Genomic DNA, 468,518 nt, shown 5'->3' on the forward strand with positions numbered 1-468,518 from the left:
CTGATCCAGAGTATGCCAACCCGTTGTGCGGCCTGTGTACATCTGCATCGTGATCATATCCCGTATTGATGTCGGGGTACATGCGCAGGAAACAGTGGCGTTTTGTAGCACATGTGTTTCGGGACGGTTTTCTCAACTTATCACCAATACTGTGGACTTAACAGATCTGTGTCGTGTGTGTTCCCTATGTGCCTATGCTAGTAGCGCCTCTGCAATTATCCTTAATTTATGAGAATGAGTGTAGTAAGTCACAATGTGCCAGACCGCAAGAGTAATTAATAGTCGGATGTGCTCTCTACTCAGAGGTTGCAGTGGCGGATTTAAAAACAGCGCCCCTAAGAATACCATATTACATGCGCCCCCCCCCCCCCCCACCAAAAAGAAAAACATGTTAAAATAATAACTATCACCCGATCACTTCACAATTGACGTTTTGGGTGGGAGCACTGTGAGCTGTTTGCGTACTCTGTCTGCTATTTGTTGTTCTGAAGGATGCGTCAGCGGTCTAGTCGCGCTCAATCAAAATGTAATACGGTTCCTGAACTGTACCTGTTGCACGGCAGCGGATAAAACAAATTTAAAATTGCATTGTGTTAACACATTCTTCTATCGAAAGACAACAGAAACGAACACAAGGAAAATATTTTTACTTTTATGGCCTAAAAATTCAGCAGAGGGTGTAGGAGACAACGGATTTTTGTTATACATTCACTTCTAATGTGTTCTTTTACACAAAACTGTTGAAAATCGAAATAAAAAAGTTGTGTTACAAAACAAAAATTGAAGCGAACGTGTCATACATTAGAAAGTAATACGCACTTTTACAGAGATGCGTTCAAAATTAAAATTAAACTATCTTTCTACGGTCTAATAACTTAACTGTGCAGCAGATAAAAAAACACGTTCGGTATTAATACGTGATCTATAGGAAAGCGTAAGAAATGAAAATCAAATGCGAGATTTCGGTTCACAAACTAATAACTAAATACAGACGAACAAACACAGGACTGGATTTGCTATCACATAATTTTACAGACCTTTGTGGAAAAATCAAATCTGTTTTATAATCTAATAGTTAACGTGTAAAGCATTAGGGTCTGCGTAGCTAGATGCTGCATAATAATTGTACACAATACCTTTAATCCATGTACGGGCTGAACAGTTTTGTACTGCAGCTACAGCTCTCACCATAGATCTTTCTAACGGTATTAGCAAAGATTTTACGTATTTATCGACAGAATTGAACTACGTTATTTATTAACACTTTTTAATCTGAGTGTACTCTCTCATAGCCGGCCGGCTAGGCGCTACAGTCTGGAGCCGAGCGACCGCTCCGGTTGCAGGTTCGAATCCTGCCTCGGGCATGGATGTGTGTGATGTCCTTAGGTTAGTTAGGTTTAATTAGTCCTAAGTTCTAGGCGACTGATGACCTCAGAAGTTAAGTCACATAGTGCTCAGAGCCATTTGAACCAATTTTATTCTCTGATACCGTATATGGCTCAAATGGCTCTGAGCACTATGGGACTTAACATCTGAGGTCATCAGTCCCCTAGAACTTAGAACTACTTAAACCTAACTAACCTAAGGACATCACACACATCCATGCCCGAGGCAGGATTCGAACCTGCGACCGTAGCGGTCACGCGGGTCCAGACTGTAGCGCTTAGAACCGCACCTCCACTAGCGGCCGGCGATGATACCGTATATTTCCGCGATAACTATACATTTCAGCAGACGCCAAGAATACGCATCAGTTGTAACATACTACAGTATCAGTATGACTGGACGCTAAAGTTCCTAGCGGCCTGGGTCATTCGGGTATTGTTTAGTATTGTTGGGCGCCTTCGGTCTCGTCTGCACGTAAACGAGGTTTAGTTCCACGTTCTGTCATCGGCAATTGTAAGATAAACAGGTAACACGTAAGAAACTTCCTGGCGGATTAAAACTGTGTGCCGGACCGATACTCGAACTCGGGACCCTGCCCGCGAAAGGCAAAGGTCCCGAGTTCGATTCTCGGTCCGGCACACAGTTTTAATCCGCCAGGAAGTTTCATATCAGCGCACACTCCGCTACAGAGTAAAAATCTCATTCAGGTAATACGTAGTTTGTAAATCCAACGAATGTGCTCTAAGATATAATAAAATTCACATTACAATCTTAAATTTTTAAAACTTATATGAGTAAATAAACTCACCAGTCAGCAAAGCTTGCGTCTGGTTTTGACGGCAGAAAGCTCGTTATCATATGGGGTGTTCAAAAAGTCTCTCCGCGGTGCCGTATGATTGTTAGTTGGATTCACGAATATCGTCAAATCTTTTTCCTTTCAAAGCGAGTGTGTGTCGATGGAATAGGAAGAAGCCTGGAGGACTGAGATCCGGCGAATATGGTCAGGATGTTCAACTTGCGCCATCCCCATATTTGCTAGGAACTATCTGACGATATTGTCTGTGTGTGGACGAACGTTGTTGGTTGTTGTGAACAAAAAACCAGGAACCTTGTTGTGCATACTGGGGTCGTACCCTGCATAGACATTACATGAAAGGGGTCAAAATTGTAACATACCGTGCAGCGTTCAACGTCGTTCCCTCAGGTAGAAATTCCTTGTGGATAATGCCTTGACTATCGAAACAGGTGATGAGCATCGTTTTGATGCGTGATTTTTCGGCTCTGACCTTTTCCCGACGAGGTGATGTTGGAGAACGCCATTCCATGCTTTGCCGTTTCCTTTAAGGGTCGTACAGGAGACACCAGGTTTCATCCTTAGTGACAATACGGTTCAAGAAATTGGGTGTGGCATCCACAGTTTCGACCAAATCCTGTGAAGCCTGTAAACAAGCCTGCTTCTGATCGTCAGTCAAGTGATGTGGCACAAGACGATAACACGTTTTCCTCTTCCGTAATACCTGAGTAACGATCTGTCCCACGGATTCACGGTTCATCTGCTATCACGCGCACTGTTATTCGACGGTCTTTCGTGATTGATGTCCTCACTTTCTCAATGTTTTCGTCACTGACGGCGGTCGCTGGCCATCCGCTACGAGGATTGTCAGAAACGCTTCCCCGTCCTCCTCGAAAACGGGCGAACCACTCGTACACACACTTCATGGACAATACTTGATCCCCATAAACACGTACCAGCATTGCATGCGTTTCTTTCGTTGTCTTGCCAACTTGAATCAAAATTTTAATTGATCCTTTGCTCGGTCATTGTCCTTTTCACAGTTCAGAATCAACACACTAAATGAGCACTTCGTCCAACAGGTCTAACACGGAACACACACGATGCTCAACTGAACTACTGTGGGGGCAAGTTGTCCACACCGGCCGCTACACAAGCGGCAAGACGCAGTCAATACCTTCGCTGCGCAGTGCCGATGGTACTGTTACCGATGACTGTGCCGCTAAAGCGGAGTTATTGAACGCAGTTTTCTGAAATTCCTTCACCAGGGAAGACGAATGGAATATTCCAGAATTTGAAACACGAACAGCTGCTAGCATGAGTTTCTTAGAAGTAGATACCTTAGGGGTTGCGAAGCAACTCAAATCGCTTGATATGGGCAAGTCTTCTGGTCCAGATCGTACACCGATTAGGTTCCTTTCAGATTACGCCGATACAATAGCTCCCTACTTAGCAATCATATACAACCGCTCGCTCACCGATAGATCTGTACCTACAGATTGGAAAATTGCACAGGTCGCACCAGTGTTTGAGAAGGGTAGTAAGAGTAATCCATCGAACTACAGACCTATATCATTGACGTCGGTTTGCAGTAGGGTTTTGGAGCATATACTGTATTCAAACATTATGAATCACCTCGAAGGGAACGATCTATTGATACGTAATCAGCATGGTTTCAGAAAACATCGTTCTTGTGCAACGCAGCTAGCTCTTTATTCGCACGAAGTAATGGCCGCTATCGACAGGGGACCTCAAGTTGACTCCGTATTTCTAGAATTCCGGAAAGCTTTTGACACCGTTCCTCACAAGCGACTTCTAATCAAGCTGCGGGCCTATGGGGTATCGTCTCAGTTGTGCGGCTGGATTCGTGATTTCCTGTCGGGAAGGTCGCAGTTCGTACTAATAGACGGCAAATCATCGAGTAAAACTGAAGTGATATCAGGTGTTTCCCAGGGAAGCGTCCTGGGACGTCTGCTGTTCCTGATATATATAAATGACCTGGGTGACAATCTGAGCAGTTCTCTTAGGTTGTTCGCAGATGATGCTGTAATTTACCGTCTAGTAAGGTCATCCGAAGACCAGTATCAGTTGCAAAGCGATTTAGAAAGGATTGCTGTATGGTGTGGCAGGTGGCAGTTGACGCTAAATAACGAAAAGTGTGAGGCGATCCACATGAGTTCCAAAAGAAATTCGTTGGAATTCGATTACTCGATAAATAGTACAATTCTCAAGGCTGTCAATTCAACTAAGTACCTGGGTGAAAAAATTACGAACAACTTCAATTGGAAAGACCACACAGATAATATTGTGGGGAAGGCGAGCCGAAGTTTGCTTTTCATTGGCAGGACACTTAGAAGATGCAACAAGTCCACTAAAGAGACAGCTTACACTACACTCATTCGTCCTCTGTTAGAATATTGCTGCGCGGTGTGGGATCCTTACCAGGTGGGATTGACGGAGGACATCGAAAGGGTGCATAAAAGGGCAGCTCGTTTTGTATTACCGCGTAATAGGGGAGAGAGTGTGGCAGAAATGATACGCGGGTTGGGATGGAAGTCATTAAAGCAAAGACGTTTTTCGTCGCGTCGAGATCTATTTACGAAATTTCAGTCACCAACTTTCTCTTCCGAATATGTTTTGTTGAGCCCAACCTACAAAGGTAGGAATGATCATCAAAATAAAATAAGAGAAATCAGAGCTCGAACAGAAAGGTTTAGGTGTTCGTTTTTCCCGCGCGCTGTTCGGGAGTGGAATGGTAGAGAGATAGTAAGATTGTGGTTCGATGAACCCTCTGCCAAGCACTTAAATGTGAATTGCAGAGTAATCATGTAGATGTAGATGCAGATGTACGCAGGTGCAGCGTTGTGAGTCGCCGGTGTTGCCCGATCGACCGTTCTGACTTCATTCACCGAAACTTATTGTCAAAGGTTGTACAATGAGAAATCATTTTTTAGTACTGTTCTGACACTGTGTTTTGTGAAAGATAATTTCTTATAGTCAAAAAACAAAACCAGAAGATTTAATGTAAACAACAGGTGCTACCGTCTTTCCTCGTAGCAGTGTCACTTTGCTCCCTAGCTCTGCTGGGTACTATCGGCACAAGTCGGTGGTCGTTGTGAATATGACGTCACGTTTTCAACTGCTGCCAGCTGCAATGTTCACACGGTTGCGTTTTATCTGCTCGGTGGACGTGTGTCCAGTACACAGGCGTCCGCGAGAGGGGAAAGTGGTGCAGGGGAAAGAGGGGGTATTTGACACGTCCCGGAATCTGGGAACAAGCTTTTTAATCATTACAGAATTCCCTCACATTCTAGCAATGGTTATCAGAGATACAACTGAACTGTAGGTTTAGCACTGCTAGCCAGACGGGAAATACTGTGACTTCAGCAGTCATTATATATTTTGGATTTTTTGTTTGTGCCGCGCGGGGTAGCCGCACGGTTTGAGGCGTCCTCTCACGGCCCATACAGCTCCCCCCGTGGGAGGTTCGAGCCCTCCCTCGGGCATGGGTGGGTGTTGTCCTTAGCGTATTTTAGTTAAGTTAGATTAAGTAGTATGTAGGCTTAGGGACCGATGACCTCAGCAGTTTGGTTCCGTAAGACCCTACCACCAATTTCCAAATTTTTTTGTTTGCAACTGTTGTTGTTGTGGTCTTCAGTCCTGAGACTGGTTTGATGCATCTCTCCATGCTACTCTATCCTGTATAAGCTTCTTCATCTCCCAGTACCTACTGCAACCTACATTCTTCTGAATCCGCTTAGTGTATTCATCTCTTGGTCTCACTCTGCGATTTTTACCCTCCACTGCCCTCCAGTACTAAATTGGTGATCCCTTGATGCCTTAGAACATGTCCTACCAACCGATTCCTTCTTCTAGTCAAGTTATGCCACAAATTTCTCTTCTCCCCAATTCTATTCAATACCTCCTCATTAGTTATATGATCTACCCATCTAATCTTCAACATTCTTCTCTAGCACCACATTTCGAAAGCTTCTATTCTCTTCTTGTCCAAACTATTTATCGTCCATGTTTCACTTCCATACATGGCTACACTCCATACAAATACTTTCGCAAACGACTTCCTGACACTTAAATCTATACTCGATGTTAACAAACTTCTCTTCTTCACAAATGCTTTCCTTGCCATTGCCAATCTACATTTTATATCCTCTCTACTTCGACCATCATCAGTTATTTTGCTCCCCAAATAGCAAAACTCATTTACTACTCTAATTCCCTCAGCATCACCCGATTTAATTCGACTACATTCCATTATCCTCGTTTTGCTTTTGTTGATGTTCATTTTATATCCTCCTTTCAAGACACTGTCCATTCCGTTCAGCTGCTCCTCCAGGTCCTTTGCTGTCTGACAGAATTACAATGTCATCGGCGAACCTCAAAGTTTTTATTTGATCTCCATGGATTTTAATACCTACTCCGAATTTTTCTTTTGTTTCCTTTACTGCTTGCTCAATATACAAACTGAATAACATTGGAGATAGGCTACAAGCCTGTCCCACTCCCTTCCCAACCGCTGCTTCCCTTTCATGCCCCTCGAATCTTATAACTGCTATCTGGTTTCTGTACAAATTGTAAATAGCCTTTCGCTCCCTGTATTTTACCCCTGCCACCTTCAGAATTTGGAAGAGAGTATTCCAGTCAAGATTGTCGAAAGCTTTCTCTAAGTCTACAAATGCTAGAAACGTAGGTTTGCCTTTCCTTAATCTATCTTCCAAGGTAAGTCATAGGGTCAGTATTGCCTCACGTGTTCCAATATTTCTGCGGAATCCAAACTGATCTTCCCCGAAGTCGGCTTCTATTAGTTTTTCCATTTGTCTGTTAAGAATTCGCGTTAGTATTTTGCAGTTGTGACTCATTAGACTGATAGTTCGGTAATTTTCACATCTGTCAACACCTGCTTTCTTTGGGATTAAAATTATTATATTCTTCTTGAAGTCTGAGGGTATTTCGCCTATCTCATACATATTGCTCACCAGATGGCAGAGTTTTGTGAGTACTGGCTCTCCCAAGGCTGTCAGTAGTTCTAATGGAATGTTGTCTACTCCTGGGGCCTTGTTTCGACTTAGTTCCTTCAGCGCTCTGTCAAACTCTTCGTGCAGTATCATATCTCTCGTTTCATCTTCATCTGCATCCTCTTCCATTTCCATAATATTGTCCTCAAGTACATCCCCTTTGTATAGACCCTCTATATAGTCCTTCCACCTTTTTGCTTTCCCTTCTTTGCTTAGAACTGGTTTTCCATCTGAGTTCTTGATGTTCATACAAGTGGTTCTCTTTTCTCCAAAAGTCTCTGTAATTTTCCTGTTTGCAACTATGTGACATGAAAAAATGCGAGAAATTAGGGTTAATGCAGAGGCTCATCTTCAGTCATTATTTCCACATGCAGTTCGCTAGTGGAACAGGGAAGGGGAGGGGGGGATCAGTTTGTTGTTCCAGATGTACCCCCCCGCCACAGGTCCTCAGGTCGCTTGCAGAGTATTAATATGGATTTAAATGTTAATGAGGAATTATGACGATCATAGACGTCCACAGGGGATGGAGGGGGCGGGGCGAGGGAGGCAAGAAAGTACACTCGACCACCACCCAATCCCCAGAATCTGCGTCTACATCTACATTACTGCTCTGCAATTCAAGCTTAAGTATCTGGCAGAGACTTCTTTGAACCTCCTTCAGTCTATTTCCCTACCGTTGTAAGACGTCGTGGTCTCCTGACCTTCATTGCTTACATATTCCGCCCTCACAATCATATTCCGCTACATTGTATAGGTGCGGCCAGCCTACGCATTCATTACACATAGCACGCAGTTTCAGAGATTTTCACAGGGAGACAGCAAACGCCAAACGCCAATGTTATGGATTCCGGATTGGTCGCCTTAAACGAAACGTCATTCTCCCGTTTTAGAAGACAAATGCTGATTGGCAGACGATATTTCTGACGTCTTGAGCTGATGGAGTAATAGAAGAGACCAAAAGATATACCTCTTCACGTCTGGCGTGGAGAGGCGCCGTTCCGTTGTCGCTCTTGGAGCGAGAACACATAACGAGAGCGTGTGGGCTCGTATGTGTACTCGAAAGAGCAAGGAACAAGTCTCTCCTCAGTACTTCACTGGGAGAGCACCTCTGTCAAGAGCGAATCGAAGTGCGACTCGATATTGATTCCTTGCGATTAAGCGTTGTTCACTGTGTTGGCCGACACACTTATTGTGCGGTGTGAACGGACAGAATTATAGTTAAACGCCTGCGAGCGAATTTTTGAGTGGCATCGCGGTTGACTGGTTATCTGACCGGTGTACCACGCCAATAGTTAGACTAGGGGCGAATAGGAATCCTTGACTTCATCAAGGCATAGGGAGAGTTTGATTGGCGAAGGTCAATCCAGATACAACGAGAGTTATCTTATTTGTCAGCAGCGAGCGGCGCAGACAGCAGTCATCGCAGCTTACGGTATTGTGCGCTACAGGTATTGCGAGTTCCGTATTTCCTCCACAACAGTACACTTCACTGCATTTCACACACGACAGCCTCGAGCATACCTAACAATATTCTAAAGGATAATTATTCAAGTTGAGTAGGCGCGCCTCTCAGCCATTCACCCAAGTCAATAACCATCTTAAACTTTGTATAGAAATTTCATTAGCGAATCCTATCCTTGAGAGGTAACTTCACATTCCGAAAAGATCCAGGATATAACTTGTTCAATTCATGACTAAAAGTGCCATCGTGATTTCTTAGAATTTTTGCAAAATAAAATAATAACTTTCGTTAGTTTCATATTTTTACTACACTAACTAGCACTAATCCAGTACCCAAGTATCACACTAGTTACGTAAGAAATTTGGTGAATTTTTCTGTCATTTCCTTACAGCGGACGACTCCAGAAGATATTTATTGCTGAAAGTTTTTCAGGCATTTCTCTTCAGAACGTTAGGAGCGTCTGTCTGACTTCTGCAGTAGTGTGGAGGTGGAAATTGCATCTTACAGGAGCCACAGGGTAAAGGGCACATCTCAGATTAATCCACTGCGCAGAATAACAGAATCTCAGATCAACCCCACGCTCACACCATTCCAATCTCTACCAGCATGTGGTGAAAATGAACACTTAAATCTTTCAGTACAAACTCTGATTCCTCTTATTTTATTATGATGATCATTTTACTCTATGAAGGTTGGCAACAATAAAATGTTTTTGCATTCAGAGGAGAAAGATGTTGACTGAAATTTCGTGAAAAGACTTCGCCGCAACGAAAATCGCTCTTGTTTCAATAACTGCCAACCCAACTCGCTTATCATATCCATGACACTCTCCACCCTCTCCCTCATTCCGCGACAATGCAATAAGAGCAGTCCTTCTTTGAACTCTTTCGACTTTCTCCGTCAAACCTATGTGATAACCATCTCAAACCGCACAACACTGGACGAACAAGCGTCTCTTTACTAGACCTGTTGCATCTGTCAAGTGTCTCTCCAGTAAAACGTAGTCTTTGATTTGCCTTATCCACAATATTATCTATGCGATCGTTCCAACCTAAGTTGATCCTAATTTTATTTCCTAATTATTTAGTCGAATCGACACCCTTCAAATTTGTGTGACTGATCTTGTAATTGAAATTTAAAAGATTTCTTTTTGTATTCAATTAAATGACTCACATTTTTCCTTATTGAGAGTGCGACAGTACTTAACAGTTATTACTGCTGAGTTGCTCTTCTAAACAGCATCCCATACGAGCAAACCGGCTGCGTCTTCACTTGTGGCCACTTATACCTTAGGTACATGGGCTACGCGCGTATCTGTTTAAAAAGAATAGCTCGATGTACCCATAAGGTAGAGCCGCGCACGTCTGCTTTCATACCTCGCAGCTAATTCGCAAAAAAACAATAAGAGGTGGCTGTGGTCTAACAGTCAAACAGTCTATGCACTGGCTGGAAATGCGAGTTAATAAAATATACAGTTTAAAGGCACATTTTTAGCCATAGCACGTAAATCTACTTTTTTTAGTCAGAGAAACCTGTTTAATAAAGCATGACAACCAATGCAAGTTATCTTGTGCGCGGTCGCATGTGATCGCTGGTGAGACACAGAAAGGATGTCTAGTCTTTTGTTAATTACTTCTTATGTTATCTGTTCTGGAATGGAGACGAGGGAGACACTCGCGCGCTAGACTGGCCGCTGTACTTTAAACTCTTTAATTTTATAAAAAGTCACTACGTACTGCAGGGCGCATACTCGCGCATACTAGTAATTATATAAGGAAATTTCCACTGCGCACGGAAGAGATACCGACGTGCGGATATTCAACATATCACTGTTGTTTTTGCGGTCTTCAGTCCTAAGACTGGTTTGATGCAGCTCTCCATGCTACACTACCCTGTGCAAGTTTCTTCATCTCCCAGTACGTACTGCAACCTACATCCTTCTGAATCTGCTTAGTGTATTCATCTCTTGGTCTCCCTCTACGATTTTTACCCTCCACGCTGCCCTCCAATGCTAAATTTGTGATCCCTTGATGCCTCAGAACATGTCCTACCAACCGGTCCCTTCTTCTCGTCAAGTTGTGCCACAAACTCCTCTTCTCCCCAATTCTATTCAATACCTCCTCATTAGTTATGTGATCTATCCATCTAATCTTCAGCAAACTTCTGTAGCACCACATTTCGAAAGCTTCTATTCTCTTCCTGTCCAAACTATTTATCGTCCATGTTTCACTTCCATACATGGCTACACTCCATACAAATACTTTCAGAAACGACTTCCTGACACTTAAATCTATACTCGATGTTAACAAATTTCTCTTCTTCAGAAACGCTTTCCTTGCCATTGCCAGTCTACATTTTATATCTTCTCTACTTCGACCATCATCAGATATTTTGCTCCCGGAATAGCAAAACTCCTTTACTACTTTAAGTGTCTCATTTCCTAATCTAATTCCCTCAGCATCACCTGACTTAATTCGACTACATTCCATTATCCTCGTTTTGCTTTTCTTGATGTTCATCTTATATCCTCCTTTCAAGATACTGTCCATTCCGTTCAACTGCTCTTCCAAATCCTTTGCTGTCTCTGACAAAATTACAATGTCATCGGCGAACCTAAAAGTTTTTATTTGATCTCCATGGATTTTAATACCTATTCCGAATTTTTCTTTTGTTTTCAATATACAGATTGAATAACATCGGGGAAAGGCTACAACCCTGTCTCACTCCCTTCCCAACCACTGCCTCCCTTTCATGTCCCCCGACTCTTATAACTGCCATCTGGTTTCTGTACAAATTGTAAATAGCCTTTCGCTCCCTGTATTTTACCCCTGCCATCTTTAGAATTTGGAAGAGAGCATTCCAGTCAACATTGTCAAATGGTTTCTCTAAGTCTACAAATGCTAGAAACGTAGGTTTGCCTTTCCTTAATCTTTCTTTTAAGATAAGTCGTAAGGTCAGTATTGCCTCACGTGTTCCAATATTTCTATGGAATCCAGACTGATCTTCCCGATGTCCGCTTCTACTAGTTTTTTCATTCGTCTGTAAAGAATTCGTGTTAGTATTTTGCAGCTGTGACTTATTAAACTGATAGTTCGGTAATTTTCACATCTGTATCAACACCTGCTTTCTTTGGGATTGGAATTATTATATTCTTCTTGAAGTCTGAGGGAACTTCGCCTGTCTCATACATCTTCCTCACCAGATGGTAGAGTTTTGTCAGGACTGGCTCTCCCAAGGCCGTCAGTAGTTCTAATGGAATGTTGTCTACTCCCGGGGCCTTGTTTCGGCTCAGGTCTTTCATTGCTCTGTCAAACTCTTCAAGCAGTATCGTATCTCCCATTTCATCTTCATCTACATTCTCTTCCATTTCTATAATATTGTCCTCAAGTACATCGCCCTTGTATAGACCCTCTATATACTCCTTCCATCTTTTCTGCTTTCCCTTATTTGCTTAGAACTGGCTTTCCAACTGAGCTCTTGATGAAACTTCCTGGCAGATTAAAACTGGCAGAAGTAAAAGCTGTGAGTACCGGGCGTGAGTCGTGCTTCGGTAGCTCAGTTGGTAGAGCACTTGCCCGCGAAAGGCAAAGGTCCCGAGTTCGAGTCTCGGTCGGGCACACAGTTTTAATCTGCCAGGAAGTTTCATATCAGCGCACACTCCGCTGCAGAGTGAAAATCTCATTCTGGAAACATCCCCCAGGCTGTGGCTAAGCCATGTCTCCGCAGTATCCTTTCTTTCAGGAGTGCTAGTTCTGCAAGTTTCGCAGGAGAGCTTCTGTAAAGTTTGGAAGGTAGGAGACGAGGTACTGGCAGAAGTAAAAGCTGTGAGTACCGGGCGTGAGTCGTGCTTCGGTAGCTCAGTTGGTAGAGCACTTGCCCGCGAAAGGCAAAGGTCCCGAGTTCGAGTCTCGGTCGGGCACACAGTTTTAATCTGCCAGGAAGTTTCATATCAGCGCACACTCCGCTGCAGAGTGAAAATCTCATTCTGGAAACATCCCCCAGGCTGTGGCTAAGCCATGTCTCCGCAGTATCCTTTCTTTCAGGAGTGCTAGTTCTGCAAGTTTCGCAGGAGAGCTTCTGTAAAGTTTGGAAGGTAGGAGACGAGGTACTGGCAGAAGTAAAAGCTGTGAGTACCGGGCGTGAGTCGTGCTTCGGTAGCTCAGTTGGTAGAGCACTTGCCCGCGAAAGGCAAAGGTCCCGAGTTCGAGTCTCGGTCGGGCACACAGTTTTAATCTGCCAGGAAGTTTCATATCAGCGCACACTCCGCTGCAGAGTGAAAATCTCATTCTGGAAACATCCCCCAGGCTGTGGCTAAGCCATGTCTCCGCAGTATCCTTTCTTTCAGGAGTGCTAGTTCTGCAAGTTTCGCAGGAGAGCTTCTGTAAAGTTTGGAAGGTAGGAGACGAGGTACTGGCAGAAGTAAAAGCTGTGAGTACCGGGCGTGAGTCGTGCTTCGGTAGCTCAGTTGGTAGAGCACTTGCCCGCGAAAGGCAAAGGTCCCGAGTTCGAGTCTCGGTCGGGCACACAGTTTTAATCTGCCAGGAAGTTTCATATCAGCGCACACTCCGCTGCAGAGTGAAAATCTCATTCTGTGAGCTCTTGATATTCATGGAAGTGGTTCTCTTATCTCCAAAGGTCTCTTTAATTTTCTTGTAGGCAGTATCTATCTTACCCCTTGTGAGAAAAGACTGTGCATCCTTACATTTGTCCTCTAGCCATCCCCGCTTAGCCATTTTGCACTTCCTGTCGATCTCATTTTTGAGACGCTTGTATTCCTTTTTGCCTGCCTCATTTACTGCATTTTTATATTTTCTCCTTTCATAAATTAATTTCAATATTTCTTCTGTTACCCAAGGATTTCTGCTAGCCATCGTCTTTTTATCTACTTGATCCTCTGCTGCCTTCACTACTTCATCCCTCACAGCTACCCATTCTTCTTCTACTGTACTTCTTTCCCCCAATGCTGTCAATTGTTCCGTTATGCTCTCCCTGAAACTCTATACAACCTCTGGTTTAGTCAGTTTATCTAGGTCCCATCTCCTTAAATTCCCACCTTTTTGCAGTTTCTTCAATTTTAATCTGCAACTCATAACCAATAGATTGTGGTCAGAGTCCACATCTGCCCCTGGAAATGTCTTACAATTTAAAACCTGGTTCCTAAATCTCTGTCTTACCATTATATAATCTATCTGATACCTTTTAGTATCTCCAGGATTCTTCCATGTATACAACCTTGTTTTATGATTCTTGAACCAAGTGTTAGCTATGATTAAGTTATGCTCTGTGCAAAATTCTACCAGACGGCTTCCTGTTTCATTTCTTAGTCCCAATCCATATTCACCTACTATGTTTCCTTCTCTCCCTTTTCCTACATTCGAATTCCAGTCACCCATGACTATTTAATTTTCGTCTCCCTTCACTATCTGAATAATTTCTTTTATCTCATCATACATTTCATCAATTTCTTCATCATCTGCAGAGCTAGTTGGCATATAAACTTGTACTACTGTAGTAGGCGTGGGCTTCGTGTCTATCTTGGCCTCAATAATGCGTTCTCTATGCTGTTTGTAGTAGCTTAACCACTCGCCTATTTTTTTATTCATTATTAAAGTCTTGTTCCTCCTGCCACCGAACTTCACTAATTCCCACTATATCTAACTTTAACCTATCCATTTCCCTTTTTAAATTTTCTAACCTACCTGCCCGATTAAGGGATATGACATTCCACGCTCCGATCCGAAGAATGCCAGTTTTCTTTCTCCTGATTTCGACATCCTCTTGAGTAGTCCCCGCCCGGAGATCCGAATGGGGGACTATTTTACCTCCGGAATATTTTACCCAAGAGGACGCCATCATCATTTAATCATACAGTAAAGCTGCATGCCCTTGGGAAAAATTACGGCTGTATTTTCCCCTTGCTTTCAGCCGTTCGCAGTACCAGCACAGCAAGGCCGTTTTGGTTATTGTTACATGGCCATATAAGTCAATCATCCAGACTGTTGCCCCTGTAACTACTGAAAAGGCTGCTGCCCCTCTTCAGGAACCACACGTTTGTCTGCCCTCTCAACAGATACCCCTCCTTTGTGGTTGCACCTACGGTACGGCCGTCTGTATCGCTGAGGCACTCAAGCCTCCCCACCAACGGCAAGGTCCATGGTTCATGGGGGGGAGGGGGGAACATATCACTAGTGATTAATATTGTATTCCCAATGTAAGTAGCATAGTGCACTTCAGTAATTATAGTTATGATTAACGCTATTGTGATTTCATTATTTGTTTAATACATGATCCTAAAATTTCGACATTATATGTAAACTGAATTTTCTGTATTTATCTCATTTTATCTTAGAAATAACGTGGCCCACGAACCTCCTTCTTATGGCGACGAAATTCTCAAAATATATGTCCGATGCCACCTTATCATGGTTTAAATATATTCACTGATTTTTTAAATATTTCCATCCGTCTCAATGCAGTTCCACAAAAATTAAAATAATGTAAATAATCATATTTACTTACACATATATACATTTTTTATTTAATTATTTACAACAGGAATACAAAATTCTAAAACGTGCACTTGATGTAGAATTGTGCTGAATATTGTGTATTCGAGAAAGTACGTCTCAGGTAAACGGGAAGTGGTCTTACGATAGTCAGTTAAAATATAGACAGAAAATACCCTTAACAAAAGCAGTAAAGTTCGTTGAGAGCGTCACGAGAATGTAACAAAATCCCCAGAATGAATAGTCATCAAAGACGGAAAATGAAGTCTATTTTGTAATCACAATAAACGAAATATTCACCAGCTCAAAACAGTTCAGAGTTGAACATGATGATTTTCAAATTAACACTTGTTAATGTGAGTTCTACTTTGAAGTACATTCAGACCTCTCGAAATAAAAGTCTCTTCGAAAGTTTAGAGTACTGCAGCGGACGTTCACCGAACCACGGACGTTACCACAGCAAAGTCTGCCTTCTTCCAGCAGTCGACGTCAAGTGTACAGAATCGCTCCCTTGAGCTCGTCACTCGAAAAATCACAGTCCCCATCTGACTGCCCTAGTGTTCGGCTACTGTCTGCTTTTCCATTGGCTGAAGGCCGTCCCCACCAAAAATACATCGTCCGTAAGCGCTACAGACATGATCTGATTCAAGCTGACCACTTCCTGGACCAAATTAATATATTACAACGATATTTATAAAAGAAATATCATAGACATTCGGTTACAATTAGATCATTTACAATAAAAATAAATAATAGTTAGTTCATAAATAAATAAACTAGCATTCTTCCGCAAGTGTGCTCACGATAAATGACAACAGACTGTCGTTAAACATCGTTTAAACAACTATTTATACCTTTTTGACAGAAGCGTCCTTTGGTTCTCTTTTCAATTGTGGTGTCCGCCAATACGTGGCGATTGGCACAGAGTTTTAATAGCACTTGCAATCAACATTTGAATAAAGTTACTGGCAAAATAATAGACTGTTCGTTTAATAAAATACCTAAGTAGTACAACATGTGAGGTATTCAGGCTATATTCATTTTCTTTGTAGTTGTGGAGTATACGATGTTCTGACAAACATTTCTATAATAAAAACGTTACAAAAGACGTCGTAAATTAATAAATAATATAGATACAAGTATGAAGCTTCCAGGGATGACAGCTATAGTGCAGTGATATCGTTTGAGATATTGTTTGTTGAAATCGCATGAAGCGATTAAAAGTTATTAGTTCAGAGGTTCATTGTGAGAATGTTTATTCAGAGCGAAATATCAACTTCTGTAGTCTTAAAGATATTGAAATATTATTTTGTCACTGGATGTGCCTCTTTTTTCTGGGATTGCCAATGTATTCAGATTTGCATGAATATTTGACTGTAAATTATTATAGACTCTCGAAGAGCTGTAGGAAGCCATCTTTCAGCTTTCAAATAAATTCCGGGAATTCAGCCAGGTAACACTTTCAGCGACCGCCGATATTTCGGCGGGAGAACACCCCGCCATTTTAAAGGCAAACTGCAACGGACAGGCGGCGTACATGCAAATTTAAAACCTCGGTTCTCGGAGTGAAGCAGGAAAGATAACACACACATTGAACACTAGTGCCACCAAAGATGACCAAAGTCAGAGGTATCGATAGTGAGACTATGAATTTGCAGGTGAGGTAGCATTGACTCTGTCTCTCTGTTTTTTGACAAGGGAGAGAGCCGGATTCCAAACAGAGTTTAAACAGAAACCTCCATCCCTGTTAACGAGGTTGCTCGCTAATTCAATCTCAACTGCCTCCCTAATAACACTGTCCCAAAAGCTGGACGTGCATGCCAATATCTCGCTGTTATTATATGACATGGGGTGACCAGTATCCAAGCAATGTTCGGCAATAGCAGATCTACTTGGCTCCTGTAATCGTGTGTGCCGTTTATGCTCAGTACATCGGTCCTCCACGGTCCTGATAGTTTGACCAATATATGCCATGCCGCAGCTACAAGGAGTACGATATACACCCGCCGAAATATCGGCGATCGCTGAAAGTGTTACCTGGCTGAATTCCCGGAAGTTATTTTGAAGTTGTATACGCCAGGAGAAACTCAGGTCTCACATCTTTCAGCTTGTCTGACACTCCATCATTTCTTGGAGCTTTGTGTGTCCTTTATAAGCGTCTAAATTCCCTGTTATCGGGATTTTCTCGCTTCCGGCAACGTGCTAATTTTTCTCTGTACCTGAACTCGCCTGTACCGGTCGCGTAGCCGGACCTGCCGCAGCGTGCCCTGAACCCTTGAACCCACTAGCGTTCGTTCAGCTGTACATCAGATTTATCTTGCCACGTAGCAACTCTAGGCGACCGATTAGCTCGCCTACATACTCTAACGCTACAAGAGACAACGGCCACTTTTCGCAACATTCCGATATCGTGTCTACGTCATTTTGCAATTTGTTTCGATCTTTTGATAAATTTACTAGACGGTAAATGACAGCATCATCTGCATTTTGCAATTTGTTTCGATCTTTTGATAACGTTACTAGACGGTAAATGACAGCATCATCTGCATTTTGCAATTTGTTTCGATCTTTTGATGACTTTACTAGACGGTAAATCACAGCATTATGTGCAAACAATCTAAGAGGGCTGCACAGTGTAACATCCACTAGATAAATTTTAGCTACAGTGCGAAGAGAGGAAATTATGCCTCTAACAGTTATAAACATTATCTATTCGACATATGAAAAAACAGTGAAAACGATGATAAATATTAATTATTTATATAATATTTTCTGATGTCATTGGACATATCGATGTGTGTCATACAAAGACAATGATAATTGTAAATTCCTGTTATGATCTGCGTTTGTCTTCCATTGTTTTTACCTTTTGTTGGTTGGCTTTTGTAGATTCAGGACGCAAGACGCATATCAAACAGAGGTCTGTTAAGAAATTGTAATTATTTGTTAATTATTACTTGAGAATAGAGTTCATTATTATTACAAATATGAGTGAATAATTATTTGTAACATTAATTCCTCTGCCAGTAAGCATCATCTGTGTTAATTATTTCTTTCCGCTGCAAGGAGCGCAGCCATTGATGATACCGATTTGTATAGCGTTTTTTTGTTTGTGTTTTCCTTAGAAAAAAATCAAATGTTTGCTTGATGAAGTCTAAATAGTACTCAATTCGAAAGTAAAGTTTAATAAGCATTTCAAATACTTATCCTATTTGCTCTAACAATAGAAAGTCTCTATCAATTGTCTGCCGCCATATTAACAATTATCTCAGCGGCAAATTCAAATTACGCAACTCTGCAGACATAAATGCCGAAGGTAAAATGGCTCTGAGCACTATGCGACTTAACTTCTGAGGTCATCAGTCGCCTGGAACTTAGAACTAATTAAACCTAACTAACCTAAGGACAGCACACACATCCATGCCCGAGGCAGGATTCGAACCTGCGACCGTAGCGGTCGCTCGGTTCCAGACTGTAGCGCCTAGAACCGCACGGCCACTCCAGCCGGACGCCGAAGGTAATACAAATGTGTAAAAATAAATGTGCACCGGTGGTCCCGAACTCATTTTAATGAAAATAATTCGAATCAGATTGGTTCTTTAAAAACAGTGCTCATAGCACGATCCTTATAACAAACTTTTCTAGCTGAAGTATGGAGCCGAAATTAATTACGCATGAGTTGCGAAGAATATTGTTTCAGGTAACATACGTCAGTGTTGTGCGCGGCTGATAATCGTTGGTTTTAATGATCATTTTGCTAAAGATAACTGTTTCCATGATAATCAATAGTTGTATAGAATCTGTTGTATGAACTGTGATTTAGTGACGCTTACACAAATTACAGACAACGCTTTAACACAACGTTAAGTTGGAGTTCTTTAGAAACTTGACCAAATCTTTAGCCGGGAGAAAAATTATTTAGTAATTACTCACTGTAATAAAATAAGATTATCATTTTCATTTACAAATTAGTTACATACCAAACCACTGAATAACACAGCGAACACCACAACAGGTTACCTCCTAAATCGATTAGGAACATGAGGAACAGCAGAGGGCCTATAACACTTCCTCGGGGACTGTCAGATATCACTTCTTAATGATTTTCCATCGGTTACTACATACTGTGACCTTTCTAAGACGAAATGACAGATCCAGTTGCACAACTAAAGCCACACACAGTAGTCGCATTCTCATTCATTACAGAATTCCCACACACCTCTACAAGTAATTTCAGTGAATCCGAAAAACCTCTCATTTAGCCAGTTGTAGCATTCTGAGGTTGACCACAGTGAGTTAATGCCACCACTTTTTCTTTAGAAAATGTAACTCTCTATTACAGACCATTGGCTTCATTCATTTGTAAGTCGCTCTGCTTTCCATAACAATGAGCTGTCCCAGGATCAAAAGAAGACGGGAAAATGCCGTTCTTAGGTGCCATGCCGACTTGCTTTACAGCCTTCTTCTAACAAGGGAAACTCTTCACTACAGTCGGCCGAAGTGGCCGTGCGGTTCTAGGCGCTGCAGTCTGGAACAGCGAGACCGCTACGGTCGCAGGTTCGAATCCTGCCTCGGGCATGGATGTGTGTGATATCCTTAGGTTAGTTAGGTTTAAGTAGTTCTAAATTCTAGGGGACTGATGACCTCAGAAGTTAAGTCCCATAGTGCTCAGAGCCATTTGAACCATTTTTTTCTTCGCCTCACCGCTCTCAGATTTAGTGGTAAGCGGGACCGGTGGACAGAAAAAAAAAAGCGAAACAGAAACGGTGATCGGTCCGAGGACAAGAACTGCAATATGGAGCAGCTTGTAAAAGCAACGGCGTCTTGGTTAAGTGGTTACGGTTTTGGCAACAACCATACGCGCTGAATACCATGGCGAACACTGGCCACAGAACAGCCAAGAGAATATACTAGTCCCTGAGCGGGAAGCTGGCGAGAAACAAAACGAAGAAAAAATTTCCGCAGTACAGTTATAAGCAAATGTGGAAATAATCTCCGAAAAATTGCTGCCAAAAGATGCCAAGCAGATATGGCATAAAATAGTAAAGAGAGCGGTACCAACCAATCAAAGACTGGCGTAGATAAAACTCGTCGCAACTGACGTCCCTTGACAGACTTCCTCGAGCAGTGTTTCACCTGCGGGAATGCCAGCAAAATATGGGAAATATGCCATAAATTTCTTCTATTTTTTATGAGAAGTATGCCAGCAAATCCCCCCATGAACCATGGTCCTTGCCGTTCGTGGAGAGGCTCGCGTGCCTCAGCGATGCAGATAGCCGTACTGTAGATGCAACCACAATGAAGCGGTATCTGTTGACATGACAGACAAACGTGTGGTTCCTGAAGAGGGGCAGCAGCCTTTCCAGTAGGTAGCAGGGGCAACAATCTGGACGACTAACTGATCTGGCCCTGTAACACTAACCAAAACGGCCTTGCTGTGCTGGTACTGCGAACTACCAAAGGCAAGGGGAAACTACAGCCGTAATTTTTCCCGAGGGCATGCAGCTTTACTGTATGGTTAAATGATTTGGCGTCCTCTTGGGTAAAATATTCCAGAGATAAAATAGTCCCCCATTCGAATCTCCGGGCGGGGACTACTCAGGAGGACTTCGTTATCAGGAGAAACAAAACTGGCGTTCTAAACATCACAGCGTGGAATGTCACATCGCTTAATCCGACAAGTAGATTAGAAAATTTAAGAAGGGAAATGGATAGGTTAAAGTTAGATATAGTAGGAATTAGTGAAGTTCGGCGACAGGACGAACAAGACTTTTGGTCAGGTGAATACAGGGTTATAAATACAAAATCAAATAGGGGTAATGCAGGAGTAGGTTTAATAATGAATAAAAAAAATAGGAGTGCGGGTAAGCTACTACAAACACCATACTGAACGCATTATTGTGGCCAAGATAGGCACAAAGCCCACGCCTACTACAGTAGTACAAGTTTATATGCCACCTAGCTCTGCAGATGACGAAGAGATTGAAGAAATGTATGATGAGATAAAAGAAGTTATTCAGGTAGTGAAGGGAGACGAAAATTTAATAGTCATGGGTGACTGGAATTCGAGAGTAGGAAAAGGAAGGGGAGGAAACATTGTATATGAATATGGATTGGGGATAAGAAATGAAAGAGGAAGCCGTCTGGTAGAATTTTGCACAGAGCATAACATAATCATAGCTAACACTTGGTTCAAGAATCCTAAAAGAAGGTTGTATACATGGAAGAATCCTGGAGATACTAAAAGGTATCAGATAGATTATATAATGGTAAGACAGAGATTTAGGAACCAGGTTTTAAATTGTAAGACATTTCCAGGAGCAGGGCAGATGTGAACTCTGACCACAATCTATTGGTTATGAACTGTAGATTAAAACTGAAGAAACTGCAAAAAGGTGGTAATTTAAGGAGATGGGACCTGGATAAACTGACTAAACCAGAGGTTGTACAGAGTTTCAGGGAGAGCATTAGGAAACAATTGACAGAAATGGGGAAAGAAATACAGTAGAAGAAGAATGGGTAGCTCTGAGGGAAGAAGTAGTGAAGGCAGCAGAGGATCAAGTAGGTAAAAAGACGAGGGCTAGTAGAAATCCTTGGGTAACACAAGATATATTGAATTTAACGTATGACAGGAGAAAATATAGGTTAAAGCTAGATATAGTGGTAATAAGTGAAGTGCGGTGGCAGGAGGAACAGGACTTCTGGCCAGGTGAATACAGGGTTATAAATACAAAATCATATAAGGATAATGCAAGAGTGGTTTAATAATGAATAACAAAAATAGAAACGTGGATGAGCTACGATAAACAACATACTGAATGCATTACAGTAGCCAAGATACACACGAAGCGCTCAGCCACCACAGTAGTACAAGTTTATGTGCCAATCTGCTCCGCAGGTGAGGAAGAGACAGAGAAAATGTATGATGAGATAAAATAAGTTATTCAGATAGTGAAGAGAGACGAAAATTTAACAGTCATATGAGACTGGAATTCGACAATAGGAAACGGAAGAGAAGGAAAAGTAGTAAGTGAATATGGACTAGGAGAAAGGAATGATAGAGCAAGTCGCCTGGTAGAATTTTGTACAGAGCATAATTTAATCATTGCTAACACTTGGTTTAAGAATCGTGAAAGAAGGTTGTATACGTGGAAGAGACCTGGAGACACCGGAAGGTTTCATTGATTATATTACGGTAAGGCAGAAATTTTGGAACCAGGTTTTAAATTGAAAGAGATTTCCAGGGGTAGATGTGCACTCTGACACTATTTATTGGTTATGAACTGCAGATTAAAACTCACGAAACTGCAAAAAGACAGGAATTTAAGGACATGGGACTTGGATAAACTGAGGAACCAGAGGTTCTAGAGAGTTTCAGAGTTAGCATTAGGGAAAGACTGACAAGAAAAGGGGAAAGAAGTACACAATGGAAGAAGAATGGGTAGCTTTGAGACATGAAGTAGTGAAGGCAGCAGAGGATCAAATAGGTAAAAAGACGAGGGCAAGTAGAAATCCATGAGTAACACAAGAGATATTGGATTTAATCGATGACTGGAGAAAATATAAAAAACAGTAAATGAAGCAGGTGAAAGGAAATACAAACGCCTAAAAAATGAGATCGACAGAAAGTGCAAAATTGCTAAGCAGGAATGGCTAGAGAACAAGACGTGTAAGGATGTAGAAGCATATATCACTAGGCCTACTGGAAAATTAAAGAGACCTTTGGAAAAAAGAGAACCACCTGCATGAAAATCAAGATGGAAAACCAGTCCTAAGCGAAGAAGGGAACGCAGAAAGCTGGAAGGAGTATATAGAGTATCTATACAAGGGAGATGAACTTCAGGGCAACATCATGGAAAGGGGAGAGGACTTAGATGGAGATGAGAAGGGAGAATACTGCGTGAAGAATTTGACAGAGCACTGAAAGACCTTAAGTAAAATAAGGCCCCAGGAGTAGACAACATTCCGTTAGAGCTTCTGACAGCCTTGGGAGAGCTAGCCAAACCCTTCCATCTGGTGAGCGAGAGGTATGAAAAACACGAAAGAAGCTCAGACTTCAAGAAGAATATAATAATACGAATCCCAAAGAAATCAGGTGCTGGCAGGTGAGAAAATTACCGAACTATCAGTTTAATAAGTCACGGTTGCAAAATACTAACACAATTCCTTTAGAGAAGAACGGAAAAAACTGGTAGAAGTCGACCTTGGGGAAGATCAGTTTGGATTCTGGAGAAACATACGAACACGCAAGGCAATGCTGATCCTACGATTTCTCATTGAAGATAGGTTAAGGAAAAGCAAACCTACGCATATAGCATTTGTAGACTTAGAGAAAGCTTTTGACAACGTCGACTGCAAAACTCTCTTTGAAATTCTAAAGGTGGCAAGGGTAAAATACCGGGAGCGAAGGGCTATTTACAGTTTATACAGAAATCAGATGGCAGTTATAAGAGTCGAGGGGCATGAAAGGGAAGCAGTGGTTGGGAAGGGAGTGAGACAGGGTTGTAGCCTCTCCACGATATTATTCAATCTGTATATTGTGCAAGCAGTAAAGGAAATAAAAGAAAAATTCGGAGTAGGAATTAAAATCTACGGAAAAGAAATAAAAACTTTGAGGTTCGCCGATGACATTGTAATTCTGTCAGACAGCAAAGGGCCTGGAAGAGCAGCTGAACGGAACGGACAGTGTCTTGAAAGGAGGATATAAGATGAACATCAAGAAAAGCGAAATGAGGATAATGGAAAGTAGTCGAATTAAATCAGGTGATGCATAGGGAATTAGATTAGGAAATGAGACACTTGAAGTAGTAGATGAGTTTTGCTATTTGGGAAGAAAAATAAATGATGATGGTCGAGGTAGGGAGGATATAAAATGCAGACTGACAATGACAGGAAATGCGTTTCTGAAGAAGAGAAATTTGTTAACATCGAGATTCGATTTTAGAGTGAGGAAGTCTTTTCTGAAAGTATTTGTATGGAGTGTAGCATGTGTGGAAATGATAAATGGACGACAAAAAGTTTACACAAGAAGAGTATAGAATGATTTGAAATGTGGTGCTATAGAAAAATGGTGAAGATTGGATAGGTAGTTCACGTAACTAAAGAGGAGGAACTGAATAGAATTGGGGAGAAGAGAAACTTGTGATACAACATGCCTAGAAGCAGGGATCGGTTGGCAGGACACATTCTGAGGCATCAAAGGATCACCAGTTTAGTTCTGGAGGGAAGTGTGGGGGTTAAAAGTCTTTGGACTGAAGACCACCACCACCACAACAACAACAACAACAACAACAACAACATCAACAACAACATGCTAGCAAATGGTGGCTCATGTCAACGGAACAGCCCCCCCCCCCCCCCCCCAGTGGACTCGCCACTCTTTGGCGGGTTTGTGCTTGGCTACCATGGGGCCCCAGCTCATCTTTTCCCTTCTGTGCTGCATATCTCTCCTCTTGCTATTCTTTTCCCCCTCCCTTGGGGACTATGTCTGATGTGTTATTGGGAATGTTCCGCATTGTCTGTCGCTGACATAAGAATACTCACCACTGTTTTCCGTTCCCTTTTCCCTTCCTTGTCTCCCTTCTCCTCTCGTTCCTCCACTTCGACGTTTGAGGTTCCTCTTTTTCTTCTTCCTCCTTGTGCGCTTCTGAAGTCCAGGCCACGAGTCTGATGCGTAACAGGTGACTGGGTAACGCGTAATTCTCAGTTCCGTGTCGACAGGTAGGATTCGCACGTACCCCCTGGTACAGGCCAGGCCCAGGAAATTTGGAAATTTGTGGTAAGGACTATGGAACCAAAGTGCTGAGGTCGTCAGTCCCAAGGCTTACCCACTACTTAATCTAACTGAAACTAACTTACGCTAAGGACAACACACACACCCATGCCCCAGGGAGGACTCGAACCTCTGATGGGGGAGGGGGGGGAGGGGAGGGAAGCCGCGCGAACCGAGACAAGACGCCCTATCCCGGGTTCGATTCCCGGCGGGGTCAGGATTTTCTCTGCCTCGTGATGGCTGGGTTTTGTGTGAAGTCCTTAGGTTAGTTAGGTTTAAGTAGTTCTAAGTTCTAGGGGACTGATGACCATAGATGTTAAGTCCCCTAGTGCTCAGAGCCATTTGAACCAAAACAAGACGCCCTAGATCGCACAGCTACCCAGTGCAGCCCGCAGGGCCTGGGAAGGGGATTGCCTGAGCTACAACCTTCCCAAATAGCCAATTGGTCCCTCTGTCAGGTGTTTGGGAGGTGTGGCCTGAGGTGTGAATAATCACCTATAGTGGGTGCACCTCCTTGTAAAGGGGGGCCCTAGTTGGAAGGAGTGCGCCATCAGAGACGCTGGTAATCATGGGGGATTTTCCTAGAATGAGTCAATCATCTTCACAATCAACGTCTACGAAACGTAAACATAACGAGGCTAATGGTTCAAAGACCCTTCCTGCTACACCAAGGTTACTCGTGGTCTCACGTAATGAAGACGGTCAGTCCTTCACCATGGTAAATCCATTTATTATTCAGAAAGGTGTTGGTGCAATTGCCGGCCCTGTGAAATGGCACTTTACTTTTGGAGACTACTTCTGATTCTCAAGCACAACAACTGCTAGCTGCCTCGCTTCTCCATGGCTACCCTGTTCGTGTCGAGGCCCATAGAACTTTGAATTCTTCCCGTGGTGTTATTTACACTAGGCTGCTCGACAGTCTAACCGAGGCCGAAATCCAATTTTACCCGTCTCATCACGGTGTCATTGCCGTCCATCGTATACTGAAAAAGGTAGATTCCTCCTTAGTGCCCATCCGCACCCTTTTTCTCACCTTTGATAGAGTGGTACTTCCATCCAAGATCAAAGCAGGCTACGAAATTATCACAGTCCGGCCATACATTCTGAACCCGAAGTGCTGCTAACAGTATTATCGTTTCAACCACACTATAATGTCTTGTGGACATCCAGTTAAATGTATAACCTGTGGTAGGAATGCGCAAGAGAGTGATTGTCCACCTTCTTCTCCCCTCTGTATCGGCTGCAATTGCAGCCATGCCGCCTTCTCTCGGGATTGTCCCGTGTATCATGATGATCAGGCTGTCCAAGAGATCCAGGTAAAGGAAAAAGTGCCTTACCCAGTCGCTCGCAAGTTATTGGCTAGTTGCAAACCCTGCGTTCTCCCATCTGACTCCTATACTTCTGTTCTTGTTACCCCTCGCTCCACGAAAGACATGGCTACGCAGACACGCAACCTCCAGTTCAGTTCTGAGGTTGTGAAATCGCCAGTGTCAAGGTAGCATCGCCATCCCCCCATCCAACTGTGCAATAAGCTGTCAAACTCTTACCTCAAGGGGCTAAGCGTTTAGGTACACAACCAGTAGGCCGGAAAGGATAGAAGGAGTACTGCCATGAAGACATCCACTGTCCCTTCAGCCAGACAACACCCGAGTCTTCCTGTAACCGAAACGGCTCAAAGAATTTCACCAAAGGCAAACGGTCTTCTCCTTCACCAACTCGAAAATCCTCTTTGATGGTGTCGCCACGTGATACATTAGCCCGGCCGGCCTCTATGTCGCCGTTGCGCACCATCAACCATTTTTCAGTGTTGGACTCCACAGGCCAACCGCACAAGCAAGCCAATGCTTCTGTGGACCCCATGGAGCGGGATCCTCCTACTTCTGTGTCCTGTAGCAGCGACTCTTCACAGGCTGTCACTCGGCAGCCGCTGAGGTGACACCCCTACATCTCTTCCTTGTCATGACTCTCCTATTATGGAACGTTCACAGCCTTTGGTGCCACAAAGAGGATTTATGGCTGCTTTTAGCTTCGCAGCGTCTCCTTGCACTCTGCCTTCAGGAAATGAAACTGCACACTCACGACCGCTTTCAGCTTTCACATTTTTTACCGATTGGTTTTGACCTTCCTTCTGAGGTCAGCATTCCATCTCATGGAGGCGTCATGCTGCTCTTACAGGATGACATTCATAGTCAACCCATCTCCCTGACTACCCATCTTCAAGCTGTTACAGTTCGCCTTTTCCTTCTCCGCCTGACTTTTTCCCTCTGTACAACTTATTTCCCTCATTTGATGTCACCAGGGCAGACTTCCTTCAGCTTATTGGACGGCTACCTCCCCCATTTTTGCTACTTCTTGACTTTAATGCACATCACCTTTTTGGGATCCTCCCAGGACCTGTCGGAGAGGTGCCCTCTTGACTGACCTTCTTAAGCAACTTAACCTCTTCTGCCTTAACACTGGAGCACCCACTTTCCTTTCTGACTCCTTGCACACCTATTCCCATTTGGACCTATCCTTCTGCACTGCCCAACTTGCCCATTGTCTTGAGTGGTCCATTCTTTCTGACACCTACTCGAGTGACCATTTCCCGTGTGCTATCTGTTTGCTGACTCCTACCCCATCTGCGTGCATACCCAAATGGCAGCTTACTAAGGCTGACTGGCAACTTTACTCCTCCCTGGCGACCTTCAAGGAACAGGATTTTCCCGGTTATGATGACCAGGTGGAGTATCTCACAAACATTATCGTTACTGCTGCAGAACATTGCATTCCTCGCACTTCCTCTTTACTACGTCGTGTCCCGGTCCCTTGGTGGACTGAGGCATGCCGTGATGCAATTCGCGCATGGAGACGTGCTCTCCACGTTTTTAAGCGTCATCCTGCGATGGTAAACTGTATTCATTGTAAACAGATGCATGCAAAGTGTCGTCGCATTCTTCGGGATAGCAAAAGAGCTAGCTGGATTTCATTCACTAATTCTTTGAACAGTTCCACCCCTTCCTCTGTCGTGTGGGCCAACCTCCGACGGCTCTCTAGGACCAAGACCATTCCCCACTTTCCGGCATGACAATAGCAGACAATGTCATCGTGGACCCTATTGCTATCTCCAACGTTTTGGGTCGGCATTTTGCGGACATTTCGAACTGTTCCCACTATCGCTCTGCCTTCCTCCATCGGAATCGAGCAGAGAAGGCTCAGGCGATACCCTTCGCTTCACTGAATCGTGAGTGATACAATGCCGCCTTTACTATGAGGGAGTTATATCATGCTCTCAGTTCATCCCGATCATCCGCCCTAGGGCCAGACGTCGTCCACATTCACATGTTACAGCACCTTCCTCTTGCGGGCAAGCACTTTCTGCTTAACACGTACAACCGCGTCTGGGCAGAGGGCACATTTCCCAGACGTTGGCGTGCAGCCATCGTCATGCCATACCTAAGCTCGGTAAGGGCAAAACCTTCCTTCTAGCTACTACCCCATCTCTCTCACCAGCTGCGTTTGCAAGGTGATGGAACATATGATTCATGCCCGGCTAGTATGGTGGCTTGGGTCTTGCAGTTTACTGAAGAATGCACAGTATGGATTACGAGTGCAGCGTTCTGCAGTTGACCATCTCATTACTTTGTCTACTCATGTCATGAATGGTTTTCTGTGGAAATCCCAGACTGTGGCCGTGTTTTTCGATTCCATGGTTTTCTGCGGAAATCCCAGACTGTGGCCGTGTCTTTCGATTTGGGAAGGCCTACAACACCTGCTGGAGAACTGGTATCCTCCGTACTCTTTATACATGGGGCTTACGTTGCCGCCTGTCCTGTTTCCTTCTGGGATTTTTAAAAGACCGAGTTTTCAAGATGTGTGTGGGTTCTAACTTGTCAGACACCTTTATCCAGGAAAACGGTGTGCCTCAGGGTTCCGTCCTGAACGTCGTCCTCTTTGCTATCGCCATTAACCCTATTATGGCCTGTCTCCCGCTAGATATCTCTGGTTCCCTTTTTGTTGACGATTTTGCCATCTATTGCAGTTCCCCACGGACTTGTCTCACTGAGCCACGTCTTCAGCGAAGTCTTGATCGTCTTTATTCCTGGAGTATCGACAATGGCTTTCGCTTTTCCACTGACAAAACAGTCTGTATGAATTTCTGCCATGCAATTGGTTTCTTCTACCATCTTTATATCTTGGGCTTGTTGCCCTTCCGTTCGTTGAAATTACGAAATTCTTGGGGCTCATGCTCGATAGGAAACTCACTTGGTCCTCCCATGTGTCTTACCTGGCAGCCCGCTGTACGCGATTCCTCAGTGTCCTACGTGTCCTTAATGGTACTTCCTGGGGTCCCGATCGAACCACCGTCCTCCGTTTGTACCGGTCCTTTGTCCGTTCGAAACTCGACTACAGGTGCTTTGAAACTTGAAACTTCCTGGCAGATTAAAACTGTGTGCCGGACCGAGACTCGAACTCGGGACCTTTGCCTTTCGGGGGCAACTCCTCTACCAACTGAGCTACCCAAGCACGACTCATGCCCCGTCGCCACAGCTTTACTTCTGCCAGTGGATACAGGTGCTTTGTTTATGCGTCTGCGCGTCCATCCCTCTTACGCCGTCTCAGCACTATCCACCATCGTGGCATCTGTTTGGCCACAAGCGCCTTTTACACTAGCCCAGTTGAGAGTCTGTATGCTGAATCTGCTGAATTACCACTGTCCTACCGCTGTCACTTTCTCCTCAGCAGGTATGCATGCCGTTTGTCTGCCATGCGTGGCCATCCGTCCTATGCCTCCTTCTTCGATGATTCCTTTGATTGCTAGTCCCTCTTCTCTGTTACTCCTGGAGTCCACTTTCGGCACTTGCTACGGCGGCTTAACTTCACACTACCTGCAACTTTTGCGGTGGGTGTGAACCCTTCACATCTTGGCTTCATGAAGCGGTCCATGTTAACCTCGGCCTTCATTCTCTTCCTAAGGACACTACTCCAGCCTCAGTCTATCGCCTTAAGTTTCACGACCTTCGCATGGAATTTCGCGATAGTACCTTTGTATACACTGACTGCTCTCGGACTGACCGTGAGGTCGGGTGTGTATTCGTCATTGGCACCCGTGTCTTTCAATATCGGCTTCTGGCACACTGCTCAGTATTTACATCCGAGCTCTTCGCATTGTATCAGGCCACAGAGTACATCCGGCGACATAGCCTTTTCAATTTTGTCCTCTGCTCAGACTCATCCAGCGCCCTTCAAGGTTTATGTGCGCTGTACACCGCCCATCCGTTAGTGCAGCGGATCCAGGAACAGTCATTTGCTCACTCTTGGTGGAGCCAGTGCGTTGTTTCTGTAGGTTCCTGGTCATGTCGGTCTGCCAGGAAACAAGGCTGCTGACGCTGCTGCCAAGGCTGCAGTGGTGTCTCTTTGGCATCGCCAATGGTCCTCACTTCACGTGAATAATCTCCAGCTTATTAAGCCTCTCTCAGCGGCTTGGACGGGGAGGGCCGAGAGAAGGTCATTTTAACTCGGCTGCGTATTGGGCACTGCCTTTTCAGCCATCGTCAGTTGATAAGTGGCGCTATCCCACACTTTGTTCACATTTATTTTTATTTATTTATTTATTGTTCCGTGGGACCAAATTAAGGAGAAGTATCCATGGTCATGGAACGAGTCAATACATGAAATTATAACACGATAGTAGGAACAGATAAAATGAAACATAAGAAACGTATTCAGGCGACAAGTCGTAAGTTTAAATAAAGAAAATCAACAACGTAACACTGGAATTTGCTTAATTTTTCAGCTCTCCCAGGAGCTCCTCGACAGAATAGAAGGAGTGAGCCATGAGGAAACTCTTCAGTTTAGACTTAAAAGTGTTTGGGCTACTGCTAAAATTTTTGAGTTCTTGTGGTAGCTTATTGAAAATGGATGCAGTAGAATAGTGTACTCCTTTCTGCACAAGAGTCAAGGAGGTGCATTCCACATGCAGATTCGATTTCTGCCTAGTATTAACTGAGTGAAAGCTGCTAACTCTTGGGAATAAGCTAATATCGCTAACAACAAACGACATTAAAGAAAATATATACTTTGAGGGCAATGTCAGAATTACCAGACTACTGAATAGGGGCCGACAAGAGGTTCTCCAACTTACATCACATATAGCTCGAACAGATACCCTTTTTGAATCAGAAGAATTACCCCAAAAAATAATACCATATGACATAAGCGTATGAAAATGTGCGAAGTAGACTACTTTTCGTGTTGAACTGTCACTTATTTCAGATACTGTTCTAATGGTAAATAGAGCAGCATTTAGTTTCTGAACAAGATTCTGAATACGGGCTTTCCACAGCAGCTTACTGTCTATCGAAACGTCTAGGAACTTGAACTGTTCCGTCTCGCTTATAATATGCCCATTCTGTCTGATCAAAATATCGGTTCTTGCTGAATTGTGAGATAGAAACTGTAAAAACTGAGTCTTACTGTGATTTGCCATCAAATTATTTTCCACAAGCCACAAACTTATTTCATGAACTACATTATTTGATGATGTTTCAATATTACACACAAGATCCTTCACTACCAAGCTGGTGTCATCAGCAAACAGAAATATTTTTGAATCACCTGTAATACTAGAAGGCATATCATTTATATAAATAAGAAACAGCAGTGGCCCCAGCACCGACCCTTGGGGAATGCCCCACTTAACAGTGCCCCATTGGGACTGAACATCACTACCACTCTCAATATTGCGAAGAATTACTTTCTGCTTTCTGTTCTTTAATTAAGAGGCGAACCAATTGTAAGCTACACTCCTTACTCCATAATGCTCCAATTTCTGCAGTAATATTTTGTCTGGTCAACACAGTCAAAAGCCTTCGTTAAATCAAAGAAAAAACCTAGCGTTCGCAACCTTTTATTTAATCCGTGCAAAACCTCACAGAGAAAACAGAATATAGCATGTTCAGTTGTTAAACCATTTCTAAAACCAAACTGTACATTTGACAGCAAATTATGTGAATTTAAATGCTCCAGTAACCTTGTATATACAACCTTCTCGATAACTTTAGCAAACACCGATGGCATAGAAACAAGTCTATAATTGCGCCCAAGTTTTAACTGTTCGCCACTTTCTGATGGAAATCCCATTTTTCAACCGTTTACGTTCCCGCTTGGGTTTGCCGTCTGAGTTAGCGGCCGTTTTAGCGAATGATGCGAGGGCTGTCGACCGCATTTTACTCTTTACCCGCCAAATCGATATGGCGAAGGCCATTTAATTTTTGGTTTTGGACCTCCGTTTCTGTATGGTGTCTTTTTCAGTCCATTCTCCACGTGCCTGTTTTTGCCTGTCTTCTCTTATGTCAACTGGGACTGACTTATAGCCGTCTTTTAACTCCTCTCTGTCTCCGTGTTCTATAGTTTTGACTTGGGCGTGTATGACTCCAGTTGTTGTTTGCGCCCTAAAGAAAAACAAAACCGAAAACGGAACAGCTCCGGGACGTATCGCAGTGGAAGTCATCACTGTGCCAGAGACCAATCCGACCCAAGAGACTGGTGACTCTGGATCCCCGGTAGAGTCCTCCCCAGCCAATGGCCAACACCACCGCCACCAGCCATCCCACAACACTCATCACAAGAAAAAAATGTGCACTCAAAGTGAAAAAGTGCAATGGAAAAAGTGTTTCTCCTCTCACCCCAAATAGCCTACCTCCGTTAAGTACAGCAGTGCGATGAGTCTTCTCAGTGAAAACAGTGTTTACAAAGTGTTTTTCTCTCTGTAACATCTGTTATGCCCATAAATTCAAACCACAGTCCAAAGTGCTTCCAAAAGTACTACCAGTGTTTTCTAAATGTGTTTGTGTTAAAAAGACAACCTTTCCATCCTGTTATGCGTTGTGGCATCCCATCCAGCTGTACTTCATTATATGTACCATATTGTGTTGGGATATATGCTGTACTTAGTGAAAAATCCCTAGTCTACATACGTTTTTGACTGGTTTCCTAATGTTATGTGCTTCGCTAGTTTTATGTAATGTATCTTCTCATTCTCCTCACTGCTTCTTATATAGCATGTCATCACTTTTCTTTCCGATTTACTCTTTTGACTGTGTTGTTGTTGTTGTTGTTGTGGTCTTCAGTCCTGAGACTGGTTTGATGCAGCTCTCCATGCTACTGTATCCTGTGCAAGCTTTTTCATCTCCCAGTACCTACTGCAGCCGGCCGGTGTGGCCGTGCGGTTCTAGGCGCTTCAGTCTGGAACCGCGTGGCCGCCACGGTCGCAGGTTCGAATCCTGCCTCGGGCATGGATGGGTGTGACGTCCTTAGGTTAGTTAGGTTTAATTAGTTCTAAGTTCTAGGCGACTGATGACCTCAGAAGTTAAGTCGCATAGTGCTCAGAACCATTTGAACCTACTGCAACCTACATCCTTCTGAATCTGCTTAGTGTATTCATCTCTTGGTCTCCCTCTACGGTTTTTACCCTCCACGCTGCCCTCCAATACTAAATTGGTGATCCCTTGATGCCTCAGAACATGTCCTACCAACCGATCCCTTCTTCTGGTCAAGTTGTGCCACAAACTTCTCTTCTCCCCAATCCTATTCAATACTTCCTCATTAGTTATGTGATCTACCCATCTAATCTTCAGCATTCTTCTGTAGCACCACATTTCGAAAGCTTCTATTCTCTTCTTGTCCAAACTATTTATCGTCCATGTTTCACTTCCATACATGCCTACACTTCATAGAAATACTTTCAGAAACGACTTCCTGACACTTAAATCTATGGTCGATGTTAACAAATTTCTCTTCTTCAGAAACGCTTTCCTTGCCATTGCCAGTCTTGTTTCACTTCCATACATGGCTACACTCCATACAAATACTTTCAGAAACGACTTCCTGACACTTAAATCAGTACCTGATGTTAACAAATTTCTCTTCTTCAGAAATGCTGTCCTTGCCATTGCCAGTCTACATTTTATATCCTCTCTACTTCGACCATCATCAGTTATTTTGCTCCCCAAATAGCAAAACTCCTTTACTACTTTAAGTGTCTCATTTCCTAATCTAATTCCCGCAGCATCACCCGACTTAATTCGACTACATTCCATTATCCTCGTTTTGCTTTTGTAGATGTTAATCTTATACCCTCCTTTCAAGACACTGTCCATTCCGTTCAACTGCTCTTACAAGTCCTTTGCTGTCTCTGACAGAATTACAATGTCATTGGTGAACCTCAAAGTTTTTATTTCTTCTCCATGAATTTTAATACCTACTCCGAATTTTTCTTTTGTTTCCTTTACTGCTTGCTCAATATACAGATTGAACAACATCGGGGAGAGGCTACAACCCTGTCTTACTCCCTTCCCAACCACTGCTTCCCTTTCATGTCCCTCGACTCTTATAACTGCCATCTGGTTTCTGTACAAATTGTAAATAGCCTTTCGCTCCCTGTATTTTACCCCTGCCACCTTTAGAATTTGAAAGAGAGTATTCCAGTAAACATTGTCAAAAGCTTTCTCTAAGTCTACAAATGCTAGAAACGTAGGTTTGCCTTTCCTTAATCTTTCTTCTAAGATAAGTCGTAAGGTCAGTATTGCCTCACGTGTTCCAGTGTTTCTACGGAATCCAAACTGATCTTCCCCGAGGTTGGCTTCTACTAGTTTTTCCATTCGTCTGTAAAGAATTCGTGTTAGTATTTTGCAGCTGTGACTTATTAAGCTGATAGTTCGGTAATTTTCACATCTGTCAACACCTGCTTTCTTTGGGATTGGAATTATTATATTCTTCTTGAAGTCTGAGGGTATTTCGCCTGTTTCATACATCTTGCTCACCAGATGGTAGAGTTTTGTCAGGACTGGCTCTCCCACGGCCGTCAGTAGTTCCAATGGAATATTGTCTACTCCGGGGGCCTTGTTTCGACTCAGGTCTTTCAGTGCTCTGTCAAACTCTTCACGCAGTATCATATCTCCCATTTCATCTTCATCTTCATCCTCTTCCATTTCCATAATATTGTCCTCAAGTACATCGCCCTTGTATAGACCCTCTATATACTCCTTCCACCTTTCTGCTTTCCCTTCTTTGCTTAGAACTGGGTTTCCATCTGAGCTCTTGATATTCATACAAGTGGTTCTCTTCTCTCCAAAGGTCTCTTTAATTTTCCTGTAGGCGGTATCTATCTTACCCCTAGTGAGATAGGCTTCTACATCCTTACATTTGTCCTCTAGCCATCCCTGCTTAGCCATTTTGCACTTCCTGTCGATCTCATTTTTGAGACGTTTGTATTCCTTTTTGCCTGTTTCACTTACTGCATTTTTATATTTTCTCCTTTCATCAATTAAATTCAATATTTCTTCTGCTACCCAAGGATTTCTACTAGCCCTCTTCTTTTTACCTACTTGATCCTCTGCTGCCTTCACTACTTCATCCCTCAAAGCTACCCATTCTTCTTCTACTGTATTTATTTCCCCCATTCCTGTCAATTGCTCCCTTATGCTCACCCTGAATCTCTGTACAACCTCTGGTTCTTTTAGTTTATCCAGGTCCCATCTCCTTAAATTCCCACCTTTTTGCAGTTTCTTCAGTTTTAATCTACAGGTCATAACCAATAGATTGTGGTCAGAGTCCACATCTGCCCCTGGAAATGTCTTACAATTTAAAACCTGGTTCCTAAATCTCTGTCTTACCATTATATAATCTATCTGATACCTTTTAGTATCTCCAGGGTTCTTCCATGTATACAACCTTCTTTCATGATTCTTAAACCAAGTGTTAGCCATGATTATGTTGTGCTCTGTGCAAAATTCTACCAGGCGGCTTCCTCTTTCATTTCTGTCCCCCAATCCATATTCACCTACTATGTTTCCTTCTCTCCCTTTTCCTACTCTCGAATTCCAGTCACCCATGACTATTAAATTTTCGTCTCCCTTCACAATCTGAATAATTTCTTTTATTTCATCATACATTTCTTCAATTTCTTCGTCATCTGCAGAGCTAGTTGGCATATAAACTTGTACTACTGTAGTAGGTGTGGGCTTCGTATCTATCTTGGCCACAACAATGCGTTCACTATGCTGTTTGTAGTAGCTTACCCGCATTCCTATTTTCCTATTCATTATTAAACCTACTCCTGCATTACCCCTATTTGATTTTGTGTTTATAACCCTGTAGTCACCTGACCAGAAGTCTTGTTCCTCCTGCCACCGAACTTCACTAATTCCCACTATATCTAACTTCAACCTATCCATTTCCCTTTTTAAATTTTCTAACCTACCTGCCCGATTAAGGGATCTGACATTCCACGCTCCGATCCGTAGAACGCCAGTTTTCGTTCTGCTGATGACGACATCCTCTTGAGTAGTCCCCGCCCGGAGATCCGAATGGGGGACTATTTTACCTCCGGAATATTTTACCCAAGAGGACGCCATCATCATGTAATCATACAGTAAAGCTGCATGCCCTCGGGAAAAATTACGGCTGTAGTTTCCCCTTGCTTTCAGCCGTTCGCAGTACCAGTACAGCAAGGCCGTTTTGGTTATTGTTACAAGGCCAGATCAGTCAATCATCCAGACTGTTGCAACTACTGAAAAGGCTGCTGCCCCTCTTCAGGAACCACACGTTTGTCTGGCCTCTCAACAGATACCCCTCCGTTGTGGTTGCACCTACGGTACGGCTATCTGTATCGCTGAGGCACGCAAGCCTCCCCACCAACGGCAAGGTCCATGGTTCATGGGGGGGCTTTTGACTGTACTGAGAGAAAAAAAAATCTTCCACTTCCGTTCCGTCCGTCATGTTAATGTTTTCTCTTATACTTTGGTAACTCACAATGTTGATTAAAGAAAGCAATTCAGACCAGAATGCACAACGTGCCTGTCGAATCATAAAGTGCATCGATTAAATATTTGGGCGTAACATTGCAGAGCATTATGAGGTGGGACAAGCATGTAATGGCAGTTGTAGGGAAGGCGGATAGTCGTCTTCGGTTCATTGGTAGAATTTTGGGAAGATGTGGTTCATCTGTAAAGGAGACCGCTTATAAAACACTAATACGACCTATTCTTGAGTACTGCTCGAGCGTTTGGGATCGCTATCAGGTCGTGTTGAGGGAGGACATAGAAGCAATTCAAAAGCGGGCTGCTAGATATGTTACTGGTAGGTTTGATCATCACGCGAGTGTTACGGAAATGCTTCAGGAACTCGGGTGGGAATCTCTGGAGGAAAGGTGGCGTTCTTCTCGTGAATCGTTACTGAGGAAATTTAGAGAACCAGCATTTGAGGCTGACTGCAGTACAATTTTACTGCCGCCAACTCACATTTCGCGGAAAGACCACAAAGATAAGATAAGAGAGATTAGGGCTCGTACAGAGGCATATAGGCAGTCATTTTTCCCTCGTTCTGTTTGGGAGTGGAACAGGGAGAGAAGATGCTAGTTGTGGTACGAGGTACCCTCCGTCACGCACCGTATGGTGGATTGCGGAGCATGTATGCAGATGTAGATGTAGACACACAAAAGCTGAATTCAGCAATCATTGGTATGTTGACGTTAGATATACGTATAATTAGACCAGTCCTCGTATGGTTTATTTACAAAAACGCGACAAATGGCCATGGAAACGGCCTTGATGAAGAACAATAACAGAGAGAAGCAAAAAGAAATGGAATATAGAAATTAAAACTATAAAAACGGCAGTATTGTTATCTACTGCATAAATCTACAACCTTGATAGATTAAAATGTTAACAATGTACCATTGTTAATAATTTTAAATAAATGTATGTGGTTACAAAAAAAACCTGCCAAGTGGGCGAATCGTGTTCAAGCCTCCATCGTACTAATTTTTTTCCACGCTGTTCGCTGTATTCGGAGTTGTGTCTGTATCGTGGTGCAACGTCTGTTTGCAACAGCGAGGTGTAAAATAGGGACCTAAAATGACAATTGATTCTGCACAACTACTCTAGTGGCAGCCGAAAGTTTGATGACAAGGCGACAAGTCAACCGAATCCTCCACATGAAAACGCGTCTGGTGTGTCACACACGGCGTTATTGACAGTACGTGTGTCATATGATAGGAACCTCTCATCGACGCATCTAATTTGTACGCCTGGTGAGTGAATGAGATACACTGAAGAGCCAAAGAAACTGGTGTACCTGCCGAATATCGTGTAGGGCCCCCGCGAACACGCAGAAGTGCCTCAACACGGCGTTTCATGGCCTCGACGTCTGAAGTAGTGCTGTAGGGAATTCACACCATGAATCCTACAAGGCTGTCCATAAACCCGTAATGTTTCCAGTCATCAACAATCCAATGTCGGTGTTGACGATCCCAGGCGAGGTGAAAAGCTATGTGTCGTGCATTCATTAAGGGTATACGAGCGGGCCTCCAGGTCCGAAAGCCAGATGATGTTTCGTTGAATGGTTCGCACGCTGACACTTGTTGATGGCCCAGCATTGAAATCTGCAGCAATTTGCTGATGGGTTGCACTTCTGTCAAGTTGAACGATTCTCTTCAGTCGTCCCGTTCTTGCAGGATCTTTTTCCGGCCTCAGAGATGTCGGAGATTTGATGTTTTACCGGATTCCAGATATTCACGGCACTCTCGTGAAATAGTAGTACGGGAAAATCCTCACATCATCGCTACCTCGGAGATACTGTGTCCCATCGCTCGTGCGCCGACTATAAAACCACGCTAAAACTCGCTTAAATCTTGATAATCTGCCATTGTAGCAGCAGACACTTGCTGTCTGACTTAGGTTTTGCCGACCACAGAGCCGTACTCTGCCTGTTTATGCATCTCTGTATTTGAATGTGCATGCCTATACCAGTTTCTTTGGGGCTTCAGTGTATGCCTCCTTGCCCGATTTAGGTGTTCCTGTGAATGTGATCACTCCCAAGGAAATGATGAAAACATAACAGTTTGTCACACACGCTACACTAAATGAACTTAACAGTTTCACAACCACACAGTTCCTCTGTGCTCTGTCAAAATATACGTTTTTAACTTTTTTGAAGTTGCGTTCCATTTTGGAAGTTCTGACTCTTGAATTCCTTTGATGCTGCATAGTGGGCACACCCGTTTATTTGTTGTTTTAATTTCTGTGAGGCGTCTATGTGGTATCTTGCCTGCTCTCACTATTGATGAATTTACTTGCAACGGTAACGTATTCTTACCATATCACTCATATTCTATGTCCAGTGTATGGTATGACAACTGTCAAGGCTACAGAAAGAGACCAAACATTTCAATGACCGGGCGGATAGTTCATCAATGTAAAAATAAAAAAAATAAAGAAATAAATAAAACTGCGTGGCACGAGGGAGTTTTGAAATCTGGTTCATAGCCCAACGTCTAGACCATTTCCCTCCCCCCCCCCTCCCCCTTTCCGTGAGGACTTTCTTGAATCATTCTCCATAATGAACCGAGCTCATTTCGATGTGGTAATCTCACGTGCCTTTCTCCCCAATAAAAGAAAGTTCTACGCCGTGAAGAAATCCTTCTTCATTTCCAATGTGTGAAATATGATGCGTTTTCCAGCTCCAGAAGGTATCTTGATCCTTCAACGCCATCCTTAAATTTACTGACTGTACCCTCAATATTGATTATAGAAGTCAAAGCTTTTTTCTAAAGACTCAGCTACGTTTTCTTGCCATCTATACTGTATTGGGTGATCCTATCCGCACCAGGTCTCGTCTGTTAAGAAGACCTTGCAGTCCTGTATTCGTAACTGTCTCATTCTTCTAAGGTAGATATCTTGGGATACAGCAGCTGTCACAGACTCCATTTTAACTACTTTCATAAGAGTGGAGATCGAAATAACAGGAAAATCTGCCACATTTTCTATCAGTTTCAATGGGAGTTTTCTAATTGTGGGGACTACTGTATTCGTGTAAAAATCATACTGTGCACACAGTAAAAATCATCGAGTCTGATTTTCGAGCCCTCTGGACAAACACACAGTGATTTTCTTGACATGGGTGACGTACTTTAATCGTTATGCCGCGTGTTTGGTAAAGGTGTACATTAGTATTCTGTGCGCATGATTCATTACATGTAGTAAAGCACAGGAACAAATTACTGCAATACAAATTGTCGCACTGGCATGTATAGCGAACAGTCAGGCTGACAGTGTCGCCAACACGGGGGAAAAATCGGGCGGTACAGCCAGTCTCAGGTGAGCGAATCGATCACGCGATTGAGTGAAGCAGCTGCTACACTATTCACTGAAGACAACGGTATTCCAAGACAGTGTGACACTTAATTTCTCCCCCTCACTTTGAAAGGAATAAATAGCACTTAAAATACTGCCACTTCACACGCTAGTGACCTCGGAGGCATCTTGGTGTGATCACAGCCGTGCGCGCTTCTAAACGCAAGATTCTACACGCACCCAATCACTCTTCAATTTAACTCTTTATAAAATCCACAACACACCGAACAGTAATGCAGTTTCTAACAACCACGGAAGTAAGCTCCACAAGAAATCCACGCTTTCTGTGATATATTTATCCGGGCTGAGAATTTAATAAACATCGGATAAATACATTTCACGATATGTGGTTTTAAAGTGAACATTTCCTAGCGAGAAAGCCCAAAACTGTCTTTCGGTAAGATACGAAAGGTACTTTAAACTACAGAAACAAAACGGTATCCCATTTAGCAGATCGTCTAATTCAGTTGAATAGTAGTACTTAGCGTCTCGTGCTTCTGTCTTTTAATATTCCAGTGTAGTGACTGCGCTGGTCGTTGTGACAAAAAAGACTGTGCCTCATCTTACTGTAACATTCACGTTGAAATAGCAATATGGTTCAAATGGCTCTGAGCACTATGGGTCTCAACTGCTGAGGTCATTAGTCCCCTAGAACTTAGAACTAGTTAAACCTAACCAACCTAAGGACATCACAAACATCCATGCCCGAGGCAGACCTGCGGTCTTGCGGTTCTAAACTGCAGCGCCTTTAACCGCACGGCCACTTCGGCCGGCGAAATAGAAATATGTTTCGCTTTGTTAGTACCGTACCGATACCACGAAAGATAAAGCTATAGAGACAAAACAAATATTCAAAGAGTCTTATAACGAACAATTCTTTTTTATTATTACAGGAGTTTGATCAACTGTTGTTTCTGGAGACGGTAATTAGTGTTGAATCAATTTCACATACGATATTCAAATGTTAATAAGATCAAGTGTTTATTCCAGTGGGCTACTTTCGTGCAAAGGACGTAAAGATTCTGTGACTGATGTCATCTATGCTCACCGAAAATGAAAATTAGTGAGAAAGCTACATGTTCAGCCAACATGTAATATTCTTTGCTATGTTGGACACGGCCATGCCATGAAAAGTCGAAAATTATACGCGTACGATGTAGGATGTTAAACATAAAATCACATGAAGTGTAAACACATGTCTACTTATTTATGTAGGAAACATGTCTTTTCAGAAGCCGACAGTGAAAAGATTCAACGAAAGAGGAAGTAAGTACCAAGCTTCTACAGTCGTTAGGCGCGAACTGGTAAGGTATGAAAGATACTTTAAACTGCTAGTACAGAAATTACTGTGTCAAAAAGTTTTACTCATCTTCTGTTGTATAATTCCGTGCAGCTGATGCCAGAAGAAACAAAAAATCATATTTTGGAAGTGTAAAATCAAAGTATTTAGATTTATGTCTCGGTCCTGTACACTGTTGACTGCCTCTTGCCATAGTTTATTATTACAGACGCTCTCCAACACTGAAGTGCCATATAAAGAAGACGGAAAGATGATGAACGTTAATGATTAAAGCACGAAATGAGTATGAAATATCATACCTATTTTAAGAAACACTGGAACTTGCTTTCGAAAGGTGTTGCTCAATCCTTACCAACAAAAGGAGATTAGGTCCTGCAGAACTCAACAGTGGCTATTATACACAGTATTGTTTGATGTGAGACTACGACGGCACGTCTCTACACCGAAGGAATTCAGATACCAATTTTAAGTTCCGCTCTTAGTGTTAATTTTCTTTGTCGAAATGGTTGACGAAACTCCAGGTGTGAAAAGGATTACATTAACGTATCCGATGAATAGCAATTTTTCATTTAATTTTAGTTGACGTATAGTAGTTTTAACTGTAATGTACGTTCCTATTATGCGGTTTCATCTTGGGCATTTGATTGAAATGAAAGATACGGTAACTTACAATCGTTGGCTCTGATTTACAGTTTTACAACCGACGAAAATATTCAGCACCGTTATAAAGTTTGTTTGCAAACCCTACTATCGTTAATTACTGTGCTAGACTAATTTTTCTGCAGATGCGGTAAATTTAAGATACTGGAACTAATTGTCAAGGCAGTACGCAGTTTCATGTTTGCGTAATGTAGCCCCTGTTGTTTTAAAATTCTGTTCAACCGCACTGTGGATGTATGCAATACGTCAAATTCGCACTTGGTACGACCATTATTTTATTGTATATCTGCTGTCATTCCCTAATCAGTAAAGTATTATTATCAGAGGTCCGTCTGTGCGACCTAATAGAAGGCCTTTTATTCTCAGGACAGGACCGTTGGGACATAACAGTACAATTCGTTTTCCCAATTTAGGAAGTAAACAACGATTATGTATTTTTAATTGTATCCTTACATATGATTTTCATGATTTTATTTGAACTTAAATAAGCAAGTCAGGAGAAATATTAATTGAGTGAATTCTGAATGTTTTTCAGAAGTACAGTTATTTCTTGTGTCTCCAGACCGGACCTATTTTTATAATCTCAGTCCGTCATCTGTAACCATTTTGTTTTGTTTAATACCAGAGTTGTTAAGTTATACCGGAAGCTCTTCTTGCTATAGAGATATTTTACAGCGCAGTACTGTAATATAGTAATCTGTTTTAATTGGCGTTTAGTGATTGAATTCATTCGTGCACACATCGTGTTCTGTAAATTGAATAAGTCACGTTGAAAATAAAAATGCAGAATCAGCTACTGCAGGCTCCTTATGTAAAGATACTTGGAGCAAACTGTGATAAGTGCTAATCTGTTCACTCTGAAAATTAACTGAATTACTACTACTTTTCTTTGTATTGTTATTGTGGTCTCCATTCTGAAGATTGATTTGATTCTGCTCTCCATGCAAGCCTTTCTTGTGCTAGTCTTTTCATCTCTGCATAACTACTCTAATCAGAATTCACTTAAGCTGCATACTGTAGTCAAGCCTTGATCTCCCTCTAAAATTTTTACCTCCTTTCACTTGCTACTATTACAAGATTAGCTACTCTTTGATGCTTCAGAATGTGTACTATTGTCTTACCCCTCTTTTAGTCAAGTTATGCCATGAAAGTATTTTCCCCCCAATGCAGTACCACTTCATTAATTACTCAGTCTCTCCATCTAAACTCTAGCAATCTTCTGTAACACATTTCAACAGCTTCTGTTCTCTTCTTCTCTACAGGGTGTGTTGTCCTTGTTTTATTCACATAAGCCTAAACTCAAGTAGGTGTATGTTGAGAAAAGATTTTCCAAAACTCAAACTTATGCCTATATTTGATATTAACAAATTTCTATTTTCTAGGAGTACTCTTATTGCTATTATGAGTCTACTTTTTATATCCTCTCTACTTCGTTCGTTATCAGTTATTTTGTTGCCCAAATGCTAAAACTCATACACTTCTTGTGATGTCTAATTCCATAATCTAATGTGCTCTGATGTCTCATTTCCTAATCTACATTCAGCATTGTGTGGTCTGATTTGATATATTCCATTACCTCTGTTTTACTTTTGTTGAAGATGTTCCTATAGCCTGTTTTCAATGTACTATCCATCTCAAGCAACTGATCATGCAACTCATTTGCTGTCTCTGACATAATTACATTCTCCTTGAGAAATCTCATAGTCTTATTTCTTCTTCCGGAACTTTAATACCCTTTCCAAATTTATTTTTGGTTTCCTTTATTGAAATTTCCGTGTACAGATTTAATTACATGGTGGCTAAGCTGCTACCTTTTCTCACCCCTTTCTCAGCAATGCTGCCCTCTTGTGTCCTTTGATTCATAACTGCAGTTTAGTTTCTGTACAAGCTATAGATAACTTTCAGCTCCCCGTAGTTTGTTGCTACTGTCTTCAGAATTTTAGTGTGTATTCCAGTCAACATTGTTCAAAGCTTTTGTAATTTTGCAAGCGCTTTAAATGTGAGTTTGTCTTTCTTACAATTAGCCTCTAAGTTAAGTTTTAGTGTTAGTATTTTATAGTGTGTACCTACATTTATCCAGAACCCAACATGACCTTTGTTAAGGTCACCTTCTACCTGCAGCTAATTCGTGTTAGTGTTTTGCAACCATGACTTAATAAACTGATGGTTCTATAATATTCTCATCTTTCAACACATCAGTCTGAGGATATTTTATCTCTCTTGTGTGTCTTGCATGCCCTGTAGAACAGTTTTGTCATGGTACATTTTCTTAATGACATTAATACTTCTGAAGGAATGCTATTTAGTTCAGGTACTTTGTTTCAAATTTGAGAGCTCTGTCAACTTATTCTTGCTGTATCACATTCATGTCACACCTCCATCCATTTCCTCTTCATGTATAAACAGGTTTTTTGATATTGGTATCAGTCATTTTCCCTTGTTAACTTGCTTAATTTATTTTTAATATTGCACACGTCTCCAGGAAGCATGTATTCATCAGGCAAAAAATTGCAATACAAAAACATTTAACATTAGTACACAAATACGTTAGTAGTTCTTTGTGTTGTTGTGGCCGCCTCATCTAACTTCATTGCATGTAACATTGATATGGTGTAATAGCGCACTAGTTGCCAAATATTCCAGTTTTCACAGAATGTGCCAAAGTATAAGATTGAGGTGTGTGATTTAAAGGGACACAAATTGTTATTAATATATGTATATTAGGAAAAGGAAGGGCTCAAGAATTGAGATATTCATATAATTTTTGCTGCTGTATTATTATCAATTTTATATAACAACATTATGAAAAGAAAAGTTGCTACTCACCATATAGCAGAGATGCTGAGTTACAGATAGGACAGTAAAAATACTCGTCACAGATAAAGCTTTCGGCCAGTAAGACCTTCGTCAAAAATAGAGGACACACACACACACACACACACACACACACACACACACACACACACACACATTATTGCAGTCTCAGGCAACTGTGTGAGTTGCATTTGCCTGTGTGTGTGTGTGTGTGTGTGTGTGTGTGTGTGTGTGTGTGTGTACTCTTGGTATTAATGACTGCTTGAAGACAAGAGTAAATCATGTTACTCATAACCAGAAATGTTATAAGCATGAAGGACTTGTTAGAGGCAGCAAATGATGGTAAGGGCATAGCTATCACCACTGATAGATGGTGTCGTTGCTCTAGACACGAGCTGTGGGAGAGTGACCTGCTGTTCTTGTTGCAGTGACAGTTGTTGCTGATGCCATTCCTTCTGAGTGGCGAAGACCTGCTGTTCTTGTTGCAGTGACAGTTGCTGGTGCTGTTTCTTCTGAGTGGCAAATTGTTGATGCTGATGATGCTGCTGTTGGAGTCACAGTTGTTATTATCAAAATTCCATAAAATTGGGATTTATAACACTGACACAGAATGCAAACATCTTGCCAACAGAACAATAAGATAAGACATTGTTGTCACTTGCCCCTCTGTTCTGTCACAAATTTGTAATTTGTAAACAAGACCAAGTTCATGTGAGAGGTACATGGAAGAAATGTTAATAATGATAGCTAGAAAGTAACAGCTAAGCATGAATGGTCATTATTGATGCACCATAGTAATAAGACTAACTCAATGGGTGCTTACCTAAATTCATGCTGCTAGATGCCACACCCACCCATCGTTAGCCGTAAAGCCTTCAGATTGCTGTCAATCTTGTCCACTGGCGCCAAAGAGTCTGAGATACCAATTTTTCTGTCACTTATTTTTCTGAGAGGAGGTTGTAACTTATTGTACATGCTATGTGAATTAGTAATTCTGTGGGTGGGAGTCTTTGTTGGGTGATGCCTAGGTCTTGCCTGGGAATTGCATGGACTAACATACAAGATCGTGAATATGTGCTGCATGAATTCTGATGCAAGATTGTAAATACACGCAGAAATCATTTCTTCGAACGTCTTGTAAACATAACATGTAAAGTAGACCATGACATGAAAGTCTTACCAGTAATTTGAATCTCCTACTGAAGGGGAAGAGTAAAACATGGCATACCATCTGTAAAAGTTAACTTAATTAGATCCAGAGGATGACTATATTTTGCTTGGGTTTAATGACGTACATGGTTCTCAAGTTTGGCCTTTCAGTGATTGATGTGTCAGAAAAAATTCACCAAGTAACGTGGCACAGTGGTTAATATATTGGTTCCATGTTCAGAAACACAGGCATTCAGTTCCCTCTCTGACTATCATGAGTTACGATGATTCATGGGATGTATTATGAGGAACAGCTGGTTTGTTTTCAGATGTACAAAATATGTGAACAACAGAATGGATTGTCACTATCAGGTGCAATGATGGACTGATACCAGGAAGCTAGATTAACTAATATTTGTTCTTGCAGGTATCACTGGGGCTGGGGGGAGGGCCCTCAGTCACACATTAGTCATTAGTCAGCCCATGCTGCGGCTGGGAGGAGGAGGGGGAGGGGGGGCTCAGGCACACATTAGTCAGCCCATGCTCTGACCCATACCCCAGAGTAACAACTGGCTCACTGTTTTTATGCCCAGCATCCACAACATTTCCATATAAAAGGTCCTATTAATTTTTTCCTAACACTAATAGTTTCCATGTTGGAGTGGATGGAAACCTACAGATTATTGAAAATAGTGTTTTAATGGTATAAAATTAATGTTTATTGTTAAAAAAGTGGGTTAAGAACAAATATTAAATGTTTGTACCATATCAAAGTGCAGTAGATCAATATTTAAAGGATAAACTGTGTTCTGGTGGTGCAACAGAGTGGAAAGGAGAGGGGGGAGGGAGGATGATGATGATCATGATATTTGGTTTGTGGGGTGCTCAACTGCACGGTCATCAGCGCCCGTGCAAAGTCCCAAGTTTTACACAGTCCAATTTTTTTTACACAGCCCAATCAAGCCACTGTCAGGAATGACAATGATGGTGATGATGAAATGATGAGGTTACCACAAACACCCAGCCCCTGGGCAGAGAAAATCCCCAACCCAGTGGGGAGGGAGGAAGGCAGAAGTTGGAAGTGTGAGGGAAAAGCAAGTCACTAGATTGTCACGCATTTCCTTCTTTCATAAGTTGTCAAACTGAATAGCAAGCAGATGGTTTCCTATCTTTTCTAGCCCACTGCCTCACAAAAAGTAACTACAGGGTGTTTATATGGACCCTACTGCACCTCACCTTATGAATCAGTGGTGATGCAATTTGCAGACATGCCTGGTGGGGGGGGGGGGGGGCATTTATTTTTCTCAAAATGCATTGACACTGTGCGGAGTACAGATATGAGTAACTATTAATACTAATGCAAAAAAGGAAAAGAACAGAATCTGCATAATTCTCCGCACACTGTTCTGCACTTATGGAGGGCAGTTGATTCTTAGTCATTCTGTACAGCAGCTTTAGTTTTCTTCTAGAAAAGGCAACTTCCCCAGCCAAGGACACTGCTCACTTTTCAGTATATCGACAGACTATACCTCCCCAGTATTTCCTATCCAGATCTCTCATTTGGGTATACAAAATAAGTTCATTGATCTCGTGTTTATATAGTGGAGTTATTTTTGGTTTACTTAGTGACTAATACTTACTTGTAGTTGTTGTGTTAGCTATTATGTAAAAAAAGCTGTACAGGCTATAGCTCCCATCTGTCAACTATGCAATAACCTGTCCCAAATGTGACATACTGGCAATATGTACTTGATGGTGTTGTTTCATTTTCTCCTCTATCAGGGTCTGGATTAGTTTTCACACCATGAGTATCAGCTCCCCAAACATCTGAAGAGGCCCAAGGGTTCTCTCTGTAACAGAAGTAGGCCATCAGTGTGTTAATGGAAATTCAGATATTTCAACATACGTCAGGCATTGCATGAGCACATTACTGTTCTAGTTTGAACGTGATGGCCCATGAATTGAGTGGTGAGTGGCTCTACTCTCCACAGCCCACTCTAAAAGTGCCAGCTGTTCGAGAATGGAAGAGATTTATGCAGTCTACTAGTAACACAGTAACTTTCTGGTCATTCGTTAATTCATCACCAATTGACTATAAAATGGTTACACAGCTTTAAAGTATGCGTTCAATGACACATAGCTGCAAGATGCCACATTTCCTAGTTCAATCTCCTTCCCATCAACACTGCATAGGTCATTGGCAACACAACACTTACAAATTAAGCCATTCTCTGCCATGTTTATAGGAATGTATTTTACATAGTAGCTTGTTAACAACTGCAAATAAGTTCTTACTTAATAAACTGAAAATAATTTCACTACATAAAGACAAGCTCAGCGAAGTTATTTTGTCTTTTATGTAAGACAACTGGACAGGAACTGCAGGGGAGGTATAGCCTGTGTGTAACTGAGAAGCGAGCAGCACTTGTGGTTGGGGAAGCCAACTTTCCCAGAAGAATGCCACAACTGCCATACAGGATGATCAAGAATCAATTTCACATCCAGCCGTGCAAAATGACGTGCAGAGATTTATGTAGAATTTGTTCGTGTCATTTCCTTGTGATGGTATTGCTAGTAACACTTACCCATAACCTATGTAGAAGATAGTTGTGTCCCCCCCCCCCCCCCCCCCCCCCTCCAGAGTGTTTGTGCACTCATCGCCAGTGATTCATAAAGCAAATGGTGGAAGGGTCTCTAAAACTTCGTGAAATAGCGTATGGTGGCTTTTTGTAACATAGTGGGGTTGGAGACAGTCCTGCTCACTCTCTTCAATTCCAGGCCTATGATGGAGGAAATGCACGACTACAATCTGATGAGCTGCCTTCCCTCACATGTCTTACCTCCACCCCATCTGCCAACCCCTTTCCAGACTGTCACACACATAAAATACAATTTATATCTTAATACAGTTGTAATGCACTTAGATGTGGCACACATGATTAATATTTGTTCTTGACCCGTTTCATGTAACAACAAGCATTAATTTTATACCTCTAAAACACCTGCAAATAAGTTCTCACTTAATAAACTGAAGATAACTCCACCACATAATAAACTGAGAATTTTCGAGTTTTCTCTGGGACTAATAGTTTCTGTGTTGCAGGAGACAGAAAAATCACAGATTTTTAACCCTAGGATCCATGGTGCCGAAAACACACATGAATGCATATGCAGGGCCTCCAAGGCCCTGCCCTAATTTAAAATTTCCCTCTTTTCATATAATCATTCTTTGGAGTTAAATTTATTTCTGTCAAATTTATTGTCATATTGAAAGATTCCTAAGATACAGTAACAGGATCTGGTGGGCCTGATTAACATTTTATTGGTTAAAAAAAAAAAAAAAAAAAAAAAAAAAAAAAAAAAAAAAAAAAAACCTCAAAGAGTGAATTTTTATTAGTTACATCCATTTACATACAACATATACAAATAATTTTATTAATTCACTTATAAGTTGCAGTTTACATTTTATAACATTTATTACAACCAATTTCTTCAACTAAATCATACTCATTATTCACAATATTATGTATATAGGCAATATTTTGACAAAAAGTTATTATTCATTGTTCACATAAAATTGCATATTTCTTACTTTTCAACATGTGACAAACAATAAGCACAAAGAACGCCACTGTGTTCCATACAAATGTTGGTTTTACACTTAATGCATGTCATAGCACTTTTTCTGTGTTTATTATATGGAAAATAATTGCATCTTCTTCTTTTTCCTGAAACAGGTAGTTGGTTCGGCAGTATGACATCTTTTTGAACACCACATCTTTGCATGGCATCAACAATTTTCTTTGGAAGATTAGGGATCTGAATACGAAGGTCCATTATTGGTCTTCCCATTTCCTCTGCTAAATCTCTCGTCGGGAACAAACACATTTTATCACTTCTTCCACTATGGTATGTCAGATGTTGGGCGGAAAATGAAATTTCACTGTTCATTGCTGCAACATCCATCATATTCATCCATAATGCAAATGGCCATCTTCTTGTTTGTCTCTTGCAAATGTAATATTGAATTTTCTGGTCCATTTGATCTACTCCACCCTTCGTAGAGTTACAGAACTTTATTATATCTGGTTTCTTTTTTGCATGAGTTTCATCAATGTTTCTGTCGTGATGCATTGTGCAAATGAGAACTACAGACTTTTTCTTTTTGGGAACATAATTAACCATTGTAATGTCACCTCTAAATGCAAACAAAGAGGAATGAATCGCTCTTGAGTCAGATGTTTTCATATCATTAGGAATTTCTGGTTTATTTTGTTTGATTGTTCCCACCACTGTAATTTGCTTCTGAAGCATCTCTTCTGCCAGCTGCACACTAGTAAAGAAGTTGTCAACAATAATATTTTTTGATGAGCCTTCAATGCTTTTAGCAAGATCTTTCACCACATTCTATCCAAGATTTTTCTGAATAGGTTCATGGGGCTTCCTTCCCATGTAAACAATTCCGTCTAAAACATATGCAGATATAGCATGACATAATCAAAATATTTTTATGCCATACTTGGCTGGTTTAGAGGGCATATACTGGGTGAAGCTGCATCTTCCACGGAATGGGACTAGCTGTATGTCAACTGTGAGCGAATCATTGGAGTCATTCTATTTCTACACTTGTCAAGGAATAGTTCCCATACATAGTGAACAGCTGCAAGTTTGTCATCTGCGGATCGAGCTTCACGGGTACACCTGTCATCAATCTAATCATTCTCCTTATATCCTCGAATCTATTTACTGACATGGTGGCCTGATATGTAGGATTTGCCTTTTCATCCAAGAATAATTCCCTAATAGGGACATCCCAACTCTTCTCAACACCAGAAAGCAGTAAAAGACCAAGAAAACCCCCCCATTTCAGCAAGCAAAACATTTTTCCATGTTTTACCATATAAAGCAGCCACTCTTCTGCTTTCAATATTTGTGCAGCTGATGATTTCCTCTAGTATTTCCTTGGAGATGAAATAGTCCCAGGCATCCTTAGGTTTACAGGTTTTCAAACCACGGGCTGGACCAGGTGCCTTCTTTACGATATTATGGACAGGCGTAAGAAAAGTTGCAAGAGGATCTAATTTCCAAATCGTTCAATTCCGACTAATGTATGTGTGGTCTTCTATACCTTTTTGTGGTGGTTCTTCATTTTCAGACTCTGGTGAAGTAATATTATCGGAAGGACTGTCATCTACCTCAATATTCAAATCTGCAGATTCATTGGCTGATTCTTCACTACTTGCATCTTCAAAAGTATTTCCTTCCTCGCAAGAATTATCTTATTCAAACCACTGAGCCACAACACTTTCAAAATTAGCTGCATTTACACATACTGACTCTCTGGCTTTCTGTGTCGAAGCCATAGCAAAAGGCATGTCTCTCGAACAGCAGCTTGTGCAGCACTAAACGAGTCATACTCGTTACAATATGGGCCTTGCAGCAACAAACAAACTACAGTAACAATGAGGCTGACAAGAGCAGCCCAGGATAACAATACTATGCAATAATAAAACATTTGATAGCAAAAAGATCAATAATACACCGACATCGCCAATATGTGAAAGTAGTGTGTATTATTTTTTAGTTATACTATTAATACTACAGCTACTGCTGCTGTTGGCACTCCTATTGCTGGAAATACCACTACAGTTATTGTTGAATTAATAACTGCTCCCAAACAAATGTTGAAGACAATATAGCCTAAAGAACATTTATAAACGTGTGAGGGCTTCTGAAGCCCTGCTTATGCATTCATGGTGTATGGGTAAACATATTGAATTATACAAAAAAGGTATCTCGTTCAGACTTGATAGGAGGAATGTCACAGTGTTAGTGAAAGAGTACTGGAAAGCAGTTTGAAATGAAACAACAAATTACAGATTTTTTTAAAAAATGAAGACATACAAGGGCCTCAGAGGCCCTGTATATGCATTTTAGGGTTAACATAACAATTCAGTTCTTTGTTGACTGGGCTAATATGCTGGGGAAAATTGAAAAATGACATCAACTGCCCGGATGGGAATAGATCAACCGCAGCATGAAGAAATATCGGAAGCTACATTAGTTGATTGTTTAGTGCTCCCTCCTTTTACCTGAGGCGCCATGCTGAGCAAGTTATGCCAACCTTCATGAAATTAACATACCCCAAGAATAATGCAGCAACAGCGTGGGTCAAGCTTAGAGTGACTAAAGCATTGTTAAACGAGAGAATATTTTATATTTGCTATGAACTTGACAAGAATTCCAGGAAACTGTTGTGCCTTCAGTATAATGTGATCAATGAGTTCAGTCCCAAGACTTGTGAATGAGTGGATAGTGTCCTGTTTTTTTACCATGCAATGGAGAGAACCAAGTTGGTCATTCATCAACATAACCAATAAGGAAATTACACCATGATGCCCTATCAGTCCTCAAGAAGGAGCTCAACTTTGCCCTAAAGCTGATGGCAGCAGCTGTCCTCTTGTCTCACAGTGGGACAAGCAATTGAACTTCCCCAGCATGAACATGACACAGGTATAAAATTAAATTATAAAATTATTTATTAATGCTTGTTGTTACATGAAATGGGTCAAGAACAAATATTGAACATGTGTGCCACATCTAAGTGCATTAGATTGGTTGGTTTTGGGGAAGGAGACCAGACAGCGAGGTCATCGGTCTCATCGGATTAGGGAAGGACGGGGAAGGAAGTCGGCTGTGCCCTTTGAAAGGAACCATCCCGGCATTTGCCTGGAGTGATTTTAGGGAAATCACGGAAAACCTAAATCAGGATGGCCGGACGCGGGATTGATAAGTGCATTAGAACTGTACCCAATACAGTCATCTACACTTAACAGGTACACTGTCTTCCCCACACACAATTCATACTCAGTGAAGGAAAGATGCCTACAGGTGTGATGGAAGAGAAGAACCTTTTCAATAAGGTAGCTGAACTTGCCTTTCGATATCAACATTGGATGCCTAGCATATGGTCTTGTGAAGTATGTGAGCAACATTCTTAGCATATATGTTGGCTTACGTGAACACAGTGGCTCACTCATTTCAAAATTAATGACACTGATGGTCTTGTCAGGTTTGACTTCGTTTCTCTCTTCAGATGGGTTCCATGTTTAAACTTGATTGGCAAGAAATTTGACAATAAGATAACAGGCCTATTCAAGCACATCCTTTCCTATGCATTCTGTGTCTTTGGTGGAGACTGATTGATATAAACGGACTGATGAGGTAGCTATGGGCAACCCACTTCCCCCCATTATTGCAAATTTATGTATACAACACTTTGAAGAGAAAGCTCTAAAGTCAGTCACAGAAATGCCATTTTAGAGCTTCTGTTAGTTAAGCAACAAATTTGCAATTGGGATGCACAATAAAGACAAACTAGAATTCCTACAACATCTAAATTTCATGAAGCAAATGGAAATTGACATGAAACTGGATGTGTTTGAAGGAGGGCAATGGACTGCACATGTAAATCCACTCATGCAAGCTTATTTCTGCAGTCACCATCATACAGCACAGATAAATGACACTGAAAATGTATAAGCCAAACTAGAACAACTGTAACGTAGCAGGGGGCAGAGAATTCACAAACAACTGTCCAACTGTGTTCTTTCCATACACAATCACTTTGTCCAGCAGAATCAGTGGTATTATAGAAATAAAGGTTTGAAGCATATTCTGGCAGCCTGTCGAAATTAAATCTGTATTGGGCTGTGTAAAAAATGTTGAGGATTCCGCAAGTTGAGAGTGTATCAGCTCACTTGCCAATGCAGCTTGTTGTCTGTAGGTAAACTGTCAGAATCATGGAAGAATGCTGCATTGAGCAGTGGTATACACACACTTAAGACAGGCAGGCAAGTCATTAATTACAGAACATTGCTTGAAAATGGAATATTCCCTGGATTTTAACCAAATGAAGGTAATGAAACAGACCTCTAACTTCCTGGAATCCATCATGACAAACTCCACTGAAAATAAATCACAGAAAACGTTATTAACTGTGACTCAGGCACTACCTCAGTAAAGCCTGGGGTCCTGCTTTTGATCTGCTTAAGGAACAACAGATACATAGACCACATAATGATAATGGAAGAGCAAAGGTCAAACAATGAGATAGACCAAGTATGCTAGACAATGATGATAGTGAGCCAAGTGCAGTGCTGAGACCAAGTGTGGAATGCCTGACCAGCCAACAGCTGTTGCAGTTATTAAGTATTTTCTGCACCAGCCTACTGTCATCAGACTATAAGTGTTTGAACTAGAGAGAGTTGAAGACATACAGAAATGATCTTCTTGACTGAATAACCAATCATACTGCACATATCTAACACAGTGATTGACTGTTCAGTCAAGATGTTATCCCTAAGTTAGCATCTCCGTCATTTTTTGAAGTAGCTTTGGGTGAATGCCAAGAGGGCTTCTTAAATAAGATGATTCCAGATTTCCTCTCTCTTCCTTGTCAAATTTAAGCTTGTGTTGGTGTTGCTGTTGTTGTTGTTGTTGTTGTGGTCTTCAGTCCTGAGACTGGTTTGATGCAGCTCTCCGTGCTACCCTATCCTGTGCAAGTTTCTTCATCTCCCAGTACCTACTACAACCTACATCCTTCTGAATCTGCTTAGTGTATTCATCTCTTGGTCTCCCTCTACGATTTTTACCCTCCACGCTGCCCTCCAATGCTAAATTTGTGATCCCTTGATGCCTCAAAACATGTCCTACCAACCGGTCCCTTCTTCTGGTCAAGTTGTGCCACAAACTCCTCTTCTCCCCAATTCTATTCAATACCTCCTCATTAGTTATGTGATCTACCCATCTAATCTTCAGCATTCTTCTGTAGCACCACATTTCGAAAGCTTCTATTCTCTTCCTGTCCAAACTATTTATCGTCCATGTTTCACTTCCATACATGGCTACACTCCATACAAATACTTTCAGAAACGACTTCCTGGCACTTAAATCTATATTTGATGTTAACAAATTTCTCTTCTTCAGAAACGCTTTCCTTTCCATTGCAAGTCTACATTTTATATCCTCTCTACATCGACCATCATCAGGTATTTTGCTCCCCAAATAGCAAAACTCCTTTACTACTTTAAGTGTCTCATTTCCTAATCTAATTCCCTCAGCATCACCTGACTTCAGACTACATTCCATTATCTTAGTTTGGCTTTTGTTGATGTTCATCTTATATCCTCCTTTCAAGACACTGTCCATTCCGTTCAACTGCTCTTACAAGTCCTTTGCTGTCTCTGTCAGAATTACAATGTCATCGGCGAACCTGAAAGTTTTTATTTCTTCTCCATGGATTTTAATACCTACTCCGAATTTTTCTTTTGTTTCCTTTACTGCTTGCTCAATATACAGACTGAATAACATTGGGGAGAGGCTACAACCCTGTCTCACTCCCTTCCCAACCACTGCTACCTCTTCATGCCCCTCGACTCTTATAACTGCCATCTGGTTTTTGTGATAATTGTAAATAGCCTTTCGCTCCCTGTATTTTACCCCTGCCACCTTCAGAATTTGAAAGAGAGTATTCCAGTCAACATTGTCAAAAGCTTTCTCTAAGTCTATAAATGCTAGAAATGTAGGTTTGCCTTTCCTTAATCTTTCTTCTAAAATAAGTCATAAGGTCAGTACTGCCTCACGTGTTCCAATATTTCTATGGAATCCAAACTGATCTTCCCCGAGGTCGGCTTCTACAAGTTTTTCCATTCGTCTGTAAAGAATTCGTGTTGGTATTTTGCAGCTGTGACTTATTAAACTGATAGTTTGGTAATTGTCACATCTGTCAATACCTGATTTCTTTGGGATTGGAATTATTATATTCTTCTTGAAGTCTGAGGGTATTTCGCCTGTCTCATACAACTTGCTCACCAGATGTTAGAGTTTTGTCAGGACTGGCTCTCCCAAGCCCGTCAGTAGTTGTAATGGAATGGTGTCTGCTCCTGGGGCCTTGTTTCAGCTCAGGTCTTTCAGTGCTCTGTCAAACTCTTCACGCAGTATCATATCTCCGATTTCATCTTCATCTACATTCTCTTCCATTTCCATAATATTGCCCTCAAGTACATCACCCTCTATATACTCCTTCCACCTTTGTGCTTTCCCTTCTTTGCTTAGAACTGGGTTTCCATCTGAACTCTTGATATTCATACAAGTGGCTCTCTTTTCTCCAAAGGTCTCTTTAATTTTCCTGCAGGCAATATCTATCTTACCCCTAGTGAGATAAGCCTCTACATCCTTACATTTGTCCTCTAGCCATGTTTGCTTAGCCATTTTGCACTTCCTGTCGATCTCATTTTTGAGACTTTTGTATTCCTTTTTGCCTGCTTCATTTACTGCATTTTTATATTTTCTCCTTTCATCAGTTAAATTCAATATTTCTTCTGTTACCCATGGATTTCTACTAGCCCTCGTCTTTTTACCTACTTGATCCTCTGCTACCTTCACTACTTCATCCCTCAGAGCTACCCATTCTTCTTCTACTGTACTTCTTTCCCCCATTCCTGTCAATTGTTCCCTTATGTTCTCCCTGAAACTCTGTACAACCTATGTTTTAGTCAGTTTATTCAGGTCCCATCTCCTTAAATTCCCACCTTTTTGCAGTTTCTTCAGTTTTAATCTACAGATCAAAATCAATAGATTGTGGTCAGAGTCCACATCTGCCCCTGGAAATGTCTAACAATTTAAAACCTGGTTCCTAAATCTCTGTCTTACCATTATATAATCTATCTGATATCTTTTAGTATCTCCGGGATTCTTCCATGTATACAACCTTCTTTTATGATTCTTGAACCAAGTGTTAGCTATGCAAGCTTGTGTTCTGTTTTTAATTATGGTCATATTGACTGCATATTAAGTTTGTAAATTCCCGTGCTTTTACTTATCTTTATTTTCCATGCTACTAAGCAGACAATATTCAAACACATGTATTGCACATTTAAGGACATCTAAAGTACTAAAGGAAATGCAGCATTTATATTAGTTTCACAAGTGGGCTGTGAATTAGAGAACATTTCCTTCTGTATTCACCTCACATGGAACAATTGTTATTTTCTGTTTTTAGAGAGGCCACAGACTGCTTCTAAGCTTTCCACTAAACAAAATTTGGATGTGAAAGATGAGAAAACGGAGAAAGTTCCTGCACCTTCATTACCACGTGACAGCGTCAATGTCAAACCTGTGAGTTGTAATTATCATGCAATTACCATTTTAATACAGTTTTATGTTTTTGCATAGATAATTATAAATAATATTTATCTTTTGTTTATTAAACAAATTTTTTGAACCTGCTTGCAGAAGAAAGTTATATTAACAGTTGCGTAACTATTGTTAGTAGTGTCCAAAACAATGCAGTTACCAGCAGTAGCCATACAAAGTTTATCCAAAATTAAAAATAGCATCTCTGTTGAGAATTTGTTAATTGACTGTAACACAGCTCAGATTGTGAATACAAGTCATGCAATAGTGGCTAAAATCTTATAGTACAAAAGTCACCCCTCTTTAAAGTAAGGAAAATGAACAAATTAGAGAGAGGTTCATATTACTGTTTCATCACACAGGGTACAAAACTGCCCATAAACTGAGCAGAACCATTAATGGTTGATGGTGTGTGAATGCAGCAGACTTTGAAAACTCTACATTTTAAAAAAAATCTTCAGTAACTTATTAATTTACTTTGTAAATTGGTTTGTAAGTAATCTCCTTTGGAGAATTGCGTGTGGTAGCCACGCAGTCTTAGGTGCCTTGTCATGGTTCGCATGGCTCCCCTCGTTGGAGGTTCAAGTCCTCCCTTGGGCATGGATGTGTGTGTGTTGTCCTTAGCGTAAGTTAGTTTAAGTTAGATTAAGTAGTGTGTAAGCTTAGGAACCTATGAACTTATCACAAATTTCCAAATTTTTTTGCTTTGTAGACTGATTGCATCTCACTAGTATTGCAATAAAGCTGAAGCCTGCCACCTGCTTTAGTCATTCTCCTTGTACAATCCATACCTCTTGCAGTATTCTAGGACGGGTCCCACTTATGGTTTGTAAGCAATGTCCTTTGTAGACCAACTGCATTTCCCTAGTATTCTACTGATAAGCTGAAGCCTGCCACCTCCTTTAATGACTGGCTGTTTGGTTGGTCTATTTCATATCCCTACAAAGTTTTACACCCAGGTATTTGTATGAGTTGATTGATCCAACTGTGACTCATTGATACTGGAATCAAAGGATATTACTTTTTTTTTTTCATTTTCTGAAGTGCACAATTTTACATCTTTGAACATCTAAAGCAAGCTGCCAATTTTGCACCACATTCATATTTTATCAAGATCTGAGTGAATATTTGTGCAGCTTTTAGAAAACTGCTGCACGGTGTGGGATCCATACCAGAGAGGATTGTCGGAGTACATTGAACAAGTTCAAAGAAAGGCAGCACATTTTGTATTATTGTGAAATAGGGGAGAGAGTGTCACTGAAATGATGCAGAGTTTTGGGTGGACATTATTAAAACAAAGGCATTTTTCATTGCAGCGTAATCTTCTCATGAAATTTCAATCACCAACTTTATCCTCTTAATGCAAAAATATTTTGTTGACACTGACCTACATAGGGAGAAATGATCTCTGTGATAAAATAAGGGAAATCAGAGCTCATACAGAAAGATATAGATGTTCGTTCTTTCCGGGTTCTATATGAGATTGGAATAATAGAGAATTGTGAAGGTGGTTCGATGAACTGTCTGCCATGTACTTAAATGTGATTTTCAGAGTATCCTTGTAGGTGTAGATGTATATGGTCATTTCTTGAAACTTCCTGATGGATTAAAACTGTGTGCCGGACCGAGACTCGAACTCGGGACCTTTTCCTTTCATGGGCAAGTGCTCTACCAACTGAGCTACCCAAGCACGACTCATGCCCTGTCCTCACAGCTTTAATTCCGCCAGTACCTCATCTCCTACCTTCCAAACTCCACAGAGGCTGTCGTGCGAACCTTGCTAAGCCATGTCTCCGCAATATCATTTCTTCCAGGGGTGCTAGTTCTGCAAGGTTCGCAGGAGAGCCTCTGTGGAATTTGGAAGATAGGAGACAAGGTACTGGTGGAATTAAAGCTGTGAGGACGGGGCGTGAGTCATGCTTGGGTAGCTCAGTCGGTAGAGCACTTGCCTGCAAAAGGCAACGGTCCTGGTTTCCAGTCTCGGTCTGGCACACAGTTTTAATCCGCCAGGAAGTTTCATATCAGTGCACACTCCGCTGTAGAGTGAAAATTTCATTCTATAAACATCCCCCAGGCTGTGGCTAAGCCATGTCTCCACAATATCCTTTCTTCCAGGGGTGCTAGTTCTGCACCGTTCACAGGAGAGCCTCTGTGGAGTATGGAAGGTAGGAGATGAGGTACTGGCGGAATTTGCCAGGAAGTTTCATATCAGCACACACTCCGCTGTAGAGTGAAAATTTCATTCTATTGTCATTTCTTGCTCGTGATCTTCCACAAGCTCATCAATATCATTGTTGTCCACTTCTACTCCCATGCTCTTGGCCAAAGACACAGTCTCATTGATTACATGCTCCGCAGGTATTGACTCAAATGCCTCAGAGTCACATTTGACAATGCACTTCGGCCAAAGCTTCTTCCAAGCAGAAGTGAGAGTTCTCTTTGCAATCCCTTCTCACGCCTTTTCAATCATCTTGATGCATGTAACGAAGTTGAAGTGATATTTCCAAAACTCTCTGAGAGTGAGACTGATTGCTTCAGTCAACTCACAAGGCAATTCTCAAAGAGTGCTTCAGAGTAGAGCTTCTTAAAGTTAAAAATAATCTGTTGGTTCGTAGGCTGGAGTAAGGAAGAGGTGTTGGCCAGCAGAAACTGGTTCTTGATGAATTGAAATTGTAGGCCTGGAGAATGGGCAGGAGCATTATCCATGGTAAGCAAGACCTGGAGTGGCAGTTTCATCTCAAGCAAATATTTTTTCACCAAAGAACCAAACACTCCATTGATCCAGTAACAAAAAAGATTGTTGTTGGACCTCCACATCACATGTAACCTGCTCCTCTGGTCTTTACACATCTTGAGGGCACATGGAGTTTCTGAATGGTAAACAAACAGTGGTTTAATTTTCACCTAGCCACCTGCATTTGCACAGAATAACAGTATGAGATGATCTTTCATTGGCTTGTGACTGGGCAATTCATTCCCCTCCACTGTTATAAAGGTATGCTTCGGCATCTTTTTTCAGAATACATCCATCTCTTTACAATTAAAAACCTGTGGGGCAAATAATTCTCAGAATCTATGAGGATCTTGAAGTTGTTGATGAAGCTCTCCGCTGGCTTTGATGTTGGAGCTGGCTGCTTCACTGTGCCTCACAATACTGTTTATGCCAGTTCTTCTCTTAAACTTCTCGAACCACCCACAGCTTCCCTTAAGCACTTCTTCAGCCGCTGATGATTCTGGAATCTTGGTAATGAGGTCAGTGAAAATCATTCTTGTCTTCTCATAAAAGATTTTCTTGTTAATAGCGTGATCTTGCAATTGCTTTTCAGTGATCCACATAAGGAGCAACCTCACGATATCATCCAGAATATGAAACTGTTGTTTAAATGCTCTTGTCACTCCCTTTGAAGTGTCTGTCTCCTTAATCTTGTCCTTGTTTGTGAGGACAGTGCAAACTGATAGTATGTGCATGCTAAATCAGCAACGCTCACACCATGTTCACGTTTTTCAGTGATTTTACATTTCATTTCTAAGGTCATTTTCTTTCTCTTATGGCTGTCTTCTTGTGGCTTTATCTTTGGAGATATTTTTATGAAGGTTATTAAAATTTGCACACAAAAAAACGCTGTTTGAGAACAAGTTTAGTAAAATGTGTGATCACAAGCTACGCTAAGATAGTAAACCCAGACTGCAGTACATACTACAGACATTGATCACATGCTGCTGCCAACTTTGAAAGGTTGTCATATTGTTGAATGTTTCCTCCGCAGCGTGCAAATGCCTGGTGATGTCACACTAAATCATTCAATTGTTACGTGAAACATCACTTGCTAAGCGAGGTAATTTTTTACAATTTGTTTTGCTCATTATACAAATTGTGCCTTATGGGAGGTTCTTGTTAAGTGAGGTTCCACTGTACTTTTGTAGCCTTATACAGTGAGTGCACATAAACAGCATGCGCCTCTGCGGCCAGCTTAAAAAGGCTACTGCACCATCTAAAGACAGTTGTACACATTCTGGTGCACCAGGCCCTTGCGTGCTCCACTATTTTCGTGACTGTGGAACACTTCACTGTTAGACTGTGCATTAATGCAACCCATGATTTTGTGCGTGGTACGTATTACATCATCATTCAGTGTGTTTGTATTTTCCTTCATGCATAAGTGAATTAAAAGCCAATTGGTAGGAATTGTAATATTGTGTTTGTGCTATGTTGCAACACTTTTGGTGACAAGTGCGGTATTCTAATCCATGTGTTTCGTTTCTTGGTTTGCCATGGCCAACATGTCAGTGGAAGAAGTTCTTATGTCTCCTGTTGAACAGTAGTGAGCTCTCACCAACCAGCAGCAGTCTCTTTCTGTGGCACTAAACAATTAGTCAGCATCGTTGACACCCCATGGTTCACCACCATTGATGCACCATTTCCTCCGTATGATGATACTGTGGATGATTGGGACGCATATGAAAAATGCCTTTAGCAACATTTCCAAGCTTTTAGTGTCACCACCCCAATATGTGTATGACGTTCTTTCTGTCTGAATTTCTCCTCACGTTTATCATCTTTTATGTCAGTTAGCTCCTCTGCAGGAACCTACCAGTCTATCATTTGATGAAATGTGTCAGTTACCCTCTAATTATCATTGCAAATGTACTTATGTTATTGCTGCGCACGTTGAGTTCTACTTTGTCAAAAGTGGCTCAAACAGTCATACAGAGCTTGGACAGCAGAACTTCATGGGATTAGCTGTTGTTGGCAGTTTGTTACTGAATCTCTGCAGGACTCATATGCTGATCTGATAGTTTGTGATGCTGTAATATAGCTGGCCCCTGATAGAGAACTTTGTCAATGTGCTTTACAATGTGGAAATCCCTCTCTCAAAGAGGTTTTGAACATTGTTTAGTCTTTTGAGTATCTAGGGAAGCAGGAAATCAGGCAGAAGCTTGGTGTGAAGTAGCCACCATTGCATCTTCTCCTCAGCCACTGTTGATTAGCTCTCAGGCGGGGGATGACATTGCAACTGTTCAGTCATGGTCTCCACATTGCGTGGGGCAGTGCTGCACTAAGGAGCAACAGCAGTCAGTGTTACAACAGAAGTCATTTCCTCCTCTCCTGTCACGCACTTATTGCTTTGTTCAACAAGAGCACGCCACATGCCCAAAGCATTGGGTGATGTACAACCATTGTAAAAAAATAATAAATAAATAAATAAAAAAAGGGAAGAAGGAACGTATTGCGTATGTGTGCTACTCTCAACCTCCTTCACCAGACTTGAACACAAATGTTCGGTGTTTCCAAGTGATGGTAGCCCCAGAAAAACTTTACACTGAAGTACTCGCTATGGATAAGATGTTAAAAATGCAAGTGGACACAAGTGCAGCTCTGACTTTGTTAAATTCTCAACTCTATGTGGGCCTTGGATCACCAGCATTGTCCCCTGTCTCTTGTCGATTGGTGAGTTACAACAAACAACAAACACCCATACTGGGACAGTTTTGTACTCCCATATCATATAAAGTAGTTGTTTGGCCTTACCTTTCTAGTGTTAGACAATGTCAACACTGGCAACTTATTTGGGTTAGGTGCCTTCAAAATTTTGGATTCTCTATTTCTGACAAGGTGCATGTGGTTTCGGATCAAGTTCTGTTCCAACAACTGGGCATGCTATGTTCGGAATTTTCCTCACTGTTTTCAGACGGTTCAGGGTGAGCTATCAATTTAAAGGCTCACATCACAATGAAACTAATCGTGTGCCTCCATTTTCTTCATGCTTGCCAAATTCCCATTGCTTTATGGCAACGAGTCAAATGTCCTTGGGTGTTGTCAGGCCTATAACATCAAGTGAATGGTCTGCTCCACTGATCATTGTCACAAAACCTAATGGCAACCTTTGACTCTGTGATGATTTTAAAAAGTCTGTAAATTCACAGTCTGTTATTGATACCCATCCCTTATGCATCAGGATAAACTCTAAGCTCACATTTATGGGAGCCAAAGTTTTTTTCAAAATAGACTTGTCTGAAGTCTACTTGCAACTGCCTCTGGATAATGATTCCAAACATACCCCGTAGTGAATACCCCCTTCGGGTTATACTAATACCAGCGCCTGCCATTCATCGCAGCTAGCACCTCTGCTATTTCCCCACAACTTTTGGAGCAACTCACAGCCTCCATGCTGGGATGCATTGTAGTCTCCAGTTCCTCTACAGATGAACACTTGCAGAATCTTCATACCTTGCTCACATTGCTGCAGGCCTCTGGGTTGAAATATAACTAGGATAAATTGTAATTTTTTCAGCTATCTATCATCTGTCTCAGGTTTGAAGTCTCACATGCTGGCGTCAAGCCTTTAACCAGCATGTGGATGCCATTATGACTTTGCTGCGTTCTACCAATGTGAAGGAATTGCAAGTCTTTCTCGGAAAATTTGTGTACTACCATAATTTCTCGTGGCCACAGCGGCTCAGCCCATACATGCTCTCTCTTATGTAAAGGTATTCCTTTTCACTGGTCACTCACCGGCGAGCAAGCTTTTACCCTGTTGAATTCAAAATTACACTTCTCATCTTGCTTGGTTACCTTCCTGTCAGACCAGCATCTTGCGCTGGACACAAATGCCTCCCAGTATGGCCTTGGCACTGTTCTCATGCACTAATAAATGGGCAGTTCCAAATGTGGTATTGCATATGTTTCCAAAACCCTGAACCAGGCCCAATACCACTACTGACAGATAGAAAAAGAAGCCTTTGCTATTGTGTGTTCACTCAAAAAGTTTGTTTTCCTCTATGGTTCTAAATTTCATTTGATTACTGATCATAAACCTCTGGTTGCTCTTTTCCATTCTTAAGCATCCCTTCCGGACAAAACGGCCCTTCGCCTGCAACATTGGGCTCTATTTTTGTCGCACTGTAACTACAAGACTCACTTTATCCCATCTTTCTTGATTGCTGATTGGCACTAATCCAGCATTTGATCATGATGAATTGTTGGTGTTCCATTTAAATGGCAAAGCCCAAAACACTGTGGATGGTTTTCCATTTTCCATCTCTTGGATTTTCGAGGCTGTCGCTGCCGATCCTGTTTTAGGTCAGGTTGTTCAATTTGTCCACAACAGCTGGCCAGGTAAACCACCAAGCCGAGCGTTGGATCCTTGGCATAATTATTATGCTTTCTGCCACTGCCTCTCAGTTCTTGATGGTGCATTAATGTTGGCTTCTGGAGAGTCAATGCCCAGGATTGTGAACTCATTTGCATTGTGACAGAACACCATGTGCCTTCTTCAGCTTGACCATTGGGGTGTTTATTGTACAAAGTTGCTGGACTACCGCCACTTATTAGGTCAGGTATTGACAATGAGATCACGTGTGTTGTATCAGCCTGCCTGCAATGTGCCACCTATCAGGTAGCACCAAGGGCCCCTCTTTCCCCACAAACACAATATTAGAATTTGCACAAAGCAACTTCTAATTTGCTTACACATATAGGAAAATACACACACACTGAATGACGTTGTGATAGTTACCACACACAAAATCAAGGGTTGTGTTAAACGCACAGTTTAACAGTGAAGTGTTCGACATCCATGGAAATATTGGAGCAGCCGAGAGCTGCCATGCTGGTTTATATTAAGCTGTAAGCATATAGCACAGTACTTGTTGTGCCCTCTGTGACGATGTGCGTCAGTGTCTTTGGCCGTCCCCCTCTCGTCCCAGCACTCCTGGGAGTGTATTTATGCTGATTTTGTGGGCTCCTTTCTTAACTTCTTTTGGCTTGTTGTAGTTGACACTTATGTGGTTTGTTCCCCATCCACAACTACATTGCCTATGGTCTCAGCTCTCACAAATATTTTTTCCATGGAAGGATTACCTTATATGCTTGTGACGGATAATAGCCCACAATCTGTGTCTCAGGATTTTGAAGGTTTTTGTACAAAGAGTGACATTTGTCTTGTTATGGCCCCTCAATTTCATATTCAGTCAAATGGTGAGGTGTGGAGTGGTTGGTCAGTACTTTCAAAACTCAGACAAAAAACTACAGCACACAATTTTCTCCTGGGGACACCCTCAATAGCTTCAATCCATTTGGTGACCATAGGCCCGTGGAGCTGCTTCATGGCCACCAGCCCCATATGCTGCTGCATCTGCTCTGACCGGTGTCTGGCTGCTTGCCAGCACCTGCCTGACAGCTGTTCCATCTGGTCTCTGCTGTCTGGGCCTACAGGTTTGGCCGGTGCCTAAGTGGATACCGGTGGTCATCCATCACTGCTGAGGCTGCTGTCTCTGCGTCATGTGCACCTCCGATGGCTTGGTGTCCTGACACTATGACCAACTTCAACCACCTGTCTGACCATGTGCTAGAGACCCTGCTGCCACTGAGGCTGCCTGCACTCTCTGTACCAGCCTCTGCAGCATGGTCTGTGCCCCCATCAGCTCCTGCGCCATCTTCATTATTGGTGCTGCTGCCTCCAGGTGGAGTAATTAGTGGCGGGCTGCCTCTGTTTATGTGGCCCCTGTCTCAGCCACCACCTGTATCTTTTCTGCTACCTTAATTGTCGAGCACCATGCCCAGATGTGGACATGGATACTGCATCTCCATCACCAGTGCTCTCTCACGGTCTCTCATGAGGGAATGGACACCACGCCTGCTTACACTTACTCCATTTTACACTGTTTTTTCCTTTGGTGGCACAACCCCTACTTCAGATGTCATACCTTGAAGACATGGACATCTGCGCTGTATGCAAACAGCTTAACAGCTTTATATAAACTGATATGCCGGGCTCTTGGGCACTTCAATGTTTTCGTAACAGTGCAAAACTTCACTATTAGACTGTGCATTAATGCATCCCGTGATTTCGTGTGTGGTATCTATTACAACGTCATTCAGTGTGTGTGTATTTTCCTATACATGTAAGCAAATTAAAAGTTGCTTGGTGTGAATTCTAATACTGTGCTTGTGCAGTGTTACAATATGTATGAATCAATGAAGATTGGTAGAAACGTAGAGACTGTCCTAAAGATTTGAAAGACCTCTGCTGTGTAGTGCACAAATTTACATGGGATGAATTGAAGTAAGGAAATGATAAGATGCAGGTTAGTTCAGATTATAAAGCAAGATTTCTTCAATGAAACCTTCTTGTGTTATGTAATGTACTAAAATTTAAAAAGATTTTAAAAATTAAATAGGTGGATGAAAATTATAGGTTTAATTTAGTTTAGTTATTTGCATGTTCCATGAGTCAGCTTTCACTGTCTACGTCTATCCTGCATAATATAATTGGATGAATAAAATATCTACTCATCAAGCAGTGGCAGGAGATGAGACATATAAAAATTAAAGAAATATGTGAGCTTTGGGAGCCAGTGGCTCCTTATACCAGCAGAAGGGCTGAAGGGGAACAGGGATGAAGGTAAAAGACTGTCAAGGTTTAGGAAATGGGGAAGATTACTCATAACCCTGGATCAGGGAAGACTTACCAGATGGGATAAAAAGGAAGATGGGATGAAAAGGAAAGATTCATCTTGCTCAGGGTTCTGGGTGACTTTACTGTAACTCTCCCCATTTCCTAAACCATAGCAGTCCTTTTCCTTCATTGCTCGTCCTTCCCCCTTCAACCCTTCTGCCAGAAGGAGCCACTGGGATTTTTTTATCTGTCCAATTTTATTATATTTTCAAAAATTGATTACGAGATCATTATTGTTTTATGGTCACAATTTCTTGCGCTAAAATTTAATCTGATGATGTTCTGTTAGCTTGATGTGCAACAAACATGCCGTAGTAGTTTCATTGTTGGGACTCCTGGTTCCTGCCTGTGAGAGGCAGGCAAGGGCAGACGTGTTCAGTATCGCCTACTGCTGCAATGGAGGTAACATGTGAGGAACAATATGCGGTTTTGAAGTTCTGCTTTCATATGAACAAATCTTCAGCTGAGGCCTATACAATGTTACAGGAGGCTTCTGGAAGTCTGTTCTTCCCTACAGCACAGCTCAAAGGTGTTTAAAATATTTAAAGAGGGGAGACAATCAGTTTCAAAGGAAGGTGGACCCTGTGCTCCAGTTACTGCTCTTAAGGAAGAAAACATCAACACTGCTGCTGTCATTGTGAGAGAGCATCGACGAATTACCTTAAGATCACTTTCTGAAATACAGAACATATCATTGGGTGCCACCCACACATTGGTGACAGAAAAATTACACATGACATGTGTTAGTGTGCGATGGGTTCCAAGACTGTTACAAAAGGACATTCGCATGCAGGTCTGCATGCAGTTAAAGTTGATATTAGAGGAAGATCTGGAGTTTCTTTCAAATGTAATCACTGCTGATGAAACTTGGCTACACCATTTTGATCCTGAGAACAAACAGCGAAGGACAGTGTGGAAATGTTCTTAATCACCATCCCCCCTCCCCCCTGGGACAAGTACATCACATTCATGAGAGATTACTTTGAGAAGGACCATCAAAATTATGAGGATGAGTAAAGGTATGTAGTAAAAAAAAAATTATCATCATTCTTTATTGAACAGCCCTCGTATTTTCGTTTACGTGCATCAGCATTTCCCAAACCCCCAAGTGGCAGAGGGCACTTTTGGTGTTACTATTTGTCCTATCCTTCCCTGATCTATTTGTGAGTGATGTGTGGGAAGAATGATTGTTAGTAAACTCCTGCAGTAGCTTTAATTTCTTGAATTTTCTTGTGCTTGTTTTGTGAGGCTACGTGGGGGGAAGTAATACAATGATCAACTCTTCCCAGAATGCATTCTTTTGCATTTGCAAATGTAAACCTCCCCATGACACGCAACAACTATGATGTAGAAAGAGTCAGCTTGTTTACAATTACAAGAAAATTTTGCAGGGAAATGTATGGCAACATGTTGGCCAATTACACAATTGTCTTTTAATTTAACCTCAAGCTATCACATACTTTTTATGCAATTTTATACTTAAAACTCTATGTGCAATCTGCTTCCCTCTTTCCCTCCAGCGAGATCTTCAGAGGTGGTGGTCCAGATTGCAGTACACACCGGTACCTCTTAATACCCAGTAGCAAATCCTTTTGCATTGATGCATGCCTGTATTCATCGTGGCATACTATCCACATGTTCATCAAGGCTCTGCTGGTCCAGATTGTCCCACTCTTCAACAGTGATTCGGCATAGAGCCCTCAGAGTGGTTGGTGGGTCACGTCATCCATAAACAGCCCTTTTCAATGTATCTCAGGCATGTTTGATAGGGTTCATGTCTGGAGGACAAGCTGGCCACTCTAGTCGAGCAATGTTGTTATCCTGAAGGAAGTCATTCACTGGATGTTCATGATGGGGGCGCAAATTGTTGTCCATGAAGACAAATGCCTCGCCAATATGCTGCCGATGTGGTTGCACTATCGATCGGAGGATGGCATTCACATATCGTACAGTCATTACAACACCTTCCATGACCACCAGTGGCGTACGTCGGCCCCACATAATTCCACCCCAAAACAACAGGGAACATCCACCTTGCTGTACTCACTGCCTAAGGCGTTTGCTGCACTGGCTGTCTAAGGCGTTCAGCATGACTTTGTTGCCTCCAAAGATGTCTCAGACGATTGTCTGGTTAATGGCACATGCGACACTCATCAGTGAAGAGAACGTGATGCCAATCCTGAGCAGTCCATTCAGCATGTTGTTGGGCCCATCTGTACTGCGCTGCATGGTGTCGTGGTTGCAAAGATGGACCTCACCGTGGACATCGAGATTGAAGTTGCGCATCATGTAGCCTATTGTGCACAGCTTGAGTCATAATAAGACGTCCTGTGGCTGCAGGAAGAGCATTATTCAACATGGTGGCGTTGCTGTCAGGGTTCCTCTGAGCCATAATCCGTAGGTATGGATCATCTGCTGCAGTAGTAGCCCTTGGGTGGCCTGAGTGAGTCATGTCATCAACAGTTCCTGTCTCTCTGTTTCTCCTCCATGTCCGAACAACATTACTTTGGTACACTCTGAGACGGCTAGACACTTCTCTTGTTGAGAGCCCTTCCTGGCACTAAGTAACAATGTGGACATGATCGAACCGCGGTATTTACCGTCTGGGCAAGGTTGAACTACAGACAACATGAGCCGTGTACCTCCTTCCTGGTGGAATGACTGGAACTGATTGGCTGTTGGACCCCCTCCGTCTAATAGGCGCTGCTCGTGCATGGCTGTTTACATCTTTGGGTGGGTTTAGTGATGTCTCTGAACAATCAAAGGGACTGTGTCTTTGATACAGTATCCACAGTCAATGTCTGCCTTCAGGTGTTCTGGGAACCGGGGTGTTGCAAAACATTTTTTGATGTGTGTACATTGCTTTATAATCAAATGCATATAATTTAAATATAAGAATATAAATGTTTGATGATCTTCTGACAACATAAAAAGAAACTGACTTACAGTACTTAAAGATCAACATTTTCATTGAAACTTTTTTTTCTAGTAGTAAAAAAATTTGCTAAAGTGCAGGAAAAAAAGAAATATTAAATTTCAAGTTATTAGTGAATAACGGTATAAATTGAAACAATCAGTATCTTTCTACTCGTGTAATTGATCAAAACAATTTTTTTAGAACTTTGTATTGTAATAATAGTTTAAAGTCATGTTGTCATGTGCACTGAAGAGACAACCATTGTAAAAACACAAATGATCTGTGTCTTCTTTTTCCAGGCAGCTTCCCCCCGATGTACAGCTTCCCCACGAATTGCAGCTTCCACCCGAAACACAGCTGCCCAACGAACCACAGAAAGCAAGTCCACGAGCAAAGCACCCAGCACAAATTCTCGTCCTTTATCTGCCAGAAAGCCATTGACAAAAAGTATTCAGCCAACAACAAGTATTCAGCCAACAGTATCATCTAGCCCCAGAAATACAAAAGGACAACTCAATGTGCAAAAGCAGAAATACAGTAAAATGAAGAAGGAACTGAAAGACAAGCAGGTATATGCAAATACTCTATGAACTTTACACACAACAGTATCAGCTGTCTACATACTGCCAAAGTTGAAAGTTGTTTGATACTGATATAAGAGATAAGCAGAATTCAGATCCCTTAGTCCAAACACTCAGATCAATTACAGAAGAAGCAGCTAGTAACATACTCTTTCACTTCGTCTTTGAACGTATCAGGATTTTCAGTTCACTTTGTGATATTTGTTGGCAACTTCTTGTTGCATCAGAACTTAAAATTCAGTTCTGGTCCCTAGATATGTATGAAGGTAAGTCTGTAATTTTACTTTTAATATGTGAATTGCAAGGTTTGTTCTAAATTCACTTCTGTTATCCATTTTAAATACCATTAAGGAGTATATTTGCTGGCACATAAATGTAAGAACCCCTAGGTCCCGGGTGAAACTTCTGCATAATGTTTTATTATTAATTCTGTGCTTATGTAGAACAAATACTTTTTTGGTATAGCTGCATTGCATCAGATTATGTCTTAAGAAGGTACTCAGTGAAAGTATGCAAATTCTGCTTATAATCCCAACTGCAGTCCAGTACAAAGAGAGAGAAATTTCTAAGAGCAAAGCAGGCAGAGTTGAACATTTTCATTAATTTATCCACATGACTTATTTAACAGACTGACTGAAATTTTCATGAATGAATGTTTGTAATGAAATATCTTGTGGTTAATTCTTCTGATGTATTGCTACTAAAAATGATTATCCAATATTAGTTCTTAGGCCAGAAATCATAGTTTTTCCTACATTTCTTAAACTTTTATTCACTTTATCTTGGCTTCTGATACTAATCCCACTTTATAATATTACACTGTTGTAGAAGTGTTCATAAACCAATGCTGTGTTGAAATAAGCAAAATGTGTGCAACTGTTAATGAAGCAAAATGAAAATTGTCAGTTGTTGTGACCTACTTTTAAATTCTTTGTCAGTTGTAAACTCTTTGTTTGGTTTCATATCAAAATACATTAATATTACCTTTACAACGCTGTAGTGATAAAAAATGGGTACAAATCTAATACCTAGCTTACTTATACTAATAATAAGACAGTAAAATTGTTTTGTCTTTCTGTCTGTTTGAACATGTTATGATCCAAAACTACTAGATAAATTTTCATGGGGTTTTCACAGATAGCTTGAGCATAGCTTGGGGCAACATATAGACTTAACATCATCAAATCAGACCAGTATATGCATTATTGTTATAACCTTCTGGTATTTCTTGATCCCATTGATCCATAGTTTTGCTCAGAATAGTTTTTTTACCACCTGCCCATACTTTGCACGCCACAATGCCAAGTACTGCTTCAGTGCTCTTGGGACGGAGTGGAGCCCGTGTGGAATACCTCAGACAAATAATAGAATATACAAAACAAGACTTCGCCTTAATAAGTCCTCTTACATAACAATTAACCTTTTCATTCTGGATAGTTTGGTTGGATAAACAAATGAACAGATCTTCTGCTAGTGAAGCTTCTTCATTTATATGCAAAATTAGTACAATATCTCACTTTCAATCAACAAAATGATTTATTTAAAAAAACTTTGGCTACTAAACATTTGGAAAACCTTCTACCCTCACACCTGCTGCCCCTTTATAAATAAACAAGCATTTGACTACCAAACAATTTCCACCTGTAATACCCCAACCTGAGAATAATTTTCATTAATTATATTTTATTGTATTAACTGCACTCCAGCCTAAGTCCTTTTTTTTTCCTTTTCAGACTAATCAAAAGTCTCTATGCAGTGTATACAAAATCATTTATAGCCATAAGTAGGTTTATTGTTGTCTAGTATCACTGAAATAACCAGGTAAATCATCAGTGCAACAGTTACAAGCTTGTAGTCCTTTTTGTCCGGTATACTATAGTAGTTCCATGCTATATCACAAGACACATAACCACACTTGATCTTAAAAGTTTTACTAATGCTGTTCCCCTCTCTCCAAAGAGAAGTGAGGTTGTCCATTGTTATATCAATAAGTGCAATGTACTATACTTTCCCCTTACAAGTGTTTTCAAAAATAAGTACAAACTACTATACTTTCCCCAGATTTAGGTTGTGACATGTTCAATGTGCCTGCCGTCATTGGTGATGATGTGGCACAGACGCATAGCGAAATTCTGCAGACTCACTGAAGTGTTGGAACATCAATGCTGTCGATGACCTGAATGGTAGTTTTGAGCTCAGCAATGGTTATGTTGCTATTACTGTACACCTTTTCTTTAATATAGCCCCACAAAAAGGAATCACATGTGTTCAGATCTGGAGAATATGGTGGCCAATCGAGGCCATGCCAGTGGCCTCTGGTACCTCAGAGCCAGAATGCAGTCGCCAAAGCACTCCTCCAGATCATCACTCTTCTGTTTTGATGGGTCAAGTTCTGTCTTGCATTAACCACATCTTGTTGAAATCATGGTCACTTTAGATAATGGGGATGAAATCATCTTCCAAAACCTTCATGTACTGTTTGGTAGTCACTGCGCCAACAAGGAACATCACACCAATTATTCCGTGATTGGATGTTGCACATCACGCAATCACTTGTTGAAGCTGAAGAGACTTCTTGATCACGATATGCGGATTTTCAGTCCCCACGAATGCACCAGTTTTGCTTATTGGTGAGCGCATCAATATGAAAGTGGGCTTCATTCCTAAACCAAACAGTACTAATTCCCATCATGTCCCATGGCCAACTATGCAATTTGAATGTCCTAATGCAAATTGTTCAGAAATTATGGCGATTTTATTTCATATAGTTCAATAATTTTTCATCCTGTATAAAGGTTGAAATTTACTCATAAATTTCCACTTTTTTACCCTTTTTGTGACTCTTAACTAAAACTAAATCACCTATCTTGTACTGCATGGATTTATCTTTCTCCTATCACTTTTTCCTTCTTTCAGCTTCTCTCATTGGCTTATTTATGAGTCTGGAGTCAATTTCTGTCAGTCTGTTTTCAACTTAGGTGAACTTGTCATTCATATGCATAACTGTAAGTAATTGGATAGATAGAAAAATCTACTCACCAAGTAGCGGCAGGAGAACACACATAGAAAAAGGTGTCACAATTTGCAAGCTTTCGGAGGCAGTGGCGATTCCATACGTCTACCCTGACTTGGGTTCTGGGTGACCTTTCTGCACTCTATCCCTTTTCCTGAACCTCACCAGTCCTTTTCCTTCACCCCTCTTCCTTCCCCTTCAATCCTTCTGCCAGAAGAAGGAGCCACTGGCTCCAGAAGCTTGCAAACTGTGATACCTTTCTATATGTGTGTTCTCCTGCTGCTGCTCAGTGAGTAGATTTTTTATCTACGCAATTATTTATATTTTCAAAAACTGATTATTATCGTTGATATGTGCATAACTGTATTATTTAAGTGAACCACTGTTGTAAAACTGACTTCATTAACTCTTCCATAGTCATGCTGTGGTTTATGTGGGCCATTGTATTGTCCCCAAACTGAAAAGATTTTGTGTCCATGTATCATCATAATGTAGCTTTACTGAACAATATCCCAATGTAAATTGTTGTAATAGAAGCATGGATGTATGTATATTTGCTGTAATGACCAGGTTTTAACCACACTTTGCATGATAGCAGAACATATGAATGCCACAGTGACCTGGTCGTTGTTAACTACTGTGCGTTCACTGAAGTCACTGTAATAAAATACATCACTTTAACTTTTGTATTCCCGTGATCACACCACTGCACTTTGAAAACAAGCAGAAAAAAATCTGAATCCACCAAGTTATGGCATTTTGCATCCCATTGTGGACGGCTACAAAGCTTCTCGCTGTTTGGTGTCATGTGCCATTTTTTGGATCTGATGCTAAGTGCTGCCTCAGAGGAATTCATTGAACTGCAACCTCACAGACAGCTGGCAACCTTCTATGCTCTGAACAACATGTTCATTGTGTGTGTTTTGGTTATCCATGTCTTGTTAGATATAGCTGAAATTCTTGATTGTCACTAGATAACTCAGTTGAAATTGTCAATATAACCACTCTGAATATGTAAAGGAAAGTTGCTACTCACCATAAAATGGGTAAAACACACACACACACACACACACACACACACACACACACACACACACACACAGGCAGTTTAGCTACAGTTGCCTGGGACTGCAGTTGTTTGTGTGTGTGTGTGTGTGTGTGTGTGTTTCTGTCGTCTATTTTTGACAAAGGTCTTACTGGCTGAAAGCTTTATTTGTGACAGTCTTTTTGTTGTGCCTATGTGCGACTCAGCATCTCCTATATATGGTGAGTAGCAACTTTCATTTTCATAATTGTTACATTCCATCCTGGATTTTCCATTCTTTGATTTTCACTCTGAAATTGTATTATTCGTTTTGGTTCACATTCCATCTTCACTGCATGTACGATGTATTCTAATAATTCCATGGTTATTTAGTTGCTTTGCAACTGGATTCCAATCATGTTGCTATAAGCAGATTTTTTCATGAACAGAATTCAAGTGGATTAATAAGTCAGCTTAAAAGCCTGTGTTACTCTCATTTATTGTGTTTAGCTTTGTCTGCCTTTGGCTATTGTGCTTCTTGACGTTAATACAGTTGTTTATCATGGATACTGAGTAATTAAGTCAGTACTGCGAGTTACTCCTTTAAACTGTTTCTTCTAGAAGGAAGAATGTATTCTTACACTATTTCAGTCTTGGCTGGTGAACAGTGGCTTGTTGTAATAGTTCTGTTGCTTTTGTGCCAAAATCTTCCATTCACATTGAATCTTACTATTCAGATTTTAGTTTGATGTACCAGTATTGCTTCTAGTTTATCCCACACCAGGGTCACCCCATGCGAAACGTCAGTTAATTTATCAATTATATCATTGCTGGTCTGCAGTTCTGAGAAGTCTGTGAACCCCTGACTTACTGATAAATGTTATTGTCTGCAGAAGGGTTCAGCTTCTAGCAAAACCAGGACTCATCAACTCAGATTTATGGGAAGGCTTTTATTGTGCCATTAATTACAATATGTGATCAGAGGTTAATCATCTAAGTACAACTCATTTTGAACAAACTCCAGTTCTTCCAATTAAAAACAGTATATGCATTATTGTCATAATCTTCTAATTGTTGGTATTCCTTAACCCCATGGTTTGTGCAGAAGATTCTTTGGTGCCTCCGATTGCTTTGCATATCATGATGCCAAGTACAACTTTAATGCCCTTGGGATGGCACAAAGCCCTTGCAGAATACCTCAGACAAATAGTAGAACATATGAAACAAGACTTAACTCCGTAATATATCCTCTTACATAAGAATCTCACCCTCTAGGGGTAAGATAGATACTGCCTACAGGAAAATTAGAGAGACCTTTGGAGAAAAGAGAACCACTTGCATGAATGTCAAGAGCTCAGATGGAAACCCAGTTCTAAGCAAAGAAGGGAAAGCAGAAAGGTAGAAGGAGTATATAGAGGGTCTATACAGGGGTGATGTTCTTGAGGGCAATATTATGGAAATGGAAGAGGAGGTAGATGAAGATGAAATGGGAGATATGATACCGCATGAAGAGTTTGACAGAGCACTGAAAGACCTAAGTCGAAACAAGGCCTCGGGAGTATACAACATTCCATTAGAACTACTGACGGCCTTGGGAGAGCCAGTCCTGGCAAAACTCTACCATCTGGTGAGCAAGATGTATGATACAGGCGAAATTCCCTCAGACTTCAAGACGAATATAATAATTCCAATCCCAAAGAAAGAAGGTGTTGACAGACATGAAAATTACCAAACTATCAGTTTAATAAGTCACAGCTGCAAAATGCTAACGCGAATTCTTTACAGACGAATGGAAAAACTGGTAGAAGCCGACCTCAGGGAAGATCAGTTTGGATTCCGTAAAAATGTTGGAACACGTGAGGCAATACTGACCCTACGAGTTATCTTAGAAGACAGATTAAGGAAAGGCAAACCTATGTTTCTAGCATTTGTAGACTTAGAGAAAGCTTTTGACAATGTTGACTGGAATACTCTCTTTCAAATTCTGAAGGTGGCAGGGGTAAAATACAGGGAGCGAAAGGCTATTTACAATTTGTACAGAAAGCAGATGGCAGTTATAAGAGTCGAGGGACATGAAAGGGAAGCAGAGGTTGGGAAGGGAGTGAGACAGGGTTTTAGCCTCTTCGCGATGCTATTCAATCTGTACATTGAGCAAGCAGTAAAGGTAACAAAAGAAAAATTTGGAGTAAGTATTAAAATCCATGGAGAAGAAATAAAAACTTTGAGGTTCGCCGATGACATTGTAATTCTGACAGAGACAGCAAAAGACTTGTAAGAGCAGTTGAACGGAATGGACAGTGTCTTGAAAGGAGGATATAAGATGAACATCAACAAAAGCCAAACTAAGATAATGGAATGTAGTCTGAAGTCAGGTGATGCTGAGGGAATTAGATTAGGAAATGAGACACTTAAAGTAGTAAAGGAGTTTTGCTATTTGGGTAGCAAAATAACTGATGATAGTCGAAGTAGAGGGGATATAAAATATAGACTGGCAATGGCAAGGAAAGCGTTCTGGCAATGGCAAGGAAAGCGTTTCTGAAGAAGAGAAATTTGTTAACATCGAGTACAGATTTAACTGTCAGGAAGTCATTTCTGAAAGTATTTGTATGGAGTGTAGCCATGTATGGAAGTGAAACATGGACGATAAATAGTTTAGACAAGAAGAGAACAGAAGCTTTCGAAATGTGGTGCTACAGAAGAATGCTGAAGATTAGATGGGTAGATCACATAACTAATGAGGAGGTATTGAATAGAATTGGGGAGAAGAGAAATTTGTGGCAGAACTTGACTAGAAGAAAGGATTGGTTGGTAGGGCATATTCTGAGGCATCAAGGGATCATCAATTTAGTATTGAAGGGCAGCATGGAGGGTAAAAATTGCAGCGGAAGACCAAGAGATGAATGCACTAAACAGATTCAGAAGGATGTATGTTGCAGTAGGTACTGGGAGATGAAGAAGCTTGCACAGGATAGAGTAGCACGGAGAGCAGCATCAAACCAGTCTCAGGACTGAAGACCACAACAACATAAGAGTAACCCTTCTAAGTTCTTGATGATTTTTCTGGGTGAACAAATGAATAAATCTTCTGCGTATAGAGTTTGTTCATTTACGTTCAAAATCAGTACGAGATTTCACTCTCAGTCAACAAAATTATTTATTTACAAAAACTTTGGCCACAGAACTTCTGGAAAATCTGATACCCTAACATCACGGATTTTAGATACAGGAAGAACTTGTACCCAATTCTCCTAAAGACTACAAATTACAGCACTTTTGTCAATGTGCTGTGTGTCCTATCTAGTGGCTTTGTTATCAAATCACAGGTCACTTGGTATCTTACTTGATGTTTCATTGGATGTGGTTGCTCAAAATGTGTTCTGCCCAGTATACTTTATGCACAAAATTTTTGTAGATTCTCTGTGTGATTGGTATACACTGCAAGGAAAAAAGTCCTGTGTGTGTGTGTGTGTGTGTGTGTGTGTGTGTGAAAAAGAAAATGATCAATGTTTGTTCATTGTTGACCATAAACTCGCTGCCCCTCAATGTTTGCCATCTCACTTCATTTTGAATTGTTATACAGTAGACTCAATTAGATTAACTTTTCACATCACTTATTCTGCTGGTTGCATACCTTGTAACTCCTGGAGCACTACTGATTACATTTGAAGATACGCAGCCATGTTGTGCTGGTGGATCTAACTGCCATTCCATGTTCTCAGTGTTAGAAGTAAAGTGTGTTCACTTTTTTTTTACAGGCTGTGGACTGTTGTTTATATCATTGGAACACTTTCAGATACGCTACTGACATGACCTGCAAACTCAGAAAGTGTTAATTCATTTGTTAAGGAATCTTACTGATTCTTCCAACTCAATACCTGTCAATCAGCCATGGTGTCACAATGCAGACTTAGTAGAAACAATAAAGATTCAAATAAGGGAGATGCTGAGTCACAGATGCAAGGGATGGGCAAAACAATGTGAACACATGTACTTACTTGAGAATGGTTTATTAATGAGCGTCTGGACCCCCATTTGCCCATAATACAGCTGTGACTCTTCTTGGAATACTGGCTCCGAAATGTGTGCTCCAATACTGCCTATAAAGTTCGATAGTCCAGGAACTGTGCTGGCCAGGGAAGATGCTGCAGTTCAGTTGCCTGTTCCTCATACCACGATTATACTGTCCTGGCTGTCTGATTGGGTGCATTATCATCCTGAAATGTGGCACCATTGTTGGGAAACTACATTTCAATCATGGGGTGCACCTGATCACCAAAAATGTCCACATAATCTTTGCCTGTAACATAGCCTTTGAGAGAAGGGACCATGATAGGGATGCCCACACAATCACACTTCCACCTCCATTCTTAAATGTTGGGATCAAAGAATCAGTATTGTAGGCTTCTTTTGGTGTTCTCTAGATGTAAACCTGGCCCGATGTTGGGAGTAACAAAAACATTGACTCGTTGGACCATATGACGTGTTTCCACCAGGATTTATGCTCCTGACACAATGTTTTATGCTTCTTTGTGTTGGTTGTCATCACTAATGGTTTTGGTATAGCAACTCATTGATGAATATTCACTTGATGGAGTTCTCAGCAGACAGTGCCAATAGATACGGTGTCTTGAAGATGGCTATTGAGCTCTGCAGTCACTTTAGCTGACGTAGTTTTGTGTTGTTTTGACACAATTCTTGTTAGTGTATGATGATCTCTGTCATTTGGTTTTTATTTTTTACATGGTGATGTCTTCCCATGTTTTGTGTAGGCTGTAATGACTATTGAAACAGTTGCTCGTGAAATATTCAATAAGTTGGCTGTCTTGGTTACTGATGCTCCAATCTGCCCTCTGTGGAACTCTGTTAGGTCTTTCATAGGCATGTCAACCTTGGCCTCTGAATGCAAATATAAAGTGTGCACTACTCATAAACAACCTGCACTGATGCTAGTCCATACTGAACACAAACAGTCCAGGACAATAGGTGCCTTACCTGTGTTGTTGACCGTCAAACACATCCATCCCATTACTACCACTGTTCACATTATTTTGTCCATCTTCTGTAGGCACAACAAAAAGTCTGACACAAAATGAGCTTTCAGCTAATAATGCCTTTGTCGAAAATAAACACTCACACAAATGCAGCTCACACACACATGGCCACAGTCTCTGTTAGCTAGAGCCAGACTACAAGCAGCAGCGTATGGTGAGAGAGGCAACTGAGTGAGGTTAAAGAGGAGGCTGGGCCGGAGAGGGTGAGACTAAGCAGGGTAGGAGTGGTGGACAGTAAAGTGCTGTTAGTGGGAGAATGCAAGGATGAGGTGGAGAGTGGATAGGGCAGCTAGGTGCAGCCAGGAGGTTAGACAAAGGGCGGGGGGAGAGAGAGAGTGTGTAGCAAGAAAAAGAGAAGTAAAAAGACTGGGTGAATTGGTGGAATAGAGGGCTGTGTAGCACTGGAGTGGGAACAGTGATGGGGCTACATGAGTAAGGACAATGACTAACGAAGGTTGAGGCCAGAAATGTTAAGGGAACATAGAATGCATTGCAGGGAGTATTCCCACCTGTGCAGTTCAGAAAAGCTGGTGTTCATGGGAAGGATCCAGATCACATAGACTGTGAAGCGGTCATTGAATTGAAGAACATTGTGTTGGGCGGCCTGCTAAGGAACAGGGTGGTCCAGCTGTTTCTTGGCCACAGTTTGCCAGTGACCATTCACAAAGACAGGTAGCTTGTTGGTTGCCATGTATACACAGAATGCAGCACAGTGGTTGCAACTTAGCTTTTAGGTCAAATTACTGGTTCACAGGCAGCCCTACCTTTGATTGGATAGATGATGTATGTGACTGGAGCGGAGTAGATGGTGGTAGGAGGATGTATGGGACAGGTCTTGCATCTAGGCGTATTCCAGGGATATGAGCCATGAGACAAGGGGTTTGAGAGCAGAGGTTGTCTAGGGCCGGACGAGGATATTGTATAGGTTCGGTGGGCAGTGGAATACCACTTTTGGAGGGTGGGAAGGATAATGGGTAGGACATTTCTCATTTCAGGGCATGACAAGAGGGAGTAGGAATCCTGTTGGAGAATGTGGTTCAGTTGCTCCAGTCGTGGGTGGTACTGAGGCACGAGGTGAATGCTCCCCTGTGGCCAGATGGTTGGACTTGGAAGGTGGTGGGTGACTAGAGAGATAAGGCGCAGGACATCTGTTTTTGTTCAAAGGTTGGGAGTATAATTATGGTCCGTAAATGCGTCAGTGAGACCATCAGTATATTTTTGAGAGGGACCACTTATCACTACAGTTGCGACGGCCATGGGTGGCTAGGCTGTATGGAAGGGACTTCTTGGTATGGAATGAGTGGCAGCTGTCGAAGTGGAGGTATTTCTGGTGGTTGGTAGGTTTGATATGTACTGGGGTACTGATGCAGCCATCTTTGAGGTGGTGGTCAACATCAAGAAAGGTGTCTCGTTGGGTTGAGTAGGACTGGACAAAATGAATGGGGGGAGAAGTTGTTGAGATTCTGGAGGAATGTGGGTAGGGTACCCTCACCCTCAATCCTGATCACGACGGTGTCATCAGCGAATATGAACCAGGTGAGGGATTGGGATTGTGGTTGTTTACGAAGGATTCCTCTAGATGGCCCATGAATAGGTTGGCACAGGATGGTGCCATGCATGTGTCCATAGCTGTATCCCAGATTTGATTGTATGTAATGCTTTTAAAAGAGAAGTATGTGTGGATGAGGATATAGTTGGTCATGGCAACTAGGAAGGAGGTTGTTGGTTTGGAATCCATTGGGCTTTTGGATAGGTAGTGTTCAGTAGCAGTTAGGCCATGGGCATTAGGGATGTTAGTGTAAAGGGAGCTGGCAGCAGTATGGACAAGCAGGGCACCCTGTGGTAAAGGAACAGGAACTGTGGAGATCCCGGCGGGGAAATGGTTGGTATCTTTTTATAGGAGGGTAGGTTGTCAGTAATAGACTGAAGGTGTTGGTCTACAACAGGAGACATCTTTCGGTGGGGGCACAGTAACTGGCCATAATGGTGTTTCCTGGGCAGTTGGGTTTATGGACTTTAGGAAGAATGTAGAAGTTAGGAGTGTGCGGAATGGTAGGGGTGTGGAGAGAGAGATAGACTCTGGGGAGAGGTTCTGGGATGAGGCTATGGATTTGAAGAGAGACTGGAGGTCCTGCTGGATTTCTGGTGTGGAGTCACTGTGGCAGGGTTTGTAGGTAGATGAATGTGACAGCTCAGCTGGCAGAGTCCTTCTGCAGGTAATCCTTGCAGTTCCAAAGAGCATTGATGCAGCCCTCGTCAGCTGGTAGGATTAAGGTCAGAATCAATTTTTATTTGGTGGATTGCAGTTCTTTCTGTGGGTGCACGATTAGCTTGCATTTTGAGTGATTTTGGGAACGATAGTGAGGCGAGGTTCAAGGTTAAGAAATTCGGGAAAGTTAGTAGGGGGTGATTTGGGGGTATTGGGGGTGGAACACAGATGGATGGAGGAGCGAACTGAGTCAAGCAGGGTTCAGCATTGGTCTTTGGTTGAATCTGATGTGTGAAAAATTGTTTCTGCTGCAGGGACCAGGAGAAGGAGAGGTCTTGAACAAGTCCTGAATGATTGAATTTTTCAGTGGGGCAAAAGGTGAGGCCTTTTGGAAAGGACTGATATTTCTGCAGGACTAGGGTTTTTGGGGGAAAGGTTTATGAAGTGTTTCAGGTCTGTTTAGGATCTGGATTTTTGTGTGGTGGTGGGAGGGAGTTTTGGATGGTGGGGTAAATGTTTAAGCGTATGAGTCAGGGTTGTCAGCTATGAGGTTTGGAGGTTGTTGCGGAGGTGGTGGACAGTGGTAGCCCAAGTGGGAGTAGGAAGTGAACTGGGTGGAGAGTTTTTTTCAGGTGGTGTGGTGTATGTTGCTCTAGTTCCTGGAGTGCAAGAGTTTCAGTATGTGATATGGGATTAAGGAATTGGGGATTGGATAGCAGGAGAATTTTACAGATGGAGGGAAAGTATTGCAGTGAGGTTTGGTCTTGATATATCTGGTTTTCGGGACTATATTGGTGAGGGCTGAAGATTGGCAGAATCTGAACAGATGGAGATCATTGTAGACGGTAGGGTAACATGTGTAATTTGATGGTAAGATCATTTGGAGGGATTCCATGAGCCAAGCAACAACAGTATGTGGAACCGGGTTGTGGCTAGGAATAAGGAAACTTTTCTGCATTGACGCAGATGGAAGGAGCAAGTATCCATGATGGTAGAAAAAATACGTAAATACATAGAATTATTTCTGAAAAAAATCACAAAAATATACCCAAAAAAAATGAGAAAATCACGAAAACAGATGTCATGAGGGGAGAAAAATGAAATGAAATCTGGATAGTGAAAGACAAAAACTGACTGAAATTGGCGTGAAGTCACAATGAGATTGAAGAAAAATATATAAGTTTTTTTTTTTTTTTTTTTTTTTTACTGTGGTGTGCCTGTCTGTGGGTGGATGAGTGTAAAGAAGGGGGATGGCATATGTGACTGGATCAGGGGAAATTAGTAGATACAAACTGGAATAGAGAGGAGAAGGAATGGGGGTGGGTTGGGGAGGGGTTGGTAGGATGAGATACAAGATTGTATGGCACAGGAAAAGTGTGAGAAATAACACATGAAAATATGGGAGATTGCCTTATCTCTCCAGTCACCCACCACCTCCCAAGTCCAACCATCTGGCCACAGGGGAGCATTCACCTCGTGCCTCAGTACCACCCACGACTGGAGCAACTGAACCATATTCTCCAACAGGATTTCTACTACCTCTTGTCATGCCCTGAAATTAGAAATGTCCTACCCATTATCCTTTTCACCTTCCAACAGTGGTATTCCACTGCCCACTGAACCTATACAATATCCTCGTCCAGCCCTAGACAACCTCTGCTCTCAAACCCCTTGCCTCATGGCTCATATCCCTGGAATACACCTAGATGCAAGACCTGTCCCATACATACTCCCACCACCATCTACTCTGCTCCAGTCACATACGTCATCTATCCAATCAAAGGTAGGGCTGCCTGTGAACCAGTAATTTGACCTAAAAGCTAAGTTGCAACCACTGTGCTGCATTCTGTGTATGCATGGCAACCAACAAGCTACCTGTCTTTGTGAATGGTCACTGGCAAACTGTGGCCAAGAAACAGCTGGACCACCCTGTTCCTTAGCAGGCCGCCCAACACAATGTTCTTCAATTCAATGACCGCTTCACAGTCTATGTGATCTGGATCCTTCCCATGAACACCAGCTTTTCTGAACTGCGCAGGTGGGAATACTCCCTGCAATGTATTCTACATTCCCTTAACATTTCTGGCCTCAACCTTCGTTAGTCATTGTCCTTACTCATGTAGCCCCATCGCTGTTCCCACTCCAGTGCTACACAGCCCTCTATTCCACCAATGCACCCAGTCTTTTTACTTCTCTTTTTTGTGCTACACTCTCTCTCTCCCACCCCCGATCTAACCTCATGATTGCACGTAGTTGCCCTATCCGCTCTCCACCTCGTGTGTGTGTGTGTGTGTGTGTGTGTGTGTGTGTGTGTGTGTGTGTGTTTTGTCTTTTTTCGACAAAGGCTTTGTTGTAATTCTTCATGCTTTCCTGGGGATCTGTTGACATCTTGGATATTTGGGAATCCAGCCGGATGTTCGCGTCATTCTCGCACAATATTTCAACAGCGTGCCCCGCTGTCTTCTTCAGGTGCTACCTGAGACTGGTCCTTGGGTTGATCGAGTCCAGTATTTATGCCTGGGAGGAGCTGGGCGTTCCCTAATCGGTCCGCACCGAGTCGAGTGTTCCATCTGTGGTCCGCGCCCGCCAGACTCGGTTTCAATGGACCCCTCCAGTCGCGGATGTTCCAACTACCGTCGGCGCCCGTTTTGGCCATCCTCGGTGGTTGTGGTTGCCATCTGCGGTGTGTCAGACCCGATCTGAGATGTTGGGTACTCTATCTCATGACTTTTACTATGATTTCCTCTTCTGTTTCGTGCTGGGCGCTCCCTAATCGGTCCGTGCCGCGTCGTGTGTTCCGTCTGAGGTCCGCGCACGCCAGATGTGGCTACATTGTCCCTCTCTGGTTGCCGGTGTTCCCTCCGCCGTCCGCGCCCGGCCTGGCCATCTTCTGAAGTCGAGTTCATGATCTGGGGTGTGTCAGATCTGGTCTCTGATGTCTGACGCCTTGTCTCACGGCTGTTCTCTCGGTCTCCACTTCTATTTCTTGTGGAATCCCGGAGTGTCCTGCATTGAGTTTTCACAGGCTCAAGTGCTGGATTCCAGGCAGTGCTGATTTGGTATCCCGAGTCACGGTTGATTAGATTGTCTGTGACCTTAATCTCAATGGCTTCTTTAATGACACTGTCCCAAAATCTTGAGGTCTGTGTCACAATCTTGGTGTCAATGGATTACAGTGACACCAAGATTTTGACACAGACCTCAAGATTTTGGGACAGTGTCATTAAATTCAACAGATGGAACACTCGACTCGGCGCGGACCGATTAGGTAACGCCCAGCTCCTCCCAGGCATAAATACTGGACTGATCGACCCAAGGACCAGTCTCAGGTAGCACCTGAAGAAGACAGCGAGGCACGCTGTTGAAATATCGTGCGAGAACGACGTGAACATCTGGCTGGATTCCCGAATATCCAAGATGTCAAAGGCTTTGTTGTCTGAAAGCTCATTTTGTGACAGTATTTTTGTTGTGCTTATCTGTGACTCAGCATCTCCACCATATGGTGAGTAACAACTATCCTTTTCATAAATTATTACATTCCATCCTGGATTTTCCATCGTTTGAAAGATTCAAATAATTGATAAGTACTCAACAGTTCCCTGTGAGAAGTACTCAACAGTTTCTTCGAAAAATCAAGAAACAAGTTCATTATTGTAAACACAGAGCCTTAATTGGTCGTAGAAAGCTGAAAAGATAAAAATCATTGTTATCACAAAGTATAACAGAAACTAAAAATATATGACATTATAGTAACCATTACGATCTGAACATGACGAATGTCGCTATTAACATTTATGATCAAACTACTTATAATATTTTAACACATTTTTCTGTAAGTATGTTATGTAGGTATTGTCAGACAGAGTCAACAAATTTCATAGTTATCTTGGTATTTAAATACTGAGAAATGAAATTTGTAACCATTTTTGGTCATATAGACCCTAACAGAACAGCAGCATTAAAGAATCAAACTCCTATATACAAAAGAGCTTGAAACTTCAGTTTACTTTACACATGAGCTAAAGGCATTAGATATTTAATGTTATTCATGTAAATGAGAATAAGTTTACAAATGGTTTGAAGTTATGTTTAAGGTTAGTTGGAAGTTGCTAAGTGCTCTCATTGTCAAGCACTGGAAGCATAGTGTGGGTAATTTGTGCTCTGTTTAAAGATAAACCTAGTTTCTTATGTTTCGTTCAGTCACATAATTTTGCAGGTACATTCAGTGGTATATGTGGATGCTGTCTGCAAAATGTGTTGCAAATAGAATAGCAGAAAAGAAGTAATAACTTAAAACATCATGTGTGATACTGCAGTTTACTGTATGAACACCAAAAATGTAGTAAGCAATAAACGTCTCTCCTTTCATCACTTTTGTGGAGGATGTCACTTTCATCACTTTGTGGAGGATGTCAGTGAGAAAAAGTTTCATAAAGGTTTGAAATTATTTGTAAAGTTTGTTACAAGTCACAAAATGCCGTTAATCTCAAATACTGGATGAATATAGCCTGAGCAGTCACATATGGTCATTTACACTGCTTCAAGACATATGTGCAGTTACTATCTGTAATACTATTCTTGCTGTGTTAAACCTTTATGCCCGTTAATAAATAGATTATGAAAGCATTTTAAATTCAGTCAGTAATTGTGCGAAATTTTGAAAATCAAATTTTTGTTAACTCTGAAAACAGTTAGGTTGGCAACCTGAAGCTGGGACGGTGCACTATGAATTGGGTTAGTCATTTAGTAATATCTTCAGTGGTTCATACACTTTAGCTGTCACTATTAATTGTTATTAATGCAAAAACTCTAGTGTGCAAAAATGTGATGGAGATAATTTCCACTTGCATCCATAAAAATCTTGCATTTTCAGGGTGAGATGTTTCATCTGTATGATGCCATGGTTAAACTTAGAGAAGAAATGATAACTGCTGGAGTGAAAGATGTTGAAATTCCTGAACAGCCAAAAATTGTGGATGTAGGACCCCTGGGAGGAGGTGAAGATCTCAGTGCTGCTCACAAGAGAATTGCTCATGGTATGCCTAACATATTTTGAGACTTTACTGTATGTTTCATATTCCACTGTGATAACAGAGTGGGCTGTTGTGAATTGAGAATGATTTATGTGCTTTTCATGTGTCAGCTCTTTTTCAGAAGTAGCAAGCATGCTAATAGAAATAGGAAAACTACCCTATGGTTAGAGAATGATATCAAATACAAAGTGGCATAAGAGTAGAAGAGCCATAACAAACAAGTTTCGGAGTGAATAAAAGAAAGAGGGGCCAAATTATTCTGGAAGAGAACAAAAATTATTGGATGAAAAATAAATGCCTTAGGTTTATGATGTGTAGAGTGATGAAAATGTGCCTCAAAGCAAGTGCACTATGTAGTTTTTTACACAAGAGAAAATGTTCTCATTATTCCTTCAACCAACATTATAAGGAAGGTGTGAGACTTGGTCTCTGAGCCTGATATGAGCGTACCTTCGTTCAGAGAGGAATTTTTATTGGATCATTATTGTTAATGTTATGATACCTACCAATTTTTGGAACAGTCTATCTGATTTGTAATAATTATGGAAATTGCAGCATTCCACCAGAACAGCATATCTTTTTTGCACATGTGGCTAATGCTGCTTATTAACAGTATTTTATATTGGGTGCATTTGTTATAATTCCCAGTCAATTTGTGTATGTTACACACATCATTAAGTTGCAGTATCCATTTACTTAGCAAGTCCTGTAGCCAACATGTCAAGGAAAAAATACAAATTATACCCAGTTGTCAGATTGGAGCATACCCAGGCTTTAATATTAATTTGAAAAATAATGATAAGCGGACTGCACATTAGGAAACTAAGGGAATGAGGCACATTGTGTTTCCATGATTACTTTTTTACAGTTTTATTTATTCACACCTGTATACTACATATCTTTCTCTGTAAGTTCGCATTGATAGCTATCAAATGCGATCTACTTATCAGTCCTGGACATGCTTACATTATAACACACATATGCACACGCACAAGCTGTAGGTAACCCGATAAATGATATCTGCATGAGACCAATAAAGTCTTTGAAATTTAACATTTCATTTGTATATGTTTGATGCTGAGGTGCTATTCCAGAACATGGTGAGCCTTGTCAATTCTGGTCGTTTGTAAGGGGGAATTTAAAGTAGACTGGAGCAGCTGTGAGAATTTGGATCAAGGAGGAAGGCATGCCAGGGTAATCCGTGCAGTTGTGCAAACCACTGTGCTGAGATGGCTTTGTGGCTAGTCTACCTGCCTAGTAAGCAGGAGACCTTGTTTGATTCCCAGCCTTGGTAGAAATTTTCACTTGCTGCTTCCATCTGTATATGTAAAATCATATCTGTATGAGATCAGTAAACTCTCTGAAATGTGTCATTTCATTTGTATAACTTTCACTAATGTTGATGAAAAAGTGATTATTTATAGGGTATCTGCTCATTGTTGGCAGATGTTGACAGTAAATCTTGCCAACCAGTCAGACATAGTATTAGATAATTACTAGGAAGAGAGAACTGTATCTAATTCAGAGGAAAAAGTCAAGAGTTAAAATTACTTTATGGCATTATTAAAAGCTGTAATGTTTTATAATGACATAGACATATATCAAAGGAGGTGTTAGGAGCCGGGAGTCAAACTTGACCATATATAGGAGTGCAACACCAGTTATACCTCAGTCACAGGTGTGAGTACATGTTAAGACTGCTACTTGGGTCACCAGAAGATGGTCAAGATATCTTACAAAAAAACTAAATTTTCAGATTTCGCCAAAAGTCTTAAAACATACCATTCACATTTATGTATTTTGGTGAAATCTGATAAGTATGGTTTTGTTACGCTGTATTTACAGAAAATATGTGGATACTTATAAACAAATATCTGTCATTCTGACTGCAGAATTTCATGATTAAATATGTCATGTTTTGATGCAATAGTATGACTGTCATTTACTTTTCAGCCACAGGAAATAAATCTGCATACCTCTCGGCATTGGAAGAAAAGCTGAATAGTGTTTCGTTTTGGTGTTTTGACTTATGCCAGAAAGCTGTTGCAGTAAACAATAGTGTTCTTACAGAACTTGGTCATATGGGGCGTGACAAGTTGAAAGTGTCTGATAGTGAAATGCATAAAACAATTGAAGGTTTGAAGAAGGAAAGTGAGTATAAAGCTGTTAAACCTTTCTGCTTGCTGTTATTCAAAATTCATTTACAAAACATAATAATTTTAATTGAATAGACTGTGGGTTCTTGGTGAAACATTGTAAATTAACCAAGCAAACACTGTTCTTTGTCTTTTCTCACAAATTTTATTATGGTTCCAGCATAACCTAGGTTTTGGGTTATAAGCCCATTTTCAAGTACATTCAGATTCTTTACTCACCATTGATCACCTGAGGTGGAATAGGCAATTTACATGGATATCATATAACACTTTCCTTGAATAGTACCTTAAAGCTAAATGAGCATTGCAAATAGTGCCCATAGATGATAACATACACCATAGCATAAGATAAATACATTCAGTGACATCGCATAATGAAATCCTTAAAAATTAATGTCTACTGGTTTTATATTCATAAATTCTGTTATATTGTAAAAAGGATTGATTAGTAACCAGTTTAGTAGCTTGCTCCTGAAGCTACTTATATGAGCCGACCGAGAAGAAAATGAAAGTTTATTAAATATTTTTAGACTATTGATTAGCTGGGAATTTCCTGTTCTTTGTCAGCCTAGGTATGTCTAATTTTGTTTTGCCTCTGGTATTATGGTGGTGTATGTTTTCCCTCATTTCAAAATCTGCTGTATTGTTTTTTGCATACAATGCTGAGACATATATATAAAGATTAATAACTGTTACTATTTTCAGCTGAATGAACAGTGGCCGGCAGTGCTCTGATCTACCAGAATTGCTCATTGCCTGTATCACTTTCTTCTGAATTTTCAGAACTTCATCGATGTGAAGAGTGTCCCCATATCAGCAGTCCAACTCTATATGTGACTGAAAGAGTCCAAAATAAATAACTCGTAAATATTCTTTTGTCACCAGGCTTCTCAGTTTCCACATAAATATGTAACTTGAGCCAATTTTGTGCAGGTATGGTTGATGTGTGTTTCCCACGTTAACTTAAGAGTCTACATGAATTCCTAGAATTTTAACTGCTTTCACCTCTTCCTCTTTTGACAATCCTAGTATAATCTGTTGGTTTTTATCAGGATTGCAAAGCAGTGTATTTTATGAGAACCAATTTAGTGCTGCTTCCAGGCCATCTTGCATTATATCTTGCAGAACTGATATGTTCTCATGCTGAGCAAGCAATGTTGTGTCATCATCACAACAAATAACAGTATTGGGGATGCAATGTGGTAAATCATTGACTGCAATTATAAAAAAGAAGGGCCCAAGGACAATTTATACTAGTACCCTTCCTTTTTCACATGCTTCGTCTGGTTTGAATCGATTGCTTATTTTGCTTTGATCTGATAAGTGCCGTTCTCTTTGTTATAGGTGTTTATGTCTCCCTAAGCTGAAAATGCATTATTGTACTGTGTCATGCATTGTTTGTCGCATTCTGATAATGAGTGTTTATGACCTGTCGCGGCTCGCGGCACGGCTTGCTTTTGTGCGCACTGCCGCCGCTTACAATAAAAAAAAGAGAGGAATTGTCTCATAAGAGAAACAACAGCAAGAGACTGCTATTTGTTTTTACTTACACTGCTGCTTTCTTTGATAATGATCAACAAGAACCAAATAATAGAATGCATATGATAGAATTTATTCCAAACGAGTGTTTAGCAAAAAAATTTTCTCCGTTTGAAAATCTTTGCAGACGCCTCTTTAGTACGTTACATTCTGCACAGAAATTAGTCATCTTAGATTCGTGCTTCATTTCTGGCTGTATCACTATTCAGCATAAGAATAACACAAATATAAACATGACATTATATGTATATTCTTCCGCGTTTGCTGTTGTCTGACTCTAGTTTCGTAGTTTATTAGGCAGACAGGAGTTAAATGAGGTAGCAGCAATTACGAAAGAATACATGGCATAATGTTTACATTCTTCTACCTTTTCTTTTAATTTATTTACTGACACATAGGTTTTGGTGCCAGTATTTATCTTTGTTCCTGCAAAGCATGCCTGTGTACTGCTACATATATTAGACGGCAGAAGTTAGTTGTGGCGGCACCTACCAACATTTTTCAGCACTTCTGCTTACTTTGCACTCGACCAAGTCTATTTAAATTAACACCATCCCTACCCAGACTTTTTTACTCAGGAATTTGTTTGGGACAACGAAAATTGCACCAAGTTCATTGCACTGATCCCTAATGCTGCCGTTTAAATTGTTTATGTGAGTGTTACTCACCAATCTTCTTTGTAAAATTCCACTGATTACCAGTCTTGAGCCTGTATAATGAATTTGTCCCTGCATTTATTATAACAGCTTTGAAATTTGTCTTAGGACCACTATTATTTCTGGAGTTAGAATCATGCTTTTTGATATTCTTAAAATGTTTTGCGAGTTGTTGAGGTTGAATGCCAGGGCGAACATCGATATCACAGTTCGGAACTACCACATTTTTCAGTATGGAGTCGCCAATAACGAGAAATTCATTTTCGTCAACCTGTTTTGATGAGATACTGGTATTTTCAAAGATTGTTTTTTTTCTTGTATGTAACTGTTTTCCAAGTGTATTTGTTTACAGATTTTCCACTCGGTACATCCTCTGCGTCTTTTTGTACTGAAATTTGCACATGAGAATCGTCCTTGTTTTTTTTATTGTACTTGACAAAGAATTTCTACATACACAAGAAGCTGTTTCACTTGCCAACTTTGCGTTTGCTTCTTTCAGAGATTTAATCTCATTTTTCAGAGGTCCAATATCACTTTTTAGCAATTTTATTATGTCATCTTTCGACTTTATTGTACTTACAAGTTCGGCTGTTTCGCACTGCAAACAGTCGGAGCGAGACCATGGCAGATTGTCACTTACAAATTTTAGGTTCACTTTAGCACACTTTTCATGAATCCAGTAGCTGCACTTTACACATAAGATTGCTTTCATAACACACTTTTTACACTGTTTATACAATGAACTGTTGTTTTTACTATTTTTGTACGCATGCAATGTGTCATTACACTGTACAGTCGGCGCCATATTTTATTTAAAAAACTGACTCTAAAGAAGATAAAGCAAATATAAACATGAACCAAACAATGGAATCTCCAGGTAGGAATATTAACAGTGTGGGAAAAGACACATTGCTACTTACTGTAAAAATACCTTCTTCAGTTACACACACACACACACACACACACACACACACACACACACACACACACACACATAAGCAAGCACATCTCACACGCACATGACCAACAATTCCAGCCTGACATACTGGAGATGGCAGTCATGTGTGTATGAGGTGTGCTTGCTTGTGTGTGTGTGTGTGTGTGTGTGTGTGTGTGTGTGTGTGTGTGTGTCTTCTATTGACAAAGGCTGTGCTGAAAGCTACACTCCTGGAAATTGAAATAAGAACACCGTGAATTCATTGTCCCAGGAAGGGGAAACTTTATTGACACATTCCTGGAGTCAGATACATCACATGATCACACTGACAGAACCACAGGCACATAGACACAGGCAACAGAGCATGCACAATGTCGGCACTAGTACAGTGTATATCCACCTTTCGCAGCAATGCAGGCTGCTATTCTCCCATGGAGACGATCGTAGAGATGCTGGATGTAGTCCTGTGGAACGGCTTGCCATGCCATTTCCACCTAGCGCCTCAGCTGGACCAGCGTTCGTGCTGGACGTGCAGACCGCGTGAGACGATGCTTCATCCAGTCCCAAACATGCTCAATGGGGGACAGATCCGGAGATCTTGCTGGCCAGGGTAGTTGACTTACACCTTCTAGAGCACGTTGGGTGGCACGGGATACATGCGGACGTGCATTGTCCTGTTGGAACAGCAAGTTCCCTTGCCGGTCTAGGAATGGTAGAACGATGGGTTCGATGACGGTTTGGATGTACCGTGCACTATTCAGTGTCCCCTCGACGATCACCAGTGGTGTACGGCCAGTGTAGGAGATCGCTCCCCACACCATGATGCCGAGTGTTGGCCCTGTGTGCCTCGGTCGTATGCAGTCCTGATTGTGGCGCTCACCTGCACGGCGCCAAACACGCATACGACCATCATTGGCACCAAGGCAGAAGCGACTCTCATCGCTGAAGACGACACGTCTCCATTCGTCCCTCCATTCACGCCTGTCGCGACACCACTGGAGGCGGGCTGCACGATGTTGGGGCGTGAGCGGAAGACGGCCTAACGGTGTGCAGGACCGTAGCCCAGCTTCATGGAGACGGTTGCGAATGGTCCTCACCGATACCCCAGGAGCAACAGTGTCCCTAATTTGCTGGGAAGTGGCGGTGCGGTCCCCTACGGCACTGCGTAGGATCCTACGGTCTTGGCGTGCATCCGTGCGTCGCTGCGGTCCGGTCCCAGGTCGACCGGCACGTGCACCTTCCGCCGACCACTGGCGACAACATCGATGTACTGTGGAGACCTCACGCCCCACGTGTTGAGCAATTCGGCGGTACGTCCACCCGGCCTCCCGCATGCCCACTATACGCCCTCGCTCAAAGTCCGTCAACTGCACATACGGTTCACGTCCACGCTGTCGCGGCATGCTACCAGTGTTAAAGACTGCGATGGAGCTCCGTATGCCACGGCAAACTGGCTGACACTGACGGCGGCGGTGCACAAATGCTGCGCAGCTAGCGCCATTCGACGGCCAACACCGCGGTTCCTGGTGTGTCCGCTGTGCCGTGCGTGTGATCATTGCTTGTACAGCCCTCTCGCAGTGTCCGGAGCAAGTATGGTGGGTCTGACACACCAGTGTCAATGTGTTCTTTTTTCCATTTCCAGGAGTGTATATGTGAGTGTCCTTTAATTGTGCCTGTCCAATTAGACATGTTTTTTTTTTATGGTAAGTAGCAATCTGTCTTTTTCTACATTGCTTTCAAGATAAATATAATGATAAGGTAAAGATAAACATGTCAACTTTGTAATGTATCAATCCTTGGCTTAATGTAAAATTACTTCATTGAACATTTTTTGCCAAATTATATATGGAATTGCACAATTCAGCAATTACGCTAACTTGACTGAGCATACCTAGGAATGAAGTTATGCATCAGCCTAGAACTTTATATCTACTCGTGGATTGAGGCCCAAAGTTTTACTTTTATCTAGATTTTGTGTTATCATCTAAAAGAGGTGAATGAATGAATTGGGGTCGCTCATTTTCTAGCAGGTGTGGGGGGGATATACATACCAGTTTTTTTATTTCTAGAATTCCCAACTAGCTGAGATTTGCCCACTTTTCCTCTATGTGTAAGACCTCTACATCTGTATATATTTGTGGTTTTTGCTAAGGCAATGTTCTGCTAAGGCTGAATCAGGCTTCTTCAACTCCAGCTTCTATGGTGTTCTTTAAGACTGTTGCAGATTGACCGCCTGGTCTGTCCAGTGTAGCAAGATAGGTACTCCCAGCATAAGATCTTATAAACCCCCTTTTTGTGATGGTTGTTTGTTTTGTCTTTTGCATTAAACAAGCAACCACCTATTGTCTGAGGGACATAGAAAAGCACAGAGAAACCCTTTGCCTTCAAAATGTTACTTTTCCTGTTTGACATTTTCCCTATGAAAGGTAATTTGCATAATTTGTTTTCTAGTTTGTGTTGTTCATTGGGAACAGAAGGGACCTACCTTGCAAGATACTCTGCACTATTCCTTTTTCAGTTTGTCTATATTGTTCATTGAGGACATTAGAGACCTGGCTTGCTTCTTCATCTTTTTACTTAGGATTTTGGCAATGATGTTTGGGAGAAATTCATTTTTTGTGGCTACAAAACATAACGTTATCTTACTGTACAATATATATTATAAATTCAGCACAGAATTAAGCAGAAATTAAACCTATTTGAATCATGATGTGTAAGTTATCAAAGAGTCTAGATAACTTGAAACAATGATAACGTCCAGATATTAGCAAAAATGCTGGTAAATTCTTTAGTTATCTGAAACATACTGGTAGCAGCAGTTGTGTGATTTTTAATACCTATTTTAATTTATTGATAAGCAACAACTGTCTGTGTTGTCATTGTTGGAATATCCTTCAAGTCTCTGATAAATGACACATTAATTAGTTAGTTCTTTATTCATTCACAGATCATTTATAAAATTATATCAGACATGTCATCTTAATTGGAAAAGAAATTAAAAGATATTAACACATGCCTACAGTAATATTATTTCATGTAGGTATAGATTAACATGTTGCGTTGTTAATTTATGTTGTGTGCAGTGTTTTTATACATATTTGCAAATGTTGAATTAAAGAAAATGTAAAGAGCTTACAATTACACATCACAAATTCTGAGAACAGGATTGTACTGGAAGATTCATTAAACAATGATTGTTTACTTTAGAATTACTATCTAAATATTCCTTGACTGTGTATTATGAATTATTTAAGAGATATGTTGTAACTGATTTGTTATATATTTGTATTTTAGTGTTCTATTTAATCTCTTTGGAAAATTTTTTGTAAAACTTTATTCTCTCGTAGAAAATCCTATTTCTGTTTTTTGTTTGTACTCTTGATCAGAATGAGTTTAGTCTAACTGTTGTTTCTTGATTATCACTGCTGTTTGTGAGAAAATGGCTGATGTTATTTGTGATGTGCATAACAGGTAAGTAAATATAAGCAGCATGGTGTAGTTATAATTCCCAGCTGTTTAAAGAGAACTTTTCTGAAATTTGAAGACTGTGGCCTGATTTGTGTATGTATTATGTGTTATTATTATTATTAATTCCTTTAACTCCTTATTAATTCCTTTAGCTCCTTATGTGGAACATAAGGCTGCAACAAAGAATCGCCATCTTGTCCTGTCTTCCGCAGGTATGTTTGATCATCCAGATGGGCCGTTGTGTCTCAAATGAATAGTGCTCTTGCAAAAAATGAAAATAATGATGGTAAAAGTGAAGTGCATGCGAATTGTAGGGCTGAAATTGTGAAATTATATGAGTGTATTTCTAGTCGTCAGTTAATCATTAGTGCAGTGAGTAGTGATATGTCAAAACTTTGAAAGGAAATGAGTGAGCCTTCATGCAAACAAAGGTTCATTTACATTCTGTCTAAAAATTCAAACGAGTGGACTAGGATATAATATAAAAACTAAAAGTTTGAACACAAAAATGCTGCCAGGAAGTGAAAACATCGGACAATTGGTGGTTAAAACCAAGTTTAAAGGTCTTTTTATGGGTGAAGAGACTAAATCAGTGCCGACAAGTGGAGCTGAACATTCAAACCAGTTGTGTCGACAGATTGGTGAAACAATGTCTAAGCTCAGCATTAAGAAAAATGGTGACGGTGAGAAGGTTAAAACCAAATTTAAAGTTCTTTTCATGAGTAAAGAGACTGAGCCAGTGCCAGTAAGTGGAAATGAACATTCAAACCAGTTGTGTCAACAGAATAGTGAAACAATGTCTCAAGCTCAGCATTAGGAAAAACAGTGGCGGTGAGAAGTTGTGCATACCATCCATTGCACGTAATACTGAAACGAATGTAAAACACAGTGTTAACAAAAATGTACATCACAAATACAACAGTTGTGTATTATTTTTAATGGACAGCCCTGGCAAAAATGTGACAAGACTTTTCAAAGAACATAGGAGATGTTATGCAACAGATATTGTTAAGCCAGTAACAACAACACAAAATGTTATTGGTGTCAGTCTGCATTACAAAATGTTAACAAAAAATGATTATGTTGTGTGTATAGCTGGTGCAAATGATGGTGCAAAAAACAAAGCAGATAATAGCCTAGCAGAAATAAAGAAGTTTCTAGAACATAATAAACAGTGTAATACAATCGTTGCAACAGTACCACCTAAATTCGACTTCATGCATCACTTGTCTGTGAACAAAGAAATATGAAAAACTAACATTCAAATAAAACAGATGTGTTCTTTGTTTGGAAAATGCAGCATCCTCGATATTCGCAAATTGGACAGGCGCCAGCATACCAGTCACAGAATGCATCTGAATGATGAAGGACAGAACTTTATATGTAAAACGATAAATGAAATCATTGCAAACAGAGAGAAGCAAACAGCATAATTCCATGTGTCAGACCAACATCAACATTGGTAGAAACAGCACAAGAAATAGCTACAGAATCTAATAAATAAAACAGGAGACCTTCTTCACTGATCGCTCCTATGCAGAGGTGGTTTATGTGCAGAAATCTGATGATGAAGAGGCACCATCAAGGGGAGCAACAGAAAGAGTATCACAAAACAAATCAGGAAGGACAGTAAAAGCAAAGTTTGTTACAAGTACTGCAGCAAAAACTGACTCAAACAGCTCCATCACCAGTGAAGGTACCAACAACAGCAATGGCACCCACAGCTTCAGCCACCAAGTAAGTGTTAACTTACGGCCATGGTGGTCTACAACAAAGGAGGAGGATTTTTGCTATTCCCCCCTAAAAAAAAAAAAGATCAGACATAACAACTTCAATTAAGGTTCAAAATGATTAATGGAAAATCTCATATAACGATGTGAAACAAATACTAACAAAGAGATAGAGGGGCTGGCCAGTACTTACCTCAGCTCAGTACAGCCGATAGATACACAAAAAACAGAACCAAAAATTTTACGTTCCTAGCTTTCGGAACAAATGTTCCTTCATCAGGCCTCTGACAACCATGCCTCCATCCTTGCTACCCTCCCTGTTTTCCTTTCCCTGTTGCTTCATAACCTTGGTTGTGAGTAACTGAATCTACTTTCCCTTCTTCCCTTTCTTTCCCTTCTCTCCTCCCTGATGAAGGAACATTTGTTCCGAAAGCTAGGAACGTAAAATTTTTGGTTCTGTTTTTTGTGTATCTATCGGCTGTACTGAGCTGAGGTAAGTACTGGCCAGCCCCTCTATCTCTTTGTTAGTATTTGTTTCAGTTAAGGTTCAGACATATAGTAACGTTGTTAATAAATCCAAACATTCAATTGTAATTTAAAAATGCCAGAATTTTCTCATGGGAATGCATTGATTGGTGTGACACATGACTCTGCCCCAAAAATCTATTTGCAATATGTACAGGGATTTAAGAGTAAACTGAATGAGCTAGAACTTTTAAAGAGTATCAACAGTGAACTGTCAAATGCCCAAATACTGTGTATTACTGAATACTGGATGAAGTCTCTCGAAATAGAATCAGGTGTGTTACCACTATTCAAACTAGTGCATCACTTCTCAAGGAAAGTCTTCAGAGGTGGAGGAAGCTGCATATTTGTAAAAGACAGTGTTGCAGCTTCACCACTGGACACACGCAACTCTCACTGTATAGAAAAAAGGCATGGAACTGTCAGGTGTTGAAATCAAAGATATCAGCATGTATGTAATATCAGATTATAGATCTCCTTTGGGCAGCTTGTGCTCCTTTTATAGAAATTTGACATCAGTATTAGAAAAAATGGTAAAAAAGAAACCTTTAAGGATCATAATGCATGGTGATTTTAAAATCAACACCCTTACAGAAGGTGATGATCAGTGTAATTTTAAACATTTCATGAACTGTTACAATTGTGATGTGAAATGTACATCCCTAACTGGGGTAATCAGCTGAAGTGTAAGTGCTCATGACCAAGTAGTTAGCCACACAGATTGTTCTGTTAGGTCTGTAAATCTAGGGTTTTCTGATCATAATGCACTGACTATATAGCCAGTCTTTCTGGGAAGTAAACCTCAACCCAAAAAAAATTACAATACAAAGCAAATTTGTTTTTTAAAAGCAGTGTCCTTGAGTTTTTGTACCATATGCAGAGAGAAAACTGGGGACTGCACGCGATTCTCAAACTGTAGATGAAGAATTCGAAACCTTTTTAAACATTTTCTGTTACTATTTCAATTGCCAAAACAAAAGATGTAACAACAGGGTTTGCTTCAACTGGATTACAACAGGTATTATAACCTCAGCAAAAAGGAAGAGAGAGCTTTTCTTAATCAGCAAGACTAACCTTGGCAAAAGTGAACAATTTGAGAAGTACTTCACTGCACACAAAATAATATTTAGAAATGTGGTGAGTGCTGCTAAAAACTACACAATGACAGCCTTGTGAAGTCTTGGTATAATAAAAGCAAATACATGTGTCAAATAATTATTGCAAAAACTTGTTGTGGTCTTCAGTCCTGAGACTGGTTTGTTGCAGCTCTCCATGCTACTCTATCCTGTGCAAGCCTCTTCATTTCCCAGTACGTACTGCAGCCTACATCCTTCTGAATCTGCTTAGTGTATTCATCTCTTCGTCTCCCTCTACGATTTTCACCCTCCACGCTGCCCTCCAGTACTAAATTGGTGATCCCTTGATGCCTCAGAACATGTCCTACCAAGCGATCCCTTCTTCTAGTCAAGTTGTGCCACAAACTCCTCTTCTCCCTAATTCTCTTCAATACCTCCTCATTAGTTATGTGATCTACCCATCTAGTCGTCAGTATTCTTCTGTAACACCACATTTCAAAAGCTTCTATTCTCTTCTTGTCCAAACTATTTATCGTCCATGTTTCACTTCCATACGTGGCTACACTTCATACAAATACTTTAAGAAACGACTTCCTGACACTTAAATCAATACCTGATGTTAACAAATTTCTCTTCTTCAGAAATGCTTTCCTTGCCATTGCCAGTCTACATTTTATATCCTCTCTACTTCGACCATCATCAGTTATTTTGCTCCCCAAATACCAAAACTCATTTACTACTTTAAGTGTCTCATTTCCTAATCTAATTCCCTCAGCATACCCGACTTAATTCAACTACATTCCATTATCTTAGTTTGGCTTTTGTTGATGTACATCTTATACCCTCCTTTCAAGACACTGTCCATTCCGTTCAACTGCTCTTACAAGTCCTTTGCTGTCACTGACAGAATTACAATGTCATTGGCGAACCTCAAAGCTTTTACTTCTCCTCCGTGGATTTTAATACCTACTCCGAACTTTTCTTTTGTTTCCTTTACTGTTTACTCAATGTACAGATTGAATAGCACCAGGGAGTGGCTACAAACCTGTCTCACTCCCTTCCCAACCACTGCTTCCCTTTCATGTCCCTCAACTCTTATAACTGCCATCTGCTTTCTGTACAAATTGTAAGTAGCCTTTTGCTCCCTGTATTTTACCCCTGCCACCTTCAGAATTTGAAAGAGAGTATTCCAGTCAGCATTGTCAAAAGCTTTCTCTAAGTCTACAAATGCTAGAAATGGAGGTTTGCCTTTCCTTACTCTTTCTTCTAAGATAAGTCGTAGGGTCAGTATTGCCTCACGTGTTCCAACATTTTTACGGAATCCAAACTGATCCTCCCCAAGGTCGGCTTCTACCAGTTTTTCCATTCGTCTGTAAAGAATTCGTGCTAGTATTTTGCATCTGTGACTTATTAAACTGATAGTTCGGTAATTTTCACATATGTCAACACCTTATTTCTTTGGGATTGGAATTATATTCTTCTTGAAGTCTGAGGGAATTTCGCCTGTCTCACACATCTTGCTCACCAGATGTAGAGTTTTGTCAGGACTGGCTCTCCCAAGGCTGTCAGTAGTTCTATTGGAATGTTGTCTACTCCCGGGGCCTTGTTTCAACTTAGTTCTTTCAGTGCTCTGTCAAACTCTTTGCGCAGTATCATATCTCCCATTTCATCTCCATCTACATCCTCTTCTATTTCCATAATATTGCCCTCAAGTACATCGCCCCTGTATAGACCCTCTATATACTCCTTCTACCTTTCTGCTTTCCCTTCTTTGCTTAGAATTGGGTTTCCATCTGAGCTCTTGATATTCATGCAAGTGGTTCTCTTTTCTCCAAAGGTCTCTTTAATTTTCCTGTAGGCAGTATGTATCTTACCCCTCATGAGGTAAGCCTCTACATCCTTACATTTGTCCTCTAGCCATCCCTGCTCAGCCATTTTGCACTTCCTGTTGATCCCCTTTTTGAGACGTTTGTATTCCTTTTTGCCCGCTTCACTTACTGCAGTTTTGTATTTTCTCCTTTCATCAATTAAATTCAGTATTTCTTCTGTTATCCAAGGATTTCTACTAGCTCTCATCTTTTTACCTACTTGATCCTCTGCTACCTTCACTATTTCATTCCTCAAAGCTACCCATTCTTCTTCTACTGTATTTCTTTCCCCCATTCCTGTCAATTATTCCCTTATGCTCTCCCTGAAACTTTGTACAACCTCTAGTTTAGTCAGTTATCCAGGTCCCATCTCCTTAAATTCCCACCTTTTTGCAGTTTCTTCAGTTTTAATCTACAGTTCATAACCGATAGATTGTGGTCAGAGTCCACATCTGCCCCTGGAAATGTCTTACAATTTAAAATCTGGTTCCTAAATCTCTGTCTTACCATTACATAATCTATCTGAAACCTTTTAGTATCTCCAGGGTTCTTCCATGTATACAACCTTCTCTCATGATTCTTGAACCAAGTGTTAGCTATGATTATGTTATGGTCTGTGCAAAATTCTACCAGGCGGCTTCCTCTTTCATTTCTTAGCCCCTATCCAAATTCACCTACTACATTCCCTTCTCTTCCTTCTGTCGAATTCCAGTCACCCATGACTATTAAATTTTCATCTCCCTTCACTACCTGAATAATTTCTTTTATCTCATCATACATCTCATCGACTTCTTCATCATCTGCAGAGATAGTTGGCATATAAACTTATACTGCTGTAGTAGGCATGGGCTTCGTGTCTATCTTTGCCACAATAATGCGTTCACTATGCTGTTTGTAGTAGCTTACCCACACACCTATTTTTTAATTCATTATTAAACCTACTCCTGCATTACCCCTATTTGATTTTGTATTTATAACCTTGTATTCACCTGACCAAAAGTCTTGTTCCTCCTGCCACCGAACTTCAGTAATTCCCACTATATCTACCTTTAACCTATCCATTTCCCTCTTTAAATTTTCTAATCTACCTGCCCGATTAAGGGATCTGACATTCCACTCTCCAATCCTTAGAATGCTAGTTTTCTTTCTCCTGATAACGATGTCCTCTTGAGTAGTCCCTGCCCGGAGATCTTAATGGGGGAGTATTTTACCCAAGAGGACTGCATCATCATTTAATCATACAGTAAAGCTGCATGCCCTCGGGAAAAATTACGGCTGTAGTTTCCCCTTGCTTTCAGCCGTTCGCAGTACCAAAACAGCAAGGCCGTTTTGGTTAGTGTTACAGGGCCACATCATTCTATCATCCAAACTGTTGCCCCTGCAACTACTGAAAAGGCTGCTGCCCCTCTTCAGGAACCACATGTTTGTCTGGCCTCTCAACAGATACCCCTCCATTGTGGTTGCACCTACGGTACGGCTATCTGTATCGTTGAGGCACGTAAGTGTTAGTAACATTAAATTTAAAGTAAGTGCAATGTTGATCACTGATCAAGAGGAAGTAGCTTAAGAATTTAAATAATACTTTATTGGAAAAACTAACAGAACATCTAAAAAGCAATTGCCCCCCCCCCCTCCCCCCCGTCAACCAGTCCTCAATACCTTCACCAACACAATGTTTTTATCACCAATTTTGGGAGCAGAGATAGAAAAGATAATTCGTAGTAAAATAAACAAAAAATCATCAGCAGAAGATATTAACCCTTGCTTCCTTCTCTGGTGTTGCAACAAACGTATTAGTAAGCCGCTGTCTCATGCAACAAATGCTTCATTTTCAGATGCAGTATTCCCAAGAAAACTTAAAATAGCCCATACGTAAAAAGGGATCTATAGAAGATCATAGCAACTACCATCCAGTTGTAGTGCTGTCTGTATTCAGCAAAATATTTCAATATGTAGTGGCTGCCAAGCTAAAATCAATTATTAGAAAAAATAGATTCTTTCTTCTGCTCAGTATGGTTTCCAGGAAAATAAAACCACTACTGATGCAATATGTGAATTTATTGATACTACTGTACATCTTGTTGACAAATGCCTAACTGTAGGTGTCTTTCTTGACCTCAGAGAGGTTTTTGACACGGTAAATCACAACATACTTTTACAAAAGTTGGATTCTTATGAGATAGGGGAACTACCCACGGATGGCTCAGCCGCTATGTCAAAGACTGACATCAGTACGTTCATATAAATATAGTTAATTAATCGGAATCCTAAATGGGATGCATTCATCTGCACAAGTCATAAAACATACTGTGGCAAAGGGCTCTGTTCTAGGTTCCTTCTTATTTATACTTTATATAAATGACCTCTCTTCCACTCTTCCCACTAGCAAGGCATTTCTCTTCTCTGATGACACTAACACTCTTATATCAAATACAAATGAATCTCTCCAGTCAGCAGTTAATAGAAATACAACCCAACTAGACTCATGGCTTGCATCAAATAACCACTTCTAAATGTAAAAAAAGACAGTATGCCTAACCATCCACACCATTCAGAACAGAACTCCCCAGGTTCCAACAGTAATACTGAGTGGCAGTAGTGTTTAATTTGTCAATGAAACAAAATTCTTAGGAATTGACATCACTGACACAGTCACATGGAAAAACCACATTGACATTATTATTTCCAGGCTAAGCGAAGTTTGTTTTATGCCCCAATGAGTAAGGGATGAGGTAATTGCCAGCACATTGGCATGCATGTATTAATGTATTGTGCTCTTTTCCATTCAGTACTATGCTATGGAATTAAATTTTGGGGGTGATAGTACTGAATCATGGAAATTATGTATACTAAAAAAAAGCAACCAGAATGATCCTGTACAAAAAGCAAAGAGAAATGTGTAAACTGCTCTTTAAAAAATTAAACATACTTTCTCTCCCTAGCCAATATATATTTGAACATCTCTGTTTTATTAAACAAAACATTCAATAGATTGCATACGAATCTGGACAATCATCATCATTACACAAGCTCAAAAAAGTTGTTAAGATTAATTCCCCATTCTACTAAACTGTATAGCAATAGTGTTAAATGTATGAGAATCAAACTCTACAACTATCTCTTGAAAGAGGTAGAGAGTATTCAAAAATTAAAAGAAGAAAGGAAAAAAAAACACACCTAAAGAGCACTCCTAACAAAGCATTGCTTTTACAGCATGCAAGACTTCCTTGAATATGTGATGTCTATCATAAATTATACAGGGTGATTTTTTTCTACTGTGTATAAACGCTAGGGATTGATTGGCGAGAGGACACAGAATAAAAAAGGTCTAATGAAATGCACGGTTACCATGCTAGAGACAATTTATTCAATCGTACAGTGTTACAGAGACTTGCTGTATCTTGCAGCCACAGTTACAGTATGTGTTGTACATGGTTTCCATGTTCCTCAACACATGCATGTACACACCATAGCATGTTTTGTCATACATGTTCACATTTGGCAGGCTGCATGCGAACAGTGTCAGAGGCAGCAGGAATATGCTGCTCCAGTATCTCCACATCTGGAATGGGCTCTGTGCGCATGAAACTTTTGAGATGGCCCGATAACCAGAAATTGCATGGTTTTAGATCCGATGAATGAGCAGGCCATGCAACTGGACCCCTCGCCCCATCCATCGAGCAGGGAAGACACGATTGAGAGGCCGAGCGAGGTGGTGCAGTGGTTAGCACACTGGACTCGTATTCGGGAGGAAGACAGTTCAATCCCGCGTCTGGCTATTGTGATTTAGGTTTTCTGTGATTTCCCTAAATTGCTCCAGATAAATTCTGGGATGGTTCCTTTGAAAGGGCACGGCCAAATTCCTTCCCCATTTTTTCCTAATCCACTGAGACCACTGACATCGCTGTCTGGTCTCATCCCTCAAAACAACCCAACCCAACACGATTGAGATATAACCAGACGTTAATGGCAAAGTGGGCTGGAGCACCATTATGTAGCAGCCACATAACCCTTCAAATCATTAATGGCACTTGTTCCAGAAGAAACGCTGATAGTTCCAGCCTGTCAGGCGACATGGAGGGAAGACTGGTCCCAAAATATGATTGCCAGTTATCTCAGCCCTTACATTCCAGCTGCACCGATGCTGACAATTCGCTGTCACCGTGCCATGGGGGCTCTGCATATTATCCCACAGATGACTGTTGTGAAAGTTGAAGATACCTCATCTGTGAATAGAGTGGATGACACAAATCCCCGACCTGTGGTTGCCTGGTGAAGAAACCAGTGACAAAACTGCTCTCAGTGAGGAAAGTCTGTCTCTAGTAAGCCCTGCACATGCTGTAAGTGATAAGGATACCAACAATCGTTGTCTGGCTTAACCTCTAGTGATTGGCCGACTACCTGGTGCTAACATCGCAGTCACCTTCCACAGTGTTAATCACATTTTCCTCAAAGTCTGATGTCTGAACATTTTGGGTACATCCTTCATGATTTCCTGCTTCCTGAAATGACCCTGTCACAGACAAATGCTGAAACACTGTTGCAAATATTGAATGCTGTGGTGGTTGTTGGCGTGGATAAGTCTCCTGATACAACCATTCTATCCACTGCCCATTGCCATTTGGATTCCTGTACGTAAACACCAAGCCGGCAAGCTCTCTAGTCAAATACAGAACCATTGCGTACTACGCTGTATCACATCCACTACAAGGTAATTCAGCAAGAGAAGTGAATCAGACACAACATTACCAATGACTATAACAGGAGAGGGTGCTAGGGCATGATGTATGAGGAACAGTACCACCCTCTAGGAGGAAACCATGCATATTGTAACAGTGGCTGCATGGTACAGTGTGTATTAGACCACAGTCTCTGTAACAAAGTGTGATTGAGTAAATAGTTTCTAGCATGGAATACATACATTTCCATACATTGTTTCATTGGGCCTTTTTCGTTCTGTATTCTGTCATAGATTAATCGCTAGGATCTGTATACGGTGGAAAAAAAATCACCCTGTATATTTTTGTTATGTTTCAAAATCAAACTGTTTCATTAGAAATGACCTATTGTCCATTAAAAAGCTTCCACTGTTTGACTATGACCAGCATTATTATTTGAACTTATTGTTACTCTATTATTATTATTATTATTAATATATATGTAACAATAATTCATGACAAGTGACAAACATGGACCACAATTCCTTGAAACAGAGATTGGATGGATTGAGATGGTAAAAAACTTCAAATACCTCGTTGAAGCCATACAAGAGAATGGACTGGAGAAAGCTGCTGTGGGGGACTGGATCTCAAAAATGGAGAGAGCTTATCGATCAACCAAAAACAGTTATAACAAAAAGTGCATCTCTTGAAATGCCAAAATAAAGCACTACATTGCTGTGGTAAAAACAGAGTGCCTATATGCCAGCAAATGCCTCTCAATGAATTACAAGTTGTAAAAGCTGGAGGTAATAGAAAGAAGAATATTACGGAAAATAATGGGTCCAACACAGGTTGAAAGTGGCTGGAATCTTTGGAGCAACAATGAAATCTACAAAAAGGTGGAGAAAATCTCGGAGACCATGAAAAAGAGGAGGTTATCATTTCTAGGACACCTGTACAGAATGGACGAAACCAGACTTACCAAAAGGATATTCGACTACCTGTGGAAAAAGAAGACAACAATGACATGGATTAAGGAAGCTCGTAAATATCTGGAAAGGTTCAGCATTCAGGAAAGTGAGATGTTAAATCGGGATACATTTCAGACCAAAATTTGGAAGGATTTCAAATCAAAAGAACTAAGAAGACTGGAAGAGCCTGGATGGATGAACAGAAGCAACAGTACAGCATCCATGTGAAGTATTACTGGAGAAAGAGGAAACTTCAGACAAAGAAGAAATGAAATTGTAGAGTGATCCTAAGAGGCCAATTCGCCGGGTGCAAAAAAAAAAAAAAAAAAAAAAAAATTAATTAATTAAAAAAATTGCTCATATTGTTTGTTTGACTTGTCCCATATCATGTTGTACGCTTCTGTACATTGAAGGATTGAGTGGATCAGTAAATATATAAATACAGATACTTCTCCCCATCCTATAAAGTGATTTCTTTGCAATGTGTTCATTTGGTCTCCTAAGTGTATGTCCTAACGATCTCCACTTCGTGCTTCTGATTTGCAGCTCCATTGGGCTCTGGCTGGTTCTTTTTCAGTGTTTGTTGTTAGAGATGACATTTGGCCACCATACACCAAGGATGTTCCTCAGACATTTTTGTTGAATGTCTGCAGCTTATGGATTAGCTGCTTTGTCATTTTCCATGTTTCACATCCATATAGAAGCACAGATTTTACATTACTTTCAAGTATCCACAATGTGGTCCTCAATGTTGTCCTCAATGTTGTTTCCTTCGATCTCCAGATAGAGCAGAGAGCTGTAAAAGTGCCTTTGGCTTTGTTGAAGTGGCTATTAATGTTCTCTGTCGCACCACCATATGGTGTAATCATGTTGACATGGTAGCTAAACTAACCCACACTTTCAGTTACCTGGTTCCCAAGCTTAAGCTCTGCGATGTTTTTATCATTTACCTGCATGTCTTTTGTTTTTTGGACATTAATTTCCAAACCAACTTTCTTCACCGCAGATTTCAGATATTCTACTTCTCTTTCATGTTGTTGAGACTGTGCGATCATCTGCAAAATCTCTGTCTTCTAGATGTGTCCCATTGCTCAATTTTATTCCTATCACTTTTTTATTGGTCACACCAATACAAGATTCAGTACTATGTTAATTAATATTGGTGAGAGTATGCAGCCTTGCTTAACTCCTATTTTCACTGCTATCGGATCTGAAAGCAGACCTTGATGTTGAACCTGGCATGTGTAGTTTTCATACATGCCCTTGACAAGAGCAATTACTTTCTTGGGAATTCCAAAAGTTTGCAGTAAGCTCCATATTTTTGTTCTAATTATACTGTCAAAGGCCTTTTCAAAGTCTCCAACCAGCATGTAAAGCAGCGACTGATATTCGCATGAATGTTTGTCTATTATTCTCAAGGTGTTTATCTGGTCAGTGCAAGAGTGGCCTTACCTGAATCCTGCTTATTCTCTTCTTATTTTCTTGTCTACATATGTTTATCCTACTTAGGATTATTTGCAACAGGATATTGCTTGAGATTGACAGCAGGGTGATGCTTCACCAATTATCACGAATTGATAGGTGTCCATTCTTGGGGAGCTTGATGAGCATGCTTCTGTTCCAGTCATTCAGTACTGTTTCATTCATCCATATAGCTGTCAGGAGTGAATGTAAAATTTCTGCTGCTATAGAGGGATCTACTTAGAGTAACTTTGGACTGATGTTGTCCAGGCCTGGAGCTTTTCCATTTTTTATTTGTTGGGCTGTTTTAGCAATTTCTTATTTCGACGGCAGTTTACATTAATTGACATATCTTTTGAGAGTCCTTCCCCATCCACATTCAGTTAAGTTACATTGTCTTCTGTAGCTTCATGGTTCAGAACATTCTCGAAATGTTGTTTCCACCTCTTCACTTGGCCTTCTTGATTTTCGGGTAGTTTTCCTTGATCTTCCTTGATTGGCATATAACCCCCAAATTTCTTATTCGACAGTTTCCATATGATGTTATATAGGGTCTTGTTATCGCTGGTGCCTCCGCTTTAGCTGCAACATTATTGATGAAGGTTAAGTTACCTTTTCTGAAACTGCTCTTCACCATCCTATGTAATATGCAGAGTTCCTGTTGGATTTTTTTCTTGTATTTCCAGTACAGTCAGAGATTCAGCCTTATCTGCTGTGGTCATTTGTTCCAAGAATTTCTTCAGAAGTCTGTGCATAGGCCATGTTCACTGCATCCCACTAGCCCTCAGTTTCATTCTCTTTGATTCCGCTGCTGAGCACTTCAAAACAGTTTCTCAGTTGGATCAAGAACTCCTCTGGGACTTTTGTATTGTCCACTTTTTCAAAATTAGACTTAATCCTCTTCTGCCTGCAAAGTCTCTTGTGTGCAGCTGTTTTTAGATGGACTGTTGCTAGCATAAGGTGGTGGTCGCTACCGACATCTACTCCTCTTTTATTCCTCACATCTAGGAGTGATTTTTGCCAGGTGCTGCTGATTACAAAGTTGTCTATCTTGTTCCCTGTCCTGCTGTCTGGTGAAACCCACTTCACTTTGTGACAGGAGAGGAGCAGAGAGGGGAAACGACTGGTGGGTGCATTGTTGGAGGGTGGTGCACAACGATGGTGAAGTAGCATGAACTGGGAGCATGTGATAGGACAGAAGGGGCAGAAACAGATGGGTGTAGAGATTGGGAACAGTTAGTTATCATAGGTTAAGGCCAGGATAAATATGGGGGTGGAGAGTGTGTTGTAAGGATAACTCCCATCTGTGCACTTTAGAAAAGCTGGTGGCAGAGGCGGGGTCCAGATGGCCCGATTTGTGAAGCAGCTTTTGAAATCAAGCATGTTATGTTGAGCTGCATGTTGCGCTATAGGACAGTCCACATTGCTCTTGACTGCAATTTGGCAATGGCTATTTATCCTGGTGGACAGCTGGTTGGTAGCCATACTAATATGAGAAGCTGTGCAATGACTGTGGCAGAGCTAGTATAAGACCTGGCTGCAATCACAGGTGGCCTGGCCTCTTATGGGGCAGGATAAGCCTCTGTTAGGACTGGAATAGGAATTGTTGGGCGATTATATTGGACAGGACTTGCATCTGGCTCTTCCATGGGGATATGATCCCTGTGGCAAGAGTTTGGGACTGGAAGCAGCGTTGAGATGGGCTAGGATGTTGTGGAGATTTGGTGGGCAGCAGAAAAGCACTTCAGGAGGGGTGGGAAGGACCTAGGGTAGGAGGGCCGCCCAGTTAGCCATGCATCTACATCTACATATATACTCCGCAAGCCAACAAGCAGTGTGTGGCGGAGGGCACAATTTGCGCCAATGTATTATTTACCCCCTTTGTTCCACTCGCGGATCGCGCGAGGGAAAAATGACTGTCTGAACGCCTCAGTGCGAGCAGTGTAATGCACCACTTTCCGGGCGGAAGGCTTGTCAGACCCTGGCACGAATCTGGCCGGTGGATTAGTGTCAAGGTCCAGTGTGCTGGCCAGTCTGTGGATGGTTTCTAAGGTGGTTTTCCATCTGCCTCGACAAATGCGGTCTGGCTCCCCTTATTTCATCTCAGTTACACTGTGTCGGCAATTGCTGTGCAAACACTTTCTCCATGTAAGCGTACACCATAATTACTCTATCACGCAAACATTGGGGTTACACTTGTCTGGTGCGAGATGTTCCCGGGGTTGAGTGTGGGGGGGTTGGAGGGGGAGGGGGGTCCACTGGGGGCTGAACCACACAATAACCCTGGGTTCGTGTGGGGTGGCAGTGGGGTGAGTGGACTGCTGTGGCCTGTTGTGGGGTTGTGTACTACTGAGGGCTATGGTGGGGATGAAGCCTCTCCGTTGTTTCTAGGTCCCCGGTTCCATACAATACAATAGGGTAGGAGTCCCTATCTCAGGGCATGATGATAGATAATAAAAGCCCTGAGAAAGGGTTTGGTTCAGTTGTTCCTGTCTGGGGTGGTAGCGGGTGGCGAAGCAGATATTCGAGGTGCCTCTTGGTGTGATGGGAAGATTGATGGTATGTATGGGTATGGCATGGGAAATCTGTTTGTGAACTAGGACTGGAGGATACTGCCTGTCTACAAGAAAGTTCTTGTTACTGCAGATATACAAGTACTATTGGTGGCTGGTGGGTTTAATGTGAACAGAGATGTGGGGGAGCCATTAGAGAGTAGGAGGTTAAAGTCCAGGAAGGTGGCACACTGGTTGAAGAGATGAAGCAGATGCGAGAGGTGTGGAGGTTGTGAAGGATTGGTGGTAGGATGTCGTGGCCCAGTGTCCAGATCATAACGGTATCATCAGTGAACCGGAACTATACCAGGGGTTGGGGTTCTTGGTGACTGGGAAGCTTTCCTCCAAATGGCCCAAAAACAGGTTGGTTCAGAAGGGTATCATGTTGGTGTCTATGGATGTGTCACAGATTTGTTTTTATACCTTTCCTTCAAAGGAGAAGTAGTTGTGCGTTGGGATAAAGTTAGTAAGCTGTATGAGAAATCGGGTAGTGGATACCTTTCCTTCAAAGGAGAAGTAGTTGTGTGTTGGGATAAAGTTAGTAAGGTGTATGAGAAATGAGGTAGTGGGTTTGGAATTTTGAAGGTCATTGGTAGAGAGAGTGTTCAATAGTAGCAAGTACATGTGCATGAGGGATATTAGTGTATAGGGAAGTGGCATCAATAGTGATGAGTAGAGATCCAGGAGGTAAAATGGTGTTGATGGTAGAGAGTCAGTGAAGGAAGTGGTTTTGTATCTTTGACATGGGATGCTAGTTTTGGACAAATGGTTGGAGGTGTAGGTCAGATTCTTTCAGTGGGGGCACGGTAACCAGCTGCAATGGAGTGTCCAGGATTGTTGAGTTTGTAGATTTTGGGTAGCATGTAGAAGGTGGGTGTAAAGGGTTGTCACAGGAATTAGGAGGGAAATGGATACAGGGAAGAAGTTCTGGGAAGGGCCTAAAGTTTTAAAAAGGGATTGGAGGTTATGTTGCTAAGTAATTATTGTCCTGTTAATCTGAGAATTCTTCCCTGAGTGAGCATTAAGAATGTGGAAATCATTGTAACAGAGTTGTAGAAAATTCAATTTAGAAGAAATGTAATGGAGTATTTGTAAAGAACTAAAGTCCATTTGGTTTTTGCAGTTATTTACTGAATATTTAATAAATTTTGTAGTTGAAAACGTCCCCAGACAAATTGGTAGCAGACCCAAGGTCTTTCACTAATGTTGATAGAAAGGTAATTGTAAGTGGAATACCTGATCATGACTTTCAGATGTTGACAGTAAATCATTCTAGCCAATCAGATAGATTAATCTTGTACTAGGAGGAGAGAACTGTATTAATTCTGAGAAAAAAGTCAAGGATTAAAATTACTTAAGGCATTATTAAAAACTAATCTTTTATGATGACACAAACATATGTCGAAAGAGTTTTTGGAGCTGGGATGATGACCAGGCAGTGGTTAGGTGGGAAGGGGTGGAGGACCAAGGTGGGATGGTGGTATGAACTGGAAGAGGCAGGGTTCAATATTGTGACTAGGTTGACTTTGGTTGGAGAGATTGGTGGCAAAGAAGTGTTTCCATTGCAGGGATCAGAAGGGGAGTAGGCCCTTGACAAGTCCAACAAGGTTAAATTCAGGTGTAGGGCTGAAGGTGAGGCTTTTGTATGGGACTGAAACATATGTGAGGCTGAGAATTGTGGAGGAAAGGTTCACAACACTGTTCTTGGGTTGTTTCAGATCTGGATTTAGTGGAGCGTTAATAGGGAGTTTTAGAGGATGTGGTAAGTTGAAAAGGTCAGCTAGGCAGCGTCTGGGTGCTTTGAGTTGTTGACGAGGAGGAACATAGTGAGTTGGATAGGGTTTGGATAGCAGTGCTCCTAGGCAGCAGTAGGATGTCAGCAGGTTGGATAACTAATGGAGGTGGTGTCTTGAATACTCTTCCAGGTGCTGGAGAGGAATGGTGCAAGACCTGCCCAATCCATTCACCCTCCTGATCTCAAACTATGATAACTAACTGTCCCCCCCCTCCACCCAACAGCACCCCCCCCTCCTCCTACCCCTCTGTCCCATCACCTCTTCCCAATTCATCTCCCTTCATTCTCACGCTGTCCGAAAATTCAGCCACCGCTCTTCTCCCCTCTCTGCTCCTCTCCTTTTCCTCTCACCATTCGGAACCCCCCTCCCTCTCAGCCTCCCATCTGGCAGCCCTGTCCTACCACCTTCTAGTTCCTGCATGTTCCACCAGACAGCACTCTTCTCTCCTCCCACCTATATCCTGTTATCCCTCTCCCTTCCCTGCCTCACTCCAGATTGCTGCTTTCATTCAATGCAGCATTTGCGGTTTGACCAAAGCAGCTGGGATAGATGCCATGTGTGTGAGGTGTGCCTGCATGTGTCAATGTCTGTCTGTTTTCCTTTCTTTTCAGAAGAAGGCTTTAGCTGAAAACTTGGCATGTAACAGCTTTTTCATTGGGTCTGTCTGCAACTCAATGTATCATATGGATTGTGAATAGCAATCTGCCCTGCTCATGATTGTTGATATTCCAGCCTAGATTTTTCATTGTTTGATTTATTCTGAAAGCTAGCAATATCTCCATTCTCTTTTGTATGTGCCTCTTGATGACCCAACACCTCTGCTGTTCAGTGAGTACTCTCCTTTGCTCATAAATATTTACATTCTTCCAGAACTTTCCTATAAATTTTGACTACAATTTTTGCTTTTTTGAAGCCTGTGCTACTTCTAACCTGTGAACCCTGTTTTTCATATATGATCAGAACCAGTCATTGGCAATTCCTCAAAGGCCTTTGATAAATCTAAACATTTTCTTGTGACGTACACATCCAGTCTAGTGCATGAATTACCACTTTGGTAAACTCTACTATTGCTGACTTTGTACTTCTGCTACTCCAGAAACTGAAGTGTGCTTCTCTGAGGTAGTTACATTTCTTCAAATAACTGCGTATAGAACACAGTATATTTGTAACAGGATGATCAGTTACTGATGCTGAGGTTTTCATTACACTTGTTGCACTGTTGTCCAGTTGTGATATGCTAAAATTACAGAGCATGTTTGTAAGATTGCTACTAGTTTCATTCGTAATATTTTTGTTTATTTTTATGTCTCCACATAACTATCTTGTTCTTGCGCATTGAAACTTTGTTCAGAACCTCAGCTAATTTCTTAGAAAAGGTGTCTAATATTGTTGCCTATGGCCTTGCCACAGTGGCAACATCAGTCCCTGTAAGATTACTGAAGTTGAGCACTGTCGGGCTTGGCTAACACTTGGATGGGTGACCATCTGGTCTGTCAAGTGCTGTTGGCATGCTTGGTGTAATCAGCCTGTGTGAGGCAAATTGAGGAGCTACTTGATTGAGAACAGAGGGACTAATGTGCTGGCCACATGCTCTTCCATATCCACACCCAGTGACACCTATAGGCTGAGGATGACATGGTGGTCAGTCAGTATCGTTGGGCCTTCCCAGGCCTTTTCGGATGGAGGTTACTATAGTTTTTACAACATTCGTCTCACTAAGCATTCAGTTACAACAATATTATGAAAAGGATAAATTGCTTCTCACCTTATAGAACAGAAGTTAAATCACAGACATGCACAACAAGAAGACAGATATAATTTTAGTTTTCAGCAAGAGGCCTTGTTCTAAAGTAGAAAACACACATACACACAAGTACAACTCACATGCATACGACCAGTGTCTCAGGTCTCTGAGGCTGGTCTGCATTCAACAACTGTGCGTGATGTCAGAGGCAGTCTTTGAGTGAGAGGGGTAAGGAAGAGGCTGGTTTGGGTGGGGGAGGGGGGGAGATAGCAGGGTAGGGGTGAGAGGAGCTGTAGTGTTGCTTGTGGGAGCATGCGCAGACTTTTTTTTTTCGGTACCTCTACTCCTTTCTCTCCCCCCTTCCCCTCAACTCTCCCAACTTCACTTAGCTGCCATACCATGTCTACACCATTCCACTCCATGTCTCTACATGTTCCCACAAGCAGCACTATACCTTCCCCCCTCCATACCCAGGTATCTGCCCCCTCCCTATACTGGTATCTTCCCCCTCCCTACCCTGGGATCCATCCCTCTCCCCACTCCTGCCTCCTCCTCATACCTACTACCCATGGATAGCTTCTGCCATCAGCCACAGTTGCTGTGCATTGGGGCCTCAGTGGCCAGAGACAGTGGTCATGTGTGTGGGAGTTGCAGCTGTGTGAATCTGTGTGTGTTTTCTGCTTTACAAGAAGGCCTTTTGGCTGAAAGCTCAAATGTATAACAATTTTTGTTGTGCATGCCCTCAACTCAGTGTCTCTTCTGTAAGGTGAGTAGCAGTCTATACTTTTCATAATATTATCATTATTCCATTCTGAGTTTTCCATCATTTAAGAATTTCATTAATACTCTGTAATGATATTGATAACCACTCTGTTAAGTGCCGTACCAAAAGCATCATTAGTAGCAACATCATCATCAGCAACAGCATCTGTAGTTAAAAAAAAAGTCTGTCAGGAGATGGAATATGGCTTGTGAGTATGAAATATGTAAGAAGGTAACTATTAAATGGAAAATGCAATAGAAAACTTCTCTTTCTTTGTATGCACAGTGTTTCAGCTCCTCCTTCCTATCCACATTTTCTGTGATGCCATACATTTTACTCTTACCTTCTGTCTGTGCCTGTTCGTACACAGTACAGGTCACCCTTTAATACAGTACATTTGGGTAACTGTTGACATTCAACTTTGCAAAGTTGTTATATTGCTTACATGATATGCCTCAGTCATACATCATCCTTTATATTGAATGTTTTCAAAGCAACCCACTATTTAGAAGTCTTATGTTTAAGCTGTGCTTGTATTGCAACTTCAAACAGTTTAGGAAATATATACTATCAAGTGTGCTTTGTCTAGTTCTCTAAATCAGAAAACATGTATACTGAAATAATTAAATGTTTAAAATAAAAAGTATTTCACCAAATATTTCAACAATTTGTATCTTTTGTGCTAATTTATAAGTTAGGATAAATAAAATACGTCAGTTATTTCATATCTTTATTACTAGCCACAGTTAATATTGGCAGGCCATTCACTTATGCAGTCTCTGGAGAAAAAAAGGCAGTCTCACAATGACACTGTGACAGAGGTTCTGCAAGAGATGAAGGCTCTGCTCCAGGAGAGGGACTCCCTGAAAGAAAGCCAGAAAACTAACTTTGAAGAGGAACTTGCACAAGTCCAGAGTGAAAGGAATGCTTTGGCTGAAAAACTTAAAGCTGAAATTTTGAAAGGAAAGGGAAGACAGGTATTTTGCTTACAATTTGTACCATTTTCCATTTTTTTCATAAGTGTAAGTAGTAATGGCAGTTAATTGACAAGTGCTGTTGGACAACTTTGTCAGAGAATGATAATTTAAGAAGTGTATCCAGGAATAATAGCTACAAAGTTAAGAAGGATTGTTATTTTTGTAATAACCAGCATGCCATGCTTCCTGTAACATCTGTGATTGTGGGTAACTGATGTGACTTCAGTTTGACTAATTTTCTGATTGTGTTATGAATTCGATGTTGGACTCATTCATTCATTCATTACACATTGCACAGAGAAGTAAATGAGTAGAGGGACTGTTCACCATGGGGTGGAGGCGTTAAGCTTTATTGGTTGCCAGAGACAATGTCTCCTCCTCCCACCTCCCTACTTTGTGTTTGTATATGTGTGTTTGTGGTTTTTGTGTGTACCTAACGAAAAGCACAAGTTTGTAAGTATAGTGAGACTGTTTAATTTTTTTTACTAACGTGCATATCTACTGCTCAGTGTACTCACTCATACTATAGGCTATAGTCTTTACTTGTTCCATTGTTTGCATTCTACCCAGATTTAGCAGTACAGTTATACAGAGATATCATTTTAAACTGTTATTGCTATAGGTTATATTAATTGGTAATTGCCATTAATGGAAAAAAATTGTTACGGGACATATGTACTTCCCATATTCTATTCTATGTTTAGAAAAAGTTCAAATTTATGTCTTCTGTAATGCTCAGATTACTTGCTGATTTCAAAATGTTGCAGCCAATATCAGTCATATGATTTAAGCAATGTTCATATACTTAAGTATATTTCACAGTTATGTAACTACTTCGTTATTACTGAAGAATAAAACTGCATGACGTAGAAGAATTTACAGACAAATTTGCCGTGTGCAGTGCTAATAGAGATTACTCATAGACTGTACTATTTACCATGGAGCCACATTGCAATGGCATGCATTCAGAATTAGGGAGTTGCAAGTAAGGTATACTTTTGGTTTGGTTTTTAGCTTTTGTACATATCCAGGGAACTTGGTATATATATATAAAAACAAAGATGAGGTGACTTACCGAACGAAAGCGCTGGCAGGTCGATAGACACACAAACAAACACAAACATACACACAAAATTCAAGCTTTCGCAACAAACTGTTGCCTCATCAGGAAAGAGGGAAGGAGAGGGGAAGACGAAAGGAAGTGGGTTTTAAGGGAGAGGGTAAGGAGTCATTCCAATCCCGGGAGCGGAAAGACTTACCTTAGGGGGGAAAAAAGGACAGGTATACACTCGCACTCACGCACATATCCATCCACACATACAGACACAAGCAGACATATTTCAATATATATATATATATATATAAACAAAGATGATGTAACTTACCAAACGAAAGCGTTGGCATGTTGATAGACACACAAACAAACACAAACACACACACAAATTCAAGCTTTTGCAACCACAGGCACAAGTGCAGGCATTTTTAGATTAGTCAGCTGTCATCCAGTTCAGATAATGATAAATCAAGTTTGGTGCTATCTTTTGCCAAATTTGGTGTTATTTTTTAACAAATTCAGTATTATATTTGCTAGATTTGGTGCTATTTTTGTCACATTCAGCACCATTTAGCTGCCAAATTCTGTGTTATTTTATTTTATCTATTTTGGTTTTAATTTTTTCTTTTTCTGTGTTATTTTTTTCCAATTTCAGTATTACTTTACTCCAATTTAGATTTTTTTCTCATTTTCAGTGCTATTTTTTTGTCAATCTTGGTGTTATTTTTTTGTTGATTTTAGTCTTATCTTTCACCAAAGATGGAGTTATTTTTTTTGTGAATATTGGAGTTATTTTTGACAAGTAGTGTTATTGTTTGCCAAATTTGCAGCTATTTTTGTCAACTTTTGTGTTACTTTTTGTCAAATTTGGTGTTACTTTTTCCGAAATTTGATGTTACTCTTTGGTAAATTTGATGTTATTTTTTTCAAATTCGGTAAGTTTATTGCCAGATTCAATGGTTTTTGTCAATTTCCATGTTACTTTTTGCCAATTTTGTTTGTTTTTTGTCTGTTTTGATGCTATTTTTGACATCACATCATAGTTCATTATGTAGGAAATGAAGTGTCATTTTATGATTAGAAAGGAACCTTATCCTTGAGAAAGAAAGAAGACAAAATGCAATTTCAGTGTTCAGTAACTATTGGTTATGAATATTAGTAAACTGCAGTCCTCAGATTTGCACTCAACATATATGGGGAAATGTCAGATTCCATGATATTTCATAAAAATCATCGATTTCATGTTATTTTGCTAAAACTTGCCAGTTTTGCATTATTTTTTGTGTTAATCATTTTCGCAAAATTTCCGTGTCCATAGTGATGGTGTGCTGCACACACTGATTCACAGAGCACACATTATGTCCAGTGCTGATTGCCTGCTGGGCGAACATTGACACTTTAGTACAGTTTTCAGACTGACTTGTCTGGGCCAAACTGATAAATCTAGAACAGCAAAGCATTGCATTACCACAGGACACTGCGTGATGCACAAAAGGCCAAACACTATTTCCTCAGTTTTATCTTTCTGGGTGTGTATGGTAAAGGAGGCAGTACTTACTACCATGGCAGATAAGCTAATAAATATGGAGCCAGGATTCCAGTTAAGTACAGCCTGGAACCCTGCCACCTTTAGATGTAGAGGAGAACAAGAATTTCTGATGACAGTTACACCACAACGTATTGGAATGACTATCTATCCATCTGATTTGGCTTCTGGCCACAGTGACACTTGCCAGCAGCACCAGTAACCTGGTGCATGCACATAAGGCGGCAGCTTGGTTCTCAGCAGCTACTTCGGTGGCCTTGGAATCACATGGAACCCCTGATGTCGCTGCGTCTTCCGGCAGTGAGCATCTTACCGGTCAGCCATCACTCCAGGGTGAATGGCGAACAGTGGTGGGCTCGCGCGTGCCTGGCCGAAAGGCGAAGGTGGGATCTGGCCGCGTGGCAGCTGCCTTACCCCTTTCCAACAGGTACGGGGTGCTTCCTAGTGGTGATGACATCGTTTCCGAGCCACCACAGGATGCCTCGCCTGTTGGGCCAGTGGCCGATTCTCCGGCAAGGTCCCGACAGTCACAGAGGGCGGGCCTATTAGTTATAGGGAGCTCCAACGTTAGGCGGGTTATGGAGCCCCTCAGGAAAATAGCGGGTAGGTCGGGGAAGAATGCCAGTGTGCACTCGGTGTGCTTGCCGGGGGGTCTCGTCCGTAATGTGGAGGAGGCCCTTCCGGCAGCTATTGAACGCACTGGGTGTGACCGGCTGCAGATAGTAGCACATGTCGGAACGAATGACGCCTGCCGCTTGGGTTCTGAGGCCATCCTTGGTTCCTTCCGGCGGCTGGCTGATTTGGTGAAGACAACCAGCATCGCACGCGGAGTGCAAGCTGAGCTTAATATCTGCAGCATAGTGCCCAGAGTCGATCGCGGTCCTCTGGTTTGGAGCCGTGTGGAGGGTCTAAACCAGAGGCTCAGACGACTCTGCGACTATAATGGTTGCAAATTCATCGACCTCCGTTATTGGGTGGAGAACTGTAGGGCCCCCCTAGACAGGTCAGGCGTGCACTACACACCGGAAGCAGCTACTAGGGTAGCAGAGTACGTGTGGCGTGCACACGGGGGTTTTTTAGGTTAGAGGGACCCCCCCTTGGGCGAAACGATAAAATACCTGACGGCTTACCAGAGAGGACATTATCATCGTTGATAAAGAACGTCCGTCCTCAGATACCAAAAACAGGAAAAGTTAACGTAATATTGGTAAACTGCAGGAGTATCCAGGGCAAGGTTCCTGAATTAGTATCTCTTATTGAAGGAAATAGTGCGCATATAGTATTAGGAACGGAAAGTTGGTTAAAACCGGAAGTGAACAGTAACGAAATCCTAGACACAGAATGGAATATATACCGCAAGGATAGGATAAACGCCAATGGTGGAGGAGTATTTATAGCAATAAAGAATTCAATAATATCCAGTGAAGTTATTAGCGAATGCGAATGTGAAATAATCTGGGTTAAGTTAAGTATCAAAGGTGGGTCAGATATGATAGTCGGATGCTTCTATAGACCACCTGCATCAGCAACCGTAGTAGTTGAGCGCCTCAGAGAGAACCTGCAGAACGTCGTGAAGAAGTTTCGTGATCATACTATTGTAATAGGGGGAGACTTCAATCTACCAGGTATAGAATGGGATAGTCACACATTCAGAACTGGAGCCAGGGACAGAGACTCTTGTGACATTATCCTGACTGCCTTGCCCGAGAATTACTTCGAGCAGATAGTTAGAGAACCAACTCGTGAAGCTAACGTTTTAGACCTCATAGCAACAAATAGACCGGAACTTTTTGACTCCGTGAATGTAGAAGAGGGTATCATTGATCATAAGTCAGTGGTTGCATCAATGACTACAAGTGTAATAAGAAATGCCAAGAAAGGAAGGAAAATATATTTGCTTAACAAGAGTGATAGGGCACAAATCGCAGAATATCTGAGTGACCACCATCAAACGTTCATTTCTGAGGAAGAGGATGTGGAACAAAAATGGAAAAAATTCAGAAACACCGTCCAGTACGCCTTAGATAAGTTCGTACCGACTAAGGTCCAAAGCGAGGGGAAAGATCCACCGTGGTATAACAATCATGTACGAAAGGTACTACGGAAACAAAGAAAGCTTCATCATAGGTTTAAGAGTAGTCGAATCATAGCTGATAAGGAAAAGCTGAACGAAGCGAAAAAGAGCGTAAAGAGAGCAATGAGAGAAGCATTCAACGAATTCGAACATAAAACATTGGCAAACAATCTAAACAAGAACCCTAAAAAGTTTTGGTCATATGTAAAATCGGTAAGCGGATCTAAATCCCCTATTCAGTCACTCGTTGACCACGATGGCACCGAAACAGAGGACGACCGAAGAAAGGCAGAAATACTGAATTCAGTGTTCCGAAACTGTTTCACTGCAGAAAATCGTAACACGGTCCCTGACTTCAGCCGTCGCACGGACGCCAAAATGGAAAATATTGAAATAAACGATATCGGAATTGAAAAACAACTGCTATCACTTAGTAGCGGAAAAGCATCCGGACCAGACGAGATACCCTTAAGATTCTACAGTGATTATGCTAAAGAACTTGCCCCCTTTCTATCAGCAATTTATCGTAGATCGCTGGAAGAACGTAAAGTACCTAGCGACTGGAAGAAAGCGCAGGTCGTTCCCATTTTCAAGAAGGGTCATAAATCAGATGCGAATAATTATAGGCCTATTTCGCTTACGTCAATCTGTTGTAGAATAATGGAACATGTTTTGTGTTCTCGTATTATGACGTTCTTAGATAATACAAATCTCCTTCATCATAACCAACATGGATTCCGCAAACAGAGATCATGTGAAACTCAGCTCGCCCTATTTGCCCAAGAAATTCACAGTGCCGTAGACACTGGCGAGCAGATTGATGCCGTATTCCTGGACTTCAGGAAGGCATTTGATACGGTTCCGCACTTACGTTTAGTGAAAAAAATACGAGCTTACGGAATATCGGACCAGGTTTGTGATTGGATTCAGGATTTCCTAGAAGAAAGAACACAACATGTCATTCTTAACGGTTCAAAATCTGCAGATGTAGAGGTAATTTCGGGAGTACCGCAGGGAAGCGTGATAGGACCTTTATTGTTTACAATATACATAAATGACTTAGTTGACAACATCGGTAGCTCCGTGAGGCTATTTGCAGATGACACGGTTGTCTACAAGAAAGTAGCAACATCAGAAGACTCGTACGTACTCCAGGAGGACCTGCAGAGAATTAATGCATGGTGCGACAGCTGGCAGCTTTCCCTAAACGTAGATAAATGTAATATAATGCGCATACATAGGGGCAGAAATCCATTCCAGTACGATTATGCCATAGGTGGTAAATCATTGGAAGCGGTAACGACCGTAAAATACTTAGGAGTTACTATCCGGAGCGATCTGAAGTGGAATGATCACATAAAACAAATAGTGGGAAAAGCAGGCCCCAGGTTGAGATTCATAGGAAGAATTCTAAGAAAATGTGACTCATCGACGAAAGAAGTAGCTTACAAAACGCTTGTTCGTCCGATTCTTGAGTATTGCTCATCAGTATGGGACCCTTACCAGGTTGGATTAATAGAAGAGATAGACATGATCCAGCGAAAAGCAGCGCGATTCGTCATGGGGACGTTTAGTCAGCGCGAGAGCGTTACGGAGATGCTGAACAAGCTCCAGTGGCGGACACTTCAAGAAAGGCGTTACGCAATACGGAGAGGTTTATTATCGAAATTACGAGAGAGCACATTCCGGGAAGAGATGGGCAACATATTACTACCGCCCACATATATCTCGCGTAATGATCACAACGAAAAGATCCGAGAAATTAGAGCAAATACGGAGACTTACAAGCAGTCGTTCTTCCCACGCACAATTCGTGAATGGAACAGGGAAGGGGGGATCAGATAGTGGTACAATAAGTACCCTCCGCCACACACCGTAAGGTGGCTCGCGGAGTATAGATGTAGATGTAGATGTAGATTAGATTCATTTGAGCAGTTGCGAGCGAGCTCATGTGCATGCACTGAGAGTTGTGTATGAGTCGTATCTTCTCCTGCTTCTGGCTACAGAAATGTGGCAGTTAGCTGTATAAGCAATAGCAGGAAGCAGCCAGATGCTACTTGGAAACATTTTACTGTCGTGCCTAAGCTGCCAGATTCATGCCTGGGCAACAGGCCTGATCTAGGGGTGGGGGGCGCCAAATTCATATTCTTGAGGAAAAAGACCTTGTTTCACAAAGCGCCCAGCAGCGCATGTTGGTCTATCGATTGTTCATATTATTTTGAAATGCTTCCCTGTTGGTTTTTGAACATTTGTGAACAAATTCTAAGATTTCTGAATGAATCATCAGTTGAGTTTTGAATTGTGCATAGTGTTCATGACCTCTCTGCTAGGGGAATCCCTGTGCCATCTAGAAATAAACTTTCCTGCACACAAAAGGGGACGGGGCTATACGAGCTGAGCAGAATGAAGCCGAATGGGTGAATGCCAATGTGGTTGACTGGGTTTGCAAATGATCATTGTTGTTGCACTTGGCTATGAGTGAGTGGCATATCAGTGGTAGAATTAACACTTTCAGATCCACTGATGGAGTATGTACATCATTATGATTTACTGCTATAGCTCCGATGTCAGACAATGTCCAACACATTTCCATTAGTTATAAAATAAAGAAGAGTTGGGGAGAAGCAATGAGTAGAAAAATTCTGTTGGAGAGGCTTGAAGGCCTCATACAAGGGAGGCAGGGACCAAGAAGAACTCAAGGATATTACATGTATCATCATAGCCAACAAGTCTGAGATTTTATTCCACTGAAACTGTGCAGGCATTTTTAGATTAGTCAGCTGTCATCCAGTTCAGATAATGATAAATGTAGGAGACTCTGAGATTTCAATGTAAGATCCAAGTAAGTGCCCTCACAGGCACAAGTGGTAAAATCTTAAAAATAACCTCCCAAAGCATTCACAACAATGTGACACATTTTGAAGCACACTTAAGAAGCAGTCCAGCTCACATAACACTAGTAAGAAATCTGTTACAACCTGAAATTGATAGCAGTGAGATTTGTGCAGTAAATTTGAGTGTATATTGAAAAGATAGGCTACTAGGAAACGGAGATGGTGTATTTGTCACAGCAGACAAAAAACTGAAATTGAGCATTATAGAAATTCAAGCTGCATGTAAGATTGTTAGGATGAGACTCAGTAACAGCGGTGGACATAAACTTATAATAATTGGATCTTTCTATATGTCGCAAGACCCACATCCTCCTCCTCCTCTCCCCATATGTAATGAAAGAATTTAGAAGAAAAATCCTTATTTCACTAGTATTAATGTTTCACAATCTTCAGAGGAAACTTTAATCATCCCACAGTCAATTGTACTAACTGTAGTTTTGTATGTCAAATGTGACAATACATCCTGCAAAACATTACCAAAAGCCTTCGCTGAAAACTATCTAAAAGAAATAGTTGGGAAGATAGATAAATACTGGATATTTGAAAGTGGTATCAATGAACATTAGGCAGTTAGTGCAACAGTTATTGTCAAAAGGACAAAGGGCAGCTAAGAGAAGTAGAAAGAGTTATATCTGTAGGAAACTAGATAAAGAGGCATTAGTATCATATCTCAATGAAGAACTTGAAATGTTTATTTCTGGACAGGAGCATATGTCAGAACTGTGGCTCAAGTTTAAAAGAATGGTTGACGATGCACTGGATTGGTATGTAACTAGTCAAACAATTCATGATTGGAAGGACCCTCCACGGTATATAGTCACTGTAGAGAAACAGAGACTACTACAAAATAAATGTCTAATAGGGCTATAGTTATAGGTATGCTGAATGAAATGCTTTTGGCTGTCAGGAGGGCAATGCATGAAGCATCAGGGAATATTGTAGGAGAATCGTACTGAAAGACCCCTCACAAAACCCAAAGAGATTCTGGACTTACGTAAAGGATGGCAGTGACACCAAAGCTAATGTCCAGACATTCGTGAATGAGAGTGCAACTGAAATTGATGAAAGCAAATCGGAAGCAAAAATACTGAACGCCATTTTCAGGTGCTCAATTACAAATTGGTATCACCTCAATTTGATTTTGTTCTCAATGCAATTTGATCTTCATACCAATGTAAATGTGAATGAAATAAGTATTATGTCAGTGGTGTTGAGAAACAGCTGGAATCGTTGAAGCTGAACAAAGATCCAGGCCCAATGGAATCCGTCTCAGATTCTATACTGAATTTTTGGCTGAGTTACCCCCCCCCCCCCCCCCTCTTCTAACTACAATCTATCGTACATTCCTTGAACAAAAAACCATGCCCAGTTCTTGGGAAAAGACACAGGCCACACCTATTTACAAGAATGATAGTAGAAGTGATCCACAAAACTACCATCCAATATCTTTAACACTGATTTGTTGTAGAATCTTAGAACATATTCAGAGCTCAAATACAATGAGGTATCTGGAACAGAATCACCACCTCAATGCCAACCAGATTGGATTTCAAAAACATCGATCATGTGAAACCCAACTCGCACTTTTCTCAAATGACATTCTGAAAGCTTTGGATCAAGGCAGCCAAGTAATTGCTGTCTTTCTTGATTTCTGTTGTGGTTTACTTGATGTACTGTGTTTGAACAAATTTAATGATGTTATGTTGTATTTAGAAAACTTTTATCTTCAAATTTATATTCCCAATCATATTTTTGTCTCTTAAAGTGAAATTGATATGTTGACCAACTTAATGAGAAAAGTTCTTGTTAAATACAAACAAATAAGAAAAATATTGTTTGTTGAATACCCTCCAATGTATTGACTGCTTCCTCAAAAACCATATATCATGGATTTCAGAACTAAAATGCTACCAAAAGTTCAAATCTAAAAGTGGTACTGAACAGGTCATTTTTCTAATTAGCCTGAATCTTGGTACATTATAATACTCCTTCACAGAACCTCACTCATGGAATATTCAAGACATTTTGTGACCCCATGTAACACAATACCCCTGAAAACATAGTCATCATTTATTTTAAAAAATCATAGAAAAATGTTACCTATCTTGTTCTTTTATATACAAATTATTTTATACATTTATGAATCATGACAAAGATATGCAAACTAAGTACTGCATAAACAATTGTTAATTAAAGTATGAGATGTAGTGACAAGAGTCTTAACCCTATTGCTGCTGTGGACATATATAAACGTCCTGCTCTGCTATTCCCTACCTGCTGTGGACTTGTATACACTTGCCACTTGGGTTATCATACAGTTCCATCGACTTCTGTGTGTCCTGAGCTGCCAACTCCTCGCTGCTGTGCTCAGAAAATAAAAAAGTTTCGAGTATTCATCATACAACACATGTGCATCTCTGCCTGCTATCATCTGCATAAAGCCTGATTTCATTATCTTGAACTTTTTATGAAATATGACTATTGTTACGACCACATAATTCCTGATCCACAGGTATGGAAATGGGTGTACCATGTTTGACTGTCTGTCAGATACAAATATCAATAACTTGAGATAAAATGAAATATTGTTCTCCTCTCAATTTTAAATAATTTTTCATACACTGCAGTGTGTGAGCTAAAATCAACCATAAGCAAAGTGTTTTTACCTCTGCAAACTCTTTAAAAATTTTTGCAGTGTTTTACTTAATTTGAAGCAGTACAGTAAGTATGATGAGTAACAAAAAGAAATTTAGTCTTTTATGGAGCAAAGATATCAGACCAAGCTGCGCAGAAATCAGTTTTTTTCAGTGAATAATTTTCTTAAGGTCACGTAATACGTATTTCATAGTGGTCGACATGCTGTCTCATAAGCACATTTAGCAGCATTTGACAAGCTGTGCAGCCACAACAAAACCACACTCAGCACGGAACGCAGAGAATATGGCTGTAGCAGCACAAGGGTAATTATCACCCTGAACACATCAAGCTGAGACCACGAGACTTGGTGATGGGTGTTAGTCCTTCTCTACACATTCTCCTTTCAGTGTGACACTGTCTCCCAATGATGGATGGCTTGGCAAACTCCTTAGTTACAGAAGTCTGGCTGGCCGGCTGTTCAGGAAACATTCAGCTTTCCATCATTCCGGTTGTCTTTCCTAGTGTGACACTTTGTTCCGATGGATGACTTGGCAGAAATCTTAGTTACAGAATTCTGAATTTTGGTTGTTCAGGTGACATTCAACTTCAAAAATAACTTCGCCATCATTCTGGAATTGTCTTTCCTAGGATGGTTTCTTCATTAAAGGAAAAAGGAAGAACGTGCTATGTGCCATGTCACTAGAATACAGAGGGTGGTAGCCCAAAGAAGCAGCACGTTTTGACTGTGATCTGTGAAGAATAAACCAGGGCACATACTTGGACAGCTGTGACAGTTGTATTGGCAACCTTCCATTACCTCATTAGGAGATTGCTTTACTCCTTTGTCTCAAGGTCAAAGTGATACACCCCACACTTGTCCATGTAGCTAAAGAAGTCATCTGAATTAACCTGAGACAGCTGCAACATTTCTGTTGCTGCCATGGTTCAGCAATATTTTTGAATGGGTGTTATGTCAGAAACTGATCCATCTCTCAACTACTCTCATCTCGATTGCGACACACTAGTTTTTGAGCACCAGGCTTTCATTTCTCTTGTGATTTCCAATTCATCACAAAGAGAGATATGCTTGACAATGCTAGAAGTGTCTGTGGCAATTAACTACACACTTTTGTTGGTCTGTTGTTGGAATACACTTCAACAGGGATTTCAGTGCGTACTGGTATTGCAGATGTGTACCTGCGAACAAACGAAGTATTCATTATGAAACGTTACTTTCTTAAATTTTATGGCTATCACTCTTATGATAATATGGGATACTGAATGAAATTTTTATTGTGTTGGAGTGTGAGCTGTTCCTGTTGTGTATTAATAACTTTGCACACAATATTGAGTGTAATCATAGACTTTTTGCAGATGATGCAGTTCCCATTATCTATGAAAATCTGCACAGATATTTAGTCAGATCTTGAGAAAATTTCAAACTGCTGTAAATATTACTAACTTCCTTTAAATGTTCAGAAATGTAAAATTGTGCCCTTCACAAAACACATGAACATAGCATCTTGCAACTAAGATATCAGTGAGCCACTATTGCAATTAGTCAGTTCATGTAAATACCTGGGTGTGACTACTTGTAGGGATGTGAAATGGTTCAGTCAGAGTTGAAGCCATTTCCAGACCTCAGTTCACTGTAGGATTCTGGGAAAATACAGTCACTCTACAAAGGAGAATTTATGTATAACACTCAAATGAGCAGTTCCAGAATATTGCTCAAGTGTATGGCACTGATCCCAATTTAGAAGTACTAGAAGATATTGAACATAATACTAGGAAGAGAAGTATAAGTGGTCACAGGTTTGTTTGCTTCATGCTAGAGTGTCATATGGTCACAGGTTTGTTTGCTTCATGCTAGAGTGTCATGGAAGTGCTGGAAAAACCTGAACTAGCAGACACTTGAAGGCAGACATCAAACATCCCACAAAATGTCCTTGCAGTATACACAGCCTAACTTGACAGTGTGTGCAGAGGATGCTGGGAGTAGCGGACTAGGCAGAGTCCTTACGGTCCCTCACAACATTCCCTGTGCATAGTGGCATGTTAGATTGAATGTATAACACAAAGTTACAAGAACTGATATTGAGTTGGGAATCTAGAAATATATTATGGGTCCTACATATCACTCCAGACTTAAGACAGGATGAGACTACTGATAAAAAGCATTTGAGTTTAAAGCCAGACACTGTGATGGGGTGAGTGTAAGGGGTGCTTCACATTGAGCTGATACAATATTCAATATGATACGGGAAGCAACTTGTGGTAATGATGCAGAAGCAACCCACATTGGCAGAGTGCATAGAAACATGGTTGAAGTGACTTAATTGGTTCACACTGGGACAACACCAACATATATCTCTGTCACATCACCAGATGCAACACAGTATGCTGGTTAATCTATGCCACTTGCATTACATGATACGTGACAAGGGAATTTCAAGTCATCCAATGTGGATCAAAAAAATTGTATTGCGTAGTTGAGGCAAAGCTACATTCATCTCTGTAGTTAGTTACTCGGTAAAACTTTTAATTTTTCTATAAAAGATGTAAAACAAAAACACGGTTTTGGAATTCACATTGCTTGCCACTATGCTGTCTCTCTTATTCAATTTTGAGAAAACTATTTGGTAAAAAAATTGATTTTTCTACATCTTATAGCCTGACATCACAGCTTGTTAATGAACTTGTTGTCTTTTCGTTATTGCTGACAGTTATTGTAATACCTCACAATTAAGCAAGTCACTAGGCATATTTTGAAAAGTTTACGGTGAAGGATGCAGTAGTTGGTCAGTTTACATTTGGTGGGTTTTAGGTCATAAATTGCTGCATATGAATGAAATATTGCTAACATACTTTAATTGTTTGTAGTGGTGGAAGCAGAGTCATACCTCTTTCCATTCTTGACAAAATATGTGGGACACATTGGAGCGGACTCATATTTCTCCTTTTTCTATGCTACCAATACAAGCCGAAGATGAAAATGAAAAACTTAATGAAATGGAAAGACACCAGGAGTCATCAGCTGTTGGTTGCTGACTGTACATTTTGGAAGTGTATGCACACTGATTTCAGGAAACTGTAAGGCAGGCATAAAAGATACCAGAAAGCTTAATTCTTGTTACATCTGAATAGGCAGCTGGATGAAGCTGAAGAGGGTAAATTGGGATTTCTTTTATCATCATGGGCTTCTTCCATTTCTTCAAACACATCTTTGCCCCTACATAGAGTTTACCACCCACTGCTACACCACTGATGGTGACTGATCTCACTTTAAATCTGGAAACATTTCTCCTGAATACTCTTCAACCTGAATCGCATACTACTATGCGCAACTGAACAGTTGTAGAAATACCATCATAGGTTTATTAATTTGTAATCCGTATTTATGTTATGTACCACACTGAATTAAAATACCATGCAAGACAGTCTTACAAAATAAACTTTTCATAGTGGCATTTTTGATGTCATTCACACATTTTTCCAACTTATCATATTGTAATGAGTTGCTTCTCAGCAGCAGAAATAGCAACTCAAAACCTTGTGCCCTGCTTTGTCAGAGTAGCTGATACTGTTGTTTTTGTTGTGATCTTCAGTCCTGAGACTGGTCTGATGCAGCTCTCCATGCTACTCTATCCTGTGCAAGCTTCTTCATCTCCCAGTACTTACTGCAACCTACATCCTTCCTAATCTGCTTAGTGTATTCATCTCTTGGTCTCCCTCTACGATTTTTACCCTCCACACTGCCCTCCAATGCTAAATTTGTGATCCCCTGATGCCTCAGAACATGTCCTACCAACCTGTCCCTTCTTCTTGTCAAGTTGTGCCACAAACTCCTCTTCTCCCCAATTCTATTCAATACCTCTTCATTAGTTATGTGATCTACCCATCTGATCTTCAGCATTCTTCTGTAGCACCACATATCAAAGACACTTAAATCTATACTCGATGTTAACAAATTTCTCTTCTTCAGAAACACTTTCCTTGCCATTGCCAGTCTACATTTTATATCCTCTCTACTTCGACCATCATCAGTTATTTTGCTCCCCAAATAGCAAAACTCATTTACTACTTTAAGCGTCTCATTTCCTAATACTGATACTACTTGCTCTAAAAAGTGTTTGGACACATTTTGTGAATTCATAAAATTTTTCATGTTGAGAGATCTTACGAGAAACTACAGCTGAACTATGTTTGAAATTTATAGCGTGGTACAGGTGCACCCAGTAGTTTCTTTCCCTTTTCAGTTGTTTGAGATATAAATCCTGGTGAGCCACAATAAAGCACTCTTCAGTAGAGCTCATGATTTGAACTGTGACTCATGGTGTCTTGTTGCTTGTTGTATCATAAGTCACATTACTATTGTATTGATCCAGTGGGAGCTTGAGTGTCATACTGATAAGTGTTGCATTTTGTGACCTTCTTTGCAATGTGTCTTATCACATATTGCATCTTCCCAGTGTGAACGGCACCTAATACTATCTTCTGGTGAACTGTCAAGACAGTGCAGATTCCCCATATTGAAGTACTGCGGGTGGCCGCTCCCTTCATTTGGCTGTGGATGCTCCAGTCTTGTGTGGCTGCCAGGCAGGAAGAGGGGTGTGTGAATTGGGTTTTGACTGGAAGCTGTGTTCGAATATCTGAGAGCACTCATGATCAGCCTTGTGTGCTGTCCATTGTTAGTTGCACTATCAGCATAGCCACTCATGCCAAATTACCACACACTTAGCTGAAAATCTTTATCCCTATTGACAGGGTACTCATGGATCCTTATTTCTACAGGATCCTTATTTCTACAGGATCCTTATTTCTACAGATTCCTTTATGGCATTTTTTCTGATATCCTTTGATTTGTCACAGCAAATTGGTGTTCTCAAAGTCAACACACCGAGTGGTTATAATTAAACTTTCCTTATAACATGAAAACTAACTACTGTACGAGGACTGAATTTGGTAGCATATTAATATCAAGGACATTGGGAAGAGAAATAATGCAGAATCAATTCAACTGAAACACTTTTATTGTGCTGCTATAGTATGTCATATCATTGCATACTGGTGCCATTACTGCTTCAAAAAGGGGCTCAATATGGTGCCCATCAGTGTCAAGAGTCTGAAAGTGCAAGATTACATCCTGCACAGCAGAATGAGCCATGTCTATAGGTCTGCTGGCTACCTCTCTTGATATGCTGTGCTTCATCTCAGCACATGTGTGAATGTTCCCCTGGTAAACCTTGTTCTTCAGGTTGCCCCACAACCAGAGATCACAGGGAGGGAGATCAGGTGATCATGGCGATGAAACATTGGGAAACAATCAGCTGATAATTCGATGATTTCCAAACATATTTTGGAGAAGCAGGTGAACCTCATGAGCAATGTGCAGGGGGGACCCATCTTGCATGAAAACTTTTGAGTTCAATGGGTCTCTCTCCCAATCTTGCATGAAAACTGTTGAGTTCAATGTGTCTCTCTCCTGTAGTGTGGTATGATATGCTGGCAAAGCATATTGTAGTAATGCTGGCTAGTCACACTGCACGGTTTTGGTCCTGGAGTGCCAACCTGTTCAAATGAGAATGGGCCAATGATGAATGTAGCCGTGAAGCCACGCCATACAGTGACACGTTCACCGTACGGAGGAACTACATGCACAGTGACTGGAGGTGAAGATCCCCACATTCGGCATTTCTGTGAATTCACCTCACTCGTTAGAGAAAATTGAGCTTCGTCTGTCCATAAGATGATCCAGAGCCAACCCTCGTCAACTTCAATCCTTGAGAGAAAGTAGAGAGCGAAGTCAACACATGGTTGTGCCTCCTGTGGTGCAAGCTGCTGTACGATATGTATCTTGTTTGGATACCATTTGAGAAAGGTTCGAAGCACCTTCTAGATGTTGGACCAAGGGATGTTCAACTGTCATGACACAGCAAGTGCACTGCCTGATGGTCAGCAATTGTGCACAGTGTTCTCTTCCAAAGTAACAGTGATTTCATCAACCACCTGAAATGTTCCCGCTACCTTCGGAAGCATTTCAATTACTATCCCAGTTACTGTCGATGTGATGAGAGGGTCTTCACACGTTAAGGATTACACCAAATAGTAAAGTCCGCACTTACAGAATTAGGCAAATATTTCTTTGTTTCCTTCATCACCAGATAAACATCTGGAAAAACTAAAAGACTCGTATTTGCAGAGTCAGTTCTCTGTTGCTGGCAAAATACTTGAAACATAGGTTGCTCCACTAGGAAAGAGAATCCTAGGTGTTATTGCAGCTGGTCTTCCTATATGTGTATGTTGCAATAATAATCTGTAGAATTTCTGAGTCATTGTTGTTTATTCACAAAAAATACAAATCATTTTCACTGCCCAATTGTTCCATCAACACCAGCCATGTGCATTCAACTGCCATTGAAAACTTCCCTCCAAAACCCCTCTCCTCCAAAGAACAAGCAATTGACAAAACATTAACATGGAAATGGAAGATTAATGAATTAACAACTAAAATTAGTATCAATAATTATATCACCAGAAAATGGGTAATTAAGATCTGCACACAATATAAAACTTATTTGAATAACAATTAAAATTAATCATGCATAATTAAGATCTGCACGTAGTAATGGGAAGTATAGAAATGGGAAAGTGGTTCCATTTCACACCTGCCCAGTTCTCCAGTTGATTCAAACTTCTTCATCATTCTCTGCACAGCAGGCGGAGATAAAGGACCCTTCCGTAATACTTTCAGCTGGCGATATTCTTAAAGTGCAGCTGCAGCATTACTGTTGTTTTGATAATAGAGCTTCACCAATAATGTCCTGCTCCAACCCCGTGTTGACACGTCAACAAGTGCACTGCAAATGGTCAGGTGTGTGAGACTATGAATCACAGTGACTGATCATGCACCTGGTGTTCATAGTTGGAACAGGACGGTGGCACTGTGACACATGGAAATCATGCGTCTCATACTCTGGACATTAATGCTACCAAGTTTGGTACTCATATGGTAATTAGTTTCCATGCTATAACATGTTAAATAGGGAAAGTTTAATTACAACCACCTGGTGTGTTCTACATTTAGGCTGTGCTGAACCATTGCTGATTTGGCTGTGTCCCAAATGTACAGTACTAATGTGTTCCATACAGTGTTTCAAGGTAAAGTTTTGTGTTTGCTCAATGCATTGGCAGCTTCATTCATATGTATGAAGTTTCACTGGGTCCTTTATAATGCAAACAATATCTTATGTCCTTATTGGTGGTTGAAAGATGGTTTTGATGTTGCAATTTTGCATGCAAATGAATTTGAGCAGTCATTGTCTCTGTGCTCCATATGTGAATGGGAGTGGAAGAGAGACTATACTAGTACTAGTACTATACTAGTACTATCTGCCATTCATTTCACAGTATATTGCGGAGTGTGGATGTAGATTTATGAGTAGTTGCCAGGTGTTACACAGATTGCATGTTATCTATCTGTGACTATGAATGCTCTCCCAATTCACGGTTGTGTTTTCCATAATTTTTCTTATTCTCCTTAAAATAACAGATATTTGTAAAGCCTGATTCTATATATTTCTTTATGATTTCAATGCTCATGACATTTACACATCGTTTGCTTTATTATGTTATTTAAATTGATGTTAAATTTTTCTTACAGGTTGAAACAGATACTCTGTTGAATAATGCTCGCCAGAAAATAAAAGATGTAGAGTCGAAAGTTTCATCACAGGAGAACAGAATTCAGGGCTTCCATTCTCAGATGAGAAAGTTTGAAAGTCAGATTCGATCTAGAGACCGTGCTCATGCTATGCGATTAAATGACGTGTCTGAGACAACAAAAATGTTAAAGGAAAGTAAACAGGCACTTGAGAAGCAAAAAGAAGCTTTGGAACAAAGGTAGCATTTTAATTTATAACAGGATTTGGTGAGTGGTATGGTCAAGTTTCTCCTATTGCTTTAAATACTGATGACTGTGTTTATTTACTGTAGGGTGGAAGATTTAAAGAGAGTTATGAACCAGAAAGAGCGAAAACAGGAGGATACAATAAGCAAATTGAATTCTAAAATTAATGAGTTGACTGTCATGTTAAGTGCAGAGCAAGATGAAAAGTAAGTTCAGAAATATTTACATTACATATGTAATTAAAAATTTCATAATATAATGTAAATGGATGGATAAAAACATCTACTGACCAAGTGGCAGCAGGGGAACATACACACAAAAGAATATAACTTTTACTAGCTTTAGAAGCCAGTGGCTACTACTTCTGGCAGAAGAATGGAAGGGGAAGGAAGAGGGTTGAAGGAAAAGGATTGGAGAGGTTTAGGGAAAGGGGTAAAGTTTAGAAAAGTCACCCAGAACCCCAGGTCAGGGGAGGCTTGCCGGATGGGATGAGAAGGAAAGACTGATTGTTGGGACTGCACTAGACGAGATTTGAAAACCTGAGAGAGGTATCCTACAGTGATGTAAATTGGAAGAATTTTAATGTTCTATATATGTGGCATTTGAAGCAGTTGATTATTCTGACAGCCAAAATTTTCACTAATTACACTGTCATCTAAAGAGATAATGAAATTAATTTCAAAACCAAAGTAAAATCATACATCCTTGAATAATTAAGGATGGATGTATTCCACAGAATAATCTCTTAATATGTGATACTATAAGTGTGTTTTTGTGCAATTAATCTAAAATTCAGCCCAGTTCATTATGATTGCTAGCTAAACATGCCCCTATTTGTGTAGTGGAAGCTGTATGTGATTGTGGCAGTTGAGTATCACCTCAGAAGAATGATCACAGGCTAGATACAGGGGAGAGGTAAAATAATGTGAACACCTGTACTCACTTGGGAATGGTTTATTAAGAAGTGTTTGGACCCCTGTTTGCCTGTAATACGGCTGTGTTTCTTCTTGGAATACTGACAGATAATGGTTGTATAGTCTCTAATGGAATGTTATGCCACTCTTCAATCAGATCCTCTTTTTAACTCCTGTAGTGATGCAAGAGGCAGAAATCTGCTACTGAGTCTTTGCTACAGTACTGCCCACAAGGATTCGATAATGTTCAAGTCTGGGGACTGTGCTATACAGGGAAGATGCTGCAGTTCAGTTGCATGCTCCTCATACCACGATTGTACTGTTCTGGCTGTGTGAATGGGTGCATTATTGTCCCGAAATATGGCTTCATTGTTGAGAAACAACATTTGCAACATGGGGTGCACCTGATCACCTAAAATGTTCACATAATCGTTGGCTGTACACGGCCTTTGAGAGTAATGATGGGACCAGCAGAATACCATGATATGGCTGCCCACACCATCATACTTCCACCTCCATTCTTAACTGTTGAAATCAAGCAGTCAGTATTGCAGACTTCTTTTGGCGTTCTCCAGACATAAATCCAGCCCAGTCTTGGAAATAATGAAAACGCTGATTCAGTGTCGATAGATATGGAGTCTCGAAGATGGCTATTGAGCACTGAAGTCACTTCAGCCGCCATAGTTTTGTATTGTTTTGATACAATTTGTGTTAGCATATGATGATCTCTGTCATTTAGTTTTTATTTGCACCCATTATTATGTTTACATCATGACGTCTGTCCATGTGTTGTGTAGGCAGCCGTGGCTGTTAGCTTTGCTCTTGAAACATTCAATAAGCTTGCTGTCTTGGTTACTGATGCTCCAGCTAATTGGGCCCCTACAATCTGCATTCTTTGGAACTCAGTTAGGTCTTTCATTGTACGTCGACCTCATATGAATGCAAATACGAAGTGTGCACTACTCGTAAACAACCTGCACTGATGCCTTGTCCATACTGAACATACACAATCCAGTGGGACATGTGCCTTACCTGTGTTGTTGACCGTCAGACAACCATCCCATTACTACCACTGTTCACATTATTTTGCATACCCCTGGTATAATCCTAGACACAACCAAGTAAACTGAAATCCAAGCCACAAGGAAACATCCTACAGATATGTGAAATTGCTACTCGCATGTACAATGCCGTTTACACAAATTGGGTCCATGGCATCTTTTGCAATATTTGGATCTCTCCATCAGCTCGAAACAAGTAGTTCTGTGTCTCACATGCCTGAAAGGCTTCATGAGTCTGGGTGTCTTACTGATTTTTGTGATGTCGCTTTCAGAAAAGTGCATTCTAAAGTGTAGTGTCCCACTATGAGAAGCTACTGAATTTGTTCAGTTCATCAATAACCATCTTCAGATGATAACTACAGAAGATAATTCCTGATGCAGAGCGAACAAATACTTTGCGTTTTCATCAAGTTCTTTGAGTGTGTAGTGAAACTCGTATCATCATTTTTATGAAACTGGCCTGTTGACTTAGCAATTTCCAACAGACGTAGTTAAAATGGTAACCAGTCCTTGTAGTTTGGATAAGGCAGTACATAGTGACAACTTTGCCTCACACAGATGAGGTATTTTAAAAACATAGTATGGCATGTCTGTGTGATGAAGAACAAGTAAGCAGCAGCGACATTCATTCATCCATTCGTAATTCATATTTCTTAAATGAAACAATGGAAAATCCAGGATGGAATGTAACAATATTATGAGAAGGAAAATTGCTACTCACCATGTAGTGGAGATGCTGCGACTCAACATAAAAGGTATAGTCGCTACTCACCATCTAATGGAGATGCTGAGTCACAGTTTAGGCACAACTAAAAGACTGTCGGAAAATAACTTTTCACCAACAAGGCCTTCATCAGAAATAGACAACATACACACATACACTCATGTGTATGCAGTTCGCATGCACATGACCACAGTCCTAGCTGCTGAGGCCAGGCTTAGCAGCCAGAGGCTGTGGTCATGTGTGAGTTACGTTTGCGTAAGTGCGTGTGTGTGTGTGTGTGTGTGTGTGTGTCGTCTATTTTTGATGAAGGCCTTGTTGGCCAAAAGCTTACTTTCTGATAGTCTTTTTATTGTGCCTACCTGCAACTCAGTATCTCCACTAGATGGTGAGTAACAACTGTCCTTTTCATAATACTGACATTATTCCATGCTGGATTTTCCATTGTTTCATATTACCATTTGTTACCACACATGTATTAATATTCACCAGTCATTACTGGGCAGACAGTGTCAGACTTACAATACAGGAATTCATACTATTATGAATATACATACAATGAAATAGAAGTACGTTAGTAACATATATAAGCATTTAATACTTCACTTAGTTTAAAGTGGTAGCTACTTAAATTAAGACAAATTTTATAGCTGAAAATGTAACAGCACTGTATATTTTGAATAAATTTTCTTGCGATTTCAAAAGTCCATTGAGCAGTGTCAGTGTAAATAAATTTATCAACTGAACACAGAGATTGCATTCTTAGTGTATTCTGAATTCCCATTGTGATTTTTCCAGTGGTAATGACTGACTTTCAGAAGGTAACATATTATACATTTTCAGTGACATCACTAGATAGCTTACAACTGAAGTCTCACAATTACACATTTGTTATCAATTTGAACTTTCATAAAAAACAAAACAAAACAAAAAAAAAAAAAAAAACAACCTGAAACTGCATATGATTATTACATAACAGTTTCCAAAATACTGCTACTTGTATGTTTGGCATGGCCATAACCTTTACACTGAGCTATACAAAGCACAGTTCTGTAACTTATGCTGTTATTCATGAAAATGGCCACTTTATCAGCTGGGTGTGTGGCCTTGGTGCACGACCTTGGCTACAAAATGTATCGTAGCTTTTGCTCTCGCAACAGCCATTAGCAAATATGAAACATTTGTTGTACCACTCTTTGGAGAATAAGCAATGTTATTATGTTGGTAATCATGATACTAGTAGCAAATTTTATGAAATTTAAACTGTTGTATGTCCTAAATTGAACTATCAAACATTGGAAAAACCAGGATGGAATGTGACTACGTTATGAAAAGGAAAGTTGCTGCTCACCATACAGTGGAGATGCTGGGTCACTGGTAGGCACAACAAATAGACTGTCAAATAATGGACAGTGATTAATGAAGTTTGAGGCTAAGAGGGTTATGGAAAGTAGGATGTATTGCGGGGAAAGTTACCACCTGTGTAGTTCAGAAAAGCTGGTGATGGTGGGAAGGATCCATATGGCATAGGCTGTGAAGCAGTCATTGAAATGAAGAATGTCATGTTTGGCAGTGTGTTCAGCAACAGGGTTGTCCACTTGTTTCTTTGCCACAGTTTGTCAGTGGCCATTCATTCAGACAGACAGCTTGTTGGTTGTCACGCCCACATAGAATGCAGCACAGTGGTTGCAGCTTAGCTTGTTGATCACATGTTTCACAGGTAGCCCTGCCTTTGATGGGATAGGTGATGTTTGTGACCAGACTGGAGAGGCAGTGGTGGGAGGATGTATGGGACAGGTCTTGCATCTAGGTCTATTACAGGGATATGAGCCATGAGGTAAGGGGTTGGGAGCACGGGTTGTGTAAGGATGGATGTGAGTATATTGTGTAGATTTGGTGGAAGGCAGAATAGCGCTGTGGGAGGGGTGGCAAGGATAGTGGTCACGACATTTCTCATTTCAGGGCATGGCAAAGGGTAGTTGAAAACCTGGCAAAGAATGTAATTCAGTTGCTCCAGTCCTGGGTGGTACTGAGTTATGAAGGGAATGCTCCTTTGTGGCCACAAGGATTACCTGGCAGAAGGACTCCAACAGCTGTCGGATACTTCCACCCTCAAACCTTGCCCAGTGACTCCATTCCAGAAATCCAGCAGGATCTGCAGTCGCTACTCAAATTCTTTGGCCCATCCCAGAACTTCTCCCCAGAGTTCATTTCTCTACTTGCCCCTACCACTTCCCGCACTCCTAACTTCTACATGCTTCCTAAAATCCATAATATTAACCAACCAGGACACCGCATTGTATCTGGTTACTATGCCCCCACTGAGAGAACCTCTGCTCTTCTAGGTTAACACCTGCAACCAATTACCTGAACCTACCGTCCTACATTAAAGATACCAACCATTTTCTCCACCAACTCTCCACAGTTCCTGCCCCTTTACCACACATTGCCCTGCTCATCATTATTTACACTAACATTCCTAATACCCATAGCCTTACCACTGTTGAACACTACCTCTCTGTGCCCGATGGATTCCAAACCAGCTACTTCCTCCCTAGTCACCATGACCAACTATATCCTCACCCACAATTACTTCTCCTTTGAAGGCATTACCTAAAAACAAATCCAGGGTATGGCTATGGGTACCCACATGGCACCACCCTATGCCAACCTATTCATGGACCATCTAGAGCAGGGGCGGGCAGGAATCCTGCACGTGTGCGATGCACTTGCATGTGTGCAGTTAACAGGTGTTCTGCATGCACACAGGGGCAAGCTGGCCACCCGCTTCTCTCCACTCCTCACCATACCATCTCTCCGCTTCTTCCTCTGTAATGCGTTTTGTTTCCTGGCCTGCTTTATTGAAATTAGGAATAAGGTTAGTAGGAGTGCTTGAAAGAAATGGTTCAAATGGATCTGAGCACTATGGGACTTAATATCTGAGGTCATCAGTCCACTAGAACTTAGAACTACTTAAACCTAACTAACCGAAGGACATCACACACATCTATGCCCTAGGCAGGATTCGAACCTGTGACTGTAGCAGTCACGCTGTTCCGGACTGCAGTGCCTAGAACCGCACGGCCACCGCGGCCAGCTGCTTGAAAGAAATTGTGGTTTGAAAGAGTACCTATTACCTATGATATGTTTTATTTAATTATCACAGGTGGAGTTTACAATACGTTTAATGTCTGGAACAAAATTTCTACATACAGACAAACGCAAACAGTTACGTAAATTTTCATTACTGATGTTTGCTCTTAACATTGACATTATCTTCGCAGCTTCACGATGGAGACGAGGAAACTCTTGCTGTGAAAGTCGTGATAAAAATCTATTAAACGTCTTGCCAAAAGGAAGTTGTCTCTCAGATGGGAATTATGCTGTAGAATCTACAGTGCAGATCTATTAATTCCATTTGCAAACTGGGATGAATATCATCTACAGAAACAGCAAATTGTCTCGAGAACTGTTCAAAACCTTGGGATAAGTATGATATATCCTCAAATCACTTGAGAAATTCCTCTTTTATTGCACTAAGTACGGGAACATATTGGAATTTATTATAATGGCGTTCAATATTAAACTTCCGCTGACCAGCGAGAATACTGTCACATATTATACATTTCAAATTTTCACATTTTTGCACAAAGAAAAAATGATTCTCCCATTCCTTTTTAAAAGATAGCAAATCTCCACTTCTCCGTTTCGTTGATTCACTCTGCATTTTCCGGTTCTTGAAATATAAAGTTCATTATGTAGTGGTCGCTTCGTTTCAACGTCCGCAGCTTAGCCCGGTACTACACTGCCGCAACCTGCCGGCTGTCGTCACTGTCCCGTTTCACGACTGCACGCGAGCAGCACACGTGCAGCGCTGTGTGCTCATGAGCCACGGCCAACGTTTGCCCGCCCCTAATCTTGAGGAATCCTTCCTAAAAATGCAGAATCCTAAACCCCTCACCTGGTTCAGATTCATCGTGACATCTTTGTGATATGAATCAATGGCGAGGACACCCTATCCACATTCCTCCAGAACCTCAACAACTTCTCCCCCATTTCTTTTACCTGGTCCTACTCAACCCAGCAAGCCACCTTCCTAGATGTTGACCTGTACCTCAAAGATGGCTACATTATCTTTCCACTCTCCCACCACCTCCATAAGTCCCACCGTCTGGCCACAAAGGAGCATTCCTCTCATAACTCAGTACCAAACAGGATTGGAGCAACTGAATTACATTTTCTGCCAGTGTTCTGACTACCTTTCATTGTGCCCTGAAAGGAGAAATCTCCCGTCTGCTATCCTTTCCACCTCTTCCACAGTGTATTCTGCTGTCCACCGAACCTAAACAATATGCTCGTCCATCCTTACACAATGCCTCCTCCCAACCCCTTACCTAATTGCTCATATGCCTGTAATAGACCTAGATGCAAGACCTGTCCCATACATCCTCCCACGACCACTTCAGTCCAGTCACGAACATCACCTAAACCATCAAAGGCGGGGCTTCCTGTGAAACCAGTCATGTGATCAAGAAGCTACACTGCAACCACTGTGCAGCATTCTATGTGGGCATGACAACCAACAAGTTGTATGTCCTCATGAATGGCCACTGACAAACTGTGGCCAAGAAACAAGTGGACAACCCTGTTGCTGAACACACTGCCAAATGTGACATCCTTCATTTCAATGACTGCTTCACAGCTGGTGTGCCATATGGATCCTTCCCACCAACACCAGCATTTCTTAACTATGCAGGTGGCAACTCTCCTTGCAATTCATCGTACTTTCCCATAACCCTCCTGGCCTCAACCTTCATTAGTCACTGTCCTCACCCATCCAGCCCCTTCCCTGTTCCCATTCCAGCACTACACAGACATCATTGCACCATCACACTCAATCTTTTCAATTTTCTCTTTTTCCGCTACTTCCCCCCTCCCCACATTTCCCCTGCCCTCCGTCTAACTTGCAGCACTACTCTGTCCTCCACCCCCACCATACTATCCCCCCCTCCCCGCCCCAGCCTCCTCTTTATCCCCACCCAGTCGCCACTTCCATCATGCACTGGTGCTGCTGCTTGCAGTGTGGTTTCAGTTGCCTGAGACTGTGGTCGTGTGTATGAGTTGCGTTTGCGTGCACGTGTGTGTGTGTGTGTGTGTGTGTGTGTGTGTGTGTGTGTGTGTGTGTTTGTTGTGTGTGTCTGCATCTATTGCTGAAGAAGGCCTTAATGGCCAAAAGCTTTATTTATTTGTGACAGTCTTTTTGTTGTGCCTAGCTGTGACTCAGCATCTCCACTGTATGGTAAGTAGCAACTTTCCTTATCATAATATTGCTAAATTGAACTATTGTAAAAAAGTATTGACTGTTAAAACACAACGTAACTGCTGATGTAAGGGTCTGATTGTATATCAGACATAAATACTTTTCTCTGTGTTTACCACTTCCTACATCGATAGTGTGATTATATCCGCCAGTCAAACAGTCATTCCTTGCGGGAACAAGATGACAGCTGCTTTTAACTCACTTACATTATGGTCAACACTGTAATAAATAATGAAACTGTGAATTTACAATCATCAAACTCTGAAGGAGCTAATTTTACTTTATTGCTTCTAAATTACTATGACTCAGTATTTAATTTTTTCATTGTATTTAAAATTCAAGATGGAAGCAAGCAGTATGGGTTCTGATGCGTCAATTAGGCAGCCTTATTTAAAATTACTGAAAATTATTAATCAGAACCTGTACTTTCATTCAAGAAAAATTAATATCAGCAAATGGGAGAAAAAGGGACCAGTGCTTTACTTTTGCTTTCTGTGCTGATCAGTTGAACAGAAAAATATAACCTGTTAATACTTTTAAATCCGAAAAGTTTTTGGATTATGCAGATAGGACTACACAAGTTATTAATTATCATATATGACATAGGAACAGAGATGTTGATTAGATTGTAGATTAAATGAACTTTCAAAATAATGTGAACATAGACTTTACATTGTCCTAATTAATTACTATTCTACACATGTGCTAAGATTACTGTCACTCGCTTAACAAATTTAAGTGTATCAAGTAATAGAAAAGTCTTGTGTTATAGTTGTTGGGTCACCAAAAACAAGTGGCTGGATACAATTTTTTGATGATTTTTCATGTCTCAAAGTAAATTAATGTTGTCCGCCATGACACCTTGTAGAACAGTTGTTCCAACTGCAGCCATGGCTTGAAAAACTTTGGAATGCTGTAAGTACAGAAACTCTTGCATCTGCAACATAAGAATTTCAGAGACAACTTATTATAATAATGGAAATTTCTGGATGGAAGGAAAAGGCAACCACTTACCTTTAAAGAACTGGTGTGTCTGCTGAGTGGCTAAACAACTGTAATCTGTAACTGATGTGGCTGTGAAAGAATTGTGGTTCACTTTTAAGAGATACAATATTGTTATTATACGAGGGTGGTTTGGAAAGTTCTCGAAATCACCACGAGAGGTCAGTGCTAGCGCAACGAGTTGTTCATGTGATATTCATTGGACTGTTGCCTGTTAAAATGTGCCACATCAATGCTCTTGGAAGAGACCTTTGGTGGTGACGTTGCTCTATTGTTGTCCCGCATAGTGATTTGCGGAAATGGAAAAAATCGAGATTTGAGCAGTGATTAAGTACTTCGTAAAGAAAGGTGTGAAAGAAAAGGACTTTCATGCTGATTTCTAGAATACACTCGGGGACTCTACTTCTTCATATTCAATTGTTGTCAAGTGGGCAAATGAATTTAAATTTGGTCAGGAGAGCTTAGATGATGATCCGCGCAGTGGTCGGCCAAGATGTGTGACTTTTCCAGAAATCATTGCAAAAGTGCACAGAATGCTCATGGAGTATTGCTGATTGAAATTGCTCATGATTTCCAGATGTCATCTGAAAGGGTATATCACATTTCAACTGAAGAATTAGAAATGAAAAAACTATCTGCAAGATGGGTGGCGCAACTCATGACGCTGGATAAAAAACGCATGAGAATGAACGTATCGGAACAATGTTTGGCCTGTTTTAGGAGAAACGAACAAGATTTTGTGCACCAGTTTGTGATCACAGATGAAACTTGGGTGCACTACTATATCCCAGAGACAAAACAACAGTCAAAGCAGTGGAAAAATGCTGACACTCTGCCACCAAAGAAAGCAAAAACAGTTCCCTCGGTAGGAAAGGTCATGGCACCAGTGTTCTGGGATGCGAAGGGGATTCTGTTTGTAGATTATCTCCCCATTGGACAAACAGTTACTGGAGGAAACTATGCTAAGCTCCTGGACAAATTGCAACAAAATATACGTGAAAAAATGCCATGTTTAGTAAGGAAGAAAGTCATCATACATCAAGACAATGTGTGCCTGCACACATGCGCTGTCGCCATGGCAAAATTACACAAATTAAGATATGAATTGTTGCCACACCCACCTTATTCACTTGATAGGCCCCATAAGACGTCCATCTATTCCAAAAGCTGAAAATTTTTCTTGGTGGACAAAGATTCACTTCAGACAAAGAATTGATAGCCGGAGTTGACAACTATTTTGCAGGCCTGGAGGAAACTCATTTTCGAGATGGAATCAACACACTGGAACGTTGTTGTACCAAGTTCATTAATCTAAAAGGAGACTACACTGAAAAATAAAAAAAGTTTCAGTGATGTAAGTACTTTTTTTCTATTCTGTTCGGAGAACTTTTCAAACCACCCTCATAATAGATGCCCAATCGCAGACCCTTAGGCACCCCATATTTTAGCATTGGTTCATATGACATTGTTTCTTGGATGGATACATGGACAACCAATAACAACACAGTGGTTCAAGCTGCTGGTGAAGGAGTGTTAATGTTATGTAACCCTTCTTTCCATGTGCCTTCTGTTGTATCCATGAATGGTGGAACAATAAATAACAGAAGATGTGAGTACTCAATGAGTGAAGACAGAAAACAGAATAATACAACATTTCAATGGCAGGCTAATGCTGCCACTGGGATGGCGATCACCAAATTTCTTGAATGAGTCTAGAGCCTGTGGTGCGTAGTCGTAGAAATCCCTGAATAGTTCAGTTGGAGGAGTCAAAGTCCAGATGTGGGTGAACTGAATGGTGTAGCATCGAGGTATCAGCACTAGTCAAGTCCAAGATGAGACTGCTGGAGCGATGTGCCGCCTGCGCGTATAAAGCCCTGACAGCGTAGGAATATACCTGCAGTCGATGAGTCTACAGTGCTATGGCACCATGTGACTGGTGTGGTACCACTGTGCAGCTGTGCATTCATCAGCTGGGCATTGCTACGTTTACTGCGGAGGCAGATATGTGCATGTGTTGCACCTTGTAATCTCCCCCTGCCCCACCCCTCCTTCCTTCTTCCATCTATTGTCCACATTAAGCAGTGCCCAGTCCAAGTAATTAATAAGCGAAGTCTTTTATGGAGATTCTGAGAGGAGAGAAGATTACAATAAACTTTCAAGTGTACTTAGCTTGTCGTGTTGAGAAGGCTCCAGTTCTTCTTGTCTAGAGGTCTGATTCTTGAAGCTGAAAATCTAAGATCTGGTCCTCATGGTTGGTTTGAGCTAAATAAATTGGAAGATTGTTGTTGGAGAATTTATATTGTAAATATATTTTCCATTGATTTTCTCATATTTTAGGATATCATACAGTATTTTGATTTTTAAAATTAGCAAAGCTGAAATTACATTGTTCGCACCCATTATACAAAAATGTGTCCGATCACATCACAGGCAAGCTTACGACTCCCTCACTCTGCGGCAATAACAATATTCCAAAGGGTTTACAGTTTTTCTTAACAAATGAATTCCTAGTAATTTTCGTTACATTATTAGTTTCAATTATTATTTCACAAATGAATCCAGAAATAAATGTAGTAAACAGTACAGGATTGCGTAATTAATAATGGCAATTTTAAGTGTGCTAATAATTCATAATTTAAAACGTTTCTCAAAAAGAATAATTTTAACTGTACATTCATAACTAATACTTATCGATTATAACATCAAAACTAAAATATTTTATTAAGTAATTCCTTCTCACAAATTTTAGCTTGAAATACAACATACAGGGTATAAAATTATATGAAAATTTTCAGAAAAGGAACTGAGATAATATTAACTGTCCAAAATTCGAAAAATAATATTGGTTTCAACAATTACTGTTGAGGCAAAGTAATACTAGAGGAGGGTATCCTGTTGCAACATCCCCCTCACATAATATGGAAACAATGTGTTTACAATGTTTTGTGACCTACTATAAGGTTTGCCAAACAGTGTACGAAATGATGCCAAAAGGTAGAATACAGATTGTCAGAGTGAAATTCCAGAATTACAAGAAAGTTTTGGGCTGTGTGATCATCACTTGCCTATGAACATAAGTATAGGTTGGCTTACAAAAATCTTGCAAAAGGTATAGAAGGAAATAAATTGCATCTGACAAATTTCTGATTACAGCAAACAGAGTTCCTCTTGCTTACAATTTGTCTACCATCCAAATAAGTTTGAAACCTGAGTAGTGAAATGCAAAAATTAACATAAGGTGGCATTCAAAATTCACATGAAGTTGCTCTAAGATAGCTAGCTTCACGCAGAATGGTCTAATCCAGTGTAATCTTTAAGTCTCTTTCAGCATTGCAATGAATGAAATGTGAGGGTCTGTTAATGTTATGAAGAAATGAATAATAAAATATTACAGAAAAATGTACAAAGGTGAAACATTGTTCCTACAAACGCAGTAAATACAACAAGTGTAAGTGTATTAACCATCATAAAGTAGAATTCAGATGTATATAAGTATCTGATGCATACCATATTAACTACAAGAATATTGATTACACCAATTTATAGGTCTCCTTGAACGAAGTTATGCCATAAACACTGCTTCAAATCAACAACTTAAGGAGCAAGTACAATTTTACTGCACTATAGGTTTAGATTAATGTGTTACAGAAAATAATTACAGTGATCACAAAACCAAACTTTAACACATTACAGAAAATGTATTCAAATTTTCAGATCAGTGGAACAATCTGTCCCAAGACAAATGATACAGAGTCAAAACTAAAGAAATAAGGGCAGAGGCAATGTAAAGTACGAAAATTACAAATTGCAAGTACACATCGATGAAGTCACGCATTCAAAATCATCAAAAGAGAAAAAAAAATTAAGAGCGTAAGTGTACGGCAAGTGAGCCGACTTGAAAAAACCCATGAAGACGCGTATTGACCAGAAGAATATACTCAGTCACAGTTAGGAGTATGGCACAAAATCAATCAGCCACATAAACCAGAGTATGTAAGGGTATGTTGACTCATGAAAAGAGAAAATAATGAAAAAATATTAGGGCCTATGCTTACAATGTGGGGACCGACCTACGAATCCAAACCACATTAGGTACACACCAGCAGAAATGTTTTGACACAATAAAATGAATAAAGTTCAAATCATATATCAATAAGTTCATTCATATGTAAAGGATAATTAGAGGAAGCATCTAGCCTCAAGAGTTGCACACTCTCCTTGAGTACACATACACAGTTGTGATGACTATGGGTGCCCAAAACAGAGTTAAGCATGAGTTTGCACACAATTCGAGTTCCAGTGAGATACAATAACACAGTACTCAGAATAAATACAGGTAATCAGAGTCATTAATAGCCTGGAATGATGACATAATCGAGTCGTATGAAAATTAAAATCAGTGTGTGAAACCAGAAATTTGTACATCTTGTTATACAGTCTAAACACACAAATGTAAATGTCTTTCACACCATTTGCTAATGGTTCATACAAACTAACCTATGTACATAAAAACCTAGAAGATTCATTTACAACTGATAAAAAATACATACTGAGTGTTGAGATAAGAAAAATCATTGAAATGTGTGACTACTAATCTAACAGTGCCTAATTTTATCAGAATATGATAATTATTTACTACATGGTTCATAGGATATGCTCCTGAACTTTTAAAGTTTTCACATTTGTGTGTTGAACATAGCAAATCATCATTCATAGAACATCAACCTTCCACAGCATTATACCCAAGTCAAACAAGATTTATAGTTATATAATGTATTGGGAAGTTATTCCCCTACAAGAAAAAACATACATTTATGTGGAATAACAATGTCCATAGCAGTGACTTGTTTTCTAAACAAATAGTTCCTTGAAATTTATATAAATACAAGAATGTTGCATACAGGATAATTTCTTGGCTAATAATTTACACATTTCAATCACAGGACTGATGTAGTTAACAGATGCTTGAGTATATTACCCAGCACCTCTGATATCTTGAAAGTTGACTGGACCAACAAGTATGCAGCCATACAGGAGTGTGGGAGCGGATCCACCCACATCTTTCAGTTCCTTCCCTAGTTATCTCATCACACTCTACAATGGATGGGTACTGTCCTGTGTAGCATTCACATCGAATCCTGAAACATTGTTTTATGTACTAAGTATGCTATCCAATATCTCCCTCACATCACATGGCATATTTTTATCCCATCTATATTGAGAAAAAATAAGTACTCAGGGTTTACATTAAAACGGATTAAAAACTGGTCACACATATGATACATTAATAAACAGAACTAAATGCAATGAAAAAACGAACTAGGAAGGTAATATATACATATATACTAAAGATATCTCAAAGTAACATTGACTTGGCAATTAGCAGATAAAAAGTAATTATGTACACAAGCAAGACAAGTTGGACTGCACTGACACAGCATACAACAAATGCCTACAAAATGAGGTATGGTCCATAGTCCACAACGTGCTGATATAAGAATTCTGTGTTTAACATACATGTGTTTGGTTTGCACATATGAAATTTCTAGATACTATTCCTAATATTTACAGTACACATGAAAAAAATGAGTCCTCTCTCAGTTTACCACAACACCCATGACTTTACCCAAAAGAGTTCCTGACAGTTTAATTAAATCACTTTCTGCAGAGTACACAAGTATAATAATAATCTACATCTACATCTACATACATACTCTGCAATCCACCATATGGTGCGTGGCGAAGGGTACCTCGTATACAACTAGCATCTTCTCTCCCTGTTCCACTCCCAAACAGAACGAGGGAAAAATGACTGCCTATATGCCTCTATATGAGCCCTAATCTCTCTTATCTTATCTTTGTGGTCTTTCTGCAAAATGTAAGCTGGCGACAGTAAAATTATACTGCAATCAGCCTCAAATGCTGGTTCTTTAAATTTCCTCAGTAGCGATTCATGAAAAGAACACCTCCTTTCCGTTAGAGACTCCCACCTGAGTCTCTGAAGCATTTCCGTAGCACTCGCATGATGATCAAACCTACCAGTAACAAATCTAGCAGCCCGCCTCTGAATTGCTTCTATATCCTCCCTTAATCCGACCTGGTAGGGATCCCAAACGCTCGAGCAATAGTCAAGAATAGGTCGTATTAGTGTTTTATAAGTGGTCTCCTTTACAAATCTTCCCAAAATTCTACCAATGAACCCAAGACGACTACCGTATTTACTCAAATCTAAGCCACACCTGAAAAAGGAGACTCGAAATAAAGGAAAAAAAAAATTTCCCGAATCTAAGCCGCACCTGAAATTTGAGACTCGAAATTCAAGGGGAGAGAAAAGTTTTAGGCCGCACCTCCAAATCGAAACAAAGTTGGTCCATTGTAATATGAGACACAATTTAGCTCAAATGAATGACGATACAGCTACAGTAGTTTGGTTCGAGCTGTAAGCTTAGCAGTTAAGCTTTACCAGGTAGCCATTGCTATGCGTCAGGCGCTCCGTCCGAATTTATACGGGTACCCTTCGTTTTTCACGTGCTTCGTCTGGTTTGAATTGATTGCTTATTTATCTTTGATCTGATAAGTGTCGTTCTCTTTGTTATAGGTGTTTACGTCACTTTATCTGAAAATGCATTACTGTACTGTGTCATGCATTGTTTGTCGCAATCTGAGTGTTTACGGCCTGTCATCGCTCGCGGCATGGTTTGCTTTTGTGCGCGCTACCGCTGCTTGCAATAAAAAAAAAAAAAAAGGGAGGAATTGTCTCAGTTGCAAAACAATGTCAAGAGACTGCTATTTGTTGTTATTTACACTGCTGCTTTCTTTGATAATGATCAACAAGAACCAAATAATAAACTGCATATGATTGAAGATGATCTGAACGAGAGTTTAGCAAAAATCTTTGCAGATGCCTGTTTAGTACATTACTTTCTGCACAGAAATTAGAGTCATCTTAGATGTAAAAATCTAGTCAATTGCCCTGATTCATTTCTGACTGTATCACTATTAGGAAAAGAATAATACGGATATAAACATGACATGATATGTGTATACTCCCGCGTCTGCTGTTGTCTCACTCTAGTTTCGTAGTTTATTAGGCAAACAGGATTTAAATGAGATAGCAGCAAACACGAATACATGGCAAAATCTTTATATTCGTATTATTCTTACGCTGAAGAGAATACTGCATGTGATTCACAATTCATAAAAGTTCCAATTAGCAACCATCTCTTCTTACAGGTAGGAAAAAATTCAGAACGTAGAATTGGCAATATTGACAAAAATCGCAAACAGTCCTGCCAGTTGGATTTTCGTAGTACATTGAAAAGCTGCTTCATTCGAAGATGAACAATACGGAATTTGTATTTACTTCGTTTGATAATGTATGAAAATGCAGTGGTCGAAATTTGGGGTGGAGAAAAAAAACTTGTCTTCCACCTTTTTTTAAAATTTATTTACTGACGCAGAGATTTTGGCGCCAGTCTTTATCTTTGTGCCTGCAAAGCATGCCTGTGTAGCGCTACATATATTCGACGGCAGAAGTTAGTTTTGGCGGCACCTACCAACATATTTCATAACTTCTGCTTACTTTGCACTCGATTCTAAGCCGCAGGCTGTTTTTTGGATTACAAAAACCGGAAAAAATGTGCGGCTTAGATTCGAGTAAATACGGTATCCGCCTTCCCCACAACTACTATTACATGGTTGTCTCACTTCATATCACTCTGCAATGTTACACCCAAATATTTAATCAACGTGACTGTGTCAAGCGCTACACTACTAATGGAGTATTCAAACATTACGGGATTCTTTTTCCTATTCATCTGCATTAATTTACATTTATCTATATTTAGAGTTAGCTGCCATTCTTTATACCAATCACAAACCCTGTCCAAGTCATCTTGTATCCTCCTACAGTCACTCAACGACGACACCTTCCCATACACCACAGCATCATCAGCAGACAGCCACACATTGCTATACACCCTATCCAAAAGATCATTTATGTAGATAGAAAACAACAGCGGACCTACCACACTTCCCTGGGACACTCCAGATGATACCCTCACCTCCGATGAACACTCACCATCGAGGACAATGTACTGGGTTCTATTATTTAAGAAGTCTTCGAGCCACTCACATACTTGGGAACCAGTCCCATATGCTCGTACCTTAGTTAGGAGTCTGCAGTGGGGTCCGAGTCAAACACTTTCCGTAAGTCAAGGAATATGGCATCCGTCTGATACCCTTCATCCATGGTTTGCAAGATATCATGTGAAAAAAGGGCGAGTTGCATTTCGCGGGAGCAATGCTTTCTAAAGCCGTCCTGATGCGTGGACAGCAACTTCTCTGACTCAAGGAAATTCATTATATTCGAACTGAGAATATGTTCGAGAATCCTGCAACAAACCGATGCACACTAATAGCATTCTAAAATCAGGAATCTATCACTAGATATTTAATGACATTGTCGCATTTCAAAATTGTGAAAGGATCTACCCATTTAGTCACATGGTGTATATGTATCAAAATCAAAAGCACAAATCTGTTACATAACAGAATTATATAGTTGTATGAACCTACAAATAAAGTGTGGCACAGACTTAAACTGAGACAATAGACAAGACAGAACTTTAGAAATCACATCATCTTACATACTACATTCCTGACAAAGGAGAAAGAAAAAAAATAGATACTTAAGGATCATGTCTATAAGCTTGCAGTTCAGCGATATTTTGTTATCCAAACAACTTCTTAGAGTTAGGGTACACTAGTCTGTATGCATTAGGATGCAGATTTTCATGAAGTTTGAATGGTCCTATGTAAATATCGAAGAATTTCTTTATCTCAGATGTCAACACTTTAGATTTCTCTTTGGCTTTCATGAACTCAAGATCTACTACCTCAAACATACAAAATCTTCCTTTACCATCATGTCTGTTTTCTCCTATCCCCCTGCTTTTTCATCATCCCCCTGACACACTCTTCTCTCTCACGGTGACAGAATTTTACATGGTGGAAACTCAACATTCTCAGAAATATAGTTAGCTGGTCTGTGATTAAACATGATTTCAGATTGTGAAAACCTGTTGAAGAATATTGTAACCTGTTCATAATATCCTCAATATCACTGACATAATCTATCCAATTGATATGATTTTTGCTACAATATATTCTAAACAGTCTTCCAATCCCTCACATATATCTTTCTGCAGGATTACTTGACACAAATGATACACAGAGGTTAGAATAAGCCTTATTTTTGCTTGATCAACAAAGTCTTTCCAAGCTTGTGATGTCAACTGGGAACCATTGCCAGATAAATTATTTTTTAGGAATACCCACCTGATAAAAATTTGTATTTTCAAACTCAGAGATGAATTGCTTATTGATAGCTTTCTTAAGAAGAAACAGCTTTATGAACTTCGAAAATACATCAACCACCACAAAAGCATAACAAAAGCTATTCGTAGACTTAGGCAAAGGTCTATAAACGTCCACAGACATGAGATCTAGGTTATTATTAGGCAGTGTGTTTTGCATTTGGCCTCTACTTGTTTGGTTACTTACCTTCACTCTTTGACATCTGTCACAGCTGTCATTCTTCTTCTTGATGTTCCTCACTATGTTATAAAAATAGGTGTTTTCCTGAATCTTTTGGTTGATCCACAATGATCAAAACTCTCACATGTGTAAGTAATTAAAGCATCAATACATTGCTCTGGCCAACGTAGTTTCCAAACATCTGAGTCAGCCTTAGATCTGAATAAAATACCCTTGTGTACCTTATAATATCGTTCAGTATTTTCTCCTCCTTTCTTATCCAACATGTTCTTAACCAATTTCCAATTCTGATCATGATTTTGATACCTGCAGATGTCTTTGCAAATTTTCAAGATCTTTTTTTCCTCTTTCACACCTTTCAATTACATAATTTTAAACTCTTTCTTTTCTGCTTCAAAGTAGTTAGATGAGTCACTCCCTAAAGGTAGCCTAGATAAAGCACCAGCAACTATATTGTCTATGCCCTTAATGTATCTGATTCCATAATTGAACTGCTGTAAAAACAAGTCCCAAGGAGTAATTCTGTTGTGGCACACTCCTGGAGATAGCATAATGCTCTGTGATCAGTATGGATGATGACTTTGTGACCTAGTAAAACATTTTTAAATTTGTTGAATGCCGAATGTACAGCCAAAAGTTCTTCCCAGTGTATGTCTTTTCGTGCTTCTGCAATACTCTAGTAGGAAATGCAACTATGTTCAATAATACCTTCAACTTCAGCCTCCTGAAATAAATGAGCACCCAAACCAATGTCACTACTGTCTGTTATAATCAAGAAGGAAGAGAGAAATCCAGTCTGAACAATATCTGACTTTGACACAACTGTCCTGTGATCTCATCGAAAGCATCCTGAGATTCCTGTTTCCAATCACAAACAGTGTTCTTCAAAAGTTCACACAATCATGAAGCATTCAAAGCTTAGCTGCTACAAAATTTTCTGTAGAATCTAGTTAACCCAAAAAATGATTTAAGATGTTTTTTTGTTGTGAGGAGCCGGAAAATTAGCAATAGCATCAAGTTTCCCTTTGTCAGGTGTAGTTCCTTTCTGAGATATAACATGTCCAAAAAATTTAACTTCTTCCAGACCAAATTTGCTCTTACTAATTTTCAAAGTCATACCTTCTGATTCCAATTTTGAAAACATATCTCTTAACAGATCCAAATGTTGTTTCCAAGTTTTGTCTGTGAGCAAAATGTCATCGATACACACAATTAATTTTGATCTCTCTTCACTTCCCAAGACAGAATCCGGAGCTCTTATGAATTCAGCTACAGATACATTTAGCCCAAATTGCACCACACAGTATTGAAAACACTTACCTCCATACAAAATGCAGTATACTTTGTAGAATTAATTACAAGTGGAATCTAGTGAAATCCAGAGGTCAAGTCCAAACTAATCATGAATTTTACATAATCAGAGTTGTATAACAGCTTGTCCACGTTCTCAGGATGGTCGTTCTCTCCGCTAAGAAACTTGTTAAGATGTATAGAGCCCAAAACAAGTCTCACTCCACCAAAGCATTATTGTATGCACTCCTACTTCTCTCAGTTACTCCTAACAATTCCATTTTCTGAATTTCGTCTCCACATCTTTCCTTCTTTTAACTGCCATGATTAGTTTGGACTTGACCTCTGGATTTCACTAGATTCCCCTTGTAATTAATTCTACAAAGTATATGGCTTGAGAAAGAAAGTTAGGTGATTTTTAAGGTAAAGCGTGCACTGATAGCCTTGCACTTTCCTTGGTTTTTCACTGAAAACATTTATAAATTCCAATTACAGATTCCTAAGTTGTTCCTTTTGCTGGTCATTAAGAGTTTAGCTTCCCTCACTTTGGAATCTACTACATTTTCAAAATCATGATCCTCAGTCGCATCAAAATTTATTTTGACCTAAAATGTCTGGTACTCACCTTGGTTCACAATATTCTGCAAATAGTTACAACTTTTCCCGCAGTTTAAAATACAGAAATTAGTTTTCACATAAGTATTACTTTTAGGTTCCAAAATAAACAATTCTTTAGCACTCCATCCAAAACAAGCCTCAACTTTCACTATCCAATCCATACCAAGAACTATATTTTCTTCCAGACTAGGGATCACTAAGCATCAATGTTCAGAAGTCTTGTCTTCTATACTGAAAGTTGAAAGTACCTGAGATTTTACCAATTTGCTTTGCTTACCTGTAGTTCCTCTTATCTTTACACCTATATTGGGCATTTCCACAAAATTCTTACTATACTTGTCTCTAAATTGTTCAGATATACCACAAGTCAGGCTATGTTTTTACCTTTATTCTCCAGGCCCACAGATACCTCACCTTCACCAATTGGATCATTACTCTGTATGAAATTAATGAGAAACTGGTTTGACTGGGCTGCTATTCCATGTCCCTCACTTACATCATCACGTACACCACTTATCTTACCTGTATTGTCCACATCATTTTCTTAAACTCCACAAATATCTTATACTCATCATCATCATATTCCTCAAAAATTACTTGAACAACATCACTGACAATACAAGTCTCATCTCCACCAAAGTCACTTACCTCACCTAAATTCATTTGCAATAAGCCACAAGTGTCAGACTTACTAACCTCAGTTACTTCACAGCTCTCTTTGCATCTGCATCAAAAATAACCACCTAGTTCAGATCCAATACAGCCACACCTGATTTACATGCATCAACAATACTGTTTTCTGCTCAAGAGAAGAAATCATTAGTACAAACTGCACCAAAATTTTCACTACTCTCATATTTTGGTTTGTGATTCACACTTATATCACCACAATTAAACATAGTGTCCCAAAACTTTTGGTCAAAACATAAATGAGAAACTTAATATTCCTTCTGTTCAACTTTAGATACAGATGCCATATCATTAACACTTTTATTACTGTCTAATTGCAAGTGTAACATAGGGTCCTGTGCTTGTTATGTTTCCTCACCACAAAACTGTGGACCTTCATTGAGGCGAACTGCCATTTCCCAAGTAGTTACTTTTGTGATTGTTTCTTCTATTAAAATGCCCGTAGTTATTATTACAGATGAATGGAAAAACTGGTAGAAGCTGACCTTGGGGAAGATCAGTTTGGATTCCGTAGAAATGTTGGAACATGTGAGGCAATACAGACCCTACAACTTATCTTAGAAAATAGATTAAGGAAAGGCAAACCTACGTTTATAGCATTTGTAGACTTAGATAAAGCTTTTGACAATGTTGACTGGAATACTCTCTTTCAAATTCTGAAGGTGGCAGGGGTAAAATAGAGGGAGCAAAAGGCTATTTACAATTTTTACAGAAACCAGATGGCAGTTATATGAGTCGAGGGGCATGAAAGGGAAGCAGTGGTTGGGAAGGGAGTGAGACAGGGTTGTAGCCTCTCCCTGATGTTATTCAATCTGTATATTGAGCCAGCAGTAAAGGAAACAAAATAAAAATTTGGAGTAGGTATTAAAATCCATGGAGAAGAAATAAAAACTATGAGGTTCGCTGATGACATTGTAATTCTATCAGAAACAGCAAAGGACCTGGAAGAGCAGCTGAACGGAATGGACAGGGTCTTGAATGGAGGATATAAGATGAACATCAACAAAAGTAAAACGAGAATAATGGAATGTAGTTGAATTAAATCGTGTGATGCTGCTGGAATTAGATTAGGAAATGAGATGCTTAAAGTAGTAAATGAGTTCTGCTATTTGGGGAGAAAAATAACTGATGATGGTCGAAGGAGAGAGGATATAAAAAATTAGACTTGCAATGGCAAGGAAAGCGTTTCTGAAGAAGAGAAATTTGCTAACATCAAGTATAGATTTAAATATCAGGAAGTCATTTCTGAAAGTATTTGTATGGAGTGTTTCCATCTATCGAAGTGAAACATGGATGATAAATAGTTTAGACAAGAAGAGAATAGAACCATTCAAAATGTGGTGCTACAGAAGAATGCTGAAGATTAGATGGGTAGATCATGTAACTAATGAGGAGATACTGAATAGAATCAGGGAGAAGAGGAATTTGTGGCACAACTTGACTAGAAGAAGGGATCGGTTGGTAGGGCATATTCTGAGGCATCAAGGGATCACCAATTTAGTATTGGTGGGCAGCATGGAGGGTAAAAATTGTAGAGGGAGATCAAGAGATGAATACACTAAGCAGATTCAGATGGATGTAGGTTGCAGTAGGTACTTCGAGATGAAGAAAATTGCACAGGATAGGGTAGCATGGAGAGCTGCATCAAACCAGTCTCTGGACTGAAGACCACAACAACAACAGTTATTCCCATTATTCCTATCCTGCTGCTGTTCAGAATTTCTCTCTATTGTCACTTTGATCTTGATGGATTGATTGATTTGATTTTAACAGGGAAGCTAAAACAGCTTAGGTCTAACCCTCCACTGCCCGCACCAAAACTAAGTTAATTGTGTAGTGTCACTCTCTGTATATCTAGTAAAGCCAACCAGTGCAAGGAGTCCCTCTACCAGTTGTTTGTAAGACACAATTCCTTTAGGTCTAGTTGTACAGAAGCTTCTGTATCTTTTACTCTCCAATGCCATGCATTCAAAGATTAGGTGTGATGCATTTTCTTCACCCTCATAACAGATCCTACATTTGGGGTCCTCTTCCATTATACCCCTTGTGTGTTCGTGTTCTTTGAAATTCCCATGGCTGGTCATCAGTCCAGCCATGAGTTTGATATCTTTCCCGTTCAATCCCAGGATTACAGAGCTTCTTTTAAAATATGGCTTGGGCATCATTAGCTTACCATGTTTTTGTTTATGGACCTTGGTCTAATATCCTACATGCATTTTCCTAAGCCAGTTCCATGGTTTTAATTTGATCATAGCTTTGGTGATTGTCAGGATGGGTTCTGGTCAATAAGTGGAGTTGTTGCCCCCATTCTAGCCAATCTGTCGGTTTGTTCATTGCCACAGATGCCTGAGCGGCCAGGGACCCACACTAAGTTTACCCTATTGCTTCCCCCTAGCTCCACCAGAGCCCTGTGGCATTCTGAAACAATCTTGGATCTTGTTGCAGGACCTGCCAATAGTTTCAGGGCTGCCTGGCTGTCTGAATAGATGTAGATGCTACAATCCTTGAGGCACCTACACATATTCTCCTCCACACATGCCCTGATTGCAGTAATTTTAGCTTGGAATATGGAGGCCAGTTTTCCTAGATAGATGATGCCCTCTAATGATGGCTAAACCCCGTACAAAACTGCCCCAATGCCTTGGTCTATTTTTGACCTATCAGTGAACCAAATGTTTTCCCCTTGCTCCCTGCTTCCCGTTATTATATTGTAAGGCTTGTCGAAGCAGTTGGGAGTTATTATATAGTCGGCAGGCATTTCCCCAGCCATGCCTATATTTACTTCGCTCACTATCTTATTGTGTGATTCTAGATATCGGAATGAAACCCAGTTTTTGACAGTTTTAAGTCTGTGCGCCCAAGCTGCTGCCTCCACCTTAACCCAAAGGTGTAGCAGAAGCATTTCCAGCATAGCTTCCATCCCAGCAGTTGGTGTGCTGCTAATTCCACCTGTTACGGCTAAGCAGGCCACTCTCTGCACCTTAGCATGCTCCTTAGCTGCAACTCACTGTTCTACCTTCTTCCACTACACTACAGCTCCATAGGAAATCCTAGGTCTGACCACTGTGGTGTACAAGGGTAATCCCAAAAGTAAGGTCTCCAATTTTTTTTATAAGTACATAGACCTGTTTATTTCTGTGATGGTTTACATGAGTTTACAGCTGAATCGCTGGGACCACAATTAATGCTGATAGGTACTGTGAGACTCTGAAAAAACTCAAACGGGCAATTCAGAACTGGAGAAGGGGAATGTTGAGCAGGGGTGTACACATTCTCCATGACAACGCTCGCCCACACAACGCTCGGCAAACTGTTACTCTCCTGCAACAGTTTCTGTTGAACATAATGACCCACCCACCCTATAGTCCTCACTTGGCACCCAGTGACTATCACCTGTTCCCTAGGTTAAAAGAACATTTGGCCGGAAAGTGATTCAGTTCCTACGACGAGGTGAAAGAAGAGTTTCTTAACTTTGTGAACAGCATGGTGGTGAGCTGGTATGACATGGGCAAACAAAAACTGCCACAGCATCTACAAAAATGCATCGACAGATTTCTGGTGAGTGTGTCGAAAAATAGATAAAAGTTCAAGCTGAAACTGATGTAAATCATTGTAGAAATAAACAGGTGTATGTACTTGTAAAAAAAATAGGAGACCTTACTTTTGGGATTACCAACGTATATCCAGTGCATACCCCTGGGGCTTAGGCCCCAGTTTTTGCCACAATCCCTTCTAGTACTCACTAGAGTACTTTTTGCCTTGGAGCATATCCTCTTAATGTGAGGGGTCCAAGTTAGCTTCTCATCTAAGGCTACCCCTAGATATTTCACTATCCCCTTCACAGGTAGAGTTTCATCCAAGAGCTTTAGATTCCAACTTAAGTGTTGAATATGTCTCTTCGTAAATGGCACCACGGCAGTGTTCTTAGGATTAACCCTCAGATCCTGTTTAATACACCAATTTTGCACAATGTCCAAACCTCCCTGTGCCATATTTCTAACTGTGTCAGTAAATTTGCCTAGCATTACTGTGACAGGGTCATCTATGTATCCTTGGCAGAAGCATTGACTGGAATTTAATTCCTCAATGAGATCGTTCACCACTCGATTCTACAATAGAGGGGACAAAACTCCTCCTCTAGTGGTGTTAGTTACCATCTTTTCATTCATCATGGTAGCCTCTACTTCCTCCCACTAAGCATGACCCTGGTGCACCTGTATATAATGGTCCCCAGGTCATGCACCTCTGCTGCCCTTACCATGGAATCAAAGGTTGTGTTACTGAAGGCCCCCTCAATATCCAGGAAGATGCATAGGGCTATTCCTTGGAAGTGAAGTGCTTTCTCCACCTGTGTGACGAGTTGGTGGAGAGCTGTCTCACATGATTTACCTGGTTGAAATGCCTGTTGGTTTGAATGTAGAGGGGCCCTACTAGCCTCCTCTCCCCAACATATATATTAACCAGTTTTTCCAATGTTTTGAGAATGGAGAAGGACGGACTGATTGGTCTCATATCCTTAGCCTTGATATGATCAATTCTCCCTGGCTTTGGATTGAAAGCAACCTTCACTGCCCTCCAAGCATTGGGAATGATTCCTACTTCTAGTCTAACCATGAACAGCCTGCATAGGACTCGTTATGAGCTTCTCTCCTTCCTGTTGCAGGAGAGTTGGAAAATTCTTTATCTGGGCCAGGTGACTTGAACAGTTGGAATGTTCCCACCGCCCATTGGATTTTATTGAAGTTCACACTTTCCTTGGCCGATTTCCAGTCCTTTCTTCGAGTGCTTTAGAACAATTCTCTCCCTGGGATCACATTCTGGTCTGTGTTCTCCGGCGGAGCATATTGAGGAATGTGAGTTTTGAGGAGCAGTTCCAGTGTCTTATGTGCTGTCTTTGTATATTCCCCATCCTACTTCCTCAACATACCTCCTGAATTGGTTGGTACTCTGGTAAGAATCTTATGAAGTCTGGTTTGTGCAGCCGTGCTCTCCACTTCCTCACAGAGTGCCTTCCATGATGCCTTCTTTTCTTGTCTGATTGCAAGATTGTAGTTGACAGGGGCCTCACAATACTTAACCCATTGTTCTTTACGTCTCGCAATATTAAACGGTCTCTGTACCTGTTTTCTTTGCATTTCCAAGTTCATATTCCTCCAAGGCACACTCCTATTTGTGCACTTCGTGGTGACTGTGCAGTTGCCCTGATATGAGGTCACTATGGCTGAGGTAACAGCCTCTGCTACTTCCTCAAATTCTACTGGACTCCTTATCCAGGTTTTAATTTCTGATAAGCCTAAATCAAGGCCCCTCCTATATGTCTCCCCGTCTGTTTTCCTGGGATTCCTATAGGTAATAGTCTGTCTAATTCCCATTTCAATCTTGAATTTAATGTACATGTGGTCTGTTGAGGATGGCTCCAACACCACATGCCATAGCTGCCCATCATCATGGAACTAAAGGTTATGTCAATTACTTGTTCCCTTCTGCTATTCCTGAATGTAGGTTCATTGCCCCTATTCAGGACCTCTAAGTTGTTAGTTAAAAGAAATTCAAGAAAGTACTCACCTCTACTGTTGGTGTCCTTGCTACCCCACACTAGATTGTGGGCATTGGCGTTGCATCCCACCAGCAGTTGGTCACCTTGCCGATGGCAAGTCTTTACAGGTCTCCTCGCCTCCAAGGAAGGAGGAGAGCTGTCGTCGTAAGGAAGGTATTCTGAGGCCAAAAAATTTCCGTCATGATACCTTCCTCACATTGCTGCATTTTAATGATCACTAAGTCCCTAGAGCAGAAATCTATCACTGGCATGAAAGAAATTCCATTTCTTACATAGATGCACATTCTGGAGTTTCTTAGATTTCTAGCATAAATCAGGTTACCTCCAGTGCCACTGAGACCCAATACACCCCCTTTATATAAATAGGGTTCTTGTATCAGTGCCACGTCCACTTCTTGCCTCCCCAGGCAGCAACTCAGGGCAGCAAAGGCCCATTTACTGTGCTGCAGATGAATCTGCAGCACCTCCAGTCTCCATCTTGCTGCCATCTTTGAGGTCTTTGAGAACCCTGACAGTGACCTGCGAGAACCCTAAAAACAATTTCAGGTCCTGCTTCCGCATCACCTTCAGGGACTTCTCTCTGACGTCCACTACCAGGGTTCGTCCTTCCGGTGCAACCTTCTGGTTGATCACTCTCCAATCTTCTGTTGAGACTTTTGGGTTCTGGGCCCCTATTTTTCCCGAACAGAGTCTTAGGAGAGACTTCCTTAAGGATCTTTGTTACCCATATTGATAGCTTTGTGGTCTTAAGAAGCTCTGCTGCCATCTTAACTAGCAGCTTCGCATCTTCCCACAGCGATATCATGGGCACCTTGTCCTTTAGCCATTCCACCATGTGCACCCCCTCACACACAAAAATGAGGTCATCACAATCTAATAGACCCTCCTGAAGTTGGGTCCTGGGCCAGCGTCCCCCCTAGTCTTTTCAAAGAGGGTCATCCGTACCAATTCCTCCTTCTGCAAGGTGATGGCCACCAGTGGATAGCCTTCTTGGATAACTGCCACCCTAAAAGCCGAGACTGCAGTACTATTTGTGTTTCCCTATTTCTTGCCTCGGTTTTTTCTGGACATGTTTATCCAGGGAGGTGGGAGTCTTTGATTCTTCCCTTATCCGCTTGCTACCTGTCTTTGACGTAGTGAGGGTCTGTGTATCCCCTTCAACCTGAAACAGCTTCTTCCTGGAGGTCTTAGGTTCAAGTTCCTTTAATTCCCTCCACTTGTCTTTAGGAAGCCTTTCTTTCCCTTCCGTTTTCTCTGTTCCCTGAGTAGTTTCCTCCTCTGAGCCCCAGAAAAGCCTTTGATCTTAATCTGGTCTAGCTTCTTGGTTACAGTTCCCACTTCTGGCTTAGGTCTAGACCCTGATTCAGTAGTGGGAATGCCTTCCATCAGTACTGACCCTGATGTTTGGATATCTGAGGTCTCAATTTGCCCCCCTGTGCCATGCACCTCTTGGCATGGATCGCATCACTTCTTGGGTTGGGTCAGGGAGTTGGGTAGGATTAGGAGTGGATAGGGAATATGGGACGTTGTGGGACATTCTTAGTCTGATCCATCGGCTGAGGCCTTTCCGGCAGTAGGTCCTCACCTTCAGCATAGCCCTCAGCTTCACACAGATACGCAACCCTCTCCACCCGCACTTCGTCAAAGTGGTGTCCCCCGGAGAGGGATCCTGATGGAAGTTACCATTATCTCTGTTTCTGTGATTACTCCCATTGTGATTTCTATCATTCCTGTTATTATGATACATACTTCTTTCTACTGCCTTATGCAGCCTGTAAACCTATAATAAAAACTGTTCAAGACAATCGTCAGGTCCATGTACCAAATCCCACCACATCTGTCAAGGTCATTTCGTCGAGTGGTTTCTCGTGATATGCTAATTTTTTAAGTTCTTACAAAACTCTTTCAAAGTGCCATCCCTATTCCTATAATTAGGACCATTCAGTAATTCACTTTTGATTCTCTCCTGCTCTGCGTCTGATCAAAATTTATTTAAAAAACTTTTCTGAACACTCTGATATGTTTTCCACTGACTTTAATTTAAATTTACCCATGACAGAGCTTCAATTTCAAGAAATCTTTTAACAAATTTAATTTTGTGATTGTCATTTATGCCTGACAGAAAACTATCTCTGCAGTGGTGCAGAAAATCCACTGGATGTAAATTATCTGACAGAAAACTTTTGGTAGGAGTGTTGGGCCACTTAATACCATTGTTTGCACACAGATTTTTGTTAATACAACTTTTCTGAACTGCTGAAATTTTTTGATCTAAAACAGTTACATTAGTTTGCGTATTGTTTTCTATATTTAAATTATTTTGGTTTAAATTGACAACATTTTGTTGGGTGGTAGCTCCCAACTCACACAGTTTTTCTGCTACAGCCTTTTGTTCAACTCTGATGTCATCAACACTCTTTAATTTTTTCACTGACTCAGCTATGACCTCATTTTCTAAAACAATAAATTTATTTTCTAAAACATTAACTTTTTCATTCACACTTTTTAGCCCCTCTGACAACCCATTTTTTAACTCTGAAACTTGATTACTAAGTTGACCTATCTTGTCTTGTACTCTGTCCATTTTACTATTGTTTTCAGTTGTCAAGTGTTTTAAGTGTCATTGAAGTTGCATAAATTTGCTATCATTATCTGTTCTTATTACAGTTAACTGACCATTAAATGCACTAAATTTGCTGTTGTTATCTGTCTTTATTTCCTCTAGTTTTGCCAATATTAACTGCAAAACATTAGTCCTTACTGTTTTATTTTACTGTCTGTGCTTTCTTTCGGCTCAAACATGTCCTGACTGGATCCTGCAGCTTCCATTTCTACTTCACTTTTCATTTTGACCCTATTCATTTTGTTAACAAGCACACGAGTCCACAAACAAATTAACTTCACAACTAGTTTGTACTTATCTTTTCTTTTTGATTTTCTTGGTTGTAGTTGTAAAGTCATCCTCACTTTCGTTAGATCTGGTCCATCATTATTGGTAGTGCATCGTTACTGTTGGTGTAAAGATCCTTTGTTGGACAGCATTCAGTTTTGCTCCATGTTATCGAAAATTTATTTGTACATAAATTTCAAAAATCAACGAAAGAAAACAATTTCTGCAACAGACAAAACTTCATTATTAGTCAGTTAATCAAGGACGATGTTCACACTTGTATTCTCTGTCCTCCTCCCTTCTTCCGTCCACATTAAACAGTGCCCAGTCCAAGTAATTAATAAGCATAGTCTTTTACGAAGATTTTGAGAGGAGCAAAGATTACAATAAACATTCAAGCTTACTTAGCTTGTCATGTTGAGATGGCTCCAGTTCTTCTTGTCTAGAGGTCTGATTCTAGAAGCTGAAAATCTAAGATCAGATCATGACGGTTGGTTTGAACTAAATAAATTGGAAGATTGTTGTTGGAGAATTTATTACGTAAATATATTTTCCATTGATTTTCTCACATTTAAGTACATCATACAGTATTTTGATTTTTCACATTAACAAAGCCAAAATTACATTGTTCGCATGTATTATACAAAAATATGCCCAGCCACATGAGAGGTAAGCTTACGACCCCTCACTCCGCGGAAATAACTATATTCCAAGGATCTTACAATTGTTCTTAACAAATGAATGATTTTTCATTAAATTATTAATTTTGATTATTATTTCACAAATGAATCCAGAAATAAACATACTAAACAATACAGGGTTGCATAATTAAAAACAGAAATTTTGGGTGTAGAAATAATTCGTAATTTGAAATGTTACTAAAAAAAAAAAAAAAAAAATTTAACTGTATATTCAGAACTATTACTTATTGATTATAACGTCGAACCTAAAAATATTTGATAAAGTAAGTCCTTTTCATAAATTTTAGCTTGAAATTTGACGTACTGTGCATAAAATTATATTAAAACTTTCAGAAAAGCAACTGAAGTGTTATTAACCAAATTCGAAAAATAATACTGGTATCAACAGCTACTGAGGAAAAGTAATGCTAGAGGAGGATGTCTCATTACAGCCTGCACTGTCCAGCTAAGTGGCACTGCGCATAAGCCAGAATTGGCTGGCTGTGGGTTGTGTGATGTGACCTGTGGCTATATGCCACAGACATTAATGATACCACAACTTCATTGTTTGACAAGAACGGTCACTGCTGTAGTGATATACCTTCCTCTCCTAAATCTGTGTTGTGCATCATGGGATATACAGTTATTTTAAAGTATTTGAGAAGCTGATTTTTCATATGAGGCTCCATCAATTTAGTCAGTACAGGAATTACTGATACTGGAAAGATGCTGCAGTTGGATCACTTTTTTTGTAAACTGTTTCTCTTCAAGTTAGTTCTAAAGTCTGGGAAAGTAATAGAGAAGTACCATTTGTTTAAGACTGTGGCTAGTGTTTCTGCAATTTCAAAAGTAGTTTTCTTCGGGATAACAAATGATGTGTAGAAAACTGGGCTGTGATGACTTGTAAATTTTACAGTGCTTAGGAGCTCATTAGATTTCAGTGTTAGTTGAAACAGGCAGAAGACGTGATTTGTTGGTGCTGCACATTTTAGTGATTTTGATTGAGATAAACTCATGCTGCACTTCAACACACCAGTGTCGATGTGTATATAGAATGAGCCAAGTGAAAAATCTGTGCAACACACACATTTATTTGTATATAAAAGTGGACTTCAGAATTTTCCTTTGTGTGAGACAATGTGTAGAACAATGTGTGCTGATTCGCATATTCTACTGTTCATCATTTCTGCATAATCTTTCATTGAATGTATCAATTTGTATTGTAAAATTTCAAACATCTGCAAGTGCCAAGATGAACTTGTGCTATTATTGTTAATTGTAGGCTTTAACTTAATGGTACAGTTACATGAGAAATAGGTTTTTTGAGGATTTTAGTAGATCCATTCCATAGGTTAGTGTATTGCTGGCCCAAGCCAAGTGTTTTTTACTACAATATGTACAAGGGTGTGATGAAAAGTACTGCCTTCAGATTTTTTATTCAGTTCTCATTATCAGTTGAGGTACTGTGTATCATGCATATTACACAATCGATTTTCCCACTTTAGTAATGCAAGTTGCAACTTCTACCTAAAGAGATCTCCCAAGTGTAGCACGTGTGTTTAACATAACTAAATTGGTGCATGAGAGACCCCCAGAAAACTGAAAATACAAATTTGAAGAGGTCGTCCACACATCGTCCTGTCCTGCAGCATGACAATGGCAGACCAAAGATATTCTACTGTAAGTACTGTGAGTGTTCTGCCCTCATGGGTAAGATTGTGACCTGTTTCACTAACTTACTTTCTGAACATGACTCAACGGTGCACCTCTGCCAGGAGAATGATGAGCTGAAACAATCCATTGCTCACACTTACAATGAGCTCGCTGCAGCCCGCACCTCGCTGTTGAAACTGCAATCTGCAGTTCTTTCACCGGATCGAACTTCATTGCCAAGCATCAGTTCGAACACCTATCAGGTTAGTTCAGAAACATTCATTCCGTGTGATGGTTCCCATTCAGTGAACTCCGCACTGCCCAAGTGCCCAATTCGCACGGTGCCTCGTGTTTCAAACACTGTCTCTAATAACAGTCGCTCGCGCAGCACGATCACACCCACTACGCAGGCAGCCACCCCACTTGTTGATAAACATTCCCCCTCTTCCGCGCGCCAGCCAAACAACTTAGCGGCCATTGCTGTCCCTCGCACAATGCCAGTGCAGCAGTTGCTGCTCGCCCCACCCCGCTCTGTGGTGTGCGTGCAACTGACCTCTACAAACAAGCGCACGTCATGCTCGAATAAAAGGCATGTGATTTTTTGTGCTGCCTTTTCCCGCTCGCTCTAACGGCTACGCCTCATTGCGCCCCACTTGTCCCAAAACTTCACATCAGAACGTTAACTCAGCCTCGTGTGCAGTTCTCATTCTCTTCCATCACTGTCGGAATGACACACAAGATAATTACCACTGCTGGCCCTCCTATTAAGCACAAGGTTAGACGTCTCAACCCTATTAAGTTGTGCATGGCCTGGCAGCAAATTAACGAACTTCTGGAGGCACGCATCCTACAGCTATCAGACAGCAATTGGTCTTCACCAATTCACCTTGTCACCAAAGACGATGGTTCTTTTTGAATGTATGGTGATTACAGACGTTTAAATACTTGCACTCTCATGGACAATTACCCCGTGCCAAACATAAATGATTTCACTCATATGTTATCGGGTGCCACAATCTTCATTGACTGCAAACGTGCTTATCACCAGATTTCTGTATCGCCAGAAGACATTCCAAAGACTGCGATCATCACGCCACTCGGTTTGTTCCAGTACAACTTCATGTCATTCTGTTTGAAGAATGTGGCACAAATGTGGTAATGTTTCATTGACTCAATTTTACGACGATTCAAGTTTCGCATACCTGCATGACATACTCATTTTCTGAAAATCGACTGAAGACCATGAAGATCATTTATCCCAGGTCCTCCAGACTTTGGCATTCAACAGTGTCGACGTCAACAAAGAAAAATTCCAATTGCATCAGTCTTTTGTGACATTTCTGGGTTACACTGTCTCCGCAGACGGAATACAGCCTCCCAAATCCTGTGTGGAGGCTATCACGTCATTGCCACCCCCAGCTATGTACAAAGAACTCAGACGTTTCCTTGGTACAATAAATTACTACCACTGTCATCTACCTTCTGCCATCACTGTGAAGGCCCCGCTGACAGACGCACTCTCTGGCAAACAAACTTCGGCATAAATCAGTCTGTTGGGCTCTTAAAACAGCTTTAGCTCATGCAGTCGTACTTGCCCACCCTGATCCGTCTGCCGATTTGTTCATCACTACGGACGCCAGTGGCATCGCGGTCATGGCAGTATTACAACAGAGCAAAGGCGACACAGTTTCACCACTTTATTTCTTCTCCAAACAACTGTCTAGAGCACAGAAGATATATTCCACTTTTTGATAGAGAGCTTCTGGCGGTGTACAAGGCCGTCAAACATTTCCACACTGACATCGAGGGCCATCCTTTCTTCATTCTTACTGGTCACAAACTGCTGGCGGATGCCTTCTGCAACCCGCCAGAGGATCTTCCCCTCCAACGCTTCTGCCACTTCAACCTGGTCTCTCAATTTACTACAGACGTACGCTACATCAAAGGCAGAGAACATCCCCGCTGATTTTCTCTCGCGGATCAATGCCGTTTCAAATATCGTCGATTTATCTGACTCACTGCTCTATAGGCTTCGAACGAGGACACTGAGGGTCTGCTCATGGAACTGCAGTCTTCACTTGTGTTTACCAAGGCTAAGTTCCCTGGCATTTCAGACGAAGTGTGGTGTGACTCTTCTACGGGCATTCTGCGGCCTTTGCTCCCACCCAAGTTGCGGCGACAGGTTTTCGACACCTTGCATAATCTCACCCACCCCGACATCCGAACAACCACTCGCCTTGTCACCAAACGTTTTGTGTGGAAAGATGTGAAACAGGACTGTCAAACATAGGCACACAGTTGCATTTCCTGTCAACGAAACCTCTCCACCAATTGGTAAGTTTGACATCCCTAAGGGACGTTTCTGTCATGTACATATTGACCTTGTCGGTCCTCTGCCTCGGAGGGCCACAGGTATATCCTGTCCACAATAGACCGAATGTCTTGTTGGGTGGAAGCCATCCCCTTACCCAACATCACAGCAGAAACTGTGGCCAAAGAATTAGTTTCTTCTTGGATCACTAGGTTTGGCTGTCGGTCTACCATCACAGCCAACCAAGGTCGACAGTTCAAATCTGCACTTTTTAAGAATCTCTGTAATCTTTGTGGTGTTAAAAAGATCCATACGACAGCCTATCACCCGCAAAGCAACGGGTTGGTGGAACAGTGGCACCGCATCCTTAAAACTGCACTCAGGTGCCATGACTGTCTCTGGTCCAAGGCACTTCCTTGGGTGTTGCTGGGCCTATGTTCCACATTTAAACAAGATTTACATGGGATGATTTCTGAATTCGTTTTTGGTGAAAACCCGGTTTTACCTGGGGAACTAATTCTCCCCCAAGATCCTGGGGATTCCCCCTCCTTCCCAGACTTCATCGGAAGGATGCGTGCACACTTTAGAAACACCCAGCTACACCCACCTGTCAGCCATTCCCCACCTGACACTTATGTGCCGACCACACTCAGCTCTTGGTCACACGCCATGCTCAGGGATGACTCTGTCAGACAACCCTTACAACCCTTTACTTCGGCCCCTTCGAAATACTCCGGAGGGGCAAGACGACGTTCGACATTATGATAAAAGATTGCCTGCAAACCGTTTCTGTACAGGCTCAAACCTGCCTTCGTAGACTCTGGCACCCCTTAGCCATCTCATTTGGACTGCCCGAGCACATGTTCTTTTGAAGAACGCACTAATGAGTCCGTTCAACCTACGGTTGGGTTTTCTCCATCCAATGATTCACCACTGCAGTCCGCGGGTTCCTCAGACATGTCATCATTGTCCCCATTCACAGGTTTTGAAGACATTTCTGGTACTAGAGATGCAGACGCCCAGTTCTTCATTTTACGTTGCAATGTGCCACCTGACCATGTGGACGACGTGTCGATTATGGTGTTAGATAATCATGTTCTTGTACTGTACCGTCACACATGAACTTTGTGCGACTCACAAAGTGATATGTATGCTTGAGTGTTCTGATCAAAACAAGTAATTCTTGACAAAAGGTGAAAAATAAAACTACAGCGCACATACAAAGTAATTTTGTTGCCTTATTTTTCAACTTTGATGTAAGGCTTACATGGCACTCATTTATGTCATTCTGCAATTTTAGTATTTGCTGTAGTCAATTTTCTCTTCTGATTTCTTATCTGTGACTTGTGTCTTTCTTGTTCCATTGCTTTGGCATGAGCTGATCATCCATCATGGACCTAATCACCTTCTCTTTACCAAAATGGCATCAAAATAAAGAAAAATATCTGGTTGCCATGAAGCAGCAAAATGACAGGCACCTGAAAAATTTAACTATCATTTGGAACATGAGATGCTCTTATTAGCAAAAGAGGGGGAAAAGGGTCGGACAAATTGAAGCACAAGATTGAAACAGGGTATCTTCCAGTTCTTTCCTTACTTGCTAATAAAGTTACAATTTAAGTTCAGTACTATGAAGCAATAAAAAATAATACAAATTATTATGAATATACAGATTAATTTTACAAAAGAAGTTCATTAGTATGAAAGTGTACTCTAGTATATTCCTTTCACCCTCTTGCCTTCTGTGATTGAGTTGGTGTAAAATGATCATTGGCAGTATTTTGTAAACTTTTCTATGACGGCTCCTACATGTCATCACAGCTCTGTAGGTGGCTACTGTTTTCGCCTGCTGTTGTTAGCACTTCACAGTTGGCAACAGCATTGTGAGCTGTCAAGGATCTTCTTATGCAGGCTAGAGTAGAGTACATGAACATTTTTCTGTTTTGATCCATTGCATGATTAGACTCCTAAGTAACATTCCCTTCTAGTGAAGGAACTATTTTAAACATCAAGACGTTTAGATTTCAACATCTGTTGTCTTTCATTTGTGTTGTTTTTCTCCTTTGGCGTGTCCTATTTGTTCTGGAATCAACAGCAGGTAGGTATGCACTACTGTGTTAATATTCTTTTCTGGATTTGAATTTGTATGTACCTACATTCAACTGAAAGTCATTAATTCCTAAAACAGGCGAAAACTGGATAAAGAACTGGAAACTACCATCAGTCAGAAGATTGCAATGGAAAACTTGAAGAACGAATTAGAATTGCAGAAGAATGAAATCGAGAAGAAGCTAGATGAGACAAAGAGTGCTCTAAGCAATGCTAAAATGATGTCTGGTGACCGAGCTCAAGGTGAGTCATTCCTGTAGATTACATCTATCTTTTTCATCACTAAAAAGTGAGTAATGGTAACTAATACTGTAGACATGTGTAAAACTTTTGAGTATGTCACACATCCATGTTATTTTGACTTCCACTAAGTTTTATGTGTACTGAACTCATCTGTAACATTTTCGTCTTATTAGACCAGGGTTTCCCAAATTGTATTCTGCAGAACACTGGTGTTCTGTGGGGAGTGAATAAGTGCTCCATGAAAAACTGTTAATAACATGCAGTTTCTTTTTTTTCTTTTCTTTTCTTTTTTTTTTTTTTTTTTGAAATTTTGACAATACTAATACATTTTTAAAATTTTGTAATAGTTTCTGTGTTATTAGTTATGATTTAGAACTGAAGTAATCACTGAATAAACCAAGTTTTTCTCATCTTCTAAAAATTTTACCAACTTTCAAAATACAGGTGATTAATCAAAGCACAAGGATTCCCAAAGTGTTCCATCATGGGAAAAGTTTGACAACCTTGAATTAGACACTAGTTACAAGACATCAACATTAGAATTAACATAGTAAAGCTTTTAGTTTATTACTTTTTGTCCAAGAAAGTATTTCACATTTGTGATGATCTATTAATTCATTTTAAACAAAAACAGACTGTTTCACAACATTCATATCATCTACATGTCACATTCTCATCCCTACATATTACAGGCCCTTACGTATTTGCTCAGGTACAATTGATTTTGGTGAAAAAATACAAATAGGCTATTCTTATCTCATTGAGTAAAATAGAAGTGGCATTCCCTAAGGTTGTCTTATAGGCCCACTGCTGTTCTTTCTCTATATAAATGATTTAGGAGAAAATCTGAGCAGCTGAATTAGGTTTATTGGAGATGACGCTGTCATTTATTGTGTAGCAAAGTCATCAGAAGATCAAAACTAATGGCAAAACAATTTGGATCAAATATCTGTATGGTGTGAAAATTGGCAATTGACTCTGAATAATGTAAAGTGTGTGTCCATTCACACAAGTGCCCAAACAAATCCAGTAAACTTTGGTTACATGATAAATCAATCAAATATAAAGGTTGTAAATGCAACTAAATACTTAGGAATGTTTCTCAATGCAGTGGGATCTTCTTGTGAAATTTCATTCTCCAAATCATAATAAAATAAAGGAAATTGGAACTTGCACGTAAAGATACAGGTTCAAGAATTGTATAATAGTGAACTATTGTGAAGGTGGTTCAGTCAACCTGTGACGAAGCAAGCTGGGATATTTTTACTTCCCCTATTTTTTTGCCATTGGGCGCCTTAAATTTAATTTTGGACTAATTATTATTAACATATGTGGGTATAATCTCATTTTTATAAAAGAGAAAGGTTGGCCCTCAGTTTTACAGAATGTAACATCAGATCTAATTTTGTGGGTGGTTTTATGTATGTAACTGATTTTCTAATTTATTTGGACTATTCCTAGTTAGTATCTTTTGTTGTAGGGTGACATCAGTAATTGTTTCGAAACTTAAATTGTATTGTTAACATATAAACAAATAAATATTCTGTACTAATTATAAACATTTGGAGGAACAACTAATAGTATTCTTAAAGGATCTACTTGGCTCTATTTGAAAACATGTTAGCAAAGCCAGCCCTTAATTAATTCCAGAGTAATTAACAGTTTTGTCAAAAGTATTGTTTGTGTAACAATATTTGTTGATTTCATCATTTAAACAAACAGTTTGGCCTAACCCTTGTAGTAGAAGAAACTGTTAAAAAGAATGAATTTTTCGATGTATTCAGTTAATGTAATGAGTTATATTTTAATTGTCATTTTTCTAAATTAAACATGGAACAAATTGTAGTTTCAGCACCTATTATTGTGAGGATATATAAGGACCCGATTTTTGGTCTTGAGACAGTCAGTCCATGGCCAAGTTTCAGATGTGAAACCTGTGTTGGTTAGAACAGCAACAATGCATCAACTTAACTGTGAAATAAGTATATTAAAGCAATGACAGTGTCTGTTAAATTTATTTGAAAGACTGTGAACTGTGTGGTTAGGTTGTTACTGCTCGTAGATGTTCAACAGAAAACTGTTGTAGCAGTATGTGGATGTTTGCCTGTAAACTATTAATGAGGCTTATCGAAAGTTAAAACAATAGTGCACTGGCCATGTAGCTGTTTGTTATTGGGGGGTTGTGAACACTGAAAGTAAAGAACTGTGAAATGCAAGTGTGCACCTGTCGGCTACATTATTTGCTGTAGTCACTGTTGAAATTACAAACGTCATTTTTCAGCCAGTGTAGCAGTACATTGACACTGAGGGCAATCAACAAAGAAATAAAACAGGTGAACATCACAAACCCTCTGCCGTGCACTAACATGTGATTTGCAGAGTAACCATGCAGATGCAGGTGTAAGTGTACAACAAAATATAATGAATTTAAATTTCAGAAATAAGAGGAGTTACCCCTTGTGTTGATCTTTTAAATACCGCAAAGCTTCAATCTCGCTGTGTTTCACAGCAACACACAAGGCAGAATGGGAGCTGCAACAGATGAATGGACTGACCAGAGGCACTGTCAACTAAATGATGCTTCATTACGTTGGCTATTAGGCAGTAATATGTAGAAAGTCAGCACCCAGAATGGGGACAGTAATAACGACGACTGTGAAGGTCTATAGAAATGTGTGATGAAGGCCTAAGCCAAGAGAGTGGGTATGCATCCCATTAGTAGGGCTAGCTGAATTGTTGGCAGCAGTGATTGGAGAGGAGAGGTGGAGCTAGGATTGAGGGAACAGGGAAACCAGTGTCATTCAAATCCTGGATGAATAGGCGCTTTGTACTGGTACAGCAACTGTGCCCATCTATTTCCAGTAGCTGCTGGCTTTTGGGGGCCAGGAGCAAGGGCGTTTAGAATTTGTAGTTTTCTTGCCAAACCTCTGATAGTACCAGAAAGCTGCAGTAAGTTCATGGTTGCTGTCGGAGGGGCAGCTAGAACCATGCCAGAGATGTGGCTATTTTTGTCGGGTTTGCGTGACTGGAGGTAAAGTGAAGGTGGGTGATGCTATGGGGAAGTGATGCCAATGTGGAGCTGAGGTGTGTCAAAATCTGGTAGATTTCAGGGACCTGCAAGCTGGATGGGAGATTGCTAGTGTCACAGGCCAGGTCTCAGAGCAGTAGACAATTGCATTGCCTAATAATAAATGGGCATGCGAGGCCAGGGCAGCCTGTATGGAGGCAAGAAGGTGCAATTTAGAAACTGTCCTTCGGGGAGGGTGTGCAGTTCAGCGAGTGCTCTGCTATTATCCAGCAACAGAGATGGGTGTGTTTTGCTGCACTGCTCATACACCATCAAATTGCATGCCCATTGCAACTCCAAAGGTTATAAACTGGAAATGATGCATTCTGTTAGTTATTGTAGCTGCCGGAGGAGGGTTGGGTGTTAAATAATGTCACAGGCCTGGGCATTGGTGCTCGGATTGAGGTGGCCGATTACTACACCAAACTTTGTTGCATCACTCATGATAGAGCACCCTGAAAAAACTGCCTTAATGGAAGCAAATCACAAGTGTGGGTTCCATGGATTGAAGGGGGGTGAAAGGGCAGCCACACTAGCGGGAGGAGATTCTTTAGGGTTGGATAGTGCTAGGCATGTGGCTCTAACACTTAGCTGAGCCATACTGTTCTGTAGTGCTGACAGTTGTGTATTGAGTTCTGAAACCTTGGAAGTGTTAGTGAGCACTGGGGTGGGAAGGTTAATGAGAGGTTGTTGGCTAGGACAGCCTATTAGACATGACCGAATGACTGCTGCAGTGGTGGGGATGTGTGGCACTTAACAGTGCTTGCAGCATGTCGCAGTATGTGGTATGGTGCTGGCAAAAAAATATTAGAGGAGACAGAGTGGGTAGGACACACACAAAAGTACAGAACACTGCACAGTAAAGTGGTTACTGATCTGATTGTGTGGTACCGAAGTGTTGGGTGGTGAGTAGGGTGGCAGGCAGAGAGCGAGACTTGGCAGTTGTTTTTAGACTGGTTCACCAGTGAAGGAACGACTTAATGTCCCCGCTACTCTTAAGGGCATGCACATTTCTAGGTGTACACAAATTTGGAAAGAATAAATAACCGTTAATGAAACATACGGAAGAGAACGTGTGAGCTGGTTTCACGATATTTTTTTCTCAAAACTAACTGATGCAACAAAATATTCAAATTTCGAAATTAAAAGATTCCATTGCTCATGGGGGTGTCTTTTAAACAGGGCAAAGCTACAACACAGGTTACAATATTTTGTACAGCAATGTGACCAATCGGATGAGCAATTACTGAAGGGGAAATGTCACTACAATATATTGTTGGAACGACGTTCAAACGTGTGAAATAGGTACAAAGAAAAATGAGGAGGGAATCGGGATAAAGACAAACTTGCCTGCTGGTGAAGGGTGCCAGCAGAATTGGACAAAATAAACTTGTTTCTCAGCACACTTGCCAGTGAAGAGATATCAGTGTGGTGAGGAATGAAACAGTAATTTAAGTCTCTTGGTGCTTCTGGTACTCACTAAACTTCACTGCACTGATAAACACTTTAGTGCACTTGGTAATCCAGGTGCTGTTACATGGGCAGATGAACCAGGCATCCAGCATCAGACTTTGCAGAACCACAAAAAGACCCTTCGAGGAAACACAGCTCGACAATGGGGCATGGGAAATGTGGTAGATTCTCTCTCATTTGCCGGGCACTGTGGAAACATGGAAACTGAATACAGGATGCAATGACAAAAAGTCCCTCTAAGAGACTCCAGTTGGTCAATACTATCTGTGCCACCCACCCACATATTTTAAGCACTTCAAAAATGTATGTTTGATAGTGAACCTATGAGAGAATCATGGCCACCTACTGGTAGGCATGCCGTAATGAGAGATGTAAAGCTGTTGCCTACCAGCAGGTGCCTAGTACTCTCGTCACGGGTTTTCTTTGTACCGGTTCATTTTTAAAGTGCTCAACAAATGTGGGCAGGTGGCACTGGGTTGTTGGTGAGCGGGAGGGCCTTAGTGGGGCCCTATGCTGTTTTATTCATGCTTGTGTCAATGTCGCATCTGTCTGTAATCATGCCACAAGAGGGCACAAAACAGGAGGGATCAAAAAATATAAGCACCCTTTGCTGCTCAGGTCGTGTTAACGTTTTATCGAATGGTTTTGAATGGTACCTTTTGGTTCCACACTATACGCTAGAGAAAAAATTAGTCACACTGCACTCTAAAGAGCCGTGATCACATTCAGTGAGGGTTGCTGGCTCACAATGTCTTTAGTTGCTGGCTCACAATGTCTTTAGTTGCTGGCTCACAATGTCTTTAGAGAAGAGTTGAAGCATCTGTGGGGTGGCAGCAGTGTCAGACATGTCATCACACTGTAAATAAATGTAATTTTCAACTGCAAAATGTGTTGGAATCAACACCTCATGGAAAGGGATGGTTTCATTGACACCCTTTATACCACCTTCTGAAGCCTTTTTGTGTCAGTTCAGAGCAGAGGTGTACCTGAAAGTTTTTCGTGGAGCACACACAAGAAAACCATGTGATCGCACATCTGAGTATCATGGTTCTAAACTCCATTGACACATCCATGAAGACATGTGGCAGAATTGTGGTAAAATTTGGTGCCATTGTGATGTCATTAAACCACTTTATACGTCACATAAACTTCTGAGCTCCGGTCTTTCTGATCTTGTTGCATGTGTCGACATATTGCTGTTTGAAGCGTTGTCAAGCTCGAGGGTGATGTCACAGGGTGCAATGCTTTTGCGTCATTACAGTAAAAGATTGTAGGCACCTTTGAGCCATATTTCAAACTTATACATCGTAATTATAAATATTTACAGGGTTTGAAAAAGTGATCCTTACTTCTGTTGGATCTTGTAGAATGTTTGCTGTAGCTGTTCTACAGCAGTTTTGCTATTGTGTCCTCCAATGCCTTGATAATGCGTAGTTATATTTTAGTTGATATCAAATTAGGTTCTGTAGTTATTACAGCAAAAAACTAGCTGAAATATGTTATGATGAGTTGCAAAGAAAGATGTCCTTCTCGCCTGTACTTTTTTGAGTTCTTGACTCGAGCTTCCTCCTTATTCAACAGGATTTTTAAAAATACTTTCCCCAGAGAGTATTAAGCAAATGTAAAACATAATTTAAAACATGACAAATTTGAATATAAGTAGAACATGGGCACATTTTCACTGTACCTTTGAATTGTCATTATTTTTAGAGCCTTATATCCTCACATTGCATAACCAAGTGTACTTCTTTAGGTGGTTTAGAACATGTTTTTTCTAATGAAAATGGTGTAAAAGACTTTGCAGGAAATATATTTGTGTAAAAGTGACCTGAAAATACCAATTTTTGGCTTTTTTGCAAAAATCATGAATACTGTCTCCAGTTTATAAACTCTTATAAAACAATAGGGGAGCGACATTTCTTATGTGAAGACCTTGTGTTGGCACGACATCACATGCAAAGGTCGAGGTTTATCACTCAGTTATTTCCAGAAAAATAAAAGGTTAAACTTCACTTTTTTCAAGTGTCAATATTTTTGGCTGCCTTTGCCTCAGATTATGTACATGGAAATTGCCTGTGAGATCTTTTTTTTATTATTCCTCACAAGAAAAAGCAAAAAGTTGTACGAGATGGCCTGTTTTTTTTCTTTTAAGAAAATATTTCCAAGTTATTGGGTTTCAAAATTTACTGAAAACTCAGGGGTACACTGTTGAAAGCTTTGTTATCTGGTCAAAGAAATGACTATATCTCTGTAAGTATTGAATTGATGATCGTGAAACTGTACCAGTGTTCATTGGGAAGATGTGCAAATATTCACACAAAATTTCATCAAAATGCATGATGGTCATGTGAGAACCTCCAGCCCACTTGGTGTGGGATGACCTTATACAGAGAGGCAACAGGGACCATTAAACAGGCCAATATGTTTAATAGATAGGAGGAGGGTGTGATATTAAATGGTATATGATTCCACACTGGGCAACATCATTAATGGACATCAGCAACTGACAACAATTGCACCTGAGATTTAAAAACATGTGACATTATGCCTAGCACAGGAGCATGTGTAAATGAAATTTTACTTCAGTCAGTATGAAACAGTGCATGAACTGCAGCTTCATAGAATCTACAACTTGCCTTGAAGACCTTTTGCAGAGATGGGGATGGAATATTGGATTTATCCAAGGAACTCATTTGGCAGCGACACAATAGCCCACTACATTTTAATAAATGTAAAACATTTTTCACTTTAAAAGAAAATAGCAGAATTAGTGGGAGCAAAATCAGTACTATAAGATGGATTGTCCAATACCTCTCCATCTAACATCAGTAGAAAACATGTCTGCCAAGTCAGCGGTGAGAAGCATTCTTACAGTTCAGCCCAACCACTATACTGAGCCTTCATGTTTAGTTTTGAAAGCCATTATCAGTGTCAGGTTAATGCTGATAGCGTTGTGTATTGGTAAATAATAGTTTTCCAGAATATGCTACAGTGCCTGCTTGATGAGATCATCATTGAAAGATGTCTGTGCAGCCTATTGTTCATGACTGACTTTTTCGTAATCTTCAGAAAATGCCTGCACATGCAATGCGGTAACTAATTACTCATGATGTTCAGACCATACGCTAGATGGAGCTGATACTTAATTTTAATTAGCAGTATGATCTTGGTGTTCGAAAATTTAACTGCGGACAGTGGCTGCAAGAAAGACTCACAAGAAAGGATTAGAACTACTACCTCTTTATCTCTGCAACAGCGCTACTGTAACTGACTGGGAAATACCAACTGTTTCATTCACCTTTTGTAACATATCTAATGTTTCTTTCCATTGTGGGAGAATTACCTTTTGCATACTCCTTGTAAAAGAGGAAAAAGGATTATGAATTAATATTGTGTCGAGAACAAAGTCGTTAGACAGAACATGAGCTGAGATTGGACTGAGATGAGACAAGTAATCAACCATAGCCTTTTCAAAGATATTGTCTCAACATTTGCCTTAGTAGTTTTACGGAAACAAGGAAAACCTGAATCTTGATGACAATTTTCAACCCCAATTGTTCAATATGCATGTCAGGTGAGGTAATTATAGTGCAGTTTCTCTTGGTTAGCTCTTGCTGACAAAGATCTCATACACATATGGGAGAATTACTTTCTGTATAACCCTTGTTTGATGTAGAATAACTTGACTGGACCGGTCTGGAAGAAATGGTCTGCGACAAGTACCTACAGTTACCTTCTACATAACGCATTTGGCTTATTACTTTTGCCACTAGTTTGTTATTGATAAAAATAAACAGTAGGACTAATTACATGTCATGTACTTCATTCCAAACATATTTTTAACTACTAGTTACTATTTTAAATGTTCTGTTTATTGATAAAATTGACTTTAAAAAGACATTTTCAGAAGTTACTACATCAGTCTCACAAGAACAAATGGATAACAGCAAGTAGAGTCCTCACAAACCTTTGATTAGTTCAGCTCCATGAAAAAGAGCTGTAGTGAGTCAAAGTTCTTAAATTTCTATCATAGGTGCAAACATATTTATAGGAAGTAGGAAGTCACTGGTTTCTGCAAAAAAAGTTATTTAATGACAAAACAATTTAATAATGTACAACGGAGAGAATAAAAGAAAAGCATTCTGTGACATATAAAAAAATGAAACAAGGAGAGACAACTGACACTGAAATTAAACAAAACAAATGTCATGAATTTCAGTTTGAAGAGGAAAAATGACACAGTCAAATAAAATGTAGGTGGTCCCTTCACAGACTGTGTAACAAATTCATTATTTCTAGCAGTAAATTTTGAGTCTTAGTTCAGGTGGTATTAACACACAAAGATAATTGCAAACAGAACTTCATCAAGTTATGCCCTGAGCATTCTAGTCTGTAGAGAAATATGAAGACAGTTTTCAAACTGCAGAAAGAGCCATAAGAATAAATATAAATAAAATAAAAGTCAAGCTTATTGTAAAGATCTGTTCAAATCATTGGGGATTTTGACTGCCCCCTGTGATTATATTTACCAGTCAGTTGTAAACATAAAAAATAACATTGATAATTATTGCACAAACAGCACTTTCCATGACCACGGAACGGGATGTAGACTCAAATTTACCAAGCAAGAATAAACATTTTCTACCAAGGAATTGAACCGTACAATAAATTGTCAAAAGAGATTAAAGAAAATTGCTAAAATAAACTCATTGCAAAAGGTAGTTAAAAAGTTCCTGCAATACATTCAGTTCAATGAAGGATTACGTAGATTTTTTTATTTGTGTTACATTTTTTACTGAGCTGTTGTATGTTCCTAAGTGCCTTTCCTTTATTTTACACATTATTCCAGCCAGAAAGTTCCATTGTTATGTATATGTGAACTACTTAATTTTTGTTGTTCTTGAATTGTAATCGCAATGCGTGTCCAGTATCCTTGTAGAAGTGATCTAAGGATGAATAAAACTACTACTAATAACTCCTCAGATCATGAAATCTAGTCAGTCAGTCGACCTTTATAAGTCCTCATCAGCTTCCTGGCATATGGTGAGCATACAGTTTCTTCATCTTTGAGTTTATTTAGTCAAATACGGATTTTGTTAAAACATGCACTTTTGTGGCGGCAGCAAATACAGGCATTAACTGAACCAAAATGAGTATACCCCAGACTTGAGAATCAGAGATCTCATTGTCTGGCAGAAGAGTGGAAAGGATTGGAGAAAATGAGACTTTAGTAGTTAAGCAGGAAAGTCACCCAGTTCCCAGATCATTGGAGATTAAAATGAATAGGATAATTTTCGTTTCCCTCCTGTCTATTATTGCTGTGCCCTGGAAAGACTTATTTCCTTCAACACTTAGCCTTCTCATGGAAGCTGAAGAAACCTAAGTTCTGAAATCTAGTGCTGGGGTCACCTTCTGTTCATATCTGTGTCTGCTGCCACTTGCCAAGTGTAATATTTTCTCATGTTTTTATACGGCAGTGCAAAAAATGGTTGAAATACAAATAGTAGCATGAGAAGAGTCAGTTGACTGGTCACATAGAAGAGCTTTGAAACAGTGGATAAACACACAAACAGTGATACCATACTTGTCTCCCACACTCAACATCCAACCACAAAAACATCCAGTTTGGCTCGTCTGTTGATGTGCCAAGAAAATTGGGATTCTGCTTTCCAAAAAATCACTGGAATTCAGGAAACTGTTTTAATCACTCGAGTAGATCTGTCATATGAATAATCTGAGTTTGCCCAGAATTTCTAGTGGAGCTTCAGCTGTGATGGGAGGAACCAACAAAATTTTGGAACTTTTCTGGTATTTCTCAAATTTCTCCAAAACTACATGTTTCATTGAAAAAGTCATGGTTACAAGAAATGTACAGAATTAAATTCTTTGATTGAGTACCAAACCTTTGCTATTTGATTAAATTTTCGTGCAGAAAAGCTATGTCTGAAAATGGTGTTTTTCATATGTTTTGAAAAACACATTTCATCTCTATAAGACATGCAGCATCTGAGAATGGCCACTTTGATGCAAAATTTTATAGAAGAAAAGTTGTAGAGCATCAAATTATGTTTTCAAAAATCCAAGAAAGTAACAAAAACCTCTATGGTAAGTAAACAGTCATTATTGTGTTATAACTAAATCTTGTGGTTACCAACCACCGACAACTTTCTACATCCCATTCAATGAATTTTTCCAATATTCACCTTTTAATTTTTGGTAGTGGTACATGCTCTATAATCTCAAAGTTACTGAGATAGCAGTTTTGAACACCATGAAGTTACCAAAATAATATTAATGTATAATATTACAAACATGACAAAAATTTGTATACAGTAGTGCTAGTGAAAAGATATATGTTAAGTTTATTATTATTTTATTAATAATAATGCAACTTAACTCAGTTAACATTTAGCTTAGCACCGTTACATGCTTAGAGGCTGAGAATGGAGATAACATTAACTCTAATTTGTCCATTGCTTCTGTATTCATAGCCCCAGTAAGATCTCTTCTTCATTCTTCCAAAATATCATTGTCAATGTCACTATTTATCAACGTCAGTAATAGGTGTGTCAGTTGGAACATTGTTGCAGAATTGGCATTTGCATTGTTCACAAACGGTGGTACACCTAATGCTGTCTTTCCTGCAGGAACAGCCTCCATGGCACCCTGTGCCAAATGTGCAGTAAATGATTTTAGACGGGTTCACAGGTGTTGCTTCTTTAGCAGTAGGAAGTGGAAAGAGGCCAAATTTTGAATTCTTCCAGCCCCATTGCAGTGGATGTAGTGGGTTGATTTACCAAGCTTGCATGTTCATTCTCAGAGAATGCCATCAAACAATTGCTTCCGTATAAGGTAAAAAGGTGAGGTTGTATGATGTTTTTGTTATATATTTTTAATGATTTTATAGCAAAGCACAGTTAATGGCTGTGTTTGATTTTCACAGTACAAGACTGCTGTGAACTTCTGTCCAGCCTCTTCACTCTTTATCAGCAGTTGCACTGGAATTGCTGAATATCTCTGCTACTTTCTATAGGTTTTCATCGTCCCTAGTGCCTTGAGGAGTTTCAGTTTTCCTTAGCTGAAAAAAAAAGGAAGTCATATTGCAGCCACTGAAGGCTTGTAGGAACAGAATGTTGTCTTTTGATAATTGAGACAACTTGAAATTTAGGGGGCTGTGGGCTGTGTTGCCTTGTATGCCTTTGCCTGGCTTCAGTAGAAAAAAAGCTAGGCTACAATGGGGTTGAAATGGTCAGAATTACATAAGATCTGTGTCCTCACCAATAACAACATATGTTGTAATAATAAATAAATAAATAAATAAAGTAAAAGTATTACTAAATATTATTAAATATGCACATAAAAACACTTATTAAATTGATGTAACATGATTGTGTTGTTATAAATGTTCTGTAGGCTATCAGACTTTGTTTCTTACTTCTTCAATTGAAGCTGCAGGCAGCGGACTCCAAGTACACCAGTGCTTGTCATAATTAAGAAAATCTTCCTTGCTTGGTTTCAGTTGAATAAGAAATACTTATTACTGGTATCAAATTTCCTTCTTATTTGAAATGTGTGATAAAAAATACTCGTAGCCCCTCATCCTCCACACGACACTACTTAACAGAACTTCTACATACAAGAGAGTGTGCAAAAACAAAATCATGTACAAAAAATGTAATGCTTTTTTTTTTTTTTTTTTTTTTTTTTTTTTTTTTTTTTTTTTTTTTTTTCCCCCGTTTGTCGTTGCCTTACCGCGCATTCATAATTAATGTCTTTGCCAACGCTTATGATCGATTGGTGTTACATTTTTTTGTTTGTTAATAAATCTTAATTTCATGATATCCTGGGGTATTTCACCATGTGCTTATACAATTGCCCCACTACTGTACGTTGACATGTTATGGAGACATACAGTGTTGTTTTTGTTTATATATATTTGCCGATAGGGGTCAAAGCCCTTTATTTATCAGCTTCCCTTTCATTTAATGGAATGGATATGTCAGCTTATCCTGTGTATGTTAAATTTCTACAAGAAATTAAAAGATTATATACATAATATGATAGTCCGTTACATATTTGAATTTAGCACACTAACAGTAATGTTCAGTTCACTTCATTCTCGCTGCCGGGTTTCGCGCTGGCGTACTGTCCGATCTTGCGGCTAGGAGCTAGACGCTAACGGTCAACATGCTAGATGCTAACATCACACATGTGTGCACTTGCTTTCTTAGTTTTGATTTCACATTGAATGTCACACTTTCACGTGAATATCACATATCGAAGAATTGCCGTGGCATTCATCTTCATTCTGGGTGCAATGGGTGTGCGTTTATTGTTCAAAATCTGATGCTGTGGCAGAAAATCTCAATTTTTATGGCCCGGATGTCATTATTACCCTTCATACTTGCATTTTCAGCGGAGAGAATCCAAACCAATAGCATCTGTTGATGAGTTAAGGACCTGCTCGAACAACTATAGTTCAATTATTAAAATGTCAAGTGTTGTGGGTCACAATACTCAGAAATTATTTCGTTGCACATGCATGTTCATGTCACCACACTTGACCATCCACTTGTTGAAAGACACTTATAGGCATTCAAAACATAGTATAAATTGTTTGCCCTTAAAGTTCATTTTTTCGTATGGAATTTGGTTTCCAATGAAAATTCATACAAGTGTTGAGTAACAGCAATATGCATAACATGGTAACTTACACCTATGGCTGACATTCCATCCAGCACTTATGTTACAAACATGAATTTCTTAGGTTTTAAAACGTCAAAAAATTTTCATTAACTGGGTTCTGTTACTACAGTTTATTTGTTGGTTTCAACTTCTCTTCGTTCACATCACCTGTACAAATTAATTACACGTCACATTATTAGGATACAATACATACGTATGATACACTTATGCTTCATTTTAGAGATAGGCTTTTATCACTTACAGGCACTCATTTCTTAATTAGGTAGAGGAGGGAGGAAAAAAAATTGAAAATAGGACTAAAACATTGTGCATTGCTGGCCTAACTACGCTTGGCGACACCTCCTTGTTTGGGAGGGCAGAAAGGAAATACTCATGTACTGGTTCAAGGATTTATGACGAAATGTTACTCGTACAATGATGTACTAGTTGCCAAGGAACTTTTGTTTCATTGAAATACTGACTAATCATTCATGTAATATCGTGTTGTTTCTTCATGTGCTAGTGCTGTTTACTTCAATTAATGTGTAGCTTAGTGTGAAACATGACATTTTAACCATCATAGGATTATTTTTTTCAAATACCTGGAAATGTCATTATTCAAGCTTTCATGTGACATGATAAAATTAATTGGTTTTTGTAAAATCACACACTTAGGGTTTTTTTTTAAGTATTGGGAGCAGCTCAGTATATTTTGACACATTCGACTGTTTTAACTTGTGACATATTGCACACATTCTTAATACCTGTAGGACTTGTCTTCTCAAATTTGGAAAATAATAAAGAGTTGCAATTTTTTCAGTACATTTGCGTACTCCATAATACCCCCGTACTTCATGTGTGTCTCTTATAAATTCGTCGATATAATCTTCAGAAATACACACACGCCATTGATCAGATTTTTTATGTTTCCTACGAAACAAAACGCCCTTGTACTCTTGATGCCATTTACTTACCTTTCCACATTCATCCTGCTTAAGGTTTTACATGACTTTCCTCCATCTGCGATCTCGCTCTTTTATAATTTTCATTTGCTTACAAAACTTATGGTAATCAGACTTGTGTTGTACCTTGCATTAACAATGTTTTGATTTCTGCATCTTGCTCTGTTAATTCAACAAATTCCTCTAAACCTGTGGTAACCTAAACAAGGCATCTGCAATAACATTTTGACTTCCTTTAATATAAATGATTTCAAAATTGAATTCTTGTAAATATAGACACCACCTAGCTAATGAACACTGCAATAGTTTACATGTTAAAAGAAATGACAGTGACTGATTGTCACAGTAAACTTTGGTATTCTTGCCCCACAAAAAATATTCAAACTTAAAAATGCCCATATTACCAGTAAAATTTCCAATTCTGACACAGAGTAAGATCTTTCTGCTTTAACGTGCGACTAGCAAAACTGATAACCTTGAGTACTTTCTTACTATATTCCTCTTGCATCTGTAACAAGCATGCCCCTAGCCGTTGAGATGAGACATCTGTGCATAGACAAAAATCCTTGGGCATGTCAGGGTGGCTAAGAATGTTTGCATTGACTAATAAGTGCTTAATGTTATTAAAGTTATCATCCAATAGCTAAGGCCTGTCTTTTCGTAACAAGTTGAGTTATGCATCATTGTTTATCAGTTGCTGTGGTATGAATTTACGAAAAAAGGATAGTAGTCCTAAAAAAGGTTTTAGTTGTTTTTTATTCCTTGGTGCTGGACAGTTGCGTATGGCATCAATTTTTGTCAGATCACATAATATACCTTGTTCTGACAGAACATGTCCTAAAAATGTGACTTGCTCCTTTCCAAAACTAGACCTTTTTAAACTGGCTGTTACTCCGTAATCTGCAAATTGTTGAAGCATCTGTTTAATGAGCCTAATGTGTTCTAACCAAGTGGGTGTGGCTATTAGCATGTCGTCTACATAATCATTGACTTTGCTAAGCAATTCTGGTCCCAAAACCTTGTCCAAGGCGGATATAAACATTCCTGTGCTATTGTTCAGACCAAAAGGTAGAATACGGAATTCGTACCTTCTGCCACCATAAAGAAATGTTTTTGACTTTCTTCATGGAGCTTTATTTGCGAGTAGGACATCTTGAGATCGAGTATACTTAAATATTTTGTATTGTAAAACTTTAGAAGCTGTTCGCCCAAGTTGTCTGGTCTTATGCATACTGGCAATAGAACCTTAGTGATACCTCTAGAATCGAGAACTAATCTTACAGAACCATCTGGTTTGCTTATTGGGAATATTGGACTACAATAGGGTGAAAATGAAGGTTGTACAATTCCCCATTTAATCATATGATTGATCTCTTTCCTTACTGCCTCTTGTTTTGCCCACAGAATAGTTTATGACATTACACAAAATGTCTCATGTGAATAGACTTCAAATTTTTATTCACAGTCTTTGATTACTCCTGGCTCCTTACTGAAAACATTTGCATACTTAAATAACAAGTTAGAAAGTTCTTGTCATTGCATATCATGTAATAACTGTGATTCACTTATTTTCTGCTCTACCATTTCGTAATTAAGAAAGAATGTGCACACAGAGAAATAGGCACTTTTGGTTGTTCATTGTGACGGTTCTACATTGTCGACTGGAGAAAAAAGAAAGAAAAAAAAAAAACCATCATGTTGATAAGGAGTATAACTAATGAGCATAAGTCAGGGAGAAACTAATTGTGATAATTGTTAAGGAATGTCAGTCTAATAAATATTCTGACGATTTGTAGCATATTGGGACTCTAATAACCTAAGTAAACATATTATATATTTAATGGTGTATAGAGACATAGTATATACCGAGTATGTGTAAGTTGAAAAGATGGGGAATCATTGCATAATGAAGAAGCAGTCTAAAGAATTAGAGTAAAGTACTTAAATGTCATGCACACCTAGAGCTTGCAATTGGAAATTGAGACAGAGTCCTAATGAAGCCTAAATATTATGAAAACTTACCAGGTCACCGTAGAATATTCATGTTTGATGTCAAAATAGAGTGAGAGTAGAATAAATGAAAGATTAGCTAGAGTTTATTCTAAATGAGTACAAAGATCTATGTTGCTATGTCTACTGTTAGAACAGTATGTGACATGAATTTACATAAAGATTGTATAAAATATCGCGTGTACAATTTAAGGAGGGGGAATATGTAGTGCTTCGAGAATTTCAGAGTAAATTAGCTAGAACCACTAGGCCTTCCACCGTTTTGAACACCTGATATTTTAGAGGTGAGTGGGAGAAACAAATATGCCCTACTGCGCATTGCCTATTCGTACATGCTGGTCTAAAAACAGTTATGAGAAAACGATGGACCCAGTGGCCAAACGCCGGCAGAGGGTACCTGCTGTACAGTCCACAGAGTTTCCGTGTATGGGTTGAGAAGAACAAGGAGAGTTTATGTAGTATTCTGTGCTCTTTAGTGCCTGTGTTGATTGTAAAAAGAGCAATGAACAATTGAATATAGATTTCTAGGTTCATTCATGTATTGGACATGTTTGAGACTAGAGACTTTTGAATTACTTCAAGTCTTGGCTATGAACGAAGGAAGACATATGTATGCTATTTGAATATGTGTAAATGAGTTTAATGTTTAAGGAATAAGTTAGTTGCAGAAGGTACTGTCTGTGAAAGTTGAAAATATATAGTGATTGAACTGAGAGGTATTTTATGAGTACCAAAATTATTTCAAGGATAGAGAAGTATTTTAATAAATTCCTTTAACCAGCTATAGTCTTTGGAGAAGAAGCTTTTGGGAGATCGACATAGCTGATTACTCAAAGAAGAGGATCAGCTACACAAAACGTGCAAGTTAACTGAACTGAGAGATGTGTGTACCTTGCAACCCAATACCACACTGTCTCTTGTCATCTGAAAAACATTAGAATGTGTCTATCAACTATTTTTGCAGACGAAGGTTTGCTGAGACATCGATAGTTTCCTACATTCACTACAGCAAGTAAAAGAATGAATCCCGTAGTATTCACCAGTGCTTTTCATCATGTATTTCCACACAACTGGGCGAAAGCACAGAAAATCATATTTGTTGTGGGATGTGCGCAAGGTGACATTCTTTTATAGAGCAAATGAAGTGGCCGAATGTTGCAGCACTTATAATCCAATTTGGAAGAGCTTTCCTTGACAAATACTTGTCTGAGGCAGTGCAAGAAAGACTCAGACACGAGTTTTTCAACCCTGCACTGTTTCAGTAACAAATATATTGCTTACGTGGATACTTTGATAAATATCTGATCAAGACACACTACTGGACAAACCCAATATCACAGGTAGACGTGTTAAAATTTTTGAAAAGTCATTTACCATCGCACATTAGAGAAAAATGAGTCACAATGCCAGAGCACAACACTGAATATTTTCTGTCAGTACTTGATTCTATCGACTTAATCTCTTAGGAATAACCTGTACTCAATAGAGCAACAGAAAATCAGGCACAACAACAACATAGTTATGTAAACCAGTCAGTAAAATGTGATCTAAACAAACAGCAAGGATGGTACACACAACAGCAAAGTCACATACCCAGAGGTAACGAGTATGGTAATGGGAACAGAAAAAACAAACAATTTAAAAGAAATTTTCAAAGCAACAGGGGTAATTTCAACGCACGAGCTAATTACAAATCACCATCACAAGGCCTTTGCCGAACATGAATAGAAACAGTCAGTCGCAGCAGTGGCCAACGTGCGGCAACAGTGCCATGCCTTACACTTTACCACAGCCAACCTTTGGAAAGCAAAATAACGGCACAGCAACTAACGATACAAATTGGCAAAGTACATACACAGTACAACTCACTGAGATTTCTCCAGGTAATGAACTAAGTCACACTATGCCTTTGGAAAACACCAACCAGTCGTAGTTAAGCCCCAGGCTATTGACCTCTCAGGGAATAGGGACAAAGCAAAACAACAAAGGTTTGACAAACAAGGTGACATCTAGGATGATTTGTATCAACACGAGTTAGATATAGTAGATAAATTCAAGGAAGAACAAGTACCAGCAATCATTAAGGTGCAAATATTTAATATTGACAGGCAGTGAATTTTAGATACAGGTTCAACTACGAACCTAATGTCAGATGCATATTTTTGTGAATTGAAGAAGAGAGGCAAATTCCCAACACTTCCTGTACAAAATAGCAAGGTGCAAGCTGCTACAAGCAGTAAGACTAAATTGGTAAAGCATAAGGCACTTATTCCATCACAAATTGAACATTGTACGGTGAAGTGCAACTTTCTTATAATTGACAAGCTTGTAGTTAAGTGTTTTATTGGCATGGACACATTTAGAACATACAAAACAAAGATTGACATAGGTAATGGTAAATGCCACTTTTTTTTGTAAAGGATCAGATCTTTTCTATTGATGTAGTCAAAACACCTGATGAAAGTAACAAAAACAAACCAGAGTCAAAAATAGTAGTACAATATTCCTTTCCACCTGTATATTTCACAAACAAATCTGATACTGAACAAGAACCAAACACTGAACAACCAAAAGTGCCTATTTCTCTGTGTGCACATTCTTTCTCCCTACCTAGACAATGTAGAACTGTCACAATGAATAACCGTAAGTGCATATTTCTCTATGTCCCGATTCTTTCCCCTTACAACACTTGCCGGTCACACATCCTTTTTATCTGTATTTTCATTGTTTGCATATTCGTGTTAGTGTGTGTGTATGTGGAAGTGTGTTTGTGTAGCCTGATTCTTCGGCCTACTAGTTTGAAATAAGTTGAAGGTTATTGAAAACCACGGAAAATAAGGAGGACTTCAGCTATAGAAGTATATGTATATGGAAAGAGGGGAAGATAGACCGGTACTCAAATGAGAAGTAAGAAAGGAAAAAGTAGAATTGGTTGCTAAGATCAGTGATTTGAAAGAAGATAGCACCAAAGACAGGAAACCCTTCCCACTCCCCTTCCCCAGGATCCCTACTTTGCCAGTACTTGGGTGAGAAGCCGGAGGAGGTAATATGTTAAACGTCTGCTACAGAATGGACATTTCCACCTTCATCTTTGAAGTCCCCAAAGAAAAATCTTAGCAACGTGGAATGGCAAATGGTGAAGAACCAGTCACACTTGTCTGCGAGGGTTGTCTGAAATGTGTGGTGTGTGTTCAGTGTTAGTAATGCTTGTACTTACACTACCCACCCCTTCCAAAACTAATATAAACCCTCCCTTATACATCCCATCTCATAAAAGGTATAAAATGTTCTATAAAAAATAGAAAATTATATACTACGATAGCATAGTTGATTAGTCTTTCAGTTTATACTATACTTTTATACACACATAAAATCCTCTATTCAGTTTATGTCGTCTCAACATCATTCGGTTTAAATAGTACCATCGTATTATACTTTCCATTAATACAACATTCTATTCATTTCACTTCATGTCTAGATATCACTGTTCATCTGTGATTCTCTTAAATTGGTCTCAATCTAGTAGTCATATTCAGTTTCCTACATACTAAAATTATAGGATGGTTTAAGAATTCAAGAATACATTACAGAATAGTACAAGATTTGAAGGGAATTCAGTGCAGGAAAAATAGTACAGAAGAAACACCGAAAACAATTAAGGATCCGACAGTCATCACTCTGCCCATTAACATAAAACGTTAACGTCCCTGGGAGACAGATGTGAATCCGCCTGGATCCCATGAATCTGACAATAACCTCACTCGATTACTTATGGACCAATACTTCTCATTAAATTTTGTATTAAAGCATCCCCACAACAAAACAATTACCACTTTGTTCAGAAACACAACATTAAGTGAAGTTATTGTATTTTCTACTCTGTCATGGACAAGTTTGAATTCTTCACACAAGTCGTCTATAACATTGGTGTTATCATTAAGTTTGGAAGATATTGGAGACTAGTTGTCAGAGGGTACTCTCGCAGCAACTTTTCTGTCTGTCAGCTCTTCTGCTTGTTCCTCCAGACTGTTTATATTTATTGTGTCTGAAGTAGCTAGTTCCTCTTTAAACTTTCTTTCCATGTTGTCACCTAGCATGTTAATGCCTGCAATTTGCGATTGGACTATATGAATTAATTTGTCCCACTTTTCAACACTTTCCTTTAAAGTGTGTAACCTTTGTTTTACAGCATCAAATGTAACATTACATACACTTTGAAATGATCCTAGTTTTTTGCTCAGTTTAGACCCTATACTGTTACATTTATCTTCAATATCAAATTCTAGTTTCTTTGCCAAATCCTGAAATTGGTTACTCTGTGTCTGAATAAAGTCAGTGAACAGCTGATTGATGTGACTACTTTAAAGAGCTAGTTAATTCTCCTTTCAAAACTATCTTAAACTTTTCCACTTAAGTGGTTAAAATAACAAATTAAGTCTTCAGATTTCCCATACCTTTACACAACTGGCTAAATTCCTTATTTTGTTCATCTACTTTTGCACTTAACAATCCTAAAGTCTTTTTCTGAACGTCCAGTTTATTATTTATTTGATTATTCACTGTGTCTATTTCCCTACTTAAATTAGCACTCTGTGCATCCAGCTTTTCACTTAAAGTTACGCTTTGTGCTTCTAGTTTTTCACTTAAATTTGCACTCAGTTCATCTCTCAAGGAAGCATTTTGAGCATTTAAATTTGTACTTAGAGTAATAATTTGAGCATTTGACTCTGTTCTTACTGAGTCTAAGTTTAGACTTAGTTCTTTGATTACATTTGCTACTTCAGCCCAGGCTGGCATTTCCTTATTCACTGTCATTGCCATGGCTGGTTCTGTTAGTTGCTGTTCTTGATGCATAACTTTATTGATTTTAGACCTAGTAATCATCTAAAAGAAAATTCACTGAGTACAATAACTACACTAACATTTTATCATTCAAAGTTCCTTCAACTTTACCAAACAATTATTGTTTTTCGCTTACCTGGCGTAGAGTTCTAGCTGCGTTGGTGAGTAGATGTGTAATCAACACCGGTGGACAGCACTGGTGCCAGTGGTGTCGAATGTTGGTTTCAGCGTCGTCGTCGGAGAACAGACGTGGAGTCCGCACCAATGAGCAGCAGCTGGTGCAGTTGGAGTCGGTGGCTGGTTACTACGTCGGTGTTGGCGCAATGTACGTGTGTGAAAACTGCTTACTCTCCACACCCAATCTTCTCAGTTGTAAGGTTGAGGTCTTCTCTCTGTTGTTGCTGTTTCCCCCCCTACCCCACCCCCCGTGTCTTTTACTGCGTTGCACTCGCATCTTTCTTCCATTGGTTTATTGGACTCAATACAATTACTGGAAACAGTTCTCACATCTTGTTAGGCATGGTTGCTATGGCAACTCATAATATCTTCTTCCCATTTCTGTCTTAAAGTTCCCGTTTTCTTCAGGTCCTGTCACTTAGGTCGCCACATCCTAACGTTTTTCGGACGACAAGAGACAGTATGGTATTGGGTTGCAAGGTATACATATCTCTCAATTCAGTTATCTTGCACATTGTGTGTATCCTATCCTCTTCTCTGGGTAATCAGCTACGTTGATCTCCCAAAAGCTTCTTCTCTGAAGACTATAGCTGGTTAAAGGAATTTATTAAAATACTTCTCTATCCTTGAAATAATTTTGGTACTTGTAAAGTACCTCTCAGTTCAATCAATATATATTTTCAACTTTCACAGACAGTAACTTCTGCAAGCTAACTTATTCCTTAAACATTGGACTCATTTACACAGATTCAAATAGCCTACATGTGTCTTGCTTCATTCATAGCCAAGACTTGAAGTAATTCAAAAGTCTCTTGTCTCTAACGAATCCAATACACGAATGAACGTAGAAACCTATATTCAATTGTAGAAACGTATATTCAATTGTTCATTAGTCTTTTTACAATCAACACAGACACTAAAGAGCATAGAATACTACATAAACTTTCCTTGTTCTTCTCGACCTGTACACAGAAACTCTGTGGACAATACAGCAGGTACATGTCTGCTGCTGTTCGGCCACCGGGTCCATCTTTCTCTCGTAACTGTTTTTAGACCGGCACTTACAAATAGGCGATGCGCAGTAGGGCGTATTCGTTTCTCCTACTCACCTCTAAAATATTGGGTGTTCGAAACGGTGGAAGGCCTAGTGGTTCTAGAATTTACTCAGAAATTGTCGAAGCACTACAACATGACATTTTTGGTCATATTTATGTGGTTATTGTAGTTAACTGTAATTCTGGTTGGTAATTGCTCTGGTATTGAGTTGTGGGTAAGTTTACATTTTTCACTCTACAACTGTTGCTGGTACCTGCTGTGGGACTCATGACAATTTGTGGATAAATACCAGCAGGTTGTTGTTTGTTCACTGTAGCCAGTGTAGTATTTACATGCATATTTTGAGATCCTGTAATATTTTCTTCTAAAAGATTGCGAATCCTAATTTCTGCAGCTTGTAGATTAATGGTTACCTTGTTCACTATTTAATTTTCTTTTTTCTGAATAGCAATTTGCAGTCGGTTACTAACTTCTCTGCAATGGTATTACCCTTATCTAATGTGCCTGCTTCAGCTTGACTAATAATATCACTCAGATTCTCATTGAGCTTCTCTCTCTCCTTCTTAGCACATGCTAAGTTAACTTCTAATGTTGCTCCCCTTTAAGTAAGCTCTTCTACAGTTAAGGGGTACACCTTTGTAGTTTCTGTTTAGTTTGTTAACGACAGTAGTTACCTTTTTTACTGTCGAAACCAACTGGTTTTGTATGGCTTCAATGTTTGTGTTTGCGTCTGTGATTTTCTTTATCTGTTGCTCTACTTGATCATGATTGTCGTCAAAAGAATCTATCTTCTGTTTTAACTCTGTAATGTTACTGTTAACTTCAGAAAGTACTTCATGCTTTACTTGTTTTTTCGTATCATTCAATTTTTCATCGATTTCAGTATGAAAATTTTCGGCTAAGTCATAGAATTTCTGTGAGATCGTGTCTTGCAAATCCTTGAATTCTTGTTTTTGTTCATTTTTCATTGTATTAGATCTTGTAGAACAGTGTTTTGTTTTTATGTTTTACTATGTTCGTATCTTGTTTCATATCATTGAAATTTGCATTAATACTATCAAATTTCGTGTTTGTGTTACAGATAATAACTGCCATAGCAGTGCATTAATTGTACTACTGTGGCTGCTGTCAGCTGTACTTTCCAGGTTAATGTTTGTGTTGCCAACAAGTGATGTTTGTAACGTTTTGTCAAACTTCATATTGGAATCAATTCATTCATGAGCGGTATGTCACTCTGAGAGATTGTAAACATTGTGTCATCAAGGTCATTCTGCTGTGGAGTGTCGCTATCATTTGTCACACCTGCGACACTCATCTCTGATCTACTTAAACTTTCTGCAGTAGACATGCATGGCACCTGAACTTCAATTGGTCAGTCATGCAATTCTACTCCATCTTGGCTGATTGCGTTTTCGCTATTGCTATCAACAATGGACGTATAATTTACTGCCAAGCTGTATGAATAAGCAAAATTTTCTACGAAGTTGTATGAATAAGCAAAAATAGAAATTTCATAAAACTGTTAAAATTTCGTATGCTAATTATTATACTTGACAATTGTAATTTATGTGATATCAAAGCCTGTTTTACATCAATTGTGATGTGCAAACTATTGTGTCACAATTCTTTATGTTTTACTGACAATGCATATCGCACTGAAAAATTTCTTTAAATTTTTTGCAGATAAAATTCAAGGAAGGGAACAACGAGGAAAAGGTTTTTATCTACATCTAAAGAGGCGTAACCATGCAAGCTACTTGCATAGCCATCCTACCTTTGCTGCGCCGAACAAAATAGCTTACTATTGAAAATTTGTATGTGACCTGTGTCCAATTCTTATTCCTTTCCAAAATTTCTCCTCAGTTTTTGCCTGTTTGCAATACTTCCTCCCCGTCATCATTTGTGCAAACAGAAAATACAGATTATTAGTTTTTATGACTCATAACAATGTCATAGAAATTTCTTACTATAACCATAATTAGCAACCCGCAACCGGTGCCCTGGAGTCCTGGCTGACAGGTCGACGATTGTGTTGTAATAATAAGAAATAAATAAAAGATTAGAATATTATTAATAAATATTACTAAATATTCATATGAAAATATATTTTTGTAGGATATAATACGATTGCATTATTAGAAATGTTTGAGCTTATTTGATTTTTTCTTGGCTATTGGACTTCTCTTACATTTCAGTTGTAGTTGCAGGCAGCGGCCTCTGAGAACACTGGCTCTTGTCATAATCACGAAAATCCTCCTTACATGATTTTCAAGTCACTTCAGTAAATAAAACATACTTGATACTGTTGTTCAGTATACTATTATTCATGCACACGTATGATACATAGGACTCGTAATACTACCTATTTAAAATTGCACATCTTCATCGTTCTTCTGTATACAAGAGAGTGTGTAAAGACAAAAAACTATACAAATAATTGAATGAATGTTTTTTTGTTTATCTGCACCTTACCACACATTCATAATTAATATCTTTGCTAATGCTTATGATTGATCAGTGTTTCAAATTTTTTTTTTTTTTTTTTTTTAATAAATCTTAATTTTACGATATCCTGGGGGTCTTTCACCATGTACTTATACACAACCCTGATTGTGGATTACGTCAGCATTTCCTCTCACATGTCTCCCCTTTCTGCAACAGCCTAAATTATTCCCTTAATTCGATCACCACCACTCTCTGCCTTTTGTGCCATGCAGAACTCGTTCAGTCATGTCAGATGTCAACGGGAAGAAAACGATATTAAGTTAAGCAAGATGTTGAGTAAGAACGTAGAATCTAGATAAACGTTACTAGGAAGAACATAAATTCTGTGATTTTTTAACATTGATGTTACATATTTTTTGTTGCGGCTATGAATTAATGTCACAGAATTGTGAAAAATTTAAAATCGAAGTTCGAATGTACTTTACAATCACTGAAGAAAATAGGTCTTTTACCTACCATCCCACTCTGTGCAACAGAAATCCTCCATCTACAACAAACTCTAGCTTTTCAAAGTCAGTTGGGTCTTTAAAGGCATCAAACAACTTGGTAAACACAGCTTTTTGGGTTTTCTACATTTCTACCTAAGCAGAAAATGAGTTTACTAAAAAGTAAATGAACAAGAGTGAATGTTGGAAGAAATCAGTCAACTGCAAATAGAAAGATGATGTTGCCTGTTTAACCATGTGATTTACTTATAATTGAATAATAGTGATATTTAGTTCAGCTAGATTTTTTTTGTCACTATATTTGACTTTTTGAAAACAATTTGATGCTCTACAACCTTTCTTCTATAAAATTTTGTGTCAAATTAGCCAAGTCTCAGATTTTGCTCATCTTGTAGTGATGAAACAAATGTTTTTCAAGTGTGAAAAAAATGCCACTTTCTGACAGAGCATTTCTGTAGAAAAATTTAATGAAATAGCAAAGTTTTGGTACTCAGTCAATGCAGAATGTAATACTCAACATTTTTGTAACCTTGGCTTTTTCGATGAAACACCCAGGTTCGGAGGAATTGAGAGAAATAGCAGAAAATGTCCAAACTTTGTTGGTTTTCTTTTCTTCACAGCTGAAGCTCCACTCTGAAATTGGTGCAAACTCAGATTATGCACATCAAAGGCCTACTTGAGTAATTAAATCAGTTTCAAAAATTCCACTGATTTTTGGATGGAAACCCCATTTTTGGAGCTGGGATGTGAATTTGTGTCTATCAGAGAGCACGAGCCCATGTGTGCACACATGCCCCCCCCCCTCCCCCCCCCCCCCTCCCCCCCCCCCCCCCCCCCCCCCCCCCACACACACACACACACACACACACAGTAGACATCCTCTCTCCTAACTTTGTGATTTGCCTCAGCCCCAGACTGCTACAGTGGTGCTGAGAGAGTGGAGTTATTGTGTGTGCATGCGTGCATGTGTGTGTGTGCGCGCGCGCTTGTCTGTGTGTGCACATGCACAATTGTTTAAGTGCCTACTCACTGAAACATCTGTGTTACTGTTAGATTTTGTTCCTCATGCCCGTATGAATTTGATGTAGAACTATAAGTTATGGGTATTTACTTTTCAGGTTCTAAACGGACTCCACATGAGGAAGAACTGTGGGTACAACTACAGGGTACCCAAGTACTACTCCAGTCAACACAACAAACACTTGCTGCAGTTCAGGAAGAAAAGGAAAAGATTGAAGCATCTCTGAAAAATATAATGGTAGGAAGCAAAAGACATCATATTATATGTGCACCTAATAGCAAGTGTGTAATGTGTATTTGCCATTACTTGACAAAATACAACAATCAGCTGCTTTTTTGTAGCTTTATTTATGCCAAGATGTGTTTTGAGCTTTAACCTATTTTGAACTGGTGTACTACACTGCCGTTTCTGAAAAGGAATTATCTGAATTGCGCCACACTTGGTGGAAGTGGCAATGGGTGTGCAAGCAATACTTGATACATTTTGCAGCAAGGTGGGGTACATGTAGGCCCTCTTGTGTTGGTCCGACAGGGTCAGTGTTGCGCCTAGTGTCGTCGGTGCAGAGCTGTCACACAAGGTGGAAACAATACAGTGAGTGCCAGTATGCCTCGACAACACGAAGGGAGCCATATTGGCATGTGAGTGAGTTCGAACGAGGCAGAATGATCGGTCTCTGGGAAACGGCGTTGTCATACCGTGGCATTTCGGCTTGCACAGGGCATGCTGCTACGACAGTGATGTGTGTGTGGAAGCAATGGGTAGAGGAGAGTCGTACACAGCAACGAGTGGGAACTGGACCACAGAACATGACCACAGAATGGGATGGCTGTCATCTTGTCCGCATGGCCATTACGGACCATACAGCATCGTCCACAGTGTTGGCTCACTGCTGGAGCACTGCAACAGGTGTGAACTTGTCTCCATTGATGGTTCTTCACTGTCTGCTGCAGGTTGGACTGGTTGCATGTCTTCCATTACATTGGCTTCCATTATCCAGAATCCACAAGCTCCTCTGACTGCAATGGGCACGTGAACACAATCACTGGGGTGCTGAGTGGCAAAATGTAACCTTTTTGGATAAAGCCTGCTTCAATGTGTCCTACTGCGATGGCCGCATACGTGTCCGCCGTACTGTGGTGAAAGAAACCTAGAGGGCTGCATTGTGGAGCGGCATAGTGGACAAACATCAGGTGTGATGGTTTGGGACGCCACTGGTTGTAACAACCGATCTCACCTCGTATGTATTGCACTTTGAACAACAGAGGTTGTGGAGCCTGAAGCACTCCCCCTGCTTCATGCATCTTCACAGGCCACATTTCAACGGGACAATGCCCGGCCACATATTGTGAGGAATGTACAGGCTTTCTTCGAAGAGCAACAGGTACCATTTCTTCCCAGGCCAGCAATTTCACCACACATGTCGCCCATTGAACATGTCTGGGATATGGCTGGTCGGCACCTGGTGCATCACGATCGTCAAGCAACTGGTGTCACGGATTTGTGGGCTCGGATACAAACTGTGTGGAGGGAAATACCTCAGGAACATATTCAGAACCTTATTGATTCTATGCCACGGCATACAGCAGCTCTAATTGCAGTGCATGGTGGCCACACGGCATACTGAATAGTAGGGCTCAAAGGACATGTACAGATTTGAAAAAGTTATCATTTGTTGCTTGTCCTGTACCTAACCTGTGGTATTAATTGAATTCGTGCATTTCCTTCTTGGTGCTGCAATTTCCACAAATGGTAGAGTATATTTATCTGTTGGTCAATATAACATTTTTAAAATCTGAATTTTGAGCACTGAAACTGCCCTTTGTTGTGTAATTTGTGACCTCTTTTCCACTTACATCCAGTGTTGTAGTGCAGAATTTGCCATATTGCTGACTAATGCATTCATGCATATTGCAAATTTACTTTTTGTTGGTGTGCCTGTTAACCGTTTGATGCCTGAACAATTTTTCCATTATTTTTATTCCTTATAAGACTTTCCAGTACAGTGAATATGTAGTAACCTTTGACGACAAAATTAGTGAGACATAACTTAAGTCAGCCATGATGTACAGTAACTGGGAATAATGAAGTTTAGAGATATGAAGCTAGACAGCTGTACAAGCACAGTTGTAGGTGAGAGGCTTCAATTTATTTGTAGGATACCTAGAGACCACAGTTTATTTACAAAAGAGGCTTTTTGGAGAGTGTTTTTGCAACCTACGCCAGAATACAACTGGCACCTGTGAAATCTTATCTGGTTGAACTAATAGGGTACACCAAGTGTGTACAGAGTAGGATGACATGAATGGATTTAGACTTCTTTGAGTGACAAGAGAATTTAACAAATTCTAAAACCAAATTCTAAAATTCTTAAATAACTAACCTTCAAATAAAATTTATTTTATAAAGATAATGATGATGAAATTAGAGTGGTAATGCTGTACAGGGAGTATTCATTTCATATTCCATTCATCAATGGAACAAAAAACAAACAAACAAAAAAAAACCTTATTATGTGCTACATTAAAAAGCACCTTCTGCTATACAATTTACAGTGAGTCACAGAATATGAGATTACCTCAAACAACACATGAATTCTTTTAAGCTGCAACAGACCATTGGCTGCACTTAAAGGTAACATTTTGTGCAATCTACGTCAGATATGATCTTTCAGAGTGCAGCTTAACCAAAATCAAACACATAAAGGACTGGGAGAGGATTTTAAGTACACATCATTCGTCATTTGTCAACCTTTATTACCATAAAAAGACACACTATATACACTAAGAGAAACTATTTCTGAGATGAGCAATAAGTACATTTAAAGTAAGAGGGAACAACAGTCTGGATATCAGCAACAGTTATAAAATGAAACAGGTCCTTTTATCAATCACATCTCCTTATAAACAAGCCTGTAAAAATGGAAACCTCTAATGTCAAAACATAATGTTATCATTTAAACCACTCACTGTTTATACTTCAACAAAGGACACAGCTTGGAAGAACAGTAATGGGCACAAATAAGTTAAATGTAATTTTCCTCAACGTTTCACAAGAACATTACGAACTTTCCTGACAGGGCTGACATAACATTCCTTACACTGTTTATGGTAAATGTTACATGATATGATTTACTAAATATGTAAAATTCAAACCAAAGTGTCTTTGTTTAAAATGCAAACCAAAGTGTGCTTGATTAGTACACAAATTTTCTTTTAACTTTTATGAACCAGCTTGCAAACCATATATAGCTGTAGAACTGTTGGCAATGAAAATTGTAATAAAATAAAATGAATATCAATATATTCCCTCTGGAATACCATAATTAAGTTTGGCATACACCTTAATAAACAGTGTAACTCAATCCAAACAGGCCTTGGAAGGCCCAACAGTACTGACTAGCCACTAGTCATCCTCAGCTGATAGGAGCCACTGTGTCATGTAATATTTTGTGTAATGTAATATCTTGTATAGACACCTTTTATTAATCTGACACATTCCACATCATTACGAAGTGTTGTATTCATGATATATGGAACAAGTGTTAATCTAATCTAATCTGGATGTGGATATGGAAGGCCATGTGATCAGCTCACTGCTCTTTAGTCATTATCAATTTTTGTGACTGCAGATGCTACTTCTCAGTCAAGTAGCACCTCAATTGGTCTCACAAAGGCTGAGTACACAGCGTTTTCTGACATCATTTGGCAGACCTGGGTGGTCACCCATCCAAGTGCTGGCAAAGACCAAGAGTGCTTAACTTCTTTGATCTGACTGAAATTGGTGTTACCACTGTGGCAAGGATGTTGACAACAAATAGTGTATAACTAACATAATTCCTCCACTACCCCCTAAAAAATATTAATACCTATAATTCCAACTTGTAATATTAAATAGTTAAACAATTTTTGAGATACGGAGATTTTAAGATGTTAACGCACAGCAAAAATTGCACAGTTTTGGAAACATCAAAAATTATTAACTGTAGAATGAAATGTACAAAAAATCTTCAGCTTAGGCTCCTACCTGATTTTGATGGGTAGAATAAAATAATAAAAAATTACACAAGTCTTAATTGTCAAGATTAAATTTTTTATTTGTTGATTTTAAACAGAATGTCACAGTAATGAAACAGTAGTTCAAAGATTTTTTAATTTTTTCCCTGTGACTTATTAATGCTCTGTTTTATATTAAGTAGAAAATTATTGTAAGTTTGTGGCTAACATTGTAAGTATGTACAGATGTTGGATTACTTCAAGTTTCTTTGAAGTTCAGTGCCTTTCATTTCCAAATTTTATTATATTTTTAAATAAAATGAACATTTCATGTTATTGGTCAGTAATAATTTGTTTATGCAATGGTAAGTACTTTGCAGTGTACAAAAGGTGACCAAGTGCTGAATTTGTATCTTCCAGTTTTACCTACCATGTTTATGTTTTCATTCTCTGTTTCAGAAGAAAGCTGATATCTCTCCTCAGAAAACAGATGAACAATTTACGGAAAAGGAAAATACCATTAACAAACTTAATGAACGTATCAAGTCCATATCTGCTGAATCAGAACAAAAGTAAGATAGAATTGTTTCTTAGGCATTGGGCAGAAGTAAACATTTAGTCAATGGCCATAAAGTAATTATGAGAAACACAATTAATTTATTAATTGTTTTTTACACTAACAGTGGCATTGCTGGGAAGAGAATCCATTGACAGCCTGGACCTAACTGAGCCTAATCCCTTTCTATTACAGGAATGCTTTTACTTTATTGATTAACTGAAAGCTTCAGCATATCACTATGACTCATCTCTTCCCATGACACCAATTAAATGACATAACTAATGCCACATGTTAGATGTTATATACACTGATAATAGATTCATGCCTTGTATTCTGCAGATCCTTTCATAAAGGATTAACTTTAGGGAAAAAGAATGGATGACAAGCTGGCTCTCTGTGTTGTGGTGCTAGCTACCATTAATGTAGGGCTGCTTATGTTACAAAGAAATGGCCTTAAATGTGATTGATATAAATTTGCTAAAATATTTGCGTATTGACATCGTATTTAGAAGATAGACTGATAGTTTGATAAAAGCTTGTGCTTGATAATTATATTACTTATGTGCTGTAAGTGTAGATTTTGCATCTGTACTGCTAATTATTGTTAGAAAACTGTTATGTATGCTCCCTAGAAAAAGCAAGAATACCACTTTGTCAAGTTTATTTCATGCACCAACAAAAATTATTTCATGTGAAAAGTGCCTGACTGTAATACTTGTGTGTACAAGTATTAGTAGTTTCCATGAGAAATATTTAGTCCAAGCTATAATTGTACTGTTTGTTAATGTGTGTTGTGTAAACTTCATTGGAATTATGTCAAAGTCACACTCAGCTTGCAAGGAATGTGACCGATGTGCGTTAAAAGGAATCTTTCATGTAGAGCACAGTTACTGACTGCATGAAAAGAGTGCTAAAGTGAACTTGAAATTCATAAATATTGATTCACCATCAACATGTCATGACTGTGTTCATAACAGGCAGTCAGAACTTTTAAGTACAATAAACACAGAAATCTAAATCATTAACTTACTAAATAATAAAACTGAAACAATTAAATGCAAAATGACGCCTCTGAAGAAAGAAAATGGAAAACTGCTCACTGAAAAACTTCAAGTGTGTGTGTGTGTGTGTGTGTGTGTGTGTGTGTGTGTGTGTGTGCACGTGCGATTTCTGCACCGGAAAGTGATCACAACCACAAAAATCTGCGTTTTCAAAGTTTGGTGAAAAATGTAATTAAGACCAAGAGTTATTTTAGCAACAAATAGGGACATTAGTCACACTGGGTAATCACTCGCACTGTATGGAAGAAATAAATGAATACAAATGAACAGCTGAAAAATGATTTTTAAGTAATTGATGGTTCAGTGCTCCAAGATACCACAACTTGAAGTTGCAAAGTTGATGTTTGCTCAGCAATAAAGAATAAAGACACACCAGCTAAACAAACATCCTAAAAACGTGCTGCAAGCCAAAAAAGATGCTTCTGGAAATTTAAGTTTCATTGAAAAATACAAAGGTTCATGAAGAAGAACATTATTCCACCAGAGTGTGTTTTAAATTATTTTATTTGCATTACTAGTTTTGGGCACTGCCCATTCTCAAGTGCATCAATAAAACATATTGACACACCATAAAAAAGTGAGCTAAAACATGAAATTCACACAGCTACACTAGATGTAGCTTTATACAAGTATAGTAATTACTAGAGACTGGACTATATGCATCATAAAAGCCTTAAAATAGACATGCAAATATTCATGAAAAATGCTTAAAAATGCATGAAAAGTATCGAAATATGCCAGATCAAATAATAAAAAAACGTGGTAGTTACTGTGTGCATTATATCTCAAAGTCAAACCTGTGCATATCAATCACAAGAAAGAGCGACGGCCATAAAAAAATCGGCACATTTAAAATGCTGATATTTTCTGAATACTTCCTGGTAGAGGTTAGGAAGGGGGCCTTTCTGGGACTATTTTCTAAAAATTTGCAAAATGGGGATGCATACCATATATCAAGAGTTGTTCCTTCTTTGCTATTGTTGTCAGTAATAAGCAGATGCAACGCGAGTGAGTCACAACGAAACAGTCGATATGTACAGGACCAACTTCGAGATATTTCACACACACAGGGGCCTACTTGGAAACTCTGTGATATTTTATTTAAAAAAAAACAACATACAATCATGAATTTTTTTGAACAGCATTAACTTTTGATTAATACTATTGTCATTTACAATTTATTTTACATTTCCCTACTTTTGTAAACGTAAAGGACCGAGATAATGTTTAGTAGTAAGATTGTGTCTTTGATCATGCAAAACATTTTTATAAGCAGAAATTGACAGTTTTACATCAACTGAGGTATTTGGCCAGTATTTGAATTTGAGTGCTATGTTGACACTTATTGCTGCTGGTAAAAGTTAACCCATCCCATTAATAAAATTATCAATTTGGCACAAGGGTTCAAAGCCTGGCTTATTGTTTAAAATGTTTTTAAACTTTTCTTTAAGTTTTCTTGGGAATACCTCCAGCAATGAGGAGTTCACTAGAACAATTTTATTAATTAACTGAATAGATTCACTCAGCACCAAACCATGAGTTTCAAGCTTTTTAATACTTGCAGATATATGGGGAAAATGAGTGCTAGTCACAGCAATGTCTCTTTTTCATACTGGAATCACTAAAAGCTTCCTTGCACTGGCAAACTGCCAAAGCCTCTGCATTTACTACTCCTTTAATGGCCTTGAAATGTTCATTGTAAAACAACACAGCATCAACCCACATACCCCAATGAGTTACCACTGTTTCAGGAGGTAAGGGCACATTTGGTAGTTTTTATTTGTTGGTCTTGATGTGAGCAGGGCCCTTTAGAAACACTTTCTTTGTGGATGAAATCAGTTTATTTATATTCACAAATGTGGAACGAATGTACTCCTTCAGAAAGGCAATGTACTCCATGAGCAAAGCACATCACATGAATCAAATTGGGATAAAATACTTGGACAGCTTTTCCTGCTTTGATCATATAGGGAGCAGCATCAGAAATAAACACAAACACCCTTTCATCTGCAGAAGATTCTGGAAATATTTCCCGAGTACCCTCATTCACAAATCTGGTGATCGTAGAATGATTTACTTTGTCAAGTTCTTTGTAGGCTGCTAAATGAGAAGAAGAGGGCCACTTCTTTTAAAGTACCAACAATTAAATTGCAGTGTAGCAGCCACAAGTGTATGTAGTTTCATCAGCTGAAATTCAGATAATGCTGTCCTTGAGTTCATTGCATATTTCTTCCAGAACATTTACATTTATTGTCAGTATGTAATTTTTATGCACTGTTAATTCATCTGGTTTGTTTCGATTTAAGCAATATTTGTGCAGGAAGCCTTTGAGGGTTGGCTTTGTAAGCTTGTGAAGAGGAATATTGCTTGCAATGAATGTTACACATAGATCACTGTTAAACCGACTTTTTTTTGTTACCTTTGGACAAATCCCTGCTACTGAAATTTGCTGTTGCCAGAAGTTGTTGTTGTGGTCCTTTCTTCTGCATCCCTGTGATATGAAAACCTGTCTTAACATGCTGGTCTATTTGAATTTTTTTTTGCACGAAATATTTTTCTCACAAACTCGACAATGTGAAACAGTTCTGTCCTATGCAAATGTTCCAGGGTGGCCAGCTATCCATGAAATTAGGTTTCTTTTTTCGGCACACAACACGTTACATACAACATGTCGTAAACATGTTCAACTGTGTACAAGTAAATAGAGAGCTAAACTCAAACAATAGGCATGTGACTAAAAGCTTGTGTAGTTTAGTTTAATTGTTGCTGGCATCTATGGTATGACAGTGGAGGAGTTTAACCAGGGGTACGGGTGCAGGAGCATTGACCCTCTCTGCCCGTTCCTGTCCTCCTTCTGTAATGATTTTGCTAGGCAGTGGCCTCTCGGTTAGCAATTGCACACAGTTCTAGGTTGTGGTCAATCTGTGAGACATCAAAACTAGATCGGCTAGAGACCGCCCATCTAAATTTTTAAAATATTGTAAACATAGAGTGAAAATATGCATTGTCACTAGTTTTTAGTTAAAATATGCAATAACCTGTGAAAAGGAGCCAAATATGCAACATGCAAATGCATATAATTCGGTCTCTAGTAATTACCTGTAGTTGTAGATGTGAATGTAGCTTTATACAAGTATAGTAATTGCTTATAGTAGCAGATGTGGATACATTGTCACCATTTCATAAAAAAATCGTATTGATTCGCATATTTCCTTATCATTGATATTGGTACAAATTCAGTTCATAGCTGTAGCTAAAGTGAGTTTGTAAAGAGACACAGAACTTAATTTGGATGAGAAGAAATGTTTTTGCAATTTTTATTAAGTGGTATAATACACAGAATATCAGCAAGTGAAAAATACATGGAAGTGATGTAATTCACACCTGGCAAGTACAGGCCAAAAGTGGTTAAAAAGCTCCAATAAACATGGGTCAGCAAATCAACCATTGCCTATGTATCACATTAATTTGAGTTGGGAACCAACGGTAAAAGCCCGTGGATACCACAGTACTTATTTTTGTGGCGGTGCTCTTAGCGACAAGCAATTCGCTGTAGAAACGGCTTACGAAGTCACCGCCACACTTTTAATTGCGGGCCGACCGGTCCGCTGGAACAGTGAACAGAAAGATGAAAACCCAAACACTCTGATTAAATAAAAGTCGGTACTTATCTTTATTAACGAAGATACAGCAACACAATAGTGAACTCCGTGTCTACAGAAATCTGTCTAGTTCGAGTCAGAGCGGCTAGGTCAGCGTCGGCTGACGACGAACAACAACTCTGCTGCGATGAACACACAACTGACTAGCAAGTACACAATTCGGTGGCGAGTATACAAATGAGCGGCGACTACAGAACTGTCCTAGCGCTCGCGACTCCAGCGCTTAAGAAGCCAGAAGCCAGCGGTGGCGCGCGCAGACTTGCGGCGATTTCCTGTATCGCTGGCGCTGCTTATGCTGACGGCGTCCGGACTTTGATGCTGCCAACCTTTTGGCAGCGGGCTCGGTTGGCATTATTGGCTAGGATATAACACTTATGTTGGTATCTCAAGGTTTGGAAGTGACTATCTGTTTGTTTACTGTCCTTTCCCCTCTGTTCGCTGTGCCGTACCAGCCCCATAATCAGTGACGAACTTCAAGGCACCATGGACAGAGGCTACACCAATGAAGAGTTCACTGACATGCACTTCATATATGGAAAAATCAATGGCAGTCCCCTCAAGGCTGAATGATTGTATGAAGAAGCTTTTCCTCTCTGACAGATGTATTATTTAACTGGTTACATTAGTGCCTTAAAGAAACTGGAAGTTTCATACACCATGTATCAGAAGGTTGACCCAGATCGATAATACCCAATTTGAGGAAAGGATGTTATGCATTGTACATGAATGTACAAGTACTTCAACAAGGAAGATTGGTACCCAAGAGTGTGTACTGAATCTTAGCAGTGTGTAGTGGATTTTACATCAGCAAGTACTCTATCTGTATCATCTCCAGTGAGTGCAAGCCTCAACAGTACAGACTTCCCTCCTAGAGAGAATTTCTGCCAATGGGTGCAACAGCAGTGTACCCTGAATCCCTGTTTCTGTTCATGGATGAGGCTGGATTTCCTCGTGACAATATTTGTAACTATGATAACTGTCACATTTGGGCTGATGTCAGTCCTAATGATGTATCACAATGTCAGCAGCATTATTCTTTGAATGCTTGGGCAGGACTGCTTGGGGGCCACACAACTGGACCACACTTCCTGCCACATAGACTAACTGGACAACAGTACATGTGGTTTCTGCAGACTGTGCTTCCAGATGTACATCATGATGTCCCACTGAACCAATGCATGAACATGTGGTTCATGCGTGACAGTGCTCCAACACATTTTCATTTATGAGTTCGCCGGCTTCGAACTTGGTCATAAGGTTGACACTGGCCTGTGCGATGGCCTCCAAGGTCTCCAGATTTAAATCGTAGGGATTTCTGTGTGTGGGGTCATGTCAAAGGCATGGTCTACACTGCTGAGGTTAACACTCTTGAGGAATTACACTTGCAGATTGAAACAGCCTTCCAGGATTCAGAGAGTCCTTCCAGGTCTGCCTGACAGTATTCACAACTCATTCCAGAGACAAGTTCAGTGTTGCATTCAGATGCATGGACAACATTTCGAACACCAAATTTAATGTTTAGGGATGCCGTGTATTCCTAGACACTGGTGAACCTTAACAGAAAATGTGTTGTATCTCAACAGTGGCTGATTTGTGGACCCATGTTTATTGACTATCACTTCTGAAACATCCCGTACAGACAGAATAAATAGCTGTATGCGTAAAGAACATGACATTCTTGGGGCAATATTTAAGGATTCAGTTAAGTTTATTAATAACAATTATACAGCAGAGAATACCATGCACTTAAATAGATTTGGTTCAGTAACTTGTGGCAATTTGTTCACTGATATTTGTAATATGTAACACAAGGGGCACCAATATGTAAAGATGGAGATTGTTGTTGTTGTGGTCTTCAGCCCAGAGACTGGTTGATGCAGCTCTCCATGCTACTCCATCCTGTGCAAGCCTCTTCATCTACGAATAACTACTGCAACCTTCATCCTTCTGAATCTAGTTCGTGTATTCATCTCTTGGTCTCCCTCTATGATTTTTACCCTCCAAGCTTCCCTCCAATTCTAAATTTGTGATCCCTTGATGCCTCAGAACATGTCCTACCAACCGTTCCCTTCTTCTAGTCAAGTTGTGCCACAAATTCCTCTTCTCTCTGATTATATTCAGTGCTTCCTCATTAGTTATATGATCTACCCATCTAATCTTCAGCATTCTTCTGTTGTACCATGTTTCGAAAGCTTCTACTCTCTTCTTGTCTAAAGTGTTTATCATCCATCTTTCACTTCCATACATTGCTGCACTCTGTACAAATACTTTCAGAAAAGAGTTCCTGATTCTTAAAACTATACTCAATGTTAACAAATTTTATCTTCATAAGAAATGCTTGTCTTGCCATTGCCAGTCTACATTTTATATCCTCTCCACTTCAACCATCATCAGTCATTTTGCTGCCCAAATAGCAAAACTCATCTACGACGTTAAGTGACTCATTTCCTAATCTAATTCCCTCGGAATCACCTGCTTTAATTTGACTACATTCCATTATCCTTGTTTTGCTTTTGTTGATATATTGATATTCATCTTATATCATCCTTTCAAGACACTGTCCATTCTGTTCAGCTGCTCTTCCAGGTTCTTTGCTGTCTCTGACAGAAATATATTGTCATCGGCAAACCTCGAAGTTTTATGAAACAAAAAAATGCAGCTAACAGGGACCTATACAAATATACCTCAAGAAAAATATTTTTAAAAGTGTAAATGAATATAAGATTCCCTTCTTGATGCATTTACATACAGATTAATTGTCTGAATGAAACAGTAAATACGATAAAACTTCAAAAATTGGTGAATTACACATTAATTTATCAGAACTGAGAAGCGTCAAAGTTCACTGCCAAACAAACACTGGCTTAAAAAAGACTCTACTCTATCACAATTTTAAATAAATGAGGAACATTCAGAATAGGCAGTAGCTTTGTAGAACTAGGAGAAATCATGGATGCTCCTGTATGCTTAGGACTATTGAAAATATGTTGGAATGTGTAAATTAAGACACGGGTTCAAGTCTTTGAATGGAGCACTTACAGTAGAAAGCTGCTGTTTAGAATTAGGGTGAAGCATTATAGTGATCTTTACATACAGGCTTCCAGCATGCACATCATATATGATTATAAATCAATCATTTGAAGATAAACTTTTCCAGGTATGTTGAAATATGATGTCAAAAGGTTATTCAAAAAATATCTCCAAAAATGATATGGGAAATTACCATTCTAGTTTCCTCCTTAGAGTTTTCCAGTACCTTTGAGAAGTTTCTTAAAATATGAGTTGGAATTTTTTTTGAAGAATTCAAGTCATTTCAGAAAATCTAAATATTTTTCAAAGAATCCAAAGCACTGTGTTTGCTCTCAATGATTTCCTGTGTTGATGAGTATGAGAAAACTACAGGAATTTTCTGTGAATTACAAATACCTTCGATGGTTTTAACCTCTTTTCACATTTGCGTAACTCTGAAAAATGTGGAATGAGGGTTGCATTTTAAAATGATTGAAGTTTCGGTTAGCCGTCTGCTTCATGTCTGCTATGCAGTGAGCTACGTTAATTTAAGCATTAACTGTATTTTTCTTACTTGTCACTTCTTCATCCTTGTGTTTTTGCTTTTAGGAAACTTTAATTGTCGAGTGCTAGTAATAGTGTTCCGTAGATTTCGTGTTGTTTTGAATACAGTCAGAGAGAGTCCCTTTAGTCAACCATAGTGCCAGTAGTGCTAGTGTTTGTTTTCAATACAGTCCAGAGACAGGTAGGGCTATTTTCATTGTTTTCTACAAGAAGTGTCTAGCAACCACAGTTTAGTCAACAATCAGCCGCCTTTAGTGAATTAGCAGTCTAGTTAAAAATTGATTAACTCTCTACAGTAAATTGATTTCTTAGGATGGAAAGGATGTGTGACTGCTGTGTGCGGACGCAGGAGGAGCTGGCCACTGTTCGCCAACAGCTGAACGTGTTGATGGCCGCGGTCAGCCGTCTTCAGGTTGCTGCCTCGGAGTGTAGCGGCAGGGGGGAGTCTGGTGCGTCGCATGGTACACCCCAGGTGTTACATGCTTCACCCACTGTCCCAGCTGTTGAGACATCTTCACGGGTACTGGGCGCAGTTGGGCCACCCTCTCCCCAAGGGGAGTGGCGAGTTCAGCGGCGTTTGCGGCGCACGAGGCGGAGGGTCAATTTGGAGGCTGGCCGTGTGGCATCGCCTGCTCTGCCTGTGAGTGGACATGTGGCTGCTCCTTCAGCAAGGTCCGAGCAGGCACACGGGGGGAGGGGTTTATTAGTTATTGGGAGCTCCAATGTTAGGCGGGTGATGGAGCCCCTTAGGGAAATAGCGGAAAGGTCGGGGAAGAAGGCCAGTGTTCACTCTGTCTGTTTGCCGGGGGGTCTCATCCGAGATGTGGAAGAGGCCCTGCTGGTGGCGATAGAGAGCACTGGGTGTACCCGACTGCAAATTGTTGCTCATGTTGCCATTAATGACTCCTGCCGTCTGGGTTCAGAGGTCATCCTCAGTTTGTACAGGCGGATGGCGGAATTTGTGAAGGCGGAAAGCCTCGCTCGCGGGGTCGAATCTGAGCTAACTATTTGTAGTATTGTTCCCAGAACCTATCGCAGTCCTCTGGTTTGGAGCCAAGTTGAAGTCTTAAACCAGAGGCTCAGACGATCCTGCAGAGATCTGGGGTGCAAATTTCTCAACCTCTGCTATCGGGTGGAGAAATGTAGGGTCCCCCTGAATAGGTCAGGTGTGCACTACACGCAGGAAGCAGCTACAAGGGTAGCAGAGTATGTGTGGAGTGCACATGTGGGTTTTTTAGGTTAGAGAATTCCCTCCCTAGGCCCGACAAGACGCCTTCTGAGACGCGGCAAGGTAGGAGTAGGCAAAATGCAACAGGGAATAACAATTTTAATGTGCTAATAGTAAACTGTAGGAGCATTTATAGAAAGGTCCCAGAACTGCTCTCATTAATAAACGGTCACAATGCCCATATAGTACTAGGGACAGAATGTTGGCTGAAACCAGACGTAAACAGTAATGAAATCCTAAACTCAGATTGGAATGTATATTGCAGAGACAGGCTGGACAGTGAAGGGGGAGACGTGTTTATAGCGATAAGAAGTGCAATAGTATCGAAGGAAATTGACGGAGATCCGAAATGTGAAATAATTTGTGTGAAGGTCACGGTTAAAGCAGGCTCAGACATGGGAATTGGATGTCTCTATAGGCCCCCTGGCTCAGCAGCTGTTATGGCTGAGCACCTGAAGGATAGTTTGGAAAATATTTCGAGTAGATTTCCCCACCATGTTATAGTTCTGGGTGGAGATTTTAATTTGCCGGATATAGACTGGGAGACTCAAACGTTCATAATGGATGGCAGGGACAAAGAATCCAGTGAATTTTTTTTAAGTGCTTTATCTGAAAACTACCTTGTGCAGTTAAACAGAGAACCGACTCATGGCGATAACATATTAGACCTTCTGGTGACAAACAGACCCGAACTATTTGAAACAGTTAACACAGAACAGGGAATCAGCGATCATAAAGCAGTTACTGCATCGATGATTTCAGTCGCAAATAGAAATATTAAAAAGGTAGGAAGATTTTTCTGTTTAGCAAAAGTGACAAAAAGCAGATTACAGAGTACCTGACAGCTCAACACAAAAGTTTTGTCTCAAGTACAGATAGTGTTGAGGATCAGTGGACAAAGTTCAAAACCATCGTACAATATGCGTTAGATGAGTATGTGCCAAGCAAGATCGTAAGAGATGGAAAAGAGCCACCGTGGTACAACAACCAAGTTAGAAAACTGCTGCAGAAGCAAACTTCACAGCAAACATAAACATAGCCAAAGCCTTGCAGATGAACAAAAATTACGCGAAGCGAAATGTAGTGTGAGGAGGGCTATGCGAGAGGCGTTCAATGAATTTGAAAGTAAAGTTCTATGTACTGACTTGGCAGAAAATCCTAAGAAATTTTGGTCTTATGTCAAAGCGGTAGGTGGATCAAAACAAAATGTCCAGACACTCTGTGACCAAAATGGTACTGAAACAGAGGATGACAGACTAAAGGCCGAAATACTAAATGTCTTTTTCCAAAGCTGTTTCACAGAGGAAGACTGCACTGTGGTTCCTTCTCTAGATTGTCGCACAGATGACAAAATGGTAGATATCGAAATAGATGACAGAGGGATGGAGAAACAATTAAAATCGCTCAAAAGAGGAAAGGCTGCAGGACCTGATGGGATATCAGTTTGATTTTACACAGAGTACGCGAAGGAACGTGCCCCCCTTCTTGCAGCGGTGTACCATAGGTCTCTATAAGAGTGTAGCGTTCCAAAGGATTGGAAAAGGGCACAGGTCATCCCTGTTTTCAAGAAGGGATGTCGAACAGATGTGCAGAACTATAGACCTATATCTCTAATGTTGATCAGTTGGAACACGTATTATGTTTGAGTTTAATGACTTTTCTGGAGACTAGAAATCTACTCTGTAGGAATCAGCATGGGCTTCGAAAGAGACGGTCGTGTGAAACACAGCTCGCACTATTCGTCCACGAGACTCAGAGGGCCATAGACACGAGTTCCCAGGTAGGTGCTGTGTTTCTTGACTTCCGCAAGGCGTTCGATACAGTTCCCCACAGTCGTTTAATGAACAAAGTAAGAGCATATGGACTATCAGACCAATTGTGTAATTGGATTGAAGAGTTCCTAGATAACAGAACGCAGCATGTCATTCTCAATGGAGAGAAGTCTTCCAAAGTAAGAGTGATTTCAGGTGTGCCGCAGGGGAGTGTCATAGGACTGTTGCTATTCACAATATACATAAATGACCTTGTGGATGACATCAGAAGTTCACTGAGGCTTTTTGCAGATGATGCTGTGTTGTATCAAGAGGTTGTAACAATGGAAAATTGTACTGAAATGCAGGAGGATCTGAATAAAATTATGTGACAAAGAAATAGAATTAAAAATTTAAATTTAAATCAATTAATGAAATTAAAATGATGATCAAGGTCATTTCAATCAAGATTTAAAATAGACGAAGCTGTTATGCTATTCATCATACCACGCAATGATACTATATAAGTCAACCTTTTATTGCTATTGAGAATTTTTAAAAAATTCCAATTTTTCTTCATTAATTGCTCGCAAATGAAGGCCCTCCAGTGTGAACAGCTGCAGTGTGTTACGTGGGATCTTAACCCTACATCTCGATATAGATAATTTCAAAAAGTTGATCAATTTGCTGGGGACCTCTCCTTGTCAGCATTTCTTCTCAATAACTATTGTTTTCTTCACCCCCTTTTAGTTCTCTATATCTTTTTTTTTTCCTAATTTGTCCATTTTTCCCTGCCCCCGCCCCCCTCCCCCAACCTCTGCCACATGTAATGCCCTTAGCTTTCCGCTCTTATTAACTCGTGTGATGTATTGTCAGTAATCACTGTTTTGCTTATTGTCCTATCTTCCTTGTTGAAGCACTCAGGCTTTCAAGTCTCATCTGATGCTTTCCCCATCATCAGTCTTTTATTCTCATCATGCCAGTCTCCCCTGTCCTAGGGTTCTAGATGAATTTTCCAAACACTCCCCAATTCCTAAACTTCACCAGTCTTTTTCTTTCATCCCTCTTCATTTCCCTTCAACACTAGTGCCAGAAGAAAGCTTGCTCATTTCTTTCAGATATTTTATCTATTTCATTCTATTACATTTTCAGAAATGTATTATTTTCGTTGGTATATGTAAGAATTACAAGGTATTTGAAGGGACATCTGCGAGATTTATGGTCATTTATTTTACAAAGTTTCCTTATTTGTCACTTTAGTTGAACAGTATTATTGGCTGCAGATGGGTTACCTCAATGAATGTTTGACTGTAACAGTACATCAAGGGGATATGGGAAAAAAGTCATTCTCCTCTTCTAGTCAATTAAATTAATTTTGTTTCCAAGTTTATGTATTAATGTTCATTCATTTAAGTTTTTGGATTGGTCCATTGGCAAAACATGTAAAATCTTTGAATTTGAGATATAATGTTCGTTTTTGGTTTTTTAGTTTTTTTATATTTTGTGCAGCTGGTATGAGTGTCAAATATTCCTATATTACAACTGCCTCAATTTTTATTCCAGATCCTAATTTTGCTGTAGTAACAAAACTGCTGCTATGATACTCTGTTCAATTTTGAAAATAAACTTTTTGACTTGGGAAAATGCGAATTTCGTTGTTACCTACTTGAAAAGACAGATAGTTTGAAAAGTAAAGTCACTGCATTGCGATGGAGGGGGGGGGGGGGGGGGGGGGGAATAGTGAATGTGAACTGTTTTGCAGTGTGCATTCTTGCTCTATTAATTTTGAGGCCAACACTTTTCAGGCAGTATTTAGCCACTCGATTTCAACAAAACATAAATGTAACTTGGAAATTAAATGTGGATCAAGGAAGTTACATTTAGGGCTTCAAATCAGACACAAGCTCAGTATGGATTCCAACAACATAGATGTTAAATACCAAGGGCAGTTTCACTGTCACTGAATTGATGTGGACAATGAAATCAGTGGTTTCCAATTATTTATGGGTTTGTCAAATTATGTTTGTAACATTTTTAAGAAGATGTTCTCTGATAGTCTTCCTGAATATTTTTCACTTTTGTTTAAGAAAATGAGATACCTAATAGCTTATGGACTGCCACAATATTCCTGGAAACATTTGTTAGAAGCAGCATATTCATCACATTACACATTGAGTTTCAATTAAACTACTGATGTTAAAGATAAAAAAAAAAAGAATTTCAAAAAATCATTATATTTTGGTCAGAGAGTGAGAGTTGCATAACAATGCGTCATGTAAGGACTGTATTTATCACCAAAAACTATGTGAAGCACTCTCTGAAGGGAGGCTGTCCCTAATACATATCTTATTCTTGGATTAGGTGGAACTAATGTCAGTAAAAAAAGTGTTTAGACTTACAAATATTGGAACTTGCAACATTCATACAATGTAAAGGCTTTGGAGTGCTTAGGTGAAGAAGCATCCAAATTCACGGTCAATATTGAATTCAGAATGTTGTGCTCAATGATGTTTTCACCAATAATCCAGTCAGCACTCACACCCTTCTGCCTCTAAGGATGTCACTTACATCCCTTTGACTTCTTATTAATATCAGATTTGGAATTGTTGTAACTGGTGTATGTACAATGTGAGCAGTAGACTGAACACAACTTTATTCCACTGAAGCATTAACAACTTGAACAGAGTAATCAAGTAACATTCAGCATGAACCAATTACATACACAAACAACTGTAGCAGTACACATAGAGAACTGAGTTCAAGCATAGCTCGGTTAGCCTCAAATTAAATAGACTGGGCTCTGTGGCAGGCTCTGAAAGTGATTCTCTCTCTCTCTCTCTCTCTCTCTCTCTCTCTCTCACACACACACACACACACACACACACACACACACACACACACACAAAAGTCTGAGGCACCATGTGCAGATGGCGTAGCACTACCACATGTGCAGCCTTTTGAAGGTATGCGCACATGTCACTGTATTCCTCCTCTCTTAGGGAGTTCACAAATTCTTGAGACATTCATGCTGTCTTCCTTGTCCACTGGGCTCTGGCTAAGGTGACATGCTGCAACAGGAGCGTACAGTCTTGAAGTGCTGCAGGTGCAGAAACATTCTGTGCCCACTTCACCATGTCAAGCCATAAGGCAACGCTAGTGACGGTGGGGCTATTTACATGTCAACCTCGGGCATCAGCTCTGGTAATAATGTTCTCTGTGCTGGTGATACTGGTATCAGCAGTTGCTCAGGAATGGGTGATGGAATCCCTGACAATTGGTGTCAGAAGCAACAGAGGAACTTCTGGTTTGGCCACTGAGGATGGATGCCCTTGACCACACAGGAGTGGAGAATCTGCAGCAGCAAGTGATGTGATGCCCAATGTGGACAGGCTCGGAGGTGATGGTGTGACATCAGGGGGTGCCCAGCCGCCCACATGAATGTGAAGCTGATCGTGGTGCCTTGAGCATGGGCCATCCTCTGTGTAGAAGTCACAGAGACAATGCCCCTGTCATCTGCCGATGACAGCAGGAATCCATTTAGGGCAACATCTGAAAGTGTGTGACCAGATAACCAAACCCAGCAAAAATAGGCACAGTGGCTGCACAGGCTGACATCCAGGTGGAGGATGCATGAGGTGTAGCAGTGTTCTTGGCTGGCGCCCATGTAGTGGCGCTGCCGAGTTGTTCTCACTGAACGGTGTGGAATGCTTTGGTGAGAGAAGCCAACCTAAGGCAATGCTGGACAAAGTGTTGGCAACATACTTTTTCATCTGAGCTATGAACATTCGCACTAGGTGTTCCACCTCACCGTTAGATTGTGAATGGAATGGCATGGCGAAGGTGTGACATGTACCATGCAATTGAAATTGTGGACCATTATTGGACACTTACATCGTGGCAAATCTTTGACTGAAAAATTTTTGGGCAAGGCTGCAACAGTGGCATTTGCAGATGTGGAAACATAATGAATTATGTACATTGTTGTTGTTGTGGTCTTCAGTACTGAGACTGGTTTGATGCAGCTCTCCATGCTACTCTATCCTGTGCAAGCATCTTCATCTCCCAGTACCTACTGTAGCCTACATCATTCTGAATCTGCTTAGTGTATTCATCTCTTGGTCTCCCTCCACGATTTTTACACTCCACTCTGCTCTCCAATACTAAACTGGTGATCCCTTGATGCCTCAGAACATGTCCTACCAACCGATCCTTTCTTCTAGTCAAGATGTGCCACAAACTCCTCTTCTCCCCAATTCTATTCAGTATCTCCTCATTAGTTATGTGATCTATCTATCTAATCTTCACCATTCTTCTGTAGCACCACATTTCAAAAGCTTCTATTCTCTTCTTGTCCAAACTATTTATCGTCCATGTTTCATTTCCATACAAATACTTTCAGAAACGACTTCCTGACACTTAAATCTATACTCGATGTTAACAAATTTCTCTTCTTCAGAAACGCTTTCCTTGCCATTGCCAGTCTACATTTTATATCCTCTCTACTTCGACCATCATCAGTTATATTGCTTCCCAAATAGCAAAACTCCTTTACTACTTTAAGTGTCTCATTTCCCAATCTAATTCCCTCAGCATCACCCGACTTAATTCGACTACATTCTATTATCCTCGTTTTGCTTTTGTTGATGTTCATCTTATATCCTCCTTTCAAGACACTGTCCATTCCGTTCAACTGCTCTTCCAAGTCCTTTGCTGTCTCTGACAGAATTACAATGTCATCGGCGAACCTTAAAGTTTTTATTTCTTCTCCATGGATTTTAATACCTACTCCAAATTTTTCTTTTGTTTCTTTTACTGCTTGCTCAATATACAGATTGAACAACATCGGAGAGAGGCTACAACCCTGTCTCACTCCCTTCCCAACCACTGCTTCCCTTTCATGTCCCTCGACTCTTATAACTGCCATCTGGTTTCTGTACAAATTGTAAATAGCCTTTCGCTCCCTGTATTTTACCCCTGCCACCTTCAGAATTTGAAAGAGAGTATTCCAGTCAACATTGTCAAAAGCTTTCTCTAAGCCTACAAATGCTAGAAACATAAGTTTGCCTTTTCTTAATCTAGCTTCTAAAATAAGTCTTAGGGTCAGTATTGCCTCACGTGTTTCCATATTTCTACAGAATCCAAACTGATCTTCCCCGAGGTCGGCTTCTACAAGTTCTTCCATTCGTCTGTAAAGAATTTTGCAGCTGTGACTTATTAAACTGATAGTTTGGTAATTTTCACATCTGTCAACGCCTGCTTTCTTTGGGATTGGAATTATTATATTCTTCTTGAAGTCTGAGAGTATTTCGCCTGTCTCATACGTTTTGCTCACCAGATGATAGAGTTTTGTCAGGACTGGCTCTCCTAAGGCTGTCAGTAGTTCTAATGGAATGTTGTCTACTCCCGGGGCCTTGTTTCGACTTATGTCTTTCAGTGCTCTATCAAACTCTTCACGCAGTATCATATCTCCCATTTCATCTTCATCTACATCCTCTTCCATTTCTATAAGACTGCCCTCAAGTACATCGCCCTTGTATAGACCCTCTATATACTCCTTCCACCTTTCTGCTTTCCCTTCTTTGCTTAGAATTGGGTTTCCATCTGAGCTCTTGATATTCATACAAGTGGTTCTCTTTTCTCCATAGGTCTCTTTAATTTTCCTGTAGGCAGTATCTATCTTACCCCTAGTGAGATAAGCCTCTACATCCTTACATTTTTCCTCTACCCATGCCTGCTTAGCCATTTTGTACTTCCTGTCGATCTCATTTTTGAGACTTTTGTATTCATCTTTGTCTGCTTCATTTACTGAATTTTTATATTTCCTCCTTTCGTCAATCAAATTCAGTATTTCTTCTGTCACCCAAGGATTTCTACTAGCCCTCGTCTTTTTACCTACTTGATCCTCTGTTGCCTTCACCACCTCATCCCTCAAAGCTACCCATTCTTCTTCTACTGTATTTCTTTCCCCCATTCTTGTCAATTGTTCCCTTATGCTCTCCCGGTAACTCTGTACAACCTGTGGTTTAGTCAGTTTATCCAGGTCCCATCTCCTTAGATTCCTATCTTTTTTCAGTTTCTTCAGTTTTAATCTACAGTTCATAACCAATAGATTGTGGTCAGAGTCCACATCTGCCCCTGGAAATGTCTTACAATTTAAAACCTGGTTCCTAAATCTCTGTCTTACCATTATAAAATCTATCTGAAACCTGTCAGTATCTCCAGGCTTCTTCCATGTACAGAAAATGATAATATGCACTGAACAACAAACAGTTGATAAACGTTTAGAAAATGGGTCTCTTGCTTGTGATGGTGTTAGCCAAAGAGACAACGATTCCTATGGAGATGCTTGGTGCATTGCACAATGTGAACAGGAGGCAACCAGGTGAGTAACATCACCATCCAAGCCAGGCCAAAACATGTGTTGTCGAGCCAACACTTATGTGCATGATACACCCCAATGATCTGCAAGTAATAATCGGAGAAATCTCCCAACAAATTTGGGAGGCGATCACTACCTGAGGGACGATAAGATGTGTGTCTCACAACACACAATCTGTCTCACAACAGAGAACTGATGTCGAAATATATAATAATTACAGAGGGGGCTGGTCATATGAGGAGGTGGTGAATCCGGTCAACCATGTTGTATGAAAGTTATGACCTTCCGCAGAATCGGATCCAAAGAGGACCTGATCCATGGGTAGTTGCAGGAAAACCATCAACCATCTGCTGTGTCATGACATCAATGTGGAAACAAAAAGCAATTCCTCCTGATCAAATCTTGGGTTTGGACCAGCTGGCAGGTGGTACAAAGCATCGGCATTTACATGTTGATTCGTAGGGCGAAAATGAATCTTGTAGTTGTAATGTGAAAGGAAGAAAATGGATGCGATGGTAATGATGCAGAAGGACTGAATAAGAAAGTCAGTGGTCTGTGAGTGGTGATCATATCGAATTTGGTACCACAGAGAAAGACATCGAATTTCTTCATAGCATACACACTGACCAAAGTTTTCTTTTCTATCTGAGAGTATCTAGTTCAAGCAGGAGTCAGTGTTTTAGAGGCATAAGCAATAGGCGATGGGCCACTTGGAGTTGGGATATCTATGAGCCAGTACTGCCTCCAACCCACAGTGTGAAGTGTTCATTGGATGGACAAAGTGGAGGCCTGGTTGGTTCGTCACTAAGCAGAGCGCAGACCATAACATGGTCTTATGGGTGGAAAATGCGGTTTCACAGGTCACCGACCAGCGAAACTGAGTCCCTTTGCACTGTTCTGGCTTTGCCCTTTTGTAATGTTTTGTGATTCCTGGCTGGATGAGGAGAGGGTGGTATGATAGGTGGGCGTCCGGTTTCCTCTCACTATGACGCAAACTGCTCATGTGGTGTCAGCATTGCCATGCTCTGCCATAGGTCTGTACACAGTTTTCTACTGATACAGGGACAGAAGCAAAGCCCAATGTTACAATTTGTGAGCAGTACACAGCAGGAACTGGCTTTGACGGATGAAACACAAGACTGCAAAGGCATGCGATCTGTCACTAAATATAACTTGCAACTTTTGTCGCACCTTACATAATAGCAAGAGCTTCTTTTTCAATTTGTGAATAATTGCACTCAGTTTGAGTTAATAACTTTGAGGCAAAAGCAATAGTTCTTTCTTGTGCACCAGTTCTGTGTGAAAGTACGCCACTGATTCAGTCTATTTGCAAAATCATTGGTTTGGCAGGATCAAAATGTACTAAACATCTGCCCCAAGCAAGGCATTTTTGAGACCACACACTTCAGTCTGCACAAAAGGCACATTTTTCCAATGTAAGAGATGCAATGGGGCCGCAATCTTTGAAGAATTCAAAATGAAACAAATGTAGTGTATCAACTTGCCTAGCACTGACTGCAGTCCAGATATATTGTGAGGAACAGGCAGGTCACAGATCGCAAGAAAATGGGATTTGAGGGGGTACACATCCTGACTGTTTATCATATGACCTAAGTACTGTGGCTCTACTTGAAAAAAGTCACACTTTTTGAGACAGCGCTTAAGTCCTGCATTTGACAACACTCGAAAAAGAGCACACAAATTGGCAATGTGTTGCTCTGGCATATGACCTGAGATGACAATATTGTCAAGGTAGTTTGAACAGAATGGCATCTGAGCAGTCAGCTGTTCCAAGTATTGTTGAAAAATGGCGGGTGTGGAGGCACTGCCGAAGGGCATACGCAAATACTTGAACAGACCTAAGTGCGTATTAACAACAAACACATTCTGTGATTCTTCAACTAGTGGTATTTGCACTTTGCATCACACAAATCTATCTTAGAAAAGTGAAGGCCTGCACCAAGCCTGTCCATAAGTTCTTCAGGGCGAGGCAGTGGATAAGTGTCAATTATTGTCTGTGGATTGACTGTAGTTTTGAAGTCAACACAAATGTGAATGCAACCAGAAGCTTGGGCATCAAACTTAATGGATTTGCCCACTGACTAGTTTATATTGAGCAATCACGCCATTGTCTTGCAATTCTTTTAATTCACTGACTACTTTGGCTTGTGAAGCAATGCGAACAGCTTGACAAGAAACTTAGGCCATGCATTGTCTTTCAGGGTAATGTGTGTTACAAAATTGGTAGCTTATCCAAGCCCATCAGAAAAGAGTTCAGGAAATTTCTTAAGCAAACTAGCTACACTGTCTTTTGGATTAAAAGCAATCATTGAAAGTGTGTTGTCTTGAATGTTAAGGCTAAACAAGTGAAACGAACCTAAGCCAAAAATATTTTCAATGCATCTTGATTACAACACAATAAATTTCATTGTCCTAGTGTGAGATTTGCAAGTGACTGTCAAATACACTGTCCAAGTACTGGGATTTCTTGTCCATTGTATGGATTTTGACAGGCATTAGTGAGCCTAACTGTTTGTATGTGGCATGATTAAGCAAAGTTACAGAAGCATGTGTGTCTAGTTGAAAGTCAATAGGACGGCCAGCATTTTGTAATGTTAAAAATAGTGTGTTGGCATGGCATCACACTGCACTGGCGTGAGATGAGGACACAACCTTACTCGAATTACTGCTAGAACCTGTACTTAGTTTTGGAAACACTGCATTCACAGAATGTGCATGAGACCTGTTGTTGTGAGAGTGGGCAGAATTGCAAGCAAAGTGCATGGACATGGCCTTTATTTCGATGTGAGTAACATCTCGCATTGAGTGGTGGGCAATCTTGCCGCTTATGGCAAGCAAAACGGTGAGGGAAATACTTCACTAGATTTACAGACCAGGCTACTTGTTTACTAGGCTATTTGCACATCTGTGTGTGTGCTCATTGTGGCGGCTGAGTGGGGGAGTCATGGGCAAGAGGCAACTTGACCCGACAAATCGGGACCTGATCAAATTTATTGACAGCTATGGTGCTGGAATCAAATTGCTCTAATAGTTGCAATGCTTGATGGAGTGAAGGATCTGAGTACTGGATAAACTGTTCTCTAATTCTGCTCTCAGGGACAGAGTATTTGAGCGCATCATAGATCATCAAGTCAATATAAAAGTTGCCACAACTACACATGATTTTACACTTCCTAGTGAAACCCTGTAAGTTAGTATATTGCTAACAGTACATCTGTTCTGGCTTTTTGTTAAGGCGAAAGAACTGAAATGTGCCTGCCACAACCTGAGTCTGTTGTTTGTAATACAGACTTAATGCACCTACTACTTCATCATAGGACAGTGCATCAGGAGACGATGCAGGGAAGAGTTTTTGAATTAAGCGAAACACAGGGGTTCCCACAATGGACAGGAGATAATGAGATTTCATAGTACCTTGAATGGAAGTGCCGAAATGGAGGAATGTTTTTTGGTGGCACTCGTTGGGTTGGTTGGTTGGTCAGTTGGGCAGCTGATGCATCTTGTGAGGCAAGCAATTGTTGTACAGTAGGCAGCAATGTTGCTATTTGCTGGGTGTGAAGCTGAAAAATGTGACGTAGTTCCAGAGCAGAAGCAAACTGTGGTGGCTGAAGCACAGGAAGTGGAGAGGGTAGGGTAGTCATTCTAACGCTGACAAATTACTGCAAAATATGAGAAGACAAATAGAAAAGCAATGTGCAGAGCCTTTGAAAAGAGAAATAGATTAGATCTCCCTGTAATAAATGCATCATCAAGAACAAATGAACAAATAGGATCACTGTAACAACAGCTCCCCTGCAGCAACCTAGAACACAGGAAAAGCAAACAAAACTTGTTGATCAGACTCATCAGCACTTGTTGTGGATATGCCCTCTTGTAACATTTTGTGGTCACTGGCTGGATGAGGAGAGAGTGGTATGATAGGTGGGTGGTCGTTTTCTTCTCACTACAACACAGAATGCACACGTGTTTAAAATACACTTTATTATAGCATCCAAATGAGTGCTTAACTTCAGTGATGTCCAATCTGAAGTTCTGTGGTTAACAGCTATCTAATAACATGTACTAATTCTTGAATCCTGTCTGTGCCCTTATCACAGCTATATACAATGACTAATGTTCCCTCACTGCCAGCTTAGGTGCAAGGTGACTACTATCACTGTGGAAGACTAGAGCATAGTGTGATGTATTGAGATGCAATGCAAACTGAGTCCCGATCAAACATACAGAGTTACTGAGATTGGGAGATTGAGACAGCTCGGTTGTCGGCGGTGGCCTATATGCATGCTGCCCAGGGGCCGTTATCAGTGTATTAGCCTGGGAGCATGTCTTGGTCTTCTCTTGTCATAGGTGCGCCTGGTTCAGTGCATGCTATACAATGTTTCCTAGTGCCGACCGGTATGCCGGCAAAGGTGTATCTCTGCACATGCCCAGCAACGCATCTAACAGGTGTGCGATTGTCACTGCTCCAGGCAAAAACGTATGGTAGCAAGTGACTTTGCCTAGATAAACGTGAAGTTCTTTGTCTGCCAAGGGGCATGGAAGTGACACAATAGCAGAAACATGTTGATTCAGATGTTTGAGACCCTCACAAGGAACTTCAAACCCAAGATAAACTATAGAAGTTTGAAAAAATTGACATTTTTCTAAAATGCACTATAATCAGGCCGCTTGTAGGAGAGAAAGAAGAATATGGAGATTTTGTAAATGCTCATCAGTGTAGGCACTGGAAACTCCTGTGTCATCCAACTAGTTTGCACAACCCAGCACAGATACTGTAAGTTGTTCTTAAAACATTGAAAAATAGCAGGAGCACTGGCAATTCCAAAATACAACTGTAAGTATTGGTTCAGTCCAAAAGGGGAATTGACAACTAACATATGTTGAAACTATACCTAAGGGGAGTTACAAATAGGCATCTGACAAGTCAATTTTTGAGAAATATTGACCACCTGATAACTTTGCAAAGAGTTTGTCTGGATGCGGTATCCACTATACATTGTGCATTCACAGAAACTTCAAAATCGTCGCTGAGGTGTAACTGGCCTCACGGTTTCTTTACTATAACTAGGGAGGTAGACCATTCACTTGATGTAATAGGCTGAACAATGCTGGAATCCACGAGGTGATCCAGTTCATCTTTCACTTGTTCCCTGAGTGACACTGGAACCATAAGGCCTTGAAAAAAGCGAGGCTGAGCAGAAGGATTCTTGGTAACGTGCACTTGAATATTGTTGGCACACCCCAGTCTTCTTGGCACACCCCAATCCAGGAGGGAACAAAAAGGAAAACACGGAACACAATGCATGAAAGTTTGTATACAGCACTTGTTCAGACCCTAAATTCACTTCCTCTGAAATGGTAAAACCAAACAACTTAAAAGAATCTAATCCAGAAAGATTCTCCTTACATGTGTTATCTACAGCAAGAAATGCAAAAATGTAAGTGACCTGACTACTGACTTTTAGGTTACTTGGGCAGAGAACTGACCAAGAATAGAAATGTTTATTCTAATTTACTAACTTTAACAAAACAGGAAGAAGTGGAGGGGAGCCCAGGTCCATATAAGTTTGTGAGTTGCATGTGCAAAATTTTACAAAAACACTAACATCAATGAAAAGAGTGTGTGGCACAACCGAAACAGCTGATACAATGTTTACATCCCTATCTTCATCAGTATCATTGTGCTAAATTTTTGCATTACAAACAGACCTTTTTTGTTGCAGCCATGACAGGTAGTCCACCATTTTGGGCAGTCTTGACACTCATAGCTAATAAAACAATAAGGACAGGATGGGGAGAGTGGAACATTTAGGTTGCTGTTCACTGGCCTGTTTACTTTGTTGGTACAGGTGTTGCTGGGAGTGATGCTGGCCATCCTGATGGTGTGATCGTGTGCCGACCTCTGCGATCAGGTCTTCCCCCAGCAAATTATCTGAAGCTTGGTGTGGAGGAGAGGGTTGGATTGCTGTTACCTCACACCATGACTTGATTTGGTTACCTGCAGCTTGCAAGACCTCGAACAATTGTGCAATAGCTAAAACGTCGTAGAGGGATGGATTTTTTCCCACTGGGGGGACAAGCTCTCACACCTCATGATCCAGGGCTAAAAGAATGACAGCATCTCTCACCATCTGATCGGCATATGGCTCTTTATGCACATTAGACACAAAATGACAATGACGACTTAACTCATGGAGTTCAGCTGCCCATGCTTGGTATGATTGATGTGGTTGCTTTGTGCAGCGGTAAAACTCAGTCTGGGATGCAAAACATGGGTGCACTTATAGTAGTATTTTGAAAGAAGTTTACACATTTGGTCAAATATTAAAGAAGATGGATCCTGCATGGAAGTGAATTGATGTAAGACTTGATACATTCCTGGCAATATCCATAAAAGGAACAAGGCTTGATGTAAAATAGCATCAGTAATCCCAAAAGCTTGAAAGTGTTCTTGCAGGTATTTCTCATATGTGTCCCATTCCTCAATGGACTCATCATATGTAGGAAAGGGAGGTGGATAAACCTTGGGGGCTGTGGAGCACAAAACAGCAAGCAACATGAGCTGAGGAGCATGCCAACTTGACAAAACAGAAGCCAGTGATTGAAGTACCTTAGTTTGACTGTCCAGCTCCTGTGATTGGAGGTGCAACACCATGACAAATAATTCTTGCTGTTTGACCAGACGACATAAAATGTCCTCCCTAACACCATCAGCCATTGTGAGAATAAATGGAGGGCCAACCGGGGGGGGGGGGGGGGGGGGCTATGTCCGTAGCAGTCTGGTCCCTTTAATCCCACAAACCAACCAACCAACCAGAGTAGAAATTTGCATGAAGAACAGGACCACATTCGGTTCCAATTGTGTTGTCATTACTTTAAGTACAACACGACCAGTAGACTCAACACAACTTTACTCCACAGAAGCATTAACAAACGAGTACAGCATTAAGTAACATTCAGTAGGAACCAATTACATACACAAAGAGCTGCAGTAATATACGTGGACAACTGAGGGATAGTGTACCTCGGCTAGCCTAACGCAGGTCTGAGTGTCCTCTGCGGATGACATATCACTGCCGCATGTGTGGCCTTTTGAAAGAAGGCACAAACATCACTGCAGAAATGACTCACGGCAATGTAATACAATATTTTATCCCAGTTTTATGAATTACATTAATATAATAAAGTGGATAAGGCAAATACATAAAAAATGTTATGTAAGGAAAGATAAATGTCCAAGCACATATACATACAAATAACCTAGGTTTTTATTACCTTAAGTAACTATTGCAAGTCCCACATATCGTCGGAAAGCACCACGTCATTAGCAGATCATGTGTTTGGCCCTCCACTTTGACAAAGACATGTATGTGCACTTGCATCTCTTTGCACCCAATGGGAAACACTTCTTCCTAAGTAGTTCTTCAAATAACTGCTAGGAAGCGGTTCAAATTGCCTAGTACACCTGTATCTATTTGCTGCCAAATAGGTTGGTTCTTCCACTACTGTATGGTGTACATACCTCCAACTACAAAATTACAGTGCCTGTTTTGTGAAGAGGTATGTTGTGCTCAGACAGCCAAAGCATTCAAGACGACAGCTCACATAAAGGAAGAAATCCATGTTCAAGCTCTGCTGTGGCACAAATTTTCATTGTTGTAACTCCATTATAAAACTGGAGGTTGTTCATTTTCACATCTGTGAATGAATTTTGTGTATATCTCCAAATATACAGATTTTTCGCTTATACCCCTTTGCTTGTATCTGTCTCAGCTATGATTACCTATGTTGAACTATCAATACAGAATTGCCATTGTAGCTGCATATATTATTATTATTAACTTGATTGGCCACATTGGATCAATTGAGTCATTCCATGTTCACTTTCTCTTTGAAGATTGGACTACTTGCTTTCTGTGCTCAGCCTATGAAGAAAAAAAAGTGGCCATAATAGAGAAATTTATTAGGGCCTTAATCAGCCTTTTTGGTTGGGAATTATCAAAAATGAAAACAATTAATTTGTGCCATATCTGTTTAAAAATATTTTATAACCTTTTAATCAACTTTTTCAAATATTTTGTTGCCTGTCTCACCTTTTTCAAGTGCCACCATGGCTCCTCACTCTGTATCCGTTGAAGACAGGTTTAAAGTGTATAATGTGTGACAGTCAGCAAGTCTGTCATTAATTTTGCAACGAATGAGGGGTTTTTCAGTAGCCTTTTTCCACTATAGTTAGCTACCTTGTTACTACCAATTTTTGAAACGAATATTTATGTCCCTATGATCATGATGTACAGTGAGCTTCACATCCTTATCCCTTTTATTTCATCCCCTTCAGTATTCAGCTTGCCCATAATGACTGTCTTCTGATAATTGATTCTCTATCTTCCTGAAACCTGAAATCTGTTCCTTTCTCTTCAGTGTAATGGCTTGATCATTATATGAGCTGACATTTCTTAGGAGAATCTTTTTGGTAATCAAGCTGGGTATCTAAATTTTTGTGCAGAAGTAATATAATAAGCTACTTATGATTTTCTTTTCACAATTCTAAGAATATATTATACTCAACCAGCTGTTATAAATCTGTCTTTATTCTACAGTAGCAATGAAAACATGTTGATAAATGTTTTACTTTTTCAATAATATCATTTAGACCATTTCTTTATGCTATTCATACCTTTTTTTGCTGTTGGCTTGAATTTGTGAGGGACTTGTTTTTCATTACTGAAATAGTTCAGCTTTATTGCACAGTAACCTACTAACATGGCTTCAGAGTGAAGTGGAATGATTGAATGACTGGATTATAAAGCTAAATAACTTTAGTACAGTAGGTGAATGACTTACATTCTGTTAACATTCCAAATATACATTTATGGGGAAAAGAAGAAGTGGTGTGTGTGTGTGTGTGTGTGTGTGTGTGTGTGTGTGTGTGTGAGAGAGAGAGAGAGAGAGAGAGAGAGAGAGAGAGAGAGAGAGAGAGAGAGAGAGAGAGAGAGAGAGAGAGAGGGGGGTTGCTTGCTCAAAACCTAGAGTAATTTTCCATGCCATTGCAGGTTTCTTTGCACCTCAGCTGTAGCTAAGTAGTTATCATTCCTTATTTTTGTTTATCTTCTGATGCACTGTTTGTATTCTTTGTGCAGGTCAAGAACTATAACAGAGCTGAAGAGAAAGGTGCATGAGGTAGAAAGACAGCTGGCTGTAAAATACTATTCTGACAGGAATAAGACACATGGAGATTTGAAACATAAGGTATAACATTGATTAAGAAGATGCCTATAGCTCAAGTTTGAGTGTTATATATATAAGACTTACAACAAGTGACAAACAGTATATTTACATCAAATGACAAATTTTCATTTTGTTCAGGTAGTATTAAATGCTATAGTGACATTCTTTCAACTTTTTGAATTATACAATAATTATAAAAAATACATATTTCTTTGTAGTACCAAAAGTAAATAAACTCGAAATACAAGCAAATTTTATAGAAACACAAATATAAATAAGAATAGATTGTAGAACTAAGACTCAAAAATGTTGAATCTTCATTATATAAATAGAAATAATGAACGTAGTGAATAGTTTGTCAGATATTGTCCTCTAAAATCATCATTTTTCAAAACAGTCACTGCAAACCATTTCTGCATGCACCAAGCATAAACACTCCTTGAAAACTTTGCAAAAGTGTTTAGTTTTACAGTCCTTGGATTTGTAGCATCTCCCCCTTTTCCCTGGTTGTGGATCCTCAACTATTCTTTGTTCCTGGGTGCCAGAGAGGTTAGAGGCAAGCCTGTGAATTTTGCGCAGGAGATTTGGTTGGATCGCATGGATTGTCAGTATGGTGTTATAAGAGACTTTCCTATGGTTCTAAGGTATTCTCTTCTAACCGAAACGTTGTCTGCTTTGAATACAATGTAGCCATTGAGAGTTGCAATGTTCAACAACTGAAAAAAGAGACAGGGAGGGCACCGTCTTGTCCCTCTAGCAACAGTACGTTCACCATTCATAGTGTCAATGTCATCTATGCCACCTTTTGTTTTGTTGTAGCACATTATTATACTCACACATGGGTTTTTCTTTTCACTATTGTCACTGTCAGTTTCATCATTGTGATGCTTTGATGAAACAAGCAGTTCTGATTTGGTACATAAGAAAGTTATGTGACATCTTCCTGAAATCCAAACATACTTAGTACTCTTTTTTAGATATTTTGGGAACAAACTTGACTGGAATTTCAGGCTGTGTTTTAATGTACCAACAACATTAATCTACATCTGCATTTACATAAATACTCCATGACCCATCATAAGATGCATGGTGTAGGGTACACTGTACCGCTACTTGTCATTTCCCCTCCTCTTCGACTCGCAAATAGAGTGTGGAAAAACGACTGTCTGTACACCTCTGTTTGAGCTCTAATTTCTCGTATAATATCTTCATGGTCCTTATGTGGTATGAATGTTGGTGCAGCAGAATAATTCGGCAGTCAGCTTCAAATACCGGTTCTCTAAATTTTCTCAGTAATATTTCCCAAAAGGAGTGCCACCTTCCCCCCAGGGATTGCCATTTGAGTTCCCAAAGTATCTCTGTAACGCTTAGGTTTTGTTCAAACATCATGGTAACAAATCCAGCAGCCCTCTTCTGAATTGCTTCAGTATCTTCCTTCAGTCCAAACTGTTATGGATCCCACACACTTGAGCAGTTTCTCCCAGTAAACTGAAGTTGACTATTTGCCTTCCCTACTACAGTTTTCAGGGGCTCGTTCCACCTCATATTGCTTTGCAACATTATGCCCAAATATTTAAACAACTTGACTGTGTCAAGCTGGACACTAGTAATACTGTATCCGAACATTACTGGTTTGTTATTCCTACTCATCCTGATTAACCTGTATTTTTCCACATTTAGGGCTAGCTGCCATTCATCACACCAACAGGAAATTTTGTGTAAGTCATCCTGCATCTTCATACAGTCACTCAGCTTTGACACCTTACCGTACACCATGGTTTCATCAGCAAACAACTGCAGACTGCTGCGCACCCTGTCCACCAAATCATTTATGTATATGGAGAACAACAGTGGTCCTATCACACTTCCCAGGGGCGCTCCTGCTGATACCCTAGTCTCTGATGAACACCCGCTGTTGAGACCAACATACTGGGTTCTATTATTTAAGAAGTCTTCGAGCCATTGATGTATCTGTGAACTTATTCCATATGCTTGTACCTTCGTTAACAGCCTGCAATGGGGTACCGTGTCAAATGTTTTCTGGAAATCTAGAATTATGAAATCTGCCTGTTGTCCTTCATCCATAGTTCTCAGTGTACCATGTAAGTAAAGGGCAGGCTGAGTTCCGTGTGAGCGATGCTTTCTAAAACAAGGTGTATACGACCCGGGAGATCCGGGAAATACCCGGGAATTTTTTCATCCGGGAGAAAACTGGGAAAAACCCGGGAATTTTTTAGAATTCTGGGAATTTTTCATTGTTTTAGTTTTCAGTTAATTTTTTGTAATTTTGACTGGTAAGAACCGATACTCTAACAAAGGATATTGCTGTATTCCGCTACTGCGTAATAATACTGCAGCAACAAAATATGAACTAGAGAATAAAACTTAAATTGCATAGGAAAAACGCCATAAAAAAAGAAAACAGTGCTCATACAAGAATTTGCCAACAGCAAAATGTGTCCAAAGGTTTTGGAAGACTATGCATTGCTGCGTGACAATGAATTACCTCTGATGAGTGTGACATCACAACTGTTTACATTAGATTCATGTAAGCAGTTGCAAGCGGGATCATGCGCATGCATATGAGTAGTACCTCCTCCTGCTTCTGGCTACAGAAATGTTGCTGTTGGTTGTGTACGCAGCAAACCGGGGTATCTGAACCGGGCGGCAATTTCGGTGGTGAGGGGGGCCAATTCGTATTGCTGAGGAAAAAAAACCTTGTTTCACAAAGTGCCAAGCAGTTAGCGCACGTTAGTCTATCAGTTATTCAAATGATTTTGAAACGCATCCCTGTTGCTTTTTGAACACATTCTAACTTGATTTCTGAATGAATCATAAGTTGATTTTTGAATGTGTGCGTAGTGTACGTGATGTCCATGCCAGGGAAATCCTTGTCGCATATAGAAATAAACTTCGCTGGAGACAAAAGGGGATTGGGCTATTAGAGCTGAGCGGAATAAAGCTGAACGGGTGAAAGCCGTTTGTTTATGTGATTGATTGGGTATGCGAATGATTAGCGTTATTATGATTACTAGCAAAGTCCATAGATTCAGACTACCAGAGTGGAAACTAACAGGAATAACAGGTAAGAAAGATTACGTTATCTTCTCGGTATATCCAAGAAAATGAAATTTTGACAGAAAATTTTTGACCAGATCGCTACAGTAGAAAGGGCAAGTTGTACATTTCCTGGCTAGCAGCTGTTTAAGTTCTATTCTGGGAGAAGCGCGGCAAACGCGTTGTACGAACACGTTCTAACACCTAACTGGAGAATAATCGCTGGATAACTAAACCTGTGATTCTGGCAGGGTTAGTAGAGTTAACCGGAGAATAAATGAGCTTTGACAATGACAGGAATAGTTACAGAATTAGTGATGAGAAGATAGTTTGTTAGAATGAGGAAGGAGAAGAAACGGGGACATCACACAGATTATGGAATAATATGACGATTCCAAATTTATACAAAAAGTTTGTACTACTACTCTTCGATCTCATGCTTCAAAAACTGGAGCGTATGAATGAAATGTGAAACTATTTCCTAAAGTAAAGCTTTTTGCTTGTAGTAGGCCAAATAGGCATTTCATATTGGTACTTCGTGAATTAGATTCTGTCATATTATAAAAATGACAATTATTTCCAAAACAGTCTCGCTTATTTGGTGTGTGTTACAGTTGCTGCAATATTAGAAAGACCTGTTTTCTTTTGTCTAGCAGACAGTGACAAAATAGACATAATCAGATCGAGAAACCACACCAAACGTGGGTGCTATTTGCATTAACAGCTTTTTCAGTACTAGACAACGACATTTAGAATTTTCATGTTGCAAAACATTTTACGAACTTTGATGAGGTAATAGATTCTTTCGCAGAAAGGAAAGCGCATCATGTAAAGCTGTACCAAGATTAGAGAGAGAAAGAAAAATGCTAAGACTTAAGGCTTGAAGAAATGTGTACTGTCTTGCTTGTCTCTTGTCGTACCTGGTTTTATGTATCCTGTATTTCACAGAGCGAGGTGGCGCAGTGGTACGCACACTGGACTCGCATTTGGGAGGACGACAGTTCAATCCCATGTCCAGCCATCCTGATTTAGGTTTTCCGTTATTTCCCTAAATCTCTTCAGTCAAATTCCGGGATGTTTCCTTTGAAAAGGGCACAGTCGATCTCCTTACCCATCCTTCCCTAATCCGATGAGACCGATGACCTCGCAGTTTGGACTCTTCCCCCAAAACAACCCAACCCTGTATTTCATTTTATGCCACACAGAACAGTAAGTTATTAGCTAATAGGCAATAAAGAGTCCAAATTTTCTGAAGAGTTCTTGTTCTTCCGGTTACAAATAATCCCATCCAGTATTAACTGCGAGGGTTTCTTTTATAAAAAAAAAGAGGGGCATTATGTCAAACCGGCCGACTGGGAGTAGGAGAAGCACCACAGGACATTTTAATTTCCGCTGTCCTGATATAGTTTGATGACATCCATTACAAAATATACACATTTGAGTTCCACAATGCGAAGTACAGTGACATGTGGTAGAAGAATGCCGTGTGAAGAGGAGTGGCACTGCATTTTGGCACATTTAAGACCAAATAACACTTCTTACATTTCCTTGAAGATTTTGCATCAGACTCTTCAGAAAGATGTGCGCTACAAAATGAACATATTTTTGAAAAGTCTTTTTTTTTTTTTAATTTTTTATGTCCTATCTCAAATGCTCGAGAGGGAAAAGGGGGGGGGGGGGGGGGGGGTGCCATCATCTAGTATTGCCCCGGTTCGAAATATCGTAGATCTGGGTCTGATGCGCAGAGCAGTCCGAGCTACAGTGGGGGGTTTACATTTAGTGATTTTACTGTTGCCTATTCGTTTATTGCTTTCACATCAAATGAAAAAAAAGTGATTTCTGTGGCTTGGAGCTATCAAGTGAATTAAAATACATCCACATGATTATGGAAGGCTACAATATGTTGTTAGTTCCAGATCTTATTTTATTTCCACCTTTCTGACACTCAAGCATTAATCACCTTTTAGAAGAATGAAGTTATTTTTGTCGCTTTGCTAAAGAAATTCGCTTTTTATTTATCTTTTCTGCTGAGGCAGCCAGTTTGTTTCAAATGAAGTATTTAATTCCACACTATTGGCTAGTTTCAACTATTCACTGCATTTCAAGTGCACGTTTTCATCTTCTAGCACATATGGCATTATGCCATAATAAAGAAGCAAACATGAGATAATACAGTACTGGTACTCCAAGAAAATTTACATCCCAAAAATCACACTGAAAAGCTTAATATTAGATCGAGGCCTACTTCGCTGCGAATCTGGACATATGAATGTGCAGTTTAACGCGAATTATTCATTTCAGTATGGTTCACGAAACTCCAGCTCTTTTGGAGTATTCTCTGATGTCTTGTTTCTTTTATGACATAATGTAAGATCTTTTAATGTTTTACACATACAAACATATGGGCTTTCTACGTCATCGTAGCTGCGCAAGTGCGGGGACGCCTCTTGTGTGGCACTCTCTGGCAAATGCTGGAACAAATCTATTTTCAACAGATCTTGGGAAAATATTGCGAATTGTGGTTTGAAAAGCGTTATTTTCAAAGTAAATTTCCTTTTGCGCAAGATGAACTATGTGCGAGAATGTACGATGGATTTCTTAAATCACAGAGCATTTGACTCTCATTTAAAAATCAACTCTTTGATGACAAGCCATCTAGAAGAATTTTGAGCCCAGAAGATCAGAGATTTATTTTGGTAATAAACATTTTACTGACACATTTGTGTGATGTGTCTTAAAAGTGTAAAACATGCAAAAAAGATCTACATTATATGTGAAAGCTTAGTTTCACTTGTATCTTATTAATTTTCGAGACAAATGTAGTATATGAGAAGTTTGCTTTTCCTGTATCAACACTGCATATATTATTTTTAACCATTAACTTTTTCTGTTTGTATGTTTACGCTATGTAAGTGATGTTGCTATTGGCTGGCGAGATATTGTGATATGAGCTATGACTGGCATACAAAAGCGTATAGAAATCTCGATTTCAATGCTTCAGAAAGTAACGTGCAGTTTTTGGTGCAATTCGAATGTATACTTTTGCAATACAAAAATATGCAGCATATATTTTGCTGCACATGAGAGAACTTTCCAAAACGTGGTTTTTCCCCCTGAGTTTCGTTTTCTAAAGTGCCGGGAAATTCTAAGCCACTGTATAAAAACATAACCATTCAAATTAGTGATAAATTTTACAGTTCCGAGGGAACGTATAGTTTCACTTAACACGGAAAAAGTGTATTTTCACCCGGGAGAAAGTGTTTCCCACCTGGGAGAAAAATGTATTTTTAACCGGGAGATCTGGGAAAAATCCGGGAATTTTTGTTCCTTGTCCATGTGTACACCCTATAAAACCATGCTGTTTCATGGACATAAGCTTTTTAGCCTCAAGAAAGTTTATTATATTTGAACTGAGAATATGTTCAAGGATTTTGCAGCAAACAGAAGTTAGGGATATTGGTCTGTAATTTTGTAGGTCCGTTCTTTTACCTTCCTTATATGATGAAGTCACTTGCACTTTTTTCCAGTTGTTGGGAAGTTGTACGGGGTGAGAGAGTAGTGATAAATGCAAGCTAGGTAAGGACCAGTGCTGTAGAGTATTCTTTGTAAAATTGAGCTGGGGTTCCAACCAGACCTGGTGATTTATTTGTTTTCAAATCTATAAGTTTCTTCTCTGTGCCATGTATGCTTATTTCTATGTTGTCCATATGTGAGTCTGTCTGATGATCAAATGATAGTATGTTTGTACAGTTCTCCTGCATGAATGGTTTGTTGAATGTGAAATTTAAAACTTTGGCTGTCTTCAACAACCACACCAGGCTGGTCAACAAGGGACTGCTTAGCAGTTTTACGTACAACCAGGATTTTCTCGGATTCTCAGCCATATCATTTGCTGAGATGTGACAGTGGTAGTTGTTGTATGCTTCGTACATGGATCTTTCCACAAATGTACGAATCTCTACTAACCTTTGCTTGTCTTTGTTTGTGCATCCTCATTTGGACCTAGAGTGCAACAGCCTCTGCTTTCTCAGCATCTTATGAATTTCATTATTAAACCATAGTGGATCTTCCCATCCTTCATCCACTTACTAGGCAAGTAACTGACCAGACCATAATTTACAGTCTGTTTAAACTTTGCCCATAATATCTTACTGGTATTAATTGATGCCAATTCACTGTCTGAGTAAGACATTAATAACTGCTTATCTGCTCTGTGTAGCAGAAACACTCTCCTAACCTTCTTGACTGATTTATTAGCTTTCGTTAAAGACATCATACTCACTAATCCCCATTTCTATACTGACATTGTCGATAAGGTCCAGCCTATTTGTAGCTAAAGGTCTAAGATATTTCCACTGCCTGTGGGCAGCCGAGCTAGCTGCCCAAGACAATTTTCGGAAAACATGTTTAAAAGTATTTTGCATGACTTTCTGTCTGTACCCACCCACAATGAATCCATAGACATCCCAGTCTATACTCAGTAGCCTTTCCTTGTAGTACTGTTTTGACGACTGAGTAAGATCAATTATCTGCTGTCAGATTTCTTCCAGACCTACAAGACACTAAACAACATTGTTTGCCTTATTACTGACTTTGTATGGTCCTTGTTGTTGTGCATCTGCATAGACTTCCAAATATTTTACATAATATGTTTTATAATAAGCCAGGATGATGACCTTGATCATGCACTTGGCTAGTTTATTCGGGATATAGAGCCTGAACCTGTGCCTTCCTATTTGTGGAACAAGCATATTGTGCGAAGTAATGTTTTCTGCTGGAGCATAACATGCATTGCACCTGGAGACAAATACATCAAGAATGAATCTTATGGCAGAAAGATTATCTTGTGGTTTTCTTTCTTCTCTCATATGCATATTGTCAAACCTGATACAATGAGTCAAAAATCTGTATCTTTTCAATGACATACTTGTTTGAAAGATTTATATTCTGGTCCCACATGTGTTCCAAAAGTCTTTAGCATTCATTTTACCACCATGCAGTGTTCCAAATAAGTAAAGTAGATCAAAATATGCCTTCAGTTCATCAAAAATTGTAGGCCTAGCCATATTTGTGTCACTTGTATATTTGTTTCAACTGAATCAGTATAGGTATCGATTGATTCAAGAACTAAATCAAGCAATGGATTGCTAAAAATTAACTGCCATGATTCTAATGCTGAATGTATATCCACCGTAGCTTGAATATTTCCAGGCATGGAAACTATGTTGTGACGTCTTGTTTAAATGCTTTGTGGTAAACAAGCTTTTCTCCATTTAGTTACTCTGTTCCTTCCTTTGTAAAAGTACACAGTTGTTGTACCTGAGTTAGTTACAAGAGTTGTACTTGAATGAACAACAGTTGGTGCTGGCAGAAGGCTGAACATCTTCCCATTCACCACCACTTATTTTACTATTACTATCATGATCACTGTTTATTTCATAGTCTACTTCACTCTCATCATTGTATAAAATTCCATAAATTCCACTGTATGAAAGATTTTCCCTTGCCATTTTATATTGTAAACTGGTGTCAGTGATAATTTGCTTTTAGGACATCACAAATAGTTCACAAAGTGACTCAATGATAGGCTTACACCAAAATAAAAATGAGGTTGCATTGGCAGAAATTAGTAACATAAATGGTCAGGCTGGGTCTGACAGACCTGAACACCTTTTGGAAGACTGCCAAACAATGACTAAACAAAGCAATACCTCATTCAAGATGTGAACACTTTCTCTTGGATGTTTCAGGAAGCTAGCAGAGCACTCGAGTCAAATCAGCAACTATAAGAATTTAAATTCAGTGAAACAGAAACAAGTGGGCCTCACAGACCCAGCCAGATCATTCTAGGGTAAAATCAGGAAATAAAACTTTTTAAAATATTCAGTACCTAAATTACTCAGTGAAAATAAACTCTTGTAAGTATTCATCATGAAACTGAAACATTTTCTGTTATTTTCTTTGGTTTTCAGTTTGGAGATCATCAGATAGAAAATCATGTGAAAACAATATGATGAAATACTGCTGATTATGTTTTGCTTTGCAAACGTTTTGATGTAATAACAGTATGATAGGACATCATGTCACAGGCATTTCATTTATGTTGTGAAATTCTCTTATATTAATCCTCTTGTTCCTTTTTTACAGTTAAATTGACAGAAATTGTGTGCAGTGGCAATTGGTTCCTTAAGATGTGGGGTATAGCAAACTTGATATGTTTTGCTACAGAGGTTCTGGAATTAACATCTAAATCTATATATTGCAGTCACTATGCTGTCAGTAAATGATAATACCTTTATTATACAAGACACTTCTCTTAGTCAGTTCAGTATAAAACTGTGAGCAAAATGAAAGTTCATGTGGAAGTTTCTCCTTGAGAATTTTTTTTTTTTTGGACATATCTTCCAGAAATTTTCTACTATCTTGACAGAGTACATCCTTTCAGAGCATGTTACAATGAAGTTAATGTATTCTGCAATTTTTTCTTTGACACAGTCACTAATATTTCACAGTGCAGCAGGTTTCAACTACATAGTGTTCATTTTCAAATGCTTTGTGGTTGAAATTGGTTGCATTGTGAAACATCCATGTGATTTTGTCAATAACAGAATAAAGAATGTGGTCACACTACTTCTGTTAGTATGGTAATCTGCACATGTAGCTTTTCACTACACTCTTCTGTGTACTGAAAGCTTAGCTTTCAATTGCAATAACTCATAATTACATGGTCACTGGTATATATATTTAACTTTCTAATGAACTATAGAAAAATGGCTTTTTCTTCTGGTTGTTATGATGTGTAAAACGCTATGATTAATGCAGGTAATCTGCCAGTAAACTTATTTTACATATTTTAAATTTTTTCTCCCATTTTTCTGAATCTTTATATTTGATGACAAACTACAGTTTCAAAAACGGAAATTTATTCCTGAAATTCAGTTAATTGTAATGGGAGATCCAGGTTGGAATATTAACAATCCTTTTTTTAATATTGTCAGCTGTAATAGGTGTAGATGTGCTACCTGAAGTGACATATGAAAATTTGTGCTGGACTGTGACTCAAACGCTATTTCCTACATACCGCAAGCAGTTGCCTTACCACTTAGGCTATCCGAGTGTACTCCCTGGACTGACCCAAACTTTCATGTCATGGACCTATCTATTTCCTTTTATAGATTATAAATTCATTAATTCAACAGTCACACATTTCGTGATTCCCATGCAGGTTTTTAGAATCAAAACAAATAGCTATAATAGACTATCATTGTCATTTTCATCACAGGTGTAGCTTCACCTTATATATATTTAGTTTTGTTGGTGAATTATAGTTGCAAATATCGAAATTTATTCCTGATATTCCATTGTAGTGTAGTTGGTAAAGATGTATTACCTAAAACAACATTAATAATCTATGATAAGAAATAGATAGGAGGATGACATGTGGAAGTGTGGGTCAATCTGGGGAGCATGCTTGGGTGGGGTAAGTGGTAAGGATACCTCTCACAATAAGTCGGAAATACAGGTTTGAGTCCCAGTCCGACAAATTTTGTATGTCACTGTAGACAGTACACCTATACCAATTACAATTTACCTTTTTCTGAGTGATAGTTTATGTTTTAGTGTCATATATGAACAGTAAACCTGGAATGATACCATTGTTACTGCTTGCATGCAACACATTTAAATCTTCACTAACCCTTTTGTGTGCAGATGTTCCTTGCACGCTATAACTTTGTCAGGATTTGTTTACAATGCAATGTATGTGGATCCATTTTTCACATAAAACCATTGACAGTTTAAATTCTCATGCTTCCTTATTCTGTTAAATAATTATTTTTTATTTTTTGACTAGTGTAGTAAGTCTGTTTTGCCATTGATGATCTCTCATTTACTTTGGTGTCTTTTAAAAACAAGTTACACAGACAGAACAGTTTTCCTGAAAATTCCAGTGTGCCAGAATTTAAAAGTTTTCTCTGATCTGATATTTCATTAGGTTATTCATAATGTAACAGAACCTGATGTGTAGTTATACAGTTGTCCATATAATCATTTGAATATTTATTGTGAATGCTTTCATCTTGTTTCAAGTAGACATTCCAATCCCACTACATTTGGCATTGGATCCCTCCTTGAATATTTTGCGAACTATGGCTTCTCCACTGCAACTGCCATTCCTGTATGCTTCTGATCATAATTAAGTTTAGTGTATTAATCAAACATCTCTTTCCATGTTCGTCGTGTGAGGTAACAAGTTTAATACTTTGAACTGAAACATGGCTATACTTAACCACATGATACACAAAATTAATTTTTGAGCTTCCTGTATCTTTGAATTCTTTCCCGTTTCTCCTTTAGTGCTACTGGTCCCCTCTGTATGCAGGTATCTTTGTTCCCGGGTATACTAAGGCTGCAGTTGATGTCATATAATCCAACAAGTTTTCAGGTGTTTCCATAGCTGTACAGGTGACTTTTCTTTAAAATATGTGCCAATAAATGCAGGTTTAGAGAAACTGATTTTAAGTGTATGCTAGAAGGTCTCTCTCAACTTTTCTTTTCTTTAATTACTGAATTTTATCTTGTATAACAGCTTCTTAATGATATCAGCTGTACAGTTTTCCTACACCACTGACTGTTTTACTCCAGGTGATGACAGTTCATCTAGATTGATGGTATATGTGTTGCAAAGTAATCATGATGCCTTCAGCATGCTGCATAAGGAAATTGAAAGTGACTGTGTAAATAAAACATAGCTTAACTGGTAGGTGTGGAAGTTTTGTTTCTGCGAGCATTTCATCGAAAGTTATGGAAGAACTATGGCATTTTGTGAACTGAGAAGTTAATCACAAGTCATGAGCATAACACAAAACACTTTTCCAACATGTGGAAGGATGTGAGCCTAATATTTCTTCTGGAAAATGGAAAGGACATTTTGTGCCCCATTGTATATTGTAGTGTTGTCTTCAATATATGTGTAGACAAGAGGATTTGGAGCAAATGAAAACTGTCATTTCCTCTGAATCCTTGACTCCAGGTAGTTCCTTTGTTGCCGCCATAGAGGTTTCAGGAGAACATGATCTTGCTGGAAGCAGATATAAACCAGACTTTCCTATGCTTGCATCATCTTGTAGGTAAATTTTTCAGCTGTGAGAAGGTGTACATTACCAATTGGGGGCATGATAGCTTTAGAAAGTTCCATAGTGGATCCTCCAGGATCGTTATATACTTCATTCTTCCTGTCATATTGCTGCTTTAGGTATTGAGTCTAAGCACTATTTGACAGATTGGAACAGGAAAATGGTATCCCTTGGAGAAGTGTTGTGATAATCACGATTTTTGCTGATATTATTAATTGCATAGCGACGACCTGAATCTAGAGGCATTTCTCTTCAAAGATGATTCTGTTTCAGTTTGATCCACTTTCAACCCTGCAATGACAACACAACAGCTGCAAGCAACTATCAGTAGTTGAAACAATGGACAGTCTGCACAGGTTTTCACCAGAGAAAACTGTATAAGTACATAGTGTATCATAAGTGACGGTACTCCCCTTGACATTGTACAGTTGGGGAAGTAAATAGTTGTTTTATTGGTATTCCTGCTGTGGCAGGGCTGCAACTCATAAAGCAACCATGCTTTTGTTTCAGACAGGCCACATAGTTGATGTAAGAAAATGTGAGAGAAAATATCTTCCACTGTCACTCAGTCAATTTCAAAATTGCAGTGTATCACATTTTACACAGAAGGAGTGCAGTGTTTTTGGCCTAAGGAAAATCCTCATTACGTACAAGAATAGGAAAGGAATCTGCCTCGTGTTATGATATTGGCCAGGCTAACTTCATGATACCAGTTTATTTCACTTTCTCTCTTTTCTCTCTCTCTCTCTCTCTCTCTCTCTCTCTCTCTCTCTCTCTCTCTCTCTCTCTCTCTCTCTCTCTCGCTCTCTTTTTTTAAAAAAAGGGGGGATCAGAAATGGAAATTCATGTTTGGATATGTTGCAAAACTGGTTAATACCTCAACTTGAAGAGAAGAGAATCATAAATCATGTGTGCTTACAGCAGAATGGTGTTCCAGCACATTTTGCTATTTAATTGCAGAAATTCCTTGATGAACAATTCTGAGGCTGCTCGATAGGGCATGGTTCAGCAATGTCTGCAGCACCATTGAAATAGCCACCTTGACTCCCAGGCCCCACTATGTCACACAAGTTAACTCATTATGAGGAGTTAACAACTCATTGTGGGGAAAATAACGTTCCATGTGGGTCAACAGTAGTACAAAACCAATTGTACAATAGTGTTGAAGAAGCCTTCCAAAGCATAATTCTGGAGTTGCTCTGCAGTATGTGAAGAATGTCATGGAGGTGCATAGATCTCTTTGTAAAGCTCTATGGTACTCTTACAAATCCACTGCATACATCATTTTTATTTGTAAATATGACAATATACAATATATATATACATGAACCATGGACCTTGCCATTGGTGGGGAGGCTTGTGTGCCTCAATGAATCATATAGCCATACCGTAGGTGCAACCACAGCGGATGGTATCTGTTGAGAGGCCAGACAAAAATGTGGTTCCTGAAGGGGGGCAGCAGCATTTTCAGTAGTTGCAGGGGCAACAGCCTGGATGATTGACTGACCTGGCCTTGTAACATTAACCAAAACGGCCATGCTGTGCTGGTACTGAGAACTGCTGAAAACGGGGGGAAACTTCAGCCATAATTTTTCCCAGGGGCATGCAGTGTTACTGTATGGTTAAATGATGATGGCATCCTTTTGGGTAAAATATTCTGGAGGTAAAATAGCCCACCATTCAGATCTCCAGGCGAGGACTACTCAGGAGGATGTCATTATCAGGAGAAAGAAAACTGGTGTTCTACAGATTGGAGTGTGGAATGTCAGATCCCTTAATCGGGCAGGTAGGTTAGAAAATTTAAAAAGGGAAATGGATAGGTTAAAGTTAGATATAGTGGGAATTAGTGAAGTTCAGTGGCAGGAGGAACAAGACTTGTGGTCAGCTGAATACAGGTTTATAAATACAAAATCAAATAGGGGTAATGCAGGAGTAGGTTCAATAATGAACAAAAAAATAGGAGCATGGGTCAGCTACTACGAACAGCATAGCGAATGCATTATTGTAACCAAGGTACACACAAAGCCCACACGTACCACAGTAGTAGAAGTATAAATGCCAACTAGCTCCGCAGATGATGAAGAGATTGAAGAAATGTATGATGAGATACAAGAAATCATTCAGATGGTGAAGGGAGATGAAAATTTAATAGTCATGGGGGACTAGAATTCGATAGTAGGAAAAGGAAGAGAAGGGAAAGTAGTAGGTGAATATGGCATGGGGGTAAGTAATGAAAGAGGAATCTGTCTGGTAGAATTTTGCACAGAGCATAACTCAATCATAGTAACACTTGGTTTAAGAATCATGAAAGAAGGTTGTATATGTGGAAAAGGCCTGGAGACACTGAAAGTTTTCTCATAGATTATGTGATGGTAAGACAGAGATTTAGGAACCAGATTGTAAATTGTAAGACATTTCCAGGTGCAGATGTGGACTCTGACCACAATCTATTGGTTATGAACTGTAGATTAAAACTGAAGAAACTGCAAAAAGGTGGGAATTTAAGGAGATGGGACCTGGATAAACTGACATAACCAGGGGTTTTAGAGAGTTTCAGGGAGAGCATTAGGGAACCATTGCCAAGAATGGGGGAGAGAAATACTATAGAAGAAGAATGGGTAGCTTTGAGGGATGAAGTAGTGAAAGCAGCACAGGATCAAGTAGGTAAAAATACGAGGGCTAATAGAAATCCTTGGGTAACAGAGGAGATACTGAATTTAATCGATGAAAGGAGAAAATAGAAAAATGCAGTAAATGAAGCAGGCAAAAATGAATACAAACATCTCAAAAATGAAATCGACAGGTAGTGCAAAATGGCTAAGTAGGAATGGCTAGAGGACAAATGTAAGGATGTAGAGGTGTATATCACTAGGGGTAAGATAGATAATGCCTACAGGGAAATTAAAGAAAACTTTGGAGAAAAGAGAACCACTTGTGTGAATATCAAGTGCTCATATGAAAAAATTCATGGAGAAGAAATAAAAGCTCTGAGGTTCGCCAATGACATTGTAATTCTGTCAGAGACAGCAAAGGACCTGGAAGAGCAGTTGAACGGAATGGACAGTGTCTTGAAAGGAGGATATAAGATGAACATCAACGAAGCAAAACGAGGATAATGGAATGTAGTCGAATTGAGTCGGGTGATGCTGAGGGAATTAGATTAGGTAATGAGACACTTAAGTAGTAAATGAGTTTTGCTATTTGGGGAGCAAAATGACTGATGATGGTCGAAATAGAGAGGATATAAAATGTATACTGGCTATGGCAAGGAAAGCGTTTCTGAAGAAGAGAAATTTGTTAACATCGAATATAGATTTAAGTGTCAGGAAGTCGTTTCTGAAAGTATTTGTATGGAGTGTAGCCATGTATGGAAATGAAACATGGACGGTAAATAGTCTGGACAAGATGAGAATAGAAGCTTTTGAAATGTGGTGCTACAGAAGAATGCTGAAGATTAGATGGGTAGATCACATAACTAATGAGGAGGTATTGAATAGAATTGGGGAGAAGAGGAGTTTGTGGTACAACTTGACTAGAAGAAAGGACTGGTTGGTAGGACATGTTCTGAGGCCTCAAGGGATCACAAATTTAGCACTGGAGGGCAGCGTGGAGGGTAAAAATCGTAGAGGGAGACCAAGAGATGAATACCGTACTTACTCGAATTTAAACCGCACTCGAATCTAAGCCGCACCTGAAAAATGAGACTCGAAATCGAGGAAAAAAAATTTTCCGAATCTAAGCCGCTCCTGAAATCTGAGACTCGAAATTCAAGGGGAGAGAAAGGTTTTAGGCCGCACTTCCAAATCGAAACAAAGTTGGTCCATTGTAATATGAGACACAATTTAGGTTGAATGAATGGCGATACAGCTGTAGTAGTTTGGTTCGAGTCGTAAGCTTAGCAGTTAAGCTTTACCAGGTAGCTGTTGTTATGCGTCAGGCGCTCCGTCCGTATTTATACGGGTATTCTTCCTTTTTCACGTGCTTCGTCTGATTTGAATTGGTTGCTTATTTTTCTTTTATCTGACAAGTGCAGTTCTCTTTGTTATAGGTGTTTCCGTCACTCAAAGCTGAAATTGCATTACTGTACTGTGTCATGCATTGTTTGTCGCATTCTGAAAATGAGGGTTTACAGCCTTTCACCGCTCGTGGCATGGCTTGCTTTTGTGCCCGCTACCGCCGCTTACAATTAAAAAAAAAAACAAAGAGAGGAATCGTCTCATTAGCGAAACAATGGCAAGAGACTGCTATTCGTTGCTACTTACACTGCTGCTTTCTTTGATAATGATCAACAAGAACCAAATAATAGACTGCGTATGATAGAAGATGTTCTGAACGAGAATTTAGCGAAAATTTTTTCCGTTTGAAAATCTTCGCAGACGCCTCTTTTGTACATTACATTATGCACAGAAATAAGAGTCATCTTAGATTTAAAAATCTAGTCAATTGCCGTGCTTCATTTCTGACTGTATCACTATTAGGCATAAGAATAATACAAATGTAAATATCACATGGTATGTATATTCTTCCGCGTCTGCTGTTGTCTCACTCTAGTTTCGTAGTTTATTAGGCGGACAGGATTTAAATGAGATAGCAGCAAACACGAAAGAATACATGGCAAAATGTTTATATTCCTATTATTCTTATGGTGAAGAGAATACTGCATGTGATTCACAATTCATAAAAGTTCCTATTAGCAACCATTTCTTCTCACAGTTAGGAAAAAATTCAGAAAGCAGAGTTGGCCATATTGACAAATATCCCAAACAGTATTGCCAGTCGGATTTTCGTAGTACATTGAAATGCTGCTACGTTCGAAGAGGAACCAATACAGAGTTTGTATTTACTTCGTTGGATAATGTATGAAAATGCAGTGGTCGAAACTCGGGGCGGAGAAAAAAAAGCTCGTCTTCCACCTTTTTTTTTTTTATTCATTTACTGACGCAGAGGTTTTGGTGCCAGTATTTGTCTTTGTGCCTGCGAAGCATGCCTGCGTAGCGCTACATATATTCGACGACAGAAGTTAGTTGTGGCGGCACCTACCAACATTTTTCAGAACTTTCGCTTACTTTGCACTCGATTCTAAGCCGCAGGTGGTTTTTTGGATTACAAAAACCGGAAAAAAAGTGCGGCTTAGATTCGAGTAAATACGGTACACTAAACAGATTCAGAAGGATGTAGGTTGCAGTAAGTACTGGGAGATGAAGAAGCTTGCAAAGGATAGAGTAGCATGGAGAGCTGCATCAAACCAGTCTCTGGACTGAAGACAACAACAACGACAACAATATATTGTTTTGACATAGGACGATGAGGACTTCATGAAAACACTACATACTTCCACAAGGTAGTAGGCATTTATGGACCAATAAAACTAGTCCTGAGAGAGACAATTTTTAAATTCAAGAGATCAGTGAATTTTGTAGCTGTTTTATTGAACAACAGCCTTCATGGTTATCTCACCTAAATGATTTGGAAGCTAGGTCTCTAAAGACACTTAACACGAGTATCTTAGTCATGTGTATATGGTGGGCTATAGAGAATGTATTCTACAACTTTATAAAGCCTTCATATGGCCTGACTCAATTACAGTTGTAAGGTGTATGGAACAGCAAGATTTATATGTCTAAAGATGGAATAAGGCTGGCCACAGGTGTCTGCAAGACCAGCTCCATTGCTAGTCACAGCGTTGATGCTAATGGGCTGGCACTACTGATTCTGGTTGTTCAACATATTATAGAGATTAATTTTGTACTTCAAATAAATGCCACAAAGCCATTTGGGATTTGCATAAAGTATATCTTAAGCCACCTGGTGTGAAACAGATTCTAGTTGCTGCCTAGGGATGTTGCTGATTACCTTCCAGGATGCTCAAGAAGCCTAGAGTTTTTCTCAGTATTTTGGAATACAAGAAGGAGGCTAGTCTGAATTTCATTAATTAACTTTTCATTCATTCACTACATTAATTTGGCAGTTTTCATTAATAGGACAAAGCCAAGGGACAGCCTTGGCTGCTCAGTGTTTTACCATGATCATGTCCTAGTGCATACCCAGAAAATAAATGTGTCCAGTCCATCCAGGGCACCTTCCTTTGCCTACATCATTTGTGTACATTGTTTATATTCTGCTGAGTACCAGGGCATGTGGCAGTTTTGAAACAGTGAGATGGCAGATGTAGCGGCCAATGAGGCCTGAACAATACTAACAGTGACAAAATGTGAAGCCTAAACAGATGCTGTAACTTTGCTTTTGGGAAGCAGGATGTTGTATCGTGGGGAGAAGAAGTAGCTGGAATGGATTTTAGACAATCTACAGTTGATGAAACTGTAAATAATATGGCATAGCTCCTTCAAGTTGCTGAGGAAGAACAAAATACTGTTAATACACATCCAGTGGGGCACTGTCCTTTGATGCATGGATTCCTTCTCCAACAAAAGAACCAATGTTGTGTTTTGTTTTTGGCATTTAACAATCTATAAGCCACATTCTGGAAGAGTGCACTCTTCTTTCTAACCAGAGGGTAGTGTACTCATTTTGCTGACTCTGACTGCAGTTTATTACAGTTTTAGTGAACTTTTGATTTTGTGATTTCCACTAATTTAAATTTCATTGTTTTTCTTTTTCTTTTTGATTTATGTTAATTCAGTCCGACAATATACTATTTATTCATACTCTCATAAACACAATGTTGTTTCCTTAGTTCAGACAACAATCATTATTTGACATCCCATTGAGAAAACATTCATACAATAACAAGGACCATCGTGTCTGTTATTAATGCTCAGTGTACTTTTAAACATCACAGCACAAGAAAGGCTTATATGATTTTGGTAGTGAATGACACAGTTGCAGTCTTTCCAAAAACATTGATTTTGATGAACAAATTTAAAAAAAGTCATTTATTCAGATTTACATTTTGAACCAGGTTCTTGACTCAATCTTAAACACATGGAATGATTTTACTTTTAATTATACTGATTGGTCTAAGCAGTGTACATCCACAAACCTCCCAGTTCACTTTACTGACTTGTTGCAGTACCGTATGCTGTAATGGGACACTGATAGATATTGTTTGAAGAAATAAATATCTTTTTTATTATGATTTCCTGACTGTTGTACAGATTATTAAAGAAATATACCAAAGGGAGAAAATTGTCTTGATGTTCTCTGTTTACAATGACAAAGAAATGAAATCTCATTCTGTTAGGTACTAGGGTATCTGTAGAAACAACAATGGTTGAAAGGACAGGATAGAGGAGAGAGAGAGAGAGAGAGAGAGAGAGAGGAGAGAGAGAGAGAGTCTTATTTTGTCCCCCATTCATCTCAAACTTGAATACCATCTATCACTAATGTTCATATTGAGAATGGAGTGTTATTCTATAACTTTCTTTTTCTTTCTGAATCTTAAACAAGGATTTATAGGCTACTTGAAAATTATTTCATGATAAATAACATCTTGTGTCAGAAATTTAATGTTACTTCAGATGTAATGTATCCAGACATTTGTTATGCTTGTGTTCTACATTTATTTTTGTCATAAAACTGTCAAAAGTTCACTGAGAATATATTCATCTAAGTATTAACATAACTGCGTTAAATTTATTCCAGGCAGCAGAAATGGAAAATGAGTTCTTAAGACTTCAAGAACAAAACTCTGAAATGGAAAAGCATATACGAGAACTGCATGCTGAACTGCAGCGTAAGGAAAATGAACATGTTAAATCTCTCAAAGATAGAGAAGAACTCATAAGAGTGTTGAAGAACAAAGAGAAGAAGCAAGCAGAACAGATAATGGATTTGTGGTCTCTTGTCCAAGAACACGAGTCTGCTGCATCAACGGTAGGTTTAAATATTTTTAATTTTATTTCATTGTGTGTTAAGTATGTTAGAAGTAGACAAAATCTGTTAATCATTCCATTGTTTTCAGTAAATGATGTTCAGAAACAAATACAGGAAACTTCCATCAAAATGATAGTACAAATAAAAAGTTAGTTGCATAAAAAAGATTCAGTTGTGGAAACTATACTTGTCAGCCAGAACATTGTGACCACCGACCTACTATCGATATAAACCACTCCAGGCAATAGCAGTGTCACCTGGTGAGGAATGATTGCTAGTCAGACACGAGCGCAGTGCAAGCAGTATTAGTAAGAATGGTGTCTGTGTGTAGAATGAGAAAGGCACACAATCTATCTGAGTTTGAGTGAGGGCAGACTGTGATGGCCCAGAGGCTCAACATGAGTATTTTGGAAACTGCATGACTTGTTGGTTATTTGAGTGCTGTGGTGAGTGTCTTCAACATGTGGAGAAACCGAGATGAATCCATATCCATATGTCATGGGGTTGGCAGCCACTTCTCCTTACAGATGTCATACGTCATAGGCTGGTCAGACGGGTAAAACAGGACAGCTGGCCAACTGTGGTGAACTAACACCAGACTTTAATGCTGAGCAAACTACTCGCTCCTAGTGATGAGCCTTCGCAGCCGATGATCCCTGCATGTGCCAATGTTAACACCATGACATCAGCAATTATGACTGAAATGGGCACACGAGCATCAGCACTGGATGTTGGCACAGTGACAGAGTGGTCTAATGAATTCTGATATCTTATTCGTCATGCGGATGGGAGGACGTGAATCTGTCGTCTTCCAGGGGAACAGCTTGACACCTGTGCTGTGGCATGGACACAAGCTGGCGGAGGCTCCATTATGCTCTGGGAAACATTCATGTGGGTATCCATGGGTCCAGTGGAGCTTGGGTAAGGCACTATGATGGTCAAGGAGTGTTGTGCACTGGTTACACACCACATACACCACTTCATGAAAATCATGTTTTCCTTCAGCAGAGGCATTTTTCAACAAGATAATGCTCCAAGCACCAAGGCCAGAAGTGTGATGGAATAGTTCGAGGAACATAGTGGTGAGTTCTGATTGATGTGCTAGCTCCCTCGCCCCGAACCTGTGACATCTGACCCTCATCGAATACATCTGGGATGTGATTGAATGTGTTATCAAGAGCTCATCACCTCCCTCCCCGGAATTTATGTGAATTGGGTGACTTACATTTGCATATGTGTTGTTAACTCCTTCCGGCAACCTAGCAAGGCCTCATTGCTTGCGTGCCACGACCCGTCACTGCTGTTACCCATGCCAAAGGTGGACATACCAGCTGTTAGGTAGGTGGTCATAATGTTCTAGCTGACCAGTGTAAAAGTATAAGGAGAAAGATTGGCTTTCCAGTATTTAACATTCAGGAGGCAAAAACCTATGTACTGCTGATGGGCAAACAAATTCGTCTTTGGTTCCCCTCGTCTTCACAACAGGCAGGCTGCTTTCATTCTGAAGTCAGAGTGACCTGCCACTTCTTTCTAGCTGTCCTGAAACCATCTCTCTTTCTTCCTGAGGAAGGGACTAACAGTTCCAAAAGCAAGTGCAATTGTGCCTACTTGTATGTATGTCTGTTGGCAGTACTTCGAATTTTGCCTCCTGGAGGTAAGCACTAGATAGCCAGTGTGTCCCCTTGTAATTTTGTAATTTCATTAATTATAAGTTAGAAAAAACTGGAAATTTATGAAAAATATAAAATACAGATGAAGACATAATTCAATAAGACGCAGAGAGCTTGGGGGGAGGGGGGGGGGGGGGTGGAAGCAAATACTCTTACTAGCAAGGGGGTGATGAAGGTGCAGAATGTATTAAGATTATTACTGCAGGATCATGTTACAGACCTGCACCACATCAGATGTTAGTGAGTTTTGTGAAGGACTATAGAGAAGGTCAGATTCTTGTGAGAGACAGTGTTACCAGCATAATTGTGTGTGTGTATGCATGTGTGTGTGTGTGTGTGTGTGTGTGTGTGTGTGTGTGTGTGTGTGTGTGATGGGGGGGGGGGGGAGGAGGGGGGGCTGGCTGATTGAATCCTATTTGATTTCTGTAAGGTGCGTTGATGTGGCAGCAGCCCAGTGTTGGATTGAATGCGAGCATAAAGTGAACCACATACATCATCAGAGTGTTAGTCAACAAAATATGGACATACCAATGGAAGATAACCATACTGTGCATGTAGCAAATTATAATACCTTCACATACATGCCTGCTGCATGAGCATACCATTTGTTAGTGACTAGGAGAAGAGGGCTTCTCAATCACCATCCCAGATCTAGGCTGCTGGTAATGCAACACAGGTGGATGCATGTAGGGTAGTGCTTGACTGGTGCCTGCTGACAAGTGGTGTCACATCATTTTCAGTGATGAATGTTAGTTCTGCACTATCACAGATTACAGTTGCCTGTGACTGTTGCCTTTTGCCTATTGCCTGTTGAGGGGAGGGGATGCAGATGGCCAGTGTTTTGGAAGGGAAACAGCAGTGCTACATCTACTGTCATGTTATAGTGAGCCACCAGGTGTGACTTCAGACCACTTTTGGCAGTGAGCCAGAAACTCTGACAGCACAGACACTTGATATCTTACTTCAACAGGGCAATGCTTGTTCACAGGGGGGGGGGGGGGGGACAAGTCATCATAAACTTCCTGTATGATTCTGAAGTACTCTTTTTGCTAGTAAGATCCAATTGTATACATCTGATAAAATAACACAGGTCAGACATCGGTGGCTGTATGACAAGCTTCACAACTGAATAAGCGAATACAGCGAGGCCCAATGGGTGTAGTATTTTATTGAGAAGGAACAAGCAATGTACTCATACTCAAAAAATTTTTTATTAATTTAAATAAAACTACTTAAATTCTCAGTGCAAAAGGTTGCTTCTCACCACCTATTCCCCTTTTAGGTGCATAAAGTTTTTATCAGTGAGTGTAGTTTACAAAAATTGTGCTAGACAACCACTCACATGGAGTGGGTGGCACATATACAAACTTTTTTTCACATGGAGTGGGTGGCACATATACAAACCTTTTTTTCTATTTGTTAAACAAACAATGGGAAAAAAGATAGCTCCAATAGAAAAGTGTGGCAACACGTCAACCTTGTCAGAAATGGAAAATTTAAACAGTTTGTCATGTAGAGGACACAATTTAAGTGAGTGATGAAAAGCACCTTTTGTTCTAGATACAGTTAATAATTAACATGAAAAGTTCGCAAAATCACACCTGAGAATCATTTATATGTCAAAATGGCCAATCTTGCAAGTGTGGTGGACTCCAAAATTAAATTATTAAGTGGCACAAAATGACACTGAGGTATTAAATACTGAAATATCAACTCCAAAGAAAAGAAATTATAGATTAATAAGAGAAAAACACTTCTGTGTGAGTGAAAACCATTAAAACAAAAATAAAAGAGACTACAAAATGCATGTGTACAAAGTACTAACACTGAAAACAATAACATATACAGTGCTCCTGGTGATGACACGCTAAACTGTGTAAGTAAAAAATCTATAAATAAACAACAATTTAGAAAGAAGGTGTGAGTTGGAACAAGCTTCTAATAACCAGAAGCAACATACTTTTATTTACTCTGTGTGTTTTAATAAGCTGGAACCACTGTGCTGCTTTCTACATGGCCATGACAAGTAATAAGCAGCTGTCTTCATGAATGACCAGCAAAAAACTCTGGCCAAGAGACAGCTGGACCATCTAGTTACTGAACATCATGGCCACTTCAATTCAATGACTGCTCCACAGCCTGCACAATTTGGATCCTTCCCACCAATACCAGCTTAACCTTCCCTAGTCCCTGTCAATGTCAGTGAAATTCTCCAACAGCCATGTAACTTAAGATGTTATTTTATTTTAATTTGAAGGCTACCAGTTTCAGTATTTCACTATGCCATCTCCAAATAACCGAAAATGTCACGTAGTGCCAAAAATCCCTGGTTGTTGTTCATTCAATTGTTTCACTAGTGCTTCATTCAAATATTGATAACAGAGGTTACTTCAAGTCTTTGAATGAAGCACCAGAATGGCTGTTGGAGAATTTCATTAACTTTGACAGTTACTTAACCAGCCGATATCCCCTGTCCATGATGGATCAACAGAGTTTGCTAGCCCCTGTCGTTCATCTACATATCCCCTTCCTTGCCCCCACTCAAGCACTACACAGCCTTCTATTCCACCAATGCACCCAGTAGTCTCTTTCCCCTTCTCCCCCCCCCCCCCCCCCCCAAACACCCACACGAACACTCCAAAAATTCCAACTTCACCTACCAGCCCTACTCTGTCCCCACCATGTCCCTGGTCCCTGCTCACTTCCACAAGCAGCACTATGCCTCCCCCACCTGCAACTCCCCACCACCAACGGTTTGCTTCTCCCATTAGGCACAGTTGCAGTACACAGTCTGGCCTCAGTGGCCAGAGATAGATGTCATGTGTGTGAGCTGTGCTTGGGGATTTGTGAATGTGTGTGTTTTCTGCTTCAGAAGAAGGCCTTTTGGCTGAAAGCTTAAATGTATAGCAGTCTTTTCATTGCACCTGTCTGTGGTTCAACATCTCCTCTGTATGGTGAGTAATAATCTATCTTTTTCGTAATATTATTGTTGTTCCATACTGGACTTTCTATTGCTTGATTTTGTCTAGTGGCTTTTCTACCATCCCACAACCCAGTGCTGTTTTTCTTTGTTGTTATTCTCTAATGCATTACTTTACTAGATGTCTGTCCTCTTCTATTTTTTTCCCCAGTGTTTTACCTGTCGCCTTCAAAACTGCACTCAGTGTCTTACAAGCCACACTGTATCAACAGCCTCGTTGGAACACACACATGGCTGTGTGACTGCACTAATTGTTAGTGCACCATCTCATGTCCCACATTATATCCGCCAATATAATTAACCTTAGACAATCAAATTGATCACACTTCCTCTCTCGCTCTTGCATGTTTTCATGTGTTATCTTCTGTACCTTCCTTTGCCACACAAAGTTGTACTTTGGTCTAGCAACCTCTTCTCCCTTCCTCCCACCCTCTCTTCGCTCATTCCAGGATGCACATACTAATATCAACTAATCCATTTAGATTTGTTGTCCCCTCTGTTTACTCATATCTATCTACCAAACTGCATCCAATGTTATCGTCTTTTTATTTATTTTTCTCTTTAATCCCATTGTGTTTTCACATTGATTTTAGTTCTTATTCGTGTCTTTCCATCAGTCGTACTCCCTCTGGTTACACCTATTCTCCATACATCAGCCATTTCCCAAATATTTTTATGAGTTTTCCTCCCCTACATTTTTTTGCGTAATTTATGTATTTTTATGCATTTTTTTCCTCCACTGTGCAGCCTTGCTTCTTCCATTCATTCCAATACAGAAAGTTTCCCTATCCCTAGCCAGAACCCACCCCGCATACAGTTCTTGGATTGTTGCCTAGGCCATGGAGTCACTCCAGATGGCCATACGACCGAGTTATCCATCTCTGGCTGCAGACCCTCCTTCCATAGTGACTGCTGTCTATTCAGATTCCACCAGTCCAGAGTCCTAACTAATCTAGTCCTGCAAAATCATGTAAATCAGGCCCAAACCTCCTTGCAATACCTCCTCTCCATCCATAAAATTCTCCTGCTCTGCAATCCTAGATTCCTCCATCCCATCTGCCACAGTGAAACTCCTGCCCTCCATGAACTAGAGCAGCTTGTACAACCTCATCTCAAAAAACTCTCCAACCTGTTCACCTTCTACTCCTGCCTTCAGCTATCATACCCATCACCTATACAAGAGCCTCCATATATCCACATCATCCCATCACAGCTGACAAGCCCTTCCTTGCAGACCTAGTTCATTTACCACATCCTCAGAAACTCTCCCACCACCATACAGGACCCAGAACCTAAACAGATCTGGAATGCAGTCATGAGCCTTTCACCCAAAAGCCTCAGTCCCACAGAAGTATTTTTTGCTGCCACCCCTACCATTCATTCTCACTCCAAAACCAATACAGAACTCTGTGTGAGCCAGTTCACTCCTCCATCCAACCCACTGCCCCCAAATCACACTCTGTTAAAATTTCTGAATTTCTTTACCTCCAATCTTGCCACACCATCATTCTCTAAATCTGTGAACATGGAAACTAACCTTACATCCAGAGAAAGAACTGCAATCCATCAACTAAAATCTGACTCTGATGTTACAATCCTACCTGCTGACCAAAACTCCACCACTGTGGTTTTGAACTGCAGCAGTTACCTGCTGGGGTGACTCCACCAGCTGTCAGATTTGCCCACCAAAAACCCCTGCCACAATGACCCCATTCCAGAAATCCAACAGGATCTCCCCCCGTAGGCCCATTCCAGAGCCTCTCAACTGAGTCTGTCTCTCTTCTCATCCACCCCTACCACTCCCCACACTCCTATATCCTACATGATTCCTAACGTCTATAACCCCAACCACTCAGGATGTCCCCATTGTGCCCTCACTAAGAGAATATCTGCTCTTGTGTACAATCACCTTCAGCATAATACATGTAACATATGCTCCCATGTAAAAGACACCAACCATTTCCTCCACCGACTCTCCACAGTTCCAGTTCCTTTTCCGCCCTGCCAATGTGATGCTGTCAATGCCACCTCCCTCTACACTAACATCCCAAATTCCCATGGTCACTGTACCAACTATATCTTCACCCTCAGTTACTTCTCCTAATAAGGCATCACCTACAAACAAATCCATGACACAGCAATGGGCACCAACGTAGCACCATCCTATGCCATCCTATTCATGGGTCATCTACAGAAATCTGTCCAAACCATGTAGAATCCTGAATCTCTCACCTGATTTGGATTTATTCATGACATTTTTGTCTTCACGGAGGGTGAGAGCTCCCTATCCACACTCCTCCAGAATCTCAGCATCTTCTGCCCCATTTCCTTCACTTGGTCCTCCTCAAGATCCAAGATGGCCACCCAGTGGGATCACAGGTATTTTCTTCGGCCGCTAAAAGAACTTATTTAAGAGGAAATAGTTTCAAATTTAAATTTTCTTTGTTTTGTATACTTGCTGTAGTGTCCGTTCTTGCCACATAACTGAATATTAGCGTCCCAGCAGTGCTTGTTCTTGAAAAAACTTGTTCTTTAGCTGAAGGCCCGATAATCGCGACATAACCCGAAATTTTTCGTGACATAAACACAAAAAATTCTATTAAAGTTTTTTCACAGTTCAAAATTCGTTTAAAAAAGACTGCTACTAGTTTCATCAGTGTCTATTGTTGCAATAAAAGTGTAATTAAATGTTTCTAAATCATATTTACTTAACACATTTCGTAACTGTTTACTAGTTAGACAGACGTGATCTAGGCCTAAATTTTCCGAGTTATAAACATTTAAAAACCTGACCAAACATGCCTGATAATGTAAATTCTCTAAAAGCAAATTAATTACAAATTCATTCTTCTGTCATTGTATCTCTAAATTGGTATAACCAACCACTGCATATAAGACCTAAAGACCTTTGTGTCATTTTTTGTTTGCACACGGCCAATCTTGCGTCCTTCACTAATTTAAAATAGTCCTTAAACTTATTTAGTCTTTCAAAACTGACCATGAGTGAGAAATGTGGGAGCTGTTATAGGGTAGTGAGTTGAGGGATTTGTTGCCAATCTTGTAGGAAATATTTTCACTGGGGGGGGGGGGGGGGGGATGCAGTGGGGGAAATGTTGAAAGGAAAGAACAGAAGAGGCTCTCTCCTGAACTGCAGAGTATGCAGTAGGAACATTTTGATTGGGGAACAGGAAAGGAAAATCTGTGCCCTTCAGGCACCGTTGGAGGAAGCAAGGAAGGAACTCATAAGGATCAAGGGAGATAGGGGGAAGGAGGGTGGTTGGAAACTGGCGGCTGGTAGGAGGATAGGAAGCAAGAGAATGCAATCTGACAGTTTTGTCATCAACACAAAAAACAGGTATCTACCGCATCCAGAGTTAAGTGGAGAAGAGCCTCAGGTAGAACAAGATGCAAGAAATGTGCAGCACACTTCAACTGAGGCCAAGAAGCCTAGGAATGTACAAAGTGTTAGGAAGAAGAAAGTACTGCTGCTAGGTAGTAACCATGGGCAAGGTGTAGGCCCTCAGTTACAGGAAAGCTTTGGGACAGCATACCAGGCCACCAGTATCTTCAAGCCAAATGCAGGGCTAAGTCATGTGATAGAGGACCAAGGGTCTTTATGCAAGGACTTTACAAAAGAGGACCATGTAGTGATAGTTGGAGGGGCAGGAAACAGTTTGGACAGTGATGGGGCATATGATATAGGTGGTGACCTGGACAAGATAGCTTCCGTGACTCATGGCACCAACATACACTTTGTTGAGCTGTTCCGGCGTCATGATCGACCACACCTTGATGGAGTTGTGGAGCGAATCAATGTGGGGTTAGGGATGGCTCTGAGGACAGCCAACTTTGCTCATGTTTCTTTGGTGCCCGTTGGGACTATCAACAGATGGGGTTTCACTAGGCATAGCCTACACCTAAACAGGACTGGGAAGGGCAGATTGGTACAGCTGATCCATGGAAGTATAGGGGGTGGATCTTAGGCCACACATGGTCAAATACCTGTTGTCATAGGTAGGAAAAGTAGGTCTTTTTTAGGATAAATCCAGACAACAGGTTCCCCTGCCTAAAGAGTATCTCCAACGCTTTAAAAAATACTGAAACAATTATTCACAAGACAGATTTTAACACCACAAACATCACATATACCAGATGCCACAGAGAAAAACAAACCATTGGAAAGAGTAACATGGGGCATTTCACAGACTTCACAATCCTCCATCAAAACATGCAGTCAATAAAAAATAAAATACAACTATTAGAAGTTGACCTCCAATCTTTGAATTGTACAGTAGTTTGTATTACTGAGCACTGGTGTAGAGACACAGAAATCCAACATGTAATATTAACATTGTATGAAGAGGCAAACTCTTACTTCAGAACTACTTCAAGGGGCGGAGGATCATCCATCTGAACACAGTTCAAATCAAGACATGACCTCAGTACTGTAAGTGAAGAGAAACACTTTGAAATATCAGCTATTGAATTAACAGGGCTTGATATCACCAAGAAATTAATCATTTTGTGTGTGTATAGTTCTCCCAGTGGTAGTGTAGACACTTTTTTCAATAAGTTTACAGAAGTTCTAGATAAAGTCTCTAGTACAAAGGTCAACATAATTTTGTGTGAGGACATAAACATCAACACTAACATCATAAATGAATCCAGCAGCACCTTCAGAAACATCCTTCAAAGTTTTGGCATGTCCCTGTTGGTCAATAGTGCAACAAGGGTTACCACAACAACTTCATCAGTAATTGACCATGTGACCACAAATATGGATAGGGAAAAATGTGATGTAGCTGTAAAAGATCTCGGGCTATCAGACCATCTCTGTCAAATAACAACAGCAAAGTCAAGCATCAAATCATTCCCTAAACTATGAGCCTACAAACGACATCTATCAGAAATCAGAATAAAAGATTTTTCAAAAGAAATAGAAAAACAAAGCTGGGATGAAGTGTATAAGGAAACCAATGTGAACATGAAATTCTCTAAATCCTCCACATTGTTTAAATTGAACTTTGAAAAGGCATTTCCAAAAGTATGCATGTCTGTATCAACATCTCACAAAAACAGATGGATAACAGCAGGTATTAAAAAGTCCTCCCAAACACTTAAACACCTCAGTTCCATGAAAAAGATTTGCAGTGATCCAGAATTCTTAAATTTCTATCATAGATACAAAAGATCAATAGGAAGGTGCTCTGATTGCTACAAAAAAAGTCATTTGATGACAAAATAATATATAATGCAGAGAATAAAAGCAAAGCAATCTGGGATGCTATAAAAAAGGAAATGGGGAGAGGCAAACAACTGCAGAACAACATACTGCTGAGGGAGGGGGATAAAGTAATAAATGATCCACGGCACTTAGCAAACTAGGTAAACGAGCATTTTTCGAGTATTGCAGAGAAGTTAAAGCAAAAATTCCCCAAAACAAATATAACACTGTAAATAATGTTGCACAAAATAAAATTATGTTACTTCCAGCCACAGAGAATGATGTCAGTAAAGCAATTCAAAAACTAAAAAATAAAAAGTAAGTCAGCTTAGATAAAGTACCAGTGTGTGTACTGAAACAATGCATAGGAATTATACAAGGCCCCTTAACAAATATAATAAATGAATCCTTCACATCAGGGACATTTCCAGAGCAGTTAAAACAGGCATGAGTTGTACCTTTGCTTACGAAAGGTAATGCAGAAGACGTAGAAAATTACTGGCCCTTTCCCTGCTGTCAGCATTATCCAAAATAATAGAAGCAATTATGAAAGACAGGTTAATGAATTACCTGAATAAATACAATCTTTTAAGAGAATCACAGTTTGGTTTCCGAAGTGGCAAAAATATGGAATCAGCCTTAGTAGAATTCACAAAAGTTGTACTTGATGCTCTTGATAAAGATGAGTGTGTCACAGGCATGTTTTTGGATTTTTAATAAAGATGAGTGTGTCACAGGTAAATTTTTGGATCTTTCTAAGGCGTTTGATACAGTCGACCACAAGATTCTATTAAATAAATTAGAATCATTAGGAATAAGAGGGGTAGCTAACGATTGGCTTTGATCATACCTAACAGATAGAGTACAAAGAGTAGAGATAACACATATTTCAAACAGATCCAAACATTTAGTAAAACACTTACCAGAACCAAAATGCATTAATATAGGGGTTCCGCAAGGTAGCATATTAGGACCAATACTGTTCCTGATATACATCAATGACTTTCCCAGCAGTGTTACTCATGGTGAAAAAATTCTCTTCGCTGATGACAGCAATATTATAGTCACTGGGAAAACAAGAGAACTCCTTGCTGAGAAAGCAAATGAAACTCTCAAGGAAGTTTATGATTGGCCAATAAGTAATAAAGTGACATTGAACATAAAGAAAACTAATGCCATGAATTTCAGTTTGAAGAGGAAAAATGACAATGTTAAATTAAATGTAGATGGCACCTCTATAGACTTTGTAACAAATGCAGAATTTCTAGGAATGAATATTGATTCTCAGTTGAAGTGGTATGAACACACAAAGGTACTTGCAAACAGAATGTCATCAGCATGTTATGCCCTTAGAATCCTATCATCAGTGTGTAACATGCAGTGTCTTTTAGTTACATATTATTCATACGTACACTCAATTCTTAGCTATGGAATTCTTTTTTGGGGAACAAATGCACAAAAATGAACACAGTTTTCAAACTCCAGGAAAGAGCCATAAGAATAATAACCAAAAATACTACTCGAGCTCATTGTAAAGATCTGTTCAGAACACTGGGGATTTTAACTGTTCCATGTGAATACATTTACCAGTCAGTTGTACACATCAAAAATAACATTGGTAATTACTGCACAAACAGCTCTGTCCATGACCATGCAACAAGAGATAGGCTCAATTTACATTTACCAAGAAAAAATAAACATAAAACTCAAAACAGCATTTTCTACCAAGGAATAAAACTGTACAATAAATTACCAAAAGAGATTAAAGAAATAGCCAAAATACAGATTTAAAAAGGCAGCTAAAAAGTACCTGTTGTGCAATGCATTTTATACATTGAAGGATTACTTAGCTAAAACACAGTAGGGGTTTGATAAAAAATGTTATACAAATAAATAATAATAATAATTATAAAAATCCAACATTCCACATAACACCTTCACATTCCACATAACACCTTCACTTTATGTTTTTTTCCTTTCTAGAAATACTTACCCTCAAGCTATGCATAACACTATACTAACACCTCTTCCTTATTCTGAGCTCAACATCTCATTCATTATGGAGGGATGCTGGCTCAGTTTTTCAGGATAGCAGATGGGAAGTTGCGGTACAGAAATCGGCCCAGAGATCACCAGTGTGTGTGTGTGTGTGTGTGTGTGTGTGTGTGTGTGTGTGTGTGTGTGTGTGTAGTGAGTGAAGTGATATGAAACAATGTGTGTATAGTGTGTGCAGTGACTGATAGTGAGATATGAGTGAACAGTGTGGCATTACATTATTTAATAAGTTATTTGTAAAAAAAATATTGTATACCAGGAGTAAATCTAATGATTTTCTCTAACTAGAAGTCTGTAAATATATGTGTGTACGAATTAGCTTATTTTAAATAGATCTAAATTTGTAAATACTTTGACATGTCCTATATTCCTATATCCTTGTAAAAAGAGATCTGCGGATGAATAAAGCTGCTACTACTACTACTACTACTACTACAACCCAACAAACCACCTTTCTTGGTGTTGACCTCCATCTCAAGAATGAATACGTCAGTACCTCCATCCAATCAAACCTACAAACCACCAGTAATACCTCCACATTGACAACACCCACCCATTCCATGCCAAGAAGTCCCTTACATATAGCCAAGCAACCTTCTGGTCATCACATCCATGGTGATGAACAGTCCCTGTCCAAATATACAAAGGGTCTCTCTGAGGCATTCACAGACTGAAATAACACACAAGTCTTGTGCAAAACAGATCTTCTGTGCTGTGTCACTCAGAAATTCAACACCCATCTTCCAAGTAACCATCATCCAGCCAGAAAAGAGCACTCCCCTTATGACTCAGTGCCATTCAGACTGGAGCAACTGAATCACATTCCCCACCAGGGTTCTGACTGTCTCTTGTTCTGCCCTGAAGTGAGGAATATCCTACCCATAAACTGAGCTACATCCGCTGTGCTGCTTTCTATCTGAAGTGAAACCCACTGTGTTGAGTAGCTTGTTCAGCAACTGAATGGTCATCTGTCTCTTGGCTGCAGTTTATCAGTGGCCATTCAAGCAGGCAGACAACAAGCTGTCTGCCTCACCTTCCCCACTCCAATCTCCTTCTTATCCCGACCACCCACGGAATTCTTCTCCCATCAGGTGTAGTAGTATGCAGTCTGTCCTCAGGAGCTGGAGACAGTGGTTTTTTTGTGTGTGTGTGTGTGTGTGTGTGTGTGTGTGTGTGTGTGAGAGAGAGAGAGAGAGAGAGAGAGAGAGAGAGAGAGCGGGGGGGGGGGGGGGGGGGGGGGACAGTTGTGCTTGTGTGAATGTGTGTGTGTTGTTTTCTTCTTCAGAAGGAGGCCGTTTGGCTGAAACTTAAATGCATTTAACCTTTTCATTGTGTCTGTCTGCGACTCTACATCTGCTCTATATGTTGAGTAGCAATCTATTCTTTTTGTAATATTGTTGTTAGTCTAAGTCCTTCATTTTTTGATTTTTTATGTTTTTGCATCTAGTAACCACAATTCTTTATTTTAATAACAGTGTAGTGTATATTTCTGCTGTTGGTACTGTGAAACACATTAGCTGGGCAGCAGCTCCTGTCTCATCAACAGCAGCATGTTTGTACCCACAATTCTGCACTTCAGTAACTGTGTAGTCTATAGTTTGTGATGAAGCAAACTTCCTCTCTTGTTTTGCCATATGGCTTCCTAAATTCATTTTTTCAGTTTTGACTGATTACTATTAACATATAGGAGCATAATCTGAATTTTCATAAAAGAGAAAAATCGGCCCTCAGTCTTAAAGAATATGGTACCAGATCTAATTGTGTGCTTAGTTTTATGTATGTAATTAATTTCCTAATTTATTTTGTCTATTCCTAGTTAATCCATTGTTATGGGGTGAAATCAGTAATTGTTTCATGACTTAGAGTCTGTTGTTGGCTTACAAATATATATAAATTCGGTAATAATTACAAACGTTTGGAACAACTTCTACTATGATTCTTAAAGTGTTTGTTCGGGTCTGTTCGAAAACATGTTAGCAAAGCCAGCTCTTATTTAATTCCAAAGTAATTACCAGGTTTGTCAAAAGCATTGTTTGCATAACTATATCTGTCAATTTCATTATTTAAACAAATAATCTGGCCTAACCTTTGTAGTAGAAGAAACCGTTAAAAAGAAGGAATTTTTCTATACATTCAATTAATTGAATGAGTTATGTTTAAATTGTAATTTCTGTAACTCAAACATCAGACAATGTATAGTTGCAGTGCCTACTATTGTGAAGATATATAAAGGCCTGATTTTTGGTCCTGAGGCCGTCAGTCCATGGCCAATTTTCACATGAGAAACCTGTTTTGGTTGGATCAGCAACAATGCATCAACTTAACCATGAAATAAGTGTAACACAAATAGGCCATGTGTTAAAATAATGACAATGTCTGTTTGATAGTATCACATATGCAGTATTATTCTGCAAGAACTGTGTGGTTAGGTTTTTACTTCTCATAGATGTTCAACAGTAAACTATTGTAGCAGTAAACTGATGTTAGCCTGCAAACTATTAATGAGCCTCATCAAAAATCAACCAACAGTGTACTGGCCATATTAACTGTGTAATATGTAATATTGGCGTGGGAGGGTTTGATCAGCGAAAGTAAAGAACTGTGGAACGCAACTGTGCAAATGTCAGCTACACTATTTACAATAGTCAGTGTTGTACTTCCACCTCCCACCCCCATTTTTCATCTGGTATAACAACGCAGTACATCGACACTGAAGACTATCAATGAAGAAATAAAGCAGGTGAATGTCACATATGATGCCCTTTCTGGTGAGAACTATTGTATTTGGGCATAATAAACTGGGACTTGTGAACTTTAAACAATGAATTCAAGAACAATTTACAATACAGTGGTTCTAATGAAGGAAGTGCAACAGCCAATCAGTGCATGGGTTTCATGGTCACAGTATGACAGCAGCCAATTAGTGAGTGGATTCTATGCATGCAGCAATTGAGTACAGGAGCAGCTAATCAGCACGCAGGTGGATGCAGCTGACTGTGATAAACAACACGCATCACTGAGAAAATTACAACTTGCAGCAGGCATGCAGACGATGAATCGAGACAACCACAGCAGCAGCAGGAGAAGAATGAATAAGAATAAGGTAATTCTTCAAAATTGTTTTATATTATGTGATACATAATATGTGGCCTTAACAAACAAGACAGTGTGATGGGGGAAATGGACAACAGCGGAGTGATGTGATTGATAACAAAGCCGTAGAGGTTAAGTTTTTAAATGAACAAAAAGACTTAATGGGGAATGATTCAGAGGACGATAGTGGTTACAGAAAATTGGAAGTGATGTTAAGGTAAATTATGAGTAGTATGAGTATGAAAGAAGACATTAATAGTTTGTAAAAAGACTTCAGTAGTTTGGGAAATAGTATAAAGAAAGTAGTACATAATACTAATGAGAAATTGACATTAATGAGTAATAAATGTGAAGAAGAGAGAATGAAGCTTTGTGATGGCCATAGTAGGAGGGTGGAGGCTTCCGAGAAACAGTGTTAAGATGAAGCCCAAGCACCCAGGTAATTTTATGCTGAAAGTAGGGTTAAACTTGAGAACCAAGTTGATCAGATTAAAAATGATTTATAAACGGAGGTAGAAACCAAGTGCACAGTAGTGGTAGAGGAAAAACTGGTAAAAGTAAGTAAAAATGAAGATTCAAAATTCTCTGAAATGGAGAAAAAGGGGGAATAGGCGCAAAATCTAAATCATAGAGAAAAGTGATGGCAATGTCATAAGTAAACAAAGAATGAAGGATGATAATATTAGGCCTAATGAAGAGTTGTAGTTTGAGAGTGGTAATGAGGAAGAGGACCATGCTACCTGTCATGTGACTGTGTCTGATAATTGTTTTGGTAAGCAGGATGATAGTTTTTCCAGGAAAAGGATTGAGGATTTGTTGTATGAAGAAGATTGCAGGGTAAGTAAAAAGAAAGTGTGGCACCTTATAAAAACAGAAAGTGTGCAAGGTATACATGTTAAGTGTTTACTGGACAGTGGTAGTGATTTGAATGGCACTTCACAGGCATTTTTGAATCTATTAAGCACACAGAGAATAGGGTAGTGATGCATGTTTCTGGAATAAAAATTATTGGTGCTACTTGTAAGCTATCAAAGAATGTGAAACGAGAGGTACTACTAACTGTGGAATTGGCAGGACAGCTTTTAGAGTGCAATTTCTTGGCGATTCAAATTCTCAACATTGATGTAATATTTGGAACTAATTTCCTGTGCAGTTAGCAAGTAGCAGGGTTCAACATTCTGTGTTGGATTCAGTAGATGGCAATAATGCTTACCCCAGCTGTATGTCTGATTTTTTCATGTACTGGGGCGGAGGAGAACCACCTCCAATGGAACTGATAGCAGTGCATTTCCTTACTAACTGCCACATGGACTTGTTGAAGGCATGGACGTCTCGGTGAGAAAATGTGTTAAGACTCATTGAAAGAGTGAAAGTGCTTGTGCAAAATACTAAACATTGAACAAGTTCTGAAAATGAACTGCAATGCGCAGTGCGATTTAACCTTGTGGAACCCATAATGATTTATTTTTTTATTTTTTTTTCATGCAAGGCAAGACTTGTGTAAAGTAATTTGTATATTAGAATGTAATCTTTGTTTATCCAAGAAGGACATCACGTAAAGTGCATTTACACTGAGCTTGCAACATTGTTCACAACATTGTTCGTGGCTAGTAATGGACTACCGATGTTTACAACATGTTGGCAACATGTTCGCAACACAAAATCAGTGTTTCACGGCTGCATCGGTAGAGATCAAAGAAACATTGTTCGTGACCTGTTACCACTAAATTCCGCTATGCAGCGCCAGTGTTCGTTTGCTCTGAGTGAGTGTTTTGGTGTTTGTTTTGCTGGAGTGTAGTGGTGTGTTTATTTTATTTGAAATGGAGTGGTCACGAGACAAAATTTTCCAATTGATATCGCTCTATGAGGCAGAGGAGTGCCTGTGGAATGTATGTTGCGCAGGTTACAAAAATACTAAAATCAAACATGATTCATTACAAAAAGTTGCTGCGGTGCTTGTCACCAGCAGCAGTGAAGTGGACAAAACATTAAATCTCTCTTGTCTCAATACCAACGAGAGAAAAGAAAAATAGAGGAAAGTAAAAAATCTGGATGTGGCACTGACACACTTTACGAAATGAAGTGGTTTGGATTTAAATATCTACATTTCCTGGATGATATCCAGGAACCAAAGGAGACCCAGGACACAATTGAAGAGGTAAACAAGGTTATACTTGCATATGATTAATTTTATTCTCTTGTACAACGATTTTAACTGTAATTATTTTGCCATGGAACAGCTCCTTATGGGCTCACAAAGTAGTTGGCAAATTCGTCGTGAATTTCCTTGGATGTTTGGGAAGTTCTCCATGGTATATTTGGGAGTGCAGTAATAGAAGGTGCATTAGCATCTTGTCTCCATGCCCCTGGTATGACTCCACCTGTTTGTGGACAAAAAGAATCGAAGCTTCCTGGTGGGCTGTAATAACTTCTTGACTCCGAACTTCTTCTTAAAAAATTGTGCAGACACACTGCTGTCATTTTGATGGTTTGTGCCTTCTGTGGTTATAATAGCATTGGTTGGCTGAAAACATGAAATACTGAAGCCATAATACCAAATGTGTTTTCCACACTCATCCTTGCCCTTGGCAATCTGTAGTTATAGACTCTCTCTTTCAAGCCTCTGTTGTGCCTACCTGGATACGGCTTCATGATGTTTTCCTCTAATGGAAAAGCATCATCTGCCATGAATACATATGGTAGTGGTTTTATCCCTCCAGGTAAACACTCGTGACGTGACAAGTTTAGTTTGTTTTTGTGAATTAGCTCACTTATGGAGGCATTCTTGAAAACACCTCCATCAAAAATCCTCCCTTGTCAGCCAATGTCAGCATATAAAAAGTTGTAGTTGGTGTCAACTACAGCAAGCAACACAATGCTAAATGATCCTTTATGGTTATAAAAATTGCTCCCACTACCAACAGGGCACTGTAGAACAATGTGCTTCCCATCAATTGCTCCCACGCAATGAGGGAAGTGGAGTGCCTGGCGGAACACACTTTTTTTTTAATGCCATTCATCTTCAGTAGCTGCCATCTGAAACAAGTAAATTTGGCTTCAGGTTTCAGAAGAGCTACCTCAACATGCAGCAGCTGAAACAGAGGAACCTGTAGAGAAAGGTGAAGAGGACAGCACACCACTTCCACAAAAATGGGCCAAGAAGGGAGGGAAGGAGGGGGGGGGGGGGGGGGGGGGGAGAAGCGACCCCATACTTAATGCAGCAGAAATGTTGCATAATATTATGCAGCAGCAACAACATCAACGCCTACAGCAGCAACAGGACTCGGCAACAGGTTTTGGAAAATTTGTTGTCACTAAGTTGAAAGAGCTTCCGCCCTATGAAAGGGCGGTGGCTACAAAATGAATAAGTGATGTGCTGTAGAAGGAAGAACTGCATGCTCTGAGGAAGTAGCAGCATACAGTAATAATCATAGACACAGCAGGATCATCAGCGTCAACTTCAACTGCAGATTCCCCTGTCACATTCATTGGCAGCATATCTGATTTGGATTCTGAAGAAATTATCTTCATGGAATGATGCAAATATGTAAATGCTAATATAAAAATAAATATGTAATCAATTAAATTCGTCACAACCTGGCAAGAACAGTGACAGAACTCTCAGAAATGCAATATTTGAGAAAGTACTCTTAAAGTATTATACGAAACTTATAGTGAACTAGTACAATCTTCTTTTACATTTCAAGTAAGTATTTAATGACAGTATATTCTATTATATTATATACAAAAGAAATACTGCAATTGTATCCATATTTTTCAGTGACATAAACTCAAAACTGCCATTTTTGAGTTGTGTCACTTTTCTTGCTGGGGTATGTGTTTCAGTGCTGTTAACATAGCTTAATTACCTTTACATAATACTTCAATCAAAGCTTCACAAACTTCCGGAACTATTTGAAATATGGCTGCCTTTGAAATGTGGAATAAATATGCAAGGCTTTGATAGGAGTCTCCTGATGCAAGAAAACGAAGAGTAACAGTAAGTCTTTGCTCCACAGGGATTGCTTTTCTGAAATTTGTGTCTTTCTTTGAAACAACTGGTCCTACAGTATTCAACAACATTTCAAAATCTGATGGTGACATCCTAGTGAAGCCAGAACCGTCTTCCAAATTCAGCTCACAAAGCATGTCATTCCCACCACGTCTTCTGTAGTATGTTTTGGTCCACCAACGAAGACTACGTCGTTTTCTTCGTCTGTTCATTTTGTTAAGTATTATTAATGCAGCATCAAATGTCATTAATTCTTCCTCTCCACTCGACATAGCGCATCTCTTGATGTGAATACACAAAGTAAGCTATCAGTTCACCACAGCAGACTATGCGAATACGTAGAAATGTTGGTCGCTAGTGCAAACGGGAATGTGAACAACGAACAATGTTGCCAACATGTTGAGGGAACAAGTTGCACGTAATGTTCCAAACAAAAACATGTTCTGAGCTCAGTATAAACACACCTTTATGAAGAAGATGCCTAATTTTTATTAAAAATATAACTTTTGGATATTTTGTGCCATTGTACAATACATTATATGTATATATTTTGTATGGGGATTTTCATACGGCCAGTTCATATAAGTAGAAATTTGGAAAACGTATGTACTATAGTTTTTGATAAGGAAATTTCTTATGTAATATTATTTTGTGTGTAGAATGTTAAACCCACTTTCTGGGGTCACTTGTGGTCATTGAATTGCAATATCTATCTGGTCAATCCAATGAGGGGGATAATGTGACAAAGCAAGCTGGGATCTCTTTACTTCCTCTCTTGTTTTGCCATCTGCCTCCCTAAATTCATTTTTTCAGTTTTTGACTAATTACCATTAACATATATGAGTATAATCTGTATTTTCATAAAAGAGAAATGTTGGCCCTCAGTCTTAAAGAGTGTAGCACCAGGTCTAATTTTGTGCTTAGTTTTGTGTATGTAATTAATTTCCTTATGTATTTTGTCTATTCCTAGTTAATTTTTTGTTATAGGGTGCAATCAGTTATTGTTTTGTGACTTGTTGACTTACAAATAAATATAAATTGTGTAATAATTAAAAATGTTTGGAACAACTGCTGCTAAGATTCTTATAGTATTTATTTTGCTCTGTTCGAAAACATGTTAGCAAAGCCAGCTCTTATTTAATTCCAAAATAATTACCAGGTTCATCAAAAGCATTGTTTGTGCAACTATATGTGTTAATGTCATTGTTTAAACAAATAATTCGGCCTAACCTTTGTAGTAAAAGAAACTGTTAAAAACAAGGAATTTTTCTGTGCATTCAGTTAACTGAATAAGTTATGTTTTAATTGGAATTTCTGTAACTTAAACATTGAACAGTGTATAGTTTAAGTACCTATTATTGTGAGTATATATAAAGGACTGAATTTTGGTTCTGAAGCATTCAGTCCACGACCGATTTTCAGATGAGAAACCTGTATTGGTTGGATCAACAACAATGGATCAACTTAACCGTGAAATAAGTGTAACACAAATAGGCCGTGTGTTAAAATAATGACAGTGTCTGTTCAGTAGTATCACATGTCCAATATTATTCTGCAAGAACTGTGTGGTTAGGTTTTTGCTGCTCATAGATGTTCAACGGTTAACTATTGTAGCAGTATGCTGACATTAGCCTGCAAACTATCACACATCAAAAAAAGTTTTGCATCACCCCAGTTCCCAGAACTCCTGAAGGTAGACGTTGACTGTGGATATTGTATCACAGTCACAGTCCCTTTGACTGTTAAGAGATGTCATTAAATTCGCTCAAAGATATAAACAACCTTGCATGAGCAGTACCTATTAGACGGAGGGGGTTCGACAGCCAATCAGTTCCAGTCTTTCCACCAGCTAGGGGGTAGACAGCTCATGTTGTCTGTAGTTCACCCATGCCTAGACAGTTAGTACCGCGGTTCGACCCTGACAGTAATGCCACCATGTTGAATAATACTTTTCGTGCAGCCACAGGACGTCGTGTTACGACTTAAAGTGTGTGCAGTAGGCTCCCGACATCCATAGTGAGGTCCATCTTTGCAACCACAACACCATGCAACTAGATACAGATGGGTCCAACAACATGCTGAATGGACCTCTTAGGATTGGCATCATGTTCTTTTCACTGATTAGTGTCAGATATGCCTTCAACCAGACAATCGTTGGAGACGTGTTTGGAGGCAGCCCGGTCAGGCTGAGCGCCTTAGACACATTGTCCAGCGAGTGCAGCAAGGTGGAAGCTCCCTGCTGTTTTGGGGTGGAATTATGTGGGGCTGACGTATGCCGCTGGTGGTCATGGAAGGCACTATAATGGCTGTACGATACATGAATGCCCTCCTCTAACCAGTACTTGCAACCACATCGGCAGCATATTGGCGAGGCACTCGTCTTCATGGATGACAATTTGCGCCCCCCTATCATGCACATCTTGTGAATTACTTCCTTTAGGATGTCATAGCTCAGCTAGAGTGGCCAGCATGTTCTTCAGATATGGACCCTATCGAACATGTCTGGGATGGATTGAAAAGGGCTGTTTATGGACGACATGACCCACCAACCATTCTGAGGGTCCTATGCCGAATTGCCGTTGAGGGGTGGAACAATTTGGACCAACAGCGCCTTCATGAACTTGTGGATAGTATGCCACGATGAATGCAGGCATGCACTAATGCTAGAGGACCTGCTGCTAGATATTAGATGTACCAGTGTGTACAGCAATCTGGACCACCACCTCTGAAGGTCTCACTGTATGGTGGTACAACATGCACTGTGTGGTTTTCATGAGCAATAGAAAGGGCGGAAATGATGTCTATGTTGATCTCTATTCCAATTTTCTATACAGGTTCCAGAACTCTCGGAACCAAGGTGATGCAAAACTTTTTTTGATGTGTGTATTAATGGGACTTATCAAAAGTTAGCCAATAGTGAAATGGCCATCTTAACTGTGTAATATTGGGGGGGGGGGGGGGGGGGCTCAGACAGTTCTGTGCTCATGTAGGTTTCAGATTTGTTGGGTGGTGGGGTTTCAGGTTCCACTTAACAGGTCAGGTACCCACTACATGCAGGAGGCAGTTACGTAGGTAGTGAAGGCTGTGTGGAATGGACTGGGCTGCTTTTTAGATTAGAGGGTCTTGGGGAAGAGAACTTCAGTCTAAAAGGGTGCAGAATGTACACAGGAAGCCCAGAGATGAGTTCAGCTGCAGTTTTTATGAAGGACTGAATGGTATTCAGAAAGAACAGGTTGATGGTGACATGCTTGTTGCTGTTAGAATTAGTTTAGTAGACTGTTTCTGTGAGGTAGTATGGTTGGAGGCTATACTTTACAACCAGAATGAATTGTTGATTGGTTCCTTTGACTGACCCCCTGATTCAATGATTCAGTTGATGAACAGTTCAAAGAAAACTTCAGTTTCATCTCAAATAGGTAGTTCACTCATACAATTGCAGTTGTAGTGTCTTCAGACTGTCCTCAACATGCACACAAAAATACCTGTTCAAAACCAGTGGTAGGTATAAAACATCATCAAATGTTGTACTAATCACTTTTCTCCAAAAATTGTTTTGAACAATTAATTCAGGATTTAACTTGAAGTGTGAATGGTTGTGGAAACATGTTTGACCTCTTGTTGTTGTTGTTATTATTGTTGTTGTTGTTGTGGTCTTCAGTCTGAAGACTGGTTTGATGCAGCTCTCCACACTATTCTGTCCTGTGCAAGCCTCTTTATCTCCGAATAGTTATTGCAAATTACATTCTATTGAATCTGCTTACTGTATTCCTTCCAGTACTAAATTGGTGATCCTTTGATGTCTCAGAATATATCACATAAACAGATCCCTTCTTTTAGTCAAGTTATGACACAAATTTATTTTCTACCCAATTCTGTTCAGTACCTCCTTATTGACTAAATGATCAATCCATCTGATCTTCAGCATTCTTCTATAACACAACATTTCAAAAGTTTCTATCCTCTTCTAGCCTGAACTATTTATTATCCATGTCTCACTTCTACGTGACACTACACTCCATACAAATACCTTGAGAAAAGTCTTTCTAACATTTATATCTGTTTGATGTTACCAAATTTCTCTTCTTCAAAATGCTTTTCTTGTCTTTGTCAGTCTATGTTTAAAATCCTCTCTACATTGGCCATTGTTTTTTAATTTACTACCCAAATAGCAAAACTCATTTACTTCATTACCTCATTTTAATCTAATTCTGTCAGCATTGCCTGATTTAATTCAACTTCATTCCATTACCCTTGCTTTGCCTTTGTTGATGTTTATTTTTTATTCTCCTTTAAAGACACTGTCCATTCCAATCAGCTACTCTTCCAGGTCCTTCGCTGTTTCTGACAGAATTACAATGTAATTGGCAAACCTCACACTTTTCGTTTCTTCTATCTGAACTTTAATTACTTCTCCAATTTTTTCTTTAGTTTCCTTTACTGCTTACTCAGTGTACAGTTGAATTATGTTGGGGATAGGCTACAACCCTCTCCCACTCCCTTCTCAACTACTGCTTCCCTTCCGTTCCCCTTGACACTCATCTAGTTCCTGTACGAGTTGTTTGTACTCTTTTTCTCCCTGTATTTTACTCCTGCTGCCTTCATAATTTCAAAGAGTGTAATCCAGTTGGCATTGGTCGAAGATTCCCCCAAAATCTGGCTATAAACATAGGTTTGCCTTTCCTTAACCTAACTTTTAAGCTAAGTCACAGCATCACTATTGCTTTGCATGTTTGAACATTTCTCTGGAATCCAAACTGATCTTCCCTGAGGTCACCTTCTATCAATTCTCCATTCTTCTGTAAAGAATTTGTATTAGTATTTTGCAATCATGACTTATTACAATGATAATTTGGTAATATTCCCACCTCCTAGCACCTGTTTTCTTTGGAGCTTGAATTATTACATACTTCTTGAAGTCTGAGGCTATAAAAGGTGGAATCGTTTCCTCATGGTTGGTTCTCCCAAGGATATCAGGTAGTACTGACAGAATGTCTTCTGCTCCAGGAACCTTATTTCAACTTATACTAATGCTCGTAAATGAAGTATAATTCCAGAATGTGGTACCACACAACATGACACTACACAAAACTGGCACTAATAGCATAGGCACATAGTGAACACCACATGACACAGATCTGTAAGTCCACAGTATTGGTGTTAAGTTGAGAAAACCGTCCCGAAACATATGTGCTACAAAACGCCACTGTTTTGTGTGCGTGTACCCTGACATCAATATGGGATATGATCACCATGCACATGTAAACAAGCCACACAATGGGTTGGCATACTCTGGATCAGATGGTTGAGCAGGTTCTGGGGTATAGCCTCCCATTCTTGCACCAGTGCCTGTCAGAGCTCCTTAAGTGTCCTAGGGGTTTAAAGATGTGCAGCGATACGTCGACTGAGAGCATCCCAGACGTGCTTGATGGGGTTTAGGTCTGGAGAACAGGCAGGCCACTCCATTTGCCTGATATCTTCTGTTTCAAGGAACTACTCCAAGATGGCAGCTCAGTGGGGCCGTGCTTTATCATCCATCAGGAGGAAGATGGGACTCACTGCACCCCTGAAAAGGTGGACATACTGGTGCAAAATGATGTCCCAATACATCTGACCTGTTACAGTTCATCTGTCAAAGACATGCAGGGGTGTACATGCACCAATCATAATCCCACCCCACACCATCAAACCATGGCATCCATACAGGTCCCTTTCAAGGACATTAAGGGGTTGGTATCTGGTTCCTGGTTCATGCCAGATGAAAACCTGTCGAGAATCACTGTTCAGGCTATACCTGGACTCGTCCGTGAACATAACCTGGGACCACTGTTCCAATGACCATTTACTGTGTTCTTGACACCAGGCTTTATGGGTTCTCCTGTGACAAGGGCTCAGTGAAATATACCTTGCAGGTCTCCGGGTGAATAAACCATGTCTGTTCAGTCGTCTGTAGACTGTGTGTCTGGAGACAATTGTTCCAGTGGCTGCGGTAAGGTCCGAGCAAGGCTACATGCAATACTCCATGGCCGCCTGTGGGCACTGATGGTGAGATATCGGTCTTCTTGCGGTGTTATACACTGTGGACGTCCCTTACTGCAGTGTGTGGACACGTTTCCTGTCTGCTGGAATAGTTGTCATAATCTTGAGATCACATTTTGTGGCACACGGAGGGCCCGTGCTGTGACCAGCCTCCAGTTGCCCTAGTATTCTACCCTTCATAACGTCATCAATATGTGTTCTTTGAGCCATTTTCAACACACAGTCACCATTAGTACGGCTGGAAACGTGTGCACACTTACTCGCTGCACCATACTTGGACATGCACCAACACACCTCTGCGTACGTGGACTGCTGCCAGCGCCACTGTGCAACGACCACGGGTCAAATGCATCGCATGGTCATACCCTGAGGTGATATTAACCCGCAAACTGCCCACCAGAGCATTGTTCCACCATGTATCAGCATTATCCTTAATTTATGAGCATGAGTGTAGATTTGATTCTTGAAGTTTGCCCGGCAGACATAATGTTCCATCATCTTTCGGGCATACACTCAGGACAGCGACAATTCTTCTTGCGATATTTCGGCTAGAAACCTCCCAGCCATCTTCAAGGTGAGTCAGGGACTGAGTTTATAGCGTTTGCGTGTGCCTATTTATATGGAGAGTCACGTGATACAAAGCTGCTGAGGATTGAAAGCACATGCGACAAAGATATCAAAGTCGCCACTATTGCGCTAGTCGTAGATGAGATGTATATAGTAAAGATAAACATATAAGCGCAGAGTGCAAACAAAATAGTGCTGCTGCGAGTCCACCAAGCTTGTAAATAAATAATTAATCTTTAAAAGTGGAAACATCTGTCGAAGTGAAGATGCAGAAATTCTTTCTGAACGAAGGTGTGAAATAAGCAAATTATGAGTGTTCTGAAAACTTTGGTCCACAGGGCTCATGTAGTGTCTGATGTAAACAGCCTGCAGGATGAGCTTGTACACCTGGAGGCAGTTTTTAGGAGAAATGGCTATTCGCAACAGCAGATTAAGAAAGCCCTGCAAATAAAAACTGCAGAAAAATCACAGGAAAAGGATGAGGAAGTGGGAAGGGAAGTGAAATCTACAGCCTTTCTCCCATACGTGAGTAATGTTTCTTCTAAAATCGCTAGAATCTTGAAGAAACATAAAGTGGATGTGATATTCCGCCCACCAGCTAAGACTGCAGCCTTGTTGGGATCCGTTAAGGATGATCTGCTCTTGCGAAAGGCGGGAGTTTATGAAATCCCTCGTGAGTGTGGCAAATGTTACATAGGGCAAACCACACGCACTGTACAGGAACGATGCATCGAACACCAGTGGTACACACGTCTTCTTCAGCAGTTGCCGAACATTGCATTTCTACTGGCCATGCCATGGATTATAAAGATGTTAAGATTTTAACTACTGCTTCATCTTTCTGGGACTCAGTTGTTAAGGAAGCTGTAGAAATGCAACTAGCCGACAACCTGCTAAACTGTGACGAAGGATTTCATCTTGACAATGCTTGGAAACCGCTTATTTCACACCTTCGTTTGGAAAGAATTTCTGCATCTTCACTTGCGACAGATGTTACCACTTTTAAAGATTAATTATTTATTTACAAGCACGGTGGATTCGCAGCAGCACTATTTTGTTTGCACTCTGCGCTTATATGTTTATCTTTGCTATATACATATTATCTATGACTAGTGCAGTGGGAGGTTTCTAGCCGAAATATCACAAGAAGAATTGTCGTTGTCCCGAGTGCACGCCCGAAAGATGATGGAACATGAGTGTAGATTGTTCAGCACTCTGTCAAATTCTTCTCTCAGTATCATCTCTTTTATGTCATCTTTGTCAATGTTCTCGTTTCTCCAAAGGCCTATTCAATTTTTTTGTTGGTGGTATCTGTCTCTCTCTCTGACAATTAGAGGTCCCAGCAGTGAGATGGGCTTTTTGAAACCATCTATAAGGTTATGTAGGTTAGCATCCCAGGTATCACACCTGCAGCCATTCACACTGGAGGGCCCTCGTTCGCAAGTAAATGACAAAAATATTTGGAATTTTGTATGACTCTCAGTAGCATTAAAAGAGCACTGCCTCAGCAACTGGTTGTGTGGTACAGAGGATAGGGTAAGGTCTTCATGTGCAGGTTATGGGTTCAGATTTTGTCAGGTACTTTAATTTTTTTATTCTAAATTTTTTATCAAAATGACATTGAAGATTATCCAATAATTGTTTTAAATGTAATTTTTTATTTGTGTTCATTTACTCATATTTTCTTCCCGTCATCCTTTTTCTGTTTGTAACCTCTGTATTTCTATGTAATTTCTTTCATTTTATCATCCTATTTTTCACTTATGTTAGCAATTATTAGTTCTGTGCTTGAATTTCATTTAAATGTTCATCTGCATTTTTTTATCCATAGTGCAATAGGAATTTAGGCTGTCTTTTAAATATTTGTATGACTAATACCAGCCAAAAAACACTTACTTAATAATGAAAAATACAGTTCTGACAGCATTGTAAAGTCAATATAAATAGATTATTTCATCTTTTGTCTATTAACTGATAGACTGGTATTCTCAGTCATTTAAATATTACAGTAGATATATAGATTATTTCATCTTTTGTTTATTAACTGATAGACTGGTATTTTCAGTCATTTAAATATTACAGTAGATAAACACAAAGTCACATTAACAAAAATTAAAAGTGGAGAAAGAATGATATAAAGAAAAAATGAGAACAAATGAAAATAGTCATACTGTGATTAAAATGTGCCAAAGGAAATGAAGAAAAAATTATATTTAAACCAATTAATTGAATAAAAGTAATGATCAAAGTCATTTCGATAAAGATTTAAAAATAAAAAAAAAAATTAAAACACCTATTGAGATTTGAACTTGTGACCTCTGCACATGAAAGCCTTATCCTATCCATTACCCCACACAAGCAATCTACAAATGCACCTTTATTAACAGTATTGACTGTTACCTAAAATTCCATTTCTTTCTTCCTCTTTTTTTTCTTTTCTTTTTTTTTCTGCATACGAGGATGTGTTATAGCTGAAATCTTAACCTACATCACCATATAGATGGTTTCAAATGTCAGTCCCACCACTGAGGATCTCTCCTTGTTAGTGAAATATGCTTCTAAATGCTTATGAGAATGCAGCCAGGTGACATCATCGACAACCACTGATATTTTGACAGGAGCACACCCTGCCACCTTTAAGTCATAACTGCAGCAAGTAAGCATTGTGCATGGCCATTTCGGTGGCATCATCACACAAAACAGAGATGGCCAACATCATAAGTTATCAATAGTGAAATTAATAATGAACAGAAATGGTAGCATTAAATCTGTCTCCCTGTTTTGTGACAAGGGAGAGAGCAGGATTCCACACAGAATTTAAGCGAAAATCACTATCTCTATTTGTAAGGGTAGTTGCTAATTTAATTTCAACTTCTTCTTTAATAACTCTATCCCAATAGCTGAAAGTGCATGGCAGAACCTCCCTGTTGTTGTATTCCATAGGATGACCAGCACCAAGACAATGTTCTGCGATGGCAGATTTATTCAGCTGTTGTAAGCATGCATGATGCTTATGATCAGTACACTGGTCTTCCACAGTCCTGATAGTCTGACCAGTATATGACATGCCACAACTGAAAGGAATACGGTAGTCACCTGTCTTACACAAACCAAGATATCCTTTGTGGAACCTGAAAGAGATCTGTTTACGAAATTTCAATCACCAGCTTTCTCTTCCAAATGCAAAAATATTTTGTTGGGCCCAACCTACATAGGTAGGAATGATCATCAAAATAAAAGGACCTGTGATCTTGCATGGTGGTAAAAAGCGCATTTCACATGATATTTCTGCAAAATATGACCAATCATCTTTGAAATTCTCCCTGTGTAAGGCAAAAAAGCCGTAGGCTTTGATACCACATTGGTATTGTCATCATCCACCTGAAGCACAGTTGGTCAATAGTGTATCACACATCTGACCTGTCTTTCACTTTAACGATTCTGACGAAAGATGACCTTGAGATGGGCAAACTCTGCTGACAGACTGTCAGGGCCGAAGAGAACATGGCCATGTGAACAAAGGTACGAAGTGCCCTTTCACGCTGCAGATACAAGTCAATATGTGTAGGTTTCTTATAAATGGTACGTCCCAATATACTATCAACCTCCCTACTGACCAACACATCAAGGAAGGGAAGACAGCCATCCTATGCCATCACCATCATGAAACAAATATTTAAGTGATTGAATTAAGGTATTTTGAAAAGTCATTCAGATTCTCACTGCCATGTAATTAAACAACAAATATATTGTCTACATATCTGAAAAAACACACAGATTTGAAAGCCACTGACTCCAAAGCATATTCCTCGAAATGTTGCACAAACAAACTGACATTGACAGGAGACAATGGGATAGCCATCACTACTCCATCTGTTTTCTCATATTATTGGTCATTGAATAAAAAGCAAGTGGAAGTCAACACATTTCAAAATAGGTTTGTTAATTCCAAACCATAATGAATCAGACAGGGGAACCAAGTGGAGAGAGAGACAATATCAAACTTACTAGAATATCAGAGTCAACTAGAATATCAGAATCATTCAAATGCATTCCCTCTAATCAATGTACGAAATCTGCTGAGTTCTTAATGTGGTGCCCACACAGGCCTACTGTAGGGCTCAGCAGAGTAGCAAGATGTTTTGCTGAATGATGTTACAGAGCACCAAAGTTCCCACAATTGGATGAAGAAGAACCCCTTCCATTTGGACCTTAGGAAGGCCATGTAACGTAGGGAAATAGCCCAACAAGAAATAAGACTCTTGATAGTGCCTTGCGACAAGGAAATTTTCTTCAGGGCGAAATAGTTTACAAGCAGCCCCAGTGTGATCGTGAAGCATGGTCCAGTCAGTCCCAAGAAAAAGCTGAAATTTTTGGAGCAATCATTAAATGAAACTGGAACAGTTCATTGGAATTGAAATCAAACTGTTCATGAGTGTAGTGGATGCTTTCATGAAGAAGATGTTGCTTGATGCAGTCAGCAGCAGGAGAATTAATATGATGCGCAACTTTGGCGAACAGAACAATATTTTGTTCATGACACCTCAGAAAAAATGGCAACACACATTGCAAACTTACTCTCCTGCTACAAAGTTTATCCAACCTCCATAAGCAATGATACACTGTCTTCCCATAAAGATAAACAATGTGAGACCTGAGTTTCTCCTGGTCTATACAATGTTCGAATAAATATTTGAACAGATTGCATGATTTACTACTGAAATTGTTACTTGTTCCAAACCTCGTCAGGACATACCCCATTTTAGTAATGCCCCACATGCCACAATATAAAATCAGCTGCTTCACACTGAAACTTTTAAGATCATGAAAATGCGATATCAACAGCTAGACTGAAAATATTACATCAGAACACGTCTCACGTGTCTGCATTTAGCCAGTGCAGCTGACCATCTCAAATGCCCCAGTTCCAGCTGGCTGCTGATGAACTATGCCAAGCACTGAATGACAAGACAATAAAAATTTGAGCTGCTTTGGCAGTGGGAAAAGATTAATCTTAAGTCCTAGAGGTGGCTTAACCAGATGTAACTGCAGTAATGTAAGAATCAGTATGCAGTAACACTAAACAATAATTTTAAAAAATATAGCAAATATTCCATCATGTGAGGATGCAGAATCCTCACAAACTATCCTGGCAATTTACATAGAGACCTGAGTCAAGATGGCCTGGACAGAGTTGATATGTTGCCCTCCTGAACATCAGTCCAGTGTGCTAACCATTGTGCCATTGAGCTGCCCAGTTTGTCAGTACATTCTTAATGAGAATTCATGCCTCACTCTCATTTTGAAAACATGCCTCAGATATTCAGTTTATGACACAACATGTCAGTCATACATAAAATTGATTTGAATATGCTACCATGGGTCATTTGGGTCTGACCGTGATGAAAAAACTTCATGAAATTCATCCTGAATTTTTGTGCAGCCATGACACTTATGAATCATGTTCAGGAATAGAGGTTAAGTCCATCCAATATATGCGTGATTGGGCAAGACATTTGTATATATTATCCCCCAGTAATGTTTGTATCCCCCAGTAATATTTGTGTTGGAGCGCAAAATATTTTGGCAAAGAACCTGAGGTTATAGTACCATACGCATTATCTTACAGTATATGTTCCTGAGCACAAAAAAGGTTTGTCTAATTTAGATCCATTAATAATTTTGTTAGACCACACTTTTCTCATGCAATGCAGTGTATCTTTTAATACAGAGCTCTGTTTTGTAAATTATGCAATAATTTGGGCCATAATAAGACAAAAGCCAACCACCAAGTTAAGTTCATTATCAAGCTAGAAACATGCTAGATCTACTTTGTCAAATTCTTAGTCTGGGCCCATTGGGCATTTATAAATGTTCTCTTCACTGTAGAGTGCTGCTGTGTGTGCCAAAAGTTGTGACTAATGGTGTATGGCCAGAGACAAACTGAAATTTAAAGTCATACAACATCTATAATAGCATATGGCTTGTTTAGTTTGTGAATAGTCAGTCAGATCTGAATTTAGTTTTTTAGATGTGTACGCAATACAATGTTTGATAAAAACTGCATTTTTGTGTGATTTGTACTGGAATATGTCTGTTAGCAGCACCTGCTGTTTGACTGAGAATGTTAAGAGACATAAAGCAGAATATAACTGTCCTTTAAGAGTTTTAAATGTTTCTGTGGCTTCTTGAGCATCTCATCTATGGGAAGCACAATCTCTAATGACAGGCTGGCTTATTTCAGTGCTTATTGCTTAATTTACTTATCAAGGGCATAGCATAAGATAACATCACACATTAGCAAGTCTGCCTAAGATGCATGACTCTTCACAGTTGAATTACATATATGGCTAGAACAAGAAAGGTCGGTAACCTATGAGTGATGTGACTACTCTGTGTAGTTCATGGAGTGTTGCCCAGGACACGAAGAGATGCAGCAAAAATGGTTTTCCAAGAACTCGTGCATTTACTGAAACTGCAAATGTATTGCTTCCACTTAGGAAGATAGTTTGCAAAAGAGGCAAATAATTTCTTGATTAAACCTTGACAATAAAGACATTTGAAATTGTGGATCTGATTGCTGAAATAAGTGGACGTGTTGATGCAGAAGCCATTTCAGCAGCAGCTTTTGCTGTTCAGATTTCTGCTGATAACATTTTTTCTTTATGCTCTACCTGCTGTTCCTGCTGCTCCTGTTTTACTAGTTCTTGCTGTAGACATGTCAGTTGGTGCTGCTGCTCTAGGTGTTTTTTTTTATAATTTGCTCCATAATGGTGCACACTTTGAGTATGTCATTGCCAATGAATTTATCACAGTGAAATTCATTCTTGAATTGTAGTATGTGGAATGCAGTAAAGCCACAGCATGGCAGTCTAGAATTAGACTCCAAGCACAGTCTGTAATGTAAACAAAATCCAAAATTTACACTACTGCTTTTTTACCTGAATATTTACTATCATCCAGTTACATTTCACATGCAAATCACTGTTTTGGAGCATCATGTTCCAAGATCACACTATTTGTTGGAAAGGAGTAGCAAATGCATGTGGAAACTTAAACAAGAGGGCTATTCTGAAAACTTCTTAATTATTTCGAGCCAAGATTTGGTATGGGATACATATGCAACTGAGAACCATGATAATTAATTTAGAGAGATCTGTTTCAATTGTACTAATTGTTTATTCAAACCTCAACTGGTTCTGGGATTTTAAAATCCCATTTTAAGGTGTATGCAATTATTGTATTTGGTAGCGCATAATGCACAATCAGCCAGTCAGTGCAAGAGCACTGAACCACTTTACATGATTCCCCCCTCTCTCCCCCCCCCCTTTCCTCCCATGCTATTGCTTTAAACATGGCAAATTAAGATGAACTGATAAAGTTTACTTTGGCATTTTGGATGCTTCAAGTTGCCATTTGCTCAACTATAATTCCAGCAAAAGACTAACAAATGTAAAGGCTTTTCTTCTGGATGAAATGAACCGTTGGCTGTTCTGGTCTAAGGTTCACAAATGAACCTGAAATTCGTCTTTTTTAAAAAGCCATTTTCCTGACCAGAAGTGAATCTCTGCAAAGGTTAAGTTGTAATTCATTTTCAGTGAAAGCTCTAAAAATATCTATGAAAAGAAAAGCATTTATGACTCTCCCATATCAAATAAAAGAAATCAGTCGGGCAAAAATGTGTTTAGACAAAAATCTGTCATGTGGAACTCTACAAGTAATTGACTTGAAGAAAAAAAAAATTTCGACATCGCTAAGACAGTATCATAACTTAGTGAAGTCTGGCATTGTCAGGAAGGAGATGGTGGTCTTATCGTAATACTTTAAACAATTTTTTAACAGTTAAAAAAAACTTTTAATGCCTATACTGCAATTTCCCTAATACAATTAAAGTACAATACCTTATTTCAGTTGCTTTCTGCTGTCACCTTTAGATCTATAATCAATTGGAGGAAACATAGCATAAGAAAACTTTGTACAATCAAGTAGGATATAAAAACACGGTATAAAAGCTGACCAAAAAAATATAATGGAGAACCAATTCCAATTGTGAAACTGAACATTTGACAAATCCATTTAACAGTGTAGTGCAAAATACGTTAATGCATATAAGATAAAATACCATTCAAAATGTAAAAAAGTGGTGAATATGCATTGGAAAGCATCATCAGCTGTAGTCATGTGATGAAATGCACTCATGACTACCAAGACAATGTCAGTTGGTAATTAAAAAACATCACCATGAGCAAGCCAGGTTGTAGATTACCAAAAGAATTTTTGAGCAGAATTCTTATAAATATTACACTTACTTTAAAATTATAAAGATAACAATGGAATGAAGTTAAGACGACAATGAAGAGATGCACATCGTATGCCATATGTAGAAAGAAAACCCTAAGTAATTGCCAATAATTCAAGAATAAAATCCAAGAATATTGTACCTAAATCCAAATAATTTTAAAACTATAAAAATAATAGGGGACTGAAGTTAAAAAGTGCGAAACAGGAAGCTATGATGTAAATGGACAGAGAAAAAAAATATACTTACCAAGTTGCACCAGGGGAACACACACACAAAAGAAAACTTTTACAAGCTTTCAGAGCCAGTGGCTCCTTCTTGTGGCAGAAGAGTTGAATGGGAAGGAAGAGGGGTGAAAGAAAAGTGTTGGAGAGGTTTAGGGAAAGGGGTACAGTTTAGAGAAGTCACCCAGAAACCCAGGTTAGGGGACGCTTTCTGGATGGGTTGAGAAAGAAAGACTGATTTTTGGGGACTGCATCGATCATGATTTGAAGACCTGAGAGCTTAGAGGTGGAAGACAGGATAATATGCAAGACAGAGATTACTACCAAAACATTGTGCATGAGTTAATAAGAGGGAGAAGCAATGTGCATTGTATGTAACAGAGGTGGGAGGGGGTATGGCGAAAAATAGACAAGTCAAAAAATGAAAGATGTAGGAAACTAAAGTGGGGGGAAGAAAGAAGTAGGTACTGTGAATAAATGCTGAGACGGAAGGAATTAACATAAATTAAGGCCAGATAGGTGGCGAAAACTGCCTATGCCCATTCATCCTGACTGATGACTGGGTGGTGGTCATGCTGATGTAAAAGGCCAGCCCAGTGTTTACATAACAGCTGTTACATGATGTATCATTTCACAGGTGACTCTCCCTGTGATAGTATATGTTTTCCTAGTTACAGACATGGAATATGTGGTGGTAGGGGGGTGCAGTGCATAGGGAAAGTCTTAAAGCGGGGACGGTCACAAGGTTAAAAGCCTTAGGGTAGGGAGTTGGGTCCAGACAGAGCATGGTGTCTGACAAGGGTATTGCAGATTGGGAGGGTGATGAAAAGCTATTCTAGATGTGATGGGCAAAATTTCAGACAGAATGGATCTCATTCTGGAAACATCCCCCACGCTGTGGCTAAGCCATGTCTCCACAATATCCTTTCTTTCAGGAGTGCTAGTTCTGCAGGGTTCACAGGAGAGCTTCTGTAAAGTTTGTAAGGTAGGAGACGAGATACTGGCAGAAGTAAAGCTGTGAGGACAGGGCATGAGTCGTGCTTGGGTAGCTCAGTCGGTAGAGCCCTTGCCTGCGAAAGGCAAAGGTCCCGAGTTCGATTCTCGGTCTGGCACACAGTTTTAATCTGCCAGGAAGTTTCATATCAGCACACACTCCGCTGCAGAGTGAAAATCTCATTTTGGATCTCAACAATTTGCATGTGCTCTTTTCAGTGTTAGAGGCCACCAGGTTAAAATGCAATTGGGAAAAGTGCCACTTCTTTCTCTCTGCCATTGTGGCTCTTCTGTGTCCTATGTCAGTCAAGGAACTCCAGGTGTTTTTAGGTAAGATTGCTTATTATCATCAGTTTTTGCCTGGAGCAGCATTGGTTGCACAACCGTTACATGCCTTGTTGCATATGGGGATGTCTTTCACTGGTAACAGGCATGTGAAACAGCATTTTCCAAACTGAAGTCCTTCTTACAGTCTGCACTTTGCCTCGTAACCTACCAGCTGGGTCAACATCTAGTGTTAGCAACAGATGCATCCCAGCAATGCTGGGAACGGTGTTAGCTCACAAATATTCTGATGGCTCCAAGCTGCCTATTGCATATGCGCCAACAATGCTTAATTCAACTCAAATGAGATATTCACAAATAGAGAAAGAAGTCCTCGCCATTGTTTATACCTTTTAAAGAAGTTTCATGTTTCCTGTGTTGTGTGAAATCACAAGTAGCAGTTTTGCTGTTTAACCCCTGAGCATCATTGCTGGACAAAGCAGCACATCGCCTTCAACATTGGGCATTGTTCCTCTCTGGGTACAAATAAAAGATTCACTTCTACCCCATGGCTAAACATGCAAATGCTGACACTGTCTCCATTCTTCCATCCAGTCTGGACCCAGTTTTTGATCAGGTGAAGTTACTTTGCTTCCACATTGATGAATGTGCTTAACAAACTGTTGATAGATTTTCAATCACTAGCACTTAGGCTAGTGCTACTGATCTGATTTTACAGATAGTGATACATTGTGTTCAACATGGCTGGCCTGAGGTGCCTCCATAACTACTATGCGTTACGGCATCATTTCTCTATTGTTGATTGTGTTCTACTCCTTGGTATGGACTATTCAGCTCCTCACGTAGTGATTCCCTTGGCTCCCCATTTGGAGGTCCTGCAATTGCTGCACACTGATAGCTAGGGGTGTCACTCACCAAGGCATTAGCTCGGCATCATGTTTTTGGCATGGTTTGGAAGGGACATCCCTCATTTGATTACGGCATGTTCTCCATGCGCATCACAATAACTGCCCTGCGGGCAACAATGTCTGTGTTCCCACAGCCTTCGCAGGCCTGGGACTGTCTCCACATTGATTTCGCTGGCTAATAGGACATTCTCTTGGTTTCCATATGTCGTCTATTGCTCGTGAATTTCGGCCTTCCATGTCAGCCCTGTCAAAAATTTTTTACATCAAAGAACTTCCGGCAATGTTGGTCTCTGATCACAGCCCTCAGTTTGTGTCGAAGGACTTTAACTCTATGGGATTCTCCACATTTTCACCATGCTCTTCCACCCATAGTCAAATGGTGAGGCTCAAAGGATAGTTGGAGCTTTCAAAACACAAATCGAAAAATATGTGACTTGGACCCCATCCGATGTTGCCTTGGATCAATTTCTGGCCTCCTATCAGTTTATGCCTTTCAGCAAAAACAGCCCCACCGAACTGCTCCATGGGCGTCAACCCTGGAAGCTCCTGTGTCTCCTGCAGCCTGGCCAGGGACAGCAACCTATGCAGCCATCGTCCTGCTTCTGACCGAGGGTGGCTGGCTGGGCGCATGGGTTTGGGCGTCGTCCAAAATGGATTCCTGCCGTCATCTCCCATGCTTAGGCCACCGTCTCTGCTATGTCCATATGGAGGAAGGCCTCTGTGCATGTCATTAGGACAGTTGTGCTTGCGTATGGATGGCCAGACAACCCCAGCCTGGACACCAGCATCGCCAAACGAGTCTCTGTTGCTTGACGGATTACCTGATGTGACTGGGTCCCTGCCACGACATATGAGGGGTGCCCCATCATGGTGGACGAACCTGGTGCAAGGGACCTGATGTGTTTATGGAGCTCGTATGCACATCACCCATCTTACCCCACAGGTTGACACAAGAAGATGGACTGCGACGCTGCCCGTGCCTCAAGTATTTCTGACCATATGCCCCAGTATCAGCACATTACCTCAGTCAGAGCCTTGTGAAGGAAAACGCCATGGACATCTCGTGAATCTGAGCTGTTCCTAAGGGAAGAGGACTGAAGTAATGCATACATACTTGAAAGCTGCATGCTTTAGCAGTGTGTGGTCATCCACAAGAGTGTGCCACAAAAGAGCAATAGTGTGAACTTCCAATAGAGGCCTCAATGGGCGAGTACTTACGTAAACCCCACTGTGCTATGCTCATGCTCAATTACCATGTTGTTACTGTTTGCTTACATTTGCCTTATCTTATTGTGTCCAGTGTATGTTATGGTGATTGGTGTACATGCCACAGTCTAATGAAGTTCTACTAATTTTCTTGGCAGTGTCCAAGTTACAACAAGTAGTATACCTCCTAGTGACAAAAGAGAACCCAAATTTAAATTATTGGTCTCACGAAATTCTACTCATTATGACCAAAATGGGTAAAATCCCAGAAAAGTAAATGAAGTATGCACTTGCATTTACTGCACTAATTTGAGGTTTATTTGTTTCACTATAATTAGTGTCACTGGGAAGAAGTACATAGAGGTCGATCTGATGCTTTTAGGTATATGTAAAAAGCCAAAAGATAAATGTTGGTTTCAGGAGTGTGCAGGTGCAGTGTGACCTGGTACTGAAGGGATGACCATTGAAGCATTACACTTACAGAATATAACATATGCATTGTGGAAATGAAGAGTGTTGATGGGTAAAACAGGGGAGACAGAGAGCTTCGATACCAAGGTTACACATTAGCTCATGAAAGGAGGAGCTCACCAAAATATCCACTGCATTCAGAGACAAGCTACATTCCAGAATACTGGCATGAGTTCTCTGTTTCGATTTTCCTGAGAAATGGTCTGTTGCTTTGCGGAATGAAGTACTTAGTTACCACTAGCAGACATCACAAGTGTCATTATTCACAAGTGTTGTTTACATCCTTGTAACCTCAACTGTTTGTTATTGACAGTGATGATATCATTCATAAATATGAATGTGCATGCTATGCTGTGAACATGACTTATGATGTAGCATACATTTCTGAAATATGAGTATACAGGGTGTTACAAAAAGGTAGGGCTGAACTTTCAGGAAAAATTCCTCAAACACAAATAAAGAAAAGATGTTATGTGGACATGTGTCCGGAAACGCTTAATTTCCATGTTAGAGCTCATTTTAGTTTTGTCAGTATGTACTGTAGTTCCTCGATTCACCACCAGTTGGCCCAATTGAAGGAAGGTAATGTTGACTTCGGTGCTTGTGTTGACATGCGACTCATTGTTCTACAGTACTAGCATCAAGCACATCAGTACGTAGCATCAACAGGTTAGTGTTAATCACAGTCGGTGCAATGTTTACAAATCCGGAGTTGGCAGATGCCCATTTGATGTATGGATTAGCACGGGGCAATAGCCGTGGAGCGGTACGTTTGTATCGAGACAGATTTCCAGAATGAAGGCGTCCTGACAGGAAGACGTTCGAAGCAACTGATCAGCGTCTTAGGGAGCATGGAACATTCCAGCCTATGACTCGCGACTGGGGAAGACCTAGAATGACGAGGACACCTGCAATGGACGAGGAAATTCTTTGTGCAGTTGACGATAACCCTAATGTCAGCGTCAGAGAAGTTGCTGCTGTACAAGGTAACGTTGACCACGTCACCGTATGGAGAGTGCTACGGGAGAACCAGTTGTTTCCATACCATGTACAGCATGTGCTGTTTATAGATGACATCTTTGTGGTCTGGACTCATGGTGAAGAAACACTCCTTAATTTCCTCCGTAACCTCAACTCCTTTTCGAATCTGAATTTCACCTGGTCCTTCTCCAAAACCCAAGCCACCTTCCTGGATGTTGACCTTCATCTTGTTGAAGCTCACATCCACACCTCTGTCCATATCAAACCCACAAACAAACAGCAGTACCTTCACTTTGATAGCTGCCATCCATTCCACATCAAACGCTCCCTTCCCTACAGCCTAGGTATTCGTGGCAAACGTATCTGCTCCAGTGACGAATCCCTCAACAATTACACCAATAACCTGACCATTGCTTTCCTCTCCCGCAACTATCCTGCAGACCTTGTCCACAAACAGATGTCCTGAACAATACATTCCTCCCCGTCCAACAACAATGTCCCTACCCCCATACCACACAGAAGCATCCCCCTTGTCACCCAATATTATCCTGGCCTCGAATACATCAACAAATTACTCCACCAGGGATATGACTTTCACAAGTCAACCCCTGAAATGAGATCATCCCTTGACAAAATTCTCCCCACACCACCCAGAGTTGCCTTTCGTTGCCCCCCTAACCTCCGTAACATCCTTGTCAAACCCTACAATATTGCCAGACTACCTTCTCTACCCAGCGGTTCCTACCCCTGTAACCAACCCTGCTGCAAAACCTGCCCCATGCATCCCCCCACAACCACCTACTCCAGCCCCGCTACTGGTAAAACATACACAATTCAAGGCAGGGCCACATGTGAAACTACACATGTCATTTATCAGCTGACATGCCTGCACTGCACAGCCTTTTACATCGGTGTGACAACAACTAAACTGGCTGAGTGCATGAACGTACACAGACGAACTGTCCGCCTAGGAGATGTCCAATACCCAGTAGCAGAGCATGCCCTCCAGCATAATTCTAGGGACCTAGGAACCTGCTACACCGTATGTGCCATTTGGCTTCTCCCACCCAACACCAGTCCCTCGGAACTGCGGAGATGGGAACTTGCACTCCAACACATCCTTTCATCCCGCCACCCCCCTGGACTGAACCTACATTAAACAACCTCACTCCCATTTACTCTTCAGTCTTCTCCTCTTTCCCTTTCCTCTTTAGCCATTCACACATCTTTTCATCCTATACAGTTGTGTTTATCTTTATACTATACTTCTGTATTCATCCTCTTTGGTTTGAAGCTGGCACAGTAATTTCAGTAGAATATCTTTGGCTTCCCTCTGACAACCATGCCTCCATCCTTGCTACCCTCACTGTTTTCCTTTCCCTGTCACTTCATAACCTGGGTTGTGAGTAACTGAATCCACTTTCCCTTCTTCCCTTTCTTTCCCCTCTCTCCTCCCTGATGAAGGAACTAAGTTCCGAAAGCTAGGAATGTAAATTTTCTGTTGTGTTTTATGTATCTATTGGCTGTACTGTGCTGAGGTAAGTACTGGCCAGCCCCTCTACCTCTTTGTTAGTATTTGTTTCACATCTTTATTATTTCATTAATCATTTAAAACATCAGAATTGCTCTCTCGTGCCTTTACCTTTCCTAACTTCGAAGTGATTGTCATTTAACACATCCTCCATTTTCTTTTCCAGTCGTCTGTGTATTATTCTTGTCAGCAACTTGGATACATGCGCTGTTAAGCTTATTGTGCGGTAATCCTCACATTTTTCAACTCTTGTTGTCTTTGGAACTGTACGGATGATATTTTTCCAAAAATCAGAGGGAGCATCACAAGACTCACACATGCTACACACCAATGTGATTAGTCATTTCGTTGCCACTTACCCCAATGATTTTAGAAATTATGATGGAAAGCGAATGTGTACTCAGTGTGCATACCAGGGGGGGGGGGGGGGGGGGGTGAGTCATCCAAGATGTGGAAAGGGTCCTTCCGGGTGCCATGAAGGGTACAGGGTGCAGCCAACTGCAGGTGGTTGCTCATGTTGGCAGTAATGATGTGTGTTCCTGTGGATCGGAAGGGATTCTCTCTGGTTTCTGGCAGCTATCTGAGTTGGTGAAGACGGCCAGTCTTGCTAGTGAGATGAAGGCAGAGCTCACCATCTGCAGCATTGTCAATAGGACCGATTGCGGACCTTTGGTACAGAGCTGAGTGGAGGGTCTGAATCAGAGGCTCAGACGGTTCTGCGACTGTGTAGGCTGCAGATTCCTCGACTTGCGCCATAGGGTGGTGGTGTTTTGAGTTCCGCTAAATAGGTGAGATGTCCACTACACACAGGAGGCAGCTACATGGGTAGCAGGGGCTGTGTGGTGTGGACTGGGCAGTTTTTTAGGTTAGACACTCTCAGGAAAGATCAAAAAGGGCTACAGTCTCAAAGGGTACAGGGCAAAAAAACGACGAGAATCGACCAAGCAACAGTCGGTATTGTAGTTGTAAATTGCCATCAGATGATATAATAGCTGAACGGTTCAAAGAAAACTTGAATCCTATTACAAATGAGTATGCCACTCGTACAGTTATAATTGGTGGAGACTTCAATCTACCCTCGATTTGTTGGCGAAAATACATGTTCAAAGCCGGTGGTAGACAGAAAACATCTTCCAAAATTGTACTAAATGCTTTCTCTGAGAATTACTTTGAACAATCAGTTCATGAGCCCACACAAATTGTAAATGGTTGCAAAACCACTAAAAATAAAAGCAAAATATATTTATTTACAACAGCAGATAAAAATTCACTTGATGCCTGCCTAAGAGAGAGTCTCCATTCCTTCCAAGCTAATTATGTAAGTGTAGACCAGAAATGGCTCAAATTCAAAAATACAGTATCAACAGCAATAGATAGATTCATACCGCATAAGTTAGTAAGAGACGGGACTGATCCACCATGGTACACAAAACACATCAGAACACTGTTGCAGAAGCAACAAAAAAAGCATGTCATATTCAGAAGAATGCAAAATCCCCAAGACTGGCTAAGTTTCATGGAAGCTGGAAATTTAGTGTGGACGTCAATGCGAGATGCTTTTAATATTTTCCACAATGAAACATTGTCTCAAAATATGGTAGAAAACGCAAAGAGATTCTGGTCATATGTAAAGTACACCAGTGGCAAGAAGCAATCAATATTGTCACTGCGTGATAGCAATGGAAATGTTACTGATGATAGTGCCACTAAAGCGGAGTTAGTGAATACAGTTTTCCATAATTCCTTCATGAAAGAAGACCAAGTAAATATTCCAGAATTCTAAACCAGAACAGCTGTTAGCATGAGTCACATAAAAGCAGATATCTTAGGTGTTGCGAAACAACTCAAATCACTCAAGAAAGGCAAGTCTTTCGGTCCAGATGGAGTGCCTTTCTTAGCAATCATATACAACCGCTCACTTGACGAAAGGTCTGTTCCTAAAGACTAGAAAGTAGAAGAGGTCAGACCAATATTCAAGAAAGGAAATAGGAGTAACCCATTGAATTACAGACCCATTTCACTGACCTCAATTTGCAGTAGGATTTTGGAGCATATACTGTACTCAAACATTATGAATCACCTTTACGAAAATGACTTATTAATACATAACCAACATGGATTCAGAAAATATCGTTCTTGTGCAACTCAGCTAGCTCTTTATTCCCATGAAGTAATGAGTGCTGTTGACAAGGGATCTCAGATCGATTCCATATTCCTAGATTTCCAGAAGGATTTTGATACCATTTCTCACAAGCGACTATTAATCAAATTTCATGCATATGGATTATTGTCTCAGTTGTGTGATTGGATTCGTGATTTCCTTTCAGAGAGGTCACAGTTCATAGTGATAGACAGTAAATCATGAAGTAGAACAGAAGTGATATCTGGCATTCCGTAAAGTAGTGTCATAGGCCCTCTGCTGTTCCTGATTTACATAAATGATCTAGGTGATGATCTAAGCAGCCCCCTTAGATTGTTTACAGATGACGCTGTAATTTACCATTTAGTAAAATCATCAGATGATCAATTCCATTTACAAAATGATCTAGAGAGAATTTCTGTGTGGTGCGAAAAGTGGCTATTGGCACTAAACAAAGTAAAGTACGAGGTCATCCACATGGGTACTAAAAGAAATCTGATAATTTTTGGGTACACGATAAATCGCACAAATCTAAGGGCTGGCAATTCGACTAAATACCTAGGAATTACAATTATGAGCAACTTAAATTGGGAAGACCACATAGATAATATTGTGAGGAAGGCAAAACAAAGACTGCGCTTTGTTGGCAGAACACTTAGAAGATGCGACAAACCCACTAACGAGACAGCCTACATTACACTTGTTCGTCCTCTGCTGGAATATCGCTGCACAGTGTGGGATTCTTACCACATGGGATTGCTGAACGACATCGAAAAAGTGCAAAGAAGGGTACAGGGCATATACGACCCGGGAGATCGGGAAAAACCTGGGAATTTTTTCATCCGGGAGAAAACTGGGCAAAACTCAGGAATTGTTTAGAATCCCGGGAATTTTTCATTGTTTTGTTTTTCAGTTAAATTTTTGTGATTTTGGACTGGTAAGAACCAATACTCTAACTAAGGATATTACTGTATCCCACTACTGCAGAATAATACTGCAGCAACAAAACATGGACCAGAGAAGAAAAAAAACGAAAATAAAACTTTAGTTGCAATGGAAATGCGCCTTATACAACAACAAAACACAATGTCCATACAAGCGTCTGCCAACAGCACAGTGTGTTGAAGGCTTAGGAAGACTATGCAATGCTTCATAACAACAAATTGCCTCCGATGAGCGTGATGTGACAGCTGCTTAAATTAGAGTCGTTTGAGCAGTTGCGGGCGGGCTCTTACGCATGCGCAGTTTAGTCAGAGCAGTCAGTTGTGGTAGGGAGGTGGGTCGTCTCCATGTGACCCATCTTTACGTTCAGCGTTTTTGTTGGTTCGTCTTCGTTTATTGCTCTCACGTTAAATGATGATGAAACGGATTTTTGTTGCCGGGAGCTATCAAATGAATTAAAATACATTCGCTTAGTAACGGAAGGCAAAAATATGTTATTACTTTCAGATTTTATTTCCACTTTTCTCACAGTCAAGCATTAATCGCCTTGCAGAACAATGAAGTTATTTTTGTAGGTTTGCTAAAGAGCTTTTATTAATCTTTTCTTCTGAGGCAGTCAATTTATTTGAAACGAAGAGTTTAATTTCACACTGCGGCTGGTTTCAACTGTTAGCTGCATTTCAAAGTGCATGTATGGCATAATACCATAATAAAGAACCAAACATGAGAGAATACAGCACTGGTACTCCAAGAAAATTTACATCCGAATATGGACATACGAATGTGCACTTCAAGCCGAATTATGCATTTTAGTGTGGTTCAAGAAATTCCAATGCTCTTGAAGTATCCTCTGATGTCTTGTTTCTTTTATGACATAATATAAGGTCTGTTAATGTTTTACACGTACGAACATATGGGCTTCCTGCGTCATCGTAGCTGTGCAAGCGTGGTGACACCTCCCGTGGTGGAAGGTAGGAGACGAGGTACTGGCAGAAGTAAAGCTGTGAGTACCGGGTGTGAGTCGTGCTTCGGTAGCTCAGTTGGTGGAGCACTTGCCCGCGAAAGGCAAAGGTCCCGAGTTCGAGTCTCAGTCGGGCACACAGTTTTAATCTGCCAGGAAGTTTCGTGGTGACACCTGTTATCTGGTGCTCTCTTGCAATTGCTGAAACGAACTATTTCTAACAGGTCGCGGGAAAATATTGTGAATGGTTGTTTGAAAAGCATTACATTCAAAGAAAATTTCCTTTTGCGCAAGATGAACTGTGTGCAAGAATGTACGATGAATTACTTAAATCACAAAGCGTTTGAGTCTCATTTAAAAATCAACTCTTTGAGGACGACCATTTTGAAGAATTTCGAGCCCAGATCAGACATTTACGTCATTATAAAAAATTTTACTGGCACATTTGTGTAATGTATCTTACTTTAAACCATGAACTTTTCTTATTTGTGTGTTCTACTACTTAAGAGTGATCTTGCTATTGGCTTACTACATCACGTGTCCTATGCTGTCATCAGCGGGCGAGATCAAGTGACATGAGCTATGACTGGCTTACAAAAGCGCATCGCAATCTCGATTTCAATGCTTCAGAAAGTGACATGCGGTGTTTGGTGGAATTCAAATTTATACCTTTGTAATACGAAAATAATACCCCCTCCCGGGAGTTTCGTTTTCTGAAGTACCGGGAAATTCTACATTGATATGTAAAACCATAAACATACAAAGGATTGATGAGTTTTACAATGCCGAGGAAGAGTATACTGTCACTTAACACGGAAAAAGTGTATTTTCACCAGGGAGAACATATATTTTTTACTGGGAAATCCGGGAATTTTTTTTTCTTTGTCCACGTGTACACCCTGAGGGTAGCTCGTTTCATGTTATTGCGCAATAGGGGTGGGAGTGTCACTGATATGATACGCGAGTTGGGATGGCAGTCACTGAAACAAAGGTGGTTTTCTTTGCGGCAAGATGTATTTACAAAATTTCAATCACCAACTTCCTCTTACGAATGCGAAAATATTTTGTTGACACCCACCTACGTAGGGAGAAGTGATCATCATAATAAAATAAGAGAAATCAAAACTTGAATGGAAAGATGTAGGTGTTCCTTTTTCCCACACACCGTTCGAGAGTGGAGTGGTAGAGAAGTAGTATGAAAATGGTTCGATGAACCCTCTGCCAGGCACTTAAGTGTGAATTGCAGAGTAACCATGTAGATGGAGATGTGTAGATGTATCTATCCCTCCTGCCTTATTTTATCTTAAATATTCCAAAGCTCTCTCAAATTCTGATGCTAATACTGGACCCCTATCTCTTCTAAATCAACTCCTGTTTCTTCTTCTATCATGTCAAAGAAATCTCATACAAGTCTTCAGTGTACTCTTTCCATCTATCTGCTCTCTCCTGTGCATTTGCAGTGGAATTCCCATTGCACTCTTAATGTTACCACATTTGCTTTTAATTTCTCCGAAGGTTGTTTTGACTTTCCTATATGCTTAATCAGTCCTTTTGACAATCATTTCTTTTTTGATTTCTGCACGCTTTTCATGCAACCATTTTGTCACAGCTTCCCAGCACTTCCTATTTATTTCATTCCTCAGTGACTTGTATTACTGTATTCCTGAATTTCCCTGTTCATTTTTGTGTTCCTTTTTCCATCGATCAACTGAAGTATTTCTTCTGTTACCTATGGTTTCTTCGCAGTTATCTTCTTTATACCTATGGTTTTTTTTCCAGCCTCTGTGACTGCCCTTTTTAGAGATGTCCATTCCTCTTCAACTGTACTGCCTACTGAGCTACTCCTTATTGTTGTACCTATAACCTTAGAGAATTTCAAGTGTATCTCATCATTCCTTAGTACTTCCATATCCCACTTCTTTCCTGATCATTCTTTAAACTTCAGGCTACTCTGAGTCTATATCTGCTCCTGGGTATGCCTTACAATCCAGTATTGATTTTCGATTCTCTGCCTGACCATGATGTAATCTAATCCAGCTTTTTCCAAGTATACCTCCTCCTCTTGTGATTCTTGAAGAGTGTTCACTATCATATTTATTACAGAACTCAATTAGTTTTTCTCCTCTCTCATTCCCTGTCCCAGGCCCACATTCTCCATTACTGTTTTTTCTATGCCTTCCCCTACCACTACATTCCAGTCCCCCATGACTATTAGATTTTCATCTCCCTTTATGTACTGTGTTACCCATTTAGTATCCTCATATACTTTATCCGTTCATCTTCAGCTTGTGACGTTGGCGTGTGTACCTGAACTGCCATTGTCAATTTTGTTTTGCTATCAACTCTGATAGGAACAACCCTATCACTGAACTATTCACAGAAACACAATCTCTGCCCTACCTTCCTGTTCATAAATCCTACTCCTGTTATAAAATTTGCTGCTTCTGTCGATATTACCCTATACTCATCTGACCAGAAATCCTTCTCTTCCTTCCATTTCAACTCAATGACGCCTACTATATCTAGATTGAGTCTTTGCTTTTCCCTTTTCAGATTTTATAGCCTCCCTTAAAAATTCAAGCTTCTGGCATTCCACACCCTGACTTGTAGAACACTGTTCTTTCATTGGTTATTCAATCTTTTTCTCGTCGTCACCTCCCTCTTGGCAGTTCCCTTCCAGAGATCTAAATGGGGGACTGTTCCAGAATCTTTTGCCAATGGAGAGATCATGATGACACTTTTTTTTCAGTTGCAAGCCACATTTCCTGTTGATACACATTATGTGTCTTTAATGCAGTGGTTTCCATTGCCTTCTGCATCCTCATGCCGTTGATTATTGCTGATTTCTCTACCTTTAGGGGCAGTTTCCCATCCAAAAGACAAGAGAGTGCCCTGAAACTCTGTCCGCTCCTCCGCCCTTTTTGACAAGGCCGTTGGCAGAATGAGGGTGACTTCTTATGCCAGAAGTCTTAAGCCATTAAGCCACCACCATTGCTGATTATTAATCCAAATTTACATGGTGGTGGGTTTTGAACCTAGGATTGAGGACATTTTGATTTCTAATCAAAGACACTATCCCTAGACCAAGGATCTGGAGTATATTATCACCTCCTCCTATATCAAATCTGCCAAACACCAGCATTACCTCCTCTTGAACAATTGTCGCCCTTTTCATGCCAAGAAACCCTCTGCATATAGCCTAGCCAACTATGTTGGATCTGCAGTGCCAAGCAGTCCCTCAGTCCCTCTCTAAATATACCAGAGGTCTCAATGAGACCTTCATGGGCAGAAATTACCATCCTATCCTTGTACGGAAACAGATTGCATGTGCCTCATTTCTCTGTCACCTACCACTGCCCACATACCCACCATCTTGTCACAAAGGAGCACTCCCCTCATGGTTCAGCACCACCTAGGACTGGAGCAATTGAATTACATTCTCCGCCATGGTTTCGACTACCTGTTATCGTGCCCTGAAATGTGCAGTATACTTCCCGTTATCCTTCCCACCCCTCCCACAGTGGTATTCTGCCCCCCAATGACCCTGCAAAATATCCTTGTCCATACTTACCCCACCAGTGCTCCCACCCACTAGCCTCATGGCTCATATCCCTGCAATAGACCTAGATGCAAAACCTCACTGACATTCTCCCACCACTACATACTCCAGTCCAGTCACAGGGATCTCCTGTCCCATAAAAGGCAGGATTATCTGAAAGCAGTCATGTGATCTCCAAACTTAGTGCAACCCACATGATGTGTTTCTTTTCGGTGGGAGCTTCAGTGCCTGCACCATCTTGATCTTTCCTACAAGTACCAGATTTTCTGAATTGCACAGGTGGGAATTCTCCCTACAATGTGACCTGTATTCACATAACCCTCCTGGCCTCAACTTTCACTTGTCCCTGTCCTTCACCTACCTATCTCCTTCCCGGCACCCACTCCAGCACCACACGTTACATCTTCCCCCACACCTATCCTGCTATCCCTCTACCTCCCAACCCCATGCCTCTTCCTTACTCTCACCACCAACATCAGATAGCTGTTACTATCATGTGCAGTTGTTTTCCACAACCAGGTATCAGTGGCCGGAGACAGTAATCATGAGTGTGTGAGTTGTGCTTATGTGAATGTGTTTGTGTTTTTCACTTCAGAAGAATGTCTTTTTTCCAGAAGCTAAACTGCATACACCCTTTTTGTTTTGCTTGTCTCTCTCTGGGTGTCTTCTCTATATGGTGAGTAGTAAACTAACCTCCTCTTAGTATTGTTATTCTACTTTGAACTTTCAATTGTTTGACAACCCTAAGATTTGTATGCATATTGTGTCACAGTTAGCAGCAGCCTCTTGGGCTGCCAAACTGAGAAGGGATGCTAAGATTTGTGTGGGGAGAGGGGGGGGGGGGGGGGGGCAGCAGAGGCACCAAATGATAAGTTGCCTGCCTGTAAAAATGTTCTGAAACCAGCCCTGGAGACAGCACCAATTTTTTTCAATCTTTGTTACCTTCTCAGTTTAACTATTGAATGAAGTATGCGAGCTGATTTTAGAAGTAGAAAGGGGTTTGGAAAAGAATGAAAACAGGGGGAGTGACAACCAATCAAATTGTCTCAGCAATAACCGCACATCACACAAAGAGATTTAGGGAGGGACTAGTCTAGGTTGTGGCCAGAAGATCTGATAGGCCAAAAGGTATGCAACATTTTCTCCAGCACATCCTTTGGTCTTCAAGTTCAAGACCTTTTGATTTCAAACTCCCCAGTCTTTAACTTCTGCTTATCTTTGTTCTCTCTCTTGTCCCATACTCTGATTCTCACATGCTTATCTCCTTACCTCGGTTCTCTCCCTTGTCCCATACTCTGGTTCTCATCTGATTTTTCTGAACAGCTTCATAACTGTATTTGCAATACATATTTACTCTAGGATTTTAATTTTTTGCTACTTTTTCTGATGTCTGAATAAAATTTTATGAATTAGGTCAGCAATTATTTGCACATGTGACAAGATCTGATAGCAGAAGTTATGTATGCAGATCATGAATTTTTTGTTCATCACCAGGAATTACTGGCTTCTGGATACACAACAGTTAATGCCAATTTCATAAATTTTTGACAGTGTATTTTCCTGTGTCTCTGGGGTACACCTTTGACTGTTTCCAATACACAAATGTGATTCAAAGTCTGATTTACTTTTGTCATGTCATACATTTACCTGCCTTAGTGCATAAAAACTGAATGGTGTGAAAATTCAAGAACACAGAGGCTTGTATGATAGTGAGTAGTAACAGCTGTTCAGTTTCATTATTGACTTCGCTAGTTTTATATCCTTTCATATGAGCTTTCTGTGTGCTTCTTGCAAGGATTATTGCTAATCTCGCCATTTAGAAAGCAGGAAGAATTTTGAAATGTATGTCTCACCTCAAAGTTTTTCTATATTTTCTGTACAGTGTTTCTTCATTTAGTCTTTTCACTTCCATATTTATTATGTCTAGTTATACAGTACAATATTTTTATCATTTTGATTATTGTTGTAAGCAAAGCATTTTGATGTATTTTGCAGGTGTGCCAAGATATGTCTGGCAAAGATGCTGAGATAAAGGATTTACAAAAAATCCTTGAAATCAAACAGTTGCAAATATTACGTCTTGAAAAGCTAGTGAGGAAGCAAGAAGAGCAGCTGGATCGGTGGGGGCTGCAGAGGACAAGACAGGAGGCACGCATAGCAGAATTAGAGAACAACTTGCGGGAAAAGCAACGGTACAGTGATTATCTGTTTCGGAATGACAATTCTTCATTTCCAAGACAGGAGAAATCATCGAATATGGTGGAGAAGCACACATGTAGAGACTGTGTGAGTCCTTGGGGAAAACAACAAGACTACAGATATCTGGATGGGAAGAAGAATGGCACAGAGATGCTGCCCAGAGAACAATTTCAGAGACAAACACCTGAAGATAAAACAATCACATCATCCTACATTGATTCTGATTGGTCCCACAGTCATTTGACACCACATTCAGATAACAAATGGTCCTTCATTGAATCTGACTGGTCCCATAGTCACTCGATACCACATTCAGTTCACAATCAAACCTCTAGAAATTCAAAAAATATGATGGATTACCATATTTTAGGATCACGCAATAATAAGAATATAGATCACATTTCTTTTACAAGTCCCAAGACATTTAAAAAAATGCAACATCCATATAAAAATACTCTTCAACCAGTGAGGTCACTCGGTAAAAGGAGAAACCACATTATAAATCAGGGAAGCATTCCAGGACGTCACAAGTCTGAAAATGTATCTTCAAATTATTCCTCTGAATACAATGATGTGCTTGTCCCTGAGCAGTGTACAATGATATACGAAAATGGAAAGGAAGCTTGGCAATTTCAAGATGTCACTAGTGAGGAAGGACAGATTTATCATGCTTATGATGGTGACTCATCCACTGAACCTTATAAGCCAAATTTTGAGCATAATAAAGGTGTTTCAAAATCACATCGGTTTTACCCTTATAGACACAGTGTTGGTACAAATAAAAAACAGGTATCAAAAAGTGATCCCACTGCTCTGAATAAAGCTGTGCCTCCATATTACAGTTTTCAGGGACAACTGGGTGCCATAGGTGATAATATCATGATTAAAAATGATGACAGAGTCCCAAACTATAATGTTGGTTTCTGTAAGGTGTGTAATGGTAGGTTTGCATCAGATGTTATTAATGTTCATCACAATTACAGTGAACCTTATAGAGAAATTACGACGTGTCACCCAAAACCAAATGCAATTGAAACCAATGAAATGTTTTGTAACTTATCAACTAATGCATACCCGCATCCACAGCAGAAGTATAAGACCTTTCCAATTGCTGAGGTTTATGAAGCAGGGGAAATGAGCAGTTATTTTCCACATTTTCATGATCAAAGTGTAAATATAGTAAACAAGAAAGGAAAAAAAAATTTAAATTGTGGGATACATATGCCTGAGGGAATGGGACAGGGGTGCAGGAACGGACTAAATGATTTGCTTAAATCTCCTGTCATTTTGTGTGCTTCTCCATCTGCTGTGTTGTTATTAAACTGTCCATACATTACAAACTATTTGCTTCATAGTCCTCAGCTTTTAAAAAACAAACCAATAAAATATGGAAACAGTATATTTTTTGACAGCATAGGTAATTAGTGTATTTTTCTGATTTAATTCAAAAAAAAAGTCTTATCTACCAAAAAAGGTAAAAATGATTATAAGGAAAGTTTAAGAAGCAGTGTACCACTCTTTGTTATTTAGTCTCGTGTATGACATATGTGATTTAATTTAGATTAAGTGTAAATTTAACAATGCATACGTCATCTGGTAGAAATACATGTCATTTGATGGTGTCTGTTTTAAACTTGATATTTATTTCTGGTTGGCTCTAGTTATATGTAGACATAAATGTTGGCTTGATTTTATTTGATTTGAATTATTTGCATGTGAGAGTAGATGAATTTTGTGCATTCACAAAAATGGGGACAGAAGATACTCCCATGTGCAATTAACTAAAGTGATGAAATCAAAATGGTGCTAACCACCAGTCTTGTACCCATAGTAAGTTGTTGATTTAGAAAGTTATCCTGTCACAAAAGTAATATTTCATATGATATCCAGGGTAAGTAGAATGTAGACCAGCAGATAAAGTTGGATATGGTTCATAGACAGACAAATGATAAATGCAGGAACTAAATACATTTTTGGGGATAAGCAAAGGCTCTGAATAGACAATGGCTGATGAGATACTTCTTACGAGAGGCTTAATTTTTGTATTGTGATAGGGATGTCACACAAACAGAAGCAAAAGCAGTGAACTCTGTATTCTGTACAACAATATTTTGCAATACAAACAAGTGAGGTGGTGCAGTGGAAAAGATAATGGAATCATAATCAGGAAGGAAAACATTTGAATTCCCAGTATTCTAAGTTTTTCATTTTTTTCCCGATATCCTTGTAAGTGGATCTGTATATGGTTCTTGCAACAATGCCAAATTTGTTTTCATCTTCAGTTACTGACCAGCAGACATAATGCTACTGTTTAATCCTCTCAATACCAGTGGGGCAATAACAGCAGTATTCCTGAAGAAGAGACAAGAGATCAGTGTGACTCAAACCAACTGCCTGCAGAGCAAAGAAGCTGGGCATAAATTCTCACTATAGTATTGGAGTGCCTGTGTTTTTCTGATTACAGTACATAGTTAATTTGGACATGCATGCGTGTTGAAAGGAAAATGCATTGCAGCAACTACAGTTGCATGGTTGATGACATATGAAATATGAATATTTGGGTCTGGTCGGGAGTTGTTCATGGATAGCCAAATGGTAAGGTAGCCGCTGGCGATAAGTGGGAAATCCGGGTTCAAGTCCCTGTCTGAGACAAATTTTCGCTGTCGTCATTCCATTCTACAGCTGATCATTGTCCTTATTCACAATAGCAAATACATTTGATGCATAATTTCTCAGTGGTTCAAATTTTCAGATAGTACTTTTGGTGCAGCACTGTATCAATTCAGGAACATACTGATAGAGCGTAATAAATCAAAAAAAAATTATTAGAATATACATTACCACAGAAAAACTACTCTAAATGGAAATTGTAGGCAACATAAGAGAAGGTACTGATAAAACGAAGGAAGAGTGAGTTGTTAACAATACCATTTTATGTGCAATAAAAGTGTAAAACATGTTATGGGGATCTTTCGGCACAACTGGACTACAACAGTGAAGCATCTACACGAGTAAGGTATGTGAAAAGGTGTATTGTGAAGGTAATTTCTTATAATAAGAACATTAACATGCATTAATCTTTAAAGATAAATGTTGGTTCTGCTCCTGTGTGTGTGTGTGTGTGTGTGTGTGTGTGTGTGTGTGTGTGTGTGTGTGAGTGTGTGTGTGATTCTTGACCTGATGATCTCTTTATAAGAAAAATAATGATTGTGTTCCTTTTATTATTTGTTGACATGTCAATGATGAAGTTTATTATTTTCTACAGTTATATTAGTAATCAATACCTTGTGTCCAATAACAACAAGGAATATAATGTATATGGGCACACTAGTATTTGAAGCTGTTATAGTATTAACCACATTTGGAATACTTTTTCATAATTTCTGCTTCTGATGGTTAGCAACATTTTGAGTTCAACACTTACACACGAGTAGCTAAAAATTTTATATTGTGTGGTACCAGTACTCCAGCTACTGCAGAAAATGTCTTTCAGAATATATCATAAGAGTGCTGCTAAATAAGTCACTTATACTGCAAAAATCTTCACTGTATTTGCTGGAGGGAAAACTCAACCATTATGTGGGATAACAATATAAAAATAAAATGGGTAGTGGTACAAAATAAAATGGCTGATTGTGTATTTGGCTATGGGGGGGGGGGGGGGGGGGGGGTGTTTGATGTTTTTATGTCTCCGAGTCATTTGAAGTTTACGAGTCATTTACAGGTGATTTAAATAAGCTCCTTGACTGAATAACTGGTATAGTGTATGAGGGAAACAGATGCAGCATGTTCAAATAGTTAGTTTCGTATATCATGTCTTATAAAAAGTATTGATTTGTCTTTCGAGCTAGGTGTGGAATTAATTTTGGCACAGTCATTTTGTTTCAGTAATTAAAGGTAATCTATCACAGATCAATGTTTTATGCACTTCAGTGGTATTCCATTTTTTTGGAAATAGGTCATCATTAATTTTCTCTTGTGGAAATCAAAGCCTTTTCTATTCAAATCATCATAGTGTTGCTTCCAAGTTATTTTCTGCAACTAGCACATGCTCTGATGAAGGACTTGGTCTTCCACATTCCTGTAGCATTCACTCAGTTTTATTCTTTTCCTGTTTCCTGGTGCTTCTTGGGGTTCACAGAAAGCTGTGTTCCAGATGGCACATAGAGTTTTCACATAACAGCAGTGCCATCTGACTGTAATGACTGTACTCCATATCTGTCAATTCTGTCTGTAATTCTTGTCAACATAATACTAGGAATTTAATTTAAAGTCCTGTCATATAAACAATGAATAATTACAAGGTGAGTGTAATCAATTTTCAACATTTAAGCCCTCCCCCATCTCCTCTGCTCTCACCCATCTGCTCAGGCTTTTCAACTGACTCGTTCCACGTCTTTGTGTATCCAACACAGTTGGACCTATGGAACACGAAATAAATCAAATCAAATCAAATCATGTGTTTCCCTTTATTTCTTGCTTTGTGTGTAATATTCAGAGTAATTTTTCTTGCTTCTAGGACCTGGACATCTTTGCATTACAATTTTCCTCTTCCCCCCTTTTCCTTAAAAAATTAATTACATCGAATATTCTCAAAACGAAATCTTGAATTGCATTGTTTTATTTTTGTATTTTCATATCCTACTTCAGTTCCTGTGTTGGAAAGTTAATATTCCTTTTCTGTATCATTCATTTCTTACTCACACATTTTGAACTATCCCATCACATAGAACAACATTGTTCCTCCAGTCTGTATTTTAAAATACTTTATTCTGGACAACCAGTTTCAGGCATTTCCCATTCAATAGCAACAGATGTGTAAACATAGCCCTCATCTTGTCAAAAAATTGCAGGCCTTGTGCATTTGTGTACAGCATGGTCTTCATCTTGAAATGCATAGCTATAAATTGCACTTACACACACGTTTTCATGGAACTGACACATGAGCATGACTTAAGGCACTTTGTCGTCAACAGCTATATCATCTACAAAGGGAGCAGACAGCAGTGGCCCCATTACCAATGCCTATGGCACTCCATATTTCATTGCTTTGGTTTCCGACTGGTATGAGTTCTGTGTTGATACGTACTGCTTCCCCATCCCCTTCTAAGGTGTATCTAATAGATTCTTTTCAGATTGAGAATTGCTGATTCTGTAGGTTTACCATTTCTGAAAATATGCTGTGATGGGACAAAAGTGTTATGTTTGTCCAGATAATCAACTAATTACCATATATAAGAATTTCCAGGATTTTTTGAGGAACCTGATTTTGGTTGAAGCTGGTCTTTAGTTGCTGGGGTCATCCTTATACCATTTTTGACACTGACCCACCTCTGCCTATCATCAGTTTTCCTTTTATAGGAGAGGTCATTGCTGTCCCCAGCAGTGGTGTGATTAGTTGTTTACTTACTATCTCTATTATGTTATTTGATATTTTATCATCACCAGCTGATTTCTTGAACTTTAGTGTCTTATGGTTTTCCTCAGCTCTGATTTCTCTTATTTTATTATGATGATCATTTCGTCGTTTTTAGGTGGGCATTTATCAAACATTTTTGTATGAAGGAATGGTTGGTGATGGAAATTTGATGAAAAGATCTCACTGCAGTGAGAAATATCTTTGTTTTAATGATGGCCACCACACATCTATCATATTGTTATCCCTTATTTTGCAATAATACAAAATGAGATGCCCTATTTTTGAAATTTTTCACTGTCCTCTCCGTCAATCCTATCAGACAAGGATCATATACAGCAAGGGATTACTCTAGGAGAGAATGGACAAACTTAGTGTAGGCAGTCTCGTTAGTGGATTTTTGCATCTTGTCATGTGTCCTGCCAATAGAATGCACTCTGTGGTTCACTGTACCCACAGTGTTATCTATGTGATTGTTCCAATTTCAGTTGTTCATAATTGTAATCACTAGGTATTTATGTAGTTGAATTAACAGCCCTTACATTTGTGTGATTTGTATTGTTAATTAAATTTAACATATTTCTTTTAGTACACATGTGTATTACTTCACACTTTTCATGGTTTAAGACCAGTTGCCACTTTTTACACCCTACAGACATCTCATCTAAATAATTTTACAATTGGTTTTGATCTTCTGAAGACTTTATTAGATGGTAAATGATAGCATCACCTGCAAGAAATCTAAGGGGGCTGCACAGATTGTCTCATTTATAATTTATATAGATTAGGAACATCAGAGGGCCTGTAATATTTCCTTGGGGGATGCTAGAAATCATTTGTGTTTCATTCAATGACTTTCCATCAATTACTGGGATCTGTGACCTTTATGACAGGAACTCACAAATCCAGTTGCACAACTGAAGCGATACTACATAGGCACATAATTTGATTAGAAGTCTCTTGTGACCTGCTTTTTGGGCAGTGGTGTGACTTGCGCAATTTTCCAGTCTTTTGGTATAGATCTTTCGCAAAGTGTGCAGTTGTGTATGATTGCTAAGTATAGGGCTATATTCCACAGGCTCACAATTGATTAGAAGTCTCTTGTGACTTCCTTTCTTGAGTACTGGTGTGACCTGTGCAGTTTTTTAGTCTTTGGGTACAAACCTTTCTTCAAGCAAGTGATTGTATATGACTGATAAGTATGGGGCTGCTGTATCAGCATATTCTGAAAGAAACCTAATTTGTATACTATCTGTACTGGAAGACTTGCCTTTGGTAAGTGATTTAAGCTGCTTCACTACACCGAGGCCATCTACTAAGTTACTCATGTTGGCAGCTGTTCTTGATTCAACTTCTGGAATATTTGCCTTATCTTCTTTGATGAAGGAATTTCAGGTAACTGTGTTTAATAACTTTGCTTTAGTGATACTGTCATTGATAATATTGCCATTGATATCGAGTGGTGGAAATATTGATTGTGTCTTACTGCTGGTGTATGGTACATATGACCAGAATTTCTTTGGACTTTCTTCTAGATTTCGAGACAGAATTTCATTGTGAAAGCTGTTAAAGGCAGTTCTGTAAAACTTCACCAATATTGGGGATTTTGTTTTGTTTTCATCTACTATTAATTTTTTGGGTATAAATTTCTCAATTTCTGCCAATACTATTTCCCCAATACTATTCCCTTGCATTCAGTCCACTTCTGGTCTGTGCTTACATATTTAGGAAGGAATGGAGACTATCTCTTAGGAAGGTCTCAAGTGAATTTTTATGTGCTTTTTTAAATAGATATTTACGAGGTTTGGCTGTCACAGTACTCTATCATGATGCTCACTACTTGTTCAGAATTATGTGTTGCTAAGAGGCTAAGTACGTTTTCACAACCATTTGCGCTAATTGTTCAAAATATTTTTCAGGGAGAGCATTTGGTACAATTATGCTGATTTGAAGCATGCTGCTTTGAGAAGTGAAGGAAATTTGATAATTTTTTATTTTTTTATTTTGTCTGTCTCACTTGCATGAACATACAGTTTACTGCTGCATCATTACCGGTTTTGGGCTACAATAAATTATTGGTTTTGGGCTGACTCACCCATTCTCAAACCACACACCTTGTTATCAACCATAACTAATTATATAGCATGGTGCCAAAAGGTATGAATAGCTCCATACAATAAAGTCAAATTGTTCAGTTTTGACAGCAGACACATACACTGTCTTATCAATGGAAGCATTTGTTGCTCACAATTTGACTTTATGGTACAAAGTTATTCATGCACCATGCTGTGTAACTAGTAATGGTTGATAACAAGGGGTGTGGTTTGTGAATGGTCGAGTCTGCTTCAGACTGGTAACCACTGCAGCAATTAATTCTATATTCATGCAAATGAGATTGACAAAAAAATCAAATTTTCCTCAGCAATGTTTTATGCCTATTGTGCCATGCCTTGAACATGTGTTTTCACCAACATACTGAGGGTACATTGAAGTCACTACCAGCTATAACTGTACCAGTGGGCTACCAATTTGCATAATACTCAAGTTTTCTTCGAATCTTTCAGCAACTGTTTCATACAAGTTTCCCTTCTTAATATTGTTTTTAGGACATTAATATGTTGCTCACTGGTGATTTTGGTTTCCTTAGTTGTTGATTTTTTTATTTATTTGTTTTACTGTGTCATTACGTCTGCAAATGCAGATCAGCTCTCCATAATGATCATATATTTTTGTTTGAACAACATGTAGCTGACAGTCAAATCTAATAATATTAGTAATAATTTTGTCAATGACTGTCTGACTTTGAGAAGTCACTCTTGGTGGTGCAGATATATTGTTATACTATATTGACAGTTCTTCAAAATTTGGTTTTGCTTTTGATCTTTTTCCCATGTCCATATTGAAATCTCCAAATATAACAATGTTTCTCTCCAACTGTGATCCTCCTCCTCTTCCGCCCAGTCATCCCTTGGTAATCTTTAAGAAATTCCTCGCCTCTTACTAACTTGGCCTCACCGTCCTTCCCTGAATCCCTTCCCTGTGAGTCCAACATCACACCTATGGAACACTGCAGACAAAGACTCCAACAGAATGGTCATGAATGATAGTGACTATGTGGTTGAAGGCCTCTGCCAACTTTTTTATACTTTTGCATACAGACATTACAACAATGATCCCAGGTGTCCAGCAAGACCTCAAGTATCTCTTTGAGGCCTTAGATCCATCCCAAAACCTGACACCTGAAGCCATCTCCTTCCTCCTACCAAGAACCCCCTGCACTCCTACCTTTTATGTACTCTCAAAACTCCACAAACACCCCACTGTTCTGTCTGGCTAGGTGCAGTGCTCCCACACAATGAACCCTCTGCCTTTTTTGGTCAACATGTCCAAACTGTTGTCTCTAAACTCCCATCTTACATTCAAGACTCTGCTCACTTCCTTCACCATATCTCCGCAGTTCCTGTCGCGTTGTTACTAGACTCGTTGGTTGCTGTGGATGTGACATTAGTGTCCACCAAGATCCCCTATGTCCATGATCCTGCAGCCATGGAATACTGTCTTTCCCAATGTCCTCCTGATACCAAACCCACCACCTCCATTCTAATCCTCCTAGCCAACTATTACATCCTGAGCTACAGTTATTTGACTTTTGAAGGCCAAATCTGCAAGCAAATCTGTGGCAGTGGCATGGGTACTTGCATAGTGTCATCCTATGCCAACTTATCTTTTGGACCATCTGGAGGAATCCTTCTTATCCAGTGAACACCTAAAACCTCTCGTCTGGTTGAAATTCATTGATGACATTTTCATTATGTGGACCCTCAGCAGAGAAACCTGCACTATTTCCTCCATATCCTCAGCACTGTTCCCAAATCCACTTCACTTGGTCCTTCTCAATTCATTGAACGGCCTTCCTAGATGTCAATTTCTGCCTCTCAGGTGGCTACATAAATATGTCTGTCCATATCAAGTGTACCAACCACCAACAGTACCCGTACTTTGACAGCTATCGCCCTTCACTGACAGACAGTGTCCTATACAGCTCATCCATAAACAAATCTCCCATGCCATCTGCTCCTCAGACACCAGTAAACCCACTAACCAGTCACCAACCAGCACTCCTCTGATCACTTAGTGTCACCTTGGCTTTGGGAAGCTCAACCAGATCCTCCTCCACATGAGGATATCCTACTCGACATGGTATCCTACTCAAAATGCTATCTCCCTATCTCCCCCCACCCCCTCCCCCAAAACAGTGTTCTGCCACCCACCCAACCTACAGAATATCCTTGTTCATCCCTGTTCCAGTCCTACTCCAAATCCTGTATCTCATGGGTCATTCCCTTCTGATCAGTCCAGATACAAGACCTGTCCCCGCCCTCCCACTACCTCCTACTGACGTTCAGTCACAGGCATTTGCTACCCAATAAAATGCAGGGCCACATGTAAAAATAGCTGTGTTATATATCAGCTTTGCTTCATTTACTGTATTGCATTCTGTGTGGGCATGACAAGTAATCAGCTGTCTGTCTGAATGAATGGGGACCACCAAACTGTGATAAACCACAAACTTCACCATCAATTTGCCAAATATGCTGCACACCACAACACAATGACTTCAACAGCTGCTTCACTATGTGGCCCATACTCCATTCCAGTACTAGTTTCTCAGAAGAACATGGATGGGAATTGTATTTCCAACATGCCTGTGCTCTCACAATGCCCCTGGTCGAAACTTTTGCTAACCTGTTCCCACTGCCACACCTCTCCTTTTCTCTTCTCTTTCCTGTCTGCACCACTCCTTGTCTGTCCAGATTGTGCATTGCCCTCTCCCATCACTCAGCACTCTCTCCCATGTGGGCATTCTCCCTCACCCCCCTCTCCTCAACCACTCCCTCCTCTTGCTGTTGTTGTTGTGATCTTCAGTCCTGAGACTGGTTTGATGCAGCTCTCCATGCTACTCTATCCTGTGCAAGTTTCTTCATCTCCCAGTACCTACTGCAGCATACCTCCTTCTGAATCTGCTTAGTGTATTCATCTCTTGGTCTCCCTCTACAATTTTTACCCTCCACACTGCCCTCCAATGCTAAATTTGTGATCACTTGATGCCTCAGAACATGTCCTACCAACTGGTCCCTTCTTCTTGTCAAGTTGTGCCACAAATTCCTCTTCTCCCCAATTCTATTCAATACCTCCTCATTAGTTATGTGATCTACCCATCTAATCTTCAGCATTCTTATGTAGCACCACATTTTGAAAGCTTCTATTCTATTCTTGTCCAAACTACTTATCATCCATGTTTCACTTCCATACATGGCTACACTCCATACAAATACTTTCAGAAACGACTTCCTGACACTTAAATCTATACTCGATGTTAACAAATTTCTCTTCTTCAGAAATGCTTTCCTTGCTATTGCCAGTCTACATTTTATATCCTCTCTACTTCGACCATCATCAGTTATTTTGCTCCCCAAATAGCAAAACTCCTTTACTACTTTAAGTGTCTCATTTCCTAATCTAATTCCCTCAGCATCACCCGACTTAATTCGACTACATTCCATTATACTCGTTTTGCTTTTGTTGATGTTCATCTTATATCCTCCTTTCAAGACACTGTCCATTCCATTCAACTGCTCTTCCAAGTCCTTTGCTGTCTCTGACAGAATTACAATGTCATCGGCGAACCTCAAAGTTTTTATTTCTTCTCCATGGATTTTAATACCTACTCTGAATTTTTCTTTTGTTTCCTTTACTGCTTGCTCAATATACAGATTGAATAACATCCTTGAGAGGCTACAACCCTGTCTCACTCCCTTCCCAACCGCTGCTTCCCTTTCATGTCCCTTGACTCTTATAACTGCCATCTGGTTTCTGTACAAATTGTAAATAGCCTTTCACTCCCTGTATTTTACCCCTGCCACCTTTAGAATTTGAAAGAGAGTATCCCAGTCAACATTGTCAAAAGCTTTCTCTAAGTCTACAAATGCTAGAAACGTAGGTTTGCCTTTCCTTAATCTTTCTTCTAAGATAAGTCGTAAGGCCAGTATTGCCTCATGTGTTCCAATATTTCTACGGAATCCAAACTGATCTTCCCCAAGGTTGGCTTCTACTAGTTTTTCCATTCGTCTGTAAAGAATTCGCATTAGTATTTTGCAGCTGTGGCTTATTAAACTGATTGTTCGGTAATTTTCACATCCCTCCTCTCACCCCTTTTCAATCCTTCTCCCTTCTTTCTCCCCTCTCTTTCTCCTTCTTTGTCTTCACCTATCTCTCTTTTTTGCCCCTCTTTTTTCCCCCTCCCCCTCCCCCCCTCTACCTCTTCCTACATCTCTTTTTTGCTCTAATCTCTGCACTCTTTTTGTCTTGTTGTGCAGTTATGGGGTCATTTGTCTAAAGACCTGCCACTTTCCTGCTACCCCCTCCTTGCGTCCACCTGTAATCCTGCCCCATCTCTATCAGCTCAGGCAACTGCTTTTAATAATTAAGTATCAATAATCAGACTGGCCATGGCTATGGACTTTTATATGTGAGTGTCTGTGTCATTGTGTGTTTGAATGCGTGTACTTTGTTAGAAAAAGAGCTAGTGCTTGAAAACTAGGGTATGCTTTTTTATATTATGTATTTCTGATCTCCACACACTGATCCATTAGAGGTAAGTAGTTGCCTTTCCATTCTTTTATGTGTTTATCTTCATATTCATTTTAGTAAGTTTGCAATTCTTTTTGAAAATGTTAATCTTGCCACCTTGGGATCTGTGTACACATAAATGTTCGCGTGCCATTCCCATTCTAACAGTTGTGTTTCAGACTACTGTCAGTTACATAATTTCAATCATATGTCAAACATACATGTTTGAAACTCATCTGTTATGTCATTACACAAGGAATTTCAAAGTTTTCTTTTCTAGCTATAGATAACCTTACACCTTGAAACTTCCTGGTAGATAGGTCCCGACTTCGAGTCTCAGTCCGGCACAAAGTTTTAATCTGCCAGGAAGTTTCATTTCAGTGCACACTCCACTGCAGAGTGACAATCTCATTCTGGAAACATCCCCCAGGCTGTGGCTAAGCCATGTCTCCGCAATATCCTTTCTTTAAGGAGTGCTAGTTCTGCAAGGTTCGCAGGAGAGCTTCTGTAAAGTTTGGAAGGTAGGAGACAAGGTACTGGCAGAAGTAAAGCTGTGAGGACGGGGTGTGAGTCGTGCTTGGGTAGCTCAATTGGTAGAGCACTTGTCCGCGAAAGGCATAGGTCCCGAGTTCGAGTCTCGGTCTGGCACAAAGATTTAATCTGCCAGGAAGTTTCATATCAGTGCACACTCCAGTGCAGAGTGAAAACCTCATTCTGGAACTTTACACCTTAACTATTAGCCTTTAGGAGCTTTCTTGTTTCAATATACGCAGAAGCTCCACTGCCTTTGTGTTTAGATCTATGGAAGTAACTGTATAAGAAATAGTTTTTTATTGTCATATTACCTATATTACTTTCAGTTAGCCCACGCTCACTGATTGTATTTTACTTTAGAGTACTTCAGTTTCTAGTTTCTTGTTACCAGTGTACTGGATAGTCTTATGTTGCACTCTTATGTAATTATTCTTTTGCTGACTTACATGTTCTTAGAACATGTTGTGTAGTGCTTCCAGTACACTTCTGCAAGGGAGCAGATAAATTCTGACAAACTTTGTTAAATTCAGGTACTGGCGGTCGTGATTGCGACTGATTTGAACTGTGTTCAACTAACCAGTCTTGCTTGCAGTGGTGTTTGCTTGACTGTCAAATTGACTATTATTATTTTTATTTGTCACCTTATTACAGAAATTACAAAATGTGTCATGAGCTCAATGAGTCACAGTTGATTAAACCTTATCTCTTCTACTTCTTTAAGCAGGCTTTGAAGATGAACTGCTACTGGTGGAAGATTTTTCATAATATTCCAATAGCACCTTCTGTCAAGCTATTTCAACTTTAAACAACTCCCAAATAGAATGTCTTATTTCATAAACAGGTACCCACTTAACCATATTGATCAAAATGTGTATGGACAAACACGTTGTTGATAGCATAATAAAACAGTTCACAACAAAGCTAAGGCTCTGATACATATCTACCTTTTTTTCTTCTTGCCATGAGAAATTTGAACTCAATGTAGCAAATGGAAAACATTTAGGAAATGTATGAAACATCATCAATGTCACTATGGGTGACATTAGTATATATCAAAATATTTCTGAGCAAGGGATCTTGTCTTTACTACTGATATGTTTAGTAATTTATCTTGCAGTTGAATTATTTTCAGTAGTAAAGTCAAAGTACAACAAGTGAACATGACTGCAACAAGAAATTTGAACTTGACACAACAAACAGATGAGGAACTTATTATTGTCACTGTTTGTATCAGAATATTCCAAAACGAAATTTTTAAAATGTATCTTGCAGTTAACTACAGTAGTAACTACAAATAATGAAAACTAAAAGTGATTGCAATTCGTAACAAATAAAACAGTCTAGTCATTCACTCATTATATCATTTGATCACTTCACTGATGAATGGTGATGCCTGAATGTACCCAAATCCACCTGATCATCCTTATGTGGCCTTCACAGGTTCACTCAGACCTATACATTATGAAATATTTGGTGGTGATGTTTGACCAAATATCTGGTTGCCAGAATCTGACTTATAGGATGGTTTGACACCTGGTATCTGGAGAAACAGCTATCCATTTCATTTTTGCTGTTAGCTACAGCTTGTTCCACACAATGGTTTGATTGTAGTTGGTGTGAATTGGTGGGCCCATGTGTCATCTGTAGTAACAAACACAGTAAAGCACCATTTTTTTCATTCCTGAATTTTACATTTTCCCACTTTTTTTGCTCCAAACAAAAGTCCTATTTTGTCAGTACAACGCTTTTCTGTCATTAACAATTTTAAGTTTTCTTTGACATTATTGTAACCTTTAGCAGTGGTTATTGTGCAGATTTCAGCCAAAATTGCATTGTATTTCTGCTCAGTGTCAGCCTTGGAACAAAGCAGAGAACACAGGCTACAAGGTCTGTTCAAAAAATTCCTGAATTTTGTCCACAAAATTTTTCTACACATACATTTTATTTATTGTATATGGTCTCCTTTGAAATACTCTCCACCACCATTGATACTCTGCTCCCAGTGCTGTTTCCACTTCTGGAAGCAGTCTTTCTACACCTCTTGCTGGATTGTGTGAAGTGTCATCTGTAAAGTTTCTTTTATCTTGTCTGTCATTGCAAATCTTCGTTCTCTCAGTGGGGTTTTAGACTTTGGGAATAAAAAAAAGTGTCCACAGGGGCCAGGTCAGGAGAGTTCAGAGGATGAGGCAGCAGAGTGATTTGTTTTTTGTGCAATAGGGATGAATGTGTGGGTGTGTTATCATGATGCAAGAGCCTTGAATTGTTTTGCCATGTTTCAGGCTATTTCCTTCTCACATTTTCTTCCATGTATTGCAGTGCGTCCCAACAGTACCATCAGTTAACAGTTTGTCCCTGTGGCATGAGTTGATGATGAACTAGTCCTTCAAAGTCAAAGAAAACTGTTAGCATGGCTTTGGGATTTGACCTGACCTGACGAGCTTTGTTTTGGTCTTGCAGAACCTTTCCTGACCCATTGTGAAGACTGTACCTTGGTCTCAACATCATAACGAGTTATGATTCTCTTAAGGAACATATTGTTCTCATTTTCATGATTCAAAAGCTCTGCACAGATTGTGAGGTGAAGATCTTTCTGGTCTTGACTGATGAGCCGTGGGACGAACTTGGTGGTAACACAATACGTTCCTAGGTGCTCTATCAGGATTTCATGAACTGAAATATTATGTTGTTCTGCAATTTCTTGGATAATCAGTCTTTGATTGGCACGCAAAATTTCATTGACGTTCCTGATATGAGCATTTTCAGTAGACATTGAAGGGCATCCTGAATGAGAGACATCTTTGACTTCCGTCCAGCCATGTTTAAAATGTGTGAACCATTTGTAACACTGAGTATGGATTAAGCACTCATGAACGTAGCCTTCCCGCATTATTTGGTGCGTCTTTGTAAAGGTTTGCTTGAGTTTCACACACAATTTTTAATGCAGATGCATTGCTCCTCTAACTCAGCCACCTCAAAATTTTCAAACTGTGCGGCACAAAGTTCTACTCAATACAGCACTGAACAATAACTAACAGACATACAAGAATGAAACTTCCTGCAGTTACACATTAAACATGGGAATATGCAGGGATACCAACTGCATTTTGCTGCAACACACCATTGGCATGAAATTATGAATGTTCCGGAAATTTTTTGAACAGACCTCGTATATGCAAAGTTATTGATCATGTAACATAGTGTCAGTGTGGTAAGCAAGATTTTCATTGTCAGCATTTTGGGTCATGACTGTCCGTATTATAAGTTTGCAGTGTTTGGAAGGGTGTATGTTGGGTCACTGCCTTAATGATGACAGTAACTCTATCAGCAACCTTGCTTCTTCTCATTGTGTTGTTTTACAACAGCTTTAATTTAATTCCGTAATCATTTATATAAATGAGCACTGCTTTTGAAGACGACTGTCTCTATAATGGGCTTTCACAAATTGTTGTTACTTCTGTGGGAAACATGCTAATCCACAATTAGGTTGGTATGGCTTGATGTCAGATGTAGACACTCGTCTTCAAGATGATTCTTAACATGATAATAGTTTCTGCCCTCTTTCTCACCTAGGATGTCCCTGAATCAAGTGACCTTGTTGGCAACAAGCTGTAGATTTTGTGGGCATTGCTGTCTGTTTATGAAGACTGCCAACTTTAGTGTTTTAACCAATATTTTGTTACAAGTTTTATTCACTGTAATTTTATAATCCTTATTAATAAGTCTCATATTAGAACATGAGTATTTTTTTAATGTGGTTTCATGAAAGAGTAGAGCTAATCACTATTAGAAATAAATAAAAACAATTACTTATTATAGATTTTTTAAGTAGGGAAAATTTAAAGTGTTTTAATTTATTTTAAACAATATAAAGAAGATGACAGTAAGGGTATGTATCCATTTTTTCTTGTTGTGTTTCCCATGCTTTCCTTTGTTTTGTACTTTCCTGCATTTTACTCTTTTTGGGTCAGTCCACTCAAATGTGTAAAAAGGAGGTTTTACTGTTAAGTGCACAAAATTCGTTTAAAATAAAAAAAAGTCGCACACATTTCTTTTCACATTTTCTTCTGTTTAGCATTCATTTTACAGAAAGCTTTCTTACTGTAAAATGTAATGTATCCCATGACCTTCCCACGAATTCTCGATGAGATTTGTATGTAAAATCATAGCTGATATTAGTTCAGCACCAGAAATTCAGTGTTATCCAAGAGATTTGGAGGCACATATACATACCTCTGCTCCCAATGATGTAACTTGTTCTTCCAGGTTCATGGCGTGAGTTTCAGTTGAAAAATTTACTTTCTCTTTTTTGAATTCATTCTGCAATTGAGTAAACATTTTGTTATCTTTCTGAATTTACCACATATCATCCCTCACAACATAACAGATGAGTTACATGCTGCTCTTTGATGTCTGACACAATGCAGCCATATCAATTACCTCTGCAGTACAGTACTTCCATTTTATGACAGCCTCACTATTTTCTGACACCAAACATGTTGCATGTTAGCAGAGTGAATGCACTTTTCATATATTAATTTTGTTAGCAACATAACAGATAATCATCTATGTGTAATAAAAAATAGTCAGTAACTTTAGTATCAACATCTACATTTATACTCTCCAAACCACCATGAGGTGCATGGCAGAGGGTACATCTTATTGTACCAGTTATTAGGTTTTCTTCCTTTCCCATTCAAGTATGGAGAATGGGAAGAATGATTGTTTGAATGCCTCTATGGGTGCAGTAATTATTCTAATCTTATCCTGACGATCCCTGTGGAAGTGATAGGTAGAGGGTTGTAATATATCTCTATAGTAATCATTTAAAAACGGTTCTTGAAACTTTGTTAATAGACTTTCTTGGGATAGTTTATGTCTGTCTTCAAGAGTCTGCCATTTCAGTTCCTTCAGTATCTCTGTGACTCTCTCCCATGGATTAAACAAACCTGTGACCATTTGTGCTGCCCTTCTCTGTATACATTCAATATCCCCTGTTAGTCCTATATGGTACGGGCCCCACACACTTCAGCATCATTCTACGACAGGTTGCACATGTGATTTGTAAGCAATCTCTTTAGTAGTATCCTACCAATAAACTGAAATCTACAACGTGCTTTACCCATGACTGAACCTATGTGATCATTCCATTTCATATCCCTGCAAAGTGTTACAGCCAGGTATTTGTACGAGTTGGTCAGTTCTGACAGTGACTCATTGGATTCTACATTTTTTCCCTTTGTGAATTGCTCAATTTTAGCTTAGCTTAACATTTCCTTATTTTTGTTACAATGATCACTTTTAATAAAAATTTGATTTAGCTTTACATATTGCAATGGTACACATTATTTGTCTAATTGTGAAATTCAGATTTGATTCATACTGCGCATAATAAAAGCTCATGGCCAGAGGTGTAATGTGGCAAAGCACCAAGATGCACTTTTCAGCCATTGTCGAGAAAATCGACAGTTAAAAGAAACTGTTGCAGTGAAATACTCTCTGCGATTAGTAATTTTCCACAGCGTCGTGGCGCAGCGGTAAGCGCTCTGGTTTGTAATCCGAAGGTTGCCGGGTCTAATCTCGCACCATACAACTTTTTTTTTTTAGTATTTGTTTTTTGTAATTCAAATGTGTATACACACACACACACACACACACACACACACACACACACACACACACACACACACACACACACACACACACACACACACACACACATATATATATATATATATATATATATATATATATATATATATATATATATATATATATATATATATATATAATTCCCGGCAATCAGTTGCAACAATTATGCATATAATAAGTTGTTGAATGTCGTTTGTCGTGGAAAAACTGGCAACTTCGAACATCATTATGTTTTCCGCGAACAAAGTTGTATTTCACAAATGTTATTAATTGTCTTCATAATGTTAACCACGTATAGCGTAAGTCAAACGTTCGAAATAGAATAGAGACCCCACGAACACAAATTCGCTGTGGCAGGTATGAAATATAAAGTCCGTTACTCGCTCGTTACACTTGAAGGACAGATGTTGAATGGGGCGAAACGAGCTGCCGCATAACAGCGTAGTTGCCTGCTAACTTCGAAAGAAGGTAGATGCGGTCCCTAGTGCAACTTATAACATCGTCGAAAATCAGTGCCGACGGGAGAGCTTTGGTACACCCTGTTAAAAAAACGGAAAAATGGAGGCAGTACAATTGGAGAGCGATCCGCCTTCACCAACATGCATAAGCAATTCATTAATATATATATATATATATATATATATATATATATATATATATATAATAGAGGGAATCATTCCACGTAGGAAAAATATATCTAAAAACAAAGATGATGTGACTTACCAAATGAAAGTGCTGACAGGTCGACAGACACACAAACAAACACAAACATACACACAAAATTCAAGCTTTCGCAACAAACTGTTGCCTCATCAGGAAAGAGGGAAGGAGAGGGAAAGACGAAAGGATGTGGGTTTTAAGGGAGAGGGTAAGGAGTCATTCCAATCCCGGGAGCGGAAAGACTTACCTTAGGGGTAAAAAAGGACAGGTATACACTCGCACACACACACACACATCCATCCACACATATACAGACATAAGCAGACATATTTAAATTGGTCTTTAAATATGTCTGCTTATGTCTGTATATGTGTGGATGGATGTGTGTGTGTGTGTGTGTGTGTGTGTGTGTGTGTGTGTGTGTGTGTGTGCGAGTGTATACCTGTCCTTTTTTACCCCTAAGGTAAGTCTTTCCGCTCCCGGGATTGGAATGACTCCTTACCCTCTCCCTTAAAACCCACATCCTTTCGTCTTTCCCTCTCCTTCCTTCTTTCCTGATGAGGCAACAGTTTGTTGTGAAAGCTTGAATTTTGTGTGTATGTTTGCGTTTGTTTGTGTGTCTGTCGACCTGCCAGCACTTTCATTTGGTAAGTCACATCATCTTTGTTTTTTTATATATATATATATATATATATATATATATATATATATATATGAATTACAAAAAACTAATAATAAAAAAAGTTGCATGGCGCGAGATTCGATCTGGCGACTTTCGGATTACGAACCCAAGCGCTTACCGCTGCTCCACGACGCTGTGAAAAATTGTTAATCGTAGAGAGTATTTCACCGCAACGGTTTCTTTTAACTGTCGATTTTCTCGACAACAGCTGAGAAGTGCATCTTGGTGCTTTGCCACATTACGCCTCTGGCCATGAGCTTTTATTATGCGCAGTATGAATCGAATCTGAATTTCACAATTGGCGGCCTCCCCTTGTAAGAGTGTTTGCTCATGAAGTCATTTAAGTCATAAAGTAATCTGTTTTCTTCTTCTTAACATGATTTTGTTGTTTTACAGAGAGAGAGAGAGGGGGGGGGGAGGGGGGGGGGGGAGAGAGGAGAGAGAGAGAGAGAGAGAGAGAGAGAGAGAGAGAGAGAGAGAGAGAGAGAACACCGATGTACTACAAAGAAAAAGAAATTATCTGAATGAGATGGAGATTGATAGATGTGATTTACAAACAAACAAATGATTAAAATTTCAGGAAAATTGGATGATTTGTTCAAGAGAAAGAGCTTCACAAATTTAACAAGTCAATAATGTGTTTGTCCATCTCTGGCACTTATACAAGCAGTTATTAGGCTTGGCATTGATAGACAGAGTTTCTGGATGTCCTCTGGAAAAAAATACTGTGCCAAATTCTGTTTGTTAGGCATGTTAGATCATCAAAATCCTGTGCTGGCTGGGGAACACCGCCCATAACATTCGAAACATTTGCAATTGGGGAGAGATGCAGTGACCTTAATGGCCAAGTAGGGTCTGGCAAGCATGAAGACAAGCAGTAGAAACTGTTGCTATATGTGGGGGGCATTATCTTGCTGAAATGCAAGTCCAGGATAGCTTGCCATGAAGGGCAACAAAACAAGGCATAAAATATCATCAACGTTCTGCTGTGCTGGGAAGGTGCAGTGGATGACAAGCAAAGGGGATGTGCTGTGAAAAGAAATGGCACCCCTAGAGTGTCAGTCTGGTTGTTGGGCTGTATGGTGGGCAACAGTCAGATTGGTATCCCACCTCTGTATGGATCATCTCCAGACATGTTTTTGGCCTGGAATCTCATTGACTGGAATAGAATTGTCTTCAGTGCTCAGTCCCACTTCAAATGAGCCCAGATGACCAACGAAGAAGTTTCCAGAAACATCCCAAACAGTGACTGTTGCCCATCCTTACGGCCTAACAACCAGCAGTGATGGTGTGGTGTGCCATTTGCTTTCTTAGCAGGATCTCTTTGGTTCTTGTCAGTTACAACCTTACAGCACAGATATCCATCTGCGAAATGTTACACCACATTTTTTTACCCTTCACGGCAGGCCATCCTTGGTTACATTTCAGCAAGATAATGCTCGCCTGCACATGGCGAGAGTTTCTACTGCTTGTCTTCATATTTTCCAAACCATACCTTGGCCTGCAAGGTCACCAGATATCTCCCCAGTTGTGAACATTTGGAGCATTATGGGCCACACCCTTCAATCAGCTTGGGACTTTTACAATCTAAAGAGCCAGTTGGACAGAATTAGGCATGACATCTCTAAGGAGGACATCCAGCAACTCTTTATCAGTCAATGCCCTGCCAAATAACTGCTTACATAAGGGACAGAGGTGGACCAATGCTTTATTGACTTGCTCTCAATTTGTGAAGCTCATTCTCTTCAACAAATCACCCAATTTTTTCTGAAATTGTAATCATTTATTTGCCTGTACAGGTACAACACATCTACTGCTTTTGGTCCAATTTGGATGCTGTATTTACCCAATTATAAGATGTGTTTTTTTCCCAAATTCATCATGCAAAAAATTTGGGGTCGTCTTATTTTTGCTGCTGAGATCAATATTTTTATATTGTTTACTATATTAATATAGAGGTCTTCTTGCATTTACTGGTGAAGCTCTGGCTATTTACGTTGTTCACAAATTTATTTTGAACAATCATGAAGGGTAGGACACATCAAGCAATACTTGCGTTCGAATAGACTCGAGATTTCCTGATTTGCAGAAGCACTCGATGCAGCATCGATCTTGCTCAGACAATCAGGTAACATCTGACTCGTAGTGCTAGTGCAAGAGATACATGAGAAACTATGAATTACTAGCTGCTGTAACAATCTAATGATCTAGTTAAAAATTGACAATTTTGTGAAACACAAGAAAAAATAAGATTTAATTCTAACGACTTAAAAACTCTTCTTGTATTTGAACAGGTTTGCAATAAAATGTCTCATACATGTATTGATGCTATGTACATACATTTATGTGGCTTTCTAAGTAAAGGTAATCAGACCTGCTTACTGTCCCCCACCCGCATCCTGTACCAACTTATCAAATTCCCCAGCCTACTCTTTCATCTTGAACGCCTCCGAATATCCTATGTTACCCATAAACTTGACACTACTAATCTCTTAGTTTCCCCATTGCTCACTGTTCTGATACTCTGCCGGCCTCTGCCACCACATTCTGTCAACACTGCACGTCCTTACTCTCCACATTATCTCCCAATGAAAATTCAATCACATTCCCTTAACCAAACATCAAATCTGCCCTTATATATACCCATCCTACCAGATCTAGGAGCTTGTCAGGGCCCCCTTCCCCTCCAATCCTCTCCGCTCATTTTCTAAGTCTTGGTTCAGAACTGCATCCTTTTCCATTATTTCCCCATCCCTTCTCCAAACATCCACCTACACAAACCCCCTCCTGCACACTGCCTTTATATGCTACGTTCCCCTGTTACCCTTCTCCCTGGCAGTCTGTTTCCACTTATCTCTTCACACATTCATGTACCTCTTTTAATAAATCAAACATGAGCCTTTCCATTTTTACTTTCTGCAGCTGTGTATCTGTTTTTATATCTTTGTGTGTGACACTCATTTTCCATTCATTTGTGTCTATATTTTAATTAATTACCAAATCAACCTTTTATATTTTAACATATACAACTGATGGTCTGTCTTTTTACTGTACGAAACATTTATTTTTGTCAAACACAATGTCCAGTTTTCATATCATAATTTTTAAAATATTGCTCTCAGGTGGCTGAAGAGCAGCAAATTGTATCTGCTGTCAGCCCCTCCCCTGCCCCTATGGGGTGGGGGGGATGAAACAACAATAACAACAACAACATCATTCAAACGCAAAAACCTTGTCCTTCAAAAACCATTACTGGATTCCGAAGCCAAGTCAATATCTTGTAAAGTAATGATTTATCAACTGGGTTACAAATGAGAAATTCGGTCGCTGTACATATAATGTTTTAAAATACTGGATAAAATTGTTACCAGCTTTTAATCAAGTTTAGGACAAGATGATGACATTCAGTTGAAATGAGAAGTGAAATTAATCCAGATTGAAATGTCTAACAAGCAAAATAAACCATGTTAAATGTACTGTAATTGCTGTCAAGAGAATAAATTACGGCGAAAAGATCTCTTATGGAGATAGTATGAACAGATGTCGCTAGATCACAGGATGAGGAAAGTTTGAGAATTGTACTGAATATTGCTTAAAATGTTTTATTTATATGCACTATGTGATCAAAACAATCTCGTTAAACTGACATACGGCCAGGAGAGCAGTGTGCTAACCAAATGCCCCTCCATATCCACATCCAGTGATGCATGTGGGCTACAGATGACACGGTGGCTGGTTGGTACTGTTGGGCCTTCCAAGGCCTGTTCATATGCAGTTTAGTTTAGTATGTGATCAAAAGTATCTGGACACCTGGCTGAAAATAACTTAAAAGTTCGTGGTGCCCTCCATTGGTAACGCTGGAATTCAGTATGGTGTTGGGCCACCCTTAGTCATGATGACAGCTTCCAATCTCGCAGACATATGTTCATTCAGGTGCTGGGAGGTTTCTTGGGGAATGGCAGCCCATTCTTCACGGAGTGTGCACTGAGGAGAAGTATCAATGTTGGTTGGTGAGGCCTGGCATGAAGTCAGGATTCCAAAACATCCCAAAGGTGTTCTATAGGTTTCAGGTCAGGACTCTGTGCAGGCCAGTCCATTACAGGGATGTTATTGTCGTGTAACCACTCAGCCACAGGCCATGCATTATGAACACGTGCTCGATCGTGTTGAAAGATGCAGTCGCCATCCCCGAATTGCTCTTCAACAGTGGGAAGCAAGAAGGTGCTTAAAACATCAATGTATGCCTGTGTGCCATGCAAAACAACAGGGGGTGCAAGCTCCCTCCATGGAAAACTCGACCACATCATAACACCACCGCCTCTGAATTTTACTGTTGGCACTACACATGCAGGCATGTGACGTTCACCAGGCATTCGCCTGTCATCGGATCGCCACATTGTGTACCACAATTCGTCACTCCACACAACATTTCTCCACTGTTAAGTCATCCAATGTTTATGCTCCTTACATCAGGTCAGGCATCGTTTGGCATTTACCAGCATGATGTGTGGCGTATGAGCAGCCACTTGACCATGAAATCCTAGTTTTCTCACCTCCTACCTAACTGTCATAGTACTTGCAGTCGATTCTGATGCAGTTTGGAATTCCTGTGTGATGGTCTGGATAGATGTCTGCCTATTACACAGTACGATCCTCTTCAACTGTCGGCGGTCTTTATCAGTCAACAGACAAGGTCGGCCTGTATGCTTTTGTGCTGTACGTGTCCCTTCATATTTCCACTCACTATCACATCAGAAACAGTGGATCTAGTGATGTTTAGGAGTGTGGAGGTCTTCCGCACAGACATATGACACAAGTGACACCCAATCACCTGACCACGTTCGAAGTCCGTGAGTTCCGCGGCGTTGCCCATTCTGCTCTTAGACGATGTCTAACGACACGCTGATATGGAGTATGTGGCATGCGCCTAATATGAAATTCGTATGTGTTTGGGGATGTCTGGATACTTTTTATCACATAGTGTATTGGTTGCTGTTGTTACATATGACCTGCAGCCTAGAAAATATTGTTGTCCATGTTTCACTGTTGCTCAAACACAGCACTACAGAAATCTGGAGGGGCGAACAGCTACACAGCTTGGTTGAGAACTACGAGTGGTGGGGAGGAGAGTGTTGAGCAGGCAGACGTTTCATTGTGCAGTCACCCATGGGAATCTATACTGCATACTTTGGCTTTTTATGAACATCTAATGTGTTTAGATTGCAGTTTTCTAGAATTCTTTTGTGCTAGAAATCGAATAGACTTTAAAATTGGACAAATACTCATCAATAGCGTACATTTCTGCAGGAAACACTAAAAGTCTAAATATGGTATACTCACATGTTTCCTGCAGCAATGTTGTTGCCACCTATCATGAGGTATGATGGGAACAATTGGAGGTTTGTCATCTGCTGGTTTGGTAAAGCCAATGAGAGAGAGGAGGTCAGAATATATGTTTGGAAGCAAGAGACATTGTAATATTTTCATGTCAGCATTGAAGTGAAATCTGCTATGTGTTCAGAAAAAAAAAATTAGCTGTATTCTTGGGTCCCACCATAATCACAGCCTTAGAAATCGCAACTCAGTCAGTAGAAACAGCCAAATATTTTTTGTAACAGTGATATAAATTTCACAGCTGTCCTGTTAGGATGATGAAAATGATGATTAAAAATAGTGATATCACAGAAAACACTCTAAGTAAGCAAAACGAGCAGTGAAGGTAAAAATTAATGTAAACAATTTCTTTTGTTTATTTTATTTATATTTGTATTATCAAAATGTTGACATTCAATAAATGTCATAAATTTAGAATACTGATAGCTGTAATGTTAAAATTTTAGACAGATCCCTTACATCAATAAAAGTTTGTAATTTTGATCAGTCATATATGTTAAAAATAATTTTTTCTCAGTGAGGCTCTTACATATTGTTAACTTATATCACAGTGCAAAATTTGCATTACAGAGTATATGAAATACATTACAGCTTCTGTTAAAATTGGTGAGCATAGTATTTTGTATACTCTGCACTGCAAACTTTGCACTGTGGTATAAATTAATAATTTGTAAATTTTGCAAAGATATAAAATTTAAAACCATCTGCTGACAGGTCTGTCATCAGCTATTCTATACAACATTAATTGCTGATCCTACAATAACATATTAAAGTGAAACATGGCCAAGTTTTGAGTCCTGCAGCCCATAATATCCTTCCTTCTGATATGACTATATAAGCTGTCCAATACGCCTCTAACCACCAATGATCCAATACTGTGTTCAAGAGACATACGGCCAAGGCTGAATTCAGCTATTTCTTTATTAACTCATAGACAGAAAGATGTCTCAGAACTAAAACACTGGGAATTAACTAAAATCAACCTCTTTTATTTGATTATCCATTCCAGTCACCATTTTCAGATCAAATTCCATAGAAGTTATGCATCAAACACTGTAAAGGATTGTGTGGGTTGAAACATGGTAAACCTGTCAGAGCTGATTTCAATAAAATTATATAAGGTCATGGTATCATAAACATTAGGCCTCTATTTCCAGAATGAGTAATATTAAATTTACTCCTTTTGTTAGCTATGCATATGAAAATGCACATCTTTGATGGCAGAATGAATGGTTTAATCCAAGTCAGAGCAGTATTTGATGTGTGTACAAAGAGTACTAGAATAGTTTTGCAGTGTGAGACTGACTACAGGAGGAGAATGAGAACCTGCTGTGTGGAGAAATGTATCAGTGGAAGAAAGAATACTTCTGAAAGATTGATACTGGATTGGTATTTCAAAGAAGTGTATCCAGTTCTGGAAGAGACTTTGCAAATCACATTACTAATTCAGAAACACAAAGCGTTTCTGAAGGTCAACTTCAGCCTAGAGAATGGACTGCTTGTCGAGATCATCCTTCCCTATCAGTCACCACGAACAATACAGCCTAATTTGTTGAACAAGTGATTAATCACAAATGTTTTTAACTTCCTTTTGAATCTTAAGAGATTCTCATATTGTTGCTTTATTTTTGCAACTGCCTTGTCGAAGATCGTCACATCAGAATACAGAATCCCAGTTGAAAACTAGTCAGAGGAACATAGTCAACAAGTAAATTATTTTTGTGGCATGCATTTTGTTTGTGTAAAGTGTCATTCATGCAAAATAGATTTTTATTGTTAGCCAAAACTTCCACTGATGATTAAATGTATGGGAAAGAAAGAACAGATGGTGTGGATGTAATATAGAACTGATGGCAAGGTCATAAGAAGTGAAGGATCGTCGTTATTTGGGAGGGAGGAGAGGTCATCTCTATCTATTGCAAAGGATCCATCTCAGTATTTGCTGTAAGCAGTTTGGGTAAAATGAGGTCAAACTACATTAAAATGACTGGATTGGGAATTGTACTCTGATCCTCCTGAATGCAATACTATTGTTCTAAGCACTTACATGCACTCGGAATTGGTGTAATAGTTCCAAGGCCTTGCAGTTTTGGTATTGGCTTATCAAAGTCTAAAATAAGAAAATCTTGAACTAAAATTACATGATTCTTTGGGTTGGCAGATGATGTAGTTGGTCAACTCACTGTTCGCCAAAACAATTATTTTGTTAAAAAGCGTACAAGAAAATATGATTCTGCAAATTACTAACATTGCCATTGTGTCTGTAGACTTTATTGAAGAATTGTTAAACATTCTTAGAACACGAATACAAAGAAATGGAGGCTGAAGGACAAGAAGGCTTTAGAACTGATAGAGTGATAGGTCAACAATTAATCAGATTTTGGATATCACAAATTATTGGTCAGAAAATCACAGTAACTTCATTTGGGTTATGTAGAGATAGAAACAACCTATGATAGTGTACCTGTAGCCAGTCTGTGGAGGCATTTAAAATCAGTGGGGGTGAATCGAAGAATAACAAACACAATTCAAACATTACACAAAAATTCTATATTAAAAATTCAAATTGGCAAATATTTGTCTTCTGAAATTCAAGTTGCAGAAGGATTATATCAGGGATATTGAATTTTACCCTAAATATGCAAAAAATGAAGTTTTAGTGTGGTGAAGAAAGGATGGGAACAGTAGCAGCTATTGACAGATACAAATAAAAGGGAGTGAAAATTACAGCTGATGGGAAACAAGACAAAGAAATCAGATCAAGAATCAATTTGTGAAAGATCACTATTTTTTGTTAAATGTAGTTCTGTGGGATAAGCATATAAGAACTAAAACCAAACAAAAGACTTTAAGCCATAATTAGGAGTTTCACCACAGACAGTTCAGAAGTTTGAGCAATGAAGTGGAACTAAATGTTTACTGGTTTCATTCATATTCTGAACACCTCCAGAGCTGTTAAAACTAAATAAAAGTCATTCAAAGCTCAGTCTCAGATAAGTAATCTGAAACCCACATATGATAAATATAATAGTGTATGTGGTACCTGCTGATATTGCAGACCAACCTATTAGTTTTATGTGCTGTGTGCAGCCTTCATAAGTTAATAATGTATGTAAGTTATGTTGTCATAAATTATAAAGGAGTGTGGGAAAGCATATTAGGCACTGTTGCCCTCTAGATGATAATGTCTTCTGTTAAAACAGTTATGAACATAAAATAAAATTAATAAAATTGTGGTTGATGTGTAAAAATAAAACTGAATGGAAGAGAGTTCTGCAACTGTGCTTCATTTCTTAGTATTCCACTAAAGGGCATCATTTTTCATGGATCAGGAATATGTGCAGCTTTCATTTCAACTTCACAGCTTTATTGATTTGATATGAAGCCAGAGTGTGTGTGTGTGTGTGTGTGTGTGTGTGTGTGTGTGTGCGTGCGTGCGTGCGTGCGTGCGTGCGTGTGTGTGTGTGTGTGTGTGTGTGTGTGTGTGTGCGGGTGGTGGGAGAGGGAGGTAGCAATGCTTGCTTAACATATGATAATATGATTTGGGTGCAGAAAAGTATATAGCAATATAAAAATATATCTAATGAGAGGCTGCAGTATACAGTTTTCATGGGATGATGGTTGTGCCCATTGTCAGACACCCATTGAAAAAAAGTTGTTCAGTCATGTATTTATAAGAATGTGGATATGCATTGAGGGAAGTGAAGCTTTCCTAGTGCTCTTCATATTGTGGAAAGCCTCCTGTCATATCTTGTCTTCCTGATGGTCATAGAACAAAGTGCTGCCTCAAATGTATTCTCACTCCATGGATGTATATCACCACTTTCTGTGCATTGGAAGAATGACTCAATTGTAATATAGTTTTGTCTATGGTTGTTATACCAAGACTACGCACACTTAACTAAAATAATTTTTTATGGATACTTTAATGTTGATTTTCTGTCATATAAAATTTATCAAGGACAACTAGGGTTATTGATTTTCAACTTTGAATTATTTGCAACAGTAAAATTCCCATTGGTACCTCAATCATTTCATTTCATTGAAGACTTGTATAATGAAGTTTCAGTACTGAAAGAGAATATAGCAGTTACCCTAACAACATATGTTGGCTCCCTAAATTGATGAGGGTTTTAAGATAGAACTGAACATTCACATAAGTATTGTTGTTGCAGCATAATTTTGTGAGGTAATTGAAGAAAATATTTTCAGAATATTTGCAATGCTATGTAAAAAATAATGGTATGATTTTGTTGCCAGTATAAGCCATTCTACATTAAAAAAAGGTTTTTAGTTAATGTCTCTAAAATGTGTAACATGAATATAAGAATGCTTGCCATAATGTAGAAGGTATGAAAGTGGTTGCAGATGACAAAGATAAAAGTGGTGTTAAATAATAGGAAAATTCCTATGACCAACCAGTAGTACAGTGAAACTGTCAGAAAAAAGCCTGTACCTTGCAAAAGGTGGGGTAGAAGATTTAATTTTTTTAACTCGTTCATATTGTTGGAAAGGTTAGAAAAGCAAGTTTTGCCAACAAAATTTCTCTTGGGAAAACTTTCTCCAGTCAAAAAACTTCGAAAATTTCGGACTTTTTTCAGTTTTTTCAAAATATCTCTGTTTCATTTGCTCCTATCGCTTTGACATCTATTTTCTTTTTTACGGAGCAATTCTCTACAAATTTGATTCTTACCATTTTTTTCTACTCCCAATATCTAAGGCACTACAGCGCGTCAAAAAATACCAATTTTTCAAATTTCGAGCAAAGAATAGTTGGTGACAATTTCCACGATGTAAAGTTCCGCAGGAAAGATAAAGTTGTGACTCTCTTTTCTGCGTTCAATTCTGTAAAAGCTGGGAGTACTAAAATTACTCCTGTTGATCCTTTAACTCATTTCCAAAGGATTTGTTTAATGAAACAAAGTGAAGAAAAGCCTTTCTGAATGAACTTGCTCCTTACCCAATGTCCCTATTCTCAGAAAAAGGCATGCGAAAAGGAACAAAATCTTCATTCTACAATGCCTTCGTTCCAGTGGAAGATGTGAAGTCAGGTGGAACGAGTAAATTTTTTGTCATTAATGGAGGGTACCTTATCCACAAAGTGACTTGGACTCGAAATGTTTGCTTCAAGTCAATAGCCCAAAGCTATGTTTCTTACCTGCAACATCATTTTGGATCTCAATTTGCTATTGTATTTGATGGGTATCCATGTGAGGGAGACAAATGTAGCACAAAGAGTGCTGAGAGGATTCGTAGGGCCAAACAACATTCTTCGGTTGACGTTGTGGTTGAATCAGAGATGGCGAACCAAGTCCCTCAGGACAAGTTCTTGTACAACGAACGGAACAAGATGCGTTTGACCACACTTCTTAAAATGGAATTTCTGGAGTGTAGCATTGAAGTGCACCAGGCACAAGAAGATGCTGACGTTATAATTGTAACATCTGCCATTAAAAAACCAAAGATTTTGGAAGTGTTGTCATTGTAGGAGAAGATGTTGACCTGCTTGTGCTCATGACCGGTTTGGGGCAGGGCATAGAAAACTTATTTTTGTTAAAGCCAGGGAGAGGAAATGCAGAAGACAAGTGGTTTTCCACTGCATCTTACAAGTTTGACAGTGAATATATTCTGTTCACTCACGCCTTTAGCGGATATGATACAACATCTGCTTTTTTTGGTCAAGGAAAAATTAAGTGCTGCAATATTGTTGCGAAAAATGAACACCTAACCTCAGTGCTTTGCATGTTCAATAAACCACATGCTACCCGTGAAGAAATAATAACTGCAGGAAAACAGGTTACTATCGCATTGTATAGTGGAGGTGTCAGCAGTTCCCACACACTAGACCATTTGCGGTACCAGCTATTCGCCGAGTCTGCCACAAAAAAAAAAAAAAAACTGAATCTTGCACGGTTGCCACCTACACAAGATGCTGCACAACATCATTCGTTGCGGACTTACCAACAAGTCCAAAGTTGGATGGGAAACTGGGAACCTCCTGAGAAATGGGGCTGGAATCACAGTGACCACAGTCCAAAACCCCGTTATAATGAGTCAGGATCCAGCACCTGAAGCACTTCTTCACATTGTTTCATGCTCATGAAAGCTGAAGTGTGATGGAGTGTGCTCCTGCAGAAAAGTGGGTTTGAAATGTTCTTCAATTTGCAAGTAATGTATTGGGGTCAACTGTGAAAATGTGCCAAAATTTTTATATGAAAACAGTGAAGAAGATGTTATGGAGGATGTTGAGGAAACCGCTGACGAAACCAACAAACTTGCTGAGGCTGACTCGCTGTTTAAAGAAGTGGTCAGTCTGGGATCAACTCTATGTACAGACCCTGAATCCGTAACTCAAGGTGACAATCAAAGCGTTGGAAGTGATGCTCATATCTGTCTCAAGTGCACTTAAGTGCAATATTACAAGTAATACACACCCAGAACCGTCAACATTTTTTAGTAACTGACAATGCATTTTAATTGTAATAAAGCTACTTATTTTTAATGTCAACTGTGTGGCTTTTATACACAAGAATAATTACCTACGTAATTAGGTTGCCTATTGCAGCTAATAAGATGTGTTTTTATATTTATAGTTTTACAAATACCAGGGCTGAGGTGGCCCATAGTGAACTTCAGGTAGTGATGTAAGAATCACAATAGTTGGGTGCCCAGCAATCCTCATGTTGCTAAAGAGAAACTGAATACCTGAAAGTGAGGTGGTAAATGCCAACTTATTACATGATGTATAATGTATTTATACTACAAGAACAAAAACTGAAAAAATAGTGTTCAAAGATTAGGTATCTTGCCATTATGCTCAAAATTTGAAAAATTGGTGTTTTTTGAGGCGCTGTAGCGCCTTAGACATTGCGAGTAGAAAAAAAATGGCAAGAATCAAATTTGTAGAGACTTTTTTGCTCTTTAAAAAAGAAAATAGATGTTAAAGCGATAGGAGCAAATGAAACTGAGATATTTTGAAAAAACTGAAAAAAGTCCGAAATTTTCGAAGTTTTTTGACTGGAGAAAGTTTTCCCAAGCGAAATTTTGTTGGCAAAACTCGGTTTTCTCTTCTTTCCAACCATATGAACGAGTTAAAAAAATAAACTCTTCTACCCCACCTTTTGCAAGGTATATCTACTATTTGACTGGACTACAGAGATTAAACATGAAATCTTTTAATTTATTGTGGAGCCACTGTACCTATGACCAACCAGAGATTAAACATGCAATCTTTTAATTTATTGTGCAGCCACTGTATTAGCAGTGATTCTATTTTGAAAGTGATGGTTTTTTTGTACAACATTCAGGTAAAACTAGTTCTCCATACCCTTAAAATTACTGTCTGACTTTTGGTGCTTCTTTTCTTTTTTAAGGGCCTGTGTGCAAGTCTGAGAGAGAAGAGAAGATGGTACACAGCATTTAGAATGTAAAATACAAAGGGCTTCTTTTCAGGAAGGCTGCAGACCGCATGAATCACACAGTAACCACAGTAACATACAAGAAATTGGTTGAATGTCTGTGGCTTACAAAACAGTTTTATTAAAGTTTTATATGGACTCTACAAAATATAAAGCTTGAAACTTTAAACATAACTGTATTCTTTATCTAATGCCTTTTTATGTTTTCTTTGTGTTATTGTATCACAGGTGATTTTATTTTATTGTACACATGTTTTTGATACTGGTATTACAGTTACATGTTTTGTAGCAATATGGAGTAAAAATTTTATTGTTTCCTGAGTCAACCTCTGTAGTACCACAGCACGAGAAACTGGGACAGTTCATATACTTGGTGCCTACCTAATTATAAAATCATGATTTCTTTTCATACTTAACCAGCTTAATGACTGACAATATTCACCACATTCCAGGTAAGACTGTGACTGTATGCTGTTGAGACTCTCAAAATACATTTGCACCCAGTTTAAAACAAAGAGTCTGACACCTATTTTTTCCTGATTTTGTGAAGGATATAATTTTTCACTCTTCTAGAGTTTTGTAAGATTTTTGACATGTTGAGCTGCAGTTTCCATGACAAGTGGACAATTTTTCTTTGTGTATAAATGAGTCTGTTTGCTACTTAGAGCTTTCATGTAGCTAATTTCCTTACAAAAGAAGGCAATGTGCCACAGTGGTCACTTTTGAGATGGAATTACAATGGTCTACAACAGTGTGTCCTTTTTTCTGCCGTTATGTGACAGCCACACCCTGATGAAAACAACTTGGGTTGTTGCTGGATATGTTTTGAATCACATGGCCACTTTTTAGCAATATGTTCAAAATGGTATTACAATGCATCAGGGTAATCTAAATCTTGAATGAAATACAAATGTACGTCCATAAACACAACAGGTAGATGAAGATACAACCTGTATTATTAAAACCACAACATTAACTTATCAGAAGAAAACAAGTAACCTGTATTACTGAAACCACATCACTAACATACCAGAAGAAAACAAGCAACAATTGTTAGGATTGGTAGTCCGCTTTTATTTTTTTGATGAAACCATCACCACAATTGGCTATAATCATGTATGGAAAATGTGAATCAGTCTAGCAGAATCAAGATTTGAAACGTGTGTATCTGAATATGAATCCATTTTCTTAACCACTGCACCACTATTTTTTGGAGCTGAAAACTAATGGGATGGGATTTTATGAAATGCAATGTTATTGTTTCATTAAATGAAAAGTGTACTTATTCTAAAAACTACTGCAATGTGAAGATATCTATTATTTTGCAGGTAGATGATGCCATGCTACCATTACAATTCTTGCCCTTTAATGAAAAAAAAAATCAGAAAATTGTTAGAGTAGAAACTGGATTTGAAACAAAAAAAAATGGTTTGACAGGAAGGTAACTTTCAAAATTAAGGGAAAAAGAATGAAATAATTTTTAAAAGTAACTATTTACTGGCATAGTCAAAAGATATTTCACAGAGCTACTTTCATCTAATATCAGCCATCATCATTAATCACAAACCTATTATGTGAGACTATTAGAGACATATACAGCAATCAGGTATCCAGAATAAAACTCATGGATGAGAGATCAAAACTGTGATATTTATTACAGTCAGTGTAGGCAAACACACAGATATGTTAGTATTAAATCAGATACAAATAACAGACTAAAACAAGCAGCTTTTCTGTGGAGGGCAAACACAGCTGAGGCACATTGTGAATAACTGTAAAAACACTCAATAACAATTCAGATTATCCTAAAAATGAAAACAATTAAAAAGTCAAGATTGATGAGATATTTCTGAAAGCCACATAACTGTGTGAAGTTGCTTTAGGGACAGATTTCTAACTAGAAATGGAGGAAAATGGGTCCTATGAACATGTGTGTGGGAATGAATGGTGTGCATGTAATGACAACAAATCATCTTGGAACACAGTACAAAGCTGCATCACAATCACATTACAACAAATGTTCAAAGTGGCATCCATGGGATGAAATGCATGCAGGATACACATAGTCATGCTTTGGCTTATACAATGTTGGCGGGCCACTTGCCTGGGGCTTGTACTAGTGTTTCTCTCAATATCCTGTAGAACCCAGTCCTCCAACTCTGGTGTATGTGCAGTTCACCAACTCCCTTCGTGTCCATCTGTTTGAAAGGACCCATGATAACACAGAAGCCCAGAAAGGGCCTGAAATGGTGTGTGATGTGGTTGGTGTCGGTGAGGGTACTTGTTTTGCTTTAGCAGTACTGCCTCCCGACCATTTCCATCTGCTTGGCTATACACAAACACCATCTCAGCTGTTCCCGATATGAATACCAGACCGTTCTGCTGCTTACAGTATGCTGCATCTATCACACAGCCTAAAACACACAAGGAACGCACAACACGTCGTCAAGAGGCACTTCCATTTGTCAGTGCCATCTACTGTGGCAAAGATGAATTTCCAGACACATATTCATAGGACCTTTCTTCCTCCATTTCCAATCAGGAATCCATCCCTGCAGTGTGTCACTTTTATTAATGTTCAACCTGTATATCACAGGATCTGTTAGATTCCAGCTGCATAAAAACAATGCAAGGTATTTCTAGTCTCCATGGTCTGCTTACACCACAATGGCCTGTTTGCAGTGTGGTGTAATTACAGTGATCTTAAGTTTTACTTACATTGGTTTTATATGGCTGGAGTCTGTTGGACACTAATATATCCTACGGGGTGGTATTCAGCCTGGGATACTTTGTCATTCTTTGTAAATTTTGATAAGCACCTTTTGGGTGTACTTAATTTTGTTATGACAACTCACCAATGTGGTTTGACTCTTAACGTGGATAACATCCCAAATGCTGGGACTCAGCTATTGTTCACCTACATGATAAAAATATAACCTTTTGATTTATTTATTCTTGATAAATAAACCTGAAGATGTGTCTATACTGATGTAAAACCAGTAGTTGCAAATGTAGCACTTACATAATGCTATATGGCTTTCGGATATTCTTCATCATTCTCGACTTTTTAATTGTTATAATTTAGATAATTTGAATGGTTATTGAATGTTGAGTGTTTCTTATTATTATTCACAGACAAAACACCCTTTAATAACAAAGATGAAACATCACACCAAAGAAAGCTAGTCACTCTAAGGCAGATGTGTGATCGGTACAAAGGCTCTGTGGAAACTAACCCCCCCCCCCCCCCCCCCCTCTCGTCCTCCAGTGCAGAGAAGTGGTGGACAGGCTCAGCAGTAGCAGCGGCACTTCCCCACCAGATTGTTGCTGGACCATTTCTGCATGGTCGACTCTGAGGCAATACCAGTGCTCGTGCAAGTACTCACTCAGATAGGGTGGGGCCCTAAGAAACCAGCTGTAGTGAGAATGAGAGGTGTCGTCAGCATCGTCCTATTGTGAGAGTGGTATTTTAATGTTGACACTTTCCATGACAGGATAACTATCTTGAAACTCTTTTGGGGGTTGTGTTGGTTAGTGACAGTTGTATTTCAGATGGAGAGTCATGTCTGTTACCCTCCTCTGGGTTCTGTAGTGTCCAGCTGATATCAGACAGTGGGCAGAAACCATTGAAGGTTTCCCATTTATAAGTATTTGGTTGTGTAGTACCCAGCCAGTATCAGACAGTGGGCAGAAACCATTGAAGGTTCCCCATTTATAAGTATTTGGAGTATCTGTTCTCCTCATTGTACTACCCTGTATTGTCCAGTGTACCAGATGTAGAAGTTTGAAACCGGAATTACCCCATAGTGCTAACCATCAGTATAGGGGCCGAAAGACTGCATCTGCAGTACCATCTGCTTCTTGTAACGGCTGACAACAAATGTCAACATGCAGTAACCTAAGTTCCATACATCAGTATCTGTTTCAAACACATAAACATGTCGAGTTTTGTGCCTAAGAACTACAATTTGCAGACAGCATTGGTTTTCTGTTATCATTTGAAGAAAACTGCTGCAGAATCGTATAGAATGTTTGTTGAAGCTTTTGGCAAACATGCTCGTGCAAGAACACAGTGGTGTTTTAAGTGGTTCAAAAAAATTCAAAAGTGGTGATTTTGGCGTGAGAAATGAAAAGCATGCTGCTGCAAAATCGTATAGAATGTTTGTTGAAGCTTTTGGCAAACATGCTCTTGCAAAAACACAGTGGTGTTTTAAGTGGTTCAAAAAAATTCAAAAGTGGTGATTTTGGCGTGAGAAATGAAAAGCATGGGAAACCACTGAAAAAGTTCGAAGATAACGAATTGCAGGCCTTATTGGATGAAGAGGATCCTCAAATTCTAACAAGAATTCACAGAAAAATTGAATGTGATGCAGAAAGACATTTCTCTTTAGTTGAAAGCTATGGGAAAGTTGCAGGAAGTGGTAAAATGGGTTCCACATGAACTGAATGAAAGACAGCAAGCAACTCAAAAGACCACTTATGAAATGATGCTCACCATATACAAAAGAAAGTCATTTCTCCATTGAATAGTGCCAGGTGATGAAAAATGGATCCTAAGCATCGTAAATCATGGGTGAATCCGGGCAAACCAACGATATGCATTGCAAGACCAAACTGCTTTGGGAAGAAGACAATGCTCTGTGTTTGGTGGGATCAAAAGGGTGTCATCCATTATGAACTGCTAAAACCTGGTGAAACCGTTAACAGTGATCACTATCAACAGCAAATTATCAATTTAAACAGAGCATTATGTGTAAAACTACCAGAATATGGAAAAAGGCAACACAAAGCCATATTGCTCCATGGTAATGCCTCATCACACACAGCAAAATGGGTCAGGGAAACAATTGAGGCATTCAGTTGGGAAATACTAGAGCATGCAGCTTATTCTCGAGACTTGGCTCTTTCCGATTGTCATCTATTTGCAACACTGGAACATGCTCTCATTGAACAGTGCTCCAATTCATATGACAATGGCTCGCTTACTGGTTCGGTTCAAAAGAATAACTGTGTTTTTGGCATGGCATTTATAGCCTGCAGGAGAGGTGGAATAAATGTGTGAACAGCAATGGAGATTATTTTGAATAAAATATTGTTTATCAGTTTCAAGCAACAGACATATAATTATTGTGACCAAATTCCAGTTTCATACTTCTACAGCTGGTAAGGTGGTTGCAGTACTGCATGGATTTGTTGTCACAAAGAATTACATATTTACAATCTATCAATGCTTTATGGATGAGTACCCATTGCTTGACATGAGTTTGGGAGGAGGTGTACAGAAACAGGAAATATCTTGCTTGATTCATCTGACCAGTTCGGTCACTCAGTATTAGCAGGTAATTGACCAGGAGCCATAAAACCCACTGGGATAACGAACCATTTACCATACAAAATCTCTGTGAAGGGAGCTTGTGAATTTTCTTTGTATGCCAAACATATTAGAATGTGTCTTTCATAAATGAACGAGTCCAAAGGAATGGTTCCCTAAAGTGAACAGAAAAATGGTGAAACAACTTACCAGGAAGGATCTTTCACTGTTCACTTTGATTGGGGTCAGTCTTGTTTCCAGGAATGGTAGTTCACTTCATTTGCAGTTGGTCTCATTCCCTGGGATGGTCGTTCACCAGTCACCTTGGCTAATCTTGTAATCTTGTTCCTTAGTCTAGTTCCCTCCATTCCTTGTTCTCACCTCAGTTGCATTCTTTTTTGTGTAGCCACTCATTCCCTGTTCCAGTTGAACATTTTTACAACTATATCCATACAAATTATAAAAATGCATGTAGCCTTCATGTATATGTATGTGTGTTCCATATCTCCTAAATCGCTGGACTGATCTCAACCAAGCTTGGTACACATATCATATACTATCCGGAAAGAATCACTGTGGTGTAAGAACCACCCACCTTTCAAAGGGGTGGTGTTGCTGGTCAAAAAGCAGTGTAACCCATAAAGTGTGAGAGCACTTAGAGATTTGCAGTAAACTTTACACATAATGTTAAATCTTTACAAAACTTTTTCTCACTGATGACCTCCACAAAATGATGAAATGAAAAAAGTTTGTCATTTACTACATTTTTGCTCCTCATATACTAAAATTGCCCCATGAAGCATGATGTTTTAATTTTACTAACTGTATTTGTGACACATTTTGTAGATGGTATTCACATACACCACTGAATATACCAAGACGTCATAAACACTGCATGCATGAAAAATTACTTCATTCTGTTAGATACTTAAATTTATTACTTTATTCTATTAACTTAATTTGCAGTGTTTTTTTGCAGAAAGTGTCTACATTTGCCACTGAATGCACCTACAAAAATATTGTTCGGCCTGTAGTTCAGGAGATATGACGTTGTAAATGAGAAACTAGAGCATGATGCATGACATTTTAATTTATTACTTCTTCACTACTAATTATATTTACAATACATTCAACAGATCATAGGCACATATACAGTGGATGTACCTGCAAAATTATATTATTGTACAGCACATAGTTCAGGAGAAACATCATAAACATTAAACTGCTTGAAAATGTAAGTACAGGGCAAAATGTGCTAGACATACAGGTGAAATATGTATACAGATACATGTGAAATACGTTAAACGTGTAAAATATATTTGACATATGGGTATGTGACCACAGTCATGGGAAAAAAGTTCATCCTGAAACCCTGGAACGATTTCAGTCAAATTCAATAGACATATTAGCTATGATGTGGAAAGAAATACTGTAGGAGTAAGAACCACCAGCCTCCTGTTGGTGTGAGTGTGATAACATGAAGAAAAAAGGGAGGACCAGGAGGTGGACAGACACCAATGGGGAAGAAGGAAATAGGTAGAGATAGGAAGAGGAGTGGAAGGTGACCAGAGATGGGGAGGAACAATTAGACAGAGAAAGGGAGGGGAGAAGATAGACAGAGAAAGAAAGGAAGAGGAGATGGATAGAGACAGGGGAGGAAGAGATGCGTAGAGAGATGGGGAAGGAGGACATGGACAGAGAGTGGTGGTGGAAGAGATAGACAAAGAGAAAGTGTGATGGAGAGGGGTAGAGGTGATGGACAGCAACTGGGGGAATTGATAGAGAGAGGCATGTATGTTGTGTCAGCTCATTTAACATGATGAATATCTGTTGTGAACTGTCCTATAACATTGATGTGACAGAACCAGTGGGATGTACTATCCCTTCCTGGATTGAGTATAGCCTGCACCAGAGGCCAGTGATATATGAAAATTGTTAAGGGGTATCCTTCAACATTCTCATGAAAATGTTTTGTTTGTTCGTAGAGGGCCAATAACTCCTGTCATAAGCCAACCATTTTCAATGGGATTCCAAGTGTTTCCAAGAAAAGAATCAGAGTGGTTGTTGTTGGCCACCTATTTTCTGTTGCAAATGTCACTAGTGGCCTAGATAGGTCATTTTCTTTAGAGTAAATTTTCACTCTTCACTGAATTAAGCACTGATATTAATCTTTCTGACCAATTAAAACTGTGTGCCTGATTGGGACGTGAACCAGGGACCTTTGCCTTTCACAGTCAAATGCACTACTGTCTGAGCTACCTGAGCACAACTCATGACCCACCCTTACACCTTTACTTCCATCAGTACCTCATTCCCTACATTTCAAACTTCACTTAAGTTCTCTGTGTTTCTTACAGGACTAGCACATCTTGAAGATAGGATATTGCATAAACAAGGCATAGCCAGAGCGTGGGGAATTGTTTACCAGAGTGAATTTTCACTCTGAGCAGATTGTGTACTGATATGAAACTTCTTGACAGGTCAAAATTGTGTGCTGGACCAGGACTAGAAACTGGGAAGGTAAGTGCTCCACCAACTGAGGACCCAAGCACATGCTCCAGCCAGTGGTTAAGCTATGTCTCCACAATATCCTTTATTCCAGGAGTGCTAGTGCTGTAAGTTATGCAGAAGAACTTTTATGAAGTTTGGAAGATAAGGAGATGGTGTACTTGTGTATGTACAGCTGTGAGAGAACAAGTCATGAGTGGTCCTCAGGAAGCTCATTTGGTAGAGCACTTGCCTGCAAAAGGCAGTGATCCTGGGTCTGAGGTCCGGACTGGCAAACAGTTTTGATCTGTCAGGAAGCTTCTGGTGACTTCCTGCTCTTCTTGCTCTTCCAAAGGAGCTAAGACTAAGACAATCTAAGGGAAACAGAAAGGAAACTTATGGAAGACCTTGTTAATGAAACACTGCCACATCTGGGGAGCATTCTTTAATGCAAATGGCGTAAAAAGAAATTCGTACAGTCCATAAGGTCTTGTAATGGCTGTTTTTGGCATGTCTTCCATGGTCATAGAAATCTGCAAAAATGCCTTCTGACAGTCGAGGACACTGAAAACTGATGTGTTGGTCAGTGTGTGTGTGAAATCCTATTGGGTATGTACGTGGCACTGCCCTTTTTCAACATCAAGTGCATGTGGTAACCTCATGCTGTCTGAAGGTCTCACAATACCTGATTGCAATAATTCATTGACTACCATCTTAGAAGTACATAAATTGTCTGTTGCTGGCTATTGGGCCTCATGAAAGACAGGGGTCCCAGTGTAGTATTGATTTTTATGCACAGTATTGCTTCTTGACACCTCTCATTGCTATAGGATGAATCATAAGACAGAGCACTGTTAAACTAGTGGGAAGGAGTGTTGAACTGATGTCATCATCACTGATCTTTATTTGCTTGAAATGTATTTGTTGAAGGCCATGCATGGGACATCATGAGGAATCGCAAGATTCTGTGCTCCTGTGACGGCCTCTGACCACTCCAGCTGATTGATACAATCCTGAGTGTTTCTTTCACATCCTCTTTTCCTCCCCATACTCTCCACCCTATTCCACCCCCCCCCCCCCCCCACCCCCCAAACACTGTGTTGACTGACTGTATCTAAATTCAACAAAGTCTTAATTAGCAGCTAAAGAAACTATTTGTCCTCCTTGGAGGAACCACAAAAATCATTTGTCAAATGCTGCATCTTCTACAAATTCAGGAGGGGTGCTGGGTCATGTTGGTTCAGCACTGGTGGCAATTGTGCAGAGCATGCATGTTTGTCTTCAGCTGTAGCCGTTGCTGCATAGCTTTGGCTGTTGTAGTGCTGGAAAATACTGAAATGAGAATGCATTGCCAGTTTACCTATAATACCAGAAATTGCAACTCTGCCTTTGGTTTGGCAAAGTTTAACCTATGTCAAATAAGGAGAAAGGTTAATATTCTGCAAGGAGTCCGCACAAAGCAACAGCTCATTTACCTCAGCAACAATGAACGCCCAAGTGAAAGATACATTTACACTCAAATCCACTGTGCAAACAGTTGAGCCATGTTCTGTAATGGGTATGTTGTTTGCAGCTCACAACTATAGTGGAGATTCTGAAATTTGAGACATAGCTGCTGTCTATGAAATGGTGCTTACTTCTGAGCCTGTGTATACATTGAAATACTGATTTGTAGTTTTGTTGAAAACAAATAATCTCAATTCAATGCATGAATAATCACTATTGTTTGGTACAAAGTGCTCCATGCATCTATTTAGAAACATTCATAGCCGAGGAAGAAATATCGCATATACAGTGTATACATAATTACGATATTTTCTCAAATACTAACAATCATAAATGTATGTAATATCATAGCAGATTACTGCTTACAGGCAGGTGATAGATGCTTCATGTTAATGACACAGTGTTGCCAATGAAGCTCAGTTACTTGCGATGCAGTCAGTGTCCAGGTGCTTATGTTGCTTCTGTCACCTTGATACAGAACGCATTACAAGTAACAGGTCCATTGTCTAACCTCTTCCCTTTCTTTAGAGATTCGTCAAAGTTAATGATTGACTTTTAGCAGCAGACACACTGTGGCATGGATTAGTGTTTATTACATATGACAGAATACGAAGGTGAGGCAAATGATTTTAATGCTACATTTCCAAGATTTAGTTATTATCTCAGTATCCATTTGAGTGGATTCCTGTTTTACAAGAAGAAATCCAGGTTTTGCAGTTCATGTGTTCTGTATTGAATGAAAGGATGCAAATCCTTTCTGTTTTCTTAATTTTATTACTTTTTTAAGTTCAACAGAACTCATCACACAAATAAAGATCATAAACCTTTCAAGATAAATGTCTTTCCGCAGTTTTGCAACAAACAACTTTCAACACAGAATGTCACAGAAGTGGTTGCACAGAACAAAACTTCTACAACACAACTCCAGTGATATGCTCCAAAAGGATAGACAGGATAACCAGTGATGTAAATCTCATGGCACAAAGATATTACAAGATATCAATCTGTACATCCAGAGAAAGTCATATGTGATTAATCATTTACTTTACAGATATTTTCAAATTATTGTTCAAAACAAATTATAGAAATAATAATAATTTCAAATGTATTTTCAAAGTTCAATAGTAAGTAGGTTTAGCACAAATTTTCAGAGTTTTAATTTTCAGTTTGTAATAATTTCTCTTTATGCATTTTTGAAGCTGAATATAAATAAAATAATCATCTATTGTTTGTTTATTCATACACAGAACGCGAAAACTTTGAGATCTGTTATGAATATCAGTGGATTGGGTAGAATATTTATTTGAATGTATTGAGAAGCATATTGAAGAGAAAGTGTGCTATTGAGAAGTTCCGTTACAACAGCTCGCCAAAGATTTTTCCTAGCCTGAAATATGAGCAGAATTCTGATACCAATATAATGGAGCTACCGGATACTTAATTTTGACAAACAAAGAATGATGAAGTTTTTTCTGACAGATTATTTTTTGGAAAATATCCACATATTTTCTGAGTACTATAAAATTTAGCTGAAAAAAAATTATATAAATATTGAAATAATTAGTGATAAACATTTTTTTCTAACACTAAAGTCAAAAAACTTTCAAAATAATAAATACATATGCAAACTACACAGTAAATAGTACAATCCTGGGTTGTAACACATTTGAATATTTAATTTGCAAATAGCGAAGGTTGAAAATCATTAAGAAAATTTGTATTGTTAAGATCTATGGGTTTGTATGTAGCCGTACAGTACGTAACTCGCACTTGCCAGCCGATCTATCTTGAAATGCTGACAATTTGCTGGTCAGTAGATGTGCATCCGGCCGCAGTGCGCCACAGGAAAGTAAGCCACTGGCTGCTGTCGGCAGTGCATCATATAACTAGCGTGGCCTTGGGCGTGAATATGTCTCTTTTCTTAGTTCACCATGGAGCCTTTTGATATGACCGTAATTAGCCAGTGTTAGGAAGTAAAACACAGTGATGATGGGTGCACATAGCATGTGTGTTTTACAATCAGCCTTTTGTTAGTAAACTGTTTAAACTTACTACTTGGTGTTCGCGTATTCCTGTACCTCAAGGACCCACTGCTTACAAATCCTGACAAATATTTTGTGTTATTATCATCTGGGGGCAACAACACAAACAACCCTCTTATAGAAGTGGTGTCAGCATGGAGATAATTATGGAAAACCTACAGACGGGAAGAGGTGCAGCACAACGTGAACTTCGAGCAGCAGCAGCATGAACATCTTCTGACTATGCGGGGCATCCAATGCTGGAATTCTGGTTGGTCTACACCAGTTTGGCTAGAGTACGAAAGGCAGTGAAGGATTTTTATTTTACTCTTGAGTGACTCATTCGCATTAAATTAGACGCAATGCCGCAATCCAGTCAGAGTAATGTTGTTGATCTGCAAACTGTTATTAATGAACTGCAAAAAGAGATTCGGCTGTTAAAAGCAGAACGAAGCGAGTGTAACATTCCGAAAGACTTGTCAAATGATAGTTCATGCAGTACAAGTACAAATACAATAAAGAATTTTTCATTACTGCCATCAGTACCAGTGTTTAGCGGGAAACCCAAAGATGATGTGAAGATGTTTTTTCGTAAACTTGAAGGTGCCACCCTGTTAGGATCATGGGCAGATTCCGATAAGCTAGTAGTTGCTAAATTAAGAATTCAGGGAGCAGCACAAGATTACATTAGCGTGGAGCCCACTTGCATGAAAACAGAAGATTACAATGAATTTAGAATGGTTGTTGTTCAGAGATTTAAACATAAAAAGCGCGATCAGATTTTACAGAGAGCAGCTTTATGGTTTGCGAATGCAATGAGATGAATCTATCGAGCAGTTTGCCAACAGAATTCAAAACATCAATGCTCAAACGTACGAGTTAGTAGAAGGTGAAAATGAAAATTGCATTCAGTTGTTCAAAGCCGACCAGAGAGCCTGGGACACATTTATTCATGGGTTGTATGGAGAGGAAGTAAGCAAAGCCGTTAGATTGTCATGATGTAAAACGTTTCAGGAAGCAATAGAATCAGCTGTTGGTTTCGTTGAAGCACTAAGACGACCGAATGAGATGCAGAAACAAGAATGCAGAGTTTTCAACGCAACAGTACAATGCTACAGATGCAATAAGCTAGATCACAAGCACAAGGATAGTAAAAAGAATCGAGTCTGCTATCATTGCGGGAGGCAGGGTCATGTTCAGAGAGATCGTTCCAGCAAGAAGGAAGGTAATGCGAAAAACAGACAATCTGCCAGATCTTTACACGAGTACAGGGGAGTATGGGCCACCATTCCGTCTGCCCCCTGCCAGAGACAGTGATTCCTGTTAGTTCCAGTGAAAATCACACAGAAAATGACTTCGTGATAGGTGCTGTATATCGTGGGAGAAACATCAAACTACTTATTAACACAGGAGCACAGACCTCGTTAATGTGGTTTTGCATAGATAAACAGGATAAATTGAAACCCCTGCTATTAAAAGTGCTAGGGTTAAACGGAGGAAAACTACGTAACTATGGAGAAGTTAACGCAGAATTAATTCTTGGCCAAGGCCAAGATGAAGACGGAATTAAAGATAAATACACAAAAGGCTGCAGGTAGTTTCAAATAATGAAATGCGTTACGACAGTGTACTTGGATCTGATTTCTTGTCCGCTAACGAGGCGGAGATATTAGTTGCAGAAAGAAAGATCAGACTATGCCATGGCAACTACAACCTAGGAAATCATTCTTCAGATCGTACTTAAAGGAGCAGCAATACTGACGTCGTGGGAATGGACCTCCCAAACGATGCATCAGTTCAAACCATCCGAGTCGATGTTCAAATTGATCAGCCTCAGCAAATTCCCAAGGGAGCAGGAAAGACACCTACGTTGAAGTTAAGTCACCCTGTTGCAAGAAAGGAACTTTGTTATTAATTGAGCGATCCGAGAAAAGTGAGTTACTGGATACAATGCATTGTTATGTTGCTAGAAGTGTAGGTGTCGCTACAATGGTGAGACAGAATGTCACAAAAGTCCTGGTTACAATAATGAATATGAACAATGACGATGTTGTTTTTCCACGAGGAACAAAAGTTGCAGAAGTGTTGAGCATAAGTAAAAGTGACGTAATACAGATTCCAGATGAGATAACAAACGCTGCAGTTATAAACACAGATTTTTGTAACAGTACCACGAAATTGCAACAAGGAGATGAAGTTAATAATGAACTGAAGCACAAGATTTGGAAGTAGTTACAACATTTGACAGCTGATGAAAAGGAGACTTTAGCACCTGTTTTGTTGGAGTATGCAGATTTATTCTTAGAACGTGCAAATTTGCCTGTCACTCCTTTAGTTAAGCATCTTATTCATACAGGGAATGCAGCCCCAATCACAAAGAAACCTTACCGAATACCATTCAGTCTAAGAGTTGGTAGAAAACATGGTTAAAGAACAATTAGAAGCCAGAATTACAAAACCAAGATATCCTTCAGACCCACCGTGGTGTTCGCCTGATGTAACTGTAAAGAAGAAATCAATTTCTGGTGAACGACAATTCTGTTTTTGTGTTGGTTACCGATCTTTGAATGTTGTGACCACACCCGACATTTACCCCTTATGAAATTTAGTGGAAACCTCGGATTACTTGGGCAGATGTCGAATTTTTTCAGTATGTGATTTAACTAGTGTTTATCACCAGTTAACAGTGCATCCAGATGATCAAGCGAAAACTTTATTTGTAACTGCAACAGTAGTATACAAGTATCTTCGTATGACATTTGGACTTCATAATGCTTCAGCTACATTTCAACGCCTGATGGGTTCAGATTCACCCCAACACAAGCACTTGTTTACCTTGATGATGTAATAATTTTTGGTGAAAACGTGAAGCAGCATAATGACAGACTACAAGCTATTTTTGAGCATACCGGTACAAGAAGTGCAAACCTGTCTTTATCAATAGATAAATGTCATTTTGCACAAAGTAAAATTAACTACCTTGGTCATGTTATAACCAGTGAAGGTGTTTGACCTGATCCAAAATCAATTGAAGATGTAAAGAATTTTCCTGAACCACAGAATTTGAAAGAACTACAGTCATTCCTGGGATTGTCAAATTTCTACAGACGATTTATATCCTGTTATGCGAATATAGCACATCTAATGACACAGCTACTGAAGAAAGGAACCACATTTAATTGGTCAACAGAATGCAAAAAGGCAATGGTAGATCTTAAAACTGCTCTAACCACAGCCCCCGTGGTAACCTATCCAGATTTCAGTAAACCTTTTATTCCTTCAACAGATGCATCCAATTTTGCCATAGATGCAATCTTATCTCAAGAAGTTGATGGTCATGAACATCCAATCTCATTTGCTTCCAGACAATTAAACAAAGCAGAATGTAATTATACTACCACTGAGAAGGAGCTTTGTGCTTTGGTTTTTGGTGTAACACATAACAGACGTTTCTTAAAAGGAAGAGAATTTACAGTTATTACAGATCATGCCGCACTTGAATGGTTATTGAGCTTAAAGGATCCAAGTTCCAGATTAACAAGATGGGCGTTAAGACTGAGTGAGTACCAATTTAAGGTTATTCACCAACCTGGTAAACAACATGTGAATGCTGATGGAATAAGTTGAAAAGTCAATATTTGTGTTACAATAAGTAGAGAAGAAGAGTTAAGGGAAGCTCAAGAAGAAGATCCACAATGCAAGTTATGGAAGAATCATCAACTTTTTGTCGAAATTGGTGGATTATTGTACAAAATCACTAATAAAGGAAACCGCTTAGTTATTCTTGAAAGCATGAAACAGCAAATCATGAGAGAACAACATGATTCTTTATGATCAGGACATTGCGGTAAAAAAGCAACAAACATTAAAATAGCTCAAATGTTTTGGTGGCCAAGCCACAAAGCTGATGTTTTCGAGTTTCTTTCACGATGTGATTCCTGTAACAGACAGAATAACATAGGAAAAAGTAGAGCACTATTGCAAGAACTGCCAGAGACAAGTGAACTGTTTGAAAGAGTAGGACTAGATGTTGCAGGACCATTGCCTAAGACTAAAGGTGGCAACAAATACATATTGTAATGTTAGATCATTTCTCTAGATACCTTCTCATCATACCAATACCTGATCAGGGCACTGAGACTATAGCTAAAGTTTTAGTAAAAGAATGGATTCTTAAGTTTGGATCACCATTAAGTATAATTAGTGATCAAGGAACGAATTTTATGAGTGAATTACTTAAACAGACTTGTAAGCTCATGCAAACAACTCAGTTAAGGACTTCACCAGCACACCCTGAAGGAAATGGAAGAGTCGAGTGAGTCCACAGAACAATTGTTAAAATGGTTAGCCATTATGTGGGCAGCAAACACGACAATTGGGATGTCTGTTTACCGTTCTTGGTAAGTTGTTACAATGCCAAAATGCACAGCTCAGCTGGCCTAAGTCCATATGAGATCGTTTATGGAAGAAGAATGCATTCACCCTTGGACTTTGCATGATTGAATGCTGGAATCAGCAATGAACATGTAAGAGATCTAGCAAGCAAACTAAAGGACTATAGGAAGCATGGAGTGGAGTGAAACAGCTAAATCATCAATGCTTTCTTCAGCAAACAAGACAACACGACCACCAAGCAGCAGTGCCACAGTATCAAGTTGGAGATCTTGTATATCTGGGCAACATGGTGTTAAAGAAGAGTCAAGTCAAAAAGTTTAAGAAGTTTTGGAAAAGACCATATCCAATCTTGGAGGTGTTGTCGCCAGTCACTCTTAAGCTCCAATTCACCTTTCGTTCGATTTTTGTTCATGTCAATCGTCTAAAGCCATTTCTGGGTAGATTTCCTGTAACATCACATGACAACGAGGACTTACCGAGAGGCAGACCTGCTGTTCTCAAACCCAGGAAGCGGGGTCAAAGTCCAGACTTCAAGGCCGAGGCATCGCACTGTTCCGAGCGATCCTGCTCCATACACCCCTACAATCTGCGTCAACATGTGTAGTGTGTGAGAGTGCAATGTGTGTGTTTCTTTCAGCCATGTGCTTATGTGAATGTGTTGTGAAATTTAGTATTGAAGCTATTACACGAGGGCACAAGTGAAACTAAACCTTTTATCCCACATGTTACCACAGGAAACTCATTTATTTTATGTTCATTGTTAACTCTAGTATTTAGAAATAATTAACCACGATCATTTTTATTCTAATGTTTGCTATGATATCATATTCTACCAATGCTGCACTACTAGTACCATAGAGTACAAGTGTTTTGTTTGAACCATGATCAGACATGGTAGTTTCAACAAGTAATGCGAAACTTGTACCCAAGTGCAATCTGAGTGAAATCCAGCAACAGTTCAATTCTGTAAAGAAGCAAATTGATCTAATTCATTCTGTTAAGGGTAATGATACAATTTGGAGATGGGTACATCTTGATATAATGACTGGATCAAAGCCAAAATGCAGGTAGAGTCTACATTTGCTAATTATGAACAAGAGATTTGCTGTCTTTCAAAGCTTTTGTTACACAAAACTTTAATTAGATGTAAACATGCCTGGTTTGATTTTGGACGGAGTGTCCTTCATACCGTGTTTGGTACTTTAACTAGTCGAGATCTACTGGAAGTTAAAGGCAAAATATTAGCTCTTGGACAAATTCAACTAACCTCTCTAATGAAGTTATCATATTAAAGAATATGCAAAGAACCATTACTAACCACACAATTTTCATTGAACAGGTTCTAAAGCAATTTCTCACATTTCCACGTAATTCGTACTGAGATGAATGCAAATATCCAAGAACTATTCCAAGGATTAAATGCTGTGAGTGCACACTTAGATTTAAACACTCTTTTGTTAAGGCTGGTATTACACTATCAAATTTCTTTATCAAATATCTTCGTCAAAGATATTTGATGGTGGAATAGGGAACTTTGTCAAATGTCGTCCAATATTTGATCAAATCTAGGGCCTCGCTGTAGATTTTATCAAAGAAGTCGCTTGTCTTCTGTTCACTGCAATGTGACATGTTACCACATGGAGCGCTAGCATCACTGCATTCTGTCATCTGTAGTGTTTTTATAAACATTGTGGGTAAATACAATTGGTGTGTGCCGACAACTACAAAATTAATAGAGATGTATGAAGCTGATGAGGTGCTTTACAACGTGAGGCACGCTGAATACTAAAATAGATTTCGAAGATTGGAGACCTGACCTAACCTAACCTAACCCTCTCGTGTAGCAAGGTTTCGGAGTGTTACAGTGATTTGTTGTTGATTTATTGATCCATTTTCATCTACAGCTGCACAATGTGCAAGGAATATTTGGATTTTTTTTGTTAATATTAACAGTTTTACATATAATATACCTTTGTACATAATAACACACATTAATATATCAATTAATTATGAAATAAATGTTGTTACGCTATATACAGAGAGATAAAATACAAATGTTCTTCTGAATGAGACTACACTGGGTAAACACACCAAAATTTAGTTTTGTAGGTATTCATTTACTGTGTAAAAGCAGTGATCAACCAAGTACGACTTCAGTTTGTATTTGAAGTGTCCAATGTTTTGTATGTGTTTAATGGTATCTGGTAAGGCATTGTATAGTTTGATACTAGGATGGATAAGGCTGTTTTGAAATAACTTTGTGTTGGCACTTTGAACATGTACATCCAATTTTTGTCTTGTATCATAGCTGTGTATTGTGTGATTTTGAGCGATGAGTGGTCTTTTTGTATGTCAGTTTTGCTTTAAATACATTATATTTTCAAGTATATATATGCAAGGAAGTGACAGGATCATCCTTTTTTGAAACAATGGTCTACATGATTTGCGATTATCTACCCCTTCCATTATTCTTATAATTTTGAATGTTTTGATGGCATCTCCAGAATTTCCCCAGAACATAATCCCATACCAGAGATGAGAGTGTACAACTGCATAATATACACACTGAAGGTTGTTGTAGCTGGTACAATTTTTTAATGTACGCAGCACAAAACAAGAAGTACTTAATTTTTTGTTCATCTGCTCAATATGTGCTTTCCATTTCAAGTTGTCTTGTAGATGAAGTCCAAGAAATTTGGTACAGGCTGTTTTGGCAATTGTCTGTCCGTATAGCTCTAGGTTGGGTGATATCAGATTTTTTGTTTGTGCTGTGTGTATATCCAGAGCTACCGTTTTTTCAGTGTTTATTATTAAGTCATTGTCATCAAAGTAACATGTTAGCCTGTCAGTGGTTTCTTTTATGTTTTTTACAAAAGTTTCTTCTGAGTTTCCTGTAATTAGAACATTTGTATCATCAGCAAATTTAAATATTTTACTGCTGTCATTGCTTATGTTTAGGTCATTTACATAGAGTAAGAACAGAACAGGACCCATTACTGATCCTTGTGGCACTCCATATTTTACAGTTAGTAGCTTGAAATTATATTTCCTAATGACATTTTCTTGATCTATTTCCACATATTGTTCCCTGTTTTTAAGATAAGAGCTGAACCAGTTGTTAGCTGTTCCCCCAATGCCAAGATTTTCTAGCTAGTGTGAGCCTGTCTTCTGCAGATGTAGCAGTTCGTAAGTGAATATTGTGCTTTGTGATATGAGGATACACTTCATTGAGCACATACAGAAATGTATGCTCATCCATTCTGAAGTAATTGATGTACTATTTGATGTCCTCCACTATAAGCTCACGTAACAAGTTTTGTTGAATGCTTTTATCATGTCGTCGTAAAACCCACGGCTTCACCCATGTATGTTTCCTTTTTTTCCCCCCCGCTTCTCTTCCACATATGCACACAGTGTAATTGTGGTACATGCAACTGCTGCAGTTAATAACAAGTTGTTGTCAGCCATCTTGAACTTTGACGAAAAATATGATGGCAGGGTAATACCCCTTCTAGCGCTACATCAAAGATCTTTGTCAAATATATTTGTTGGAATATTTGATCACATCTTTGATCAAATCTTTGACAAAGAAATTTGATAGTGTAATACCGGCCTAAGGATTTCTGATAGTTTATCAAATGCTAGAATTGATGCCCTTAACTTAAGAATAGCTTTAGAAAGTAGTTCAAATGATTGTTTGAGCAGTGTACTACTACATCCAGAACAATTTTTACAGATCCTACAATCAGTTGAACGAAAGCTAGATGCAACATATACTATGATTTACCCTGTTAACTCTTACAATTTATATGCTTACTACACTCTCTTTAATGATGTTAACGATGTCCTGAAGGTATAATTTTCTCATTTAACTACACCCTCGATGTCACATTTACAAGTAAAAATTATGATACACCTGAGCTTCCCTTTACACTCAAATTGAATAATAGTGGATTAATCTTGAATGCCTCATATTGTGACTCATCATGTGAACTATTTGATATGCCTAGTGTTTTGCCAACTACATTTCATGCAACTGGACATTTGCTATTAATGGGAATATTAGCTGTTTATTACAATGATTCATACATATTAACGTATGGAAAGCATTCCTTATCAAGTTTTACTGAAGACAATGATTTAATTATGGATACCCATTAAAATGTAATTTCTTCCAAAAATGAGTTAAACTTCATTGAAGCAGCAAATAGAATTAAGTCCTTCGATTCATCCAGTAATGTTAATGCATACTTGATTGTCGTATTTTGTTTTTATTGCTTTTATTTTTTTGTTATGTATGAAATTGTCATTCTGAAAGCTCACTTCTCTGTACCAAACGTTACTGTGTCTGCAAATGAAATGTATGTTGCAATGCCTTCTGATGCCACAAATGGTGAAATAGATTCATAACTCCCAGGAGGTCATTTTGAGCCACCTGTGGTTGCTCTTTTTCTCTGGGGTGAGTGATGTAAGAGTCTACGGATTTGTATGTAGTCATACAGTATGTAACACGTGCTCGCCAGCCGACCTATCTTGGAATGCTGACAATTTGATTGATCAGTAGATGTGCATCCGGCCGCAGTGCGCCACAGGAGAGTAAGCCACTGGCCACCATTGGCAGCGTGCCATATAACTAGCGCGGCCTTGGGTGTGAATATATCACTTCTCTTAGCTCACCATGGAGCCTTTCGATATGACCATAACTAGCCAGTGTTAGAATGTAGAGCACAGTGATGATGAGTGCACATAGCGTGCATGTTTTACAATCAGCCTTTTATTAGTAAACTGTTTAAACTTACTTCTCGGTGTTCGCATATTCCTGTGCCTCAAGGACAAATCATGACAAATATTTCATGTAATTATCATCCGAGGGCAACAACACAAACAACCCCCTTACAGTGTCCACACGATATGAAAAATAACTACTGTATGCTTATCATTTAATGTAAATGCAAAAAAATAGCAAAATTACAAAATTTCTGTGCAAACTACTACAAAAATAAAGTGCAAATGATTTCAGAGTTAAAGATACATTGAACTAACTAATAATAATATTCATCAATAAAAAATTGTTGTTGTTGTGGTCTTCATTCCTGAGACTGATTTGATGCAGCTCTCCATGCTACCCTATCCTGTGCAAGTTTCTTCATCTCCCAGTACCTACTGCAGCCTACATCCTTCTGAATCTGCTTAGTGTATTCGTCTCTTGGTCTCCCTCTACAATTTTTACCCTCGACACTGCCCTCCAATGCTAAATTTGTGATCCCTTGATGCCTCAAAACATGTCCTACCAACTGCTCCCTTCTTCTCGTCAAGTTGTGCCACAAACTCCTCTTCTCCCCAATTCTATTCAGTACCTCCTCATTAGTTATGTGATCTACCCATCTAATCTTCAGCACTCTTCTGTAGCACCACATTTCGAAAGCTTCTATTCTCTTCCTATCCAAACTATTTATCGTCCATGTTTCACTTCCATACATGGCTACACTCCATGCAAATACTTTCGGAAACAACTTCTTGACACTTAAATCTATACTCGATGTTAACAAATTTCTCTTCTTCAGAAACGCTTTCCTTGCCATTGCCAGTCTACATTTTATATCCTCTCTACTTCGACCATCATCAGTTATTTTGCTCCCCAAATAGCAAAACTCCTTTACTACTTTAAGTGTCTCATTTCCTAATCTAATTCCCTCAGCATCCCCCGACTCAATTCAACTACATTCCATTATCCTCATTTTGCTTTTGTTGATGTTCATCTTATATCTTCCTTTCAAGACACTGTCCATTCCGTTCAACTGCTCTTACAAGTCTTTTGCTGTCTCTGACAGAATTACAATGTCATCGGCGAACCTCAAAGTTTTTATTTCTTCTCCATGGATTTTAATACCTACTCCAAATTATTCTTTTGTTTCCTTTACTGCTTGCTCAATATACAGATTGAATAACATTGGGGAGAGGCTACAACCCTGTCTCACTCCCTCCCCAACCACTGCTTCCCTTTCATGTCCCTCGACTCTTATAACTGCCATCTGGTTTCTGTACAATTGTAAATAACCTTTTGCTCCCTATATTTTACCCTTGCCACCTTTAAAATTTGAAAGAGAGTATTCCAGTTAACATTGTCAAAAGCTTTCTCTAAATCTACAAATGCTAGAAACGTAGGTTTGCCTTTCCTTAATCTTTCTTCTAAGATAAGTCGTAAGGTCAGTATTGCCTCACATGTTCCAATATTTCTACGGAATCCAAACTGATCTTCCCCAAAGTCGGCTTCTACAAGTTTTTCCATTCGTCTGTAAAGAATTCGTGTTAGTATTTTGCAGCTGTGACTTATTAAACTGATAGTTCGGCAATTTTCACATCTGTCAACACCTGCTTTCTTTGGGATTGGAATTATTATATTCTTCTTGAAATCTGAGGGTATTTCGCCTGCCTCATACATCTTGCTCACCAGATGGTAGAGTTTTGTCAGGACAGGCTCTCCCAAGGCCGTCAGTAGTTCTAATGGAATGTTGTCTACTCCCGGGGCCTTGTTTCGACTTAGGTCTTTCAGTGCTCTGTCAAACTCTTCACGCAGTATCATATCTCCCATGTCATCTTCATCTACATCCTCTTCCATTTCCATATAATTGTCCTCAAGTACATCGCCCTTGTATAGACCCTCTATATACTCCTTCCACCTTTCTGCTTTCCCTTCTTTGATTAGAACTGGGTTTCCATCTGAGCTCTTGATATTCATACAAGTGCCTCTCTTTTCTCCAAAGGTATCTTTAATTTTCCTGTAGGCAGTATCTATCTTACCCCTAGTGAGATAAGTGGTTCTCTTTTCTCCGAAGGTCTCTTTAATTTTCCTGTAGTCAGTATCTATCTTACCCCTAGTGAGATAAGCCTCTACATCCTTACATTTGTCCTCTAGCCAACCCTGCTTAGCCAATTTGCATTTCCTGTCAATCTCATTTTTGAGACGTTTGTATTCCTTTTTGCCTGCTTCATTTACTGCATTTTTATATTTTCTCCTTTCATCAATTAAATTCAATATTTCTTCTGTTACCCAAGGAGTTCTACTAGCCCTCGTCTTTTTACCTACTTGATCCTCTGCTGCCTTCACTACTTCATCCCTCAGAACTACCCATTCTTCTTCTACTGTATTTCTTTCCCCCATTCCTGTCAATTGTTCCCTAATGCTCTCCCTGAAACTCTGTACAACCTCTGGTTTAGTCAGTTTATCCAGGTCCCATCTCCTTAAATTCCCACCTTTTTGCAGTTTCTTCAGTTTTAATCTACAGTTCATAACCATAAGATTGTGGTCAGAGTCCACATCTACCCCTGGAAATGCCTTACGATTTAAAACCTGGTTCCTAAATCTGTGTCTTACCATTATGTTATTTATCTGATACCTTATAGTATCTCCAGGATTCTTCCATGTATACAACCTTCTTTTATGATTCTTGAACCAAGTGTTAGCTATGATTAAGTTATGCTCTGTGCAAAATTCTACCGGACCGCTTCTTCTTTCATTTCTTACCCCCAATCCATATTCGCATACTATGTTTCCTTCTCTCCCTTTTCCTGATCTCGAATTCCAGTCACCCATGAATATTAAATTTTCATCCCCCTTCACTACCTGAATAATTTCTTTTACCTCATCATACATTTCATCAATTTCTTCATCATCTGCACACCTAGTTGGCTTATAAACTTGTACTACTGTAGTAGGCATGGGCTTCATGTCTATCTTGGCCACAATAATGCGTTCACTATGCTGTTTGTAGTAGCTTACCCGCACTCCTATTTTTTTTATTCACAATTAAACCTACTCATGCATTACCCCTGTTTAATTTTGTATTTATAACCCTGTAATCACCTGACCAAGTCTCGTTCCTCCTGCCTCCGAACTTCACTAATTCCCACTATATCTAACTTTAACCTATCCATTTCCCTTTTTAAATTTTCTAACCTACCTGCTCAATTAAGGGATCTGACATTCCACACTCCGATCCGTAGAATGCCATATTTCTTTCTCCTGATAACGACGTCCTGCTGAGTAGTCCCCGCCCAGAGATCCGAATGGGCAACTATTTTACCTCCGGAATATTTTACCCAAGAGGACGCCATCATCATTTAACCATACAGTTAAGCTGCATGCCCTCGGGAAAAATTACGGCTGTAGTTTCCCATTGCTTTCAGCCGTTCGCAGTACCAGCACAGCAAGGCCATTTCGGTTATTGTTACAGGGCCAGATCAGTCAATCATCCAGACTGTTGCCCCTGCAACTACTGAAAAGGCTGCTGCCCTTCTTCAGGAACCATACATTTGTCTGGTCTCTCAACATATACCCCTACATTGTGGTTGCACCTACGGTACGGCCATCTGTATCGCTGAGGCACGCAAGCCTCCCCCCCCCCCCCCCCCCCAACGGCAAGGTCCATGGTTCATAAAAAATTAGTAATGCAATAACTACAAAATATAGGTGTAAAAAACTTACTTCATCCTAACTAATAAAACAGTATCACTTACTTCAAAATGAGATATTTCAAGAATGACATAAGAAAATGGAAATTAATTAGACACAAGGAACACAAAATTAAGTTACATACAAAGTAGTCATATTTTCATTACTATTTAGATATAAGATTTTATATGTAAAGTTGTTCCTCTATAACTCCTTCATCAGAGCTATTGGACATCTTCATGATCTGAGGCAATGTCTTTTTAAATTAGCACATAAAATTGCATCACACATAGTAGGCCATATTTTACTGATTGCAAACAGTGTCCAATATCCTGTAATACTCATGTGAAGTACCTATTAGAAGTTTAATTTTATTGTGAATTAGTTAATTAACAGTCAAGTGAGTGTTGAGGTTTTGTTCTAAGAGGAAATAATTAATGTTTTATGTTTGAACATAATAACTTACCTGTAGGCCTGATTTTTGTGCTACATAAATTATGATAAATCATGTTGTGTAAAGTGCTTTAAGCTATTTTAATTCTATTTTTAAAAGTTTAATCAGTGTTGCAGTGCTTGAGAAGTGTGGTCGTTGCCATAGAGCAGACAGACAGGTAGAGTGTGGCCTGGAATTCACTTGGGTGAATGCAGTGGAGAATTGAATGGGAGCTCAATGAGGCACTCCCTTGTGACTGTAGGTTCTACAAAAAAGACAGGAGAAATGCTGAACAGGAGGCAAAGAGTTGCGTGCTTCAGGCTGAATTAGATTGCATGAAATTTGAACTAGATAAGTTGGAGGGGGAAAAGATCGTGGAAATGGGTAAAGGTAACAAGTAATGGGCAATAGGGGAACAGTTCTATAACTTCATCTACATGTGAGCTTTCAGAATCCATTAAGTTTCACTTGTCTGAAGTAGAATGGGAAGAGCCTCGTCCAACTGTTAGACACAGTAGGGTGCAGCAGACTTCCAGTGGAGAAATTAAGTGTAGATTGGTACCAAAAGGGAGTAGGACGAAAAGAGTCTTGCTGCTGGCTAGTAGCCCTGGGAAGGGTAAAGGCTAAATCAGTAATTCCAAACCTTTTTTCGACTGTGCAATAATCAGACACTAATAAGACACACCCACATCTCTTCCCAGCCGTCTGTTGACCCTCCCCTCCGCAACATTATCACCAACTTTAGCACTTAACTGAACAGTAGCATGAAAAACTTTTACTGCAACACTTTTATTTTTAAAATGATGAAAGATGAATGATATTCAGTTTGTTTGCATGTGTGTGTGTGTGTGTGTGTGTGTGTGTGTGTGTGCGTGTATGTGTGTGTGTGTGTGTGTATTTTAGATTCAGTGATGAAGGAATTTGTGGCACAAAACAAGTGCTACTCACAATTCCTTCTCAGATAATAGAACTAACTACTCACAGTGAGGGTAAAACACTTGTTACAAAACATAGTTATCCATTGTTACTCCTCTCCCATTGGGGCACTTGCTTGTCCCGCAGACTGCAATCCCATTTAAGATCAAACACGTTCAGATGTGTGCACTATACTGACTGTTTGTAAATCACTTGATTGCTGCACTGCTTGCTTCTGAACTAGCAGAAATTGGATGACTTCAGGCTGTTAATGCTTTGTGTCTTATCACTCTAAGAATAGTACTCTGTGCAGCACTATAGTAGCCCTTACGTTGTTACAGCTGTGTTCTGCTGTCAATTCATTTCATTTATCTGTTTCGAAGTGAGTAATGAAGCAATTTTTGGACTACTGCAAGAACTGTCTACAACTTCGAGAAGGTGTTTTCTTGTGATATTTAGCATTTGTTACATATATGTCTCACTTCTATATCAACGTTGTACTGGACAAAGCACAAGATATGTGTGAGAAACCTGTATAACCTTCATTGTATTAATGCTAATAATTGAGAAAAAATAATTATTGATACTTATATAATCAATATTATAGACTTACATAATTGTGATAATAGTAATGATCTTTTGAAAATAATTGACTGAAACACAATAAATCATTTAGTTTGCATCCCTTAGAAAAATTTGTTTTACCCCTCAGGGGATAATTACCCTCAGGTTGGAAACGACTGCACTAGATGGTACAGGAAAAATTAGCAATAGAGTACCAGGTCACAAGTATTGTGAAACTGAGTGCTAGACAGAGGAAATACGGGATCTTTATAAACTTTCCGAAAAGGAGGATCGGGTTATGACAGCAGATGGAACAGGTGAAGCCTGGCTAAAGGCAGAAATTATAGCATTAGGGCTGACCTGGGTGAAATAGGAGTAGCAACTACACAACACAAGTTTGAGTTTTATGGAGGTCCTGCACCACTTCTGCAAGCCGTGTGAACGCAGAGGTAGCAGACTGCTGCTAACTTGAAATTGCAGAGTGGTTTGCCTGTTGCTACAATTTGGAGATGCAGCTGTATTGGACATGGTCAACACATGAATAAGAGAGGGAAAGATAGGTTGGCTGAATGGGGGGGGGGGTCCAGTTTCAGCTTAGAATCAGCAGTCAGGCTACATATTATGAAATAAGTAAAAGTAACTGAAGAGTCACAAAAATGATTAATAACACAAAGAAAAGTAAGGTTTGGTTATTTCATCAGTATGGTAGAGGATTGGCAAGGACACATTCCCAGGTATAAATAAACAATCTTGATTAAACTTGTCGAGCTGTGGAGGTATCAAACTGATTCAATATGTGTTATTTTATTTTTGCCCAATTTCACATTAAGTGGTAAAACACAATCTGAAAAGTAATTTGGCATGTTAACTTTAGAGGGATCATCTTTAAAATCTACGTATAAAAAATGTGTTTCATATAAAAGCTGAAATGTAATTAAAGTTCTTGCAAACTGTAAAATCACCTTTTTTGTAATATTTAGAAATTTTGCAAAATAACCTACTACCATGAATTAATTTTGAAAAATCTAAACTTTTGTCATAACATAAATTAAAGAACCCTTGGCACCACATTCATCCTTCTGGTTTCTGAAATACAATTTTTGGAAAATAAGCTGTAGACATTGTGTTGTCAGAGTGTATTCAGCATGCCTAAGTAAAATATGTGAACACTCGTGATTATTGTCATTGTTTGTTTTTCTTATTTTTGTTTTATGTCTTAAATCGTATTTTACGTTTTAAATATATTTTTCTTTCTACCATTTTACATGTGTGTATTTTATTTATTGAAAATTGTAAGTAACTCATTATTATGATAACAAAATAACTACAGTAATGATTATATGTAAAGGCAAAACTGAAAAGATAACTTTCTTTACACAATGTACATAAAATAAGTGAAGTTTCTTTGTACACTACACACAATAGACAACACAATTTAAAATGAAATCATGACAGGCATCCTCTAAATATCCTGATTAGTATCACTACAAACAGCATTGCCTGTGTTATTCAGAAGTACAATGCGATGTTCCTTTGGACATGATGAATGTGATGACAGTGAAAATTTGTGTGGGACCACGATTTCCCACTTTACACGAGAGGTCACTTTAAATACAGAGAAATATGGCACCAATAGGACTAGCAGGTATAAATAGTTCTGATAAAAGGAATAAAAGTGAAGTGAAAAATGGTGGTAATTGCAAGTTACATAACAAAAAAGTTAGGAAAGGTATCCAGTGCAAATAATGTAAATGATGGTTTCACGAAAACTGTTGCAAAATAAACATAAAATTAATAACTGTGGACTACTCGTGGTCATGTAATGTGTGTGTAACAGGAATGTGTGAAAAGAAGTATATAAACATTATCAGAGACAAGGATTCAATAATTGAAATGTTGCAAAGTGATATTGAAGCGCTACAAATAAAGTGTGCTGCTATAGAACACAAGTGCAAAATCTTGGGGAGCAGCAATAATTTAAAAGTAAAAGAAAACAAATATAGTGTAACTGTTAAATCATGTGAACCCAAGAAATGTGCTGCAGCTGAAAAAACAGAACACGAAAATTCAGGTAAAAATAGTGTAAGAATAGCAGACGAGCACCAACGTTCCATAAATATTCAAAACCCGAACAAAAAAAGCTTATGTCTGACAATGTTGAAGACAGCCCTGCAGTGTTAAAAATCACAAAAACAAACACAAAATCTCCAAAGAACAATTCTTCAGTCATGGAAAAACAAATACATCATGGATTCAAATTAAAAATATTCGGAGACATCCATGCACACAATGTTTCAAACTTTGTATCAAACTCTGCTAAGGAGAACGCAAGTGTGTCACCTGTTGTTAAGCCTGGAGCGAAATTCGGAAATGTAACCAGCAATATACAAAAAGAATGTGCCAGTTCCACTAAAAGTTATTGTGTTGTTCTGATAGCGGGATCAAACGATGTTTACTGCAACGAGGCAAGTGCTGAGTGCATTTATAAGAAATCTGATCATTATCTTGCAGTTGCTGTTGACTAAAAATGTGATAGTAGCGAATTTACCTCTGAGATTTGATCTGGCGGACTGGTCTTGTGTAAATAGTGAAATTCGATGAACAAATCATAAATTACAACACTATGCTATGAAAATACTAGTTTCACAATGCATGGTCAACATTCAAATCTATCTGGTAGAAAGAGACTTTCATCAGACATAAACAAAGCTGTTCACGTAATAATTCGTGAAAACAGACGGGCTATCGCCCTAAATCCCAATACGCAGGGAACCTAGTGGAAAGGGCCAACTCCAACAGGATTTGGCTCAATATAAACAATCTAGAACAGGAGGAAATTCAAAGTGACAAACTAAAAGTACCATTAAGGCTCATGCACTTAAATATACAATATCTTAGAAATAAGCTCAATGTTTTGCAGATTTTTGTAAATGATCATTCACCTCATGTAATTGTGTTAACTTAGTATGGACTGAAATCTGAGGAAATTATTTACTTTAAACTAGATGGCTGTTTCCCAGGAAATAGCTACTGTAGACAGCATCTTAAAGTTGGAGGAGTAGCAGTATTTGTTAGAGAGCTGCTCAAAGTAAATAAATTAAACCATCTAGATCTGTATAAAAATGTAGGCTTGACTGAAGTGACAGGCGTTCAACTCCGTATCAAAGGTTGAGGAAAGGGTACGGTGAAATAGAAAATTATTGGGATTTATCGTCCACCTAAATCAGTGGTAGGGAGTTTCATAGATATTTTTAGTCGAATCATGGGACACTGTGACCCAGACGAGGTAACAATACTTGGTGACTTGAATATAGAGGCAACATCTTGCAATAACCATAACAGCAGGCTAATAGATACCCTAACTCCTATAATCTTATGAATGCAGTAAATTCAGATACAAGAGTAACTCGGTCTTCTTCTAGTAGAACAGACTACATAATACTAAGTAAAGAGGTAAAATATAGTATTAGATGCTGGAATGTGGACTTCCACTACCCAGACCACAAATGACAATTTGTAGACCATGAACACACAAGCATACAAGAAAGGACTCAAGTCGTAGAATATAAAAGAGTGCTTAAAGATAAAAATATTAATGCTTTTAAAAGTAAACAACAATCTGAGAAATGGCAACTAGTTCTTCAGCAAAAAGGGTCCAAATGCAAATGGGCCAAATTTTATGATATTATTTTACAATATCTTAATTTTTGCCGCCCAGTGAAAGAAATTAACTCAAAACCAAAATGTAAAAAACACCAGACTGGCTCTTCCAGCTTACATGATTAAATTCAGGCAAAATATCGAGGATCTAAGTGTGCTTCATAAGTCAACTAAATTGCAAATATTTAAGGATAAGTACAATCAAGCTAAACAACAATTTCAGGAACAGCTATCAAATGTAAAAAAACAGATCCTAGATAAGGAAATAGCTCAGTCATCAAATATAGGGAAGACTTCATGGAATGTAATAAATAGATATCGCAAAGTCACCCCTAAGTTAGACGCTCAGATTGACAGAATCCAACATGAAGGAAAACATATTAATGATCCAGATAAAATCTGCAATATATTTAATGAATATTTTATATCTTCAGCTGTGAATCCAGTTAATAACACTGGTCTGACTCAGATGGTAAAGCCTTACCGTAGGCTGGATACTGCTTTGGAATTTAATGAAGTGAATATGGAGGAAATAGGAAAAATAATAAATTACTTAAAGAATAAGACCTCATCTGGCTGGGATGGACTGAGTAGTATTGTAATTTAAAAATGCAATAATGAATTAGTTGGAATAATAACCCATATGATCAACAGTAGTATCAGGGAGCACACATTTCCAAATATATTGAAGAAAAGTACAGTTAAACCCAGTGTGCGATTTGCAGGGGGGGAAGGGGAGGGGGGATTCCCCACCCCCCACCCCCTCTCCATCAGACCATCCCCTCCTCTGGCTTTAGTTTATGCAGCCCAACCTGGGATGTTTATTTTCCACGCACTGGAGTAAAACTTCACATATAATTTAAATTTGTGGAGCCAAACACTTAAAGTTTTTAATACAGCCTTACTATTAATATGTATGCTTATTAATTTTGAAAAAGTGTTATGTAGTAGGTAAGCATTGCAAAACATTTAGAACTAAACGACAAGACGATGCACGCCACATTTCCGTAGCATGCGACAATGTTGCAAGACGTCGCCCCTGCGTAAATGAGGCTTTAGAGCCAGGTCTGTATTGTATGGTGGATGTGATGTGTTGCGTACGAAACTAAAACCTGCAACCAGATCCAAACGTCGTGGAAAACTGTGAAGAGGTGTCATCCTGCAGCAAGATAACGCTCGCCAATGTTCTGCCAAATGGACAGCCGACACAATAAAGGAGTTGAGATTCGAGGTGCTGTAACATCCACCATACAGTCCAGATCTGGCCCCAAGCGAGTTTCACATGTTTGGACCCTTAACGGAAGCACTACAGGGAAGAAGATTTGAAAGTGATGAAGATGTCATTGCTGCGGTGCAAAATTGGTTACAGATGCAACTGATAAACATATTTTCTGATGAAGTAAAAAAACTTGTAAAACGTCGGGAAAACTGCATTGAAGTCCAGGGAGGTTATGTAGAAAAATAACGCATGTTTCAGTTTTCTATCATCAGAATAAGTACAGCTTTTCACAAATGTGCCTTTACTTTTTGAATTCCCCTCGTATATCTGTTTGTAGATGATTTTGTAAATAAGCTTTACCTATAGTGTACTTTTAAAGATATAACAAGGGATGGCTTTTTTGATAGTGCTTACGTGTGAATAGTGAGTTTCGGCATTAACATCTATTTATAAATAACTGTTTAACCATGGGTAATGCCACAGTCCAAGCTAGTAACATATATAATTATACTAACCCCCTAAGACATCCCCCCCCCTCCCCCCCCACTGATAAAAGCACAAATCAAACACTGGTTAAACCTGTGCATAAAAAAGGATCGAAAGAAGAGCTATCAAACTTCAGGCCCATATCACTATTACCAATTTTCAGTAAAATATTTGAAATTGTTTTGTTGACACAACTTAATGATTATTTCACAAAGAATAATTTACTAGCAGAAACACAGCATGGCTTCAGAAAGCATCACAGTACCATTACGGCAATTACCAAATTTCTTCACAAGGTGTATGATGCCCTGTATGAGGGAATGCAGACAACAGGGATATTTCTAGACCTTAATAAAGCATTTGACTCAGTGAACCATGATCTACTACTAAGCAAACTAGAAACTTACAATATAAATGCCACATCCATACAACTACTGATCACTTATCTAACCAATTGTAAGCATTGTACAAATCTGAGTTATGAAATTAATGGTCAGATCAAACATTTCCAATCCAGCTATGAAACAGTAAAACAATGTGTACCTCAGGGCTCCGTATTGGACCCCTTCCTTTTCCTGGTCTACATTAATGATTTAGAGGCACCTCTGTACTCCCAACTAGTAAGTTATGCAGATGATACCTACTTTTGTTCTTTCGCAAACAAACTAATGACTTGACATTGGCTGCAACTGATGGCTTAAGTCAAATAACTACTTACTTCTATGATCAAGGGCTAAAAGTCAATATTAGCAAATCCCAGCTATTACCATTTAAACTTGGTAATTCATACCAAACCTGTATTGATAATATAAATGGCATCAAAAAAGTAGAGACTGACAAATGTAAATTTTTGGGGATATACCTAGACGAAAATCTTAGATGGGTAGAACATATCAATGTTGTATGCAATAAAATCAGCAGTTCACTGCACTTAATTAGCAAACTATCAAAATTAGTCTCTGAAAAAACATTAAAAACTGCTTATTATCAGACTATATTTGCATATATTAATTATGGAATAGAGGTATGGGGATGTGTTGCTGATAGACCTGTGGCAACTATCGACTCTACGAGTGAGATATCTCCGCCATAGCAGGCTCTCTGACCCATGTGGACTTATTGTGCGCCGCCATATTGCGTGCTGCCGACTGTATAAGACGTTGTAAATATTCTCGCATAATAAAGTTGTATTAGCACATGTTAGTGTGTTATTTAATGATCGCCGCCGCTCCGCACATCAGGAATAACCACATTGGTGACCCTGATCTGTTTTAGTTCAATTCGCGAGTGCTATTAACAGTGATTTGTATTGTGCTACGAACAATGTTTCAACAACCGTTCAGTCCCTGTGATGCGACTTCTCAGATGCAGTTTTTCAAAGCGGAAAATGAATCCATTCCGCAAATCACGCCACAGTTTCAGTGCCAAAGTGAACTCCGCTGTCAACCGGATTTTTACCTACGTGGCCCCGAGATAAACTCTACGGTTCCCGCTTGGCCGCCGCAGCACGTTCCCACGCCTACGGCTGCCTCACGACCGTCGGACTGCATTCTGCTTATTGACGCCCCAGCACTGCCAGCACCTGCCGTTCCTGCTCATCTGCTGCACCCACACAGGACGCCTGCTCCACAGCTGCAGACTACGCGACTCTCCACGGACATCTTACAACCTCTCATGTATGATGCAGCCGCGTCTCCCGCACCGCGTGCCATCCTGGCTCCTGTTCATCTTCCGCACGTTTTCCCGACGGTTTCGTCCATCTCTGCCGCGTCGGTTCCAACCACGCCCGCTACACTCCCGAACCCGTTGTTAACAGCTCCGGCATGCCTACCGCCCGTGCCCGCGGCGGCACCGGCCGCCCCACCCGCACCGGTCCACAACGTTTTATTGACTTCCGCGCCGGGTTCTTTCGCTTGGCAAACACCGGTTGCGTGCTCACCAGTCCGAACTGCACCTATTTCCACGGTACTGGAGAGTTTTCCACACCCAACTGTGCCCCCACCAGCCTGGGCCCCAGCAACTGTACCTGCCTACACTATGCAACCGAACTCACATGTCAAGACTGAACTCTCTTCTTGTACTCCTGCTGCTTGTAAATCATGTGGTTTTGTCCCTAATAACCAGATTAGTACAGCTACTGTGTGCCAGTCTCCTGGTGCCTACAATCCCGATTTGGCACCACTCTACACTACTACACCGTCTGCACCGACCGTTCCTCAGAACCTCGCGCCTAGCAGATTCCCAAAACTGCCAGCCCTACAAACAGAGAACCCTAAGACATGGTTTGCATTAGTGGATAAAATGTAGGACATTCACAGCGTGCTAGACGATGGAGCCCGATTTGTGTGCCTTCTTAGTCACCTGCACGATCACACAGATCTTATTAGTGACCTGCTGTTTTCGCCTCCCATGCAGAATAAGTATGAATTTGCTAAAGCTTGTATCATTGAACGCTTATCCCATCCCCCTGCTGAGTCGATCCAACGCATCATCCATGAGGAACACATCGATGACCGTACCCCATCACGGCTGTGGCGCCACTTACACGCCCTGGTGGACACAGACTTTCTACCAGACGTCACACTTTGGACAATTTGGCTGCTTAAACTCCCTTCTGAGCTACAACTGCAGTTATTGTCCCATGTCTCTGAGCCCCTCGAAGCACGCCTGCGCATTGCTGACCATGCCTATAGTATCATTCAACACCGGTACCTCCAGCATTCGAGTCCAGCATCCGCCGCCCCCACGCATTATGCAGTAACAGAAGCCAAGCCTGGCCACAGCAGGACACGCGCCACGCTGTCAGCGCAAGCAATGGCCCCGCCACCCCGTGGTCGCCCGACTGCACCACCTACTTTTACGTTGCCGCCCCAAAGGTCACTGGAGACGGCCGAGCGAGCACCGGAGTACACTCTGGCCGCCTCACCGCCCAGCCATGCTCCAGCACCACAAGCTGGCTCTCCTTATTGCTGGTTCCACGCTAAATTCGGTTATGCGGCTCGCAACTGCAAGCCCCCGTGCGCTTTCCCAAACGCTTATGGCGGGCACGTCTAGGCGCCACGTCCCGCCGCGCTGCCTCACGGCGCCTACCGGCATCTCGTCCAACTCCTGCTGCTCTGTCTTCTGCTTTGCGCCTCTTCGTCGAGGACACCAACACCGAACTTCGTTTTCTAGTGGACACTGGAGCCGACATTAGCGTTATCCCACCCTCCCTCGCCCCTAACATAGATCCCTTATGTGCACCGCCACTGATAGCTGCTAACAATTCCCTGATTCCGGTGCTAGGTTCCTCACATCTCCTGCTTAAATTTGCCCCAGATCAGGTTTTCGCCTGGACATTTTACGTTGCGGAAGTTGATGCACCTGTACTGGGCCTCGATTTTCTTCATCACTATGCCTTCTTCCCTAATCCGCAAGCCAGCTGTCTGACTCACGTCTCCGGTTCGAGTGTTCCTGGTGTGTCACAACATTCCTCCCCTCAGCCCGAAGTTCCTACTGACTGTTCACACTCTGCCCTTTCAGAGTGTATGTCACTTGCTACAAACCTTTCTTCTGCTCTCTCAGCTTTCTTGCGTGAGCGTTCAGACGTCGATGCATTGCGTACTCAGAATGTCGACCTGCGTGTTTGCATTGACGAAGTCCATGCACAACTGTTGCAGACACAAGAGCAGCTTCTACAACTCCGTACAACCTCTCTTGCAATCGTGGACAAGCCTCAGCAGCCTGGTCATTGTGCGGCAGCTGTGATCCCATTAACGGTTCGGCCAGCCCCTGCCCGTACCCCCCCTGCCCCTACCCCCCCTGCCCCTCCGCCCCTGCTTCTCCCATATTTTTGCATGCAATTGCCAATGGCACGTGCCACAGAATAAACACAACTGAAGGCCCCCATGTGCGGCATAAGGCCCGCCACCTAAACACGCAGAAACTTCGCCGTGCTAAAGACATTGTTAAAGATCTTTTGGATTCCAACATTCTCCGTCAATCTGATAGTAACTGGTCGTCACCAATCCATCTCGTGCCAAAGAAGGACGGTACTTTCTGCCTCTGTGGTGACTACCGTGCTCTTAACGCACGCACTACCATCGATAACTACCCTATCCCCCACATTCAAGATTTCACCCAGGTGTTGCATGGTTCCTAGATCTTCTCCGTTCTCGATTGTAGCAAAGCATATCATCAGATTCCCATGTTCCCCGACGACATCCCCAAGACAGCCATAATCACTCCATTTGGCCTCTTTGAGTACTGTTCCATGCCATATGGTCTCAAAAACGCCGCACAGACATGGCAACGCTTCATCGATGCTCTGTTGTTTGACCTCCCTTTCGCCTATGCCTACTTAGACGATATTTTGATTTTCTCTCCCTCACCTGAGGAACACACTCTCCATCTTTCCAGAGTGCTTGCACTGCTCGCTGCTAATGGAGTGGAGATCAACCACGAGAAGTCTCAACTTAGCAGTCCTGAGGTCACCTTCTTAGGTCACACAGTCACGGCCGAGGGTGTCTGCCCTACCTCCTCTCGGGTTGAACTCATACTTAGCATCCCTTCCCCAGAGGACTTCGCTGAACTTCGCCGTTTTCTAGGCATGGTGAACTTCTACAGTCGCCACCTGCCCCATGCTGCGTCTATCCAGATCCCTCTGACCGACGCTCTGGCGGGTAAGGATACTAAAGGCAAATGCAAACTCGTCTGGACACTGGAGATGGCCGATTCATTCAAAAATCTCAAAACCGCCCTCTCTAAAGCTGTCACACTCGCTCACCCCGCTCCCGACGCACCAATTTCTATTACAGCTGATGTGAGTGACACTGCAATTGGTGCGGTCCTTCAGCAACATGTATTGGATACCCCCCAACCCCTCCGTTTCTTCTCCAAGAAATTAACCAAATCCCAGTCCAAATGGTCCGCTTTCGACCGTGAACTCCTCGCCTTGTATGAGGCGGTCAAATATTTCAGAGCCGATGTCGAGGGTCGCCTGTTCACGATTTATACAGATCACAGACCCTTGGCAGATGCAATCCGTAACCCCTCACGCGATCTCCCCCCATGACGCTTCCGCCATATGGATTTCATATCCCAATATTCCACTGATGCACAATATATCCGAGGTGCTGACAATGTAGTCGCTGACTACCTGTCTCACGTCAACATCATCACTACCCCACTTGACCTTACTGACCTGGCCCGCCAGCAAACTGAAGACCCCGATATTCGTGCCTTGCAACAAGACACTACCTCTTCCCTCAAACTGGAACAACGTGCATTCCCCGGCACCACAGAACTAGTCTGGTGCGATGTTTCCACTGGTAGACCCCGCCCTCTCGTACCCGCAGCTCTCCGCCACTCTGTTTTTGATGGACTCCACAACCTAGCTCACCCAGGCATTAAAGCGTCCACCAGATTGGTCACGGAAAGGTACGTCTGGCCCGGTGTTAAACATGATTGTAGGATGTGGGCTCGCGCCTGCATACCATGTCAGAGAGCTAAAGTGGGCCGCCATGCACTTCCTCCGCCAGGCACTTTCGACATACCTAAAGGACGTCTGCGACATGCCCATATTGATATTGTAGGTCCCCTCCCTCCTTCTAAGGGCTTTCGATATATCCTGTCCGTTATTGATAGGGTCACTAGATGGGTCGAGGCAGTTCCTTTGGAAGATATTTCGGCTGAGTCTGTGGCTCGGGCCTTCATTGCCACTTGGACTTCCTGATTCGGAAGCCCTACCTCACTGACCACCGACCAAGGTAGGCAGTTTGAAACACAGCTGTTCGCCTCCCTCTGTTCATACTGTGGCGTCGCAAAGTTTCACACAACTGCTTATCACCCCCAGGCCAATGGACTTGTGGAACGCTGGCACCGCACGCTTAAGGCCGCACTTATGTGCCACGGTGGCCAGTGGTCTGAATCTCTCCCCTGGGTTTTGCTAGGCCTCCGCACCGCATACAAAGAGGACTTGCAAGCCTCCCTCGCCGAGATCCTTTACGGGGAGCTTCTGGTTTTGCCAGCCGAATTCGTTGAGGATACACCACTACCAAGCTCTTCCGAGCTCCCAGCACTCGTCGAGAGCGTCCGAGGGCACATCGCGCTCATCAAACCTCCCCTGCCATCTGCCCACTGTAGGCCTCGTGTGTTCGTGCATAAGGAACTGGCCACATGTGAATTTATCATGTTACGTGACGACACAGTACGCACAACCCTGCAGCCTCCCTACACTGGTCCGTTTAAAGTCCTGTCCCGAGGCCCTTCCACATTGTCGATACTTAACAATGGCAAACAAGTAACTGTTTCACTCCACCGGGTGAAACCTGCGTGGACCTTGCAAGAGCACTCTGCAAGTGACACCGATGTACACGACGCCTGCCCTCCTTCCCAGGAACCCCATCATGATTTGGACGGGCCCACCATCCCTCCCCCCCTTCCTCCCCTCTTGCAGCCTACATCAGGGGCTGGACGACCTGTGGTTCCACCCCGTTGGCACAGGGATTATGTCCTAGCTTCAGTCGAGCTTGCTACACCTACCCCCAAGTGTTGTGCGTGTGATTTCATCAGGGACAAGTGCTTTTGTGACCATCAAGTGCCCCACCCCCACTGGGCCGGCACAGGATTTGGCGCACCACTGTGCTCCGCACTGCAAGGGGGGGGCTCTGTGGCGACTATCGACTCTACGAGTGAGATATCTCCACCATAGCAGGCTCTCTGACCCATGTGGACTTATTGTGCGCCGCCATATTGCTTCCCATTCTGTTGTGTGCTGCCGACTGTATAAGACGTTGTAAATATTCTTGCATAATAAAGTTGTATTAGCGCATGTTAGTGTGTTATTTAATGATCGCCGCCGCTCCGCACATCAGGAATAACCACAGACCCATGAACAGAATCCTAACACTGCAGAAAAGAACAATCAGGACCATGCATGGATTAGGATACAGAGGAAACCTTTGTACAACATAAATATCTAACAGTATACTCCTTGTATCTGTACAAATTAATAACATTCTTTGTGGACCATAAAAATAATGAAGCTAAGTGCTCTGATGTGCATACCCATAACACAAGACAAAAATATTGCTTCTTCAGAAACAGAACTAAACTAAAGACAACAGATCATAGTCCTTGGATAAATGGCCAGATATGGTTTAACAAACTGCCAAGTGATGTAAGGTGTCACAGAGGTAAAGTATTCAAAGGGGAATCATCATCATTCTTAACTCTTAAATGTTTGTACTCACTGAATGAATACTGATATTAATATGTAGCTATTCTTAAATGTAGGCTTAACTCTTCTATCTATATGATGTACTGTTCTGAGGTGATTGTAATATATATTATTTTTGTAACAACATGCTGTAAATTCAGATACCTATACTATGTAACAACTGTATGTTGCATTATAAAGTACTGTACCATATATTGTCAAGTGTGTCACCCTTAAGTGGCTTCTTGTAAATGTGAATTGCAAATTCCTACTGTTTGTACAAAAATTGTATACAAATGCTATGACATTTGCAAAAGTCACCAGTTGGTGACTATATGCAAAAAAAGACAATAAATATATAAATAAATAAGCTATCCATGCACGAATGACAGCCAGATCCAAACTTCCATATGTTGTTGTCCATATGACACAACCTGCACTATCATATTATGTATATTCCCGACAAGGAAGGAAATGTTTATCGATAGTCGAGTTCCTCATGTTGGCAAATAAATACAAAATAGCGGTGCCTGTGTTACATGTCCAAAGGAACATTGTGTTATACTTTGTAATAAAACAGGCACTGCTATTTCATATTTATTGATCTATACCAGGCCCTGACACATGGAAGTTTGGGCCTGTCTGTGATTTGTGCATGGGTACCTAAAGCATCTAATGTGATCTCTGCATAAAGAGAGAAATCCAGGTTTGAGCCTCAGTCTGAAACAAAGTCTCATCATCATCATTCTAATTTAAACCTGAAGGTGGTTCATATTCACAATTGTGAACACATTTACGATCTTTCAGTACATTGGAAATTCTTGGCAAAGAGAAGTGATTATGTACTTGAGCCTGTAGCTTGATTATATTGTTACTCAAGTGGAGATTGACATCATAATCATTCAGCAGAACTAGATCTGAAAAATCATCTCACAAATTTCTTTCAATATTGAAAGTCATATACGTCCAGAGGCTGTACCTGTCCTGTCAAGCCCTTGAACAAGTTTCTTTACTTCGGGTATGATGCTCAAAACATTTCTTTCACATTAACCACCCAAAAAACCTAACAGTAACACATATTTTTCTCCCACAATGGGAAAAGAACATCTGTCAGATATCTTTTGACATGGTCAAGCATCAGTTTACAAGATTTTGATGCTGTCACAAGAACATTTGGGGCTTCAAAAAGAGAGTTTCAAATTCTCACTTCAAACTCTCCATTAGTTTCTTTTAAAACTATGATAAGGCTAGTGATAAGTGTGAAAAAACTGTGTTTTGAGCATCATACCTGAGGACTTGTCTACTAGTGGTCCCAAAATACTCAAAGGGACAGGTACAGCTGTTGGCCATATATGGTATTCGATGTTGGAAGAACTATGTGAAATGATTTTCAGATATAGTTCTGCTGAATGATTATGATGTCAATCTCTACTAGAGAAACAATGTAATCAAGCTGCAATCACTAGTACATAATCAGTTCTCCTCACTAAGGTTTTCCAAAGTGCTGAAATATGCCAGATACAAATCAGGGTATTTAGAGAACATTCTGTTAGAGTTGTTCCTGCTGAATTTTGTTTTCTACTGTGCTGTCCATCAGATGGCCTATGTGAAGAAATATTGTTCATTTTATGTGCATAGTTTATAAAAAGTGTTATGTTTTAAGTATGTCTTTGCAGATATTTATTATTTTTATGATTATGTGTCATAATAATGAGTTACTTGTTATTTGAAATTAACAAACTACATAGATGTAAAACAGTAAACTAAAAAAACACGTGAATTTAAAATGTAATATAACAGTTGAAAACTTAAGACAAAAGTAAGTGAAGTACAAAATTAGAATAATGATAACATTTGGAGATTCAACTACATATGTACAAAATACTCTAACTACACAATGGTTTTAAGAAACATGCTTTATTTAACATGAATGGGTGTGGCATGAAAGCTTCTTTAATACGTGCTGGAACAAAAATTTTCATTTTCCAAATTTAATTGATGTTAATGGGATAGTTTGAAAAATTTCAAATTATTATGAAAATTGATTATACTATTTTCAAGAGCTTTAATTGCGTTTAACTTGTACATGATACACATTTTTTATGTATCATGGTTTCGAAGATACATGTAGACATAGTACACCAAATTATCTTTTGGGGAATGTTTCATCCATTGAAAGTGAAATTGAACAAAAATTCAAAAAATTATATAGTGCACTATTTTGAACCCTCTATACACTGTTCAGCCAGAACATTATGACTGCTGACTTCCTATCTGTACAAACCCATCTAGACAACAGCAGTGTCACCTGGCAAGGAATGACTGCTAGTCAGACACACAACAGTGCATATAGTATCAGTGAGCATGCTGTCTTTGTCTAGAATGGGGATGGCGCACGATTTGTCTGAGTTGACCAAGGGCAGATCGTGATGGCCCAGAGGCTCGGCACAAGCATTTCGGAAACTACATGACTTGCCGGGTATTGAGGAGTGCTGTGGTAAGTGTCTTCAACACATGGCGAAACCAAGGTGAAACTACGTCCAGGTGTCGTGGGGTTGGATGGTCATCCTTCATTACAGATGTTGGACACCATAGGGTGGGTGAACAGTTAAACAGGACAGGTGGCGAACTGTAGTGGAACTAACATCATGCCGGATAGAATACATGTGTGTCTGAGCACACAGTGCACCAAGCACCCCTAACGATGGTGCTCCACAGCTGATGACCCATGCAAGTGCCAATGTTAACACCACGACATTGGCAACTATGAATGAAATGGGTGCATGATCATTGGCTCTAGATGTTGGCGCAGTGGCAGAGCATTGCATGGTCTGATGAATCGCAATGCCTTCTTCATCATGCTGATGGGAGAGCATGAATCTGTCATGTTCCAGGGAACAGCTCCTTGACGCCTGTACTGTGGGACAGAGACAAGCTGGCAGCAGCTCCATTATGCTTTGGGGAACATTCACTCGGGCATCTATGGGTTCAGTGGAGCTCGTGCAAGGCACCATAATGGCCCAGGAGTATCATACACTGGTTTCAGACCACATACACCCCTTCATGACAATCAGGTTTCCTGACGGCAGTGGCATTTTTCAGCAAGATAATGCACCATGTCACGAAGCCAGGAATGTGATGGAGTGGTTTGAGGGATACAGTGGCAAGTTCTAATTAATGTGCTGGGACCTGTCAGATCTGAATCCAATAGAACACATCAGGGATGTGATTGAATGTGGTGTCAGAGCTAATCGCCCCCTTCCCAGAATTGATGGGAATTACCTGAATTGTGTGTGCAGATGTGTTGCCAGCTCCCTCAAGTGACCTACCAAGGCCTCACTGCTTCCATAGCATGACGCATTCCCACTGCTATTCGTGCTAAAATTGGAAATACTGGCTATTAAGTAGGTGGTCATAATCTTTTGGCTGATCAGTGCACTTGCCAAGTTTCATCAAGATTGTTTATTTACACCTTGTAATATTCCCCTGTGAGTAATATGGTGGAAGAGCTTCATGTCTGTTTGGAAAAATTTAGAGAGCTCTAAGAAGATACACATTGTGGACCTCTCTGAGCACCACGTAGTCATGGGCTAGAGAAGTTGGATCTGAAAAGTAGCGAAGTAAAAACTTTCAAATAAAGCACATGTGAAACAGAGTTTGAAAGACTTTTTGTTCAGCAACTCATTCTACTCTATGGACGAATATCTTAACAGGTACTGTTAGACCATCTTAAGTAAAAATCTTCTTTAGGTTTCTGTTTCAACCCCACTTGGTCACAACAATTGATATTAGGTATTTTGTATATGACAACTGTGTTTCATTCTGACAGTGTCTTAATTCTGTAAATATTAGCAGTTCCAGTTTACTGTAAAGTATTCACATATCTTAACAATCTCCTGATAAATGATCAGGGAAGTGAGTAGTATATTCAAAATGTATTATGGTTTTTATGTTATACTTTCTGACATGCTCCACATACACGAGTATCATTTTGTTTTTGGGGCTGTGGTACAAAAATTGAATCTAATTCAGGAGATATAGATACATTTCTGGTAGGTTTAAAATATTGCTTGTGTAATGATGTGATAATATTGTCATCTGAAGACAATACTGTCATGACATCATTAGGCAAGCAAGATTTTAAACCCACCTGACTTGTACTTATATCTTTTGGATATTACTTCATCCCTTTTCAGGTCTACAAAATAGCTGAAGCTGGTGGTGGACTCAAAACGTTGTACAGAGCAACTGCAGCAACCTTTTCATTGAGATTTTGTGTGTCTTATCATGAATTAATATTGATTAATTGTTAACACTTAATTGTAACTGTATATAGATCCCCCACTGGCAAATTCTGAACTGTTTATGACAAATGTGGATTTCTTACTATGCTATCAGTCAGACAACAGCAAGAATTTGTAATTGGTAATTTCAATGTAGATGTCAGCAATGAGCCTTCCAACATGGGTGGATAAAAACAATATAGAATAATATATTCTCTGATGAAACATAAAGCAGGAAACAACTGTATTCCCAGTAACAAGTGCCTTCTCTGATTGCAATGCACAGTTAGTTAGGATAAACGAGATAATAACTTACAGTATAGATACTCCACAGTGGAAATCCGTTAGAATAATGAATGGCTCCAGAAATAAAGTTTTTAAGAATTGTTTACAGGGGATAACCTAGGATGAAATTTTTAATAAACCAAATGCTGACATAAAATTTAATTGTTCCATGATAAATTCATATCATTATTTGTAAATAACTTCACGCATAACCTAATGAGAAAAGACATTAAATGGCCACATAAAAAACTGTGGATCACTATAGGGATTAAAGTGTCAGGTGCCAAGAACAACTAAAGATCCTGCAGTAGTTACACACTACAAAAACTACTCAAAATTACCAAGAATTGTTATCAAAAAATTGAGGAACACAGTGTCAGAAATCAAAAATTCCAACAGAATAAAGGCTATATGGAATGAAGTGAAACAAGAGAGAGGAAAATTGGCCAAATAACAGGATAAAATCACTAATGACTTAAATGAAAGGGCTATGAATTATTAGTCACAGGTAGCAAATGCATTTAATAACCATTTCTTAAATACAGTAGAAAATGTAGGGACAAACAATTTAAGAGAAAAAATACAACATGTTGATAAAGTAAATCTCATAAAATTTGATTCATATGAATTTGATGGTGTTTCTAAAAGAGTAATAAAGATTTGTTCCCATGTAATGAGCCCTGTGTTATTTGAAACAGTAATGTATCACTTACTCAAGGCTTTTTTCCGTAGAGATTGAATTATACGATTGTTAAATCAGTGTAAAAGAAAGGTGATAGAGATGTCAATAACTACTGACCTGTTTCACAACTGACATCATTTTACAAAGTTTTTGAGTATATGACATATTCTAAAATAGTATCGCTTATGAGCAATTGAAATATCCTCTACAAATATCTGTTTGGTTTTCAGAAGAGATGCTCTGCTGAGGATGCTATTTACATGTTCACTCACCAAATTTTACAAGCATTAAATAATATTGCTGGTTGGTAATTTCTGTGACCTACCTATGTGAACTGCTATATCCTCTTAGACAAATTGAGGTTTTATGTTACTGATGATATAACCAACCTGTGGATAATATTAAATGTAGCAAAAAGAATACAGGAAGTTGTACTTGATAATTTAACCGATGTAATCAGGGGAAATGGCTCTGACTGGAGAGAAATTGTATGAATTTCCCCAAGGCTTAGTCTCGGGTCTGTCATTATTCCTCACATGTGCAAACGATCTTCCATCTAAAATACAACAAGCAGAAATAGTTATTTCCATGGATGGGACTAGTATTGCAATCAGCCCAGAAGAAACAAAACAGAAGAAATGGTAGACAATGTTCTTAACAGTGCCATTAACTGGTTTTATGTGAATGGTCTCGCTATCAATTTTAAGAAGACACAACATATTCAGTTCTGCACATCATGAAGTGCTTCACCGACGATAAATGGCCAGAAAATAATAATAGGGTGGAAACTTCAGTGAGAATATATTAAGTAGGATAAAACCTCAGAAAGTTTGAGTGTCCATACTAATGAAAATTTTGAACTTCAGACAGCACATTTTGGAAATTCTTTAAAAAAATCTACCCAAACTGAAATGGTCACAAATGATATAAACAAGATACTTATTTTAGCAGACTGCCAGGCTAGAGGATGTCGATAACTACTACAGGAGAACTTCGATGCTTCTTACTAAATTGAAACAGCTGGCCGTTGTGGCCGAGTGGTTCTAGGCAATTCAGTGCGGAACAGCGCTGTTGCTGTGATTGCGGGTACGAATCCTGCCCCGGGCACAAATGTGTGTGATATCCTTAAGTTAGTTAGGGTTAGGTAGTTCTAAGTCTAGGGGACTGATGATCTCAGATGTTAAGTCCCATAGTGCTTAGAGCCATTTGAACCATTTTGAACTAGATGGAAACAATCATCAAACCAGGTGCACCCTTAAAGGAAATCAATTAAAATATGGTAAACTTCACAAAAACTTTTACAGTGGATGGTTCATTATTGATAATAGGAGGTACAAATGAGACTGGAAACCCCAAATCAAGTGCACAAAGTATTAAAGACTGCATGGAAACTTGGTCATAAAATGAATGTAATAATCCATAATATCCCAAAACTACATGACTTACAACATTTAAAATAAAAAAAATTGAAGCAATGAAACACCATATAGTACAAACAGTCCATGAATTAAGAAATGCAAACAAAAGAAAATTTGTTGTTAGTTTTGAAGTGGGAAGATTGGGTCAAACCTTATTCACTGTCAAGGTTTCCATCTAAACAGAGAAGGAAAAAAGGGATATGTGAAATAATAAATGTGTGACAAAGTTACATATGAGGCTGGTGACCATTCTAGTAAATATGCATAGCTCTGTAGTTAAGCTGTCTATGTTGCATAAGAAGTCAAGCAGCAGGCAAAGAATGAGTGTTGATTACAAAGTATGCATGATATGTTTTGGAATTATTTCCATCTTCAGAAACCCAAGTGCAAAAAGGTAGCACAAGGTATTATTACCAGTTGTGTATGTAACATGAGATGACAAGTAGCCTGTCATCTCACATTACGTACACAACTTATTACATTCTTGTCTGTGTGCTACCCTTGCACTTATATTTCTGAAGATGGAAATAATTCTGAAACACAACATGCAAAAGTCATTCTTCACCTGCTGTATGACTTTTTATGTGACCTAGGCAGATTACCTACAGATCTACACATATTTATATAGATATGTGAAAGACTGGGCTTTTCTCATAAGCAAGAATAAGGTAAAAATCCCAAGTTTTTTATTGTTAAGTCTCAGAAAACTACAGACAGGAGAATAAGAAAGGAGAAAGCAGAAGGCCTAGGAAACATAATGACTAAGACAGTACAAAATAAAACTGATCTGTAGATCTAGTTTTCGTTTCATAGACCCGAAAAGACATTATTGTCAGGGGTGTGGAACAAGTCAGAGAGCAGAACATAAAAAAATTAAAACATCTGAATGTAATACTCACTATCATGATCATTTGTCAGGAAATTATGAAAATAGGTGAGTAACTTACAGTGAACTGGAACTGCTAATATTTATGGAATTAATACACTGTCAGAATGAAACATAGTTATGCAGTGTAATAAATTTATTATACACAAAATACCTAATCATGACTGTTGTGGCCAAATGCTGTCAAAACGGAAATCTAACAGATGTTTTCACTTAAGCTGGACTAACAGTCCCTGTTAAGATTTCATTTAAAGAGTAGACAGAGTAGCCTATCAAAAAGTCTTTCGAAGTCTGTTTAAACTGTACTTTATCTGAAATCAAGTTTTTAATCGTTGTTGCCAATTTATTGAAAATGTGTGTTCCTGTATATATGACTCCTTTTTGGACCAAGGTAAGTGATTTTAGGTCTTTATGTGGATTGTTCTTATTCCTAGTATGCCCTTTTCAACTGAATTTATTATCAAGTTGTGATCCCAGAAACTTTAAACAGTTAACCTCTTCTATCTTAATATCTTCAATTGTTATACATGTGCTTGAAGGAAAACACGCAGGTTTTGAACAGCATACAGTGGGGCTTTCCAAAGTTTAATGACAATGAATTAGCTTTAAACTGTTTATTAATGTCAGTGAAAATTTGAGTGACAGCCATTTCTAAATCTGCCAACTTCAATTGAGCAGTAACAGAAAAGAAGAAAGATAATGTCTGAGGAATTAACAATGATGTGGACCAAACAAACTATGCGGAACGGAAAAGAGATGAACATGTCAATCAGTGCAATTGGGAGTGTGTTTCATTTGTCAAAAATGTCTGAGTGATTGAAAAATCTTATACCGTTGTAAGACCTGCATCTCAGTGGAAACAACCACTTGAGAATCAGCACTACCCACTGTGACAACAGAAGGAACTACAACAGGGTCAACACCAATCTCAACAACTGCAACCACTTTAGCGTTGACACCAATCTCCCCAGCAGGAGAAGGTGGTTGAGCATGCCCAGTTAGAAGGAATATGAGGCAGCCAAGTCTCCTGAAGAATTTTTTATTGCAGAAAACAACATTTACAACAGTTTCAAGCAAGCAGCATTTAAACTGAAGGTAAGTGGTATTGCAGATATTCCACCAAATTCAGTATCAAAGATCTTTCAACAGAATGTTCATTCACTATATGCTGAGCTGACAAAACTCATGGGATATCTTGTAATATTGTGTTGGACCTCCTTTTTCCTGATGTAGTGCAGCAACTCAACATGGCATAGACTCAACAAGTCATTGGAAGTCCCCCGCAGAAATATTCAGCCATGCTGCCTCTACAGTGTGAGAGAGTTGCCGATGCAAGATGATGTGCATGAAATGACCTCTTAATTATGGGTCATAAATGTTCAATGGGACTCATGTTGGGTAATCTGGGTGGCCAAATCATTTGCACAAATTGTCCAGAATGTTTTTCAAACCAATTGCGAACAATTGTGGCCCGGTGATGTTGTTGTTTTGGAATGTGAAGTCCATGAATAATTGCAAATGGTCTCCAAGTAGCTGAAAGTAACCATTACCAGTCCATGATCGATTCAGTTGGACCAGAGGACTCCTCCATTTCATGTAAACACAGCCCACACCATTAAGAGCCATATGGAGCTCGCACTGTGGCTTGTTGATAACTTGATTCCATGGCTTTATAGGGTCTCCACCAAGCTTGAATCCTGACGTCGGCTCTTGCCAACTGAAATCTGGACTCATCTGACAAGACTGGTTTTCTAGTCGTGTAGGAACCATATGATATGGTCATGAGCCCAGGGGAGGCGCCGGATGCGATGTCGTGATGTTAGTAAAGGCTCTCATGTCATTTATATGCTGCTATAGCCCATTAACGTCAGTTTTTGCTGCACTGTCCTATCGGATACATTCGTTGTATATCCCACATTGATTTTCTCAGTTATTTCACACCATGTCACTTGTCTGTTAGCGCTCACAAGTGGAGACTGTCAGCCAGTGCATTGTCGATGGCGAGAGAGATTTGATATTCTCAGCATACTCTTGACACTGTGTATCTTGAAATATTGAATTCCTTAATGATTACCAAAATGGAATGTCCCATGCATCTAGTTCCAACCACCATTCCGTGTTCATAGTCTGTTAATTTTCGTTGTGTGCCATGATGATGTTGGAAAGCTCACACGAATTATCTGAGTACAAATGACATCTCCACAAGTGCACTACCTTTTCATACCTTGTGTGCACGACACTACCGCCATCTATATATGTGGATGTTGTTATCCTATGATCTTTGTCACCTCAGTGTACTACAAAGCTGAAGATTTGAATATACTATTAATGCATAAAGTACCAAATATTCCTGTAACATGTCTTTCAGAACAATGGAATTGTTAGACCGTTATGAAATGTCTCTCTGGCTGACTACTATTATAGACCTGGGAGTCACTATTTGGGAATAGCTATATTTGCCAAGGATGATATAGAAATTACTAGTATGGCTAATATTACCCACCAATGCTGTGAAAAAGACTCCGATGTGGCAGTGATAAGACGTTCGACACTACATTTGATAATAGCAGCTGTGTACCATTCTCCATAAGGAAAGTTTCAAGTATTTTTGGAAAAAATGGAATTGTTTTTAAATAAAGTGACTGTAACAAGATGTGATGTTATAGCTTGTGGTGACTTCAACATGAGCTTTCTTAGTAAATGTAAACACAGAGCTGCTTCAATCAGTCTCATCAAATCACATAATCATACTGTCACAGTAGACCTTTCAACAAGAATAACACCAATCAGACTGCCTTGGATAAAATCCTGATTAATAAAGAAAAATTTAAATATTTAAAAAAATAGATTTTTAAAAAATATGCCTATTTTGCAGCACACATGTTCGAATAGTTTGATGTATAAAGCATATATCTGAGAGATAATAAGGCTCGTTATTTGGTCTTAAGTGTACCAAGATGCAGCGCCTCACCCCTCTGCACAGCACTCTTCCGTCATACATAAGTGTATTTCGCTCTGTATACTTCGAATCACAGGAATTATCTACCAACTACTGTAAGGGAAGCTATCAAACCTATATTCTGGGACCCTGCAAATGAAAACTTATTGTAGAAATGTCTTCATGGTGGTATCCAAAACACAAATGAAAGTTTTTACCAATGTGTATGGGAAAGATGCCAAAAATCATTTTTGTGAGAAGAAATGCACTTACTGTTGGTGTTTATGATGCAGTTTCATGTTTTAATGATGGTGTGCAAAGCAGGAAATATGTTTTCGAGAAAATGGGAATTAAGCCCAGAGTGAATCGCATCAAAGTTTTGTATGCTGTAGACAGAGAGCGTGTAGTGAAAGCAGATAAATCATTTTTGGAGCTGATAAAATCAACAAGAGGGCATCATAGGAATGTGAAAAGGAAGAAAAGTGATTTAGAAAATGAAAAAGAACCTGCTTATGGTGCTGGGCAGTTCCAAAAAAAGCCAAATACAAGCAGAAACTTTAACAATCATTTTCAGCAAAACACAAAGTTCTGTACTTAGGTACATGCAACATCCAAAATAAATATCCTATTACTTTCAAACTTGGTATAGCTACTTATCAAACACAAACTCCTTAATGCAAAACTAGAATTTTCCAAATCTATTAAAAATTGAGATAATTAACTATAAAATTTGAGTTTTTTTCTCATCATGAAGTTTAAAATGTGGCAGCACATACATTTTGTCATAAATTAAATGAACTCTAGAATTTCATACATCTGTAAGTATGGTTTGTTTTCTGTGCAAAATGTGTCGAAGCATCTCTCTTACTTATGACGAAAAGTTTACCTTTAGCAACAAGCGCAGCCAACAGTAAGTGAAAAAAATAATGAAATTTCACATGAAAAAGGAATTTATTTTATTATGTTTCTGAACTTTCACTGCTATAAGTACGAGTCTTGAATCCTTCCTAGTTATGCTGACTAAGTTTTGTGGATTTATTTGTAAACGTGTAGACAGTGGAAAGTAAAATGTTATGTGGTGCCTCTCCTTCACCACGTCGGCTCGTTTGACATCCTACAGCAAACAACGATATACAAGATCAGTTCAAAAAATTCCGTAACATTCGTGATTTCGCACCAGTGATGTGTTGGAATGAAATGCGGTTGGCATCCCTGTACATTCCTGTGTTTAATGCGTAACTGCCGGAATTTTCATTGTTGTATGTCTGTTAGTCATTGTTCAGTACTGTATTGAGTAGAACGTAGTGTCGCACTGTTTGCGAATTTGAAGATGGCAGAGTTAGAAGAGTAATACGTCTGCATTAAAGTTTGCGTGAAACTGGAGAAAACCTTTACACAGACACACGAAATGATACAGGAAGCCTACAGTGCTGAGAGCTTAAGCCATACTCGGTGTTTCGAATGGTTCAGACAGTTTTAAAATGGCTGGGCGGAACTTCAAGATGATTCTCATTCAGGACGCCCTTTAACATCTACGAACAGCGCTCATGTCAGGAACATCAACGAAACAGTGCAGCCCAGTTGAAGACTGACTGTCCAAGAGATTGTAGCATTTCCGTCCGATCATATCATGAAATCTTGACATAACATCTTGGAATGCATTATGTTCCCTGCAAGTCCTTACCACGGGCCATGAGTCAAGACCAGAAAGAACTTTGCGTCGCAATGTGTGAAGAGCTCTTGGATTGCACAAATGAGAAGGAGATGTTCCTAAGAAGTTCGTAACTGGTGATGAGATGTGTGTCTACGGATATGATATTGAGACCTAGGTTCAATTTTCACACTGGGTCGGGGAAGGTTCTGCAAGACCAAACAAAACTCGTCAGGTCAGGTCAAATGCCAAAGCCAACCTGATAGTTTTCTTTGATTTTGGAGGACTACGTCATCATGTATTCATTCCACAGGGACAAACTGTTAATCAGTGGTACCATCAGGACTTGTAGCGATGCCTGTGAGAAAAAGTGAGAAGGAAATGGCCTGAAATGTGGCGAGACAATTCATGGTACTTGCATCGTGATAATGCACTTGCACATTCATCCCTGTTGGTGTGTGACTAGTGCACAAAAAACATAATCACTGTGCTGCTTCAGCCTCTGTACTTTTCCAAACCTGGCCCCCATGGCCTTTTTTTAATTTCCAAAGTTGAAAACCCCATTGAAAGGACAAAGTTTTGCAACGATAGAGGAGATAAAAGAAATTTGCAGACAGCAAGAGGTGCAACGAGACTGCTTCAGGACGTGGAAACGGCATTGGGAGCGGTGTTTCAATTGTAGAGCAGAGTATTTCGAAGGAGACCATGCACAAGGTAAACGCAGAAAAATTTTGTAAATAAAGTTTTGAATTATATGAACAGGTCAAATGTAGGACCGTCAGTCAAGAAAACGTAAACCACTTTATTTCATCCTACTCATCATAGAGAGGAGATGTTGAGTCGCAGACAGACACAACAGAAAGTAAAAGGGTAAATGGTCTTTCATATCATGATGCACAGATTTTAATATTAAAAGGCTTTTGTTCTTAAACAAATGTCACATATATAATTACGAACTATGTAGGAAAGTTAATGCAATGGCAATAGCGAGTTTTTTAAACCTCATCAAGGAACAATAGTGGCAGGATGTTTATAGTGCTGATGACATAGGTGACAAATATACTGGTAATGCTTTCCTTAATACATTTGTGATGCACTTTGAGAGTTGCTTTCCATTAGAACGTTCTAAACGGAGTACTAGCAGTTAAGGGCAGCCTGGGTGGGTGACTAGTGGGATAAGGATATCATGTAGAACAAAGCGGTAATTATATCAAAATGTAAGAAGTAGTCACAATCAAGCTACAGTAGCCCTTTATAAACAGTACTGTAAGGTACTTAAAAATATTATTAGGAACGTAAAGAGTATGTGATACGCAAATAAAATAGCTAATTCACAAGATAAAATTAAAATCATGTGGTCAGTTGTGGAGGAAGTGTCTGCTCAGCATTACAAGGTTGGCAATATAAAGTCAGTTCGTAGAAAAAACATCTCTGTTACTGATAAATCAGATATATGTACAGTATTTAATAATCATTTTCTGAGCATTGCTGGTGAATTAAATAAAATTTTAGTCTCTACAGGGAATCATACAACTCTCTTGGCAAATGCCTTTCCGAGATTGATATCCGAAATAATCCTCTGTGATACAGACAAGGGGGGATATCGAGTCAATAATTAAGTCACTGAAGAATAAGGACTCTCATGGATAGGACAGAGTGCCTAGCAGAATATAAAAGTACTGTGCTGCACATGTTAGCCCTGCATTTACCCATATTTGTAATTTTTCCTTTAGGAATGGTCTGTTTCCTGAACGATTCAAGTACTCAGTACTAAAGCTGCTTTATAAAAAGGAAGAAAGGGATAATGGAGACAATTTTAGACCTATTGCCATGCCATTAGTGATTGCTAAAGTTATTGAAAAGGCTGTGTATGCAAGGATAATTGATCATCTTATATCACACAATTTGCTGTCAAATGTACAGTTCGGCTTTAGAAGTCGTTTAACAACTGCAAATGCTGTATTCTCTTTTCTCTGTGAGGTACTGAATGGGTTAAACAAAAGTTTTCGAACGCTATGCATATTTTTTGATTTAACTAAGGCATTTGATTGTCTCAATTACAAAATATTACTCTAGAAGTTGGACCTTTATGGAATACGGGGAGCAGCTCACATTTGGTTCACCTCTTACTTTGGCAACAGACAGCAAAAGATCATTATTCACAGTGTTGAGAATGACTGTGGAGGGGGGTCTGAATGGGGTACAGTCAAATGGGGGGTGTCCCAGCGATCAGTGTTGGTGCCACCCCTGTTCCTTATTTACCTAAATGATATCCCCTCTAATGTTATGGGTAACTCTAAAATATTACCGTTTGCTGATGGCACTAGCCTGGTAGTAAAGGATGTTGTGTGCAACATTGGATAGGTTTCAAATAGTGCAGTTCATGACGTAAGTTCATGGCTTGTAGGAAATAAACTAACGTTAAATCACAGTGAGACTCAGTTTTTACAGTTTCTAACACACAATTCAACAAAACCCGACGTTTTAATTTCACAGAATGGGCATATGATTAATGAAGCTGGACGGTTCAAATTTCTAGGTATTCAGATAGACAGTATACTGTCGTCGAAAGCCCATGTTCAGGATCTTGTTCATAGACTTAGTGCTGCCATTTTTACTATTCCAATGGCATCTGAAGTAAGTGATCGTTCGAAACGAAAGTTAATCTACTTTGCTTATTTTCATTCGAGTATGTCGTACGGTATTACATTTCGGGGTAACTCTTCCCATTCTAAAAGGATATTTTTGGCTTAGAAACAGGCAGTTCGGGCAATAAGTGGTGTAAGTTCGCGAACCCCTTGTAGACCACCGTTCACTAGTCTGGGTCTTTTGACATTGGCCTCTCAATATATATACTCTTTACTGTCATTTTTGTTAACAATATTACCTTATTCCCTAGAATAAGCAACTTAATACTCGACAGAAATCAAACCTGTATTTTGATCGGACTTCCTTAACTTTTGTTAAGAAAGATGTGCAGCATACTGCTGCATCCACTTTCAATAAGCTACCACAAAAATTCAAACATCTTAGCAGTAATCCACGCATCGAAACTGAAGAGTTGCCTCATAGGTCTCTCCTTCTATTCTGTCGAGGCGTTTCTTGAAAAATTAAGCTGATTCTTGTGATATTGTTAATTGCGTTTATGTAAAGTTATGACTTGATTTTTTTGGATTCATGAACATTTTACTTTCATCTGTTGTTACTTTTATGTTGTGATTTCATGTATTGACACGTTCCCTGATCTTGGAGATTTGTTCCTCAATTTGGTCCTACAGAACTTGATGTGTAAATAAAAACAAAACTGCTAAACATGCAAGTTTTTGGCCAAAACGCATTCTTCTAAAATAAATAAAACACACACACACATGTCCACTGTGTGACAGTGGTGATGGCTGTGTGTGTGTGTGTGTGTGTGTGTGTGTGTGTGTGTGTGTGTACTCCAGAAGAGACCTGTTGACCTAAAGCTCATGTGTCTAACAGTCTTTTGTTGTGCCTGTCTGCAACTCAGCTTCTCCTCTGTTTGGCGACAAGAAATCTATCCTTTCATAATACTGTTACTATTCCGTTTCCACTGTTTAATTCATTATTACTCTGTGCAGTCTGGTCTGAAGTCTGCGAAACGCGAAGTCTGGATATGCATTAGAACTTCTTGCTGGAAAGAAAGAGAACTGCACCAAAACTGCAAGGAAAACAAAGACACAGCAGGCATGCTCGCTGCAAAACATACACTGAAGTCTTACAAAAGGTCATAAAAGAGACGAAAAGAATGCATAGTGATGGTACACGAGGTGTGTTCAAAAAGTAAGGTGACTTTGTGTTTTTATGAAAAAATATTGATTTTCATCAATATTCATGTTGTCTCCTTCAAAGCAATCCCCCTCAGATGTAGTACACTTGTACCAATGCTTCTTCTAATCCCCGGACGACTTCTCATAAACACTTTTTCGTACAGCCGTGAGTACTTCCAGCAATACAGTTTTTATTTCCTCAGTCGTTCAAAATCTTCGTCCTTTCCTAGGTCTCTTCAGTTTTGGGAAAAGGAAAAAGTCTCAGGGGCCAAATCCAGTGAATATGGCGGCTGAGGCATGAGTTTTATGTTGTTTTTGGCCAAAAAATGTCTCACGAGCAACGATGACTGAACAGGTGCATTGTCGTGATGCAAAAGCCATGAATTGTTTTTCCACAATTCCGGACGTTTTTGCTTATTGCTTCTCGCAAATGGCGCATAACGTCAAGGTAAAACTCTTTATTGACCATCCTTGGGGCAAAAATTCACGACGCACTATGTCACGGTAATTGAAAAAAGCAGTGAGTAAAACTCCGACATATAATCGAACTTGGCGTGCTTTTTTCAGTCTTGGCTCTCCGGAATACTTTCAATTGGGACGACTGGGCTTTGGTTTGGACGTCATAACTGTAAACCAAAGTTTCGTCGCCAGTTATGACCCTTTTGTGCAAATCAGGATCGTCATTGACGTCATTCGAGAGCTCTTGAGGGATGCTCATGCGATGGTTCTTTTGATCAAAATTGAGAAGTTTTGGAACAAGCTTCACGCCTGATATGCCAACATCCTCCGCAACTTCTCATACGGTAATTCGACGGTTTTCTTAAACAATTTTCTTCACTGCTTCGACGTTGTTCTGGGGCATCCAGAGCGAGGTTTGTCATTGGCATCTTCTCGGCTATCTTAGAAGAGCTTGTACCACTTGTAAACTTTTTTTTACTTAGACCAAGGTCACTGTATGCCACTATCAAGTGTTTTAGAGCACTTGAGTCCATTTTTCACACAAAATTTTGTGCAAATTCTTTGCTCTATTTTTTATAATAATCGAAAATCGAAGAGCACACTATAACTCATCTAACCTTTCTATCTGCCAAAAACAAACGAAGTGTGCTGTACACTTGGAACTGTGAACATGTTCGGGACATGTGTACCAACATAACAAAAAAGAAGATTGATAATCGAAAGTACGTTGCCTGGACAATTTGAAAAGTCACTTTACTTTTTGAACAGCCCTTGTATTAAACTAAGTAAAAGATAGGTGGGACACCATAAAAAAGGAAACTGGCAAAAGTAAGAAAACCAATGAGGACGTTACATGACAATAAAAAGATTACAGAGTCAAATGAAACAACTGCTTCACTGGAATAACCGAAAATTTAATAAAAACTATTTTCTGGGAAATCAGTAGCCAGTGGAAAATAAGATCAAAAGCTGTAAATTATCAATGTTTGTGGATCATGGAAGCAGAGAGGAAACAGTCAAGGCTCATACTTAACAGGAATAATGACATATCCAGCAGTATTTTACAGCTCACGCTCCAAAATATAATTGACCCTTTCACTCATAAATTTAACTCCTCATTAGAGATCGGCACTTTTCCTGATCACCTAAAAATATTTAAAGCTATTCCTGTATTCTATCCTGATGCCAAGTAATAAACAATCTCCCCATCACAATAATATCCTGGTTTTCAAAAGTAATGAAATAAAGTAATGTATAATAAGTCAATAAAGTTTATGAACAAAAATGTATCATTAGCTAGTTCTGAAGTAGCCACTCTTGAAGTAAGAAATGATCTGCAATGGTAATCTATAAATGCATTACCACAGTTTTACAGGTCATTGATGAAAAACAATGAACAGCCGGTATATTTTTAGACTGCATTAAAGCTTGCAACATTGTAAACCATAGACTTCTTCTAAAGAAGGTTGAGTATTGAGGCATTATGGAATTAGCAAATGAATGGATTTGCGCAGTTCTCAGTGACCATAAGCAGAAAGAGTGGATTAGAAATATAGATGAAAATGCACAGATAGTTTCTAAATACCTGTCGAAAGAATTTCCAGTCACCTTTGGGGTACCTCAGACGTTAGTAACGGGACCTCTTCTTTTCCTGATATATGTCAATGATCTGAATGTACATGTTGAATCACACAAAATGATTCTGTTTTGTCAATGACACAACAATATTAATAAAAGCAGCTAAAACGATCATACCCCACAAGAAGTAAACTCGATTACAAATCAACTAAGTAAATGATCAACAATGACTCAGCTTATCCAACATGGAGTCCATTATAGATCAACTAAGTTTTATAGTATGTCCACACACCCAACGTCGCCGTCATCACGACTGCACAGATATCGCATCGCCGTTTCCCCCGGCAGCAGAGCTGGTCTCAAAAGTTTATGTATATATTGTCCCGGCTAGTTAAGAACCATTCCCTGCCGTGTGGGTCTGGCATAAAACATCTCTGAATCACGTTGTGAATCTAATTGTGTGAACTAGCAGTTGAAAATTGATCTCGTTTTCTATTTCCAGAGATATTTCATACACTTTCAACCACGACGGATCCAAAGACAGTGATTTTATTTATAACTCGGGAATAACATAGCAATCGGGTTCCAGTCAATTTTTTCTAACTTTTGTTTCCCAAATAATTTGATTTAGTTACCTTCATAGTCCATACGCCTTCATTAAATCCTATTATTTTTTTGTAACACGTTGATCAACTTTTCTCAATAACCTTTGAATATTCACAGGTATAATTGTATAAGTACTAGCTGATTTTTGACATTTAGAAAATATGGAGAAAGTCTCGTATATATTCTGTTTTATTGACACAATTCACTTCTTAAATTAATGAGAGGTGGCACTGGGAACTTAATGAAGAAGGAGTTGATCGTAGTGTGTATCGTTTCGGTGTAATAAGTCAGTCCGTACCACGTTCCTTTGCGTTCCTATCACCAAAAGTATGATTTCCCATGAAACTGTCCTTTACCATTAATATGTGATAAATGATAAATATGTCTCTGGCTTTACAATACCTAACCATCTTAATTCTCACGACACGATACTAATTATAAGTTTGAGTTCTTTTAATGCCTGTTCAGCACAAATTTAGTCCTTTCTCGGGCACTATATATCAAATATCGTTTATTAGCAGAATCGCCTTGACAACGATCGGCAAAGATATTAGTACGATAAGGTCCAACTATTTTCTATACCAATATCTCAAAATAATCTATTATCCAACACTCCAATGTCTAATCCAGTTACGAGAATGATATTTAATTAGGCCTATAATCCCTAACTTACGACTACCATGGAAGACTGCCAACATGCACTACTGAAAACAGAGACTCAAGAGAGCTAACAATGCTGCGCATTGGTTTATATATTATATTCAAAACAAAACGAACCTCTGTTATGTCTTCCTTGGATTCCCTTTGCGTTACTCTATTTCAAATATCTACTCTTTGTTAAGTTTTAAGTAACTATTACTTCGAAATACAACTACAGTTTTTTGGCTCTTGGGTCATTTCGTATTACAGATTTTAGTCTAATATTCGTTTCTGAATACCCACTCTCTAAAGAGCGGTTACAAGTCCCACCAGAATGATAACAGGTTATTGTCTTATGTCATCTGTTATCATTCTACCCCTGAACCGCGATTTATCTATTTTTTTCTGGCTTGACAATACTTTAGCTTTCTTCTTGGGTTATACTTCAGTGACTATCTATCTTCAGGTTTTGTTCTGAGGGAGCTGTGATGTTTCCTTTTTTGGATTTTTCGAGAGAAATGCACTTAGGGTTTTTATTTTGGATTTTTCTAATGGGAACTGTGAAGTGGGGCTATTGCTTAGGTTTTTCATGCACTGGAGTGCAGGGTCAATTTTGATGAAGTATGGAAAATGGTACATCGATCCTAATGATGTTCAGTCAATTTTTTATGCTAGAACACATAATATTTTAATGTCCTTAAATATTTCATAGCTATGTTAATGCAGATTATGTCCGCCTATCATAAATAAGATTTCATTACTTATATAGTACAGAGTTTCATCAGGTTATTTCATAAAATATTTCGCAATCTTCTTCATTGTTGTCTTCATTGATGTGCAGCAGACCTCCAAACCGGCCGACCAGCAAATCTCCGAACCCGCCGAACAGCGACTCTCCAAATTTGAAGTTTTTCGAGCCGTCTCTTGAATAACTAGCGACTCGACTTGATGAATCCTGGTATTCTTGTTGAGTCTCTGCTTCAATTGTTTGCTGCTGACGTCAGTTTTGGCGAGATTGTTGCCCGTTGTTGTACTCGCCTCTTCTTTTGGCTAGCCGTGTATAATCATTCCGAAATGACATCACATTATTGCTTGTCATCTCCATGCATTTGATCGTAAGTTCAAAATGCAAGTTTTCTCGTCATGCTGCAGATAAGATGATGTCCACAGCCCTGTAGCTCTTGTATCCGTTCACCATCTTCGTAAATCTGGCAGCTGGGTCTTTTGATGATCTGCCGGCTGGTGCTCCGTCAGTTGAGGTAACGTCGACTGCATCTCATCACGCTCAGCCAGGGCGTATCTGCAGCGCTCGCCTACAGCAGTGGCACCCATCTGGTTGTTTGGGGCGGCAACAGCATGTTGCCTCAGGATGGTACACGAACAGTTGTTTATCACAACTCAGTATGGAGAATATGAAACATAAAGAAGTGCATATATTTTGGCAACGGCTGGGTACCACCACAGGCCCAAGAATAAACAATATTATTATAAACAACACACACACACACACACACACACACACACACACACACACACACACACACACACATATATATATATATATATATATATATATATATATATATATGTGTGTGTGTGTGTGTGTGTGTGTGTGTGTGTGTGTGTGTGTGTGTAAAAGCCCTGTGACACTTTAGCGATTTCCAACGATGTCCTCATCAACACTAATTGCTTCATTTACTCAGTTCATTCTTATTTATCATTCATCACAGGTAAAATCATACTAACGATATTTTTATGAATTATTACGTTTTATTCCACATACATGGTTAGACATTTATATTGTCGTAACTTCAAGTTTTCCCAACAACAACGATGAAAAAGATTTCATTACATAGACTTGAAAATAACAACCCTTGAATAGAATATTATTCATAGAATTTTTTCAAATTTTTATGAGAAAATAATCTCATCATGTTAGCAGTATTATCAGTATGACGTAACACATAGCTACCAGCATGTGGTATGTCCACAATTTGATAAGGACCCATACACAAATGTTGTCATTTCTTGTTCAGTCTTTTTATAGCTGACGATTTTGTATGTTTTCTTAGCAAGACCTTATCGTCGATTTTATAAGTACATATACTTATTAGTTTTTTGTCATATTTCTTTTTATGTAATTCAGCGGCTTTAGCTAAAGCTAATCGCACCCGGTCGAGAAGAATTGGTCGATCAATATCCGGTTCCACTATCTTTGACAGATGTTTAATCCATCGTCGTTTAGTTTTTGGTTGAACATAACTTCTACCGGACTAAAACCCATGGATGAGCGAGGCAGTTCATTATGTATGTTTTCAAATAAACCTAAATATTCTATCCAGCAATAATGATATTTCTCAAGATACGTTTGAAGAAAGCGATTGAACTAACGAAAAACTCTCATGCCGGACGAGGCTTCGACATGATATTTAGACACGAATATGTGTTTGATTCTTAAGTTTCTCCATACAATCACGCCATGCTTGACCAGTATAATATGACGCATTGTCTCTTAGCAATGCCAAAGATTTCCCGACGTTTGGAATGAAATCCTTAATCAACTTCATTATCATCGGCCTCGCGTTCGCCGACCTCAACGGATGCATTTTGATATATTTGGAAAAACAGTCATAGAAAGCAACAACATATTTAAATCTACCTTTTGCTGTCTGCAGAGATCCCACCACATCGCAGGACACCAATTCCAAAGGTTGGAACGAAGAATCGGATTTAGCCAGATCTAAGTAGAATAGTTGACAGGTTTTACTTTTTGATATAATTTGCATTTACGCAACACATCGCGTACCTTCCTTCTCATATTGAAGACAAAACAATATTCCTTTAATTTTTCTGTGCACTTATCAGCACTGAAACTTCCCCAAGAGTAATGCGTGTACCAAATAATTTCACGAAACATTTTCGCGGGGATGCAAACTCTCCATCTCTCGTTTGCACCTTTTATCTTACGAATAAGAATATCTAAGTTCAACTTATAACTAAACAACTGAGATCGCAAACATTATTTCTTAAGTTATTTCTAATTTTACCCCAGTATCGGACTTGTTGTTGAAGTTTAGCCGTATTTTTTTCCAAGCTGTTCCACTTCTTTTCTAAATGGCACATTACAAATAAACATGATTCTGAAGTTTTGATTGGTTTCCATTACTTGAGAATTTAAATCTGCACCTCGCGGAAGTCTCGATAACGCAACCGCCACAACATTGTCCCTTCCTTTGATATACTTAATACTTACTTGATATTCTTGCAGGATTAAAGCCCATCGCATTAATCGGGTGTGCATGATCTGGCAAGTCATTAAAAAGGTCAAAGCCTTATGATCACAATAAGTATTTACTTTTCTAGCATACACAAAATATCTAAACTTGTGCAGAGCCCTCTCAATGGCCAAGATTTCAAGTTCTGTTTTCGTATACGTTCCCTCACAATTGGACAACATACGACTTCCAACGATATTACACAAATGTCATTCAAATTATCAGGCTCTTTGTCTTGGAACAATACCGAGCCAATGCCAGTGTTGGATGCACCCTTCATAATACAAAATTCCTTATTGATATCAGGATGGGACAACGAATCAGCGTTTAAGAAGGCATGTCGAATTTCATCAAAAGCTTTACAATGCTGGTCGTCCCATTTCCATGGCGCGTTCTTCTTCAATAAACATAAAAGATCGTTGTTCAACAATCCATTAGGTAGAAATTTTCAAAAAAAAGGCCATACTTAAGAACGATTTTATTTTATTTATTTTATTTTATTTTAATAATAATTTTTTTTTTTTTGTGACAGTGTGGACAGCTCCGTATGGCTTCCAATTTCTTCGGACTGGGCGTGATACCATCCGGCGAAATTATATGCCCCAGAAACTTAATTTTGTCACGATCAATCTCAGACTTAGCTAGATTCACCGTAACACCATATTCGTGAAATCGGGCCAATACTTCCTTTATTATATTTACATGTTTTTCCCAGGTCGTCGTGGCTATTAATAAATCATCAACATATGACGAGACCTTTTTTCTGAGATCGTGTCCCAAAACCGTATCTAACTAACTAACGTTCAGTCCAAAGGGCATAAACCTGAATTGATACCTTCTTCCCGCAAATACGAAGGCCTTATTCTTTCTAGATTCTTCAGATAGCTAAGTTTGCCAATGTGAACATTTTAAATCCAATGAGGTAAGGTAACGTACCCCATGAAAACTTTGGACCAATTCTTCTAAATTCTCAGGTTTTGTACGCACAGGCTTTATGATTTTATGTATATCACACGCGTCCAAAACTAGGCGTGAACTACCATCTGCCTTTCCCACTGCTACCAAGGGACTACTGTATGGTGAAGTAGATGGTTCAATTATGCCCAAATCCAACATCTTTTTTTAAAATTTTTTTTGGTCACTTTTTCCTTATGTGCCCAAGGTATTGAGTGTGAGGATTTACAATAGGTTTGATGTGGGTAGACATCCATATGATATTCATAATCTTTAATAACGCCTGTCTTAGTATAAAATACATTAACTTACGCATTAAGCACAGCTACTAAATTACTTCTCTGTTCATCCAACAAATATTCGGACTATAATGTTTTTTGAGATACTATTTCTTTTTTCCCGACACAGAATTCTCAATTAATGAACAAAGGTGATAATCATTATTCAAGTAAAGTAATTTTACTTCTTTACTCTGAACTCTTATTCTATTACATGTATTTTGCACATATTCAAGCTTCCATACTAGATGCAACGTAACTACCTTACCCTGACTGTTCAGAATACACTTTTCTTTCGCGATGTCGAGCATTACGTCTCCACGCATAAAGTCAATCCCCCAAATACAAGGAAAAGATAGATGAGGAGCCAACAAGAAGGTACATTCTATTATTTCTCCTTGAGCTTCTACATCCACTAATACTTGGGCTTTAATGACGTCGGAGTGTGATCCCAACGCTCCAAACAAGGTGCAATTAGTTACAGGCAATACACGTAACTTCTGTTTAGTGGCTAAATATTTAAACAACCCAATATTCATCACACTGAAGGCAGCGCCGTTAACTAACAGAATTGCAACGTCTTCGTCAATGATTTTGACCTTAACAACAGCATGTACCACTTCCACGGGACTATTACGTAGTTTTTCCGGGTTGTCTAACAGTTCGTCTCGAATGTCTACTCCCTTATTGTACCTTAAAACACACAGATTAATATTGTCATGGCCTCCCAACACTCTACCAGCCACACTGAGAAGGCTCAGAGCAGCTGGTTCTAGTTTGTTGTATTATTTGGCTGAGGGCTACCCGTCTCGTCGAGCAGCACCACCCGAACTCCCGAACCTTGCCCGTTCCATTCAGCCTTATTATTGTATTACACTCTGGTCTAGGGAGCACCGGTGTTGGCACATATTGACTATTTGCCGTTATCGCTTTCGTAGGAGCCCCCAACCGTACATTCCGGCTCTTTCTCCAAATAACATGCCTATCGTTAAATAGTCCATGACTTTCCTGCTGTTCATCATAATTCTCTTTTCTATTAATTCCCTCAGAGCTGTCTCTCGGAAAATTTCTGTTGTTACGTTCGTAACTATATTTTATACTCTCATCTTTATTTTGACCAGAATTATCAGACCAATAATTTCGACTTCCCGGATCATTATTTTTACGATCATTGTAGATTTCATCGCGATCCCTCCTACCGTGGTTTCCATTCCCACCAGTTTTCGGTTTCCCGTTGCTACTTTTACCGTTACCCTGTTGCGAATAGCAGGCCTCATTAGTATAAAATTGGTTTCCCATGCTTTGTGCGTCTTCCATAATGACATCCAATGAATCAATTACTGACAGAAAGTTATCTACGTCATCTACCGGTACATTTACCAACTTTTCTCTTAAATGTAAGGACGATTTTCCGGTCTGTATTCTAAGGACCACACTATGACTGACAGGATTATCCCAGTATCTGGTTTTGTTAATGTAGTTTTCAAAATATTTCCTGACTGTACCCTTCTTGGGATTAAAAAATTCTGGACTATAAATTTCGTTCCTAAGCCTATTTTGTTTGCTTTGCGACCAATATTTCGCTACAAACAACGTTTCAAAATCTTTACACGATCGACATTTCTCAGCAGCTTCAGACGCCCACAAAGATAACTTCACCACTAGTTTTTTATACAATGAACTGAATTTTATCTCGGTCTCCCCATGAACGCGGGAATACATTTTTAAAACTTTTTATGAAAACCATTAGAAAACATCTGAAACTGTCTAGATTTAAATATAGTATGTTCAACCTTTGATGACGTAGTAGCCCCCGATACACATAGCTTTGTTCATCATCATCCATTTCATCGCTACTACGTTCATTATCATTATATCCTTCACGTCATTTATGTTTCCTTATAGGTGAATGATCATGATATTGACATCTGAACAGTTGTCCGTATAATAATGTTTCCTACGCGGAATATCGCTTTTATTTAGTTGTCTATCCACACTTTCTTGCCACATAGGAAGTTCAGACATAACTTATGCCTTTATTAAATTGAATTCTTCTTTAAGCTTAGCTACCGTTTCAGATTCGTCGCACTTTGGTGCATCTAGTCTACGTTGTTGCATCACATTATTAATCGCCCTATTAAGCTGCGTCTGAACATCCACGGATTTCGCTTCCAACCACTCAGATACATCGTCTTCTAATTTTTTAGCTTTTTTTGGTCAGATAGTCATCAGTATACTGCTGACCGACTACTTGCAACTTCTTAACCTGATAACAAACCTGTTCGATCTGTGTGGTCATTTTATCATGTTCCTTATGAATGTCATCTTCTAGATTAGCTACAGATTTTTTCAAAGAATTGGTTACATATTGAGTTGATTCTGCAGTTAATGATAGCTTACTTAAAGTATCTGTCAATTGCTTATCTCTTTCCCGATTGGCATTTTCAAACTTATTAACTAACGCCGAACCTCTATTAACCAATTCAAATTCCTCAATCCCCATGTTATTATGTTTAGTCACATTTTCTATACAGTGCTCATCACTATGAGCCTCACCGAATTCGACATTTGACGTGTTGACGTCAAGATTGGACCTCAGCTAATAAGTACGCTCCATTTTGATGGGTTATTTTACATAGAACACAAGTATGAAAACCACTACTACTACATCACTAACTACTTATGTTATTCCTGAGCCGCGGATCTGCCTCGCTCAAACACAGTACTATGACTAAATAAGCTCTATGAAGAACTGCTTTATAGATCAAAATGATTCCATTAAGGTTCGAGACACACATGTCCGGACCGTGTCCGTGCCGAGACACGTCCGAGTATCGGCCGTCACCCGGACAACGAAATACACCATTAAAACAAATGGAGCGGGCCCCACTTGACCGGGCCGTGCACGGGGAACGTCAACGGGCCGGGGCCGGCCCGAGTGGGATTCGTCGTGTTTAATTTTTCACGTGACGGACACGGCCTGATGGGAGCGTTGTCTTGTGAACTGTGCAACTGCGCAAGACTGTTCTGTGTACAAAACACGGATGTGAAACGACTAATAGAAGAAGTTCGTAACTCTCCTGTTCTTTACGATCAGGGAAGTGAAAACAACAGGAATATCGAGTACAAAGACAGAGTTTGGAAGACAATTGCAACAGATCTACCAGCCAAAGGCAAGATAAAAACTATTCAAGTTTTAATACCCGAAAGATATTTATTTACTTTTTATTTTCCAAACTGATGTTTGGTTTATGTCATCGTTACATTGCCAAGGCGACATGTTCTTGCCATTCCACAGTCCCTTGTGGAGAATTCAGGAATTTTTTGAGTTGTTCTCGTACAGCAAATGCAGCATCTGTTGATCTCCCACGAATTCGAGGTAGGTTTCGAAGATTTGATGATCTTCCGGATCCCTCAGCGGTTTCCTTTTGATCCATCCTCTGTTCGGGCACCCTATAACCTTCCATTTTTCGAATAAAGTTGTACAGGATACAGGCAGCCGTCACAATCATTGTAAGGTTATTAGGATCTCTCTGAAGGATTTTTCTAAATAATCGAAATTTCTGTTGCAATATACCGAATGTATTTTAGGATATTCTTCTTGCCCGACTCAAACGATAATTAAATATAGCCTTATCATTTGTTAAGTTCCTGCCAGGATATGGTCGCATCAAGTATGTTTTGAGAGGAAAAGCTTCATCGCCTACAATTACCATTTGAAGTTCAACATCAGTTCCAGGCAAAGTTTTACTCTTTGGGACGCTAAGCGGTAAGGTTTTCCAATAACTTTCCGTGGTTTGACATTTACTAGAATACCACCATCAGAGTTTTTTCCGTACGCTCCCACGTCTATTGGAATAAAATTATAACATGGGTCAACCAGAGCAAGAAGCACAATGGAATATGTTTTTTTGTAATTCCAATAGAGACTTCCTGAGTTGTTTGGAGCCTGTATTGTTACGTGCTTTCCATCTAAAGATGAGATGAGAAAATAATGTTCGAAACTCTCCCTGTACTGGTCTTGTTTTCCAGGCACTGTGGTCCATAAATTTCTTCTTCTTGTTTGGTTCAAATGGCTCTGAGCACTATGGGACTCAACTTCTGAGGTCATTAGTCCCCTAGAACTTGGAACTAGTTAAACCTAACTAACCTACGGACATCACACACATCCATGCCCGAGGCAGGATTCGAACCTGCGACCGCAGCGGTCACGCGGTTCCTGACTGTTGCGCCTAGAAGTGCTCGGCCACCCCGGCCGGCTCCAGGATATTCCATTCACTTACAACCACGACGGATCCAAAGACAGTGATTTTATTTATTACTCGAGAATAACGTAGCAATCGGGTTCCAGTCTATTTTTTCTAACTTTTGTCTCCCAAATAATTTGATTTAATTACCTTTGTAGTCCATACACCTTCGTTAAATCCTATAATATTTTTGTAACAGGTTGATCAGCTTTTCTCAATAACCCTTGAATATTCACAGGTATAATTGTCTATGTACTAGCTCATTTTTGAGGTTTAGAAAACATGGAGAAAGTCTCGTATATATTCTGTTTTATTGACACAATTCACTTCTTAAATTAATGAGATATGGCACTGGGGAATCAACGAAGAAGGAGTTGATCGTAGTGTGTATCGCTTCGGTATAATAACAGCCAGTCCGTACCACATTCCTTCGCTTTCCTATCACCAAAGATATGATTTCCCATGAAACTGACCTTTACCATTAATATCTGATAAATCATAAATATGTCTCTGGCTTTAGAATGCCTAAGCTTCTTAATTCTCACGACACGATATTAATTATAAGTTTGAGTTCTTTTAATGTCTGTTCAGCACAAATGTAGTCTTTTCACGGGCACTATATCTCACGTCTCGTTTGTTAGCAGAATCGCCTTGACAACCATCGGCAAAGATATTAGTATGATAAGGTCCAACTATTTTCTGTCCCAGTATCTCAAAATAATCTATTATCCACTACTCCAATGTCTAATCCAGTTATCAGAATGATATTTAATTAGGCTTATAATCCCCAACTTCCGACTACCACGGAAGACGGTGAACATGCACCACTGAAAACAAAGACTCGAGAGAGCTAACAATGCTGCGCATTGGTTTATATATTATATTCAAAACAAAACGCATCTCTGTTATGTCTTCCTTGGATTCCCATTGTACTGCTTTGCGTTACTCTATTTCAAATGTCTACTCTTTGTAAAATTTTAACTATTACTTCGAAATACAACTGTAGCCACCACGTAGCTCCATTCTATTAAAGATAGACTCGTTCGTATTCTTAATGTAGAACTTTATTGTGAATCAATGAGCCAGGCATTAACATAGAACGTCTAAGACAAAAACAAACACAAAGCAAAGACTAAATGATTATGTGCACACTAGAGTTTTTGCCGCTGCCCCTGTACTGTGCATACGCAACTATTCGTCTGCTTCTCCCACACAACTACCGGTTTTTGGCTCTTGGGTCATTTCGTATAACAGAATTTAATCCAGTATTCGCTTCTGAATACCCACTCTCTAAAGAGCGGTTACTGTGCTCAATAATGAACCACCATACAGGGTGTTACAAAAAGGTACGGCCAAACTATCAGGAAACATTCCTCACACACAAATAAAGAAAAGATGTTATGTGGACATGTGTCCGGAAACGCTTAATTTCCATGTTAGAGCTCATTTTAGTTTCGTCAGTATGTACTGTACGTCCTCGATTCATCGCCAGTTGGCCCAATTGAAGGAAGGTAATGTTGACTTCGGTGCTTGTGTTGACATGCGACTCATTGCTCTACAGTACTAGCATCAAGCACACCAGTACGTAGTATCAACAGGTTAGTGTTCATCTCGTGGTTTTGCAGACAGTGCAATGTTTACAAATGCGGAGATGGCAGATGCCCATTTGATGTATGGATTAGCACGGGGCAATAGCCGTGGCGCGGTACGTTTGTATCGAGACAGATTTCCAGAGCGAAGGTGTCCCGACAGGAAGACGTTCGAAGCAATTGATCGGCGTCTTAGGGAGCACGGAACATTGCAGCCTATGACTCGCGACTGGGGAAGACCTAGAACGACGAGGACACCTGCGATTGACGAGGCAATTCTTCGTGCAGTTGACGATAACCCTAATGTCAGCGCCAGAGAAGTTGCTGCTGTACAAGGTAACGTTGACCACGTCACTGTATGGAGAGTGCTACGGGAGAACCAGTTGTTTCCGTACCATGTACAGCGTGTGCAGGCACTATCAGCAGCTGATTGGCCTCCACGAGTACACTTCTGCGAATGGTTCATCCAACAATGTGTCAATCCTCATTTCAGTGTAAATGTTCTCTTTACGGATGCGGCTTCATTCCAACGTGATCAAATTGTAAATTTTCACAATCAACATGTGTGGGCTGACGAGAATCCGCACGCAATTGTGCAATCACGTCATCAACACAGATTTTCTGTGAACGTTTGGGCAGGCATTGTCGGTGATGTCTTGATTGGGCCCCATGTTCTTTCACCTACGCTCAATGGAGCACGTTATCATGACTTCATACGGGATACTCTACCTGTGCTGCTAGAACATGTGCCTTTACAAGTACGACACAACATGTAGTTCATGCACGATGGAGCTCCTGCACATTTCAGTCGAAGTGTTCGTACGCTTCTCAACAACAGATTCGGTGACTGATGGATTGGCAGAGACGGACCAATTCCATGGCCTCTACGCTCTCCTGACCTCAACCCTCTTGACTTTCGTTTATGGGGGCATTTGAAAGCTCTTGTCTACGCAACCCTGGTACCAAAATATGTAGAGACTCTTCGTGCTCGTATTGTGGACGACTGTGATACAAAACGCCATTCTCCAGGACTGCATCAGCGCATCAGCGATTCCATGTGACGGAGGGTGGATGCATGTCTCCTCGCTAACGGAGGACATTTTGAACATTTCCTGTAACAAAGTGTTTGAAGACGCGATGGTAGGCCTACGTTCTGTCGCTGTGTGTTTCCATTCCATGATTGATGTGATTTGAAGAGAAGTAATAAAATGAGCTGTAACATGGAAAGTAAGCGTTTCTGGACACATGTCCACATAACATATTTTCTTTCTTTGTGTGTGAGGAATGTTTCCTGAAAGTTTGGCCGTACCTTTTTGTAACACCCTGTATAATAGACAACAGCATGCAATATACTGGAGGAGTAGTGCTACTTTCAGACAAATCCCTATCATGCCTGTCAAACTGTTATGAGACAGAGGAAACATTAAACTGGACTCAAGGCTGACCTTACAATATCAAGAAACATTTGAAAAGATATGATTATACTAAGGTTCAGCAGAGTATGTAGAGCAGTTTTCAGGCAAATTATGTACACAAAACTAAAACTTCATGTTGTGGGGCAGGGGGATGGGGCGAAGGGGGGGGGGGGGTGGCGACGGGAGGAACTGCTAAAATGTGCTTTCATTTGATCAATAACCGTTATAAAATTCACTAATTATTTTTTTGATATTTACGGCATTGGAGTTGACACACACACACTAGTCAAGACTCTTAATTTATTTACTCCCGCCGTTTCCGCACTGCATAATTCAAAATGGCTCTGAGCACTATGGAACTTAACATCTGAGGTCATCAGTCCCCTAGACTTAAACCTAACTAACCTAAGGACATCACACACATCCATGACCGAGGCAGCATTCGAACCTGCGACCGTAGAAGCAGCGCGGTTCCAGACTGAAGCGCTTAGAACCGCTTGGCGACAACGGCCGGCCACTGCGTTATTCAAACATCTTATTTTATAATACTAATATCCAACTTCGCATACAATAAACATACAGTCTAATCTTATCATAATCTCAGATGGCAAACCTTAATTGTTTCTCGATGCATAATGTTCCTTGGCAGACAGCATTAGTATTTACGAGGGGCATTCAACGAGTAAGGCAATACATTTTTTTAAAGCAGGTTGGTTTTATTAAGGATTCCAATACACCACATTATTCCCCACTCTTTTGGATACAAAACCCTATTTTTCAAAAGGGGGGGGGGGGGGGGGGGTTCTGTATGCCAGCGTGGTTCCACTCTACTGGTTGATGTCGGAGCTAGCGTTCTGCTGCATCAGTAAGCTCCGCATATCATGAACTGCTTCCGTGGAGTGCAACTTTCATCGGGCCAAACAAATACAAATTGGAAGGTGCGAGATCCGGGTTATAGGATAGTGGACGAAGGACAGTCCAATGAAGTTTTGTGGGCGCACACTTGTGTGATGCCTTGTGTTATCATGGAGAAGGGTAAGTTCATTTGCATTTTTGTGGTGTTGAATCCAATGAAATGTCCGCACGTTCCGATACTGTAGGAGTCACAGCTATGTGCGGCCAGCCGGCAGGCAGGTCAGACAGGTTTATGCAACCTTGTTGAGATGACGACAGATGCCTCGCCCAACTATTCATCGATCTTTTGTTCACTGTCTTTCATTCTGCAAGTGCGTATGAACATCTGTGAAGCTTTGGTTTTCCGCTAAAGAAACTCAGTGACAGCTCTTTCCTTGGAACACACATCTGTTACAAGACTACGTCTAGTGCCGCCACCGATCAGAACTTCATGAAACTTCGGGGGCTGAAGCGTGTTTATTTATCAATGTTTCACAACAAATTCCGCGTTTTTTCAACCGAAAGTGGCCGAAAAAACTAATGCATTGCATTACTTATCGAACCCCCCCCCTCCATGTTTTTTGTTTGTAGCAAATTAATTTAATTTATTCTGTTATCCAGATATTTAGTAGTTTCCGAGTGCGTTACATTCATAGTTGTGATTTGAACAGCATTGGCAACATATTGTACTGGGACTTATAATTATGTTTCCAAATAATTGGAAAATTCTTGGAAAAATTCCACATGGTACACATGTTCGGCTGACAACACTGTGCCACAGCTGTGATATCTGTGTTATTTTGGGACAGTGTCACCTGCTGTTTACAGTAACTCCACTTCATGAAGAAAGTACCTTGGTAATGGCTGCACGAAGTCCGTAGCACATAGCAGAATGTCACCCTCTGAGTATCCAACAACAGATCTAATTTTCTGAGCTTCGGTCCAGGTACGAGGTAAAACATTTCGAAATGCTCTGATAAGGACCACAGGGTGTCTTCTTTTCCTTCCATAAGAAAATATCGGGAATTGCCGATGCCTAAGTAATCCATGATCTGCACGTAATGTTGACAAGCACGCCGCGCTGTCAGTGACGGGCGTGTTTATGTTCGCTTGTGGGATAGCGCATGGCAACTACACTTGCTCGACAGGTGCAACTGCCGGCAATTATTGTTGCACTGTGCAACCTTCGCTATTTTCCTTCGACGCGCTAGCCCCGTATTGAGGATACCCAGTGAAGGTATCTAACGTTTCTAAAAGCCTAGGTTTGCTTTCTGTCATGTTGTTTTGGAATGGCAGTAGTTTTGGCAACACTGCCTCGTAAATTTTCCTCTGCTTCCTTTAAACTCGAGTCTATTTTAGCTAGCAGTTGACTTCCTTTCTCTTTTAGAGCTTCTCCTACAGTACATGAATTTTGCATTCTGACAGTACCTTTTCAGCAAGGGTGCTGCCTTTATCCAGCATCCTGGCTTCAGCTTTTTTAGTTATTTCCTTTACATCTTCACACAACTTATCTCTCTGTTTTTTGGCAAATTATGACTAAACGTAACTGATCTACTGACTCGACTTGTGTATTTCTGTAGGTAGGTTGTTGCATACGTCTTGCAGCTAGCTGATTGCGTTCGTGACATTTTTTACCTAGGAATCCACTTTGGATTGCGTCTCAAGAATTTGAGAATATGCTTCACTGAGGTTTTGCAACTCACCTGCAAGTTGTTCCTGTTTACGATTTACGGATGTTACCTTTTCCGCTAACATATATTGTCGGTAATCATTTCTAGTTTTAGTTGTTTACCGAGCTCTGTCAACTTCCCGGATAGTTCATCAGATAATTCAGTGCGTATAGTTTTGCTCACTTCACTGAACTGTTGACTAATACTATTCTTGAACTCGTTGAATGCCTGATTTTGCTATGTAAGCTGATGCCCTATATTTTCCTGATGTCTTTTGAGCTGCTGTGTAAACTGTTGTGTTAGTAGTCGCACGAGTTGTGTCAACTGTATGTGTCGCCAGTATTTACATTGTTTTTATGAACTGTTTCCTGTTCTTGCGTTCGCGACGTCTTGAGCAAATAATCAAAAGAATTTTCGCTGCCGCGCGCTTCAGTTTCACTATTTGAAAAAATGTTTCCCGGTGAGAACTGAGAAATTGTCTCATCGATCGTCATAAAAGTGACACCATGATTAGTTATATTACCAGTGTCATCATCTTTTAATAGTGGAATGCCGCCAAACTGGTTGTTTTGGTAGCCATCGGGCAGTTTACAAGTTGGCGCGTTACCTTCAATTGTTCACAAGAGCGGCGCGTTTCGACACAGGATTATTTGGTAAGCGTGATAGCGTTACGGAGATGTTTAGCAAACTCAAGTGGCAGACTCTGCAAGAGAGGCGCTCTGCATCGCGGTGTAGCTTGCTGTCCAGGTTTCGAGAGGGTGCGTTTCTGGATGAGGTATCGAACATATTGCTTCCCCCTACTTATACCTCCCGAGGAGATCACGAATGTAAAATTAGAGAGATTAGAGCCGCACGGAGGCTTTCCGGCAGTCGTTCTTCCCGCGAACCATTCGCGACTGGAACAGAAAAGGGAGATAATGACAGTGGCACGTAACGTGCCCTCCGCCACACACCGTTGGGTGGCTTGCGGAGTATAAATGTAGATGTAGATTCCAGACATCTTGGCATACTGCATTTTGTAATGAGTTTTCAACAATGGCCATTTCCTTTGACTACAGTGTGAACAGTGTTTAACAAAATTAAGAAAAGAAAAACAAAAGGATTTTGTTTGTATCGGTACTTTTCAATTAAAGCAGATTTATATGTGTATTCATTGATAAACCTGATACTCTCTGACACAGTCTTACAGAATTTGAATGAATTATTTTGCACTTTAATGTTGGCTTTACACGAATTTTCGTCTTTCCTACAGAAATACACTTTCCGTGAAGGATATTAACTGGAAGGAAAAGAGATTACTTATTGCAAGAAAGGCGGCGCCAAGCGTGGCCATATAAGCATACAGCGTAGCACCTTCCTACCTTTAGCGCTGAAATCAGCATTCCCGGCGCAGTATTGAATTTCAATTTGCTCCTTGAAGTTGTTAATAGTTCCAATCTCATGGACATGTAAAAAATGCAACAAAGGCCTCATTAGTTCCTTGTAACGATAAAATGAATCATTTGTCTCATAAAATTTTTATCTCAACAATTGAAAGGTCTGTTCATATTCCGCTCGGCGCCGTCCTTTGAACGGTCACCACTGAATAGTTGCGAAGGGAATAAAATGTAATATATAATGGAAAATGATTAATAATTGCTGCTTAAATAATTAAAAAAGGAAATTTTGAAAGAATAATTGAAAAAAATTGGAAGGTGCACATATCCTGAGTGAACTTTAACTGGCATTAATATCAACAGACCCTGAATATTCAATACAAACGAGAGTCACTCCAAAAGAAATGCACACTATCTTTTTTAAAATTCATCTTTTATTCTACACGTTTGAAAGTTTCACAGTGTGTAGATAATCCTTTAGGAACAATATTTTCACTTCTCCACATAATTTCCATCCCTCTCAACTGCCTTACGCCATCTTGGAACCAGAGCCTATATACCCGCACAGTAAAATTCTGGACCAACCTGTTGGAGCCACTGTTTTGCAGCGTGCACAAGGGAGTCATCATATTCAAACCTTGTCCCCCGAAGAGAGTCTTTCAGTTTCCCAAAGAGATGACAGTCACATGGGGCCAGGTCAGGACTGTAAGGCGGGTGTTTCAGTGTTGTCCACCCGAGTTTTGTGATCGCTTCCATGGTTTTTTGACTGACATGTGGCCGTGCATTGTCGTGCAACAGGAAAACACCCTGCTTTTGCCGATGTGGTCGAACACGACTCAGTCGAGCTTGAAGTTTCTTCAGTGTCGTCTCATATGCGTCAGACGCCGGCAGGTGTGGCCGAGCGGTTCTAGGTGCTTCAGTCTGTAACCGCGCGACCGCTACGATCGCAGGTTCGAATCCTGCCTCGGTCATGGATGTGTGTGATGCCCCTACGTTAGTTAGGTTTAAGTAGTTCTAAATCTAGGGGACTGATGACCTCAGAAGTTAAGCCCCATAGTGCTCAGAGCCATTTGAGCCATTTGCATCAGAATTTATGGTGGTTCCACTTGGCATGATGTCCACAAGCAAGAGTCCTTCGGAATTGAAAAACACCGTAGCCATAACTTTTCCAGCAGAAGGTGCGGTTTTGAATTTTTTTCCTGGGTGAATTTGCATGATGCCACTCCATTGATTGCCTCTTCGTCTCTGGTGAAAAATGATGGAGCCATGTTTCATCACCTGTCACAATTCTTCCAAGAAATTCAGCTCCACTATTCTCGTACTGTTCCAAAAGTTCGCAGCATACCGTTTTTCTTGTTTCTTTGGGAGCCGCTGCCAACATCCCGGGAACCCACCTGACACAAACCTTTTTTAACGCTAACACTTTCAGTATTCTGCAAACACTTCCTTCCCCTATCCCAACGTAGCGTGACAATTCGTTCACTGTATTGCGGTCTGTCAGCAGTCACCAATTCGTTAATTCTCTGCACATTGTCTGGAGTGTGTGCAGTACGAGGTCTGCCGCTGCGAGGACAATCCTCAATATTGCCCTGCCCGCTTTCATCACGTAACTTGCTTGCCCACCGACAAACTGTACTGCGATCGACTGCAGCATCTCCATACACCTTTTTCAACCTCTTGTGGATGTTTCCCACTGTCTCGTTTTCACAGCATAGGAATTCTATGACAGCTAGTTGCTCCTGACGAACGTCAGGTGTAGCAGCCATCTTGAAGACATGCTGTGACGGTGCCACTCACGGGAACAGGTTGAACTAAGTTTGAAAACTTTCACACATTCAGAATGAAAAGTGTATTTTTACAAAAATAGTGTGCATTTATTTTGGAGTGACCCTCGTATATTCAGCATTTAAATTTACGTACTTCTTTTTCTTGTTACCCCCATTTTGCATAGAGCTTGGTAGGATAGTACTGGTCCCAGATCGTCCCTCTTCTGCTCACGCAAATTATTCTTGTCTACTTCAATCCTCTTGATGCAGGATACTCAGAGCGTTGCGGAATGATGAACAGACAGGTATGGTCGTCATGAATGTACGAATAAACTCTGAACACCTGTTAATGTACAATTGGAATGCACATTTTTTTAAACAATATTAACTCGGCAGAACTCGTCATACGTCCACCCGCTACCACTTATAGAGACAAACAGATGAATATAAAGAAATTAAAAAATTGAAGAGCATATCTCTACTTGTTTTGTTGTGACCTGATAGTAACGCTGGTAAGGGCGTACAAGCAGCACACTGTCAGTCACATCGCTTGATAAAGGCCAAGGAGTGCATGCCCGAAAGCTCTTGTAATTTTTGACTACTTGATATGGCTGGTAACCTGAGAACTTTTTATTCAAGTTGTGTGGTAGTTCTGATCTCTCCCGTTCCATACCTTTTTTTTTGTGCTGAATCTGAGTTTTGCTAACAAAATTTCGTGGCGGACTTTTAGGGTTCAAACGCTAGTTGAAGACTGGCATATTTCATGTGTCTACGCAATAGCCCACTTTCACCTCTCCAAAACTCTATTATTAAAGGCTGTAATTTAGTGAATTACTCATAGTTTTAAGTTGAATACAATGTAGCCTGGCTTCATTTTTATGCCATCTGCACTACTAAAAGTAGGATTTTCAGAATTACATTCTATTTAAATTCTCCACAAATATAATTCCGTCTTTTACGTCTTCTCAGTTGATGTATTCTCGACCTTCAAAGATGAGCCAAGGCCAACTACATCACCATGTACCCGCGTTCACATCTCGAGACCCTGAGAGGTTGCATGAGCCCCCTCTCATATTTCTATTTTACTCTGAGTAATTCGATTTTCCTCTCTAATTGCTTGCAGTGTAAAGTTACTATTCCTTCACACGCATACTTCCCACGCAGCGTCTCTCGTCACCCGGGTGGTCTGGTGACAGGCGGGTTCTGCTGAACTTGAAAGGGTTAAGCCGACGGGTGTGAGGAAGTCGAGTGGATGCTTTCCAGATGCCGACATTGTCATAAGAGTGGGAGCGACACGCCCACAGGGCCCTGGAGGAGCGGCTGGGCTAGAGATTCCGTTACTTCGCAGAAACTTAGTGAAAACACTTTCTGGTAGGCTACCAGCGAGGCATGGGAATGACTTGTGTTCCCAGGCAGTCTTGGCGGGCAAACTCCCGCGTTTTCTGCAAAATCATATCTGTGACTGGCTTGCTCAGGGCATAGCTCCGTGACGTAGCAAAATCGGCCCAGAAGTTGGCGCTAAGAATCTCCATTGGTGGAATGGTAGTGCTTTGGCAATAGAGTGGAATTTTCCGCCGGTTTTCGAGTTGCTGATTGGAACATTTAACCACGGCCACTGTCGTGGGGGCGGGAGATGTTCTGTGTTCGGCTTGTACGGGTGCTCCTGAGGGAGTCGGCTCCCGCCTTTCGGTCGGAGTAGGTTACAAGACTGAGCTCTCGCTGCTCTGGACAGCCTGCCTTCCGTTGGCTGTCTAATATACTTTTTTTAATTGTAACTGTTTGACGAAGTTGCTACAGTTTCGACTTCATCGTAACTTTCCGAGTACAGTTGGCAATTGAGCTTTCTGCCTACAAGCGGCCTATGTTGTCTGTCTTGAGCAGCTTTGGCTAAAGGTGACTGTATTGGAGTTACTGTGTGACTTCGCTTGTTAGAATCAATCACTGTACCGTCAGTGATTGTGTGGCGGGCCTTCTTCGTCTCCCACAGAGGCGCATTTGTATTGCTTGGATGTCTTTAGTCTGGAACAACCAGACCAGGATAATTTGTTTCGGGCTATACTTGCGACATTATCATCACCACGACGGGACGTCGAAGCAACCAGCCATCACCTCCGGTATGCCAGATCGTGTTCTTGCAGTTAAGAAGACAGCTTGGTAATGTATGTCCGCAGCACCGGCAGATTAGGGAATTTTTCTAGGTGATAATCAGAGCTCAGCAGAGCGCCCCTGTTCGTCTTTTCTAACTTTGTTCTGTCTTGGGTGTTCATTGTCTGAGTTCTCACTACTGTAGCAGCATATAATGTTGGGTTGGCTGGGTGTTTCTCTTAAGATTTGAGTTGCATGGAATTGGCTCCACATACCACTTCATCATGAATGTCACAATCTAGTTTATGGACAACTTCACCTTCACAGCATTTATTTGAGTATCCAATTTGATCCAATTTGATGTATTGTAAATGTTTCATGTGTTTTGTTTATTATTTTGAGTTTAGTCATAATAAATCAAATTGTTATTTTGGACAGAACTTTCATTCTGTTAATCGGTAGAGCAACCCTTTCATTTCTTACTACGTTAATGAAACTTTCCTTTATTTAATTAATTTCTATCAAATTAAATTATTGCAGGTGCCAGACTCTTTTCTACTCCACTAGGATTGTCGATTACAGTCAGTTTGCGTTTCTTGTTAATCCATGTGCAACAGCAAAAGTCGGAGATAGAAAAGGGGGGGCATAGAGCATCATTTACATTTGAAAATTCTAGAAGAATTTAGTGTTAAATACACTGCTAGCCTCGGCACCTCGCAACCCTGTGTCTTGTTCACGAGTTGTGTTCTCCTCTCCACAACACTAGGCATCTGGTTCACTGCCAATGGCAGTGCGGAGAGAATGTTTTGGGATAGAATCCTACGAAAACACAATACAATGCGTTAGGTTTACATGTTACATTAAAAATGGTGTGATACGCGTCTTTTATTTGTGCTGAAGTGCTGGATGATGATGTAGAGAAGGTGACAATGATGTGGGATAAAGGTTTGAAAACATTTATGGGGTCAAACACGAAGAGGAGGGATGATGAATATCTTCGCCGCCGAGTAAGTGACGCCAGAAACCATTTCCAGAAAGTTAAGTGATTTAGACAGGAATATAATTTAGTTTAACGCCGACAACAAATTAAATACGTGCATTAGTGTATCGTTTAGTCTTGCCGTTAAAGGTTTGACTTTTCTTTGCGTATTTTTTCAGAAAACACGAAAAGATCGTAACTTCGCGAAGTCGCGCTTAGGCTTAAATTTTGTAAACGTGTTTGTTTCTTGTTTCACGGTAATTTAACTAGTTTCTTGGTAACAAATAAGTAAACTACCGTAAATAGCGTATAACTTCATTGTTTTAATACAGATTTCAGAAAAACAACGTAACTTTGTATCAGAAACTTGCCTGTATACATTTGTTTATAGGCCTAATTCTCGTAACGTTTTTGGAGAATCAAAGTTAAAGTATCTCGTTTAATTGTCCTTTTTTCGTTCCATCGAGTGAAATATATAATAAATAGCGTATTCCTTCGTTGTCTTAATACAGATCTCAGAAAAACAGCGGAATTTTAAATCAGAAACTTGCTTATATACATTTGTGAATAGGCTTAATTCTTGTAACGTCTTTTTTGATTTTCGGTGATTTAATTGATTTATTCTAGCTAAAGTATTATTTTTGCCATGAGTGAGAAGTGCCTGACTTGCCATAGAATTGTTAGTTCCGGGGTTTGGTGTGATGGATGCAGTAGTTTTTTTCACTGGGGGGACTACAGTGGCGTGGGTGTTGGGAAAGTGGATCAGGCTCATCAGTGGTTATGTAGGATTTGCAGCAGAGATAGGAAGATAGTGGAACAGGAGGGGAAAATTGCTGCCCTTCAGGCTGAGCTAGATCAGGCTAGGGAAGATCTGGACAGGTTAAGGAGGGAGAAGGGCAAAGAGAGGTGGGAAGTGGCAACAGGTAGCAGAAGGAATAGGCCTAGAACTAAGTCTGACAGTTTTGTGGTGAATGTCAAAAATAAGTTTGACCTGTTGCTTCAGTTAGAAACTGATGAGCCTCAAGCAGAGGTTGGTGTAGACAGGACACAACAAACTTTCAATAGGAACTTGAAAAAGAATGTAGGAAAGTCATCGAAAAGGAAGAAAGTTTTGTTGTTAGGCAGTTCTCATGCCAGAGGTGTAGGCCAACTTCTGCAGGAGGAATTAGGACCAGAATACCAGGTCACAAATTTTTTCAAACCAAGTGCTAGTCTGGATCAGGTGACAGAGGATTTAGGTTCACTCTGTAAAGGATTTACCAGGGAAGACACCGTGGTTATTGTGGGAGGGCCAGGGAACAGCATCGACAGAGATCCTGGGTACAGTATAGAGTGTGACCTGGTAAAGATTGCGTCAGCATCGAGACACACCAATGTTGAATTTGTATGTGTCCTGAGACGCCATGACCGGCCTCATTTGAACTCTTCTGTTGGGAGAGTTAATTTGGAGTTGGAACGGCTGCTTGGATCGGGTGCGGGGGCTCATATTGGTGTGGTTCCTGTTGATTATCTTAGTAGGTGGGACTATACCAGGCACGGCCTACATCTCAACAGGAAAGGGAAGGGGAAACTGGCTGGGGTAATAGCAGGAAATTTAAGGGGGGGAGGCACTGCCATGAATGGTAAAATACCAGTGGTTACAGGTGTTGGAGCAGCACCTTTTTTAGGATAGGTAAGACAGAAAGATGTCAAGTTCTACGAGAGGTCAGGATTGAAACAAATCTTCAGTTTAGGAAAGAAATTAAACAGCACAATTCTAGCACATTGGATCACCAATCACAGCTATCAATTATAAATTTTCACCAATCACCAGAAATTTTATCTCCACCAAGTTGTATCTCAGTCCTAGGTAATTCCATTGATGAATTAAAGTCACCCAACCCAGTTGACATAATCTGCCTCTCTGAACACCATGTGACCACTGGTATAAGAAGTAGGCCTAAGCACAATGAGAAACTCAGACAGGAGAGTACTGCAAATGTTAGAATAAGGGAAGGTTCTCATAAAAGTATAATTAAAAATAATGTAAGTATATTTCATCAAAATATTGGGAGTTTAAAGAATAAAGTAGATGAGCTTCTGGTTTGTTTAGAAGATTTAGAAGCTGAGAATGAAATAGATATACTATGCCTGTCTGAGCATCACATTGTTACTGATATGGATAAGGTAAATGTAAGTGGTTATAAGCTCTCTGCACATGTAATGAGAGAAAATATGGAGAAAGGAGGAGTTGCCATATATGTCAAAAGTTATCATTGTGCAAAAAGTATAGAAACAAAAAAGTTTGGTGTAGAGAAACATATAGAAGCATGTGCCTGTGAGCTTAAATTAAATAAAGGCACATTTATAATTGTAACTGTATATAGGTCCCCATCAGGAAATTTTCATCTATTTCTGAAAAATTTGGACTCCTTGTTGTGCTATCTGTCAGACAGGGGGAAGCAAATTATTATTTGTGGAGACTTCAATGTAGATTCTCTGAAAGAGGGTAATAGGAAAAATGACCTTGAAGTATTACTCGGTTCTTTCAATTTGACACCCGTTATTGATTTTCCTACTCGGGTGGTAAAGGATAGCAGCTCACTGATAGATAACTTCTTTATAGACCAAGATAAGTTTAACCAGATAAATGCTCAGCCTGTTGAGAATGGTCTTTCTGATCATGGTGTTACACCTAAACCTTTCTGTTCGAGCTCTGATTTCTCTTATTTTATTTTGATGATCATTCCTACCTATGTAGGTTGGGCTCAACAAAATATTTTCGTATTCGGAAGAGAAAGTTGGTGACTGAAATTTCATAAATAGATCTCGCCGCGACGAAAAACGTCTTTGCTTTAATGACTTCCATCCCAACTCACGTATCATATCTGCCACACTCTCTCCCCTATTACGCGATAATACAAAACCAGCTGCCCTTTTTTGCACCCTTTCGATGTTCTCAATCAATCCCACCTGGTAAGGATCCCACACCGCGCAGCAATATTCTAACAGAGGACGAACGAGTATAGTGTAAGCTGTCTCTTTAGTGGACTTGTTGCATCTTCGAAGTGCCCTGCCAATGAAACGCAACCTTTGGCTCGCCTTCCCCACAATATTATTTATGTGGTCTTTCCAACTGAAGTTGTTCGTAATTTTAACACCCAGGTACTTAGTTGAATTGACAGCCTTGAGAATTTTACTGTTTATCGAGTAATCGAATTCCAACGGATTTCTTTAGGAACTCATGTGGATCACCTGACACTTTTCGTTATTTAGCGTCAACTGCCACCTGCCACACCATACAGCAATCTTTTCTAAATCGCTTTGCAACTGATACTGGTCTTCAGATGACCTTACTAGACGGTAAATTACAGCATCATCTGCGAACAACCTAAGAGAACTGCTCAGATTGTCATCCAGGTCATTTATATACAGAGTTATTACAAATGATTGAAGCGATTACACAGCTCTACAATAACTTTATTATTTGAGATATTTTCACAATGCTTTGCACACACATACAAAAACTGTTTTTTTTAGGCATTCACAAATGTTCGATATGTGCCCCTTTAGTGATTCGGCAGACATCAAGCTGACAATAAAGTTCCTCCCACACTCGGCGCAGCATGTCCCCATCAATGAGTTCGAAAGCATCGTTGATGCGAGCTCGCAGTTCTGGCACGTTTCTTGGTAGAGGAGGTTTAAACACTGAATCTTTCACATAACCCCACAGAAAGAAATCGCATGGGGTTAAGTTGGGAGAGCGTGGAGGCCATGACATGAATTGCTGATCATGATCTCCACCATGACCGATCCATCGGTTATCCAATCTCCTGTTTAAGAAATGCCGAACATCATGATGGAAGTGCGGTGGAGCACCATCCTGTTGAAAGATCAAGTCGGCGCTGTCGGTCTCCAGTTGTGGCATGAGCCAATTTTCCAGCATTTACAGATACACGTGTCCTGTAACGTTTTTTTCACAGAAGAAAAAGGGGCCGTAAACTTTGAACCGTGAGATTGCACAAAACACGTTAACTTTTGGTGAATTGCGAATTTACTGCACGAATGCGTGAGGATTCTCTACCGCCCAGATTCGCACATTGTGTCTGTTCACTTCACCATTAAGAAAAAATGTTGCTTCATCACTGAAAACAAGTTTCGCACTGAACGCATCCTCTTCCATGAGCTGTTGCAACCGCGCCGTAAATTCAAAGCGTTTGACTTTGTCATCGGGTGTCACGGCTTGTAGCAATTGTAAACGGTAAGGCTTCTGCTTTAGCCTTTTCCGTAAGATTTTCCAAACCGTCGGCTGTGGTACGTTTAGCTCCCTGCTTGCTTTATTCGTCGACTTCCGCGGGCTACGCGTGAAACTTGCCCGCACGCGTTCAACCGTTTCTTCGCTCACTGCAGGCCGACCCGTTGATTTCCCCTTACAGAGGCATCCAGAAGCTTTAAACTGCGCATACCATCGCCGAGTGGAGATAGCAGTTGGTGGATCTTTGTTGAACTTCGTCCTGAAGTGTCGTTGCACTGTTATGACTGACTGATGTGAGTGCATTTCAAGCACGACATACGCTTTTTCGGCTCCTGTCGCCATTTTGTCTCACTGCGCTCTCGAGCGCTCTGGCGGCAGAAACCTGAAGTTCGGCTTTATGAGTTTTTCTACGTATCTGTAGTGTGTCGTGACCATATGTCAATGAATGGAGCTACAGTGAGTTTGTGAAATCGCTTCAATCATTTGTAATAGCCCTGTAGATCAGGAACAGCAGAGGTCCCACGACGCTTCCCTGGGGTACACCTGATATCACTTCAGTTTTACTCGATGATTTGCCGTCTATTATTACGAACTGCGACCTTCCTGACAGGAAATCACGAATCCAGTCGCACAACTGAGACGATACCCCATAGGCCCGCAGCTTGATTAGAAGTCGTTTGTGAGGAACGGTGTCAAAAGCTTTCCGGAAATCTAGAAATACGGAATCAACTTGAGTCCCCTGTCGATAGCGTCCATTACTTCGTGCGAATAAAGAGCTAGCTGCGTTGCACAAGAATGATGTTTTCCGAAACCATGCTGATTGCGTATCAATAGATCTTTCCCTTCGAGGTGATTCATAATGTTTGAATACAGTATATGCTCTAAAACCCCACCACAAACCGACGTCAATGATACAGGTCTGTAGTTCGATGGATTACTTCTACTACCCTTCTTAAACACTGGTGCGACCTGCGCAATTTTCCTATCTGTAGGTACAGATCTATCGGTGAGCGAGCGGTTGTATATGATTGCTAAGTAGGGAGCTATTGTATCAGCGTAATCTGAAAGGAACTTAATCGGTATACAATCTGGACCTGAAGACTTGCCCGTATCAAGCGATTTGAGTTGCTTCGCAACCCCTAAGGTATCTACTTCTAAGAAACTCATGCTAGCAGCTGTTCGTGTTTCAAATTTTCGTTAGATTAAACTTTATTCATTTATTATTAGGGTGATCGATTTCTGTCGTTGTAATATTGTTGTGAGGCAGTACTTATGATCTATAGGCTTCTCCTTATATCTCTATTGGAAAGAGCGACTTTTATTTGTACATATTTATTAAGCAAGATTACTTATTTCGAGCGAGAATAACTGCGGTTTGCCTACGCATCTCGTTACTGACATAATGGGAATTCTCCGGTCTAGCCACAGCGCCTTACACCACCGTCCACTGGCAACACGATATGGTTCACCAATTCCTTCAGCCAGCTTGGGAACTGACTGTGTGCATTTTGCGGTACTGCTTTACTCACTGAATGCTTCATGATATCTGTAGTCGCGATGAAAAATTGTAAAACTGGAAAACATGGAAATAAAATATGGCTTGAACGTAAAGGTACCTTACATATCCTCTTCGACAATTTGTTTTCGAAATTGTGATTTTTTGTGCACAAAATCATAATTTTTGAAACACTAAGAATGCGGTATTTTAGATTTTAGGAACAGCTCGTATAATTTAAGACAGGTAATTTTTTCGCCAACTGTTTTCTGTATTCCGCATTTTTTCATCAAAGTTATTTTAATATTTCTGCATGAGATGTTTTAAACAAAATCTAATTGTTCATGAGGTACTGTTACATTTGCAGGCAATAAGCAGCGTTTATCATCTTTCTGATTATTTTTATTAACAGAACCTGTCAATTTTACCTCTCATGCTTGTGTAAAATTAGGTATCATCGTTCTTCGAAATAGAAAATCGTTGGGCACATATAACATATCAAACACACTGGTTGAAACGCAACATCAAGGACAGTAAACATAAGTTTTAGAATATTGATTATCCACATAAAATTTGCTCAGACCATCAGCAAAATATTGTTTGATTTTACACACTTAGAAAAATTTTGAAAACATTTCGCTCACATTTCCAGCAGCTAGTTGACCGTCCCAAAGGAATCCATCACAGCATTTTTTCACAATTTAAGCTTTACAGACATTATTAGACACAGTGTAGGCCGAATACGCAAACACGTTATACGCAATACACGCGGGAAATTTATTTCTGTTTGCCCTTCTATGGAGCATTATTGCTCATCTTAAAATTTTTTAAGGTCGGTCTGTGAGAACTTATGATACTGACAACTATTTTGCGTGAAAAACTGTTATTCGGCCGGAGCTGCCGGTCATAGGCGACGCATTACCACTGTGTTTCATTGACGATAGAAAATGGTGTGCCACGTGGAGAAATTGAAACATTTTCGACATAATCTTCTGTTTGAATTCAGTAGAGGTATGACAGCAGCGGAGGGTGACAGAAACATTTCCGTGTATGGGGATCATGCCATTGACTAGAGCATGCGCAAGAAAATTGTTTTCTCGTTTCAAGGAAGATCGTTATGACATTAGTGACTCTCCACGTTTAAGAGGACATTCGGGATTTGACGAAGATAGTTGAAAACATTAATCCACAATGATCCACATCAATGTACTCGAGAACTGGCAAATGTGATAAATGTCCATTATGATTATCCGGGCTGTTACGCCGTGGTCGGTTGATGAATTTTGTCTCAATTCCCAACGGTTCGTCCCCGTCTGCGGTAGACATCTTCAAGGGGGTCTGTAGCTCGATGGAAGGTCCAATACACCGGCTGGCTCGCTACTGACTGGCTAATTCCCCATCGTGCGACATTTGCATGCTATAGGGAACGCTCAATAATCGAGTGTATGGGTACCGCATGAACTAAGCCAAAACACAAAAAAAAAAGACGGGTAGCCATCTCTGCTTGCTCGTCATCAATCGGCTCGTTGACAACACCGACCTTTCCTGTCCTGTATCGTTACTGGTGACGAGAAATGATGTCTTTGTGCTAACATAAGGAAAGGAATGGTTGAGTCCAAACAAAACAGCAACTATCCTTACAAAGACCTGCGCGCATCCGTGAAAGATAATTTTATGCACCTGGTGGAACAGCGACCGTTTGGTGTACAACGAATTACTTCCCCGAGGTGTAACCATTACTGCTGACACTTTGTTAACAACTGAGAGGTCTTCGAGACGCAATCCAACAACAACGGGCAGGAAGACTGCGTGAAGTGATGCTACTCTTCAGTAACGCTCGCCTGCGTTCCACTCCCAAAAATGGTTCAAATGGCTCTGAGCACTATCTACATCTACATCTACATCCATACTCCGCAAGCCACCTGACAGTGTGTGGTGGAGGGTACCTTGAGTACCTCTATCGGTTCTCCCTTCTATTCCAGTCTCGTATTGTTCGTGGAAAGAAGGATTGTCGGTGTGCCTCTGTGTGGGCTCTAATCTCTCTGATTTTATCCTCATGGTCTCTTCGTGAGATATACGTAGGAGGGAGCAATATACCGCTTGACTCCTCGGTGAAGATATGTTCTCGAAACTTCAACAAAAGCCCGTACCGAACTACTGAGCGTCTCTCCTCCAGAGTCTTCCACTGGAGTTTATCTATCATCTCCGTAACGCTTTCGTGATTACTAAAATGATCCTGTAACGAAGCGCCCTGCCCTCCGTTGGATCTTCTCTATCTCTTCTATCAACCCTATTTGGTACGTATCCCACACTGCAGAGCAGTATTCAAGCAGTGGGCGAACAAGCGTACTGTAACCTACTTCCTTTGTTTTCGGATTGCATTTCCTTAGGATTCTTCCAATGAATCTCAGTCTGGCATCTGTTTTACCGACGATCAACTTTATATGATAATTCCATTTTAAATCACTCCTAATGCCTGCTCCCAGATAATTTATGGAATTAACTGCTACCAGTTGCTGACCTGCTATATTGTAGCTAAATGATAAGGGATATTTCTTTCTATGTATTCGCAGCACATTACACTTCTCTACATTGAGATTCAATTGCCATTCCCCGCACCATGCGTCAATTCGCTGCAGATCCTCTTGCATTTCAGTACAATTTTCCATTGTTACAACCTCTCGATATGCCACAGCATCATCCGCAAAAAGCCTCAGTGAAAGTCCGATGTCATCCACCAGGTCATTTATGTATATTGTGAATAGCAACGGTCCTACGACAATCCGTTGCGGCACACCTGAAATCACTCTTGCTTCGGAAGACTTCTTTCTATTGAGAATGACATGCTGCGTTCTGTTATCTAGTATCTCTTCAATCCAATCACACTATTGGTCTGATAGTCCATATGCTCTTACTTTGTTCATTAAACGACTGTGGGGAACTGTATCGAAAGCCTTGCGGAAGTCAAGAAACACGGCATCTACCTGTGAACCCGTGTGTATGGCCCTCTGAGTCTCGTGGACGAATAGCGCGAGCTGGGTTTCACACGACCGTCTTTTTCGCAACCCATGCTGATTCCTACAGAGTAGATTTCTAGTCTCCAGAAAAGTCATTATACTCGAACATAATACGTGTTCCAAAATTCTACAACTGATCGACGTTAGAGATATAGGTCTATAGTTCTGCACATCTGTTCGACGTCCCTTCTTGAAAACGGGGATGACCTGTGCCCTTTTCCAATCCTTTGGAACGCTACGCTCTTCTAGAGACCTACGGTACACCGCTGCAAGAAGGGGGGCAAGTTCCTTCGCGTACTCTGTGTAAAATCGAACTGGTATCCCATCAGGTCCAGCGGCCTTTCCTCTTTTGAGTGATTTTAATTGTTTCTCTATCCCTCTGTCGTCTATTTCGATATCTACCATTTTGTCATCTGTGCGACAATCTAGAGAAGGAACTACAGTGCAGTCTTCCTCTGTGAACCATACTTAACATCTGAGGTCATCAGCCCCCTAGAACTTAGAACTGCTTAAACCTAACTAACCTAAGGACATGAGACACATCCATGCCCGAGGCAGGATTCGAAACTGCGACCACTGCAGCAACGCAGTTCCGGACTGAAGCGCCAAGAACCGCTCGGTCACAACGGCCGGCCCACTCACAAAAAACGCAGTTATTTAGAGGTTGGGTTGGAAAGTCATCGTACACCCGCCTTATTTACCTAATCTTACGCGCTCAGATTTTCACATTTTACGCTCTTTGCCGAACAACCTTCAAGGAACTTCCTTTCCGCATGAAAATGCGCTCCAAACAGCTTAACGAGTTCTTCGCCTCAAAACCATGTGATTTCTACAGTCGCGGAATCGAAAAGATACCCCAGCGTTGGCAGACTATCACAAATAGTGACGGAGAATATATTATAGAAGACTAAGTCTCTGTTATGTGTATCTGTTATGTTTCTTGAATTTATGGAAAAACGCCACGAACTTATGCACCAACTCAATATTTTGAAACCACGACTTATTAAACTGATGATTCGGCAATCTTCACATCTGTCAGTTCTCGCGTCCTTTAAGAATGGAATTATTCCTTTCTTCATGAGGATTCACGGTAACTACAAGGAAACAGCCATAAGTAGACTCTGATTGTAAGCTCTTCATTTTATAGACATCTGAAATTAGTTTAGAAATATGTTACTTTTTTCCAAAACCCATGCTCCCATATTTGCAGAAAAAAAATTGTGCAGCAGTGACCTAACCGACGCGTAAATATACTGTGAAAGACACTATAACAACCACTATTCATACATAGCATAATCATTTCCGCTCATCGTGCATTGCATTTATACAGATAATGCGACAACATCGAGAGAGGAAATACTCTCCTGTTTATTTCTATTGTTATCCTCCCAGTAGTTGTCTTCATCTGGCCTAAATACAAAAACTCGTCAACTGAGTGTATGACTTCATTGTTAATTTTTACTGTTTTTTTCAATGTGCTAATTTGTTTGTTTGTTTTAGTCATATTATAATTTTGGTCATATAATTTTAGTCATATAATTTAGTCATATTATAATTGACTTGCACCTCTACTTACAAGTGAGTTCTTTCAACCACTGTTGAAGTTAATATTCGCTAGATGCAAACAGTACCGCATAGTCGATAAAACGAGCTTCGGATATATTCTTTTAACACATATGTCTTTTCTTTTTTCCAGTTTAAGGCTCTAAACACTTCGCATAATGCTGCTGACAATACTGCTAATTTTTATTATCTTCGAGTTAATAGTATTCTCGGCTTCGTGTAATGTTGTTACGCAATGTCGATTTAGTGCCATATAGGCATCTTTTGTACGAGTAAATACCCGGGAAAAGAAACAGGAAACTGGAAGATGGAAGGTAGATAATCGTTTTACAGCCCCTTGAAAGACGAGGTCATTAGAGATTGAGCCAAGATAGGAATAAACAAATATGAGGAAGGAAACTGACAGTGTCCTCAACTAAACATTCTGGCATATGCCTAAAGCGGTTTTCACCCTACTTCCGAATGCTAGACCCGAATCGCTGCAGACTAACGGGGGTGTGAATTTTTAATCTGTGGAGGCGATACGTGAAATAGCACCGCACCGCACTTCACCAAAATTAACTTCATTTATAATAAATCAGACAGTATGGACGCAGGACACAAAAACATGCATGCTATTGTGATAAGAATACACGTTATGGTGAGAATAGTTATTTTCACAGAGAAATACGTGAATAAATAAGTCAATCATTTTTATAAATGCTGTGTACAGCGAAAAGGTTGCCGGACCTGGACAAAGACCAGATGTAGCGTTGTCAGCGCCGCAGCGGCTGATGTTGACTAATTTAGTTTCCACCGAGGTAAGCTCGCAGTGACGATGGGGTCCCAAGATACCAGGAAACACGGTCGAGGCAAGTGGTGCTCACACGATGTTGTCGCGTTACTTGTATAAAAGCAATGCATGATGAGCGGAAATTATTATGCTATGTATGAATAGTAGTTGTTAGTGCCATCCACAGTATATTTAGGCGATGGTTAAGTCACGGCTGTGCATTCTTTTTTCTTCAAATATATTTGCTGCTAGCTGGTCGGACAGAAAGGGAATAATTCTGATGTCAGTATGTTGAACGAAGGAAAGAAAATTTGTAAAACTGATTGTACAAAATTCAGGGATGTGCATATTGATCAGTATGTGTGTGTGTGTTGTGTGTGTTGTGTGTGTTGTGTGTGTGTGTGTGTGTGTGTGTGTGTGTGTGTGTGTGTGTGTGTGTGTGTGTGTGTGTGAAACGAACAGAACCGAACTTTAAGAACACCTGATGTCTTCCCTGAGCTTCATGCAGGCACTAATTTGGACTTATCAGCTTCAAAATACATTTGTTTTATGAAACTCTTGTAAAGAATCTTGCAGTATTAGAACATAGTAGCATTTATAAATATAACACTAGGAACAAAAGCCTCCCTTACCTACACCTCTGCCTTCATCTTGCATAGAAACGAGTAAAGTTTGCATCCATGAATATATTTGATCCATTCAGCACCAAGCAGATAGTTTCAATAACAAACTGAAAGAATTTCTGGTTGGCAATTCCTCCTTCATAGAATAATTACTAAATATAGTAGGTACATGGTTAGATTAAACTTGTTAAATCGTATTGTACAATAGTTTAATATCAAAACATCGCGACGTGAAAGACTTGTTTGTTGTAATGCTTCCGAAGAAAGTCTTATTACTAAGTCTACTGACATGATCAACTAAATTAGTTTGGACTGATTTGTCAATATCGTAGCCTCAGTACATTTCGGAATAACATCTTCAGAAAACGTGCGCCTGTAATATTCGATAAGCTCATCAATTCCGCTTAATTTTCTTGGAACGTGCCGTCACAAAAATAATGCTATTGTGTAATAGGCTGCTTAACAATCTTGCAGAATATCCGCAGACATAGACGTAGCTCAGGAACTATTATCAGTAAAATTAGTCAAGTTACAATTTGGTGTTAGCCTTCTTATAGCTGGAGCCGGTGAGTAACATTTAGACCCATTTTACACCAAAGTTAGTTTCCCAGGAGTACTATTAACAGCTATAATTCATAGTTTTGGAGTCACTTTATGGAAGTAGTGGTACATATGTGGGGAAGTGCCAACAGATCCACCTAAAACAGTGTGTAGTGAAAGTATTAACTCGTGTCTTACCATATGGAACACGGTGAAGCTGTGTTAAGTCAGTAGCACGATATGGCATGGGTACTGATTGCATTAGTTTACATTGTTTTGACGATGCGAAATGCTGAAAGTAAGTCTTGCGAGGGTCCCGTGTTGCCAAAAAGAATGAAAGGAAAACATCTTTCCGGTAAAAATTCTTTTACTGTTCACGATTTAATAAATTGTACGCTTCTGTTCGAAACAATTCTGGAAACATTTTCCCACTCCCATATTAGCATCTGAAATACGTGGTTCCGGAAGAATTCAGCAGCTTTTTACTGTGATGAAAATCTTTATCTTTACGTTTTTTGGTCATTTGTTTTAGCAAAGCGAATAAAACTATCCAGAAACCACACATGGGTTTTTTGTCCCAAATTTCGCAGCCAAGCGAAGAGTACGGAATGTAGAAATGGAGTATCAGATTGAATAGCGTGGTGTCTTGTGTTGCAAAAAAAAATTTGAAGTATTCAAGGTAACTAAGAAAAACTTATTGATTTGAGTGGAAACTGAAATATTTCACACACTGTTGCTCTGTAAATGAAGCGTCAAAAAGTTCATCTATTCAAGGCCTAGCTATTTTACACCTAAAAGGTTACATTGGTGTGATATTTAACTGTCAAAATTTGAAAGTGACAGTGTTGCACACCTTAGCATTAACTGATCTTCGATTCACTAAACCTATGGTCAAAGTATTTCTATTGTAACAAAAGAAATAACAGAAAATTTGTTGGAAGTGTTTCCCGAGCTAACGTAAGTTGGTTTCAGGTCGTCGTGCTTCTTTCAAGCTTAACTCTGTCGAGCTTTTTCGACCACTTCTATCACCCAGATGCGCCCGTATTAATGGGTAACCCTACCCAGACGTACGGATAACATCGCAGTTCCTTGCTCCTGGGAGCTCCTCGATTCTAAACACTAGCAATGCAGAGGTGACAGTAGACCTTTCGAGTTGGTCACCACGCTTGTGCGAGCATGGAGGGGCTCACACCTTAATAAAAAAGTCGTCGTGCAACACCCAAACAGATAACTTAGTTTCCGGTTTGTCGGCATAAAAAGTTCTCCTGTTAAGACATTGTATACGGATCTTACATCTCCTTGTTCGAAGTGTTCGGGCTTTCTTCACAAGAATAAAAATTGCCTGCTTTTGACCTTAGATCAAAAGTCGTACGTATTGTAGCGTTCCATATGCTGAAGTGCATCTACCCTAAGTCAAGTAACATTGCGAATTTGTGCTGGGGCGCACAGGATCGATGTTTTTCGTAACAACTTGTTTTAGTGGACCTCCTCGAAATTTAGCGCTGTCGGAAGCACGACCACAAGGAAATTCTGTAAACCATTTGTAAAGTATTTTTTGATGATTTATCACCAAAATTTGGACGACGTTATTCGAAGCATTGTTACAGTCATGGAGTAAATTTTAAAACGATAGACATTTCACCTCAATACTGCGTTGTAGAGATAGTTTCTAAAAACTTAAGACGATCCGATCAGTTTCGGAAAGGTGTCGGGTGGCAATAGCAGAACCGATGTATTTCGAGGGTAATGCCCTTATTACGTTACCTACATCTTCATACTAAACATGCCATTGTATGCGCGTTTATCAGAGGGTACTATGTACCACTACTTGTCATTTCCCTTCTTATTCTGTTCGCAATCGGAGCGAAGGGAAAGCCGCTGTCTACATGCCTCCGTAAGAGTCTTAACTTCTTATCTGAGCAGGCCTTAGCGAAATGTCCGCTGGCGGCAGCAGAATCTTTCTGCAACCACCTGCAATAGCCCGCTCTCTAAAGTTACCCAAGTATTCCGCGGAAAGAACGTATCTTCCCTCCAGGGATTCCCATTTGGGTTCACGAAGCATCTGTGACACGCGCGTGATCGAATCTACCGGTAATAAAATTTAGTAGCACGCCTCTGAATTGCTTGAATGTCTTCCTCGAATCCGACCAGGCGGGATCCCGAACGGTCGAGCAGAACACAATAATGGGGTGCACAAATGTTCTACACGCGTTCTTCTATGTAGGCGAGCCACACTTTACAACAATCTCAATAAACCGAAGTCGACCATTCGTTTACCATACTTGCTCCTTTTTCATATCGCTTTGGAACATTGTGTCTAGATAATCGACGTGACTGTCAAGCAGCACGCTACTAATACTGTACTCGAATATAACAAGATTGTTTTTGCTAGCAATCTGCACTACCATACACTTTCCTACATTCAGAGTAAGCTACCATTTACAACACCAAATAGATATTCTGTCAAACTGTATCCTTCTGAAGTTCCTCATCGACGATACTTTCTTGTTATTACAGCGTCACCAGACAGATTGCCGCTCACCCAGTCAGTCACATGATATATGTATATAGATAACAGCAGTCCTACCACACTTCCTTGGGCACTCCTGACAATATCTTTGAACTTGCCGTCGAGGATAACATATTGAATTCTAAGTCTTCGAGCCACTCAGATATCTGAGAATCTGTTCTTATGCTCGGACTCTCGTTAAGTCTGCAATGTGACACAGCGTCAAACGCTTTCCGGAAATCTAGGTGTATGGAATATACCTGTTGGTCTTCATCCATAGTGCGCAAGATATCATGAGAGATAAGGGCAAGATGACTTTCGAATGAGCGGCGCTAATTTATTACATTCGAACTTCGAATATGTTAAAGAATTCTGCAACATACTGATGTTAAAGGTATGTCTATAATTTTGGGGGGTCCGTTCTTTTACTCTTACAATAAAGCACTCAGCTGAGGATTTTTCTAGTCTCTTGAGACTTAGCTGTGGCCCAGCGATAAAGGCACGCTAAGGGGCCAATGCCATAGAGAACTCTGTAAATATGACTTGGGAATCCGTGGAAACCTGGAGATTTTTCAGTTTTCAGAGGACTTTTCAACCTCAGGGGTATTTATTACTATGTCCTCCATACGAGAGTCTGTGGGACGGTCAAACTATTGTATGCTGTACGATTCTTCTGCACGAACATCTTAAACGCGACAGCTTCCGTTTTGCTGTCTCCTATTTCCACACGACTGGTCGAAGAGACATGATGGGAACCTTAGTGATTTCACGTAGTACCAATATTTTCACGGGTTTCGGAAAGATCCTTCGCTAAGGTTTGAAGGTGTATGTTTCGCTCATCGATCTTTTTACAGACGCACGAATTTCTACTGACTTGTCTGTCTACATTGCTACGGTCTAGTTTAACCCGGAGTGGAACAATGTTCGCTTAAAAGTTTTGCGAATTTATTATTATACCACGGTCGGTCTCATGCGTCCTTAATCCACTTACTCGGCGTAAAATCCTCTAGGGCGCTATTCAGTCAGTTTAAACTTCGCGCCTAATTCGACATATTGGAACTAAATGACGTCCATTCATTGTCTAAATGGGATGCTAATAACTGCTTCTATGATCTCTAGCAAGAATACCTTCCTCCTTAGATTTATTAACTTCAGTAACTATTTCCGCTCTGATGCGATTAACCTCTGTCTCAACACTGGACGGTCAAATTGGTTTGTAGCTAAAAGGTTTAAAATATTCCCACTGTATGTGGCTTGTCGAACTTGCTGCTAAGGTCACTTTTTTTTTTGAAAAGGTGTTCCTCCTATTTCTTCCCCTCTGCCTTTCTACTGGATGGCCTTCTTGGTACCGCATGTGATTAGCTATGATTCGATTTTGAATACTCGTTTCTCTTCTGGGACTTCATAAAAGTTTTTATGCTTCACTACACAGTTCCCATTTTTGGGCCTGTTCACCATCTCTCCTTGAAATTTTACAGAAGTACAGATCGTATGGGAAAGATCGCCCGCCTTTTGTGCCTTTTCGGCATTGAATCCTTCCTTTCTGACAAAAGTAATACACCCAAAACCCAAACTGGAGCTATCCCATTTGGGGTGGGGAATCGTCAAGTATTTGCACCGTGGCAGTCTCCTGACCATGCAGGCATCGCAATAATGGCGACTGCATTGGAAGCTCCTTGCATATGCCAAGGAGTAAAAGCCCATTGTGGCTGGGGCACAGGGACTCCTAGCAACTACTGCCTGGTCAGGTAGCCATTGCTGTGGCTGGTTGGCGCCTATGGGGAAAGCGCCTGTTCCGAGTGGGCGGCGCCAAGGCAGATGACTCGCAAGTGAGCCGGACCAAACTTTCTTTTGCTGGTGGCCACACGGCCCCAGCAGTCACTTCTGAAGGAAAGGATCACTAGAATGTGTCAAGATGACTACACAATGTCACCTTCCCTGGTTACACCATGGGAGGAACGTAGCACTGAGAAACAAGGAGAAATACTCCACAAATTACATAGTTTGCTCTAGATCTGGCGCCAATTTCTTCTTGGCCAAAACGCCATTATTCTCCCTTGAACACCTTGAGGACAGGTTCGGGGAAGTAGCAGCAATTTCGAAAATGTACCTTGTAGCCCTCCTCGACACGTTTGAGCAAAGGTTCCACGCCTCTAGGGACACCAGTCCCCCACAGGGTAGCTTGTCTCCTTGAATGGTGGTGTGTAAACTGACCTAGATACTGTCACCGAATTTTTTGCCCCCGCATTACGCTCGAGCCTCCTGTGTCTGAGAATTATCAGCTTGCATTTCGTGACCTCAAGCAGGGAGTGAAGCAGATTCACATACCTTTCACTGCACGTCACCTAGAGCCATATAATGCTCTGTTCAGTGTGTGGGATTTCCTCAGTGGCCTAGCCCTTTGCCCTGACATTGCTCCAGGGCCAGTGTGCATCCACAGCCAAATGCTCAAACCCCTATTGGATTGCTGACGTCACATGCTTGGCATTTTCAACCTTTCTGGAGAGAAGGTGCGTTCCCATCTCAGTGGAGAGAAAGCATGATCGTCAAAGTACTGAAACCAGATAAACACCCACCTGAGATGGACACCTATCGCCCGATTAGTCTCACTAATGTGCTCTGAAAGTTGCTCGAATATATGGTAAGCTGGCGGCTGTGCTGGTATCTTGTCTGAATCTTTTGGCGCTCTCGTGGTGTTTTCGCCAAGGCTACTGCTGACAATTTGGCCTGATTACAGCCTACTACCCAGTCAACTTTAGCTGGCATCAGCACCTTAAGCTGTCTTGGAGTTGCAAAAGGCTTGGGACACCACATTGGCATCATCACATCCCTAAATCTCAATATTACAATAATTTGCCAGCCATGCCAATACGTCGTACAGAGGTGATTGTCTACTAAACATAAAAAAGTTACACAGTTAGTTAAATCAGATATATTCAATGAATAAGCCTACAGTTCATAATCCTACTTACTTTTATAAATATAAATTCTTTACAGAATCGAGTGCCTAGTGTGGTTGCAACTCGCAGTATTCTTCTATAACATAAAATATGGCGGTGTGCCAGACAATAAAATAAAATACGTGCTTCTCGCACCACTTCAACCAGAGCTCTCCTTTTTTAATCAAACATAAGAGTAACGTAATTGTGCTTTTGTTTTATCAGCGACACATCGCTGCAGTTGTGTGCCATAGGCTTTATTTATTTGTCACTGATCATTTATTTAATTAGTATTTCGCGTTTCCGCGGAAACTCACGCTCGGCATGCAAATGTGCCTTTATAAACTCTCCTGAGCATCCGAACTACCTTGCCCTTTTCCATGGTAGGGAGATCCACCTCCCGCTAAAGGCCCAGGAATGTAGTCACGTTTTCCATTTGCATGCAGTGTCTGCTCTTCACTCCAACTTCCCCCCGTCATCTTTTGTCAGGCAGAAATTGCGTACGCCCTGTGGTGGGTCTCCAGTACGTTGATCTGTCTCGACCTGTCCTTTGGGTGGAAAGACTCTGTTGACCCCTCGTGGTTTTTTACCACCTATTCCTTGCCTGCCCTATTGCATTCATGGATTTGGAAATGGTACACACTGAGAGACGAAGTGGGTCTGCCTACATACATGAGACAGTCAACTGAGCTCCCTGCCAATCGGATTCAGTGTATTCACTGCAGAGTTGGTGGTCGTGACTGAAGCCCTCAGTCACATTTGTTCTTAAACTGACAAGATGTTCTTAATTGGTAGTAATTCCCTGAGTAGTCATCGCACTATAGACTGGTGCTATTCCTGATATCTATTGGCTGTGGCTATTCAGGAACTCTTTTCTGACCTCAAACAAGCTGGACACTCGGTCGTTTCTTTCGTGGCTCCACGTCGACGTTGAGATCCCAGGGAACAAACATGCCGACCGGTTGGCCAAGTTTGCTACCAAGATTATAACTCTACCACTACTACTGTAATGTAGTATGCTTTCACCGAAATAACAGAAAACCCTGTCTTTGTTGCCACTTATACTACAACCCAACAGAACAAATAGTCCTGTCACGGGAAAAGCCACGTATAACCTTCTTACTAGAATTTAGTTTAGTTTCCAAATAAAGTATATTATGGGAGGATAGCCCTGTTTGTAGGAAAAGCTAATCGTCACCCCTTTTACAGGATTTGACATCAGACTATTCATTTCTTTCCCTGAGGTCTTACCCAGCAGTTACATAGAAACGCAGTATGAATAATATTATACTGAAGCTAGGACAACTCGGTTCAAAGTTCATTTAGAGGTTTAAAACATGTTTTAATGGTCGCCAGCCTATCCAGGCAATGAAATAGTGAAGTATTGGAACAGCAGAAGTATGAATTTTGCCTACTTCCTTGCTACTGTTTAATTTGGTTTTTCAAATAAATATTACTCCACTTAAAGCATTTTGGACTACACCCTTATATATTACCTTTTTAAAAGAGTAAAAGCCCAGTAGATAACTTCAATGAAGCTGAAAAAAGTTAAATACTAAAATACTTTATACTAAAGCGCACAGTTTTTATACTGAACATTTCGTTTCAAGATGTTCTCTTACTGGAATTTACTTTCAAAAGCTATTACTCTTTGCACTAATTCTGTACAGTCATTTAATAGATTCTAGTAACTTGGCGTCACTCTGATTAATTTTACATAAGCAAACTTTTACTATAACACTTTGCAATAGTTAAGAAAACGTTTTTATTATTTACACAATAATTTGAATGGTGCCTCGTTATATATATATATATATATATATGTCTGTAAAAATAGGATACTCTGATTAATCAAACACCAGGAAGGAATCCTAATATAGTAGTATGATTAGGATAAAATAACAGGGTGAACCAGTTTCTTTAAAGTTCAAGAATGATTATTAAAACACGGTTTAAATTAATGGTTCACGTTGTACAGAAGTAAAAGTACAAAAAACAAATCTTACCTGGTGGCTGTAGGCTTGGGTGTGGTGAAAGATTGACGGCTACACTACCCACAGTACGGCCTGAAAGTATCTTGCTGTATGGACTCAATTTGTCTTCTTGTCGTCGTTGAATTTTAAATACAGTAGCCCAACAACTCGCAGGTATGCCGTAAGCCGTTTGCAGTCTTCATCCGAGGCATTTTTGGGCAAATTTGCAGGCGAAGCTTCTCCTGCTCCACAAAGGTTTGCTTCAATCACTGCTGCCTACAGACTGAGACCTACTTTTCGCGCTTGCTTTAGGTAGTGCGCCAATTCGGCCTTGCCACCTTTTCCACTCACCAGAGCCACTTTTTTTTTTCAAATAAAAGCACACTGGTTTTTACATAACACCTTTTTCTTACATTGTTTCTAAGCGTGACCATTTCTTAAATTGTCAAATTTACATTAACATGAACAATTTATACACACAAATATTTTTAAATACAAAATGTCACCAGAAAATTATTCAACGTAATAAATTTAAATTACTCACATGTAATGCAGAGAACTTCAAACTCCAGTATAGCACACTTTTACACCTACAGGAAATATAGTACCAATATGCGAAAATTTTAAACATAAAATTATAAAATTTAAGTGAACCATAAACAAATGATGTTAAGATGCCGATTTTGGAGATGGGGATACTGAAAATGGACCTTCGGTTGCTCTACACTGTCAGTTGTTGAAGTCTTGGAGCACAGGTTGCTGTGCACTGGCTTGACCAAACTGCGAGCAATAAAGGGACCAATGACCATGTGGCGCTCTTCCCTTCAAGCTCCAGATTGGCCGCACTTGTCTGACCCAGGGCCAATCCTGTGGCTGTGGTGCCTGCCTGACAGCGTCCCACATCCTAAAGGACTGCCCTAATTTGGCCACCTTACAGTGAAAGCTTAAGTTGCTCACATGCTGCCTCTTGTACTAGCGGACGACGCCAAAGCGGCTGATGTGGCTTTACGTTATAGCCATGAAAGTGGTTTTCTGTGTGAGGCAGGGCACATTGGCCTCGTCTGACGCTTGAGGGATTGGAGGGTGGCCCCATCGCCTGCTCCGCTCCAGGGCTGCCATGGCTGCAATTTTTCGGTCGTCTAACCTGGCTCCTGCCCTTCCTTTTCTTAATTCTTGCTTTACATCTGTCGTTGACTTACTGTCTCGTCATCGTTGTTCTTTTCTGAGATTCTCTCAACTTGTCCGCATTGCTAGTTCTTTTGGTAATGGATGGTGAGGAATGGAGATTAGATTATGTAGAGCATACGTTTCCTGTAACAAAATATGTTCCAGGGGCCTCCAGCTGTTTTCTTGGAGGAGTAATTAGCCCATCTTTACACCCCCCTCCCCCCCCCCCCCCAATACACACTTACTGTTTCTTGGTTTTATTGAGTCTTTGTTACAATCGTATTAACCAGGATTTGTTTCGCGCTTCCTCTCTGAGGTCTCTTCCAGGCTTGACACATGAAAAATGGAAGGACTGATGATCTCTGGTCATTTTAACCCAATCAGTCCAATTTAATCCGAAAACGGTCGGATCAAATCAGAAATTTCCGTGTAGTAATGAATGCATTCGAAGTGAAAGAAAATGAGACGGCAGAGGAATATTTATCGGAGTATACACGTGGGTACGACAATGAGTGGATTCGGCCCAGTTAAGTAGACGAACGACCAAAATGTGGAGGGTTACTCTTCAAAGCGAGGACTACGAACATATAGAAAAAAAGTATGACAAGATCGTTCCACTCGATAACAAGACAATGGTGAGTAATTTTTCAAAGTACGTCCAAAGAGGAAACTGAAGTCTGCAAACGAAAGGAGCATCTCGTTTGAAACATACGCGAGATTTGAAGCTTTGGAAAAAATATATTAAACACGGTGGAACCCGGAAGGATAAGTATAGCACAATTCATGTTCGGACATACCATCGCTTTGCAGAAGTATGGGGTCGTAACCAACAAGTCACATCAAGGAACTTGAAACAATGAGCAGTTGTTGCTGCGAATCAGTTACCAAATTCGGTACTCGAAACCTCGGAAACATGGGCTAGTATGTTCAGACAAAAGCATCAGATTCGTCAGAGTAAAATTAATTTGTATCCGAAAGATAAAACTCTTGCTGCGGAAGACTCAGGCTGTTGTCCCAATTAAAAGCAGTTTATCGACATCGATCAAGCCGGCCGCTGTGACCGAGCGGTTCTAGGCGCTTCAGTCCGGAACTGCGCTGCTGCTACGGTCGCAGGTTCGAATCCTGCCTCTGGCATGGATGTGTGTGATGTCCTTAGGTTAGTTAGGTTTAAGTCTAGGGGACTAATGACCTCAGATGTTAAGTCCCATAGTGTCTAGAGCCATTTGAACCACTTTTTTTTTTTACATCGATCAAACAAAAGCAGAATTCCATTCATCGACGTCTTTCGAAATACTATTTTGATGACATGTACAACAAAATATTTACATTCATATGTTGTTTCCATGTAGCCAGTGACACTAAACCTTAACCGAAACCTGGACCACGGGGACAAAATTCGTTTTCGTGAAACGACAAACAACGTAACAAACTCATATGCAGCGCATTATGCTAAAACAGTTTCTGGAAAATTTGGAACAGTATATGCAGGCCTAATAAAACTACTGGTTCTTCTGCAACGAGGAGTCAAAACAAAGAATGATTGCATGGCAAACTACAGCAATGTTATCACTTCAACACCTGGGACGCTTCGCTTAAAACAGCATTTTAGAAAAAAATCTTTGGTAATGTGGTGAAGCCCTATGTACAGTAGAACAATTTTTTCTATTAATAACTTGGGGTGGGGTGGGGGGTGGAAAGAAATCCAGTTATATTTTTCAAGATGAAGTGCCATTGTGAATTCTTAGATACCCGCCAAATGCGCTCCGTCAGGGCAACGCTGAGATAAATAACTTTTATCGTCAAGGAAAGAATTTAATCAGAAAGCTTCAAAACTGCTCTCATCTCGTCGAGAGAGAAAGAGAAATGACATCCTGAGAAAACTTAATCATAGCACATTCCACTGTAAGTCAACCGTTATCCTCGCTAACATTTGGGGAAATGGTGCGTTACACATGGTTTGCTGACAAACTGTCAATGAAAGAGACCATTTATGAATGTAAAGTGTGTTTTATCATATAAACCTTAAAACACCTAATTGACTGTAAAAATTGGCGTTTATAACTTGTGAAAGACGCCGAGAAAATTACTTTCCCCTTTTTTTACAATGCATATCACGCCAGTGTATATAAATCATTTACTTTAAAGCAGTTTCGTAGACGAAGCTCTCGTGAACGCCATACAGTCTCTTCCTGGAATTTGCAATTCCTAATTGTGCTTTCCCTTTCCCTTTCCATGCCTTTTATGAAAAGATAACGCATATAGAGCAGTTCGGCTTATTTGCCGTGCAAGTAACGTAAAAAATAGAGGGACTCGACCCCACAGCCCCGTTTTACTTTTCTGTACTCTTCCCGCCGCTCCAACCGTTGTCTGGAAACAACAAAAACATAAATGGCTCATTGATCATCATACGCGCATCAAAACTATTTTTTTTTTCTAAACATTGGGCGATCTGGAGCTGCCCCTTCCGTCACTTTCATTTCTGACCAAGCCCTGCGTATACCATAAATCTGGACAAAATCGTTGATGACGAGTAAGCGCAGGAACCTGTAATAACGCCGTAGAGACACTAAACCGTAAACTTCACTTGGTCTGTAATTCTAAATTTTGTGTAGGGGTCAGTAGAACGAAGGAATTGTCGATAAAGTTAAAGCTTTAATAGTGCCATAGAAAGAATTCGGTATACAAGTAGCAAAATTAGAAAGGTGCTCGGAGGCCTGTCTCAGGTTTTTCACATGTGACATCTTGGAAATGGAGTTAGAGCAACTGATAAAAAAATACGGTGTCCTTGTTAATCTTTTGGTTGAAACTCACTTTTGACAGTGTCTATTCACAAATGTTTCTAATTAGTCCACATTAAGCAAACACAATTTTTCTTATTTTAATTTGTACAGCAAATACCAAGCATAAAGCAGAAATTGGCAGGCTAAAAAAGGAATTACATGTAGTAGAGTGTGATGTTATTTCTTCATTTAATAGGAAAAAAATAAAATAAACTCGCTAATTCCATAATTGCAGCGAAACAGGTCTGTAAAAAGTTTGCTCAAGGCAAAACCTATTCAGAAACGGTTTTCTCGATCGCCTCTGTGTATAGTAGTCGAGCTAGTTGGGTGAATGAGTGGTTCACAGTTAGAGATCAAATATAAATGGACACTTCTTATGCTCTCGAGTGTAGCAAACCGCTCTATTCTTCGAAGTCTTCAACCCATTAACGCCGGCGAAAGCAGCTTGATGTGGCCTGCATGCTACGGAATCGTCCACGCTGGAAACATTCAGCCGGCTTTACCTGGCCTCCAGTTCTGAGCAGTGCTGGTTTGCTTCTGGCATGGCCTTTAGTCTTCCAGACATAGGCTATACAAGATTAGCTGTGATCTCAGGACTCTTTGAACTCTGGTTGTGATGTTTCGAAGAAACGGGACGAAACCTGTAACAGGGAGTTTGTCCGTGACGCGCACTTGCTCATCTAACGATAGAGGCTACTGCTTGCGAAAAGTGAGAGATCCACTTTAGACTCAAGAATGGTCCAAAATTTAATTAGTCCCAGCATGTAACTGAAATTTTTATCGTGCCTACAAGCTGGAGATTACTAATAGATACCACCATTACATTAGTTTTCTTTTCGCATATAGTATTTATTGCCGTACGCACTACTCATAGCCAGAGATGAAATGTACGTGACAGAAAAAAGAAACAGGACAGATTGTAACGTTAAGTCATTTGGCATTTCATCACTTCTCATTGGCGATAAACTTTCTCTTAAGGGAGAGAGAGAGAGAGAGAGAGAGAGAGAGAGAGAGAGAGAGAGAGAGAGAGAGAGAGAGACCTATGAACTCGTTCTAACCTACAGGTAAGTCTTCAAATATTACAAAAATTCTCAAATTTTTGATAATCATTCTTCCAGAGAACCCATCGGTAAATTCAGCAATTCGACCCAGGGATCAGAGTTCTCCTTCGGTTTCAACAAATACCAATGAGCGACTCAATATAATCTTGCAACTTCCATGGTTGCCCAACATGGATCATCGCATCACTCATACGGAAATTTATCTACAGAGCAGAAGAATGAGAACTGTATCTTAGTTGGTTTTTTATAAGGTGAATACTGTTAAAAATCTCGTTTGTCCACACCTACCAGCTAAAACGTCTTTATTTACAACAGAAGAATTTCATGTTTCATACGGCGCGTAAGTTTCCATGACTGCCGTTTAATCTAGGCGCTTCACAACATATGATGACTGAGCCCACATCTAACAGATTACATCTACCTGTGCAACCTAGAAACCTATTCAGGCCATAGTAAAACTGGATCACGATATCAACATGGAGATAGACGCACCAGATAGCCGAAGATGTAATTCATTTAATTTAAAAACACAGATTCGAGAAGGCATGACCCCATTATCAAGTTGTTTTTTAATCACACATTTGTAGAACTGTTATACTATAGACACAATTCTTCTACAATTCTCTAACAAAGAAAAACATCTGGATAAGGCAGATACTGTGCCAAGAAGATTACGACGCCAGCTAAAGCTGATCTCATTGCAACGACAGTCCTGATAACGATGTAGAGAATAAGTGGAATAAAATCACTGAACGTGCACGTCCTTAGCAGCTGCTTCACACTTCGCTAGAAAAAATATATATACTTCCCAGAAACGCATATTTACTTCCAAAAGCTCAGATAGTGCAACAAAAGTACGAAATAAACGAAAAGTGAAGTTTCGTGTGATCTACTTCTACACAATTAATAGAGCAGTCACAGTGATGTTAATACAATCTTCAGCCTTCGGAATTGAGCTTTTCTTAGCCACTGTTTTCCTGATCAGCTTGATTTATCTCTGCGATGGCGGCAACTACATAACGGATACCCGTGGCCGCTGTGCCAACGAGTTGGTAGAGTAGTGACAAAGAAGTATAATTTTTAAAAGGAGTTAAAATTATTACCTGACAACTTCTGCTCCATAGACGACTTCATAAAGTTCCTAAGATTAGTTTAGAATAAAATGTAAATGGTTGAATGCAGCATTTAAATCCTTATATTTGCAAGTTAACTTGAAGTATCGCAATTGTAGTTTCCAGATTATGGTAAAATCTTACGGACAGCCTGAGAGTACTTCACGAAGCATCTCGAAGGACTGAAAACTGTGGGAAATGCATATATATGCATCTTTCTAGCTATTGCTAGACGCTGGAGAGCTAAAGGAAAAACTGACAACCGTCAAATTTGAACAGATTACACCGAGAAAAAGCGGATAGCAGGCACCCACATCCATTGAAACAAATTGATAACTCTTTCTTCATGAAACAAATAACTGTAGAGACAGTTCTGATGTCTTTGCCTGGGTGGGAGACAAATCTGAATCATAAGTGAAGGCTCCTGAATACCGTTGCGTGATAATGCTCGTAGGGACGTGAGGGCTGTGTCTTTCCTGGAAATCTTTCTGGCAAAAATGTAATTACAGTAACGAAATGGTTTTAACATAATTCACTTACGGTTCACACATTTATTTCAGTATTTTTCTTTAAGCATGAAATGTAGCAACATAACCTCACTGGTACATAAAAATGATCATCACACTTCAGATTAATGTAATCTAACTGTAGTGTGCCCGATGGCAGCTTGCTGCTAAAACTCGTCGTCCTAAATAAATGTTAGTATAAAGTGAAACTTCATAAATTTGTAACATAGTCTCGAACCTCAAAGAATTCCATTTGACTGGCTATTGGTTGGGTTCTGGCAAAATGCAGAACACCTGTAAAAGAAACAGCATACACGATGCTAGTGCGATCAGTTTTAGGGCTCTGCTCCAGCGTTCGGAGTCACAAAGTAGGCCTGGCAATGTACAGGGAATTCAGAGACGGGTCGCTAGGTTCGTAAAAGGTTGCCATAGCCCTTCAGAAAGTTACCAGATGCTCGGGGAACTTCGATGAAAATCCTTCATAGAAACACAACGTAATTCTCGAAGAATCAGACTCCTGTACGGACGACACTTCAAGAAGTATCCCTGGTGTACCGAAAAACTGAAAGATTTGAAAGTAAATAAATCACCACGGCCGGATGGAACCCCAGTTCGATTTTACGGAGTGTTCTACGGGATTGGCCCCTTATCTAGCTTGCATTCCCGCGTATCTCACCCAGCACAAAGTGCAAAGCGACTGGGAAAAGGCGCAGGCGACTCCATTATATAGGAAGGTTAAAAGAACAGACCCGCAAAATTACAGACGGATATCTGTAACTTCTGTTTACAGCAGAGTCCTTAAAAATATTCAGTTCGAATACAAGGAAAACGGGAAAGGAAGTGACTAGTAGTGGCATTGGATACACTCAGGCACGTACCGTGTGGAGGCTTACGGGGTATCTATGTAAATGTAGAGTATTATAGTGCTACAACGATGAAAAATATTACGACGATGTCAAACCTTATTTTCATGATATAAAGAAGAATTGACGATGTTAAAAATGTAATTATAATTTTATTTTAATTTTTGTGCTCAGTGAATCAGACTTTCTAGTGCACTGAATAAACTAGTATTGTTTGTACTACGAAACTATGTATGATAAGTGAGAACTGATTCTATGTAAGACATTTGGTCTCGGAGGATTTTGTTCTCGTACTGGTCGGTAGAGAAAGAAAAGTTTCCTAATCGATGTATGTAATGTGAATGTATAAAGGCTATAAAGAGGAGGGGGAGAGAGAGAGAGAGAGAGAGAGAGAGAGAGAGAGAGAGAGAGAGAGAGAGAATCCTTGCGGACAATCACCATATTGTATAGGAAAAGGTAAGTAAAAGTTTTTCAAAACAAATATCTCTAAAGTGTATAGTCTTGTGGTTTCTAAAGACTGAAAATGGTGGTGTTAAATCTAAACCTGTGCTGAATAACAGCGAAGAACATTTATGTCGTCATATATTTTCTTAGTTTGATCACGGTTGTGATTCGCATGTTACTTTTTGTTACGCGACGTGTTAGGAATATTTTAATTATACGCGCAAAAGTGCACACAGCTTTAATCGAACCTGTATATTTCGGAACCGATAACTCTTAATCAGTCCAATTACGCGAATACCGTCTAAATCGCAACCGTGATCACAAGTGTTTCCTTTACCTGATTTTTATAAATGTGTGGACTTGAAAGCGAACAGCATTGCACCATCGCTGTCTGGCAACAATTGAAAGAAAATAAAACAGGGACTGAACAACTTTAAATTTTAACGCCGCCAGGGCTAATAAATCTGAACGACGTAAGTTAATTAATTAAATATTAACAGGAAGAGAATTATTAAATCTTAAAGATTAAATCATAGCAAGAATTTAAAGCATTTCAGCATCATTACGTTTATTTGGATTAGTACTTGAGTATCAGATACCATCATATCTATTTAAAAGACAGTGCGTAAATAAAATTGCCACCTTTTATAATAATTATTAAAGCAATTCAGTATGCAATACCCCGCACGTGTTACGTTGGAAGTTGTTACATGTCACACTTCCTAGACTCAAACCTCTTACGACGCAATGTTGATACACTTCACACAATTGAAATATGCTAAATGAAAATGGGGAATAACACGAGATTCTAAGGTGGGAATAGCTGTACAATCGGTTAATAACTATATTTTAAAAGCACTTGATAATGAAAATCAGATGAAAGAAACACTACCTACTTAAAATGAAATGCAAATCAATATAAACTGGTGATTTATTGCGAAAGTTTGTCTTCGTATGCAAGAAAACCAACAGATGGGCAATACATATCTAAAATGGTAGACTGTTACTCAGCACAAGTATGATTTCCAGGGAAAGATAATGGATTCAGTCTGCACATTCCCTCAATGATGTGACATACACCTTTCTTAATTGGTAAATTCCCACCTAATACGTTGGTGCTGCTCAGTATATTCACGTATGTCTTGCCTCGATGCTCGTGAAGACGTGGGTCTGCACAAGCCCGGAATCTACGGATTGTGGTCGGTTGTAAGTCGTTTGCACGACGTCCCAGCGTAGGACACCAGCATAATCGCCCCCTCAGCGATCCTGTACGTGAAGTCGCCTCCAACAGGACTCATAAAAGTGAGTCCACATTATGTGTCCCTGCAACAGACTTCTCCATAGGCACTGTCATGGCAGCGGGTACCAACCAGGCAAAATGTTACCTGTGTCCAACGGGGTGGAACTGCAATGTTAAATAATTTCCCATTACGGGATGTATCAAGTAGAGGGCCAGTCAGGACAGAATTTCCTATTTGTTGTAGAAATTCCAGTCTGACATAAAGAGGCGATAAGCAGATTAGCATTACAACTCAGAATTTTCAACACGCCAAGTGAACGCGATAGGAATTCAGATTCCGTTCTCACAGCAGCAGGACTGGCCTCTTCAAGAACAGTGAGTTATCTCCAGATGTCGTCAGCTGGTGGATCAGCTTTTGAGTCAAACCTGCTAGCTGGGCACCGGACGGTACTGTACGCAACAACACCGAAAATCCCGTCTTTCTTTGTGTGACGAGATCCTTAAGTCTCGATCGAATGCCTCCACCACCCGCGTAAGCCATGGACTGCCTCGTTACTCCGGCTTGCATGCCTCTGCCATTCCCTAGCTCGTGGGGAAACGAACTGAAAGTTTCCCGCGAATTCCTTTGGCTGTAGCGAAATAAGTCAAGATAATCTCTGCACTTGTTACCAGATACAATATTCAGAATAAAGTACAGTAATCGAAATTAAACTGATAATCATATGCACTCCTACCTCCAATCATGACAAATAGATGTTGGTAGCTTATTAATGAAACGAGGCAAGCCCGTAACGCCGAAATTTAGAAAAGCTGTATTGGAGACTGTGCGACCATTGTATTGCCAGCATTGTATCTCGCTCAGGGACATCTGCAAGGACCTCAGTTCTTTGGTGAGTTCGTGTTTGGCGTCCATGGGTACCCCATCTATTACAGCCCATTCTTCCTTCCCAGGATGCACTCCCTTCCCTGTGCCCCTGCCTCCCCATCCTTGCTTCTTCCCCTCGGCCCCCTCCTTCCCTATCGACCTGGCTGTTTACCTGGTATCCTGTTTTCTTTGCGATTTTGTTCCCCTTGCCTTGCCTTTCCTTTTCCATCGTTCCTTTACAGCGTTTTCCGTCCCCTTTTGGGGTTTACGACTTAACAGTTTTCTCTCCACAGTGTAAGCCGTTTGGGAAAGCACTCCCTCCCTAGCGTCTATGATGTGGATTAATCTTCCCCTCCCTCCCTCCCTCCCTCCCTCCCTCCGCCCCACTAGGTCACCAGTACATGTAGCCAGTCTGAGAGATAATGCTGTTTGGTACCCATGTGGCTGAGACCCTGACAACACATTTACCTCCTCATGCTTGCCTAGGAGTGGTTGCTTGTCGTTTTGGAGCATTGAAACTCCCAGCAACAGTCACTCTGTCAAACAGGCCGTTGCTGTGGCTGAATGGTGCCAGATGGAGAGAGGCCCTGACTGGAGTTCGTGGTATCAGGGCGAATGCGTTGCATGTGAAACGTATCAAGCTCCAAAAAACTGGCCGTTCTTCTACAGCTGTATCTTTGGTCATTGAATGCTGCTTCTTACGATCTTGCGGCCTTACTTTCCCCAGCTACATACACCCTGGGAAGAGCCAAGGTCACTGGCGTGGGGTGAAATTCTGTCACCACTACATGATCTGTACTAGCATGGATACACACTTACCGCCACAAAGTTGGCGAAGTGGAGTCTCTCTGCGAGATGCAGTAAGGTTTCTTGTTCACTAAAATTTCTTCTGCCCAATCTACAGCCCTTTATGCTTGTGACCATCTTGACTTCCCAATGTCAATTACTTCGCCCCAGTCTTTGAATATTGTTCAGGGAGTCTATTTCATAGGGACATCATCCTTCAAACCGATGAACTCTGGGCCAATCTGAAATGATGGGGCGTTCATTTTATCCAGTGTGTTCAAGAAGATCTTAAGGACAATTGCATAGACACCAGCCCCTTTATTCCGGCATTTGAGGGAGATACCCTCCCGGAGAATGTCATGGTTATGTATCAGTGCGATGTATAGCCATGTCCCACCACCCATGCCGTAGTTTTGGTGCTTGCATTTCGGACATGTCTTCCTGCTATGATGATGAACCCCCTATGCAGTGAAAGTGGACACCCACTCCAAAAGGGCAGCCCCAGTGTTCAGTGTTCATTGTCGTGACTGTCACTCTCCATGCTTGCTGCCGCCCCCCCCCCCCCTTCCCCACTGGGGACTCATCACTCTTTGGCGGATTCGTGCTGGGTTACCATGGGGCCCCAGCCTTTGCAGCATTTTTTCTCTTCCATGCTGCATGTGTACCTTACTGCTATCCTTTTTCTCCTCCCTTGGGGAAAATGTCTGGGGTATTACTGGGAATGTTCTGCATTCTGTCGCTGATGTACGAACAGTCTCACCTATGTTTTTCGCTCCCTTTTCCTTTCTTTGTTTCCCTTCTCCTCTCGTTCCTCCGCCTTGGCGTTAGAGGATCCTCTTCTTTCCGTCTTCCTCCCTGTGCGCTCCTGAAGGCCAGCCCACGCGTCTGCCACTAACAGGTGACTGGGTAACGCGTGATTCCCAGCCCCAGGTCGACAGGTAGCGTTTGCACGTACCCCCTGGTACAGCCCAGGCACAGTGATGGGTGAGTCAGTGTTTTACCACAGTAATCTGTTTATTATTCAGAAAGGTGTTCATGCAATTGCTGGCCCTGTGAAATCCTCTCGTTCACAGAAAGCCACTTTGCTTTTGGAGACCACTTCTGATGCTCAAGCACAGCTGCTTGCTGCCTCACTTCTCCATGGTTACACTCTGTGTCTAGGCACATAGAATTTTGAATTCTTCCCGTGGTGTAATTTACACCAGGCTGCTCGATAGTCTGACGCTGAAATACAATCTTACCTCTCTGATAAAGGTCATTGGCGTCCATCATTTAACGAAAAAGGTTGATTACTCCTTAGTGCCAACCCTCACTCTCCTTATCACCTTTGATAGAGTGGTGCTTCTGTCCAAGCTCAAAGCAGCTGTCATAGGGCTTCCTGCTCATCCTCAGTCCCGGAGACTGACCCAGTGAAGTCCTCCCAGCCAGGAAAACCCAAGGAGCAGCGAGAGAAATCCAAAAAGAAAAACCTTGAGACCAAGGAAATTGCGGTGGCACCCACACTACTGCTACCTACAAGCTCTGCATCTGAGGACAAGGTGGATATTCTGGCGTCTGCTGAGGACCTAGATCTCGCCGGACCCTCACACACAATGGATATAGCCTGCTCAGGCAGCAAGTCAGTGGCAGCAGGTGACCCAGAGGCGTAACCTGTCTCATTGAATGTTCCTTGCCTTCCCAGTCTCACGATGACTTCATCCTCCAGTGGAATTGCGGCGGGTTTTTCCACTGCATGGCTGAGCTACGACACATGTAAAGCTTTACTCCAGCTTTCTGCATTGCCTTCCAGGAAACCTGGTTCCTGGCAATGCGGAACCCTGCCCTCTGTGGCTATATGGGATATTACAGGAACTGTAGCGATTATAATAGTGTCAGGTGTTCGCGTTAATGTCCTAAACTGTCTGTTGTGACAATGTGTCCCTTCAAACCCCTCTTGAAGCTGTGGCTGTCAGGATAACGACGATGGAGGAAATAATTGTCTGTAACGTATATCTGCCTCCAGATGATGCAGTACCCCTGAATGTATTAGCTGCACTGATTGATGAACTCTCTAAGCCTTTCCTACATCTGGGAGATTTTAACGCCTATAACCCCTTGTGGGTTGGCACTGTGCTTACTGGCCAAGACAGATGTCGAAACTTTACTGTCTCAGTTCGACCTCTGCCTCTTAAATACTGGGGCCGCCACACATTTCAGTGTGGCTCATGGTAGTCACTCAGCCATTGATATCACTCTGCAGCCCAAGACTTGTCCCATCTATCCACTGGAGAGCACATGACCCGTGTGGCAGTGACCATTTCCCCCTCTTCCTGTCACTGCCACGGCGTCAAGCCCATGGACTGGGGCCTCAGCCACCTACTTTCAGTTCTGTTCTTGGAAGGCTACTACCCTTTTCTATCTAATAAACTTCGCGCAATCAAAGAGATTCCCACTGTGAGGCGTTCTTCTCTCTCCCCCTCCCGGCGGGAATCTACCAGCCTCTGCTGTCTTTGTTGTCCATACTAGTTAACCCAATGAACTCCCCTCCCCTTTGTAGTTGTGAGGCTCCCCTCACGGTAATCGATATTCTGTTGGACTGCTACAGTCTTGGGCCTTCACACTAAATATGCCCTCCCACCTTCCTTACCTTGGGTGTTTGCACATGACCACGTTGTTACGCCCACCCTTGGTTTTCTTTGTGAAAGTGGTTAATTCTCCCATGATTAAGTCCTTGAAACTTCCTCTGCAGTTTGCGTCCCTCAGTTAGCGTAGGCGTTTGTTATGGAGGCCATAACCTTACCTCCACGCTGGTCAGGCTCTAGTCACCTTTTCCTACATTTTTCCTGTTGTATTGTGCAGTTTTGTGTTCTTCCCCTGGTGGTGTCCCCATTATATCGTGATAATGGTATGGTGTGGAAATTTGGATGGGTCAGTGGCAGTGCTGGTACCCCCTGCGTTAAGTGGTTCTGTGGCACCCCTGCTCTCCCCATTTTTACCCCACCCCCTTCCTGTTCTATCCTCTTCCTGCCACCCTGATGTTTCTTTTACCTCTTGTTTGCCTGTTTTTCCTTGTCCTTGACTGTATTTGCTGCTTGTGCTCTTCCTCCCTCGATTTCTGACACCTCAGATCATGGGACCGATGACGTCGCTGTTTGGTACCATCACTCCACCCCCAAAACCATCGCATAGACTGTGAGAACAATATTAGGGCGCATATGAAGGCATGTCGTAATTTTTCCCTCGCGCATTACATGAGTGGAAGAGAAAGTGGATGGTATTGGCAGGACACCGCCGTGCACTGTAACATGGATTGCACAGTATACAGTGTCTCCTAGGACACAGGGGACATGATAGAAACGAGGAAGTGTAGGAAACATAGGCTATAAAATGCTTACTTACAGGCTGTCAGTACTTCAGTAAAAGAGATGTTTCACATTAACAGACGAAAAAGTGCTCATAGCTCTTAATGTAGGCACTTGAGGCCGTATTTACTAGACTTTGCTTAGAATGGTCGTTCCTGTCGTATTCCTGCATGTTGACTAGTTCTCCTGTCAAAGATCTGTGAGAATCCTGCAGTCCTCAGACTAAACAGGAATCCTCACATAAAATCCCACAACCTCGTCGACTGTCTTCAATCGTTAGTGATAAAATGTCGGTGAAGCAGCTAAGAGCATCAGGCAGAAGAAGACACTATTTACTTTTGCACAACTAGAAAAGTAAAGGACATACATAGGATAACAGCTAAAACATTCACAATTAGTTTGACGCTCTTAATCACTGTCTTTGCGCAACTTTTTCCACCACGAAACAAGAGCTTGTGTATTTGTGGTAAACATCATGGTCGTACATCCTCAGTCGCTAACGCAGGTCTCAACTCCAGGCAGGTCTCAACTCCAGACCAAATTTTCCGTAAAATCTCCTTTCCCTCCACGTCAACATTTAAGTCAAATTTATTGCAGCGATCAAGACTTCTAAACAATTTTGTGACGAAGATCGCTAGTTTCCATCAGTGTTATATAAAACAATCGACATTAAAGTGCTGTGACAGACGGAATGTAAATGCTTTCCTTGCGACTTGACTACAGTCGATCATTTTCGGTATCTAGCTTGCACAAATCTTATAGTAGCCCGATTTTTCAATAATGGCCATCGCACGGCTTTACCGATGGATGACAGGTGATAAGATTCATCGGTTACTCCACTGTTGCCACGTATGATGTGATTGAAACGCTGGATGTTGAAGTGAATGCGTAGCCGACCGGTCGCTCCGCATTAAGTTAGCCAATGTATGCCGTTGTTCAGCTTATCTGCTGCGAGGAAGCCATCGTCTAACCGAGCTGACGTCCACCGTAGTATCTCGATACACATCCAGCCTTTCATAAATTCGACTGGGCATTTCACCTTCTGCCATAAGGAACTGTCACAGAACTGACTTACATTTTCGTAAATGTGTGCCATTTTCGAAACTTATATAGTGCTGCCATCTGTTTTAATACACTGGGGTGGGCTGTAGAAGAAAATTTTCGGAGGCATGCCAAATTCATGTTAATTAAATTACCAAAGTAATGAAGGGAAAAACAGCGACCATTGTGAAAGCTGGTGCAGCTACCAACTGACAAACGAATACAATTTTCTAAGTTAATTGTTTTAAGCTGTTGGCGATCGGAACGTTGGAGAAAATGCACAAATCTCTTACAGTCCACACCCACGTGTATCAGTGCAAATGACACTAACCGCTAACAATCGCGTTAAAAAGATGCACTGAGTGTGACCAACGCCCTCTTACCCGGGACTGCAGCTCTCTCAACCACTACCACCCACGTAATGCCCACATCCCGTACACAGGTAGCTGAGCAACCACTTCCTCTCTTCATGGAAAACCATCCGTTTCAATCGCCTGCCATTTCAAGATAGTGTAGTGTCCTTACAGCTGCTCACACTAAGTGCAACACACCGTCCTTGGCTCCAAAAACTTGCGAAACTGGACATGCATCGAGGTAGGAATGTTGTTGGAAGATACTAATAGTTCTAGCTTCCAGCTGGGTGAGTTCGCCAAAATGGCCCACGTTTTGACGAGTGTCATTCTCATTCTGTCGAAGGTTTTGACAGATGACTTAAATGACACTCGTCGAAACACCGCCTCATTTCGACGAACTCTCCAGGCTTACCTGCACAAAAGATTGTACTGGTGGAAGATGAGTTCGGTCTCCATGCAGAAGTAATCACAGGTAACGGTTTATGATTGTCCTGCTAAAAGGAAGACTGACATAAAGCCGTCCTCATGCGTGTTGACGCAGTTAACGTTAACACGGACGGGCCTACCGGCCTCAAGAAACAGCGCCGTTGGCACACGGGACGAGATGGATTGCATCAGCGCTCTGAGGCCGATGTCGGCTTCATTTGGCTCGCAAACCACACAGTTTCTTCACGCAAATAGACTCACGTAAAATAGCTGTCAACTCTTACAGCGATTGTCGAACAGAGCAGAAAACAGCGAAGACGATTTTCTACTCGTAGATGGCTTGAACAGGGAATTGGTGGTAGAGGAACACTACATAATGCTGTACAACGATCTAATACACATAAAAGTGAAATTTATTCGTTAGTTCGATTAAGTTTTCATCCCACTTCGAGTTTTAAGTTGAATATAGTTAAAGTGTGGTGTGTAATGTCAGTTTGCGCATGCATAACATTCGTATTCGCGACTTTGCATTGATTACTAACACTCTGAAATAACATACATCACATAGGTTTCAAGACAGGTTCGTATCATTTCATTAGAGTGGAAGATTTTTTAAAGCTGCTTACCATAATTGAGAGATTTCCTGGTAAGATAAAAACATGAGCCAATCCATAAACAGAGAGAAAAGTACACATACTCGACAAAAAGTTTCATAATAGCAAAGACTTCTGTTTACTTTCAGATGTAGACTGGCAGTCACATTCATTTCTGGCAACTGGGGAAACATCTAAGCCTTTGTAACAAAGATTGCAGCAAATGTTATTTATAACGAATAACATCGACTTTTGAGATAATACTTCTATTAAATGAAAAAGAAAGACCCAGAATCTATAGAAAACGGAAGGTGAGAAAAACTACAAAGACTAGCACGCGAACCTGCTACTTTCCTCTTCGTAACTCAGAATCAAGATGCTATCAACTGCACTAAAACGTCGACGTAGCAAATGGGCCTCCATACAACTACGTGGATGCTCTGAAAATCACATTAAAGTGCCTGGCAAAGGGTTCATCGAACCACCTTCACGATTCCCTATTATTGCAATCTCGTATAGCGCGCGGAAAGAACGAACACCTGTGTGTTTCCGTACGAGCCCTGATTACCCTTATTTTATCATGGTAATCGTTTCTCCCTAAGTAGGTCGGTGTCAAGTAATGTTTCCGCATTCGGAGGAAAAAGTTTGTGATTGGAATTTCGTGAGAAGATTCCTCCGCAACGAAAAAGGACTTTGTTTTATAGATGTCCATCCCAAATACTGTATCATTTCAGTGACGCTCTCTCCCCTATTTCGCGATAATACAAAACGTGCTGCCCTTCTTCGAACTTTGTCGATGTACTCCGTCAATCCGGTCTGGTAAGGATCCCACACCGCTTAGCAATTTTCTAAAAAGAGGACGGACAAGCGTATTGTAGGCACTCCTTAGTAGATCTGTTAAATTTTCTAAGTGTCATGCCAATAAAACGCAGTCTTTGGTTGGTTGGCCTTCCCCACAACATTTTTTGTGTGTGATTCTTCCAATTTAAGTCGTTCGTAATTGTAATTCTTAGGTATATAGTTGAATTTACGGCCTTTATATTTGACTTATTTATCGTGTAACTAAATTGTAACGGATTCCTTTTAGCACTCATGTGGATGACCCCATACTTTTCGTCGTTTAGGGTCAATTGCCAATTTTCGCACCACACAGACAACTTTTCTATATCGTTTTGCAATTCTTGATTTTCTGATAACTTTACTGGTCGATAAGACTGCTGCTCGGATTTTCCCCCAAATCGTTTATAAAGATAAGGAACAGCAAAGGGCCTAAAACACTACCTTGGGTAACGCCAGAAATCACTTCTGTTTTACTCCATGACTTTCCTTGAATTACTAGGAACCGTGACCCCTCTGACAGGAAATCATGAATCCAGTCGCACAACTGAGATATTCCATACGCACGCAATGTCACTACAAGCCGCTTGTTTGCTACAGTGTCAAGAGCCTTCGGCAAATCCAGAAGTACAGAATCAGTTTGAAATACCTTGTCAATAGCACTCAGCACTTCATGCGATTAAAGAGCTATTTGTGTGGCATACTGTCTGAAGACTGTATCTACATGAAGCTAATTGAACAAAAAAGATGGGCTGTTAATAGGTTATTGTTGCGGCGTAGCATTGAAACGATGTTCTTCCGTAGCACACTAGTTAAAACACTAAAAGCGTCAACTACAGGAAGCAGTTGCCTACCAATTCGTAGTTTCCGGTCATTTTATTATATGAAATCGTATGTAAAACATGTTTTCGGGAGATTCTCAATATACTGATACTGTGAAACAACTTACATTCGTACAACGCACTCTGAGAGAGACATCAAATATGTTTAATGCCATACAGTATGGTGGCTGCTGTTTTGCTTGTGACGTACAACGATGTTGCGTCTCATTGGCAACGTTACTCTCCACGAGGCAAAAATCTAACGTGCCAGATTCTTGGTGTCATGCTCCGCGGTGTGTTGTAAAGTGGAATTCCACGCTGTGACTTTATTTATTTTTATTTATTGTTCCGTGGGACCAAATTAAGTAGTCTCCATGGTCATGGAACGAGTCAATACATGAAATTATAAGACTATACTAGAAACAGATAAAATGAAATATAAGTGACATATTCAGGCGACAGTTCGTAAGTTTAAATAAAGAAAATCAACAATGTAACACTGGAATTTGCTTATTTTTTCAGCTCTTCCAGGAGCTCCTCGACAGAATAGGAGTGAGCTATGAGGACTGTCTTCAGTTTAGACTGAAATGTGTTTGGGCTAGTGCTAAGATTTTGAGTTCTTGTGGTAGCTTATTGAAAATGGATGCAGCAGAATACTGCACTCCTTTCTGCACAAGAGTCAAGGAAGTGCATTCCACATGCATATTTGATTTCTGCCTAGTATAAACTGAGTGAAAGCTGCCAACTCTTTGGAGTAAGCTAATATTGCTAACAAACGACATTAAAGAAAATATATACTGTGAGGGCAATGTCAGAATTCCCAGACTATTGAATAGGGGTCGACAAGAGGTTCTCGAACTTACACCACACACAGCTCGAACAGCCCGTTTTTGAGCCAAAAATACCCTTCTTGAATCAGAAGAATTGCCCCAAAAAATAATTCCATATGATACAAGCGTATGAAAATATGCAAAGTAGACTACTTCTTGTGTTGAAGTGTCACTTATTTCAGATACTGTTCTAATGGTAAATAAAGCAGCATTTAGTTTCTGAACAAGATCCTGAACGTGGGCTTTCCACAACAGCTTACTATCTATCCGAATGCATAGGAACTTGAAATGTTCCGTCTCACTTATAATATGCCCATTCTGTCTGATCAAAATATGTTCTTGTTGAATTGCGTTAGAAACTGTAAAAACTGAGTGTTACTGTGATTTAGCATCAAATTATTTTTCACAAGCCTAGAACTTACTTCATGAACTACATTATTTGATACTGTTTCAATATTACTCACAAGATCCTTCACTACCAAGCTGGTGTCATCAGCAAACAGAAATATTTTTGAATCACCTGTAATACTAGAAGGTATATCATTTATATAAACAAGAAACAGCAGTGGCCCCAGCACCGACCCTTGGGGAATGCCCCACTTAACAGTGCCCCATTGGGACTGAACATCACTACCACTCTCAATATTGCGGAGACTTACCTTCTGCTTTCTTTCTTTCTTTCTTTCTTTCTTGGGCGCTAATGACCATAGACGTTTTGCGCCCTAAAACCACAAAAAAAAAAAAAACTTCTGCTTTCTGTTCTTAAAGTAAGAGGCGAACCAATTGTAAGCTACTCCCTTTACTCCATAATGGTCCAACTTCTGCAGTAATATTTTGTGGTCAACACAGTCAAAAGTGTTCGTTAAATCAAACACCTAGCGTTCGCAACCTTTTATTTAATCCGTCCAAAACCTCACAGAGAAAAGAGAATATAGCATTTTCAGTTGTTAAACCATTTCTAAAACCAAACTGTACATTTGACAGCAAATTATGTGAATTTAAATGCTCCAGTAGCCTTGTATATACAACCCTCTCGATAACTTAAGCAAACACCGATGGCATGGAAATATGTCTACAATTGTCAACATCAACTTCAGCATCTCATTGTCCACGTGCGTTTTCACGTATCTTGAGATGACTACTCAAGGCAGATTGGGATCATAGGACAAGAAACGCAGCGCCAACACACGAGCATGTTAACCGGTTTCCGATTGAACGCGACGTACGCACGTGCCTAGCGAGAAGAGCGGTAAATTTCCTGATAGCGCGCGGTCCACCGGCCGCTGCAGCTGTGAGATAGCGCCAGTGTGGTCGCGCGAGCTGCACGCGATGGACGAGGCGGCTGCCCGCCCCAGCATCGCCGCTGGCGACAGCAACCGTGGCACCAGCCTGCGTGAGTAGTTGCAGCTGCACCCGCTAGGCGGCGCGCGCGGCGGCCCTCTGCAGTGCTTCGCCGCGAACTTAAAGTAGGCGTGCGGTGGTCTGTCAGTATGAAGCCGTGATAATTGGACGACAGGGCAAGCGTAGTTTAATTTACAAAATTATCAGCCTGGTGCAAGGCCTGCCTACTACATCTTACTATACAGGAGAAAACAGGTTCTGTGTTTCATAAAATGTAAAAGCACTACAGGATTAACGAGTGAAAACTGTGGAAATCTAGGAAGCTGTCGTCTGCATGGGCACATGTAATGCCCTCCCTTATATAACGTTAAATATGTAACGAAGAATTCCATACCTATGTAAGAGTATTGACAATATTTAAATTACTGCGTAAGAAAAGGTACATTCTATTTTCATATAAATATTACTTACGTTGCAAAGTTGGCCTCACTGTCTGGCCTGGCTTCTTTGTTCCTGCATAAACTTGCAGAATATTTCGTCCAGGGCTGTTGAAATAACAAGTCGCTAGAACATTGTTGCTTTTAACCACATTCAGCATTCATTAATATGTTCTTGACACCCATTTTACAACAGCACTTCTTAAATATCTCGTGCAACATTCTTAAACTATGCAAAGAACATAGTCGATCAGAGTATCGTGTACCACATTCAGTAGCTGCCAAACCCATTCTCCTCTGATGCTAACTGAAGTAACTCTAAAGCAACTCCAATGCTGTCTGAACTGCTTGGCGCCAAAGAACCCAGTACCCCCTAGAACGGAATGTAGCCCAGATTAGTATTAATATGTCTTAATGGAAACTGTTTTTAGGATTTGTTTTCTCGAAATAATTATTTACATGGGGACTTAGACCTATAGTTAAAAACTTAAGTTGAAAATTTTGACAATATGAGAATTAAGATTATTGTTGTTCTGTAAGATCTATTTAAATGTCGATAGCAAAATTAGAGAAACTGTAAATGAAGGCCCATTTTCTTTGCGCAAAACTGAAGCATAACAATACTATATTTACTGCAAGCTTTTTACAGATAATTTGACAATTGAGATTACAAGTTTTCATAGTTTAACACAGATATTACGAAATGGATCGATATAATAAAAATACATTTCAGAAATTTTTTAGCTATCACATGCGTTCGGAGATATCTTCAGATGTCAAATATGAGTAAGAGAAAGAACAAAAGACCGGCCAAAATTTATACGGAATCGAACACTTTAATTCACATCCGAAAGTTCTGAGGGTCGCTGGGCAAGGTTCATAACACGCAGTATGATACTGGCTTTAAATGTTCTTTAGGATTCATACAACGTAAATAGTTTCTCCGTGGCATTGATAGACAGAGGCAGATTGGAGCACGGGGTCAGGAGTTGCTGACTCGACCTGCTCAGCGGCGTCTACGTTACTTGCCGTCGGCCAGAAACTGCATCTTCAGCAGGGGTGGTGTCGTGCAGGATGCCGATCCGGTAGTCTGCAGGCGTTGTGCGCCCAGCCGGAACATAGGCGGCCGCTTTTACCGAGGCGCTCTCGAAGACATCTGACTTCGCGCCCAGATCAGAAGCAAACAGCTTCATATAGGATGATGAACTGCAGAAGAAAGTCCTGGCCTGCCAACAAGGGATGGAAAGACTCCGTTAACTGCTCGCAGGAACACCCAAGAGACCAACACAATTCCGCCTCGCGCGGTCAGTGTGTGGTGTCAGCAGCCAGTAGGTAACCTTCGGTTGACTTTATGCCAGTTGTCAGTGGCGACAGTCCATGGCATTGGAGTGAATCAGGCTGGTGGTAGTTTTGCAGTAACTCAAGACTGTCAACTGAAGACGGCTGATGGCAGCTGAACAGAGTAGAATGTGCTTAACATGTCCCAGAGTTTATGCTACTTGGCTTGTTCTGTGGCCATGTTTTCGAAGCTTGTCAGTGCTTCACACCATCCTGTGGTGTCCCGACTGTGACTCAGTTCGCCTCAGTTCGCCTCTGCGCGCTCTGCCATATCAGTGGGCTGAAAGTTGTTCTTATGTATGTTTTACCCGTTACAACAAGCTTCGGGCCTTGAAACCTCTTCCCACGGCTTGGACGACCTCTTCACGCCCTTCTCGGCGGTATGGGGTCGTTTTGGTATTTGGGCAACAGTGGCCGGTGGTAATGCATTGCTGTTGTAAGACTGTTACCAAGCAATTGTTAGCAAAATCCGCAGATAAGCAGTTCTTGGGAAACTTGCTGTAACTATCTGTAAATTACTTTCTTTGGTCATTAGCCTGACAGCTCAGAACAGAAACAGGAAAAAGCTCAAAGCCACTGGCTCTCAGCAAGATATCACGAGAGACAAGGATAAGTGGCACAAAAGTTCCATTGTTCGGGATCATCTATTTCGAAAACATTAGAGAGTGCCTCTTGACTGTAACAGTGGCCGTTTGATGTACTTGCTAATTTTTAGATGCGAAGAGTGCAAATAACATGCTGCCCCCATACACAATCTTCATTCTCCGATGGACGTCTACTAGCGACTAGTACAAACAACATGCGCCGCATAACATATTTACATTATTCATTTCACTTAAATTCAAGTAACGTTGCAGTGAAAAATCTATGTACCAGTATTCAAAATGGAATTTATTAAACTGGGTGGCTGGCAACTGTCTCAAACTTGGAAAAGAATAAACCTCAACAATCTATCATTTCAAAGAATTTAAAAACTTGAAGTAATTTAACAGACCTGCACTGACGAATACTCAGTGCTTAGGCGTAGGGTACGAATTAGCTTTCAACGTAGGAACAATTCTCAACGCCAAAGAACATTGGACACTTCACGGAAATTTGTCAACGCTCATGGCGGTAGGCAGCTTGTGGCTGGGTGGGGGGGGGGGGAGGAGGGAGGGGGAGAGGGAGAGGGAATGTGTATAGAGGTGCAGGTCCAAAAAGCTTTGGGGCATATTCTATTCCTGACGTATAAGCGACGTCAGCGCAGTGACAATGGCGGCAGATTCAATTAACAACTAATAGAAATGCATTGGACGAATCAGTTACGAGCGGTCAGAGTTATGTAGTGGAAGTGTAGTCGTAGTGTGTACACAAATCGCAATGGGGCAATATCACTAAAATGTTAGATATTCTACAGAACGTTTTTGAAGAAAAGTAAAGCTTGCGAAGTGTCTCGCACACGTTGACTCACGAATAAAAACGAAGCGTGGACGCGTGCCGCGACTAGTTTGAAATGCAAAAATGCGGACATTCCTTTTATGGAAGAAAATCACGGGTGACGAGAACTGGTGTTACCAGTACGAACCTACAATAAAATTAGAGCAGAAATTCCCATGGTCACGTATTTGACGACGTAACAGTCGTTCAGTCCAATGTGACACGCAAATTGCGCAACATCCCAAAGGACTACTTCTGCAACAGTTTCACACGGTCGTATGAACGTCTTGTGCGCTGTATTAAAGTGAGGAAGATTATGTAAAACAGCTGAATCTTAACTGTTGCCTATTGTTATTAATCAAGTTCCGAAACTTTTTGGACTGACAAGCTATCTCCCAGCAACTCATGAAGATTGAGTACTTAAATGCTTTATTTCCTAACGAGCTGAAACGTAAAGCCTCTACTCAATGACACGGGTCCCTTAACTTTTAGAAGATAGTGTAGGGAGATGAACTCTGAGCAAGACCTTTGTTAGAGAGCGCAATGGTTTTACGTGCGAATAACATCTCCGCTTTATGAAATTTGGAAACTTTCTGCTTTTCTGCTGCGGGTGGGACACTCGGCAGTTCCCATTGGGTTTTCCCTACCACTGCAGAAATGTGTGGGCGTATGCTGTACAATTAAGTTATAGGCTCAGTGCAACATTTTTTCACTCCATCTTAGTGCCCATACAAAAAGAACTAAGAGAAGATTATGATCTGAGAAAGGCAATGCCAATAGTAAAAGTTCGTTTAGCTCTCGAAAGAATCACGGAAATGCAAAAAAAGATGGAATATGCACGGTGGGAGAGGCGAAAGCCTACGTAATGTTCCAAGAACCAGCATTGAGGAATCTAGTAATACACTAAAGCTTGACACGTGTTGTTCCAGTAAGCTCGGCGAAAACAAGATTAGACAAGTAACAGCGCGAGCTAAGGCGCTTTACAGTAAACCAGTCCTTCATGCACGACGGCTATTGCATCCTTTGCCACAGGGTTTGGCTGAGCATCTCCGTGACGCGTTTATCAATCTTAAATGGTAACTGTCCCAGACGAGCAGTGCCGAAGTATGTCAAACGAAAGGTTTTTTAAGCTACTGGCTTAGTGAGTGAGCTGCACTTCCTTGAGACGGTTCAAATCAGTAAATTTTGAGAATTTCTCGTGGAGAACAGCGGTCTGGATAAAATAACTTTAAAAATGAAAAGTCTCGACAGAAAAAAAATTTTGTGGTAACCTGTTTCGATGACTTCTGACGATCTTCAGAACCTCATATCATGATGGGTGGTGGCGGTGAATGCAACGGATGTTGAAACTCGGAGCGTAAACTGTGAAAATGACCAAAACCGGTTACCACAAAGCTTTTTCGGTAGAGACCGCTTGCGTTCACCTTTTTTGGTGAAAAGTCTATTTGGCACCTGCCTTCGCCAACTTAATTTCATGCGGTCGTGTCACTTCAAATCGTGCAATAAGCATACTTGTAGATATTTAATTTAGGTGGCTTTCAAACGCCCGTTCTGCAATCGTGTTATAACGTCTTCCAGGAAAATAGTGGGACCTGGAAGTAGTATGATGTTGAATACAAATTGAGATCAAACAAAGAGCTCTATTTGAACGTGGAAAAGCTGATGTAACGAGGAAAAGACTAGTTTTATGGATATAAATACCAAATGGATAGACACTAACCGAGCAGATCTTCGTTACTAAACAGCTATAAATGCAAACCCACGAGGTTCACTGAAGTTGACAAAAATATGGAAAACAATGGAAATCTGATGGAGATAATAGGTAAGAGAATATTTTCTAGGGTGGAAACAGAATGGAGGTAATAGGGTAATAGGTAAGATAAGAGGAGCAACACAAAAGGCAGAATTTCAGGAAAGAAGTCAGCAAAACGAAGGAAGTGGCCTAACGAAGAAATGGACACTCTCGAAGGATGAAGTAAGTCTGGGAGCTACAAAAATTAAACAAAGAAGGAAAGCCGAAGTTGATTTATCGTACCCTCCAAAAGAGTTATGAGTGAATGGTCTTTGTCTTCTGTGAAAGAGGTTCCATTTGCTTATATTGAGGATCAATTGGCAATCCCTGCAACAAGAGTGGATCCTCCGCAATTCTTCTTGCCTTGAGACACAATTTTCTACCGATGGCAGTTACGTTGAACAGCCTCATGAAGCTTAAGACTTCATCTGCCTTGTGATTTATGTATGAACGTAAATAGAAATGATTCTGTAAAACTCCTGCTCAAAGTTAATTTTACGTCTTGTTACTTTTGCTAGGAACTCTTTAATTCAATCACAATTCTGCTGATATTCCGTACGATCGTATTTTGCTAAACTGTCTCGGGTGCGTTCGAGGTGTCGTACTACTTAGAATTGGCTGCGCAGCGCTCGTTGTCAAGTGTTGAAAGCAAAGTGACTATTAAAATACTTGATAGCCGACAGGTATTAGTTGTACAGTTGTTTACTGAAAACGTATGAACTTAAAAGTATTGAACAAGATTTGAATAGATTCAGATATTCCTTACTGATACAATTAGTATTTCCATTCTCATTAGGACGGGAACAAACACGATAAAAATTAATTCAGAGTGTGCCCCAAGAGTCTTGTAGGGCTTCAAGCTTTTCCCAGTAAATACGATTTATTAGATCCTGGAAGTCGCGTAAGGCTGTTCGCCGACCATTTCGTGTATAGGAAGGTTGCAAAGGCCAGACCACTGTCGAGAAACAGGGGAAGATGATTTAACACGTACGGGTGTGGGGCGAGGGTTGGGTGGATGAATTGCTGAAAGACGCTTCAAACATTTATTAAAAAAAAAGATATTTGAAATACGCTTCACTGATCACAACTAACACTACATACTGTTTCTTGATCAAAACTTATTAATTTACCAAACCAACTCTTGAAAATGGTTAAAACCTTTTATCATTAAATCTTAACTCAGCGGCCCCTCAGAAGACTCATTTAAAATAAGTGGGGTAGTACAGTTGAAGGCTTTACTGAACTTTAAGAAAAGGCAAAACTAAAAATATTTACAACAGAATAATAATAAAAAACCATAAATATTAAGTTTCAGGCGCTTAATGGCCACTGAATTTAATAGAGCTGTAAGTTAACTGCTACTTAACTGAATAGCAAAAAACAGATTTAGAACATTCGACTCGAGTTAGTAGAAAAAATTAAGACTATCGGGGATCAGTTCCCGTATCCAAATTAATTCTGCAGCGTAACACAAATTCAGAAATTTTTAAGGACAGAAGCATTCAGATAATGATATACTTTAACAATACTACCACTCCAGAATCATTACGTGGAAGACCATACACTTGGTAACAATAGAGTTGTCATTCAGCAACATATTAACTGACAAAAGCAGAATACTCCAACTAAGATTAATACAACAAACAATAAATTCGTCGGCTGTTCCAGCTCAGACCGTTAATCGGGCTTCACAATGTAAATATAGTGCTCGTTACAGGACGGCACAATATTTGAATGTACTACGTCGCAGTGACGCCGTTTACAATTCAGATGGGCTCTGTCACCTTACATGAGACACAATAAGGCCTCAGACAATCTCTAAATAAATTATCGAAATCGTTGCACATCGAGATACTGTGATGTTAAGATTCAGTTATGGGTGCGGCTAATTATCACCTCCGTGTGGCTGCTGTCCAAATACATTAAATTTAGCTTCAACAGAATTGGCGGCAGTTTAAAACCACTCAAGAGTCAGCCAGTAGTATTTCACACACATTAAAGGAACTACTACAGCTGAAACAGTCACTGCCCACTTATTTCACCAACTGCGACATAATCGCGTACACAAACAATGATCAAATACTGTCAAATGTTTTTTATTCCAGTCTCTGATCACAATATCAATTCTTTCGACGATGACCGGTTTCACTCCGTAATGAACATCCTCAGATCTAAAATATATAAATATATACATCTAATGAGCAGTGTGTCTTTCAACATAAAACAGTAATATGTATCACAATATACTGTCATAAAACCAGGGAAATGTACAGATAAAATACAGTAAAACGGACATTTCTTACACCATGTCCTAAAGAGATAAGGCCATAATGACGTCGTCAAAACATATAATCAGCACAGCATCGTCAAATAGATCTAAAATAAGGTGTAGAATAGGCCACATCGTCCCCACAGTTATTATTGCAACTGGCTATTGAATTACAGTTGCTACCAGCAATGTTTGCCTACATCCTCTCTAGATGTCGCTACTGTGGGCTAACTTAGATGTAGTCATCATTCACGCAAGAAACATAATCTGATAAAAACACATTAAGTAAAATGCATGTAGCAGACATATTGAAATTGATGGCTATCACAGAAACCAATTGTGAGACATTAAGAGATGAATGCAGTCACCCATACAAAATTATTAAAAGGAAATATATGAAGAAAATAGGTCCGCCCCTTTTTTATGGTGACTTTACGGTCAACAATATACGTAATACATTGCCTGTGGCAACCTATAAATTGCTTGTGAAAGATAGTGTCTATGAGACAGCTGAAAAAAGACAGATCAATGATCAGCGCCCTCTGTTGGGTCGGCCGCCAGGATGTTATGTAGGCGCGCGCCGATCGTAAGAACTTGACCACTAGAGGGCTTTACATACGTTGTGACATGTCTCCCACACAAAACGTTTAATCAACCTATAAGAAGTCAATAAATAAAATTATGGGGGAGACAAGTCACAATGTATGTAAAGCCCTCTAGTGGTTAAGTTCTTACGATCGGTGCGCGCCTACATAACATCCTGGCGGCCGACCCAACAGAGGGCGCTGATCATAAATCTTTTTTTTTTTTCAGCTGTCATATAGACATTTTATCTTTCATAGGTAATTTATAGGTTACTACAGAAAAATGTATTACTTATATTGTTGACCGTAAATTAATCATAAAAAAGGATCGGACCTATTCTCTTCATATATTTCCTTTTAATAATTTTGTATGGGTGACTGCATTCATCTTTTAATGTATCACAATTGGTTTCTATAACCATCGATTTCAATAAGTCTGCTACACGCATTTTACTTAATGTGTTTTTATCAGATTGTTTCTTGCGTGAATGATGACTACATCTAAGTAAGCCCACAGTAGCGACATCTAGAGAGGATGTAGGCAAACAGATTTTTGGTAGCTTCTGCACTTCAGTAGCCAGTTGTAATAATAACTGTGGGGACGATGTGGCCTATTCTACACCTTATTTTAGATCTATTTGACGATGCTGTGCTGATTATATTTATATGTTTTGACGATGCCATTAAGGCCTTATCGCTTTAGGACATGGTGTAAAAAAGGTACGTTATATCAAACTTTATCTGTACATTTTCCTGGTAGTATGACAGTATATTGTGATACATATTACTGTTTTACGTTGACACACTGCTCACTAGATGTATATATTTATATATTTTAGATCAGGGTGGTCATTACGGACTGAAACCGGTCATCGTCGAAAGAATTGCTATTGTGATCAGAGACTGGAATAAAAAATATTGGACTGCCCACTTACTTACATCGTAAGGTTAAACAAGAGTTAGACCCTTGCACAAAATGGTCCCAGAATACAAGCGGCAACAGCTATTACAGAACGACTACTTACACACTCAACGTAGGCGTCACTTGTGAGCACCGTTACTAAGTTACTTGATATAACGGTCTGGTATCGACAGTTAAAAATGACGCTTACGACGGGAACACAACAGGCGAATAAGATCTGGTGCAGTTTAACAGTGTCAGCACTTCAGCACTGAAGAAGGTACTGTAAAACTGTTGTAAATCCATATGTAGGCAACAGAAATACCGCTCCTCTTCCACGTTTCAGCTGCAGAATTCATGCAATAACCCCTGGTAGTCGTTCCACTTTCGTCCATAGTAGCAGGGCCAAGCCAGCGCCCATCTGACAGGTTGCTGCTTCCAAGTAGCTCGCGCCGAACACGCCGCCTTCCATACTAGGCCGGGGCCAGACACATCACACGGCAAGCAGACCCTGCTGTCTCTGGTTCCCTCAAGCCCCGACCATCTCACAGATTGCGCACGGCCTCTAGGTGGCGCCACCGTTGCAAGCGCAGTCTAGGCAACAGAGATATACCGGATTCCAACACAATATGTAGATGATCGACGGTGGAGACAGGGGCTGACAGTTAAACCTGAATCCAAACTTATCTAACGTAGTGCTTATAGAAAGATCCATTACTGTTCCATTACTGTTCCATTACGCCAAAGGCGATAAATCGCTAGAAACGGTAACAGTTAACAAGTAGTAACGGTTCGCCGCGGTCTAAAGTGGAATAATCCACGCAGTCAGCTGTAGGAAAAGCAGATGTCATGCTGAGATTCACTGTCAAAATCTGAAGGAAACGTAGCTAATCCACGAAATAGGCGGTTTACCTACATAATTGTTCGGCCGATTGTGTTGATAATTAGTCCTTACCAGGTGAAGTAGGACTAAATTCCAACGAGGAACGGCACGAAAGCGTTACGGAGATGGTACAGTCCAATGGCTTACGCTACAAAGCCGTTGTTAATCAAGGAAAGATTTACTGCTAAGATTTCGAGTGGATAAGTTTCAAGAAAAGTCGGGCAGTATGTTAACATTGTCTCGCAAAATGGCACGATGAGAAAACAGGAACAACTAGCTCCTACGAAACGTCGAAACGCACCAACTGTCGCTCTTCCTACACACTACTCAGGAATCGAACACAATGAGGGTGGGGCAAGCAGCAAATTTTCATACAAGGTGTTACCACATAACTGCTTATGTAATTGATTAACATTCAGTCGTAACAGAACAAAGAAGGCAAATGTAAAAAGTTATAAATTTTGTAGATGACAAGGGTTATAAAAATTCTTCTCATTCAGAAACCACGTTTGAATGTTGGTCCTGTATGACAAGGCGGTGCTATGCTTCCCCTATGCATCTACCGGCACCTATCTGAGTTAAACAGCGGCAGTATCGCGGCCTGCCAGTAATGCGTTTTATCGTTCCATGCTTCTGCTTCTCGCGTTCAAGACTCTCACAACTGTAACATTTCCATTGCTACTGGAAATGAACGATATTCCACGTTATGAATGGGCTGGACTGCTGAGCTATTTTTCCCCTCTAGCGACGTGCTACGACATTCTGGTAATGGCATTTACATGTGTCCCAGGATAGGTATCACCAGTCCACAAATTTCTCGATGTGCTGCTGTTGATGAAGTACCTGAAGACACGAAATATCTCAGATCATCAGTTTTATTCACTTCCACAGGACGGAATCGGTGTTCCCCATCAGTCTGCCTCTAGAACTAATCCTACGTGAGTGAGGTGTTCTGAATGTTTCGAGTAGCGTGCTACTCGGGCGGAACGTGAGTACCAGTCCGGAACTCACCTAATAGCATATGGGGAATTTCCTGAAACACACATCCATGCAGCTCAGCACGTAAGACCACGTAGTTACTAAGCATGCCTGGTTCGAACTGAGTCAGGGTCGTCTCCCCGAGTCACAGAAGAGGTATGTTAACCCTCTTGGATATCCAGGCCAATTTTTCGATGTGACAATTAAAACTTTGACCTTTGAACTTTGATAGTCGGTATTAAATGATGTAAAAATGTTTTCGCAAGTTTTTATATACACTGACGGAAAAACAGCAACACCAAGGAGTAGGTAGACGTTAACTAACGTCAGTAGGTCTGTTTCTTCATCTGCATGATGTCGACTCAAATTTGGTTCCAGTAGCATAAGAATGGGGCTAGTGGTGCCACTTTGAGGATGCAAATCAGGTTTACAACAAATATACACTGTAACGGACGTGAGCATTAGTTACCTTTGAGATTGGACATAGTGATTTGGTTAGTCAAGAAGCCAGATCTTCCTTCAGCGACATTACAGAAAGACTTGGCAGGAATGTAGCCACTATATAAGATTGATGGCAGCTGAAGAAATTAACAACTCCAGCAATAAAATCAAATCAATATGGAATTTTGTTAGAAGGGAGATGGGAAAAGTAACGACTGGGGTAGGTAGTATTAAAGAGAATGAGACCATCTTAACCAACAGTACACATGTAGCCAATGTATTTAACACACTTCTTAAATATAGGAGAAAAAATTGGTGAGAACAGTTCAAAAGAAGCAGCCAGGCAATACATGGAAGAGTCAGTTTAGAAAAATTTAATCGGATTAAGTTTCATCTAACAACCTCTTGTGAAATAAGGAGAATTATAAAATCTTTGAAAAATAAATGTTCTGTTGGAGTAGATGACATCTCTAACAAGTTACTAAAACAATGTGGAGCAATTACAGCTGATGTTTGGAGCCACATATGTAATGCATCACTGACTCAGGGTATTTTTCTACACAGGTGAAAATATGCTATTGTCAGGCCTCTCTACAAAAAGAGGGAAACCACAGATATCAATAATTACTGGCTAGTATTCTTGCTTACAGCATTTTCAAAAATCTTTGAGAAAGTAATAGTTAGCCATCTCAACAGTAATGGGATACTTTGTAAATCACAGTTCGGATATCAGAAACGCTGTTCCACTGAGGCAGCAATATACAATTTCTTTGTCCACATACTAGTCTTTAAATAGTAAAATGTCACCAGTAGGAATATTCTGTGACGTAGCCAAAGCATTTGATTGTGTCAACTGTAACATTGCTAGAGAAATTACATTTCTATGGTATAAATGAAACAGCATATGAGTGATTTAAGTCATATCTATAGAACAGGAAGCAAAAAGTCTCTTTATATGCTTAAAGTGATTCAAAGGAGTTTGCCACTTCATCTAACTGGGGTGAAATTACATTAGGTGTTCCACAAGGTTCGATGATCCATCCCCTCCTGTTCTTGATATATGTGAATAACCTCCCTTCTTAAGTGAAACAAGATGCCGAACTGACACTGTTTGCTAATGATACAAGCATAATTATTAAACTAGTAAAAGAAAGTCCGATAGAAAATGATACAAATAAGATCTTTGGAAGAGTTACTAATTGGTTTTCTGCGAATGGGCTTGCTCTGAACTTTGAAAAAACACAGTACATCCAATTTTCTGCTGCATAAAGTATAATTCCTTCAATAAACATAACACATCAAAAGAAGTCAGTAGCCAGGGTATAGCATACTAAGTTTTTGGGTGTACATATAGATGAGAATCTTTATTGGAAAATTCATATTTTGGATCTCCTAAAGCGAGTAGGTTCAGCAACTTTTGCAATCAGAATAATTGCCAATTTGCAGGATGTAGAAATTAGTAAGCTAACATACTTTGCATGCTTCCAATATCTGATGTCATACGGAATAATATTCTGGGGCAACTCAACACTTAGGCAAAAGGTATTCACTGCTCAAACGAAAGTAGTTAGAATAATGTGTGGGGGTTCATAGCCGCACATCTTGTAGGCATCTGTTTAAAAGGTTAGGAATTCTTAAAACTGCTTCACAGTACATTTACTCAGTAATGAAATTTTTTCTCAACAACATGGGCCAGTTTAAAATCACAGCGACATTCATATTACAATACCAGAAAAAAGAAAGACCTACACTATCTTTGGCACAGAAAGCTGCCATAAAACTTTTTGATAAATTACCAGATGAAATGAAATAGACAGCAGTAATAGTTTCAAAGACAAATTGAAATATACCTCCTTGACAACTCCTTCTATACGATAGATGAATTCTTGAATATGAGTAAATAAATCTGGAGATATAATATACGCATTTTGTGCCATTTAAGGGAATTAGATAGATAACAAAAATATTTACGTATAACACTATAATGTAAACGGAAAAAACCTTGTTTCCTGTGCGCATTCTTGTGCATTTGACACATTCCACATCATAACGGTTTTTTCCGTGTTATTGATCAATGGAACACACAACTGTGGTCACAGTGTACGATTGCAAGAAGCTGGAGGCCTGCAGCTAATCTGTCTGTGCGCTAGACACATTGGACCTACACTAGGAGTTACTGTCTGGGATGCAATTTCGTATGTGAGCAGGAGCATACTTATGGTTATCCCACGCACCCTGACTGCAAAATTGTACGTCAGTCTGGTGATAAGACCTGCTCTGCTGCCATTTACGAACAGTATTCCACGGAGTGTTTTCCAACAGGATAACGCTCACCCACATACTTCTGTGGTAACCCAACGCGCTCTACAGTGCGCCGCCATGTTGCCCTGGCGTGCTAGATCACCAGATCAGTCTCCAATTGAGCACGTACGAGACATCGTCGGCCGACAACTGTAGCGTATCTGGCGTTAACCATCCCTGTATTGACCAAGTGCAACATGGATGGAACTCGACCCAAAAACTGACATCCGGCAGCTGTACAACACAATTCATGCACGTTTGCATGCTTGCATTCAATATGCTGGCGATTACACCGGTTTTATTGATGTACCAGCGTTTCACTTTGCAATGGCTTATCTCGCGCTGACGTTAACCTGTGACCTTGCAATGGTAATCACTTAAATATGTTACCTAGACAAACGTATTCCTAAAATTTCATTAGGCTACGTTATTTTTTTTAGCGTTCACATTTTTCTGGCAGTGTATTAAAATACGTAAAGGGGACCGCCGACTAGAAAGCGCTCTCATACAACTGGGGTGACTAGATGGGCTACCAAAATAACCTCGTAAATCCCTAACAATGTTGTTAAAGCTCAAACGTTTAATGTACATTGCTCCGCTGAAAACGCAAGAGTGATTATCATATTATGATTTCAATCACCTGTTCTTTCCTTGTTAGTCGTATTGGGACAAGCACTTCACTACGCACGATAAACCTTTTAAACGTACGTAACCTGCCGATATAATTTTGTACCACCACTGACAACCTCTGTAGCATCCCACTGGTTGCCAGACAATAGTGTGCCACATCAAAATACAGCTTAGTCTTTACTTTATGGAAGTCGTTGTATGAAAAGAATATTTGCCTATTTATTGTACTATCCATATTCCTTCCACATCTTGTACGACTACAGTTGCTGGCAGAGTAATGTTGTCAGCTATTTTGTAATCAACACACGATTTGTGGTACCTGTGTGCGCTCATACCGCCACCAAACTCCGATAAAAACAAGCTACAATGTGAAAGGTTACTAACGTAAACTTTCCAGCTCTGAGGGCAATAGAGCACGGGGAACTGAGCCGATGTTAAACGGAAATGCCATTTTCTCTGTAGTTGACTGGATAGAAAATAGTGTTATCTTCACGTTTATGCCTGTTTTCAGACATCCAAAGAAAAATCTGGACACAACAGAACATGTGGTGAAATGTAAAGCAACAGGCTGCAGATCAGCATTTTAATAGACAGATATGTGAATGATGCACAAAGTTCGTAACTTTGAGACTCCTGTAAAGGATCTAAAGACCAGTGACGTAAGCGAGTGTGTAGCACTGAACAAACAAGCATAAATAGCACAGAGATCCAGCAAAGCTCTGCTTAACTGCTGTAGTGCAGGAAGCGCGAAAAGGAAATCTCTCGTCTACCGTGTCATCAACACGTGTTCCAAGAAGACAAATATTCACTGTCTTTTCAAATTACGGAGACAATTGTTCATGTGCACCATTATACCACTAATCACTAGGAAATTGTGATGGTTAAACGCACAGCATACCTCAAGGCTATACGCATGAGGCGGCTAGACGGGTAGCAGGGGCTGTGTGACGTGGACTGGGCGGTTTTTTAGGTTAGAGGCTCTCTGGAAAATACAAGGGCTTCAGCCACAAAGAGTGCAGGCCGAACACAGGAAGAATGTAGATACAGGAACCGTCGGTATAACAGTTGTAAATTATCGTAGCTGTGTTGGGAAAGTACCAGAGCTCCAAATGCTAATACAAAGCACCGATGCTCAAATCGTTGTAGGCACTGAAAGCTGGCTAAAGCCGGAGATAACCTCAGCCGAAATTTTTGCGAAGAACCTAACGGTGTTCCGAAAGGATAAGCTGAACACTGTTGGCGGTGGCCCCTTTTTTGCTGTTAGAAGTAGTCTATCTTGTCGCGAAATTGAAGTAGATAGTTCCTGTTAGTATGCGCAGAGGTCATTGTTGGCAACCGGAATGAAATAATTGGATCCTTTTACCGATCTCCCAATTGAGATGATAAAATTGCTGAAAGATTCAAAGACACACACTGTCGCCATGTTTCCGGTTTTTAGCCCACATGTTACTCTCTTTTACAATATAATTTGAGTGTCGCAATGCATCATATATTTTATTAATACTTTTATTTCCAATGTGAGTTAATTTTAAGGGGAAGGATTATCCTGCTGAATGTACAAACTACCGCCCATTCCGGCTCCTCTCCAACACCACTAAGAAATTCGAACGTATCTTTGACGACAGGTTGTGGAAAATTGACTCTCCTTAAATAAATCAGTATGGATTCGTGAAATAATGTGGCACGAGAGACGCAACTTCAGCTGCACGATAGATGGAGAAATTCTGCGACAAAAGAAACTAACTACTCTAGCTCTTTCGTCTTTTGACCTCAGGATAGCATATGATAGAGAACTACATAATATGTTCTAGTACGCTCTGAGATGATTAACTTTCTGAAACTTACACAAACTGGATAAAATTCTGTACAAAAAGATAGCAGCCGGGTGAGATGCTGTGAAGGATTTACTGACAGCTGTCCTGTGAGAGTTGGCGTTCATCAAGGTTTTTGTTACCGCAATGTATACCGCAACGCGGGAGTTAAAAGTGTGTAGCAGGGACTATACTGTACTCAGATGTGCTGTTTGTGGTGGGTATCAGGAAAGATCTTGAAACTAAAGTCAGATGGTATGATCGTCTGCAAAGACTTGGAATCGTTTCTAGGTACAGAGTCTTGTGGATGTTAAAACGGTGGCCATCTCCTGGAACTATACAGATTAATGGAGCTCCTCTTAACCAAGGTGAATACATTCCGGTACCTAGGTTCTAGACTACAGTGCAACGGTTGTGTGAATGAGAATTTGCGAGCAAGGACCCAAGTGACCTGGATGGGATTCAGAGACATCACTGGTGTCCTTTGTGATACAAAGATGTCTAACCACCTAAAATCATATACAGCGCGAAGGTGAGGCCAGTTGCTTTATAGAGTACCGAGTGTGGGTCCATATCTAGAAGTGCAGAGCACTTAGTACTTGCCGTGGAATAGCGAATACCGAGAGATGATTTGACATTCCTCTGCCCGGCCATATCCACTATGTCAACAATAAAACGGTCCAACATCTAACTAGAGTGAATACGGTCAGTGAGAAGATGTGAAGTATGTCCCCCCTCCCCTTCCCCTTACCACTACAGTTCACTCATCAGCTCAGCCTGTCATCTCATTGTCGAAGGTCAGAGAAAGCGTGAAAGACCAGAATTTCTGTGGCTGGACATTGCAAACGCAAATTAAGGTAAAGAAACCTAAAAAGAAGTGGTGGTGGTTCTCCAAATAGTGTTTGTCTGCTTTCGGCATACTATTCACACCAACATGGATTCACGAATTGCTGTCTCCCACCCTAATCTTTACACTAAGCTTTACATGGTCTATTTGAATTAAATGCAAAGCCAACTCCGCCTCTCTGTTGGAAGTGCGAGGCAACCTACAGTGATTTACGGAGGAGTTACGTGGGGGTCTGTATTGGAGTACCTCCCATGGCACTAGCTTTAGCATTGATACCTTAGTGCTGACCAAACGAAACTCGTGAGGAATCGCACACTTCTTCTCTCGCAGTCTCTTTCATTAATCCATCTTACACCAACTTGAGCGGCTTAAGATGAATGAAAAATCGTTTTAAAATACGGACATCTCTCTATCATCATCGAGGTCGTATATCTGCAACACTCTGCATTTGCGTACAGTCGATGTGTGGAGGCCAACGAACTAAATCCTGAAAGAGAGAAAATCGCTGAGCAAACAATGCATTGAAACAGAAGTTGTAACCTGCAGATTCACGAGTCTTTAGGATATTATCTGACAGAAAACTATACATTATGTTGAAACTATCTAAAAGATGCAGTGCTTATACATTTCTCAAACTATAAATTGCTGTGTTGTACCACTTTCTTCCCGTATACGTCATCGAAGTGCAAACGTCGTACAGCTCATGCTAAAGGTTAGGAGATAGCGATCAATTTTGATCTTAGATACGCTGCACATGTGTGGGTGCTTTTCCATTCTGATGTTTGTCATGTCCTTGAAATTCCAGATTTTCACTTCGATGATGACTAAGAAGGAACACACAGTTGCTCTGTTAAGAAACCTTATTTCAAGGATAGTGCTCCAGACTAACAATGGTAAAGAATTAGTTTTTTAAAATCCCAAATGAGGACGAATTAAACTTTCAAATTCTTAATCTGCCACCCTTAAATATATATTTGTATGACCGTTCTTCCTTCTATCGCTGCGAATGGATATCCTACATAATTAACAGTTGAGATTGAATCAAATAATGGATCAACGATGATGCAGCTTCTTTTAAAAAAAGTTAGTCTGTGTACCCGATTTACTTTCATAAACATAGAAAATGGCTGTTCATGGAACTACTCTCTTCATGCAGTTCACTCGCTTTTCCAAATGTGATCTTCTCACATGCCTAGTAATGACAATCTTTCAATGTCGTCTCTAGGCTTCGGGATCCATTACCTATATGCTCCAACACTTGACGTTTACTATCTGTCCCATCCTTGTCACCTTGTCAAGTCAGACCAATGAATATGTTATTAAGCTAATAAAACAATTCCATATCCGCATGGTACACGAATGAATGTACCACTACAGAAACCTCCTACAGATTCCTTATCTATAGGCAGTCTTAAACCAAATTAGTTTCCAAGGTTCCATACCCGAATCAGTACAAAACCCTTATTCGATCACTTTGTCTGACCGTCCGAAACCCTTTTTCTCAGGAACAGGTCGACTTATCAAGTTGAAATTTCACATATCGATGTCTGCGGTCCCCTGGTGATGTAAAAAAAGTGAAGTCAATGAAGTAAAGATACTGCCATATACGTGTATCTCACATTTTGACACTCACTCTCTCATTAAAACCTTTAGGGTACTTCCCCTTGAAGTAGAATCCTGAAATTTGCCAGAACGAAATGTTGCATAGTAAAAGCAGGGGAAAAGAAATCAGAAAATTGTTCACTGATAATTTCCACACGAAACAATTTCGTTATTTGTTAAGACTTCGAACTTGAAATTAAAACATCCTTGAAAGTTCGGAATCCTTGGGGCGGATATCTTGCCAGTATCAATGATAGCAAGAAAAAAATTGTATAAATCCTTGATTCCCGGAATGGATTAACTGCCTCTATACATAATTTTGTACGAACCTTCATTGCGCGAGTCCTGCTCGCACCTGATCGTCTTTTTAATAAGGAGATTCGGTGTGCCACGTGTAATAAAGTCGTTAAATTTTTTCTTTCCATAATTATTTGCTCCATCTTCGATGTGGTCTAGTAAAGTGTTCCGAGGATAACTGCTTTCCCAGACTTCGGCGACCATGAAGCAGTGTATCAGTAGGAAGCCCTATCTTAGATAAATACTTTCCGGTATTGCGTTAGGCAATGTTTACTTCTTGGTATTCGGAAGGCCTGTCATAAATCTCGGCTTATCACCAGCATCCTTCTCCTACCTGTGAAATCAAATCTGATAACTCAGAGGACAAATATCGTATCACCGGTTAAACACAAAATGAGACGATGTATTGATCGGCGAAACCAGGTGCCACACTAAACTTCAGTTACAGATAAGATATGGATGTTACGATTAAATGTCTTCGACCAGTGCATTCTAAAAACAATTTGCTAGAGAACGAAATATCTAAATTTTTTTCCAGCTATGTAGGCTGCTGCTAATTGTGGAAATTAGTTTCTTTGACAGAGTTAAATATTTGCTTCAGTGACTGTAGGTGACAAGTTGAAACTATTTTGGCTGCCGATTACTCCTCGACAGAAGCAGCCATTGACAAACTGAAGCTGAGTCTCACTGGGAGGTGTGGTGGGTTGACGCAGATGCGTCGTACTTTAGTCAGACGGCAGGGACTCTTTCAGATCTCATTCTGACTCTCTTGTATTTTCACACAACCAATCAGTGTGTTGCACCAGCCAGGTAAGGAAATGAAGTACTAAAATTTCTTAAGTAATGATCGTCGGCTACGACTCCTTATCAAGTAGGATTATCAGGAGAAACAGAAAATCCAGACCCCAGCGACTCGTCTCGTTAAGGATTCTTTCAGCAACGGGAC

The 468,518-nt window shown here is 40.0% G+C and overlaps 2 protein-coding genes across 2 annotated transcripts in view; both read left to right on the top strand.

Annotated features, from left to right (window-relative positions):
* Positions 1 to 45,210: 45,210 nt before the first annotated feature.
* On the top strand, positions 45,211 to 330,708 carry LOC126455903 (golgin subfamily A member 6-like protein 22). The gene is made up of 15 exons (XM_050091664.1): positions 45,211 to 45,241; positions 57,111 to 57,226; positions 69,919 to 70,188; positions 86,371 to 86,533; positions 88,484 to 88,681; positions 115,193 to 115,410; positions 133,279 to 133,517; positions 133,611 to 133,730; positions 169,978 to 170,141; positions 196,483 to 196,622; positions 200,837 to 200,949; positions 227,752 to 227,860; positions 247,633 to 247,863; positions 297,996 to 298,192; positions 330,538 to 330,708. The coding sequence occupies exons 1-15, from the start codon at positions 45,211 to 45,213 to the stop codon at positions 330,554 to 330,556; spliced, it is 2,328 nt and encodes a 775-aa protein (XP_049947621.1). The 3' UTR covers positions 330,557 to 330,708.
* A 118,325-nt stretch (positions 330,709 to 449,033) lies between these two features.
* The window catches only part of LOC126455914 (putative inorganic phosphate cotransporter), a 129,349-nt gene continuing 109,864 nt past the window's right edge, over positions 449,034 to 468,518 (top strand). The window contains exon 1 of the mRNA XM_050091675.1: positions 449,034 to 449,097. Coding sequence (XP_049947632.1) covers positions 449,034 to 449,097 — 64 coding nt within the window. The remainder of the gene's footprint in view (positions 449,098 to 468,518) is intronic.

The sequence above is a fragment of the Schistocerca serialis genome, chromosome 1, assembly GCF_023864345.2.
Source record: "Schistocerca serialis cubense isolate TAMUIC-IGC-003099 chromosome 1, iqSchSeri2.2, whole genome shotgun sequence".
Taxonomy (NCBI): Eukaryota; Metazoa; Arthropoda; class Insecta; order Orthoptera; family Acrididae; genus Schistocerca; species Schistocerca serialis.

Coding starts and splice junctions, on each gene's coding strand:
- LOC126455903 (XM_050091664.1), top strand. CDS start 45,211: ATGAAGGACTTGTTAGAGGCAGCAAATGATG. Junction 57,227..69,918: donor ACAGCGTCAATGTCAAACCT/GTGAGTTGTAAT, acceptor TTCTTTTTCCAG/GCAGCTTCCCCCCGATGTAC. Junction 133,518..133,610: donor AAAGAAGCTTTGGAACAAAG/GTAGCATTTTAA, acceptor TATTTACTGTAG/GGTGGAAGATTTAAAGAGAG.